General features: G+C 39.5%; 6 protein-coding genes and 1 pseudogene across 11 annotated transcripts; 3 read left to right on the top strand and 4 right to left on the bottom strand.

Annotated features, from left to right (window-relative positions):
• The first annotated feature begins 43,160 nt into the window (after positions 1-43,160).
• sgcd (sarcoglycan, delta (dystrophin-associated glycoprotein)) lies at positions 43,161-303,513 on the top strand. Of its 4 annotated transcripts, none has more exons than XM_017705158.2 (8): positions 43,161-43,259; positions 192,818-193,003; positions 234,478-234,579; positions 238,249-238,336; positions 241,983-242,102; positions 271,706-271,778; positions 293,651-293,774; positions 300,728-303,513. In XM_017705158.2, exons 2-8 carry the CDS (start codon positions 192,818-192,820, stop codon positions 300,899-300,901), a joined length of 867 nt encoding a protein of 288 aa, XP_017560647.1. In that variant the 5' UTR covers positions 43,161-43,259; the 3' UTR covers positions 300,902-303,513. The 4 variants fall into 4 exon arrangements, with proteins under 4 accessions (XP_017560647.1, XP_017560648.1, XP_017560644.2 ...); XM_017705159.2 differs by lacking the exon at positions 43,161-43,259 and adding an exon at positions 64,594-65,210; XM_017705155.2 differs by lacking the exon at positions 43,161-43,259 and adding an exon at positions 117,638-117,658.
• A 78,485-nt stretch (positions 303,514-381,998) lies between these two features.
• On the top strand, positions 381,999-451,946 carry si:dkeyp-23e4.3 (rho GTPase-activating protein 7). 2 transcript variants are annotated; one of them, XM_037545917.1, is made up of 14 exons: positions 381,999-382,234; positions 436,596-436,667; positions 436,793-436,874; positions 437,023-437,086; positions 437,336-438,621; positions 438,802-438,972; positions 440,941-441,100; positions 442,578-442,776; positions 443,438-443,651; positions 445,741-445,855; positions 447,399-447,620; positions 447,754-447,971; positions 449,326-449,499; positions 450,369-451,946. In XM_037545917.1, exons 1-14 carry the CDS (start codon positions 382,120-382,122, stop codon positions 450,475-450,477), a joined length of 3,201 nt encoding a protein of 1,066 aa, XP_037401814.1. In that variant the 5' UTR covers positions 381,999-382,119; the 3' UTR covers positions 450,478-451,946. The 2 variants fall into 2 exon arrangements, with proteins under 2 accessions (XP_037401814.1, XP_037401815.1); XM_037545918.1 differs by lacking the exon at positions 381,999-382,234 and adding an exon at positions 431,980-432,335.
• On the bottom strand, positions 445,043-445,162 carry LOC119265462 (annotated as a pseudogene).
• Positions 451,947-452,397: 451 nt separating the features above from the next.
• rars1 (arginyl-tRNA synthetase 1) lies at positions 452,398-475,551 on the bottom strand. The gene is made up of 15 exons (XM_017705154.2): positions 475,396-475,551; positions 473,842-473,979; positions 471,211-471,399; positions 470,210-470,318; positions 469,991-470,091; positions 469,781-469,902; positions 467,514-467,634; positions 467,105-467,234; positions 463,855-463,959; positions 462,107-462,285; positions 460,845-460,954; positions 460,597-460,702; positions 457,883-458,055; positions 455,046-455,293; positions 452,398-452,942 (listed from the first exon to the last, which is right to left on the bottom strand). Exons 1-15 carry the CDS (start codon positions 475,438-475,440, stop codon positions 452,833-452,835), a joined length of 1,986 nt encoding a protein of 661 aa, XP_017560643.1. The 5' UTR covers positions 475,441-475,551; the 3' UTR covers positions 452,398-452,832.
• Positions 475,552-475,977: 426 nt separating this feature from the next.
• On the top strand, positions 475,978-485,894 carry ublcp1 (ubiquitin-like domain containing CTD phosphatase 1). 2 transcript variants are annotated; one of them, XM_017705160.2, is made up of 12 exons: positions 475,978-476,081; positions 476,541-476,669; positions 476,803-476,969; positions 477,104-477,195; positions 477,577-477,662; positions 477,763-477,878; positions 478,909-479,007; positions 479,202-479,239; positions 479,396-479,494; positions 482,065-482,181; positions 482,306-482,433; positions 483,552-485,894. In XM_017705160.2, exons 3-12 carry the CDS (start codon positions 476,816-476,818, stop codon positions 483,577-483,579), a joined length of 957 nt encoding a protein of 318 aa, XP_017560649.1. In that variant the 5' UTR covers positions 475,978-476,081; positions 476,541-476,669; positions 476,803-476,815; the 3' UTR covers positions 483,580-485,894. The 2 variants fall into 2 exon arrangements, with proteins under 2 accessions (XP_017560649.1, XP_017560650.1); XM_017705161.2 differs by having other exon boundaries at positions 475,999-476,081; positions 476,597-476,669.
• An 11-nt stretch (positions 485,895-485,905) lies between these two features.
• On the bottom strand, positions 485,906-493,286 carry il12bb (interleukin 12B, b). Its single transcript, XM_017705112.2, has 9 exons — positions 493,146-493,286; positions 492,500-492,584; positions 491,518-491,787; positions 491,310-491,412; positions 490,569-490,738; positions 488,593-488,753; positions 486,984-487,099; positions 486,724-486,741; positions 485,906-486,218 (listed from the first exon to the last, which is right to left on the bottom strand). Exons 2-8 carry the CDS (start codon positions 492,582-492,584, stop codon positions 486,726-486,728), a joined length of 921 nt encoding a protein of 306 aa, XP_017560601.1. The 5' UTR covers positions 493,146-493,286; the 3' UTR covers positions 485,906-486,218; positions 486,724-486,725.
• A 5,535-nt stretch (positions 493,287-498,821) lies between these two features.
• On the bottom strand, positions 498,822-536,451 carry ubtd2 (ubiquitin domain containing 2). The gene is made up of 3 exons (XM_017705153.2): positions 535,795-536,451; positions 513,581-513,817; positions 498,822-500,658 (listed from the first exon to the last, which is right to left on the bottom strand). Exons 1-3 carry the CDS (start codon positions 535,967-535,969, stop codon positions 500,243-500,245), a joined length of 828 nt encoding a protein of 275 aa, XP_017560642.1. The 5' UTR covers positions 535,970-536,451; the 3' UTR covers positions 498,822-500,242.
• Between the last annotated feature and the right edge of the window lie 40,265 nt (positions 536,452-576,716).

Consider the following 576,716-nt stretch of genomic DNA (forward strand, 5'->3'; position numbering starts at 1 on the left):
TGCTATGAAGCTCTTGGTGCACAGTTTTTGTGCTGATGTTAATGGCAGAAGAGGTTTGTAACTCTGCACTTATTGAGTCAGCAGAGCGTTGGTAAAATTTAGGCACTAAACACCCCAGCAGCTGCTCTGTAACTTTATGTTCTCTGCCAGTTTGTGGCTAAGTTACTGTGGTTCCTAACTGCTTCCATTTTTCAGTAATACCACTCACAGGTGATTGTGGAGTGTCTGGCATCGAGGAACCATGCTCGAAGTCAATGAGCTTTTTAGAATGACCCATTCTTTCACAAATGTTTATAAAGGCAAATTGCATGGCAAGGTGCTTGATTTTATACACCTGTGGCTGACTGAATTAAACACTTGAATTACATGATTAAGAGGTGTGTCCCAATACTTTTGTCCATATTGGGTATATTCATTTGGGAAGGTATTTATTATTTTAGTGATGTATTGTTATTTTATACTTTATTTTAAAATTTGTAATTCAATTCTTTTTTAATTTCACTTTTTTTAAGTCAGTAAAATGGATGTGGGATCTGAAACCTCCAGATTTTGTGAGAGTCTAGTCTTAAACATTCTAACCCTGAATTATTAATAGACGATTAACTTCCTAAAAATAGTTTATGACGAACTTAGCTGTGATAGAACTGGATGTTTAATGTCAACCCTTTTAATGGCCATCCTAAAAGCCTAGCCTATAGCCACTGGATGGTCACTCTCTTGTTCAGAAGATCACAAGCTAATGATAGGGAAGCTGAATTAAATGGACACGGCTGGAAGGTTTTCACACTGTAATTATCACATTCCCGATGCAGTCATTTGCCGCCTAAGTGACCACCATATAGAGTAATCCTCTAACTTCTGCTGTGTACAGCCATTACTGGCCTCCAGAAACATGAATATTTATTAAGATCCATATGGTGAATGCACATTAGCTGCATTTTATATACATGTCTTTATATATAAATCTTTGGAAGTAAGGAGCAGTATGACTGCATGTTAAGAGATTTGCAAACTATGCAATTTACGTAGTTTTGAGGAACATGGGAGCAAATCGCTTTCATGTTTCTGTTAAGGTTGTTCATTACATTATTGCTTTCATTTGTGGAATAGAAAACAGCAGGAAAAGGAGAACAAAGCAGAAATATAGAATCCCCACTGATTTCTGTTCGTTGACTTCTGAAAATAAACAACATATGTTACATGTTGTGAAAGTGGCCTATATACTGGCACATAATTCTCCAGGTAGGCCTGTGGGTCGTGTTTGGAATAATGTTTTGCTTTGGTGTGGGAAAAAAGCTGCAGTAGAAGGAAGTTTTGTCAAAAGTAATGGCAAAATGAAGGCAGCAGATTATCAGAACATCTTGGAGGACTGTTTGCATTCATCGGCACATGGGGTGCTCTTAGCCTCTCCACACTTTGAGTAGAACTCAGATGTGCAGTACATGCAAGGCAACCGAGAAATCCACTCGTACCAGCACAACACACTCACACACCACTACAGTCACTGCAGCATTGAGAATGACTCTCCACCCAAATAGTATCTGCTCTGAAGGACAGGGTAAAAGGGGCTTATAAAGTATGCAGAGAAACAGATGGACTATAGATGGACTATAGATGGTCTGTAATTGTAAAATTACAAAGTGCACTTATATGGTAAACAGACCTGATAAAATGGAGAAAGAATGTAGACACAAGGAGGTATACTCAATGAATTATAAGGTATGTGGACCTTATAAGGTGGCCAGTGAGTGGAAGTACAAGGTAGGTGTTTCTAATAAAGTGGCCAGGGAGTATATGGTTCTATAATGAATTCTATTTTCAACTCTCAAAATTTACATTGCAATAGAGAACTGAATTTGCTGTGCAATGATATCGGAGTAGTTGCCTGTATGTAAATTCTATTCTAGAGTAGATTAATGCTAATGACTTTGGCTTAGGATAATTATCATAAGGGCCTGGGCCTCAAGTGATCAGATTATGCAAATGGATATTGAAATGAGACGATGAACTGAAATTGGCTTCCCTTGACAGGCATCTGTTGCCTAAGATGGAGGCCAATATTTCGAGAAGAAATAAAAGAAAGTCACAATGCATCACAACACCTTTGATAAATCATTACAGCAGTACTATTCCGCCTCAGTCTTGCATGAAATGGAAAGTTCTGTCAGTGTGGTTCATAATGGCAAGGTGGCTGAAATGCCTTGCACTGAGACGCTTTTTATCCAGTCCACCAGCAAGTGAACCATAACTCAATCCTGAGGTGCCAGCATTAAACCTCAGATCAAATATTTTGCATCACACCCAGAGGAACGCACCCAGCAACCTACAGACTAGCAATGCAGAGATGAAGTGGAGTCTCAAGGTCCAACAAACAATCCTGTATTAACCCTTTAACCCGCTGCGGGATTATTGTTAAACTATTTACTAGGCTGCTTTTCAGACTAATTTCAGACTGTGTAGTGGGAATTACCATTCAGAAGTTTTGAGTCACTTGCCATATCAGCAATTTTCTTACTTTGTATAAAAAAGAACGTAAATAATGTAGATTAAACTATTACACACTATTTGCCAAAAGGGATTTTTAGATGTTTTCTTCAATATTTGTGGATTTCAATGAACAATATTTGATCTCCACCTTTGATATACGATGAATTTTGGATGTTGACTTTATTATGACATTGGATTTGATGCTATATGGGTGTTTTATTGTTCCTGGTCCTAACAATGATTTGAAAGTTTGTACAAAAATTTAATTTTTCATAGACTTATGTGCAACCAAATTAGATTTCTATTGTTGAAAAATAGATTTTAAACATGTGAACAGTTATTCACACTGTTGAACAGTAATGTAAACTGACCTGTCCATGCATTAATGTGTAGTATCGACTACTGCAGGATTGAGCAAACTTTTCAGATTGTAAACAAAATTAGCTGATCAATTTCCACTTACCCCAGATGTAGTTGATCAGAAAATGTACTTCGAGTCCAAATTTTACTTCTTTAGTTTAGCACTGGCGCTATGAGGCTAATGTTGCTAACAAACACTCAGTAGTCACCCAAAACACCCAAATCACTGTTGTGAAAATACATCCCTAAAAATTTTCTCGACCTGCCTTAACCAGATCCAGGTTTTCATTATGGTGGTGCATGCTTGACTATGTGGCTTAGAGCACAGTATAACTTACCATCAGCTATTAAAATGAACAAAGTTCACCACTAGAGGCAGCTGTTAAGATATTCAGGAAGCAGAACTGATCTTGAAGCAGATTCCTTCGTATAATGGACATTTTCATCACAAATACGGGGTAGATCAGCGCTACTCCTGACCCTGTTGTCTAAACAGGCTGCCCACAGTTTTGTTCATTTTTATAGTTCACTCTAAGTGATACTGTGTCCTTAACTACATCGACAAATTTGTGCAACCTTAATGAAGAACTGTATGTGAACAGAAGAACAGAAACGATTTGGGATTTTTGGGTGACTATTGAGCTCTACTGTTCTAAACAAAAGAAGCAAAATCCAAAGATGTCTAGGGTAAGTAAAAAATTGTGTAACTTCCAAGTTTTGCCTGACTGTTTCATTAAGGTTTAATTTCAGTGTTTCATTGTTATACATTCATGACGATAATAGAATCATTAATATGCTTGCTGAAGCTGAGTGCATTATCACAAAGGCCACTGGCTTGGAAAAGACTCTGAATTCTCAGAAAGGAACGCACAGGAGTGTGTCTGTGGAGAGATTCCTGCCTCTCCAGTTTAGCGCTGATGGATGTGTGTGTATTCACTCGGGAGGGGGTCCACTCTGATCCGGTGCTTTTCTCTCTGATGGCACTGTCCCGGAAAACTGCACCTCACAACATATTGCACCTTTGTTCATCATATTAAAAGAAACTTTTAAAATCTTTTTTAAACCGTATTCTCTGCTGACAGAGAGTATTTCTGTGTTTTGTTGAGTCATTTGGGGAAGTTCTTCTTTTAAAAAAAGCCTTTTTAAATATAGCCTATATTTTCTTATTCTTATTTTCATATTCTGACAAAAAAAAAGTTTCCATTCATCGATACTGTATTGACATTACACAATTAAAATAAATGAAGAAAATGTTCATAAATTCTAAAGCAAAATGCTAGAATATGATTGGCTATTGACTCTGCAGTTTAGCATCTTTGTGATAATTGAAACTCATATCTTAAAAGTGCATCTACAAGCGAAGCAACAACCTACATTCATTCACTGGTTCTTCCTCTTGAAGCCAGGAGATGTTTCAAAATTTCCAACTTAAAAGGAACGAGTCTTGGTTTCAAAGAGTCACGACTAAGACTGCAGTGTTGAGGAGAGCGTTTCCTCATTAATTTATATTATTCAAATCTCGGATGGTCCAAAGACTATCAAGTCAGCTGTGTCATTTAATTATGGCCGTTTGAAATGAGTTTCCTTTTTTCTTTAACGTTTTGGAGCTGAGATAAGAGCCAGCTCATCACATTACACTCTGCCATGGAGATCCCTCATTGTTGCGAGTCACTCAACCCTGCTGACTGCGTATGAGGATCCAGCTCATATCCTTACGTGTTAGGTGAGGAAAATGGAGACATGGCACAGTTTTGACGATGCACATGTTGTACTACAAAGGCTTTACAATTGACATGTGTTTACAGCAAAGCAGTATGCAAGCACACACTTGTACTGTACAGTGTGAGATAAAATGATTCAAATCTTTATAAGCTTCCCGTAGAGCAGCTTTGTCCTCAGGGAGTGGTGGCCCTTTTAATGAGCAGTTGCCCACCGAACCTGTGAAAACAACAGTCCAGATGTAGTGTTGATGGTTGTGTTTCAGTTGGCATATCACAGTACTAAACAGTAAAAGCATCATTGGTGCTGTACCTATTTTATACATATTTTTAATATGGTATATGCCGGTTGAGATGCAGTATTGATGATCTTCATGTGCCACTATGTTATTTTTTTCATCACAAAAACAGTTTCCATCACCCTTTTCTGTGTTTCTTTTTTATCAATAACCCATGTTTTCCACCTCATCAAGTTAAAAAATACTTTTTTGATATTTATGTATGTTTTTCAAATTTCTGGCCTTTCAATTCAAGTTTTTTATGCACATTTTGAAATGAATAGAAGCCAGGATTTTCTTCCAACTGCCTGGACAGCTTTGCTGGTGGACTGATCTAACTAGAGAAGCCAGGCCATTGGAACAAAATCTTGGGAAGGATTTTTACTTTCTGGACCTGCATGTTCCACCTCTGTTTAGGATTAATGTTGGAAACATGGGGCAGGATAACTATATGAGAGCAGATGCAGTGCAAAATGTGCCTTGATGCGACTGCAACATGTGCTCACAATACCTGAATATAAAGTTGATTTATTAAGCGGGTAGCTAGTCAACGCAAACTGCGCACAGGACTGCCTACTAACTGTGCGCTTGTGAGGTGCAGGGAACTAGGAGCCATCAACAAGCTTGAGACAATAAAGAAAATGACATTCAGTGATGGAGACGGTGTTAATAAATTAAAAATAGATATTTACATAGATAGAAATAGATAAAAAACAAAAAATGGGATTTGCTAAGCAAACACACATTTATTTTTTTGCACATGCTTAATACCTGTCTCTGTCTAGTCATTATGTCTGCTGCCATTATTATAGAAAGTCATCAATTCACCTTGTATGTTTCCCTACACTGAATCTACTATCAAAAACAGCCCCAGACTATTAACCCACCTCCACCAAATGTTACAGTTGGCACTATGCATTTTGGCAGGTAGCAGAATCTTGTGTCAGGCTGCCAGATGTGTACTGTATTCATTACTCCAACAAAAGTGTTACCACTGCTCCAGAGTTTAATGGCGGCGTGCTTTACACCACTCCAGCCGACACTTGGCATTGCACATAATGACCTTAGACTCGGGCCATCATGGAAACCCAATCCATGAACAGTTCTTGTGCTGAAGTGGCTTCCAGAGGAAGTGGAAGGAAGAGGAAGAGGAAGAACACAGTAGTGAGTGCTAATTAACCAAGGACAGACAATTTTATATGTGGCTCTAATAGGACAGCAATTTGGTATATACAAAATAATGGCTTATACAATAATTATTTCCTGCTAAGTGATTATGATACTGTAGGATGTTCATATGGTGTGAATTTAGAGAAACTCTGTCCAGCTGTGGGTTGAGGTTACTTATATTAATTAGTCTATGATGCTTATTGATGTTTGAAACAATTTTTGTTTTTCAGTTATCGTCTTTTGAAAAGATTCTTGGTTCATCTGTTTATTTGAGGAGGTGCCTTTGGGTGAGTTTTTGAAATGTAGCCTGTTTAGTGTTGTGTACAGTTTCATACTGTAACAAAACTGTTTCATCAATCTGTTCTCAGTTCCCTGATAACATTATCGTTCATGTCCTGTTCTGCACTTTTGAAATGACTAAATCTTTGAACGATTTAGAAGAAATGAATCATTTTAGTGCATGATTTGTTCGTAATGCATCTTTGAAAAGAACAACAATACCCTCCATTATTGTGGCAACAGATTTACTGTGATCTCCTTATAAGAACTAAATGCAAAAATCCGGATCTTGGTATTTTACCAAGGAAAAGCTTAATATTAGCTTTTAAACTTGATACCCTCTATTAAAATTTCAACAACCTTAACTTTACAAAGTTAGAACCGCTCTGCCAGTGTGATTTTAGCCCCAGTTTCAACAGTGGCCACCTGACGTGTTCACTGTTCAAAACATTTTTGTGAAAAGTTTATGTTTAGAACAAACGGAACAGAAGTATTTCCCCTGCTTTGTGTGTTGTAAAGGAGCTTCGCAGATCCTGAAGTTTTATTGGGGCTGGGGAGCTCTTTCATGATGACATTAAGATATACATTATGCATGTGGATTGCTTATGAGGACCCTTCTCTTTCTCTCTCATGCTGTTTCTCGCTCTCAGTTGTCTGGCATGATGCAGACATATCCCTGCTGTGCAAGGCTGGTACTTCAGCTTTGCTGTCAATTATTGATGCTCACTGGAATGTGCTGGTGGAACCTGTTGCATTAAAAATAAATAAATAAATAAATGAATAAAAACAAAGAAATGTTTCCAAGGATCGTGACATTTGTAAACATTTTGAACATGTATAAAATCAACTCTTGTTTTTTAATGGCCACCTTAAGAGGCCAGCACATGGCCACTGGACAGTTACTTTCCTGGTCAGAAGATCGCAAGCTAATGATAGGGAATTAAAGGGAAGTGACTAGAAGATTTTCACGCTATAATGATCACATTCGAGATGCAGTCATTTGCCACCTCAGAGACTGCCGTATAGAGCAATTATCTGTCTTCTGCAGCATAGAGCCATTATTATGAATATTCATTATGATCCATATGGTGAATGCACACTAGCTACATATTACATACATGGTAAATCTTTTAAAGAGCAAAAAAGCAATTTGGCTCATGTTGTGCATGTGCATGCATTATTTTATGTACAGATGTTATATATTTACTAATTGTTATATTTAGTATAAATAGGAACAAGTTGTTGTATTAATACTAAACATGTTATTTTAGAACCATTTGGTCAATGTTTCAACTATTTTGAGAACTTTCTTTCACGTTTCTAACAACTGACTGAAACATGGTTAGACTTATGACTCGTATTTGCAGTCAGTATCATATCTAGGACTTCCAGAAGGTCAAGAGTGAAGAGTCTCATGAAATTACCCAATTTAAACCAAAATGTAATTGACACTGGTGGTCAGTACATCGACTTCAGTCCATTGCCTGAGGTCGTCTCCAGGGCTTAATTGGCTGTATCAACCTCGATACCATGAGACAAAATATCCATATTGGTCAGTTTTTGGTTGTGCATTTAAAAAATGTACGTCTTTTGTCTCCAACCAAAATTTAACAATCCAATAATTTACAATGATTGCAGAGATTAAATACAGAAAGCGTCATGATTTTAATAAATAATGAACTAAAATCACAGATATTTTTTCTTTTTGTGCTCACAAGTCATTAGTCCTTCTCTGAATAATGGTGCTCTCTCTGGGAGTGATCTGTTTTTAACACTTTTTCATGGTGTTATCAGCCTCTAGATGTGATCTTTACAAATACGAGGCATTCTAGATGTTAATTTCATTATAACTTTATTCACAGTGTTATGCAACTTTCTCAGTCATGTTAGAATGAGATATAGCTCTGCTCAAGATTAACAACACATTCAACATTTCTACAGCCTGCTGCAAGTTATTTGGAACCTGTGAAGTTCCAAAGAGGTACTGGCATATTAGAATCATTTTGTACGTGTAACTGCAACCAAATTGGCTACATGATATTAATGATTCCAAACATTTAAATGATGTATTTTATATATATATATATATATATATATATATATATATATATATATATATATATATATATGTTACATTTGTTTGAATATGAAGCCCTGACCTAATTTAAGCTTTCTCATTCTTAAACTCTTATAAATCTATATAATCAAGTACAGAAAATCTGCACTGCCATTCTCTCCACTTTGGGCCCATAGCTATGGACTGAACAAATGAAATAGGTCTGAGCCTTAAAGCCCTAGGAGGGTGGAATCTTGTTAAAAAGCAAAGCGAGATAAGAAATCTACCAAGAAGTACAAGTCTGACATAAGGAAAGATAGGAATATAGTCTCAGCAGCCAAAGCTTGTTACGTCTTAACGATGGAGGAGTTTTAGGTGTCCAGTTATGCGGAATTACCAGATGAAATGAGAAACAAAAGGGCGACAGACAGAGGAAGGGAGGGAAAAATTATGTAGGACTAATTGGGAACAAATTAGCACAAATTAACAATGGAACATTGGTTTTAAGCATTCAGAGGTTAATGTGATTTCTGACTCTGTCTGCCTGGTGCGGTCCTGAGAGACCGTCTGTACTGCCTTACGAGAGAGAGAGAGAGAGAAAGAAAGAGAGGAAAATCAGTCATGAGTGTCAGAGTAGACCTCTAAGATATGGTAATGGATGTGTAGCGTTGCCAGTCATTCTTTTTCGGAGAATTTTTTGGAGTGATGCCATAGAAGAACAACTATTAGTTCCAGTGCAGGCCTTAGTCTTACGGGGCCCTAAGCAAACTTTGATTTGCCATACCCCCAACCCCCCAACACATATCTATATCCCCCATCAAGTTTAGGATTAAACTTTGTATAAATTCCTCCTACAGTGATCTGCTGTTAATCACAATGCTAACCCTGTAGTCTTCCATTATATTTACTTGAAAATGGTTTCTGGAAAAATATGTTACCTTCAGAAGATAGCTGAAGGCAATGGAGTTGTCATAACAAAGCTCATGGTTTACCTCATAATTAACGCTCACGATGGCAATTCTGCTCAAACACTCCTGAAATTACCTCTGATTAAATTGATCTCATATGAATAGACATATCAGTAAAAATGCTATCTTGTTCTGTGGAAAAGGAAAAGTATGGAGGCATTCGAAGAAGCATTTACTTGTGTTACAGATAAAAGGTTTGATTTTCTGCAGTAAAGTTGCCTGTCGGCTATGAATTTCCAAGTTAATGGAGATGCTATCAACACACTGAATTCACTTAAGACAGAAAGGTAAATGGTAAATCCTGTAGCCACAGCCATCTCTGTCATTTATACTGAGATTCCTTATCCCATACAAATCAGTGATGTCCTGTAGAAAACTGGCTTTACTCCACCTCCCCATGGGAAACTAATCCAGTCCTGATAGGGTTTAAGTTTAAGTTAAGGCAGGCAAAATCACATTAAATCACTTGTAGTAAAAAGAGGGGCATCCCTTAACTGGGATTTGTATCAGGCTTAAAGGAAGACAGTGTCTTTTGTACAAGTAATGATGTGATTTTTGCCTTCTTTATGCTAAAAGATGTCATTGTAATGAGAGACCATGATGGTGACTCATATGAAGAATATAACATGTAGATACCTGCATCTTGTGGTCCCACCTCACTGCCAGTTTCCTGTTTTTCAGCCCTTGGTAGGTAACAATGCTTCAAAGCCATCCTGTCATGTCTGCCGCTACTGCATCTGTACGGATGGCAGAAAAATAACATAGCTCATTACAGGTGCAAATACTCAGTCATATCACAAATTGCTTGGACTTTAGAGATGCATTATGTATGACACATGTAATGAATAACTGTGAGTTTTGATTTTTAAATTTTCTGCTTTTTCTATGTTCATGCACATTTCAGCTGTCTGATTGTAATTTATGTTGTCTTCATTGGGGTTAATGCATTGCTAGTGAAGAGACATGCATCCTTTATAGGTAACGTTGCACTAGTTGTTGTTGTGGTTAATTTAGTAGCGATGCTGTAAAGGTGTAGGAACAAACTCTTTGGTGACACTCGTCTCTTGCATATAAAGATGTTTATTAGCATTGAGAGGTCGAAGTCACAGACAAGCCTTCGCGAAACAGCTTGGAGAGAAGAGCCAATTGTTTCTCTGACATGTACGTTTACAACTCCAGGTTTTATACCCGGTGTGGACATCTGGTTTCTGTCAAAATAGCCTCAATTTCGATGTATGTATCTTCTTTAGCCAAATTTGGTATAAACATACGTTCTTGTCCAGAGTAGCCCTAGTCGCCTAACCCCCATATATAGCATTGTTTACATTCAGGGGAGGGCCCTATCCTGTCCAGCTGCCTCCTGCATCAGTTCCACTACCATTTCAGTCAGAGGCCCACAGAATAAACTCAACCAGAATCTACACAGTCTAATAACCAATATAATAGAAAATAATGTTACGACTATAGAATTAATAAGATCAAATTCACCACATTGTCTTTATGTTAACCTGTGTTCTTAATGTGTGTGTAATCTTGCTACTGTTTTTTCTCAATTAAAAAAAATTTAAATGCACTCATAGTGGTGACTGCAAACCATGCAGTTAGTGTGCTGCTGTTGTGGTGCTGCATAAGCTTTTTTAACTTGCTGTAATATCATAACAAAATCACTGGACACTCAAAAAAGATGGTCAGGTAGGAGCCACCAATCATTTGTTTCCAGAGCCCATAACTTGATGATCCAGCCTGAGTGCATGATGATGCTGTTCTTGGCAGGCAGGTGGCACCCCTTGGCAGGTAGGGGCCCTTATCAACCATTATGTAGTCTGTATATGGAAAGAACTGGCACTGGATGGTTCTTTAAAGATCTGTTTTGGCAAATAAGATGTGTCAGTTTGAAAAACATTTAGGTAAAGCTTTTTTCTTAAAACTGTACATCCAGCCCAAAAATCCTAAAGGAGCCTTTATTTTTTATTGTACCTTTGGGTGGGCTGTGCTAAACAAAGGGAGATTCAAGCAACTGACAGAAGAGACAAACCCCCACTACAACTCACCCTCTCCATCCCATGACTAATGACAACTCAAGTCGTGTGCCTTATCAGCCTCTCAGCACATGGCCAACGAATAGGCAAGTCTCTCTCATCTGCTCCACTTTACCACTGAATACTACAAAAATAGTATTTCTTACAGAAGTCTTAATTTCAGTTTTTCAAAGAAATCTGCTGGGACATTGTCCACATCTTGTTGTGTTGCATTTTCTGCCTCTCACGATCCAAGTCATCCCAAACACGTTCAGTGATGTTGAGGTCTGGACTCTGGGGTGGTCAGTCCACTGTTCTCAGAACACCAGCAGCTTCTTTGTTTGATTTGAAGTTTGAGCTTCATTCACCAACCAGATTTAAGAAGACGTTTCTTCTTAAAACCCACTTAGGCACTTTTTTATGAAGACTGACACTCACCAATGTTTTTTATTTGGGATTTGTTAAGTAAGAACAGAATCTACACATTCAAGGGCACAAATTTGTGAACAGTTCTACGTTTAAGAACACATCTTGAATGAAACGTTTTCTTAGGACCTTTCTTAGGAACAAATTTAAGAAAAAGCTTAGCAAGATGCTGGTATATGAGGCCCATTGTTCTTTTTGTTCTTTCTCAGTAACAGTGTCTTGACAGCTACACATCCTTTGATGAAGATGAAAGTTTTAAGTGCTGTTAATCTGATTGTGATAGTTTTGGTGGTCTATTAGGTCTTGCACATTTGTTAGGAGTCCTTTTTTCTCTCGTTTTATCTATAAATCATTTTTGATCTCCACTTTTGGAAATGCCTTTTGAAAATGATTTCCTTTCTTCCCTTTGACTTTTCCTTATGCAAGTAGATAAGCTCTTCAGCTTTGTCTTTTTTTGTGATGCTGAAAAATGAATCATTTGTACTTGACTGGAAATTAAAGGAAGGCTGGTCTCTGACATTTTAGTAAGGGTTGTCTAAACTTTTGACTGGTATTGTACATGAAATCCTTGTGAAGGGTGTAAATATGTGCTAAAATAAATTCTGATACTTTCATATACAAGTGCTTTATTGCTGTATCTGCATTAGATTACACTGGGGGTTGATTGTGCTTCTGATTTTTTGCATCATTCTGGATTTATGCCTGCATTTCCAAGCCCTGTTTCTGTCCGCTGTGCAGTCATTCCTATCTTTACATCAGCACTTGCTTAAGATTCCACTCGTATCAGAATTTTGTCCCGAAATTTAGCTCATGACGTGACCGCTGATTCATCTCGAAGCTTGAAGATAAGCCTGGGGTCTGTGTGCAGATCACATTTACATGGTGGCTGCTGTAATCCTCTGGAATGAGTCCGTGTGTGTATGTGTGAATGAGGGGGGACATAATGCATTACGCCTATTGGCAGCTAACCTTTACGCCCCTCTGCTCACCTGACATGCAGATGAAGACATCCGTGACAGTGACATTTGTAAATGGTAAGGCCCTGCTGGAAAAAATAAAACCCGCTTTATTGTTCCACTCATGCATATGGTGATCCTTGGATGTACTCAGAGTCGCTGGCCCACAGTGTGCTCAGTGCTAGCTCTCCATTTCTTAGCATTGGACGCAAGAACAAAAGGCGCAATTAAAAAGAGAAGTTAGTAAAACATCTCATTTACATGGTTTTCCTCTTTCCTTAGATGTAGTCAATTAGCCAAAACATGTATTGTCTAAAGTTTGCCTCTTTAATTATGCTCTAGAGCTACAAGGCTAATGTAGCTAAAAATAAGCTTATTCCAATAAGAGCAGTGTGAATTTGTTTGTACTTCTATTACTTGTTAGCTGCGTTAAACTCCTAGCTCTAGTGCAAAATGAATAAAGCAGACTTCAGACAACAAACATCTTGGCTGATCAAACTCATTTGGGGTGAGATAGGACAGGAAAATCTCAGTAAACAATCCTTTACTCTAGATCAGGAAATATTGGTTGATAAGCATCTCTCTAAACACTCCTACACTAGGAGATATTAGTCTCTAAGCAACGTCAATAAACACTCCTACAGCAGGAGATATTAGTCTCTAAGCAACCTCAATAAACACTCCTACAGTAGGAGGTATTAGTCTCTGAACAGCCTTAAACAGTCCTATGCACTAGGAATATTACATCAGAAACAGTGTCACTAAATATCCAGTAAACCAGAATGGGAAGTGTAAGTTAATAAAAATCCATAATGAACCATAGGAGGTATTAGTTCATAAAAATACCCAACAACTGCACTAGAATAGAGATATTAGTACATAAACAACCTCACTAAACACTCCTAAACAATTAAATCAGATATATTGCTCCATGGCCAACCTCAATAAACAACGCTAGACACCAGAATGGAAGACATTAGTCCATAAGCCAGCTCAGTAAGCGCTATATAATAGGATGGGGATATATTTCATAAACAACCTCAGTAGAAAGTCTTATACCCTAGAATAGGAGATATTAGTCCATAAACAGCCTGTCACCAGAAAAGAAGGAGAAATATTCCTACAAAACTCTTCTTTTTTGTTTAAACTGGTCTAAACTGGTGCATATCAGGGCTTGTTAGTTAGCCCAGAATGGCATTTTTAGATTATAGCTGTGCCAGTTTGTTTCTTGTTAATTTCTCCAACATCTTTTGTCAGGGTAAATCATAAATATAAAAATGACATTTTGATGCTTTTGATGTCACTGAAAAGCAAACTCTAAATGTACAGAAGCAGGAGCAGACATATTCTTCACACTGTGGAATGTTAGAACAAATCAGATGGAATAGCTGCTAACAGTTTGTGAAGGCTGTGATTATAATGGTCAGACAACAGCCTGCTAACTAGCAGAACATTCCCAGATGGCATTACACATCAGATCGGAGAAGAATCTTGAGGCGGAATATCACATTAAGCTTTTCTCCTGGCTACGTGAGCTGCCAAAAAGAGCGGAAAAAAAGAGAAAAACTATTGGAAGTGAATTTCGTGCATGGACTAGGGGCCGCTCATAGGGAGCTGTCATTTTCGTTTCCCGATTAGCACCGTCATTGTCTGTTTCTGTATGGCTAAGCCAACGAGAGCCGCTCGGCCCATCTTTCCTTGCTACGATTCCATCAACACATTTGGAAAGGATTCTCAAGGAAGCAATTGTGCTGGCTTGCTTTTGTGTAATGGATTGAGGCACCTCAATCAAATCAAATACAATTGTCCTACTGGGCGTGTTTATCCTCTCTCATCCAAAAGCCATTTGTTTTCTCGGGCTGTTGACGATTTGCATGCTTGTTATGATAGCAAGGATGAGCATTTTGGTGCGTATTATAGCAGGCCTGTGTTTACAGCAAAGCGAAGGCCTGGTCTGTCGGGCCATGAAGAAGGAGAATCCGTGCCAACACATGTCTTAAGAGAGTTGTATCTCACCTGCTGTTGATGAGGAGAGTTATTGCCAGAGAGGAGACATTGGAATGACATTCTGCTTAAGTGTTGCTGAGGAAACTGTTATTTTCACCCAGCCCCTTGAGTGGGAATTGCTCATTTTAGTCCTCACACTCCACACGCACTAGTATAGCTATCCCCTACAGTACTAAGGCCCCCCTTCATTTATTCATGTTTCAGGCAAAATGGCCATTAAAAGTTTAGTCTTAGAAGTTGGTTGCATTTTCTGCTTCTCACGACACCTTCTATGGATTTGGGGTCTGGGTTCAGTACAGCAGACTAATAACAATGTCTGCAATAATGTTCAGGCCATTTTAAATGTGTTTTACAGTTTTGTTGAAGTTCCTATGACAAGGATAATTTCAGTTAGCTATGGGATTCAGTCTCTGTGGGATTTGCAATGTCATGTTAGCGTCAAGCTGACGGAGGTTTATACTTTATACAGCTCTAGCTTAAGTACTTTTACAGCTAGTAACCTGCATGTAACATATTTTTACTTTATATGTTGCACTTTCTCAGTGAATCTTGTAGTAAATAAAGCTTGTTAGCTATATTCTTGAAAGAATAACTTTTTTGATAAACATATTGTATTTTTTATTGTATAGATTTTTTATGATGTTTGTGGCTTTTTAAAAAATTCTTGATCAATCTTAGGCAGGTGAAGGGTGCTTTATACATAGTTTTTTACAGTGCATCCGATCTGAAGCAAGATTGGAACTGTTCTGCTCTCTCTGATGAAAGCACTGTTTATTTGATGGTAACAGTTATGGTGGTCTACCAGGTCTTGCGTGGTTGTTAAAAGCTCCATTTTCTCTAAATCTTTAAAAATATTTTTGAACTCCAGTTTTGGAAACTTGTTTTTTCCACATATCATTCGACTTTCCACTTCTTATTTAAGCGGGCAAGTGCCTTATATCTAATCTCCTCAGAAATGTCTCCTGAATAATGAACAACATGTACTTAATGGCCATTTTGCTGGAAAGTAATTGAATGAGAGGTGATTTCTGACTTTAGCGCGGTGCTGTTTAAAGCTGCAGTTCTTTCCATGGGTGAACATGCTAACTTGCATTCTGTCAAGGCAACAAGAAAGTATGATGTTATGATCATTTAATTTAATTAAGCCATCATAAGCTAATTAAAGCCATCATGCCATCACCAGCTTAAGTAACACCTCAAGTTAATTGTCTATGCTAATTAGGACTCAGGTTTACCAAAAGCATCAACGCAACCAGTGCTGTACATACACAGCAGTGCAAGTAAAAGGAATTAGTTATTCACACGATCACACCAGCTTCCTTTTCACTTAGCTGCAGACATACAAACATTTGGACTAACAGTAAAACTTACTGAAATATGCAAAATGTTGGAATTTAAAGCTGTACTTTAAAGACTATCCAGTGTAGGGTATCTACGTAATGCAGCTGAGTGACCAGCTTTTGAAGTTTCAAAGAAAAGCCTATAAGAATGCTTATACATATTTTTGCGTGAAATGACTTTAACTATGGTCCGAAGCTGAGCGTATAATTTTTCTGTAAGTTAAGCCCAGTAAATCTGTCTGTCTGGATTACGCTTGTGTGTTTGAACATTCGAGCAGAAAATGCCTCCAATGCCTTGTAGCTTCATTTTAATAATTTACTCCCTGTACACTGTGCCCCCCAAGGTGGCGTGCATCTTGGAAGGCGCTCTAATTAAATAGTTTTGCTTTACATTTCAATCAGAAGTTCAGTGCTGGTGGTGTGAAATCGTTCCCTGCCACCCTATAAAAACACAGCTTATGGGTTGTTTGCTATTTCATCTCAATATTGAAAGGAAATTCCACCAGATTTTTAAATCACATCCTCACATTACTAAATGATTAAGATGTAAATAAAGTCATGCAGAGTGTTTGATGTGAAGCGCTCCCTTGTAGAGTGTCAGAATTGTTTGTAGTGGTGGTGATGGGAACCAGACATTCAGAGCTTTTAATACCTCCAAAAACTGTGTCACTTAAGTGGTAGAACATGAGAGGCAGTATGTTATCATGAATAACGTCACAGGCGTGATTCAGTTGTGATGTTATTTGTGATATTACACACCCTCCTGTGTTCTGTTGCTTTCATACAACAGTTCAGCCCAGCTAGAACACTTCTATCAGAGCAATTAGATTGTGCTGTTTGAAGGTGTGCTGTTTAACTGTTATATGTATATATGTATAACAGTTCACCGTTGTGATATGAGTGAGGAGCGTAGTGTAATTAGAGTGGAATGTTAGAGATTTAAGTCTGCTGTAATGAATTTTTTTTTTTTTATATTTTTTTTATAACTCAGTTTTCTCATCTCTTCATAGTCGTATGAAGAGATGAGAGTCGTATGTATGATGTAAATTAAATTACATTTTAAACTTTGAGAGCCTGACCTACACAAATATCTGCATGGGCCTGAGCTGTGGCTACTTTGACTTGCTATTACAGGTGGAAAATATATAATCAGTGGCAAAGACAAGCAAAGAAAGCCCCAACATTTATTTACAATAGTGCATTCAATATCTTGTAAGCTTTTAAATATGCATATGTTGTTTATTGTTTTCTGATGGTTTAGACATATCAGATAGTACCCAAGGTGTTCTAAGACAAAATACTACCCATAGAAAACATGTTTTTTTTCCATTATATCAGAAGATGCCTCTATTTTCACTGATTGTTTTGGATAGTGAAATGGCATCAAGACGTCTGGTTCCCATCACCACCACTGTTACGAAATCTGATTTAGTACATTTCTTTGCAATGAACCATTTCACATCAAACCACACAATGATTTTTACTTCTCAACTTCTCAAATTTGAAAAATCAATGAAACGCCCTTATTACCCTTTGATACGTCAGTTATGGACGGCAACAATAAAGGCATGATGTCTTATCATTTGTTGAATTAACTTAATGTTTAATTACATTAAACAAGCAGAGAAGTTCTGTCAGAAGGTGCAAGTTTTAAATATTTAATTGATACAGCATTCTTATTTGTAAGTAGAAGAAGAGACACTACAGCAAAATGTCACTAAATACTCCAGACTTCTAATTGTCTCATTATTTTTTTCTGTATGGAGAACTGTTATATAGATATTGGTATGGGAGCACACGAAAAAGAACACCTTAATTGGTAAAGAACACGTCTTTGGTACCCGAGTCTTGCGGGAAATATCATTCTGTGGTGATTCCAGTAAATAAATAAGCATTAAAATGAAATAAGAACACAAAACATCCACTTACCTCCCTTTCAGAATTGTCAAAGTAATTCAGTGCAGCCTGCCTGGCTGCTGCTTGTGGTGGGATGTGCCGAAGAGGGAGGGGAAGGCAGCAAACAGGAGGAGCAGAGCAGAGCTATTTTACTGATGAGATGACCTTTACAGTGTATTTTGTTCATTCTGATTGTATTATTCTGCTTCATTTAAGGGGGGGTGCAGGAGGGTGCCATGCTAAAAAAGGGACAAATATTTCCCCTCCTTGTAAAAATGCCCTTTTGAATTACTGTTTTGTGACACTAGCTATGATGCTTACTATCAACATTTTAATTTCATAGTTGAGATTTGACATCCAAGTTGGCTTGGATGTACAAAATGTATACCAAAAAACAACAGTTTCTGTCACAAGTTGTACGTTGTCATATTTGGCCGCAGCATTTAATAAAAAGGTGTTACTAAATCTGATTTATATTAAAATAAATGGGCTGGAATTAAAAAAGGCAACCTCCCAATTCCCCCAACCCACACAAAACATTAAGTATAGGAATCTTGGCCACATTACTGACATCACTTAGCATTCTTCTGTTACTGTGCTGTACTGAACTTAGAAACAGACCGTAAACCCATGGCAGGTATCACAAGGCTTAAAATTTACACAGAATAGGGTGTCAGTTTAAAGTCATCTATTTTCACCCCAGCTAATGTTACTAGTCTAGTTGCATTGTGTTTTACCTCATACCTTTGAGCTGGAACACAGGGAGTTAGCTGATTATGTTGAGCGATTTGTTCTAAAAGTTTGTTGTTTATCAGCACTTTTCTGCTGCTCTTACTACATACTACATGTACTATAGCTGGATTTTGTACTGTCTGCTACCCAGCATGGCAGCCTTTAACCACCTGCAGTAGCCATTTTGTGCTTCCTTCTTTTGAGTAAACAAATGAAAAACTCTGACCAGAACGTAAACCTCTTTACAGCCCTTTGGTGGTGAGAGGTCAAGTTCTTATGAAAATATAGAAGCTAATTCGCATTGAATGAACTATTTGTTTTTCTATAACTATTTCAATATTGGACATTCTGACTCTTCCCTAATGGTTATTTCAGTTTGCAGCAGGAACATGCACACATAGACCCGAGTGAGGGTTTGAGCCTCTGACCTTTTGCACTCAAACTGTACAGGTGCCCTCCTGATTGTCATGCATAATGATTGTATTTTATATTGATGCTGCCCCTTCGAGTCGAGGTCCAGCATCATCCTGAGAATAAGCTGCACAAGCTTCATCACTCTTAGGTGCCCCTTCCGGTGCGATATCGACCATGTGTGGAGATTTCACCTCAGTAACTCTGAGCAGTCATGGATGCATGCATCACTACAGAGCTGGAAATCCCACTAATAAAGAACTGATAATGCCTGCAAGAAATCAGCACTTTCCAACATGTTATGAAATGTAATATTGGCTGTAAGGAGCGCTAACAGCTTTTTTCATCGTTGTGCTATGAGTGAGGAGCGTAGTGTAATTAGAGTGGAATGTTTGAGATTGAAAAATGAGATTTAAATCTCCTTTAAGAGAGTTATAACTCATTTTTCTCATCTCTTCATAGTCGTTAAATAGACAAGTATATAATATTGACACCTTGCAGATCAGAGATTGCTGAGTCTCTGGGTGAGATTCCTAACATCCCATTTGCCTTCCTTTGAAACACAAATAGATTGTTTCTCTGGATAAAAGTGCATGTTGTATGATGTAAATTAAATTACATTTTAAACTTTGAGAGCCTGACCTTCACAAATATGTGTGCATGGGCCTGTGCTGTGGCTACTTTGACTTGCTATTTTGGGTGGAAAATACAATCAGTGGTAAAGACAAGCAAAGCGAACCCCAACATTTATTTACAGTGCATTCAATATCTTGTAAGCTGGCCCTCAGTCAATTGCAATGAATTTAAACCATTTGTACCCAACAATTAGATTTAGTGTGAAAGAGAAAAATGCTTCAGAGTTCAGTTGTATATAGTTGGGTCAGCATCTCATGGTGCCTAGCCTACACTTACAGATAAAGGTGCCAAACAGGGTTCTTTAAATGATTCCAGAGAAAGACAACTTTTAGTTTCCTTTCAGTTAAAAACCTTTCAGTGGATGATTCTTTAGACAGCCATGTTTGCAAAGCAGAACTGTAAGTGTGAAGAACCTTTTTTAAAAAATTAGAGAACCTTTAAGTTAACCATAAATTTAAAAAGTAGGTAAATTCACTTCATTGATCACATATCTTTGGAAATCTTTCAAATTAATCCAAAAATAGTGGAAAGTACCCTGTCCGAAAGCCCTAGTCTGCATGACCTTAATAGACACCTAGATGTGGTTTGGGCCTGGAAGGAAGTTTTGGAGATGTGCTTACAGAGATGATTTGGGTGACTATTGACTTGTAGTGGTTTTTTTAGCAGTGTTAACTTCAGCTAGTGACCTGAGCACTAAACTAAAGAAGGCAAAAATTGGCCGATCAATTACATCTGGGGTAACTGGAAAGGTATGTCTCCCTCTGTTTTGCCATTTAAAAATGACAGCTTTCCTTTACATTGTGCAAAACATTTCATAACAAACAGAACAATCGAAATGTTCTAAAATGGCTTGGAATAAAATCTCATGACATTTAGTTTTACTAGAAACAGGACACATTTTTCTTTTTCCTGAAAAATGACCATTTTTGGAGATACAAGCTTTTGTACTGAGAGTGGTGATATAAATTGTCTTTTCTTTGGAGAAAGATTGATGCTGCATACTGCTCAGAATCGACCTGTCTTCTTCTTGCTACTTCACATCGTCGTGTGGTTCCAACTAAGTACACACAGTTCTATCCACACACACTGCTTTCAGCAGCTGGATCTCACACGAGGGAGTTAGCACTGTTGGCTAAGCTAACAATAGGACGCCTAATCCAGGCACAGGCGCTGCGGGAGACATGGGATCACTTACGCACACACACTCAACGAGCCCTTCAACAGCGCTCTTTGAAATGCAAGTCTGGATGCAGTGCAGCTTTATGGGGGGAAAAAAAAGAACAGAAAATCACATGAACATATTTACATAATTTCATTGTCTATTCATTGCTTTTGCTTGCCTACAAAGTTATGGTACAAAACTTTTACAAAGGTAGAGGTACAGGAAATATAAAAAATAGATGAAGAGGGATGTTGACTTAGAAACTGTAGGGAAACTATGGAGCAAATATACTAAGATTTTTGTGACGGGTTCAGGTGCAAACTGAACAAATTCTGCCTGTAGTTTATGTACGACAGTACCGCTAAACAAATGAGCCAAAATATGCAGTTTATGGGCTGTGTACATTTTAAAAAAGCAAAAAAATTCACAGAAGCCTTACAACTAAATATTAGGGTTACACTGATACCGACATTTATACGCATTATCGGTATTGGTGATTGGGACACTGATAAAAAGTCCTTATAGGAAAGTCTGTTATAGTGGTCATCTTTGCAATGCCACTGGGCAGTTATTTCCAGCCATTCAAGACCAGACTCATATCTCTCTGAATGGGGATCCAAGTACTCGAAACTGAAGGTCAAGTTCAGTTTAAAAAACATCTGATAAAAACCTCATGAATAAAGTAGTTTAATAAAATTTCATAAGAAAATTTTTATAAAATAAACAATTTGTAGCGCTTTGCTCAGTAACAAAGAAAACCATGTTTACTACGCTAGCTGATGTTCAACTCCGAGTATATGTTCATTTTGACTGAAGGAGCTTGAAAGTTACTGAAGTTGAGAAGTTGAGAAGTTGAAGTTTAAAAACATTTCTAAAAGTTAATTGAATACAGCTCTGGCTCCCTCCCTTAATGATCTGGTCTCTGATCTGAATGCTAGATTAAAGGAGACTCTTGATGTTCTCGCTTCAGTCAAATGGAATAAAAACCGTCAAACCTTTTATCGTTATTGAGCACATCATATTGGTAAGGTAACAATTTACAAGATTTCATTAGTCAGAATTGTCTTTTGAACAATAGCAAACCGGTAAATCCAGTGTGAAAACATTATGAACAGAAGCAGAAACCACACAGATGTTTCAGAAAATGTCTTATTTTGGAAGCTAGGAGAATCTGAAAGCAAAAGAGGCAACTCTGCACTTCTTTCTGAGCTGTTGTTGCACCAGGCGCTAATGTGCAGACATACTGTGATCAGACTCTAAACGTTCAGATCGTTCTCGCACCCGGAATGTTCTGGAAGCATCAGTGGCGAGAGAAACTACACAGAACAACAGCTTTCCTCTTTTCACTTGAAGCAGAAGCACAAACAGCCACCACCATCACAAGACAATTCTCTTTGGCATCTTTGAGAGGAGTTCAGCAGACGGCTAATGACTAGCGGTGGCTAGTATGCTGTGGCTAAGTTTTGGCAGGCTCTCCCTGAGCTTTTTTGATGCGGGTCTTTTAGGATTCTTCACATTCTTCAGAGTGGAATACATGCTAACTGCTGCAGCGAGAAACACCATTATGAGAGGGGAAGAGGTTATCCTTTATTGCTTGGATAAGACGATTCAGTGCGGCCTACATAATGTGGAATTAATGCTAATGTGTGCAGCGCTTGAGTGGGTCCTGCACACGGTCTCTTCTCATTTTTGACTTAATATCAACAAAGTGGTGGGAGAATTGTCATTTAATTGGTAGGCGTTGCTGTTTAGATTTGTTTGAGCGTGAATACCCAACAGCCCACAGAGAATCTCAGCCCAAAGTTATGTGCAAAATTATGGGTATTCAGTGCACGTTCAAAATGTTTTCTTTTTCTTCTTTTTGAATTAATTGGATTGTCTGTTGAAATTAAAATTAATATACAGTCTAAATTAAAGGGGTAGTTCATGAAAGTATGGGATGGGCTAGACACTGGGGCATTGGAGGTTCCGGTAGAAGTCAAAGTTGGATTAGAATAAGATGTACAAAGAAAATGAAAATAAACTGAAATATATCCCATTTTAATTGAAGTTAATTACATTAACACATTATGAATACATTTTAGACATGGTGATCAAACTTTTAGTAGGAGTTTTATTATACAAAGTAGTTGGGAAAAGGGAACTACAACTTTTGGGTTTTTCAGTCATATCCGATCTCTCTACTTTGAGAGCTCTATTTGTAAATGACCCACATGCTCACACATATGGCTTTCACCATCTGTAGCTACTGCTAACTCACTGCCTGCACCGGACACTAACAACAGTGATCTATGTGTGATGAGTGAAGTTACATGTAGTGTAAAAAACAACAAAAAAAAACAAACAAATGAATTCTGATTAGCTTTGCAGTTGCATGGTTCATGTAAAATGTATGCAATCTAGAACCCCATATGAAAGGGTACGACATCACGTTACCAGGTTAAAGTGGCACATATCTAGACTAGACTTTTGCCGTTTGTGTATCTTTGCAAAATGGGCATGGCCAACATAGGTCTGGAAGACTTAGGCAAAACAATAAACTCACCAACCATAAACATAATGACACCACATAATGAAACCTAGCATAGACCACATAGCTGGTCACCAATAAAATTAATACGTGCCCTGGTGCTGGTATGCTGGTCAGCAGCACAGAAAGTTGATAGGCTGATCACCAGCAAAACCAGCATATGTTGTGTTTCAGATGCTTGTATGCTGGTCAACCAACATGAACATGCTGGATGACCAGGCTAAAACAGCACCTGACCAGTACAAGACCTGCTTGGGCTATCAAGGAAGGCAAGCTGGTCTGTGCTGTTTTTTTCAGCAGGAACAGAAGGCAGCATAATGGTAACTTTAATATACTGTTTCGTAGCTAATAGGTAACTAATTAGGATGAATACATATTGCTACATTGACATTTGTGTAACTACTATCAAGTACCAAGGACTACTATTTAATTACTCAGTAGGTAATAGGAACTAATGATTAGGGTTGTTTACTATCAACTAAACGTCTGAGAATTACGTAGCAACTATGGTTTCTTAAAATAACTACTCACAAATTACTGGCCAGTTCAACATTAATTGCTCGATATCGGAGTCTGACAAGTTTCATGGTGAACTACTAACTAATGCAGTGTATTCCAACACTTCTAAAAGTACTGAACTACACTACACAGTGTATAGTCCCTACAATATAGGATTATATCCTCTATTATTAATCACAGAAACAGGTATCCTGTGAGGAGGCAGGAGGCATCGCATCACACTGTACTGACTGGTGTCTCTCATGTGTTTGATCAGCAGCCTTAAAAGGCTAAGGCACATCTTCATATTTGACAGAGGAAACTAAATTGCACATCATCCTACAAATAAGATGGCTACTAAAATATCACAGTATTCATTAGAGCAGTCTGCTTATCTCTCCTCTTTGAAAAGAAACACCATTTTTCCTACAGGTGCATGTGTGCCCGTGGTGTTCCTTCTGAATAGTAGTGATCTTTTCAAGTCCTCTTGAGAGCACGGTCAATTGAAGAGAGAGCTCACGGAAATACAGTACTGGGCGAAAGTTTTAGGCATCTAAGCCAATTTTTAATTTACCTCAGCAGTGAGTTTATCACAGTATACATTAGAATCAAGTCATATTCATAATTCAAATAAACATAAAAACAATAAAAAGTAACAAGAATTTCCTTGACACCTTCACAGCCACCACAGAGACTTGTTAATATCATCAATTACATCATGAGCACAATTTCCTGAAGCACTGATTGGTCAAACCAGGACTTGCTTTTTAACTACATATAATACTGAGTTTCCTCAAGGAGTGGTTTGAAAATGGTTAAACAAACACTCTAACATCCAGAAAATCACTATTTATTATTTATACATATATGTGCCTAAGACTTTTGCACAGTACTGTATATAGCTGTGTATGGGTTCTACCTTTAAATTCACTTGGTGCCAAATATTACCAAGTAATTATGTAATTACTATATGGTACATAATGAATTGGTAGATAATGGTAAATAATGAAAATGAGGTGTTGCTGTATTTTGTTAGGAGTTAAATATCTTCTGGAACAACGTTATGAAATGAAACACATGATAATTCATAATAAGTTGTTAGTGAATTCTTCATTAGGAGCTAATGATGATTAGGAACCATATTATAACAAGTATTATAAGTCAAACACTTGAATATAAGAAAAGGTACTACAAAAATATTTTTTTGAAAAAGTAAGAGTAAACAAGTTGTTTATTGAGTCTTTTTAAATTTGCGAACACTCAAAATTTGAAAAGATTCCCAAAACAGCCACCACTGAAAACAACACACCCAACCAAACTGAAATCAAAATGTGACATTACAACTAAAGGAGAAATGTCTGAGAGCTGAGACAGATCAGTGTGTACTGCTAGTCTATCAATTACACGTCTTTCTGTTTCATATCTAAGTCACATTGTTTTGCAAGACCTTTTGCATGCAGAATCTGTTAGCACAGGGAATCCCATAGAAAGTAATGTAATTACAAAAATTCGCTGTCAATGGATGTTTGACTGCACCTATGTCATAATCCATATCAGATGTATTTAAAGCTGTGTGGACACACTACTGATATTTTGAAATCAGATCGGAACTTCTTTCATATGTAGTCCTTGATCAGATCTGGTTCGTGGGAATGAGACCGTAATAACAGTGCTTAGATTGTTCTGGTTCCTCCCAAGGTTTCTTCCTCAGTTCTGAGGGAGTTTTTCCTTGCCACTGTTGCCCCTGGCTTGCCCACCGGGGGGGTTTTTGTACATTCTTACAATCCTGTTAAAACTTTGTCTTTTCCGAAATTCTGTAAAGCTGCTTTGTGACAACATCCGTTGTAAAAGTGCTATACAAATAAATTTGATTTGATTTGATTCTGAATTCATGTTTCTTACCACTGCGAATGCACACATTACCACCACCATCAAGTCACAGTTTCTTTCAGTAAATGCAGCAAAAGCTTTAGTGCATCTGGCCTTTTTTCCTCTGCTTCCCCAATCATGACAGCTGAGAGCTGTTCAGAGCTAATGATCTTCACAATGCTAGCTTGTTAATTTGTTGTTGTTGTTCAAGGCGCGTATGGATAATTCAGTTATTGATTACGATGTGCATGTGGGCAGAAGGCAGGAAACACCCAGGACAGATTACTATCTAAGAGAACATGCAAACTCCACACAGAAGCTGGGGAATCAAGCCCAGGTCGTTCTTGCTGCAACAGCGATACCCAGTGATATCCGTTGCAGCCCTATAAAGACTATGTTAAAATAAATGGTTTCATCGAGTGCATCATAAATTCATGCTAGGCATTAACCTCTACTTGTCTCAGAGCCCAACAAACTGCATTGCTTCTCGTATGCCCACTGGACCTAAAGGTGCAAAGCTGGATAGGAAATCTCTTGTATAGGAACACTTTAAAAATCAGATGTTAGAAAAAAAATCTCAGAATTTGTGATAAGAGGCTGTTGTACCATAGCGGCAAGACAAGCTCAGTGATTTGTCTCAAATGTGTTATATAGTTGTCCTACCTTTTTTGATCAAGCAGTTTGACAGCAGATTTGAAATGTGACAGCACAAACAGCAGATCTATTTATTTAGAGTAGCCATAAAACACTAAAATATGGTCACCCAGGTTTATTGACAAAATCACAATCGTGAAAAACAAGTTTTCCACTGTATTAAAGAAAAGTCTCTTCTGCATACTGTTAGTACAGTGCAGGACACATGAGAACCACTTTAAATATAAACTGAACCACTGGTTCTTCTATGGCTTTGTCCTCAGGAACAGATTTGTTTTTAACTGTGTAGATCACTCTGTTCTGACATTCTTCTTTTTTTGTCTATTCACTTGTTTGGCTTCTCCTGAGGTTTCTGTATGTCACAAAGCCAGATTCCTGGGTTAGCAAGCTATTTCCTGATAGCGCCGGTTCGAGGAGGACAAAGTTGCTTTGTGTTCTACTGAAGGCCTTAGATTGAGCCACTTAGCTCGCTAACCCATGAATCCAGCTTCGCTGTATGGCCCCACAGGAGGCTCTGTGATTGAAATCTTTTTTGACATCAAGTGTCCAGAGGCAGCTATTTGCACTTAATCCCTCAGCATGGCTCGATTTGGCCTTGGGTTCATCCTGTAACTGATACTGAACCATTCTCACTTCAGCTACCTTAGCAACTAGCAGGCCTTTCAATCATCACATGCAAGTAACTAAAAATCTATTGGGACAACAGGATTGTGAAATATGCACAGTGCTCAGTGATCATCTGAAGAAAACAAAAAGCAGTGTGGCCTATTTTAAGTGACCTGGGGTTTGTCATTTTTGTGTGTGATTTATGCATGTTCATCATGCATTATGAAGCTGAGGAAAAAATTTAAAGCTGGGTTTCTCCCACGAGCAGGGCACTGATGGGACATCGTCAGAAATGAGGGCCAGAGCAAAGCAGGCCTATCTCCCTCCCTCCTGTTAGGAACGCAGCGGACCAGAACAGCAGAAAGTGTTCTTTAGTGTGCCCTGTTTTCTATCTCTCTTTCTCTCTGTCTCCCCTCCTTATACTCATTAAGTCCTCTTCAGCATACGCTGTCATAAAGTTTGCCTTTACTTTTGAAAGTTTCAAATCATTATTTTCAATAATGCACATTGAGCTGCCAGTTTATTAGGTCCATCTGCCGTGTAGCTACACCTATTTGTCTTAATATACAGTACTGTCCACAGACCAGAGACTATTTAATTTTCAGATGACCGTTAAGTACAATTTTTCAGTGCTAGGAAAACAGAAAAGACAGAAAAGGCTAAACCAACTAAATTTAAAATATTTTTTCAGTATTTAGTTTGCGCACTTTTCAGTTTTCAGAGAAAACTACAGAGATATTGTTCCACATCTTTAGTATAATCTTAGACTTGTTTCATACATACTTCATATACAATGCAAAAGCATCACAGCAGAGTTACTGCTAAAGCTTGCACTCACTGCCGATTCAAACATGGACCATTCTGTCGAATTGCAAATGTGTCCAAAAGTCTAAAAGTCAGTATGCAGCAGCTAGAAATGTCGCTACCAAAATTTCTGTACATTTTCTTCAATTGAGTAAATTTTTTTTGTGTGTGTTTCAATGAAGAATATTATGTTTTTATGTGTATACAGCCATTCAAGCTGTGTTTTACTAGTCATGTACTGGCCAGTGTTTTTGAGTACTGCTCAAAATTAGCTAAAATTTTCACCAAAAAAAAAAAAAATTGGTGGCATGATGATTGTTTCGTTAGTCACTAAATGGATTGTTCAGACATTTCTTTTAAGAAATATAATTAAGGTGTAGAGTTTAATTTAGTTTAAAGTCCAAGTCAGCATGAAGTATGAAGATTCACAAACGAGTGGTACAACTAGAAAGTTCTACTGACATTTTTACAAATAAATAAACAGTCAAATCAGTCACTTTATAATATAAAATATAATTCATAAAAGAGCATGGTACATTTGTTTACTCTAAACAGCATTCTGACTTCAGATGGGGCAGTCATTTCAAGCCTGGTAGACCAACTGGGAAATCTCTATGTAGCACGGAATGTTTAACTAGTATTTCAGTTGTTAACATCCTGAATTTAAAAATGTGTTTTTGAAGTATTTATTTGGGATTTTGTTTAATTTTACTTATTTTTACAGTTTTTTACTGTATTTTACAATACTGAAAAAATCAGCACCCCGTCTGTTCTATAAATACCACGCTGCATCTGAAATGCTCTACCACTCTGCCTGTGCAGGCTGTGTGAAAACTCTGACCTGTTAACATGAACGCCAAAATGAGAAGCAAGACATTCACGACATTGAAAGAGTGGAGCTTGATTTTCTCTCAAAGCTCAATGTTTTAAATACTGTTTATCTGATGGTGTCATGCATTCTGCCAGTCCTCAGATGGACAAGAGCTGCATTCCCCGAATCCACTGGGGAATCAAGAGGTGGAACTATTTCCCTCGCTTTTACAAATCGAACTCCATTACCCAGACTCCTCAGCAAAGTCACATGACTCCAGAATGGTCCTCATCCTATCACTGTTCAAATTCACCTGATTACTAAATATCTTTAGCTGTGTATTTGTCATATGACTTGTTAGATTAGTATATAAGCCCAGGCTTTAACTAAGACTAGTTGCAAGGTGTTGCTTTCCCTCTGAAACTGCTGAGCATTTTCTTTACTGGTGTTTATCATGTTACTGACCTTCTGCTTGTTTTTTCATTGACTCTGTTTTTTTGGATGTGCCCTTTTGTACTTCTGCCTGGTTTGTTGGATTCATGTTCTTAACCCACCACTTGTTTTGTGGACTCCGATCGGATTTGCCCGTTCACTTCACTTGTGTTTTCTAACTGCGAGTGTCTGCTTTCTGATCACACGTTACAGATGGTGACAGTTTTGATGGTCTACCAGTCTTGTGTGGTTGTTAGGAGTCACATTTTCTCAACACTTTTGGAAAAAAAAATTTTCCCTTTTGGATTCCTTTGACTTTAAACTTCCTTATGCAAATGGATTATTTAATTAATCTACTCAGAAATATGTCCTGAAAAAATGAATTACTTGTACTTAACTTTGCATGTTTATAGTTACTGACTGTAGCCCATCTATTGCAGCCAGCCTCTGCTCTCTCAATCAGTGGAAACAGTCTGCTAGTACTTGAACCATATTATACTAGAAAACAAAATGACAATCACCATCATGCTCAGATGTTATGGAACAGAAACATTCATTTGAAATATGTATAAGTTATTTCTTTAATCTGTGTGGGTACACTGATTGATCACAGGTCTAATCAAACACAGACAAATAAGGTCCGATTTTAAGATGAAACTTGATACATTTTCTGTCTGTGTTGTCACTGTATTGTGACCAGTCAACGTCATGATGCACTCTGTGTCATTTCTGAATGTTCTGAAGTTGATCGTGCCACTAATCCAGAACTCACTCGAGATTAGACACTAAATTAAAGGTAGTGTTGTTTGTTCATCATACAAGGAACACGTATCCTTAATTTCTCTATAATCTCTATATGCTCTCATGTTATCATGCATATGCATTTAATTTAGGCTTATTCTTTTTACTTTGATGGATAATTCATTGGGAACATGGCTGAACTATGTTTTAAGCATTTGTAGACTACTTAGTATACACAGAATTCTTGGAATAAATACACAGGTTATTCATGGAATCATCAATTTGTTTTACTGATGAATTACATTGCTTAGCAGAAGAGTTGTTTACCTTGATTACTATTAACAACAAATCATTTTTTTATTTGTCCACTGCATTTTATTGTGCTGTATTTTATATTGTCGCAGCCTTTTGTACGTTATCACTTTTATTTGCTAGTGCTGCTGTCTCTTCAGGAGATCACACAGCTGCGGGCAGGCATTCTCCTGAGTAGTTTGTTTCTACACAGTAAGTCAAGATTGTCCAATCTTATCCACAAAGGGCTGGTGTGGCTGCAGATATTCATTCAAATAAAGCACAGGAGCACACCTGATTCCACTGGTTTAATCAGTTGGTCTCAGTCTCTCAATAGCTGATCATGTGAGCTCCTGATTTGTTAGAATAAATGTTGGAACCTGCGGCTACACCAGCTCATGGTATATAAGATTGGACACAGCTGTACTAAATAATGCAAGATTTTGGCTGTGTATGTACAGTAAGCCTTTGGCTTCTTCACCTGTAAAGCAAAACGTGAAGCAAACTAGGGCCATTTGATTTTCACAAGTCATAAATTAAACGGATTGCAAAATGATCCACAAATGAACAACTGTACTGAGACCACCCTGGATGGTGATTTGAGTGGAGTCTGTTTAGAGTTGTCTGAGTTTGATGTGTTCGCATATGCACAAAAAACACAACTCAGAAGTCTGAGATCAATGTAAATGTCAAAGCAGCCCATAGTCTAGCTTAGTATTTATGTCTTACCTCCAAACTCCCAAATGTCACTGGATCAACAACATATCCAGGATGCTTTCATTCATCTTATTTATCATATTACTTGAGAGCTGACTGTCAGTAACTGAAGGTCATAGCTGTAGTTACAGTATAGTGGTTTAGCCCAATTGACTGCCCAATGTCAACGTTTCAGTTCATGGATGAACCATGAACTGAGCTGCAGTAAAGATCTTCATGTAAATGTCAGTACATTAAACTTTGTGTTTAATGTACAAACTAGAGAACAAACTAGAGAACAGAGGTTTTTCTGCTATACACTGATTTTTCTCTAATGGAAAAGGGCCATTTATCTGACATGTAAATATGACCATCACACAGTGGTGGACAAAGTACATAAACCATGTACAAAAAGTACAAAAGTGTGTGCCTCCAAATGTACTTAAGTATCAAAAGTAAAAGTACTAAAAGATTAATTAGGACTCTAATGTCCTGTTACTATTTTTGTAACAGGACTCTTGCTTTATGAACTCATTTTAGGTGAAAATACTCTGTCACTCATTTTTAAACACACATAAGCCAAAAGGAGCAACAGATTTCACATAATGTAGTGGAGTAAAAAAATGGAAATACTTCAGTAAAGAACAGATACATGAAAAAAGTACTTAAGTACAGGAATAAATTACACTTACTTAGTTACTGTCCACCACTGCTATCACAGAACACTTAACTACCATGGAGTAGCAGTTGGCAAATGCATAGCACACTTACTACTGGTTTCAAACAAAATTCAGGAATAACTAACTAAAACCATGAATGTTGAATAGCGCTCTCTCCAAAAGGCTTATCTATAGAGACGCAACTGCTTGACAAACAAATGTTTGGACTAATTAAACCAGTGCACAGAAGGGACCACAGGATCACTGTTGGCTAGAAGGTACTGCTAATGAAGGGCTAAAGACTAATGCAAGCTGTGTGTGGAAAAGGATGAGCTATCATCTCAAAGTGAAAAGGTCATTTGTAATTATGTGCAAATGATTCTGATTTGATGAGTATTTGAAGTTCATAGGTTTCAACTAATTTGTAGGATGCTGAGAAAGCTTTATAGCACTGAGAATGAAGTCATCCAGAATGTATTGTACTTGAGGCATGAAATCTCAAGGCTGATATAAATTGCTATAAATAAAATACTATAAACAGTGTAGTATTAATAAAAAATGTCTTCTTGTTCCCAAAGCTTGAAATCTAAAATAATCCAAAAATGTAATGTGTAATAGTCATGTAATGTGTCAATCTACACTGTATAAATTAACACTGAATAAAAAAGTAACTGTTATTGATATGTCAGGTGATTCCAAACAGTTTGAACTCCATCTCTGAAAGCTCTGCAGCTGCTGAGTCCCATTGATCAGGCCTCGCTGAGGATGCTTAATTACTTGGTGTGAAACAAATTACAGCGCTCTGCAGGACCCTTTGGATCCAGAGAGAGGGCAGCCCCCTCCCCCAGAGCCGGGAGTGCCATCGCTCATCCAGAGGGCATCAGCGCAGGATATTATTAGCTTTCGTTCTATAAGACAGCAACGCACCGAGCACTGCATGGTCAGAGCGCCATGCTAGCAGGCCCAGCGTGAATGCGTGATGTGGCATTTTATTGTCATTTAGTGTGGAGCTTGTTCATAGAACGGCAAAGCAATGTTAAGGCCACAATCAGAGATTTAGAAATCCAAATTGTGTGAAATTAATGGTCCATTGCAGCTGAAGATTATACCTTTTAAATGTCCAACTTCAAAACTACATCAGTGTGAGGTAAATTTTTTTTTGAGGTTTAATTATATAAATAGTAAACAATTACATATAACCAATCAAATAAAACAAGTTAATGTTGCTTTCATTTTTGCCAATTTTTTGACATTGAAACAAACCAAAAAAGTCAGAGCAAAACCTTTCGATACAGAACATAACTTGAATGTAAATGTAGTTCATTATGTACCTATGTAATTATGCAGTTCCACTCATTGCTAGACCTAACTGTGAAATTTAGAACACTAATTATCTGCGTATTTTAGAACAACAAAATGCTATTAGCCTTCATCCTTGTATATTTTCTGAAATTTCGGGCTCTGTGTTAGTCGAACACTTCTTAACTGCGCCTTTAAGTAAGACTTTCATAAACATCAAGTTTAGGCTATGTTGTTGGTGCACTGATGAATAAAATATGGCCTTGCTGCATTTCGGTTAGATGAGGCTTTAATGAACACTTTGAAGTGTTTATTAGGCTCAATTTGCATGCCCATTAACTTTGGATGAGGCAAAGCTAAACTGTTAGAAAGCAATTATTGATATACATGCCAACATATTATGACACTCTGCAAATTACATGCATGGTCAGCATCTGGAAGTTATGAGTCTAGCAGAATGTTTTAGGAGTGAGAATGGATCAGTGCACATGTTTGACGTTCTCTCACACAAAATGGAGCATTTACTTCACCCCTATAAAATAAACCCCTGAAACACTTAGTCTGGCTTTATAGTATATAGTAATATGGAGACGCTTTAATGCAGCTAGTTGCAACTGCATGTGTAACTGGACAGTTACACTAAGAAATGAAAAAATAAACGCAAATCATATGCAACTTCAAATGTTCAAATATTTTTCATATAACCCATTGTAATGTGTTGGCTGTATAAAGTCATGTGTGGTGTGTTATTTGACCTTCATTTTTAAATGCCTAGCTAGATTTTACTATAATCTAGGGGGCTGTCATGGGCTGGAGGTTAGGGAACCAGCCTTGCGGATGGGTAGGGCTTCTTAACGCTCCGGGCAAGGAGCTCACTGCCCCCTAGTGTGTGTCCATTAGTGTGTTTGTGGTGTTTCACTGCACGGATGGGTTAGATTGCAGAGGTGAAATTTCCCCATTGTGGGACTAATAAGGGTCACTTAATCTTAATCTTAATAAGGCTGGCCAGTAAAGCAGAACAAATGCTGGGAATGTTAAGTCACGTTAACATTCGCTGGCTGACTGGCAAACTAGCTGGTTAAGCTATCTGGCTACCAGCAATGTTTTTCCAAAAGAATTATATATATATTATACATGATGTGTCAATCGAAATCTGTCATTCGAATGGATGGTTTGACGTAGTCACATGGTGATCAGTTGTTTAATGTGAGAAGATAGCAGCTGTTGTGGCTGAGTTTCAAATACGTTTCTCATGAGTTGCAGCTGGTTTTACATTATGTATCGTAAAGCTAGCATAACCCATCAGTGTGTCCACGCTTGCATTTCTCTTTCTTGTCATTACATCCCATATGACATAGATACTGAAAAGTTCATGGGAGTTACTGGATAATACACCTTGACATTTAATTGATTAAGCTTCAAGTCTTAGAGGTTAATACTAAAAATAAATGCTGATATGAAATCATGGGAACACAATAGACTGTCCCACCAGTGAGGCGTTACTGAGTCAGCTGAGAGAGTCTTTTCCTGGGCTTTTTATTATCTTGTTTTTTCATGTCTGTGGAAATAGCGGAAGGCTGAGAAGTGACATGGCCGACAGGGATAGAGTCAACATGGTGACTTTCATATTTCTTTCCTTCCCTTAGTGCCACAGCCATAAACACGAGGGCCTTGGCGTCGGCTTCCTGCTGCATTCCATTTTTCATATTCTAATCCGCAGCAAATATCCCTGAGAGCAGATAGCATCTCATATAAATGATTGTGGTAGTATGAGGCGTGAAATACATAGATGCCCAAAAAGCCAACGCCACTGTCAAAGCCCTGCAAATCTAAGCATGGATTATCTACACCTGTAATAAACATAATCTCCTTTAATATCATGTTTATCTTCAGACTGGGAGGGAGAACGGTGTGGATGTTTTTGATGTGCCCTCGACAACTGGCTGCATGATTAAAAGCTCCACCGCTCTTTTTTTTTTTCTGTCTCTCAATCAAGGATGGCCGTCGGAAGGGAACTGGGCAGAGAAAAACAAGACGTGGACGCAGAAAGCCGTGCCAATTGCGTCTATGTGTTGGATAAATCAAATCTGACGGGCTAGGCCTCGTTAGGCATCCTTGGTTGACAAAAGCCCACCTGATATCACCTCCAGTTCTCACAGTAGCCGTGACAGCTGACAGCAAAGAATAACCGAATCAGCAGAGCTACGGGCTCTGCTCCAGGACTTCAGCTTTTTTTTTTTTCTTTCGTATGAAGCCTGGCATGGAAAAGAAAATGGGAAAAAAGACATAATGTAGGATGGAAATATATTGGACCTACATTTAGACATATTTTCCTCATAAACAGATGCACACAGCAGCAAAGAATAAGTGAAAGATAATAGCCTTAGGGGGGACTTTTTTGTCTGTGTTTGTGAATTTTAGCTTAAAAAGACAATATCAGACACAATATTTGGCACTGTTTGTTAACAGAGCGATCACATACAGATGCTACATTGCTCCTGAGCAAAACAGATACCATCTGCCAATGGCAACACATCCAATAAAAGGATGTGTAACTAAGGATCATGTTCAGACAGACAGAAATATAGTAACTGTATTAATCCTGAAGGAAATTACCAACAAGAAGGACTATGCAAATCACAGATAGTCATATAAAAGTTTCCATCCAACTCTCGCACTTAAATTTAGAAAATATGCATAAAACACCTGGATAGAAAATTTCTAAATGTTGCAAAAGATGTTTTATGCTTGAGTATAGAGGAAGAGTTGTTTTATTTGGTTTTCAGTAGAGGAGAAATGCAAAAAAACACAATGGAAACAGATTTCTTGAACAAAGCCAGCAGTATGTTTCAAAGAAGACCAAGGAAAAGTGGCCAAAACAATGTGAAGGTTTGTGGTTTGTGTTTGTATGATGTGGTGTACACTGCATGCGGATCATGACTCCTAATCAGGGTCTCAGTTGACTGTGACTGGTCCTAATTACCATGTCATTTGTTCTGAGATCTGACTGTGATTTGTCCTAATCACTGCCTCATTTTGTTCTGAAACCTCCCCCTGACTGCAGTTGATCCACTGCCCACAGCAACCTACATGTAATGCTGAGTTATAATTTTTTAAAATTAAGCTTCTGACAGCATGTTAGTTTGATTTTATTTATTTTTTAATCATTTGAAGCACATTGCTTAAATACTGATGTTGCAGGAATGAAAGTCCCATGTTTGGCCATGGTTGGGATGTAACAGAATACAAGAGTTGGGAATACTGATTCAGAATAAAGACAACACGTATATTCAGTCAGTTACATTTTGTAAAGGCATTTTTCAGAATAGTTCCTTTTTACATTTGTATGAGAAGACCTTTAGAACACAATATTTAAAAAATACCATCACTGAAAGAAACACTGTCAATCAGCACTACTGTTACTCTACAAAAGAACTCAGAAAATGGCTTCTTTACAAACACTGAAGCCTGAGTAGACTGATAAATCACTGTGATGAGCCAGTTATTAATCTGAACATTGGTCTGAACTGGACAGTCTCTTCAGTAGTGCACGTTTACAAGTGATAAGCCTGGCTTTGGTATTGTACTGGACTCCTGCATGCATTTTGGCACGTTACATACATAGGCTATCATTAACTGAAAATCTGCCTGCTTTATAGTCAGATTTGCCAGATTTGTTATTGGGATGTGGCGAATCATTGGTTTAGGTCACAAAAAGGCAGTGGGATTATGGGAGCATCAATAGACTGAAGCAAATGAACAGACACAAAGTAACATTGAGTATGTCGTATTTCATTTATTTTATTTATTCAAATAATTACATTTTCCATTAACCATACCTGGAGAGTTACATTACCAAGATTGTCACTAGTAACAAGCAAGGAACTGTGTGAATTATACAAAAATTACAGAGTTTTTTTCCATGTCCTTTATGAAGATGCATCTTGAATATGCTACCTTTTTAAGTATTGTAATGGAATATGTTGCTGAATAAGTTTTAGAGAGTGTTTTTAGTTGTGGTTTCTTTAGTAGCGATACTGTGAAGGTGTAGGAACAAACTCTTCGGTGACACCCGTCTCTTGCATAAAAAGATGTTTATTAGCCTTGAGAGGTCGAAGTCACAAACAAGCCTTCGCGAAACAGCTTGGAGAGAAGAGCCAATAGTCTCTGCCACATACATTTCAGCTCCTGGTTTTATACCTGCTGTGGACATCTGTTTATACCTGCAGCCCACATCTGGTTTCTGTTAAGACAGCCTCAGTTCGATGTATGGCTCCTCTCAAGCCATATTAGATATTTAACATACATTCTCTCCAGAATGGCCCTGGTCATCTAATCCCATATATGGCATTGTTATCATTCAGGGGGCCCCTTTCCTGTCCAGATGCCTCCTGCATCAACTTGACTGAAACACCGTGGCCCCACAGAGTAAACTCAACCAGGATCTAAATAGTATAACAACCAATATAATAGAAATTAATGTTACGACTATAGAATTAATAAGATCAAATTCACCACATAGTATTAAGCCATTGTTACTTTTTCAAAGCATTTTGCCAAACCCTTTGTTTTGCTGTCCAAACTGTTTGCCCAGGTGGATTATGCAGGGGTTGGTGAGCAAAGGCAAATGGAATCGTGACTTCAGCTTTGATTAGATAGGTCACTGGGTGCAATGGGTGCCTGACAAATGTTAAAGCTATGGCCTTGAACAGTTTACAGATGGCTGTCAAAACTGCTCTACCAAGAGCTAACAAATCGTGCCATATGGAATTAGAGTGCCACATGGAATCGTGAATAATATATTGAATGACTAAATTTACGTTGTAGATATTAAAACCCTTGCTTCCTATCACCACTGTTGAGAAACTGACTAATAAACTCCAAGTGGCTTTGTTTATGTCTCAACCATTGAAAGATCTGTACATTTTGAGGGTGGAATCCCTCTTTAAACAGCACCAACAGGGGAATTTTTAAAATGTGCAGGTGGATACTGTACCTTTGTGCCTCATTTCAGATGGGAAAATGGTCAGAATAAGTTTAACTACATAAATACTGACTGCACTATGCTGTTCACTGTTCGCTCATGCTATACAGCTGAGAACCATTCTGTTCATGAGCCATCCATGTCTAATTCATGTTTGATTAATTTTTTGTCACATGGAAAGCAAATGAGATGTGAACCATTCTCATATTTCATGTGCACATGAGCCATGTGCTATCTTTTTGGCCCACCTCTTTTTGGCGCCTGGGGTATCCATTTTCCTCATATCTGTCTTACTGGATAGACACTGTCCCCCTGCTTTTAATTGTCAGTTCTGGCTGGAGGGAACATGCAGGCAGGGACTGGCTCATTGAATTATAGACACCAGCCTTTACTCCTCTGCCTGCAGCTACAGAGTTGTAATACCGAGATGAGGGCCAGCAACTCTGACTGCTATCGCTGACCTGGCCCACAGCGTTTGCTGAATGTGCTAGAACAGATACATTGCTGTGCAGAAGTTTGGAAGCACTTGTCACATTAATAACCATTGCTATTATGTTCATAACTTAGACTTAGATCTAGATATTAGACTTATAGATAGGCAAGATGCTATAATTATGGCCTCTGTTCTTTTTCTGAAATTTCTTTATGAAATCACCCAAATCAGAATAGCAGAATCATTTTATACATTAATGTGCAACAACACTGGTTTAGTATCCTGTATTACTGAACATGATATTCCGGAGTGATTCCTTGCTTTTGAGTGGTGGTGTATCATAGGAAAATTCATCTTCATGCTAGTTATTGGCCCTCTCTGTAACTAGCAATTTAAAAAGTCTTGATTTTTTAGATGATCCTACAAATTATTTTAAACCCACACTGTTGTACGAAGAGTATCAGCATCATTATAGATGATATAGAGCTATAAACAAAGTCATTCAGAGTGGTCTGATGTGAAATGGTGCATTGCAGAGGAACCTACTGACAGAGATTTAGATAATTTGGTGAAATTACCCTATAAGGATGTCTTTCATAGCTAGCATTAGAAGATAAAGACTGTCCTCGCCTGACAGTTGAAAATGTCTTTATTTCTTACAGGTCCTTCTGATAGTTTGAAATAATTGCCACAGTTCATGTACAGTACTGTGCAAAAGTCTGGGCACCTAAGCACATTCTTTAAAGCCATTTATCTTTGCAATACATTGTTTAATAGCATGGTTTTGCTTATATATGCACCAAACATAAGGGTGTTTCCTGCCTTCTACCCAGTGAACACTGGACTGGGCTCCAATCAAGGTCTCTCAATCTGTATTTGAGGAAAAATGTATTTTTGGAAACAGTGATCTGAACTTTTCAATAGTAGTCTAGCAGTAGAATAGAAAAAATCATGATAATAGCATACCATGGTAGTCAAGTCTATCTAAGGTTTTATATATATTTATAGTGCTTTTTACAACAGACAAAATCCCAAAGCAGCTTTACAGAAAAATCTGGGTCCCAGCCCCGATGAGCAAACCAGTGGCACCAGTGGCACCAGTGGCACGGAAAAACCTTGAGAGGAACCAAGACTCAAAAGGGGAACCCATCCTATTCTGTTTGACCCTGGATAACAAACAATAACAAAAGAGCAAAATGAACAGAGAACAAAGTTTTACCCTTAGTATGAAATATTAAAACACAGAGAAGGAAATATTAGATATAGTTTGCTGAGTCTGTGATTAAAGGGAATTCAACAGATTTCTCTACAGAATTAAGTTACTGAGATGTGTCATTCGGAGTGGTTTAATGTGCAATAGTGCATTGTAGAGAACGTTACCGACTGATCTCTTTTGAATTTAGATGAATTATGTAGTACCTGAAAAACTGAGTGGAGTTACCCTTTAAGACTGTATTTTGTAGCAGATTCCAAGTCTGTTCTCATCCTGGCAGGTTTATACTACCTTTATTTTTACAGCTCCTTACAAATGATTTGAAACCTGTAGAGTGGTACAGTACTAGCATTGTTTTTATTCATGTATCTGCAGCAAGACAGTGTTTCCAAACTTTTCATCAGCAGTGTAGCCGAAGGACCTTTTTGTTAATTGCATGCCATGTTAGATGTAATTTGCAGAATGGGTGGTCAAAGGGAAATTCTGCCAATTTTTCAAAATTTCTGCATCATTTTGAGTCTTTGAAAGCAGTTTTTTGTGAAACGGTGTGCTGTAGAGAACATAATGACTCAGATTTTTCTAATTTGATTCAATTATGCAGAATGCTTGGAAGAAAAAAATGTCATTTTAAGGCTGCATTTCATAGCATAGCATTAGAAAATACCAGATCTGTCCTCATCTGGCAGTTTAAAATGCATTCAGATATGCAGATATCTGAATGTTGTCTACCTTCCAACACATTTGAGTTCTGAAATGCAGAGTCTCTTTGAACTGAATCTTGATTACTTTGCTTTGGAAGCGGAGAGCAGACTGCTGAGGAGACAGTGGACACTGTGTGAGATAAACTAAAACCATGGAAACCGTGGAGTGATAGAAAAAGCTCACGGCAGAGAAATTGCAGCGGCTCTTTAGATGACCCTACAGCTGCTTGTAGTGAAACCTTTTAACCTAAGAACCTTCATTAATGTTCTTAACTACAGAGAGGGAGTTCTCCGGGGCAGGACTTGGCTTTCCCCAGACAGTGGAGTCTTCTTCCAGGATTAACAGTGTGAAACCCTGTATGATACCGAGACTAAAAATGTCAACCGCTCCTTCAGGGTTCTTCAGACATCACTATTGCTTTACTCGCAATAAACAGCAAACATGGGTTCACGGGGTCATCTTGTGCTAATGCATGGTTGCCAGTGATGGCCTATGCTCTGTTCTGTTGTGCTCCCATGATGCTCAACCCCTTTAAAGCTGGTACAGCATATTAACTTATATTTGTTTCTATATTGTACTTCTTTAGCCTTTTCGTTCTTGATTTACACCTGTAATATTCACAGAGCTGTCAGCGGGTACAGGCATTAAGCATGATGAGATGATATACAAAGAAGCTTAAAGGAGAAATTCCTACATTGTTCAATGGTTGGGTCTAAAATCAAGTCATTGTTTGATGTGAAGTTTTCTTTATTGTGGTGATGATCAGAACCAAATTTTACTGGAACTTTCAGTGGGACCATGTTCTTTGGTCAGATGGCCACAAACACTAGTAGGTAAGTAGGTATGTTTGGCATGGACACAAATATAGCCACACAGAAAACTACCTCGTCCCCACTGTAAAGTGTGCTGGTGCATCTGTGATGTTGTGGGGCTATTACGCTTCCAAAGATCCAGGACAGTTTATTCAGATGCATGGTATCATGGACTCCATAGAGTTTCAGCAGATATTAAATCAAAGCCTGAGTGCCTCAGCCAGAAAGCTCTACCTGGGCTATAGTTTAAAGCTTCCAGCAGGATAATGATCCAAAGCACACCTCAAAATGAACCAAAAATGGTTCACTGACCACAGTATTAAGGTTTTTCAATGGGCACCACAGTCCCCAGACCTAAACCCCATAGAAAACCTGTGGGATGAGCTGAAGAGGACAGTCCACACTGTTGACCTTGGAATCTGAACGATCTGGAGTGGTTCTGTCTAGAGGAATGGTCTCAGATCTTTTACCATATGTTTTCCAGTCTCTTTAAGCCTTATAGGAGAAAAGTCAGAGCTGTTAGCTTTGCAAAGGGAGTCTTTGCGATGTATTAAATGTGGTGCTAATGACTGTGGCACACACAGATATGAGAAAAATATTTATTTCATGAAAAGCGTTTATACTGCTGTTAATGTTTTGAAAGAAAGATCAGAAGGATCAACAGAAAAATCATTTATACAGTCTGTTTTGCTCATGTTTACCAGACATGCCAATATTCATGGAGGGCACTGTGTATATACATTTTTTGATTGAGGCACAATAAGATCAAGAGATCCTTTACATAATGTCAGTCTTAGGCACAGTAACAAAAACAGCCTGTTTAATTGTAAGACATCAAGACAGGTTGGAAAATGGTTATTAAAAATGAATTTTTGGTACAGAAAACCACACAAACTTTATTAGTAGATCTCAAGGGAAAAAAATAAGAAAGAAAAAATATAGGATATGACTCTTGTAACGGTTCTTTGTCTGGTTAAATGCTCTTCTTTTTGATAGAGAACTTCTACTTGGTTCTTTAAAGATCTTTTTAAATAACGTTTGAGCAATAGAACACAAGAGGGAGTGGGTTATTGCAAAATATCATCACAGCCGTTGTTATTTGTGATGATACATAACCTTGAGTGTTCTATTTCTTTTATACAACAATTAAATAAAGTAAGGAATATATAAAGTTGGTCGTCATTATGGCATTTATCCATCCATCCATCCATCCATCCATCCATCCATCCATCCATCCATCCATCCATCCATCCATTTTCTAATCCACTTCTCCCTCAGGGTCACGGGGCAATGTAGCATTTAATATGTCTTAATGTTAGCAGTTATACAGTTCCTTAACAAGCAGCTTGATGCTAGGTCAGGGCACTGAACTACGCTCAATCGCTGCACAGCCGGCAGTTTGTTCTCCACCTACTTACGCTTCCGAAACTGTCATTACCGCTGAGCAAGCTTTTCAGTCAGCAGCTGTGACAGAAGAACACCTAAACCTGGAATTAGCCAGAAATGAACTGAATACCATTCGCCAAACGTGTAGTCTCATCTTCAGAGTCTGACCAAATCGGACTGAGCCATAAAACTGTTGAAATATCAAATTTAGCTCAGTTTTATACAATTTTACTAGATCAATATTGTTTTTTTGTTCCAGACACGTCTGTAAAGCATCTTACAGCCCATTTGGTTTCATCTTCAAATGTAATCTTAAAAGTATCCATTTTCTGTTTGTGTGCAAAGTAAGAAGTAAAAACAATCAAATGGCTTTCAAAGTCATTGCTTAGCAGAGGTGTCTCAGCAGAGTGAGACAATGTTTGTGGGGAAAAAAACGTGCTGTTATGGTGAAATAACAGCAAATTTAGTGAAAGTTTAGAATTTTAATAAAGTTAAACTCAGAAAAAAAAGATCTATTCACGATTTAAAAGCACCAAAACTGCCTGATACATGATACATTGACCATTTTCCTCTCTTCCAGGGTTTTTAATAAACACAGAGCGAGTGAGTTAGAGGGTCAATTGTAATGACCGTGCCGACAGCTTTTGCGGTGTTATTAGGAGGAAAGACTGGCAGTGGTAGAGGAAGACCTGTTATATAATAAGGACCTTTAAATAACCAAGTGGCCCAGTCAGAGAGTCTGGCTGCACACTGAAGCATGGTGATAACTCCAGACAGCTGAGTTCGGCCTCACTCTGTTGTTATGCCAGGCAAATTAGCATGCGGAGGTGGAGACCACCATATACGGTTTAGGAAGGAAACTCTAAAAATAGGCCGTCACACACCGGATTCACTCAACGTCTCCAAGACTGAGGATTTAACGCAGCAAAACATCAAACGGTAAGGAACTGAACGTGTTTTTCCTCCCTTCACTTCCCATTTCAATCCACTCTGAGTCCATTTCGTAAGCTTTCTTGCAGTGGGGAGCAGGCACTGTTTGAAAGGACATTAAAACAAGGGTCATTTGAGGCTCAGTCTAGGCTAACTGTGATCTCATTTGGCAAATACTTGAGGGGGATGCATTGACCGGAGTAACAGTGAGGCTGTGTGTGTGTGCACTTTGAAATGGAACAAAGTGACAGTGAATATTGGTCCTGTTTTGAAGGGAAAAGAAACCCCACACACAGTCAGCTTTGGTCTACTTTACGGTTTGGCTGCCTGGCATGATGAAATTACACATTAGTTGTGTGATATTGCTCAAGTACTTTGAGCTGTTGATTGTCTCGTATTCCTCTTTTATTTCTTTGTTGTTTTAACAGTACAGTCTTTAAAAATACCAAAAGGGCCACTTTTGGTCCCCAAAAGATCTTTCGGTGGATGATTCTTTGGAGAAATGTTTATGTAAATGAGAAGAACCATTAAACTGGCACCAAAAAGGGTTCTTTGAGTGACGTCAAAGAAGACCCACTTTTCAATATGTCACTGCTGTCGGGACAAAACCGTGCGCCTCCAAAATGGCAAATTTACAGGAGAGGGAAAAACATGCATTACTTTTAATGCAAGTCAATGGAACCAGACTTTTTTTTCTAGTCATTTTGGACCATTTCTTTTGTCCATTCATGATGAACTTCACCTGTAAAGTGAAGAACAACAGTTATTTTCAAATAATGTCAAAAACTGAAAAACGACAAAAATGGAGATACACAATCACAAATCTCTTATTTAAACATGGTTCAAACAAGGAATAAAGTACAAAGTGTGAATGTGCAGACATATTGTGGAAACTAAAACTTAAGCTAGAAACAGTACAATAGATGTGATAAATTAAACAGACATTAGACACAATAAACAGGACAGTGCAGCACCAACACAGCACACATTTCTGGACATGAGGCAGGGTTGTGGAATAAGGTGTAGAGGTATTTAACATGCTGTGATCTGTGAGTAACATACATAACTGCTGTGTTTATGTACATTACTCACAGATCACAGCATGTTAAATGTTCAGAAGTTTTTCTATATATAATCCTTAGCAGTCTCTCCTTGTTTAAGTTGCACCTCCAGTATAACTGCCACTTCTAAGAGTTAACTTCTCTTTTAACCTGCTGCCGAATCCCGCCGAATGGGTTTAGAATCCAGTTCAGTGTTAGAGTGCTAAAGAGCCGTTTTGTTCGTAGGCGATAGAGAGGCCACTGAACCGTGAACTGAGGGGTGGCAACTGGCAATATTTAGCCAGCCAGCTGCCCTGACCTTATTCGTGCTTGGCATTCCATCTCTCCTGTCATAGCACGGAGAGCCAACTGTTGTTGTGAGCACATGAATTCATGTATGCTACAAAATCTGACTTTACCCTCCACAGTCAGATGTTTACAACAGAACTGAGGGGTCAGCCTCTCCTGCTGACAGCCTGTAAATGGCCAGAGTAATCCTTCACTCCTTTGGATCTGCACAGATCACACAGACTATCATTCTGCCCCCTCCCCCCCCACTTCTCTCTCTCCTCCTTTCTCTCTTTCTCTCTCTCTCTCTCTCTCTCTCTCTCTCTCTATCTATCTCTCTCTCTCTCTGTCTCTCTCTATTGCTTTCTTGCTCTGTCTTCCAATTCCAAGAAATGGGCACTGAAGCCCTGACCAGGAAACAAAGGCCAGTTCCAACCTCAAGCCATCAAAAGCCCACTTGAATTAGTTCAGATAGTAGCCTGAACGATACAAGTGAGCTGCACGGATGCGTTGTGTGCACCACAGATGGAATCTCTAGCAAGGTGTGTCTGTATATTTTGTAGTTTGAGTCTGGGTTTGGTGGTTGCCAGGAGAATGGTACTTGTCTGACTGCACTGTGCCGCGTGTAAAGTTTGGTGGAGGGAGGATTATGGTGTGGTGTTGTTTTTCAGGAGTTCGGGCTCGGACCTTTAGTTCCAGTAAAAGGAACTCTTATTGCTTCAGCAAACCAAGAGAATTTGGACAATTTCATGCTCCCAACTTTGTGAGAACAGTTTAGCGAATGGCCCCTTCCTGTTCCAACAGGACTGCACACCAGTGCACAAAGCAAGGTCCATAAAAACATGGATGAGTGAGTTTGGTGGGGAAGAACTTGACTGGCCTGCACAGAGTCCTGACCTCAACCCGACAGAACACATTTGGGATGAATTAGAGGAGACTGTGAGCCAGGCCTTCTCATCCAGCACCAGTGTCTGACCTCACAAATGTACTTCTGAAAGAATGGTCAAAAATTCCCATATACACACTCCTAAACCTTGTGGAAAGCCTTCCCACAAGAGTTGAAGCTGTTATAGCTGCAAAGGGTGGGCCAACATCATATTAAACCATATGGATTAAGAATGGGATGTCACTCAAGTTCATATGCGTGTGAAGGTAGACAAGCGAATACTTTTGGCAATATAGTATGGTTCTCAACACTATCGTAAAACAATGTCTCAGGCATCAGACAGAGTATTTGTTAGAAAAAATGATTAGAACAAGTACAACCCCAGTTCTAATAAAGTTGGGATGTTGTGTAAAACATAAATAAAAACAGAATATGATGATTTGCAAATCCTTTTCAACCTATATTCAATTGAATACACTACAAAGTCACGATATTTAATGTTCAAACAGATAAACTTTATTGTTTTATGCAAATATTCACTGATTTTGAATTTGATACCTGCAACACGTTCCAAAGAAGTTGGGACAGGGGCAATAAAAGACTGGGAAAGTTGAGGAATGCTCAAAAAACACCTGTTTGGAACATTCCACAGGTGAAAAGGTTAATTGGAAACAGGTGAGTGTCATGATTGGGTATAAAGGGAGCATCCCTGAAAGGCTCGGTCCTTCACAAGCAAGGATGGGGTGAGGTTCACCACTTTGTGAACAACTGCATGAGCAAATAGTCCAACAGTTTAAGAACAACATTTCTCCATGTGCAATTGCAAGGAATATAGGGATTTCATCATCTACAGTCCATAATATCATCAGATTATGGATTCAGATTCAGAGACTCTGGAGAAATCTCTGCAAGTAAGAGGCAAGGCAGGAAACCAACATTGAATGCCCATGACCTTCGATCCCTGCATTAAAAACCGACATCATTCTGTAACGGATATTACCGCATGGGCTCAGGAACACTTCAGAAAACCACTGTCAGTGAACACAGTTTGTCGCTCCGTCTACAAGTGCAAGTTAAAACTCTGCCATGCAAAGTGAAAACAACACCCAGAAACACTGCAGGCTTCTCTGGGCCTGAGCTCACCTGAGATGGACTGACGCGAAGTGGAAAAGTGTCCTGTGGTCTGACGAATCCACATTTCAAATTGTTTTTGGAAATCATGGACGTCGTGTCCTCCGGGCTGAAGAGGAAAAGGACTGTCTGGATTGTTATCAGCACAAAGTTCAAAAGCCAGCATCTCTGATGGTGTGGGGGTGTGTTAGTGCCCATGGCATGGGTAACTTGCACATCTGTGAAGGCATCATTAATGCTGAAAGGTACATACAGGTTTTGGAGCAACATCTGCTGCCATCCAAGCAATGTCTTTTTCAGGGACATCCCTGCTGATTTCAGCAAGACAATGCCAAGCCACATTCTGCATGTGTTACAACAGCGTGGCTTCGTAGTAAAAGAGTGCAGGTACTAGACTGGCCTGCCTGCAGTCCAGACCTGTCTCCCATTGAAAATGTGTGGCGCATTATGAAGCGCAAAATACGACAACGGAGACCTCGGACTGTAGAGCAACTGAAGTTGTACATCAAGCGAGAATGGGAAAGAATTCCACCTACAAAGCTCCAACAATTAGTGTCCTCAGTTCACAAACGCTTATTGAGTGTTGTTTAAAGGAAAGATGATGTAACACAGTGGTAAACATACCCCTGTCCCAACTTCTTCAGAACGTGTTGCAGGCATCAAATTCAAAATGAGTGCATATTGGCAAAAAACAATAAAGTTTATCCATTTGAACATTAAATATCTTGTCTTTGTGGTGTTTTCAATTGAATATAGATTGAAAAGGATTTGCAAATCATCGTATTCAGTTTCTACTTATGTCCCAACTTCACTGGAATAAATGTGTTTGCTTAACTATTTGAAAAGCTTTTCTTGAAGAAGCTCAATATTTTCTCTTACCATCAAATACCTGCTTCTGCTAATCAATCATTAATTTTATTAAATTAGGTGCTTCAGGTGGAATTTTAAAAAATACATACTCACCAGGAACCAAAACTTTATTCCACTAAGATATCAGTACATAAAAAACTAAACATTCCTATTCTGCTTTATCATATTTATGTTTATTTTAGGGCTGTCAGATGACTTCTTCTTCTTCTTTCGGCTGCTCCCTTTAGGGGTTGCCACAGCGGATCATCTGCCTCCATCTTGCCCTATCCATTGCCTCCTCTACTTTTACACCAACCATCTCCATGTCCACCTTCACTACATCCATAAACCTTCTCTGAGGTCTACCTCTGCTCCTTCTACCCGGCAGCTCCATCTCCAACATTCTTTGACCAATATATCCACTATTCCTCCTCAACACATGTCCAAACCATCTCAACCTGGCCTCTCTGGCTTTATCTCCAAACTGCTCCACCTTCACTGTCCCTCTGATCTGCTCATTTCTAATCTTGTCCAGCCTTGTCACTCCCAACGAAAATCTCAGCATCTTCATCACCTCCAACTCAGCCTCCTGTCTTTTAGACAGAGCCACAGTCTCCAAACCATACATCAGGATGCACTACTGTCTTGTAAACCATCCCTTTCACTCTTGTGGCTATCCTTCTGTCACACATCAGCCCTGACACCCGTCTCCACCCACTCCATCCTGCCTGCACCCTCTTCTTCACCTCTTTTCTACACTGTCCATTGCTCTGGATGGTTGACACAAGATATTTGAAGTCATCCACCTTTACGACCTCTACTCCTTGCATCTTCACCTTTCCACCTGCCTCCCTCTCATTCACACACATGTATTCTGTCTTGTCTCTACTGACCTTCATTCCTCTCCTCTCCAGTGCAAACCTCCACCTCTCCAAATTCTCTTCCACCTGCTCGCTACTCTCACCACAGATTACAATGTCATCTGCAAACATCATGGTCCATAGAGGCTCCTGCCTGACCGCATCTGTCAACCTGTCCATCACCATTGCAAACAAGAAGGGGCTCAAAGCTGATCCCTGATGTAACCCTACCTTCACCTTGGGATGTCAGATGACTGAAATAGTTAATTGCAATTGATCTTATTTACAAACTCATATTAATCTAAAAATAGAATGCAATGACATGGAAATTCAGTACACCATATTTTTAAAGGAAAATACTACAAAGACAACATATCCAGTGTTGAAACTGAGAAATTATACTGTTGTTTTTTTTTTTTTAAATATATGCCCATTTTGAATTCGATGTCAACGCCACGTTCCAAAAAAGTTGGTATGGTGGCATGTTTACTATTCATCACCTCTTCAGTTTTAACAAACTTTGTAAACTTTTTGGGAATTTAAGAGTATAGTTGTAGTTTTGAGAGTGAAATGTTTTCCTGTTCTTGCTGACATAGGATTTCAGCTGCTCTACAATTCAGGGCTTCATTTGCAGTATTTTTCATTTCATAATGCACAAAACGTTCCCAATGGGTAACAGGTGTCTGGACTGCAGGCAGACCTCTTTAGCAACTGGACTTTACTACAGAGCAGTGCTGTTTTAATACATGCAGAATGTGGTTTGACATTGTCATGCTGAAATAATCAAGACCTTCCCTAAAAAAGATGTCATCTGGCTGGCACTCTCACTCTCATAGTGCTACATTGTTTTGTTTTAAGGGGAACTTGAGCTTTCCACTTTGCTATTTGCTTTTGCTAGTTTCTCTCCCCCCTGATATTGCTGGCATCAGTAGCAAATTTTACTTGTAAATGGTACTTCATACTCAGTGTGCTCCAGCAATAAACAAATTCACAGCTTCGTAAATAGCTTTATCAAGACAGCAATCAGTGGAACTTTCCATTTAAAAGCATGCATTTGAACAAGAGGCCTGCCTTCACAGAGTCAATCATAGCAACATACCACTTGCAAACAGGAGGGTTTCAGGCTGGAACTACAGACACTTAGAAGGTTCAAACTAGGAAAATGCATTAATGATGTAGTGCCACTAGTAGTCATTGACATGCTATCTTTGACCTCACTGGCTTATTTATATTTTTTGTTGTTGTTTAGTATTTTAAAAGGCAAAACATGTTTACTGGCAAGCTATATATAAATGTGCCTAAAAGGGTTCTTTGCGCAGTGCCAACCTTTAGGGATGAGATGTGTTTGTGAAGAACTTTTTTAAAGTTTAAAGAACCTCTACACAATGTGAAGCCTTAAATTGGCACAGACCAAATCCGAATATTTGTAAACATAAATGTTTGCTGTACTTCCAGGCGTATATCTCTCATCCAGTTAGCGTGGAAGCAGCTCAGTTTAAGTAACTGTAATGCAAACTAAACAGACAAAACGTTGGTAATAATGGTAAAGTCTTGTGTTTGGGGCTGTAATGTCAAACATACCAAGTACATAATGGAAAAGCATTTTCCAGCTTTCAAAAACAGGCAGTTCTCATTTCATAGCAAGCAATACAGCTAATTAGCCAAATTAGATTCTTTAAAATCACCAAACAACAATTTAATTGTTCATTGTATTTATTATGGCGGTTCCAGCTGATGGGAAATGAACAAGAACTAGAACTGCAAGTTCCATTATTTTGATTTCATCACATGCTCTTCCAAGATTTTGGTTAAATAACACGCAAGACTTGTACAAAGTCCATTATATCCATGCGGTGCTCAGAGCCTCATCAAACCAGAGGTAAGTTCTTTGCTGTTGTAACGTTAATTAGTATTTTGGAATCGGTACATTACTGGAATGTTCTTTAAAAGGTTCTTCTTACTGACACATTTCATCTACAAACTCTTTAGGAAACCAAAAGTAGTTCATCTGTGGCATCGCTCAAAGAACCTTTGTAGCACCTTTTTTAAGAGAATATTTGATGCAACATTAAATGTGGCAGTGAAACACAGACGTTTGATCATTTTGAAGTCTGTGAAAAGCAAACTTATGTCTACCAAGATGTCTTGGCTGATGTACTTTGATTGGGGAATGTGATTTTTCACAAGGTTTTCATATGATGCTGATGATATATACATTAGTCAGTGTTTGACAATGTCAAGCATGAAAGCGTGAGGATAAAACACATCTTTAGAGCACGCTGCCCTCCGATGCTGTAAATAGGAAAACGCCACAGAGGGAATCCAAGGCACACTATCCGCTTCTTCAAACAAGCTGGCGGTGGCGTACGCCTGAGCATGTTTTCACACACAGCATGCGTGGGAGACGTGGTTTGACATGTTTCAACAGAGGTCATTTCGCTATTCCCTTTCTCAGTGCGGCGCTGGGGAGTTCGCCGCTGTCTCGTGCTTAGCTTTGGATATGTTTGAGCAAATTCACTTCTTTGCTTTGCTCTAGCCGACTGAGATTCATTTTCGAGGCGCCGCTCACAAAGGCTCCCCAAAGAATCCCACAAGCTTTAAAAATGGAAAAAAATCTCTGAAGAAGCTCTGTATTTGAAAGTATCTCTGCAGTTCCTACTAGACACCATCAGATATCCCAGCTCCTTTTAAAGGAGACGAATGTCAGATTATGCCAGCGGATAGGCTTTGGCTTGCTGAGTCTTCCCCAGTTGTTTGTAATGCAAGCTAATCTCCTTTTGCACAAAACTTCTCACAAGACTGCATGTTCACTCTTTCCTGGCTCATCAGTAATGCATCACACCGGTTGAATAAACTTATAGTTTGGTGAAAAATCTCATTTGCAGTTATCACACACAGTCGTATGCAAAAGTATGAGCGCCCCTGTCCAAAGAAGTAAAAGTAAGTTAACACATCCCCACACGTTTCAATGCACAGCTGCTGTTCATTTTCTTCATCTAACATATTGGAGAAAGATTATTAGTTGAATTTTTTAATATGAATGAAATGAAAATTGTTCATTAAAAATGGCAAAACATGCAATATTCAGATTTGCTCCTTGAAAAGGATTTGTTGACTCATTTTTACTGGAGTAACAAAACATGTAATTTGCTCAGGAATGTTCAAGCTTTTGCATATACAGTCAATGGTTTCAGCTCCTGTCATCCTCCAGGCAGACTCTTGCTCTCCTTTTTGTTCAGTTAATGGATTCTCCTTGTTCAGTTAATGGATTACTTACTTCATTATGTTACATTATTTGATTTGCCTTCTGTATTGACAATTGTGAGTCTGCAGTTCTGAGTTTTCTCATTTCTTTTGATGTCAGAAGCATGTAAAGTGTGTTCTTGTGCAAAACAAGATTCACACAATGATTACTGTTCTGCATACAAACTTGGTGTCAATTGAAAGTTAAGAATCTGCACTTCCAAAATCATTTTTCAGCTTTTTTATCATTAATGTGACATGTTGTTATTATCATTGATGATAACTACAACCTCTATGGCTTAATATGTTTATAAGCCAGGAATAAGCTCTGCCTAAAGCTGTAATAGATGGTGTATTAATCACTGCATTCCAATCCATCCATGCTGCCTCTTCTCCATGTATCAGAATGGGCAGCTCATTGTGATATATCAGTGTGAGTGAACAGGTGTTTTTTAGTGGTGGGTTTAGAGTTGAATTTGTTAGAAAAGCCCTTTAGTCAATGCAGAGAGCATGAGGGGATTGGGTAGAGGGGTGGGGTGGATAGAAGGAGGTTGTGGCTGTGTCAACTCCAGCTGAAACACTTCAGAGAGACAGAGACAATGAGCCTCGGACATGCCATTGATTTTTCTCTCCTGAATAATGTCAAGTGAATTGCATGCATGCTGTAACGTTGTTCAATTGATGAGCTTCATGTTAAAGTGCACCGCTTCACGCCCACAAGAGTCAACCTGCTTCAAAGCAATGAAAAGAATATGAACAATTAAATCTATATATAGATATGAGCTCTTACTTCTGATTTGCCTACTGGCTCAGTGAGAACAATGCATTTATATGTAGAACTATAATGCAGAAATCCAGCTTGGATTCATAACGAGGAATATTTCCATAGCGAGAATTGACAGGCATCATCAGTTTAGTCCACACTGAGTTGGCTGGTGATGCATTGGTTCAATATAATATCCTAATCTGACACAGACAAAGCAGATCCTCTGGCATTAGTCCAGTGAAAAGAATCATGACATGGCCTACAGCTATTGTAGCAAACTGTGAGTGTGTTCTTTGGAGGCGTATGGAGTGTTTTGTGGCGCATTTATATGCTTCCTCATAAATAGAGAATTTGTGGGGACAGTCAACAACGAAAAGGTTAATTCATGTGTATACATATAATTTTTTGGTTGGATGATGGAAAGAATCCAATGTATATTATATTCAGTGTGGTATGCCCCAGGGTTTGGGGTGTGAGGTGGAGTGAAAAAAAATCCCTGGAATCCCTTTAGCAGCCCCTGGTGGAGAATTTTTGTAGAAATGCGTGTTTAATGCCTAATGTTGTCCAAAGCGTTGCTGGTAGTGTTGAGGTTTTTTCGAGCAAGAAAAAGATACAAAGCTTTGAAATGATTGTAGGTCACACAATTGATTCTTATGTGCTTTGGAGGTTTTTATATATTGGGTCCTCAGAAACAAATAAGTCATCAACAAAGCTTTCTCCGTCTTCTATCCAAAAGTGCAGAAACATCTACTCAAGTAATTTCAGTTCTACAAAAACATGATTGGAGGTACATGTATCCTCTGCAGAATTTTGGCTATTATTTATTGGCTTTCTTTGGCCTACAGCCAATACCTTTCCCACAGAGAGAAATTACACAGGCTCAAAAGCTCAACCCAAGTGAGATGTTAACCCTTAAAGTGGCAATTTCTGCCTTTTAATCTACTCTTCTCTCTTAACCACATGACTTCTCAATGCCATGTTGCATCTACTCTGATATGTAAATATTACGTGTGACAGACCAAATGACTGTAATGCTACCGACTATCATAAAATGCCACGTCATGAAATACCAAATTTCAGTACCTTTTGTATTTAAAGGAGAGAATGACGATTGCTATTCAGGAATTGTTATCAAATTTTGAGCTAGTAAACACGTGAATAGGAATTACAGGTGCACCAATCAATCAGCGGGTGACCAGAATCAAAAGTCTGACCGGCCACTGGTCAAAATCACATGCATGCGCCTCATGATGGTTCACGTCATGCAACAAGGACACAGACACAGCCGCACACACAAGATGTCGTTAGTTTGCACTACTTGTGAAGCCAAAGCAAGTTGTGGAGGAACAACTCCAAAAACATCTGGATCGACAAATATAATAAGACACTTAAAAGACCCAGCAGAATAGGTACATGTCTGTACAACATCATCACAGAGATGCCTGCACAACTAAGGGGCAAAAGGCAGAAAGGGTCTAATAATATTCAGTAATAATGAGAAAAAAGTAATACTGTTTCACGTCATCTGAGGTGAACGTGGTTATAGAAAGTATGTACTTGCTCCAGATTTGAGAATTAAAACTGTGTTTAAAGTATTCTGGTAATACTGATCATTTTGACTGAAAGACATTCAATCTCCACCAGAGCTGCAACAACAACCAATATCTTTAGTTCACTACAATAAAGTATAACGGTGAGACTCTGTGTTTAGGTTTAGGTCATACTGCTGTTTGCTGTAAAGGAAAATTAAAAATGAACCATTATTTACACATAGAAACAACCAAAATATGAAATTTCTGAAATCCCATGTGACACAGGCATATAGAAAAATTGCGAGTGTACAGATTGTGAATGTCTCAATGCCAAGATACACAATAAAAAGTATTCAATACTTCTTGGACATTGCGTTACCAGATTAGTTTAATCTTTTGTCAAGCCACACAGGCAACCTGCTGCAAGCTGATTCCAAACATTTGGACATCTAGTGTTAGCTTGATATCAGTGTTGAGCCTGACTTCTCAGTGGGTGGACAAAAATGTCCAGTTACAGCATATATTTATAACATATATTATATATATGTGGAACCTAAAGGTGTCTTGTTATAGGTTATTCTTCTGTTTCTGTTACTTGTTGCACTTGTTTGAAAACTACAAATACTGCACTTCATTTTGAGGTGGAGGTTTGTGAAAAGAGAAGGTTTGTCCTATAAACCCAGGGCACTTTTTACTTTGAGATTTTCAATTAAAGAAACGTTATTTATATTTTTATGTGAGAATTGTCCATGAAATAAAAGTTACACAGATGTTTGTCTATGCTGTCAATTATAGTTCTTAGAAAGAAAGAAAATCTGAATCGGCAAGTCAGACTTTTTGTAATTGGCCAAGAACATGACAATCAGTGTAGCTAGGAACATAGGAACATTACGTCAGTCAACTTCAGTTGTTCCTCTTATGAAGCAAATCAATAAGTCTTTAGAGATGAATGTGCACCTGTATGCGCTCAGAAAATATCACAGGGCTTCCAACAATAACTGCAGCATCATGCTAGCGTACAGGAAGCCCCAGTTCTTTATGCTGAAACATTTTACTTGCCATGGTGGACATGCAGATGTTTCAACCACTGGGGAGTTTTTTGGCCAGCTCCATTTATGCCACCCATTTGCAAACCTGTATTTCTGAAACAGAAGCTTTATGCAAGAATAGGGAAATGTTCTAAATTTAATCAGTAAATGTAAGTAAAAAAAATCCTATTAGCCATTTATGTTGGTCCATGAAATATTCAACCAATGTAAGCGTGTCTGGTGTTTTCAAATTGTGTTAAAAATGTTTTCATTTGATGACAACAACAGGACAATAACCATTGAGATCTTGCATGTGGATTCCAGTCTGCAACAGAGCAGCCACATTAATGATAACTGATTATTGCATTTGGACCCTCATGGTTTTGACAGCTTCTTGCAGCTAGCGATGATAGCAGTGGTCATCAGGGTCAACTTTTAGAGTAACGTCTCTGACATCTTGATGACACTGTTGTGTAGCTGACTCAAAGTCTGTCCTAATGTAAACAGCTCTTGTTTCTACTCTCTTCTCCAACTGCAGTCATTATGCTCATTACCTCTCCTGATTGCTGAGACGGTCTTTCTTGCTTTGACTGGGTGGTAGCAGCCAATATAACAGTAGATAACTATAAAATATATAGATATCTCCAAAATGCAGATAAGAGAAAAACATTTACATTTCCCTCTTATCTGTTGATTATTTTGATTATCAGTCTGGGTTTTTGTAACAATATTAAATGATTCAGACTCTTGCTGACCATATGGGCCATGTTTCTCCCGAACATCTTGTCTTTTGTCCGGGTCTTTAGGCTTCTTAATGGCTTGTTCATTGTCTCCATCCATCTTGTAGCTGGCCATCTTCTTCCCGTTTACCTGCAACTGTTCTGAGCATAATTGTCTTTTCCAGTGTAGTGATTTTTTCTCGTAATGTCCAAAATAAAAGAGCTTGTTGCTGTTTGGTTATCTTGGCTTCGAGTGAGAAGTGAGACTTCATTTGGTTAAGGATCCATTTGTTTGTTATCTTTGCTATACAAAGCTCTCTCACAATTCTTCACAGGAATATTTTTCTCATCCTACCCTTTTCTTGTCCAGACTTAGAACCCCAAATGAAGACCATAAGGTGGGTAAATCTGAGACACATAGACACATATACATATTCTTCACACAAAACACAGCCTAATTCATCCATCCATCCATTTTCTAAACTGCTTCTCCCTCAGGGTCAAAGGGGAGGGATGGGGGGGGTGCTGGAGCCTATCCCAGCAGTCATCGGGCGGAAGGCAGGATACACCCAGGACAGGTCGCCAGTCCATCGCAGGGCACAGACAGTCACTCACACACACCCAGGGGCAATTTATCATGTCCAATTGGCCTGACTGCATGTCTTTGGACTGTGGGAGGAACAGGAGGAACAGTGGACAGTGGTTGGTATAGTGTAGTGGTTAACACCTCTGCCTTCTACACTGTAGACTGGGGTTCAATCCCCACCTGGGCAAACACCCTACACTATACCAATAAGAGTCCTTGGGCAAGACTCCTAACACCGCCTTGGCCTGCCTGTGTAAAATGATCAAATTGTAAGTCGCTCTGGATAAGAGCGTCAGCCAAATGCCATAAATGTAAATGTAAAACCGGAGAACTCGATAGACACGGGGAGAACGAGAACTCCACACAGAGAGGACCCCGGTCGCCTGGCCGGGGAATCAAACCCAGGCCCTCCTTGCTGTGAGGCGACAGCACACAGCACACAAACAGATGGGAGTTTGATTACAAAAATGCACCAAAACCAACACTGATGAATAACAAAACTGTCAGTCAGATTTGCATGCTTGTTTACTTTCAGATTTGACTGTAATCAATATATACAGACCATATTATGCTAAACTATTCAGATGAAGTTTCTGGTTTCTAATGCCCAATTTTGAAGCCAAAAGGTGTTTTTTACAGCAGTAGTCATTAAATTGCTAGTATTAGTTGTTAAATTGCTAAATGTGAGTATGTAGGATTTGATGGATGAGGTGAGTTAAAGCAGAAAATTCACCAAAATATGCAGGAATATTTAGGGATGCCCCCGGAAATAATGTCTCATGGCAGTATGTTGTGTACATTTGAATAAATCACTATCCACTTGTCAGAGTCCATGAGATTCATGTAGCATTTGAAGCACTTTGATTGTGAATTTATTGGCCTGTTATGTGCGTTCAGTTGTGTTCTCTGATAATTCACCAGCACTTCAACTGCAAGCAGTGTCATTCCCTTAGTACCTCAGTGGCTCATAGCCCACTTTAATGAGTGAGTGCACTTATCAAGTAGGTGAAATGAATACCAGCAATACCAGCATATTATTGTCTAAATAAGTCTAAAAGTGCGGCCTATATCAGGCTTCACTCGCCGAGAACCTCTCATCCCAAATTAGACCCGCTGTTTATCTGCACCAAAGCTGCATAATCAAAATTGGCACTAACTTTTCTCATGCTGCGCTGCCATCGTTTCAGATAAAAAATGATCATCTTCACACAAAGACAGGTCAAGTCATCTGGACCTTCTCTCTTTTCATTTGTCCCTTTCTGAAAATCTTCAGGAGACTCAGGAGAGGCTCATGTGATTTATTCCTCTATACTTTAGAAGCGAGCCCTATAAGGTAGAAGCCAAGAATTACGGTCAAATTTAATCGAGTTGGATGAGTGAGGGTGGCGGGGGCTCATTTTATAGGCCTGACTTATTGCCTCCTTAGTTGGAATCCTCAGTTAAACCATTATCAGTGTGCTGGGCTGCACAAGAGAGTGCTTTTGAAATTTGTTTTGGCTATATCTATTTACTGATTGTGAAATAAAGGCATACTGTTTTTGGACGATATTGATCTAATAGTCTTTGTAAAGATTATCAAAGTCATTGGTTTTAATTGCAGAAGATTTTAGAGTATTATGTGTACACACACACACGCCTGCACGCACGCACACACACACACACACACACACACACACACACATATATATATATATATATATATATATATTTACACACACATTTGTATATATAATTTCTCAACCATTGAATTATTCCCATAAAAAGATGTAGCTGCATTTCTGACCAGGAGATTTTGTAGAGTAGGGGCTTATCTTTTAGGGACCTCCAACACTAATGTCCTGTTTCTCTCTGTTCCTCTGGGTCATTCACAATGACACAATCATGCTTCCCTCCATTCAGCCATACGCTGGGTACTGTGCGCCGGAGAGAAAGCCACATGACCCCCATCAGAGGGGCATTGCTCAATCTAACTCCCACTCCTCTGAGTTTATGTGTGTGTGTGTGTGTGTGTGTGTGTGTGCGTGTGTGTGTGTGTGTGTGTGTGTGTGTTAGAGTGTATGAAAGACAGTGGAGAGCTTCTGTTCTATTTTGCCCTCTTTGTAGAAGCATAATAGATAGATAGATAGATAGATAGATAGATAGATAGATAGATAGATAGATAGATAGATAGATAGATAGATGTATATTATGGAACACAGGAAAAATGAATAAAAATTGTTTAAAAAAGACAGAGCCAAAAAAAAACCAGGGTTAGACTTTTATTTAGGCATAGTACTACACATATACACAGCCTATAGTGTGTGAAATGTGTGTGAGAAAGAGAGGGAAAAGCAACATTAATACAGTAAGCAGTGATTTTATGCATGTCATTGTGCTTGCTTGATGTGCTTTTCCTCAAGGAAACCCAGCATTACTATAAATTACCATCCAGTAGTTGTTTCAGCTAATCAGCCTGTCATTCAGTTAAATCAGGTGGGCTACTGGTGGATTTGTACAAATCCAGCTTATTTTAAAGCTTAATAGTGTTTCAAGAGGAAATTCCAGAATGGAACTGGCCATTTTGCATTTTTTCAGTTTTGGCATTCAGTGTTGGCTGATGAACTGATGAGCAACATAAATAGCAGTTTAGGGCCCTGTGGCCACCAGGAAGCTGACAATGTTTGAGTTATTATTGTAACATTTTGTTTAAGATGCTTGAGTGAGGGAAAAAAGTGATTGGTTAATCATGTGTCAAAAAAGAAGCTTGCTTCTCAAGCTGGAAAATGGGAAAAAAGAAATGTACTGAAAAACCATAAAGGTATGTTTCGTTTTCTTGTGGTGTTTAAATTATGTCATTGGTATTGGCTTATAATTGGACATGAAGTAGCTGATCCGGGGTCTGTCTGTTGAAGCAGGTTCAGCTTATACACTATAGTGGCAAAATCATTCACTCACTCATCAAAATCATTGAATTCCGGTGTTCTAATCACTTCCATGGCCATAATTGTATTAAACCAAGCACCTAGGCATGCAGACTGCTTCTACAAACATTTGTGAAAGAATGGGTCGCTCTCAGGAGCTCAATGAATTCCAGCATGGTACTGTGATGGGATGCCACCTGTGCAACAGTCATGAAGTTTCCTCACTACAAAATATTCCACAGTAACAAGTGTAACAAAGTGAAAGTATAACAAAGTGAAAGTGACTGTGAATGACAGCAACTCAGCCACAAAGTGGTAGGCCATGTAAAAAAGTCAGTCGCTGCAGACCTCCAAACTTCATGGACCCTTTAGATTAGCTTAAGAAAGTCTATATAGAATTTCATGGAATTAGTTTCCATGGCCGAGCAGCAGCATCCAAGCCTTACATCACCAAGCACAATGCAAAGCATCGAATTTGTGGGAACAGTTTGGGGAAGGTCTTTATCTGTTCCAGTGTGACTGAGCACCCGTGCACAAAGCAAGGTCCAAAAAGGCATAGCTGGGCGAGTTTGGTGTGGAAGAACTTGACAGGCCCACACAGAGTCCTGACCTCAAGCCAATGGAACACCTTTGGGATGAATTAGAGTGGTGACTGTGAGCCAGGCCTTCTCATCCAACATCAGTGTGTGACCTCACAAATGCGCTTCTGGAAGAATGGTCAAAATTCCCATAAACACACTCAAACCTTGTGGAAAGCCTTCCCAGAAGAGTTGAAGCTCTTATACCTGCAAAGAGTGGGCCGACATCACATTAAACCCTATGGATTAAGAATGGGATGTCACTCAAGTTCATATGTGTGTGAAGGTAGACGAGAGAATACTTTTGGCAATATAGTGTATGACAAAGTTTCAGCTTCACAAAACCGAAGAAACACAAACAATTAATTTCACAACTGGAGTTAACAGCTTTCTCTTTCAACACAGGTTCAAATACTCAAGCAGTGATTAATCCAGGTTCAGATACTGAAGCTATAATTAATCCAGATTTATACATTCAGGCTGTAATTAGCTATGATGAATCCAGGTTTTGATACTCAGACTGTGATTATTCCATGTATTGATACTTGTGCTTAGATGTGCTTAGATGGGATGTGCTTAGTTTACATTTAGATACGTAGGCTGTGATTAATCCAGGTTTAAATACTCAGGCTGTGGTTAAGTCTTGTGCAGAAATGTTGATGTTTATGATGAACAGCCAAATGTGTAAAACACGAGGAGGAGTTGCCACAGAATAAAAAAAAGAGGTCATACTGCACTAAATATGTAGAGAGTAAAACATTTGTCAGTAAAATGCTACACTCTCACCACTGCCCCCACAGTTGGATCCAGTTAAGCTTAAAGTTAGCTGGGTAAGCAAGACCAAATCATGAGACAGACCTCTGAATACAGAATGCTAAGAACTCCTAAGAACTCCTAAGCACCAAATCATTAGGAATGTACAGTTAGCCAGTTATAAAGGTATATAATTTTAGACAGCTTGTGGTCACTGTTATTAGTTAGTAGCCTCAGGACATTTTACTTTAAACTACATCACCTATCAAGGTGAGGGACCCCTATAGATTAGAGCTGGCCCTGTTGGTATCAATGTTGCTATCTGTATCAGAAAAGACAACATGGTGTCATATCATCTCATTAATGTGCCTTAAAATCTTTTTTTCTTAAAGGTCACTATTATCAAGATTTGTTTTTCCACACTAATAAGGACCGTTCCACATTAGTTTAAACTGTGGTCCCACAGTAAAAAACAAAATATTAATTAATATTAATTAATTGTATTATTAAACGAATTATTCAGACCATAGCTATTTAGAATGATTATGTTATGACCCTTTTAAACCCAAGGATAGTATAATAAGCTAAATACATCCAAAATAATCACTACTGAAATGCAAAGTGTTGGGGTCCTTAGGCAGAGCTTTATTTTTAGCTAGTCATGTACAAGCTAGTGATTTTGAGCTCTGTTCAAAAGTAGCTAAAATTGTTGCTACTTGATGAAGTTTTGGAAGTGTAATGATTATTTTTGTAGTTACTTAATGGAATGTTCCATCATTTTTTTAAATACAAGTCCATTGTAACTCAAATGTACTATGGTATTTTAGGGCCACTGTTAAAAAGTGACTTCGAGAATAAAGTTGTAATATTTTGAGAAAAAAAAGTCATATGGTATGATATTTTGAGAATAAAGTTGTAGTACTATATTAAAGTGGGATATTACCAGAAATACATATTATAAAATCGCAATATTGTGGTCAAAGTGTTTGCAAAAGGAAGGTAGCAAGCGCCTCCTGCTAAAATGAGGGATGTTAAAGAGTTGGTACATTTATACTTTCGTATTGATTTCACCCTCAGTCTCCTGGCACATCACCACTAGAGTGTTAGTAACAGCTGTGCAAGACACTTTGCTTATTTAGAATAAAGAACCAAAAGGACTTGGAGGAAATTGTCTGTTTTGTTGAAGAAGAACTTGTGGACAGTGGCCGTCTACAAGACTACCGGTAGTTATATTAGTAAATATTATGACTTTATCCTCTAAATATCACAACTTTATTTTTGACATTTATGACTTTTTAAGTCTATTATTTTTATTTTCAATACCATTTACAATTTCTTTTTTTTGTTTAATGTATCATCACTTTCATATCAGAATCTTTTCAGTTTTTCCTGTATTTCAGCTTCTCTTGACATTAGCAAACAAAGTTAAGAACATTTTTCTCTGTCCTTTAAAGTTATTGTTGCTCTAATATTGTATCCTCTATATAAGATGATAGTCTGTAAGACAAGAGAGAATAAAAGATACATAAATAGATGGTTCCTCAGAGAAGAACTATTTCACCAGTCCAGTAGTGCTGGTGTTGCAGGTGTAAGGGTCAGTTTTGGCTGCCAGGCAACAGTGTTACTTTTGTCCAGCTGGTGGACTGACTGACCCCAGGTCTGGTACTCGTATCTAGCACTTCTGTTTGTGCTTAGCTTCTCTACTCCTTTTTTTCCAGTTGAAGATGGAAAATAATAGGTAACACTACTGTATACTGTGAAATACTGAATACTACTGTATACTGAAATGATTCATATTCCACTCTGCAGTTCTAACACTACAGTAACTCTTGTCCACTAGATGAACTCTGTGCATTTGAATGTTTCCTAAAGCTGGCTCTCTGTATGGCACTGGGTCTGAAGAGAACATTTTGAGTCAGCAGAGCAGGAGTGATCATCCTCATAAGCCGAACAGTCACACCTATAAAGTACTTTTATTATTTGCATGTTCTTATAAAATAGGTGTTGCAATGGGACTTATTGCCAAACACAAAAAGAGACCTGTGTGTGTGTGTGTGTGTGTGTGTGTGTGTGTGTGTGTGTGTGTGTGAGAGAGAGAGAGAGAGAGAGAGAGAGAGAGAGACAAATCCACACTGTTCTGAAGTACAATCATGCTAAATCGGTACTTTGAGAAATTTCTGTATTTCCACAGAGACCAATTACATTGATTATCTTTAGAAGTGGCATGATTTACTGGGCCGGTCCAATCAGCATTTGTCGATTCCCAATTTTTAAAACTACCATTGTTTGTATCATTTCCATTTGATGCACCTCTAGAGAAATTGGTGTAACCAAGTGATTGAAACTCTACATTGGACAGTCTGTGCCAGAGAGTTGCATGAAAGGAACGGTAAACCCACAGCACTGCAGAAAGCTGAAAGTCGAACTTCAGTTCTTCAATTGAAGAATACAAGAATGTTCTCCAAAAATCAAAGCTGTTAAGCACGTGCAGGCTGTGTACTAGAATAGAGACGTTTATCGATTTGCCATCCTTTTCAATACTTAGCAACAAACTCAAGTTTGGCTTTTTATTTTTATTCCATGAAATAATTACAGTTGTACTAACTTGGGTGAATGTAGCATTTGAAGAACTCCCCAGCTTAGCGAAAGTACAGATTGTGTGCACATTTTGTGAGCATATGCCCAACCCTGGCCCTTTCCATCAGAATTAATTGTGCTCTTTTGGATGGGCTCTAAATGCTTAATATGTTGCTGTGCAAAAACTTAAAACTATCCTTGAAGGGAAATTTTCCGAAGGGTCTTAAAAACATCAGCCTGATAGCAAAGTGCAGCTGTTTCCCTTTTTTTTTACCTGACACTTTTGGTTTACATCATGCAACAGTGTGAGCAGATCTACTTAGCTTCAAAATACAAAATGACAGCTTCAATTTGAAAATGAGCAAGACTGTAAATTATTTTGCTCTTTTTTGTTTTGCATGACAATAAAGAGATGCCATAATGAAATGTCTACACTATAAAAGCAATGGAGTTTGATGCCAATATGAAGACAACGTGCTATGAATATAGTTTTATTGAAAACTGATGAAGCTTCATTGCATTTTAAGCTAATGTTGCACCTAAATTTGGCTAGCTCACTGCTACCATCTCCCAGTGATCATTTTGGAGTAACACAAAGAAAGAAGCAGATAAATAACGATTATAGATTGTTATTTATTTTACAGTTACGTCGTCAGTGCAATTATTTAATAGAACCTTTGTTGGGATCACGTCTGTTCTTGCAACAAGAAAAAGTCGCTTGAATAATTAACGGTACTACGTAAAAAGTCAGTGATCACCCTCCATTTATTTTATTTTCAGTCAGAATGATCATTTAAGTACATTATTCCTTTTTACAGGAGATATTTCTAAGGAGATCAGATATAAGATAATGCACTTGCATAAGGACAAGGGAGTTCGAAGGACACAAAGACTAAAAATTTGATATTGCATTTCTGTGTAATTTTCTGATGCTGAAAAGAATGAATGAAAAAAGTATCTTGCACTGGTGGTCCCTGAGTTTTTCACAGTACTGTACACTGATTAAATACTGTGAACTCTTCTGGAAATGCCCCTACACCACACCTGTCTTTTGAAACACCTCAGTTGCTGCCCTTATCACCTTACCTGCCCCTTTCCCTGCTCGGCACTGGACTGTTGCCATTTAAAACTTAAATGTTGACTGTTGTAGAGTTTGAATATTGGCTTCTAGTTCTGCTTGAGCTGCCAAAGTAGGAGTAACCTTGTGCTGAAGATTGTGTTTCTGTGCAGCACTTTATATTCTGCTCAATTGTGGGTGCATTGAGATGCTTCATCCTTTGATTAAAGAATTAGGGCAGATAATTTGCCAATTTCAAAGCAGCTGTGCTCTCCCGTCTTATCTGTCTATTGTTGAGTGTCTCTCATCTTTTTTGCCTCCTCTCTCACTTAACCTCTTTGTGTTTAACCTCACCCATGCTTCTTAACCCTTGTCTTTGTATCTCTCTCTCTTGCTCTCTCCCCCTCTCTCGCGCTTCTTCAAATCATGATCTCCTCTGCTGCAAAGAAAACTCCACCTACTCAGTGCCGCTAATGTAGTCACTGACAGTGCGAGCGTTCTCTCTATTCTCTCTCGCTCTCTTTCTCCCTCTCTCGGTCTGCATTCGCTCGTTCGCCTGCTCTCCCTCCCTCTCCCTCTTTCCTCTCTCTCTCTCTCTCTCTCTGCCTGCTCTGCTCGCTTCAGTCCGGGATAAATAAAGCCAGCCAGAAGGATGCGGAGAGAAGGAGAGACCCATGAACGAAGCGCAATGTTGAGGCGACGTTGTTGAGGATTTAACAGCCGCTCTTTCTCTCTCTCTCTCTCTACCCCCCTGGATCTGCCCCCCCAGCCCCTTTTTACCCCCCATCTCACCACCACCACCACCACTACACCACCCACCCACTGGAGGATGCTCAGTCTTGCCTGCTCTGATGCTGTACTACTAGCTGCCAGGACTACTGCCACTTTCCCAGCTGCTCTCTTCAGCTTCTTTGCCTGCTCCAAAGCCACTCTCTCATCCAGCCGGCCACAGGGGGCTCAGGCTGCCCCTTCTTCCCTGATACCCATGGAGCCCACCCTGCGGGCGGATCCCCCACTTTGGTAGACATTCTTCCTCGCATTCTATCACCTTGTTGCGGGCTTGGCACTAGCTTTGCCAGGCAGAGAGATAAGGAGGCACTGGCAGCTCTCCAGCTCCATGCTTTTCTGACTCCTTCAAGGCTGCGATTGTCGGCATCTGACAAAGAGGTAGGACTTCTCCGCTTGGCGTTTGGCTGGTGGCAGTACCAGAACCAGGAGAGCTTGAGTAATGGAACTCACTTTAAGTGCCTTCTGTACAGTCTGTAGAGTTTGCAAGGCACTAATTTCTGTCCTTTTCTGAAATCTGCAATACATAAAATGTCCATATGATAATTCAGTAATATATTATCTTGTGGGACTTGTTAGCATGATTTATACTGGGTAACTTATATGGCAATGCAATCATAGAGATTCACCTGCTCAAGTAATGTTATTGGTCCTAAGAGAATATTCTGACACAGATCTTTATGCAAATGTTCAGCGGAAGCTGAGTTGCTTAACAGTTTGAATAGGCTCGTCAAATACAGTTTTTATGGGCTCCTAAAATACTGTATGCAAATATATACATGGAAGCTGAGTTGCTTAGGACTTTCAGTACGAAAATAGTGAGTAGCTGCAGTTCCTTGGTTCTCCCATCTCAGCACTATGAGTTGTATTGTTGAAATGAGCCACATGGTGCCTCCAAAGATTGTAGCCACAGGGCTTTCAAACATTACACAGGAGCTGTGGGCTCAGGTGATGTCTGACAGTCTACCAATTCTGGTGCAAAGTAATGAAGTGAGGCAGTTTATTTGAGGCCGGGTTTGTTTTTCTGCCAAGATGAGCCTCCCCTCCCCCCTCTCTCCACACAGACATACACTAACATACACTAACAACTCAGAAGCATAAATCCAAAAATGCAGTCCATTAGGGAGACTTTCTCCAATCCTCACTTCTTTTAGATCTGGCAACTTTGGAGTCTTGGGTTTCCAAGAAGATTATTTGTCTTTGAGAAAGACTTTGTGAATCATTCTTGATCAACTTGGAGTTTGGAATTTTGCTGACGAAGCCTAGGAATGTTTCGGCATAAGAATACGTTTGGCGCCCTTCTTCACCTTCACCTCCCGAATCCCTCCCCTTCTTGCTGTCTTTCTTTTTCACACTTGCACATTTCTCAACAACCGGTGTAGCATCTTCTCCTCATTTGCGGAAAGGTCATTGTGGAAAAGTGCATTTGCATCTTTAAGATGTATTCAAGATTTGAAGTGCACAAGACTTGGTGACGAATTTGTTTGCCAGAGATCGGTGATGGGCGGGGGGGTGCTTGATTGCACCGGAGAGTCTAATGAGGAGCTTGAGGGTGAGCTGGCAGTCTGCCCAGCCGATTGGAGAGAGAAATACCTCCATGCTTTTGAAAGAAATCAATTGACAGAGAGAAGGGAATTAGGTGCAGATAGCCTCCCATATGGCAGGCAAGCAGCAACAAAACTTGACCTGCAAGCAGAGAGAGCAAAAAGTTTTGCATTGAAGAAGGAAAGAGGGCAGGTTTTGTGGTCAAGTGTCTGAACATGCACCAATGCATCAAAGACATCTGTATTGTCTTTATGACATATTTAGAATGAGTACATCAAGCATAATTCATACCAAATGTGCTTTCTGGACATTTTGGGTTTGCCAATTTCGAGACGTTGAAGTGTACACAAGGCATTTCATAAGAATTTCACAAGATCATCACCTCCCAACAAGTTTAGATTGAAGTCGACTTTTTCTTAAAAATGAACCCTTTAAAATCCCAGCCTTGTTACTTCTTATGGCTTATTAATCAGTAATTACACAGCAAATGCAACCTGGCAGTGAAAAGTTTTAAGAGTCAGGAAGGAAAGCCTAGACCTGCCGGCACCTCCTGACAATTTAAGGGGTTAAGAACATTCTGTTTCGCACAGCTTTGCTAATGTAATTTTTTTGGTGGTTGTGTATAAATCCTGTTGGGGTGGGAAGCATGCATATCATCTGCTAGATTCCTAAGGGGAAGGAAACAGGAGGATTATTTTTACACTCTAATTAGAATACTACAAGCTCTTGCTTAATTGGTGGCTCCCAGTTTGCATTTGAAGCATGCTGAAGAAAAAGTAAGAGACTAAAAGCATGGGGTTGAAATGAAATGAATATGCAAAAAAAAAAAAAAGACAATTCGTCAACATTCTTTTGAAGTGTCGAGGCAAACGCAAGGCAGGATATGAAGCTAGCAGGCGCAGAGTTTCAACCAAACACCAGGAGGCAAGAATCCAGTATGTTTAAATAAATATGTAATCTGAGCCTGCAAGACCACTATGCATTAATGAGAAAACGAGAATGAATTGCTCACATAACTGCCGTCAGTTTGTTGTCGTATGTCACTTGAAGTAGTTGCTGTTACAGTAGGCCTGTATTGCTCTAAGCAAACCTTGAAGCCTTGAAGTTCCACATGGAGATTAATTAGGTTCTGTTTTTCTTACTGAAAGGAAAGGGTAATGCTGTTTGCTCAGTGGTGGGTGGAATATTCATAACTGGAAATTAAAATGGTCACTGCCAAATTTATTATACTTTTTATTTGAATGTTAAATGTGTTTAGTAATGTACTATTACAGCACTTGTAAACTGTAAATCTGTATATTTGTCCATGTCAAGTAGTACATCTACAGCCTATCAAATATCTTAGTCAAATAGAATTGGTTGATATAGTTATATAATCATTTATATTTATATAATAATTTATATATTAACCTCCATAAACTGTGCATTGACAAAACTCAAACCATTTTACCATAGGCATGCTTATCAGAACAATATCTGGGTTTATGCATCAGCATTGACCAACAATTGCAGGAAAAAATGTTAAATATCTGTGCAGAATTCCTGCATTGATGCATCCCTAAAATTTTCTGAAAAGATACATCAGAATCTTCCTTAAAGCCACCACTAGTGCCAAATCTGAAGATTGAGTTTTCCTAAGGGTTTGTGTGTACTAACTCCTACAAACATGTAGACATTACCTTCTGTAGACTTAAGGTTGGGGTTTTAGCCTTTGTACATCTAAAGAAAACGTGTGTTGATTAAAAAAAAAATTAACCCATCTTAAGAATAATACCTCATTTTAAGTTTTTTTTTTTTACTGCCAGTGGCTTAAATGAGTGTGTGACACAAAAAAAGACTTAAGATGTGTCTTTTTAAATGAATAATTTACTTTCGAACCATAATTTGAGTAACAGGGTTGTCCTTTTTACTTCTCCAGTGTGACATTGAAAACAACTAGAAAGTATGAGTTCTTCTTTCCATAATCAGGAAAATAGGATGATGCAAATTTTTGTTGAACAAACTTGTGACTTGTGATATACTGTAGATGTTTCATAGAAGTGAATGTGCTCGGGTAACAGGGTTCAGTGAATGTTCTGGGAAACAGTTGAAATGTACATTTTTTAGTGTATAGTAGAGCACTAGTGAAAAAAGATGTTTCAAGCATGAGACTCACTTAAATAGACTCACGTATTAATGCGAAGCTAGTAAGATTTTTCTTCTGGTGATTAAAGTGTGGTTGTAGTGGGCTGGGACAAGGTTTCTAAGTGCTGTACATAGGCTTTATTTTTTTATGATTAACATTTATTTATTTATTTTTTCCTAGATGAATACAAAACCACACACATATTTGCATTTTTTTTTTACAACATGACCCCTTTTACCCTCCCCCTTCCCACCCCAGCTGTGTCAGTGCTACATTCATGACCTGAGTGAATCCAGTACAAGGCTCTGTATCATTGAAAAAATAATAAATAAATACTACTAATAATAATAAATAAATATATAAATAAATGAGCAAGCAAACAAACATACAAGCTGTAGAAATCAATCAATCAATCAATCAATCAATCAATAAAATGACAAAATAAATAAATACAAATAAAAATGGCAGTAATAACAAAGTGGAGCGCAGCATGGTACTCATCTTTAAGTGCTCTCTATAAATCTTAAATATAAATATTTGTCCCATTAACGTCTGTACGCTTCTAAACGCAGAACAATTTAAATGGTAGTTTTTCATATGCAGCTACTCTGCCGATCTCAGCAACCCACTCTTGAAATGATGGAGGGCCCGCTTCCCTCCACCTACTAAGGATAACCTGCCTACCAATCATTAAACTGCAGTAGGTTGTAATAACGGACACCCATAAAATGCTCCAGTCAGTGAAGAGGCTGCTGAAAAAACATGTTCTCATATGTTGCTAAATTTGGTCCATGGTGCTCATTAAAGATGTAGCATTTAAGGTGTAGTAGCTAGACAGTAACAATATTTTATGCAAGATGTAATCATTTGTCAATGTCATGTTGTTTGTTCTGTCACCTTTAATCAGAATAAACAGATTCCGCATTGTGGATTTTCTTTGATCTGTTTTGTGTTGATAGCTTTGGTCTGGTCAGACGCTTCAGCCTCTGACTTCAGCGCATATGAATTCTGTTCAACTGGCTGCTGTGTCCCTAAAACTGGGCCAGCTGAAAGTTTAATCAGATATACCCTGCCTCATTCCCCGTATTGAGCGGTAAATGTATGTAGGTAGGCAGGCCATTTGTAGTGCTTCACAGGTGCAGGTTCTTTTCAAATATTCATCATATTCTCTCTCTCATCCACACAGAAGCCAATACCCAAGATTTTAGCAACCTCTACAGGTGCTTGTACGGTAGCGGATATCTGTGCGTGTTGCAATAATTCATTTAAACTGTTCTCCCAGATCATTAATATTGGTTGTATTAGAGCTGCAACGTATGACCTTGGATTAGGACAATGTCTTGGCATAGGTTTGCTGCATAAAACATGATGATTAGCTAATGAAACATGCATTAGAGCTTGCTAGATGTGGACTTTTTGAGGCCACAGTGCCACTTTGCTTTTCAAAACGTTCCCCAACCACGGCTGCGTCCACAAATTGAGACAATATGCTTAATGCAAAGCCGCGTACTACCTACAGCTTCTCTCCAGGGACTAGTATCGACAAGAATAGCTTTTGACAGAGGTTCATCCAAAGAAAAAAAAGAGGAAAAAAGCCTCCCTTGAAAGCGAGGGACTCCATTTGCTCTGTCAACTCTGTCACATCTGTCCAAGCACTATTAGAGGCCCCCCGCTCCCTTTCTAGTGGCACGGAAAAAGCCTGCTTTGCTTGAGCAAACCTCTTCCCTCCACCCTCCTGGTCCCCATAGGCTTCTTTCCTTTTATTTATTTAATTCCTTTATCTCGCAAAAAGCTGTCCCACAGTTCCACGCAGGAGAATGAAATCTTTGTCAACATCCTCCGTCTGCGCTGCTGAAATGTTTGTATGTTTAGGGCGGCCTGACAGTCGCCGGACAAATCGGACAAGGGGCCCCTGAATGCTGGATGGAGCTGAAGGTGTTGTTGGATTTGACGGCTGTGTTGGGGTAAAGCATTCATTATTTGATTGCCATCTGCAGACGTGCCTCGCAGATTCAGCCGGCGGAACAAATGTGGCACGGCGGCCGGCGGCGCATAGTTAAGCGCACAAATACCCCGCGTGTTGTTCCCAAGCAGGCTCGTTCAGCCAAAGGGGAGCACGCAGGGCACAGCTGCCCCGGAGCAGCTGGATTCACCACGGCCGGCTTACAGGGCCGGCTAAGGGTCACCTTGTTATATGAGCCACTTGTTTGCCTAGCCTCACTAGCCGTGATTTGATTTAGACGTAATTCCTCTGTTGGACATACCAAAACAAAGGGTACAATTTATGGAATTTATTTCTATTTCCATGGGCCACAAATTGGATATAAAGCATGCATTCACCAGGAGCTTAATAATGGTATTGTGAGCAAATCATAAATGAATGAATAAGCGGATGTTTGTGCGTATGGATTCCACCAGGTAACGGTGTAGGGAGCATCCTCTGGTATGGTAATGTAGGCAAATGGATTATGGATCACATTGACTTTATGAATGATGGTCATATTTACCTGTTGAATGCTTGGTCGCATTGACTAATGAGCTTTTGGAATTAGATTTTCTTATTCCCCCCCAATCTGTTTTCAGGGATGGCTGGTTCAGAGGATTTAGGATCTTAATAATGAATTACACCTAAAACTTGCTCATAGCGTGTTTTTGGATGACAGGAACATTTATCTATTTTTCCAATATCAAGGGTTTTGTTTTTCTGTACAAAATGATGGAGCTCTTGATATATTGTGCTCTGCTGCAAATATCCAAACATCTGAGCCCAGTCATGTAGTCATACACAGTGTAGTAGTTATGACAGTTTTCTAACTAAAAAGTGCCGCTGATTTATTTATTGAGTAAAATGTATTGGTATTTGACAGTGAGCATGGTCATTATAGGCAATATATCCCTGATTGTGGGTTACTTTTTTCATATTAAAAGTAGGGCTGCACAATGTATTGCTTGTTAATCGTGATATGGACATTTGCAATGCAGTTATCGCAATACAGTATATGCAATATGCAAATAAACCTTCTAACCAGTTACAATATTTTTTGCTGTGTGCAAGGATGTTAATGATTAACAAATTAACCATACAGCAATGTTCAGTGGTTTCAGTTAATGAAGTTACATTTCATTTCCCATAAACAGTTGAAATTTCGGTAGGCATTTTTTTCATTCAGACCCAAGGACACAAGGAACTGTATGCATGTCGGCGCAAAAGTGCAACTTGTTTTGGTAGCTCTACTTCATGATGCGCAACAAGGGGTTTTTTGGAGTCAACTCTGACTCTCAACTATCTCTTAAAAAAAAATGTAAACAAAGGCCATGATCATTACCACCAATTTACTTGTACTTGAATACTTACCTCCAAAGCATAGTCTTTTATTCTTTGTAGTAATTTCTTCTTCATTTACTTGTCATAATCTTTTTTTTTTCATTTTTCAAAGCTCTTTAACTTACTATTGTTTATTTTCAGGTTTTCATCACTCTTCTGGACCCTTTTTCAATGCCCCCAAACAAGTATACATGTATGATGTATGCATGTATGTATGTATGTATGTACTTTAATTTAATTTAATTTTTAAGCAACATCAGGATCTCAACATATGTTGATCTTCAGTCATATTGGAAAAGCATCTCAAGTGGTAGTTAAAATAAGGAAACCCTTCTATAAGTTGTTGCATCTAAAAAAGACCTTGATATTGTAGTACACTGTAGAGTTAGCTTGCACGCACATTGAGTTGAATTCAAAAGGACTTATTTCAATTATTTTAATCAGAGGGATGATAAAAAATGAAACATGGAGGATATTCCTACTGATCTGTTTGCCTGCTCAAAATAGTAGTTTGTAAACACATTGTTAATTAGATAATCAATCAAAATTAATGTGACAATAGCATGCTGTTAAGGGAGAGGTACAAATTAAAAGGCAGAAATAACCACTTTTTTGTCTTACTATAAAGGTCTAAGAATGTACTATTTAATGTATTTCAAGGTCCACTCTGTGGACAAAAGTATTGGGACACCTACACATTACTCCTACAGGAGCTTTAATGTCCCATTTTAAATCCCTGGGCATTGATATAGAGTTGGTCCCCCTTTGCAGCTTTAACAGCTTACACTCTTTTGGGAAGCTTGCTTAAAGATTATGGAGTGTGTCTATGTGAATTTTTGCCCATTCATCCAAAGGGCATTTGTAAGGTCAGACACTGATGTTGGGCAAGAGGGTCTGGCTCACAATCTCAGTCTTAGTTCATTCCAAAGGTGTTTGATGGGGTTGAGGTCAGGGCTCTGTGCGGGCCAGTTAAGCTCTTCCAAACCAAACTCACCCAGCTATGCCTTTATGGACCTTGCTTTATGCACGGGTGCTCAGTCACACTGGAACAGATAAAGACCTTCCCCAAACTGTTCCCACAAAGTAAGAAGCATACAATTGTCCAAAATGTCTTGGTCTGCTGAAGCATTAAGATTTCCCTTCACTGGAACTAAGGGGCCTAGGCTAACCCCTGAAAAACAACCCTAGAGCATTATTCCTCCTCTACCAAACTGTTCACTTGGCACAATGCAGCCAGGCAAGGTTCTCCTGGCATTTGCCAACCCAGACTTCTCCATCAGACTGCCACATAGAGAAGCATGATTCGTCACTCCACAGAATATATTTCCACTGCTCCAGAGTCCAGAACGACCCATTCTTTCAATTGTTTGTAAAAGCAGACTGCATGGCTAGGTACTTGATAAACACCTGTAGCAGTAGGACTGAATGGAACACATGAATTTAGTGATTAAGAGGTGTGTCCCAATATATTTGTCCATATAGTTTATGTCACAAACACTGTATGTAGCAATATAATAGCAACATCAGGATTTTATACTGATATAATGTAGTATTTTTTATTGACATTGTGCAGCCCTACTCTGTTCCAAAGGTGATCAAGAAGCTACATGGAAGCAGAAGATTACTACAAAGGTCTCTGGTGGGCACACTTTCTGAAGCCGTGCCAGCCTCCAACTTTCTATGCAAAGCCCCAGCACTTTAAATTTGCTGCAAGGTGACTCTTTCTTGTTTGCCCTTGTGCAACTACTTGGCCCATTAGCGTTCTTCTCAAGTATGTTTTTCCTACTGCCTACTACACTTGGGTCTCTTATGTCAGGCCTCTACGCTGCTTGAACCCCTAGGACTCCCGGTCGACTCCATCTCCTGTTGGATTCTGTTACTTGAAAGTAGATTTGTTGCTGAGAGTTTGATTTTTTTTTTTAAACCATAGAAAATGTTGGCCTAAGCAGATCTATAAATATACTCACAAAATTGAGTTCTGCCTCGGATATACAATTGTAGCAAAATTGATTGCTAATATGTTTCTTTAATGCTGAGGTCTGACTCCAAAACCTGCCTCTGTTCACCGATTAGAATGGTACTCAATCAAATGTAAGTTAACCCAAAAGTTGACCTGAAGGAGCCCTCAGTAAGTAAGAAGTACTCAGGTACTGTGGCCGCTTTCCAATTTGGAGAACAGAGGAGGTGTGGGAAGTGAGGAAATAAGTCGCTGTCTTGCACAGGGCTACAGTAAGGTGAGTGGCATTGATTTGCTTCTTGAATGCAATAACTGTGATGTGGTGTACAATGAATTGCTGAATGCACAAAACTAGAGATGGCACCAATCAGATACCCAGTATCGGTAATCAGCAGAAACAGGTGGCTAATGCTGGATTGGGTAGTGGTGATACAAAAAGAACAAATCTGATCCTGCTATGTAATCTAACTTGAAATATGACAGAATTGCTTATTTCACAGCGTAACATAAAGAGGTGTAAAGTAGATGTGATAATAACTCATGTGTAGTACAGGATCAAGGCTTAATTTGTGGCACAACAAGCCAGATCTGGATCTGGAACGTTCACCTGCTCTGTGAGGGTCTATGGGGGTCCTGGGGGACCACTGAAGAACAGGGTAAAAGGGGGCTAATAAAGTATGCAGACAAGCAGATGGACTACAGTCTGTATAGTAAGTGGATCTGATAAAATGGAAAATGGGCATAGAATCAAGGAGGTGGTCATAAGGGAATGTCTGATCAGTGTATATTGCTGTTGGGACAAAATATTGTTTCTCCAATTATTTTTATTTATTCATTTATTTAATTAAAAAAATTTTTAACACAATTTGAAATTACTAGCTGCCCAAAAATCATGTTGAATGGAGCAATAGAAATGTTCCACAATGACTTGGAGTCAAATATTTGTACATTGACTCCCATTAGAAGATATAAATGCTGTTTTTCTCTTCTCTTGTGTAGCTTTGGTAAATGGCAATAAAATCAACGTTGGCAGTGTTTATCACTCCCAATTGCTCCCAGTACTGCTGTAACCAAAAGAGCTTGGTAATACTAAAGAAAACCACTGGCTTATGACATTGATTTATTAACACTCATGAATTACACATTATTCACTTAATAATTAAACCTCATGCATTAGAAGCTGTTTAGTTTTGGGAAACCCAAGTTTAAGAGAATGTTTAATGCTTAAGAGCCCCATTCATGCACTTGTTAGTAAGATCCAGCATTATAGGATTTTAAATTTTTTTGTATTCTGGGACCCTCACCCCATTGACCTTTCAGATCCATCAGTACTCAGTGTTCCAGTATCTTATCATTTACAAATCGAGTAACTGGATAGCTTAAGGTAGAGCTACTTTTAAAAAGAGCTCATTTTAAAGCTTAGTGGGCTTTAAAGAACAAAAATATCAGCAGCCTGTCTCACGAGACTTTCAACACATGAAAAATACTTTTCAGTGGTGGAAAGTACATAATAATAATAATAATCATAATACATAATAATAATAATAATCATAATACACAGTACATAATAATAAAAAAATAATAATACATAATAATAATACATAACATACAGTACATAGATATGAAGAATGTAAAGCAATTATTTCTCCAATAGACCACTGTAGTCGTTTGGCCATTTTGTAGTCAGACCTACAGCTCTAAGCTGCATTTCTCGAAGGCCAGAATGAAGTGTTTCGTAAAATCATCTCTATCGCACGCTGTGTTAAATAAAAATGCTCAGAACCCGACACGTTTTGTCCTGTGAACATTCTTCTCTCGAATACCTCTGGATCCTCTGAATTACGAGGTCGTTAAAGAGTTGAAATATGAATATTGCTACATGTGAGCTAAAGCTACTGCGCACTGAATTCACGTCATTTGACTGGCAGCCTCCTTAAGCAGGTTACAGTGGCAGTGCACATTTCCATGTACAGACTGAGGGCAGATGAAATAAGTCAGAACAAAATCAGCAGGTTTTTCTCTGCAGTTCTCTGTTCTTCATCTGATGCTCTCTGAAACATGATAGATCCCTCCTTTTGGCTTGATTTGAAGTGATCTACAAACGTACCTGCACTCAGACTAATCCAGTACAGACTGAGCTTAATGATAAACTGATTTAGGAGGTCAGAATATCCTAATTATTATTTTAATTCTGGTAATATTTTCTCAGGACATTCGCCAGCTTTTTCTTCGACTTTTCCCGTTCCAACTTAAATGGTGCAGCAGTCACATTATGAACTGCTGCACCATTTAAAGTGGAACAGGAAAATTCGATACATTCTGTCTTGTGAACATTCTTCTCCCGAATACCACCAGATCCTCTGAATTACGAGTTTGTTATTTTGATAGGCTCAAACTTCTTATCAAAAATACGACCCATGTTAAAACTACGAGACTGAATTTAGCTTCTTTTTTTTTGCACCTTATGTTTGAATGTTCCTGTTTCACCTTAAATGGTGCAGTGACTAGCCATCACAAACATTAGCAAACGAGACAAAATACTGGACCTGTTGGTTCTGTGAAACAGCAAAAATAAGTTGATGTTACTCAGCTGTTAAGCAGAAATAGATTAGAACAGAATAGAACCTCCTCATATCATGCCTGTCAACTGTCCAAGAAGTTGAAGTCAGCTTCTTTTTCACCAGCTGCTTGTTCGAATTTTCCTGTTCCACTTTAAATGGTGCAGAAGTTCATAATGTGACATAACAAACTCGTAATTTAGAGGATCTGGTGGTATTCGGGAGAAGAATGTTCACAAGACATTTCACAAGACGTATCGGGTTCTGAACATTTTTATATAACACAAGAGGCGAGTTTTTGAAAAAAACCCTATTCATTCTGACCACAGAGAAATGGATCTTAGACCCAGAGTTCCTAATATGGGCATAATAAGGACCTCAGAATGACATGTGACTACAGTGGTCTATAAGCACTAACATGGGTGCTGTGGTGACAGTGATTTCACATACGTAGGTACTGTGCTGTAAACATTTATGTAGGATGATCTTTGAAAAAGAAGCTGTTCAACTCCTCTCTGTGGTTCACGTGATGATTGTAGTGTTTCTCTTGGTCCATTCATCATGTTTTTTTTTCACTCAATGTAAATGACATCTGCTAAGGTCAAATGAAGCAGAAAGTAAAAAGAAGGGAGATGCATGTTTTTCTTTGGACAGCGACGTGTGTAAACCAGGTTAACTGATTTGAAACCTGGAACCTTCTCTAAGTCCTTGCTTAGACTGCCAGCCCAAATCTGATTTTTGCCATTTACATGTTGTATCCAGATTGATTTTTGATAGTCTGGACAGCAAAATTTGGAGGTCATCCACATTTGAAGGTGGTTGAAATGCGATTCCAATCAGATTTATCCAGATGTGTCTCAGCCTGGACACTCTGGCCACTCAAACCGGATATCAAAGTGTCTTTTACATCACTACCAATGTCAAGTCCAGAGTGGCTGATGTGCTGGGATTGAAGAAGAGTGACAAAGATGCTTTTGGCAAATATGATGTACCTCCATCTCTCCTCCATCTGTGTTTGAAATCTGCGACACCAGCGTAGCTACGTAGTTTCTGACACCTACAGTATGTCATTGCCACAGCAACCCAGGCAGAGAAGTTGGTGGTACCTGGACGCACAAATTCTGTACAAAATCTGATCACTTGCAAATAACAGGTACGGACAATCTCAGAAGATCTGGTTTGAGAAACAAATCTGATTTGCCTGCAGTCTGAACACAGCCTAAATTTAACATGCTTTGGCAGACAGAGCCCAGATTAGTATTGGCGTCAGCTGATAGCAAGATTTCAGTATTGGTATCAGAAAAGAAAAAGGTCACACAACATAAATTACACGCTGTCCCTCGGAAATGTAATACTTACAGCCATTGTGTGTCAAAGTAAAGCTGAATTATAGTTGCATTGTTTTCCCTACCCCTTGTCTTTGTTTTTTATTGTCAGACGCTAAAATAGCACTAACAGTAGTCAGTAGTGATGATGACTCATTCTCCTCTTTTCAAAGTGAGTAGAGATCAGCTCTTGTATGGATGTGTGATTTTTACCATTAGGGAATATTTTCCTGCTTGTTGGAATTTTGCTTTTCTTGTATGAAAGAGGACTACACAGTATTTCTGTCCCTACTGGCACATGTACAACACACCACACACACACACACACACACACACACACACACACACACACACACACACATGCCCCCCCTTACAACCACCACCCCCACACACCCATCAAGCCCACAATCTAGCTGTCTCTCGCCGCTCCCCCCAAGGGCCTTCTCAGCCTAATGGAATGTAGTCTTCTCTCAGAGCGGCGCACTCACAGAACAATTACGCCGACAGATTCATTTAAGCCGGATCGGCGGGCACTGCCTGTGGACGGGCGGGCCTTTACTGACGGCCCAGAAGACAAGCGGACAGCCTATTCTGCCGTCGCCTTCACCTAAGCCCTCCTCACTGTATCCCCCCAGGACTTTCACCGGAAATTATGACTTCAGTCAGAAACAATAAGTACTGTGTCAGATACTGTGTGGGCGGTTCTGATAAAATTCAATATCACAATATTTTCCAAATACATCACAGCATCACAGTGACAGATGATATTTGCATTAATACTTACTGAAGCCATGCTTTCTGAGTCCTCTATCCTATAGGTCCGCTTATGTTGTTTATGCAAGTTTATATACCCAATACTGTTCACCCAATGCAATGCCTTTTTATTCCTCATTAAATAGGCTTTAGTTACTGTATCTAATTTTTACGTGCTCTGTTTTCATTGTCAACTTCCTTTTTTTTTTTTACAAGTTTTGTTATCCAGAAATCATAAATAAGGTTAAACATCTACCTGATGTCTAGCTCTGTAGTCTCTGTTCTGATGAGCTGCCAAGTCATTTTCATAAATGCATGGGATTGGATTGAAACTCACAGGTACAGAAGCCGCACTGCTTCATGTTTATGTATGTTGCTGAAATACGACTCCTTTTACATCGTTAATCAGCTCTGCTAAAGATTTTTTTTTTCAAGTGCTTGGTTTTGTCCACTGAAATGCTTTGCTGGGTTAATGAGAAGTTGATGACAAACAAAACAATTTTAGATGTTTTCATGACTTCTGTTTATTTGAGTTTAACTTTTTAAAGAGTAATGATGCAATATATGTGTTCTCTGTAGATGACGTGTTATTATTTTACTTATTTTCACTTAGAAAATCAACAAAACGTCATTTGAGCAGAGGCACCCAGACTTTTGTTTACAACTGTAAATGGGTTCTGCTCTGATTGGCTGCCCTATATTGTACCTCCTTCAAAGAGCAGCCTGGCCTGAAACACTTTAAAACTTCAAGGAGTATGAAAAACAAATATATCAGCACTGTCAGAACAAAGCTTTGTATCTCCGTGTTAACACTTTTTTAAGATGATTTTAAAAGTCATTTAAAAAGTGCCAGCTGCTATTTAAGATTTGTTACAAAAAGACTTTCCTTCAATGGTAAAGGTTTAGTTCCAGCAGTGATGCAAAAGTAGAAATGTATTGTTTTTCTGACATTACAACTGCAGCTTCTGCAAAAATGAAAATGAAAATTTGTTTTTCCTTTATATTAGTTCTTTAGCCTGATAGATTGGTTTAAATTCCATTTTCATCTCTTAAAATTACCTTAAAAGGAAAAAACTTAAATAGTTTACGTTTTTCTATGTGGCAGCAAATATGTTGACTGTTATGGATATAGTGTATGTTGTCTGTTAGTACTGCTTAAACTCAAAAAATACAGATTTCACTCAAAGGACATCCTGATGTGGATGATTTGAACTCTTTCAGGGCCTCTGATTGGAGGCTTTGTGAAGGTTGCTCTTCTGGCTGGTTGGTTTTGAGACTCGCCAGATTTCTTCTTCTCTTTTTTTTGTGCCATACGTATTCGAAACAAACAAATCCCACTGAGCTCCTGGACAGTTCCGCTCCAAAACAGTACAAAGAGAAATGGGCGAGCTGGAGGAAATCCTGTTTCAAGGCGATATATCTCTGCCCACTCCAAGAGAGGCAGTTCAAACTGGCTGTTGCACTGCTTCCTGGGTACGGCTGTAGATGTAGAACTCTTTGGAACAGACACAGCCAGTCAGTAAGTCTTAATTTGAACTGGACACGCTAAAGAATTGCAGCTGATTTTTGCAGCAACAGCTTGTAAAGTTTAAACCTGTTGCCCACTGAGTGGAACGGCAAGTTTATGCTTTTTCTCTGTGAGTTCAGTGTGTTTTTTCAACCTTGACAAAGATAACCTAGTAGCATGCTGGGTAGATATCAGATTCCTAGCATCTCAGAAAGCCTTTTCTCCTTGGTACTACTTTTTCTTTGAGTCAACTCATGAACCACCAGCATTTCGCGAATTGAGAGTCTTCCCCAAGGATGTTTATTGGTGTAGCCTGGTAGTCATGGCCAGGCAGATAATTAAACCTCTGATGCATGGAGAGCAGCAGGATTTCCCATTGCGGTAGTCCAACAACTGTATAAAATATAACAGAACAATGTATATACAGGATAAGTACACTATGTTGAGTAGTGTTTTCTTGTTATCAGCCTAGACCGTTCTCTTGAGTCCTTTTTTTTATTTTCCATGATGCCTTCCTTTATTTTAGTTCCTTATGTGAAATATTTATCTGGAATATACAAAATGAACCTGACCCAGGTCTGAAACCCCATTTTCTAAGTACTATGCAGAAGGACTGCTAATTTGGCTCGAGATTTCCTTTTCTTTCCTCATGTCATTGGTTTTGAATTTATGACTCAACAAATTGAACAGGAGCATTCAGAGTCCAATTAGAAGAGATTGACATCCCCCCAAGAGCAATGATTATTACGAATAAGAGCTTTTTTCATGGGCCCAGAGCAGAGCTATCAGATCACCCTCTGAGGCCAGTGCCTGCAGTAACAGTATGTCACCAACACTGGCCAGGCTTTGAAGATTGAGGGGCTGTGTAATAATTGCCCAGTCACTCTCATAGTCCTGCAAAAACTCTATAAAACGTCAAGGGGCAGGAGACCAAGGCTAATGGTGAAGGCAGAAGCATTTTATTAATGCGATTATATTGAATTGCCATGGATTTTATTTTGTCTGACTTCTCGAGATACCTTGTGGTTGGTTCTTAGTCCCTCAACACAAGGCCACTGTTGCTGTATCAGGGCTTCATTGTAAGATTACGTTTGGGGTGATGAAGACACACTGTAACTGACCTATTGATGACTATGAACTACTGACAGCTATTGAAGAATGGCTATTGAAGCTTCGAATGCATGAGTAGTTAATTAATCAATCTGGCAGGCCAGTGGATTTGTTTAGTGTTAGTGTTATTTTGACCATAACAGTAGTCTGACAGACTGATAAACAGCACTGGTGTAGTGGCACAAAGTGATGCCATGGTTTTAAAATGTAAATGAGGTGCTGGATCCACAAAATAGATGCTGGATCCAATCTGAAAGGTACCAATCACTCTGGCAGTTAAACCTATTAAAAAAGAACTGCACAAGCTAAGAACTATTTAGGCACCACTTCTTGAAAGTGTGTGGAATGGACTAGAGGAGCATTTGAATGATTTGTTTACAAAACCTCATGTGTACCCTAGCCAGGTATGAGAGTGCGTGTGAGAGACAGAGAGGTGTCGGGTATTTAGTTTGTGTCTGCAGGTCTCTCTCCTTGTGCGGAGCAGACAGCCCCCAGAGGGTGTGAGGAGGCTTCCTCTCTGAATTATGTTGTCACATTTGGGAAATGATGTTTCTCTTTTATCCTTGATGTGCCTCCACAGCCCCCGTTTCTGTTTTCTTGGCTTCTGGCCTAAGCCTGTTTGATTTCTCTTCATCTTCCTGCCTGCCCTTCAGAGTAGCTCCCTCTCTCTCTCTCGCTCTCCCGTTCTCTCTCCCTCTCGTTCTCTCCGTCCTGAAGGTCCTTCTTTGTAGGCAATGGTTTCTGTTTATTGAATTATGCTGTTGGTGCGGCTGCATCGTTTCACGCTGTGACCTAATGAAGGTTACCACCGGTTTGGGGGGAACATTTAGTCCATTGTACAAATACATATTTCAGTGGACACTTGTACAGGGACTTTTTTGGCTTCACAGCATCAAAGAAGAAATCATCAAATGGATCTTAGTTTGGTAGCATTCAGTGGTACTGTTTGAAAGCTGGGTTTGGTATATCTGAAGGAAAGGGATTAAGGGAGTACCATAGTGTTAAGAATAATGAACAGTCATAACAGGGCATTTGTGCTCCCAGGAGCAACTATAAAGAGGATACTGATAAGACAAGCCTAATAAAACAAACAGCATTAGGCCGTCAGTCAGAGATGGCTCGTTTTTGGAATGGGAAATGCCTGATGGGCATGTTTATGGTCATTTGTTTATGGTATTCTTGAAGAACACCATATTTCCTTGTTTCCTTCAATTTCCTTGTTAGCCATGCCATAATCGACTGACTACCAGCACTTGCCAGTCAAATGATCAAGACAAGAAGATGGTCTTCATTTGGAGTCCAGTGTACAGAGTTAACCCTTAATAAAGGTTTATTTAGGGCTGGCCCAAATAGCATTTTTCAGGCTTTGAATAACCTTTGGTGTTGGAATGACTACTTAAATACTCAAAACCACCCTTAAAAACAGTTTGTTTCATGATGATTCATGATTTAAAGTATGTTTTTTATTGCAGCAGGCATGACTGGGTAAAAGCAAATGAATTGAAATCAGGCCTGTAGCCTACTAAGTGGTACTTGGAATAAGGATCACTGTACTTACATATTTGAATGACTTAGTGACATATTTGAGTGGCATATTTGCACTCTGAGGCAAGGCATGACTTTATCATACATTCAAATAACTAAAGCAGCTACAATATATGGTATTTTACATGTACTAACAAAAATTGCTGTGTTTAAAGGCCTTAGCTGATGAAATGTGTTGTTGTTTAGGCTAGAGTTTTTTGTTGAAGACAAAGCTTCTAAATACCAAATAGGGAAATGAATACTAATGTAATGAATGAATACTCAAGAGTGCAATATGTGACATATGGTGTCATCATCATCATCATCATCATCATCATCATCATCATCATCATCATCAACCATTTAGTCCTGATAGGGTTGCAGTTGACATATGGTGGTATTTTGCAAAAAAAAATGCCTTTACATTTTTGCTGCATTCAGTTATTTAAAGTTAGAAGAGCAGATTTGACCCATCTGTGCCCTGTAAACGTATTTCATTAGGTAATAACTATGTAATTAGTTCTATAATTGTATAGTACATTTAAATAGTGCAACATTTAAAGGGTAAAATACAGTAAAAAGACCAATGTAAGCAACCTGATCTGCTGGTGCTATAATTTTAGTAACTGCAATGGCCTTGGATCCCTGTAGCCAGGGTGTGGTAGGTCAAGTACAGCCACCCAGCTCACGTGAACACAATGACCATGCTCCCCCTGTACCTGACTGCCATATAATTAGAGCCTCTCTCATCTCCTCGCTGTCAGCCTCGGCTTTGTTTTCAAAGCTGGAGCATCCATCTTCACCCCTGACAGACGAGGAAGTGGAAGAAAACAAACTGAAGCAGGTGGGGGAGGTGGTGGTGTGAGGGTGTGCAGTATGAGCAAGATAAGGGAGGATAGTGTTAAGGAAATGATGAGCCTGAGGAAGGGAAAGATGGAGGTGGGGGGCTGGGACGCCACCTCGCGAGACATTTCGCTGTCAAGCCGCTTCAGATTTATTGATGCCGCTTTCCTGCCTCTCTTTAGTTAATTGGAAGTTTGTTGGTTGTGCTAGGGAGGAAAGAAAACATATTTTGGCAAAGGTTGACAGATTAGACGGTGGCGAGGAAGAACAAATGCTGTCAGGGAAAAAGTCGGATGTGCTGTGCCGGCTTTGCACTGAGGCAAGGCTCTTACCACATTACCAAACAGAATGAAGAAAAGACAGCGCACTGAGAGATTTGGTTTTGTACGGTATGCTTTACCCCCCCCCCCCCCCCCCCCCACCCCCCCAAACAAACAAAAACAGTTTACTAGCGACTTGGGAAAGTGCAGTTTTCCGAATCAGCACAAATCTAATCTACTGTTTTGTCAAAGAGTCAGGGCTCATCTGAGACGTGGATTAAACTAAAATACTGCAACACTTCATGTTTCTGTAATGCCTTTCTACAGTATGTTCCTCCACAGTGTAAATCAAGTACCTGCACTGCTATGTTTTCACAGTCCATTTTAGACATGTAATCATGTGATACTGCTCTGCAAATGGATCCTAGTGTCCTTATATGGTATCTGGGGGAAAAAATACATTTATGCTATTTTTCCTTATTATGAGTGTAATCAATGTCTGGGCTTGCAGGGCCAGATGTGATCTTTTCTTGTGTTATGAATAACAATTTATTTTACAGTTTTAGAAACTAAAGAAGCAAACTTCAGACATCAAACATACCATAGCTCAGGCATGTTACACTAGGGACTTTACAGGCCAACATGCTGCGAAGATTAGCATTTACCTTCATCTAATGCTCTGAATTCGGTTCATGAAGGCCTGGCTAATTAAGTGTTGAGCTGAATCAGGTGTGTTTAATGAGGCAGTGTGCTGACGTCTGCTAATTGACAACATTTAGGGAAAGGAGAAAACTTGGTTTTCCACTGTTGCTTCAGGTCAACAATGCTAAAGTTGCTAATGTTTGATGAAAATACAGTAGTTAGCTACTAATCACCATATTGCAAGTAACATCATGCTACTTGGTTACACAGCCATTCACATTTAGCATGGCAGTAAGGGAGTGTTTCTAAATCCTGGTTTGGAGGCCCACTGCACATTTTAGTGTTTTTAGTTTTTTAGTCTCATGGGGCAAGAAATGATCTTTGAATTGAGTGTGAAATGTTGAAAAATGTTGAAAATGTTGGTTGTTACGATGTGACTGAAGCCCAGACGCTCGCGGATGAAAGGTTACACTATTTATTCGTTTAGCTAGCAGCCAAAGAAATAAAAAGGGGCAAAACACATTGGAGTAGTCAAAGTGCAATCCAAAAGTCCACACAATCAGCAAAAGTACCAAAAGGGAGAGGCAACAGACGTAGTCGAAAAAAACGATTCCAAACGGTCAAAAATCACGGTAAGACATGCAATAACAAGAAGAATTCGCTCAGTAAGTTTCTGATTGTCAGAGCTGGGCTTAAATGCTCAGCTCTAATGAGGCACAGGTGACATTCCTCAAAAGTCTGGGGATTGTGAGCGCAGATAGGTGCGCGTGCCTGAGTCCAGAGTCACATGATCTCCCAGGGTGTTCTGGGAGTTGGAGTTCGCTTGACGAGCTGAATGCGTGAAAGAGGCGAGCTTAAAGTAGAGTGCGATGGTGTGCCTTCAATATCGTCTGAGTGCCTGAGATGCCATAATTTAACTGCGGCACCATTTAAGGTGGAGTGAGAAAATTCAAACCAGAAGCTGGCGAATGACGAGCTGACTTCATGAATTTTTAAGTGGATGACAGTTTCTCATTGTAGGTGAAACAAGCTGGATAGCTTATAAATGAAAATACGTCTGTCCATCCATCTCTAAATTATAAATGTAGATTTTTAAATCTTTCATTTCTTTCATAAGATAGTAGCTAGGCGAGCTTGTTGCTGTGTGACCCACAGTTTGCGCACCAGGCTTGAAGGTTAGAGCTTGATAAATTAGCAGTTACACATTTATTCTGACATTTAAGGCCATTTTTTGTTAAAACTGTGTTTGAATGATCAGCAAAGCTTTATTTTATTGCAAAGCAGGATGATTTTATTATTGCCTAAAAATCGAATTCTGTTGTGGAGGCCCAAGAGGGCAGTAAAAGAGTCGCTAGTTGCTGACCCCTGGCATAGAGGAATTTGAGGTGGGTTTTTGAGGAGACACACCTCTCTAATTTCATCACAATCCAATACAAAAAGTTAAACAGGTTGTCCCAAAATGTGCATTCTCGTTAAAGGGCACATCTTGCCCCATTAGACCACTCACCTGACCCATCTAATCAGCTTATTTACATCCCCTTACTGAGTTGACTTTTGCGCCCAGGACTGGAAAACTGTACTCTAAGGGTAGCATTAGCTAATGTTGTATGAGAACACATAAAAATGTATTCTTAAAGGACAATGCAAAGAGCTGCCCATCTATTCAGGTGTCATTATAAATGGGAGCACCCAACATCATTCTCATATCTTGGAATTAGAAGACAAGTCTTGATGTGTAATGCACTGTGGGTGACAAAGTGAATGATCTACTCGTCTGAGTTTAGCACTCCGCTTGGTGGGCAATTACCTCCTGCCTTCCAGTCTTGCCCAGCTTGATGCTGATTCCAAATGACACAAGCCCTATGATCTGGCGTATGCTCTGAGGGTCATCTATAAACATTATTGAATGAGAATTAGACCTTTGTGTAGCAGCCCCAAACAAAAGAATGGGCATTTTGTGCAGTCCTGCACATTTTGTGTTCTGCATTTTCATCCATGAACCGAGGTCACGGACGGCATGTTGCCAAACATGTCATGTATACTTAACTTTTTCCTCTAACCCTGGTCAAACAAAAATCCTGCCATAAGCTTGACCTCACACTCGTAGCTTATTCACAATTCCAGCTACAAAGAATTCCACTTTATTCTGACTGTGTTCAGCCCTCAACCGGCCTCTTGGTAATTGCAGTTATCAAGGGCATCTTGAAGCTGTGCATAAATAATCACTTATTTCAGTTAATGACCTAACAAGATATCCATCTGAGAAGGTCAAGTCATGCTGCATCAAGACTTTTCAGCTCCGGTTGAAGTTATTTGCTTGAGCGAGCTGATATTTTCACTACTCAACTTGCACTGGCTTTTCAGAGTTTTTTTACGATTCATTAGGGCCTCTTATTAGTCTAACTTCATAGGCCTTATTAATCAGCAAATTACTTTTCTAAGAAGGCTGTTTAGTATATTTTGGAGTATGGCTTCTGGGATTTGCTTCCATTTAGCCACAAAAGTATCAGTGGCTATGTTTACATGCCATGATTTCTTAATACAATTGGATTACAGATTCAGACTGAGGTGTTTATACGCACTCTATTTAACAGTCTCATGGAAATCTTCGTTTACATGCTCACTACAGGTAATCCAATGCAAAATGATGCGTATGCGTGGAGTAGCACTGAGAGTAAACGCTACCATGACAGCGAACATCATGTGAGGTCCAGTCGGTGTGAGACGAGTTTTCATCTGGCACGCTTGTGTTTTTAATGGCTTTAAACTGATGTCAGACTCAGAAAAATGTCCTTCACATGTACTTATAAAGGAAGCGGTAAGAGGAAGACATCGTACTCTGAGACACATAAGCTGGACGTCCGTCCCACCGCCGTCTTTTAAAGCTCAGAGCAGAAACTTTGTCTCCTCTGCAGACCAGTTTCTGCTCCGCCATGCTGGCCAGTATAAATCTTTAGCTTTGACACGCCACAAATGTGCAGAACGTACCACGCCTTACGATTGGAGTGTATTTGGATTCAGGCGTTGTCAATTGGATAGAAATTGTGTTGGTAATGGCCTCAATTGGACTAGACTATTCCGATTGAGGTGTTTACATGGATATATTGCATTCCGATTGAGCTATTAGTTGGATTACTAAATTGGATTAGTTGGCTGCATGTAAACGTGGCTAGTGAGGTCAGCCATTGACACTGGGTGGTAAGGCCTGGATCACAGACAGCATTCCTATACACCCTAAAGGTGTTCAGTAGGACTGAGATCAGGGCTCTGTACAGGCCAGTCAACTTTTTCCTTACCAGACTCAACAAACCATGTCTTTCTTGGACCTTACTTTGGACATGGAGGTGCTGTCATTCTGAAAGGAAACTGTTGCCAAGTTGGAAGCACAGAATTCTCTAGAATGTCATTTGATGCTGCAGCATCAAGGTTTCCCTTCAGTAAAACTAAGTGGCTCATACTTTGACACACAGTCCCAGACCATGATTCCTCCACCAAATTTTCTTTTGGCACTACATATTTGCACAGATTTGTCCATTAGACTGCCTAATTCATCACTTCAGAGAATGTGTACACAGAGTCAGATTACTCCAGGTAACTTTTGACACTGCGCATGGTGATTTTAGGCCTGTGTGCGGCTGCTCCGCTATTGAGATCCAATCCCTGAACATGTTTTGTGCTGATGTTGCTTGTAGAGGCAAACAGAGACTGATCATTTTTTACATGCCACTTGCTTCAGTATTCTGTGAACAACTGACTAAGCAGTTATTGCTCCTTGATATTTTCACATCATAATAACATTCCTTACAGTTGACCAGAGCAGCTCTAGTAGAGTTTAATTTGACAAACTGAATGTTTGAAAGGTAGCATCCTATGTCATGTGAAAGTCACTTTTATTATTTTATTTTATTATTATTGTCATTTTTAACAAATGTGTTGTGTATAGATTTCTTCTATACCATAGAAGGATGGTGCTTTTCAACCCAATCTCTGTCTGTTGTATCTGCAGCATATGATTGATTATCATGTACAATAATTTCCGTTTACTTAACGCTCAAAACAGCCACATATGTAATAGAAGCCATTGGGAAGGTGTTTCAGCATCTGCCTATTGGTCTCTAATGTATGTTTTTCTATTAGTTTCCTAAGTACAGGGAAATGTGACAAAATTATGATGGGATATAATTGACCATATGCTACAGATGTAGCATACATAAATTAGGTTTAAAAAAAAACAAAAAAAAAAACAAAACACACTCCTCTCATATGAATTCTCACTGTGTATTATAGAGATCTTATGGTGTAGATCAGATTCTTTGGTGTATATAGCTCTAGAAATATATGAAAACTGTATAAAGCTGAAATCTCAATTCAGCTCATTTCTGTCTTCATATGATTTGAGACTGAATAAATACATATTCTCATGCCCCCCACACTCCTCATCATTTTTTTTGCTGTTAGAAAAGCCATATGCTTGTTATGTAACCACTCACAGCTGCTGATGACAAGCTGCACAACAGTCTAATTGAAGAGCAAAGAAATATGAGGCACAATGTACGGCAAACTCGGTTGTAATTACAGCACACAGAGGAGAGCTTAAAGCAATTCTAATGCGCTCAATATCACTTTACAGTTATCTTTATGGATCTCTCTTTCTTCTCCCGAGAATGGCACACACCACAGGAAACCATTTAATATGTTTTCATTACCTAGATGTTAATATCATGCAGAAACAATATTCCAAGGTGTGGATAGGCCACAACACTCTCACGACAAAGCCAGGGCCAATATCAACATTACTTTTTATGATCTCCCTAAAGATAGCATGGCAAGGTAATTGCTCTGGCAGGGGAAGTTATCCGATCTAGGGCTGTTAAGAGACACTGCTGTTTATAATTGTATTTGCATTTGTAAACAAACTGAATGTGGTTGTCGCTTAAACCGGAGAGAAACGGTGCTAGAAGTATATGCTGAACAGAGGCCAAATAACTTGAAGTTGACTTTTGGTTTCATAGTTAATATCAGAGTAACAAACATGCTGTAGAATTGCATGGACATGATGCTAAACATCTGCAACAAGTATGACAATGAATGCTACAGATACATTGGAACTACAGAAATTATATAGAAAGAAAACACAGTGATTTGCAGATGAAATACATGACGGAAGCACATACGTCTTTAAATTAATTAAAAGATGCACTTCTGCCAAAATGAAAAAGTTGGAAAAAAAAAACATTACTACATCTACTGTAAACATACTCATATCCTATAGTGGTCTCTAGCCACACTGGACACGAGTGAGATTTTCCTGTTTAAAGACCAGGAAAGCCCCTTTCTAATTATGCAGCTTGAAGGTGGAAGGATATTTTTTTCCTAGAAGGAAGACAGATAATTAATGTTTCTGCTAGGAAGTCAAATACTGTGTCTGTTTTTTTTTTTTTTTTCTGTCTGGACATAACTGGGGGGCATTCCTTAAGATTGTATGGTATGTTTGTGGGGAAGGATGAAAAGGCTGAGCCATGCAGTGCTGATCTACAGAATGCTGAATTACATTACAAATAACATTAATGCTAGTTTCTTTCTAGGTATATCTGCTCTCTCTCTCTCTCTCTCTCTCTCTATCTCTCTCTCTCTTTACAGTCCAATTCTGAATTCTGGGTGCCCCCAGACTTCCCCTCTTAACGGGCACTGCAAATCTTAAAAAGGGTCCCTGTAGCCCCTAGTGTACATTTTATTGTTCAAATTCCAGAAAAATCCATGGTAAAGAACTGTTCTCAGCTTTCTAGTAATGTTAGATTGCCAGTGTGTAAACATATTTTCACATATATGCCAGCTATTATACTTAACAAAAACATGTTACTTCATAAATTGTTAAAAAGTGTATACAGCATTCGGGAATGAAACTCTTCATATGTTGCAGATACAAAGATATGAGAATATCTTTCACTCTCACTTGCTCCTGCGTTTATCTCCTGCTTTTTTCTGCTTAGATTGAATGTTTGAAAACTGGAATGTTTACACTGTCCAAATAGAAATCCCAGCTTCAGCCTTGCTGCTTGAATGGTTGGAGTTTCTTGAGCACCCCAGCTTCTCGATGTAGAGAACTTGACAGAACAGATTTTATGAGAATTTTATGCTTTTTAATCAGAATTTTTCATTTGTTTATAATGCTATTTGCTTATTGTCTGTGCTGTTGCTAAACTCAGGGGGATACGTGCATAACTGAAAAGTTAAGTGTAAAAAATTTGGATGAGGCTTTGTGCTTTCATGCTATTTTTAGGACCGTATTAAGAGTAATTTGCCGCAGCCTGCGTCCACTTTTATAATAATTGAAGTACTAACCAAACAGCTCTTTAATTTCAGTGTAAAAGCTTTTTAAGTGCTGTTTACATACACAAAGCAGCCAAACAAGTTAGCTAGCTTACTGTGAGCATCCACTTTTTGCCCCAGCCTGAAACATCTGAAGTTGCGTGAACCTTTTGAAGCAGCAAATAGGAGGTTCTGAGCTGGAAACTTCCAAGTTGTCATGAATGCAAAAGTGCCAGAAAACCAAAACTTGAGTGCAGGCAGTATTGGAAATATTCAAAGGGAACAAATATTCAGATTTAACCCATTATTTGTGCCTCTTGGAATAACGTATTTGTATTCTGGAACAACCTTAATCCAAACCTATTTAAACAGCGCAGTGAGGGAAGTCTTCAGACAGAGTCCAGGTGCCAATCAAAGCAGAGGCACCGCATTGCTGTCTAAAACCTGCCAGCCTTTCTGTTTGACAAGCAATTAACTGAGGGGGGAATATCTCTGTCTGGTGTTGAATGCAAGTTGGGAGACATTATGAAACAATAGTTTATGAACACCTCCCATTCGTTCCACCAATCAATCACCCCAACACCAATGTGTGGTGTTGCGAAAACGTGAATATTTATGGGAGTCGTGTCTGCAGTGCAGGAGTTTGTGGGAGGTAAACATGGTCTGCTTGTACTGACCCCTCGCCAACCTCTGGGTGAAAAGGCTGAGCTAAGGGCTCGCTGGCCTTGTGCACAACATGGATTACTAATGACCTTATTCTCCGTGTTCTGCTCTTAAAGGGGAATTAGTCACAAACTGCAGGGGAAAATACTGATTTGTAAACAGTACTTTTGACTTCTAATAGGTAGATTCAAGATACTTTCATGGGATGCTGATGAGCACTCAAGGTTAGAGTTTAAGACTAGGGCCAGTTCTTTGTCCAGCTGCACCAAAAGGTTAGTTTGCTTTTTTAGAGTAGACTAGTGTACCACCTAGTTATGCATAAGCGAAACTAAGGCTACGTTCACACAGCGTTTCTCACCAAATCCAATCAGAATATCTTTTTAATGTGACCTATATCAGACATTAGTTTGAGCAGATCACGCTCCTAAACTGACTCGCAAAAGAACGATGCTTCATGGGGCATGCTCATCCAGAGGTAAACAGTCAAGTTAACAGTAACAGCTGCTAACCTAAAGTTAATGCTTATGTTAATGTGCAGTCGAAGTTCCAGTTTCATCTTTGCCAGCATCATGGGGAGCTTTCCAGAGCTCCTGTGGTTGACAGCTAGGCTTTTCACCCAGAATGTATTTAAGCTTGCTGCAAAAAGCCCATGTTGTTCTACCACAGCCACTTCTTTGGTTCGCATCCTTGGTTTCTTTAAACTTTGCTTTTAGACTTTTCATCTTCTCTGACACTGCAGCCACATTCTCCGATGGTCACATGTGGACATTTCTTTAGAAATCTCTTCAAACACGAAGCATTTTTGATACGTGCCTTCTAATTTTATCTGTACAAACACCTCACTCCAAAGGTTCACTTAGCCACTATTTAACCACTGAAATCCTCACTCACCGTTGTCTTTCATCTTTTCTTCTTGGCAGTGTGAAACTATGATAAACTAGGCTGTTGCTAATAAGAAGGGTATGAAGAACAGCAAGTGGGCTTTGTCAAGTTTAATGAGTTAGTTTCACTGATGTTACTTCTACAACTGCCAAAATTGAAGAGTGTATTAGTTAAAATATATTGGTGCAACCCGCCCAATTACAGCTTCCTACTTTACTTAATTAAAAATGTACCTTGTTAATATTATTGTGTCACAGTATTTGCAACAAAACTGGTTTTATTTTATTGAAAACAGTGATTCCAAACTTTTGAAAGGTATATTAGTCATGGAGAATCACGTGATATTTTGCAGGAGTTCATCAACATTGGCTAATTCATACACTGTATTCCTCTGTAGCCTATAATAATTTAATGTGACCATATGTAGGGTTACACAACATATGTCTCTGAATTTTGTATTACTTTGTAGAATACTCCCTCTTTCCTGAGAGGGAAAATAGTTCCAGTAAGAATACATTTCCCACATTTGGCTGCTTTTGTACCAATGTAATATGTGCCTCAGTGGTTTCCTGGAGAATTTTTATTGTGCCCCCTCTCTAGAAATGAGATAAACGGGCTAGACAGGACAACACGGCAAACATGGTGACATTTATAAATGAGTGCTCATGCTATCTTTGAGGCCCGAATTAATTTTCACTTCACTTTTTAATCAAAAATGTATTCAGTGTTAAGATGAGGCAGTTTCGTTGCCAGCTTGGCTGTGCAGCTCCTGGTAGATTGGAGATCAGAAAGTTGGAAAAAATGTTTACAGAGAGCTGAGAGGGCTTGCATGCCAATAAGTTCCCCCTTTTATTTGCGATGTTATGGATTTCTGGCCCAGCCATCTCCCTCACAAAACACTGGATGGAATATTTTGCCCTGTGAGGTGTTACTGGCCCAGCATCTGAGGCATACTAATGAACACATCTCTGAAGTGCAGAAGCTTCAGAGCTTTTGTCATCATCATCTACAGCTGGAAAGCATAGCCTCAAAGCATGTCTAATAAACATGCTGCTCAGTGTGAAGTGGGGCTCCACGTTGTTCATTCTGCTTCTGCTTGACTTCATATGATATTAATACACAGCGCATTCCCAGAGTACTTGAAGAGTGGAGTCAAATTTTCTGTTTTTGCTGCAAATCTGAGTAGCTTGGATTAAAGATATACCACATATCAAAAGATTGGGAATACCAAGCTTTTTAAAATGATAATGCCACATCCCACACATTTTATTGTTGTGATGTCATGACTTTTCTTTGGGGCAAAAGATTTTCAATATGGGCCTTTAACAGTAATTTGGAAAAGAAGAGAAGGAATGTCTTTACGAGTTTTTTTGTAAAGGCAGAGATTATATTTAGAGCCAAAACAACTTGGAAAACTCTTTGTTTATAAGGTTATTTGCACAGTTAAATAATTCTACTTCCAGATGGAAAACTTGTTTAAAGAACATCTTAAGATGGTTGCATGTAGAACCAGGATAGTCAGATGTCAAAGAACCTTTTATCTAGTATTATATAGAACCTTTTTTATTACATGTAGGTAAAACTGATCTTCATAGGAAGACACTTTGTCGAACATCAAGCTAAGCATTATATAATGTAGCTAACTCTTATAAAATAGAGCATGTTTTGTGTTTATTTTGGCTCAACTGACAGACAACAACACAAACACTAATCAAGTATATAAAATATCAGCTCCTTGGCTTTGATGCATGATACTTTTATTGGTGTAGAACAGGGCTGCCCAGTGTTGCCCTGTGAGGACATTTGATTTCGCACCTTGGAAAGTTACCCTAACCCCACCCCTCACACAATGAGAGAGCAAATATTTTTTATACTATATACAGCATATTTAATTCTTATTTTAATTTGAAAGTTTTCATTAGGGGGGCGGCACAGTGGTGCGGTGGGTAGTGCTGTCGCCTCACAGCGAGGAGGGCCTCGGTTCGATTGCCTGGCCGGGTGACCGTGGAGGAGTCTGTGTGGAGTTTGCATGTTCTACCCATGTCTGCATGAGTTTCCTCCAGGTTCTCCGGTTTCCTCCCACTGTCCAAAGACATGCAGTCAGGCCAAATGGACATGTTACATTGCCCCTAGGTGTGAGTGTATGAGTGATTGTGTCTGTCTGCCCTGCGATAGACTGGTGACCTGTCCAGGGTGTATCCTGCTTTGTTAATGTCTTCGGTGTAAGGAATGTTTTGGCGCCTTTACTTTTAAGAATGTACAAAAAATGACATTGACAATCAAACATTACTTGGACAGTTTCAAAAGAAGGCAATGTGTCCTCTTTTGGGCAATGTGTTTGAAGGGACTTCAATAAAAAGCACATATCACACCAAATGCCTCTGAATGCCTCTGAAAGCTGAACCGTTTTTGGTAAAAGATGTGTGTGTGACAAACCTTTTAAAGGTTTACAGAACCTGCATACCTGGAACCTGCAGGTAATGATTCTTAAGGGTTCTTCCTAGGACCTACATTGGATGGAGAATCTTTAAACTTTAAAAGGGCTCTTCACACATACATATCTCATTTACAAAGTGATTCTCCAAAGAATCACCATTAAAATATTCTTTAGGGAACCAAAAGTGGTTCTTTTATGGCTAATGAACCATTTTTCACACTGTTATTTTTAAGCAGCAGGTTTACAGCCTTTTCAGAGACATTCGATCTTTAATAATATCACATTACATATACTGAGAATAATAGCACGTTCAACACATCGCTAAATCATTTTAAACATTTTAAACAAAATGAGGTGCAATGAACAGTCCTGGCAGAAGCAACGTTCAGTTTTCATCATGTGTCAGATACAAATGCCAAAAAAATTCTTCTCCAGCTTGTCTGGATTGCTTGCCTGTTGGAGAAGAGAAGCACTTTGAAGGTGATTTTGCTAACCTCTTTCCTCTTGCAGGAGATGCATGCCTGCCATCTTCAATTAGTCATTTGCTCCACTGCTCCCAGCACATGCCAACAAATGACTTCATGCTTGCCATACCACAATGAACCTTCCCCCCTCACAGTTCACCATTCAGAAAGCCTAAGATTTGTAACATCAAGGCTGAAACACGAATGCAAGCACTAACGTTTTCAAAACGAATCCCAATCACTCATGGATTTATGGTCCACAATCCATGGCTTATGGCTTGGCAAGAGTGGAAATAAACGCACTGATAGCATGCCCAGGCTGTGAGTAAAGATTTTATAGAGCATTTAAACAGTTTATTAATTTGGATCGGTTTCGGGAATGCTGTCTGTATTCTTATCGGGAATATAATAGGCCCTTTTGAAATTGCTATTGATTTCAGTAAGCCCATCAACCTTGATTGATTCAAGCGATGACCTGTGAGAAACAAGATCGATACATGCCTCAGAGGTGTTTGAGGGATTTTGACTGTCCAATCAGAATTTGTTTCAAATGTTGACTCTGCACTAATCTTCAGCGCTGCACATGAAGTTCACGGCAGAGCGTTTCTTCGTCTTTGGCAGGTGGCCTCAGAAATAGTGTGTGCAATGTGAAATGTGAAAATGTGCATTTTATTTGCAAGCAGAGTGCATAATAATCTTGTGCTGTTTCAATTTAGTTAGCATAGAGGAAGCAGAAGTTGGAGCTGCTTAGCAGTGGGGCAGAAGGCATTACCTTACAAAGCTGGAGGATTTTAGAAGACCAATCACAAGTCCCGGCATGTTGGCATTTCTGATTTCTTTGAACTGTAGTACAGTAGTGTCCATAACAATCTCACAGCTTCTATAATAATACGCAGTCTGTGTAATGCTCTCATATGATTTAGGTAGTGTTTCAACTGTTTCAGTCTGGGCAGGCAAAGGGGTTCGGCTTTGGATTGTGACATTGACATCCACTGCCTCACCAAAAGTTTAGGGACTCCTAGCATTTCCAGAACGTGTATAATGAAGGAGCATGTTTGTATCGCATATTAAGTAGAAAGCTGTTCAGTTTGCTACAATTTTCATTCATTTCAAAAACTGACGTGACAATTCAGATTATGTGCTCTTATTCTTGATTTGCTTAATCAGAGTAACGATGTAATGCTCCTAAAGTGTCGCTTAAATTCCTGTTTCTGCATTTTCTTGTTAAAAAATCTAACTTGTGACACAAACTGAATATAAATCTGCAAATTGTTGGCTTTGTTAGATCATGTTCTTTAAATACAGTACATGCAACAACAACATGGAGACACCAATAGAAATAGAAACATTTTTATGTAGAAACAGCCTTAAAGGATAAAATAATATCGCTGCTGTCGGGACAAAACCTCGTATCTCCATTTGTGTTGTTTTTCAGTTTTTGATATAATTTGAAAGTACCTGTTGTGCTTTACATTGTGTGTAAATTTCAATAAGAATGCACCAAAAGAAATGCCCCATAATAACTTGGAAAAACGTTTGGTCCTATTGACTTACATAAAAAGTAAAGTAGGTTTTTTCCTTCTCCTGTAAAGTTATCATTTTGGAGATATGAGGTTTTGCTTCGACAACAGCGATATATTACTGAAGGCTTTACACAGTTTTCCACCTCACATGTCTGGTGTCTGAAGCTTCTTTTTACATACATTTATCTCATAGCTCCATTGCAAAATTACAAAGGCAAGCTTCAGACACTAAACATGTCTTGTCCATTTGACTTCATTTGGGATAAGGGGAGAATTGATTTTTCAGAGAATTACTTCTTTACACCACTTTTAGGACAGAAGATTTTCAGTGTGTGATTTAATAAATCATTATTTAGGCAAAGCATGCATTTCATACCAAGTAAGACATTTCGACAAGCATGAAGCTAAGCATTGCAAAATATACCAGAAGTATCAGCGGATAGCTTTATAAAAGCCATGAGGGTCTTTTCCTGAGCTAACTTAGAAGTAAAATTGAAAATCAAACAAATATTCAGAACATTTCAAAAGGAATTACATTGACAGATAATGTAGGTGTTATTATACCTTAGAAGTCTCAGTCATTGCAAGCAATAATAAAAGCATGTTGACATTTGATATTAAATATTTTTTACTCACACATGCAGAAACATCCTGTTAATACAGACAGTTTGTCCCCTTTGCTGCAGTAACAGCTTGTACTCTTAGGGCAACGTTGCTGTGAAGATCTGATTGCATTCAGCTACAAGAGCACTAGTGAGGTCAAGTACTGATGTTGGATGATTAGTTCTGAATCATAAACTCCACTTTAACTTAAGCCAAAGGTATTGCATGGAGCTCCATCACTCCAGAGAATGCAGTTTCACTGCTCCACAGCCCAATGCTCAGGGGCTTTAAACCTCTCTAGCTGATTGGGCTTGTTGACCTTAGGCTCACGTGCGACTTCTCCAGAGCACGCCCTGTTCTATTAGCAATGCTTTTCAATGGACATACAAGCTGTATCAACAGTCAGTGCACGTTAAAGTAGCTGAATTCACTGATCAGAATCAGTATCTGGATACCTTTAGACATGAAATGTATTATGATTTGAATACAATTGGTTAACATAAACAATGTTTACCACGTAATGGTATTGTTTACGTTTGTCATTTTCTGACATTGTCAAATAGAAAAAAGTAAAAAAGAAAGATTTCTAGACATTTACATAATGTATGTATAATTCACTGATAATCAGTGAGTATTAATATCACAAATATCAATATGCAGTTACATAATTACTTTTGAACAGTATAGGAAAACCAAGCTCATGACTCCACAAAAACTGTTGGCACTGGAATATCAAAATGAACAGCAGTCATAGTAACTCACTTAATCTGTGCTCCCACTGCCCAGCCACATAACAACAATTTACCCCAGATGACGCGCAATGTCACCTTCCATCATTATTTGCGGCTAACCCACGCTGAGCACTAATGCCAGACTACAACCCCAGCAGGGCCATCATCCAAAGCTCTTCAAGCTGACCCACACTGCTAGTTGGGCGGGGGGCTAATGCGGTGGTGGTTTTGGCCTGGAGTATTTTGGCTGACCCGTGATGGTCAGTGTCTGCAAGCTGAGGGGCCAGAGAGCGAGAGAGACACCCCACAGCACTTTATCAATCAATGACGACATCCATTTCAGCAGGCGCCACCTGGTCCACTCTGTCAGTGTCAGCCACTATTTCAGGAGATCGCTCCAAGCCGGGGGGGCTGCATTTAGCTTCTGGCCTGCACCACACTTCCTTCAGGGGTTGTTCAATGCTTTCGGAATGGGAGTCTTGTTTTTTTTTTTGACCCTAACTGAAGCTGATTTCTTTTTAATATTTCATTTTTTGGGAGCATGTGAAAAGAAGGCATGCCTTTGAAGGAGAGACCACACAGTTGGCTTGTGATCAGAGACGCCACATTTTTGCTCCAGATTTTCTGCGCAGTGTGAAGCGTTATAGATATCCTCAACTCAAGGTGCAGTGCTGGAGATATTCTTACCTCAGCGCAAAATACTGTGGACTGTTTTTCAAAAAAATCCATTGGCCTGCTGGTCTTCTAGTCAATATTATTATTGTATGTAATGCTATGAGTTTAGGATGTTCTGAACTGTGGAATTTGGGAACAGATGTAAATATGGCTAATATCCCAAATGTTGCTTTATTAAAACAAATATGCCTTTTTTAGCATACAAATATGGCTGTTATTAACAGAAGAATTCCTGTTATTACCCAGTAAATGTGCCTATGTAATGCAAATATGGCTATTATTATTCTGCCTTGATTGGTGCCGCTGCTCACCAGCCTTCTGGACCGGTTTGACCACCACTGAGCTTCTTGCTTTACAACGCTGTGCAGTCCTCACCCTCAGATCTTTTCTTTCCCACTTTACTATAATACTTCATACTAATAATGTTTGCTATCCGGTCAACCTTAGGAGGATGGGTTCCTCTTCTGAGTCTTGGTTTCTCTCAAGGTTTCTTCCTCTTTTAGGGTGTTTTTCCTTGCCACCGTCGCCGCTGGCTTGCTCATGGGGGCTCGGACCCGGATTTTCTTTCTTTTCTCTTTTCTCTGTAATACTGATTGTTCTGTAATGCTGCTTTGTGACAACACCTGTTGTAAAAAGCACTATATAAATACATTTTGCTTGCTTGCTATTATTAACCCAAATATAGTTATTAATAAACTAAATATGGCTGGTAATAATATAAAAATTGCTAGTATTAACATAAATATTCCTATTATTAAACCAAATATGCCTATTATTAACACAAATATACCTGTGCAAATAATTAACCTACAAATATGCATATTATTGGCACAATTATGACATTCTACACTTGGCTATTATTAACATACCATTATACATATTTAACACTAATAGATATTAACACAAGTTGGTATTATGAACATATAAATATGTTTGTTTAACAAATATGCTCTTTGTTAGCATACATATTTTACACAAATATGGCTATTATTAACACCAATATGGAAAATATTAACAAAATATGCCTATTACTTAACCAATAGTCAGAGGTTTAGTCTATAAGGGTTTGCATTATCATTAAAGATTTGAGATGTAAATTGAAGATATTAAATTCTGTGCCAACATAGTCTTGCAACACATACCTCATTTCAGCAATACATGAGCATTTGGATTGTTGTTTTTTATCAACAACTCTCAGTAGGGCATGTAGTAGTTCCAGTGGTTTATCTTTATACACTAGATTCTTTTGCAGCGGTATGTTTACAGTATGGCTTTTCTCATTTCCCTGCTGTTGGTAAACAAGCTTGTAAAGGAATTTATCCATAGCATTCTTTGGTTGTATTGTATTTTCTCCTTGCCACTGGGGATGGTTGAAGAGAAGCCTGTTATATGCTCACTGTATGAATAGCAATATTATTCTCAAATAACAGATCACAATAATGAACAGCATTGTGTTTTTCTGTACCTGAAACAAGCTCACTGAGCAGTCAGTCTGTGCAACACTGAAACCACACTGTACTGCCATTCCATAAAGTACTGTCTAGCTTTATCCAGCTTTTGGTGTGATATAGGTATTGCAACAATGCAAGTGCATATATCAGAAAATGCCACTTTTTTCAAAAGTACTTTTCAAAAAACAAGAACTCATTCAGATGGGAATCAACAAAACCTGACAGATAGCTAGAACCGCCTTAACCACAATTTACATCTGTTTTGCCTTAAAGTTAATTAGCTGTCTTCCTTATCTTCACTTAACACTTCTTGTGCTGACATAAGATAATATAATGCTCTTTCCCTCACTCACTTGTGAGTGAGAAGGGCTCTGAAGCACAACCCACGAGACAAAATATTCCTTCACACACACACGCACACGCACACGCACACGCACACACACACACACACACACACACACACACTTTCTAAGCTGCTTCTCCCACAGGGTCATGGGGGGGGGGTACTGGAGGCTATCCCACCGGTCATTGGGTGGAAGGCAGGATACACCCTGGACAGGTTGCCAGTCCATCGCAGGGCAGACAGGCAGACACAGACAGTCACTCACACACTCACACCTAGGGGCAATTTACTACAGTCCAATTGGCCTGACTGCATGTCTTTGGACTGTGAGGGGAACCCGCAGTACCCAGAGGAAACCCACGTGGACACGGGGATAACATGCAAACATCACACAGAAAGGACCCTGGTCACCTGGCTGGGGAATCAAACCCAGGCCCTTCTTCCTGTGAGGTGACAGTGCTACCTACCAAGCCACCTATATTCCTTCACACATTGTGTAATTACAAATTTCCACCAGAGATGTCTCTAATTCCCCAAAACTTACATAGTGTAGCTTTAATTCTGTTTTCTCTGCAGATGTTATTTGTTATTGTGCAGGTACACAATAGGATCCTATGATTCTTGTATCAGATGCATGTTCTAGGAAAACCCATCGTTGTACAACCTTTATATTATAATAGTCATTTTTTATTTATATATCACTTCATGAGTAGTTGTACAGTGGTAGCTCAAAGTGCTTTACATACAGATGATAAAGCTTAATAGTGATACAAGAAATTATGATTAATTTAGAATCATATAAGAACATTAAACAGATAAATACCTTGAGATGTAGAGTTTTAATTAAAATAAAGTTCAAGAGTTAAAAGTGAGCACTGAACTTGACTGTCTAATGAAAGGTGGAACTGAGTTCCACAGTTTAGAAGCGTCAAAACTAAACAAAGCCTCACAATGTCTTCTGTATTTCACAGAAGGTGGCTGCAGAAGGCCACTATATGCAGATCAAAGATAACGTGTTGGAACATAAACAGATAGACACTGTGATGTAAGCAGAGCTTTAAGGTCATTTAGAACCTTCAATCTAGTAGCAGAACTTTAAAATCTATCCTGAATGATACAGATAGCCAGTGCAGTTCTTTTAAAATGGGAGTGATATGATCTCTCTCTTTTTTTTTTGTTAGGATGCGTGCTCATGCATTTTGTACGAGTTGTAAGGGAAACATTGTTTTATTAGGACGTCCAGTCAGAAGATCCTTACAGTGATCAACTCTGCTTGTAACAAATGCATTAACAAGTTTCTCTGTGTCGCTCTGAGATAGAAAAGGCTGAACTTTAGCAATATTTCTCAAATGATAAAAAGCTACTTTAGTGACTGTGTGTATATCTCATATCACACCAGGTTTCGTACTTCAGGTTTGGCACATGAAGCTAAAGAGTGGAAAAGCTGTAAATCTCATTTATAAAAATGACTAATTAAAGAGCCATTAAAAGGTTCTTTAGGTTATTTTTTTACTAAAAACTGAACTAATTGCCAGAAAATAAAAAAAGCAAATGTGTAGATTACTGGAGTACGAGCTCTGCAAAAATCTCTATCAAAAACATTAATAGAAATTTTACTATTTACATGTTTAAATTGTTTTGCATATTTTTATACTACTTTTACACTCTTATAACTGCACTGGATCAGGAAAAACCTACCTTCTGCAACTGTCCATATGCCCAATAAATAACATGTTTTGTGTGTGTGTGTGTGTCTGTGCATGTAGAATTATCAGGGGGCCTCATTCGGCTCTGGGGCCAAAGAAATAAACAGGCTAGGTGATAAGAAGCCTTTTTTTTTTAAAGCTGTCTCCCTTGCTCACCAGTGTACAGTTGGGTTCCCTATCTATTCCAGTCTTGCTATGAGATAAAGTGCAGCAGGGTGCTGGGCGCAGCACACTGGGAAAAAAAAAAACACCAGGGAGTGTAATCGTTTTATCCCTGCAATTTAATTTAAGATGATAAGTTTGCTTGTGCAAGTAGAAGAGATACTCTGAAAAAGGAAGGCAGAGAAGAAAAAAAACTTTGAAGCTTTACTCGGGAAATAAAAATCAAGCGGGTGGACAGAATTTAAAGCAGCTATGGTGTTCTGTGACAAATGTTCGGATTGCGAAGACAGCTTTCCAGGGTTTTGTTTGAAAGATACACCATTAACACAGCCCAGATTGTCTTCATCCCATGTATATGAACACTTAGAAGTCAAAATCATGGTATGATTTTATTTTAATGACTCCTGCTCATCTACTCAGTGCAGAAATCCTGTCAGATTCTGAACTTTCAATTGATACCATGCATTTTATTATACATTGAATTTGAGAAAGTCATTAAGGTGCATACAGTCTTATTTTGCAGAAAGAAAAAAAAACAGAATATAATTTGTAAATCTACTGTTACATATTGTTAAAAAAGAAAAGCATATATATGCATTTTATCTGATTTCTTTCTACATCATTTGATCATAAACATTGTTATTTACATTGTATGAACAGTTCATGATGAAAGGAATAGAAATGCTCCAACACTACTTGAAATAAACTCTCTTTATTTTTTATTTACTACATTATTTATTTTTTATCTATTACATTAATCCATCCATCCATCCATTTACTAAGCCGCTTCTCCATCAGGGTCGCGGGGGGGTGCTGGAGCCTATCCCAGCAGTCTTCGGGCGGAAGGCAGGATACACCCTGGACAGGTCGCCAGTCCATCGCAGGGCAGATTACATTAATATTTTATTTATTATTAAATACCATCTAGTTGTTTCTGATTCCTGGTGACCATATGGACAGTGTTTCTCCAGAATATCCTGTCATCTGTTTGGGTCTTCAGGCTTCTGAATGGCTGGTTAATGAGTCCTCTGAGATTGTATTCACCCATTGTGGCCATCCTCTTCCGCTTACTCCTTCAACTGTTCTAAGCATAATGGCCTTTTTCCAGTAAATTGGATCTTCTCAGAATATGTCCAAAAATAACAGAGCCTCACTTTGGTTATGTGGGCTTTGAGTGAGAAGTGTGGCTTGATTTGTTCAAGGATCTATTTGTTTGTTTTCTTTGTCATCCAATGAAATCACCAGACACGCTTGTTTATTGTCCAGTTCTCACATCCATAAAGAACCACAAAAAAGCCCAAAGTCTGGACAATTTTGATCTTTGTTTGCAGAGCCAAATCATGGCATTTGAAGACTTCAAGCTCCTTCATACTTGTTCTGTCACGTGCCAATCTGTGTCGTGTTTCTTGAGTGCTGGATCCTCTGTTAATAATTAAACTAAGTAGGCAAAAGCTGTCTGTCATTTTCACTGGAAACGGTAGCAGTGTGTTGCTAAAATGTTTGTGTGTGTTTGTATATATAGTGAATGATGTCCTTGGTCAGATCATTTGCGGCAGATTTGCATTTTCTTAACATTCTTGAATTAATACGTATAAAAATTAAAATAAAAAAAAGTTGGCTTTGTCAAGCCAGTTTAATTACATAATAGTTTAAAAATTTACAAGCTTAGATATTAGTTTCATAGCAGTTACACAATCATTATAGCAGTTACAGAACAATAGGTTTTAAGGTTTATAAGCCTGTAGTTTAGAATAGTTTGAATAGAAATTCTGTGCTGCTGATAATGAATTAAATTGAATAGTCACTAATTAAAATCATGCTAAAGACATCATAAATAGGTGGTGGTCCATTCATTGTTAGCCGTATTCAAATATTTGGCTGATCTACAGCTGTGGAGCAGCTAACGCTGCAGGAAACAGGGCACCTTTGGCTTCCTCAGCTAAGATTGTAATAAAATGAACTCAAAGACGGCCAGTGCAAGTCAAACGATTAATAAGACAGATGGATTTTTCTTTTTTTTCCCTCCAATTAAGTTCCGTTCAGCTCGGCCTGCGTGACGTAGGCGGACACGGGCAGCCTGTTGGACTCAAATGAGGTGTGACTGCAGGCAGAAAGGCTTTGATCCTCATCTCAAATGCACACTCTGCCTACCTCAGTCAGCCTTGCGAAGCGCGGCAGGCAGCATCCAGCAGACAGGATTTGAGCAAAAGCTTACCTGGAAAAATCCCACTCTGCGTTAAGACTAGATTGGATTCGCTGCATGCCATGCACCAACACTGCTTACTCTTCAACACACAGCTTTCGAGGGTGCGTTTCTGAAAGGCGTGCGCATTATTTGCTGCTGTTAATTTGTTGGAAATGTCCTTGTCTGTGTCTTAAATAGAGATTCAGTGGATGCGCTCAGCCTTTGCTCTAGGATGCTGTGCACTGTCTCTTCCTTATAGAGTATTCTTCATCTCAGGCCACAAAGTACATTATCTATCTTATTCGTCCACGTCCCAAGGCTTCTGCAAGATCTGTTGCAGGCCACCTCTTTACTTCGAGTTCTTATAACCTGAAGTGGCAGCGTGTTATTTTGTTGCATTTCATGTGAGCAAAGTTGTGCAAAGAACATCAGCTGTTGCAAGCATTTAACATTTGTTACTTTCCATAATTTATTAGTACACTTGCAACACTGAGGCCATGTTGATTCCCAAGATATTTTATATGTGATGCTTTTTTGCTATTTTCTTCAGCTCCATAAATGAGAAATACAATCAGTAACACCCGATGAGTGCTATAAAGCATCAGTATCAAACTCACATTACCAGCCTGAGGACAGGTATATACACTGCTCAAAAAAATAAAGGGAACACTTAAACAATATAACAATATAACTCCAAGTAAATCAAACCTCTGTGAAAGCAGCACTGATTGACAATCAATTTCACAGCTGTTGTGCAAATGGAATAGACAACAGGTGGAAATTATTGGCAATTAGCAAGACACACTCAATAAAGGAGTGGTTCTGCAGGTGGGGACCACAGACCACTTCTCAGTACCTTTCTGCTTTCTGGCTGATGTTTTGGTCACTTTTGAATGTTGGTGGTGCTTTCATACTCGTGGTAGCATGAAACGGACATAAGTGGCTCAGGTAGTGCAGCTCATCCAGGATGGCACATCAATGCGAGCTGTGACAAGGTTTGCTGCGTCTGTCAGCGTAGTGTCCAGAGGCTGGAGGCGCTACCAGGAGACAGGCCAGTACACCAGGAGATGTGGAGGAGGCCGTAGGAGGGCAACAACCCAGCAGCAGGACCGCTACCTCCGCCTTTGTGCAAGGAGGAACAGGAGGAGCACTGCCAAAGCCCTGCAAAATGACCTCCAGCAGGCCACAAATGTGCATGTGTCTACACAAATGGTTAGAAACTGACTCCATGAGGATGGTATGAGGGCCCGACGTCCACAGATGGGGGTTGTGCTCACAGCCCAACACCGTGCAGGATGCTTGGCATTTGCCAGAGAACACCAGGATTGGCAAATTCGCCACTGGCGCCCTGTGCTCTTCACAGATGAAAGCAGGTTCACACTGAGCACATGTGACAGACGTGACAGAGTCTGGAGACGCCGTGGAGAGCGAACTGCTGCCTGCAACATCCTTCAGCATGACCAGTTTGGCAGTGGGTCAGTAATGGTGTGGGCTGGCATTTCTTTGGAGGGCCACACAGCCCTCCATGTGCTCGCCAGGGGTAGCCTGACTGCCATTAGGTACCGAGATGAGATCCTCAGACCCCTTGTGAGACCATATGCTGGTGCGGTTGGCCCTGGGTTCCTCCTAATGCAGGACAATGCTAGACCTCATGTGGCTGGAGTGTGTCAGCAGTTCCTGCAAGATGAAGGCATTGAAGCTATGGACTGGCCCGCCTGTTCCCCAGACCTGAATCCGATTGAGCACATCTGGGACATCATGTCTCACTCCACCCACCAACGCCACGTTGCACCACAGACTGTCCAGGCGTTGACGGATGCTTTAGTCCAGGTCTGGGAGGAGATCCCTCAGGAGACCATTCGCCACCTCATCAGGAGCACGCCCAGGCATTGTAGGGAGGTCATACAGGCATGTGGAGACCACACACAATACTGAGCCTCATTTTAACTTGTTTTAAGGACATTACATCAAGGTTGGATCAGCCTGTAGTGTGTTTTTCCACTTTAATTTTGTGTGTGACTCCAAATCCAGGCCTTCATTGGTTAATAAATTTGATTTCCATTGATGATTTTTGTGTGATTTTGTTGTCAGCACATTCAACTTTGTACAGAACAAAGTATTCAATGAGAATATTTCATTCATTCAGATCTAGGATGTGTTATTTGAGTGTTCCCTTTATTTTTTTGAGCAGTGTAACCGAAGGCTAACACATGACATTGTGTGTGTTCTATTGCTTTTATACAACAGTTAAATAAATAAAGTAAGGAAGAAATAAATTGGGCTGTGAATGTGTCCTTTAATATGCTTTAATGTTAGCAATTCCTTCCACCAAATTATAGCTCCTTAACAAGCAGCTTTTTGCTGCGTCAGAGTAACAAGCTCGGCTCACTCGCTGCACAGCCGGCAGTTCGTTCTCCAGCTCTTTACATTAAATTCTGAAACTGTCATTGCGACTGAGCAAGTTTTTCAGTTGGCAGCTGTGACAGGAGAACACCTACACAACCTGGAATTAGCCAGAAATAAACCGAATACCATTTGCAAATGTGTAGTCTCACCTTCAGAGTCTAACCAAATCGGACTGAGCCATAAAACTGCTGCTCTATCAAGTTTAGCTCAGTTTTGGCAATTTTTGTTAGATCAATAATAATGTTGTTTTGTTATAGCCAGTCTGTAAAGCATCTTACTGCCCATTTTGCTGGGCGAATGGTATTTGGTTCATTTCTGGCTTTAGTTTGGATTTAGTTTCAGTAGTGTAGTCTCATCTTCAGAGTCTGACCAAATCAGCTGTAGGTCAAATGTGATCTTAAATGTATTACTTTTCTGTTTCGTCACAAAGTAAGAAGTAAAAACATTCAAATGGCTTGAGCATCTCCTACAGTTGTCAAAGGTGTTGCTTAGCACTGGTGTCTTGGCAGAGTGATACAGTGTTTGTGAAAAAGTACATTGCTCAACCAATCAACTTGAATGGCCAGAACTAACTGTTGTATAATAGTGAATAATTGCTTCAAAAACATAAACAGTGTCAGTGGTTATTCCTCTGCAGAAAAATAACCCATTTCACTCCTCTGGACCGCTCTCTGAATGGTGAGCAAAAAGTGCAAAACAGAGAACAGTCTCCCTAATAGTCATTTTAGAGATTTAATTACATTTTATAGCTAATGTCAGAGAACACAGGGTTTCATCTTATGACAGGTAGAAATCATGGACACATCAAGTTTGATACTTGTAACCTATAGAAGCTAGCTAACTGCTGGGCTTCCTGAAACGGAGAACGATCAAGTGACGCAAGCATACGGCACAGTCATATTTCCAGACACGGCCATATAATGCACCACACCTGTAAATTACACTTGCAGGGAAGCCCTGTGAGTGTATTAAGGAGGGTAGCAAACATAACACTGTTAACAAATATGAAAAAGATTAAGTAGCTTTATTGCTTAAAGTTGGCAGGGACTCTTGTAGCTAAATTACAGCCATGCCTGCTCAGCTTTTAACAACTTAAGCATCAGTCTGAGCCAATTTTGCCATATAACCAGCCAGTTTACCCATCAGATGTAAACATTTAGCCACAGAAAAAGAGAAAAATTACTTGTGGGTCAGATTTAAAGATGAATTGTAAATGTATGAAGGGCTGTATGAAGCTGTCTCAGAGGCCTGTTGGCCAGTAGTTTGAGACCCCCGGTGTAATGGAAATCTTTTTTTTTTTATTCTGGGGTCAGTGGATCTCTGTGGCTAAAACATTTCAAATTAATCTCTATGAATGCTAGATCCTAAGGCCAAAAAAAATCCCACTGACTGAAACCTGAAATTAACAAATACACTTTTGCAGATCCATCTGTCATATTCTTTCCTGACTTCCCTGAACTAATTAGGTAAACATCCCTAATACTGCACACTTGTATCACTATGTGCAGTTCAATTAACTGACCTGATATATTTGTCTAATTAGGAACCCATACATAGTATGCTGTGTTAGCTAGTGGCTACTCCAACCACACCAAACATGTAGCACACTAGCACCTTTATCTCAGTTTCAAAATTAAACATAAAAATACTTTCAGTTTTATTGTTTAGTGCAGTGTGCAAATGACAGCTCACAGGTCCTTTATTGACTTTCCTAGCTTGCTAGCTGCTATCACTTACTAGCTAGCTAATTGTGGCTGCTATCATTTATTAGATAGCTAATTGTGGCTGCTATCACTTATTAGATAGCTAATTGTGGCTGCTATCACTTACTAGCTAGCTAATTGTGGCTGCTATCACTTACTAGCTAGCTAATTGTGGCTGCTATCACTTACTAGCTAGCTAATTGTGGCTGCTATCACTTACTAGCTAGCTAATTGTGGCTGCAATCATTTATTAGATAGCTAATTGTGGCTGCTATCACTTACTAGCTAGCTAATTGTGGCTGCTATCACTTACTAGCTAGCTAATTGTGGCTGCTATCACTTACTAGCTAGCTAATTGTGGCTGCTATCATTTATTAGATAGCTAATTGTGGCTGCTATCACTTATTAGATAGCTAATTGTGGCTGCTATCACTTATTAGATAGCTAATTGTGGCTGCTATCACTTACTAGCTAGCTAATTGTGGCTGCTACCACTGCCTAGAAAGCTAATTGTGGCTGCTATCACAAACTAGCTATCTAATTATGGCTGCTGCCTTCACTAACTGCTGCTGTCTTATTGTGGCTGCCATCACTAACTAGCCAGCTAATTGTGGCTGCTAACCACAGCTAACTGGCAAGCTGATATCTTCTCGCTGCTTTTCGTTATTAAAGTTACTACTAAATGTAGAACAACTACAACCAAAATCTTGGTATTAGAATAAGTGAAGAGTTTGCTATGGTCTAATTACATGTTTCCTTATTTTCCTTGAGAATAAGTTAACACATCATACCAGGGCTGATTTCCAGCTTCGTTGTATTGTGATTTTATGAGTGGGCATTGTAAGGAACAGCACTTTCAGCTTAGCTCAGTTCAGAATCAACAGTGACAGAATTCAGTCTTAGTTTGGTTATACCAGATAGATACCAATTTGCAGTACTAGATACCAATCAGCTCTTCTTTACTCTTTTTGGCATATTAGCATCAGATTGAAATTTGTGGCTTTTTACCACATCCCCTGTCAATCAATTTTGTACTCAAAGTTTTGCAAGGCTAAATGTTGGTTAGTGTTTGTTCCTCCATATGATTCTTGTAGACCCAGGTAACCTAAACCTGTGTTTTCTTTCTAATTCAGTTAATCATGTTCTGGTGGGGAAATGATAAATGTGTACCAAATATGCACTTTATATAATATTCATTTTAAATTTTATGTTATTCATCTTATATTTCTACAAATTTCTTTCCTCCTGCTGTAAACTGGGGGCCCACAGAGACAGAGAAACTTAGTGAGCTAAAATGAACCCTTGACCAAAAGCTAGCAAGCTAGACCATCTGTCTGTAGCTGCCTGTCACTCGTTCATTTGTTTATCCATACACAAACATTGTTCATTTGTCTGTTTCCTCATTCACCTGTGACTTCATCTGTCTGTCTGTCTGTTTGTCCGTCCACATCTGTTTGCCTGTGACTTTTTCCGTATGTAAAAGCTGAACAATGAGTGTGTTTACATGCACTCAATAATCTGATCATAATAGGATTTCTTCAAATGGTCATGTAAACAGCATACTCTGATTTCTTAGGTCAGAGTAAGGTATAGAAAAAATGCAATATAGAGAGCTGGATTTTAGCTCAATAATCAGATTTCTCAGTGCATGTAAACTCTTACTCTGATTTCTTTCAGATTTCTCAGTCTGCCAATGTGCGAAAACAGATGGTGGTACTGGAAATAAGCAAGCAGTGTTGCCACGAGATGGCAACAAAACACTTTTGGAGCAATGCTGAAACCAACTACATGCTTGATGAAATGAAGGATTTAAATATTGTGTATCTTTTAGATGATGTACGTTCATAGTTTCAGACAAAGTGGCGCAATGTTATTTTTGAAAAAAGGTGCAGGATGAAGTTTGAGTTCTACATTATGTTTACATTGTATCTTCTGCTGTGAGTTTATTGGCCAGTTGCACAGCAGAAATCCAATTGATACCTAATTCAGGTAGACCCGGAGCTTTCCCATTATCTGATTACTCAAGTGCATGTAAACGTGTTGATCGGATTACTGATAAAATCAGATTTTCTGCAGTTATTGGATTATTAAGTGCATATAAATGAATTCTGGACAGAGAGCTGTCAATCAAACTGCTCATTCACCATGCCCACACAGTTCTCAGATAGGTCTGATCAATGGTTTTTAAGCCATGTTTTATTATATTTATATCTTAGCCTAACACTCAAGTTTAGTATCATACAGACATTTTTAATATTTTACCTTGTGCTCCCTGACACTTTAATCAGTAATACTGTGTCAAAAGTAAAGTGCAACAACAAGAAGCTATTTTACTACTTTAGTGCACTTTTGAGCTAATGCCGTACATGAATGCACTGGCAGTTCAGTGACATAGCACTGCATTTAGCATTAAATATGGAAGTTCACCACCACAACACTATCAGACAACAGCAGTGTGTCATGCTAAACTGGCAATTACCTGAAACCTCTAACAAAAGACTGCAAAATCAATGGTGAGTGCCCACCTTTAATTCCCAAATTTGACTTCTGCTTAATGCTCTTCAGGCCCCTATTCTCTAGCAAACACATTTTGACAGAACTTCAGTTTAGCTTTTATTTGTCTTATTGAACATAAGCCATAATTAATGGAATTTTCTAAAACTCTGTAAAAGGAGACACGACATAAGCATATCTTGATATTTTTTTGATCTTATACTGATGCAGAATGCATGTTTATGCCTCCAAACATCATCTTTGTTTTTCTTTGTTCTTTATCATCCCTCACTGTTCATTTATTGATGGTAATAATACGGACTTTTGTGGAGCGATTTTTTAATTTACTTTTTAATCCGTGTATTCATGGAATGAAAAAACGACATTTTATCTTACTATGTTCACTGTGCTTCAGTTTTGTTTGCACTTTCTACATCACTGTCTATCAGCCATCCTTACATTTGAGTTAGCTCTTGCAGATTGTGCAAGGTGTTGTTTACTATCCAGACGAAACCTCACCTTCACTGTCAGAAGTCTTTCTACCTCTCTTTCTTTTCCAGCTGAATGAAGCTATTCAGGATTTATTTTGCCTGCTTTCCTTTTCTGTTATAGACACAAGCTACTTTTTAAATTGGCACAAACTAACTCGCGCTCTTTGTTTTTCTCCAACACCCAGAGGCAAAGCCCCCACAAAACCCAAATATAGAAAATCACCATGCGGAATGCATTCAAATTAGATTCAGATGGTGCATACCACAAACTGATTCTTTGATAAGCGTAGACATTGCATTAATTGGCTGAAGACTCTGTGCAGAGGATTATGAATAACAGCTAATTGTGACAGTTAATGACAGTGTTGTGTAACTACAAAACTAGTGATGTATTTGAAAACAGTGGGTGGTGGTTGGATAAACGTTTTCAATTTGTATCTTTTGAAGCCTCAGACTTTGTGCAAGAAAGAATGATGAAGAACTTTCTTTCACAAAGTGCATACTTAAAGGATAAAATACAGAAAGCAAGGGGCTGAGCATTAAGCCCTGAGGCACTCCAACAAAGAACCCATACCTTGTCCATATGCTTCAGTGACCTGAGAGGAAAAGTGAGATAGGATGGCTTATGTGAAACCTGATCAATGATGGAACAATCATTAATTCTGTGCTCATTTAATGTGGATCGTTGATTGCATTTGATAGTAAAGAGACATTATTAGAGACTTGGACAATCTGGTAATGGGGATAACTAGGCTACTTAGCAGATGAACAAATAGTTTTGGGTAATTCTGACCCCCTCTGAGGTGCTCTTATAGTGGTGACTTCATCTGTTTTTCCTGTGTCACCTATTAAATATATAAGATTCTATTAAAGAAAGCATGATGATTAACTCCCAGTTACTTTCATAGGATGCATCAAACACTGCCCCAAATCAGGATATGTTTTTTGGAACCTGTGCCAGGTCCCTTACCAATACTTATGGGAAATAAATCGGCAATGTGTAATGTGTATTATATGGCACCTGGATTATAAAAGAGAAGATATGTTTATTGCTTGCCATCACTCTATGAATAATTAAATACCCCCAGGCCTATATCAACGCGAGCTGAAAATAAGATACTGTATCAATAAACTCTTTTGAAATCGAAATAAAATTCAGCAAGGGATAAAATGTGTTAATACTTCACCTCCTCAGGTTCTCACATCAGATTAAATTATTATTGTGGTTTAACTGTTTCTGGACCAACTTGGCAGAGATGTTCCTTATAAATTCTCTCTTGCACAAATTATCAAACTGTTATCGCCATATGGTGTACATAAACTATATTACGTTATTGTGCATATGAAATTATAAATAATTGATGTAGCTATATATAACAAGTAAGATTTATATTGAATTTACATTCTGTATTGGAAGGTTTAAGCCTTCTTTTTTGTTTTCTGTTTTGATGTCAAATAATGGCAAAAACATGGCAAGGATGTTTGCTAACACTTCACTGTAGGGCACTGTCTATAAGTCTACATGACACTTTTATAAGTTCATCATGACAAATTGAACTTTTATAAACATTTATAATAGATTATTTGAATAGCTGTCTTCTGTCATAAAAGCTGATTTTGCCACCTTTGATGACAACACCTATGTCAGATGACAGTGTTTATAAGCAGTTATGTCAGTTGCCATGAAGGAGTTATGTAGGAGTAATATAGTTTTAGGAGTACAGCCCTACAGTATAGTGTACAGTTCTCAGAAAACAAGAATAGGCACTCAAATCAAAATAAAATATTACTGTCAGACAGAATACTGTGAAAAAACAGTGATAGGTGAATACTTAGTGCACCATCCTAATTATTTTCAGGAAAGCTTTCCATTATATGTAATGTAATGTAACAATGCTCCTTGTTAATGTAAACAATGCTCCTTGGTGTTACTGTTTGGCAGTTTTTTCATGTAATTCTTCAGTTATGTTTTATTAAAAATGACTAATTTAAATGAAGCCAATTATTTTGGCTTCAGTCTACTGCTGTTCCCATAATCCCGCTGCTGTCTCATGAACTAAGCACACAGTTCACCACATCACCACAAAATCTTGTAAACTTGACTATAAAGTGGGTCGCTATGTGATGTTTATTTAATGACGTGTATGTAACTTGCTGCGAAACACCTCCGTGAGTCCAGAACTACACTGATGCTAAGCTTCTCACTTGTGAACATGTCCCTGTACTGAGGAACTGTTCAGTTCCATCATCCATCAAAAGAGTTTAGTAACTCTGGGATTAACAACTGATCATCACATTGATTTTTCAGTCTACTCAGACTTTAGCAGAGCTCATTAACACTGAAATTAATGCCTGATTATCACATTGATTTATCAGTCTACTCAGGTTTTAGTAGAGATCAGTAACACTGAGATTAATACCTGATTATCACATTGATTTATCAGTCTACTCAGACTTTAGCAGAGCTCAGTAACACTGAGATTAATACCTGATTATCACATTGATTTATCAGTCTACTCAGACTTTAGTAGAGCTCAGTAACACTGAGATTAATACCTGATTATCACGTTGATTTATCAGTCTACTCAGACTTTAGTAGAGCTCAGTAACACTGAGATTAATACCTGATTATCACATTGATTTATCAGTCTACTCAGGTTTTAGTAGAGCTCAGTAACACTGAGATTAATACCTGATTATCACGTTGATTTATCAGTCTACTCAGACTTTAGTAGAGCTCAGTAACACTGAGATTAATACCTGATTATCATGTTGATTTATCAGTCTACTCAGACTTTAGTAGAGCTCAGTAACACTGAGATTAATACCTGATTATCACGTTGATTTATCAGTCTACTCAGACTTTAGCAGAGCTCAGTAACACTGAGATTAATACCTGATTATCACATTGATTTATCAGTCTACTCAGGTTTTAGTAGAGCTCAGTAACACTGAGATTAATACCTGATTATCACATTGATTTATCAGTCTACTCAGACTTTAGTAGAGCTCAGTAACACTGAGATTAATACCTGATTATCACGTTGATTTATCAGTCTACTCAGACTTTAGCAGAGCTCAGTAACACTGAGATTAATAACTGATCATCACATTGATTTATCAGTCTACTCAGACTTTAGTAGAGCTCAGTAACACTGAGATTAATAACTGATTATCACATTGATTTATCAGTCTACTCAGGCTTTAGCAGAGCTCAGTAACACTGAGATTAATACCTGATTATCACGTTGATTTATCAGTCTACTCAGACTTTAGCAGAGCTCAGTAACACTGAGATTAATAACTGATCATCACATTGATTTATCAGTCTACTCAGACTTTAGTAGAGCTCAGTAACACTGAGATTAATACCTGATTATCACATTGATTTATCAGTCTACTCAGGCTTTAGCAGAGCTCAGTAACACTGAGATTAATACCTGATTATCACATTGATTTATCAGTCTACTCAGACTTTAGCTAAGACTAATAACTGATCATATTGATTTCTCCATCTCTGCAGGATTTATCAGAGCTCAGTTAGGTCAAGATAAATAACCAACCATCATTTTGATTTATGAGTCTACTCAGGCTTTAGCAGGAACTTCAGTGTTTGTAAATAAGCCATTTTTTGATTTCTTCTTTAGAGTTTATTTTTACATGCCTTTGTCTTTTGAAAATGGTATATATTAAAAATGTTTTGGTAAGTTTTCTAAAAGTATTCTTCTAAAACTTTTAATGGCAATATTCTACAAATATGAGGTTAAAGTGAATTAGAGGGAGCAAAATCATCAAGACGATCCTGGTGTATTCTAAACTTGCACTCTGTGACTACTAATGCACAAAGCTTTTGCAGAAGAGACCGTTGACTTTGGGCTGGATGGGGCCAGCTAATTTTCTGCTTGATATCCCTCACTTTATTGCAAATGTCATCCTCTAAAAACATATTGCTACTGCTGTGAAGTGTCTGCTCACAATATTTCAAAGCCTTGGCAGATCCACTCAGTCCTCCCTCTGAATGTGTTAGTATAGGAGTATCCTGTGACATGTTTACGGGGGACGGATTGGCCAGGGAAGCTAATTCCTGTCTGTGAAGTTCTTCTCGGGGAGGTGTGGTACATTAAAATCACGAGTTCTCTTATTTATGGTAATGGAAGGCACAGAATACACAAAGAACATTACTGTTTCCTTTTCTTCCCCCAGGGTTATACAGTCCACTTTCCTGCTGACTCTCTCAATAAAATTATTTCAGTCTTTTACCTCTTAGAAGTCTTTTTTCAAACATTCAATGCTATCAATAACTGCAAATTCTATATATATACACACATTTTTAGTTATTACTGTAATTTTGTAGCCCAAAAAATACATAAATACATTCTATCACTTATAACACTAGCAGAACCTTTTCAGGCACTATTTGCAACCATTCTTATTTAATTATTTAACTATTTACAGCACGTTTTCCTTTAAAGAGATGTAAGAAGTACATTTTCATTTTCAGGACATATCACTGATCTAGTAGACCGCCAAACCTGTCACTATCAGATAAATAGTACTTAAAGCTCTTTCTTTGAGAGAGAGGAGGAAATCAAGGACCACTCTCGCCTCAAATGTAAAAAAGGCCACAGGCATTTCTGTCCGTCCCTCCACTCTGAGAAAACAAATCAGTCTGTTGCTGTGAAAGGATGTCAAGAAGCTGTTATTGAAAAAAGGACATAGACAAAAAAAACATCTGCAAATCAAACAAAGAAGCTGCTGGTGTTCTCAGAACAATGGACTGACCAGCCCAGAGTCCAGACCTCAACATTAATGAATTTGTTTGGATTACTTGGATTGTACAATGAAGAAAATGCAATTAACTTAACTAAGTCTGAATATTAGAGGTGTGAAAAACATTCGCAAGTCTCCTGAAAAGAATGGATAAGAAGAATGAGACCTATAATAAAGGCAAAGCGTGCATGTTAAAAAATACTAGACAATGTGATAAATGGGGGTGGTCTCTGACTTTTGCACAGTACTATTAATGATGATTATGATAATGATGATAATATTAATAATTATAATACTAGGCCTAATAATACTAATAAACCTAATACTATTACTACTATTATAATAGTAATAGAATCACAGTAATCATAATTAGTAAGTAGAGAAAATAATATCTAACTATCAGAGATGTGTGGACTGTAGCATTATTACAGTGGCACATCTTAATAATTTAATTCATACATTATCACAAAAAAGTCAAATGTAATGGATGCAACTTTTTGTCACTGTAAAATCAACAGTAACCTTTCAGCAAATTCATGCTGAAACATAACATACCTTATTGTCCCTACAAACATTGCATGCTGTTGATAGAAAGTTTAGAATCTGCACTTTTGGCAAAAATTAAAAGTAAGAAGACGTGTTTCAAGGCACATATGCTATGGTGGGTCTTGGAGGGTTAATTAGGTATCCTGCAGAACCCTCTTTGGACTTCAATTATCAACTCCCATGGTGTTAACTCCACGGAAAGAGAGAAAAATTGCTTTTTGTGGTGCAACCTTTTGCTTTTCCTCATGTTCTAAGACTTTAAGTGGCGCAATTAGCTACTTGGAGGGCTTGGTGACCCTGTGCTGCTTAAAAAAATAACAAAGCTATTCACAAAACCACAGATGTGGTCCTACAGCACTGTTGCCTGTTGATCTGAGACCTTGTTACTCAAATGCCATCGCCCACCCAGGATCATGCCCTTGTGTGGGTGGTCTGAGGACTCGCATTCCCTGCTTTGCTTTGGCTGCCAATGGCCTCCTTGTTCTGAAACCTGCTGGGCTTGTAAGCCCTCGCCCCAAGATATTTGTCCTCCTGCAGTCTCACTTCATTTGCGCCTCCAGCCACCGGTCCCTCAGTACAAGGCTTCCAAGAACTCGTTGACTTTCAAAACAACTCTGAGTTTGCTAATGAAGGTCCTGAGTGGGGAGAGCCAGCCAGCACCGGTGTTTTACCGCATGGCAGGCCGTCAAGGCCCTGGGCCGGGCTGGGAAGGGTTGCGTGGACGGACAGGTGGGCTATTAGAGCCGCGCGGTCCCATCATGCCTGGCAGAGCTCTCGCAGGTCATCCAAGGCCAGAATGGAGGGGAAAAAGAGTGAGTGCCTGTGTTTTTTTTTTGTGTGTTTTTGTATTCCACTTGTAATTACAGTGCAACCCTAGCCATGGTGGTCACCATCTGGACCATTATTAGCCTTGTTTAGTGGGCTATGACTGCCTAGCTGTATTGTTGCTGGACACAATGTCTAAACAAGGCGAGCAGAGAGGCCAGGTGTGGCTCATAAGCCCACTTAACAAATCAATTGCATGTTGAATTGGATTCAGAAGCAGCCGCTTCATATATGGAGGGTGAGAAGAAAAAGAACAACAATGATAAGCTAGCCCTAGACGTGACACCATCTGCAGCTTTTCTTGCAAATTTATGTTAATCAAAGGTGTATTGCAGCAATACGTTTTCCATTAATAACGTTCAAATACAGCCCCCCGAATGACAGTCAACATCATTTGATGAATATAATGCTTAGCAAGACCAAGTAATTGCTTCTTATTATCTCAGACAGAGCATCACAGTCTTTTGTAAGTCAGTAGTCTGTCTATACATAGACATGAAAGGCCAAATGTTTGGGAACACTGTGTTTGTAATTTTCAACACAGGAAACAAGTTTTAACTAAATATCTGGAGCAATAGAGCGCAATGACCTGATTCTTCATTTGTTTTGCTCTTGGTGATTACTGCAGCCCTAATCGTACCCACCTGCATCTCCCACTCAGAAGCTCCTGAAGGCTGAGTTAACCAAACCGCATGTTAAAGTGGGAGTATTTTAAATATTTTTAAGGTCAATGTGATGAGCCTGTTATGAGCAAAGCCACTGAAGGCTTTTCCCATAGAATATGTTAAAGTAAGAGCACATGCACTGCAAACAAAAACTTAAATAAGCTAGATGTCAGTAAAAATGTTTTGTGAATTAATGCTTAGATGTTGTCATTATCACCATTTAAACCCCTCATATCACCAGCCTGGTGTAATTTTGTAATAATTTTTCACTCTTAGCTACAGGGATGCAGCAGGTGTTTTAATTTGGGGTGCTGACATTGTTAGTAGTATATAAATAATGTGAACAGTAACTATATACTATACTATATAACTATATCACGCAAAATATCTTGCTATATTCTTTCTTTAGCATTTTTCAACGATTTACATCAAGCAGAGTGTGTCATGATGTGCTCTAATGTGGCAAGAAACGACAGTATACCCACATAACTGATGTCTCTGCTCTCTCACCTTCTGGATGAACCTTATGCAAATGAGTTGAGTGACATCCACTCAGATTGTTGATGTGTAACCAATTGTGTCATGTTCACGGAAACACCTTCAAATGTGCAACAATTAGGAGATGTAAAAGTTAATTAAAAAAAAAATCATTTAAAGTGCTGGAGACTACTGCTTTTTTGGAAATGAAAGAGGAAATTTAAATCAATTCAAATTATGATACATACAGTACATATGCATCGCCACTAAGGGTAGTAATGCCCCAAGCCTGTTATGTAAGATATGCAGAGAAAAGTGAGCAAATGGATGGAACCGTCCTATTACTTCACTGTTTGGAGAAAACTGATTAGACTAAAACTAAAGCAGTGCAGACCCCCCTCATTTCCACCTCCCACATCCATCAAAGCTGCTGTGGGCTGCATTGTGGACGGATCCCCTGTGGAAAAAAAAAAGCCTGCTTGCACATTTTTGACTTTCAGTATAGTGTAGGGTTGGAATTGAAGTGGCCGGAGCAGAGCAGAGTGGAAGTGAGGGGAGTAAAGTCAGGAGATTTGCTGTGCTTCCTCAGTTTGGGGGAGGACACACGACAGGGTAGTGCGCACTCGTGCCTGAAATCTTGTTTCCATCTTTCCCCACACATTCAACTCCCACATGATGAAGACGTCTCAGTTCTTAGCCCAGCTCTATCCCAGCCACCATTATAGATTTTCACTGCTGCAAACTTTGTACTGTGAGTTTTCCTTGATTCTAATCAAAACATGCCATAATGCCTTTTTTATTTGGTATTTTTCCCCAAAACTGGAATATTGCAATATTATATGGTATTCTGTTGTCCAAATACCATGTTTAGTGAAAATGCTGATACAAGCAACATTACTCAGTTTAATTCGAATGATGAAATGAAATGGTAAAAAATGTGCAAACAGTCCTTTTAATAGATTTTGTATAATGTGATTCTGATCCTAACATGGGGGCATGCTTATGCTTATCTGTTCATCCACCAAACACCGAGCACACATATTCTTATCACCGGAAAAGTTTGTGTGGAATGTATAGCGTAATTGCTTACACCTTCTCTGAAAGGAATGCAATTACGTTATTTGGTATTGAGCAGGTCTGTTTGGTATGAAGTATGTAGGTTATGCTCGGTATGATGAGGTTGCGTTTCCTGTTCAGCTGTTTGAAAGGTACATTCAGACAGACTTAATTGAGTATATACGGCTGCACTGTACTTCTGAAAACATTCTGTTACCGGTGGAGCCTGCTGAATCAAATCTGCACTGACATTCAACTCTCATGAGGTAAAATCAATTGTGACTAGCTGGATTAATGCTAATTTGTTTTGTAAATGTAGTTTGTTTTCATAATCCCTGGTGAGCTGTTGCATCGTCATTTGGAGGACGAATTGTAGCTGTCTGGAATAATGTAATGTGACTTAATGGAAATAGTTATGGTAGATCTCACTGTGTCTTCACTATTGCTCCCCAGGCTCGAAGACAGATGGTGCTTTGCATCCCAGCTGACTTTTTAAATACTGGACATGCCCACTTGCAGGGCTAATGAGCAATTTCAGACAGAGAGAGATGATATATTTTGACCTGAGTAATAGTTAAAAAATGTAGCCAAATATTACCCACCAGATTTTTACATTCTTAAAAATAAAGGTTCCTAAATTGATCTGGGCTTAAAAGTCATTTATTTTATTAACAGTCAAAACGCCCCTTAAGTACAAGTTATACATTTATCAGGAGATATTTATGAGGAGATTAGATATTTGCAGAAAGAAGAGGAAAGTCAAAGGAAAATAAGTGAAAAAAAGCTAAGTTCAAAGACTTATTAGAAACAAACAGAGAAAATGGGACCCCCAGAAAGCAGCCAAGACCTGGTAGACCACCAAGACTGTCACAGTCAGATAAACAGTACTTAAAGCTTTGAGTTTTGAGAGAAATCGGAAAAAATCCACAGCTGTTTCTATTTGTCCATCCACTGTGAGAAGCTAATCAACACTATGGGCCTAAAAGGATGTGTAGCTGTCAAGAAGCATTCAATAAGAAAAGAAAATAGACAAGAAAGAAGAAGCTGCTGATGTTCTCAAAACAATGGACTGAGGACCCTAGTGTCCAGACCTCAACATCACTGAATGTGTCAGGGATTACTAGGATTGTATGAAGCAGAAAATACAACAAATGTCTAAGACTTTGGAATTTGGAGGTGTGGAAAAATATTCCTGTAGCGTTCTTTGAAAAACTGAAAGCAAGTCTCCTGAAAAGAATGAAAGCAGTAGGAAAAGGAAAAGGGTGGACACACTACATACTGAAAAGTGAGATGCTTGGAGGTTCAGAACATTTAAACCGTTTAAACTTTAGGAAGGTTCTTCACACTTTGCGCAACTCTAGATCTTTAAAGAACCATCCATTGAACATTCAGCTCCTTAATTCTTAAAAATGTCCCACTGACATCAGTGTTCTGCTGTACTGATTCTCCATCATTTAAAGCTAATACAGCTTGAATATCTGAATATTGGACATTTATGCTTTAACATTTGTCCATGCTTAATAAAATAAGATTTTGTGGAACATTCATAATACATACATAACATCATTATGTATGTGTTATACATGTTCACATACATGTTCATTAATCATAAACAAGGCATTTTTGATTGCCTCTGTAGACAAGAGGCAGTGTAAACAACTGCAGGGAGTCAAATAGCTAGTCCCTAAGTAGGAAACATCAACTAAAGTGTCACCATAATATGTTTGTCTTGCCAGCAAGTCGTAGGTTTTGTTAGCCTCCACTGGAGGTGTGTAGTTCCAGTATATTTGCAGATGCAGTAAGCTTGGGAAGGGAATGTTAGGGGTTAACAGCTCTTCCGTATTCATCCGTAAGTGCTTACTAGTATTACCAATAATATAAATGTTTGCATGTATACAACCTATAAACAACAGGCATGACAGCATTAGACGTACATATAGAACTCATTCATATTAATATTGCATTTACAGCACTGCATTCTCACAGCTGAGTAGACAACCTTTCCTTGTAGTGCATATCTATACTATATTATTCACTGTATGATCGTTTTACAAGTGGTGTCATTTCACATTGTTACAGTGAGAACTGTTATGGGCAAAGGAATAATGAAAGAATAGAAGAAAAGCAGAAAAGCACAGAGGAAAGAAAAGATTAAATGAAGTAAAGAGTAAAGCTGTGCACTCCCATCCTGAGGCAAGCCCCCCTCCTACGCCTGCAAATAATTATCTCCTCAACATTTCCCAACACTCCTTTGCTCTCCTCTCCTCTTCTCAGCCTCATTTCTGCACCTTTCATCCCTACTCCTATCCTTCTTCTTTTTCATTTTCCCTTTCCTTTTTCAGTGTTTCTCTTCCGCTTCCTAATTGCAAAAATAAAATGAAAGGCGCATGAATTTGATACAGCAGAGGGAGAGAGAGGAGACAAAAGAGAGAGAGAGAAAGAAAGGAAAAGAGGAGAAATAGAGAAAAAGGAGAAAAACAGAGGAGAAAGAGAAAGTGAGAGAGACAGAAAAAGATTAACAAAGTGAGAGCAAGAGAGAGACCGAGAATGAGAAAGAGAGGAAGAAGAGAAGGTGGAGAGAATGAGAGATAAACCGCGAGAGAGAGATTTCGGTAGAGTGAGAGAGGGGATATAGACAGAAAGAGAAAGGTAGAGAGAAGAGAGAGAAAAGAAGACAAAAAGAGTGAGGGGGAGAGAGAGGGAGTGGAGAGAGAAAGAGAGGAGTTAGAGAAAGAAAGATTGGAGAGAAAGAGAGAGTGAGTGAGAGAAAGAGAGAGGAAGAAGTAGGGGGTGGGTTGTTCATTGGCATGCTAAGCAGGTGGAGGGTGGGCCGGAGTGCTGGGTGGTCATGCAGAATGCGAGTGTAGAACGGACCATGCGTCTCAGGCTCTCCCTCACTTTGAATGCAGAGCTGGACGCGGAGAGGACGCTCCTGGGGCTTTGTTCCTGTATCTCATTAGGAGCTGGGCGAGAGGGGAAAAGCCCGGACAGATAAACAATCAACAGACCCACTTGTTGGACGAAACAGGCTGTGTTTTTTTGAGATTCATTGATGAGCTATGACACTTAGCCTCATTGTTAAGCAGCAGCTAAAAAGAGGTTGAAATATAGTTCAGTGGTTCATGCGATATTTTTACAACCTCAACCTTATCCTTGTGGGGCAGTCAGAGGGCTTTGTATTATTAACCTTTTAAACTTCAAGGGTCTGCATGCAGCCCCACACTTCGATTCCTCACTCTAATAAATGCAGCTTGTGTGTTTATTAAAGTTACAGTCTTAAGATTAATAACTAAATAATAAGCCTGCAGATCAATGGGATATTTATGATTGTTTTTAATATGATTGTTAAGAATAGTGTTTTTAATAGAGTTTTAATAGTTATTTTTATTGCATCTGAAAGTTTGAATGCTGTAGTCTTCCGTGAGAATTTGTCTGGCTTTTTTTAATTGTTATACGATTACATCATTGAAAACAACTGATGCAGAGAAAAGAATTTACAATATAAAATCTAATTTATTTCCTTTGGCTGGTCTAAAGGCATGTTGATTTTATTAGGCACAGGTTAAATGTACTCTAACAATATTAGCAAATTTAGCAACTACTTTCTAGCTAACGCCAAAGTTTCAGCCTTAAGGCTCTCAAGGATAACATGTGAAAGGGGCATGTTAATTTGTTATGGCAAATCAAAATAGGTTTTGGCAGAGGGGAACGCTCAGGGTCTTCTACAGCTTTAAAGTGTGCCTAATGACATCTGGAAACTAAAGCATGTCTGCAGTTTTTAGCTCATCTTTATTTAAGGAATTAATCATTTATAAAGGCATTGTCATGTTTGCAAGTGTTGTAGTAATAGTCTTATTTCATGTGTTAATTTTGGTTAGAAGCAAAGATTATAAAAAACTCAACAGATTTTTTTACATTATTAGGAAGTGATGATGGAATCAACCAATTATGTTTTGATTTCCAATGAATGGGAATAGTTCTGTGAGAAAAAACATCACTCTTGGCCTTCTGGAATACGAGTGTAAATACGAGTGGTCACTTAACCAGGTTTCTGTTGTTAGAAATGGAAAACCGTGGCAGCTGTCTGTAGGAGTCTTTACTGAAAGAGTCACTGTAAAACTGAAACAGTATGGTAAAACTGCAACAAATAAATGACACTCTTCTACAAAAGTATGGGCAACAAACAAAACAATTTGATCAGGGGTGTTCAAGCTTTTGCATACAACCGTTAATGTATATACAACTGTGCTAATGTACTGTTACAAATCTCATAAAGGTGCTAACAGAAATTAGAATGATCTTAGAATATTGTGACTTATGACCTGATTAGATTTTTGTAAAAATAGCATTTATTGAAAGTTCATTCAGTCAATTTTGACCACATTCCTTGAGCATGATGAGCATATGCCGCAGGTGCTCTGCTGCACGTACTTGTGGCTGAACAGATTTTCAACAGTTTCTTTGTAGTCTGTCAAGTGCAGTCAGGCTTTCAGATGACAATCCGGACAGGGAAGAGGACCATATGGTCAGGAAGAAATTTGTGTCACCAGTTTGCAGAACTGTGAACCCCTGTTGCCTCCTTGCTAGAACACACAATCTTCCATCCATAAAGAAGGAAAAGTGTGACGTTTCTTACCCATGTGCAGTGGTGCTATTTCTAGCATGGCGAGGTTTCCCTCGAGCTGCAAGCAGGTTGTGCTAGTCAGCTTTAAAGCTGAACTGTCACTCTCTTTGCTGGCTCCAGCCTGCCTCTACACTCTCTGGGGGACCTTGTGAGTCCCCTGTCGGCCCCCACATCATGATTTGCAATCAGGCGGCGCCACATAAGTCCTCTTGCTTGTTTATTCCCTGACAGCCCGGCAGGCGTCATTATCTTCGCATTCATACTTTTCCTCTCCATTTATAAGCACCCTAAGCCCACCCCACAGTGAAATAAAGAGGCCATAAAGAGAGAATGGAAATGGGCTGTCCTCCATAAAAAACATCAAATTGGTTTAATAGATAGGGCCGCCCAGAGCTGCATGCTCTCAGGCCCTGGAGCCGGAACCCCAATGTCCTGCTGAAGTGTCTTCCACCGAGAGATGTACATCATCGAGTCATCAGCGTCGCGCCAAGCTGATGGCAATTTATTTGATTGCGATCGATGCGGCTCTTGCCGGCATGCTTATTTTCTTGCCAGCCTCAGAGCATGCCAAATAGTGGCCTAATGAACATCTATTAGGGTTTTTAAGGCTGCTGTCCTTCCAATCAGTCTATTTAGATGAGGACTTCTCACAAAGGGGTCTTGTGTCTAGATCTGATCGACTGGTGTTTGACTTCATTGGGGCTCATTTACTTGAAGCATGAGCAGAATGAAAAGATCGACCATTTTGCTGCATGTTTTCATGGGGCTAGTGGGATATTTGGGGAATGCTAAGTGGTGTTGCTCAGTCTGCATTCTTCTGGGTTCTTTTGCTCAAATACCCAAATGGCTTCTCGATCCAAGCCAAATACTCAGATGCATTGATTGATGATTCAGTGTTGAAAGTTTTATAATTCATTCCGATAAACTTACATGATGTTAAATTCCAAGACAAAATTACATTGAACCTGCCAAACAGGTTCCATGTATTAACTAGATAAAGGTTTGGTAAAAACTCCAAAGTACTATGCAATTATTTTGAATACCATGAATGTAAAGTACCAAAACAGGCTGTCCAAAACAATCTATTATACTGAAAAGCTCTGCAGGTTTTAGGTATTAATGTGAAGAAAAAGCATAGTAAAAATATCATAATTAAATCATTATTTGGAGTAACAAGGTTTTAAGTACAAACAAATTTTCACATAATTACATTGTAATGTCACACATTAAAGCAGAAAAATCAATGAGAAAAATCTCTCAGTTAATGGTAAAGACTATAGAAAAGCTTAGTTAGAATCATTGCATTCTTTTGTAGCTCAGATACACTTTTTTTACACATACCTTTTTCTACCTGATATTTAGAGGTTCTTCTTATTAATATTACTGCTTCAACATTAGGCTGTCTAGTTACTTACTACAATTTCACTCCAGACAATTCAGACAATTATCTACAGCTTTAGAGCTTATAAGCCTTATTTGCCTGGTTAATATTTAAAGCCTTTGGCTTTATTGTAGTGATAAAGAAACAACACATCAGTGCATAAGCAGTAATATTACATTCAATTTAGTCATTTTCTTACCTGAGCATTTCTGCATTCCATTTGCAACATGTTAACTTACTTGTTAGGCTGGCTTAGTAAATGTCATCAATCAGGCTACTAGGCTACTGTGCTAAAGATTACTATTAAATATTAGCCTAGTTTACTGGGGGTAAATGTAGGTGGGCCTGTAGTATTATTTCAAACTCTGCCATTCTCGTCCTCTTCCGAGTTCATTCTTGAAGGTGACTTGACATGAAGATTCTTCCCACTTACGCAAGCCTGTTCTTCACGATCTCTGTATTGAGACACACCCTGGAGCTTTTCCCAATTGTTCCATGGCGCTTCCGAATTTGCCCCAAAGCGAATTAGAAGCTTTTGAAGTGAATGCAGGCTCTAATTTGCAGTTCTAATTCTCCAAAAAACACGACTGCCTCTGAAAACATAAAAAAACCCAACAGAAATTGAGTTCTGCAAGCGGCACAAAAGGTTTGGAATATGTGTGGAATGGCTGATAATGTTGCCATAATGAGTCCCAGTTCCAGCCGCTAACAGGATTATAGGCTGAAAAGTAAAAACGCAGCGTTTTTTTTTTTTTTTGGAGAGGTACAAAGTCAGGGCGGAAAGCAGCAAGTTCGGCCCAATTTTCACACTCCACAGCCTTCATCTCTGGGCCTCCTGGTACCTTTTTCTTCTCATCGTCACCCGTCTGATTGATGCTGGGAATACCTAATTAAGTAAAAGAGCAATTATTGGTAATGAAAGCTTAATGATACATTATTTGAAAAGTCAATCAGGATGGCACTTTATTGAACACATCTGACTAGACTTTTGCTCAGCTGCCTGGTGGAATTTAATGAAAATGGTCCGTTGCACTTTGGCTTCTGCCTTCTTGCTGTCTTTGGGTCGAGATCATTAAAGAAGTTTTGAGGATAAGAGTGGCAAAGTTGTGGAACTAAGAGTCGTGACACTTCTCAGAGAAGCTCAGATGACTGAAGGAGTAGAGGAACTGTTTGGAGGCAAGGATCAAAAACTGTCTGCAAGCTGGTCTGGGCCTGATTATTTCTCACAACCATAAAAATAGCGCGTAGTTTGGGTTTGAGCCAAGCCTGTTGATGTGCACACACATTGCTCTTGATTAATCTGGGAATTGTCACTCCCTACACACTACAATGCAGGGCTAGCTGACTGAGACACCATACTGTATCCAAACAAAAACTTCATCAGATGCTGACACATATTCCATACAAGTGCAGCCTGCTGACTTTGCATGTATGCTGTCAAATGTTTGGGCACACTTCCTTTTTCAAAAGATATTTCGTAAATGAGCAGGTTTTTTTATCATGTATTATAACCTGTCAAACACTAATCAGGTTTATTTAGTGAGAAACAATATCACATGAGCAAATATGTGATAGCAGTAGTGACAGTACAATCCTGGAAACAATGCAAAGGCTGCGTCTTGCTATAAGTGATATACACAGACACTTAAAGCCCCATATATTGGCACTGAATTTGAAAAAATACACTGATTACTTTGTAACTTCATATATGTATGGATTTATTTTACTGGCGAATACAATTTAGCGGTTTAAACTCTATGTCTGCTGCATATTGTTACATTTGTTTTATTGTGTTTATTACAGAATTTATTAGCCATTTCCTGATCCTATCAAATGAAGTTGATTCCTTTTTCATGCTTGCATACAAAACAGTCGAGTAGAAGGGAGATTCCTAATTAGGATGTTGATTAGGACCCATGAACATTCACAGATGGTCCTGAATAATGGCATGCTCTTGTTGGATGTCAGAACACTAATCTTTTTAAGCCCAAAGGTGGGTAAACACATTATTGAGATGAATTTTTAAGAATCATATTTAGGCAAAACCTACTCTTCACTACCATGAAGAAACTTTGATGAACATAAGCAAAATATACCCAAAGTATTAGCAAATAACAGGTACTTTATTGGTAAGTAACAGTGAAAAGAAGTCAGTGTTTCTAAGCGTAATACAGGCATTGTATTTTTGTATGTTTTGCTCATTAAGCGTGCGTCATGAAATCATCTTATTATTACAGTTATTTAACTGTTTATAGCGGTCATGAGGAAATTGTGTCCTGATGCCTATGTAAAAATGCCATTTCAGTCCATCCTAGAGGTCTGAAGCAATGACTATTACTCAGAAAATACACAGCAAATACAGGTTGCTGAATGATTGTCCATATGAGGAGCAAGCACCGCATTCACAATTTGTAGTCCTGGGTTTTACTAAGGGAACCCTTACTTCTTTTAAGGTGCATTTTCACATTGAAATATACCTATTCATGGATTTTTATAAGCAAGCAATAAATGCTTAAGTCTGTTACATTCCCTGCATTTGTAAGGATTTTTCAAGAACTGAAAGCTTGACTGCTTTTTCTTAGAAGCTTAAATACCTTACAGTCATAGGTCTCTGACCTAAACTGAAGCACAAAAACACTCCAATTGTACAAGTGAATTTGAACTTGTAAATATATCTGGGTCTCTATCCAGCCTAGATATTGTCATTTCAGACCTCTTCATTAATGCTTTCATTAAACGTCAGAGATTCCCCCATACAAAAGCTTTCTCCTAAATACATATGATTCCATGTTGAAGAAGAGCAAGAACATTTATTAACCCCTTAAATGGTCAGTGCCCACTGGTGGGCCCAAAGTAGCTCAGCCTGTTTGCATTGAAGTCCCTGTGGTTGCTAAATGATCACCTGGAGTATATAATAAGCCTGGGATATTAATGCGCTCAGAATAGAAAAACATCTCCTACAAATTAAGGGCACTTATATTGAAACTAATATTACTGCTGTTAACTAGGTCCAAACAAGCTGTTTAACAAGGTAGTTGTCAGAGACTAAAAAGCCAACCATCTAATGATTGTCAAACCGCCACTACTGCATCCACTATTGCTCTTTCATGTGACCTAGAATGTGACAAAAGAGCATCCAGTAACTTTTACGTTAGATCCAATATTATGTAGACACCTAGCTCACAAAGAGTGGCTACTATTTGCACGCTAGCTATGTTAGGATATCAGTCGCATTAACATGTTAAACTATAACATTTTAAACTGAAGCCATCTGACTGAAATTATCAGCAGCAATACCGACCTATCAATCAATACTAATATGGCTTTGTTGTTAATTTTAATAGCTTAACTGACCTAGCTAGTCTAGCTCAGTCCAGTACTGAACCTGGCACCTGATGTAAGAATATCCCCTTAATGTGACATTTTTACTGTACATGCTCCAACAGTGAAATCTTCTGAAAAATGCCAGAACAGTTTCAGTGCCACACTCTTAATAACAGCATATTCAATAACAGCTACAGGCTCCAGAACTGCGCTGTAGTCACACTGTAAAAGTTAAATGGAGGATGTATTGTGTCCTTAAAACTATTTATCATCTTTCTGCCCAATTGCACCTTCAACTTTAGGTTTGCTGACTCGGTTAGGATGGTGACATTGAGGGTCACCAGTGCAGAGAGGCGTGAGGTGAACAACCACTGCCCGGAGCTTCGGGCTCAACCCGCCCCTTATTAAAATAATGCACTGCCTTCACCCAAAATGCACTGCCTTCAGAAACACTGCTTTCACCCAAACTTCTCTTTTAGTTTAAAAGCAGTTTCCGCAAGGGGAACTTTTGAAGGGAATTTCTGGCAAGGATGTAGCTTCTGCGTAATTGTCTCAATACTTTGCATGGAAGAGCTCCATCCATCAATTTTCGGTGTGTGTCATAAAAAACGAAACACTTTATTATGCACCCAAAGTGAGGCGTGATAGAGGATGGAGTTCGGCATTAAGTCCGCCGTAATTTGTCTTCATCAGATTTGCACAATTCCCGGAGCATGGGGATTCAGCTTTTTAAGGACGAAAATCCTCCCGAAAACCGATGGGAGGTGTTTCGTGGAGTCAAAATCATCATACACCTCAATGGTCATGTAATGATCCAGGCTTCTTTCTCCTCTCTGTTCTGTTCTGTACTATGAAGTGTATGGCAGGGCTGTACATCTTAGGGAACAGATGCTTCTTAATCTAGAGTGCTCAAGGGCAGAATTCTGACTTGGTTCCTGTTTGAAGTGTTTTGTTTAATGAATAATGTATGAGTATTTGGTAACCTTACTGACCCATTGTACAGGCTTCATTAATATTTAAAGTAGCTAAAGTTAACCTTTTTACTGTTTATGTAAATTGAGTATGATTTCCCAGATTGCCTTTTAGGACTGAAGTGGGGCAGAAAGCAATCAAAACAATCCAGCTGAGAATGACTGTACAAACCCACGTGAAATCACCACTGTTGCCTTTGTCGGCTGTAGTGCTTTAACTGGTTTGTTTGTTTACTTGTTTTTAGTGTATTTACTTGTTTTACAGTTTATGCAAAAAGTTTGAGCACCCTAGTCAAATGTCAATTTTGTTTTCGAAGTGGAAATAAGTACATATGCTCTATAGAGGACATGTGAGAGTACAGCGTGTACAAAAGTTATGGCACATTTTATTTTTGACAGTATGCTAAACTCATCAAATAGAAATAAACTGCAGAAAAAAAGACAAATGCCAAATATATTCCCTGTCAGAGGTGTTAATGTATTTTAACTTAAAAGTCAACAAAACATTCATTTGAGTGGGGTGTTTAAACCAGGGATGCATCAATGCCAAGACTGGAATTGGGTATCGGGCCGATACGTTTATCAGTGTTTCTACTCAGTAATTGGCAGCTTTATTTGGAATTGTTCGTAGACAGAGCTGTCTGTGTTGTACATAGCATGGCCAGAGCAAGTTTGTACAGTGTGAGTGTATAAATCAGTACTTTGTCAGCACATTATAGACTATTCACATTGTACAGTGTGTACCCCCAAAGAACAAGATCTCTGAAATCACACAGTGTATGTCTGACTTTAGAAGACATTCAGCTACAGCTCAACCAGCCAAGATTCTGAGAAGACAAACTCAACACGTGAGCTCCTCAGATGCATTAGGTGTCCTCAGGTGTGTTTCCTGCTGTTGCTGTTCTACAGAGACTGTTGTTGAAAGATACAGTATGGTATTGGACTCAATATTGATGAGTACTAAAAATATGTACTCACACTCTGTTAGCATAAACTTGCCAGTGCCACACTCTTAATAACAATAAATTCACCACAAATTATCTTGCATTCTTCTTGTTTGTCTTCTTTTTAAATAAAGCCACTTTATTTAGAAGTACTTCCATCCATCCATCCATCCATCCATCCATCCATCCATCATCTTCCGCTTCTCCGGGGTTCGGGTCGCGGGGGCAGCATCCTAAGCAATCAGAAGTACTTATTTTTTCTTTAAAAAAATGTCAGTGCTCATGTAACTTGGGCAAGAAGGCCAAACATGTTCTTGACTGGTTCCTCCATGACTGTACCATTAATCACGATTGCACCCACCAGTGTAGCTCTTTGGCTAGGAAAATCATTGAGACAGAGCCGTACTCCAGAGGCCTTCTACACGAAGGAATTTGTGGTGCGATTGACAGCTGAAACAAAGCAGCGCATGTTGGCAGCAGTACCAGGTACACCTTCACAGTGGAGATCATTGTAGGGGTTGGGGGGAATGGAGGGAGTGGTGGATTTTAGGTAATAGAAAACTACAATAACTGAGTGACTGCCTGCTATTTAATTGATTACAAACTGCTTCAAGTGCATGGGGTTCACTTTGAACCACTCAACCACTTTGCTGCAGAGCCAATGGAGACATAACTAAAAGCTACCCTCGCTCAAATGCTTCCATTTGGAGGAGGCTGACACCTAAGAGAGATGTTGCCGCACGGCATCTGCTGTCGTTTATCTGTCTCCATGGCCGGGGCCACCCGCGGGGAGTATTGACAGGTCCCTGACATCATTAGGAGAGTCGGGAGTTTGTCACCAAACCCAAACATTACGGTGCTCTGGGCACAAGCGGTGCCGTGTGTAAGTGGGGTTTGAACCTTCTCTTGGAAACACAAGGTAGCAGCACCTTTCTTTTTTCTTAGCAGTGAATTAAGCATCCACCAAGGAGATTCACTTCTATTTATTTTGCCATCTTTGCGAAAGCTTTAAAGCTTAGGAAATGATAGCAGAGAGGCAATTGGGAATAGTAAGCAGAGAGGGACTTTCAGTGTTTGTGGATCTCTAACGTTCTTTTTAAAAACTGGTGAATCTTTTTGTCTGCAAGAAAAGAATCATGACGTATTCAAAAGATATATCCATCTATTTTCAAGCATGAAGAAAAGAGTTGCTGCCATATTGGCACTTTCTACACTAATACTGCTGGGAGGTGTGGTTCATGGGGTAGTCTATGCTGTCCTCAGTTGGTACTTTGAGCCCCCACCTCTTTGGCTCACAGCACACCTTTAAAAGTATTCTGGCTAGTTACTAGCAAACAATACGACCTCTTCATCTTTCATGTTCCTCCCTTGACCAATCGCTGTTATGTGTTCCTCTCAGACAATAAAGCTTGCATTGCATGACAGGGCCTCCTATGAGCATGAGCAGTGCTGTAAAATGATCTTGTAAAAGGGGGCCCGGCAGCATAGCGCCAGTGGGTTCATTAACACAGTCCTCAGCCGCCTTCATTCATTTTTATTCGCCCTTCACTTCACGCGTGTTTATTTGTTTTCCAATCCATTAGGTCAGTGTCGGGCGACAGATTCTATTTTTGCCATCACTTTCACCTCACGAGGGTGGAGAGGTTTGGAGAGCAGGCAGCATACTGGGGAGGGCTTTGAGAGCTCCTTGGAGAGCTGAACACATTACTGGAAACTTCCGTTATCTCCACGTTTCCCTCCGGCCCCGGTGACTCATCACATCAAAGGAACGTGGCACAAAAAGCCATTGATATGTGATGGTTATGGTTCAAGGAGAGGGAACACATTTAATACACGCCTGCTGCCCGACTCATTCATCAGAGGAGCTGATCTCTAGCACCGCATTCGGCATGAGTGGCATTTAGCGCTTGTTGCATTTGCATGAAAGCTCAGGCTCTTATTCTTAAAATGTTCCAAAGTGTTGGGCCTGGATCTGTTGCACTTTAGTGCACGCAATGGGACTGATTCACAAATCACAACCACCTACGTCATGGCAGATGGATGAGAGACCCATCAGACCCTTAATTACACCACATTCACATATGCTGATTTGACAGATTATATGTGCAAGCAAAATTAGACCTTGTAATTACATATAGTTGGCCACACTAAATCTGATAAACATTTCATTTAGCTTTTTCATGTGAACAGAATCCATAATCTGAATGAAGCAGATGATGAGAAATCTATCTGCATTTGCTAGTTGTCGAATACAGAGTCCCTGGCCTAAAGCATAAAAGAAGCCTCACAATGAAGTCTGGTTCTTCTCCAGCAGTCTTTCTGTGGAAGTGTTATGCTGAAGTAATAAATATTTTACGGAAGGAAAAAAGCATAGCTGTTGTCAGACCAATTCACTGATCCTTGTTTTGTGCTGTCAGCTGAAAAGTGGCCCAATACAGATTCATTCCATAAAAAAACAAGTATACAGGGGAGTATGATGAGCTTTTTGTTGTGATTTTCCTTTGCTGCTGAAGTAAGCCGTTCTGCAGTGCTGTACGGCCCGTTGGCTGTGGCGGCTTCTATGGGAGTGCCACTTTGTTTTGAGGATAACACTTAGGGGGATCTTTTCAGGTGACCAAATATAATGAATTTTTATCAGGTTTCGACAAACAGTTATCTTCGATCTCTGAGAACACTCACCATCCTACGTGATTAGCCGCTCAAGGTTGGAGAGCCGCAGTTCAGCCAGGCGACAATTCAATTACAAGCCGTGATAAAGCATTTTCTCTTTTTATTTGCAATCTTCCAGCAAGAAACAAACAACCTCTCCAACAGATTGCGGGATGGGACCTATCTGAGTGGCGGATCAGTGCCTAGCTTTGTTGGCCCAGCAGGGACCTCTCTCTGCACGTTCAGGTCCATACTGCGTCGATGACTGCGTGACACACGACTCTGTTGGAGAGCAGAAACTAATTAGCCGAGAAGGCAAAACATTCCCTTTCACAGAAGAAGCCTAGCCTAACAAATCTAGTCAGTTCAATTCATTGTCTTAGGTGGCACTCATTTTCCTGAAACATCCAATCTTTTTTTGCAGAACTCGTCCCAGGGCGTTTGTTTGATGCTGAGTGTCAGAAAGGTCTGAAGTGGGTCCTTTAGTGCTTGCCTGTTTTTCTCTGGCTCTTCCTCTAGATGACTTTTGACATTTTCACATTTCATAAACATCAAAACAAGGATGTTTGCACACCTTTCTTTGTGCCCCGACAGGGGAAAAACAAAGTATTAGTGGCATCCCTCAAAAGTTTAAGAACACACAGGAGGAAATGTCACCCGCAGATCACAGATGAAAGGATGGTGACACAAGAAGGCACACTAATAAAGACAAGGCAAGGCGAAGACAGCGAGACAGGGAAAGAAAGCGATGCTGACACCCTATTCTCACACCCCAACACCCTGGCCTTCTATCCCACAATTCATCACTGTGTCAGGGACTGGGCCACCCGCCGCAGTGACAAATCTGCCTGTCATAAGTACAGGGTCTGTCATGACAGGCTGGCATTTTAACTACAAAGATTAACTTTGAAACTTACCAGATCTTTCTCCGTCCACTGTGGCAATGATTAATACTGAAGGGAAAGCCTTTGACCTGATGTGAGAGATGGCCTCACCTACTTTTTGATTCAATCAGTGAACACAGAGGCTGAAAGTGACTGCAAAAAGTACCAAAGCCAATAAAAGGCTACAGAGATAAACAGATATCCGGTGCAATGAAGAAGCCCGGAGTGTTTCATTTCGCGGCTACAAGAGGCTGTTTAATCATGTGATACTCCATGAAATCAATGTATTGCAGAATAAATAACTTGTTAAATCAGCAGTTAAACAGCAAGCCTTCTACTACTGATGAGTTCAAATGGGTAGTGGCACCTGAGTGCATCATCCTCTTTCTTGTGATCTGAAACTAATCAAACTTTAGAATGAAGTGTTTGCTTTTTTTTTTGTTTGCAACATTATGACTGACCAAAGTACACTTTTACCTGCTTCAAAAAAAAAAACTTTGTACTTATATTCCATTTCTTTGACAGCCTTTCTGTCCCTGACTTTGTATCCATGTCCGACTTATCTTATTTGCCATTTTACATCATGCTCACCTGTTTTATATTTGGGACATAATTGACTAAAGAGCTGGAAGCCTGATATTGTCAGTTATTTTGCTTTCGTCGCTAATGGACAGCCTGTAATCCCGGCTGCTCTTTGACCGTCACCACTGCCGGATCAATCCTAATCCCGTTAATGGAAGCCGGCTGCTCAGATCTGACCTCCTGCAGTTGACAAAAGGAGCCAGACCTCTGAAGCCCATGGAGCGTGCCTTGGGCTCATTTCAGAGCCAGCTAGTCTTCTGCACTGGCTGAACCCAAAGCTGTCAGCAGCCAAACCGCAGGCAGCCTTACAGTGACCTCCCTTGATGGCCTTACTACTCCTCACAAAGTTCTTCTCTGATCCCACTTCCTTTTCCAGATCTGCAATGTTTTGGCAGACAAGCTGTAGCTGATATTTTGGCAATTACAGCTGACAAGCCGCTGTGGACCTGGCTTTTGTGGAGTTTTTTTTTGCCTCTGCTTTCCTGTTCCTTGGCAGATGCCTGTTTCTGTCTGGATTCTGGATTCTGGTCCCAAGGAGATCAGAATCCCTTTGGCTGGTTATGCTTTTGATCATTGTCCGCTGCCAGATGCCTTGCACTGAGGTCCGCTCCAACTCTGGTGTGAAGGTCAGAGGCTGGGAGAAGTAAATGTGTTCTGAAGTTGCTACAGCAAAGACGCCGCAGTCGGACGAGGCCTGTCAAGGAGCGTGCATTTAATAAATGACTGCTTACAGGCAGACAGAGAGGCCAGGGACCTCTGTGAGGGAGCCTAGCTCTCTAATAAATCTTAAAAATCAATATGACAGCCGCGGGTAATCACTATCAATGATTCCAAACTGAACGGACTCAGGAGAGGAGGCCAGAACCCCCAAACTTCAGAGCTTCAGCCAATGATGGCAACTGAGGGAGAAAAAAAAAAAACGACATGTTGACGTGTAGAGCTGAGAGGCCTGCAAGCCCAGGCTCTGCTACTGTGAAATGGCACTGAATCTAAAAATCGTTGAAATGTAAGCCGTGTATCGTCCACATTATTCTCCCTTTCTTATTTTTTACATATGCTCAGTTCACAGCCCTGAAAACAGGTGTTGCTATTTGTTGCTTCAGGTCACAGCATTGTAGCACCACTGACTGGCTTTTTCCAATCAAGTGTTGATTCAGAGCTGAAACAATGGTGCCGTTCAAAGCCTGTCTGGAGCAAGCTTTGTTTCCTGCACATATATACTGTCAGTTCTTGGCACTGTTTTAAACACCTCACCATAGCGCCCTGTCAAGCTTGAAGCTTCTGGGACCTTCTGTGGGTAAATGTCAACAAATAACATTTTGTCAGCGTTTTAAACATTTATCTGCTGAAATTCTACAGAGCTGGCTGCAGCCACCCCTGGGGTTGCGAGACTTTTTTAAGCTGTGATAAAGCCTGATGCCTCATATTCACTGTGCCTCTAGTTCCAAGAAATTCGTCTCAGCAGACAGCTTTGGCTTCTGCAAGTTAGCACGCACATTTAAATCTGAAGTATTAGGCATTCATATGCACATACGTGCACACACACACACACACACACACACACACACACATACGCACACACGCACACACGTATATACCACAGACAAGTAGTAGTGTGAACTGATGAGGGTGTCAGTAAACTGCTAAAGGTCATCTGAAAGGCCATTTTTGCCAGGGTTGACGTGTAAAGCCTCCAAACGATAGAGGGGATTTGGAGGGGTGAATAGAGTGAGATGATTTGACGAAAGCTGCTTCCTTTTCCTATGGGCCTCCCGTAATCTCCTGGGCCACATGCTTATAGCAAGAATGAATGCTCAGACTTTGTGCAAACTATCAGTGACTGTGCACTCAGACAGAGATTACGCGACACTGCTGTCAAGGCTTGCTACTAACTTTCTGGAGGCCTAGCAGAATGCTTGATTAGGCTAAAACTGGAATATTAACTATGTAAAAAAATGGATTAAAAACTTCATAAAACTGTTTCACTGTAGTGACAAGTATATCGTCTTTTAAGCTTTTTGTGGCTATGTCACCTAGTCACAGATGTAAGAGCAGGAATCATGGGTGAATTTTTTTTATTATTATTAATATGTTTATATTATCATCATATTATATATTTGTATTATGTATTTTTTATATCTTTAACTTTAATAAGTATATTGTGTTTATTAAAAGCCATACAGATAGCAGCTGTTTTCAGACTGTTCTGTGTAGTTTACTGCCATGGCCTTTCTTGATATTAGCTAGGGTTGGAGGGGTGAGGCACCCCTTCATTACATATCAGTAGATGGTATATTATGGCATATTGGTATTGGTGGGTCTCAGTTTTGGGCTGATAGCAGTATAAATCTGACAGTCTTTTCAAAACGTTCCTGAAGTGGCACTCATTCGCATTGAGTGATGTGACGTTGTTAGATGTGTATTCCTTTCAGTAGGATAGTGGAGTGTTTAAGTAGTTTACACATTATAGTCTACTTTTAAATCCTCATTTTCAATGAAATGCATTGTTTAAAAAATGTGAAGCTCATTTTAAAGCTTGGCAGTTTTTAAAGAAAAACTATTGGGTCTGTATTGGCCAATTCTCAAGGTTTCGATGTTGGTAACAGTATCAGAAAACATTGTATTGTGCCATTTTTAATATCTAATAATTGTAGATAAAATAAAGCAATTAGACTTTTTTTTCAATGCATATTGTCTTAACCCTCTCTTTCACCATCCTCTTTGATTCATTTTTCTGGACCTCCCAAAAGGATGATTAAGACTCAAAGGATGATAAAAATGTACTCTGCTTGCACTGTTTGACACCTATAAGAAATTAGCCTGTGGGGGAACAGTAATATATTAAAATTGCAGTCCAATAATTTACTGCTTTGAGTCATTTATGTTGAAATGTATTTAACTTTTAGTAATTACAATCCTCAATTCAGCAAAACCTTTGACCAAACTGAAAACCTCGCTTTTCACAATGTGAAAAACAACGAATGAACATTTGTGAACATATAACAGTACACAGTAAATGCAGAAGCACAAATTTCATTCAAATCGAAGTGCATGATCCTTAATTACATTTTATGTCTTTTGCCCTTTTGGCTTAGCTGGAACTGATGCCTTTTCTATATTGGCTAAGTCACATAAAATATGTCCGTGCGATTAATTAAATTAGCTTTAACTGAAAATGTTTCAGTCTATCAGACATGGACCAGTCCTAATTGTTTGAAAGGTCACATTGATTTATAATTACCACCACTTTTGACCCAGATTTGTTAAAAGGTTCAAAACAAAAAACCAAATGCCACAGTGTTTTGGAAATGGCAGGTATTAAAATGCTGCTTTTTATTTCTTCTGTATAATCAGAGAATACATAAAGACCCACGTTTTCTTGTATTTTAGCCTTTATCTGAGGTTTACTTATAATGTATGTGTTTTCTTGTTTACTAAAACCAGCCAATATTTATTTTTATATCTCTCTTTATCCCTTAGAATTAAATACATCTTTGTTACAGTGCATGTAACAGTGCTTTGTTACAGTGCTGACGTATGTAATGCCCGGCATTGCGCCCTATTCAAATTATTCAAATTGGTGTTGAACTAGGGGAAACTACTTTAGGCTAAATCGTGGATATATGAAAATGTGTTGGTATGTATGATATCAAAAATGTGATGTTCATGTGTGCTGTTTCTGTGCAGACTGGAAAGTGAATGGTATGTGTTGGAAGCTCTTTTAGTTCCGAGTGGTGTGAAAAAATCATTTAATATGTCTGACTGTCAGTGTCTGGAATATGTTTGGCTATCGGTGTAGAAGGCCTACCCTGAGAGCCTAAGCCAGAGCAAATGTACAATAGCCTTGGATTCCAGGTGAATGTACTGTCTGGACACAACAATAAAGTTTGCGAACTGAACATATAGAACAGTGTTTTCTCCAACTGTACTGCACCGTTGGATATTTTTCGTGCTAATTCAGCTCCAGAAGGACTTAATCATTAGCTGATGATATGACTCAGGTGCTGGATAACCACAAACCTGTGCAGTGCAGGTGGGCCTCCAGAAGTGAAACACTGATCTAGAATAATTACACCATTTGCAAGTAGTGTGGCCTACCAATTAGAGTCATTCCCCTCAATTCCAACAAATGACTCTTCTGTATACCTTAGAGGACAGCGTTGAGTAAAACTGGTTTTCCAGACACAGATTAAATCTAGCCTAAAATAAACAGTGGAGTACTTTTACAAATATGCAAATGGTATGCAAACAGTACTGGCAGCAATTTCTCCAGTAATTTGCTGTTTATTTACAGTATTCATATTTTAAAATTACAGTACTTTACTGTATTTCTAAATACAGTATAATCTACAGATAACAGCTAATTAATGTAAAATCCCTTCTTTTAACTTCTTTGAGAAGAAGCTAGTGTCTCCCAGAATGCACCATTTCTTGCAGCATTCTGCAGAATTATTTGAATAGGGTGGACAACTGCAGCATTTCCTCTGTACACGTAAAGCCGTTCTTTACAGTGTAGGTTTGTAGAACTTTAAACAAGCAGAGATGCAGTGCTTAATTTGTAAATTAAGAGATTTAGTAATCTCAGTTCAGTTGGTGTGTTAGACATGCCGGTCAGTGATGCGCTTTCCCATAACAAGATTCTTAAGCAACAATTGTTTTCTTGTATGCAGATTTGTGAAATACTTTTGGAGGAGCTCAAGAACTCAGCAGTGCGCTTCTGCTAAAGCATGAGTAGTTAATAAATATAAGTCAGGAGCCTGGCGTTTCACTGTGACATGACATATGATTAACTGAAAATCTTACATAAAGCTACATTTTACACCTTATATTTGGTGAGGTACTGCCAAGTTTGTACACAAACTAAAATTTTATCTAAAATTCTAAAATTTGTCATACGTACAGTATCTGTCAACAGTGACACATGGGATTAGATTTTCTGTATTAGCCTTTTGTATATATATATATATATATATATATATATATATATATATAATAAATCATTTGCAAGCAGTGCTAACTAGTTCCAAAGGGGACACTGTTGCCATAAAAACCTACAGAACTGTATTGCTGCTGTTCAATATTTTGAACTGTTACATGAAATGCAGTGGAAGTGATGTCTTTCCACCGGGAAGAGAAGGGTTAAAGCTGCTTCACTGAGGTACGGAGTTATTACCAGTGGGCGAGCAAAAAATGAGAAAGGCTTACGCCTTGCTGGGAAAGAGTGATTACATTTCATTTAACTTGGCATGACTGCCAAAGAGGATGAAAAGAACTGGCCAGACACTTCCAGGCATTATGATGGCATTATCTTGTTCAAGTTTGTTCGCTCTGGGTCTGGCCCAAGTGCCTTCAATTTCTAATCAAATTCCTTCACATTGCTGTTTTTGAGGCCTGTTAGTGCTTTACATCCTATGGTAAACCCTCTATTTACTTTAGTGAAGTCTTCTTTTGATTGTTGACTTGGACTCAGATATGCCTACCTCCTGGAGGGTGTTCTTGATCTGGTCAAAAGGGATCTGGGAAAGGGTTTTTTCCTTAACAGACAAAGAATTCTGTCATCCTCCACAGATGTTTTCTGTGATCTTCCAGGCTTTTTGGGGGTTTCTAAGCTCACCATTGCATTCTTTTTTAAAGATAAATAAACCAAATAGATGATTTGTTCACACCTAATGTTTTGCTATCTCTCTGATTGGTCAGCATAATGATGGCTTGCTTCTCACTGGCAGTGACAGATGTTTGGACTTCATATTGAGAGGTAACAGTGACAGATTCCAAATATGAATGTAAATGACACACTATGCACAGTGAAATAATGAGAAAATAACATACACCATACGCCAGATGGCCAGGTGCATTTGAGACCCTAAAATTGGGGATCTATGTATGAAAATGGTTGTAATTCCTTCACTCATCCAACGTTGCCCCTAATTTGGATGTAAATACCCCAAAAATTATATAAAGCTGAACGTCTACAATTTTAAGCTGATATTCATTCTTTAGTTTAAGTATATCACATAACTGTATATCACAATTGCAAATAATAATTATGCCATAGTAATACTGGATTCCAACTCACTAATCAGACTGTGCTCCATAGATTGACCCACCGCTGTCCACAGTGTGTACTCTGTTCTTTGCCGTTGGCCACATTCCCTTCAGCAGTGTCTGCATTCTGGGAAGCGCTGGCCTAGTCTTACATAACCAGACAGTGTCCACTGAGATTCCCATTGTCTGCGATTCCTTTCTTCTGATCAGTGGCTGCAATTCAATACAGCAACACAACTATCTGTAAATATACAAATACACTGGATAAAGCACACCACAAATCTCCTCTTTCTATTCAATTTATTTAGAAAGCTTTATATATTACTCTACAGCAGCCAGAATGAATTCATTTATTTAATGAATAAATGAATTACTTCACACTTTCTCAGCTCTTGTAAACAAGCAGTTTGGAAGTGTGGATTCTAATCTTTTACTCAATAACATTTGTGTTTGTAAGTAGAATAGAGGATATACAGTATCTCACAAAAGTGAGTACACCCCTCAAATTTCTGTGAATATTTTATTATATCTTCTCATGGGACAACACTACAGAAATAAAACTTGGCTATAACTTAAAGTAGTTAGTGTGCAGCTTGTATAGCAGTATAGATTTACTCTCCTCTGAAAATAACTCAACACACAACCATTAATGTCTAAATACCTGGTAACACAAGTGAGTACACCTTACAGTGAACATGTCCAAATTGTGCCCAATTGTGTCATTTTCTCATTTTCCGTTTTCTCTGGTGTCACAGGGTTCCGGTGTGAATGGGGAGCAGGGCTGTTAAATTTGGTGTTTTGGGTACAATTCTCTCATACTGGTCACAGGATATTCAACATGACACCTCATGGTAAAGAACTCTCTGAGGATGTGAGAAATAGAATTGTTGCTCTCCACAAAGATGGCCTAGGCTATAAGAAGATTGCTAACACCCTGAAACCAAGGTATGGCCAAGGTCATACAGCGACTTTCCAGGAGAGGTTCCACTCCAAACAGGCCTCGCCAGGGTCGACCAAAGATGTTGAGTCCACGTGTTCAGCATCATATCCAGAGGTTGGCTTCAAAAAATAGATGCATAAGTGCTGCCATCATTGCTGCAGAGGTTGAAGAAGAGGGAGGTAAGCCTGTCAGTGCTCAGATCACATGCTGCACAGTGCATCAACTTAGTCTGCATGGCCGTCGTCCCAGAAGGAAGCCTCTTCTGAAGCTGACGCACAAGAAAGTCCACTTTGCTGAAGACAAGCAGTAAGAACATGGATTATTGGTACCATGTCCTGTGGTCTAACGAGATCAGGATAAACTTGTTTGGCTCAGTTGGTTTTCCAGCATGTGTGGTGGCGCCCTGGTGAGGAGTACTATGGATTCGGAAACTGTGCCATGTGGCAGTTTTCCAACACTATAACGATCCCAAACACACCTCCAAGATGACAACTGCTTTGCTGACGGTTAAGGTCAAGGTGATAGACTGGCCTAAACCCAGTTAAGCACCTGTGGGGCATCCTCAAGCAGAAGGAGGAGGAGCCCAAGGTGTCTAACATCCACCAGCTTCATGATGTCATCATGGAGGAGTGGAAGAGGATTCCAGAAGCAACCTTTACAGCTCTGGTGAATTCCATGCCCAAGAGGGTTAAGGCAGTGCTAGATAATAATGGTGCTCACACAAAATACTGACACTTTAAGCACAATTTGGACATGTTCACTGTGAGGTGTACTCACTTGTGTTGCCAGCTATTTAGACATTAATGGCTGTGTGTTGAGTTACTTTCAGAGGACAGTAAATCTATACTGCTATACAAGCTGGACACTGGCTACTTTCTATAATGTTGTCGCATGAAAAGATCTAAAATATTTGCAGAAATGTGAGGGGTGTACTAACTTTTGTCAGATATAGTACATTAATATATTGTTCAATATCTTCATGTATATGGTTATGTTTTTACATTTTTGCAGAATTTTTGATGGTTTTAAATTAGAACAAACAAGAAAAAAATTAAGACCTGAAGTTGTTGATGCAAAAAATAAATATAATATAATATAATATAATATAATATAATATAATATAATATAATATAATATAATATAATATAATATAATAAATATAATATAATCCATTATGTAAATTAACTATGTAATCGGCATAATACATTGAAATTACAAACCTCATGTAAAAGATTTTTAAAAGACTTCAATTTAAAATACTAATCTACAAGATCTAGATTTCTCATGTAATTTCTAGATGTCCATCACTGTGAGGTGGACAGAAACAGCACTCCTGATGGGGCTCAAATTGTGGTTTATTTCCCAAAGGATGAAAAATGTGGGAATTGCATAATAGGTGTTCACACTGCAAAATTTGAAGGCTACTTCTGGACACACGTCTCTTCTGTGCTTTACGTTACTCTAATGTAACTGTCAAACATCTGTGATATCTGACTTTTGTTTCATTCTGTACAGGCAGAAAGCTCAGACCCCCTTTTACAAATTATGCACTATTAACTATTAAGCTTTGTGCTGCTAGCAACAAAGAGCTAAAGTAAAAAAGAAAGCTGCCTCTTGTTTTTGTCTGTCATGCTGTTCAGCATGACAGCATGAGTACTCTATGGCTGTAGCCATCACTAAAGGCCCGCCTTCTTTTGATCTGAATGGTCAGCACAGGAAGAAACACTAATGATGCAGGCTACTTCTCTGCTCTGAGTCAACTTAGAATGCCTGGAGCAGTTTGCAGTTCACAAAGACAGCCAAGCAGGACGCAATAAACACAAGCTGCTCAGCTCACAAAATATGTCTCTCTCATTCAGAGCAACTGAAATACAATTACACACACACACAAAAAAACATACACACGAGTGTGTGTGTGTGTGTGTGTGTGTGTGTGTGTGTGTGTGTGTGTGTGTGTGTGTGTGTATATATATATATATGTACTTTTATGTATTTGAAAAAAATGTAACATTTTGTTATTTAAATTTCTTTGTTAAATTCAGCAAATAAACAGTAATTAAACAGTAGACTAAATGTCTTTTGACCAGGGGCGCTGTAACTTTTGCATACAACTGTATATACTGCATGTTTTTATTGTATTTATTTACATTATATTCACTTGTAGTTCACAATTTCTCGATATGTTAAGTAAAATGTTTCAAATTACAAAATGTTTTAACATTGCAAGTGATTCCAATCTTCTGAACACAACTGCATGTATGTAGAGGCCCTGGAAAAACCTAGAATCTGTATGAGCAAGGTTATTCCCAGCCTAATCACCTCCAGCCAGCTAAATCACACTTACATTATACTTCACCTCCACACATCCCTGCTAGTCAAATGAACAGTGTGCATGTGTTGCAGTGCACCAAGGACTCCCCCAGTTAAGAGGGTGGGTGGCCTGGACTATTTCGGACCCCATTAAAAGCATAACTTCACCTTTTATATCTCGCCTCAGACACGGATAGAAAGAGAGAACATGAAAGAGAGAGTGATAAAGAGAGCAAGCTTTGTGAAGCCCATTAAAAAGGTACTCAGAAAGGATCTTAGGCCCTTACCTCTCGTAATTGAAGCCTTCTCTGCCTTTGACGTACCCTTTAATTGTGTATAGCATAAGCTGAGAGTTAACCCTAACCTCGGATAGAGGGAGGCACACTTCTACAATTAGCACATGAGGGCCGTCCACCACTGACACGCCAAGCCCACTCAATATATCCCAGCGAAAGGAAAAATTCATAGTGTGGCTCTGTGACATTTCAAGAAACAGCAGACTTCAGTCGGTGTCTCCTTCATCTTCAGTGGCTGATTCCCTCTAGGCTTCTGAGGTACCTGTAGCCTCATGGAGAGGAAGATCTATAGAGGATATTTCTCTCTACCTGAGCATAGCTTTTTAATGTCTTTGGGCTTCTCTTCTGATAAAATCATCACAGCTCCATCTACTCAGTCGATACTTATGAGACAGACTTCAAATCAGAACGTTTGCAGTCTGTTTTCAGAACTAGAATCATTGTAGTGGCCAGGAAATCGTTGTGGTGGAAATGGTGCATACACAAATTGAAAATGAAGACTACAAGTGCTAAACAGACTATAAAAATTAATATAAAGACACGAGCACAAAGTGTTTTGGCTAGGTCCCACACTGTTGACTGTTTTATTGTCTTTGACTTGAAGCACGTCCTAAATGGCAGAAACTGCAATGGAAAACTAGAAGCCCCCTGTGATAGTGGTCTTCTAAGAGCTTGGTGTAATGTTGGAGCTTATCATTCTCCAGGATCCTTGGATGGAGAGCATGAAACAGTTGTGAGGTTTCCTGCATATCTCTTAATCTTTCACTAAGATGGTTTATGTTAATGTCTTAGCTGGTATTAATTACACTAACGCAAAAATAACTTTCACTGTCAGAAAGTTTCTCATCCTCACACAGGTCATCATAGCAGTGTGTCAGAGACATGCTTTGGACTCCCTAGTTCTCCATTGCTTTTGTCATTGTGCAAGCAGTTTCGTTCACATGGTTAAAGTCTCAATTTATTTATTTATTTTTTTAAGATTCATTCATTCAGAACCATTAGCCTACTCTGTTTTGCACACAGAGGAATTAAACCTCCGCATTTCACCCATCCATGCAGTGAAACACCCACATACATGCACACTAGTGAACACACACACTCCTAAATGCCTGGAGCGGTGGGCAGCCCTATCCACGGCACCTGGGGAGCAATTGGGGGTTAGGTGCCTTGCTCAAGAGCGGACTTCAGTCACACGCTGTCAGCTGAAGGGATTGAACTGGTGACCTTCCGGTCACAAGGCTGGTTCCCTAACCTCCCGCCCACGACTGCCCAATTTGACAACGCATAGGCTGTTGTTGCATTGTTGTTGCCGTCTATCTTAAAGTAGATTTGGCTAAGCTGATCCCTTTTGGAGATATCTTGAATGGTACACCTGATCTCAGAAAAGAATGGAGCATTACTCATTTAGGCCGAATATCCTGTTTTACCCACTGCACTACAATGTAGATCAACTTGTTCTGGACAGCTAGAGTCAAATATTTAATTGAGCCCTGAGGTTTCATGATAAGATAATTGGATCATAGCCTTCCCATAGTGCAATAAAAGCGAGAAAGTTCCCACTGTTGGCTGTCCCAAGATCTTTGATATCCTCAAAAAGTTGCAAAGTCTGAGTCGCAAGAGGCCAAGGTAAGAGTAACATTCAAAATGCGCTTCCAAACGTTTCTCTAGTAATAGACAGCATCTTTAACTTCCCGTTCTTTTCATCTCGTTTTCTGTGATGTTTCCACTGCTCATTATTTATGCATGCTTCTGTAAAAACTTTCTGAAAAACACTGCTTGTCCTGGTGCTGGTCTCTGGGGAATGGCCCCGTGGGCTTACATGGACCTGATGTTAAAATATGGCTCCTTGTTGCTGCATCAACATTTCTGGATTGTGTCCTCTGTCTGTCAGATAACGAAGGCTGTGCTCAGTTGGATTCGGATATAAAACTGCACCAGACTGACCCGGAGATGGTGGTTAACATGGGACACTTGCAAGCTTGTCGCAGCCTCTCTATTCTCCTCTACTGGTTCAGTGGAATGGAGAGGGGAGTTCACAAAACCAGTAGCAGACTCCGTAATGTTGTCTTTGTCTCATAAGTAACCATCTAGTTCAGGAAGTTTGTTTAACTGCTCCCATTTTTCTTTTTGCTTCTGAGCCATGATTAGTGCTTGATCTTCGCTGCTACCACCCAGTACATAACACGGTACATTAAAAGTCCAAACCCAGTAACCATAACTTATCGCAGTATTTATACATTATATTTAGCTGTCTGACACGCCACCTGCCAAATACGGAGAGAGATTCCCGAAAACATTTGCTGTGCAAAATGCACATTTTGATAAATTACATATTTTTACATAACCTTTCCAAAAAAGCTGGGATGCTGTGCAAAATGTAAAAAAATAGAATCCAAGGATATAGAAATCATGTGAAACTTGCATTTAACTGAAAGCAGTACAAAGACAACATATTAAATATCAAAGAAATTTTATTGTTTTTTGAAAAATATTTGCTCATTTTGAATTTGATGCTAGGAACACATTCCAAAAAAAAGTTGGGACAGGGACATGTTTACCGCAGTGTTGTGCCACCTGTGCCAACACTGAAAGTGAAATGTTTTGCTATTCTTACTTGATCTTTTTTTTTCTCGGCTGCTCAACAGTTTGGGGTCTCCTTTGTCATATTTTTATTTCATAATGTACCAGATGTTTTCAGTGGGTGACAGGTCTGGACAGCAGGCAGGCCAGTTTAGCACCCAAACTCTTTTATCGCAGAGCCTTGCTGTTGTAATATGTACAGAATGTGGTTTAGCATTGTCTTGGTGAAACAAGCAAGGCCTTCCCTGAAAAAGTCGTCATCTGGATGGCAGCATAAGTTGCTCCAAAACCCCTATATATATTAAGCTTTAACGGGGCCTTCACAGATGTGCCCGTCACTCATGTCATGTGCACTAATTCAACTGCATACCTCCGTGGCTGGCTTTTGAACTGTGCGCTGATAACAAGCCAGATGGCCTGGAGGACAGTGTATTCATGATTTCCAAAAAGAATTTTAAATTTTGATTTGTCAGACCACAGGAGACATTTCCACTTCCCCTCAGTTCATCACAAATTAGCTCAGGCCCAGAGAAGGCAGCGGCGTTTCTGGATCCTGTTTATATGTGATTTCTTCTTTGCATGGTAGTTTTAATTTGCATTTGTGGATGCAGCGATGAACTGTGTTCACAGAAAGTGGTTTTGAGAAGTGTTCCTGATGCCCATGCAGTGATTTCCACTGCAGGTGTGTGTTTTTAATGCAGTGCCGCTGCATCATAGATGATGAAATCCCCATGTTCTTTGCTATTTTACACTGAGAGATGTTCTTTTTGATTTGTTGCATTATCTGCCCATGTAATCTTTCACAGAGTGATGTACCTCTTCCCATCTTTACTTTTGAAAGACTCAGCCTCTCTGAGATGCTCTTTATACTCCATATAACTGTTCCTGGCCTGTTACCAATAATGTTTTTTAGCACCAGTCTTTTTTAACTTCACCAGTCTTTTGCTGCCCTGTCCCAACTTTTTAAAAATGCATTGCTGCCATCAAATTCAAAATGAACATATATTTGTCAAAAACTATAAAAATTCTCAGTTTTATTATTTGATATGTTGTCTTTTCTCCAATATTCTCAATTAAATATATAGCTTAAATTATCTGTTTGTATTTCCATTTTGCACAGCATCCCAACTTTTTTATATTAAGGTGCCTCATGTAGCAATATTGCTAACTGGTGAGGCCTCCCTACGGATTTGTCAGCCACATGGAAGTTATTCCACTGTGATCTTCCTTCCAGGAGACTTTAGCTGTAACACTTATTGACTCCATGGGATCAATCTCATTTACCAGGGACAACAATTTATGATAATTGGTAATTAGTGCAGCTATTGTTTGAATAACAGCTGTAAAAACTCATATGAATACATAATCAATATAAACAATACAGAGTAAAACAGCAGGATTTCTTATTTAGCCAACTAACTTTAAGCTCTATCTAGCTCACTATATTCTGGTTTGCGGCAACTGATGCTGCTTGCCTAAACTGCTCCTTAGGTGTTATGAAGCTGAAACTTAGCCAGGAACACTATATAAGTTGAATGTACTTTGTGAGACAGGCCATTGAAATGTTCAAAAAAGCAGCTGAAAATATCAAGGAAGGGACCCTCAGTCAACTTTTTCTTCCCTTCTGTAAATATTTAGTTTACAACACTAACTAATGGAATTTTTAAAGTTTTTATCTCATATGTCTGTGGCCACAAATTACCTTTGTAGAGCTGTCAGCTGTTTTTGTATCAGTTTGATAAGTTAAAAACCTGAGCATTAGAATGCAAACCATACTAATATTTAGCAAGCACACAGTGCACAGAAAGTCAAACACCGTGGCTTTTTTTGTAGACAATGTCAGCCTTTTTTCTAGCTGGGTGACTTTATGATTCTCTTGCCTATTTTCAGCTCTTCTGTGCTGGAATTGATGAGTCAACAGCAGCTATAACTGTAAGACTGGCCAGAGACTCTATAAATTCTCAGCAACTTGGTGCTGTTGCTAAACAATTCACAACAGAAACAGTCATTCTGAAGCGCAACACAATTACAGAATCTAATAGCTTGGTCTTAAAGCTATTAACTTAATCATCCATGTCTTTGAGGAACTACATTTGTGGCAACATGCTTACTGTTACGTCTGTACAACCATTCCTACTCCCATTTTTCAAACTGTGCACTTATGCTGAGACATAAATCATAAATCATGCATCATATGGCACCAGAAGCTTGTTCTCATATTTTGGAGCAGAGTTAATCCTTTGAAGATAACAAAAGCACATTGTAATTTTCACATTAAGTATTCATAGTTCATTGAAACAAGTGTAGAAAATCTCTCTCTCTCTCTCTCTCTCTCTCTCTCTATATATATATATATATATATATATATATATACACCAAATTTGATAAAAATATATTGTGCATACTGACATCCCTTTTTTCATCATGTTATGAAACGATGAAACAAACAAACATATATATAAAGTGCAGATTTGAATCCTCCAATACGTAATATAAATAAAATTCATTATGCACCTATGTAATTAATTGCTTAATTGTGTATGTATATTACTGTGCAGAAGAATATTGATGGATTTTCCTGTCAGAACAGCCATAAAGTACAAGTTATTCATTTTTTAGGGTCAGAAATAAGGAAAAAAAAACGGATTTGACCAATGCACCTAGATATAATATGCATTTTTTCAATATTTCCACACTTTGCCTTTATTGTAGCTTCCATTCTTTTTCTGCAGAGATATTTTTCCACACTTTCAAAGTTTAGTCTTACAAGTGCCAAGCAGCCCGAAACACATAATAAGGTGAACAGTCCTTTGTTCTGAGAGCACCAGTAGCTTCTTTGTTTGATCTGCAAATGCTCTTCTTTCTTCCTTTTCTCAGTAACGGCTTCTTGACAGCTACACATCCTTTCAGACTCATAGTGATGTCTTCTCACAGTGGAAGGATGGACAGAAACACCTGTGGAAGAGTGGAGCTTGACTTTCTCCTCTCTCTTAAACATAAAAGCTTGAAGTACTGTTTATCTGGTGGGGGCAGTGTTGGTGGTCTACCAGGTCTTGCATGGCTGTTAGGAGTCTAGCTTTCTCTTTAACTTTTTTGAGCTCTTCTTTTGGAAACTTCAGAGTTTCCCTTTCCCCTTTCCTTATGCAAGCAGATTATCATATGTGTAATCTCACAATGCAAATAGAAATGTAGAGCAAAATGGCAAAAACACACAATTTACTGTCCTCATTATACATTCGCTTTTGAGGCACTGTGTTTGTGGAGACTGCTGTTTTTCCCTTTTCTTGCTCTGTCTGAATTAAGAGTTGTCCTTGCAAACAGAGAAATGTCACTTTGTCTGTCAGCCCAACATAGACGCTGCAATTAGCACCTCATAAAAGATTTCTGTGCTTTTTAAGTCTGTAGGCACTTATGACCTTGTTCATCAAAGTGGAGGCTTTCTCATGTGTGATGTGCTCCTTGGGTGATCTTCACCTGTTCCCTTCTAGGAAACTGCAGCTCGAGTCGATATTCACATTTGTTTCTCTCTAGGGACAACACATTAGAGCGTGTGCGAGATTCATTATGAGGAGACACTGGTACATATTGTGGAGCAGCATACAAAACAGCTTGTTTAATAGCTTCTATTTTCACCAACTATGAGGAACCAAATGCTCTTCAGATCAATACCAGGGGTAGTTTGTGACAGGAGTGCAATATGGCTAAGGTTTAATTGAAGTCCTTAAGGTTCAAGAGTGAGGATGGAGGCAGTTGTCAAGTCTATGTTACAAACTTAGTGTTGTTTTAGCATGGTGCCCCAAGGGGTTTCCCCACTGAGCGCACTCTTCTGTGCTCACTGAGACCTCATTAATCCAATAAGGGGGGTAAAGTCAGCACACAAGGCTTCTTTAATTGCTTAGCCTTGATAAGTCTAATGGCTAATGGTGATGTTTTTGGTGACGTCCTGGGCTGGACAACATGATTTTGTTTGGCACTTCCCTTACATGCCAGAGGGAAGAGGCAGATTTGAGGGAATGGGAGTGTTTTGATCTGTCTGGAGCCTGGAACACTGCTCCAACTGTCAGCGTCAGCCCAGGCACGGATCTGGAGCTGCAGCTCCACGGAGCCAGCAGAGAGACAGCTAATGAGGCCACCAGAGAGCCGGGCAAAAAGAGCTGAAATCGCACAGCCTTGTCTGACACACACGCGCCAGTCTGCTCTGCCTTAAGGTGGAACGTACCTTAGTGAGGTCCCAGCTAAGTAACCGTCTCAATCTTCCAGACCTTTCCAACGGAGGTTAGCATGGATTTGTATTCACTATCGATGATATCTTCATCGCTTCTTCTTCCCGTCTGAGCCCCTGAATAGTGAATATTCCAGCTTCTAATTGTGAACTAGTGTGCCTAGATCAAGTTTATCTTCCCCAAACTCCATCACAAGCTTGAAAAACTAGCAAGACAGTTCACTTCTCTAGATGTTATAGAAGCAACAACCATCAGCATAGCGTCAGACAGCAGTTACTGTCTTGTTTGGGCTAGAGCATGCTTAACAACATTACTCTGAGGCTTTGGTTAACACAGCAGAAGGATAGGTGACAGCTTGGCTGCTCTCCGGGATAGCTCAGGACTGTAGGGCGGACTCCAGCTGCTTCTAAACCCTCCGCCGGAAAGCCTGTTAGTGCTAGCTGCCCTCACAGCCCAGTCACAGGAAACAGCTTTGTATAGAAGGAAGTACCAAAAATAGTGCTTGTAAGTGGCATAAAGGACACTTTAAATTACTTTGCCTACTGTTTGGTGCATTTGGTAGCAGTGAAAAACTGAAAATGTCAATGTATTGCAGTATTCTGAATGAAAACTTTGCTATAATAACAATATGTGGAGCGCCAAGACTGGATATTTTATTATTTAATTATTCATGTTTTTAACGTCTCATGAAGAAAGAACATCCCACATTTTTACTTCCATGCTTAAGTCCACTGATGATAGTCCATTTTTACTTGACCATTTTCTCAACCACTGTTTATATATATATATATATATATATATATATATATATATATATTATACACACTGTATTGCCATAAGTATTCATTGACCCATCCAAATCATGTGTTCATGCAGACTGCTTCTACAAACATTTGTGAAAGAATGGGTCGCTCTCAGGAGCTCAGTGAATTCCAGCATGGTACCATGATGGGATGCCACCTGTGCTACAAGTCCAGTCGTGAAATTTCCTCACTACTAAATATTCCACAGTCAACTGTCAGTGGTATTATAACAAAATGGAAGCCATTGGGAACGCCAGCAACTCAGCCATGAAGTGGTCAGCCACGTAAAATGACAGAGCGGGGTCAGTGGATGCTGAGGCGCATAGTGTGCAGAGGTCACCAACTTTCTGCAGAGTCAAAAGCTACAGACCTCCAAACTTCATGTGGCCTCCAGATTAGCTCAAGAACAGCATAGAGTGCTACATGGAATGGGTTTCCATGGCCAAGCAGCAGCATCCAAGCCTTACATCACCAAGTGCACTGCAAAGCGTTGAATTCAGTGGTGTAAAGTGCCGCCACTGGACTCTAGAGCAGTGAAGACGTGTTCTCTGGAGTGATGAATCACAAATCTCCATCTGGCAATCGGATGGACGAGTCTGGGTTTGGTGGTTACCAGGAGAACGGTACTTGTCTGACTGCATTGTGCTAAGTGTAAAGTTTGGTGGAGGAGGGATTATGGTGTGGGGTTGTTTTCAGGAGTTGGGCTCGGCCCCTTAGTTCCAGTGAAAGGAACTCTTAATGCTTCAGCAGACCAAGAGATTTTGGATGAATTCATGCTCCCAACATTGTGGGAACAGTTTGGGGCTGGCCACTTCCTGTTCCAACATGACTGCGCACCAGTGCACAAAGCAAGGTCCATAAAGACATGGATGAGCGAGTTTGGTATGGAAGAACTTGACTGGCCTGCACAGAGTCCTGACCTCAACCCGATAGAACACCTTTGGGATGAATTACAGTGGAGACTGAGAGCCAGGCCTTCTCGTCCAACATCAGTGTCTGACCTCACAAATGCGCTTTTGGAAGAATGGTCAAAAATTCCCACAAACACACTCCTTCCCAGAAGAGTTGAATCTGTTATAGTTGCAAAGGGTGGGCCAACATAATATTAAACCCTCTAGATTAAGAATGAGATGTCACTCAAGTTCATATTGACGAGTGAATACTTTTGAAAATATAGTGGGTGTGTGTATGTATGCATGTATAGATAGATAGATAGATAGATAGATAGATAGATAGATAGATAGATGTGAAGCTGAAACGAATTGAGGCTATTGGTCTTTTTAAGACCATTGGTGGAGCTGTACTGTACTTTTTGGAACTAGACAGTGCAAATTGCAGTAGAATCATATAGTGACTCAAGAAAACATTGTATCACAGGATGTCTGCTGATTCTCAATCCTAGTATTTAGTCACAGTTGAAGACTTTGTGGTATCTTTTTTGCTACAGTGAAAAACATTAGCGCTAAATGCTACAATTACTACAGACATTTCGTTTATCCTAAGAAAGCTAAATATGATTACAAGGTTTTGGTTCAGTAGGTCTTGCTGATAGAAAATGTGGCTTCAGCACAAGATATGGGATTCAAAGGTGTGTGATTTTAAGAGCATCACTGGAACACAGTCAGTGGATTAACTAGCAATTTGACCTTTATGTAAAGGCTGTGATTCATCCACTCAGCCCCTGTGTCTCAAGATTAAGCTTTTCAATACACTGTAAGGTCAGGCTATCTATTGTGCACATGCCAGGTGCTGAGCTACTTCGCTGGAGCTGCAGTCAGGAGGGAAGCGGCTGGCCTACGCAAAATGGATGCCAATTCCCCACCCCCCACCCCCCCAAACATCCCAAGGCCCGCTCTCTAAGGACCCCCGTTGGACTGGGTAATCTCCTGTGCCATTTTCCACCTACAAAATTGAGTTCCGTCAAAAAAAGGCCGCTTTCAGAGTGACATGCAAATAGAACCGTAGCTGCAAAAAAGGACACAAGTTTAGAAAGGGGTGATGTAACGTGTCACGTCAAATGCACAAAAGAAATAATAATAATTATGGCAGAAAGTTTGTGCCTGCTTTTCTCTGAAGGAGAGCTGTCAAACTCTGAAGTCTCGTGGCTGCCAGGGCCAAAGTCATCTTATACATGCTGTGTCATCACAGCCCGAACTCCGCTAGCAGAAAAAGGACACTAATGGCCTCTGTATGCAGCACTGTGAAAAACAGTGTTTTCAACCTACTTAAACATTTAAGGCAGAAATTGAAATCTTTCTATCTTGATTTACTTTGAACTGCTTTGCTCTTTTGGATTTTTACCCAGTTTTCCCACCATGATCTCCTTACATTAGGGCCAGATGGATATACCACCTGGGAGTACAACTGGAAGTGGCTTTGAAAAACACACCATAGAATGCTGCCATAGAAGAGCCACTATTGGTTCCCTAATGAATCATATCTGCAAAAGAGATTTGTGCTTGTGAACTATTAAAATATTCAAAATACAAAAACTTTTACATTATGTGACAGTTATTTAAACTTTTAAAACTTAATAAACTGGTCTCCAAAGAAACAATACCTGAAAGATTTTTTAAGGGAACTAAAAGTTGCCCTTCCGTGATAAAGAAATATTTTGGCTTCTTTCTTCTAAGAGTTTGGTATTTTGCAATCAAGTCTAGTTCTAGTATTGTTAACGGAACTCTTCTGTGGAGAACATTTGAGCAGAGAGTTAATTTTTGGAATACAATTTTTAAAATAGCAGCAAGATTTATTTGACTTCAACCTCAGGCGTTGTTTGAGTATACTTTACTTAAATACTTTAAAACAGAATTACTTTTTACTATTTTTCAAGATGTAAACCAAGTCATTTAGAGTGGTTTGATGCAAAATGGTTCATTGTGGAGAAGCTTATTGACTGCTTTCGTTACAGAGATGGTGATGGGAATCAGGGGTTGTGGTGTCTACAATGTATACAGTCATGGCCGAAAGTGTTGGCACCCCTGAATTTTAGTATTTCTCCCCAAAAATTATTGCAATTACACATGTTTTGTTATACACGTGTTTATTTCCTTTGTGTGTATTGGAACAACACAAAAAACAGAGGAAAAAAAGGCAAATTTGACATAATTTCACACAAAACTTATTATTGGCACCCTCAACTTAATATTTGGTTGCACACCCTTTGGAAAAAATAACTGAAATCAATCGCTTCCCATAACCATCAACAAGCTTCTTATACCTCTCAACTGGAAATTTGGACCACTCTTCTTTTGCAAACTGCTCCAGGTCTCTCATATTTGAAGGGTGCCTTCTCCCAACAGCAATTTTAAGATTTCTCCACAGGTGTTCAATGGGATTTAGATCCAGACTCATTGCTGGCCACTTTAGAACTCCAGCACTTTGTTTCCATCCATTTCTGGCTGCTTTTTGAAGTATGTTTGGGGTCATTGTCCTGCTGGAAGACCCATGACCTAGGACGCAAACCCAGCTTTCTGACACTGGGCCCTACATTGCGACCCAAAATCCTTTGGTAATCTTCAGATTTCATGATGCCAGGCAGAAAAACCCCAAAACATCTTTGAACCTCCACCATATTTGACTGTAGGTACTGTGTTCTTTTCTTTGTAGGCCTCATTCCTTTTCGGTAAACAGTAGAATGATGTGCTTTACCAAAAAGCTCTATCTTCGTCTCATCTGTCCACAAGATGTTTTCCCAGAAGGATTTTGGCTTACTTACGTACATTTTGGCAAAGTGCAGTCTAGCTTTTTTATGTCTCTGTGTCAGCAGTGGGGTCCTCCTGGGTCTCCTGCCATAGTGTTTCATTTCATTCAAATGTCGACGGATAATTCTAGCTGACACTGATGCACCCTGCGCCTGCAGGACAGCTTGAATTTGTTTGGAACTTGATTGGGGCTGCTTATCCACCATCCGGACTATCCTGCGTTGCAACCTTTTATCAATTTTTCTCCTCCGTCCACGTCCAGGGAGATTAGTTACAGTGCCATGGGTTGTAAAGTTCTTGATTATGTTGTGCACCGTGGACAAAGGAACATCAAGATCTCTGGAGATGGACTTGTAACCTTGAGATTGTTGATATTTTTCCACAATTTTGGTTCTCAAGTCCTCAGACAGTTCTCTTCTCCTCTTTCTGTTCTCCATGCTTAGTGTGGCACACACAGACACACAATGCAAAGATTGAGTCAACTTCTCTCCTTTTTATCTGGTTTCAGGTGTGATTTTTAAATTGCCCACACCTGTTACTTATCACAGGTGAGTTTGAATGAGCATGAAAACAAAGTTATTTACCCTCAATTTTGAAAAGGTGCCAATAAAGGAAATAAACATGTGTATAACAAAACATGTGTAATTGCAATAATTTTCGGGGAGAAATACTTCATTTTCTGGAAAAAATTCAGGGTTGCCAACACTTTCGGCCATGACTGTATATAGCCGTTATGTTTACTACCCAAAAACACCTGTGAACACATGCATTCTGGGTTCATTATGTATTCTTGATAATGGTAAAAAAAAGTTTTCTTTGGATACAACTTACCTTACAATGCCTGCATGTACCTTTCTACCATAAAGAGAATAAATAAATAAGCTCTGAATGACTTACTTCTGTGGAATTCCCACCAATAACACCTAACTTTGGTTATATGGTGTGTAGCATCTTAGAAGCTCTGAAAAATCAAGTTCCACTGTGTCTCTAAAAACGAGTGCTAAAGTATGTTCCATTTGCAGTTGGATCCTTGTGAAAGCTGCCCTGCAGACTGGCCACTGCAGATGGTTTAATTAATTGCATCAGGCTGAAAGCTTCAGCATGCTCAGATGTACTCCTCACATTCTTGCTCTTACTACACTAGTGCAAAGCTAAGACAGGCGGCCTCCTGTCCATGGCTTGCCACAAGGAACGGAAATCACAATTTAGTAACTCCTTTGGGAGCTGCTTCCAAACTCAGCAAGCAGTAGGCCCAGCTACAGTAATCAGATTAGAATATAGAAGTTATGCTGGACTTTTTTTCACTTATCTTACCCAAAGTATTCTTGGAGATTAAAGTGCACACACTTTCAGAAAAGAATTCAGATTACTCACCTGGGGATCTACTCTCCTGCCTAGTGTAGTTCCACACCCCCATACTTAACACTACTGCATCTGCTCCATCCAATTAACTTCTGAAGTACGAGTGAAACATTATGGTTGAAACTAGTCTCATAGTGGCCAGATGTCATTTTCTAACATCTGGGGACAACTTGTTAAGATGTTGGTCCTGGATTGTGGTGAAATCTGCTGCAAATAAGGGTACACCCTCTCTAAAAACGCCCCCAAATTCCTCTAGTCCAGCAGTTAACAACCCTTCTCCTGTAGATTTACTGCACAGTTTAATTCCAACCTACATCTAACATTCTTACCTAAATCTAATACATTTGATCCAACTAATCAGGAACTTCTGAAGAAGTTAATAAGCTGAAGAAGGTGTGGCAGACTGTGGCTGGAACTCCACTGGAAGATAGATCCCCAGGTCTCCGAGAGCAGTGATGGTGACCACTTTATTCTGTCTTAAGACTTAATTGTTTTATGCTTCCTCTCTGTAATTATAACAGTGTGGTTCAACTTGACTACTTTGTTTCCACTGTAGATATAGTACCCCCTCTGCAGCTAGTCATCATAGCAATGCCAAATAAAACTGCCATAAAGGAGCTAAATTTTGTTGAGGAGAGGCTGATGGCAGGAAAAAAAGCTGGAAAAAAACTGGAGAGTCTGGGAAATATGAAATTAGAATTCAAACCATTTTAATATATTGAGCTGTGATTCATGCTAGAAAAACCAGCATTGTCCAGCATGGCTGGTCACTTGTAAAACCAGCATGTATTGTGGATTCTGGTATGCTGGTCAACCAGCATCACCATACTGGGTGACAAGAAAAAAACAGCACTAGACCAGCATAAAAAAGCATAGACCACCATGAAATTCATGCTGGTCTGTGTGTTTTTTTCCAGCAGGATTAGTTCAAGCTTATTTGTGAAATACAAAACTAAACACCCCAGAAATAGCTTTTTTCAGATGTATGGAGAAAGCCTGTGCTTTCAGTGAAAACATTTGACACAAATACCAATATACAGAATCATAATAAGCCATTCAGGATGAGTTAACCATTGAACAAACATGTTGAGTTCAGATTGTCTTTAAGACCATTGTTGTACGTTTCGGTGTACATTTATATTGTCTGGACCTTGGTGAACATCAGTGTAGGTGCAGGAACGTAGATCTCCAGGACCAGAGTTGGTGACCACTGATTTAGGGTTTACTGTCAATTTGTTTCAATGGAGTAATGATAAAAGGCCAATCAAGTGTGCAGTATAATCTTTGAGATGTTTGCTTGCCCAAAAAGGTAGTTTTGTGCCACAAGCAAAATAGAAATCTACAAATTATTGGCATTGTTAGATTATGTTCTTTATGTTTTAAAATAACAATGACAATGGTATTGAGAAAACACCTTATTAGTGGAAGAGTAGAGTAAAAGGCTGAAATTGCTGCATGAAGTTTCCACTGAGCGCTGATAAGAGTCTGGTTAACCACTGCTGGGTCGCAAACTTTCCAAGTAGAAGTATTTGAAATGCGCCTGGTTTACCTTGACAGATTGTCAGGTGTCTTAGCCTCTTGTCTTCCGGTGGGATCATCTCGAGGTGCATTAGCAAAGCAGAGTCGCAGATGGCACTGTGGCTGTACAAGTCAGGAGAATGCAAATTTTATGCAAAACTGACATTGCACATTGTGATTCCATGGACTCCCAGCATCCTTAAACATGCACTCAAGTCACATTCTTTTAAACTCCTCATGAACTGCACTGATGTGTACATAATGCTTGGCTCTCAACCAAAAATATGATGGCAGCTTTCACTGCAGACAGAACGAGGGGGATATTTTCTGCCACTACTCTGCCCAATTCCTGTTCATTCGGTGGCTGTGAAGTGATTTCTGAATTAAGCTTCCAAAGTGGCACCCTTGAATCTACCATTCAATCTATGTCTATCCAAAGTGAACGAAAGAAATCTCAAACAACCTAACTTGTGGCGACAATGTACCATTTACTGAATACGCACAAATAGTAATTTACTTTTATTTGTTTGTCTAGCTGAATTGGTCCTACTAACAGAAAGTTTAAGGACCATATGGACGAGATAACAAGGATCAAAGGGAGAAAGTACATGTCAGTTGGAGCATTCTTCTTTTTCTCCTCTTTTCTTTGTAGCATCCAAAACTTTTTCTCACAGTTTTTTTGCATTTATGAAAATAAAGGGGTTGGAGTTGGGATTTAAATGGTTATTTTCATCATATTCTATTCACTCCAGAGTCCAAAGGCACAGGAAAGGCCACAGCACATTGGATGTGCCACATCGTGCTGCACAGCATTCAGAAATTTTTAACCATTGTTTTTAATGAAGGTGCCCACCTGAGAGGCAGCTTTTGTTGGCGTGGAACAGTGTGACACAGCATTTTGTTAAATTAAATTAAAGCATTACTGAGACCACAGAAAACCAATCAGATGACATGTGGTTTGAAATTCACACAGGAAGGCAGGCATGCTTTTTGGTAAACAGACCTAATGGTATATTACTTCAGCTAACATTACTAGCGTAGTCTGTTTTCACCAAACAGTGAGTTTATGGAGAGGTAATAAACTGTTAAAATGTTGAAAGTGGACTGTAAAAATAAACTTGACCTTGGAGTTTATCTGCACTTTCATTGCGACACATTCTAGAATAACTGCACACTGCTACGTGATGGTACGTGCCTCGTCTGGTGTCTGGCTCTTCAGTTCTATGGGAAAAAGAAAGCTTGTTGTCATGTAAAAATGAATGTTTACTGTTTTTGGTACATAAACCCACAAAATGTCATAAGTAGATCTCAGGGGAAAGAAATACAAGAAAAATATAAGAGATGGGTCCTTTAAATGAGAGCAATTCAAGGCAAAAAGCGTTATTGACCAAGTGACAGGACCTTGCAAACCATGCTGAGAATTTCGAGGGGGAGGGGGCAGTTTAGAATTGCAGACAGGTACGAATAATGGATGAGTGCAACAAGAAAGCCCTCTGTCATTGGGGAAAGATGAAGGAGGGGGACTGAGGGTGGTGGAATAGTAAAAAACGAAACTGAAAAGCATTGATTTTTCCCTGATTACTTTTTGTTGCGGCGCAGACGTGTTTGATTCAGTGGTGAGGCGAGGCGGTCTCCTGCAAAGTCGCAGCTTGTAAACGGCAGCTCAAGGTTCAAGGACAGGCCAGAGAGCGTTCGAGTTTAACAGTAATCACAAGGAAATTGTATTAGTGTAATAATCGACCTTGAGGGGCTTTCTGCTTCCTGCGCATCCTGTCACCTTCCCTGTACCTTGGCCCCTGGAGATTGCACTCACCCATGTAGGCAAATAAAAGTGAAGCAGTCTCACCGGCACCATATATCATCGTATATATGTGTATATATCATTGAAGGATTATGTTACTAACCATGTTAAAGCAGCCCTCGAGAAAGCCTCTGCTCTTGATGAAAATGGCAGGTTTGCACAGCAAGGGGATTGCTCCTTGCAATAACGATGAATAGCAATGTTCAGCTCAGTGTTTGGTCGCATACATTGACCTTGCTGTGTTGATATCAAGCACCTAAATCACGCACTGTTCATGAGAGCATTTCACAAAGAGGAATCGTGGCAGGCACAGGCCATGATTCCTGCTCACCACGGGCACACAAGCCAGGTCATCTTCATATCACTTAGCAGTTCTCATCACACTTTTTCTTGTTTCCGCTCATATAGTGGCTAAGAGATAGAGATGGCACAGATTTGAAACTACATATGGGATCAGGGTGGGTGATATGAAAGTATTTATCTTCATGTTGATAAAAACTACATCATAAATTGTTTCAACACACTTTTCTCCACATATTGTGGTTATTATTAGTATTTACACAGCTGCCAGTTTCATGATAAAAAGAATATAATCAGATCTGTTCACATGGTATTCACTACAAAAAAATATCTTGCCAAGTGAAAACATCTATAAATCAGTAAAGTGTATCTAATATTTCTTATTTTCAAGATTGCTGTAAGAATTGTGATTATTGTCTTTGATGAAGTCATGATCAAGTTCATCTTATGATATTTTTACAGCCGTCTCAAAAAGAGAAATATTAGCTAAACAAACCACAAGTTAATTTGGCTTACCAAGATATCCCTTTATGCAGTGTGTGAAATGCTGAACAAAAATCTTTTCATCTGTACCAATTTATCAAACCTCTGAAAATTTGAATATTGTGTATTGTGAAGATGTGATATTTTTCCATATCACCCATCCTTATGCTATTGTTTCAGTACATGCAGAATAGCTCGATTGAATATAGAGGAAAAAAGAACAAGTGTGGACTGAAGCAAACAAAGAATACATGATAACAGCAGTAGTGACAGGCAACCTTATGTTAACATAAGTAGAATAGCTGTTATTCTAGAATTGCAGTTCCTTTATTGTAATTAGTGCTATAGGAGATATTATTAGAGAATTAAAGGGTTTAACTGTATTATACAGGTCATTCAGGGCTGCACATGAACACTCAGAAAAGCTGCAAGTGTTGTATCACAAATTAAAATAGTGTAGCACTGAAATAAAAGTCCCAAACTAAAGACAGGGCATTCTGGAGAAGCACTAGACATATGAAGTCTGAAAAAAACCTGGAAGCACTAAATAAATAATAATAAAAGGTATTCATCCCAAGTAGGATGAATCCCGGGCAGTCGCGGGCTGGAGGTTAGGGATCTGGCCCTGTGACCGGAAGGTTGCCGGTTTGATCCCCAGGGCCGACAGTGCATGACTGAGGTGTCCTTGAGCAAGACACCTAACCCCCAACTGCTCCCCGGGCGCCGTGGATAGGGCTGCCCACCGCTCCGGGCAAGCGTGCTCACTGCCCCCTAGTGTGTGTGTGTTCACTAGTGTGTATGTGGTGTTTCACTTCCCGGATGGGTTAAATGCGGAGGTGGAATTTCCCCAGTTGTGGGATCAAAAAAGTATCACTTACTTAGTGGAACAATTAGTCAGTTTAACTGTGATAAAAACAGAAACAGCTTGTAAAAGATTTTATGAAATACAGTAATTTATTTTCTCAATAATGATGCAGATTCTTCAAATGGAGTTGCTATTAGCACTCAAGTAGGTTTTTGTATTAAAGATAGTTGAAGTCAAAACCCATGCATGAACCCACGTTAGCAGAATATTGTGTATGGTTGTTGTCACAGATGTCAAAATGGGCTGTAAAATAGTTTATTACCTAAATGTAAAGCTCAGTGAGTTTTTACTTCAACTGAATGTGGACAGCAGCATGTAAAGAGAGAGTAAACTGATGCCAAGAATCATAAATTAGATTAAGTCTTATTTCATGAAATTTATGTGAGTAGCCTAATAAAATGAACTTGACCTTGATGTTTATCAGCTTGTTCACACATTCTAGCATCTCTGAGCTCTGATATGTGATGTGAGTGCAGCCTATTTATTTCCAAGTGACAAACAGAAGTTGGAAAATTGGTTATGTAAAAAGAAATTATTACTGTTTTTTCTACATAAACATAATGTCATAATTTAGAGATGCAGATAAGTACACATAAAAGATAAGTAGAAGAAAGCCTTCTCAAATCTGAACACTAAAACTAGGTCTAGGCTAACAGTAGTAAACAACCAACAGTAAACACCCAAATTGTGAATGAACATATGGCATTACAGCCCCCAATTGAACAACTGTTATACACTATATTGGCAAAAGGATTCACTCACCCATCCAAATCATTGAATACTAAATATTCCACAGTCAACTATCAGTGGTATTATAACAAAGTGGAAGTGACTAGGAACGACAGCAACTCAGCCATGAAGTGGTAGGCCACGTAAAATGACAGAGCGGGGTCAGCGGATGCTGAGGTGCATAATGCACAGAGGTGCACAGAGGTTGCCAACTTTCTGCAGAGTCAATCGCTACAGACCTCCAAACTTCATGTGGCCTTTAGATTAGCTCAAGAACAATGTTCATGGAACGAGTTTCCATGGCCGAGCAGCTGCATCCAAGGTTTTACATCACCAAGTGCAATGCAAAGTGTTGAATGCAGTAGTGTAAACCACCGCCACTGGAATCTAGAGTAGTGGAGACGTGTTCTCTGGAGTGATGAATCACGCTTCTCCATCCGGCAATCCGACGGACGAGTCTGGGTTTGGCAGTTGCCAGGAGAACTTGTCTGACTGCATTGTGCCAAGTGTAAAGTTTGGTGGAGGGGGGATTATGGTGTGGGATTGTTTTTCAGGAGTTGGGTTCAGCCCCTTAATTCCAGTGAAAGGAACTCTTAATGCTTCAACAGACCAAGAGATTTTGGACAACTTCATGCTCCCAACTTTGTGGACTCTCAACTGTTTGGGGATGGCCACTTCCTGTTCCAACATGACTGTACACCAGTGCACAAAGCAAGGTCCATAAAGACATGGATGAACGAGTTTGGTGTGGAAGAACTGGACTGGCCTGCACAGAGCCCTGACCTCAACCTGACAGAACACCTTTGGGATGAATTAGAGCGAAGACTGTGAGCCAGGCCTTCTAATCCAACATCAGTGTTTGACCTCACAAATGCGCTTCTGGAAGAATGGTCAAAAATTCCCATAAACACACTCCTAAACCTTGTAGAAAGCCTTCCCAGAAGAGTTGAAGCTGATATAGCTGCAAAGGGTGAGCCGGCATCATATTAAATCCTATGGATTAAGAATGGGATGTCACTCAAGTTCATATGCATTGTACATTGTGAGGTATAAACTGCATCATACTTTGCATGACTATGTTTGAGGAGATGGCTTGGGCAGTGAGGAAATGTTTGATACTGCAAATATCATGTAGGAAGAACAGTTCAAGAATTACATAACTTACTACAATTAGCTTGAGCACTAATGATTTTTGTATTCATTCATTGAATAGTAGCATGTTAAAGCAGTGTGAGGAAAGTGCTTTTAGATGGCCTTAAATGTAGTGCTTCAATCAAAACCAGCTAATTTTAAAACTTAATAGTTTTTACAGAATGAAAACAAACAGTCAACTGTCAGTATCAGCTAGTACTCAAAACTTTTCAATTAGTATCGTTTTCAGAAGAGAAAATGGTACCATCCCATCTCCAGAGTGGGCGAGCTGCTCATAAGAGGATTTTATGGCAATTTAACTACAGTGGTAAACTACAGTGGCTCCCCTCTTCCCATTTACCCCAGACCGTCACTCACTTAACATACTAGAGCTCTACGCTCTCCAGGGATCACAAACAAGCGCTCAAACATATGGTGCACCATGGGAAGTATGGAGCAGATCTATGTTTAACCTCATACTGTTAACTCTGTTAACTCAGAGCCTAAAATATGCCTTCCATGCACACAGAGCACATTCTACGCTGGCAAAAGCATCACAGCAGGGAGTCCAGCTCTGCTAAGATGCTTGGTCGCATTTACTGCTTCTAAGATAATGTTGCCGTCTGCTTTGAAAAAAGTCTTCAAAGGTGTGCAGCATTAGCACAGGAGCAAAATATATTACATCAACAATCTTCTCTTTCAGTGTATTTATTTTTTGCAATAATTCTGTCTTTGTAGTGTATTTTATGGCATTGATTTATTATCAGTGCTTCACTTTTTCTAGTTTGAGCTGTGATGTAATATTGACTGGGAACATTTACATTGGTCATGCACTTTGTTGTACGCTGGCCTGAGTTACTGCTGAGAGCCTATAACTTAGACATTTATAGCCGTGTGGCCACTGTTAATTAGGTCTGCCGTACTACATTATCCATAATGCCTCTGCACATGGCCGTATTTGTGCGAGTGAAGCCTACAAACGCGAGCACTCAAGCAGGGAGCATAAATTAATCGGAGACAAGTGTTTCGCACAAATGTCTTTTGAAAGCGAAGCCACTGATTATCGCCACGATGAGCCGCAAGATTGAGTGTAATCACTCTAATGAGCACGTGGCTGGAGTGACGCCGTTAAAAAATTCGCTGAAAACGGAATTTCTACTGTAGATTTCATGTGACACAGAGAGGCCGAGGTTATTTAAAGCCTGGTCACCCATTAGAATGACCCTTATGGACAAATGTAACAGGAAAGTACTGCTAGTGCTACATATAAGAAATGAAGAAAAATAGCCACTCCTACACAGACAAGCAGTGTAGATTATATTTAGAAGTCTAGAGAAAATACTTTTCTTTTATACTATTCAAATATAGTTAATTAATATATTTATTGTATGATTATATACCATTGCTGTTGAACCAAAACCTTGTATGTCCAAAAAGGTAACTTAACAAGAGAAGAAGTATTATCTTAACAAAATCTTAATATTATCTTAATAAAACCTTAACTTTTCATTTTGGACAATTTCTGTTGAGCCATTCATCAAAAAAATTTGACGCCGACTAGCATTTTCAAATCAGGGGAAAAACTGAAAAACTACAAAAATGTATTCACACACCCTGTGGACACGTATTTGCATTTTTGTTCCCACTTTATAGTGTCTGCAATACTTGTGCAGTTACACAATAACAATACATGCAATGACAATGTAACCACTAGTAATGTTGTCACTGTTACAGATGGATTCCAGCAGTACAGCTTGTGTAAATACACATGTATCAACTTCTGTTTTACTCATGTAGTTACATAAGAGTACCTTGAAATGATAATTCCAAAATTCCTGTTACAATCAGAAAAATCCTGGTGGATAAACAGCAACAACCTTAACAATTAACACGTAATTACATAGCAGAATATATGCTCTTACAACTGTAACAAGATGTATTTGTGTAATTGCATGAGTAAAAACTGAAAGGTGACTTATATAAGCTGTACTACTGTAATCAATCTTTAACAGTGGGTATATAACCTGTTGTTATATTATTGTTGCATGCAATGTTAATGTGTAATTACATAGTTATTAATCATTACTTTTATGGCCAATACAGATTTCTTTATAATCAAGTTGGATGGTTTCTATTAGCCCTATTTCTCATTAATATCATTAGCTGCTCTTTAAGTAAGTAAGTAAGTGATACTTTTTTGATCCCACAACCAGGGAAACTCCACCTCCGCATTTAACCCATCCGTGAAGTGAAACACCACATACACACTAGTGAACACACACACTAGGGGGCAGTGAGCACACTTGCGCGGAGCAGTGGGCAGCCCTATCCACGGCGCCCAGGGAGCAGTTGGGGGTTAGGTGTCTTGCTCAAGGACACCTCAGTCATGCACTGTCGGCCCTGGGGATCAACCTGGCAACCTTCAGGGCCAGATCCCTAACCTCCAGCCCACGATTGCCCCATAATGAGCCATACTGTTACTTTAAATTAGACAAAATCTTTGCTGCCTTACTAAATAACTTAAAGCAAATTAAGCACATTAAAAGTAAGATGAAACTGGTTATTTTGCACAGTTAGTCATTGTGCTGTGACATTATTTCCATCAAAAAAGACCTGCCAGAACCAAAATAATATATTATCTCCTGCCGGTTGCTTGTTTTCAGAAAAAGTCCTCCAATCTTAGTTGATTCTGATTGTGCAACTCCAGTATTAACAGCTTCAAATCTTAACTTCTGACTTCTGTTTGTTTCATTAAGACAAAAGAGGTGAAATTTTAAGGTGGCAGCAACAAAACAGGACTGTACAAACACACAAACTTTTCAGTGGCTTCAAAGCCTAACAAAATATCTCCAACCCACAAACACAAATCGAATCTGCACTTCCATCAGAATTTCTCTGCCTGTTTCAATAAGTTTTAGCCATGTGCAAAAGTGTAGGAGTTCTTACATATTGCATGTGACTGTATGAGTGATAAATAATGAATACAAAATTAGACCATGACTTCTGAAGCTTAGCCTGTTATACTTTGAGCAAAAGTGGCAGTTTTAGCCTTTGTACAATAATTAAAATGCTCTTCTGTTGTTTTCTGATGTAACAGCGTGCTGAAGTGAAATTTTGATGAAAAAAAACAACAAAGAAGTTGACTTTGGTATGAAAAGAGAAAAAAAAAACAGCTGTCAAGTCAAAGATTTGTATCTAGGCAAACATGTCACTGGCACAGATGCTGCAGCATTGTTTTACTGACGCAGTAGCAGAACACATTTTCCTGATATAAAAATAAGTTGTTTGTGATATGAATACCTGTGCATGCCCAAGCATGTTTGAAACACACTGTGTAGCATCTTTTCTCTCTGAGCCTTGCTAGATGGAGAAGTGAAATGACAGTTTTCCCATTGTAAGAATGATATGTGTAACTTTTGCAGGGTGGAAATAAAGGGTACTTCTAATTGTTTAAACACTGCCTGTGGGATCTGGGGAGGAATCTCAGCTTTGTCCAGCAATGTCCGCGACCAAGGGTCCTCAAGGACATTGTTAGCCACGTTCATAAGCACAGACCTTCCCTTTTCTTCCAAGCAATGTGCTAGCCAATCAAGCAATGTATTGTTTTGTACACTCACTGAGCATTTTATTAGGAACACAATACTAAAACTGGGTGGCCTTCCTTTCCTCTCAAAACAGCCTCAATTCTTCATGGCATAGATTCCACAAGACGTTGTAGTACAAAATAATCTGTGATACAACAGCAATCTGTGATGCAATCATAATCTGTGTTATTGTTTCACACTCTTTCCTGAATTTATTTAGCTATGCACAGTTTTAATGATAAGCTGCAGTCTTACTAAATCCAGCCACATTTAAGTCCATATTGCAGTCACATCAAGGCACATTTTGCATTATGTGATTGCTCAGATGCATCTGGCTCTTACAGTGCTTTGATATGAAATAGTTCAATGGTTTTTAACACTGGTGGTGATACGAACCAGGAGTCCCAATGTCTACAACACTAAAGTAGGCATTCAAAACTGTGAGTCTTGTCTTCATAACGGCCAAATAGTGGAAAATATCTTCCTTTGGAACTGCATGTACCTCTCCACCATGAATGAATTAAAACAATAAGTTTATCTCCGAACTATCATAAAACAAGCATTAGGCAGCACATTTATAAGTATTCATGTAATAGCTTTCTGTGAGAGAGCCTTTAAATGCTTCAGATATCTGGTTCCTATCACCACCACTGTGAACAAAGATTTTTACTAGGATGGAGCATTTCAAATTAAACCATTTAAAATGACTTTGTTTACATCTCAACCACAATTGTTTTGTTTTATTTGGAAATTATTGGAATTCTGCCTGTCTGCCATGCCTAGTTTCAAAAGAACATCTTGTTTTTCTGCCTGTCTGCCATGTTGCATGTGCAGAGAAGAACCTTAGGTTTGTTGAATTACTCCAAAGTTTGACTGATTACAAAAGTGCCTGCAGAAAGCAGATGCACAGAATTTGCTGCAGTTGCTTCACTGGCGTAAGCACCCTTTATGTGAATAGAAAATGATTCCAGTTGTGCACATGCAAATATGCCAAACCCTTTGCCTAATTCACTCGTAATCACCATCCACCCTGCATTCATCCAACTGGGCCGCTTTCGTAAATAACACTTCTGTCTTTGCGTGGGATTGTGCAGAGATACGCTGTCTTTCTTTCTGCTTGTTTTTGGGCTATGGTAATCAATGTTTTGTCAGTAAAGTAAACACATATCAGTCTTGTGCAGAGTGATTAAAGCCATCAGGGGAAAATGGTGTGCAGTTTGGGCGTCATGTAGCGCAATCCGCCGCCTTTAAAGGCCATCCCAGAGCCGAAGAGATTCAATCTGTCTTTCTCTTCAATCAAGCATTGATTCTCCTAAAGTGTGATGGAGCTTAATTACAGGAGCGTCCTGAGAGGCTGGGTGGAATTCAGTAGTGCTCGGCTAGTGCAGATAATGGAGGATATGATGCCTGAGAGAGCGAAGACAATGAAGGCTGAAAGGATAGAGGAAATCAGGTGGTACATGTAATTGTGCGCTCTACTGTAGGAAACCAATGGCAGTGGAGAGTATTGAAAGGATGATGCGAGATGTCAGGTAAGTAGGTCATGAAGTATTGGAGCGGTCAGACCAAGATGCACACATGCCTTTTTTTAGCAAGCATGTGTCTAATAACCTTTTTGTTTTGACACACTACTCAAACATAATTATTAGGGATGTCAAATGATTTAATAATTGTGGTTAATAGCAATAAATTGCATTAGAATGGGTAGTTAATCATGATTAATTGTATCTGTTGTAACACAACGAGGGCACAGCATTGGCTGCATGTTCCAGCTCCTCTATGATTGTAGACTTCTCACTTTTTTAACAGTACTAAAAATGCTTAAAAATACTCTTATCAGGGAGCTGATACTACAGGAGTGGAGCAGTAGAGGTGAAAGCTCTTTGACCCATAGAACGGGTACTACAAATAAATAATAAATGACCATAGAGAATGTCGTGGACAGTATTGGGATAATGGTAACAGGACCTTATTTTGTGGGAAGTAGTACCCTATAAGTCATTTGTTGAGACAAGTGTAGATCTTTAAGTATAGGTGTAACAATGGGGGCACACAGAAGTAGATGTAAGCAGCCACAGAGCTGCATTTTCAGCAGTTGCAGTGTGTGAAGAGGAAGAGCACTGGAATGATTGAGATGTGAAGAGATAAATGCATGTATACAGCTATGCTACATCTTATAGGTTGATGTAACTAAAGCTTTCCACTTTTGTTAGTTCACAAGTTGTTGACTTCCTACAAGCACGGACCAAGCACCCTCCGCTGCTAATGTCACTGATATTACTGATGGTGTCAGCACTGCATTTTGTAGTTTGCTGAACACAGCAAATATGATGGATCATTTTGCTGACTGGACAAATGACAATTACCTTTCATCAAATTCAAATCACAACAAATTACCTTATCTTCTACTTAAAAGTGTAGTATTGATTCAAACTTAAGAATCCGCACTTTCAACAGTATGGCTCTGCTTGTTTCAAGGAGTTCCAAGCAAGAAATAATCAGGTTACATCCTTTGTTTCCGCCGGCCATGACTGCCAGTTTTAAGGGTTGAAGATCCTTAAGTCTGATGTCGCACATGCAAAGTTTCACATTCATATAAACTTGAGCACTTGGCCCATGGATCTATTTGTGCCTTTGTTTTTTTCACCTAATGCCTTCTCAAAGTTTTGCAAATAACAGCATGACATTCACAATGCTCAGTTAAAACGGGCTCTTGTCTTCCACATATCGGGTTGTTCCTCTTTGGGAACTTACTGATAAGCCCGTATTGAGCAGATGACATTTTGAGGTGGACTTGATTTGAGTGATTGTGCTGCTTGCCTGTGTCCCCAGCCCTTCTGTCTTTAACATTTGCATCATGCATCACCAGTTGGAAGTGGATGTTTGTTTGTGCTCTACTCAACTTACTGTGGGCTTAAAGTAAACACAAGCCCACTTGACCTTTTCTTTTTCTTGATCCTCCATATTCTTTCTTTGAGTTTGGCTTTGATTTGACTGAGAAACAAGAACAGAAGGTTGAAGTGTGATTAAAGCAGTTGACACTGTATGACATAACTGTCAGTGCATCTGGATAAAGCACAGGCTTTAAGACGGCTGCTGTTACTGTCTTTGGCTGTGGTACATACATTTGTCCATTTTTAAACATATCAGTACATTCACACCAAATAAACAAGTCTGGATTCCCAATGGTTGTTTGATGCATTTGTGGAATGCATGCTGGGTATTGTAGTGACAGAACCTTGACGAATAAAAACATGCAAACAAATTCTGTTATGAGGCTGATGGATGCAATGCTGCGCTTGAGTATGAAGCAAGTACATAAAATGTTAATTTCTGTGCCATCAGCGTCTAGCTAGCTGCATCAGCCTTGTAGGAGGTTATAATGATCAGATGTTTTCCAGTCTTGGCTCACCTCCCAATCATACCTCTTACCTGCACTTACCCTTCCATAGTCATTCACACGCAACAGAATGTTTCCACCCTGCTTTGCTGCAAAGTGCACATTCGCAAAATGCTGGTGCATGTCAGCAGGCTACACAGCATGCTCTCCAGGGAGAACCTGGGGCATAAAAGTAGCATAATTGCTAGCCTGTCCCTGTCTGCCATCAGGGTTCCTATTTACAACGCATCTGAAGTTCCTGAGCATTTGTAAACATTCACCTTCCCCTCTCCCCAAACCCACCTCCCAATTACCAAATGAGTGTCTGTAGATGTGACAGTTGACTAGTATCTAGCCAGATTTTTCTCACTTTGGTGCTAAAGCTGCTATTTGCTCACAGATCAATAGGCCCACCTTTGCTACATGCTGTTAAGTCAGCCTCACATGCCTCTGCATGATTTCAGCTAACAGATGTTACCACATTGTTGTGTGCATGTGGGTAAAAGAGAGTGTGTGTATATATCATTTTAGCGGGGTTTGGAGGGCTAGTTAAGGGTTTAAGACATCACCAATGTGAGGGTGACCACCAGCTAGCCTACTTCAATATAGCTAAGTCATTAGAAAGCTATTACCCAATACCATTTTTGAATATTAAATACCATACAGTTGCTTACCTCACATTTAACTTGCCAATCCCTACCCCCAAGCTGTCCCTTAGCTATGTTCCAGTGAGAGAGACACGTATGGAAAATTAGTGTTGTACTCAGTGTCAGGGAAGAATAATGGAGGACACGTGTGAAATACATTTTTGAGTACACAAAAGATGCATGAACAAGATCGATGAGAATACTGTACATGTGGACGTGTGTGTGTGTGTGTGTGTGTGTGTGTGTGTGTGTGTGTGTGTGTGTGTGTGTGTGTGTGTGTGTGTGTGTGCCGTCTGCTGGTCCGAGGGCTACCTCCACAGCATCCCTCAAAGCAAACCAATCACTGCAAACAATCAAGTCCACACAAAAGGCCCTTTCATTTCTGAGTCACTGAGCAGTTAAACAATAGTTACAGTGCCAAGGAACATTTAACAGGGCTTTCTCTTACTGTGGACGAAGGGGCATTTTTCATAGCCTGCCTTTTTTTTATGCTCGCTCTCTCTCTCTTTCTCTCACTCTCTCTGTCTCCATCTTCTGGAAGGTTCTGTTGGAATAGGCAGCCTTGCCATGCTGGCACTGTCATCTTGATCATTCACAGCTTCTGAGGAACAATCGCTGCCAGTCTCCAGAAAGAGCAGCTTTGCATAATAGCAGCAATATGTTTGCCCCCCCCCCCTAAAAAATTGCAAGAGGAATGATTGATGTGGCAGGGGACTTTGATTAACAGATGCTACTAGTGGTTCTTCCCTGCAGAGTTGTTTGCTTAGAACTAGATGACTGTGTCCTCACAAGTCGATTGAGGAAGGAAGAAGCAGCCTCAAGCTTGGGCTTGACTATGCCTCAGTGTCAGTCTATTTAAAAACCAGTTGCCTTATACCTTGACCCAGGCTTTCCTGTTATTTGACAAATACTTCTCCAGTGTTACCCACTCCCTGTTTGCTCATTTGATTTTCCTGTAGAGGTGGGAAGTAGATTGCAGACCTATACATCCTCCATGTTTCACCCTCAATTTGCTGGCTGGATTTTCAAAATGTCAAGCCACTGGTCACAAGAGACTCAAGAAGGTCACACTACTGATCCCATGTCAAGATGATTTTTCATTGCCTCCCTCTCACTGTATTAGCAAATCAATACCCTGTTGCCTAACCAGCTTTTGAAAGATTCGAAGGTTATGAAATACTGCATAGGTCTGCCCTTTCAATGCAGTAGGCTCTAGGCTAAGAAATATAGGTCACACTGTGGTTCTACCCCTTAAATGCAGGCAGTGTGGCCCACTGACCGCAGGCAACATGACAACACAAACAGGAGCCCCTCTAGTGCCACTGCCATAATGAAACAGAACAGATTCCATTATGCTTAATAAAAGCCGCTATCTCGGCCGAGCACATTGATTATCCCCCCTCCCCCAATCTCCTTATGTAACACGTCCACTGCAATTTTTCTCTCCACATCTCACATCCTCTGTTTCACAACTTCAGCACCCCCCTCCCATCTCTAATCCATTTCACTGCCTCAGAAGTGACAGGGGCGCAGCAGATAACAGCCCATCTTGAAGTTGGTGTAGCTGCGAAGTACGCTTACGATGCAAGCAGATGTCATCTAGTCAGGATGAGGCAAGTTATCCAAGTGCTTCCCTGTGAACTAGCTGATGACCATGTTACAACACTGACATAAACCATTCTGATGCAGGTAATGACAGTGATTGCTTGTTACTAACATATAATATATGGCCAAAAGTATGTGGACACCTGACCATCATACCTGTGAGCTTCTCGGATTTTTCCAAAACTTTGGGCATTAATATGGAGTTGGCCTACCCCCTTTTGCAGCTATAACGGCCTCCACTCTTCTGGACAGGCTTTCCACAAGATTTGAAGTGTATCTCTGAGAATCTGTGCAAAAACATGTGAGGTCATTCAGTGATGTTTGATTAGAAGGCCTGACTCATAGTTGACATTCCAATTCATCCCAAAGGTGTTCAGTGGGGTTGAGGTCAGATCTCTGTGCAGGCCACTGGAGTTCCTCCGCACCAAACTCATCAAACTATGTCTTTATGGACCTCATTTTGTACATAGGCACACAGTCAAGCTCAAACAGGAAAGGGCCTTGACCAAACTTGCCACACAGTTAAAACATAATAGTAATCTAAAATATTTCTGTGTGCTGTAGCATTAACTTTACCCTTTACTACAGCACACCCTGAAAAGCAGCTCCAGACTATTATCCCTCCTCTACCAATTTTACTGCTGGACTTGCATTCCAGTAGGAAGCATTCTCCTAGCTCAGATTCATCCTTATTGCCAGATAGTGAAGGAAGCTTCATCATTTCAGAGAACATTTCCACTACTCCAGTGTCCAGTTTGTGGTGTGCTTTACATTACTCCAGCTGATGCTTGGCATTGCACATGCCTGACCATGGAAACCCATTTCATGAAGTGAGTGATTCAACAAAGGACAAGTGACTACTATGCTATGAACTTCAGCAGGTCTGTTCTGTGAGTTTACACGCTCTCTCACTACAGCTAATATATTGTGTTCCTAGGAGCCTCCCTTTCACAATAACAGCAGTTACAGCTGACCATGGTGGTTTAGGCAAGGCAGAATGACTTGTGGCAAAGGGTGGCATCCTATGACAATGGCACGTTTAAACTCTTCAGTACAACCCATCCTACTGCTGGTGTTTGTGTGTGGTGATTGCATGGCGATGTGCTTCATTTTATATACCTGTTAGCAATGAGTGTGGCTAAAACACCTCAACCTAATAATTAGGAGGGGTGTCCACATCCATTGGCTATATATTGTATGTAGTGGTTTGTAGTAGTATTGTGTGTAACACAGTTGCCCTTTGTGTGGCAGAGCAGGGTTTTGTTCCTGATCTGGGCAAGCATATACAATAGCAAAAGCAAGGCTACAGTTCTTGGGCAAGACTCCTAATGCTACCTTTGCCTATTTCTGTAAGTTGCCCTACCAAGTGTCTACCTATTAACGTAAATATAGCATGCACATTGTATTGATAATTGCCCTAACCAGGAGCTAGTATAGGAGTGATGTTGAAGCTGCCTTTGAAACTTAAAATAAAAGTTATCTGCTCTCACTTTGGTGTATGAAGTGTTAGGGCAAGGGCAAGGGCAGTTGTTGCACCAGGGCTGTTAATTTAAAAGGCTAAAAACAGAATCTGGCCTTGACCTGGCAGGTTTGGTATGTTATTCCCGTGGAGGTTAGTGGTTTGAAAGAACACATGTTCTGCCTCTTGGGGTTAGAAGGTGTGTGTGTTTATATTTAGATTATTGAAATGCAAAGTGTAACAAGTTTGGAGTTGCTGCACTAAGCACGTTAAGTTATTTTCCTTGCCCTTTCCAAGCAATATATGGCCTCCACCAAGACCTTAGAAGACCTGGTGTGAGAGTCGTTCACTGGCAGAGAGAATACAGTGTAAGCTATTTTCTTATTGTTAAAATTCATTTGGCCAGAGAGCATGGGTATTGTTTAGGAGCCACTGTATTGCACTCATTAAGCACATCTACCTTACTACTTGGAAAGTAACTCAGTTCAGAAAGGAATAAAGCTAGTGAGAGGGCATTAATCTGGTTTTTATCTAGCTTTTTCAACAGATATCTTCACAGTTGAATATTACTTGCATTATGTGAGATATAACTGGAATTGGAATTGTATACTTTATGCAGTTGCTCTCTTTGTCTCTCTCTGTCTTAAAACCAGATGTTATAGACTGAGAATCAGTGTTGTCTAACTGAGGCATGTCTTCCATATGAGTTGGAATGCAAGTGTATAAAATGACTGACTACACACAGGTGGACAGAGACAAATACGTAAGCATGCATTCAAACTAAACTCCCACATAAATTACAAACTCATGAATTATATGGATGTAATTCAGATGTATAAATAAAGCAACACCTCAGAGCTAAAAAAAAAAAGAGAGATGCAGAAGGTTTAGAATAAGCAGCTCATTTTATTCCCTCCTCCAACAAGGTTACATGGAAATGGTGGCCCTCCTGTAAATCCTGATTCCGAATTCTGACTCTAATTGGTTGTTTTCCAAAACATAACAAAGAAAAAAAAGCAGAAATATTCTAATAACACACACAACAGAATATCTTGAGTAAGCCAAGTGGCTGCTTTCACTATTCTAAAACTTTTTTCTCTCTTTTGTTTTGAATTCTTTATAGAAGAAAGAATGCACCATGATATTGTATCAGCATTATTAGTAATGCAGGGCACACTCATCAGCAATTTTGGGTATTCCCTGTATTGTCTCTGCACACATGCATAAGCCCACACAGTTCATTGTGACCAAGAAAGCCATACAGCCACTCATGTACATGCATGCAGACCCAGCCATTCATAGACATGCATGCAGACCCATATACTGTATTTGTAATGGGAGTTAACAGAGTTTGCAGAAAAACAGAAGTTCATGCCTTCATTTATTTAATTTCCAGCCAAAACGGCCATTAAGTAGAGGTTATTTATTTTTCACTGTAAGGGGTAAAAAAGCAAAAAAACTATTTCACACAAAATCACACAGAACCCTTTAGTGTGTCTACCTTTTGCCTTTATTAGAGCTCCCATTCTTTTCAGGAGAATTGCTTTCAGACTTAGTGATGTTGAGGTCTGGACATTGTTCTGAGTTCGGAAGCATCTGTTTTTTCATTTATTATTGTTTAACTTTCCCATTCTTTATGCAAGTTGTATCTTCAGAAACATCTGAAAAATGATTAACTGGGAATTAAATGAATGAAAAGTGGACTTTTCCACAGTGCTTTATATATACATCCCTGGTGTTGTCCGCTAATGTTGAGACAGGCTGCTTAAAATGCCGGCCCTGAGCAGGCAGCTAAACAATGATTACTGTTATTCATCAGCCTGATGACTTCATGCTTGCATGCAGAAAAAGAAAGTGCTGTGTAGGAAAAGGCTTTGTGGCTGTTTTCTCCTACATACTATCAGCCAGGCAGGCACATTAGGAGTGGGGGGAATGTGTTTTTCCAATTCCCTCTGCTCCAGGGACTCATAAACATACGCACGTGCACACCCACACACACTCACTCTAGTGGGGGTCACTGAAAAACCCACCCTGCTTTGCCTTCCCTGCATGTGTCTCCCAGTTCTAAATCTGGCTGGGGACCAGAGGGGTTGTAACTCAGGCTCTAGCAGAGTGGTGCAGAATCCAGCTGCCGCTCTCTCTTTCTGCTTCTCCCCGTCTCCTTTTCTCACGTGGTGGCCAGGCTGGATCGTGTCGGCCTCCGGATAACGGACTGCGTTTCACAAAGAGAGTCCAGGAAATTCCTCCAGGCACGGGGCAGGGACTTGGCCCTGTGTCTGTTATTGGAAAAGCTGACGGAGAGAAGGAGGGGGGTTTAGAGTGACTGCTCAGAGTCAAAGACAGAGAGAGAAAGAGTGAAAGAAGGAGAGAGAGCAAGGCCTCATGCAGCGATTTAGAGGAGCCTCAATCTTGCTTTATCTGCCTGACACACCCTGACTGCCTGGGCATTTGTGCTGGGGGACTGTAGGTGGACGGCGCAGAGCAGAATGGTAAGTTTCTGGCTCCTGGGCTTTGCTCTGTGACTTTTTGTTTGTTTGCTTGCTTACCCGGGTTGTTGGCATTGGTAGAAGGGAAGACAAGTCCAGGCTTTGTTAATAATACTGCTGCCTCATTGTCTATGTAGAAGTTTTGCTGTTTCTGCTCCACTCGGCTGTAGTTTAATAGGCTTTTTGGCTGCAGCTCATGTTCATCTTTCTTTCCAAGCCCTCAGATGCACTGGTTTATTTTGGGCATTGAGTTGTGATCTGAGATTATTAATTTGAAGCCAAGGGGCGGGTCTGGAAGGCCCCATGCCAAAAGTTCTCACAGCACAAAAGGTTTTCAGTGGGGTACCCCCTCCTTCATATTTCCCTCCCTCTTTTATTCACTCACTCTTTCTCTCTTTCTGGGGCCAGACGCTGCTGTTGCTCCACTTCCCCATATCGCTCCCACTCTGCATTTGGTATCAATTACGCTGGCCCTCTGGGAACAGTGTTGCTATAAATAAGTAACAACAGAGCTCGCTCTGGAAAGATTGCAGAGTTACTGTCAGGAGTTGGGAGTGAATCCGCCATGTAGGAACACTCATTCTCGCACTTTACGAAGGGCAATCAAGGTGCCTCACGACAGACGGGCGATGCCACAAGCAGGTGCCAAGGTGTTGATTTGTTGTTGTTGTGATTCGCTGGGACAAGGTCAGTTTTTTGAGGAGGAAGGGCATTCAAGGACATTGAAGAAGAGCAAGAGGGGTTGTTGCCTGGCTGGAGAGTGAGTGAACTACACAGCTGATGGGGTTACGAGGGTTATGCTTACTGTGTGCCTGATGCCATAGATTCAGAAGCAGCCGTCTCCACCCTGGGCCTAAACACCAGTTACCCGCTGACGTGTGGAACAGGCCTTGGATTCATTTCCACAGGCACTCATTGTCAACATTCTGCCAGAAGACTGGTGGGCTGCAGAAGTTACAAAGCTTGGGAAAAAAAAAAAAAAGTCAAGCGAAGGAAAAGTTGTCGAAATGCAAACACACCACAAAGAGAGAAGCAAGCTCACACTTTCAAGAACAAACTATTCTTGGTTCCCTTTTTCTGGCTTTTTTGCCCCCACATAGAAATAAGGATACTTTTTATCACATTCTCCACTATGTAGACAGTTTCTTGCCCACTTTTTTGTTGACTGTAACAAGACTATGAAGTGCCTAATCTGCGCAACCTTGCACACACATAGCCTGTCAGGGTGACATCATGCTCTTCTTTAGAGTCAAGTTTGTTTGCCTGGCATGTCTAAGGTTTGCTAGCAAAATACGGCTGTAGGGAGCCTTGGTATGTAACACCACACAACTTCAAAGGAGCTGCACCCCTTCATCTGTTTAACATCAAGCGTGCTGCGGCACTGCTGTTCTTTCCACCCAAAGGGAAGAGAGGTAGAATGTATGAGGGATAGCAGAGGGAGGAGATCAGCTCTATGATTACATGGAACCACACGGTGATGGATGTTCTGAGGTGCTTCATAAGATTTTAAGAGTACTTTGTCATGTTCCGTTTATGCATAGCAGGGGAGGCATTGAAGAGAATGCATCTGATTCAGAGTGCGCAGTACATTAGATTATGTTTGATACTTAGAATTGCACCACAGGGACTGCTACATTTGAGGACTGGAGAATAAGTTGTCACACAGTTGTTAATTGTGGTGTGCCCCAGGGGTTCAATTAAGGGCCCTTTTCATTTTTTATGTACAATACATTCCCTCTGCTCTCTTAAAGCAGACGTGTTAAACAGAATTTTTTTTTTTTTTTTTTTTTTTTTTTTTTTACATATATGTGCATTCAGTTAAGGACTGTATATTTTGTGTTACATTCAGAATGCAAACGTGTTCTGCTAGAGGTGGCTGTGCTCTTTTAGCCTAAATGTAGAAGCTTATACCAAATACCAAATTAATTGTATGTGTAGCTTATAAAATTGTATGTGCCTTATAAATTGAATTTATAATGCATTTCTTTGATTTCATATCGGGTTCATTTTACAAAGTCAAATATCAGGCCTTTTATTTTACAATAATAAATGTGTGTTAATGTAATGTACTGACCTTGTAATGTGCCACTGTACTATGCCACATGACTACAGAACACTTGACAGCATACCAGTATCTATTGAGATTATGTGTGAGCCTTTCTTTGTCGTTATATTTCCCCCACACTATGGCTTTTCTTTTATTATAGTGTTTTGTTGTTTTTTTTTACCTTGGGAATGACTTGCTTGTTTGAACATGCAGAAATCTGCATGACCCTTATACTCTCATTCCACTGCTTGTCCTCTCTTGAGGATGGGGAGCATTAGGTCAGTCTCTTTTTTCTCTCCATATCTCACAATAAATAAGGATTTGGCATTTTCACCATGCAATGACCTTCTTATCCAAAGGGCTTCTTTTTATCCAGGTGACTATTGCAGTTATTACAGCAGTGGGAAGACATCAAAACACTGTACACTGGCATCTGATGTGGATTCGAGCAGAAAGTCATAGTTCAAGAATACCTCCATGTCTTCTGAATGCACTTCTAATGGAACCAGTTAACTACAATTGTAGCTAAATTTGACTTTATCCTTACCACAGATGTCACTCTTTTCAACCTCTCAGATGAATTAGACGGTAATATAGTTCCAATTATATTTTAACTTTTGACATTTTATGAAAATGTGCAAAATGAAGTGCAGGCTTTCAGTTTGCAGTGTTAGACTGGTGAGGTGCAGTATTTAGAGATTTCAGACTTCCCTTCCTTATGCAAGCCGATCATCTTATATCTCATCTCAGAAATGTCTCCTGAAAAAAATGAATATCTTGTAATTAATTACTATTTTGACAGGAAATGAAATAAGTGTTGCTTAAAATCATAGGCTTGGACTCATATTAGCCTCATAGCTGCTAAATGACTTATGAAAGAATTATGTCTTGACTAAGTAACTGTGTGTTGAGTTAGATGAAATAGAATGCTTTAAATTGGAATGATTTTCCAGTGCATTGTTATAGTTATTTACAGTGTAGATTACTTCATTCAGTAGCCTCAAATTCAAATATGGGCTTAGTGTGGTGGGTGGATCCTGGCTGTGTGTATGTGCACGATGCATCCTTGTAGCTCAGCACTAAGTTAAAGTACACAGAGGTGAAGGAATATAAGTGGCAAGAACGGCTTGTATGTGACAGCATGAGCCTGGAGCTCTTCCAGTGAACTGCCAATAAACCGATGCAGTCCTGGCACCAGGGAACCGGGCTAAGCCGTGAGCAGGTGTTTCATATGCCGTGGCTTTTTGACAATCCCCATGTTTTTTTCGGAGTCATCACTAAAGCATCACCCTTTTCTGAAAAATCTCGAGTTCTCTAGCCTGCCAGATGTGCCACAAGAACAAAGAGTACAGGCGACATTTGTTATAATAGCAGGATTTAGCCTCAAATCCTGAGCCGAGGTATGCCAGGTAGCATCCTGAAATAGCTGGAAGGTGGAGAAGAACCGCAAACAGCATGACATGAAATTGCTGTTTTTAGTTTCAATATGTTGAGTCGAGACTGCTGTAAAAAGGCTTTCTGCTCTTGGTATGTGTGTTATGAATAAATTACAATGTAAACGCTCTAAGGTATTACCTGTGTCGCTGTTGTTCAGTACGCTCAGTGTATTATGACTTTGGGACCACTTTAGGCCTTTGAAGTGTAAAGCTACTTTCACATATGTACATATGTTTCAGACATATGTTTTCACATATGTCTTATGTTTTCCATCATGAAAAAATTTCTCTTATATGACACTGACACTACAATACCGTGCAGACGTCAGACATCACCGTATATTCATTTAATTTCCTGTCCAAACAGGCTTTAAATGCAAGATGAATTTTTCAGCATCAATAAAAAAGCAGAAGCCTTACAAATGAAAGATGTTTTTCACTATTTAGTGTGTGCACCTGTTCATTTACTTGCAACTTCCATAAATTTCAGGAGACTTGCTTTTCAGTTTTTTTTCTTTAAGAAATTTGCAGGAATGATTTCCAAATTCAGTCTTAGAAGTCGGTAGCATTTTCTGCGTCTCACAATCTAAATATGCCAAAACACATTCAATGATGTTGAGGTCAGTCCATTGTTCTAAGGGACCCAGCAGCTTCTTTGAGATGAAAATTTTCTTTTTTAGTTACAGCTTCTTCACAGCTACACATTCTTTCAGACTGCTATTTTGACTAGAAGGCCTTTTTGTACAGTTCTGTTGGACTTACCAGAGGTAAGCAGTAACTATCCATTGATTCATGTCAAATTTGGATGAATTTGTACATTCTACAGTATTAGAAAACAGCAGCACTTTTACTTATACCAGGTATAGTTGTAATGGAGGTCTGCACTTCCATGGGATTTCCAACGAACATACAGTCCCCAACACAATATCTTATCCACTGCAGGCAGGAGCAGAACAAAGCATGCATGAAGAGAAATCTCACAAATGAATTAACAGTCTAAATAAATAGAATGATCACTAAATCATATATATATATAAACAAACAAACAAAAATGGTAAAAGTAAAACAATTCAAATGAATGAAGTCATTCTAAAAGTTGTGAAGCAACTGTTCACATGAACAGCATGCAAATTCTTTTAGTTTACAGGTGGCAGAGCCTTGAGTTCTTCAGCCACAGCAGCTGAGCCCAGCAAGATGCAAAAAATAACCATTCTGTGGTTTAATTCTTGCTTATTTACTGAGAATAAATGACGTTTGTTGAAGTTACTTCACAGTAAGCCTGATGACCACGACTGCTGTGTCGTTTCAGCAGAGAATAATGTACTTGTGAACAGACTACGTTGAATATTGGACGTCAGTTCGCCTTGACAGAACTGTGTGGGCAGAAGTGGGCCAAAACATTACGATTGCTGGCGAGAGCGTGACAAATGTTTCAGATTTTCTACGGGAGCAGAGAGGAGCGGGATGAAATCTTGCGGGAAGAGGTGGAAATAGGACTGAAAAAACAATCCCGCGCAGATGTCTAATTTGTAAGGAAAGCAACCTACTCTTTACTTAGTTCCACAATTTTACTCATGCACACTGAGTTTTTCATTGTCCTGTTGTGTTTGATTTTATTCTATTCTGTTTATGCAGCACTTAGACTGCTTTGCCTTTGCTCACACTTCTCTCTTTTAAGCTTTAGCATTTTGTTTTTGGCTTAAAAAGAGAATCTCAAAACAAACTTAACCTTACCCACCTCTGTGCCATATATGCTTTTGATGTAAACTGGGTATATTAATCTTGATTAGTGCTTACTTAAGCAGTAGCCTTACCAGTCAAAAGGCTGATGTGGTTTGTTCTGTTCACAATTGGTCGCTCGGTGTTTAAGTTGGAAAATTTTGCAGAGAGGAAGCTAACAACCAAGCGAGAGCTAACCTAGTGCACATGCAATCAAGTCAGCTCATCCGTCTACCTGTCATCTGTATATCTGTCCATCCATTCAGCTGTTCATTTAACTAAAACACTACCTTCAAACAAACAAAAAAAATGCTTCACTTATTTAACCCCACCCACACTGTTCCCTTTACTACTTCTGGACTGGGAGTCTTTGACTGAGAGAGATCATCTCAATTTTCAGTATCACACAAATGGTTTTAATATTTTCCACTGTGTTCCCTGACCTTTTAAAGGACCCTTATCCTATAATGTTCTTGTATTTTTATTTTTGACTTATGATGTTTGTGTGGTTTCTGCTCCAAAACCACAATGTGTCTTTATCCTTTTGAAATAAAAAGGCAGTTTTTGATCCCTTGCCTTTAAGACTGATAGAAAGGTTCAAGGTTCTGATTGGCTGCCCTTGTTCTGATAGGCTGCCCAGTCTGGCTGAAAGGCTCCTTACAACATCACTTCTTCACACCGGTGGAGAAATGTAATATGTAAATGTTAACAATTTAGTTTGCATATGTGGTCTGAGGAGTGAATGATGCGTTTTTGAAACTTTAACAGTGTTTACATACATATCAGATTCTCATATCAACATTTTGTTTCCCATGATATGGGCCCTGTACGAGCCGGAATGACCTATTTATGTTTCAGTGTTTGTAAACAAGAGCCAAAGCCTTTTACTTTGGCTCACAATGGAATATGCTAGTTGTTGCTCCCCAATCTCTTAGGAGTGTCTCAGTCACATTAATGTTAGAGTATTTTCTATAAAACTGTCATAAGGTTTTAGTGCTTGATCCTTAAGGTTATGGCTTGTTATGTTCGCACTGTCTCACATTACCTGAAATATTATAGGGTCTTTAGAGGGGAGAGATTGTCTGTACGACTTCACTGCAGAACCGTCTCCTTAAATGAAGAAATGCCATAACATTTCAGGGCTTCATGTGTGAAAGGGGTTATGGGAGATAATACAGTAACCTCTCGCTACTCGCCTTTTCTCCTTGTCTTATCCTCAGACGAGGCAGCTGGGGCAGAGCGAACGCTGCTGCAGGGTTCTGTACTGAATTTGTCAACATACCATCAGAACTGTTAGCTATCATTGTTCTTATAGAGCAAATTGACACTGATAAGGTCATACAGTGTACAGTATACAATTATTATGCATTGCCTGTCCAAAAATGTGGGCACAACTAGGTGTTCAGAATGTTTTTTACATTACAAATGAGAGAGTTGAAAGGGTTACTTTAAAACTATATTGAAAGGATTACTATATTAAAGTGATGTCATCTGATTGCTTGCCATTACTTTTGAATTAATTGACTTTTTAAGGTCGTACTGTTAAATAAAGACAAGAAATGAGATGAGACAAACTTAACACAATGCAAACAGGAAAACAGCACTTTATGAAGCTAAATAATAGATAATAGATTATAACTGTCTGTCAGTCAAAAGATCACTCGGGACATCATCTTTTGAGACCCTTTCATCAACAATTATTATAGAGGTTGTTTTTCAAAAACTCTGACAGCCCATAATGTTCTATTGGATAAAAGGCCTAAGAGGTTTAGAGCACGTCATGCTTGGACTTACACATCATTTAGAATAAACATTAGTCATAATATAATGTAATGCAATGTAATAATGTAATACATACATAATGTAAGCTTATTTTCCATTTTACTTGAGGGGACACAAAAGCCAAATTAAGAAATGAGTAAATAGTCACGCCTTAATCATGAGTTTGTAGTATATTTAGTAGCAAAAAGTCTGACAAAATAATAATTAATTATAATAAATCAGGAGATTAACAACCACAAAAATGAACAACATTAACACAAGCACTAGTTGGTTCTTACGTTACTTATCTATATGAGTAAACACTCATAACTGGTTCATTAGCAGTGCAATGAGCAGCAGTACAGTTAATGAGTAATGCCATGAACTAATAATAAACTGAACTATCAATTAACAGTGTGCTTCATTATTAATCTCTAAATACATGATCAGAAACTAAGTAATAACTAATGCTAAATGAACAGGTAACTAACATATAAACCATGATTATTTCTTTAGTAATTAGAAAATAATTATCATTTAGTTTGTTACCTTATTAAATATTACCAGAATCTCTTTGTTGAAACAGAAGTAAACTCTATTCTCGCCCCCAAAGTCTAAATAACGCATTCTCTCTAGCTTTGGCCTGCCGGAGTACATTGTAAAGTTCACTGATCAATAGCCCTTGATCTTTCGCCGCTTGATCCGTCACCGTGACTTTGTTTCGCCCATGGCCACACGATTACTGTACAGTCTGAACAACTGAAGTGCTGGATCCTGACAAGGGCAGAACAGAGAGGAACACTCGAGCGCACAGATGAGTAACTTGCCGTCTCTGCTGGTCCCATAGGAGCTAGCGGAGAGTGGCGGTTTAACTTTGTGTGACCTGTCTCTCACCAGCTGATGTGCTCTGGCAGCCCTCTTTTCCAGCCCCTTTACCCCTGTCTCCTGTCCGCGTGGATGGCCTCAAGGCCGCAGGCTCTCACCCAGGAACGTCTTAATTACAGCTGCCTTCTCCTAACCTGTTCATTTATTTTTTTCCGCCTTCCTCCGGCTCCTCCCTATGCTTTTTGTCGTCTTTTAATTCAGGGGGATGTTTTTGTTTTATTGCAGCTGTAGGGGAGCCGGGCTTTTGTTTTTTCCTGCTCACTGGGGATGCTTTGTGGCAACGTAATAGAGCTTTCAGATGATTAACACATACTTAGGCTGCTGCTTATTGCTGTGACTGAAAAAGCAGGAGAACATTAAGGCTGCAGAACTGTAGCCATGGCCTCTGCATTGCAGTGCTGTTTGAATACTTCAACACAAAGGACTTTTTGCTATCCAGTATTATCTCTCTGAAGACTTTTTAAAATAAATCTTTCACCAGTTACTTCTTTCAGGGAATTGAGAGGGATGGGAATTTTACTCAGCATAATAAGGTTAACACAAGATGTAATTAAATGCTAAAAGATCCAGTTCCATTAATGGCAAATTATCTGGAACTATGTGAGTCATATCTTGGAGGCAGTGGTGATTCATCCAGTAATAGGCCTACGTCAGCTTCCAGGGTATTCCATTGTGCACTAAGGGATGTTAGCTAGCAACGGATAGACACACAGATACAGATATAGTTGTAGGCAGAGGTTTTTGACCCCTGGTCAAAAACAGAGCATGCTTAGCTGTTTTTCCAGTGAAAATAAGCATTATTTACGCATTCTCTGCATTGAACAAACGTAAATATGGCATTTTATGCTAATTTTCATTTCCAGTTATTTGCTGAGTTTACATATTGGTAAAAAGATACAATTTAAAATGCACCATAACTTTTGCACAGAACACATTTTACATTATTTACCACCTTTTTATTTTAACTGAGAAAAATCAACAAAACATGTTGCATATGCATAAATCTTTATTGCTATTATAGTCATTATTTTAATAATATGGCATATTTATTGAGAAGTAATTGAAACATATAGGTGCCTTTACTCTATTTTTAGAATGGGCCTTTGACAGGTCACTCAGTTTGATAGGGCTACTAAGAAAAGAACTATTCTGTGCCTGATACCAGCAAAACACCAATGATGTGCTAAGAGAGTCAGTGATGTGCTAAGAGCTGTCCACCACCAATGTCAAATCTGGTCAGAGGTGGTCCACTTCCATTGATGAATGTAGACAGGGGCTGATAACAGATGGACTACAATCAGTAATTGTAAACCTACAAAGTGCACTTATATAGGATGTATATGTGATGAAATGGTTGATGAGTATAAACAAGGTAAAAACCTTGAAATCTTGAGTGTTGGCTGATACCAGTACAGATCCAATATTTCTTTCTTTAAAAGCTTTGAAATGAGCTTTTTTTCAGCTGAAGCACTTCATTTAAGATAAGCAGGAAAAAGGCCATCATGATCAAACCATTCAAACACTCTACTGCGCCACAACAAGAAATACACAGCTAACATCACATCATTCAGTGTGCTGTATTTCAAGATAGTTTTATTACAAGATTTAAACAGATTTATTCCTTTTTCCTCTCTGATACCCAGCATTTTGTGCTGATATTGGCCCAATACCGATACCTGGTAGCAGATCAGTGCCGATAACACAACTGTTCATATTTAAATAGATATTATAGTCTTTACAATGTATGTTCAAATGTACCCAGATGTTTCTTCTAATGAGTGAATTCAGATACTATAAGGTGCATCCATTGTTGACACATGTTCAGTTGTGTACACACAGTTTCTATAATTTCCATAGGAAAGCAGAGCTAACTGAATGCAAATAGACCACCATACCTTTGACATGAGTTAGAATGGAGTTTGTGATCCAGAACTTACCATCCAGCATCTGGATCTGACCTTACTAATGTTTTGGGTCTAATGCTTTTGGGGCTGAATGCAGTCAGATTCTCACAGCAGTGTTCCAACATCTAATTTAAAGCATTTCCAGAAGAGTGGAGGCTGTGACTGATGCAAAGGGCAAAAAAATTCCCAATTAATACACTTGATTTCTGATCAAATTCTCAATGCGGAGGTGTCTACAAACTTTGACATATTGTATATAATGCAATCCTGCACAGTAATGCCAAAAGATTGCAAGCTATAATATTGAAACTATTTGAACCCCAGATTCTTCTACTGTGGTTGCACCATGATCACTGACCTCTTGACGAAGAGAGATGACTAATAAGTCACCCTTTTGTGGTTAAACAGAAACAAGCTGCCTAATTCAGGCCATGTTTACTGTTACCCAAGACCGTGTGCTCAGCGCAGTACTTCTGGGAACATAATCAATTTGGTGCTTGCATTACCGTATGGCAACAGAAATCTCTCAGTGGAAAACACGGAAAAATAACTGCTTATTAAACCTGTATGTAGTGTCTTGGTTGTCAGTGTACTTGTCCTGCATGGCTGAACCTGGAGGATACTACGCATGGATGTGCAGTCAGGGAGACTGCGCATGTTTGGCTCATTAGATTAGAATCCATGCTTTTCGAACGTGTTTTGCTTATATTTTCAGATGGCAGATTCTCATGTGGCATGGCACTAAGCCAAAACAAAAAGAAACAGAGCAACTCATAGTGAGTCTAGCTTTATTTTGGATAGTAGAAGTTACTCAGCTGTGAAGAGCACTCATCCCCCCGCAGTTAAAAGTGGAACACTGGAGTTTGCCTTTCTCCCCCACAGAGAACCATTAGCAAATGAATTATGTTGTTTTTCTTCAATGAGTCCCATTAGTCATTCTACAAACCCTCATTTATGTTAAATCTCTGGTCTGCTGTGCAAGACTTAGTTATATCGTGTGGACTGCTGTATAGACACTTCTTCTGCAAATCATCTTTTAGATGACTAAGCAAATGACTATAGGAGAGACATTAATTCTTAATCCTTTGCTTCTAAAGCAGTATACTTTCTGAAAAGTTAGCACCATAGGGAAGACTACTTGGCTGCGAATCAATGCTTAAGATGCATTATCAATCATGTCCAGGTCTAGGTGAAAATCAACATACAGAATGTGTTGAGTCAATAATGTGTGTGATCATTAATTCAAGCTGTCATATCCACCATGATGTAAAGAGTTAAAGTGAGCTTTGAATGTATTGCACATGTATGTGCTTTGATGTGTGCTGAACCCTTAGAAGTAGAGTTATAATTTCCTGTAGTATTTAAATGTGTAAGTAATTACATACTTAATGATAGCTTGGTAAGTAATGGATTACATACATTTGATGCTTAAAAAGGATACTAAAGAGAGAAAACTAGAGAAAAATCACAGCAACATGGCAGAAATGTAAAATGTGTTTTTTAACTTTAAGACATGACATGATATGAGATGTTTACAAGTTGTTTCATGTGAGTCTGAGTTTAGTCCCAAGTCTCTGGGTTCCAAGCCTGACTTGGGTTTCTGAGGTGCACGTCTGTGTCAAGTAATGAGTCTCTGAGGTGTGAGTCTGATTCAAGCATTGAATCTCTGAGGGGTGAGTCTGGGTACAGTTGCAAGTCTCTGAGGTGCAGGTCTAAGACGAGTCTCTGAGTTTTGAGTGCGAATCAAGTAGTGAGTCTCTGCCGGTTTGAACACAAGTCTAGACTTGAGTCATCTGAGGTGTGAATACAACTCTAGTGTTGAGCCTCAGAGCTGTGAGTCCGAGTCTAGTCTTAAGTCTCTGAGGGGTGAGTCCAAGTCTAGTCTTGATTCTCTGAGGTATGAGTCTGAGTTGGGTCTCGAGTCTGAGTCAAGTCTTGAGTTTCTAAGGTGCAAGTCCAAGTCAAGTCTTTAGTCTCTGTTGTGAGTGCCTGTATCAAGACTCAAGTCTCTGAAGTCAACCCAAGTCAAGACTTGAGTCTTTGGGGTGTGAGTCTGAATTGAGTCTTGAGTCTGAGTGGAGCCATGAGTCACTGGGGTTTGAGTCTGAGTCAGGTCTTGAGTACCTGGTAAGTGAGTCTTAATGGAGTCTGAGCCTTTAGTAGAGAATTTATGTCTCTTTATAAGCTGCACTTTAAACAATGAGCCTCTCATAGAAAAATCTTCAGTCTGAAGAATAGAACTGAAGCGCTTCACCCAGGAACATTCTGCTGACCAGATTTACTGCAGTTATTGCATTGCTTCAGTCTGTCCTTCCTACTGATGGTTTCTCTTTAATCAAAAGCTTATTATTTGCTTTTCCCCAAAAATAAGTTGGACTGAAATATCAGCAAATTACTTGACAATTATTGCAGCCAGTTGACTAATTAAACAAGCAAAGAAGCAAAAAATTAGTGGAAAAAGGAGCATTTTGAATATGAGAGTGAATACATTCACTACATTATCCATAATGACAACCTTTTCACCACTGTGAAACAAACACTTTTATTAATTTCCTGCATTATGACCAAAAGTCCTAATGCAGTTCATTTTGTTCAAGCATTTATTTCTCTAGCCAAAATTTTGAGAGTTTTTGAGTTCAGGTTATGTTCACAAGTCAGTCAAGCGCATCCAAGTCACTGATCTGCACACAAGTACAATTGATCAAATTCATGTCATAATATAATCTCTCTTCTTCTACTTACAAACACTAACATGATACAGATTAATACATGATACATGATACATGATATAAGATTAATAGTTTAGAATCCACACTTTCCACATGTTTCAATGAACTATGAGTAATAAATGGTGCTGGCTTTCCCTGACCGCTTCTGCCTCAGGCCACTCTAAAGCACATGAAGTCTCACTCCACTCAGAGTTTCCAGGGAAGCATCTCATAGTTTTGCTACATTTTCCATGTGGTTTTGCAGCCTACACTGTTAGCAAAAAGGGGTCTATGCAGTAATGCTTGTAACAATAGCAGAATCTTTTTGGGTGTTATATAGAACCATTTTAAATAAAAGGTTCTTTATTTAACCATATACAATGTACCTTCTATCATACATAAGAACCATTTAACCATGCATATTGTCATTTATGCATTCAAATGATTCTTTGATTTATCATGGTTCTATAAACACTGCTTTCACTAAAGAACCCTAGAAGAACTACCTTTTAAGGGTTTGCTTTTACATGCAACAAAATTTTGAAACACCTGACTTAAAATGTTTGTAATGCAGTGTTTTCTTTGTCAGTTTGCAATAACATAACATATTTGGTTTACAAGTTTAGTTAAAGCTGAAAGAAGTAACAATACTGAGGCTATAATTTAAAAGTCAGCGCGTACATGCCTTTATTTAGGAAATAACGTCGCATGCCCAGTTTCCAAAAGATCCAGAAGAAGGTCCGGCATTTTGAGGTCTCAAATGTCAACAAAATCTACTGATGAAGGTACGATAACAATAGTACTTCATTGATTCTATCTGAAATCTCTTTCAATGCACTCGCAATCTTCAGATCCGAAGCACAACCCATGTTACAAAATATTCTTTCACACATTGTGTGCAATTTCACATTTGCACCAGAGAGGTCTCCAAATCCCCAAAACCTACATAGTGTAGCTTTAAGTAGAGACTGTTCAGCTATGGTTATTTTTCTCCAAACCTGAAGCAACAATTGTTCAAGGTCCTATGTTGAGAATAAATGCAAAATACAGACATTTTATCCCACTGTGATGCCAGCACTCATTAGCAGTCCAGCGGATTCTTTTTTCAATATAAGCTTTAAACAGTAATTTGGAAAATAAATCATTATTTAGGCAAAACCTGTTCTTCCTACCAAGGAGGACATGTTAATGAACATGAAGATAAATGCTGCAAAATATACCTAAAATATACGAAGTATTAGCAAACAGCTGTTTAGTTTCAACAAAGCCTTTGCAAAAAAACTTTTTCTTAATTAATAAGTAAGGGTAAAAATAATTAATCATGAAATGATTTTTTGAAAGAAAAAAAAAAAGGTGATGGGAAGCACTTCTGAAATGAAGGAGCCAAAGCAGCAGATTCTCCTCACGATTGTTACAGAAAACAGATGTGAGGCACTTTGAAACAGTAATGTTCTTTCCACTGGCCACTATTTATGATCAATGCATTCTGAGAAATTAACAAGTAAAGTAGCAGCAGATAAAAAGAGTGATAAGAAGTTGAACCTTCTCCTGCTGTTTCAATTTTTCCATGCCACTTCAATGCAGCTCAGCAGGGAAAGGGGTGCAGTCGCAATACTGTGCCATTCATTTGCAATTTGGTCTGATGTGCTCGAATGTGACAGATTGTGTGCTTAAAATGCAGTGATCATACAGTCTGAAGTATGATAATGACCGAGCAGAAGATGTAAAACGCAATGATACGGAGAAGGGAAATAATCATTGAATTTTTCATTGTGCCCTCTTTTGCCGTGAAGCTTTCACTGAGCTGTCTGGTGTCATTTGTTTCAGTTTGCACTGAATGTGCGGTTGTCAAACGCGATTGGCTCTGCAGCCGCAGCCTTGGCCTCCAAGAGCCATCGACAGTAAATTGTATTTGGGCCCGAGTTATTAGGTTATTATTATGCCACTTGAAGTCTACAATACCTTCCACTGCTTTCAACCAGACGATTAGAATCAGCATTAAAGGCTGCTGTCCCAGCATTAGTGGTGCAGGAAACGAAGTAAGGAACATCACAAAGAGCTGGTGGACTGGTCAGTCATTGTGATTCCTTACCAGAACTGTCACTCAGCACAGTTTAAGTCAAGCAAATTTGCCTAGTCCTGGTCTGCACTTGGTTCCCTACAGAACCTTTCAAGGATCGCTTCTTGAAAGAGCTACCAAATAAAATATGTGATTGAAGGGAACCCATTTACAGTCTGAAGAACTTCGGAGGAGTGGAAAAAAGCAAGTTTTCCAAAAAATGAAAGCTATAATTAAGAGAAAAGATGGACTAACTAAACTATTGAAAAATGTGAAGGTGATGTTGGCAGCTAACAAGTAACAGCACCAAACAACACAACAAGTCCCTTTGTTGGAAGGCATGCACTACCATGAGCCTTTGCGTGTGGCCATCTGCTAAGCCATACCTCCAGAGTCTCTCAGTGACAGCGCCAGCCAGTAGCGCAACACTACAATATTATATTTATGGGTTGAGGCTTATGTGCATTTTCTATTACATATATGTTTTTTCCGTGCACTGAGCTTGTACTTACGTACATGAACTTAATGGCTGACTGGAAATTAAGTAAATATGAAGGGTGGTCTATGACTTTTGCACAGACCTGCATTTAGAGCTCTAGTAAATATCACTAATGGTGCATAGTTTTGCAGTCTAAATAGAAATTGTGCATTTTTAAACTGTTCATTCTATTCTTGTATTTATCTCAGCCTTCATTATACTACTACAAGCTGAAAAAATAATGAAATAAAAACTAAACTCTTTCTCTTTATTTGTTTGCAATTGGTACAAGATTTGGCTAGACCATCCTTTTGATGTTCCCCTTTGTGCTCTCTTTTGCAGATGACCCAAGAACAGTGCACTCATAGGAACAATGTCCAGAGCACCGAGAAACCGCATGTGTACAAAGTGGGCATCTATGGCTGGCGGAAACGTTGCCTTTACTTCTTCGTCCTCCTCCTCATGATCCTCATCCTGGTCAACCTTGCACTCACCATTTGGATTCTCAAGGTCATGAACTTCACCATAGTAAGTGCTGTTTACCCGCTTCACCCACCCCCCCCGGTGAACTTTGCTATAGCACAGGAAACATTGATTCTTGGACTGGCTTAGGAGTACGAGGGAAATAATGGGCGCTCTCGCAGCAGGGGTCCTCCAATCATGGCTCTGTAATTGCAGGCCGCAGCTAGGCAGAATGCCGCTTTCATTTGGCTCACAGTGGTCAATCCGTTTCTCGCGTTAGCGTGAGGCTGCCTCCGACTTGATTTGCTCAACCCCACTGGCCCGCATCCTCTCCCACCCTCTGCGCAGTTACCGGGCCTTTGAAACTCCTTCCACTGCGCTCTAGGTCTTTGATTAATTGCGGGATACTCGTGTGGAGGCTATGCTAATATTTAAGGGTCAGATTTTCAGCTGTTCTAGGGGCTCTACAGCTCTCTGATGCTATTGTGTCTCACCTTTTGTAGAAGCTTTTATTCACTGGGTTGCTTTTCAGGTGATTTCAATTTGGAGTTATTAGCACTCTGCCCTCCATGCTGTGTGGATTTGCTAATACTGTGGGTGTAGTACAGCAGAAAGAATGATGGTGATAAAAACGTTCATTATATATAACAAATGTGTACATTGTTTAGCACAGTATGATTTCTTTTTCTGCGATTCTTTTCTTTTCATCAAACATGTTCAAACAAGTCCTTTTTTGTAAGTCTAAGTCAAGTCTCCATTCATTGGGGTTAGAATTTGAGTCCTGTCATTAGTCATGAGGGTTCAAGTTTGAGTCAAGTGTTGATTCACTGGGGTTCGAGTGCAAATGAAGTTGCAAGTTACTGGGGTTCAAGTCAGAGTCTCGAGTTACTGGAGTTTAGTGTGAGTTGAGCCTTGGGTCATTGGGTTTCAAGTCCAGGTTGTGAGTCAAGGTAAGGGTCAAGTCATGAGTCACTGAGGTGTGAGTCTCGAATCTATAGTAATCAGTTTTAGTTATTCAGTCATTTCAGGTTCAACACAGCTTGAAAAAAACCAACCTGTTTTTATTGAAACGCCTTCAGTCTAAGGGACAGAACTGAAGTGCTAGTATGTTTAAAGGAAAGACGCAAAACAACTTGAAATAACTGGTTATTGTGTAGTTTATAAAGCTAGTATGCTAGCATGTTTGCTCTCCAAATTACATGTTAGTCAGCTGTTTCTAGTTGCTTCTTTTTTTTCCAACACTACTTTTACTGCTTGCAGAACTTCATTCAGACTGAAGGTTCTTGTTAATGTTGGTGACCATAATTTAATCAGTTTTGATTTAGCTGTGTCCATTTTTTTTCTACAGCTGAAAGTCTAAATGTATGAGTCCGAGTTTTGCAATTTGCATGTCCTTGCTTTATGTACGTGAAAACAACTCATGTTAGAGGTCTTGGATTACAAATTGGCTGTGAGGGCAAAATTAGATGCAAGCTGGCATCTGCATCAACACAACCCTTTCTTCTGAGGACACATCAGATGGCACATGGTGACCAAAAATGCCTGCGGCAATCTTTTCCTTGAGAGAATTTTATTCCTCTTTAAGTGTTACGTGCAGACTGGTAGTTCTATTTCGGTGCTAGTCCCCACCCCCCCAAACCTCTGGGTCACACCTATTATGCAAAAGTGATGCCATACAGTGCTGTCAGAAATTACAATGTCCTTCGTTATGCTGTGGCAACTATGCACATCTTACTTTCCTTGCTTCCCCTGCTACAGAGCTCCCCATTTTCATATGAAAAAACACCGGGTTCCTCCGGAAGGAGGACTGAATGAAGGGCAGCAGGTGCGCAGGGGAGCCATGTAGATCAGGTCTGTGGAATGCACAGATGCAGATGAGCAGCTGGAGGGTTTTTTCAGATTTATGTCACCTAAAATTGCCCACTAGCACCTCAGTGTGTGCGGGTATGTCAAGGCTGAAGAAGGGATGAAATATTTAATGTCCTCTGATGCCACAGGACTATGAAATACCAGTAGTTGAGCTAGAAGAGGCATCATGGGATGTGTGCTGGAGCAGAAGGCTGAATATATCTCTTTCCTTCAGCCCCACTGACCATGATGTAATATTCACTCTCTGTTTTGGAACAAGGATAACAGGACTCCCTGACGATTCTGTATTCCTTTACACAGCTATTTGGCAGTGCATGCTCCTTATTCATGTTTAATTGCACATGTTTAATATTCTAAAGTGTCTATTTTGACAAGCCTGAACTCAGCTGTGTGTTATGTCAGGACTGAAGCTGCTAATTGATTTATTTGGCTCTGTCCAATGCCGCAATATTTGGCAAGAATCGGCTTAGGATGACTCTCATATGAAGAGGAAAGCTAAACTCTTAAAAATAAGGTACCAAAAGTGTGTCATTTTAGGTTTTCTAAAGAATCTTTCAATGGTTGATACTGTAAAAAGCTCGCCTGAAAGGAACAAGAGTGAGGTAAAGAAAAATCACTAGTCACTTTATTAGTGACTACACTAATACGACTATTGTATCTACACTCATTATCCATTTTATCAGCTCCACCTACCATACAGGTGCCAATGAGCAGCCATTATTTGGGTGGTAAATCACCTTTACAACTGCAGCAATATTGATACTGATATGTTAGTGGTATGTGAATGTGTGTCACGCTGGTACAAGTGGGTCAGATTCAGCAGTGTTGATGAAACAGTGACTATTACAGTTAGACCTTCAGTTTGTGCCACAAATGCTAAAACATGTTCAAAAAAACAAGGAGCACAGCTGCCCTTCTGATAATACTAATTTCTGCTAGCGTCCCTATGGCATTCTGGTAGTTTGTTAACAAGATGCTAACAGTTATTCACATGAACTAGATGAAATATAGGCATCTGGAGATTTTCTGTGTTTTGTTTGAAGCTTGTAACAAAAATCTTTATATATATTTCCTCATTATGTTATTGGATAATTTGAGACATTAAGTTAAATACATAAATTATTTCACAAAAATCATTAGACCTTCTCTGAGTCTGGGTGGTTTTTAAACACTGTGTACACGTATTATCCACTATATTAGAGACACTTACCTTGTGGTTCCCACTTGTAGATATAGTGAAGTTAGCGACGTTGGCTCACCTGTTGCTGCACAGTTTGTTAGTTGTCCTCTGATCCAGTAGTCCACAACCCTGGTCCAGGAGATCTGCTGTCCTGCAGAATATAGTTCCTGATGAACAGAGTAAAGAGAGCACCAAAAGATTATGTTGAGAAACCACAAAATGCACCTATATGGTAAGTGGACCTGATAAAAATGGACAATGAGTATTAGCTACACCTACATTGAATCCACAAAATGGCCAGTGAGTATATATAGTGAAACAGGTCCTTTTCCTCTACATTCACCTGGAGGCAGTGTTTTCCAAGATAAACAGTTAGCCTTGTGTCATGCTGTAGAGTAGTTCTGAGTAGATTCCTGGATTCTGGCAGTTCTATTTATATCAATAAGACAACCGTTAGCTCATGCTGCCCAATCTTGTTCAAGTACCACCTCCTTGATACCCTCACAAGCCATTATGGAAATGTATGTCACAAGTAACTAGGTGGCTGTGGAAGAATCGCACTAGCAGCTTGTCACAAGGGCTTTGTATAAGCCATGGGTCAAGTGTGAACTCAAGTCAGCAGTGCACACTAACACAAACAAACGTGCGCGCACACATGCACTCCAGGCCCAGAGCAAGCCTCAAACAAGAATTAATTGAACTCACAGGGAGGTGGCAATAAGTGTCAGTTTAAAGGCTGGTGTGTGGAGCCTCTAAATGACAGTGCTGGGGAGGCTTTCTGCAGCGACCCCGAAGGCGCTCCCTTCAAGAGGGTTTAGAATGCTGAGCTTTCACAGACCTGGCTGGCATAGAGGACGACTGTGAGAATTAGCATGGTGCTGAAGTGCCTCAGCACTCTATGGTTAGCGGGGCTAAACGGCCCTGTCAATTTGCAGACGTTGCAATAAACATTTTCCTCTGCTAACGTTTTCTGACAAAAGGGAAGGCATGTTGTCAGATCAGCTCTCGCTTTATTAGCGGGAGCGCTTTTCATGCAATATTGACAAATGCCAGAAGCATGTTTAGCTAATGTGTCACTACCATTGCACTCCTTCCAATATGCATGAAAGCCTGCCACCTCCTCTTTCTCAAGTACAAGTGAAGTGCTTTGTCGAGTGCCTCATCACGCTTGGAGGAGAATGCTAATTGGTTGAGTCTGCCACGCGAACGTAAACACGTCTAATTGGCTGGTGGCTAATGATGAGTGAGAGATCAACCATGCCATGATTCCCTTCTTCTGAGAAAGATCCTGGTTTTGCTCAGAAAGCAACATCTGAAGAGGACTGTTTAACCAGGATGGAACTAAGGTGCAGCTGAGCTATGGATCATATATTATTGAGGTTGTCTTGCTTCCTTATTGTTTGAAGTCTTGTTATATGTGTAACAGCAAAAAAACTTACTTAAAGGACTGAAAGCTTAACTCTTCCTACACCTACAAGATGCAGTGCAAAAGTCAGAGACCACACTCAATTTATTGATTTTCCAATAAAAATGGAAATTAAGTTCAAGTTCATTTTTCAGTGTCAGCAAAAAAAGCAGAAAATATATATTTAACACATGATTGTATAGATGCTTCAACAAGTAAATATCACATTTTTCAGTACTTGTGTGTTTACCTCTTACCTTTAGCTTCCATTCTTTTCAGGAGACTTCATTTCAGTTTTTCAGAGAATTCTGCAGGGATGTTCTTCCACACCTCCAAAGTTTAGTCTTAGAAATTGGTTGCATTTTCTGTTTCTCATATTAAAAAGTCCAAATTTCACATACTCAGGGGTGTTGGGTGACCAGTCCATGGACCTTTTCTCAGTAACAGCTTCTTTACAGCTTTTCAAATAAATCCTTACTACTGAATTGTTCAGTTGAGGCGGCCAGTTGAGGTGGACAGTACTGAGAACACTAGGAGCTTCTTTATATGATTTGCAAAGGTTCTTTTTTTTCTTTTGTTTATTTTCCTTTCTTAGTAAGGGCTTCTTGACAGCTACATGTCTTTTCAGACACATATTGTTGAGTTGTCGTCTTACAGTGGAAAGATGGACAGAAACAACTGTGGATTTTTTCAGATCTGAAGCAAGAGTGGCGCTTGATTTTCTCCTCTCTCTCAAAGATGAAAACTTCATGTACTGTTTCAGTCATCAGCACAAAGGCAGGTTGGAAATGACTATGAATTTTGTGAGTGTTGTTAATATTATCCTCATTACAAAAGAATACACTAGATGTATCCTAACAATGTAACCTTTAACATGCATCTGAAATACAGTTAGGTCCGTAAATATTTGGAGAGACAACATTTTTCTAATTTTGGTTCTGTACATTACCACAATGAATTTTGAACAAAACAATTCAGATGCAGTTGAAGTTCAGACTTTCAGCTTTAATTCAGTGGGTTGAACAAAATGATTGCATAAAAATGTAAGGAACAAAAGCATTTTTTAAACACAATCCCTTATTTCAGGGGCTCAAAAGTAATTGGACAAATTAAACAATTGTAAATAAAATGTTCATTTCTAATACTTGGTTGAAAACCCTTTGTTGGAATGACTGCCTGAAGTCTTGAACTCATGGACATCACCAGACGCTGTGTTTCCTCCTTTTTAATGCTCTGCCTGGCCTTTACTGCAGCGATTTTCAGTTGCTGTTTGTTTGTGGGCCTGTCTGAAGTTTAGTCTTTAACAAATGAAATGCGTGCTCAGTTGGGTTGAGATCAGGTGACTGACTTGGCCATTCAAGAATATTCCATTTCTTTGCTTTAATAAACTCCTGGGATGCTTTGGCTTTATGTTTTGGGTCATTGTCCATCTGTATTATGAGATGACGACCAGTTTGGCTGCATTTGGCTGGATTTGAGCACACAGTATGTCTCTGAATATCTCAGAATTCATCTGGCTGCTTTTGTCCTTTGTCGCATCATCAATAAACACTAGTGACCCAGTGCCACTGGCAGCCATGCATGCCCAAGCCATCACACATGTGTTTTACAGATGATGTGGTATGCTTTGGATCATGAGCTGTACCACGCCTTCGCCATACTTTTTTCTTTCCATCATTCTGGTAGAGGTTGATCTTGATTTCATCTGTGCAACGAATGTTCTTTCAGAACAGAACAGCTTTTTTAGATGTTTTTTTTAGCAAAGTCCAATCTAGCATTTTTATTCTTGAGGCTTATGAGTGGCTTGCACTGTGCAGTGAACTCTCTTTATTTCCTTTCATGCAGTGTTCTCTTTACGGTAGATTTGGATATTGATATGCCTACCTCCTGGAGTGTTGTTCACTTGTTTGGCTGTTGTGAAACGGTTTCTCTTCACCATGGAAATTATTCTGTGATCATCCACCACTGTTGTGTTTCGTGGGCGTCCAGGTCTTTTTGCATTGATGAATTCACCAGTGCTTTTTTTTCTTTCTCAGTATGTACCAAACTGTAGATTTTGCCACTCCTAATATTGTAGCAATTTCTCAGATGGGTTTTTTCTGTTTTCACAGCTTAAGGATGGCTTGTTTCAGCTGCATGGAGAGCTCCTTTGACCGCATGTTCTCTTCACAGCAAAATCTTCCCAATGCAAGCACCACACGTCAAATCAACCCCAGGCCTTTTATCTGCTTAACTGAGAATGACATAACGAAGGAACTGCCCACACCTGCCCATGAAATAGCCTTTGAGTCAATTGTCCAATTACTTTAGGTCCCTTTAAAAACTGGGCGGCACGTATTAAGGAGCTCAAACTCCTAAACCCTTCATCCAATTTTAATGTGGATACCCTCAAATAAAAGCTGAAAGTCTGGACTTTATGTCCATTGTATAACTATAACTTGAATATGTTTCAGTATACAGGTGAAAAAACAAAATTTGGGTCAGTGTCCCAATATATATGGACCTAACTGTAAATCAGATTTGGAAGTAACAACATATACTTCAATATGAGTAAGCTGAATGGGAATTTTGCGGCCGTTCTGTAAAGCTTGCTACAAATGAACATATTTGTGGACAGACCACAGTTAGGTCAAGTGAAAATACATTGTCTCAAAAATATAAAGCAGGAAGGATACAACATATGTGATAAATGTAGGATATTTGGCAGGATTGAGAGAGCACAGGAACAACTGGGACAGAACAATTCCTGAGTGAATCAGCTCTCCTGTGTCATACTCTACTATTCACAGAGCTGGTGGAAGACTATGTACCAGGGCTTGGGGAAGCAGTGCTAAAGTATGATGACAACGACATGAAACCCTCCAACAGCAAAGTGCCACTCTCTGCTTCACACTCCTCAGCAAAGGAGGCTGCTGGGAGTAAAGCAAGAAAAAAAAGAAAGAAAGCTTTACTCTGTGATTCAGTTTGCCAAGTCCATGTGGAGACCTATTTTTGTAGGCAGTCTGCTCATTGTGCTCATGACGCTTCCTCCCAGAGTTCACAGTGAGGGGGGTTACTTGAGACGATTGGAATTTTGGATGAGCTGGGTCAGTCTGCCTCAAATCCATTCATTCTCTCAGCTTTCAATCTTTCTCACACCACCATTCTCATTTCAATACACTGAACAGAGCAAGATGAGATACACAAACCACAAACTGCAGTAACTCAAAATATACTCCAGCACTTCTCACAAAGATTCAGTAGCTTTTTCCTGTTAGAGCAGGATTCAGGACTATTGAGATTTAGAACTAACACTTCTAAGCACTGAAGTAAAAAAACAAACAAACCAAAAAAAATGCTTTAAATGTTCTAACGCATCACTGTAATGGTGATATTTAGGAGTTATTTATAGGGAGATCAGATGGAAAGTCAAAGGAAATGAAATCAAAAAACAGGAGTTTGCACGAGATGCAGAGAAAATGGGACGACTGCTAGACCTCCAAAACTTTCACCATCAGATGAACAGCACCTAAAGCTTTCATCTTTGAGAGAAAAATCAAGCTCCACTCTTGCATCCACAGATGTTTCCGTCCATCCTTCCACTGTGAGAAGGCATCACAACACTATGAGTAGGCATCACAACACTATGAGTGTTGAAAGGATGTGTAGATGTCAAGAAGCTGTTACTGAGAGAAATAGAAATATTAGAGGAAACTGCAAATCAAACAAAGAAGCTGCTGGTGTTCTCAGAATAATGAAAGGACCATCCCAGAGTTTAGAGCTCAACATCAGTGAATGTGCTTGGGGTTACTTGGATTATCAGAAGGAGAAAATGCAACCAACGTCTAAGACTAAACTCCGGAGGTGTGAAGAAATATCCCTGCAAATTTCCCAAAATGAATGGAAGCTGTAATAAAAGCAAAAAATACAGAGAAATTTGATATTAGATTTAGTTGGTGAGGCTTCTTTATACGTTTTCTGATTCTGAAAAAATGAATAATTTAATGGTTGTTTTGACTCCAAGTTTCCCAGTCTATTTTCAACCCTGCCCACCTCCCAATAAAGCCACTCCACACCTCAGCACCTCAACCTTACATCTATTTTGCATTACTATTCGAGTAGTTCTTTCACTCACATTTGTGTATTATATGTATTTCTGAACAAAATTCTGAATAATATTAAATCAAATCACATATATTCTAAATAAACCATAGTGAGATCATTTAATGAAATGCACTGAATAATTTCCTAAAGAATATTAATAGATCTAAGAGTTAAGTTAGAGATTTAACCGTCTTATTCTGCACCATTTCCACAGTTCATGTTGATGTACCTAGACGATCAGTTCAGCAGCTACCATGCAAGGTTTTGCAGCTTAGATTTCATGTTTAGTCTCTCGCTACAGGCATTCAATCACAATGAGTCATCAGCGTTATGTCAAGGATCTGGCACAAGATAGAAAGTTATTGATCAATGGTTCCTGGATGGGAGAACAGAATGAGGAACGAAAGGCTGATGTATTTTCATGGGGCAGTGACAGCAAAACATACTGTGTGCCTTAGTGACCGATTGCAGGGTTGTAACTAACACTTACAGTCATCTCCACTAACCTCAGTTCAGCCTACTCTGTGCTGTCTGTCAGCCCACACAGAAAGTCAAGAGTTATTAGAACATCTTTTTATAGAAGATTTACTTCTTCAGGATATGTTCCCTTGCTTGTCTTCTGTTATACTGCTCTTATTTGCAATAGCAAAAAAAAAGTGCTCCACACTCTAGTGCTGGGGAACTTTATACTCTTCCAGCTGACACTTGGCATCAAACATGGTATATGTCAAAAAAATCTCTCTTTTAAAGCTTCCATTTAAAAGAAAACCTGCTGCTCTTTACATTGTATGAACATTCTGTGATAAACCGTGCAACAAAAATAATTAAAAATGACTTGGAATAAAAACATCATTAACCAGCATTATAATCATTGTACCATTTCCTTCTCCTATAAAGTTGCTATTTCAGAGATACAGAATTTTCTTACTCCAGCCACAAAATGCTCCAAATCTGTTTTCCCGTTGAGCACACTCCAGTTGAGGCTTGACAAAAGTATGCCTGGGAGAACATCGTTTTGGATGCGAACAAACAATGGTGAGAGGTATGAGGATGCTATGAGAGCAGGTTGTCCAAATCTGGGCTTCAGGCCAGGCCTATCTGTCCACTAAGTGAGCCTCAGAGAGCCTGCTTGCTAATGGGGTGAAAAGGCTGTGGCCCAGGGCCTCGGCCAAGCTCCTGCCTAGACCGGTGGCCTTCCTCAGGGATGTGCATCACTGCTCTGCAGGGACTGATCTATGGCCCTGGATGCTCCATGTTGCTTCATCAAAGAGCAGTGACAGAGCACAACCTCCTAGTCTAGGAAATTGAATTTGCTCTGGCTTGGAACAAGCCTGCAGTGCAACCACTCGAATCTTGTACTGTGTTTGGTGAGAGTTGTTCCCTTGGCACAGCTTGCTCTCGTTGAAGCTTTTGGGCAGAACTCGTGTTGTGTCAGTGTCAAGGCTCAATGAGACAAGACCAAAGCAGAAAGAAATACTTTCTGGGTCAGTTTTGCCCTTAGGGTTTTTGCTTGTTGAGATAAGGCCTGCAATGAGATAACACTCATCTTATGATGCCTGGCAACAACAGTTTTGTTCACTGTCTTCTTGCTGGTTGATTGTCTCATGGGGAAATAAAATCTTGATTTTCAAAGATACTAGACACATTGGAAGCAACGACTGTTACTGCCGTTACAGTAAGCATCAATGATCACTGAAACTTAGCAAATGGAATTTATGCACAAGAAAAATCATAGGAAAGAGAATTGTGTTCTTGTAGTGTATCATGTGTGGTACCATATCTTCTTAGTGGACCGATGCATGTTCCTTCCTAAACCTTGTCTTTCCTAAAATATTGAAAAGCTACATACTTAAATTCCACAGCATTGTAGCACCATAAGCACTATGTTGTTATCATTGATGTAGGATGCACAGTGTCTAAGAAACCATTTTATGTTGGTCGTGTAGGCTTAATTTAATCAGTTATGTTGAGTTTTGAGTCCTGCTTTGAGGGGTTTTAAGGTAGGTTCCACAGATGTCAGCTAAGTAATTCAGCTATTGTTAGCAAACAGCTGTTAGCAGTAAGAAAGGAAGCCATTTTTGGAGAGCTAGCAGGAGACATCAAATTGTAAATAAAGACTTTTTCAATTAGAACAATGCTAGCTGCTTAGGTTCAGGCATCTGCTCATTTGTGCTTATGGCTCCCAGTAGATGAGAAAAGGTGTGATGTAGCTTCTGTCTTGGTAATTTCATTAACGTCCCCGGCTATCTACTGAAGGAGGAGCAGAGCAGTGTATTGTCATAGATGGAGTGCTGCAGCTGGAGGCACTGTATTACTGCGAGCTTATGGATGGTGATGAGCTCGCTACTGTGGCAGGCGCTTGTTTGTCGGCAGGTTGAAAATGGTGCTGCATTCTATTAACCCAAGTGCACTATTGCTTAGCGTGTCAATGTGGCAAATGATTTCTTCCTCTCCAGGGTCCCAGCACACCCAAACAGATTCCCCAACATTGCCTTTGCCCTAGACATCAGAATGGTTCACTTTTTATTGTGTCATAGCTGTTTCTCTTCTGCTTACATCAGCAAAAATCAGAGATGGAGCCTGAAGAATCTCATATTTTCTCTTTTCATCAGAGATGTGGCTCGATATGAAGGTTGAGGCAGAAAGGAACAGATGCATCTTGCCGGCATAAGTATGGGTCACGACAGGCTAAACTGATGGTTTTGTGTAAGACACTTCATAGAGTACAACATTGCCTTTCTCATTGTGAGAGATGTAATGATTTTTAGAGATGGAATGTAGATGAGGAAGACATCTGATTTAGATGTAGTCACTGTTGTACCATTTTTTCCCATTATTTGACAAATGGACCAGTACAATTAAGAAGTTTGCTAGATTAAAATATTGTTTTATTAATATACATTAAATTTGTACATAAAAATATATTTTCCTTCTACTATGAAGTTTTCAGAGGTCTAGGCATGTAGAGAAGGTCTAAGGATTCCTGGAAACTAAAAATACATCATTAATTATTTTATTTCATATTTATTTAATAGAAGCATCAACTTGTCTTCTGCAAGTATTGCAGTAATACTTTTATTTCATTGTTAAAATCTTGAAACGCCCAACAGAAAATTGCCCAGTAGCGTAATTTTTCCTGTGGCATCTAGGGACATACAGCCAGGCTCTGTCTTCCACCAGTTAGGCCTTCAGGGGCTTCACCTTATACATTCGATTAACTGGCAAGATAATTAGGAAATGAAAACGAAATCAACCTATCATGTTTTGATTCCCAATGGGTGAGACCAGTTTTGTGAGGAAAAAACTGTGAATTCTGGATGTCTTAAAAAACGTATGTGAATATCTGTTAAATGTTTCACATGTCCAGGTTTAATCTACTATAGCTATCATGTGAACCAGCATCAGCTTAGCACTAATGTACCATAAAAATACTATAGATATACTGGTTGAAATTAGCACTAGGCATGCAAAGTTTTGTTTTTTATGCAACCTGCTAGTACTTCCATAGAAGAAAAAGGAGTTGGAGAAGACTCAGAATGGCAAGAGCCTGGAATAATGAGTGACAATAAGTGGCAACATCAGTGGAGGACAAAGGTACTTCTTCATAACTTTGGAGCTCTGTAAATGCACACCTACATATACAAACTTTGCCTATTTGAGTTGGATAGATAGATAGATAGATAGATAGATAGATAGATAGATAGATAGATAGATAGATAGATAGATAGATAGATAGATCATCAATATTGTAGTGTAAAGTGCATAGTGAAAAGTGTCAATACAGTAATAGTTGTGATACATTGCAAAGTGTGTATTAATCAAAGAGGAGATACAGTGATCTGGTTCAGCACAGTTCAGACAGCAGAGATCAGTACCTTCTCTGCTGTAAGGAGAATTGTTGTAGAGCCCTATAGCAGTAGGTAAGAAAGCTCTCACATGGCGCAGCTGTAACAGACGGCCACTGAATGTGCTTCTCCGTTCATCCAGTGTAGCATGCAGAGGGTAGCTTGTTCAGTGTGCTCTGTTCTGCCACAACCTCCAAAGAGTCCAACTTGACTCCTACAACAGAGCCAGGCTTCCTAATAAGTTTGTTGATTTTGTTCTGAGCACTTTTTTTAATGCTGCTGCCCCAGCGCACAACAGCATAGAATAGAGTACTCGCTACAACACACTGGTAGAATGTCCAAAGGAGCTTAGTGCACACACCAAAAGGCCTCAGCCTCCTCAGGAAGAAGAGACGGCTTTGGCCTCTCTTGTACACTGTGAGAATGTTACATCTCCAGTCCAGCTTGTTGTCCAAGTGCACAACCAGATATTTGTATGTCCCAACCACCTCCACATCAACACGATCAATCGTGACTGCTGACAAGACAGGCTTGGACTTCCTAAAGTCCAGCACCATCTCCTTAGTCTTACTGATGTTTAGCTGCAGCTGGTTCAGCTTACACCAGTCAATAAAGTCCTTCACCAGCATCCTGTATTCCTCCTCCTGTCCATTCCTAGTGCACCCCACAATGGCCGTGTCATCCGAGAATTTCTTCAGATGAGTTGAGAGGCTTTGTTAAGTTCTCTATTTTGATTGTTATCAGTAGGTGTACAAGTTACAAGGACCTGTGCACATTCAATATCTTGGCACCAGGTGTACTCAGGACTGAATCTAGAATCTGTGGACTTTCTATGGTGAGAGAAACAATTGCTTAAGGCAAAAGCACAAAACAGAAGAAAAAAGCAAAGCTGGGTTTAGTTGAGCATGACTTGTTTCTGTGCAATTTTTGTTTCACAGAGATCTGCGTGAGCAAGCGAGATGAAGAAAAGAGATGGTGGGCCAGACTTACTTACTGTTGCAAACAGAATGATTGTGTTTTCATACAGACCCAGGGCTTTATATTGCCCAAATTGACCCGATTTGCATCCAAACAGCCGGGCCACCAGCTTGTTCGATTCGCTGCTTGTTTAATTCGTGGATTTTTATGATGCGGGCACCGGACGACTATCAAACTCTCCACTCGGCAGCAGCCTGGAAAGGTCAGGAAGAGAGAGCAAAGGGAAATGTACCAGATTTTCCCCTTTGACAAATATAATTCATTGTGAAAGAGCTGAATGGCAATGAGAAGGCGAGAGAACTGCAGTCGCTTTTTTGGTTACATTGCTACGGTGACTGTGAGAGGGAGGGAACTGCCAGTGTCAAGGATATTTGTCGTAATGGCGTACCAGCTGCGGTGAAAATAAACATGTATTCCCCCCGGGACAGGACTGGCAGGCCACACCATCTGCTTAGTTATGACAATCAGCAGTTTGTCTGAGGCTCTGCTGAAAATAGTGGGGGGATATTTGCAACGTAAGGGTGGTCAATAATGCAAATATGATCCTTAGACAGTTTCTCAAGCCTCAGCTTTTCAGATATTTTCTAAAAGCAGCTTTAACTATAGCAACTTGTTTACTAAGTCATATTGATTGGAACTATCACTGTTATACAGAGATGTGCAGCCTTATCCTACTCTTTCTTTTCCTACTCTGTGTGGCCCCGCCCTACTCCTATGTGATTTAGGTCAACAGTTCAGAAATGTCAGCCATGGTTTGATTCAAAGAGCTAAAAAAAAAGTTCAAATCATACAGTTCCTAGTTGATCAGAAAGCACTCGGTTAAATTAATCAGGCATTTTACAAAATCACACAAATTCTAAATGCACTCTGCACAGAACTCAAGTTCAGCTCACACCACCAGATGGATGTGTTTCAAAAGTGAAAATAATTACAAAATAATTACTGTCTCAATTTTTATTCATTATATCAACATAATCACACACTTGTTCAAAGATCACTAACTTTTTCTTTAGTTATTAGTCCTTATTTTGACCTACTAAATTTGAACCAGAATCAGAGGATAAATAAATGTTTTAGCTGTCTCCCAAATCATGCAACTCCTATAATTTATATACTACACCAGCTGACTCTATACATTGAGTGACATCCCTACTAAGACCCATAAAACAAAAAACATCAAAGGAAAAGCTGTATGATTTTGTAAAACAGCACTGTATCAAATCCTGTGAGGCAATTAATGTGCCGAATATGCCAAAACATTAACAGTGATGTGCCAAAACCACTGTGACACATAATACAGAATAACTACTTCAAACCTGGAACCATACAAGCAGTTAAAATCAAACTAGAAGTTTCTATATAAGACAATAATAATAAATAATAATAAATGTTGAAGTTTCCACCTTATAAAAAGTGCAGAACATGTTCAAACTACTTTGGTGGCACTGAATAGCTTACATGGATGGCTGCAGGTAAAAGGATTTTCTAAATCTTTCACAGCTGCACAGAGGCACTAAAATCAGCCGCTGAAGAGGCTTTTAATGCCTTTTTTAATATCCGCTTCTGTGCTATGACCTCAACAAAATCCTGTTACGTTCTAACTATGCCCCCTGCCCTCTTATTAAGCCTATTCTGACAAACAGGCTTTTTCCCTGAATGTTTTTTTTTCTTCTCCCCAGCACAAATATGCAGAAAACTTACTGACCACCACACTCTATTAACACCTGGCCCACATCTTATCACAGACATGGACAATGCAAGCCTCTGGGATGAAAACGAGGTTTGACTAGTCTTTTTGTAGCTGTGCTTCTGTCCTGTTTAGAGCTTCAATCAAGCCTGAAATTGTGGTTCAAACCCAAATATGGCCTGAGAACGTCCTGCCTGTCTGACCAGAACCATAACACCAAGGTTTGAATCCAAACCTAACTGTAGTACAATAAGCTTTGTCAAAACCCAACTCTGTAGCTTGACAAAATTCTGAACCCAAGGAAAAGCAGACCATCACTAACTTGAGTCTACATATAACTCCACATGCCTAAAGATAGAGCCTGTTTAGTTACCTTAGCAACTATGTTAATTTACCTAGCAGCTACAGTCATCAGGTCATCAATAAGTAGAATAAAAAAGGCTATAAATGTATATATCTCAGCTGTCCAAAATTAACTTGCATTTACTAATGCATTTATGCATTGGTACAATACCTTCAAACAACATCCCAAATGTTTTTATTCTACATAAACTGTAGGCTATGAAAGTTAAGGCTACCTCATTGCTGGTGGACAACACGGGTGACCCCAGCACACTAGATTAAATACTGTTAAAGGTAATCAAAGTAAAAATAAAAAGGTTAATGCAAGTCAAAATCCATTAACGACATGAGGTGGGCTCTCAGAACCCTCAGCGTTATATTTAAACCTGATTCAAGCCATTACATGAGAAACTCCACCAGACCTGACGTGAAATATTTCACACTCTAGTTCAGCTCCCTGTGCACATCTACTCCAAAGAGCCTCCCTCCTCTTCCAATACAAAGCCATGGTAGAGGAAGTTAAGGGTTGGTACACTTCCAAAGCTTGATAGAAGTTCCTTTAATTTCCCAGATGTTCTGTTTGTAAGAAAATGTCCTTATAGGGTGAAAAAAAATGGGAAAACATGAGCACCCCAAGCTGTGTCTGCTGCACTGGAGCATATCTGAAACCGAGAAAGTGCGGTGGAACTGATTGTGGTCTTGGCAGCAAATAGCCCAGTGTTCATTTGATTAAAGTGGGATGAAGCCACATTTCTCCAAGTGCCCTCCCAAGGAGATAGGCCCTGGTGGTATTAAAGAGGTTGGAAAATCATGATTCTTATTGAACACCCAGACTTTTCTGAACAGAAACACACACAATGAAGCAGGAAACATACTGCTTCCTCCACATCGGTGTTGGCCTGTAATACAAACTGTATTAGATGCAGTTGCTCACACAGCAGTTGGTTTTACATTCTATAGAATAGTCCTTATGAATATATTAATACAAGAGGAAAGGTGAGGAATCTGAACTATGCAGTATTTTTTTGGGAATGGATTGCAACAATAGATGCCTTTACAGATTACAAAATGTAGTATATATACTGGCATCCGATATATTATTTGTGGATAGATGAGAACATTAGATTATTATTATTGGTCCAATATTGGAATTAGAGCCTCACCTGATAACTTGGTGCCAGATTTGTTCTTGCATATATGCACAGTATAGTAATGCATGTATAGTCACTAGTAGTGGGCTTTCCTTTTCTTTTCAAAGATTTGTTTACATAAGAGTCAGTCACTGAAATGAACAGCACAGTAGAAAACTATGCTAGCACATGACTAATAAGATTGGAGGTTCAATTTCTCTTCCAAGCAGGAGCAACACCACTATTCCAAAAACAGTCCTTGGGCAACTCATGTCTGATTTAGCTACACTACCATAAATACACTACAATTGATTAGTTTTGCTAATCCTTTGCAATTTCACAGGTCTCAAATAATTAGTAAGGTAAATTAGTAAATTAAAAAAAAAATAATTATGCAGTGATTAAATCTGACATTAGATTTGACCTGAATGAAAAAAATGGCTGTAAACAGAAAATTTCAGTGCATCATTTAATATCATTTAATAACTTATCGTTAATCCCAAAACTCTAAAAATGTTGAATACAACATCTAAAGTGTACCTTCTTTACATTGCGAAATTATATAAAACAACAAAACAATTATTATGACAAATAGTAGCAAACATTTGAAAGCTAACATACACTATATTTCCAAAAGTATTCAGTCGTCTGCCTTCACACGCATATGAGATTGAGTGACATCCCATACTTCATTCATAGGATTTAATATGATGTCAGCTCACCCTTTGCAGCTATAACAGCTTCAACTCTTCTGGAAAGGCTTTCCACAAGGTCTAGGAGTGTGTTTATGGGAATTTTGACCATTCTTCCAGAAGCACATTTGTGAGGTCAGACAGATGTTGGACGAGAAGGCCTGGCTCACAGTCTCCACTCTAATTCATCCCAAAGGTGTTGTATCAGGTTGAGGTCAGGACTCTGTACAGGCCAGTCAAGTTCTTCCACACCAAACTCACTCATCCATGTCTTTATGGACCTTGCTTTGTGCACTGGTGCGCAATCATGTTGGAACAGGAAGGGGCCAAACTTGGGAACATGAAATTGTCCAAAATCTCTTGGTCTGCTGAAGCATTAAGAGTTCCTTTCACTGGAACTAAGGGGTCGAGCCCAACTCCTGAAAAATATCCCCACACCATAATCCCCCCTCCACCAAACTTTACACTTGGCACAATGCAGTCAGACAAGTACCATTCTCCTGGCAACTGCCAAACCCAGAGTCATCCATCAGATTGCCAGACGGAGAAGCGTGATTCGTCACTCCAGAGAACACGTCTCCACTGCTCTAGAGTCCAGTGGTGACGCTTTACACCATTGCATTCAATGCTTTGCAATGCGCTTGGTGATGTAAGGCTTGGATGCAGCTGCTCAGCCATGGAAACCCATTACATGAGGCTCTCTATACTCTTCTTGAGCTAATCTGAATGCCACATGAAGTTTGGAGGTTTGCAACGATTGACTATGCAGAAAGTTGACAACCTCTGTGCACTATGCACCTCAGCATCCGCTGACCCTGCTCTGTCATTTTATGTGGCTGACCACTTCATGGCTGAGTTGCTGTCGTTCCCAATCGCTTCCACTTTGTTATAATACAGTTGACTGTGAAATATTTAGTAGCGAGGAAATTTCACGTCTGGACTTGTTGCACAGGTTACCTCCTATCACAGTACCATGCTGGAATTCACTGAGCTCCTGAGAGAGACCCATTCTTCTGTAGAAGCAGTCTCCATGCCTAGGTGCTTTGTAGCCATGGAAGAGATTGGAACACCTGAATTCAGGGGTTTGGATGGGTGAGTGAATACTTTTGGCAATATAGTGTATGTTATATCTAGTATGTCATCACTGTTGGAACAAAACCTTGTATCTCCAAAATGGTAACTTTACAGAAGAGATTCTGTAAAAACTTTTTTAACTTGTAATGGAAACAAGATTTTGGATTGTTTCTAGGGCAAAGCGTAACTGGACTTTTCAATTACTAAATGACCAAATGTTGCATGTGTGTTAATAATTGTGTTAAATAAAAATTAATGTCTCATCTGTATTGTCAGGACCATCATTACCTTATGAATAAAATCCATGAAAGAATTAAAGTGTTACTGTAGCTCGTTTAGATGTTATAGTAATGGATGATTTTGTCTAGTGGTTCTCAGAATCTGTCACTACAAGAAGCGATGTGCTCTCATGCCCTCCCTTCTGCAAATTCTGGGAGGCTGATGCAACCCTGGTGTTCTTTTGTTCTGTCATGGGCTTCAATTAGCAGGCAGGGCCTTGGGCACGCTCTGGCTCTCTGTGGACAAACATAAATGTGGAGGGCAAAGCACAGCGCCTTTGTTCCTTGAAGAATACCCTTCCATTGATCAAGCCTTTGTTTGTGCCCATGAAAAAAAGATTATGCATTATGAAAGACAGAAAACGAGAGTGGAGAAGCAGCCGGGGTAGGTCAGAGTGCCTTTGAAATCCGCGATCAAAGCCCAAGCAGGACTCCCGGCGGATGCAACGGTTAACCCCTCCATGTTAAGGCAGGCAGGAGGGTGTCGTCTGCATACTGCAGGTGGTCAGCCAGCAGGACTGTGTTTTGTGGCTGAGCAAATGTGGATAAATAAAAAGTTTGAGTGGCAAGCATGGCTACAGAACTATGATGAATATTTGCACATTCAGGAGGTGAGAGAAGCGGGTGGAGATATTTTGTCCCAGATCAAACCTGTGAGCGGTGTATGAGAACTTGAGGAATGATTAAAGAAAGAAGGGCGGCCAAATGGAGACAGCAACTTCAACAGGGATTTTATGATTGGCCTAAAAGCACTCTGGACTGGCAAAACACTTCATTTAAATGCTGATTTATTGCAAAGGAACTCACAACCCCGAGGAATGTATCTTCACAACCCACTCAGGCAAAACTTCTGGTTCTAGAAATAAAGGAGAAATAAAAAAATACTGCCTTGCTGTCATGCCTGATGCAGTCATACCTGTGAAAGCATCACCACATAAGTCCTCCTCTGAATTCTACCACAGCTTGATTTACGCAATCACGTCAGGCTATAATCCTGTGCTCGAGGGCTGTCAGAAACTGGGAAGAGGCCATTTTTCTACTCATAAATTTCACTTGAACAGCGCATTCATGTCCTTGTCTTAAATTTAATGCATCAGAGAAGTAGCCTGAACCTGTTTAGTTTTGGTGCACCACTGTACATGGATAATGACAAAATTGAATTAAATGGAATTGAATTGAATGACGTTAATGAAGTCATATTTAGGTGGGGAACCCGGAATTCTAGATGATACATGAGTTTACAAGATGTGACATAAAATATAATGCAACCTTACACTTTTCCCATTAGTGTTAAACAGGAAAAAAAAAAAAGACCACCTCTGTGCTTTTTAATATAGCTAAGTAAAAGCAGGTTATGTAGACTCCAGACTTCCATGCTTTCTTTTTTCCCACTATTTATGTTTATCTTCTAAAGAGAACAGAGTGCACATGTTAACTATCTTGTATGTACAAACGTCCAATGAGCACTTGACCAGAGCATAAATACCACACATCAGTCCATTTGTGAAGACTTACAGTGATGTCTCTTGGTATAATTCTGACCATTGTTTGGTCTACCTTGTCCATTAAAAGTTTGGATCAGCTAGCGTTTCAAATTTTTTATAAACAGGCTTCTTATAAATTGGCTTAATGAGTTAAACCAATAACAAAGTAAAAAAATAAAAGCTAATTTACACAGTTGTCATTTACTACACATGTAGTAGGTTTGGTATCTGAAGTTTGATTCTTTAGTTTTGTAATACAACTAATGCTGACCTTGCTAAAAAAATGGAAAGTTTATGTTGGTCTGTTGCTGGTTGACTAAGACACCAGCATCCAAAACACATGCAAAAATATATTACCACTGTTAGAAATAAAACCTTTCTTAATGTTTGCCATTTTTTATTTATTTATAACAGAAGTGGTCCAAAAATACTTCTCTGGCTACAGTAACTTCCATTACAAGTTAAAAATGTTTTTTCCCTTCTCCTGTAATATCACATTTTGGAGACACAAGGTTTTGTTTTGACAGCAAAGACATCCTGTTTTTGCTGGTCGACACTGGTCTTAGCAGGGCAGGCCAGAGTAGCTAATAAGTAATGCTTATAAACAAAATAAAACTCATACCCCACTAATTAGCACTGTGCAAACTGCATGACTGAATGATCACACGCTTCCCTCAAATCTCAAATAAGCTTGTTTAGGTGGTTATGTACTGTATGCCATATGCTTATGTATAAAAAGTACATGTTTCCAAAACACTGGCTTTGAGATGGCTGCCATTGCTGTCGTTAGGTATGAAACTTACTTTCATCCATTCTTACATAAACTTCCATTAGCACCATTTTTAGCAACACTGGCCTCATAACTCCAGCAGAAAACTAAAGAAGAAAACTGTCTTCCTGTCCTGAAGTGTAAGGCTTGCCTAGAGTGTGACATTAATTAGTAGCTGTGGAGAACCAGGCAGGGCAGGTGGTGCAATTGTTGGATAAAGAGGGCGAAAGGGTGCATGTGGCGTGATGACTGTGTCAGGATCGCTTTCCTCATGCCTGTCTGTGTTGGAGCATGCGTGACAGCAGTATGCTGTGTGGCTCCGTCATGGCTTGCCATGATAAGATAGCTGTGAAATTTGGAGTGAGGGGATGTGCACAGCGGTACACTCATGTGGCTCAGTTTAAAAAGATATTAACCTAATTATATTCTCTAGTTCTGTAGGTAATGAAAGTAAACAAGTAATGAAAGCTTTTGTCCACTTTTATAAATAGCAGCACATTGTACAGTGTCAGAAACCACATAAGCACATCTATTTGAAGTTATATAACAACTGTTAAACCAGCACTAGACCAGTATAGACTAGCATGGAATACGTGCTGGTCAGTTTGTTCTAGCTAGTCACCCCTAGCATGGTTATGCTGGTTGACCTTTCCACTTCCATTGCTGCTATCCAGCATACCACCATTTCATTAATAATCAAAGCTTTTGTCCATTTTTTATAGACAGCAGTATGTCATACAGTGACGGAAGTCTATCTGAGAATATTTCAGATGTTGTTGTGGTTTGAGGCAAGCTTGAGATGATGTAGGTGTGCTATTTGCTGGGGTATTAGCTTTCATTACTTGTTAGCTGGCTTGTAATGTCACCCTGCTCAAAAAATGCATGGACCAGCATGGCTGATCACCAGCAAAACAAGCACATGCTGGGTGACCAGATAAACCAGCATCAAAGCAGCACTAGACCAGTATAAACCAGCATAGACTAGCTGTGTTGTTTTTTTCACCAGGGTAGTGCAAGAAAAGGAAGGGGGCTGCACCAAACATTTCTTGGCTGGTTGACTGCATTTAGGGTGAATGGAAAACTGTGTAAAGGTTGCTTGTTGCAGTACAGGTAACAAAACCTGTTATACTGTGACCATTTGAAATCTGCAGACTTCAAAGATGGCCACCATTGAAAGCTGTGGATCTTTGTTGAGGCTTCATTTCTTGATGCTGAATTTTATAAATGTAGCTTCTTGTTGATTTATTTATACATCACTAAAACAAAAACCTATACTACATTTTACCGCGCATGATGAAATCTTGTCAAATATATCTGAATTTAGATTGCTTTTGTACTAAGACAGAGCGCCAAGGCTGATCTAAAAGTTTTTACACGGCTGGCTGTTGCTTGCCAGTTCTTCAGGTTTTACCACCCAGCCCCTCAGTCAGCATTGATCCACAATAAATAATCACAACAAGACAAAGGATTCAGAGATTTATTATTTATTCTTATACCCATTCCTGAAGGACCAAGTAGGCTTGCTTTATTTTTGAATTGGAGAGGCTACAACGTTGTGGGATTTAAAGTCTGACTTATTCCTCTTGAAGCTGAATATTTAGAGGGTCCGTGGTTGTATTTCCAGTATGCCAGAAGATGCAAACTAGCTTCAGATGTCTTCATGCCTTCACCACTTAGAAAACAAAATTTCCTCTAATTAGCATCAGTATTTGCAGTGAACCAACATAGCTCATTATGGTTTATTTACAAAATGATTTTTTCCCTTTTTCCTCAGAATGCACTGCTGAAAATGGCCTGTGCCTTTTATTACATTGTAAACATTGCACTTCCCTGAAGGGGAACAGACCTTGAAAGCTAAGGCAATGGTTATTCAACCTTTAGGCTGGAAATTCCAGCCTTCTTGTACTACACAGCAAAGAATAACTATTATGAAGGCTGAAGTAGCTTTTGTATTTATTCTTGCCTGTAACAAGAAGACAGCTAATGGAAAGCTAATGCACTCAAATATAAGTTCAAAGCAGTAAATTAGGTGAGTTGTGTTATCCACCAGCTGTTAGAGTTTAAAACTAATGTCCTTTAAACCTGTACAGCATTTGCTTTAATCTACACAGGGATAATCAAAAGGAAGGTGGGCAAGCCTCGTTCCAGCCTGGACTGGACGCTTTTATCTTTGTGGATTTGTGCTAACACACTGGCATGAGCATTATAAATGTGGTTTGTGCAGAGATTGTCAAGCTGTCGGCAAATGCCTTTGAATATTTCATGCTCTGAGTCAGAGAAGTCAGAGGCCCGACAAAATAAATGTTTATTGCATATCCTTACATGTGAAGATGCAGCACCTCTGAAGACATACATATTGATGTGTATTTGTAAGTGAGCACAGTATGTAGAGTAAGTCAGGGGTGTTACTAGGTCCAGGCTATAGCCCAAAACATTTTTTAAAATAGACTTAGATCTTGTTTCAAATAAACATCTGGACAGTTCAGCAAAGGCAGAGTTTTAGGCGTCAAGCTAACTTTACATTTGGCCTGTTAAGTTGACACATTGACAAACATTGGCAGTAGAATGGGTCATATTAAAGAGCTCAGTGTCATAGGATGCCACCTTTGCCACAAATTTGTGAAATTTCTACCCTGCTAGATCTGCTGAAGGCAACATAAAACTTTTTCACTTCTTAAAAGAAGAGTTGGATTTATATTGTAATGTAATATTGAAGTGTATAAATGCACCATTCACTCATTTATTGTTTTTGTGATGTCACAAAAGTCTTCACATTTACATATATCCGTTTATTCAGCTTCTAGCAGTTTAACCCTTCTCATTCACACTGAACTTATGAGGAATGTGTCAGCTTGAATACAGGACAGAACAGAGCTTGGTTCCAGTCTTAAAGACACAGTAACAAAAACAGCCTGTTTAAGTCTGAGAGATAAAGCTTGGCAGGTAGCCTAATTTTTTTTGGGCTGATGAATGTGAAGTGTATAAACATTGAGGAATGACTGACTGTGATTTTGCAGATCCAAATGATAGTTAGCTAACGCCAGACAACATTCACCAAATATCTTTCAAGACATCAAAAACACAGCTAACCACAGGAAATGTGTACATGTATTATTGTAATTGCATGTAGTCTAAAATAGTATTCTGGGGAATCCTGTCCATTCTGGCAACCCTGGCAGACACATTGGACAATTCCCTGCCAAACTGAGCAGATTTAGTTTGGACTGGGAGAAGCAAAAAGTGCTTTGGTAGATTTAGAAAATTTGCTATGTTGGCATGTTTTTAAAAAAGAATATAAAATTGTATTACTTAACAATGTAGCTGAAATTTGAATAGCACCTCATCTTCTCCCCTTATCCAATCTGTTTTGGGTTGAGATACATTTTGTTTATTCCTGTTGAGATGAGGCTGCCGGCATTGTGCGTGCCCCCAAAGACACGACATGGCATGGCTTATTCAGTTCACTCGACATGACAATTTGCAATTTTCCAAGGGAAGACATCAACAGTTAACATGCTCAGCAGTTTTTTGTGTTTTTTTTTTTTTTTGGTGCTGTGTTGGTGTAATTACTGTAATTTGTAGTAGTATTGCTAAAATGCTGACATTCAACTTACTTTTCTAATGTTTGTTGTGCATTTTGGCAGGATTAGAGGACTTTTTTGGCTGGAAACTATGAAAGGTAACCTGGCAACCCTGACCAAGTCTGCATCAGTAGGAAAAGCATTGTGACTAGGTGATTAGGACCAACATTATCACCTGCTATTAGAACTCAAAAACAGGCATGTTAGGAACAGGGTTCTCTGACTACTGCCGAGATATGGCCACAACTTTGACAGGAAAGGATCATATTACTAATGTGAAGAGAAGACCAATCATAAACGCTCTGTTTACATTGCAAACGTTTGGGTATTTCTGCATTACATGTTTTTTTTTTGTTTTTTTGTTTTTTAAATAAGCATCCTCTACAGAGAACACACTTCTGCACACTTTAATGCACAATTATTGTTCATTTGTTTAATTTAACATAATGGGGAAAAAATAAAACAAAATCTACTTCTAGAAAATCAACAAAACACGTCATTTTACTAGGGGTGCTTACACTTTTGCAGACAACGTTAAGCAAAAGCTCAGAAAGCTGACACTGCCTTCAGAACACAAGGAAGGTTTTATGTTTCTGTATAGGAGAGTTTAAAACCTTCACCCATTCCTGTGCAACAGAATCTATTAAGGCCTTGGAACAGACACTTCCCTTTGATGTTGTTCCTTGAAAACAAGGCCATTGACTCTCCCTTTATCCAGATTCAATAAAGCAGTGCATGAGCTGGATGAAGGGATCGTAATTTTCCCACGTGCAGATTTTTTATATAAGTCCCTGATCGATTGTCCAAGAGACAAAACGGGGACAAAGACCTTATCGTAAATGTCTTTTGACAATACGTGTCCCAGATGTGGCTAGGTTCGGCCAGTTCTTTATCCTCTAAGGGGAGGCAAGACAGAGAGGGAGAGTGTGTGTCATGAGCAGCTGTCCTTCAGTCGAGTGGTCACAGACAAACAGAAGCAAGACACTGCGGCTTGCCGACAGGCCTGCCAATCAATGTCCACAAGCTCACTCGTCAATCTGGGGAAGACCTCAGAGACAAGGCACACCTGCAAAGAGAACGTCCCTGAAGGTCTTTGAGTGCTTTACTCAGTTACTCTTTGTATGTTGAGTGAATAAACAGTGACAAGAGTGTGCACCAAGTTTAAGTGTCACTGAGGATCTATGAGAAGCAAGACTGTGATAGTTTGAATCAAGTTTTAACCCCTAGGCTGGCTTTACACAGTGAAACTTTTATGCAACTTTAGTTGCTTGAAACCTACATGAATCTAATTTGCGCTTGAGTTGCATATTGTAAAATTTCCTGCAACTCGTGAAAATATCAATCTTAATGAAGTTAATTGGGAGGAACGTTTAAACATTATGCAACTCAAGTGCAATTTAGTTTCATACGACTTGCTTGAAACCTACATGACACCAAAACGCACTTGAGATGCGTAATCTAAAACTGCACAACTCAATTCAAATGACCAAACTTATGTAAAGTTAATCAAGAGGATCTCATTTTGAATCATGTAATAAACCATCTTCTGTTTTATTTTTATGCCCACTAATGAAACAAATTGCATGACATTTTGTTGGTGTTGTGACATGATTTGTCATCAGTGTTTTGATTAGTTGTTTCATAAAAAGTTTCTTCACAGTGTTTTCTGCTGAGTTTCAAATGATTTTCAAGACTTTATATAGTGAAACTCAAATCCATTTTAATTTCATGTAGGTTTCAAGCAACTAAAGTTGCACATAAGTTTCACTGTGTAAAGCCAGCCTTCAAGTTGCAGTTCTCACTGATGATAACAAAGGTGTGTTGTAATTTTATATGAACTGTTTCTCATCTGTAGCCAACTGAAACAAGCACAGATATTCTGTCCAAAGCACAGATTCAAAACCTAAAATCAATACTATGTTTACATGTGTTGGTAGAGGAAACAAGCCACATGAAGCTGTGCATTACAGTGATTTTACCACAGTTAAGGGATGTTAAAGTGGAGTAAAAAACACTCCGGGCTTATTTCTTTTATAAAATATAAAACCATAAAGTAACTAAGATTTAGTAAACCATTTAATTTATTATTACTAATAGTCACCATAAATGCTTCTGTCAAGTAATACAGATGTTTAACAATAGGCTGTGGGTGCCAAACAACATAGCAGTCCAGGGTTACTATAAACAGTACAGTGCTTTTTTTGTCCTGTTGATACAGAATTCAACTGATGTGTGCAGTCATGAGATTATATGTGCTTATATATTGTGTGTGCATATATAAATATTTTACAGTGCCCCTGAATATGGCTCAGCTATACAGATTTTAGATATAACTGTCTGAAAAGAGAGATTTCATTATCATTTGCTAAATGATTATCATCTGATAAAGTTAATGTTGTGAGCATTGTCTTGTATTGCCCTTTATATTTAAGATCTTGCCATATGTCGGTGGGCAGACCCGAACCAGTTATTACATAGTGTAAATATAAATGCAATTAATAATGTACAGCTGTACAATAACAATGTAATGTAAATTTAAAGTTTTTTTTAAAGTATGTCTATGGAAGATTAAAGTACAGTTGCACTATTTAAAAAAACTGTTGTTTGAATATTAGACAAATTACATGTTTTGTTAATTCTCTAAGTGACAATAAGTTAAAATAACTTCTACAGGGGACAAAGAATATGGCATTTTCCCACACATTTTACAATTTCTACATATTATAATTTTATTGCACAATTTTTATTAACTTGCTGAGCTTGACCTATTAAAAAACTAGACGGCTAAAACCTTTGCATATATATATATATATATATATATATATATATATATATATGAACAGTTTCCTCAGGCCACCCTATGATCTTCTGTGTCTTTCTTTTTGCATCTAAGTGTTTCCGTTTGGGGAGCAGCTGTATGATCTTGTTGCTGTCAACATTAGGCTGAGAAGGATCAACTATTCAATAGCGAGTACTTGGCACAAGTTGACCTCCACTAACGTCTATTCTTGCTCTGGCAGACACGGTATGTTCGCACTGACTGTGCACATATCAATCACTGTTCAGGGTCTGTTTGGCTCAGCAGTCCTATAGGAGGCCCGGGGCCTTTCACCACGGTCCGAACTGATATGAAGTTAATAGGAAGTCCATAAGAACTGACAGTGATGACTGGTGAAGGCAAACTGTAACGTAGGGCTAGCTCGTGTATCTGGGTCAGCTCTGGTGCAAGCAGATCTCTCATGTTCATTCACCTGGCTAATTAAACGCAATGGATGCCTCTCCATCTCCCCTGCTTTGCTAGCTCTCTCTCTATACTTCCTGCTTTTTCACACTTCAAGGTGAAGCCACGTTCGGCGTGATGGAGCGTCTAGCAGTATCGCAGAGACTGAAAGGCAAAATGCAATTCTGCTGATAGCCATCTGTGTGAGCACATGCACTGCAGCGGCATGCTGACTATCACCTGTGAGGCTCAGGTCAAATCAGCTTCCTGTGTTGTTTCAAGCATGTTACTTCAAGACTGAATGGTTTGAGTTTTTTTCTTTTTCTTTTCCAAATTCTCTTTACATGGGAAGACTTATTAGTCCACAGCAAGATATGGAGCAACCAGTCCACCAAGTTGGAACTGCTGTTTGTAATTTTTGTACTAAATATCATAGTTTGCCATCTTTAAAAGTTTTGTACCGTTTATTAATTTTTAACCATATAGTCTTAAAAATGGCTCATTATTACCACATTATATAATCTAAATGGCCATATAGCAAATATAGATCTCTTTCCTTATCTGCTGGCTGATTGATCAAAAAATTAATCATCAATAAAGTTTTAGGTAAAAACTTTTTATCTTTTGTCCTTTTCTCTGAAACCCTCCCATAACCTCTGCAGTAGCAACATACCAGAGGCGTTTTTCTGAGTTAAGTGATAAGCTGTGCTTTTGCATTATTTATAATCATAACCTCCCTCACTGATAGATTACATGGAGGGGGATTTTGAGACATTGGTATGCTAATTAATTTTGTAATCCCTGGCTAAATTTGAATGCTGCCTCATAATCTTAGTGCTTGAGAATCAGACGGAATTCATTCTGGCGGAAACATCAACAGCTCCTATGGGAGAAGCCACGTGCCCAGGCTTACTCATTCCTTACTTCTTTATTTAAAAAGAAAACAATCCCTTGATGATAAGTGGACAACCATGAGATGCATTTTATACATAAAGTAAGACACGTAAGATATAAATAAAATGCTAGGGCCACTAGAGTGTTCTTATGAAATCAGCTTCTGTCAAAAGGAAACTTTGATAATGTGACAATAGTGATCCCACGTCATGCTCAAAATGTCCATCCATCCATCCATCCATCCATCCATCCATCCATCCATTATCTTCCGCTTGTCCGGGGTTCGGGTCGTGGGGGCAGCATCCTAAGCAATGAAGCCCAGACCTCCCTTTCCCCAGCCACTTCCACCAGCTCTCCAAGGGGGATTCCGAGGTGCTCCCAGGCCAGCTGGGCGATATAGTAACGCCAGCGTGTCCTGGGTCTTCCCCGGGGTCTCCTCCCAGGTGGACTTGCCTGTGACACCACCCGAGGGAGGCGTCCAGAAGGCATCCTAACCAGATGCCCGAACCACCTCAGCTGGCTCCTCTCGACGTGAAGAAGCAGCGGCTCTACTCCGAGTCCCTCCCGGATGACCGAACTTCTCACCCTATCTCTAAGGGAGAGTCCAGACACCCTGCGGAGGAAACTCATTTCGGATTAGAATACATGCTCAAAATGTATTCTAGGTAACATGGAATACCCATGATGCACTGTGCTCTGAATTACTCACAGCAGATTACTGTCACTGAGAGATGAGTACGTCTGTATTATGTTAGTATACAAAATTGTCTGCTTCGACTTTTTTTTCCTTACAATAATGTTCTACACAGTGCCCCTGATTCTCCAATGTAGATGATATTGATGAAAGGATGGGGGGTCTTTTTCCCTAAATTTCTCTCAAATTTAAGTCAGGTCCAATTCCACCTGCTACCTAGCTCTCTTCCAATCACACAACACTACCACCACTGGGAGGTTGAATGCTATCTTGCTCTGACTCAGGTAAAGCCATGTTTTCAAACTGCCACTAATGTGATGTCACTGGACAGCTCAGCAGGCTTGGAGGAGAGCACTTACTGCTAATTCAGACACCCATGAATAAAGGGGGGAGATGGAGGGCCATCCTCCCTACCCAAAGAAAGTGAGGCCAGTGCTTTCTTAACCTCTCCTTGGCTGGAGCATCACTGGTGATCTCCCAAAGATAAGGTGTTTTGTTTGTGTTTATTTACCCTAAATTCTTTATTGGCACATCAGCCCAATAGGCAGCCATCTAGGCAATGCACTTGGGCAGACATTTCCAGTCATACAAGAAAAGTAGTAGATCCTCTATCTATTTGAATGAGTAAAGACCTGGAAATGCAAAACTGAAAACTGAAAGCCAGACTTACATTCCAAGAACATATTTGAAATCACTGGTAAAATCCAACAAAATGTCATAAAGCATTTTTATTCTTTGGCTCAAATAATACAGCAAAGTATTGTCAGGCTGTTCCAGCTGCTATGGGTGCACAAAACTCAAAGACTGCATTCTACATTCAGGTGCCTCAGCTTCTTGTTTGAATGTTTCCGTTCCACCTTAAGTGATGCCCGCACAATGCTGTGTGGGCGGTCACTGTGTGAGTAGGGCAAAACAACTGAGGCAGGGCCACCATTTATACAGGTCAGGGATAACATGAACACGCAGCCAGACTGGCTATGAAACCAAAAAAACAGAGAAGCACAGATGACAGCACATACAGAGGGCGCATTGCATCACAACGTCCTTACATGGAAAATAGTTTGATGCTATATTAATGATTAAAATGTCATATATATATATATATATATATATATCATCTTGCCTCAGTAATTTTAGGCATTTTTTTTGACCCAGCATTAAGAGAGAAAGCCAAATGCGATTAGTCTTGTATGTCTCTTTGAACAGGCACTGAAAAGGACAGCCTGTACCAAGGATGTGTTTGGGCATACTCAGTGCTAATATGAATCTGAACAGAGACATTTTTGGATGAGGAGACAAACAGAAAAGAGCCAGCCTATTCATCTTTTCTGTTTGTCTCCTCATCCAAAAATGTCTCTGTTCAGATTCATATTAGCACTGAGTATGCCCAAACACATCCTTGGTACAGGCTGTCCTTTTCAGTGCCTGTTCAAAGAGACATACAAGACTAATCGCATTTGGCTTTCTCTCTTAATGCTGGGTCAAAAAAAATGCCTAAAATTACTGAGGCAAGATGATTTCTCCCCAGGTGGTGAGACCTCATGCTGTCTTAGAGAAACACTCCCCTGACACCAACATTTATGAATCAGGGAAATTTCACGGTAAGATTCCCCTTCGACTCATGCTACCACAGCTTACTGAGTGGCCATACGTTCTGGGTCAGTGCCGCTGGCCCTCGTGTGTTCAGTACATTGAGCACAGAGACAGAGGATGAGGAGCAGGATGCCACAATGCTGCAATGCAAATGTGTGCTCCGTCACTGAGGCGCATATGATCTTGGCTTTTCACGGCCGGCACGGCTGTCGACAAGGTTTGTTTTTAGTTGACACATATGCCCCTTATTCTTCGAGCCAAGTGCACATTCTCTCTCTGAGATTTGTGGCTTAAAGCAAAGGGGATGCACATACAGTAGGCATACAGTAGGTATCATGCGAATTCAGTGCGTGTCAGCACGTCACTCAAACTGACATGGGCATGCTGGGTAAATATTCACACTTTTTTTCTAGTGCCACCTTTCTCGAGTGTCAGAGTTACAGTGACTTGTAACAGATGCATATTTTATATTTTTCCTGAATTTTATTTTTCCTCCCTACGTCCAATTACAAAGTGTGCTTTAATGCAACAAAAACAGTCAGAATCTTTTTTACATATTTTTCCAACCTCTATTTATGCTTTAGAAGTACACAGGCTGTTTACTGTTAATGCCTTTAAGAAAAATAAATATAAATGAGCTCCGATATACTGATTAAAATATAGATTCATAGTAATATTGACAGTTTGATTTAGGAGGGTGGGGTGGGGGTGCTGAGGGGGTCCTAGACCTCCCATAAGAGAGACAAAGCTGAACTTGAGGAAGTTTCTTTGTAATAAAATGTGAATGTGAATTTTCTGACAAAATGAATGCCCTCATATAAGGTGACCATCTTTTTTTTCATGTTTTCAGTACAAATTTTTTTATCTAGCGCACCAAACTATGTTGCTCCAGTTTGTAGGTAGAGAACGTTAAAGTTGTACTATGTAAGATTTAGAGGTTTGGACCTCTCTGGTGGAAATGTAAAATTGCAGGCAATGTGTGGAAGAACATTCAGACCCCTTCCCTGAGTAGATAAATCCCTGATGTTTGCAAGCACGATGAATGAAAGAGTATTTAAAGAGAACTTCAAAACATGTTGAGAGACGTGTTTTCTGGAGATATAATTGATCTACTGTTGTCATCATAGCTTCATCCAGAAGTGGGAAGAGTCAGTAAGTTACTTAATAAGTAAGTCTCAAGTCTTGACACTCAAGTCCTGAGTCAAGTCCCAAGTCAGAATAGTTGAGTCTCAAGTCAAATCTTCAAGTCCTAATCAAGGACCCTATTTTAATGTACATTTTTCCTCCTGACTCAGTCATGCTATTTCTTTATATTTTAATAAAATATCTTCTATAGTGCAGCTTTAACGCTCAAGTTCAAACTGCCGAGGGACTTTATTTTTTGATTTTAAAATAAAATGTAAAAAGTTATTAGCAGCCATGCTGTAAACCAAGGATTTGGTTTTTGTTTTCTTTTTAAACTGCTTCAGAAGATGGAGTGGGTAACATTCACTCAAGCCTACGTGTGCTTTTGTGAAACAACGAAGGTCTGACCTGAATTTTACCCATTAGTCCAACAAATGAACTTTTTGTCCGCCAAACCTGCCAAACAAAAAGTTCATTGTTTTCTACTAGCTAAGTAATGTATATTTTAGCTATTTCACTTGGAAAGGTGGACTATTAGACCGGCTTGCTGGGTTTTCTAATCAGCTTTTAAAGGGTACCTCACACTGGACTGCCACACAACATCCTGGCGCACATATAGTACAAAGCACAGCTAAACCACACATTGAGAACAGAGATAAACAGCTAGTTCAATTAATTTTCTTACTCTTTATTTATTTATTTATTTAATGTAATGAACGATTGTTTCTGAATTTATCTTGTTTGGTATCAGCTAACTATCTCTCCACAAGATGCCTGTGTTTGAGTTATGAGGTGAAAAAGTCTAGGCTAGTAATGAGCGACACACTTGATGGAACAGTGCTGGTAGTAGATAAGCTGGTGTGCACACTCATTTAAAATAAACCTTTCAGATTTTTTTTTGGATGCTGCGTGGCACATCCAGAGTGTAGCAGCCTGTAAAATGTGTTAAAATCAACTACATTGGTATGGATATGGCATTGAAAGACTCCCTAGACTGCCTAGAAATACTTGTGAAAAAACTACAGGGGTAAACCTCAAAGAAAAGAGAATACAGTGAAAAGAGTACGCATAGGGCATCTCATAGTAATGCTTTCCGCCAGTCGACTCCCCAAGACCTCTGCCTCAGTTCACAGCCCGCTGCCCTGTATTGTGCTGACTTGGAAATGCATTCTAGATTGACATGCACAGAACAAACTATTAAGTTCAGACTGAAATGCTTGTCAGAAAATCTTTTCAGATGCATGAACCCTTTCGAGGGCTGCAATGATGCATCTACTTTCTGGCAGCCTGGAACAGCAAAACATTTAAGGGGCTGTCAACTTATTCCTTAATCTGCTTATGCTTTTAGCTAATGACTCTTGCATGAATTTACTATTAGCTGTCAAATAAAAAACAATGTTGGTAATTTCAGTTGAGAAATTCTTCCACTTTTGAGTTACTCTGCTGGATTTGAGTCGGCCAAGATTAAATTGGAAGATGCTACTAATCAGAATCAGCTATCCCTTGCCACTGTATTTTGAGCATTTTGAGTGTCTTGTCTAAAATGCCTTCAACATCACACTGTAATGAGCAGCTTCTTGTGGCTTATTCTTATAAAAGGAAAACATGTGTCTGCAGTGCCCACTTCACTCAGTAAAACTGGGCTTTGGCAAGCAATTTGTTGATAGAGCTGCTCTCCTCTCTGTTCCTTTACTGTCATTGGATGCTGGAGATGCTGCCGTGGAGCGTGCAAGTAAATTAACTTCTGCTTAAGTCCTTTTTTAGCTGGTCTAAATTATTACACCAGTGTGAACGTTGCTTGAATGATTTAGTGCCACCCAGCCACAGTGCTATAATTTAACAAATGCTAACGGTATTTGCGCCCCCTGTGATGGACTGGTATCCTGTGCAGGGTGTTTCCTACCTTCTGCCCAATGATCACTGGGATAGGTTCCAGCACTATCCATGACCTGGGAGGGTGGGGGTGGGGGGATAAGCAGCTTAGATAATATGCCTGTTTGTTTGTAAAGTGATGTTTGCAGGATTCCTACTTGTCTTCACTTCTAAAACCTACCACAACTGTTACTCCTGATTGAACATAGATTTACCTCAGTAATCCAATTGACATAGATTAGAAGTATGATTTCTAATAGAAATCAAAGGCTTTAAAAAGGTGAATATTTGCAATTGAGTTGGCTCAGTAACTCTGTTATGGACTAATCTGCAGTAACAGCGCTCCTTATGACTTCAACATGAAAGAGTGGGAAACTGAACTGAATGAACAGTTGTCCTCATCTCTTATATCACAAACATTTTAAAAGCATATGAATGAACTCTAATCTTATATTATATTTATTTAGAAAGAAGGAGATTTTGTAATATCTTTGTATTGTGTATCATTGTATCTTTTCTTAGCAGTACCAACTCATGTTACTGGCAGTGTCTTAGTTTAAGGGAATCTGGCCTTTTTGCACCAATATAAGGAATGCATTTCCAAGTAGAGAACAAAGCACTTCTGGATTAGATAATGAACTCAAAGCAGGCCATTTTTGCAGCTTAGTTTCTGTATATGTAAATATAATATAATATTATTCTGTAAATGGAACATTCTGAAACGTTTGCAGTGCATCAAACTCGTTTCTTTAAACAAAAATAAGTAAGTAAAATTCAACCTAATGTGACAAAATCAACTCGTAACTCCAATAATTCTGCTATAGGGTGTCACTACTAATTACTTTAGCAAGAACAAGTGGTCTAAACATTTTTAGGCTGAATAGGCATAGATAAATGTGTTCATGACCACGATGAATTCAAAGCAGGCTGTTTTTGCAGCTTTGTTTCCAAATATGGACTGTATGGATGGGGGACCAGTATGTTTTGTAGCATCAATGAGAATGTGTGGGCTAAACATTTGTAGGCTGAATGGGCTTTCATATTCACACCCCCATTCAAAAGTCTGGAATGATCATCATATTAATAATTGTCCATCCATCCATCCATTTTCTAAGCCGCTTCTCCATAAGGTGCTGGAGCCTATCCCAGCAGTCTTCGGGCGGAAGGCAGGATACACCCTGGACAGGTCGCCAGTCCATCACAGGGCAGACAGACAGACAGACACAGACAGTCAGTCACACACTCACACCTAGGGGCAATGTAGCATGTCCAATTGGCCTGACTGCATGTCTTTGGACCGTGGGATGAAACCGGAGAACCCAGAGGAAACCCACGCAGACACGGGGAGAACATGCAAACTCCACACAGAGAGGACCCTGATCACCTGGCCAGGGAATCGAACCCAGGCCCTCCTTGCTGTGAGGCGACAGCGCTACCCGCCACGCTAGCGTGCCGCCCTAGTTGCTGTTCACCACTGGTATTTCAAGATGTTTTATTTAGTATTTCAAGTTTTTCTGGAACACTAAAAAGTTATTAAATGATAAATAATATAATTATTTATAGTGATGATCTGCTCGAGAAATATAAGGCACTCAAGGTTCATTTTAATAGAATTCTCAATGTTTTACAGCTCAGTCTTTAAGGAATCATATACGGCTCTGTTCAATTCTGGAAACAGCTAACATTTCTTACATTTTTACAGCTTCCAACAAATTATTAAATGTGGGTATCACAACAGAATCACTTCATACAACTTATTTTGATTATTTACAGAAAAACTTCTTATTTGTGCTTTCAAATGTTTAAACACTTGCACACTTCATGTGTTTATAACATTACAACCATGGTGAATTCAAAGCAGCCTGTTTTTGTGTATTAGTTTCTATATATATGGACAGGAAAACAGTGTATGGTACCAACGGAGGTGGTAAATTTTGTAGGCTGAATGGCCAGTCATATTGACAGTAGTATTCAAAAAGTTGGAATCACTTGTCATATTAGTCATTGGTAAATGTGTTCATGGTTATGACATCACAACCATTTCAAATGTCAATTTCAAAACACAGCTGCAGATTTTTGCAGCTTTGTTTATATATATGGACTGAATGGACTGTTGAACAGATCCTTTTGAAATATCAACGAGACCACATAAAAGTTATAAAGTTTTGTAGGCTGAGATTTACAGTAGTATTCAAAATGTCATATTAATAACTGCTGTTATTTTTTGCATTTTAAGTTAAGTGATACTTTTTATAATCCCACAAATTCCACCTCCACATTTAACCCATCCGTGAAGTGAAACACCATATACACACTAGTGAATACACACACACTACGGGGCAGTGAGTACACTTGCCCGGAGTGGTGGGCAGCCCTATCCACAGCGCCTGGGGAGCAATTGGGGGTTAGGTGTCTTGTTCAAGGACACCTTAACATCGACAGTGTAGATTTGAAATATTGAAAGCTGGACACCAGAAGGTGTTTCAAGATGTTTTATTCAGTATTTTCTATTCAGGTTTTGGGAACACTAAAAAGTTATTAAATGATGTAACAGTTTATATATGTATTTGTTTATAGTAATTTCATGACAGGTTCTCTGCCTGAGAAATCCAAGGCATTCTGAAGGTGAATACTAGTATAACTTCTTCCTGAAAGTTCTACAGTTTTCTCAGTATTTGAGAAATCATATACAGCTCTATTCAGTTCTAGAAACAACTAACATTTCTTACATTTTTACAGATTCCAACAAATTTGTGGAAATCTGTGAAGTTGTGGCATCATAACTGAACCATGTGCCATTTTTTTGTTTTATTTCATTGAAAACAGTTGTGCTAGATTGTTGAATTGTACTTCCAAATTTTGAATGCTATGTGTGACATTACAAGTGTGATGAATTCAAAGTGGGTTGTTGTTCCAGCTTAGTTTCCACATAAAAGAACCGCATGGACTGGAGAAGGGTACTTTTTGAAACTTCAATGAACATGGGAAGGCCCAACTTTTGTAGCCTGAACTTCAAAGCAATCTGTTTTTGCACCTTAATTTAAATGTATACGGTCTGTATATATATACCTCCACCACACACACACACACACACACATGCACTCTGCAGCATACAATAAATATCAGAAGTACCCTCGCTGTGACAGTGGTGGTGTGGATGTGGTGAGAGGAAATCAATTTAGTCCTTGATGCTGCGTAAACTGTGGCACGGAGCTTTAGCTCAGACACACCTGAGAGTTTCCCGCCCTTTCTGTCAGCCGCCCGCACGCCTGTCTGAATTATTCATTGCATGCCACTCTTCTGTTCTCACCCACCTTCCTTTCTTCTCTTCTCCTCTCCTGCAGTCCCTCCATTCTGCTTGCTTTTGGCTTCAGGAGGCGCTCAGAAGGATTGCTGTTGCTACTGCCTGTCTCTCGCTCACTCTTTCTGTCTCTTTACAAACCAAAAAAACATGCCGACCCATTGGGGTTTGCTTCCAACCTCCCTCCCAGCCTCGTCAGCCTCACTTGCGCTGAACACTCGATGCGGGAACGGCTCACACACACACACACACTCTGTTCCCCAGATGCACGCCACACCACTATCACGATCTTTGCTGACTCCCCAGCCACATACCCAGCACATAAAAGCAGCGCATACTTACATTCTCTCTTCACTCGCAGAGCACATTCAGAAAGCAGGCATGCAGTAGCATGTCAGACTAGTGCCAGAGTAATGCTGTGCCCCAGTGATGAACATTTTGGCAGAAAATCTGGCTCTCTGACTGGAGACAGGAGACAGGGGTCAATCTGGAACTTTGCTTTCAATGCGATGCTCAAACTGATGATGAAAAGAAGGTTGGTCAGAGCTGGATTGGCCGACAACTAGGGGCACGCCATGGCCAAAGATTATCTTTGCTCCAGAGAGTTCTGACTTCAAAGCATCAAGCCTTGAATATGTTCAGTATGAATATAATACAGACAATTCCTGGGTGATTCAGTGGGAACTTCTACTTCTATAGAACTTCTATATTCAAAGCAGCCTATATTTAATACAGTGCAAATTCAACAAAAATCAATTTACACATTTTTCCTCAGCCAGGACATGTTTGCTATTTTAGTTTGCATGGGAGGCTCATGTAGCTAACAAGCAAGGTTAGGAAGAGTTACCTTAAAAAATGTATTCCATTACAGATTACTCATTTACCTGATAAAATATAAAATATAACCCAATCCAAACTATTACTATATTAAAATATTGTAATCTGATTACTTTCCCTTACTTTTGAATTCTTGTCTTTTTAAAGCCATATAATGAAATAAAAACAATTTCAGAAGGATGACTTTAAAGCTACACTATATAGGTTTTGGGGATTTGGAGACCTCTCTGGTGGAAATGTGTAATGACATACAACTGAATGAATGAATCTCAGAGGAATCTGACTTTTGCAAATGTGTTGAAAGAGTATTCAAATAGAATTCAGTCAGAACCCAATTAGTGTTTTTGGAGCCAATATTGATCGACGATTGTCTTTCAACAGAAGTGGCCAATAGCCAATACCAGTCAAGGGTGGGGCTGGATGCCACATTCAAAGGCGCAGTTAGTGATTCTGGAGATTGATTGCTGATATTTGAACTCAACAGCAAAACAAATACACCCCTCCCTTCAGTGCTTCTTCAGAAGTGCTGACACCCAAATTCATAGACATACCAAGGCCAATAACACCTTTTTACATCTTCATAGCCATAAAACTCGTCAACAGAGCAAACTCGTCATCCCTTTTCATGCCTTTCAACTCACATTGAAGCTGGTCAGCTTCTTGTTCACCAAGCTGGTGAACAAGCTTGTTCGAATTTTCACATTCCACCTTAAATGGTGCAGCAGCTACATTCTAGTGCCTCAGGCTAGCTTAGCCATTGAAATAACTGTAGCCTATGCAAGTTGTGCAACTAACAGCACAAAACAGTCCTCCTGCTTCACAGATTATATATATATATATATATATATATATATATATATATATATATATATATATATATATATATATATATATATATATGTGTGTGTGTGTGTGTGTGTGTGTGTGTGTGTGTGTGTGTGTGTGTGTGTGTAATAAAAAAGGGCTGACATATGATCACTTTTGCAGTTCTGTGTCTTATTTTTATTTTCAGTACCTGACAAAGCTGTGGCTAGTGCAGTGTAAGCCACACTAAGAGTAGCGCTTGTATGTTAACAGAGATGAATCCTCAAAGCTTTGACAACAAACTGCATTAATTACAGCTGTACATGCTCACATAGCGAAAAAGGTGCCAAATGCGTAATATATTTCATTTGTGAAAGATATATGATGAGGCTGAAAGTTGGCTTCCTGTTCGCCAGCTTCTGGTTCAACCATTACACCTTATAATGTGCAGCACTTACATTCTGGCTCATGTTTTACATCACTGATCAACTCACAGGACTGGCTAAATTAGAAAAATATCAGCCAATTGCTGATCGCATATTTGGGCTAAAAAAAATGTAGCTAATACTGATACATAGCGATTAATCCTTCCTCCTCCACTCCTGACTCAGTAATGCTACTTCTCTCAATTTTACCAACAAAAAACCTCACACAGTGCAGCTCTACATGGTTTAGGCAAATGTGTAATAATGTGTGCAGTGTTGGCTTATTAACTACATTAGCCTCGTAGCTGTAGTTCACCGCTAAAGAGGAAGATGAGACTCTTCACAGAATTATAAAAGACTTGGCAGGATGTCATGGAGGCTTTAGCAACTTCAGTCCATCATCACTTCACCTTTAACTGCTGCACCACACACTACACTGGGTTCCTGAACTATTCACAGTGACGTGATTATGGCGATTATGAATTTAATTTATATTCTCATTCTTTTTGCATCACCACTGACAGGCTTTTAACTTTAGTTTTCATTGGTTAATCTACATACCAGTGCCTATGTACTGTACTATTCATATGTTTGAATATATGTACTGAATATATTTACTGTATTCATAAGAACTTAAATCTCGTGTACATATTGCAAATTTCTCTTTGTGTTTATTCTTTTACATAAATGGTTGCAACTGTAACAACTGAAATTTCCCTCTGGGATCAAGAAAAGGTTTCTGATAAAGGCTAGGCTTATTTCAGGTCTTTATTCACTATTTATTATACATTCTTGTAAATTCTTTAACCATTTTCTTGCTCATTAGTCTCAAAACATGTATTGCTCTTGTTGTGTTATTGTTTTACAGTTGTGTCAAGTTCATCCTCTTGCTCTTAACAATGATGTGCTTGGCTTTCTTTGGATGAATGATATATATATATTTTTTTTTTTTTTTTTTTTTTTTTTTTTAAGGTTTGACGGTTTAATGATATTGCCACATTTAAAATGATACTGCTGATATTTCTGATATTACTCAGAAATGAATATTGTGATATATTGTGATGTGATTTATCATGATAACAATAAGAATGATCATGTTGTCCAACCCTAGCTTGGACCCAGAAGCTGCTTTGTGCGTAAAAAAAAAGAAGAAAAAAATAAAATTAAATTATACCTTTAACACGCTTGCAGAATATTGATGTACCAGGATTTTGTGTGTGTGTGTGTGTGTGTGTGTGTGTGTGTGTGTGAAAGTGGGGAGGCAGTGTATGAAAGCTTGGCATGGGCAGATTAATTCGCTGCAGTCCTATGGGATTGTGAGGTCTTGATCTGCATTTGGTTCATCTTTCCTGAAGTGTGGATCAAAGCTAGCACTAAACAAAGAGGTGGCTCACGTAGCTTGTATAAAAGTCCTTGACTGTTGTAATATTAAACATGGCTTTTATCTCCTGGTTAATTGTTCGGCTTTGTCTATTAGCCATTCCGAGTCAGAGATCACTCTTCAGTTGCTTTTAATTACACTTTGTTCCCTCCAGTTAGCACCAGTGGGTGTTGTTCTGGAGTGTTTAGTGTCACACTATGTGCTAAATTGTTCTGCTTTGTCTATTAGCCATTCAGAGTTAGAGATCACTCTTTAGCTCTGTTGCATAATGTTCAGTAATCATTGACAAACAATTTTAAATGAGCTTTGGCTTTATATACATATTTAATGTCATTGAATTGAGAGGCAAGCAAAGAATCATGACAGTGTAACAGTAGCTTGTGGCCCTACCATGGTGCTAAATGTCTGGCTTTTCCATCAATTGTTTGAGCTAAATGTATGTGCACTCACCTCTCAGAAACTCCAACAATAAAACTCCAACAGCAGCACTGCTGGTAAGAAACATGGTAGCACACAGAGAGCTCCAGTTTCTCATGCCGATACATTTTGCTGTGGACATGCTACTCTAACAGTAGAAGTAAATGGATTAAAAGGGACAAAGACAAACACGCTGTGAATGTATTGCCAGCAAGACGGTCAAATTCGAGTTCATTACGGAAGGTATGTTATTTTGGAAGTACAACATTCAATAGCTTGCACTTATTTTTTGTCCAAAATAATATTATTGGGCTGTTTTCAAACATAAAACATATTCTGTTTTTTTTTTTTGTCTGCTGGACAACTTGCTGTATTCAATGTAATTTGAACATTAATGTGGTGAATTTGACCAAAATAATGTCACATGTTGCATTAAAACTTAAAGAACTGCAATTGAATGAAGTCATTTTAAGGACAGAGACTTACACCCTTGTTATTAATGTATTTGATGTGGCCACAGAAAGAGCTCTTTGCACTGACCAGCATCTCTCTCTCTCTCTCTCTCTCTCTCTCTCTTTAGGATGGCATGGGTCACTTGCGAATCACGGAGAGAGGGCTCAAACTTGAGGGCGACTCAGAATTCCTCCAGCCACTGTATGCCAAAGAAATCCAGTCCAGACCAGTGAGTACACATCAGCCACAGCAGCCACAGTTTCTAGATACTAACTCACTCACACCCCAGCCAGCCGTAATAATATCACTGAGCATGAGGCGGATGGATGGCTTGATAATGTGTGGGGTGCAGGCCTTATCTCATCTGTCTAACGCTAGCGAAACACAGAGACTGAGAGCCAGTGAAAGCTTGGAGGAGGGAGAGGGAGTGGACGGAATAGCAATGGACTGCCGAGATTAGAAAGAACTGTCCACTGGTGATGGGGAAAGATGGCCTCTGTAAGCCTCTTATTTACCTTTGGCATCTTTTAGACATTTCGGGTAAGAGCCGAAGCAACAAAAAGAGCAGCAACTTGAACAGGCCTTATAAAAATGCTGCAAATACAGAATAGGCTCTAAACATAAACTGGACTCAAAACAGCTGGGAAATGAGGTGGAAAGCTAAGAAGGCACAACTTTGCTTGACTGTGTTAGGTTTGCATGGATGCCCTTGGTAAATTAAATATTCGTGGTGTGGATTTCTCCCTGCACAGGACATGTTATAGTCATGAGAACATGATTTATGCAATAGATCCCAAGCTGCTGCTATTCATTATTTAGAACCTATAGTGATCGGACTCCCGCACAGTGTAAACACCACCCCCCAGGACACTTCCATGTGACCCATATTTATAAATTCATATTGCATTAATGTGTGTGATGAAAAGTGATTGGGGTTTTTATCGTGTCATAGAGTTTCTTCTGGACTGTATCTGCCAATTTTTAGAGAATCAATTTGTTTTGGGAGTCAAATGTTAGTCAGGGTAAAGATGGTTTTCATCACTATAAATGTACGTCGCATGAAAAAGCAATGTGTGAAATTCATACAATAGCCCATATTTGCAGAGTTTTATTTCTATTTAACACACATTTATTTAACACACATTTATAGCTTGTGTGTTAAAATTTAGTCAGAGTGAAGGCATTTCACATCAGGGTGGGAAAAGCTCCTGTTTTCCTTTTCTTTCGTGGTTGGTGTGGGAGGGGCTTCATAGATGTTAATTTTGGTAAAAGTAATTTTGTACAGGAACCCAGTATGAATTCAAACTTAAGGAAATCGCAAAACAGCCCATATTTGTACATTGATTTGTTTTTAAATAATATATGTGTATTCTGGACTGGAAAGAAAAGTACCAAGTGTGAATTAGAAATTAACCAAATTAGCAAAATATTTATGGAATCATTTTTGGTATTTTGCATCAAATTAAGTAAAGCTATTTTTTCTTCTTAGATGTTTATTGTGGCCTGGAAGGAAAAGTACCCAGTATAAAGTAAAAATGGGCAAACTTAGCCAAGTAGTCCATATTGGTGGAAACATTTAGTTTTAATGGTTTAAGAGAGTAAGTCAGAGTAAGGGCATTTTGAATCAATGTTTTTTGTGTCTTAGGTGTTTATTCTGGACTGAGAAGAAAAGTGTATGAACTAAGTATGAATTAGAGGACACAACCAAATTAGCAAAATAGCCCATATATGTGGAACGTTTTATTTTAATTATGGCTTGTGAATGTAGGTTTTGTGAAGGTAAAGGCATTTTGCATCATTTCTTTATGTGAAGAAAGCTCTTTTTGTAATAATTGTTTCATTCAGGACTGGGAGGAAAAGAAGTATTAATTCACAAATAAAAGCGTTTTTGCATTACTGTATATAGAACTTGTGTACTTTTGATTCATGGATGTCTATTCTGGATTAAAATGTAAAAATGTATCAAATAAGACTCAAAAATGTGAATTAACCTATATTTGTAAGATTCTTTGTAAATTTGTGGTTTGAGAGTGTAAAGTTTAGTCAAGATAAAGATATTTTACATCAGTGTAAGTAGAGCTAACATAACACAGTGCCCATTCCATACCACGCACAAATCTAACCAGTGCAAGAATATTCTAAAAATAGTTATAATTAATCCTTTTTATGAAAAGTTATTTGACATGAAATTTAGTTAAACTTCTACTTGAAAACCCCCACAAGACATTTATTTCATTATGGGTGTTTTTCACAGCTTATGATGGCAGTATGCATCCGTGAATCAGAAATGTATTTAATTCACTTAATTAATTCCGTCTATTGCAAATCTAACCCGGATCTCATTAGATACGTTTCTGTGATTTTGACCTAATTTTCCTGAAACCCAGATGTTCTCACAATGATCTGCTGCACCCACTAAGGAAGTGTTTCACACTTGAGTGAAACCAGAGCAACACACTCCTATGTATAATTTACATTATGGAGATCTCTCATGTTTTTAACATATAAGACCACCTGTAATGAAGCAGTAAACCACAGAATAAAAAACTGCTCGCGATACCAATGAGCTGCAGAGAGTTCATGAATTTCAGACACGGCTCGTACTCTCATTTTCAGATCTTCAGTCTTTCTAATCAATATTTAACATGCACAATATACATTAAGAACTTATCACACCAGCTGTCATAACATACCATCATTATTGATTACTGCATTAACATTCAAAAATTCATTGTGATCATGGTGTAAGCTGATTGCTAATTATATATTATAAGTTTATTATCCACATCTTGACCTAAATTAGTGTTAGATAATGGTCTTTATTTCTGAAGACATGTCTTAATATGGACTTATTATGCATTTAATACGCTTAAGTTGAACTAATATGATGTATTAAATAACTAATAAATGAAACTAATGTGTAAGTCATATAGATATAGTAAGAGTTTTATGAGAGTGAGGAACTGAAGGGTGAGCTTACACACATCACAAATGTTTGTAGATCTACAGGAGACCATGGAAATAAACCATTAATTAATTCATTCATTCATTCATTAAAGCTTTGTAACAAATAGCCAGTAAGTTATATATAAAGTAAGTTCTGAAAGTCTAAGTCTTTATCAATTTACCAAGCCTTTACTTCAAAAGCCCTTCAAGACCTGGTAGACCATCAAAACCGATCTTAAACAGTACTTAAACATTATTTTATCTTTGAGAGAGAGGACAAAATCAAGCTCCACTCTCACTTTAGATATGAAAAAATCCACAGGAGTTTCTGTCCATCCTTCCTCTGTGAGAAAACAACTGCAGAGTTCTGTGTACCAGACAGAATTCAAGCTGTTATTAATGCACATGCTGTCCATACATATGGCCTTTAGTAAATGTAAGATAAAAATGACAATCTTGTTTGGAATATACAGTTTGCTTAAAACAAAGAAACTTAAAAGTTAATTTTTCAAATTGCTTTTGTTAACCATTTTGTTGTCATGTGAAGGCTAAAGTAGAGAGCTAGTAGCAGCTTTTACACTGGTTATGGCTGTGTTTGGAGCTGTAATTCTGGGAGCTATTTTAAACATTTTTTTGGAATATGAAACCAAAAAGCAGAGCTATAATTTTAGGATTTTAGGTGATTTTCTGTGCCGAACTACTTACTGATGCTGATGTCACAGCATGATGTAATGCAAACTAGTTAGGGTCAGGTCTGCTGTGTATCATATGTGTATCATGTCAGTAGCTTAAACCATTCTGAAGTTATGAAGGCTAGAAGTTACCGGCAGTTTTGCTACAGGTTCTAGGAGTTACAGGAATTACTTTATCATAATATAATAAAGTAAGTTGTTAGTAGTAGTTGAAAAGTGAATGAACAGTTGAGTCATCAGCTTTTTTCCTGTTTTAACAGGGTAGTCCACTTTTCCTGCAGTCATCTAAAAATGTCTCCATCAACATCCTGAATGGGAAGAACCAGTTGGTCTCGCAGTTAATTGCAGGTAAGTGGTCACTGACTGAACTTGCCTTATGTCAGACTCAAAATCATAAGGTAGACTTAAATATGGAATTGTTCCAGCAGTTAAATAGCTGTCTGATGTACAAATACTCTTATTTTAAATCATAGTTGGGAAGGTAGTGTCCTCTAAAATGTATCAAACTACTGATGTAGACACAAGCGGTCCTTAGCTTGGACGTATTGTTCCACAAGAACCTACAATTGGTATATTAACTTTTAAGATTTTAAAAATGTTCTTTATTCTTTGTTCTTTTTTTAAAGAACCATCCATGGAAATGTTCTTTATAGAGTACCATACATGTTTTTCTAGGGCATCACGCCAGAGAACCCACTTTGGCACCAATATTTTTAAAAGTGTATAGGTTCTGCAGCTGCCACATGCACTTTGAACCTGTGGGCCAAGAAATATAGTGTCTGAAATACATCCTGACCCTAGGCAGGCAATTTGGGGCAGTCTGTTAAAAGAGGGAGAATGAAGTCATGCAGCAAATGTTAGATTTTATGGGACAGATGGCAATATTACTGTTTAATAAAGAAGGAGTTCTTGGATGGCCAGAGTTTTGCTCTCATCTCTCATGGGATCACAGCTCATAACTATAACCACAGATGTATTAATTACAGAGTATTAGTGCTCTGTAATTGCAAGTGCATGGATGCATGTATTATGTAGTCCTGGTTAATAGTGCAAAAGTGGGGGTGCATATCAATGAAAAGTAATTTAGCCTGAAATAGGCCAGTAAAGTGACCGCAATTTTAATGTCATGTTAAAAAGAAGGTATACAAATCACAAACGAAGAAAGAAGTCCATTAGGATACGGGTTTTAGTCACTGAATTCTAAACGGGAGTTTTCAAAGTGAATTGCTGCAGGTTAACAGCACTTGCCAAAGTCAGGTCACCTGATTTAGCTAGTGAAAGGCTGGATAATAGGGCTGGATAATTAACTGACTAGTTCAATCAGAAACTGGGAACGTGTTAAGGCTTATGCACACCAAGTACATTTTTTTCAGATGAAAAAAGGACGTGGTTTTTAACGTAGTGGGGCCAGGTACGATACATTTACCTACATATTCTGTAAATGTAGGAGGAAGATGGAAGACGAAGAAGAAATGGATTCCTTGAGTAGCAGCAATGATGAATTCATCATTTTGTGTGCTGCCGCTAAATGATGCACACACTGGGTGCGCACCATACTACAGAAAAGACAAAAACCTGGGGAGTTCCACTGCCTTTAATGAGAGCTGAAGCTGTAACAAGCAATTCCAAAAGCTATTTCTGTGGGCCAGTGGAGGAATGTGAGGCTCTCCTTCTACTTGTTGCTACTTATGTTGAAAAAATCATTTTTAATGATTATCAGTGACCAAAAAACATTAAGATATGAGTGTTCATAGTGTGGAAAGCTAATAGTGGTTCTTCGTGGGCATGAACAAACCAGAATGCACCTAGATCATCATTGACCAGGCTCTCAGCTGTGGTCTGCCATATGTTTTTTAACCTCCTTATTTTAATAGTTAGAGGGATTCTTGTTGTATAAGCTTTTGTGCTGCGGTGTTGGAGTCCATCATGGAGTATTATATGGCATATACAATATACAAAGTAAAAGATTATTCCTTCTGTGCCATCGTGCTGCCCTTGGTGCTAACATAATAAAGCAAATCAAATAAGGATGCTAATAGAAATTGGCACTATTGTAATGGGAACCAGATAAATACAAGCTTCATATGAAACAAAAGAAAATGTTTCTGCATTAAATATTTTCGTGTACTGACATGCAATGTTATGACTGTATCTGACTCTCACTGTGAATAAAATTCAATGTTTATATTCATGTGTGCACATACAGTTTTGTAATGGCTTAAAGTATCTCTAGTGTGTTTCAATCAGACCTACACACCAACTTGTACTGACTGCAGACAGGTGGAGCTGGACATTGTGAAAAATGAGCCCAAATGCATAACAAATCAGGGAGGCTGTATAATATGTCAGAACTCTTGACATGGAATCACACATAGGTTGTGTTAATCTACCACTTGGAAAGGATCAGACCCATCTCAACTAGTTCATGTTGTTTTAATGACCTTTCGGTTGAGCTATTGTCCACAGAAGTCTAAAATAATCAGCTTCTATTCATTTGTTAACATCAAGTAAAACAATGCAGATGCCAAAACTTTATATCAATGCCTTTTTTTCTTTGAAACAAAGAGAGGGCTCAAGCTACTGGCCCATTTATACCAGCTGTCCTTACTGACAAGTGTTCAACACAGAAACAAGCATCTCATCTTACTGAAATCCCAGGCTTTCTCACATAACTGACCAATTTATCTCTGATAGAGCAGATTAACAATATAAATCGGCTCTATGAACAGTGCTATGCTATATGACCAAATTTACGTACCTCAGTGATGACAGACATATTTGGCTATGCAAGCTAGATACTTATGTGACAGAATGCTTTGGAATTGCTTTGGAATTGCTTTGGATAACAGCAAAAATAGGGAAAACAATAGAAAATAATCTACGCTACTTAAGAGACTGAGGCATAATGAATAAAGTAAAAAATACTAAGCATGTGAAAACTTCATGAAACCACAGAAAGGACTCAATGCCTACTTACATAGTGAAAAACAGTAAAACAATATGAGAAGGACGTGCAGTAGCAAAATAAACAAACTGTGAGGACGCTGGGGGTTATCTGTCTGCACAGTTTCCGATATTGAATCTTTAATGCTACACTGTGTACTTTTACTGATCTCTCTGGTGGAAACGTGTAATTGCACATTGAACATGTGGACGAACATTTTGGAATATTGGTTGTCCTTTGAACCCCATCTCTGCGCAGATGACTCTGATGATTGTGAACTTATTGAAAGAGTATTTAAAAAACTTGGTCAAAACTTGGTTAGGGATGTGTCTCTTAAGGATGTGAGTGAACTATCTGCTGTTGTCATCATATCTGCATCAGTATAATCTTCATTTTGCAAAAGTGAATTCAAAGTGTTAGATAAGGGAAACTGTTAATCTCTGCAGAGCTGTGCCCCAAAAAGAATCCCGTTTAACATGCCTGCTATGCCTGTTACTCTCATACCAACACCACATACACTACCATGTTAGTGTCACTGCTGGGCAGAGAATGATGCACCACCCAAATAACGCCTAGCCAATAGCCAGGCACTTGCTCAGGCATTCACTGCACTATTAAATTGCTTTGTTTTTTGGTATAGCAAGTTATTAACACCCATGTTTAGTTTTTCAAAATAACCACATTATTCAAACAGCGATTTTTAAAAAGATTATCAGTGACTTGTTGGCAGCTTTTCCAGCGCTGTGGTGATACGTGACAGGTCAGTACTGCACCAGAGGGGGCATCCATATGAGATGAAACCCAAGCCAACCCACAAGCTTTATCCCTAACGCAAGGTTGGGCTGAACCTCACTTATACAGATCTTGAACAATGACAGAGGCAATATAATATACAGCTTCCCCCCATCCCTCCTACAAGCTCACCACAATCAAACACAAGTCTCGCATTATCTCTCTCTTTCTGAGTCACAAGATGTGAAACATGTAAGTGGGGGATTTAATAATTCACAGATAAACTCTAAAATGCAATTAAAAAGCTTCTCTTTACAGGTTCCAATGGAGTTCACGCACGGGGCAAGATGCTTGAGGTGAAGTCAAGCACAGGAAAGCTGCTGTTCTCTGCCGATGACCGTGAGGTGGTGGTGGGGGCCGAGAGATTACGAGTCATGGGTGAGTGAACAGGATTAAATTAGCTGATTTATCAGAGAACATTTTCATTTGAGTTCATTATGATTTAATCAGACAGACAGCTCTGGGCCTGCTTTTAAAAAGCTTTTCAATACAGCCCTCAAAGAAAAGACTTTCTCTGAATGGAATCGCACATCTTTTGTATCGTCATGGCTCACTGTGACTGACCGACTGCTGCTTTGGTTATTTAACACAGTGGTTCTCAATCCTCGTCTTGGAGTTTCACTGCCCTGCATATTTTAGGATTTTCTCTAACCAGGACTGGCATGTGGGCAGGGTAGAATGGGCAATGCCTGGAGGCAATTAGCAGCACCACTAGCAGCCTCGCTCCCAGTTTATGATGTCATATGTGATTACAGGCTATAAATTGTAGCATCAGTGCTGGGCTAACCTGATACCACAGATCTCCTTTCATTAATATGAATATGAACTTGAAACGAATAGGCGCTGCACTTTTGAAGAAAGTTTCTTTCCAACTAACGCTGCAGCCGATACGGGGAAGCAGGGCGGGGCTCCATACCGCAATCCACACAATGTTCAACTAAAATGACTAAAATAACCACATATTAACCAAAACAACCAATTTTTGTCATTTGATAATGAAATGTTACAGTTGTAAAAAGCTTTTTTAAGCTTTAGTAAGACAACATGTATAAGGACCAATGCAAGTAAACCTCTCCAGTCTCTTTTTCCCCATGAATCACTGGGGCATGTTCACATATACCTCAGGTAAAGGCTTTCCCCTTCCTTATGCAATTAGATATATTATATCTAAATTGCTCAGAAATACCGCCTGAAAAAATTAATACCTTATAGTTAATGACTGTTTTGTTGGTTTAAAAATTCAAAGTATACAATCAATGCTTTTGCACACTTTGTGGAACCAGGCCTGCTCCAAGGCCAGGGCTGAGAACCACTGAATTAACCAAATGATCTATAGTTTTATAAACTCACAGTTGATCTTTTAAAGTAGCACAGCTGGCCTTGCTTTTTATACAATTTTCAGTACTGTGGTCCTCACCTGTGATATGATGAAGCTATTACTTCTGAAAGCTCAAATGGATAAATGAGTAGAATGCCTTGGTATTGTGTTTCATAATTGAAAGGCATTATGGCACTATGTGAGACATCTGGTGCACTTAAAAGTTTACACAGGTGTATAGCCACTTGCTAAACCATACAGAAGTAAGGTGAGCCTTGTTTATCTGCTCTGCTTTATACAGTATTAACCAGATGTTGCATCACACCTGAGTCTTAGAAGAAGGGCAGAGAGCGAAGGTGATGTAAGAATCTTTTGTAAAGTCACAGTAAATGCCTCAGATACTGTGCCTCATCATAACTGATAATAAATCATTCAGCATGGACTTTCAAACCTCTGCAAAAATGTAGCGATCCTTCTCCAATTAAAAATGGGGAAGACCATCTTGGCCTGAAAGCACTTTTTTTTTTAAACGGTACAGAATGAACCTAAATGAGCCATCCTGCAAAATAGAGTGGCTTATTTGGCTACTTTTCAATGTATGCAAATTGATGAGACTATTCTAAGCAATAGCCCTGGAACAAGGCTGAACTGATCATTGGTGATAGTCTACTGAAATAAAACACTGCCAAAATAATGGAAGCCTTGAAAGGACTATAGGTGGGTGATGAATAAAAGTAAAAAGCTGAATTAATGATTCGAGACACATAATGAGTGCAGATGCTTCCATACAGGTGTTCTGCATGATACAGCTAAGCAGTTAACATCCTACCATGATTTGTGGTAAAGGTCTTCAACCCAACCCGAGCCCAACCAGTGCCCAATAAAACATCAGGTTCTGGGACGCTTCTTCACGAACAGCATTGGCTCTGGTCTGTTTTCTAATAAATGATGTTTTATGTGTGTGGTAGATTGACAGTTGCTTTCATGCATTCAGAATGAATCTGGTGTTTCTGGTGTATTTGCAGCTTGCTTGCTAAATTTGCCCAAAGCGTGTAAGCACTCCTGAAAATAGCAGCAGTAGGGAGTAAACATAATACATACATACTGTTAGTGCATTATAGCTGCGTATAATACCAGTTTATCCCAGCAACTCAAGTGCTTAGTAAGAAAGCAAAGCACTGTAAAACTGTTTCCATGATGATCCATCTCTGTTAGTGTGTCAAAGCTGCAGTTCATATGTGAGCATTCAGTAACTGCTGGACCATTTATGGGGGGCTGGAAATGTTCAGCTTCATCCTTGTGTGTCCATCTCAATTTTTTTTTCTATTCCAGATTAGGTTGGGTTTAAAGCTCACGTCTGTGCACACCTCTATTCTCTGGCATGTATAAAAATGTTGATTTCATCTTTTTTATCAAGATGGCAAGAGGAAAGAGATTTTGAAAGAGTGGTCATTATTGGGGCAGCACCTTCAATTTGAAAGACTGGTCAACTGGCAAATGTTTCAACAGGAACAGTGACTAAAGTGAAATCTGCATTTAAATTTACAGGGAAGACATCAGTAAACAGGGCTGGAGACTGTATATTCAGTGAGCATAATGGTAACGTATGAAAAAACAGAAAGGCAGCTGTTCTTCAGGTGGCTGACAGCGCAATGCAGGATGTGATCAGACTGTGTAGGCAGGAACAGTCCATCCACATCTACACAAAGAGGGATATTACAGTGGTGCTACAGTACATGAACACCTCGTTTACAAAGACAAAAGCTTGTTTGGGAGCTCAGTGGTGTAAAAAGCACACACACTGGACTACAAAGATGTGAAAAAGTGATTTGGTCAGACAAGTCATCCTTCATCAAGTGCAGAGTCCACTAAGAGAACAGTACAGGCTTGAATTACTGACCCCTATAGTGTGAGGCCTGGTGTCTCTGTATGCAGCAGGGGACATTTTGCTGGCATGATTTGGGTTCACTTGTCTCCTAAAAGGGAAGCGACACTGCAAATCAATACATTATTTCGACTGAGCACCTCTGTTCCATAAAAAAAAAAAAACCTTTCTATCCAGGATGACAATGCCTTATCCACAGGGCACGAGGGGTTACTGAATGGTTTCACGAGTATAAAAATGATGTAAATCATATGCTATGGCATAGCACAGGCACTGAATTTCAACCCTTCAACACTTATGGCAGATTGTTGATGGACGTATTAGACCACCACCATAATCAAAATACTATATGAAGGAATTTCTTAGGAAAGAACGGTCCCTTGAGTGCAATTCCAGAGACTTGTAGAATTTATGCAGAGTTGCATTGCTTGTGTTTGCTCAAAATTTTATAAAGACCACAGTGTAAATGTGTTTGATAAAAAAAATAATAAAAAACATAATAGTGTTATATCAAAACTTTATATGCAATTTTTTGCTTTGATAATTTAGGCCATTTAAACATCAGCTATCCTTTAGGCTGTTCATAAGGAATTGACCAACCAAAAATTGCTAGTTACATGAACATATGTTAAAGTAACATATTTCCCTTCTCCTGTAAAAGGATGTGAGGTTTTGTTAAGACAGCAACAGCATGTTTCTGCTGTGCCAGACAAACTTTGAAGCTTCAAAACCAAAATTAGACACAAATTTTAGGATAAAAAAAAAAAAAGAATTCCAGAAAAATACTGGAAGGGATAAAGAAAGAAAGCTTATTAATGGGAATGCTTGGATGGCCAAAGTAAGTTTTGCTAATAAATAAACTGCATAATTTCTTGACAAAGTAGAGATGCCCTAAAATATTACTAGAGTGCATGAAATTTATATGTCTGTTTCTGTTTCCACTTGAATTAAGTACTTGCTTTTAAATTTACTTAAAAATCGCAAGTAAAAAAAGTACGTCAAAACTTTTAGAAAGAAGTCAACAGTAAGGTCTACAGTACAGTTTAATCCACATCCTACATCATTCGTCTTGTACATTTGGTTTAGGAAACAGGTAAAATGTCATTCCTGCCTGATTTGAGCCTTATGAAAATGAAAGGTGTCAATGGTCAAATGTCTCCATGAATGTTAATAACTATTGTGAACAGGGCTTTAGTTATTCAGCACCCACACATGAGCACCACCGGCAAAAATCTTTCTTTAATGTTATATGCTATTCAAAGCTTTTAACTGGATAAAAAACATTACTCATCCACTGCGCATCTTCTGCATTATTAAGCATTATTCCCAGCACGTCCATCTTGTTTCTGACTAAAGTACTTACAAGCTCAGAAGTCGTAAGCATGAATTTCCCAGAGGGACTTGAAGGCAGCATATGACTGGATAATTGGTATTTAGGGGCGGGATTTTGTCAGAATTGCACTATGTTTGGTTCGGTTCAGTTCAAAACTGCATCACTTGCTTTTTGAAAGTTTTCTTTTCTTCCACTTTAAAAGTAATGAATAGCAACACATACTGCAGAAAAATAGTTTTTAACTAATGGGAAACTGATTTTTCCTTTCCAAACTTTCCAAACTGGGGGCGTCAACAGAAAAGCTAATATAAAATAGTTGGATTGTAAACTGGGTGTATTTTATATACTTGACTGGGCCCTGTTTACAACTGGCATTAACATGTATCCTGGGAGAACCTATCATAAGCGAACTGCACTTAGTACAAGTCTGAATGAGGTACAATGGAGACACATTGTGATCTGATCACCCAAACCACCAAAAATGACTAACTACAGGCATACAGTCAAATGTTCATAAACATATTATCACAAACACATGTATACCCTAAATGTGTTTATCCTTGACCCAGAGTAAATCATTTGCATCACTGGCTTTTTGCTGATTGTGATGAGGCTTTCATTTGCATAAATGCATAAATGCATAATCTGGGGTAACGACCACAGAAGCAATGCACTTGGACCGTAGAGCAACGAAGAAGAGTTATATGCTGTGAACACCGGGGAACACCAAGCAAACCAGCGACCCACACTGCTCACACCAGCTATTCAACTTGGTGGGTGTATTTATTTCTTCATGAAGAATGGCCTACTTTGTCTTTTGCGACAATTTCAAGTGGAACTGTCTACAGATCCTTATTGCCACGTGTAATTCTGGAACATCTAGTGCTCTAGGATCTTAAACATGCTTTTGAGTGCCAAGTTATCAGTAGCCTCTGGTCATATGCTGCTGCTGTGCTCTGTTACCAGTATTATTGAGCAGAAGGACCAAACTGCTGTTTAATGCTGCTTTATGAAAGCCCCTGTGCTGCTAATGCAGTATTGGCCCTGCTCTACCACACTTGATTCTACTAATAAACTCATTGCCAAACCCTTTCTAAGCTGAAGATGTGTTAGGACCACGGAAACTATAAACTTTGCAGTGCAGGGATCCCGCAGGGATGAGATTAAGCCTAGCTGTGCTAGGCTACAAGGAGAAAGCAGAAAAGCCAATCAGAGCACACACTAATCTAGTGTCTCTCTTTCAGACAGACTTACTGTAATACCCAGTGAGATCATTATTTAAAAGATTACTAAAAGAACAGTCAAAACTAAACGTATTCAGAGAATTACTAAAAAGCACTATAATAGGGATGCGCAATATTGACAAAATGCTACCAATATGCTATAAAACACTACATATTAGACTATACGTAAGATATTACTGTATATATATATATATATATATATATATATATATATATATATATATATATATATATATATATATATATATATATATATATGTCCCTATACACAAGACTAAACATATAACCAAAAATAATTACATTACATTGCTACATATTATAATTGCTATACACTTTATAACATATTAAAAGCAACATTGAATTAATAACGTGACCGAGTTAGTGTGACTGGCCTGCCTGTTTTGATTAAAATACGTTACTTTTGCTGGATAACAAGAACACTTTGGTTCAGAAACACTCATCAAGAATTATGTTTGGTCACATCAAAGAGTAAAACCATTATGGTTGGTTAGAGGGCTCCTCTCTGCAGCTTTCTGCAATATCCTTTTTTCAAAGGCCAATATCATGATAACAGTTAAACCGCAGACTGACTTACAGACCCTTGTCTCTGCACTGTAAACAATTTTCACACCAAGTCTTCTTCTCATTTTTAGTAGACTACATTTCTATTGATGTTTTTTCCTTACACTGTTAGTTTATTTTCTCATTCTATTCTGGTAGTTCATTTCATTTTTAATTCCACTGACCTACTGTACTGTGCAAAGGTCTTTGGCAACTGAGAATATGTTATTCAGATGAACAGTCAGCATTTATTTTTAAAAATACCCGCCATAAATTGTGATTTTAAATGTAGTCAGCGTGTAATCTTAAGCATTTCCAAAGCTCTCCTCCAGGAAGCTGAGCATTACCATCCATTACTGCTTCAGTTAATCAGTCATTCATTAAATTAAAGCAGGTGCTGCTGATGGAGTTTAATAAATGTTGATGTTTATGTGTGTTTATTGTAATGTTATATAGGAGTTTTTACAGGCAGAAAGAGAGCTGTGCAATGGCAGAATGATAACTGATAAGAACGGACAAGGTAATGTCACATTTTCAAAATGCTATCAAAACTGTTAATCCAATGATTTCACACACAGTTTCTAGAGGGGCATTTCCCCGTTTTAGGTGGATTTCACCACAATCCAGCACCAAAAGTTCAACAAATTGTCCAGAGACATGAATTCTTGTTACAAGCTCATGTCTGAAACTAACTGCTAGATCTTTTGAGTGTGTTCCCCAATAGCATCATAGTCTTAAAATGATCATCTACTGTTACTGAGAGCAATGCAGTTCATCTTATGATGATATTGCAGCTATGGTGTTTTTCTCCAAACTGTCAAAACAAGACCAACTCAACCTTAAACTGTAATTACTACAAATCACTTAGATTTCAGCCATTCATTTGTATTAATTACTTGTATTAATATTAATTAGTGACATATTGCTGTGAATGTTGCTATAAAGGATCCACTGTGTAAAATCTACAGGCTATCTCTGGTCTCCCTCCCGTTTACACCCAATGTTGACACTACTTTAATCTATTTTCCAGTATGCTTGATCATGGTATATCGAACCAGTGTAATGAACTGGATAATTAGATTGAATAGGCATCTTCTAATTGGCTAATGGATGGAAGTGATATTGTAAGGGTCTATGAGCTGTATGCTACATTTCAAGGGCACTGTTTTTGCCTATTTTTGTCTATGTAGGCCCCCTGGTGGTCATAGGGTCTGGGGCACATGCTCGTAAAGTCCTCTGGAGGACGCTTTATTGTTAATAAATGGTGGTAGTAAGGATATTAATAAATCATCATGGTTACTGTCCACTGTTATCTTTCAAAATCATGTTAAAGTGAGTAGAATGAGCTGTCTCAGGGTTGAGTGATTATTCAGAGAGCTTGTTGAATAGGCTTTCAGCTATGATAGGCCTATATAGTGGGGTTTATAACTTGTATTCTACAGAGAGCATTCAGGTTTACAATTTAATGGAAGCTCATGTGTGAGTCAAAGACATGATGCCTTAAAGGGGAATTCCAAATGTCTTTTCAAATTTTCTGCAAATTTTCTGCAGTGGATTCATGTGAAACAGTGTATTGTAAACAAACATGCAGACTCAGATTTCTGTACAGTGGTGGTGAGAAGAACCAGTGGCCACAATTTCTCCAATGCAAATCTATTTATTTATAAATATTTACTATTCAATTTTTAAAATGCAATTTTCAATGGTTAACGGTAAATAGGATTAAATCTTAGAGGCTTTCTTTGGGCACTATTTTGCTTTACAACATCCTACATCTACCGCTCCATTGAATGTAAAAAAAGTACACTTTAGTCCAAAACTGTAGAAATATCTGTAGGAATAATGTCTGAGGCACCAGGCAGAATATTAGTATTCATGTAACAGCTCTCTATGAGGGAGCTGTTAGAGGCATTAAATGCCTCAGACATCTGGTTCCACTGTGAGCAGTTCTAACGACGAGTACATTTCTCTAGAATGCTGCGTTTCACATCAAAAGACACTCTGAATGTCTTTGTTTATATCTTAAACATTTATTCAGAAATGTAAAAAAAAATCAATAAAATTCCCATTTAAAAGCAGCTGCCATTCAGACTGTGTATAGGCACGGTGAACTCAGAAATACATATGCTGATTAATCGTAAGCAAAAAAAAAAACCCCAAAAAACACCTTGGCAGCTGTATTTTCCTTTTTCCACTCTTTCACGACATTTGCTAGTAACTAATACCTCTATTGTGCCTGATAAATGTTACGAGTGGCTTATTCATCGGAAGAATACTGGCACAGCCACTTGAGTAAAGGACCTTCATTTTTTTTTTGTCACATTTGGCCCGAGAGAGGAAAGTGTATTTCATGCAACAGGAAGCAAAGGCTTCCAGCTCCATTAGTTTAAAATCCCCCATGTTCAGAGTATTTATATGGGCTTTTTTCCCAACCATTTATTTTAGGAAATAAAAAGCCTTGACTTTTCAAGGTTGTTTTGTGTAGCATTTGATCATGGCACAGCGCTACTCTCGAGGGTAGCACTCAACTTCCTTTAAAAAGATTACTTGGGCCTGGTCTACATCCATTTTTTTCCTTCTCCCTGATGATTTTCTCTAAGCCACAGTTCATTACCTTACATTCACTCTGGCTTACCAATCGGCTAGAGCAGCTCCTAAGATGCTTAGAAGTCTGCGCTGCTCCCTGGATTCATCACAAATATTCTTTGAGGACTATCTTGCTGAGCTTTAGTGAGATTGTGTGCAGGCAATTCTGTCGACCACATAGGCCAAAGTGGATGTGGATTCCAGATTGTTAAGTGAATCCTGTTACTCTAATGTTATTAGCAACCTGCTTGAATCGGAGTCGGATATGAGGGTTGTTCTTACGTAACAAATAAGGGCTACTGTTTTATCTCATAGAGGATGTAAGTAAATTTGTTAATCGTGAATATGTTTGCCATGCATATTGAAATTTGGTGGGTCAGACGAGGTAAACACACATTTGATTGCTGTCAAAGCGCAATGTCTAATAACCTCAGAAGATATTGTATTTGTAGAGGGAGTTGGCACAGGGGCAAATGCAATTAAAAGACCCATCAATCTAACCAACATGTAAAGAGGTTTGAGGGTGTATTTGAATAAATAATTAATTTGCTGTTTTTTAGTCCGATAGATCTTCATATAAACATTCTGACTCATGGTACATTGCTTACATAAGCCGCATAACTGGTGCAACACTCCTTATTGGTCTGCATTTAAAGGGATACACCGGCCAAAAGGAGGCATTTAACCATCACTGCATCACTGCACACCCACATACTACAGTGGCCATAATTGTCTAGAGTGAGATTTTTCCATTTAAAAAACAGGAAAACCATGCTCTGACAGTGTGCCTGGAAGACGGGAGAAATTTTAGAAGAACTACCACTTGCTTGAAATGTTTTTCTATTAGCTTGTGAATGCAGATGTTACTGCTAAGACGTCAGCTCTCTTATTGTAGTTGTATAACTGTGGTAACTGCCCTCAAATCATCATTACAATGGAAAGAATGGATTTGACAATACAACAAGCTAAAATCTGAAGTTAGTGTCTTTTCTCTGGCTGAAAGGTTAAAAAAACCTGTATCTGATATCCATTTTGTGCTGAATATAGACAGAATTGCTGTTTCCTTTACAATTCTGTTTGAATACTGAGGTAACACCAATACTAGCTTGGATGTTTTCTTAGCCTGTAGCTCAGTGGCTAGGTTGGTAGTCAGGACAGGTTGAGAGCCCAGGGATTTTCAATGCTTGTTATTATTATTTGCATGCTGGGCATTAAAGTGAGAGAACACTGATGAATGAAAACAAGAAAATGATATAAAATGGTGAGTTCTGTTAAACTGAAGAAGCTGAGGGACACAATACTGGGTAACATGACAAATAACATAATAAATGCTAATTATAGGCCAGAATGCTCTTTTAAACCATATAATGCTAAAAAAGCTGGTTTGTGACTGGCTCTTCAACGCATGCATTACCCTGTCAGGCACAGTTTTGATGTCCATCGGGGGAATCGTTTATTTCATCTTCTTTGTGAAACTCCTTATACAACTGTACCCAGAGTTCTTTGGCAAGAGCTTGGCAGAAGCACTTTGGACTCATAATTTATTTGTTTCAGAACTCATTGAGAGTTCACTGAGCGAGCATCAACAAACTCTGCCTACAGCTGAAAAACACTGAAGGCATTTTCTGGCTGATTTAAGAGCTTAGCTTGCAGACGCTTATCTCGGCAGGGCATCGTTTTGACCCTTTTGGCAAGGGAAAGGATATGGCTTCTTAGGCTGTTGCTAAATACTCCAGTAGGATATCACACACTCTCTTTCTGCTTCACCCTGAGTTGTTTTGGGCTGTTTTCATCGCTGTTTCTTGGTTTTGCTTGGCTAGTGCTTGACTGCTATCATCTTAGATGCCTTGACCACTGTCTTTCTTTAAAGCAAGACAGCTGACAGCTGCTTCTTGACTTCTATACAGTAAGCATCAAAGCCTGTCTCTCCACTGAAAGCTTCTGAGCAAAAAAAAATAAAAAATTCAAAACCAATGTCCCCTTTCACACCTTGACCAACATTTACAAGCACTCCATTCTACAACAGATGCACTACATGTCTAAATGTTTGTAGTGACCTGCTTATCCATTTTTCTCAAATTAAGGATACAGATAAATGGATATTGAAGGATATCGATATGAAATTAAGGATAGTTTTCCTCTTTGCTGCAGTAACCGCTTTTATTTTTCTGTGAAGGTTTTACTAGATTTTGGAACACTGCTGTGAGGATTGGACTGCATTCAACCCACTAGAGCATTAGTGAGGTCAGATAATGATGCTGGATGATTAGTTCAAACAGCACTCCAACTCATCCCAAAGGTATTGGATGGAGCTTTGTCACTCCACAATATGCAGTTCCACTGCTCCACAGCACAGCACTGGGGGTCTTTACAACCATCTAGCTGACAACTTGGCTGGGCATAGTGACATTAGACTCATGTGCAGCTGCCCCTGAGCATCTCATTCTGTTGGCAGTGTTATTCTGTTGAGATCATACAAACTGTGTTTTCTCAGCTCTGTGTCACCAATTAATGCACTTTAAAATAGCTAAATTCACTAATTAGAATTGATGTCTAGATGCATTTTAATGGATCTTTGAAGTTCAAAAATAAATCATTTGAATGTACAGCTCTGGGAATACCTAGATTGAGCCTTCATTATGTGGTCAATCTATAAATTATGAAAGGCTCTACAGGCTCCTGCATTTCATCTTAAAACATGGCAAATAATCTGCAGTAACACAGCATTTTTTTTTAATTGGGAAATTGCTAAACTAAAAAGCAGAGAGTTAAGAATATTGCTCTCTTAGTGCCTGATTCGTTTCTTTATTACTCCACAACAAAAGGTACACTTTACAGGGAATGTAGCAGAATGTTGGAGGCTATGCGGGAATCAAACAAAATCACTGGCATATATTCTGGGAGTGTCTAGTCATACAAAGTTACTGGTTGAAGGTTCATAAAGCATTGATGGAAATATTCCGTGCCGAAATACCCTGTCAATTTGAAGTTTTGTACCTGGGGAATTGGAAATGGGAAGGGCCAGATAAATATTTCTTTGGGGTTTTGATATCTGCTTGTAAAAAAAATATAACAAGGTGCTGGGGTACTCCGGAGCCTCCTATAATAGATAGCTGGATAGATCTAGTGAATGAAATATATATTATAGAAAAAATTACTCTCACTCTGCTTACGAATGAATAAATTTGTTAAGTCTTGGTCGAAGTGGGTTACTTATATAAAAACCTTTATGACCACATTTCATGGAAGTATCCAATGAGTAAGAATTACTGTTTATGATACTGTTGTTGTATCAAATTGATAAATATATTTTGAAAGTCACCATATAATTTCATGTTTCGGTATCTACTCCTGACATTTGTTTATGTATTTATGTACTTGCCCACTTGCGATACCGTTTGTATATTGCTCCCTGACTGAATGTACATAATTGACAGTTGTTTTTTTTTTCTTCATTGTAGTTGTTCATTGTTTTAAAAACGTAAAAAAAAAAATGGACAAAATTGACCTGGAAGGTGGCTAAAAGTGGAGAAGTGACTGTCTCTCAAAATAAAGAATTAAAAAAAAAAAAAAAAAGAAAAAAAAAGAAGAAAGAATATTGCTCTCTTATAGGAGCACAATTTCACTGTGGTGTTAGATAGCAGATAAATGTTACACAGGAAAGGTTTTATCTGGAACATTTTTTTAAAGAGCACATTGGCTCTAATAGATAACAACTGAACCTGTAATCATTTCTTGGCCCATAGTTCTGTTATCAGTTCATCGGTAGCGTGAATGAGCAGCTTATATCATGCTTTTGCATCTTTCATCATTCATTCGCATTACTGCACCAGCACTGTAGATATGAAGAGCATGAGAACTAATACTGAAATATTTCATTTTCTTCTCATATTTATGCTCTCCTCTCAACTTGGAACAGAATCATCCCCAGCTGGAGACACTTGATTACAGTGTTTTGCAACTCTTTCAAGATAAGTACTGCTTCATCAGATCAGAAAAGCACCACCATATCAGTCTCTGCTCATATCCGCAATAAAGCTGAGATATAAAAAATGACAGCTTTGGAAAATGGAACTGGAATGGGTCTGACGCAGGAGCTACAATTTGAGTTTCAATTTAGCCCCGCTCCACAGGAAGTTGTTTCTGAGGAAATTAGGATGAAATCACATGAGAAAAACACCTGCTAGACTTTACAATTTAAGGCCCTCTCACCACGTAACCGCAGTGTTTATTGCCTTTCTTGCTTGTGTTTATGGGTCCTAGAAATGTGAGCTCAGGGAAATCGGATTTCTTATTAGAAGTTTGCAGCGACCTTGGCTCGCTGCTTGATATTAAGCCAATACAACGAACAACTGAGAAAAGTTTATTTGTGCCACCAAAGTAAAACGGTGAGAATCCAGCCAAGCCATTATGAGAAAAGTGAAAAAGAAATAGCAAGCACTGGGAAACCATTTAAAGAGATGGAATGAGAGTGTAACAATGCACTAAAAATGAAACCCTGCTACAAGTTCCTGTCTGATGTTCTCCCTGGTAACAGTTATATTGCAGCACGAAATTCCATTCTCCATCAATTTTAGCAATCGATGGTTAAAGAGGGCAAAGCAGTTTGCTTATGTACTCAGGTTTGTTGCTGTATGAAGCTTGGAGTCGACTAGCAACATCATACTAACATGGTTAGGCGTCGTCAAAACAATGAAAAAATACTTCTTGGAAGTGAAAAGCTATGGGCTGTCAAAAGTTCCTATGTTCATTCTTAGTGGAACAACAACATTAACATTTTACGGAATGCCAGCTCAAGTTTTCAATACATGTCTTTGCTTGAATGCTAACTCTTCTTATTTGTTTATGCCATTATCATGCTAGTGAGTTCAGGCAGTGGAACAACATCTGGGTTGCTCAAATTTTTAATAACAGTTTCTTAGCTTGAATGCTGCTCCCGTCTGTAGTCATTTCATACTCGTGCTCATACATGCTCATATATTAGTGGCAAACCATGATTATAATAGCTAAGCCTTCAGTTCAGGCCATAAATGTCAAACCTCCCCTCTAATTTCGGCTACCCTTATGAGATTTCTATTTGTATGTTAACATGCGTGTTTTAACCTTGCACTAACAAACTATATGTTTTGGCCATTCTAGATTAAAGATTATAGATATATAAAACTTGTTACCTTGTTGAAAAGCACATTACGGTTGTTTATTTGATGCTTATGTAAACTGACATTTACATGGATTTTACCTTGTATGTTGCAGTTTTACAGTGAGTCTTTCAATGGAAGATCTTATTTGGCTTTATCTGCTTAGATACCATGGAGAAAAAAATCTTGATGGAACAATTTTATGTTGGACATTTCATGATTTTAACCCTTTTGTTTCAAACCATAACTTGACCAATGAAATAGAATTTAGTACCGTACTGTATTACTATATGTTCAAATAAAACAAATAGGGTGATACTATCAAATAAAAAATAAACCAAAAATTAAACAAACTCCCAGAAATCAATAGGCCTCCTCTGAAGGTCTTGAGGGTTGCCCTCTGTCATATATATTCTGTAAGATCAGTGTCTTTATTCACTATTATTCATATTATGCATTGACACTCATAAATGAGTACATAAACTTCACATAAAATAACATTTTAGTGTAGCTATTAGCTTTTCAAACATGGACACACAAGCTAACTCTCTGGCCACTCACTATGGCCTAGTCAAGTTGCTGGCTACAACTACGTTTCCCATCTCTTTTTGATAGGAGTTGTGTATATATGTAGCCTTAACAGTAAATGAGGCAAAGGTAATTGAACCAAACAGAAACTTTGTGTTAAACATCCCGGGGCACATAAAACTAAAGTCAGACTTTAGCAGCTTCATCCTCTGTTAAATAGCAGCAGTGCAGGCATTTTCTACATTCTTTCCTTTTTTGGTGTGTCAACACAAAAATATTTTATTTCATTAAAATTTAATAGGCACTCCAGGTGATTTTTTAAGGCAGCAGTTTTATGTCATTTTTGCCAGTCAAATATGTACCAGTATTTACCAACTAAAGGAAACTCAGTACATAACTTATTAATAATTCTTGAAAAGCTTTTAAAAGTGTACAGGTGTATGCAAAGGTTTGGGTGCTTTAATTGATTAATTAATGACATTCTGCTGATATTTTATATTTTCTGGGGTTTTTTTATATATTAAATTTAGCTAATAATTTGAAATTGTGAACTAAAATCTTCACCAGTGATTCTACATGTTCTGCATTTGAGAGCTTTGGTAATGACTTTGCTGATGAGCAATACAAAGATCTGCAAATAGTAGTGAAAAACAACCCCAGTGGAAAAACCTTTTATGGGCATTATATGTGGAGACCTTTTCCACCATAGTCAAGCCATCAATTCTTCTGCCCTCCACCCTTCAGAACAGCTGAGACTATCTAATGAATTATACTGGGAGACAGTTGAGGGGCATAATGAAATTTGTAAAATGGAGAGTGTTCCACTGCGGTAATTAAAATGGCCTGTGACAGGGGAAGTGGAGAAATAGGATGGAGGATGTTCACACATTCTCTCTCCCCCTCCCTCTTCAGGATGTTCTCAGTCAGGAGCAGTCCACAGGGTAATGATATTACCGGTTGAGATATTTAAAAAAAATTTATTTTGCACTAATGATAATTAAAGCTCATTGATTAGCCTCAATTATATCCCATTGACTCGCTGCAGTGGAAGCTAATTTGAACTGAATACCACACTTGATAATAATGATGATGCTTGCTGAAACACTTTTTTTTCCCTTTTTATTTTTTTGGATCATCAGCTTGCCTGGCACTACATTCAAATATTCATTAGTGTGCATATGATGCACAGTGTAAGGATGTTTTGGTCTTTCTCTAGCGCTGAGCTAAAATTGAAGGGGGGAGGGGTTGCGGGGGTCCCTGACCTCCCATTAAAATTGAGTCCTGTGCCATTTCCTTGTATAAAATCTGACTTTTCTAACAAAGTACCCTCACATGAGATGACCGTGCAAGTTTTCAGCATGTTCAGCATTACAGTTAGAGCTGAAGATTACAGTAGCAACTCAAGTACAATGTTTCTGACTCTGCACAAATGAACTACTATTGAAGTTGTATCATCATCATCATCATCATCATCATCATTGTTAACCGTTAGTCCAGACAGGGTCATGGTAGCAGTTGGGAGAGCAGAGAATCCCAGACAACCCCATCTCCTGCAACTTCCTCCAGCTCATTCCCGGGGACCCCAAGCCGATCCCAGGCCAACGTGGAGATATAATCCCACCAGCAGGTCCTAGGACGACCCCTGGGTCTTATCCCGGTAGGCTGTGCATGATACATCCCCACCGGGAGGTGTCCAGGGGGTATCCGGATCAGATGCCCTGAACTACCTCAGCTGGCTCCTCTCAATGTGGAGGAGTAGCGGCTCTACTCCGAGCTCCTCCCAGATGACCAAGCTCCTCACCCTATCAAGTAGAGTGTAGCCAGCCACCCTGCGAAGAAAGCTAATTTCCGCTGCTTGTATTCACAATCTTATTCTTTTGGTCATTACCCACAACTCATGACCATAGGTGAGGGTCGGGATGTAGACTGATTGGTAAGCACAGAGCTTCGCCTTATGGCTCGACTCCCTCTTCACCACTACAGTCCAGTACAGTGACCGCATTACTGCTGCTGCCTGTCCCAACCTGCAGCCGATCTCACGATCCCTCTTCCCATCACTCGTGAACAAGACCCCAAGATACTCTTCCACCTGGGATAAGTAATTTCCCCTTACCTGGAGTGGGCATGCCATCCTTTTCCGGGATAGGACCACGGACTCAGACTTGAAGGTGCTGATCCGCATACCAAGCGCTTCACGCTTAGCTGCAAACCACTCCAGCGAGCACTGGAGGCATCCATGTGATCCAGCCAAAAGAACAACATCATCTGCAAATAGCAGAGACGCCACCCTCCGGCCTCCATACATAATGCCCTCTTGACCTCAGCTACGCCTTGACACCATGTCTATGAATATCACGAACAGGAGTAGAGACAGGGCACAACCCTGCCGAGGTCCAACACTAACACTGAAAGAGTCTGACTTAATGTCGAGTATACGAACACAGCTCTCACTCCGGGAGTGCAGAGATTGAATGGCCTGGAGTAGTAACCCCGGCACCCTATACTCCCTGAGGACCTCCCACAAGATATCTTGGGGAACATGGTCGCAAGCCTTCTCCAAGTCCACAAAACACATGCAGACTGGGTTGGCAAACTCCCATGACCCCTCAACAATCTGTGAGAGGCTGAAAAGCTGGGATGGTTTTATGTTGTTCACTTTTTTGAGAATTTCTTGCAGATAAATATATGATGCTACGTATACATGTATAATATAAGACAAATGTATAGTACTAGATATGATGCTAGTGCTCAATTTATTAATGTGAAATTATAACATCAGATCATTAAGTAGAAGCTGTAAACATCTAACTGTAGATGTGTCCTTAATGATGAACAGACCTGTAGATCATGTAACATGAAGAAATAATGACTTACTAATAAAATAATAATTCAGAATGCCTCCTATTTGAAAGCAGAGATCAAATCTTGAGGCAGAAAACAAACAAGAATGGACTATAATCATCAATCATATGATCTTTATCATTTATATACTATGTTGCTCTCAAAGAACTTCAAATATTTATTAAAACACCTAAAATATCTTCTGGTTTTTCACTCTACACCAGAGATCTCAAAGAACAGGCCCACTGGACACTTTCATATGCATCACATATTTACTATTTCTCCTTATTACTATCCTTAATTATGTTAAGTAAATGCAAATACTTACATCTGATGGCTAAATCTGCTCCTCCCACCAGACGCTGTGGCTGATTACTCAACTCTGAAATATAAAATTGGTATATAAAAACTTAGATGAAGTTAAAAGCAAAAACAGAGCAATGTAGGCAAGATGAGCCATTGAAACAAAAACCTGACACAGTGTGGACCCTGCATAGTAAGTGAGTACGGCTGTAATTTAGCTATGACAAACTTCGTTATTACTCTAATTTAGACTGATAGTTAAATCTGTCTTTGTGGAGTCATTCATTGTATAACAGTAGATGCAGTGTGTCAGAATCATCTACAGAACTATCTAACCAATCCACAGAGAATGCAAATGTTACTGCTCTTCATTGCCAGCAGTTCACTCGCAATAACTTCACTCATGTTCAGCAGAAACACCAATGTTATCATAATGAGTTCCAAATGATACTTCTTCTTCTTCTTCTTCTGTCGGCTGCTCCCTTTAGGGGTCGCCACAGCGGATCATCTGCCTCCATCTTGCCCTATCCACCATGAGTCCCAAATGATACTACTTAATATTATCTGATCCAATCAGAAACTGAAACAGTTAATAAATGCCCTGTGTATTGTATACTACAATAACAATAATTCCAGGCTATAAGAACAATAATAATAATAATAATAATAATAATAATTAGAAGCAGTAGTAGTAGTAGCACTAAGATATGCTAAAATTAGTTAAGATATTTGGGAAATATGGAATACTTTTTTCCCTGCATTTTTCAGCTGTCCGCCTTAGATAAGGCCACTTGGCTAGTAGAATTTGAGACACCAGGTCTACTCTGTCTAAGTTATCATTGAACAAAATAACCATTATTTATAGAACTTAATTGATTCAAATTTTTTTTCTACAATTGTACATATTTAATTTGTATTTTTAGATCAAGTTTCTTATCTTCAGTTTCATGTGCAGCCAATAGTCAACCTACAATATGAAGGTGCTAGCAACCACAAGAGCATCAGTGCTATGCTAATACCCTTTTTCTCTACACCACCACTGCAGTTCTTTTGTTTGAGCTGAGAAGATTAACAGTCCGTGAAATGTGGAACAGGAGATTTCCTTAAGAGAGGAAAGAAGGACGCCACATTTCATGGTTTTATCATGGCTGAATGGGGATTGTGCTGTGCTGAGTGACCATTGGCTTCCTGTCAGGTGACCACAGTGAGTAAATGATAAAGAGTCCATAAAAGGCGGTGAGTTATGCTTAACCCACTGCTTTACCTGCAAGCCCTCTCCTTGGAGACTCTCCACAATGCTGAAATAAATCTCCTGGACACTGGTCACCCTCGCCAGATTAGATTCTCAGCTCAAGTCGCATAGAGACTCGCTGCTGTGTTTTACGCCTCTTTATGTACAACTATACGAGATGAAACCATATGAAGCTGTAAAGTGACAAGCGATAAACGATATAGTGCCATTTTAGGGCCTGCTTGGTCTACATCCACCGTCCTTGGCAGCTGAGATGATCGTCAAATGTAGAGGAATTTGTGGAGTGTTTTTACTCCATTGTTGAACCAATAACTATCACAGTTAGTGGCAGATTTACAATAAAGAGACAACTGAGTGAAAATAAATCCAGCCAAGCACTCCACGGACAATGACCAAGTCACAGATTATTATCAGAGGTGGCTTAGAAAAGCCACCATTTGAACCATTAACCAAACCTAGTAGAAGGTGTAATAAAGATGGCAACATATTTACCCAAGCTTTTGTTTGATGGTAGTAAATGGTTCCTCCCTGAGATCAGGTCAAGAACACACTCGTACACAAACACATACAATTAGACTAGGGGTGTAACCAATGTGACCAAATCAGAAAACCTTATTCAGAAATAACAGGTAATGTTCTAAACTGTTATGAATGCATGTATTTGTGCATGCTTTAGGCTAGTCAATATATTTTATACTGTATTTAAATGCTTTTTAGTGTGGCAGTTGTGCAGGATTGTTTGATATGAAGAAAACTACATCTGTTCAGTCTGTTTTATCTCGCCATATCACTTTATCACTTTGTGGAGAGGTGTGAATTATTATTTTTTTTACAATTCCTTTTTTTTTTTTGCCTTCAGTGCTTGCTAGCAGTTCAACACAGAGTCACAACAGTTCAAACACACAGGGCCAACAGTTTCCTAGTTCATCTGATAACAGAGTCATTGTATTTGATTATATTAATTAACAAATATCCAAGGTGATTTCCATTCTGCTGGCTGAATGGCCAGTAAGGGGTCTGCTGAGTTTAAACTGTGACTGGTTGTAGAGACAGTTCTGTTTATCTACAAAGCCTGTGAAATATGGTTCTCCTCTCTGTGTGACACTTTACTGCCAAATGTTGAGTGCCATTCCATCAGATTTGGAAACTTGCTTCTCGACTACTGAAAATTCACAGCCTTCTTAATTAACATCGCTAACCAATTAAACTGCTGAACTGATGAAGCAGATTTAGTCAAAGCCAGTTTATGTGGAACAGGCCTACTGAAGGAACAAATGTTTGATTAAGCTTCCTCCGTCATGATTACCGCATCTATCCAAATAATGGAAAATAACTGAGGCTTTTTAGGTTAAGCCATAATGAACACATTTTCAAGTACAGCAGGACAAATTCGATACACACAGGATTGTGAAAATTGGTCGAATGATATGAGGACAACATGCCACTTGGGGAAGGATGGCAAGAATGTATAAATGTTTAGCTGTCTGCCAGCTCAGCTTTTTGTCAGAAGACATGAATAAGCTCTGCTTATTTGTTTTTCCATTAGCTGTCACCAGATCTAAATGCAGCCTCACTAATGTCCACAATAATTTGAACTCCACCCGAAATTGACAGTCTCTCGCCTGGTCAGCAATGCACAATTTGGTGCAAAAACAACAGACCTTCATGCATTGCCATTCCAGCAAAGTCTTGACACTTACGAACATACACCAATCAAGCATTACATTATGACCGCCTCCTTGTTTCTGTGCTCACTGTCCATTTTATCAGCTCCACTTACTGTATAGGTGCACTTTGTAGTTCTACAGTTACAGACTGTAGTCCATCTGCTTCTCTGATACTTTTTTAGCCCCCTTTTACCCTGTTCTTCAATAGTCAGGACGCTTATGGACCCTCACAGAGCAGCTACTATTTGGGTGGTGGATCATTCTCAGCACTGCAGTAACACTGACGTGGTGAAGGTGTGTTAGTGTGTTTAGCGCTGGTACGAGTGGATCAGAAACAGCAGTGCTGCTGGAGACCCCTCAGTGTCACTGCTGGACTGAGATTAGTCCATTAACCAAAAATATCCAGCCAACAGCGTCCAGTGGGCAGCGTCCTGTGACCACTGATGAAGGACTAGAGGATAATTAGCTCATACTGTACAGCAAGAGATGAGCTATCGTCTCTGGCTTTACATCAGTGGGGTGGACCACCAATGCAGGTGTGTCTAATAGGGTGGACAGTGAGTGGACACAGTGTTTAAAAACTCCAGCAGCACTTCTGTGTCTGATCCACTCGTACCAGCACAAAACACACTAACACATCACCGCTGATAAATGTTATGCCTGATTGGTGTATACATATTCAAAATTTTGCTGCTTGTGTCTCTTCTTAAAAAATGTGCTCATATCGCTCCAGTTCTCCAACAGCTGCACTGCCTACATATTTCATTCCATATCCAGTTTAAGGTCTTGACCTACAAGGCTCTAATAGGTCTAGTCTACAGCTGACCTCTTTGTCTCCTGTGAAAAGAAGTTAACACATCCTCTACAGAGACACATTTTAATGCACACTTACTGTGTATTTGATTCATTTAACATACTGGGGGGAAAAGACTAGATAAAATGTTGCCTGTGCAAAATCCATGGCATAAATAGAAATTGTACACTAGAGTTTGTAGGAAATTGTCATATTTATGTATTTCCTGTAAATGTTGTGTCATCAACACAGCATGTCGTTTGACAAATTGTCTTCAAACATTTGCAGAAAACTGTACATGTGGCTTCTTTTTTATCCTGTCAAACTTTCTGATGTCTTTATACACTCCATACTGATACTGTCACCTGATTGTAAAGTGTCCTTGAGAATAACAGAGGTGCTAAAAATATAGCTATATAGGCTATTTCATCTGAGGTTCAGTCAGTTACTCAGTTATTTATTTATTTTTACATACATTTTATATATTTTCAGATACAGAAAGAGGTACAGGCAGTGGTGTTGCATTACATCTCTACATTGCACCAATAACAATCAAGCATTGTGAAGTTATTTGTATCTGTGCTTTATTTGGTTGTACTGATTTCTTCCAAAGGTCAGATCAAGGACATACCCTTACCCACACACACACACACACACACACACACCATGCTGTGGCTGTCAGTGTCAGTGCTTTCTGCTCACTGTCATAGTGACTAATAGTCTCATTGCTGGATGATGTTATCTCACTCACAAAGGGTCTGCTTCTTCTCTAGGTGTGTGAAAGTATGTGCGTATCTAGGTTGGGCTTTAGTGACTGTGCTGTCCAGATGGTACAACACCACAGCCTGTAGGGAGGTTGTCAGCACCTTAGAACTTAATGCAATCCTGCCACTTCGTTGCTAAAACTCACACCCACTTGAGCTAATAAAGCCTCTTGGTGGGTCGCCGCTTACAAGTGATCTCGGGCACTTTACAGGACTTTTTTATGCATTTCGTCAAAGTGCGCACTCCATTGACCTTAAGTCAAAGCCTAGTACATCATGCCTGACAATAGGCCTCCTCCACACTGAAGCGCATTCCTGAAACAAAGAGTCGCTTCCACAATAACAGGCCCTCTGGGAAGCTGCCTACAAGTTGCTGTGATTTTAGCCTGGAATTACACGCCGCTGGCTGCTGACAGATAGTTGCAATTTCCCCTCATTTGGCCACCTGCAGTGTTGCGCGTCTGACACAGCAGCCCGTATTGCAGCTAATGGATGACATGGAGTCTTCGGCATTAATCTAATGTAACAAGATGTTGTGTTGCAGCTACACTGCAAGCTTTATTTGGAAGCGTGTGGGCTACATTTTTTCTCACGCTATCAACACTTCTTTTGAACTGTATAGTATGTCTCCATTAATGAGACACTCTGTATAGTTTTTTTGCCAGCATTTTTCCTTACATCCCCCATTAAACTGTGAGCCACTAAATTCAAACTATATTTTATTTTCATATTACTATTTTCTATAATTATATTTGTTATATAATTTACTACCAGATCTGCAATTACAGAACAAAAAGCTAGCATTATGTGTAGCTTTATAGCTCATTAATACATTTTTAGGAGCCCATATCTTACGTATTTTCCAACCTATCCAACAATTTAACAGTTTTTGTTACTGTGCCTTTCAGACCGATAGTTTTGTGCAAAAAGTTTAACACTCGTGTTTTGTTGATTTAAATTCATTATTGAAATCTAAAATGTGCTACAACTGGTTTCGCAGACTGGTTATGTTTTATTTTTCCCCTAATATGTTAAATTAATCAAATAAACAGACATTATTGCATTATTGCATTAAAATGTGCAAATTTGACTATATTTCTGTAAATGACTTCTGTTGTGATTGACTGCTCTATATTGTGCTCCAATTTAAAAACCAGTCAAGGCTGACACACTTCTTTCAATTTCAATATAAATGGGCGGGGCTACAGTGCTGTACACTGAGTTATAAGTAAAAATGCTGTATATGTAAATATATTGCTGTTGTCGGAACAAAACCTCGTATCTCCATTTTTGTCGATTTGCAGGTTTTGACATCATTTGGATATACCTGTTGGCCTTTATATTGTGTGTTTGGATGGACCAAAATAAATGGCCAAAAATTACTTTGAAAAACATCTGGTTCCACTGACCTACACTGAAAGTAATGTATGTTTTTTTTTTCCTTCTCCTGTTATCACTTTGGAGATATGAGGTTTTGTTCCGACAGCAGCGATATGCTACGTGTACAAGTAAATATAACCACTTATTTCCTAGTTATTAAACCACACAAATGGCTTTATGTTGGTTAAAGTAATATCAAATGTCCCATATTACCATATAACATACTGCCTCCATTACCATAACACGCTGTCCAGTATTACCATATAACATTATTCCTTATGACCTGATGTCCTGGAACGCTTCCACCATATTTATTTATGACATTTGACTCTAAAGCCATTAAGCATGTGCTTCATTCATATATTCATGCAATGTTAGCCCTCTGAGACATCAATCCGATGCAAATATACCACTAAAAAACACACACACATGCACTATGCTGCACCAGCTCATATATGCAATGATAAACACAGCATCATCTCACAGGGAGGAACTAGACCCTTTCAAATTCATGGGGCGGCCACTGTTGTCCATCGACGCTCTCTTCAGCCTCCAGAGAAAAGTCATTAGGTGAATCTTTATGAGGCTCTGGAACGCTGGTGATAGATATGTCTGCATGGCCCATAACTCGGCCGATTGATCAGAGGCGAAGACCGCGAGTGCCAAAGAGGTTGCAGCCGACGTTATGGAAACACCATTGATGAAATAATTTCAGGGCGGGCCAACATGCGCAAGTTAAACTAAAAACTCAAATGGCTTTATCGATAGCACATTCAATCTGTTTATGGACATTTATCACGGTCACATTACAAGGTGTCACCAGGGGAGCGCCGCCAGGGTTTTGTTTAAACGAACCAGCCATTGAATTTATCCCAGGAATACACAAGTCAGTCAAAGTGCAGACTTTTAATGGGGGGAGAGAGAAATTATTTATTTGCGCCCTCCACAGGTGGTTTATTGAGCTGTTTGTGTTGGAATTAAACCTAAATTTGCTGTAGACAAAAGAGGAAAAGTGGCACCTCTTTACGTGATGGACAGATGAGTGCTGAAATCTTTTATGAGAAGTCAATGCAATGCTGCTAGTGGAGTTATTACATACTAAAAGATCTTCATGGAAAATTGATGCACAAGAGGTGCTGCCTTTGTGGGACATAACAGCTGTGGTTGCCTCTTGTTCTCGCAATATGCCAGTTACACATGGGCAAGTCTTTTAACCCACCCCACTCTCTTCTTTCTTGTCCTTCACTGCAACACTGTTTCCCGGACTCTGCTGCAATCCAGACAAATGCACTTTAATCATTTCATTCCCAGGGGCAATGATTAGCATCTCTGAACTGTAACTGTAGCGCTGGTGCCAGAGTACTTTATAGAAAGTGTGTGTGTGTGTGTGTGTGTGTGTGTGTTTATGCCCAAAGCCTGCTGTGTGAAGACCCTGCTGCTACAGCTTAGCCTTTTTCCACCACTACAGATCTCTGGAAGCATGCAAAAAGGAAAAATGTTGTTTGATGTATACATGCTCCACCCACAATTGCATTGATTCTTAGGAACTGTTGGAAGGTTGTACATGCTGTACAGAACAGTGAGGGAAAGTTTGATCTGTTTTGCGAAAACGCTTCTTTCGAGCATCCAATTCAACAGATTCCTTTTTGTGCCAGGAGTGAGGAGCTAGTGTGGACTGACTCAATGGGATCCAATCGACTCTATGAAAAATCATAGCTAATGTACAAAATTCCAAATTTGAATATACTATGAATAAAAACTGCTCTTAACAGCTCGCATTACCTGTAACTGTAGCATCGTACAGTACAGACCAAAAAAAATAAATCACTCTAGTGATAGTGGGCCTTTTTACATCTTAATGTTACAGGCCAAAACTGCAAGGCTTGTCCCAAGTGGTGCAACCGTCTAAGCATTGGCTCTATCCTAAAGAGATTGCGGGTTCGACCCCTGGTGATGCTACAGCCATCCGTAGTCAAGAGCCCAAGAGCACAATTGGCCTCGCTCTCTCTGGGTGGGTAGGATTATAGAATAATTATTTACTGTGATGTCTAAATGCTAAAACTGCACATACTTTTAAAAGAAAACAGTGACGTAAGAAGGCCACACATTCTTTTTCTCATGAATTAATGCCACGCTGAGTATTACTTTGAACAAACGTATGACCATTAATGCCATAAATGATTTGAATTCTGGTTCTCTCATATAGTTCAGAAGCTACCACGTTGTGGAGCTATAACTCTGGAAGTATTTGACACATTTGATGCACTACTTCAACCAACATGAGACCCTTTGTATCCCAACAGTGAGAGTATGTGGTTTACCAACTTTGGAAAGTTAAATACTTTCTTCATTTACCACTAGGGGGCCTGTGAAGGCCAGTTCCATCAGTATTTTATCGTCTTAACCTTTAGAAAAATGCAGCATCATCTTCTGTAACATCCTAGATAAGGATCCACTGTTTTATTAATTCTCAGGCAGGGACTGAGGCTTTGCACTGCATGCTAAGTTTGTGGTAAATATCGCATTTGCAGTTTAGCCTGACAGCAAACAGATGCAGCCAAACAAGCTGGTTTTCCTCCAACTTTTTCAGTCTGTCTATGAATCAATGCTTTACAAATCAGACGGCCACTTCAACTGTAGCCTCCATCGAGAGCCTCTGCTCATACAACTAACTTTTAGTTCCTAAGGTGTTCCAGGAGAGGCCATTGCTCTTTTGTAATCTGTTTGCCATTCATGAGAGGCAGCAGCACAGCTGAAGTCGGTGGGAGAAAAAAAATCCTTGTCTAAGAGCTGCTTCACCTTCGGATCCGCAGCTGGAACAGGGCAAATATCTTGGCCGAGGGAAGCTTGTTATTTACTCCAGGGGGCTCTTGGCTGCTGCGTAGGTCTGAGGGCGGGATGGGGTACTGTGAATTTTTCATTTGGAGCCTTTATTTTTTTGCGCTTCAGGCTTTGGAAAGTCTGAGAGCTTTCCAGGTAGGGGGATATTTCACTTCTGTTTTGGAGTCCACCAGTGTCCTTGGTGGATGTGGTGGATATGGAATGAGGTTGCTAGCTGCACTGCTGATTGAGATCTATGGTGGAATCTGCTTTCTCTATTACAGTAGGCTGATGCTATCAGGCCCGGGTTCATGCTGATGCATCAGATACACAGTCAATATACTGTTTCTCACATGCTTTACTTGGTGTATGTGCGGCATTTCAAACCAGCCAGTTTTAGCATCTTTGCTATTGCAGTGTAGTAGGCTGCCTTGTTGGCTTCTTGTGTTTACCGCCTTAGTAATAACTGTATTGATTTTAGTTTGTGGGGCTGGAAGAGGGATGGTGAATTGACCGGGGTTCTAGGCTCACTATGCCGCCGATACTGTTTATAGTTGTGAACAGAGTCCTTGCAGTAACTTCACAAGAGTGTCAACACAACAAATATACAGGGACAATCGTTTGTGTTGGCTGTATAGTTTTCAGTCATACACAAAGCACAGGGGGGATACTGGGAGGGGGAAGCATGTTAAAAGTGTTTTATCATGTTCAACCTAAGCCAACAAAAAGAATAGTAAAAGAACAAACATTTCATATTAATATTTAACCATATCTCACCTAATGTCTCGTTTGCAGTTCATGGAGAAACTTTGGCCTTGTCCCTCATTAAACTGATTAAAACCAGTCGCCAGAGTATCTAGGACATGTGTGGGTGTTGTTGGGCATAGTGAAATGGAACTGTGCTTCCTATGTGCCATCATGTTTTTCATCACTGTGTATACAAAGCAAAATGATACTTTTATTATTAGACACACTGTGATTTCAGAATGAGTGTGCTTACACACTCAGAAGAGAATTAAGATCTCAGTCCTCAGAATTTATTTGTTTCATCAGAGTAACAACAGCAGAGACATTCCGAGAATAGCATATCTAAAATAATACATGCTATTTATACAAAACGCTGAGAAAATAGTTCTCACCTTCATAACTCCTAGATTAGAGTACTGTGATATGTTACTGACTGGCTACCCTGCTGCCTCTCTAAACCAGTGCCAACAGTAGCCAGGTCTGGCTTATGACATCTGGACCTCTTAGCTCTGGAATATCTCACTGATCTGTTGAAGCATTTCACCCAGCTGTGGCAGGATTACAGCAAACATCATTTCCTTATATGACTCCTAAATATAAGGAGTAGGAATGCAACCTTGACAGATACACACATCATGTATCCTTCTGGGTTGCAGGGGTGCAATCCCAGCAGACACTGGGCAGAAGGCAGGAAATGGTCAGTCCATCTCAGGATAGACACACCAACATATACAATCACGCACATTCACACCTAGGGGCAATTTAGTGTGCCCAACTGGCCTGACTGAATGTCTTTGGACTGTGGGACAAAACCCACACAGAAATGGAGAGAACATGCAAAACAAAAGAATGGGCTCCAGTCACCCGGCTGGGTAATTGAACCCAGGAGCCTCTAGAAGTAGAAGTATTCATAGAAGTATTAGAGATCATTTCTGCCTGTGGTCTATGATTGTGCTGTTATTTTAAATATATTTTAAAGCTTTTTAACTAAATGAGTACTATATGATCGAAGATTGTTTTATTATTATTATTATTATTATTATTACTATTATTGTTGTAAGGAGAAGAGTCAATAAAAAATAAAACAGAAATAGTTGCTTGTGTGCCTCAGCATTAAAGAGATAAGCTGGTTGAATGGTGTGATTATGGGAAAAATAGTTAGTAATATAATAATATTTCTAAAATATTTTGGCTGCTTATGTAATAATATTGACACTATTGCTTTTACAAGGGTACCTCCTCCTTCAGGGCCATATCTCACAGTTTTCTTTCTGTTCTCATTTAGCTGGCACAGTGGACATTTATTGTTTATTCACTAAAGCTAAAACATCACTTGCAACTGAAGCTGTCACCTCTGGTATAAAGTAAACACACAGCTCAAAATGACTTTAAATGCAAAGTTAATAGCCTTGGTGTTTCACACCAGTAAGCTCAGTGCATGTGTCTGTTTATGAGCATACAAAAGAAACATTTGCGCCCATCAAAGAATGGATCTTTAAAGAATCATTTTAGAAAACACAATGAAATGTATTAAAGTTTAAATAACCTCTACACAATGTAAAGCGCCTTTACCAATAACAGTGTTCTAGTCATTTACTTCTAAGAGTGTTGCTCTGGTTAAGGTGACCCATGACCATGTCCACTTGGTGGAGCAAAAGTACCACACCAGGCTGCCCTCCTGAACTTCCCTCCACAACCCTGCTGTCATCTGGCCATGCTCGAACCCTCCCCTGTGTTTCGCCGTCCTGCTCATGCCCCACAAATTTCCATCTGGAGAGCAGAGACTGTTCCACCTGGACCCGTCATTACGCCAAGACTTATCTGTCCCTCCTGAGCAGAGCCGTGTACCTCTTTGCATATTTTTGTCGTGGATTTCATGCTTTCTGGACAACGGTGTGATTTAAGTGCGTCCCTAAAGGAAACGCCAGCACCGTAAATGCATGGCGAAAGCACTTCAGCATTGGTTGGACCCTAATTGAAAAAGTTGGCACTTTTCTCACCTTCCTAAAAAGAACTTTGTACAGAAAAGTTTGCAAGATGACACATACTGAAGAATTATGTATTGAAAAAGCATGCCTTATGCCCCTTTGGCGCTGCCCATTAAAAAGTGACTAGCTTCTTTCTCCATACTATAAATAAAAGGTGATGTGTTTTTGTAGAGACAAATTTTTTTGACATTGAAAAGTCAAAATCAAGTCAAGATCACTGATATAACACAATTATTCAAGTTGAGGCAGAGACTAATGACTAACGTACGTCAGCATTACAGCTGGTTTTGAGTTCACAAGATACAAGATGACTGCGTATTTATGAACATATATCTAGTACTCAGTTTTAAAGAGTAAACTTCTCAAAGCTGCAGTGGGTAGTTACTCAAGAAAAAAGGAAAAAGAGGATGTCTGTCGAGGACGTCTTAAATCAACAGAACATGCGATTTGACCAGGACTGTTCAAACTTTTGTATACAACTGTAAATGCATTTACAAAACAACCAATCCCAATAAAGTGTTGCCGAAGTTTCTTAAACTGTTAAACTGCACTGTAAAATGAAATGAAAACCAACTTATTTCTAAATATGTAATGCTATGAATTGAACTTGGTTGGTGTCCTGTTCAAACATTAAAAAAGCAGTGAAATTCTTACTCCTTAACACTGCTGGGCCCGACGAGAGGGGCAAGGTTATCGTTTTACTTTCGCCAGGGATCCATTGGGACAAGGCCGGGCGCCTGCGGTCGATGCTGCAACTTCAGAGATTATGTCCATTGATTTTAGCGTGTTGGCCGAGCGTGGCTAAGGCTCTATGTTCTGCTTTGTGGTTGCAGGGGCAGAGGGAGCCGTGTTCAGCAACTCGGTGGAGACCCCACATGTCCGAGCGGAGCCCTTCAAAGAGCTGCGGTAAGAGCTTTCATTATTCACCGCTCAGGGGATAACAAAAAAAGGCACTGTGCAAGGAGAAGGGGCTTTAAAGGGTAACGCTACTCTAATCAGCTTTTGAGAGCGCCATGCTACCGCTAAACACCACATGGAATCAAGTGATGTGAAGCATTGAAAAAACAGCTGATCGCAGATGCAGTGCCAAGTGTGCTTTGATGCATCTGAAATTAAATGGACACTCTAGCCAGACTAGGAAAGCCCCCTTCTGATGATATATCTTGAAAGTGGGAGGACATTATTATTGAAAAACTGAAACTGCTTTGGGTGTTGAAGTGGTGTGCACATGTACACATTTGTACTGCCTTGTGCACTTTTTTTTTTTTTTGTCAGATGGCGAATGCAGAACAAAAGTCAGATGATTTACATTAATTGTTACTGTTAGGAAGCTAGAAAACACATTTCAAACAGCTCAAACCCCCATTTTTCACTACAGATCTAGCCCAAATCTGTTGTTGTGTTCCTTCCACCTTCAAGAGATGTCATCAGAAGTGTTTTTTTTTTTTAGTACAACATTGTGTCCCTTTAACACCTGATTTATTAATTAAGACAGTACCTAATTAAGAGAATACGCACAGGACCACAGTGCCACAGTGTACTAGTGGACAAACTAAATAAAAGTTCAGTTACAAAGAAACAGCCTAATTAATAAATAAGATTCTTTCCCACCAAAACATTCTACATTGATATAGTTCTGCTCAAAATTAGAAGGAAAAAAAAATAGAAATTGAGAAATAAGATTGATATTAAGCGCATGTTGAATGTTTTGATTTTTTTTAAATAATTGAGCCCCCTGGTTTTAAAAGGCAGAGAAAAATCCAGGTGAAAGCAGCCACCTATAGTTGCTTAAATTTGAGTAAATTAGATGAAATATGTAATCTGCCACATTTACAATACTTTTACCCATTTTCTATGGAGTCAGATTCATGCCAAAAATCTGAATTTCATTGTTATTGTTTTGAATCTGTACCATACCACCTGAAATTGAATCCTGTGCTAAAATTGAATTTTAAGGTTGGTAAGAGAGCACTGTAAAATCTGAAACTGAGTTATATCGTTCATGATGTACAACTGAACATCTGGTATTTAATATCTAAGCAGTCTGGTTTTAGTGTTAATTCACATGTTCAGGTTTACTTTCAAAATAACATCCTGGTGCCTTGTAAGCAAAAGCAGTCAAACACCAAATTTCTTCCCCGCTCTGCCCCTCCCATTTGTACCTACACTCACTGGCCATTTTATTATAAACATACCATACAGGTGCACATTTAGTTATTGACTGTAGTTCATCTGTTTGATAAACTGCAGCAACAGATGAGCTACAGTCAGTCTCCTTGAAGCTGCTTTGAAAGTGAATAGTGCTTTCTTATAAACCTTCAGAATTAAGTTTCAGATGGTATGGATTTGTTTAAAAATACTAGCATTCAGATTCTAATTTTTGCATTTAAACTCAAATTTCTATTGGCATGGATATTCTATGTGATCCATGCATATGGAGAAATGGGCCATTCCATGCCATTTCACCTAGGACCTGTCTGGTCATGTCATCAGTTTCATGAAAAAATTCCAACAAAAACGTTGAATTTAATTCATGCAACCATAGGAAATTTCAAAGCTGTGATCCAATGAGATAAAGTCTGCCTCATCAGGTTCTGAACTGCATTTTGAATATTGACTTTAATGACTGAACTGAAATATTAACTGGACATAAATTCAACATTAAGAATACTATTTTAATTTTAATCAACTGACATTTCTGACAAACCTGTGAATAATTTATTTCTGAATGCATTATCTGAAGCTACACCATGACTTTAAAATGGTATTTTAAATCATCTTTAAAAAAATAAATGTGATATGCTTTTTAACTGTAAAATATTTCAAGAGACACATATTCTATTTCCTTGAAACATTTACCAAACTTGCATGGTTGGATGAGCTAAATACAGTAGGTTTTGCTTAAATTTTTTATGGAAGTCCATGATGTGACTTGACAGGGGAGAGAGTTAGTGAGGAATGGCCCAAATGCATTTTGGGTTTTTCCAAGCACACAGCTCATAAACTGCACATATGTACTTGATTAAGCTCTCTACAGTCCTGACTGTACACATGAATAAAATACGCAGTTCTTGGCAAAAGTAAATTAAATGAATGACAGTAATTGTTTATGTAATATATTTAATTAATGAAATAAAATTCAGTATTTTCATGTGGAACCAATGTGCACATTTGATGTATAAGTAAAGCAGTATTTTTTCAGTAATGATAAAATATGATATACTCAGAACAGAAAGTGAAACAAAATGTAATTCATACAATTCTTTACCATGATCAGTAGCTGCTGGCCAAGGAATAACAGTATAGAATATACGTAGAATACAGCTTTATATTTGTGTGCAAGATCAAGACCATGTGTTGACAACTCAAGTATTCAAATGTTCTTCTTTTCATTGTCACCAGCAGTGGTGCTTTCTCTCTGAAAAGTTGCAATAAAGTCTTTAAATGACTCACACTTTGAATTTACGCTGAGCTGTGAGCAATTTTATTGCCAAAGACTTTTTTCTATCTACTAGAGCATGGCTTTTCCACCTTTAGAGAAATTTAAACTTGAATTAATACACGGCCTGTGCAAAAGCAGATTCATAAATATCAATACAGTCCTGACTGTATAGATTCACCTATTGTTAGGAGTTTATTTGTGATATATTGCTGTATTGAATACAGTGAATGTGTGGGATACAGTGCTGGTGCTTATTATCCGAACCATTACCACCAATCATTCACAATGGTGCAGCAGCAGCAAGCAGCACATCTGAGTTCCACCTGCGGGATGACTGCATGTCGACAGTAATTTTCCTCACAGAGGCTAATGACCTAAAATTGCCTGGATGTATGTTTAAAGGGTCTTCTTATATATACCTCTCTGTTGCGCGCTACAAAGGAAGGTAAAAGAAAAATCATGTTTCCACGCATTCCTAAGTTTAAAGGGTTTTTTTTTTGTTTTGTTTTTTTTTGCATGTGTTCAGTTGACAGCAGATTACTGAGTATTTCCATAAGCCCTTGCCTGTCAGCAGAGAGGGAGGGAGGCTATGATTTGGATTACTGCCTGTTAAATGTATAGCCAGCTATGTGGATGACAAGTCACAGCTCCTGTCTACTCTGCAAAACAAGGCAACAGCTCCAGAACACCAGTGTATGCAAGAAGAAACTAGAAATGTAGCTTTTTTAGTTAAGTCTTAAGCCATGCTATTTCCAAAGCTCTGACAATGCTTATGCACGTTATGGTTGCAAAAGATACTCCTGAAGTCTAAACATGCTTGCTGATATGAGTACGGAACAAGGTCCTGACCTGAATGTTCATACCACATTTACAGTAAGGGGAACAGACTGCTGAGCTGTTGAACAGTGTGTATTTACTAATTTTAGTATTTACTAATAGCCATTAACTTGCATTAGCATCAACAGCTATTGCTACAGTAGATCTCGACCCACGTATGGATGCAGATTTATTGTCTATTGGTAGAAATTTCACTGATAAAGCACTGGTATTTAGTGCCAGCTCTAACTAATATAAGCAGCATAAGCAGCTGCTTAGCTCCCCACAGCTACCAGGGGGCCCCTTAGCATCTTTTGGGTTGTTACTGTACCATTATGCCAAAGATGCTCAAGTGAGTGGGGAAACAAGCAACTGGTTTAGCTTGTCTCTCGTCTGGAGATGGAAAACACACAAGAGAACTTTATGCCATTTGTTTTGGCTTGTAGTTGGAAAACACTAAGTAGCCGATCTGGGGTCTGTCTAAAGAAGCAAGTTAAATTTAAACAGGCTTTCTGACTTTGTGAAGTGTGAACACAGGCATGGTTAGTTCATTTTACAAGAGCAGTTAACAACTGTTATACAGGATGAGATCCAACTAAGCTTAAAGTTAGCTGCATAAGAAATAATGCATCATGAGACAGACCCCAGGAAAGTTAAGTGTTTTAAATTTAAACTTATTAGGACCCCAAACAAGCATCCATCAGCAATATTCAAGCAGCCAGTTATAAATGTATAAGATAGGACCCTGCAAAACAATCCTGTGCTGATAAGGCTACAGCCGATGTATTAATATTATATATAACAAACACACATATTTGATTTCATGGTAATATGCCAGTCACATCTGTTACATAATACAGGCAGACAGTGTCAGTTTAAAATAAAACCTAGTTATCAGAACATAATTAACAGAAAACAGTAGGGCACTAACAATCGTATTTAATGACTTATAAACTTCCATTTCAATTCCAAAAGCACTGGGATAGTACGTAACAGCTAATACAAAGAGAAAGCAGTGATTAGTAAACTCTTCCTGACCTATATGATGTAGAAAACAGACATTATATTCAATTGTTTTAAATATACACTCATTCCAGATCTAATGCCTGCAATACTTTGGGAGAGGAGCATGTTTACCACTGTGTTACATTGCCTTCTCTTTTAACAACACTTCTTTATCATCTGGGGACTGGAGACACAAACTGATCCAATTTTGATAGCAATTTTTTGCCATTCTGCCGTTATACAAGTCTTTAGCTCTGCAGCCTTCATTGTCATTTTGTGCTTTACAGCACACTATACATGCAAGTGGACACAGATCTGCACTACAGGCAGGCAAATAATGGTGATATTAATGATGCCTTCACAGATGAATCCCACTATTACCTTCCATACTATGCTGGTCTGGCACCTGCACTATCTAAGCAAATTTTGTCTTAAAAATGCTTTTGTAGAGGCAGCAATGAACTTATTTAAAAACTGTATCAGTGTTGGCCACTAGTCAAGCTGTACTCCATAGTCCTACAGTCTAGCACCATGGACAGCAGTAGTCTTAACCAAGCAGCTCCCACCTCCACAATGTGTAGTTAATTAATTAATTCCTGCAAAATTCAACTGATAAGATATAAACAAAGTTATTCATAGTGGTTTGATGTAAAGTGATGCAATGTCAATGAAAGTAAATATGAAAAAAGTAAAATGTTCTTTACAGTAGTGGACATAGGAACCAGGAGTTGCAAGGTCTGCAACACAAGTATAGTCATTTTATTTGCTCTCCAGGTCAATGAACAGTGTATATGCTGTCTTTATACTGCTCAAGTAAGAATAATAAAATAAAAAACTTTATTTGGGTGCTAATTTGTTGTACAAGGCCATATATGTACCTATTTGCATGTATTTTAAAAACATGTTTAAAGACTAAATCTTTTCACAAAATTATCGTAAAACAATGTCTCAGGCATCAGACTTTTAGAGACGTTGAACACTTCAGGTGTTTGGTTCCTTTCACCTCCACTGTGAACAATTCTGACTCTATACGGTTTTCTAGAGAATCACATTTCACATCAGACCTCTTTGAACGACATATTTTATGTCTTAACCACTGAATTATACAGGAACTTTGAAAAACTGAAGGAATTTCATCTGAAGCACAGTTATAGTCACATCCATTCATATGTTTCATACTGAAACACTAGCAGGCTGTTCTACAGCACCCTAATGTTTATGCTTGCATAGGTTTGCAAGTCACTTTTGAAAAGCACAAAAATTTCTCCCCCACAGCCCTGGAAACTAGAGCCAGTATCAGAACGTTCTTAAGCCATAGTATTCTCCACTCTGCTCCTATCAAACACCTCTTACCGGTGCACCGGGGGAGATAGTAGTATCCATTGTTTGCTCTGAAAGCTTTGACCAATTACATCCAATTTGAGTAGCCTGGCTCATAAACCAAACTCCTGTTGTAGCAGGCATTATACACCAAGCAGTCAGGGGATTTAAGTTACCAGCAGAAGACATAAATAATGAGCTATTCTTTCTGCTGTATGACAGCAAATTGAACCTTTTGTGCCTTATCATTTCTGCTGATTTGTGCTGTTTTGCTGATTGGATAATTAGTATGTTCCACATAGATTCAATTCAGCAAACCCCAGCAAACCACCGAACTTCAGAGTGCTTTAGTTCACCTCCAACCACACTAGACTTTAAGAAGCTGAAATTATTTTCACTCATAGCTCAGTGAAACAAGTGGAGAGAATCTGGAAATATTATAAGCTTCCGTTGCCAAGCCTAAGATCACAATGTGCAATGCCAGATGCCATCTCGAGTGGTGTAAAGCACATCGCCATTGGAGTCTATAACTGTGGAAACATGATCTCTGGAGTGATAAAGCATGCTTCACCATCTGGCTGTCTGACAGTTAAATCTGGGTACACTAATTAGGCATAACATTATGACCGCCTCCTTGTTTCTACGCTCATTGTCCATTTTATCAGCACCACTTACTGTTTAGGTGCACTTTGTAGTTCTACAGTTACAGAATGTAGTCCATCTGTTTCTCTACATACTTTGTTAGCCCCCTTTTACCCTGTTCTTCAGTCGTCAGGACCCCCATGGACCCTCACAGAGAAGGTACTACTTGGGTGGTGGATCATTCTCAGCACTGCAGTAACACTGACATGGTGGTGGTGGTGGTGTGTTTGTGTGTGTTGTGCTGGTATGAGTGGATCAGACACAGCAGTGCTGCTGGAGTTTTAGACAGTCCTGCCTTGTCAGTCCACCTTGTAGATGTAAAGTCAGAGACGATAGCTCATCTGCTGCTGCACAGTTTATATTTGTCATCCTCTAGTCCTTCATCAGTGGTCACAGGACGCTGCCCACGGGACGCTGTTGGCTGGATATTTTTGGTTGGTGGGCTATTCTTAGTCCAGCAGTGACACTGAGGTGTTTAAAACTCCAGTAGCACTGCTGTGTCTGATCCACTCAGCGCAACACAGGCTAACACACACCACCACCACCACCACGTGAGTGTTACTGCAGTGCTGAGAATGATCCACCACCCAACGGGGCAGTCGTGGGCTGGAGGTTAGGGACCAGAAGGTTACCAGTTCGATCCCCAGGGCCGACGGTCCATGACTGAGGTGTCTTTGAGCAAAACACCTAACCCCCAACTGCTCCCCGGGCGCTGTGGATAGGGCTGCCCACCACTCCGGGCAAGTGCGTGCTCACTGCCCCCTAGTGTGTGTGTTCACTAGTGTGTATGTGGTGTTTCACTTCACGGATGGGCTAAATGCGGAGGTGGAGTTTCCCCGGTTGTGGGATCAAAAAAGTATATCTTAATCTTAATCACTTAAATAGTACCTGCTCTGTGAGGGTCCATGGGGGTCCTGACCACTGAATAACAAGGTAAGAGGGGGCTAACAATGTATGCAGAGAAACAGATGGACTACAGTCTGTAACTGTAGAACTACAAAGTGCACCTATATAGTAAGTGGAGCTGATAAAATGGACAATGAGTGTAGAAACAAGGAGGTGGTCATAATGTTATGCCTGATTGGTGTATGTATGGGGTATATTTTAGAAGTCATACTGGCTCATCTCTTGACCAAAATATAAACGTACATGCTATGTTGTGGAAAGAATTGGTAATACTAATCCTCATAAAGATGTAAAAAAATTAAGTCATCAGACATATTCAATTCTTATTTGCAAATGTTGCTGATGCTGTAATATAGTTTTCTACTGTGACGACTACCACTGCACCAGATAAAGACGTGAAAAGGATATATTCTGATTGGTACAAGGTAACAACTTCTAATACTGTTTCATCTCACAAAAGAAACACAAAGTTCCAAAATCTCTTGGAAATGACCAGCATCATTTTGTATCTGACCAGCAGTGAATCCCTGCAGGACATCACAGCTAACACCAGGGGGGAAAAAAAAACAGATTAGGGAAAGTTTACAGCCCCTTTAAGGCTGGAGTTAGATCTGAAGAGTAAGCAGCGCTGTGTGGATACAGACAAGGGAAGATCAATGTCCATGTAGCTGGCAACTCCTCCTCTTGGACAGGCACTCTTCCCTCCCAGATCAATGCCCGGATGCTCATCAAAATCTAATTAAAGGAGATTCTCATTAACTAAAACAAACACGTGAAGTGCAATGCCAATAGCTGAGCAGAGGGAGGATGCTGGCACGTGGGTCAGATATGGCAAGTAATGCACATTTAGCAGAGAATAATGAGCTATAAATGGCCTGTGGGGCTTTAGTACCTCCACAGCCACACACACATTAACGCATCAACACATATGCACACATCTACACATGCCGGCCCAGGTTCTGTGCCTGGTTTTGCTGCCTGAGATAACTCAAGTAGAAGCAGAGCCACCAGTACTGACAGGCTGACGTGGGCTATCCACATCTGTGAGAGCCGCAAGGACAACCTACTGACAGCCATCAGTCAAAGTGAAGTTGTAATCTCAGCGCAGGGAGCCACGTCATTACTGTGCATTAGAAATCCGAGAGCGACTAACAACCTTGCTTATTCATCATCTCAGTGTTATTCCATGTCAGAGTAAGGGGATAAGAGGAAGTTCAAAAACTTTATCTCACCCTAGCTGCTGTGTGATTTTAAGGGCCTGGGTGTGGGCCCATATTTCTGATCGTCAATCTAATGTTAGACACATGGGAAAATGTGCCAATGTATTAAACTAACTTAAAAATAAAAGTTCAGTGACCTAATACAACTGTTAGCTTTACTCCCAACCTACACAGCACTGAGTATTCTAGAAGACACTACACAGCTAACTTTAGCTAACCTTGAGGAACATCAAGATCCTTAACCTCTCAATTCTTGTCATAATTCTCAAAGAAAAGCTTGTAGATCAAGCTTGCTCCTTTTGCTTATTCAAGTACACCTTGTTCTGATATAAAGGGTCTTATGTTGATTAAAGTAATGCACCAAATGTTTCAAAAGGAACAGCGGCAGTACTGACAGAGTTCCAGCACCTCAGTCTGTTGTTGGTTAGATGTAACGTGGCGCACAATCCACACAAGTATGAGCAAACATTCAGCCCAGAATTCAAATCATGAGCTTATTTTAGACATGAAATGATCTGTTCAATCAGAGTAACAGTGACTGAAGTCTAAAGTATGTTGCCAAGCATTAGCTTCCTTGTTCAAATAGAAGGTCCTGACCAAAAACTGTGCTCACCTTTGATGGACACAATGGCATGTAGAGAAGGCTTTAATAAGAAGAGTAAATTAAAGTCTGTATGCTACTCTCATGGCTGTTTGGCTCTTAGGCAGGGAGAACTATTGCGGAATTCTGTGGAAAAATATGATGAAAGCAATAGCTGAAAACTTTTCTTATGGATCTTCTCCACGTACGTGTGGAAAATCAGCTGTCTCGGTTTCCTCAAACAACAGCGAGAAACACTGCAAAAAAAAAAAGCCCGTCCTGCTCTCAGAGGATTTCGCTGTATGAACTGTGAATCATTCCCCATTGTCAATATTTCAAGTGGTTTTTTTTGTTGTTGTTTTTTTTTTTTTTTTTTGGAATGGAGCCAAATATGTTCACTGATGACATTTTCTCGCTTTCGTGTAATTACTGTTTTTGAGATGTGTTGTTTTATTTAGGTGCAAACCTGCTTGTAAGAAACAGACAGCTGAATGTAAAATGTTGACCCTCATTCTTCTGTTATTTCCATCTGAGCAGAAGCAAAAATGACATTTTTTCTCTCTTTTTAAGTAGAATTGAAAAGCTTGGCAGGTAACAATTTGGAATTCCACAGCTACCATGCGTGTCACTTTTCTGCTTCTTACTAATACTATGTTGTCATGAAGCCTCACCTTTCTTCTATTCAATGCAATTCATAATAGGGAGGAGAACAAAAAAAAAAAAAAACCTATTAAAGCTCCAAGACAATGCAGTGTGACAGACACCAACTCACTGACCTGCCTGCAGAGAAACTCTAGCCCATGAAATGAGAGGGAGGAGAAGAAAGAAAAGAGCAATAGGAAGAGGCACCGGATGAGACATTTGGCTGTAGAATGAGTTTTACAGAATAAATAGAGGCTGGCTAGAGATCGCTTTCTGAGGCATCTCTTATCTTTACTGCTCAACAGCCATGGCAGTTCTACCTTTTCCCGACCCAGAGGCAGGAGGAGATTTGTAATCATTAAAAGCTATGCCACGTCTGCAATAGTTCTGGAAGCTGCCCCCAGTGGCACTGCAATGGGGTCATTGCTCCAGTCCAGGTTGAAAACAGGCCAGGAGCGTCTCGCTGAGCCCCGCTGCGGGCCGTATTTATGAGAGTAATTGGATGGACAGTGTGTGCCGTACGCAGGTCACACTGAACCTAGGGTCCTTTCATTATCTCTGCGCAAATAATCAGCTCACCCAGTGGTGCCATGGAGAACGTTACCTAGGGCCTGAATTACTTCAAACAGGAGACACTGAAAGAAGCTGGATATTGTCTTAATATTTTTTTCTGGAGTAAATAAAGTGTCTCTAGCAGCCACCTTGGCTTTTTCTATTTTACATCATATCTTATTCTATATCACACCCATCACCCTATTAGAAACATTTACCCTGTGCTTCCACCAACTGGTACGAGAACCAACAGGTGGTTTTAGTGGTTTCTTTTTTCAGCAGGGTTCTGTCTGCCTTGGTTTTAATGTGATGGTACTAGAGAAGAGGAGAGGGAGCAAGGGAAAGATTTGTGAAGTGTAAGAGTGAGTGGAGTACAAAAGCTGTGGGCTTCTTTCCAGAAGTAAGGGTGCTATTTTTTAAATACACAACCCTGAATTTAAAAACGTCAAAAAAAGTCAAACCCCTTGTTTCAGGTTCTGTAACCCCTTTTCTTCTTTCCAGAGGTCTGGGAGGGGAAGGGGCACCTTAACTTCCAGCCTTAAGGGACTTCAAAAAATCCCAAAACTTTTGTATGTATCTGTATTGACACTGACCACAAGTCAGAGGACATGCACGTACTTCTAGTGCATTCTGTTTTCAGATGTTTTGACCTTTAGTTGATGACCTAAATGCTTTACTTCTTTGAATTACATCATTTTAAAAGATCAGTCCTTGAAAAAGAGTCTACAGCCTACTGATATCCTGCCTTTAATCCAGAAAGGTTAGTATCTATGTTTTAATGCACTTATTTTAGTCTTTCAATTAGGACTGTTGATTCATTTACACTAATTAATAGAAACTGCTGTATATGTTTAATTTCACAAAGTTAATGAATGACTTAAGTTACTTTCGAATTCTACTTATCTAAGATATTTTTAGGCTATTTTAAATTTTCATAAATGCAAGAAGAAACACAACCTGGGAATCAAAGTTACCTGTCCAAACAAAGGCATGTGTCAATTTATACACATACAGAGGTTTCAGGGGTTTTTTTCTCCATTAGGAATACATAAAGTCCAAGGTGCACTGGTATAAGATGCTTCTTTTTAAACGCTTTTGTTCTCCACTTCTTACTCTTTCTCTTCTCACCACCAGTTGATTTAAATCAGCAACCTCTTAGAATGCTACCCATACTTTAGTGTCTATACAAAGAAACACATTATGTTTGCCAGTGTTACATGAAGTAGTGAGAAAAAATGTAGGGGAACAATGTTTTTGTTAGATGAAATTGTACAGGTGATGCTATTTCTAACTTATTTTGTAGATTGTAACAAGCTACATTTTCTCCAAAACATTTAACATCCATCCATCCATCCATCCATTATCTTCCGCTTGTCCGGGGTTCGGGTCGCGGGGGCAGCATCCTAAGCAATGAAGCCCAGACCGCCCTTTCCCCAGCCACTTCCACCAGCTCTCCAAGGGGGATTCCGAGGCGCTCCCAGGCCAGCTGGGCGATATAGTCGCGCCAGCGTGTCCTGGGTCTTCCCCGGGGTCTCCTCCCAGGTGGACTCGCCTGTGACACCTCCCGAGGGAGGCGTCCAGGAGGCATCCTAACCAGATGCCCGAACCACCTCAGCTGGCTCCTCTCGACGTGAAGAAGCAGCGGCTCTACTCCGAGTCCCTCCCGGATGACTGAACTTCTCACCCTATCTCTAAGGGAGAGTCCAGACACCCTGCGGAGGAAACTCATTTCGGCCGCTTGTATTCGAGATCTCGTTCTTTCGGTCATTACCCAAAGCTCATGACCATAGGTGAGGGTGGGAACATAGATCGACCGGTAAATCGAGAGCCTTGCTTTATGGCTCAGCTCTTTCTTTACCACAACAGACCGGTAAAGAGCCCGCATCACTGCTGACCCAGCACCAATCCGCCTGTCAATCTCCCGCTCCCTTGTACCATCACTCGTGAACAAGACCCCGAGATACTTGAACTCCTCCACTTGAGGCAAGAGCCTATCCCCGACTCAGAGAGGGCTCTCCACCCTTTTCCGCTGAGAACCATGGTCTCGGATTTAGAGGTACTGATTCTCATCCCAGCCGCTTCACACTCGGCTGCAAACCGATCCAGCGAAAGCTGAAGTTCGCGGCCTGATGTCCCCAATAGGACCACATCATCTGCAAACAGCAGCGATGTGACCCTGAGGTCACCAAACCGGACACCCTTCCCTTGACTGCGCCTAGAAATTCTATCCATAAAAATTATGAATAGAATCGGTGACAAAGGGCAGCCCTGACGGAGTCCAACTCTCACTGGGAACGAGTCTGACTTACTGCCGGCTATGCGAACCAAACTCCAGCTTTGTTTGTACAGGGCCTGAATGGCTCGTGGCAAAGAGCCATGTACCCCGTACTCCCGAAGCACCTCCCACAGAATACCCCGGGGAACACAGTCGAATGCCTTCTCCAGATCCACAAAGCACATGTGGACTGGTTGGGCAAACTCCCATGAACCCTCCAGAATCCTGGAGAGGGTGAAGAGTTGGTCCAGTGTTCCACGACCAGGGCGGAACCCGCACTGTTCCTCCTGGATCCGAGGTTCGACTATAAGCCGGACTCTCTTCTCCATTACCCCTGCATAGACCTTGCCAGGGAGGCTGAGGAGTGTGATTCCCCTGTAGTTGGAACACACCCTCCGGTCCCCTTTTTTAAAAAGAGGCACCACCACCCCAGTCTGCCAATCCAGTGGCACCGCCCCCGATGTCCACGCAATGTTGAAAAGGCGTGTCAGCCAAGACAGCCCCACAACATCCAGAGCCTTGAGGAACTCAGGGCGGATCTCATCCACCCCTGGAGCCTTGCCACCAAGGAGCTTCTTAACTACCTTAGCGACTTCGGCCTCAGTAATGGACAAGCCTATTCCCATGTCCCCAGACTCAGCCTCCTCACTGGAGAACGTGTCGGTGGGATTGAGAAGGTCCTCAAAGTATTCCTTCCACCGCCCAATGACGTCTTCAGTCGAAGTCAGCAGCACACCATCTCCACTATATACAGTGCTAGTGGCACACTGCTTTCCCCTTCTGAGTCGCCTGACGGTTTGCCAGAATCTTTTCGGAGCCGACTTAAAGTCAGTTTCCAAGGCCTCACCAAACTCCTCCCATACACGGGTTTTTGCCTTGGCAACAACAGAAGCTGCAGATCGCTTGGCCTGTCGATACCTGCCAGCTGCCTCTGGTGTCCCACAGGCCAACCATGCCCGGTAGGACTCCTTCTTCAGCTTAACGGCATCTCTCACCTGGGGTGTCCACCACCGGGTTCGAGGATTACCGCCCCGACAGGCACCAACTACCTTACGCCCACAGCTACAGTCAGCCGCTTCAGCAATGGAGGAACGGAACATGGCCCATTCTGAGTCAATGTCCCCCACCTCCCCCGATATCTGGTCAAAGTTCTGACGGAGGTGTGAGTTGAAGATCAATCTGACAGGTTCTTCTGCTAGACGTTCCCAGCAAACCCTCACTATGCGTTTGGGCTTGCCTGGTCTGACCGGCATCTTCCCCCACCACCTGATCCAACTCACCACCAGGTGGTGATCAGTTGACAGCTCAGCTCCTCTCTTTACCCGAGTGTCCAAAACACATGGCCGCAAGTCCGATGACACAACTACAAAGTCAATCATTGAACTGCGGCCTAGGGTGTCCTGGTGCCATGTGCACTTATGGACATCCTTGTGTTCAAACATGGTGTTCGTGATGGACAAACTGTGGTTTGCGCAGAAGTCCAAAAACTGAACACCACTCGGGTTCAGATCAGAGAGGCCATTCCTCCCAATCACACCCCTCCAGGTCTCACTGTCATTGCCCACGTGAGCGTTGAAGTCCCCCAGTAGGACAATAGAGTCTCCAGGAGGAGCACTTTCAAGCACCCTTCCCAAGGACTCTAAGAAGGCTGGGTACTCTGAACTGCTGTTCGGTGCATAAGCACAGACAACAGTCAGGACCCGTTCCCCAACCTGAAGGCGTAGGGAAGCTACCCTCTCGTCCACCGGAGAAAACCCCAACATACAGGCACCGAGTCGAGGGGCTATGAGAAAGCCCACACCTGCCCGCCGCCTCTCACCACGGGCAACTCCAGAAAAGAATAAAGTCCAGCCCCTCTCAAGGAGATTGGACCCAGAGCCCAAGCTGTGTGTTGAGGTGAGCCCGACTATATCTAGCCGGTATCTCTCAACCTCGCGCACCAACTCAGGCTCCTTCCCCGCCAGTGAGGTAACGTTCCAAGTTCCAAAAGCCAGTTTCAGCAACCGAGGATCAGAACGCTAAGGCCCACGCCTTCGGACACTGCCCGATCCACAACGCAACAAACCCCTACTACTGCCCCTCCCATTGGTGGTGGGTCGATGGGAGGGGGGACTCATGTAACTCCTTCGGGCTGGGCCCGGCCGGGCACCATGAGTAAATGCCCGGCCACCAGACGCTCGCTGGCGAGCCCCTCCCCCAGGCCTGGCTCCAGGGTGGGGCCCCGGTAACCCTGTTCCGGGCAGGGTACGCAAGTCCTGTTTTTGTGTCTTCATAGGGGTTATTATGGATCACACTTTGTCTGACCTGTCACCTAGGACCAGTTTGCCATGGGAGACCCTACCAGGAGCTTTTGCTCCAGACAACATAGCTCCTAAGATCATTCAAGCACGCAAACCCCTCCACCACGATAAGGTGGTGATCCAAGGAGAGGTTAACATCATTAGTCTAAATAACTCATTTTCTCATTGCTCACAGGACACCCTTTTTGGGCATGTGCCCAAAAAACTTTCATTTTGGCCTAACTCTTTTTCATTAAATTTATTCAGTAAATTTGCACTGAAAAAGAATAAAATCATCTAGAAAAAACTAGGTTAAGCAACAACCAAAGCTAGAAGTATTGCATAGAGCATTTTTTGCTGTGTTGCTTTTGCTGAAATCTGTGCCTATGAAATGTACCCAGATGAAGAAAGATAGCACTGGACTGCTCACTGCTGTATATCTATAAAGAGAATTTCACTGAATAATCTTGTGCCCTTGGAAAAGACTGACTAATTGATATACTAGTAGAGGCCTTTTCACTAACTTGTAGAGTCCATGCCAGCCCAAACCATGGGCATTAATTTTGGCTTCACCCCTTTTGCAGCTGTAACAACCTCCACTTATCTGAAAAGGCTTGAGGTCAGGGCTCTGTGCAGGCCAATATAGTTCGTCCTCATAAAACTAGTCAAACCATGTCTTTATGATCCTGGATGCCCATGCTGCAACAGGAAAGAGCCCTCTTCAAAATGTTGCCACAAAGTTGGAACCATATAATTGTCAAAAATGTCCTTGTATTCTTTAGCTTTAACATCACCCTTCACCTGAACTAAGCTGATGAACCTAAACCGTAAAATAATCGGCACCAGACCATTATCCCACCTCCACCAAACTTCACTGGCACTGTGTATTTTGGTAGGCAGCGTTCTTCTGGTGTCTAGCAAACCCAGATTCGACCATTAGACTGGCAGACAGTAAAACATACTCCCTAGTGGTTTGCTTTACACAAATCCATCCAGTGCTTGGCATTGTGCATAGGCTGCACAGCTTCTTGGCCATAGAAAAATATAATATGAAGCTCAGGATGCAGTTATTGTGCTTATGTTGCTTCCTGAGGTAGTTTCAAACTCTGCAGTGAGTGTTGCAAAGAGGACAGTCCATTTTTCTCTACACGACTCAGCTGTCTACTACTTTGCGCCTGAGCTGCTGTTTCTCTTTGCTTCCATTTCAAAATAATTGCACTTACAGTTGACTAGGGCATATTTAGTAGGTCAGAAATTTCAGCAACTGACTTGTAGCAAAGGTGGCACTTACGACAGTGCAGTGTGACTGAAATACTTGATCTTAATTTCCAGAACTTTTGCTTAGTGTGTCCTACTCTGAGGCAATTGAAACTTTTTCAAAATGTAAAGTAGCCTACATTACATAAGGACATTGTTGTCATTTAAAGGCATTCTGCGCTTTGTTTTTATTTTTATTTCCATCACAGCGCAAACAATACAAATAACATTTTCAATACAGCATCATTTTTGATCGGTAAGCTACACTGGAATTACATTTTAAAGTAACCCTGTATGCAGCTAACTTGGAGCTAACATAGTATTGCAAATCCCATAGCATATGCAATATCAAACTAGATATCAGATATTTGTTTATCTCAGCAGATAAACAAAGGCTTATTATAAAGTGGATTACGTTTATGCTGGCATTTCATGATTTTATGACTACAGCTCATCTCAGGGTAAACAAACATAAAACGTTAATGGAGCAACACTAAGATTTGGAGCTTAATAAAAAAAGGCCTTCAGCCAAAAAAACTCATCCAGGCAAAGCCCCTGATATTTGATCACATTAAATTACATTAGAATAACATGCGAACAAGTGCTCACAATGCATAACATATGGTAAAACATACTCATATTCCGGTCATTGGAGAACGTTGAGGATGTCAATGAATGGAACTGGCAACATGACAACTCCAACTCTCCTCTCAGGTTACTGGCAATGCAGATAGCTGTCATTAGGTTGATTCGTCCAAGGACACAATAATGTAACATCCTATGAAAATGTACACAGATTTACACAACCTTTCCCACTTTTCCCCTCTGCAGTGATGTGGGACTATACATTGCGGGGTATTTGGATGGTGTCTGTGCTTTCTAAAGAAAAGTGTGAAATGCGATTAGTGCTTTATCTCAGCGGGTGGTACCACATGTGCCAACATCAGGAGGATGTCTGTGCTTCTGTTTTGATTCTCTCTGGTTCCTTTTGTGTACATTCTTCACAGTAACCTACTCAATCTCTTTCTGTAAGGTAACTGCTAAAGTGAGCTATCAGCTGTGGGGGACGGCAGTTGTGGGCAGAGGCGGGGCACTGAGAATACAGTCCCTTCTGAGACCACCCTTCATGTATTTAATTTCCATTCAAAATGGCCAAAAAGTACAACTTATTCCTGTTTCAGGAGATATTTCTGAGGAGATTAGATATCGATTACACATTCAATTGTATAAGGAAGAGGAAAGTCAAAGAATAAAAGTTTGAAAAGATACAGACTAAAATGAGACTCATTGCACATGAAACTGTGCAAGACCTGATAGACCACCCAAACTGTCAATCTTTGAGAGAGGAGAAAATCAAGCTGTACTCTCGCTTCAGATCTGAAAAAATCTGTTTCTGTCCATCCTTTCACTGTGAGAAGACAACTCAACACTATGGGTCTGAAAGGATGTGTGGCTGCCAAGAGGCTCTTAGGAAGAAAAAAAGAAACAGACAAAAAAAAAAACAAGGAAAACAACTAAGCTGCCGAAAATGCAACCAATTTCTAGATTTACTAGACACAGTACTAAAAAAATGTAATATATTTAGTTTTTGAGGCGGGGCGGCACGGTGGCGTGGTGGGTAGCGCTGTCGCCTCACAGTGAGGAGGGTCTGGGTTCGATTCCCCTGCCGGGTGACCGGGGTGTGGAGTTTGCATGTTTTCCCCGTGTCTGCATGGGTTTCCTCCGGGTTCTCCTCCCACAGTCCAAAGACATGCAGTCAGGCCAATTGGACATGCTAAATTGCACCTAGGTGTGAGTGACTGTCTGTGTCTGTCTGTCTGCCCTGCGATGGACTGGCGACCTGTCCAGAGTGTATCCTGCCTTTCGCCCAATGACCGCTGGGATAGGCTCCAGCAAACTCCCGCGACCCTGACGGAAAAGCGGCTTAGAAAATGGATGGATGGATGGATGGATAGTTTTTGAGGCTTTTGTGTAATTTTCTGTTAAAAATTATGTTTTCAGCTTTTTCTCTGATGCTGGAAAATGAAAAATTTGTGGAAGCTGCTTGTGGAAATTTTATGATGTACATATGACAACAACTGGAATAATATCCAACAAACTTTCTGAATCATGCTGTATTCTGGTTAAACTGAGCTTGTGGGTTTAATGCATTCCTAGCGATCATTTGTATGAAGTGTATGATTTTCCCACAATGCTAAGCATTGGTGAAATCACTGTAACACATGACCTCAAATGTCTTACTATTTTTATAAGGGCAAAACACAGTACATTAATACATAATATATTTGATATGTTCTGGTGAAGTAATGGTATAACACATGCACGAGTGAAAATAGCATCAGAACTTGTTTGCTGCACGTACCAAAGACCATCTGTAGAGAACAGGCTGTGGTTCATTCTGTGTTTGATGTGTTAAGAAGTTTTTGGTCTGCACTGCATTCATATTTCAAACAAACTGTACCAGAGTTTGTTCAAAAGGAGGTCTCGATCCACTTATTACGAACAGCACTTGTTCTTTTCACTTGTTTCAACAAACTGCACTAACAGGACAATCACACCAGCGATTGTTTGAAATGCAGTAGGAACATGCCGTAAAAGGCAGATATGGTGTTTTTTTGCTTTGGCATCCATTAAAACCATCCATTTGCCAACCATCCACTGAGAGGTACTCTAAATCAAAAGTGGTTCCTCTGTGGAATCATGCCAAAAACCCTTTTTTGATACCTTTATTTTTGAGATGCGTTCCAATAAAACCTTCTTAACTTTTAATATAAACTGATTTTATTCCAGGTCCATTTCACAAAATAATGTAAAGGATGATGTCCAGGTAATGTAGACAAATAAAAATGGAAATTGTCTGTATACACACACACACACACACATATATATATATATATATAAACCTTTTTTTAGTTTCTGACACAATTTGAAAATTCCTGTTACTCTTTACATTGTATGTAAATTTCATGAAAAATGGACCAAAAGAACTACTTGGAAAAAGCTCTGGTTCCATTGACTAACATTAGAAGTAAAGTTGTTTTTTTCCTTCTCCTGTAAAGTTTCCATTTTGGAGATAGAAGGATGGACCCATTATGAGAAAAGAAAGACTAACAAAGTAGAGAAACAGATGGACTACAGTCTGTAACTACAAAGTGAACCTATATGGCAAGCGAAGCTTACTAAATAACCGCTAAGGAACTCTCTCTCGGCCGCTGACGATGTGGGTCATTTCGTGCCTGTCCTACACCTTTAAAGGGATCCATTTAATTTCTACTCATTATTTTTCGTTCCCCTCACCATAGCAGATTAGTCAACGCCCAGCTCTCCTGAGTAGGCCCAGGTGCTGCTCACTTACACTGTGTCCCATAATCTGCTTCATTTCACTCCCTGACAGCGCTGTGTAATGTTGCTCCGCCTCCCCCTGAATACTGATAGCTAGCAGATGCCGGCGCGTTTGAAATTCAAAGGGACGAGTACCGGATTTTCAGATAATGAAGGCCGCTTTCATGTTTGATCAAGCTAATGATGCTAATTGTGCTCCTGTTTGTATCCCTTAAACTCTGCAATAGCTCTCCTGTTGTGAGATGAGGCAGAGTAAAAGTTGTCAATGTGGTTAGCTTATTTAGCACCAACACCCCCTCCTCTTATTTATTTATTTTCCGCCCCTGTTGTCCAAAAATAGTGCTGTCCTTATTTGTATTGGAATTCCCTAATGAATTCCATCTCTGCGTGCTGCCTATTATGTTCCCCATTTCTATCAGATTGGCCTTGCTTACCCGCTCACCACATGCCTCCTTACTCTCTTCATCTGAAAGAATGCTAATCAGAAACTCCCCTGAATGACTCATTAACTGCACTGGGTTTATGCCTTTTTGCCACATACTCCTCCAACACTCACACAAACAAAATGTTTTCCTTTCATTTCTTTGACACAGTTACCTAGGTCTCAACCATTTGGCTGCATGAGAAAGCATGCGTGATAACTGCCTGCACAAAATATCGCAAAAGTAATTAGTTTCACATGTTGTCACCCATGAGCTATCAGTTCTGTTGCTAGGTAAACAAACTTGGCTCCAACTCTGACGTAATCATCTGACATTTTTTTTGTTTGGTCAAGACCGTTTGTTTCTGTGAGCACTGCCTGCAGGCATGACTGTTCCTGGAGTAATATGTTGGCATATGGTTGAAATATTTTGTCTGGGAGACTGATAATTGCAAGGCTATAAAAGGAGTCTTTGTTTACCCACCCAATGGGCTTCAAGACATACTTCCCCTAAATGCGAACAGTGCTAACAGTGAATGTAGGCTGTGGGTGCCAGATACCATGATCTAATTCACATAAATGTTCAACAGCTTCCTTCTCTCTTTTACTCATTATTGCCAGCTCTGGACTTTGCAGGCCTTAAAGCACACAAAGTACGGCAAGGAGTTTTAATTGACCTAGAACGTTCTTGAACTTTGAGGTGAGCTGTGTGTCTCTGAGAGAATGTACCGCCTCTTTATAAAGACAAAGGCAGGAAACAGCTGCCTGAAATGCATCTTTAGCATCAACTACCTTTCCAAACAAAGTAATGAGCTTGCAAAGCTTTTTCTTTTTTCCTGTCTGGAACACTTGTTTCGTTCGGGGCACAATTACAGAATATCTCTTTCCTAATATCTCCGACTAGGCTCGGAAATGTACTATCTTCAATTACGTTCAGGAAGGTGGTGTAAATGATATTGTCTCCAGGGATCCATTCTCCTTCCAGTGTCTCATGCTCTCCCAAGCACACAAAAAAGATTTCTCATCAGTCCTACTTTTCTTATAGCGTAGTGCACAATTAATTTAATCTTTCTGGCATATCAGGAAAACGGGTGCACTTGCTGAATACTTACCCTTACCCATTTTTTATGTTTTCTGAATGCTGCACTCAGTCAAAAGTTAAGATGATCTTCTGGAGTACTTTGCTTTGCTGGAGGACAGTTTTAATAGATAAATAAATATTGTCACCCACCTTGCTGTGTGCTGCGCAAGTGCAAAGCAGTTTATTGTATTTGTACTCTACACTTTAAAGAAGGTTCCTAAATGGTTCTTGTCTTGGATGTAGGGTTCTTGAAGGAAAAAAAAAACATTACCTAACCTATCGATGATCTGCCTATGAGTACATTATTTTGTAACACAGGCAGTGGTCTAAAATCATTTAAGTCTGTTTTAATGTAACGATTTTCTCTCTAGTGTTTTTCATGGGACTCTTTTAGTCATGCTGACTTGCGAAATGTTCATGGCCTAACAGTGTTTGTCCATCAGACAGTGTTGACGAGTGCAGCACCGCCTCTTACTTGGAGCTCTGCTTCCACAAGGGCACTGGATTGGTTTTGATATTTCACATTGTTTGTTCCCATCATAATAAACCTACATTATCACCCACATTTAGCCCGAAAATTTCTGTTGTCCTCAGACATTCTCATCTTGCCTCATAAGACATTGATTACATATGAATACAGCTTGGTAGTGCAGTATTTTAAACTATAAACTCAACGTAGGTACTGTAAATAAGCATTGCAGTGGTCTAATTTCAATATTTAACGTTTTACTGAAAACTGACCTGTGTGTTACAATTTCTCATTCGGTTTAATGTAATTTTGGCCAGCCTTGTAACAGTAACTATGACAAAACACATTTAGGGGTGGAGCATGGATAAGTAAATTGGAAAAGAACCGTTTCATGATGTGGATGTGTACACTTTCAACTTCAAAAATATTCTTCACATTAGGACATTTACAAAAATAGCTCTTCAAAGAGACGCCCTTGAAACACACAGGTTCTTTTTGGTAAATGTGTATGTCTTATTCTGTTTCACAGTTTGGAGTCTCCCACCCGTGCACTGTACATGGAGGCTCCTAAAGGTGTGCAGATTCAGGCAGAGGCAGGTGACATCCAAGCCACATGCAGAAGTGATCTGCGTCTGGAGTCTAAAGACGGAGAGGTAACTGTCCTCTGTTCTGTACACCCCACCCCCAAATTCACCCAACACACACTGAGAGTCCTCATTTAGTCTCCTAATACTGTTGACGCCATGGGCGTGTTGGACAATCTGATCCGCTCCACATTTTTGACACCCCATCTGCTGCTGGTTCCTATCCAGACAAGTATGTTCATATCCATATGGTCCTTCCTCTTCTGCAGAGGAAGAAGGAGCCCTGAGCCTGCAATACATCAATGGCAATTACAGGAGATATCCATGACCCGGCATTTGGGGAAGTACTGATAACCTTGTAAGAAGAAGATTTGGTGCGCAGGGTTTGAAGCGTTTGATAAATCAGAAGATTATCGCCATATGGTCAAAAAATATGTCAGTAATTACAACATGGTCCATGTTAGTAACAACTGCAGGGTATGGAGAATGTCGACAATAGCTTGGTTTTGATACTGTAGCATTGTGATGAGAGCTGTTGAGATTACTCAATAAAAATCAATTACAAAAGTTTTAAATTATTACAGCTTGCTGTCAATGATTAGTTGATATTTTAATTTTAGTAAGAAACAGTCTGATGGATATTCATTTATGTGCATTTTTTGCCACATAGTAGCTGCATGCCAGTAGCTAGACTGCAGCCAAGAAAGGGGAGCTCTGCATCACTGTCTTTCCAAGGCTTTTCTTTGGTATTACATAATACAAAGTGGGCGAAGTGGGATGCACTAAGAAGTTCAACTTGTTTGAGACAATAGTGAATAAACAAGCACAAACACTTTCAGGCTTTTTTCCCCCCATTGAAAGTAATATTTGTATGGGGGGTAGTAATAAACAGTAGAGCTAAAATTTTCACACACAGTATAATTAAAAATTCTAATTGCGTCCACACTACATATTTTTTCAAATAAAACTTTTGGTGCTTAAGTAAACATATTTTATAGGTTAAGAGTGGTATATTCACATTTTACTAAGAATCATTTTCAACAACCAAACCACATCTGAAACATTTTATGACATTCTATCAAATTCTCCAGTTTTTATGCAAAATAGTAAAAACAAAACCAATGAAATATTTAGTTAAACCTATGCCAATATTGCTTTCAAAAGCACCACAGGTCCAACAAAAAATGGTGCTAAATGTTTTTTCACATCTTAAAAGACTCAGCAGTTACGTTCTAGCACCTGAATGTAAATGATTGCACCAATTAAGGTCGTTCAAGGAAATTCAAGAAGCCAGCTTCGGCTGCATGGCAGTTCTGAAGTCGTTTGTCTTATAGGTGTGCGCCCTCTAATCTGACCTCCAGACACTGCTGGAATTTGGAACATATTACACATTCACTCTTCAGTACCAGCTGGTCCAAGGCATGTTGTGGGCACAAGCCCCCAAACAATGGCGTCAGCAGATGCAGCTGACCACGAGTTCATGCTGAGTTAAGGTCCATGTTAGTCAAACATCGGGTCATTGGTTTATGTTTGTTACCTTCAGACCGATGTGATCTACCTCGATGAAATGGACTTAACCGTGGGAGGTGACTAAGGGTCTGCTGTCTTTTCATTTGTGTTCAAAACGTGATTGAAACATCCCTGACTCAGCCTCTAAATGGACTATGTTGCTGTGGTTTGCACTTGGTATGCCAGTATAATGTTCCTGCTAAAACTCACACCTGAGGAAGAATTTCAACCAGTACGCTGTGTAATATTAATGGGGGCCCATTCATTTTTTTCGGCATTTAGGCTAATAAGATCATAGTTGCACCACTGGCCCTAACTGTAATAAAAACGTATCTACTTGTCATATGAAAAATACATCTGTGGTCAACACAACCTAGCATGGTATACAGAGCCTAGCATGGTATCCAGAGCCATCACAGAATGATGATCAGGGTAGAAAGTGTTCATAGGATTTCTTGTCTACCATCTGACAGTAATTCATTGTGCCTACAGTGGTTTTGGAAGACCACGGGCAGGTTAGAGCACTGGGCTTGCATTGAGACTCACTGTGCCAGGTCCTGCTCCCTTAACAACCTCCGCTCACTTGCATATTCCATTGCCGTAGCCCTTGGCGCTTAATTTGCCGTGCTCTTTTACCAGACACCACCACCATGCGAGAGTCCCTCAGAGGCTTGGGCACAATTAGTCTGGAGGATTGCACATTAGTTCCCCCCCCCAAAAAGCCCTGCAGCCCCCCCCTCCCCTGTCTCACTCAAATTTGCTCTATAGCAGATGCCTGGAGAATCAGCTGAGACCACTGCTTAAAAAGTGTTCCAGGTCATTTGATGGGTATGCTTCCCCCCAGGCTGTCAGTAATGACTCCTCTTACCTTTTTATATCCTGACGGGTTTTCTCTGCCCCGCTGTGGTAAAGCACACGCTCTCTGGAGTCTTGCACGAGAGAGGAAGTGAGAAATGAGACTGATACGGTCCGGGTGAGGGGCTAAGAGTGCGTTTAAGCGAGACAGACTGCAGTGCTTATGTCACTGAAATTGTTTCAATTGGTTGGATATACCGGGTTTGACTTTTTCCAGCTTAGCCGAGCGAGGACTTTGTCAGATCGAATGATTTTGTGCTCTAGTGGAGGAACACTGTCGGCAACGTTGGCCTCTGTGTGCAAAATATCTTGCTGCAGACAGGAAAATGTTACTCCTATTGCTGGATGACACAGATATATTTGGATATGTTTCTAAAGAGACACTATTTGCAGACGTCTACTGTATATTGTAACTACATATTGAGCGAAAAAAAAAAACTGAAGTCTAATTTATATATGGAGCCCATTCTATTTTCCGTAATAGCACTTGTCTATCTTTTCCGCTTCTCTGTAGCTGTTCTTTGAAAAGATACTTAACGTGCAAGGAGATGGAGGAATATTTGACCATTAAAAACATAAAAAAAACATGAAAAGAAACAGTAGGATTGTTACGCATTGTGCCAATTTGATCATACAGTATGGCATAGTAATTTCATTTTGGGACCAACGATTCTTTTAAAGCATACAACAATATTAATCGAGCCATGAAACCTACAAATGCTAGAATAGTGGTCTATATATTTTTACAATCTTGTCCTCATCTTGCTGCAGGCAAAGGGCTTTTTGTTATTTATTAATATTATCTTCAACAGTCTATCACCTCATTTTTAGACATTTGTAAGGCCATGATTACTTGCCAAGCATTTTGAGATTTAATACACCTGTTTCCGTCATCATATCCGGCTGTTATCGAACTTCCGCATGCACTGCACATATTCCACAAAGTTCTGCGTCTAAACCAATAAGGAAGTTTTGCAAAGTGGACAAGGAGTGGAGTGGATCTTTATGCTTAACATCACACATCCGTAAACATATCTGCACTTACTGCGCTTCATTTTGGAAAAAAAGTCCACCAGGTTTAATCCTTCCTACTCATTAGCAAGTAAACATTAGCAAGTGCCTGAACACCATAGCCAGCACAGAGACACAGCATCATATTTCTACATTACAGTAAACTATTCGCTAAGATACTGTGGCGAGGAGTTTGTTTCTCATGGTTTTAAGCAACCCCTGATCTCCAGCATTGTAAGATTGTACATCAGGGAATACATATTTATCTTGGAGCTGAGCATTCTTAATCACAGCCCACATTCGCTCTTCAGTTCAGTTTAACCTCATTTTTGAACTGTTACCTCGTTAAAAGTGACGCATGACAAGCAGAACTTTTTCAGCTTAACGTGAACATTTTAAAATTGTGTTGAATGGAATCACAGTAAGCATATTTAGTTGAATTATTGGTGTATTTGGGAACGCAGCGATGATTCCGGGCAGCCACTGTTTATAACATGAACAGAAGCCGTGTAAGAGTACTATTAACTTTTCTGCATTAAACACATACGTGTAAATATTATCTATAGTTAGTGCCCTAATAAGCCAGCATTGGCTAACGTTCATAACCTATAGTGCTAGTGATATTTATGATACCAAAACCTAAAGTTAAAATAAGATAAAATTCCTAACTGTGCCTGCATTTATTGTTGTATTAAGACTCAATTATTCTATCTTCACTAACTAGGCTAACGTAACATGTTTCAACCTAGAGGCTCTAAAGAATTTTGTACAAAAAAGACTGTTATCATGTTGTGGGTAAGTTTGGAGTTCCATAATTTGTTTTATATGTATAAATAAGAGAATAACTGTCAGGTTGTATTAAAAATCCACAGTCATGATCATCCCTAATGCATTATTTGCAGATCAGTATGTATTGCAGGTACTTTCTGTTTAATGCTACCAACCACTGGCAACTACTCTCAGAAACAAAAGGTGCCTAAAGGGGCTCTTTTAAACTGAGCCACAGACAACATTTAACACACCAGAGCACTTGATGCTTCTTTTATAGGAAGTGGTAAGAGGGAATAATCCAAACAGGAATGGGAGGTGAAATGAAATGCACAGAAAACAATAAGACACAGAGCAGCTCAGCCAAATAATAACACAAGGCATTGATCCAAAATAAAGTTGTTGTTTTTTTTTCTAGAACACTGTCAAACTCAAAAATCATTTAGAACTTTTGTTTTTAAGCCCTGTTTTTTTCTTAAGCATTTATTTCTTAGGCCCTGTTTATATACTTATTGGGTGACCTGATTATAAACGGACACTGGAAAGTAGATATAAATGGGGTCCAACGTGTCTTTGCGATACACTGTGATGCAATCGCTCAATACACATTCCAAGGTGCTCAGGGATGCATATAACCACATAACATTTGCATCATGAATGCTAAAGTCATCCGACTGTCAACTGTATCGGAACTACGAAAGCAGCTACTTTCCCTGTCTTTTTCAACAGTTAGCATTAGAATTCAACTCTAAACATTTGTAACAGCTCTAACTGTAATGGGATTACTTTTCTTATTACTTCTTAGAAAAGTACCCTCACTAGACATTGCCTTATGTCTGTGTTACTCTTTAAATCCCAGACAAATTCTCACCAATAGGAAAGTACAAAGGAAAACTCAGTAGTCATTTCACTAATCAAATAGCCAACCACAGTAAACATCATTTAAAGTCATGTCACTATGCCCACCTTTGAACGAGACACAGCTAGTTAGGCTTTATTATTCTGAATGGCTATCGCTGTACAAAAACATAGAAACATGCAACTGAACTGAGAACACTAATGTCTGGATGTTGTTGATGTATGACTTCTGCTTTGCATAGTGGAGTCTTAACCTGCATTTTTAGATGCAGCAATGGCCAGTGTTTACAAAGAAAGGTTCTTCAAAGTATTCCCGAGCAAATGTGGTTGTATTCGTTACAGAAGCCTGTTGGTTTTAATGCACTGCTGTCTGAGGATCAGAGGTCACGGGTATTCATCAGCTTTCGGTTTCGACTTTGCTCTTTACATGCAGAGATTTCTTTGGATTCTCTGAATATATTAATAAGGTTATGCAGTCATGCTTTGACAAACGCTGTTCTTAAGCTGTTTGATTATTTGCTTGCATAGTTTCTTGCAAAGCGGCGACTGAACCTTTCGTAAATGCTCCTTTTACACCTATTCATGACAGCATCACCTGTTACTTATTCACCTGTGAAAAATTCCAAAACAGGTGTTTTTGATCATTACACATGTAATGATCAGCATATGTGGATATTCTGCAGTCGTGTGGAAAAAGTATCTCGGGTGGTTCCTAATGCTTGGGAGCCCAGTCTTACACGGCCTCTGTTCCAACTTTTTGGAATGTGTTGTGTCTAATTTGGAATGGGCATTTATTTAGAAAAAAATCAATATAATTAATAAGGCACAATACCTGTATAACAGAGTTTACAAATCACTGCTTTCTGTTTTTGTTAGGCTTTTAACTACTGTCCCAACTTTTTTGAAATTGGGTTTGTAAATTAGATAATTATGTAATTACTGTTGATCGTTCGAAAGAATTATGAGTAACACAAGTAACAAAATTCTTTTTAAGGTGGCAACCCTGTAATGCTATTAGGAATTTATGGGTGTTTCTGCAACTTTAGGCCCTCTAGAAAATGGACCTTACTAAAAATGAATTATTTAACAGTGTCTGTAATACAAAAATAACTTGCTACACAAAATCGAACAAACTTTAATTTGATCAATCTGAATTGAATTAATCTGTACAGCTAATTTAATCAGGACTGAATTTCTATTTGCAGCACTTGGAGCTGATGTGATAAGGACAAGACATTTTCACTGTTTTTAGGTATAAATAGAAAAGAGCCTGTTACATTATCTTAAGAGACAACTTCTAATATATTTGATTTTAATATGAATTCTGAAATTCTAATCCAAAATACTAGCTACGTTGTATGGTAAGGGGACACAGAAAAATATAAATGTAAAAAAAAATGATATTGACTTTTCTGTGAATCCTGGGACACATATTTTCCCCACAGTGCTGTAGTAACTAGAAGTGAAGTGGGACCTGCATATTTTTAGAAAATAACAGAACTGAACATACAATACAGATTCAACTGAAAAATTATTTTTATGCAAATGAAGATCAAACACAGATGTGGAATATGAACAAAACTGGTAAAGGCTCATTACATTTCACACCCGTCTTTGTATGTGAAATGTGCTGTGACATAAAACACATTTTCTATTTTACCATAAAATGAACATATCTCCAAAAATGTTTTGCTGGGACCTAAAAGTGCCTGTAGAAATGCAGAAAAACTCATTCTGTAATGTGCCACACTGCTTCATTACTAAAAAAAAGTCATCACGTTACACCCAACGCTGCTCATTGAAGGGGCATGTTACCCAGTCATGGCCAAGTTGTGGGTAACAATTTGTTTTTATATAATCAAATAATCAGAATCTTTTACGCTTTACAAAAATATTCTGAAACGCTTGTGTGCACATGCTTGTGGATGGCTGTGATAGAAACTTTGGAATGTTACTTGCATTGTTATTCTTTTATTTTTTGGGCAGGTATTACAGGCTGGTGTTCTCCTTTCTCTCCTCAGATCACTCTGGATGCCAGGAGGATCAAGCTCTTGCGTCTGCCCGAGGGGAAAGCCTCCCCCTCAGGAACCAGACAGACTGTCTATGAGGTGTGTGTCTGCCCCAATGGGAAACTCTTCTTATCTCAAGCTGGAACAGGATCCACCTGCCAGATCAGCAACAATATCTGCCTCTAGACACTCTTTAACTCTTAGACCCACACACACACACATACACACACCCCCCCACACTGACACACAAACAGCCATACACCCACACATATACAGCTGTCTGTTTTACTCACACAAACTGCGAACCTGGTCCTCTGAAGAGTCCCACTATGATAAGAACTGATTTTTTTCTCAAGATCTGTGAAGAGACACTTCAGTGTCAAAGCCTGTTTGCGAAGGCAATTTCAAAAGCAAGAAACTTTTGGGTGATCACCGCAATTCCACTGCACTTTTTTAGTACTATTGCCATCAAGCGTCCCAGATTTCCGTAGCTGTTGGTTCTTTTAAGTAAAGGTGGAGTGCATCAGCTCATGCAGTGAATGCTAAATTTGTCCTTTTCTTTTTCTATTCGATTCCATCTGTAACACGCTTTTGGTCACCTCGTTATTTTTACTACTTCGTCTTTCAAATCGCGACAGAAGTGCTCGCTCATGGAAACAATAAGTGAATGTCGCATCCAAACTGGACGTACAGTGATGGTGATCACCCGAACTAAAACTGTGCTTGCAATGGGACTGACCCAAACACACCCACTCTGTTCAAAGAGGAGAACAGTGCCTGTGCCTTATCTCAATGCACTCGTGGCAAGAAGAAGCACATCTCACTGACTTATTTTGACAAGGAAACTTTTATTTTGATGTACTTTTTTTCTTTGGTGATCTTTGCCCCTGGAAATCGACACTTTTTCAGTTGTACAAAAGTACAAGAATGCAAAGGACACAAATGACCGCGGCCGCAGACACGTCCCATCATTGAGGTTCTGGTGTTGGTAACTGCTTCATTACGCAGATAGGCAAAAGGCCACAATTATTTAGTCTGAATGTCTTTTCTTGTCCTTTGTGTCCTTCTATTTGGCACAGCACTAAGAAAAACGATGATTTTTGGCCACAAGTGCTTTTCTTTCATAGCGGCTGGTGGGGAATTTGGCCTTTGCATTCTTCTTGGAATGTGTGTATGTGTGTGTGGGTGTGTGTACACCAGTATGTTTGTGTGTTGAAAAAGTTCTACCACAAGGTTTTATGTATTTTTCTCTATTTGATCTTATATGATAAACAGAAATAAAAACAAACCAGAAAGATGAACCAAAAAAAGGCTGGAGGGCCTGAATGACTTTCAGTGTCCTATAGCTGAATTTTTGCCAACTGTTGCAAGCTCTCACGCATACAATGTGCAGCACATTCTGTTCTAGACTGAGGATCTACCGTAAATGTTCACGTGGCTTTATGTGGAAAACATAAATGCGTTTCAAACTCAAACCTTCATCTGAAAGTTGGCAGGGCTCAGAATATGTTTGCCAATCTCTGGCTCATGTGACAGTTTTGTTGTTTGGTTATTTGTTTCAACATTTTGAAATTCTAAATGACCTATCCATGCTCTGCCCACCAGTGCGTTCTTTCCTGGCAACAGAAAAAATTCCAGGTAGCAAAAATTCCAAGTTTCTGTCAAGATACAAAAATTGCGTTTAGGTTTAACCAATTAAACTGCAAGGGTCTGTATGTGTGCCCACACTTTAGTTCTCACCCTCAGAACAATATAACTTACAAAGTCTACTTGCCTCATAGTTGCTACTGAATAATTTATTGTATAGCATAGATACTAATAGGTCTTAGATTAAGACCTGACTAGGACACTGTGTTTAGGGGTTGAATATACCAGTTCAAATCTGGACAACTGAATATGCAGGTTCATAATCTTAAAGACTTTTGATGCCTAATTAAAAAAATTAATACAGCAAGAAAATTTCAGCAATAACAAGAGCTCAGCATATGTGGATATTCTGCAGTCATGTGGGAAAAGTATCTCTTGTGGTTCCTAATGCTTGGGAGCTTTTTAAGATGCATCAAAGCAGAGGCCAAATTTCTAAAAGAAACTAAAATGGAAGATAATCTGACTTTTTTTATTCATTACAATTCCTTATGTATTGTCATAATTGCAATATCTTCACACTGCGATTATAAAATATGGAAAATAGTTTTAGAAAATTGTTCAAAAGCTTCAAAACCCCTCTTCAGAAGCTCAGAATCAGTGTTTTTGAAAACTAACACTAATTTTGTTGCAGAAATATGAGTAAAATGTTTCTAATAGATTTGTCTTCTGAAATTTCATAGGTTTTTAAATCATTAATAGAAAGCTGTAAAAACATTAAGAATTTTTACATCCAGCATAATGTGGTCAGAATAGTGGTCAGGTAGTCGAGTAAGCTTTAGCAAGGTATTGTTTCCCACCTGCCTTACTCTCAATTATTTACAACAACATAATCCAAACAGCAAAGCCTGCCATTTAATCCAAACTTTAATTACAATCCAAATTAATTGCATTTTTAATTCTCTAAAGCTTCTCCAAGGCCCAATTCCATTTCACCCCTTGCCCCTACCACTGGGCCCTTAGGGTTCACATCTAGGTTTAGGGTGTCCCAATTTTTGTTGAGATACTTGTTTTGTTGAGGGCTACATTTCCCTCCAAATAGAGGATTTTCACAGGTTCCAAACAGAGTATTTTGATAAAAACAAAGAAAAACTGGCAAGATGGCTGCGCGAGCAACCTAAGAAACTCACAAATGTATTTTCTCAGTTAAAAAAATATAACTATTGTATTATCTTAGTTTAATGTCATTTCAATGTATTATGGTCATTGTCTTCATAACAGGCATAAATAAATTATATAAATTCGCTAAAAGCATGCTAATGTCTTGGTAGCTAGCTAGCTAACGTTCCTGTTCCACCTTAAATAGTCCAGCAGTGTTGATGCCTGAAGCACCAGAATGTAACTGCTGCTCCATTTAAGGTGGAACGGGAAAATTTCAACAAGAAGCTGGTGAATCACAGACTTCAGCTTCATATCACCAAATAATTAGCGGTGGGCAAAAATAAATGATGTTCTTAAACGTCCTCTTTGAAAGCATATGATTCCCTAAATGTAACTAAAGCCCAGCAGCGAGGACGCTGAACTTTTTGCCCTCCTCTGCTATCACTGAAGACAGGCCGGGTCGCCTGCTGAGCACCGCTTTTTGTGTCGTCCCATTTTGTAGGGCAAGATTTCAACCACTACACCTCTCTAGGGTGACACTCAAAAACAAGGGGTAGGGGTAAAAAGAAGAAATGGGATTGGGTCCAAAATCGCAGTCTTTGCTATGGAAGAGTGCATGTGTATGCAGAGGATGGATGGGTCAGTTCATCAACACGACCACTATTTCTGAATTTAAATGTAGAAATCAAGAGTTTCTGTGGCTAAAGGAAAAAAAAACTTGCAAAGTGTGACTTTTGCTCACCTGCATTTCTTTCCAACTTTGATATGCTTAACATGGCAATTTACAGGCTGCCATAACCACAATATGTACAAGTACACTTCTCACTGCAACATAGCAACAGATTAACATTCACTAACCACTAATTTGCTCTGGAAATACAAGGACAGAAAAAGCAACTGCATCATGCTTTAGATGTTTTCATACCAGAGCTGCTTGTTTAGCAATTAAGACAAATCCCTGTAAACCTTCTTTTTCTACTGCGTAGAACTCCTTCTCTAAAAACAACACTCACCACACTTCTTTTCCAGGTGCAGAGTAAACAGAGAGGAATGAAGAATGGCAGTTATGATTATGGGGTTGTAGGGCTGAAGTCCCAAGTGAACGCTGTCATCCTATTAACATGCTAAACGGAGTGGCTAGTGGAAGGTGACAGCAATCTTTAGGGAGCGACACGTCACAGAAGGGCTTAATATGATTCATTTGCTCTTTTGATTTCCAGGAGTAATTAAGAACTTGATACCGAACGTGTGCGAGTGTGAGTGTGTCTGATTGTTGCTGTTTTGTCTCATTTGTAGCATTATTTTGAAGCCCTGTTACATGACGAACGAAAAACTAATTGCGGTAATTGAACCCGAGTCTGGGAACAGACGAGACACCCCAGTGATGATTCGGAATTTTCATGCGTGGGATTTTTGTTTTTTCTTGTTTGTTTTTTTTCTTTGCTAACATTTTAATGCAACTGTTGTTTTATATACCTCATTATTGCTGATGAGAACTTTAAAAAAAAAAAAAAGTATAAAAACTAAAAAAGTATTTTATCTTCTCAATTATGCATTGAATGAATTGAAACGGTGTGCAAAATAAATGTTTTGGTAGAGCTATCTGGAGAGGTCAGGAAAGGATCGAGCATGGTACACTTCTTTCTTTATTTACTTAAAAATAAAGGTGCCAAAAAGAGTTCCATATAGGTAGACACGGCATGATACCACTTGGAAACAATACTGATAGCTTACGTTTGGCTGGTATCAGTCCGATAACTACTAAGCTTCAAAACTTGCTTCATTTAAAGAAATGGACTGATGAAAAGACGGATTTAAATAAATACAACAATTCCACCTACCCCAGATGTAGTCGATCAGCCAGACATGTTTGTTGTCTAAATCCAGAACTGGAAGTAGGAGACTAAACACTGCTAACAAGCATTAGAAGAAACCTTTTCCCTTCTCTAAACCGCATCCAGGTCTTCATTAACATCATGCAGATCTGATGTGACCAGATCTGGAGGACACAGTATAACATACTATAGACCAGGGATCTGACATGGGGAGGGGGTCAGTATCAGGAGGCAATAACCTGCATACAGCAATTCAAACGTGAAATGATCTAAACAAATTCCACTCATCAATTTGTTTATTATACTGCTGTCTCGTGCTTTATATGTCAATATTACAACACAAAAACAAATAATAATATTAACAGGAATGTCATACATATTCAGTACAGAGATTGAAAATTTTGTCACCTGAGCTTTTAACAACTGAGCTTTTTTCCTATCGTGCCACTTAACACGTACGTAATGAATTTTTTTTTACCAAAATACTGACAGCTGTGATGACCTAAAAAGACAAAGGAAGGAGAAGAAGTCAAAAAAACAATCAGTGCAGTAAAGAAATACTAAAAACGCAAAATCAGGAAAGTTATTGCTTTTCCTGGATGTGGTTTGAGCAGGTAGAGAGAAGGTTTGGGATAATTTGGGTGACTATTGACTTCCAGTAATCGTTAGGAACGTTAGCCCTGTAGTTCCAGCGCTAAACTAAAGAGACTAAATTTGGACACCAACTGTTTTAGCTGATCGACTACAACAAGGCTAAGTGGACAATCATGTACAATGATTTTAGCTGTAATTTGAGCCTCAAGAAGTAGACCATCATAAAAACTACTGAAACACTTTAGTACCCCACAGGAAGAAATACACAGCTACAATCTTCACTTCACACAATGTCAATGACATTTTGTTACAGGATCCAGATCTGATTCATTTATTTTTCCCTCCGATACCCAACCCAGCATTTGCTGCTGATATCAGCCCAATACAGATACCTGGTAACAGATCAGTGCCATCTCCATATGCAAGAACCACTGTTGACTGCCTAGAAACCATTTCAATGGCTGGTTCTTTAAAGAACCATTTTTGGAACTGAGATGACCTTCTAGGCATTTAAAGAGCTTAAATGGTTCTATACTCTATTAAGGTTTTCATAGAATCGTGCATCCAAACAAAGCTTTTAAAAACCTTTAGGAACCTTTATTTTTAAGAGTGTGAGTATGAGTGTGTTTTGCTTTGGTTTGATTTGTGGTCAGAAGCTTCGCAACATGAGTGACACAATGTGCGTTCTTTTTCGCTGTGTATATACAGGTATGTACAAGGAGCACAAATAAAGTTTGTTTGTTTGCTTTGGATTGAAGGTACACATTTCTCATTCTGAGCGGCATTACCACGAACTGGATGTCATGCAACATGTCGACAATGTGCATACATATATATGATTTTGATTTGCTTTTTAAATGTTCGCTCTGCAAAAACCTGATGAAGTATTAAACTGGTTTGACAGTTTTGTGAGGACTGACAGCTCATTGTAAGTTGTTTGGGTTTCTTTGCTGCATTTTGTTTGTGTGTTTGTTTTCTGTTGATGACAGTAAATGAAAAGGATCCTCGCACATTCTATGCAAAATGTAGAGAGCATTTAATAATGCAAAGAATTGTGTCCGCTATCTATATCAAATTTATGATACTTTATGTATACAGTTTGTATTTATAAATTGAGTTGCAATCGAAACTGTATCAATAAACTTATTAATAAAAGTTGGTAAGGGCCACTGCCTCGAAGTGTTAACACCAAGAAAGCAATGTAAGAAGTGCTGCTTAAACACTGCCTGCCCCTCCAGAAAGGAAAAGAAAAAATATCTACATTCATCGTCAGCGATGGACTGAAAGCAGGGCCAATTAAAAGCCTTTTTGAGAAACTACTCAAATGCCACTGAAGCACTGTTATTTCACACTGCAGTTCTATGACCTTTCTCACATTAAAGGTTGGTGTGTCTTTCGGATAAACCAACCCAAGTTCATTCTAGATAATTCGACATAATTTGTGGTTCAAGTGTGGATTTGAAAGGATTGAAAAGGAGAAATGCGGCGAGAGTGGGCCGAACAGCTGTACCAAATGTGTAGGGAAAACAGCTGTGCACTGTTAAAACTGATTCGTTTCCTTTATTATTATTTATTAACCTATTAGTAAAATATAAATCGATATAACAGCTGTGCAACACATTTGTTTAATTACTAGTCAAAATGGCCCTTAGGTACAAGTTCTTCCTTTTTCAGTGTCAGTAAAAAACAGACAACATACATTGGACAGAAAACTACACAGAAGCCCCCAACATTTAGTGCATTATTAAAAATAGCTTTTAATTTGTTCACTCTTAACTTTTGCACACTGCACTAGGGATGTGCATTCTGACCGATTTAGATTTTTGAGTAAGAGGCTGTAAGAGTTTGTGAATGGATATCCAAGTAACCACAGGGAAGGAGAAATGATGTAGGGAAGGAGGTGATGTAGCTCTGTAGATATTTAGATGACAGCACTGCTGTTACACAAAATATAGCATCACAAAGAAAATGTTTTATTAGTATTTAAAAACGGTTGAGAAACATCAGCACATTTTCATATTGGGTTTTTCTTCTTTCAAATTCTGTTCTGCATTTTCTTTTGATGCTTAAAAAATGATGGTACTTAATGGCCGTTTTGTCTGGAAAGGTAATAAATGAATTGTGGTCTTTTGCACAGTACTGTAGCCCTACAGACCCATAAAAACATTGACTCCTTTTTTCCATTTAGAATTCCATTTGATTTTTTTTCCATTTAGAATTTCCATTTGATTTATAGAATTTATTATATAATTACACATTTGAAAATACCAGCTGCCTTAAACATTGTGTGAACACTTCGTGATGAATGGGCAAATGTCCAAAATTGTCCAAACACTTCTTACAGTTATATTAATGTGCATTACAGTACATTAAAAGCAGGTTTTTCTATTTGTTTTTCATTTTAGAGACATGTGGTTAAGTTATGATAGCAATGATGTGCAGAAAGTAGACAAAACCATAAAGCATTCATTCATTCATGCACTGTACACTGTGAGAGGCATTAAGCATTATGTGGCCTTGCACCTACACACCTTATGGACATGCTCTGTTTATATTCTCCTTCAAGATTTTTACAGTCAGCTTCTCAGTTATTCCTGACTAGCTAAAAAGATTGGACCTTTGCTGTTGCTGCGCCGACGGACATCAGACTGGCATCTTCAAGGACTGCTTTTAGATCCAAGCTTAAAAGACATTTTTGTTGATTGGCTTTTAATAATGGTTGAATGGCTTGTGCTGGTGGAGGACTGGCTGTGGCAGTGGAGAACTAATAGCGTGAGAATTGTTTGTCCATAAATTGCAAAGCACTTCAGTTTATGTGCTAGATAAATAACATTTACTTACTAATTGCAAAACATTTAGACTTCTTTACAACATTAAGGCTGTATTTACAGTATTTGTTGCCATGGTTTCAATCATATTATGCACAACATATTCAAAAAAGTCCTCATTGTAGGATTCCTTTGTATCCACTGAAAAGCAGCCTGCATTGCTGTACCATGACTGGAGGAAAGTGTTTTTTTTGTTGTTTGTTTGTTTTCTTTTTTTTTTAATGCATTTAATATGGCTTGGATGACTACTTTGCAGTTTGGTCTTAGCCCTTACACATTTCACATTTCCAGTGACAGCAGAGTTAAAATGTTAATTAAACTTAATGGCTTGCTCTGATTTTTTGTGAGTTGTTTAATATGCAGCAAATTAATTGCACACGATTACACAAATAAAGGCTAATTGTGTATTTAAAGGCAATGCTTTAATGCATATTATAAAACCCACCCCAGCAGTTAAGTGTAATGTTTAGCATGGCTATAAATTTGAACTATGGCCAATGGACTGCAAATTGGGATACACAAATTGAGCTGTCTTTGAACTAGAAAATATTTGCCGTGTTGAAACAGCACGCCATTTCTTTAATTGATTCTCTGCCACTGGAGTCAAGAGTGTTTTCATGTTTTTGATAGCTGGTCTCCAAGGACCTTTTTTTTTCCCAATGCATACGTACATAGCTTACAAGCAAACTGTTTATCTCAGCCTTTTCACTGTAATCTATTTAGCCTTGCTATGCACTGCAGGTACAGTCCTTTAATGAATTGCCTTGAAGTGTATGGTGGCTTACTGGGTTTTGACAAATTAAGCCTGAAGTACATTTTTGCTATGACTAGAAAAGTGGACTAAACAAATTTGCCAATTAGGACTTATGAAATAAGCAACGCTCAGGAGAAATAGCAACAGTGTTAACAATGAAGGAAACTGAAATCTAGAAAAGTGGTATGTGTGAAATGAAGATGATCACTGCATGTCTAGTTGCTATTATGTACTAACAATTAGGAAGAGACTGTTCATGTAGTGAAGGAAGTCAAAGGGAGTGTTTTCAATGTTGCAACATGTTAATGAAGTTCACTGAAGCTCAGGCCTAGAACATTAAGTTATTGGCCCCTGGGCACAAATGTTTGGTGAGCCCCTATATGGCTGCCTTTTAGATATCACAGCAGGTAACATGGTTACATGCAGCACCACAATAGCAGCATGCTAACTGCAGGATTGGTGCATGTCACTTTTTTTTCTGAAACATTTTTTTTTATCTAGTTATTTTTCAAAGAATGTTTGTTAATATTTAGAGCAAACTGTACAGTCTGGTACACGATAATTTAAATACATTAGGGGGCTCCAGAAACAACTTCCTGAATCAAATGTTTCTATTAAGTATGATAGCCAAAAGTTAAATCATGTGTTATTTGTTATCATTTAGAGATGTCCTGCACAAAGACTTCAGCAAGTTTTCAAACAACACATTTTCCTAGCACGCTGTGTCCCGCTATGGCAGGGGTGGGAAATTGTGGACCAATAGTCCAGCACAGTCTGGTGATTTCCCTCCTCTAGCACACCAACCAAATCTGGTACTTAACTGAAGTTAAATCAGGTGTATCTGGGCAAGAAATTCACCAAACTGCGCAGGACTCTAGCCCTCTAGGACTGGAGTTTCCCACTCCTGAGCTATGGCATGATGTGAGATTATAGCTCAAGGCTGCCAGAACCACGGTGGTGGGTGGGCAATCGCCTCACCACTTTTCAAAGTACTGTGGTGACATCCTAAAAATAAAAAAATAAAAACCTCCACTCTCCCTAAATGGCATGAAGCCCTGAACAGCATGAACTATAACGGAGCGGCAGAGCCAATCAGAATCAGCTGGGAGGAGCTTTCAGACCAGCTTAGGACAGTGCAGACCAGTCAAACTTGTTCTCTAGTTCGGTTTTGACATGCAGCCGAATTCAGATCCGCAGCAAACAACTAAACCATGCTAATTCACGAAGGAATTCAACAGCAGTGCGTGGCAATTTTAGTCAATGGCCTAATTGCATTTCATCGCTCAGCCCCTTTTCAAACAGTATGTTTGCCCCACCAGTTTCGGAGGTGTGGCACTACCCCTGTTATAGTCTATTGCTGGCAGCAGGACAGACATCAAGGCTACATACCACAAAAAAACAGCAAAAACAGCAAAAATTACGCACACATGAACATAAACCCAACAACCAGCACAACATGTATGTCTGGTTCCTTATTAAGGAAATGTATCTGCTCTTCACAAGCATAACATTTACTCCAAGAAAGACAACATGAGTTTGTACTAGACAGCCAAGATGTACATAAACATGACAAAAGCAACAACAGTAACACTTTTCTTTATCTGAAATGATGGTCAGATAGTTTTTAATTTGTGCTTGGCTTTGGACACGTGGCATCCTCTGCTTTGTAGAGATATCACATCTCACTTTTACAGATCCTTCACATCTTTTGTACAACCCCAATTCCAATGAAGTTGGGATGTTGTGTAAAACATAAATAAAAACAGAATACGATGATTTGTAAATCCTTTTCAACCTATATTCAATTGAATCGGCTACAAAGACAAGATATTTAATGTTCAAACGGATAAACTTAGTTTTTTGCAAATATTCACTCATTTTGAATTTGATGCCTGCAACACGTTCCAAAGACGTTGGGACAGGGGCATGTTTACCACTGTGTTACATCACCTTTCCTTTTAACAACACTCAATAAGCGTTTGGGAACTGAGGACACTAATTGTTGAAGCTTTGTAGGTGGAATTCTTTCCCATTCTTGCTTGATGTACAACTTCAGCTGCTTCATAATGCGCCACACATTTTCAATGGGAGACAGGTCTGGACTGCAGGCAGGCCAGTCTAGTACCCGCACTCTTTTACTACGAAGCCACACTGTTGTAACACGTGCAGAATGTGGTTTGGCATGTCTTGCTGAAATAAGCAGGACGTCCCTGAAAAAGACGTTGCTTGGATGGCAGCATATGTTGCTCCAAAAACCTGTATGTACCTTTCAGCATTAATGGGGCCTTCACAGATGTGCAAGTTACCCATGCCATGGGCACTAACACACCCCCACACCATCAGAGATGCTGGCTTTTGAACTTTGCACTGATAACAATCCGGACAGTCTTTCCTGAGCCCATGTGGGAATATCCGTTACAGAATGATGTGGGTTTTTAATGCAGTGCTGCCTGAGGGAACGAAGGTCACGGGCATTCAGTGTTGGTTTTGTGCCTTGCCGCTTACTTGCAGAGATTTCTCCAGATTCTCTGAATCTTTTGATGATATTATGGACTGTAGATGATGAAATCCCTAAATTCCTTGCAATTGCACATTCAGAAACACTGTTCTTAAACTGTTGGACTATTTGCTCACGCAGTTGTTTGCCCCATCCTTGCTTGTGAACGACTGAGCCACTCACTTTCCAATTAACCTGTTCACCTGTGGAATGTTCCCAGTCTTTGTTGCCCCTGTCCCAACTTCTTTGGAATATGTTGCAGGCAACAAATTCAAAATGAGTGAATATTTACAAAAAACAATAAAGTTTATCCGTTTGAACATTAAATATCTTGCCTTTGTAGTGTATTCAATTGAATATAGGTTGAAAAGGATTTGCAAATCATCATATTCTGTTTTTATTTATGTTCTACACAACGTCCCAACTTCATTGGGATAGGAGTTGTATATCTGGTGATTAAATTTACCTGCTTACTGAAAAATTTGAAAGCTTTACAGAGGTAATGGTGGATAGTGGAGTAGCTGCTAAGCATTGACTGAATGAGAAATTAAGCTGGTTGAATTGTATTGAGTGCTGCTACTGCATCCAGTTTATTCTCCTATCATTGCCAACAAGACATAATGTAAGAGATACTACCAATCACGGGAGATAGTTTGACAGCAGCTCATACTGTCTTACTGGCCTTAGGATAAGTGTTCAAACATTCAACTATATTATCCCTAGTGGTTCTTTTGGTTATTGCTGCTGGGACAAGATTTGTCTTCTACATTTTAAAGATTACCTCAATATTCAGGTTTTATGGATGTTCTGCTTAAGTCTCAACAACAGGTGCTTAAGGTGATGGTTTCCAAAATGATGTGTTCACCGGCAGAAAATATTTGTAAAGAAACAGAAATACAATATAAATGGTTTCTTCCCAAAGTTCCGAGGGTTCTTCTGCACCTGACATTGAATAAGACATTTCTGAGTATATCCAGGTAGTAATTTATGCTCTTTGCATCACCGTCACAGCTGAACAGTTACTGTAATATTAACCTCAGCAAAGAGTCTAATCTACAGCTCCTCAGAAGTTACCGCATGAGTGTCAACTATACATGCTTTTTTTCTAGTTCAAATAAAATGATACTGTTTAACTGACTGTCAGCAAGCCTTTCCACAATGAACTACACTATTGAAAATAAAGGTGCAAAAAGGGAAGAACTGCTTCTTAGAACCTCTTTTAGTTCTCTAAAGAACCTTTCAGTTGAGTTGAACCATTTATCTTTAGTTCCTTTAAGGAATTCACACCAAGGCATGTTTCGTGTCCAAATTTTGCCTCTTTAATTCAGAACTGGAACTGCAAGACTTACATTGCTAACAAACACTTGAAGTTAATAGTCACCCAAACAGTTAAATCCATTTTTTGAACCCTTTGGCATTTGGTATTATTCCACGGAAGTCAAACAAATAGAGAAACTGGTGGTGTCTCACAGTCAGCAAACAGGTATTACTGTGCACGTTACGTATCAACAAAGCAACAAAGCAACAAAGTCCCTGTGCTCCAGCTTCCCAGATTTTGAAGGCAAAATTGTATCGGAAGGCAGGACGTAACATGGACGGGTATGTAGGTTACATTTTAGCTTAAAAGTGTAAATAAGTTCTATCCATGCTGTTTTATCAATGTGAATTTTTAAGATGTGTTTATGCAGGTTATTGACATTATTTGAAGCAAGATTTTGGGCATGTATTTGTGGAAATCATTTTAGTGACTACTGACTTCCAGTGTTTGTTAGCACTGTTAGACTAGGAGCTCCCGTTCTAAACCAGAGAAACAAAATTTGGACAACAAATATATGTTGGCTGCTTGATTGTGTTTAGGGTTGGGGGAAAACAGATTTTTCCTTTAAAACAAAATTCAAGGTTCTTGGGCAGTGATTCTCATACTGGCCTTCATGGTCCAACAGACAGAGTCTTGCAAGATTGAAAACCATCTGCTGCATCAAGAAATCTGCCATGACTTAAGATGCCTGTCAGCTTATGGAGCCATAATAAAAGTGAAATAAGCATAAATGATGGTTACGTGGTCAGCTACACAAATGTCTAATTTGAGCAATTTAAAATGGGACTAAAGGTAAAAGTGCACAGTGGAACAAGTACAAATGATTCAAGCAGGTTTAGAGTTATTCTCCAGTAATATTACTACAGCCTTCTTAGACATAGCACTGTTGCTATAACAGCAATATGTGGGAGGAGAAAACAAAAGCTGAAAATTGGACATCAGTGAAGATTAGATCTAAATAGAAGTGAGTGTTATTCTGTTGTTACAAAAATACCATTGGAATCTGTTCCATTGATACACTGTCTCTGGTACACTGAGCAAAGTAGCCACATTATGAAGGTTCCGAAATGATTCTTGGCCTAGAATTAGTGTTCAAGGGAAAACCTTTAAGTGGTAAAGAATCTTTAGATTATATGATGGCTTTTTAAACAGGTTCTTCTTCAGGTTCATCATATCTCAGTTAGAAAATAATCTGTGTAGAACTATCATTTGGAAGGTTCTTCTGTGTAGCTTTCAAACTTGTCCAGACACCCAGATGGTCCACAACCCTCCATATCATTTCATAATACAAAAGGATGGAAAAATGTCGACCATCTGGGCGGGGCGGGGGCCTCTCCTTTAGGGGCCTACAGTGGTTCTTCTATAGTCTGGCTTCAAAAAAACACTTTTTGGAATCTTTATTTTTAGTGTAACTTTATAAAGATAAACAAACTCATTCCCAATAGACTGTAGCCTAAACTCTAAAATCCAGAGTGATCCAATAAGACATGTAACAAATGCTGTGGAGCTAGTTAGCCTGAATTGATCTATGGGCTGAATATCCACCTATTGAGCTGAATACATCTGACTGCTCAAGAAATAACTAAAAAAACGCTGCCAAACACATGTCTGGAAAACAGTTTATAACATATGCTAGTTTTATTAAAACACAAAAAGGTTCAGACAGTATCAGACAACATGGTTCATTAGTGAAAATTGTTAATGTGATTTTCAGGCTTAGAGACACATTTACTCTAAAGAGTAACTCCATCCCTAGCTCAACTTTAAAAATTGCTCAAAAAAAGGGGGGGGGGGCACATTGGGAGGGTACTTGTTTCTGATCAGACAGTGTGTCTTGAGCCTTAACAGTATGAGATACTGACTCAAGCCGTTGAAGAGTTAACACAGTGCCAGAAAATGATTAGCAGTGAGCAGTAGAGGCATCTGAGCAGTAGAACGTTCTCTAAAACTGACAGCTCTCTTCTAATTATCTATTCAGCAGGTTCATATTTGAGTCCTGATTACTTAGGTGCCCTGAATTCCGAATGAAAAGTGGATTTGTATGAACACTAAGTTTCATTCAGTGTGATGCAGACTGCATTACTGCTCAGCCAGGATTTGCTGCAGCACTAAATCTTTACGTTCCACGAGCTGTTCAATGTACTCACCAGTGTTACGTCCGATTCAGTTCCCATTCAAATTCATTTTGCTATCTGTAGTTCCAGTGTTGCTTGCCATTGATTTCTGATCAGTGAGTTGTGTACCCGAGGGTCCGAGCTGTAAAGGGAAACGTGAATTGGACGTAAGACCGTCAGCTTTATAGAGACTCGCAAGAATCCTCACTTAATCGGTCCAACATCTTTATTACAGACTAAGCTTATATTAATTGAGTTATTCACAGTTGGGACAGGCAGCTGCCTTATCACAGCCTTGTGAGGTGGTGCTGGGGGTATTTAGCTCAGTGCTCGAGTATCTCCTCGCTCTAGGCTCTTGTGCTGTTATATTTCTGAGCGCAGCATGAGTCATCAGGGGGGCGGTAACGTTTTTTGACTGACTGCATACTGTGACGTGTCGTCACTTTGGTACAACGACACATCATCTGCGCCTAAAGCAGAGTTGAACCAGAGGGGCGCTGCAAAGGTGGAACTGACCACGATAAAAATGCTATTTTTAGTTTGGAAAGATGTGTTCACATTTAAGCAAGGCTGGTATATTTTACTATTACAGCGCAGTGCAGTTCAGCTGTTAATGGAAAAATAAGTCTCAGGATGTAGTTACTCTTTAAAACAATGGGCTCTAAGCGCTCAGCATGAGGCCATGAGGGACAGGAATGCAGTCTCAATTACTGCTACTAACATTCCTTTACCAGTTTTTTTTTTAAAATCAGGAATCTACGCTACCCTGAAACAGTACTAAGGTTAAATGGCTTTGGCATCTGGAAAAAGTACAAAACTCCGCGAGGTAGGGATGAGACAGATTACAGTAACAGCTTACACTGCAATCTTTCACGAATAACATTGCTGTCGGATCTTCAATGTTTGCCTGTTAGCCGTGAGACTGTTTTGCATCTTTTTATCTCTTTTAGCATCTTTGCTCCCTCTGTCTACTTTTTCTAGCAAGATGGAGACTCAGTTTTGACTCTGGTGATTTATGTTACATTTGTGTTAACCTACCTACTACAGTGTTTCTTGTCATTTCATGATACATTGACTAACTGGGCACTCTTACATGATTCTGATTTCTCTATTTCACGTTACAGTACTTTTAATTATGTAATGCTCAAAATGACCATTTTCACTGAAAATTCAGACATAAGACATGGAAGAAGGCTTTGATCTGACCTGCATCTTTTCTTCACTCTCCTAAAAATGTAAGATGACTCTTCAAGCTCTGACCCTTTTCATGCCCCCTGCACTACCATCCATTGCCAAAGAACACATAGGAGGTTTTTGATGGAAGATAATAGAATATGAAATGAAAAGGTTGTGAAATGTTGAATTATTTATTGTTGCTTCCCACTGTATTATGCATTGCAGATTTTTCATTTCATACGTAAAGCTTAAAAAGAACACAAAACAGTTTCCCTTCCTTTGAAGTTCTTAAGCATTACTAAATATATTCAATTCCAAAAATGTAGATTTTTGGTCCCTATGGTATCACTTATTAAGGTGTTTTCACTTAGAAGATAACATGGAGATCACAAAGTGTACCATGTTGCACAAAATAAATAAGTATTTATTTATTTTAAGGTTTGCTTCTCAGCAAATTAACAATTAACAACCAATTAATAATGCCTAGAAATAGATAATGGAAATATATCATTTCTAAGCAAGCTTAGCTATATACTATAACTTAAGTTATTTATGTGTTCAAATTAATTAATTAATTAATTGTTGGCATGAGTAAAATACTAGACAAAATGGGAAGGATTACAAGGCAAGGAGTAAGAAACTAGGACCAAGTAAGGGAAGTGACAAAAGGACAGCGCAAGGGAGGACCAAAAAACAAAAACAAAAAAAAAACAAAAACAAAAAGCACATGGAAAAGAGAAAAAAGAAAAGGTAAACAAAAAGGAAAACATGACAAGGACGGAGCTAAGTTGGGGATAATACTATTAAATAGTGCATGAATAACACATGAGGTACAACATTAATATTGATTAGCTAACAGTAAGAAAACACTGTTTAACATTGTTTCATTGTTTAACATTTACATAACTAGTGCATTTGTTAACATTAGAGACACATAAGATACTACATTAATAAAGATTAGGTAATATTTTGGGGGTTTCATTTCATTGTGCTATGTTAGTTCAGCTCATGGAATACCTTACATGTACAAACTTCAGTTCCTCTATTGATTGATGTTTGGGCTAAGAAGAAGTTACTCAGTGAGTTACTCATGTTACTCTATATTTTGGGTCCAAGGCACAGTAGTGTGCCCTACCCCACTCCCCACTTCACCTCACAAGAAACTGAAGAAAATATAAAGCTTGTATTATGCTTCATGAGGTTGGTTGGTGTGCACTTAATGGTTAAACAGCTGATAACTAACAAGATAAATAAGATAGATAAACTAGCTGTAATTCAGTAAGAATTAGACTTAATTTTGTTTTTGTTAAAAAAAACAATCAATCAATCAATTAATCAGTGTAGTTAGAGAGAAATTAAAAAAAGAAAAAAAACATTTAAAAACTATTATAAATGTCATTTTGACTGAAATTACTCCACAAATGGCTGCTTGGAAGTTACCAGTTAGCTACCAACTTTGGTGAGCTCATCTTGTGTCATGTCTTCAGTTGCATCAGAAAAGGAAAAGGTGCTGCTCACTCTGACTCACTGACTGTGCTTCTACTTAGCAGTGTGTGTTTTACAGGTTAGCTGCTGGCCTGGGAATAACTTTGTTATCATTGCAGAAACACTGTGTTACATTAGCTATTATAAAAAATCTTGCTGTACTGAATCAAATCCCATGCATTGCCTTGTGTTTGTTACAAAAGACTGCAAATGTAGGTAATAAATGTTTGGCACTTTAGGCTCAGCTCTTTTCTGAAAGCATTCTCTCTCGGCTCCTTTTGATTTTGGGTACAATTTAAACAGAACTGAATAGCTATCTGTAGAGGTCACACAACAGATGTGTGAACTTGAAAAATGATCATGGAAAATGCCATCCTATATTATTTATTTGTATAACAACACTGAGTAGCAACATTTGACACCAATATCAATTTATTTCCATGGCTTTTCTACTTTTTACGCCAGTGGAAGCTCAAAGTGCTTCACAGACAGGTGGTAAGTAGTAAGTATTACAAGAAATTAAGTATTAAATAAATGCTAAGTTAAAGAGTTCCGTTTTTAGATGCTTCTTAAAGGTGAGCACTGAGCTTGCGTGTCTAATAAAAGGTGGTTTTGAGTTTCACACTTTAGAAGCATAATAACTGAAATGAGGCCTCTTTGTGTTTTCTGTATTTTACACAAGGTATTTATAGAAGGCCAGTAACTGCAGATCTAAGATCATGTACTGGAACATAAACAGATGCTGTTAAATAGTCTTATGAATGCCAAGCATTTTGTTTTTACCCTTTCGAATATAAGAGTCTACTAATCATTGGAGAAATAGTTAAAGGACATGCAAACATATTCATAACACGCAACACGTGAGTACACTTGCAAATAAAATGTGTCTATTTACAAGCATTTACTGCCACGTTTGGTCATTTAGAATTCAAATTCAATATTACTTGCTCAAATTCCTTGACTAAGACTTTAAAAGTCATGTAGTGCACCCATTATGACGTATTCTTGAAAGACTGAAATTCATTAACATGTAACTGAACAGATAACAAAACACTTAATAACTTAAAGAAGACTTCATTACCACACCTTATGAACACATTTCTAGAACATGTCTAAGTTTGCATACAAATACTATGTAGGGTATTATTAATCTCTTACTAATGCATTCCAGTTCAAAAGTTTGAAATAAAAATTTATATGTTTGAAATCAATGCTTTCAATAATATACAACAGATTTTGTTACAGATATACAGTGGGGCAAAAAAGTATTTAGTCAGCCACTGATTGTGCAAGTTCTCCTGCTTAGAAAGATGAGAGAGGTCTGTAATAACCTTTGTTGGCCATGACAGAGGTCAAATGTTTCCTGCAAGTCTTCACCAGGTTTGCACACACTGTAGCTGGTATTTTGGCCCATTCCTCCTGCAGATCTCCTCTAGAGCAGTGATGTTTTGGGTCTGTCGCTGGGCAACATGGACTTTTAACTCCCTCCACAAATTTTCTATGGGGTTGAGGTCTGGAGACTGGCTAGGCCACTCCAGGACCTTGAAATGCTTTTTACGGAGCCACTCCTTCACTGCCCGGGCGGTGTGTTTGGGATCATTGTCATGCTGGAAGACCCAGCCATGTTCCATCTTCAATGCTCTCACTGATGGAAGGAGGTTTTGGCTTAAAATCTCATGATACATGGTCTACAATTTTTTTTCTTCCTGGTGTCCTTCGACAGCTCTTTGGTCTTGGACATGGTTAAGTTTGGAGTCTGACTGTTTGAGGCTGTGGACTGGTGTCTTTTATACAGATAACAAGGTCAAACAGGTGCCATTAATACAAGTAAGGAGTGGAGGACAGAAGAGCTTCTTAAAGAAGAAGTTACAGGTCTGTGAGAGCCAAAAATCTTGCTTGTTTGTGGGTGACCAAATACTTATTTTCCACCATAATTTAAAAATAAATTCTTTAAAAATCCTACAATGTGATTTTTTTTCTCATATTGTCTCTCATAGTTGAAGTGGACCTATGATGAAAATTACAGACCTCTCTCATCTTTCTAAGTAGAAGAACTTGCACAATCAGTGGCTGACTAAATACTTTTTTGCCCCACTGTACACTACATGACAAAATATATGCGGACACTGGGCCATCACACCTACGTGAGCTTGCTGGACGCCCCATTGCCAAAACTAATGTATTAATATGGAGTTGTCTCCCACTTTGTGGCTATAACAGCATCCACTCTCCTGGAAAGGCTTTTCACAAGATTTTGGAGTCTGTGCCAAAGAGCATTTGTGAGGTTAGGCACTGATGCAGGCCACTAGAATTCCTCCTATAACTTACTAAACCGTGTCTTTACGGACCACACTATGTACATTGGGGCACAGGTACACTGGAACAGGAAAGGGTTGTCCCCAAACTGTTGCCACAAAGTTCGGAGCATATAAGTGTGTAAAATGTCTTTATATAATGAAGCATTAACATCACCTTTCACTGGAGCTGAGGGGCCCAAACCCTGAAAAACAGACTATTATCCCCCCTCCACTAAACTTTATTGTTGGCACTAGGGGTAGGAATCTCTAGGCACCACACAATTCGATTACGAATCAGAGGGCTGTGATGCAATTATAAAATGATTATCGATGGACTTTTTTCTGTACAGGATTTCTTTTTTTCCACTGTGTGAGGTCTTGGAACTTCTAAAGCAAAGTATTTGTAATGATCCATAATGAATTCACATCCAATATCTTGTATTAATAAAACAAATGGAGGTGAACTAGAAGGCTCTCATTCACTGCTCTTGTTTGGAGAACATGAGATGCTGCTGCCACTCATCTGTGATATAATGTACTGTTATGGTGAAATAAGATCCTGTGGCAATGAATGACCACGCAGCACGTTACAGCTGTCCTGCCCGTTTTCTTTAGTGATTTTATAACTTTGGTTTTGGTGTTGTTGTAGAGAGGTGGGGGGGGGGGGTTGCTGTGTCAGTAAAATATCTTTGACTGGACACTGTCGGTTCCAAAGTGTGAAACACAATGCGAAACCCCTTGGTCTCAAAGACTGAGAACAGGTGTGCAGACTACAGGTCACAATATTTAAATAGGCAATGATTTTGGGGAAAAAAAATAACTATAAATGGATACAACATTTACCAATCTTAACTGTGTCATGGTGTCTTATTGTTCCCAAAATACTTTAAATTATGATTAGACAATTGGTTTAAGTTTTAGTGTTTGTTTATGAACGTTCAATCTAATAATTCGGTGATAATAAATGACTATAAAAAGATAAAAACAGTTTACTACTTACAAGGATTTGCTTTTTTATACTGCATCATAACTTCTTATTGTTCCCAAAATGCTTTGAATCATGAATAAACCATCAGTTGACATTTTGGTGTTTTGTTTATAACCATTGAAGCTACACTGTAGAACCTATAATTGAAAAGCAACTATAATATGACAGGTGGTTCCAAAGTTTTGAACGTTACGGTAGTTTAGTAATCGTTTCGAAGCAGATATCAAAATAAAACATTTTTTGGGACAAACATATAAAACAAAAAATACCCAAAAAAATGCCCAATATGTTGAATTGAGCAAGGATGTATTAACTTATTGTCACTTAAAAAGTTAACAAAAATGTCATTTGACCAGAGCACTAAGTTTCAGACAACTGTAGGCTGGTAACTGAAATATGGATCAGAGATATTTTGAGATATTATACTACATTATAGACTTTGTTTTCATCTAGTGCTATTGGGAGGAATATTACATGGCTTATTAATGACAGCCAGTTTCACCTGAATTTAGCTTGTTTATAATTCTGCATGAAAGTAGAATTAATGTCATCCTGATATGAGTAATTACCAATGGTCTACAGAGAGCTTGTGCAGGTGGAGGAGGACAATTTAGTGTGCTACCTACAAAGACCTTTCATGCAAATGAATAAAGGTGCAACTTCATAATTAACATATGACCAACAGCAAAACACAAAGCTGTTTTGTTCGAATGTTTTTTTCCCCAAAGGAGATAAAGGATCTGTGTAATTTCCTCAAATAGGCCAGATCGAATCATCATCACTCGAACATTGACATCAGCATACTGCAACGGGTGTCACATTTCTGAGCAATAACAGCATGCTGTGTAGCAAAAGGGCAAATAAGATGTCATAAATGAACAAACAAACAAACAAAAACAAGCACAACGAAGGAAGACTCATTTCAGTGTGGGGTGACGCTCATTATCAATGGCATTTCTGAATTATGTGCATAATCAGATGCAGGGAAGAAAAATAAACTGAATTATTGTTGTGGGCTTCTGTAATCTTGTCATGAACTTGAGAATTAAGAGAATCAAGCTCTATTTTCTGGCTGTTATCCTTGTTCTCATGTCACAAAAAAAGGAGGCACCGATTTCTATTACCTGGTTTTGTTAATACACCAGTGTGAAGTAACAAGACTGCTATTTCTGAGGGAGTCCTATGTTCAGCGAATTATAGAAGGTAATTCAATCTGGAGTTATTACTTAGCAGACTTGTAAAAACTACCGAGATGGCAGATTCATACTGGAGTAAAGTCACTCAAATTCAGCACCTCCAAAGGTCAATTCCAGTTCGAACAGGGCTAAAGTGGGTTAATAATAAGGACTAGTTTTCTTAAGATTTACACTTCTTGAAATGAGTCATTACACTTTAAGATAGTGTAATTATTTATATTAAGTTTAGTCATTATTTAAAAAATAACTTGTACTAAGTCAAAGTATCAAGAAAATAAGTCATTGTTTCATATAATAATTAAAAGTTATGTCAAAGATACATCTAGTAACATTTAGGGGCAGTCGCGGGCTGGAGGTTAGGGATCTGGCCCTGTGACCGGAAGGTTGCCGGTTCGATCCCCAGGGCCGACAGTCCATGACTGAGGTGTCCTTGAGCAAGACACCTAACCCCCAACTGCTCCCCGGGCGCCGTGGATAGGGCTGCCCACCGCTCCGGGCAAGTGTGCTCACTGCCCCCTAGTGTGTGTGTTCACTAGTGTGTATGTGGTGTTCACTAGTGTGTATGTGGTGTTTCACTTCATGGATGGGTTAAATGCGGAGGTGGAATTTCCCCGTTTGTGGGATCAAAAATTATCACTTACTTTTATAATATAAGTATTTAATATAATTATAATATAAGTATTTATACTGCTGCCAGAAATGGGGAAAACAAACAGATGACTTTTTTCACCTAGCACAAATGGGCTTCTATTATGTTGGACGAGGGTCTGAGTACAGTCTGACTAAATGATTCATGATAATCTCCTTTGAAAGGAAAAATGCAAGCACAATGGGGCAAAAAAATCTCTAACACTGAACCATGAAGGTGAGTCTAAAAGACTAAAAGACTGAAGTCTAAAAGACTGAAAGCAAGTCTCATGGATGAATGGAGACAAAGGTTGGACATCCTTTGTAATATGTGATTTCGTTTAGCTACTGAATCTTGTGTCAGTTTCTGTTTCGTTTTCTGTTTTTTACCTGACGCTGAAAAATAAATAACTTTCCACCTACTAGCCATTTGATTCATTTAGGCACATGAAGGCTCGTCTTTTGCACAGTACTGTATGTTCATTTGTAAAGACACCCTTCTATCTTCTATCAGCGTATGGACAGTTACATTAAACCAGATTGGCTGAGATCCAATGGCAGACTGACTATGCAAATAATTACGAAATGACTCTAAATCACTGAAATGGTGTCTCTAATACACTCATTACTGATTCTAGCCCATCAGAAATATTATTTATGACTTTAGTGTGAACTGATGTTAGATCGGCATGTAAATGAATTAAGCAGCACGCACCACTGCTGTAATTAAAGCACTGATAATGAAGTAAAATCAGCTTTTAACACTAATGCAACATTACGCTCATTTGTAAAGTCTTTCTGTCTCTGGCATTTTGAGAGCTGCACAGTTTGCATTAAAAACTAGAAATATTCAAATGTCAAACTAGATCAGTGCAGAACACACAGCAGAGTATCAATTTAGTATGCAAAGTGTGTATGAATTATGAAATCACTCAACCGGCTCAACCGGTGCCTCTCCTCCATTCACATCCACTCATTACTGATTCCAGCTGAACACAAAATTATTTCTTGACGACCTCGGTACACACCTATATTAGCACCGGCATATAAATGAACATAGCAGCCCTGGTATTATAATTATATATGTATAACGTTTATAATACAGTAAAACCAACAAGAACAAACAGGCTGTTCTTTCACAGCAGTGAAAACAGCTACACAGCTCCCTTAACTAACTTTATTAATGAATTAGGTAACTAACAAACCAACATCCGCATTAATGAACTTCAATCAGCATGTGCATAAAGTGCTGTGTTAATAACTGCATGAACACCTGCATTAGTTTAACATAAACAATGGTTGGCTTCCAACATTTACATCTAGTGACCAGAGTTCACTTGATTTAGTAATGTTATCACACCTCACTGATGCTAATAAGGAGCTATTCATTATGAATCAACCTTTCTGTCTTGCATATTGTAAAGCAGACTCTCTTCAAATGTAGTAAATGCATAATTACTGCCCTCTGAATATGTCAATGTTAAATTATAATGAACTTTTCTACTTCATGTTAATAAGAAACTATACAAACTGCACATACAAACACACTCCTAATAAACAAACTTATTTATATATTAAACATACATATTCACATGTAGTAACCAGTATCTTATGTTTGTTTACAGGTTTTATTTAGTTAAGAACAACACAAAGCTGTGCCTGTAGATATTAAGAACATGCAAACTCCACTAAAGACAAATATAAATATAAAAATCTAATATAAAATGAAAAGGAAAGTTCAGGTTCTGAAAAGCAGACCTATAAATGCAGTGTGTCATAAACACAGATGACTCTGAGTGAATTTGATGTTTCTCAAATACATCAAAAACAAACATTTGAAAATGTATGATCTCATTGAGCAAGGCACTCAGTTCCACGTAAGAACACCTCTTAACCTCTTAACCTCCACGTGCATGGTAAGGAATTGGTTAATGTTGGTCATCGTTGACATATTTTTAGTCAGACATGGAAATAAAATCAGTTAAATCAAATCTACATTATTTAACATATGAACAATTAAATAATTGTTTACCTTAGTTTATTTATACAATTTATTAATGCTGATATTCGAGTTTGTTAATATGAACAATTCAATATTTTGTTCATCTAAACAACCATTAATTAATACTATTGCTCATTACATTTGGTTATATTTATGGTTAACAGTTAAACAAATTAATAATAGGATGAATTACTTGCTTCATTGGTTCATTGTGGTTTATATTTAAATAAACATAAATTACATGAAATTAAAAAAAAAAAAGTTTCAACAAAACATTCTGATTTCAGCCTAAATGTCAACCTTAACAAACCTCAAGTGCTTCAATCAAAGTAATAAACCCTTGTATTGACGGATGCTTGACTGAGAGCTAAGCAATGAAAACCTTAATGTTGGTAAGCAAAGCATTTCAGTATTAATAAACCAAGCAATGTAATTAACTGATGTGTTTAAATGATAACTGAACAATTAACATATTTAACACTAACAGTTAAACTATGAACGTAAACATTAATGAACAATAATCAATGTACAAACAAAGTAACTTTAGTAACTGTTAGAGTGAATCTAAAGCGCCAGAATGAAATGTAAAATCCTACCACATGGGTGTGACTGTGAGCAGGCCGTTTATGGAGGAAGGCCTCGGTGGCTCACAGCCTTGATCAGGAAGACCAAAGACGGAAACAATCCTCGTCTCTTGCCAACTGTCCCTGGATCCGAAGAGAGAGGCACCGAGACCAGCTGAGAAACATCTAATCAAGACAAAGGATGAATTAACAGCTCAATTAGTGGCAGTAATTAGAGGCAAATTTGGAAGGGGACAGGCAGCCTCCAGAAGGGAGCAGTGTGTTATTGGTGCATTAGTGCTGGAGAAGGGATTGTAATTGAGGAGGGAGGTGGCTCAGAGGCCATGTATTACCAAGGGCGGCCCTGCCGAATGCTTCGCATGCTCCTTTTGTAATTTTTTTTCCTTGCTGGAAGCCAACTGATTCAGGAGAAAGGACAGCAGGCTTTTAAAAAATGCACATCTCAGGCAGTGCTATAACTCGGAGCTATAATGTTGAGTTACAGAGACATCCTCCTCAACACTAGCATGCTTCATCATGCAGAGGCCTTTAACATGTCCAAATGAATCTGCTCATAAAGAAGTTGTTATATAAGCACTTTTTTTTAAAGCATTTGCATCAGCGGAATGTGGTCTTGTGAGTTCTGACATAACAAACAGTAAATGTTGGGGTAAGCAGGAATTTGTATGCTCATTTGTGGCCTCTGGCTGGCCCACCATTAGGGGGCAGAATCTGATTGATTCAAATCATGCTCAGCACAACTTGTGGTCACTTGCTGTACATGCTTTGATCCATATCTTTCGAATTCTAGAAGGTTCTAAGAGGAAGCATGAGAAAACTTTTTAAACAGTCATGAAATGCACCAAAAGGTAGCACTGTTTTTATGCTAGGAGCACATGCAGTGTAGATTCTGCAGAGCACAGTGCCGCTGCCAAATAGTGATGCTCTTAACCACTCAAAAAACAAACAAAGAAAGATGCTATTAAACACACACACAAAAAAAGCTATTAATCACATACACAAAAAAATGCTATTAAACACACACAAAAAATGCTATTAAACAAAATAAATTCTCGCATGAAATAATAATAATTTAATAATAATAATAATTTTTGCCTTTTCGGCAGCAAACACATTTAAACTTTTCTCATAGCATAAAAATCCTGTCTAGATACCAAATATTACAAAAATAGACCTCATACTCTAAAATATGTGAATTATATTTTGAAAAGATGACAAAATTAATGAAAAATTCCTTTTCTGACAGAAACTGTCTGCATAGAAATGTATGCTGCACCAGGCCAAAAAGAAGTTTATAAACACACCAGGAGAGTATTACCAACTAAAAGAAGTTTATAAACACCCACCAGTAGAGTAATACCAAGTAACAGAAGTTTATAAACACCCACCAGTATTACCAACTAAAAGAAGTTTAAAAACACCCACCAGGAGAGTATTATCAACTAAAAGAAGGTTATAAACACCCACCAGGAGAGTATTACCAACTAAAAGACATTTAAAAACACCAACCAGTAGAGTATTACCAACTAAAAGAAGTTTATAAACACCCACCAGGAGAGTATTACCAACTAAAAGAAGTTTAAAACACCCACCAGTATTACCAACTAAAAGAAGTTTAAAAACACCCACCAGGAGAGTATTACCAACTAAAAGAAGTTTTAAAACACCCACCAGGAGAGTATTACCAACTAAAAGAAGTTTATAAACACCCACCAAGAGAGTATTACCAACTAAAAGAAGTTTAAAAAGAACCACCAGGAGAGTATTACAAACTAAAAGAAGTTTATAAACACCCACCAGGAGAGTATTACCAACTAAAAGAAGTTTAAAAACACCCACCAGGAGAGTATTACCAACTAAAAGAAGTTTATAAACACCCACCAGTAGAGTAATACCAAGTAACAGAAGTTTATAAACACCCACCAGTATTACCAACTAAAAGAAGTTTTAAAACACCCACCAGTAGAGTAATACCAAGTAAAAGAAGTTTATAAACACCCACCAGTATTACCAACTAAAAGAAGTTTATAAACACCCACCAGTAGAGTAATACCAAGTAACAGAAGTTTATAAACACCCACCAGTATTACCAACTAAAATAAGTTTTAAAACACCCACCAGGAGAGTATTATCAACTAAAAGAAGTTTATAAACACCCACCAGGAGAGTATTACCAACTAAAAGAAGTTTAAAAACACCCACCAGGAGAGTATTACCAACTAAAAGAAGTTTATAAACACCCACCAGTAGAGTAATACCAAGTAACAGAAGTTTATAAACACCCACCAGTATTACCAACTAAAAGAAGTTTTAAAACACCCACCAGTAGAGTAATACCAAGTAAAAGAAGTTTATAAACACCCACCAGTATTACCAACTAAAAGAAGTTTATAAACACCCACCAGTAGAGTAATACCAAGTAACAGAAGTTTATAAACACCCACCAGTATTACCAACTAAAATAAGTTTTAAAACACCCACCAGGAGAGTATTATCAACTAAAAGAAGTTTATAAACACCCACCAGGAGAGTATTACCAACTAAAAGACATTTAAAAACACCAACCAGTAGAGTATTACCAACTAAAAGAAGTTTATAAACACCCACCAGGAGAGTATTACCAACTAAAAGAAGTTTAAAACACCCACCAGTATTACCAACTAAATGAAGTTTAAAAACACCCACCAGGAGAGTATTACCAACTAAAAGACATTTAAAAACACCAACCAGTAGAGTATTACCAACTAAAAGAAGTTTATAAACACCCACCAGGAGAGTATTACCAACTAAAAGAAGTTTAAAAACACCCACCAGGAGAGTATTACCAACTAAAAGAAGTTTATAAACACCCAGCAGGAGAGTATTACCAACTAAAAGAAGTTTATAAACACCCACCAGGAGAGTATTACCAACTAAATGAAGTTTATAAACACCCACAGGAGAGTATTACCAACTAAAAACACCCACCAGTAGAGTATTACCAACTAAAAGAAGTTTATAAACACCCACCAGTATTACCAACTAAAAGAAGTTTATAAACACCCACCAGTATTACCAACTAAAAGAAGTTTTAAAACACCCACCAGTATTACCAACTAAAAGAAGTTTTAAAACACCCACCAGGAGAGTATTACCAACTAAAAGAAGTTTAAAAACACCCACCAGTATTACCAACTAAAAGAAGTTTTAAAACACCCACCAGGAGAGTATTACCAACTAAAAGAAGTTTTAAAACACCCACCAGGAGAGTATTACCAACTAAAAGAAGTTTATAAACACCCACCAGTATTACCAACTAAAAGAAGTTTATAAACACCCACCAGGAGAGTATTACCAACTAAAAGACATTTAAAAACACCAACCAGTAGAGTATTACCAACTAAAAGAAGTTTATAAACACCCACCAGGAGAGTATTACCAACTAAAAGAAGTTTAAAAACACCCACCAGGAGAGTATTATCAACTAAAAGAAGTTTTAAAACACCCACCAGGAGAGTATAACCAACTAAAAGAAGTTTATAAACACCCACCAGTATTACCAACTAAAAGAAGTTTATAAACACCCACCAGGAGAGTATTACCAACTAAAAGACATTTAAAAACACCAACCAGTAGAGTATTACCAACTAAAAGAAGTTTATAAACACCCACCAGGAGAGTATTACCAACTAAAAGAAGTTTAAAAACACCCACCAGGAGAGTATTATCAACTAAAAGAAGTTTTAAAACACCCACCAGGAGAGTATTACCAACTAAAAGAAGTTTATAAACACCCACCAGTATTACCAACTAAAAGAAGTTTATAAACACCCACCAGGAGAGTATTACCAACTAAAAGAAGTTTAAAAACACCCACCAGGAGAGTATTATCAACTAAAAGAAGTTTAAAAACACCCACCAGGAGAGTATTACCAACTAAATGAAGTTTTAAAACACCCACCAGGAGAGTATTACCAACTAAAAGAAGTTTATAAACACCCACCAGGAGAGTATTACCAACTAAAAGAAGTTTATAAACACCCACCAGGAGAGTATTACCAACTAAAAGAAGTTTATAAACACCCACCAGGAGAGTATTACCAACTAAAAGAAGTTTATAAACACCCACCAGGAGAGTATTACCAACTAAAAGGTTTTCATCCTTTTTGCCAAATCCCTCATTGTCATTAAACATGTATCATGTCATTGCAAAAGTGAGGAAATGGGTTGGTTGCTCTGAGGCAACATCATTGCTTACTGTAAACTAGGCCTCTTATTATCAATTATATTAGCAATCTATTTATTTACCACATGTTGACAATTAAAGGAGTAATCTATTTCTTGTAAAAAAAATAATAATAGAAAACTGAACAATAATTGACAAATAACAAACTTTGTGTTGCCTCTTCAAAAATATACTTTGGAATAATAATTTGGAATATCTTTTTCTGTAAGAAAGTAACTGAATAACCAAGTAATTTAGTTTGTATATCAGTTCATATTTTCTTTTCTGCTTAACAGTATTTATAAATGTCGTGTTTTTAATTTCATGGTGCAATCAAAGTATCAAGAATATTTGGCTACTGTGAAGCATGAATTAGCAGGAAACAAAACTTCCAAACTTGCTCCGACAAATTTTGCAGAAAGTCAGCTGCTGAAGTGTACCTTCCTCTTTTGACACATCCTCTTTCACTATGATATGCACCGTTAGTGAAGGGGCTTGCAGAGTCTCTGGGAAAACCTGACACATTGCATTCTCATACTGGCATGTTCAGGTGCTTGAGACTGACGTGCAGTCAGTAATTTTTATAGTTGTGACAGCAGATTGCATATATAGGAGAAAGCATGCGTAGCCTTTCTGCTCCCAGAAGATATGATTAATATGTGGAGATGGTTTCCAGGCTTTAAATCAGTCTAACAAGTTTATTGGACATTTTGTATGGTGCTAATGCAAAACAGCCATAATTAGCTTCGCCAGGCCGTAGCAGGGGATGGTGAACGATCTTGCTGGTTGCTAATTGACAGCTTGCCAATAACTTGCTGCAGCTTTTATCACTTTATCAATGATGTGTCATTTTAAAATGACATTATGTTTGTGTGTGCAGATATAGACTGAAAGAGAGTACACACTGCTTTAAAAGTGCTGCTCTACCACTCCAGAAAGCAACAACTGTTCACAGAGTTGAAAAGTGCCTTTGAAGTCCCGCCAAATTGATAATCCTCTGGTGGGGTTACTCACCATCATCATCCATCAACTTTAATGACTTGTAATGACCTTTAACCCTTAACTGGCAGTTAAACCGCTTTGCCTTGCTTTTTCACGACAATGTTAAACATCATCTGACAACAACCCACTAGCTAACTACACACTAAATTCATTTTTTGATGCTTTAGCTGGCTCCAGGCCTATAATTAACCAGGCTTTGCCACTTTGTTCTGCATGTATCATCTCTGATGAGAGCTGGCATTAATGGTCTTTACTACATGTAGTTAGTAATCCATACAGAGAAAGGATGTTCTTCATTTTAATCAACTCTAATGCACTAAACAGTTAACATTTATTATTCATCACTTTCTGTGCAACTATAAAAGGGTCTTTGTTCATTTCCCCAAGTGTTTTACTGACATAAGGATTTACTTGGCCACCTTTTTCTTTATAATGGCTTTTACAGTTGGTACATAATTGGTTACAAAGCCTATGGCCCTTAAATATTCCAGTAGAGCGTTGTAATCTCCACCAGCCAACTGCAGAAGCATCTATGCAGCATTCACCTTTTGAAGAGCTACCTGGAGATTTCCAGCTGCTGCCAAAATAAAGTGCTATGATAAAACTACAAAACCCCATAACACAATAGACATACACATTAGACACCTACAGAGCAACAGGTGCATAAGGGTTGTGTGTTCACCCACAAGGGTCATGTGTCCGGTCAATGAAAATCTGGGAGAAAAAATATTTTTCAGAAATAATTATCAATGCCCACCATGGACACATTAATCACTGGCCAATAATTAGTGTGGCTTTCAATTACTACAACTTAAGAACAGTCTCATCATCCTTATCTCATCACATGCTGATTAGCCACCGCAAAATTTGACCAGCTTGGCTTTCGGACTTAATAAAATGAATATTTAAAAATCCAATTGCCTTTCTTTTCTATTTCCTACAGATAAATAACATGTTTCTCATGGTCTGCTGCTTCTCTTAGTGGGTAGCATGCTAAAAGATACAAACTGAACGGAACTTCACACATGACCACTTCACAGAGTAAGACTTTCCAAGTTATACACAATGTTACATGCAGGTTAGAAGTGACCTCATGAAGTGATCACCATTCTAGTGTTTACACAGAGCCTGTTGGGGCAGCCACAAAACCAGTGAAGCGGCTGTCACGATAACGGTAATGTAGATGGGGGTCATTAATTCCCGTCTCTGTGTCCGCAACTGCCTGGTGCCATCAGGGCTCTAGCACAAATAGTAAACCTAGTAACTTCCTGTTAATTTGAGCAGAGATGTTGTTGTTCCAGGTAAGCACAGCACTGAATATCTTTTTAGAGGAAAGTTCATGGGCACCACAAACTCTGCAATTCTAAAACCTTCAGTTTATTTCTCTGTTTATTTTCCAAGCTTGTTCCTCGCTGTACAGGCAAACAAAAGGTTCTGTCAACTTCTTTTCATGATGTCTTATCTAATACTCAAAAGCCCACCCCAGAATGACAGCATGGTAACACCAATGGAGAACCAACAGAGGGCACAGTACTGAAGCCAACAAGCCAGCAGAGCATACAGTGAGACCCTCATTGACCTGCATTTTTTGGTGTAACAGGATTTTTTTCTGGCTCTCACTGTAATGCATATATATTAAAAATCAAAATCTTACCATTTCAGCCCATAATATACTGTAACCTGTAGTTTCTCATGAGTTCATGATGCGTATATCATGTAGGATCATTCGTTTTTTGCTTAACTGAACTGTTAAATAAATAACTTATTCTGGCAAGATAACAACTAGCTAATGATTACAGAGAAAACAGACTAGCTATTTTATTTGGAAGTACAAGACAGCACATGTACCAGCTAATGTAAGTCGTTACTCGTATTACTTGTTAAAGCAATGAAACACAACTTTTAATGGATTATTATTCACCACATATCTACTCCGTTCACTTCAATTAAGCAGTATTGCAAGACGAAATGTTACACTTCAATATTCCAACTATCCACCGATGAACCAAACACCAGCCTAACATGCTGTTGGTCCTCTGAGTGTCACCAAAACAGATCTAACTCATCAAGGCATAGACTCTACAAGACCTCTGTAGATGCCCTTTGATATCTGGAACCAACACATTAACAACAGATCCTTTAAGTCCTGTAAGCTGCCGTGGATTTGACTTCTTGTTTCAGCACATCCTACAGATGCTTGATTTGACTGAGATCTGGGGACATTTGAAGGCCATGACAACACCCCAAACTCTGTGTCATGTTCTTCAAACTATTCCTAAACTTTCCTGCTGAAAGAGGCCACCATTGGAGAACACCATTACTACAAAGGGTCGTACCACGTCTGCAACAATGTTTGCACTGTGTGCTATGACACATTCCTCCCGTGACCATCATTAAACATTTCCGTGACTCGTGCCACAGGGGCTCTTCTGTCAGCTTGGACTAGACATGATGGTCTTTATAGATTCTCACACATTAACGAGCCTTCGGCACACAATGCCAACAATTTTGGAGATATTCTGACTGAGTCGTCTGGCCATATCAATTTGGCCCTTGTCAAAGTCACTCAGGTCTTCACACCTGCCCATTTCTCACTGTTATGAGATAATCAGCGTTGTTCACTTCATCTGTGAGTGATCACAATGCGTTTAATGTTCAATGGTTTATCTGCACTGTACAGGCTCTTCCTAATCAGCCCTGCTACTGGCAACCTTAGCAAATGCCTTGAACACCACAACAAGCAGACAAAATGACACTAAAATAAACAATATATTATGGAATGATCCATCACCCAAAATAGAACCTGCTCTGTGAGGGTCCATGGGGGTCCTGACCACTGAACAACAGGGTATAAAGGGAAAACAGATGGACTACAGGCTGTAATTGTAGACCTAAGGTGTTACCAATATAGTAAGTGGAGCAGATGAAATGGACATTAAGCATAGAAATAAGGACGTGGTCATATTGTTGCCTTCTTGGGCTGTTACTAGCAAAAAATTCTGCACAGAGACCATTAGGCAGAATTTTTTAATAAGCCTAGCAAAAAATGGCAAAAACAGCACTTATATAGCAACTCTGGTACATTCATTTATGACAGTATTACCTCTACCACTTTCAGCATTACTCATAAGTGATTATAAATGGAAGACAAATATAGACACATGATATTTATTAAATGGCAACAGAGATATTTTTAAGGGGAAAAAACTCTTTTGTGCACTCCACAGGGACACAGTGTCTGCTGGTACTGTGGCCGATGCCTGTGCTGTGGGATTATGAGTGTCATCTACTATCCCTTTGACTGTTTCATAAGGAAAACCAGACATACTATAAAGAAAAGATATGGGCATGGCTATTAAAAAGTTAAACAGTAGCTGTATATACTGTAACTTCACTGAAACACAGAGTACATTTCTATTATGCAATTTCTAAAATGCAGCACAGTGCATAATTCCAGAGGTGGTGATTCAACTGCAGTAATTTGGCAAGTTATCATAATGGATTATAAGAATAATATAGTATAACAATATAATATTATTATTATAATAATAATATCATTGTATAATATATTTTCATTCTGTAGTCTGTATTATGCCCATATACACTGTACAAACTATTCAATGCTATGAAAACTTACAAAAGTAAGTGGTGGCCTTTTTCATTTTAAGTTAAGTGAACTTCAAATAATAAGTTAACAGGGAGCAAAACATACTGTAATGGTTTTGTTACCATTAAAGACCCTTTATAGGAAAATGAAAAGTATTTTCAAACATTGCTGCTGTTGTACCCTGTGGGAAACAAAATGTTCCAATCCCAATAAGGTTTGTGCACATTATTCATATTATGACTGCTAAACAACCTTATAATTGAGAGGATCAAGTGAAACAAAATGCATTGCGGTAGGAACACTGCAACAGCCGCGATTTCCAAAATAACACTCATTTGCTTCCACAGAGAAAACCTGCTTAGACCCAGAGGTCCTTATACTGGGATGCCACCGACTATAGAATGATGCATGACTACAGATGGCATACATACAGAATACAGATGATTTCCAAAATAAAATTCTTTTGCTGTGTTGTTTTTACTGTCTGTATTCCAATACCTTGTAAATAGTACCTCAAGTCACATGTGTGGATTCAGTAGATTCTGAATCATACCAAAACAAATCAATCAAGATACTGATATGAGGTGAAATTTTACATTTCATGATTCATTGAATGAAAAAAAAATTCTCTACATTTAGTGTCACTATTGCAAGACAGATGGTCTAGTTTTGATTTTATTTTGTAAAAGAAATACAAATAAAGCCTCTTGTTATTTGCCTTTTAAATAAACAAAATGTGTGTAGGCCTTACAGAGAAGTCATTCAAATGCTGTGGACTCAAGTCCCATCAGAGTCACAAATGCACCTTCACTGCCAGAAAGCGCATTCCGATCTTATGAGCTTTCCTGGAGTGGCAACACCAAAACCCAGACATTATCCATCTTTCCTCCCACCCACCTTCCTTTCACCACAAACTGCAAAAAGCAGAAACTGTCTTTTATGCGACCCTCTGGGCTGGTGCTGACTTGTACATGCTCAAAACCTAATAAACCTAATTTAAAACAACCCGCTTCATACCTTTTTAATGTATAATCTTATCTCCAAAAACTTGAGACAGTAGGTAAAATGCTAATAGAAATAGAAAGCAGTAATTTGTGAACATGCCTTGTATTTATTAATTAGGTATTTAATTGAAAATAGCACAAAAAGGAGATATTTAACGCTATTTTTTTTATTTTTATAAATATATGTTCATTCCAAATTTGATGCTTGGAATACATTCCAAAAAAGTCGGGACAGGAGCAATGAAAGACTGTAAAGTTGGAATGATCAAAAACACCTGTTTTAGAACCTTTCACAGGTAAACAGATAAACAGGCAAGGTGTGATGCTATAACGACTGGGTATAAAAGGAACATTCATGAAGAAATGAAGAAAAGAGTCATTCATGAACAAGCATGGTCTCCAACTTTGTGAAAAACTGCTAGAGCGAAAGTTTCTTTCTTATTTTTTATTTTTTTTACCCGATTTTCTCCCCAATTTAGTCGTTTCCAATTCCACCTGCTAGTTAGGACTCCCCCAATCACACGATGCTACCAATGCTAGGAGAGTGAGGCTAGCACAGGCTTCCTCCGAGACCTGGGAAACCAGCCACCGCTTCTTTTCGAACTGCCACTCACGCAATGTCATTGGATAGCAGAACGCACTCGGAGGAAAGCGCCAACTGCCAGATCTGTTACGTCAGCTAACAGATGCCTGCCTCTGACTATTATCGCGCTACGTGATGGGAGGAGAAGGGGTGCTATGCTACCAAACCCAGAGAGAGCAAGGCCAATTGCGCTCTCTTGGACTCCCGGCTACAGATGGCTGTAGCATCACCAGGGATCGAAAGAGCAAATGTTTCTTAATGCATGATTGCAAAAAATTTTGGAATTTCACCATCTACATTTCATAACATTTTTCTGATATTCACAGAATCCAAAGAAATCTGTGTGTAAAGGGTAAGGTTGAAAACCAATACTGAATGCCTGTAACTTTCAATCTCTCAGGCACACTGTATTACACTGTATTACAAATTGACATGTTTCTGCAATGAATATAACCGCACTGGCACAGGAATCCTTCAGAAGTCAGTAAACACATTTCGTGGCTGCATCTATAAAGGGAAGACTGTACTACGCGAAGCAGAAGCGATGTATCAACAACATCCAGAAACGCCACCAACTTTGCTGAACTAAAGCTCATCTAAGATGGACTGATGCAAAGTGAGAACAGTGAGGCTTTGTAGGCAAAGACTGCAGGTGCTAGACTGGCCTGCCTGCAGTCCAGACCTGTCTAATATCATTAATGTGTGGCGTATTATGAAGCGTAATAAACTTTGTGTAATTGGGCTTGTATATGGCAAATATGACATATTCCTAAATACACAAGCAGCTAAACACATTTTCAACATTTCAAATTACGCTGTCATGTGGTACAAAAAAGCAACTGCCTAAGTTAGGATTTGATTAGATTTGATATGAAGAACTAGCAAAAATGTTGTTTTTCTTTTTCACCATATCGACTTTATAATGATCCCACAGTGTAGTTCAAATTCAAATACTGTTCTACTGCACATACATGGTATTTACTGAAAATGTTTTAAAAATAAATAAATACATTTTAAAAATCTCCACTCAGTTCACTGAGCTATGAGTCAGAAATCACTAAAACTGGAATGCATGTTGCTTTTGCTTTTTTAAGGGTTAAATTCAGGTCATAAATCCTTTCAGACTTGCCCTGTTTCTTATTACAGAGGACCACACTGCAATGAACTGGATACCACTGGCCATCAACAGTACAATTCATCCTGTATCCTAAGAGTACGCAGTCCCTTACACAATAATTACTCCCAAAGTGACTGCATATATGTGGGTAGAAGGTCTACATGTTTTTAATCTCAGAAGACCAATTTGCAAAAAGGTTGCCCTACTGGATTTTGACACCTGGATTCAATTAAACACCTGACCTCCCAGTTCCAGTACAATAGCTGGATTTGGGAATCGAAGCCACTCTGCAAGCTGCAATGCCGATCGGATAACTCTTTAAAAACTGGCACTGGAAGGAAGCCTTAATCCCCAAAACTGCACTAGTATCTCATGGTGCTATGGGATCCTGCGGCTGAGCTGAAATGCAGAGTGGCTTGAACATCCTCCAAAAGTCTGCGAGAGTGAGTGCTGCTGTGGCTGAGCTCTATTCAGATCCAGGTGCTCATATGGCTATAAACCCCATTACATTCCTGCCTTTCTATTACAAAATACAGTATGTGATGTCATGCTTGGCCTCTTCAAACCTTATGAAGCTTTCTTATTTTTGTGCACCTTTGGCTCAAAGATCTGCATCTCTCTATCCTGTTCACACAAGCCCCCAAGTGGTGTATGCACTGTTGTCGATATTTTAACCACTCTCCATTGAAGTAGCCTTGAAGTGATAATTTAAAGAGTTCATAATGAATAATTGAACAATTTAATTATTTTAAATAGAAAAAGAAAAAAAAAAAAATATATATATATATATGGACAGAAGCATTGTGACACACCTCTTAATTACTGACTTAAGGTCAATCCTAGCCATGCAGTCTGCCTTTACAGACATTCGCCAAGGAATGGGTCATTCTAAAGAGCTCACTAAATTCAACTGTGGTCCTATAATAGGATGCCCTATTGCAACAAGCCAGTTTGTGAAATTTCATTCTTCTAGATATCCTATGATCAACTGTGAGTGGTAATACTGAAAAGTGGAAGTGTTTAGGAAGCATTTAAAACCACAAAGTTACAGAGCGGGTTGCCGAGAGCTGAGTGCGCAAAAGTCGCCAGCGTTCTGCTAACTCAGTAACTACACAGTTCCAAACCTCCTCTGGAATTAACACCAGCACAAAAACTGTATGCCGGGAGTTTCATGGCATTGGTTTCCATGGTTGAGCAGCTGCATATAAGCCTTTCATCACCAAGTACAATGCCAAGTGTTGGATGGAGTGGTGTAAAGCGCCGCCACTGTGGAGCAGTGTAAATGTATTCTATGGAGTGAGGAATCACGCTTCTCTATCTGGCAGTCTCATGGTTGAGTCTCGGTTTGGCGAATGCCAGGAGAATGTTACCTGCCTGACTGCATGTGCCAACTGTAAAGTTTGGTGGAGGAGGGATAATGCTATGGGGTTGATTTTCAGGGGTTGGCCTAGGCTCCTTAGTTCCAGTGAAGGGAAATCATAATGCTTCAGCAGACCAAGACATTTTGTACAATTGTATGTTTCCAACTTTTTGGGAAAAGCTGGGGGAAGACCCTTTTCTGTTCCAGCATTACTGTGCCCCAGTGCGCAAAGCAAGGTTCATAAAGGCATGCTTGGTTGAGTTTGGTGCGGAAGAACTTGACTGGCCTGCCAGAGCCCTGACTTCAACCCCGCAGAACACCTTTGGGATGAACTAGAACAGAAATTACTAGCCAGGCCCTCTCGTCTAATGTCAGTGTCTGACATTAGAAGTGCTCTTCTGGATGGCATGTATTTGTCTTTTTATTCAAACATATTTGTTGAAAAAAAATGGAAATATGCTTCGAGTTTGCTCAATACTTACACTTTCTTTTCAGTGTGTCCAATTTTAAGCAGTTCTGCTGTCCTTCTTCTGCAGCCAGTAAAGATGACAGGTCCACTGTCAGCTGGATATTTCTGGTTGGTGGACTGTTCTGGATATAACAGTATAATGAAACAAGATTCACATAGTTACCAGCTCAACACACACACACACACACACACACACACACACACACACACACACAAAAAAATTAACTGCCTCAGATTTACATCTTTATCCTCAAAAGCTGCATCACTGAAGCTTCAATGAGCTGAAATTGTGAAGCATTTTTTGGGCTACTCACTGAGCTAATGTTAGCTTCGAACAAGGACAGTGTTGTGTGTAACCATCACACCTATATGAACTTGCTGACCATCCCATTCCAAAACCATGTCCATTAATATGGCGCTGTCACCCCCAAACCCCCAATCAACAATCCAGTTCCCAAAGGTGTTCAATGGGGTGAAGCTCTCAGTTTGTGCACACAGGCACAGTCATACAGGAACAGGAATTGTAGTATTAACATTATCCGTCTGGAACTAAGGGGCCTCGTCTAAAGCCTAAAAAACACCCCGAGACCATTATGCCTCCTTCATCAAACTTTACTGTTGGCACTATGAAATCCTGTAGGCAGTGTTGTCATGGCATTCACCAAACCCAGACCTTCAGCAGTAAATTGTAGGCAGATAGCAATGTGTGCGATCATAAAACATTTTATATTACTTTGAGGGGAGCTTTTTTCAATAAAGAAATAAATAAAAAATTGCATTTATTTCATGCAGTTACTGAATAATTTGCCAAAAAGATTTGGTCGTATAAATTCAGATGGACAAACTAAAATATACTCTGGAGAACAAGAAGTTAAGAGAATATCTACATGAATACACAGATTGAATAAACATTTAAAGTCATTTTTTTATGGTATCTCTGTCAGCTACCATTTCAAAAGAAAACACTGTTTAATGTTGTTTAGAGTTTGTGACCTCCTGGTGCACTTTGCAATTAAAATATGTTTGGGAGATCACAAAATAACAAATAATACTATAAAAAAATTCATGTTTAATAAATGCAATGATAAATCTAAGTGCAAGATATTTTTTGCTTGCTCAGATATCTTAAAACATTAAAGTGGAATTCTAATGTATTTTCAATATTTATGCATAATTTAGTTGTTGAAATGTAATCATCAAATGCAATCATCAAATCATTCAGGGTGCTTTGATTTGAAATGGTTCATTGTAGAGAAACTTACTAACTCAGATTTCTGTACAGGTTACAGGAACGAGGGGCCACAATTTGTATATTGCTGAATGTATTTATTTTAGGGCTGTCAAACAATAAATTTTTTATCACGATTAATATCAGAATTTCATATAGTTAATTGCGATTAATTGCATTTTTTTATCTGTGTAAATTAAGTGATACTTTTTTAATCCTTGATTTAAGTTGCATTCAGTCACAGCCTATATGAATTCACAGTACTGCACAAACAAAAATAAATTACACAAAGTTGGACTTCCTTAAAGACATGTAGTGTCATACCACAGTGCTACAGCATTGTAAACAGCATGTAAACGTGGCTACTAACGTTTACATGCTGCCTAATAATCCGTTAATAATCCGACTAATAGCTCAATCGGAATAGAATACGTCCATGTAAACACATCGGAATAGACTAATCCGACTGAGGCCATTCGGAATACAATTACTATCAGATTGAATGAGGTGGGTAAACCCCTAAATAATCCGTTAAATAGAAGAATGGTCAAGTCTCAACATGAGCTACGGATGACTCGCAGGGCCAAATAGAATTTGCGTTAAAGGCACTATTTTTTTAATCGCGTTAAACTGACATCGCGTTAATGCGTTATTATCGCGTTAACTTCGACAGCCCTAATTTATTTACTTTCCAAAAAAACTATGCATGCCTTATGAATGTTGTGTGTAATACTGATGGTAAAATAGTGGTAAATCTGAAAAAAAAAATTGGGGGACTATCCTGCATGTATTTCTCCATCATTAATTCATTTTATGAAGTACGCTTTATGCCAAAATCTCAAAATGGTCATAAAACAATGTCTCAGCCAACAGGCAGAGTATTCTTGACTATTTTGTATAACTTTCTGTGAGGGAGCTTTGAGAGGCATTAAACTCTTCAGACGTCTGGTTCCCATCACCACCACTCTGAACAGTTGTTTTGAATTCTGTCATTAAAATAGCACACTGTGTACTGTATACACTGTATACTACACAACAGGGACTCAGTTAGACTGCCAACATCACTGGCTGAGCCAATCAGATTAATCTCAAGACCTCCCTGATCTCCAATTGCTATGTAATCATTACCATCTACCATAAACATTTTAGCAGTGTTTGTGAATAAATATTGGTTTTCTACTGCGGGGGAAAAAGTGTCAGCTTTGGCTTCATCTGTAAACCTGAGCAGTTTCCAAAGACACTGTGTGTTAAAGGTGGGTCATTTAATTGTCATAGTTGATCATATGACGTATTCTGACTTAGTAATAAAAATTGTGACTGATGTCTGTGTCTTTCCCATGTTGACCACGTATAAGTGCTGTTCAGTTGATTGGGGAGGGGTTTTTATAGTCAGAAAAGGTTGGGGAAAACCAGATCATTAATCCAAGCATGTGAAGCTCATTGTTCTTAATACCGCAATTATTTCTTAATACTTGAGGGAATTAAACAGAATTATGGTGGTTTGAGGGGTTAAATAATAATTGACCCTCTAGTAAAATTTAAAAAATCTTTAAAAATTAGTAAATAGAAGAATAACATTCTTTTTTTTTTTGCTGCAGAGCATTTCAGATGTCCAGGCCCATCTACTGTCCAAATTTCACAAAGCTAAGTTAACTCCAAATGTGTAAACCTGCTAAATCTGCAGGGGGTTGAATAATACTTGGAGGCACTGTTTTTAAAGCCTGAATCCAGGGCTATTAAAACGTATCCAGGTGGTTACATCCTCCTGAAATGACAATGCTGCATTTTGGACTGCAGTAAATCACAAAGACAGCTTCAGCTGCGTACAAGAATATTCGACCAGAGCAGTATGTCATATCTGGCGTACCGGAGAAAACAGGTATAAGATATAAACTAAAGTCAAAACCTTAACAATGTATTTTTGAACCCCATGTTGTTCTGCTCAGTTTGAAGCCCTTGCACGAAGGGTTTTTCAAATGTTGTCTGACAGGATTGTTGTTCTGGATTGGTTGAAGTCCCTGACATGACTGATGGAATATTCCGATTTCAGTTTTTAATCCAGGACCACAAGACATCTCTGGACCCTAGAAGGAAGCATAATGATCCACAACCAAGCTGCACCAGTATCTCCATAAGTACTCCATAAGTTTCAGCAATGCAATGAACTGAAAGTTTTCAGAAAGACTGTCTGGTGCTGTTACTGTGCAGGTCAAAGCATCTGTCTCATGAATAGGAAATCACAGGTTGGAATTCTAGCTGTTCTAGCTGCATGGCAGTTTTTATGTGTTTTGAGGAGATACAACGGGTCAGTAGAAAGATCAAATGAAAAGGAGTGAAGCTGGTGTTGCATGATGCAACTTGGATGCAAGCTATAGATCACACATACAACTTGCAACTCAGTAACTACTAAATTGGCCAGAATGCATGGTGCGCTAGTCTTACAAAAAAAAGATCACTTTACCCAAATTATTTGAACTTTGGAAAGAATCTCCACATAATTAAATGGCTTTTTATCTAAATAAGGCAGTTTTCTTAAACTACTGAAATCGGGCAAGCTTAAAGGAATAGTTTCAAACTAGCATGATTAATCACTTAACCCAGACAGACTTGGTTATCTGACATCTGCTTCTTTAGTTAACAGCAGGAGATGCTAGGCTAACGCTGCTAAACAGACACTGGAGATTTACCGTCACCAAATTCATCTCTGTATGTGCATCTCTCAACCCCTCAAAACGCATCCAGATCTTCAGTTATTTTGTATAGATATACTGGTGTGGTTTAGAGCACAGCGTGACATGCTTTATTCTATAAAAACAAAAATAAACTTCTATGGAGACTGGAGAGACAGCCACTGTGAATACGCAGAACCACTTTTATCTCAGCACAATAAGTGGTACCATTTTGCACAAGAGCCAAACGCAGGGCTACGTGAATTCCGAAACACAGAGTAAGGTAACTTGGTAAAGAAGCTAATCTAGTGTATTTGACAGATTAAAACAATATCAGATTATGATTTTGACAACCTGTCTCGATTGGCCCCTCCCAGTCCTGCCCATGTGTTCCTGTTGTGTTTTAGTTTAGCCCATGTGTTTTTGTTTTGGTTTTTAGTCCGGCCCCCTCGTTTCATGACTATTAGTGGAGATGAGTTCAGTGACAATCCAACTGCAGTGTCTACTAGCAATGGTAGCCTAGTATCTCCTGCTGTAAACTAGAGAAGCAGACGTCAGATATGAAGCATGTCTTGACTGATTGCCTGCATCAGGGTAAGTGATGAACCTTGTTAGATTTTTCGCTGAACTATTACTTTAATCTGTTATTACATTTTGAACCCTGACTTCACTGAACTTGATTTACTAGTGTTGTTGTAATTTACAGTATCTTGGTAGAACTAATATTACTATAGTTGGTTTAAAGGAGTCCACTGTAGTGTCCAGTCAGTTTAGAAGCACATTCAAAAGTAAGAATCATAAGCTCTTTCACCCAAGGCAAGATAGTCCAGAAGGAAAAAGATGAGATGGAGTAAGTAAAACAAGGGGAAAGGCATGGCCAGTACGAACCAGGAGCCAATATGATTTTGGGCCAGATTCATAAAATCACACCTGCAGATTTACCATGACATTAAAAACATATTTTTTATTTCATTATCATGTCCATTTTGGCAGCCAACTGGAGGGTGTAACCTCATTTAATGATTGACATGTATTACCTGATTTTAACTAGGACGCAGATGTAAAAACAAATCAAAGCAATAAAAGGCCAGACTTGACAAAAAAAAAAGTTTAAATGAATAATGACTACATGAAATCAAAAGATGCTCTCCATTCTCTTAAATAGCTTCAAATACATTAGTAATGTTCAATTCAATTACTCTCAATTCAATTTGTTTTCTTAACACATACAAGAGCCAGTTCTGAGTTTTTGAGTGTACGGTAAAAGCTGTGTGTTATGATGTGTTACTCTACTGTACCAATTATAATAAACCACCCTGAAAACAGACTTTCAATAACTAACAGACTATCAGTAACTCAAAGTGTCTGAATGTGCACGCTAAGACTGCTTTTTCAGGAAAGCTTATGAACCAGTGTCAATATGGTAGCAGACCCATCTGCCGTTTTTCTGTCTGCCCTGAGTTCTTTGCGTTCACTGCTTTTGCACAACCTGTTTGTGGAATGCCAAGTTTAGAGTTCATGAGCTCTGCAATGCAGTGGAGAACATGCTGGACTTCTAGACTTTAGGGGGAAGCTATTTAAAGACTAAGGGTCAAACAATAGTCAGAGTTTTCCCTCAAATTACATATTTCTGAAAGAAAGATTTTGTGCCTGTGACACTATTGAGAATGCATACATGGCAGTAATAATAGGTTGTGAGATAATAATAGGTTGTGAAGTAGATGATCGTTTCAGAAAGAATTAATGATAGTATGTAAGAGAAAGAGGTGCCAAGATCACAATTTTTCACAAATTCACCCCAGTACTTTGCTGAATTTATAAGGAATTCCACTATTTGTTTTACAAATTCTGTATATTTTAATGGTTAAGATGTAAAAAGATGTAAAGTTGTCTGAAGAGTTTAATGCCACTAAAAACTACATCTCAGAAAGTTATTACATGAAATGGTAATGAATACAATGCCTGGTGCTCAACACACTGATTTACAATAGGTTTGAAATAAGATTGTGGTCTAAAATGTATGTTTTTAAAACTTTTCATGGTGGAGAGGTGTAAGGTTGCTGTAAGGCAAAACAGTCTCCACACAAAAGTAAGTTTTGCCATTATTCAGTCCCTTCAAAAATTTGATGATAAATTCATGCAAATTCAACCAACACCTGGAATATATTTAAAGGCTCACATTTTTTTCCCATCCAGTCTGATTACATTCTGTTGATTTAAGTAAAAATGCAGAATTATTGTTTGATTGCTGAATTTTACAGGAAAATAAATGATCACTGTCCAAAGAAAAATAAGTCTCCAAACAAGTAACTTTTCAGGAGAGTAAAAACAACCTTTTCTTTCAATGTACGTTTATATAAAGAGATTATATTCCAAGCATTTTCAGAGCATTTCTGTTGCGCTCGAATGATGTAGAAAAGTAGAAATTGTACAACCCCATTTCCAAAAAATGGAATGTAAATAAAAATGTAAATGAAAGTGGAATGTAAATAAAAAATATATATTTACAATTTATTTACACAATTTCAACAACACTAAGTGTTTTGAAACTCAGGAAACCAACTGCTGTAATTTTGAGATGTTTTATCATTTTTATCTCACTTCATATGGGATTTCAGATACTCAACAGTTTGGGGGCTCATGTGTTGTATTTTTCATTTCATAATGTGCCAAACTTTTCAGTGTTGACAGATCTGGACTGCAGGCAGGTCAGTTTAACACCCACATTCTTTTACTGTGGAGCAATGCTGTTGTAATACAGGCGGAATGTGGTTTGATATTGTCTTGCTGAAATAAGCAAGACCTTCCCTGGATGGCAGCACATGTTGCCAAAACATGTATATATCATTCAGCATAAATGGCGCCTTCACAGATGTGCCAGTCACCCATGCCATGTGTGCTAATGCACCCCTATACCATCATGAATACTGGTTTTTGAACTGCGCTCTGATAACAAGCTGAGTGGTCTTTAGTCCGGAGGACACAGCGTCCACGATTTCCCAAAAGAATTTCACATGTTCATCAGGGCACTTTTCTGCTTTGCCTCAGTCCATTTTAAATGAGCTCCGGCCCAGAGAACGTGGCATTTCTGGATACTGTTAAATATGGTTTCTTCTTTATGTTTCAGAGTTTTAACTTGCATTTGTGGATGCAGCGGCAGACTGTTTTCACAGACAGTGGTTTTCCAAAGTGCAGTGATTTTAACTACAGTATTGTATCTGTTTTTAATGCAGTGCCATCTGAGGATCCACAGATCATGGCCAGCAAATACTGGTTTTTGGACTTGTCCATTGCATACAGAGATTTCTCCAGATTATCTGAATCTTTTAATATGTACTGTATGAAAAGCACAAGTGCTTTTATGTTGAGAAATGTTATTCTTAAATTAGTGCACTATTTGCTTGTGCAATTCAACAGTTTCAAAAAACAATACAATTTCTCAGTTTCAGCATGTCTTTGTACTACTTTCAGTGAAGTATAAAATGGTTTAAAAGGTTTAAATGATCTGCACATAATTGCATTTTGTTTTCATTTACATTTTGCACAGCATCCCAACTTTTTTGGAAAGGGCAAAAAAAAATAATTAAAAAACACTTTTTTCTTTGGACAGCAACAAAACAAAACATTAAAAGTGGCCTGTGCAAAAATGATGGCACATTTTTTATGCACTGCTCTATTTGTCTCCGGTATTTTAAATAGCAAATAAATAGAAAACTTGGTAACACTATTTGTAGTGGTCTTTTGTAGATGATTAATAAACATCAACAACATATCAGTAAGGTAGCAGTACTGAAGCATCTGAATACACTGAAGTATCTTGTAGATGTAGTGTTGATACTTTGCTTACATTAAGTAGATGTGCTGTTAATATGCTACTTCCATTATGCAAAACCTTACCCAACCTCACCCAAAACCTAACCCTAACCTTGATCCTAACCCCAACCTTTACCTGAATAAAGTGTCACATGTATAGTCATATATAGAAGTAAGCACATCCAATGAAAGGCTTAGACGTTTTCAACATATTTGGATATACAGATAGCAAGTCTTCATCTAAACTGTATTTAGAGATAAAGGTGAAATAATTTAACAAAACACTTGTAAAAATAACATTGTCATCTCTTTATATAAATAAAATAAGAATAATGCAATTGAAATAAACAGCAATGCAATTTTCATAGATGAAAATATAAGTCCATCACTACTTCAAATGTGTCAAACTGAAATCAGGTGCAAATGATTAGACCATTGTTAAAGAATATCTTTGGGAAACTTGCCTTATTTAAACCTCTGATACTTGTCTTATTGAAACCATAGATGAAGTTAACCAGATGGCCACTGCAACACTACAAGGAATTTGGGAAGTTTTACTGCAATCAGCACTTGGAAAACAGCTACTGGAGCAGCTAAATAAAGCTGGTCTTTTCGGAAGGCAGGCCCAGTCATCGCAGGCTCACCTGAACGGCCCCTTTGAGGGAGAAGGCACAGGAGACGATGTGAGTGGAAGCACAAACATGGTCAATGCACTAGAGTCCAAGCTAGGCTAAAAGCTAATTCCTCCAGGCCAGCTGTTCCCTCACTATTTTTAGCCAACAATAGAATTACTTCCTCAGGCACAGAATGGCTGCTCTGCTTGAGATGCAGGAATGCGTTTTAATTCCGTCTTAAATGTGGTTTCACAAAAACATCCTGACTCTGCATTTATGCTGGATGGACTAACCTGCTTCCAGGAGGATAGAAACCTAACATCCAGGAAAACCAGAGGAGGCAGAGGGCATGTCCATGTGCATAAAGGCTGGTGTATGAACACTTCTGGTGTTTCTAGCCACTGTTCTGCAGCAGTGGAATAATAAAGTCCCAGCTCCATTATTTACAGAGAGAACTTTTTACCATCTTTATACTCCAAATGTATATCACGCTGAGTGCTGTTGCTAAGGACTCATTGGGGGCACTATGACACATTCAGCTAATTTCAAAGCAAACACACTGAGAGTTTCATTATTGCCATAGCTGACTTCAACAATGTACATTTGAGGAAAATTCTCCCCAAATTTTACAGACGTTTCCATCTCAATAAGGCGAGAGAAAACACTGGACCATGTTTACACCAACACAAAGGGAGCATACATAGCTGTTCCCTGCTGCTCTCTGCTTACAAACCACTGCTGAAAAGAGAGAAACCAGTCACAAAAAACATCAACGTGTGGCTGGAAGGAGTCGTTTTAGCGCTACAGGGCTGTTTCAGCTACACTCATTGGTGTATGTTCAAGAATGCTGCTACAAGTAGGGATCACACAGACCTGGAGGAATATGCATCATCTATCACTGCCTATATGACGAAGTGTGGAGATAATGCAATGATTACAAGGACTGTCAAACCACAAGCCCTAGCTGAACGCTGAGGTTCATTCCCTGCTCAAGGCCCACAATTTTGTATTAAGATTGAGTGACAAAGTGGCATTCAGGGCAGCTAGAAACATCCTTGCCACTGGCATCAAGAGAGCCGAGCTTTCATACGCTCTGGAAATACAGGAACATTTCAGAACCAATGACCCACAAAGTATGTAGTAGGGCATTCAAACCGCCACTGACTACAGCACGAAGAACAACCCAGCCTGCACCAACGACACTGGCCACTTGGATGCTTTAAACAAATCTTTTGCTAATTTTGAAGCATCCAAAACTGAAGTAGCAGTGAGGATCTTGCCTCCCCCTGGTGACCAGGTGCTGTCTGAATGCAGCTGTTGTGAGGAGAAACCTGCTGGGTTGAACTCATGTAAATCTGCAGGTCCTTGACAGCATTCCTGGGCATGTGCTCAAGGAGTATGCCCACCAGCTAGCTACTGTCTTCACAGACATCGTCAACATCTCATGGGAACAGGCTGCTGTTCCAAAATCAAATCAGCCATTAAAGACCTCTAACATTGTGTACTGTGGAGGGAGTCATGCTGCTCACCCATGACTATATCGCCATACATCTGATTAATCAGATCATCAAATAATGACACCACAATTGTGGGGTTCATCTCTGACAACAATGAGACAGCTGGCAAAGAGGACGCGAGACAGCTGGAGTTCTAGTGCACAGACAACAATCTCTCTCTGAGTGTGACCAAGACCAAGGAGATGATTGTAGACTTCAGAGGGACACCGATGCCACTCTGATCATCAATGGTAGGGTCAAATTCCGGAGATGCACATCACTGACAATCTCTCTTGGTACCCGAACTCTCTCTTTTGAAAAGAGGGCACAACAGCACCCCACTTCCTAGGGAAACTAAAGAAGGCCTGCACACACATATCCTCAACTGCTTCTACAAAAGCATGACAGGAAGTATCCTGACCTGCAGCACTACTGTCGGGTATGGAAACTGCCGTGTCTCAGACAGGACAGCGCTGCAGTGGATAGTGAAGACTGCCCAGTCCATCACTGGGACAGGCTTCTCTGTTGCCTGTTTGGTGATAAGAACAAAAACGGTGTAAAAGAAAAGCATGCAGCATATGTTAGCATCTCTCTCATCCATCACGCAGACTGTTTATAGCACTCCCACCTGGAAGAAGGCTACTGAGCATCAAGGCCAAGTCCTCGAGTCTCATGAACAGTTTCTTCATGCAGGCAGTTGAACGGATCTACCTGATGGAACTTAACATTCTCTCTGAGCTGCTAACTCAGCCATACTACTCGCTTCATCTGTTGCACGTCTGCACTCTTCAGCCTTACTCACTTTAAATGAGTCACTTGGTTCATACATTGTCTGCAGTTCTATTAATCTCTGTGGTTGCATTACTAAAAACTATTGTGAATTATTATGTGTATTCATAAACAATATATTCAACAACTATAACTGCTGCTGTGAACCAACAGCTGGTCCATTTTCTCTATTCCTGGGGTCACTGGTTATATAACTACTTATTATATAGTTACAGAACAATTTATTCTACAGCGTTTTTATAGTTTGTTGGTATTTATTGTATTCTTTGTCTGTCTGTTGCCTGTTGGTGTTCTGTGATAAAAATAGCACTGTGTCCTGGAGAAAAGGTTTTCATTTCTCTCTCAACACATCTGTGATGAGAAGAAATAACAATAAAGTTGGCTTTGATTTGCCAGGAGTGTACTTACTTTTTCATCAGACAAAAATGACATTTTCTTTTTTTAAAAATTGATTGCAAAAAGTAAAATTTTTGTTTTTATATAATGTTTATACTGTAGTTCAGAGTAACACAGTGCTACTAGATGTTCTACCAAAATAAGTTTGAGAGCACTTTGTTTGACTACTTTTGCTCCTGACTGTAGAAATATGGTGCTTGTTTTTGGAAAGAAGTATTTTTTTATCGCATATTTAATCTAATACACTGAAAACTCTTTTGTGAAGTCAAAACGGTGTTAATATTCTTTTTCATGTTGAGTCTGTATTTCTGTTTGCTCTCATTTCTCAGACACTTAAGCTGTTTTCACACCTAGTTTATTTGCTAAAGTCTGCACTAGAGTTTGAGTTTTTGTGACACTACTTTTTCAAATAGTTCTGACAGTTTTACACTGTAATGAAGAAACTGCACCAAATAATACATGCAGGAGATTATGTGTATTATTTGACTGATTCAAAATTTAGCAGGGATACAAGCGCTCTGTTACATTCATGTTTGCCTTGATTAAACAACCTAATTTTTATTCTACTTTCACTAGTCCATCATAGTAAAAAATCCTAATCTATCCCTCACTTATATTCTTCATAAAATCTATAATCATACCCATTATGTTGCATGACAATAAAGGTGCAAATGTCTACATATATTGCAAAAATGGTAATAAAAAGAACCCTACTTGATTTCTGCTTCATGATCTACTAGTTTAATTATGTGCCAAATATGTTCCGCAAGAACGATGAAGTCAAAAAACAAATATTAAAATAGGCAGATTATGCAGACAGTACAGCTTTAGAGGGCATTGAGAAAAGCAAACTCTGGTGCTGAATCGACAATCGGAAAATGCAGCGAAAATAAACCACAGTTATGCAATTTTGCTGGAACACAGTTTAGTTGTTTAGTGAGCACAGCTGGAGTGTTCACATCTGCCAAAATGGACTGAACTAAATAAAAAGTTTGATAAACCTGCACCAAACAATGGAGGTGTAAAACAGCCTTAATTACTCATTTGTTTCGCCCTTGTATCCATCAGGAACTAAGCATGCTACATTCCAAATAAGCTGAGTAAATACATCAGGCTGACAATCTTTAGAATTCTTTACAGATTTACTGCACACTGGGACAGTGAAGGTGGAGCAGTTTGGAGATAAAGCCAGAGAGGCCAGGTTGAGATGGTTTGGACATGTGTTGAGGAGGAATAGTGGATATATTGGTCAAAGAATTTTGGAGATGGAGCTGCCGGGTAAAAGGAGAAGAGGTAGACCTCAGAGAAGGTTTATGGATGTAGTTAAGGTTGACATGGAGATGGTTGGTGTGAAAGTAGAGGAGGCAGTGGACAGGGCAAGATGGAGGCAGATGATCTGCTGTGGCGACCCCTAAAGGGAGCAGCCGAAAGAAGAAGAAGAAAGAAGACTGCAAATTCAACACAAAGTGCAAACATTACCACAAATAATGAGAAAAGGTCTGGGCAAAAAAACAGGGTTGGTAATGTTCTCTACAATGTATAATTTCTCCTTTACATCTCAACCACAGAATTATACAAATATTCTGGATAAGTGGTGGATATTTCCCTTTAAAGAGGAAAGTGTTCACAGTTACTACAGACTAAAGAAAGACTCTTGAGTGTCAATAACCTCTAATAGCCTCTGTGGATATCTTGGCAAGACCTCATACAGTGATTATTAAGACAAGCGCAGAATACATCCTGCTACTGCGTCAATCCTCTACATCCACCAGCTTTCCCATTCAAGGGACATTTGATTATCATTTAATGTATTTTAGGCCATGCCACAAGAGGGCTAGTGTGAGTGATTTTGAAAATTAAATCACACGAAGTTTCAGCGAGTATCATCACTTTTCCACAGACACGTTCTCCCAGGGACGTAAGGCTTGTTTCAATATGGCAAGTAAATAATTACAACACCTGACGTGATCAGAACCCTTGCTGAGCAATAAACCTATCTGTCGAATTTTCATTAACTTACAGCACATGAAGACCCATCTGGCACATAGTACATTACATAAGACATGTCCTTGCCTTGTGTTGAGATGCGGCACAACTGACGAACACACTGCAGGTTTATAAAAGCAGCAGACACTTCAGAGTAAGGGGATTGCAGTGCGGTATCTTGGCTTCAGGAAATACAGGATCAGTTAAGTCCAATACATTTTCTGAGCATTTATTTACTTACCCTGGTTTCTGCTTGAACCTTCACCTCAATTCCATTTGACTATATTGAAGGCATATAAGGATATTAACTTAATTTGTGTGTAGGGAGCTTCCTTTTAGGTCAAGTTAACTAAACATTTCATCGCCATGGCTTATTCCATATCCCCCAGTGAGCTTGGCCCCCAAAACCCCAGCCAGCATAAAGAAAACTTGCTCTAAGCCACTCAAAGAGGCTTGTTGTACTGGGAAACAGATGTATATTCACATTTCACACAAAGCTCTGAAATCATAGGAGAAGTCAATTACTTTCCCTTTGCTATACCATTCAAAATGAACTGCATATTAAATCCACTTGTGAGTTTGAGTCTACACATCTGCCATTTGTTTCATGTCATGCAATAACCAAACATGGCAAAAATGGCAAAGGACAGTTCCTCTATCTTAAAGACAAAACTGTAGGCACAATGTTTTAATCAGTGGCCGGCGAGGGGGCTTGTGGGGAATTTGGGAGCCCCCCCCATACAACTAAAGCTAGTAGTTGGTTATTAGTTGGTTATCAGACTGTCAAATCTAGTGGTGTAGTCAGGCACATATCCACTTATATGCCATGAAATGTTTTTTCCCAGGTTGTCTGCACCGACTGACTTCCTTTATTACATGTATAAACTTATATATTTTATTCCAAGACACCTCACAAGTCAAGGAGAAGAAAAACACCACAAGCAAAACTCACAAAGCATGATGTCAATTCATAAACCATTTTGATTTGTTCATTTTTGGATACCACCATGTTGAAGTCTCCTGCAATCAGTCCCAGTCATGTTGATATGCTCAGGAGTAAAAAATAAACACACTGTGGTTGAAACCTCCTCTGAATGTTTTTTGTGTGAAATATTACCATGACAGTAGTCCAGCATATTAGATATATTTAGATATGTACAGTTTGCTAACATCAGCGCTGTGAAGCCAGCAGCATTTCAGCAGCCATTAGGATAGCTGCTAAATTTAGATCATGGCTTCAATAAGACCAAAATATTCTGAAGCACTTATAGACATGAGGGCTGTCAGGATTAAAAAAAATGAAGGGTTTGTAAACAATTACATTAAATAACCATTTATTTTGCAGTTTCTTATGCTGTGCCCATCCGAAAATAATTGGAAAGAGAGTGAAGCGCGTAACTGTGTGCTGGACTGGGGCTGACTTATAGCATAGGACTACACCACAGTCAAAACTACCACTTTTAGGAAACAGCAGATGTGTTTGCACTCTAATGGTGCTTCCTCATTTCTGCACAACCTTATCTTTAAGCAGAGTGACTCTTCACTCACTAAACGTGGCCCAATGCAGCCTAGAGAACGTATCCGCAACGTTGTGGTTAGTGGCACGATGCTTGCGACAAGTGGCAAAAATGGACTCAAACTCAAACGGCTGTTGAAAAAAACGAGACTGCGCTCATAGCAACACAACTAAAGGCCTATGAACACAGTCTGAAACTGATGGACTGTAACACTACACAACGTTTTAATGTGAGCTCAATCTTCTACGGATGCTTTAAATGTCAGGTTGACCAATCAGAAGTCCCAAGCAAATGTAAATTGTTTACTTCTTTTTAAAGAGAGGAGCAACAAGCAGAAGCAATGCTTTGAGTTCCCTCTGGCATAGGTGGTGGAACTGCTGCAGCATTGTCTTTTTTGTAGAGTGGGGTGTAGAGGAGAGCATTTTGGTTTTTGCTATTTTGTTTTAGGCTTTTGAAATATACATGTATGTGTGTGTATTCATAATATATAACCCACACATCTTTGCAAATGAAAGCAAACTTTGTTTCCAGCATTTAATGCTTATGAACTCAGCTGAACAGTAGGTAAAAAGTCTGATAAATCAATGCAAAAAGACAAATTTAGTAAAGTTCCATGTTGTTTAAACCAGACAAGATTTCCGATCTAAATGCATAAAATATATTCATCAAATAAGTCAAATATGATTGGTGAAAAAAGGACGTGTTGAATGTAGCAGGTGAATATAGTCAAATGCGAACATCAGCAGAATGAAATTGACATACATTTTATTACCTGTGCATAAAGCTTTTTGTTTTGAACTGATACAAATAGACATGGACATTTCTCAGTATTCCCCGTGTCTGTGTGGGTTTCCTCCGGGTTCTCTGGTTTCCTCCCACAGTCCAAAGACATGCAGTCAGGCCAATTGGATGTGCTAAAATTGCCCCTAGGTGTGAATGTGTGAGTGACTGTCTGTGTCTGTCTGTCTGCCCTGCGATGGACTGGCGACCTGTCCAGGGTGTATCCTGCCTTTCGCCCGAAGACTGCTGGGATAGGCTGCAGCACCCCCCACGACCCTGACAGGGAAGCGGCTTAGAAAATGGATGGATGGGATGGATGGATTTCTCAGTATTTACTTTAGGAGGTTTATTGCATTACAACTAATTCCATATATTACGCTTCAAAACAGCGCTATATTATAGGCACCAAGTAAGAGAATAATATACACCAATGGCAAGATACACTATTAAGCCAAAACATTACAGCTCACATGTAAAGCTAATCATTTTGATTCTCTCATCACAGCAACCCATGTGAAGGTCTGAGATATATTGGGTGTTAAGATGTGTTGGATGTGGGAGAAATGGGCATGTGTGAAGACCTGAGTGACTTTGACTAGGGCGAATCTGTTATGGCCAGATGACTAGGTCAGAGCATCCCTGAAACGGAAAAGCGATGAGTACCTACTGACAGCAGTCCAAGGACCACAAAAGGTGTTGGTGACCCAAGGCTCAACAAAGAAGATAAAAAAAGCACACTACTTGATACTGCTTACATTTTACACTGCATTTGTCTGTGCCCCACTCTCCCCTTCCCATATTCTCAAAAGAAAGGTGCTTAAAGGTTCTTCGGGGTGAATCTCCCTCATATACGTCTTCGGTACATTTAGTTAGGGAACATAACTGTACCAATTCCCAAAGCACTAGGATATTTATCAGGTGTTACACTGATTCTAAGCTTTTTATTTTCTGTTTCTTTTTAATGTTAGGTTAGTAAACGGTACAAATGCGCACATTTCAACAGAGGAAGTGAACATAGTTTATCTTTATGCAGAGTAACTTTTTTCTGACAGTGCTTTTAGTTGCAGTGCCTAAAAGAAAAACAAATTCATCATGGCCACTACTTGAGGAATCCATTTCTTCTTCTGCTAACTTCTTCCCCAGTTCTCAAGTGTTTAAAAAATGAAAAACACAAAAATAAAGGACTGGACTTGATGTTAAAACTGCATCTGTTTTATTGGTCAAACAAAATCATGCTTGTTCTGAATAGGCCTTAAGCCCTATACTTTAGTTTACTAGCTTAATAGGTCATTTTTTGTCCATATGTAGAATCTAATAAATCAAATCCATCATAATACCAATGCATAAAACCAGTGGAACTACTGGTGGTCACTGTTACAAACGGATTGCAGTAGCACAGCTTATGTAATTACACAAGTATATGATATGTATAATATGAATATGTAGATAATTGCCTACCTGTTACAATCAGAAAGATCTTGTTGGAAAACAATTCACCTTTTATAATTTGTTAACTTACAGTACACATACATAATCACATAAGGAAATTTACATAAGCTGTTCTACTTTTATCCATCTGTAACAGTGAACGTATCACCAGTAGTTACACAGCTGTTACCTTCATTATTACAATGTAGCAACCCAGTTATCAGAGACAATATACAGTGGGACCGGATCTCTAAACTACAGTATATCTTTGCAGACAGGATCAAAGCAAATATGTTATTTATTACACATTTCTTTTAGCATGGTGCTCTTTATGAATGGCATTGTACTATAAACACCTCAAACATTTTATCTGAACACGGCACTGGTTTTCATGAAATTCATATCACAATGAAATATCTCCTTTTCTAATTATCGTCAGAGATGTGATATTGGTTGAAAGTTTAGAGTCTACATTTTTGACCAGATTTTGCTTGTTAAGCTACGAGTGAGAAATATCAAATTACACCACGTTTTTGGTTCCGATAACTGACTTCTATGGGTTAATAGGCTGTTATGGGTATAATTCCATGTTTGGCATCTCTACTGAATTATTAGTAATATAAAGCAACATTTAGATCTGTATTGTATTTTTTATTTTTACTTCTGTCTATGTATAATTCATTTACAGCTATAGCAGCAGCTATTCTTACACAGTTTAGGTGGCAGTGAATTCCAATGTACAGCCAAAGGCACTGTCTGTGTATAGAGCTGTCACTGCATGCACTGTCTCAGCTAATCCATTTTATCTGCAATACTCTTCTCCTTCAGGCACTGCATGATGCTGTGGAAAAATGACTGAGTGACACCTGGATTATCAAGTTATCCCAGCATATGCATATGTAGGTCAAGTAATTTAATAAGGTAATATAAGTTCACTCCTATACTGGGGCGTAGTTTTAGTGGATGCTAAATTGGATCACCCTAAACATTAGGCTGGCTTTACATAGTGAAGCTTTCACACAGCTAATGTCTTCACAACATGACAGTTACACAAAACAACTCAAAAGTAGTCAAAATCACATGCTCTTTTTTGTCCATGATGTTTTGACTTAAATCATTTGAAATTGTATAATTTTACATGATCACCTGACACATTATCAGCTTTTTGATTGATTTCAGGAAACTCGTTTAAGAAAGGTGAGGCGATTGCAAATGTTGTGGCTGAGTTTCAAACAAGCCTTGCCATGTGAAGCCAACCTTGGCCAAGTTTCACCAAAAAGCCAGCTTTATTTTGGCCATGTTTTACCATATAAAGCCAGCCTTACTTTGTTCAAGTTTTACCATGTGAAGCCAACTATACCGTGGCTAAATGTTATTGTGTTAAGCCAGTCTTATTTTAAATAAGTTTCACCATGTAAAGCCACTCTCAATCTTTTTCAGTCCACACTCAATCACTCTCAAGTTTTGCAATGTAAAGCCAACTTTACTTTGGCTAAATTTTACCATGTAAACCAGCCTCACTTTGGCCAAGTTTTGTCATGTATAGCCAACTTTATCTGGAAAATTTAGTAAAGTAAAGTCAGCCTTACGTTGGCTAAGCTCCACTATGTAAAGTCAGTCTCACTTTGGCCAAGTTTTACCATGTAAAGCCAACTTTACTTTTTTCTAAACTTTACCATGTAAAGCCAACTTTACTTTTTTCTAAACTTTACCATGTAAAGCCAGCCTCATTTTAGCCAAGTTTTACCATTTAAAGCCAACATTATCAAAAATTTTACCATGTAAAGCCAGCTTTATTTAGTTATATACCATGTGAAACCAGTCTCACTAGTCATGTTCACACGCAGCCTAATAATCTGTTAATCATTTCTATTTCTATATAACAATTTCTATCTGATAGAACGAGGTGGGTAATCCTGTAAACAATCTGTTAAATAGAAGAATAATAGCCATGTAAACGCCTGTATCTGATGACATTTACAATTGGAACATGTAAGCACGTTCTGCGCTTGTCCGTTCGCGCCATAGCAAAAGCAGAGAACTCAAACGGCTCTGGCAAAAGTTTAAAATGTTCAGCATGGCGGGAGCAGAAACTGGTCTGCAGAGGAGACAAAGTTTATGCTTTGAGCTTTACATGGGCATTCATCTTATGTGTCTCAAAACACAAAGTCTTTCTCTCACCACGTCCTCAATACACAAGTGAGGTACATTTTTCTGAGTCTGACACATTTTAAAGCAATTAAAAACACAAGCATGTCAGCCGAAAACTCTTCTCACCCTCACTGGACCTCACGGGATGTTAGCTGTCATGGTAATGTTTACTCTAAGTGGTACTCCACACATTTTGGATCAGATTAGTTGTAGTGCTCATGTAAACGAGGATTTTCCATCAGACTGTTGAATAAAGTGAGCATATAAACACCTCAGTCTTAATCTGTAATGGGAATGTATTAAATCGGATTGGCAAAAATATTTGCATGTAAAGAGACACGTTTTACCATGTAAAGCCAGCCTTACCTTGGCTAAATTTCACCATGTACACCCAACCTTACTTGACTAAATTTTACTATGTTAATCCAGTATTTCTTCAGCTATGCTTCACCACGTAAAGCCAGTCTCACTTTGGCCACGTTTCACAATGTGAAGCCAACCTTACTTTGGGCAGATTTCACCACATAAAGCCACCCTGCATCCATCTTCAGAGATCTTAATGTTCCTGGGAACCCTGTACACAATGTGATCAAGAAGTTTGCAGTCCGTTGCACTATAGCCAACCTCTCTGGAGTTGGACAGAAGAGAACAGGTAATCAGAAATTGCAGCAAAAATGTATTCAAAATGCACAGGCAGAAACTTGATCAGTCTCCAAACAAATTCAAGCTGAGCTGCAGAAAGAAGGTACAGCAGTGTCAGCTTGCACTTTCTGTCGTCATCAGAATGAGGTCTATGGCAAGGGACCCAGGAGAACCCCACTGCTCACAAAAAAAAAAGCCAGACTGGAATTTGTGAAACCTCACAGGAAGCCAAAATCATTCTGGGACAATATCCTGTGGACATGACCTTTTTGGTAAATCACATTAGATAAGGTATACAAATGTTTTGGGATTGCTTTGCTGCTTCTGACTCCAAGAGTCTTGAATGTGTGCATCACAAAATCTGAACACTATCAAAAAGTTCTGGAACACAATATAGAGCCTAGTGTCAGTAAGCTGGGTCTGTGCCAGAGGTCTTTCAGCACCACTACGACCCAAAGCATATATGAAAAAGCACCCAAACAAAGTGATGTATTGCTCTGAAGTGTTCAAATCTCAATCTTATAGAACAGCTGTAAAGAGATCTCTCCAAGCAGCAGCTGGGAGAAGGCCCTCTTGAAATCTGGGAAACCTAGAAGAGACTGCAAGACAAGAGTGGTCCAAAATGACACATTGTCAATCAACTGGTTTTGGAATTAATCTAATTATTTTACAGCAATTCGTGAGTTTTGAAGAAAAACTGCAAGGGTGCCAATAATTCTGTCCATAACTATGTGTCATAGAAGAAATATTTTTGGTTGCTTAAAGAACTCAATAGATCTGTAGCATCCATTCATTTACCACAGACAGTCATTTTGACACATTTCCCTATAATTAGTAAAAGAACAGAAAACTTGTTGACTTCCCATTGAAACTGATTGACTTTTCTTCTCTAAACTAGCTCTTCAACAGCATCACTCTAACAATTTGGCACCTTTATTTGAAGAGTGTTACTAACAGTTATGTTATTATGGTTCCATGCAGTTCCAGGCCTGTATGCCAACTCTCATCTTCACCTTGATGAACTCTGCAAACATTAACAAAATGTTTTAGCGCCACTGGGTACACGCATTTGGCGTCTTAGTCATATAATGTCTCCAATATGTGTACATAAAAAGTATAGATAAATGCAAGATTTACATTGGGCACCATTAGATAAACTGTTGGCTTTGTGTGATTAAAATTTGGCTTTCTCTCAGTTCATTTGGCATACCTTGCTTCAGCAGCCTGTTAAAAATAAACTCGGGCACTAAGAAGCAATTTTCATTGGACAGTCATGATAAACAATGCAATTTAGTTTAGGACTAGTATTAATCAGTGTCAAAGAAATTGATACAAGATATGTAGACACTGTGGGTGCTCTCTGGGAATCTTGCCATTAATGTTTATTTGATGATTAATTTTATTTCAGAAGTATTGGTTCTTCTTCACTTCTCACCACCCACTGTTTATTTTCAGCAACATGCTTGCGTTCCACATCTCGTTTGTCTCAACTTCATCTTTATTTGTTTATTTTTCACAATTGTCAGGTTGCAATTAGCATGAGTTGTTTGTCTAATAACCAGCTGTCACCGCAGTGAGTTATGTGGGAATGCTCAAACATCCCACTCAAACTCTCCACCTTTCAACCAATGAAGCGGAAATATGTTACTAAAATGTGCTATAATCATCTCGTTTATACTTAACCCTCTTCCTGACTTTCAAAACTACATATATTGTCTTATTTATACAGCACTTACGGAATAACTTACAGTAGTTACTTGATAAAAAAAAAAAAACTGAATAAACAGATTAAAGGATTAACCCTTACAAATCACAGCGCTTTCTTATTGAGGTTGCTATCTGCTAAGAAGAAGAACAAGCAGAGAACATGCAGCCAAGTGTTGATTCTGAATGGGCAAAACAACCACTGGAATGTTTATAGCTTCCGATTTGCACCAGTACTGAGTTGTAGATTCCTGGATTCCATTGTTTGCTAGGAGTGATTGAGCCATGTTGCAAAATCCTCCCTTCACTCATTACAGTCAGAAGGTCAGAGCCACATTTTATACATTTCATGGGCAAACACAAAATCAGACTGTAATGACCCTGTAATGCTCATGTAATGCCATAACAATACATCTGCTAAACACAAGTGCAACATGTAGCATGCAAAACTTGCACTTTTGCTCATGCGATTTTCATACGTGTTATGTCTACCAGTTATGCTTCAACAAGCTTGTTGTGGTTTTAGAAAAAAAGCCAAAGCAAATAAGCAAATAAACAAATGAAAAAAGTTATGTTAACATTTCTCATATCATATTGTGATGCAAAAGTATCAATATATATTGTACTGTGAAATTTATGTATCCTATCGTTAACTGTTTACATATGAAGGGTAGGTTTGTCCACTAGACACTGGCTACTTAACAATCTATTAAAAATCAGCTTTAGGCTGGTGCTTATATTGTTAAAAGCATAAGATGAAGCACCGCATGTGAGAGGAACTTTGAGTGAGCACGACTGTAAATTTAGACTTTTAATTTAAACTGACTTTGCTATTATTCTCATTTAAACCAATAGTTAGAGTTAAATGTGTCTTGGTGGAATAATTCATGGAAAAGCAGTATATATACAGCACGTCAGAATCAAGAAATGAATGGAATTATCAGACAAATCCACAGAGGCAACTTTGCTAATAATTAACAAATAATACTTGCAATAATTTCACTTACGTTCAGCAGGAAACGCCAATGCTATCACAATAAAAAGTCCTATTTAATTCTACTGTTAAATGTAAGATTACTTGATTTAACTGAACACTAAAACATTCATTAAATGCTACTACTCATTATTATCATTAATAGTATTTGTAGTTTGTGGTAAGAGAAGAGTTGCTAATAAGCACCAACTAAGATGTGCTTAAATCGGTGTATATGTAGTTGTAGTTATATTCATACATGGAAAGAAAAAATATGGGACATATTCTAGTTGACACTGGGTAACATGTTAGAAGAAACAAAAATAAGGGACACTTTTTTCACCATAACATCCTCCCTACCAAAGTCATTGCTTGACACTGAATCAAATGCTAAAAAAGGGTCAAAAAAAGGGTGTAGCTACCTATGTGATCAACTATGTCATTACATTTGTATAGCAATAGCAACTTACTAAGGGTTAAATATTACCAGGCAAATAGTAACAGGATTAACCTTTCAGTGTGTGCACCTGTGTGTCAGGGGGAGCCTTATTTCCAAAACTCCATGCATCATAGAACGATATCATTTCCTGTCCACGTCCCCGAGGACAGATCCCCTTTCCACACAAGCAGCTTTCAGAGTTTGTCAATAATAGATGCTTGGCAGTGAGCGGCATATTTGGGGCAGAGGCATGTGGAGTTGGTGTGAAGCTAAGCTGTGAAAAAGACTGTTTAGCTGGCCTGAGGCCAGGCTTAGGGCACTTCTCCTCCCATCCAGTTAACCCTAGTAGAGACAGAATATGGGATGCACTGCGGACTTATGAAAGGTATCCAAAGCGTTGACCTCTAGACTTGCAAAAAAACGGTCTCTAGTGGTCCTAGTACTCCATTAATTAGCTCGCTTTTAATGTTTGTGCAAGGACAACAGTTGGCTATGCTAGGCATTTGCTTATTGATGTCACCATCTGCTGTAACGCCTTTGCGATAAGAAAGAAAACTGAGTAGCATGTGTGGTAGGCGAGAGAGAGAACAGAGCATGCAGTTACTCTAAAAAGAGGGGTTTTTTGTCAACAAAGTACATCAAGGATAATACGAGGAGGCAAATTCATATCAGGAATTAGAAAGATGAAAAGAACTAAAGAACATAAATGAAACTGTATATCTGCCCAAAGACAATTCAGCTCGAAATCATTCCAGTCAACTTTTACGACCTTCAATATGTCTCAGCATTTAATGTATGCATGTCCTTGCCTTTCCTACCAGCAAATCATCAGCAAGCAGCTCCAAGTGCGTGTCCTTAATAAGCGTGCATTAAAACAGCACCGCTGACGGTTGATTTGGCCCTTAATGTCTTGTGCTATCACTGCTTGTTTGGGAGGCGTGGAGAGCTAGTTGCAGGGCACACACCCAGAAGGTCACAGCGCCAGGTGTGTGCCAATGCTGCTTATTATTCATAGAGAATTGCATGTAAATAGAGAAATCGGTTTACATCAGCCATGTACATCATTCGTCACGGACTGATGAAGATCCTTTGAATCTACTTTTGTGAGAGCACATGCCGCTCAAGGCTTTTTTCTTCCTCCACATACCTTTGACATCAAAGCCTTGTCTCCTTGCATGCTGAATGCCCTCGGGTCCCTTTCATATCACGAATAGTGGCAGGGAGGTTCACGTGGAACATTGGAGCTTTCCTCTTTGTTCTGCATAGACTTCACTGAAATGTGGCCAGTGGTATCAGTTGCTGTGGCCTCTTATCTGCTATTGGGCCAATCAGTTGTACCAGTTCTCCAGTGGCATTTCCACACAGACACAGAGTGAGAATAAATAATCGTGCACAACACAATTATTTATTCCACCATTCAATAAATGGCAGTCAATCTAACAACAATTGCAAAATGTAAAATAGAGCTGCTATGGGATAGGAGATAGCTCAGCTCGCATACTACCAGCTCTTCACACCACAAAACTGACTCCATTCTAACAGCAGTACACTGATGCATGATGATATGATGATAATGACTCAAACCTGAAGAAGCAAGTGGGCCATGTGTGGAGGGACAGCAATCTTAAAATTAACCAGTTCGGTAACGTTTGGATCCAAACAGCACAGCACAGATTTGATTCCATCTGCTTTGTTGCTACAAGTGTAGATGATTAAAAACTCTTGTTCTTATGGCTGAGAGAAATCGAGTGACTGCTGTTGGAGTAACAGAAAGTCCAAATCAAACCTGCTCTAGTATTTTAAGCTGTAGTCTGCTGGGCTAGGCTAACGTTAATATGATGTTAGATAGCAGGCTAAAGGTTTTGACCACTGCAGTACAGCCTTGGCTCCCACTAATTGATGGTCAAATTACACCCATTTAGAGCAAAAACTTGAGTGACTAATGTTGGAATGACAGCTGGAATTGAACATGCTCTGTAGCATTTACCCTGTTAGCCATCACTAAACCACTTTTGTGTGTAGTTTTCTTCAGTATTTTCTGGTTCTGATTTAGCAGCACAACAAAAGAAAAAGGAAAGCATAACTGATCTCACAAATTTGCAACAGCAGTACAGTGTGGCCCTGAGAACCATTTGGCTTTTCAGCAGGCAAGAGGGCTGGGTTTACAAGCACACCAATGAATCAAATTATTCTATCTGAATTGCTCACAAGTAGAAAACATGCCCAAATGTTTACTTAATTGGAATATAGTTTACCTTAGTCATCTACCCACTTAAGCGAATACAATGTGTCATTACCACTGTCAGTAGCTTGGAAAGTTATAGTAAACAGTCAACTCGCTTAAAAGCAAAGTCATTTCAATGTTGGGAGTACACTTGAGGTAAGACAATATATAGCAGCAAATGTTTCTTGAAAGGCCTCAGTACCTAAAACTGCAATCCTTTTCCACAAATTAATATAACATGGGGTTATGTCTATGGTTTGTTTTATAGTAGATAAACCCTGATAATATTTACCCCACCTCCCCATACAAAACTAAATCATGTCCAAACAGTACTTAGGACTGCTAGTCTAAATAAGATATAATGATGAAAGAGTACAGTTTGCTTGTCCTGGTTCAACCAAAGTGATAGTTGATTTAAACTTAATGTGCTTAAAATGCAGTCAAACAAATATTGGTCAGAGTATTCAAGATAGATTTGGACATGAGTTTTACACCAGAGACATGTGTGACCAAAGGCAAAAGGGCTCCACTTTGGTGGAAGTCGAATCTCTTAGGTTAGAAGTACATATGAGAAATTCAGATTGATGAAAAAAGAAAAGAAAGTGATAATTTCAATTAGTAAACATGCTCAAATGTGGGAAATCATATAGTACAGTGCACAAGTCTAAGCACCAAAGTATGATATTCAAAACTGTTTATCTTCACAAAAAGTGTGTTTGTGTGTGTAAAAACACCATCACATCAATAAAACAGATGTGAATTAACATTAATACAGTAAAAAAGTAACAAGAATTTCATATTTTGAAAAAAGTAGCGAGCTAAGTCGAGAGAGGAAGAAAAGCTCCAGATTTCTCCTCTACACTTCCAGCCATTACATGGATTTGTTAAAATCCATCACCATCAAACTTGATTTAACATAATGAACTTTTTGGTATGCCAAAAAAGTAATTTGATAATATAGTACTGATATATTCACTGAAATAATACTGGGCTGCCACAAATAGAGCTTTAGAACTGGTTAATCAAATATACTGGCACCACTACTTACTGTACTCATGTTATTTGAATTTGTTTTAATATTAGTGGTTTCTGAGCAAATAAACACTTTTTCCTCAGGGAAACAGAATTTTAATTATTTTTTTCCCAGGCGCCCAAAGCTTTTGCACAGTACTTTAGGTGAGTCCTGTATTGGGCGTTCATGCTGTAAAGTCAGACTATGCTGGTGTGCATGGAAATGGGACTACAAATCGACTAGTCTTGTATATAACTCATGTAATCAACTTGCTACAGTTCAATTTCCCAGACAAACTGAGAACATAGTCATGCTTCTGTGCTCACATAAACACAGTTGGTGAGAATTTCTTCAGAATTTATTTAACAAGTTAAAGCAAACTGGAATTTCAAGAATGTAGCTACATTTGTCTTTCTCAGGAAGTTTCAGAAAGGCTTAATGTTTACATTAAAGTGCAATCAGGGATTCGTAAAATCAGGCTTGTTTACATTACATTTATTGTGTATACCCACTGATTCGGTAAGATAGGTCCTTTTGGACGGTGTACATCCCATGTACAACTCTGCTACCGCAGCATGAGCCAAATTGCAATGGTGGTGAACCACAATGTTTATAAAAATAAGAAATGCAAACCATTAAGACACTTACAATGCTGTTCCTGGGCTCACACTCAGAGCCTACAAAACTCAACAAGAAAACGTCCCTTTGGTGTCTCCATGCTGTTCAGAAACCAACGACTGGAGCTGAAATGCAACTTGGGCTTGCAGTTTCGGATGGTGCACTCAAGCACAAATCGAGGATTATCACAGCATTCTGAGATCAAAGCGAGGCTGGACTGTCATCTGTAGGGTGCGATAGTCCTGCCGTGGCCCGAGCTGCGGTAACCAAGCTTGAAAGCAGCAGCGGAGAGGCGAGAATCATGCAGAGGTGTAAGCTGACGACCCGTGGGCCCTGCTGACAAAGCAGCTTCTTTTACTTTGAAAAGTTCCTGAGCACAGGGGCCCCTTTTCTGCAGCTTGGAAGACTGTTGAATTATTTAGGACATCAGCAATGGTGCTGTCCAGCTGCCACTCTTTCAAACTCACCGTTTCTGACCTCCATCAAACTACGCATAATGGACACGGCAGCTATTCTGTTTATTCTTCTGGTTCAATGGTTCTCAATCCTAGTACTGGAGCACCTCTTCTCTGCATATTTCAACCCAGGATTACCTTTTTCTGCAATACTAATCAAATGTCATCATGAAATTATGTATTTACTTAGTGTTATATAGTAATAATAAGAAATAATGCAATTAGTTATTTTTATATTTGATATACACTGTATATCAACAGAATCAAGCTGCATTTTGGACTTTTTCCAGGAAAGATGTCAACCAATGACAAGAACACTGCAAAAATCTAAAGGATGTCTTTTTTTCTTTCTGAATGTCTTTTCATCTCATTTAAATTATAATAAAATCCCTCCTGTTCTACATTTGAACACAACTAAGTTATGGCCTAGAATATCCAAATCTGCATCCACAATTTTTATCCTGTTCTTTAAATACTATGAATAACATCAAAATACAGCAAGCTTTTGTTATCACCAGCCATGACTGTGGCTTCTTAACATCAAGTAGCAAGATATGTAAATGAAACCATATAAACAACAAATGAATCTGCTCTGGATCTGGATCTTCCTTCTCTTCCCATTTTATCTCCTCCCCCTCAGCCCCTACCCTCATTCCACAATGGTGACGTCCGCCCGGGGGTCATTGCTCTTGCGTAATGGCCAGAGCTCGGCAGGGCCCTGACAGGTACCTCTCCCGACGGTCACTGGCCCCCGCTGGCTGCCATAAATCGAGTTCCCCCACACTCATAAAGTGCTTCATATGGAAGCCGTTATAACCCCCGGATGGAGAGCTGGAGTGAACTGTGAGGGGCCCTACCTTTTAATTACTCGTCCTCTCTCTCCCTGCCCAGGGACTCCGTCCCCCGGCTGCAGAGCTGCCATTAGCCTACACCCACCCTCCAGTGACATGCTGCGCAGAGTCTTAATTACTATTGCTGCTGAATCGCATTTCATCTGCAGCCACAACACTTGAGCAGTTGCAGTAAAAGAGAATTATGTGCTATACCATTACAGTCTATACAGCCTTGTTTTTTTAACCACCTATAGATTGACCGAGGCTTTGTTTTATAGACTGAAACGTCTGCCATCCTGAAAGCCTGAAGAATGGCTCCCAACTCTAGTACTAGGAACCACTGCCCTGTACATGTTAGGATCTTTACTGCTCAACCTGGGAATTGTTGATTAATGAAATTGTGTATTATTAAGAAACTACTATGTCATGTGAGATAGGCAGTACACTTTACCAGACATTCAAATGTTCTATATGCACACTATGTGTGTGGGGGAGGTGTCACCAAATAAGTGAATGTAGTGCACGATTTTCCAGCCGTCATTCAGTAAATGTCAAAGCATCGAACAGTTGCTAACTAGACAGAGGAGCTGGTTAGCATTACTTCTCTTAACCACCAACATAAGTTTATATGATAAACATTTAAATCTGAAGGAGTGAAGTGGAGCAACTCTCTGAACCTGCTTCTTGATATCTGGATCTTCAGGCTAAACAGCTAACGTAATGTTAGCCCAGTGAGCAGACTCAAACAGTGCCACATACGACAGTACAGGTTTGATTCTGACTTACTGTTGCTCTGCTGATGGAAATTTATATTATGTCTGCAGGAGAAAGTCAAGTGACCGGTGTTGAAGTGACAGAGAGCAGAAACTGAATCTGTTTTGTGGCATCTGGGACTGCAGCATTTTGGCTACGCTAATGCTAGCATTAATAGCAGGCCAAATGTGCCACACACCACAGCACAGATGACACTTGTTTAGCGGATATTTGAGAGCATAGAGTCGAGTAACTGCTGTTAAAGTGAAAGCTGAAATCAAACATGCTGCGTGGTGTGTGTGCAGCTCTTAGCCGTTGCGGAGCTACTATCACATTTAGTTTTTCATGGGTTTTCCCCAGGAAATTGATCCGGTCTTTGTAATCAGCGCCATATGGGAGGCTCCACAGCACCAATCAGAGTTTCTCTAAAATATAAATGGAGAGAATTGTTCATTTGGAATTCAAATGTGCAATAGAAATTTGGCATGTCAGAGTTTTGAATTACTATCACTGTTATATTTTCCCAATCAACAAGCAAAAAGCGTTACTAAACGGATAAATACACTGCTCAAAAAAATAAAGGGAACACTTAAACAACACAATATAACTCCAAGTAAATCAAACCTCTGTGAAATCAAACTGTCCACTTAGGAAGCAACACTGATTGACAATTTCACAGCTGTTGTGCAAATGGAATAGACAACAGGTGGAAATTATTGGCAATTAGCAAGACACACTCAATAAAGGAGTGGTTCTGCAGGTGGGGACCACAGACCACTTCTCAGTACCTTTCTGCTTTCTGGTTGATGTTTTGGTCACTTTTGAATGTTGGTGGTGCTTTCATACTCGTGGTAGCATGAGACGGACTCTACAACCCACACAAGTGGCTCAGGTAGTGCAGCTCATCCAGGATGGCACATCAGTGTGAGCTGTGGCAAGAAGGCTTGCTGTGTCTGTCAGTATAGTGTCCAGAGGCTTGAGGCACTACCAGGACACAGGCCAGTACATGGAGGAGGCCGTAGGAGGGCAACAACCCAGCAGCAGGACCACTACCTCCGCCTTTGTGCAAGGAGGAACAGGAGGAGCACTGCCAGAGCCCAGCAAAATGACCTCCAGCAGGCCGCAAATGTGCATGTGTCTACACAAACGGTTAGAAACCGACTCCATGAGGATGGTATGAGGGCCCGACGTCCACAGATGGGGGTTGTGCTCACAGCCCAACACCGTGCAGGACGCTTGGCATTTGCCAGAGAACACCAGGATTGGCAAATTCGCCACTGGCGCCCTGTGCTCTTCACAGATGAAAGCAGGTTCACACTGAGCACATGTGACAGACGTGACAGAGTCTGGAGACGCCGTGGAGAGCGATCTGCTGCCTGCAACATCCTTCAGCATGACCGGTTTGGCAGTGGGTCAGTAATGGTGTGGGGTGGCATTTCTTTGGAGGGCCACACAGCCCTCCATGTGCTCGCCAGAGGTAGCCTGACTGCCATTAGGTACCGAGATGAGATCCTCAGACCCCTAGGAGGAACCCAGGGCCAACCGCACCAGCATATGATCTCATATGCTGGTGCGGTTGGCCCTGGGTTCCTCCTAATGCAGGGCAATGCTAGACCTCATGTGGCTGGAGTGTGTCAGCAGTTCCTGCAAGATGAAGGCATTGAAGCTATGGACTGTCCCGCCCGTTCCCCAGACCTGAATCCGATTGAGCACATCTGGGGCATCATGTCTCGCTCCATCCACCAACGCCACATTGCACCACAGATTGTCCAGGAGTAAGCGGATGCTTTAGTCCAGGTCTGGGAGGAGATCCCTCAGGAGACCATCTGCCACCTCATCAGGAGCATGCCCAGGCATTGTAGGGAGGTCATACAGGCACGTGGAGGCCACACACAATACTGAGCCTCATTTTGACTTGTTTTAAGGACATTACATCAAAGATGGATCAGCCTGTAGTGTGTGTTTCCACTAACTAGCACATTGTTTTAGATTAAGTAATTTGTTAATGTGATAACTGGCACGGTAAGCAGTAATGAATATTTTTTACTCTTACACATATATGAAGTGTTCATAAGTGCCATGAGGTGTTCATTACAGTTTTCACTGTATCAATAGCTGAGTCACATCAATTAACAGCCTAATAAACTAGTGTTTATATACCATCAGTCTAATTCTATTAAAATCATACCAAAGACTAAGAAGACACACAAGGTAGCAATTTATGTGCAAGTGAGTTAGCATAGCATAGCATATCTAAGATAGACGTCTGATAGACAATAAGCTATTTTTTTAACTATACTTAAATACATTTTATTGTAGCATACATAAACTGACAGTGTTCCAGAAATGCGCTGCTCCCACTGAAAGAGCTGACTCACTAAATGAGTTTTAACTATCTGCAATGCCACATCTGCCTCTCACGACCGAGCTAGATTGTTACTTGCAGAGTTCTGCTAAAAGTAATGGTTTGGCCAAAAATCTAATTTACACAATTATCCCCTTATGCTAAAAGTATGATTAGTCATGACATGTTTTGCATCTGAATTTGCACTGGAGCTACGAGGCTAATGCAGCCAACAAGAAACAAAAATTGACAGTGACTACATGCCTAAATCATTACACACTTGCCTCAAACTATGAGGAGTTATTAAGTAATCTCAAACAGACTTGCATATGTGGTTTCTGACTCTGGATGATGTACTGTTGTCTCTAAACATGGACGAAATTGAGCGTTCTACTGTTTTCTAGGTGAAGTACTTTTGACCATGTTAGGATGACAATATATTGTGAAATGCTGTGTGAATGAGCAAGCCTGTTTATTAAGGCATTTTTCAATAAACTCACAAAAAGGGGTGGGGATAGACCATAACCAAGTCTAAAAACAAGATCCATGCAAAGTTAACAAGAACCAGAGCAGATGAGCAGGAGACTTCAGCCTTGGGTGAGATGCACAGCAGAGCCCAGCGTTTGGCCCAACTTGACACTTCGCCAGTTATGGAAAATGGATCAGGAAGGGATTTGTGGTGCTACTTCTGCTGTGCTTTGCCAAGGCACAAAAGTTCTCAGCCTTCTCAGTGATGATGCCATCATCACGTGAATAGGCCACAGATAAACACGTGCAAGGCCCTCTTTTTGGGAATGTGTGGAATATACTGTTTCTGCTGAAACAATAATGTGGTGATTGCTTCAATTCTCCACTGGCACAGTGAACCAGTATGAATCAAATACTGCTGCTAAAGTCTTTCGCACTGAAATGCTTTTGGTAGGAGCTCACAATGTCTTATTGTTTCCTAGCTGAAGGATTCCAAAGAGTTTTCCCAAAGTAAAATACCGCAAACTAGGTGGCATAATAACAGAACTAGAAAAAAAAATCTCAGATAGGAAGCTTCAACATAAATTACAAAGCATGGTGGTTCAAGGCTGTGGAATGCTAATCAGCTGGTAGAATTATAGAGCTGAAAAATATAAAGCAGACTGAGGACTGGATCTGGAACCACTGGTTTAAAGAGATGGTTTACACATTTTCCTTTTAACGCAAATGGAGTCAATCAGCCAAGACATGTTGTTTGCTTCTTTTGTTTAGTACTGGAGCCATAAGGCTAATGCAAATAACAACTAATGGAGAATTACAGCCACTGGTTTGCATTGAACAAACTGTATGCCTAAATCATCACATGCTTGCCCCAAATTGCATTAAGTTGTTGTGAGTATTCTGAGCATTCTGAGTAATCTGTTATGACCATTCTGGTCTAAAATTACCCCTAAACATATATGTGTAGTCCAGCATCACCAACTTGCTAAAATTTGCCATCTTATATCCTTTCTTACTTTCATCCATTACTTTCATCAATTTTCTTTCACATCAATAACCATTGTGCATTGCACAAAAACTTCATCACAGAGAAAGAGCAATACAGAAATCCACTGATACCTCTGATGTAGATTCTAATAAGTACAGAAGTGACATCTGACTTTCTTCTGCATTAGCTGAGTTCCTCACACCCTCCAGATGATTCATCAAATGGGGGTTTTCATTATCTTTAAACTGGAAAATCTTGCTCAAGAAGCTACTGCAGTACAACTGTAGGAGGCAAGAAGGCATGTTAACAACAGATCACAGAATGGGCACAAATTTCCAGAGACACACTTCCAAATCTTATGGAAAGTCTTCCCAGAAGAGCAGAGGCTGTTATAGGTGCAAAGAGGGAGCCAACTCCATATTCATACGTCCAACAAGTTAATACTGGTTTAACAGTCACATACAGTGTCCAGATACTTTTGGCTATCTGGTGTATATTAAATGGGGGGTTTATATATATAGATATATACATACACACATAGTCTCCAAATGTCTCCGGCTGTATGACTTGTAAACTGTTGCTTTAACTATTAAAAATCAACTGTCAGTTTAGTCAACCACATTTTTGATCTTCCCCAACCTTCAAATAAATAAACTAACATGGAACTGCATGGTGAGAAGAGCCAGCAGAAAGGAGCAAGGAACTAGAAATCAAGTGTATGGGGAGATCGGGGAAGAGGAGAGGCAAGAAAAACACAGTGCATCTCTCTGTGTACACAAGCTGTCAGGCCGCACGCTATCCCAGCAGAACTTGGCCTGTCAGGAAATAGACTTCTGGCCAATGCCTTCTCTCTCTCTCTCTCTCTCTCTTTCTTTCTTTCAGCAGCTGCTGCCTGTGCTCCCTGTCTACCCAGCAATCTCACCACTTGGTTCAGCACGAGCACTCCCACCTTGTTAAAATCACAGAGGTTTCTGCCCTGTCAATGCAGTTGAAAGAGTGCCCTCAGTCACCAGAGAGAAAGCCAGAAGAGAGAGAAACAGTTGACTCAAGTTGTCACTAGCTTTAAACCTCGAGCTTTCCAAGTATCGATTCTTCTACCTGGAGCTTGGGTGAGTCTAAGGCATCCATGAAAATCGCTCAATTAATTCCCATCTTGAGGTGGAGCTGGGACACCGCGACGTACAGCATAAGCTGCGAACCGGAGAGTTTTTTTTTCTGTTCAAGTCAGCATGATGCAATTCTGCCACCCACAGACAGAGAGATAGACGTAATAGCATCCCAGTCACACTTACCTACGTGTCCCTACTGTCATCATGATGGATATCTTGCAGAGTCGATCAGACACGACGGGCTTAATTGACAGAGTAGTCAGGATTCAGTTCATGTTTAATCTCAGGAGCACTCGCATGGACAGGCGAGAATTACAAGAGATGAAGGATCAATTTTTCATTTTCATAAGGTCAAAAGTGTGCTTCTGCTAGTTAAATATACAGGTGTACCGGTCCTCTTGAGGATGGGATTTTATTCCAATGCCTTTGAGTTTCACACCTTGCACACCTCCATGAGAGATTTGCTCACTGCCAGGGTGAGATTTTGTGCTCTGAAAACTGCCACCTGTTTCTGAGGCTACTGTCAGGAAGACTGAATCAAAGTAAGTGCACTATTTGTTTTGCAAGCAAGTACAGCTGTAGCCAAGACCACTTCGAAGCAGAGTCCAAGAAATGACCAAGACCACAACTAGCCAAAATTGAGTGAAGACTGAGACTAAATGGAGCCAAGTCCAAATGGGAAAGAGAATAATTCAAGACCGAGTCCAAGGAAAAGCAAAAAGGGATGAGCAAAACTCAAAAAATCAAGTCTTCTTCAAGATCAGGCCTTTAATAGTTCTATTTAGTCTAACTACTGGGAAAAAAAATACTGATTTTCCATATAACAAAAACTGTGTGTACAAATCATGATGAAATACATACACGCTTTTAATTACAAATGCAAATGTGGTATAGATGGAAAGTTTCTTGGCTTTGAATGCCCACCCTGTTGAATTCAACAAATGGCCACTCTAAATGAACCCAACCAATGCCTGCATCCTTTTTTCTGTCAGTTTTTGCATCAAAATTACAGGCGAGATGGGCGAGAAACTGTAAACGTCACAAACACTTTTGTTCCAGTGCTTTTACAGGGTGAAGAGCAAGCAACTGTTTGCTACTCATAATTTGCTAGCATTTTGCTTAGTGAACAATAGCTTGTTTCTTGTGTTCCTCAGAAACTCCATGGAAGCACGCAAACACAGCAATGTGAATAGCCAATGAGAGGACAACTGAAATAATTCTGATAGCTGTGGCTCAGTATATAATACACAGATGGTCTGACAACACATTATTATATGCTATTCCTTATATCTTAACTTAAAGAATTAAATCAGATGAATGTATTGTATCTACCAAGAACCTTCACTGTAGAACAAGGCTCTTTTCACTAGCCTCTCTGCTGGGCAAACAGTGTACATTTTAGTCCACTGATAACTTACTTATTAAATTATTAATAATAAAAACACCAGTATTAAGTGTGCAACTTCATCATCCTACATTAAATATGTATCTACTACAAGAAAACATCTGCTACATGTTTGTGCATCCTGTGATCACAATGTATTCGCAAATTGAGTGTTTTCTGATTCCAATCTCTAATAAATATCCATTTTGCTTCATTCAGAATTCTCATTCTTGGTATGGCCTACAGACGGCAACCGCTAATCATTTTCGCTGAGCAGATGTTCCAGCACAACAATTTCCCCTTTTGAATATTAGGCATGTTTTAATCTATGTTTCTCTTCATGCTACAGCAGATAATTGTGGAGGCTGTAATTTCTTTGCACTCTGTAACTGCAAACTGAACAGAATGAAATAACACCCCTCCATGCAAGAGACAGTTCCCCAATACAGGCTGAATTCACTGTATCATCAGTTTCTTTCAGGAATGACCCAGTCAGCACTGGCTCTCCCAGCAGGCATGTTTACCCATTAAATTTGTTATTTGAATGATCTGTCTCTTGAAATGAGGAACTAAAAGTTCTTACTTCTTCTTTGGACCGCCCATGTTCCTTCCTACACACATAAAAATAATCAGCACAAACCAGATTGGACTTGTTTGCAGTGTACCTTCAATATTCAGATTGTTTGTTATTGGTTAAAAAACTTGCTTGATGTCCTGAGAACTATGAAAGGAGGCCGAGAGTTCCACAACTAATATTCTTTTTCCTACCTTTAATCTCTCAGTAAACTGCACAAAGCAGGAGTTAACTGAAATATTGCCTTAACAGACCCTCCTGGTTCTTCAGGTTGCTTAGATTCCACGTGTCTTCTACACGGCTATCTGAATGAACAAGTGGTTCATTCAGATAGCCGCGTAGAGGACACGTTGAATTAGCTGATCCTCATCTAACGTCAGCAATCCCTCTGAGGGCTGCTGTGTGGTTTGAGCTGGGTCTCGCTGCTCAAACTGCTTCAAAGCTTTGTGTCTCCTGGGGGTCTGCAAATAGTTCTAGCCAGCCTTCACACAAGACCACAAGCTAAAAGAGAGCAAAGCTAAGATGTCAGCTTTTTACTGTTGTCTGATCTGGTGGTCTTCAGAACATCATGTCATTAGCTTTCAGCTTTTTACTGTGGTTGATCTGGTGGTCCTCAGAACATTGTGTCCTCTGATCTAACCCATTTCAGGAAAAGAGAAAAATGGTATATTTGGGTGATCTTAAGCCTTAGACAGACATTATATAAATATAACATACTAAAACGATTAGGTACACTAAGTATTCAAATAACGGTCTAGATAACATTTTTACACACTTTACTAAAAAAGCTTAGTCAACTGGCTTGGGTGCAAGAAAGAAGCCATTACTGAAGGAAAACCACACTGAAGCACATCTGGAGTTTGCCATAAAATAGAGTGACCCAGTTAAAATGCGGAATATGTTTTTTGTTGCCAGATGACATAAAAATTAAGCTTTATTGGCCAAAATTGTGCAAACACATTCCTTAACAAACACCGTCCCAAATATCCTGTCGTGATTGCTTGAAGGATGGATGGATGGTGCAAAATACAGGGAGATACTGCAAGAAAATCTGCTTCAGTCTGCCAAAAAACCTAAAGCATGTGAGAAACCTTTAAGCAGAGCAATGATCTCAAGCACAGGGCTAAAGCAACACCGGAGTTGTTGAGCAATAAAAAGGCGAAATGTTCTATACTGGCTAAGTCAAAGTCCAGATCTCAGCCCAAACAAGAATCTGTGACAATTCAAAAACTGCAGTCCACAAGCATCATCTATCCAACCTGACCGGCCTGGAGCAAATGTGCCAGCAAGAATGGGCAAAACTATGAAATTATCAAAATTATTAGTGCCAAGCTGGGAGAAACTTGAAGTTGAAAGCTGCAAAAGGCAGTTCTTCAAAGTGTTGACAAATGTTCTTTGAATTGTAAACTGGGAATATGTGTGAGCAGTGAAAGTGTTCCAAGTTAGGGTGCTGAAAATTAGACCAGTGTGTATGTCATGTGAACGAGGGCATAATTTTCTCATTAAACTTTTTTAATAATCCACATCAAATAGAACATGTCGCGCTGTAATGAGGCTGGAGATGACAATATACACATCTAACTGACAATCACTGATGCACATCCTTTGTGCTCTCTTGTTCTTGATGAACTTTATGCAAATGAGCTGAGCTCCGACCAACCAGCTTTTTGATATGTGGAATGGTAACCGACTGCGTCATGTGTCATCTACATCCACATGTGTCTTCCGTGAGATTTAACACTGAAACACACTCTGAGTGCGAGATAACGGCTGAAAAATGATCATGTTAGATTATTTTTAGATTAGGTTAAAAACAACATTAGGCTGCTTTGGGGCTCAGAATTGTCTCTGTGTATAGACTTTCACATCTCAACCTTGTGCTTTAGCACCACTCCCCAAAGTGGCCAAGAGTTGTTGAGTAAAGCTGACTCCTTGCAATGAAAATGCAGTGTTCACTCAAACAGTGCATGACTACTGCAGATCTGATGATAAACCTGACAAATACAATATAAAAATACAAATCCACTCTAAAAATAAGCACACAAGGCCCAATACTGTGCTCAAATGATTACAAAGTTCAGATCTTTGTGTTATTGGTATAAGTATTAGCAGTTGCAAACCTGAAATCTGAAGGTACTACATCACCCTCTATTCCCACTTCCTGCATCCCTGTTAGTCAGTATGTTGGTTTGCAATAAAAAAAGTACTGGCTGGCACAATCTGTGTTATTTGTAATCCAAACAAATGTGATGACTTAAGGGGTTGGGTTTTTCTAACGCACCCTACATGACAAACTAAACAAGACTGTTTTTAAGTCATCACTCAGTAAACCTGATCAATGTAACAACCATAGCTAAATGTTAGCTAGGACAACAGAATTTTACAGGTTGACCGCTACACACGCACCGCAGAACAGGTTTAATTCCAGCTCACTGATGCTCCACCGACAAGTTTAGAGGATAAAGGCAATGAAATCCGAGGGAGCAGAGCTGAGTCACTGATACTGGAGTGACCGTCAGACAGGCTGCCAGCTTGCTGGCACTATCACCAATGACAGCACATCTGCTAATGGATGACTGCCTGGTATAAGTTCTTCAGCTAGCATCAGATAAAGCCCCTTTTATGATAGTTGAGCTTCTCCCCCCTCTACAAGTGCACTGTCAGGTAGAAGGGTTCATTTGTGCAAATTTCTACAAATTTACATTGAAAAGTCATAATAAAGTAATAAAGAGAGATTGTATCTCTCATGCCTGTTTGTTGTTCCATCATGTTACTTGCAACAAGTTATGACATTCAGACAAATACGTACATAATACATAATCTTTTTTTTTTCTAATCTGAACAATGTAACAGCTAATATAACTCTTCCTTGTTTAAATCTGTAATAAACACATTACAGATTGAAGTGTTACCTAAAATTGAGATGACCAGAACAAAACATGGTCATTTCCAGTCTCCAAGCAGATGCATACCAAAGGCTATATAAAATGATAAACAATAAACTGTCACCTGCACTGGAGATGAACAATGATCTACATTCACATACTTCTACACACTCGTCACAGAGGGCCTTTATTTAAAGCTTAATCACTCATTTCAGCAAAGGTGTATTCACATTTGATACGAGAGAGAGAGAGAGAGAGAGAGAGAGAGACAGAGAGAGAGAGAGAGAGAGACAGAGAGAGAGAGAGACAGAGAGAGAGAGAGAGAGAGACAGAGACAGAGAGAGAGAGAGAGAGACAGAGAGAGAGAGAGAGAGAGAGAGAGAGACAGAGAGACAGAGAGAGAGAGAGAGAGAGAGAGAGAGACAGAGAGACAGAGAGAGAGAGAGACAGAGAGAGAGAGAGAGAGAGAGAGAGAGAGAGACAGACAGAGACAGAGACAGAGAGAGAGAGAGAGAGAGACAGAGAGAGAGAGAGAGAGAGAGAGAGAGAGAGACAGAGACACAGAGAGAGAGAGAGAGAGAGAGAGAGAGAGAGAGACAGAGAAAGAGAGAGAGAGAGAGAGAGACAGAGAGAGAGAGAGAGAGAGAGAGAGAGAGAGAGAGAGAGACAGAGAGAGAGAGAGAGAGAGAGAGAGAGAGAGAGAGAGAGAGAGAGAGAGAGACAGAGAGAGAGAGAGAGAGAGAGAGAGAGAGAGAGAGACAGAGAGAGAGAGAGAGAGAGAGAGAGAGAGAGAGAGAGAGAGAGAGAGAGAGAGAGAGAGAGCCTGTACTCCTGTTTCATTCCACCTTTCTTGCATAAATGGAAGGAAGCCTCAGGAGAGAGGGCCATTATCAGCTAAATTAATTCTTGCCAGTAAGAGATACACCACTGATGAGGATGTTGATAAACGGGCGGGTCTTTAGGGAGCACAGCTCTTTGAGACATATTGTCATAGAAGGTTAGCTCACTTACACACCCACGATATGATGCACTCACAAGCCTTTGTGGGAGGGGGATCATTTGTTTCTGTTGCTTTTGCTTATGTTCTAATAAACTCGGTTCTTTTTCTTTTCACTGCGTGCTCCTAGGCGTGAGGTTCACACAATAAGTTGCGTGTTTCAATTACACACACCTCTTCCATTTATGTTGCATAAGACATATAAGAACTCAGTATGCTGACTGGTCTGCTGGGAACCGTGATTGCTTCCGCTCAAATCAAGTGGTGGCTGAGAACAGCATGTGTCCTTTAATTGAATTCGTGCAAAAAGGCAAGACAGGCTAAAATTGGTATGCACTGCCTACCCTAACCATCTTTAATGGATTCATAGATAACCATTAGCATCTAAACCCCCCATGGTCCACCTTGCTGCTAGTTTCACATGTAAGCCGACCAGACATTCTTGATGGCTGGGTAAATCTTCATTAGAGCATATGCTCAAAGGTAAGCTTCTTCACAATTAATGTCCAAAGGTTCCTGGCTCCCTTGGTCAACTTTGCTAACTGCTTGGCATAGTTTTTTCATTTATTACAGCTAAGGCAAATAATAGGCTAATGAAGGAGTATTTTCCCGTAGACTACGATTTATACAGTACGACCTCTTAGTAAGCCACAAAAAGAAAGCTACTCTGCCTCAGAGATTTGAGGCACAGCCACACTGTGCTGCACAACTGAGTGGCTTCTGTTATCATTCCTCACAGTGTGGGCTCATGGTGAACAGAAAGGCTACAATAAAATCCCTAATGTGAAACAGATGCCCGTAACGCTCTAATTTACAGGCACGAGGCGGCTCCCGCAGTGTCTTTATAAACGTAGACGTTCACCAAACAGCTTTCATAAATCCAAACGAATCCACCTTATTGGAAGAAACAGATAGGTATCAGCCCAGTAGGCAAGTAAATATAGGTATTTACACATATTCATATATGTCAGGGCTGCAGTTTTGCCCTCTGGCATGCCGCTGGACCAGTCAGCTTTCCACCACAAGTTATAACTACAGTTTAAGAAGCATGATGAGCCACAAGCACTCTATATTTGTTCTCCAAGCCTGCCAGTGCCTGGTTCTGTAACACCCAGCAGGGAAGAAGGACCAATGAAATACAATTTGACTAACATACACTATCTGGAGAAAACTATATGGACATACCCCCTAATTACTGACATAGATAAACTCAAGCACATTGTCAAGTAATCTCCAGACAAACATTAGTAGTAGAAAGGGCCATGCTGAAAAGCTCAGACACTTTAAACACAGCATTGTCACAGAAGCCACTGACTTGTGACAGTCTGCACAGCTAGATCTGCCCTGGTCACCTGTAAATGTTACTATTGTGAAATGGAAGTATCTAAGAGCAACAACTGCTCAGCCACAGAGCAGCAGACCATGCAAACTGGCAAAGGGCATCAATCACTACAGAGCTTCAAATTGCCTCTGGCCAGAACATTAGCACAAGAACTGTGCATCTGGACCTTCATAAAATGGGTTACCATTAGTGGGCAGCTGCACACAGCCCTAACATCACTATGCACTAATGCCAACTTTTGACAATTACATGCTCAATATAACTTGTACTTGTGACTGTGCCAACAGGGCCTTCCAGGTTCCTGTGTAACTGTGCCCCTCCATACCAAGTGAGGTAAAGACATGGTTTGACAAGTTTGGTGTGGAGGAACTTCAGTGGTCTGCACAGAGGCCGGACCTCTACCCTAATGAACACCTTTAAGGTGAACTGATATGATGATTGCGAGACAGGCCTTTTTCAACCAACATCAGTGCCTGACAGCAAAAATGCTGTTTTGACTGAGCTCAAATTCCTCCAAATTCTGCGGAAAGCCTCCATAAAATAAATAGAGGAGGCTGTTAAAACTCGTAAAGTTGTTCGGGTGGGGGGTTGGCGGCAACTTTAAGTCAAAGCCTATGGTTTTGGAAAGGGACATCCAACAAGCTTTTATAGGTGGGATGATCAGCTCTCCACACAGCTTTTGTCATATAGTGTACCTGATCCTACTAACCTGTAATAAATAAGCCATAATTGTGCAAGGCAAGAGTACGTTAGAACGACTGCCAGGAACCACTGCTGTAGCCCTATACAGTGAGGGAGAAATAAATGGCTCTGTTTAGATTAAATGACTTTTGGTAGAATGGTAGGTGGCAGCTACATGCTGCTAGAGGTTGAGAGCCAACAAAAAGCCAATGTAACGGTGGTCAAATTAAATTCTAGACTCCAAAGCTAGCTTAAACTTCTCTTGGATTAGCCAACCCATGCAAGTCATGCAGCTGAAGAACAAAGCGGTGACTCCAACATGACAAGCAGAACAATTGTTTGGGCTTCATCCTGGAAAAGACAAAACCTCAAAATAACTATAGCAGTGAATAACTCTGCTGCACAACTAGCACACACAAATAGGATGGTGTGATATAAACTCTCAGAGGAGACAGTGGATAGGATGTGATCATTTGCCGGTCTATAAGAGTCATGGTTTATTTTAGTTCCTAAAGAAGTCTCAAAGATAAAGTTATGTAAAAAAACCTGTGCAAAGCAGTCTTTGATATCAAAATCTTTCTGTCAGATCATTACATCTGATAATTAGTCAAATCAGTAAGTAGCAAATGATCTGTCAAGTATATGAAGCTTAAATCTCATTAAGGGAGAACAGGAAGAGTAATTATACCCAGTTTCTGCACTGTGAAAAAACAGAAGCAATGGCAACTGAAAATCTTGAAATTATACCAAGCTCATCTCTGACTGGACAGTCAGCATTTTGACATGAGATGGAGTAAGATAACACTTGGCTAACAACATCAGTGCCATTGGTGTGACATGATCTGTGTGTCAATGTCTCTGGCTTCCCTGCAGCTTAGTACTTTATCGTATGCAGAAGCTGGCTATGTTGTGTATGTTGTTTTTTATGGCAGAAGGAAGTGAAACTAAGCAGAGAGACTAATGCATCAACAGAGCAAATTTGCAGTGATAAAATATCTCAATCTGGAGCCAAATTCTACCACTTGAGAAGAACATGCTGATTATGGCTTGAAACACTGGGTTTTACAAGCTATACATGAGCAACCAATATATAGCGAAAAAGTTGTGGCTCAATATTGATTTGCCTACTGCTGAAGGAACTCCTGCTGCACGTAGAATGAAATCTGATCTTTGTGCCAAAAAGGCAGACGTGCTGCAAATGTCACAGAGAAGAGAAACTTCTGCTTTTTGACACAGCTGAACACCAAAACAGAAGGGACTGTCTCTTGGTCTGTTTCCACAATACGTGGCCAAAGCTGGCTCTCTCAAACTCAATATTTATCTCAGCTCCCCACAGAGAAACAAGCATGAGTATGTGTGTGCCTTAATTGCTGTTGTACAGATGCAGAAGCGTCTCTGGCTCTAAGGCAAAAGGGTTTAATGCTCAACCCAAACTAAATGCTATTTCCTTTTTGGGTGGCTTTGACCCCTAGCTTGTGGGAAAAAAAGTTTCCTTTTCTTCCCCCTCTATCTCCCTCACGCCCCCCCCCCCTCTCTCTGACACACTCGCTTAGAGGAGAGTGTCTGCAAAAATTACATGCAGACTTTTTTTGAATCAAGGGGGTGAAACTGGGAAGCAAGATCTCTCCTCCTCTTGCCGCACTCTGCTGCCTGGACTTGCAGGGTTCTCCTCTGTGGATGGTGTGAGAGGGAGAGTCTTGAGGGGCTTTGGGAAGAGCACGTGGATATGGCACACACGGTGAAGACTCCACTGCGGAGGTCCTTCAGCGAGCATGTGAAGGATTCCACCAATAAGGCTTGGGATATATTCTGGAGAAGTGCAAGAGAAAAACGTCTATCAGGTACAGCTGCTGTTAGACACCTGGCGCTGCTTGGCGAACAAATAGCATTGCTTTGAAATCGTACTCTGATCCCTCGCAGGCTGTTTTCTTTTCGAGTTTAGAGGCTGTTTTGGAGAAGTAGATGAACATCAAATCTGAAGTGATGGGATGTGCTAGAAGCCTATGTTGACCATAGTTTGGGGAGAAGGGTGGAAACTTGCTTGCAGTGGCAGAAACTTAAATGATGGTCAATACAATCTCATCAAAAGATGTGCTTTTGTGCTCATTTCATAATCAAGTCACCTTTACCATGATAATGCTGCGTGTAAACACTGAAGCCTTAATTAAGGTCACCTGCCAAAGACCTTTAAGTTGTTATGATTTAATAGCTGGAGCTAACTGACCTGATTTGAAAATCTCATCATAGTGTAAGGATTTAGGAGGTGGTGTTTAAAATCAGGTGAACTGGCAACATTGTGGGCTTTTAAATATTCTAGGCTAAACTGACAGGCACAGAAACTTAACAAGACAGGGCTAATGGCTGAGATATCCACATAAATGAAACCTCAAAGGCCTTAAAGGGACCTCAGGAAATGGCCTCAGGTCAATGAGTGTTTCTCAGAGGACCCAATTTCCCACTTTATATCTTCCTATCCACTTATCCTCCCCTCTCTCGGGACCTCAGCGTACTCACGTAGGGTGGAGCTTCTGCTCGTCATTCATCACAGGCTTGTCCTAATATTTACGCACTGGCCCAAGTTGTCATAACCCAGCCCAAATATGGTTGTGCACTCCCAAGCTCACAAAGCACAACCCAGCTGCAGTCTTTGAAATGTGCCATAACTCCAAAGCATATAGTGAGCGCTTCCTTAACCTGTTAACCCTTAAAGACAGGCAGGTGCACACTTCCCTTCCTCACTCTAATGGCTACACATTTATTTAGTAGTTCCATAACTGTTACCAAATAAATCACTGCAGTATTTCCTGGACTGTAAGCCTTACAATCAATAACTTAATCAGTAGCAGCACCAGGACTGCTGTTTTGGAAGGGCACAGCCAACCTGCAGGTGGGCTGACAAGGGGATATAGGCTACAATGAATTATAAGACACCTGAAGACAATGGGTTACGGGTTGACCAGAAAATATTCAGTTTGGCACTTGTAATAGAAATAAGTGAACTTGTGTCTCTTGCTGTGCACACAAGAGCAATAAAGAGCAAAAATAACTTTAATATGCTGCTGATTTCTGGCATTTATGCCTTTGACATTAACGTGCTGGTGATGACTGTACCATGTTCAGATTTTGATAAATGTAGTTATTGTATTTATCTCATGCTATGTTGTGTGCCCAGTTGCTTGAAACATGTCTTGTGCATATGCTTTTAATCTATAATTCACATAACAGGCTTCCCCTCCTTCACCTCCAAAGTGCTGACAGTATCACTGCTAATGCAGGATTTGAAAAACACAAACCTCTCGTAGCAGAGTGATGAGAAGCTCCTAGACTTAGCTCAGCAAACTGTAGCTGGGTGTTTGAGAGTATGCTGGTGGCAGGAGGCAACACTTGTCAATGGCAAAAAACGGAATTTTGTATATGAATACATTTTCATTACTTGCCCTAGCTGTTATTTATTCATAAGAGTCAATCAGAGCAGTCACTTTGGGTGGGTCAGTGAAAAAGTGGGTGGGCCTGGCTCAAATATACCGCTGCTGATGAACTCAACAACTCAGCCTGCAGTTTTAGAGGTTAAAGCTAACAAAATCAGCCTCTGCTGCAGAACAACAGTGCAATTAAACCAGGCTCAGTGCCTGTGAAGCACAGTTGCCACAGCATTTCTCACGACACAACAGCCAATGTAAACAGAACGTAGCGCTGGAAACAAATGGCTGCCTGGTCGCGTCCGGGGTAAACATCTGGCTGTGGGAGAATGCCGGGAGTTTTAGCAGAGCAGGCTGAAGTGTGAGACTGCTCCTTATCTGCTTTTTGTCCAAAATTCAGGGAAACCTAGTGCGAACACTCACCATCGGCACCGTTTGTAATACTTGACTGACTTTTTACATTGAGCAGATTTTGTGACTGGTCACTGATGTTTTTCAACCACATCATTGCAGGCATTACCTCATCTCACTAGAGCCACGTGTTTCTGTGTGTGCTTTTCAGTACAGTGTGTGTGTGTGTGTAAATGGCAGGCTCACTGAGAGGAGAGGAGGGGGGTCTGAGTTCTATTATGATGCAGAACAGGCCCCTGAGCTGGGGGAGATTACTGGGAGAAAGCCTTCCCAGATGTTGCAATACAAAAAAAAAAAAAATAAGTGGAAGGAGAAGAAAAAGTAAAAGGAAAAGAAAAGAAATACACGCACAGCTGGGAAAAAGGGAGGGGGAGGAAATGGGGTCAGGTTTCACATTTTTCTTGGCTACAACAACAGCAAAGAGAATCTCTGAAAAAGCTATGATCTATTTACGAAGAGGGTGTCTTTTTTCCCCTTCCCCTGTCCATGAATATTTCACAATCTTTCTTTCCAGAGCATTTTTAACGGGAAATGTTTGATTTCGATACTTTACATCTGAGAAATTCATCTCTTACTAAAACCACCCCTTGGAAATGCAGCCGTGAGAGGTCGTACAGGCTGTTAATGAAGGGGATCAGGCCTATCAACTTTTCTTCTCCCTTTTTTTTTTCAAAAATAAACTCAGAGTAGGAGTGGAATATTAACAGCAAACTTGATACAGGGGCAGGTCTGTGGCTCACGTCAGTTGATATAAACTTACATAAGGCATTCTGCACTCTGACTGAAGCATAAATGCTCCAGTTGAAATGTGAAAGCATGTGGCTCGCATCCTACAGGCCATAACAAAGGCTGAAATGACTGACAGCAACATCCTTGCCATTTATTACGGAGCCTCAGTCTGCAATATTCGTTGCTGTATCTCGTTCTTTCATGTTGCGAGAGAGCTCTATCCTGCATTTAGATGCCAGGGTGCCAGACCATGTTTGTGACAAGGTCCATCTGTCAGAACTCAAAAAGGCAGGCCTACACGAACCTTGGGGTTATTTGTTATTATTACCGCTACGGAACTCGATATGCACCGCATGCCTTCAAACCTGGTAACGCTTTTCACAAGCAAGGCCTATGGAATGACTGTGCTCCATCACCAGCCAAGCTCATAAATTCCACAGGCTTGCATTTCACCACTCTCACTTGTTTTGCACTCTCACATCAGTTTTATTGATTCTGTTGGAATGCAACTGTTGCGTCGTGGTCATTTATCTAGCATGACTGTCTGGGTTTTCGTTTCAAACTGATAATAATTTTTTATGCATACAACAAGATAATGGATAAGATATTCCAGTAGCAATGCCCAGCCAAGGTATTTGGGGATATCAGTAAGAAAGAGATGCTTAGGCAGCAAAAGTCTACTATAGCAGAATGTGGCTTGTGTAATAGAAATAACGCATTTTTGTCTATTTTGAGCATATTCAAAAGCATTCCAACAGTAAGTTAATGATTGAGAATGTCAGAGTTACAGTCAGGGCCACGGTTACAGTTTGGTTTTATGTTAAGATTAGAGTCAGAAAGAGTGGCCTTCAGTTTGGGTCATGAATTTAAAAACTGTTTATTTTGCAGGCCCCTTTTTGGGATTCTAGCTTTATGTTAGCCCTAAGTCACATGGCAAGTCAAAGCATTCCATGACTTATTTAAAGCATGTAACAGATATTTAAAATTTTATCCTGCCTGATATCGAGCTGCCACTGTTTTTCATTTCTATTTACATATTCCGAGTGAAACATGTTGGTCATTCTATCACTATTACTCATCAGAGACATGTATAGGAGCTCCAGAAGGCCTACACTAACGTTTCTGTTTTTCCTCGCATTGATCCCACTCAGTGCAGATCTAAAAATAACTGGTTGATTCTAATATCAGTTGGCAATTTTGGCCTTTGTTCTGGCTTCTGATGTGAGAAGCTGCTTGGCTGTTCCTACTGGGAAAAAAAAATCTGATTGGACAATGGGAGCTTCAATAGTTCAACAGTGAAATAAGTTCTACAATATTTATGTAAATACAACAAGCATGATCTTTTAGTTAAAAACTAAAAAAATGACAAATATATTCTTCTTTCCATTTCACACGACTCATTTGGCCTTCATTAAAAGGTCTAGAAAGCTCTGAGGGTTCCCCACTGGATTTAATAGGCATTTAGCTGAATGTAAGTCAAAGACAAAGACAGCGTCTACAAAAGATCTTCAGTGTACCATCAAAGTAAGGTACTTCCAAATCAACATTCAAGTCACTCAACGATTAGCATGCTCTAAACCAGAAGTCGAACGATTGATTATGTCTGCCGGCAGAGCGCTGTAAACAATGCAAATAGCTTATTAGGAAAACAGATTTACACATAGCCCTCTGCATAGAGAGTGTGCAAAGGTCAGGGAGGCATGAGAAAGGTTTTCATACCCTCATAATAAATATATAATCAGGGTTCTCATTCCCAGCCAAGGCCCATTAAACCAGCTGCAGGGCAGATTTACTGCCAGGTCTCCCGCTAGTGTCCCATGTGATCACCAAGCTTGCCACGCTGATTGGTCAGCAGATGGGTTGCCATTTGTGCTTCTACACCTCCATGGAGATGCAGATCAGGGCACCATTGCAACTGTGGGTATGTGGGTGTGGGATCTAGATACTACCACTTGCCAATGTCATCATAAGAGACATCATAACGAAATTGATAAAAAATGGCTTTCTGGTCCTTTGCTCTTTCTCCTTGGAATGAACTTCAAAAGACTAAAATTACAGTCGCTCATCACTCAAACATCAAATTATGATTTTTCTGAAAAATTAACTGGGCAGATGCTATCGCTTTAGGGCATGACTTTTTGTTTTTAGTGCTTATATAGCTTGTTGACAAGTTCTTGCCAAGTTTCAGATTTTAAATCAGTTCATTTGTTTGTTGTCTTGTCTAGAGTTCAGTGTATACCATCATGTTGACCAGGTCTTGAGGAAAACGCTCTTGGACCTCAAGAAACCTACCATTTGAGATTTACTCATTTTTATAGTAACCTATTATCTTTGGAACAAGAGTAAGTGACCTGGTTTGGTTATGAGGTGACTAGATTTAGTAGAACACTGGGATGATTACAGATCTGCACCCAAAAATGTGTTTGTTAAATGGTTAACTCCTCTCAGAGGACTTATGATTATATAACCTGAAGTTTGTGTCAAGTGTATTACTCTAGCTCAGGGTTCATAGTTTTTTCATTGAAAACAGACTTTTGTCCATACATCAAAAAAAAATAGATTTTAGGGGTTAATTTGTGGAGCACTCGTGAGAGAAGCTTAGATTAGTATGCGAGACTGAGCTTATCAATATACTAAAAATAATATATACTCCAATATACTAAAATATACTAGAGAGTGGATGAGCCTGGCACTGACGAGCTGCTAAAGGCAGCATGAAATCAGTGCCCAAATTCCACGCCTCGAAGACAGCCACAAGAGGCAGTATGAAGTCAGTGGTGTGAACCTAGTGTCAGAGTGACAAAGACAGAAGCTTTCTGATTATTCTGTTCTCTGATCATCACTTTTTAATCTCAAAGAATAATCAATTACAGTGGAGTTGTTAGTGATTCCCTTACATCTTGAAAAAAATTTTTAATCAGTTGTTTTGATTTCCAAGGAATTTAGGTCAGCTAGGTCACACTTGTCTCCTACATGTTGAGGTGCACTGTTCTGAGTATCAGTAAGGGGCAAACTATTATCATTTCTAAACTTGGACCAGGCCTGGATCATCAAGGAAAAGGGAAATTTTATGACATCAAAGCAGGTTACTCAAGGACATTTTTTTGAAAGCTCTGACCAAGTTGTACTTACACATACACTATACAGTCGAAAACAACATCAGCAAACTCAAAAAACCTGACCTGTTCCACACCCTAAGCTAAAGTATACAACCATGGCCAGTATTAAAACGCTTATATATCATATGCATTACAGACCATGGCCATCAACAATGTATTTTTATTTATTTATTTATTTTATCTTGGACTGACAATATGTGTGTTTGGCTTTGGAAACAAGTGCCCTCTACTATATCAGGTAAAGGGTCTCACTTTTACAGGTGCCCTAAGTAGTCTAATCTTGTCTAAAATTCAAAATTTTTCAGAGAAATCTGAAAGCTTCACCGAGGTCATGGCGAACAGCTGATTGGTTGCCAACCAGTATCTAAAGGAGAAGATGAAGTGGACATTCAGGAATGATGAGGAGAGCATCAAGAATTTGACTGGCCATAAAACATTGACAGAAAAATCTCAGATGTTACTCTACTCAGTCATTTTTAGTTGTCAGTTTAGTAAATTTATTTCATCCATATCTGTCACGATTGGCTCCTCCCACTCCTCCATGTGACCTTTCTGGTCGTCCATGTGCCCCTTTGTTTTGATCTTCCACGTGCTTTTATTTGTCCGTCTAGTCCTGCCCCTTGTTTTGAGCCTCCACCCCTATTTCGTTCCACCTGTTTCCCACCTGTCCCTCATCATCCTTGTGATTATTTAAGCCCTGTGTTTACCCCTAGTTTTCGCTGGTCTTTGTCTGGATGTTTGATTGTGCTGGTTGTTTTATGTTTATGCTGTTTGGAGTTCTGTGTTCATTTTTGTCATGTCTGTCCCTCCTGCCCTTCGTGTCGGCTATATGAACCTGGACTGTTTTGACCACGACCCTGGATTTGCCCATAATAAAAGTCGCTTTTTTCCGTATATGCGTCCGCCTCCTCGCTCCCACACGTTACAATATCCAAAAAAGTGGCATGTTTTCAAATGGCTGATGTTAGCAAACCTTAATAAAATTTCATTCTGTGCCCACTTAACGAGATATCAGTAATGTCACAGAACAGCAGCAAGTCTCCGATATGTGCAGGTAGCTGTGGAGAAAGCAAGCAAAGTGGACATGGCTCGGGTCAGTCAAGTAAAATCAATGATTGCCGATTGACAATGACACACAAAGGGAGCATTAAAAAAAGCTTGAGAACCACAGTCTTAGGTTAGGCTGGCTTTAGCTGATGAAACTTCAATGCAACTAGCTGCAGGTTGCAACTAGTTGCATGCTCGAAGCAATTTCAAAATAACTGGAGGATAAATAGCTAGGGCTTTTTTTCATATATCATGTGGTTCTGGTTAAATACAATAATCTGTGTTGTGTTATTTAGTCAAAAATGTTCAGCCTGCGTCACGTTTGTGTGAAGAGAAAGAATTAAGCCGGCTAGGCTACAGTAGCAGAACAAAAGCTTGCTAACAGCAGCTGGCTAGTGCAATAGCTAGTTAGGCTAACTGGTTAGCAGTAAATAAGCAAGGTTAAGTCATGAAAGTTGCAGCCAAGTTTCAAGTGAGTTGAAAGTAGCAGCACATTATGTAACATAAGTGAAATTTAGAGTGAAGGTTTCACCATGTTAGTTTTCACTTCTTTGCAATGTGCTGCAGTATAGAAAATTATCAGGGCATGCATTTAGGATGTATCAGGCGTGAAGGTGTGTGCTCTGCTTCATGATATGCCTCACAAGCTTTGGACTCGTACTTCAACAACTTTTCTTTTTTTTTTAAAGAACTTGATAAATTTTTAGCACTTCAGCCTGGTCAGCTACCGAGAGGTGCGGTCCTGCTGTGCTCAAGAACACCGTATAAATTTCAGGCATCATTAGCCCACAGGCTAATAGCTAATAAGCAGACTGACCCTTATAAGAGGCAGAAAAATCCAACAAATGATCCCCCTGTTTATGAGGTTCCTTCCTTGATGTCCCTCATTTCCCTCATCTTAAATCATTTCCAACAATGGCTCCTCCTTCAGACTGCCTCATTTTGGCCCTGTCTAAAATGATTATACAGCATTATGGGCTTAGCAGAGTCTTGCCCCGGAAGGTTCCGGTTCCTTCATCACCTTTCATTATGCATGAAATCGGTTGCTGTCTCGGCCCAGCACCGTCACAGCAGCTGTCAGTCCGCCCTGCAAGTTATTAAATCAATTTCTTAATCAGCAGTTTTTCAGGGACGAAAAAAAAAATCCCTTAGTCTGCCACACTCCAGTGCGTATGTAAATGATGGGCCCAGAAGACTTAGGCTCACAAGCCAAGCCAAACAATTGTAAATCTTCCTCTTTTATCTCACCGGCAGATGAGTCAATAGAGATTTGTATTTCCAAAGTTAAGAGGTTTGTATAAAGATTCACATACAGAGATGTTCCTGTTTATGTGGATTTCTAAAACGTGATTCATGATGATGACTGAAGAGTAAAAAAACTGCCTTTAAGGGCAGTTTTACGTCATAGAAATTTTACTTATTTTTAATGAAGTATCCAACTTAGCTACTTACAACTCAGCAAAGATATAATATATAGTATAAGTAGCTGTTTTAGCCTCTAACTAGTAACGAGTAAAGCAGTGTCAGTTTTAAACCACTCCATCCAACGCTTGGCATTATGGTTGGTGATGTGCGGCTTGCACGTAGCTGCTCAGCGATGGAAGTCCATGGCATGAAGCTCCCAGTGCCTAGTTTTTGTGCTAATGTTATTGGCATAGGAGGTCTAGAAGTCTACAGTTACTGAGTCAGCAGGGTTGGCAACTTTCATGCATTATGCACCTCAGCACTCATTGACCCGCTCTGTAACTTTACATGGTCTGCCATTACATAACTGAGTTGCTGTGGTTCTTAAATGCTTCCACTTTTCAAGATTAATGCATAGTGTATAAACCATTTAGAAGTGCCTAATTTGGGCTTTAGTGAACAAAGAACCCCTAGCATGTGTTCCTTAAAGTAAAGTCTTACCTCTTCCTCCATCACACAACACTACCAAGCTGGGACGGTGAAGGCTAGCATGTGCTTCCTCCAATATAGCTGAAGCCAGTCACTGTATCTCTTTTATTACTTCAGCTGACACCTGCATTCTACCCACCCAAAAATGCTGTCAATTACAATTCTACACATATCACAACTCTTCATTGAACCCAAAGCTGTTGCTTATATAGTGCCCTCCACAAATATTGGCACTCTTGGTATTCAAGAGCAAAAATAACTGTAAAAAAATTCTTCTTTGGATATTTTATTCAAAATCTAAGCTTTATTTAAGGTATAAGGACTGCAAGATAAAACCACAAACAAACAAAAAAAAAAACACTAATCTTGTCAGGAAATAAGGATTTTTCTTAAATCTACATGTGCCACTATTGTTGGCACCTCTAGAAATTCTTTTGCGTGAATTTAAATTCAAGTAAATTCCCATTCATCTCACTTAAATGGGTTAAATCAAGTTAAAATGGTCCGCCACGACTTCCTGTTTCACTGGTGAATATATATGAGATGCAGCACAGGCCAAATTCCTTTGGCCATTCATCACAGAGAAAGACCAGAGAAAACAGCAATAATGTTGTTGAGCTGCACAAGAAAATTAAAGGTTTGCCATGGGCCCCAAAATTCCTGACAAGATTCTTTTTTTTAATCATTGTACTTCAAATAAAAGTTAGATTATTGTTAGCATTTTCAAAGAAAGATCAAAAGGATCAGCAACACAGAATGTTTTTCACAGCCTGTTTTGCTCAAGTTTTCCAGTGGTGCCAATATTTGTGGAGCTCACTGTTTGTTCTACTGTGAGTGCCTAATACAAGTTCACTTTCAAGGTAAACTAATGGATTACAGCCAATACACCTACACCTAGTAAACTATTCAGCCCTGAATCTCCTTTCCAGTTCACCACAGTACTTCAAAGTAATTATTTGAGACACTTATTTCCTCTGTGAGTAATTTTCTTTATTAATAATTTACCTTTAGTGAGTTATCACTATAGTAACAGTATGCAAGGGTTATTAGGGTTTTATTTTTTCAGTTTATTTTTAATTGTAAAAATGAAGCTACAGACGTTTATTGTGGAACAAAGTGGGTCTCAAAACTCATGGGCAAACTCTCCTACAGCACCGTTTTTGTCTTACCAGTTTAGAAGTACAACGTTTCACCTTTACGCTAAATGTATGTGCTATGAGTCAGGAAATCTTTGTGAAATAGAACCAGAATTTCTCTTCTAGAAAGCAGAGTAGCTATGAATGCATTCACCTGCACTTCTTCAGGTCACACAAGAGCCAAGCCAGCAGGCGTGGAAGCGCTTGGCTCTTGAAGCCTTAGCACTGATGAATTTCTAGGAAAATGAAATCCATCTCTTTCAAGTAGCACTTTTCTTTATTCATTCCATTGCTGAAGTATGCCAGGCAGCTAAGTCCTACGCAGGTTTGCATCATCATCAAAAAAAGAAATAGAGGATGATACGTTTGCCGTTCCGGCCAGCGAATAAGCGGGCTGACTGTGTATAATGGTTTTCTCCCCCCATCGCAATCTGTATAACGTCTCGTATGATGCTGCTTGGCAAGCAGGTTTGTTATTGAAGGGCCGTGCTAAGTGGCTTACACTCGAGCACGGAGAGCCTCATTGCCCTACATGGAGAGCGGCCGTCTGAGTGAAATGTGGCTTTAGATCCATCTCCAGCTTGTTACGAGGCAAAGGTAGACCTGGAACATTTCATTCTCCACACCACAAGCAAATTAACAAACGTAATTAGCAGCATGTTAGACTGAGCTCCAGATGAAGCTCATGAAGAAGAAACGGTGAACAATAAAAAGCCTTTCAATTGCTTTCACTTCTAATTTAGTGTAGTCCCATGTGCCAACTAAACACTCAAGGGGTGAGATGAACTGCCATGCACATCCAGCAACTGGATGAAGTGAAGAACGCTGCAGCAAAGTAAGGGTTTATGAGGGAAGCAAAAGGTTTTAGTATATCTCCTTTATCATTTTCTCAGTGGAATCCATCTGCGGTCACTCCGTAGCTTACGGTGATGGCACAGCTCGTCTTCTGGCTTGTGCTTACTGCATGCAAGCAGTCCTAAAATGACTCCCCCACACCATTACATCAGACTCACAGACTGAAAAAAGCCCCCTCGGGGGAAAGTGTTTCGAATGGTTTTCTCAAACGTGACACACTTCTCCCAGCAGATGATATCCGCAGAATGTTATTGAGTCCCGTGACATTGACTCCTCTAGTGCTTCCTCGAGTGGGGACTAGCTCCGTGACCGATGCATCTGCACCATGTGTAAATGTGCTTGAAGCTGATAAAGCAGAGTGTCTGTATCCTTACCATCAGGGCTTAGAGCTCAAACTAAACAGAACTTCTTCCTGCAAGCTGCTAGAGTATCTTAGCCTCTCTCCTTGAGAAGAGTTGTCTATGCTGATGCTGGATTGTAAAATATTGCACATAACCTCAGTTTTCTAACTGATTTAAATGCCTGGAACAACTGAGCTGGTACTGGACTTTTGGGTGATGCCACAGAACGTAAACGTGGCACAGTGTTAACGCTCTTTACCAACGAGAGAACTTTCCCAGAAACTACATGTACGCCAAGAATATTTAATGCTAAGTGTATAAGTCATGAAATGCGCTAAACACATCTGCTTGACATAGATCAGAATCTAGTTCTGTTGTGAAACTAGGAGTCTTCCTGGAACTTAATTTGGCTGATATCAATCCTGATATCAATAATACACTGTTGCATTAGGGTTGAGACATTTCTTCTTTTTGCTGCCTTGAACAAAATCTGCATTACTGCTAGAGTTCATACATGTAATCACTTCATGTACTTAATTTCTCAGGTTTATTACATCCTTAGACTAAACTACAAGGAAAGCAATGCAAACTTCATATGTTTACCATCGCAGCTGCCTTTTCACATGCACGTCACTGAACAGGAGCACATAAAACACAGCCTTGTGTCACATTTCAACAATCTTACATTCCTGTGTTAGTGCTCAGCTGCAGCTATTGTTGAGCTCTCCATCACCTTACAGTGACCACACCATCTATTCCACCCCTTCAGAGCAGTGCTGATTAGTATACAAAGTCAACAAAGTCCAGAAAATGACACTTTCTTCACAGAGAAACAAACGATAGCACAGATCACATCACACAAAAAATCTACTGTGAGCAAAATAGGCCTGCTTTTAGCTACAGGAGTGAGAAATAGAAGCTTAGCCCTGCTGACAATTTAAGAGGTTAAGTAAGCTATAAAGTCTATATTGTACTGTGGTAAACAGTATTGTGATGGAGTGACAGAGTTCGACAAACTTGTGTTCTTGAAAGCAGAGACTTTCAAAAAAATCAAGAGAGACCGTTTTGATCTTCAAAATGGCTGATACTGCCTATCCTCAGTAGGCGTTCAAGTGCCTGGAAGCTCTCCAGCTGAGAACATATAGCTTGCTTTCTATCCATCACAAGTTACAAACTCTGCAGAGGGCAAAAATGTGTTACAGGCATTGTGTTCATTCTGAAGATCACACTGTGATGAAAAAGCCTGAATTCTTCATGCCAATGATTCAGAGAGGTGCTGGAAACATTCCTTAGAGATTCTGGTCTGTTGATGCGACTGCATCACATAATTGCAGCAGGTTTGCCAGGTGCACATGCATTGCAAATCCTCTATTCTACCACATCCCAAAGGTGTTCTTGTGAATTTAGACCTGGTGACCAAGGAGGCACTATCGAAGTACACTGAGCTCATAGTTATTTTCATGGAAAAAGTCAGAGATGACTTCATCATGCTGGATGTAGCCCTCAAAAGATCAAGCAAGGTGGCACAAAGAAATAGAAATCGCAAGCAACGGTACTCAGATAAGCTGTTGCCTTCAAACACTGTGTGCATAGAAAATATTTCTCAAACCTTTACACCATCACCAGCAGCTTGAACTGTTAACAGGCAGAATGGGTCCATGGATTCATGCCATTAACAGCTAATTCTGACCCCACTATCGGCATGACACAGAAATCAGGATTCTTCAGACCAGCTTTTTTCTCAACCTTCAACTGTGCTCACTGTAGTCTCAGATTCTTGTTCCTGGCTGACAGGAGTGGAACTCAATGTGGCCTTCTGATGTTGTAGCCCATCCACCTCAAGATTTGATGTGCTCTGTGATCCGAGATGATTTTCTGATCACCACTGTTGTAAGGAGTGGTTAACCACATTTGCGTAGCCTTCCTGTTAGCTAGAGCAAATCTGATCATTTCCCATGACCTTTTTAATCAAGTGTTTATGTCCAATAACTGCCACTCACTAAATACATTTTGCACCATAGGAAACTCAAGGATGCTGGGGATGCTTGCACAAATTGGTGGTTTAGCTCAGTGTTTAGAGAAAACAGCAAACTGTGTAGGACTCCAGCCCTGAGTTCCCCATTCCAGCTGTAGAGACTGTTGCGTGTGACAATGCAAGGAGATCAAGGATTTCTGAAGAACTCAAACCACCTTGTCTGGCACCGACAACTACAGCATGGTTATTAGGTCACCCCCCCAAGCCCCTTCTGTTTTTTGATGTGAACATTAACCTAAGCTGTTGACCTGTGTCTGAATGATTTTATTCACTGCATTGCAGCTACATGACTAGCTGATTGGATAATGGCATAATTGAGCAGATGTGCAGGTATTCCTAATGAAGTGGCTGTGTTTTATTGTATTTCCAGCAGGTATTGTTCTGGTTTATGTGAGTCTGTATCTCTCATTATGATATCACTTGTTAGTTTGTGTGAATGAGTTGTTACTTATACGCAGACACATTTGTACAAGAGAATTTAGACTTTAAGGGCTGGAAAACACAATTCATAATAAGTAGAAAACAAAAGCCATTCTCATCAAACTCTCCTCTCCTTTTTATGCCCTCTGGTACAATGTGCATGTATAATCATGCCAGAATGGATTTCGTTCCTGTCCTTCGGGGAAGTATATAAGTTCTGACAGCATTGTGTAGCTATAGAGGACAAGAACTGTCCTCACAAAGCTCTGTATTGCAGACTTTGTGTGTATCAATGTGGGACACAAGATAGAAAGACATTTAAATAAAATTGCACAGCTGCATCATTTGGGCATTCTCACCTGTACACAATAACAAGCTAGCACAGTTTAACCTCTGTTAAATGCAGCTTCTTTTGTTCATAGCACAAAGAGCTTGAGTTTTCTGCAATTCTGCTCCCTATTTTCTCTAGTCTTTCATTTTTCCAGGTGCAGCAGCACTCCTCCACTTTTCCCCTCACGCTTGTTTCTGCATTTCCACGCATGCTTTACAACTCCCCTGCTAGGCCTCCGATTTATTACTGCCATCTTTTCTTATCGTGAGGAATCGGCCTCCCATCTCCCAGCGCCGTGCCGTTCTGCTTATCTGTGCCATCATGCATCCCTCCATCTCTGTCTCTTCCTCACCTGCCTTCTCTCTTCCTCTCATTCCATTGATCCTGTGCTTCATCCTTCTACATCTCTCTTCTCACTCTCTTGTACCTCTGCCTACTTTACAGACTACCAGTATCTTCTACTTTCAGCAGTGAGGGGGCTTGTGGGCCCGGCCGGTGATGGACTCAGGCTGGCCCAGAAGCGCTTCTGTTTTCGGGTCATCCGAGGTTGGGATAGTGCTGGATTAGCAGGTCAGAGGTGCACCAGAGGGGCAAAAAAACAGCTGACTGGAAAGCAATAAGGCGGAGAAAAGCTGGCAGAGCGTAAATCTGTCCAGAGAGAGGGAGAGTAAGCTGCAGGTAAATGAGAAGGAAAAAGGTCACTTTGCACATCTGATCCAATTTGTAGTGTGGACAGGATGAGTGGAGTGTCTGTGGAAACATGAAGATGCTGGGGTGGGGATCAACAGGCAGCTGATACTGTCACAGCTGGATAGATGGACTTGGATTGAGACATGCAAAGAGTAGGAAGGGTCACTTGATCCACATTACTTCACGTCAGTGATTCCCAGTTCCAGTCCATTGCACCATTTTTTGTTCCTCTGCTCTACCAGTGGAGACTGAGCGCACACAGGGCTTAAAATGAATTTGAATGAATGGCTTTGAATTTTTACTGATACATGAATGCAGCCTGGGTTGTGGGCAGATGGGGGAAACAAGAGAGGGTGAAAAAGGGTGACATCTGTAGCACATGAAGTTAGCTAGCTACAACACACAACCGGCAAAGTGGTCCTGGCTGAATTTTTATCCTAGTTTGAAAGAATGCTACACTACTGTTACACTACTGATTCATTACTAAATTAACTGTGCTGAGAAATATTTTAACAAGAAGCTGCAAGAAAAGGAGGAGAAACTTATACCTCAGGTAGCCTGACGTGCAAATTCACAAGCAAATGCAAAAGCACGAGATGAGCTAGCGAACGCGTGACTGAAATAAAGCCAGAAGATACGGTTTTCCAGTACTAACAAAGATGCCAAACAAAACAAAAAAAAAGTGCTGTAGAAGGTCAGATCATCTGTTTTTATACATGTTTACATGATGGAATATTCAAATTGGAAAAATACATCACTCAAACTCAAAGTAGAGCTAAAGATAAATTAAGCCGGTAAATAAGAACGTTTTAGTGTTATTAACATTTGTAAATGACACACCTATGTGGTCTTGTGAAAAAAACAAACTAGGTGTATTTGTAAAAAAAGTTATAATGAATTTTGTTATTTATCTGTGCTTTAGAGTACGTACACCCAACCCTCCCCTCCTCAACACCAAAACATATTTCAAATCTGTGAGGAAACACTGTTGCTGATATATGTAACTAAACACTTCAGACTGTTATATTTCCATGAGGTATGTGTCAAAATATTCCTAAATACAACACACAAATTTCCAAGAAAATACACAGCTATTAGGCCTATTTCCTATTAAGTGTGGCCACGTGTTATAAATGGGTAATGTTCTAAGATGACTTTTGGAGTCATTAGCTTAAACATGCCAAAACAATGCTGAGGATCGACTGGATCAAAGCAGCGCAAAGCTGAACTGAGAAAATCAAAGATACAGCCTTGTTATTCAAACCTTTCTCTTTTGCATAAAACATTGTTTGACTGCTATTTAGCAATGTTGCTGCTCTTTCTCAAAATTTCTTGATGAGAACAGAGGAGCTTTTAAGATAGAAGCATGAAAAAGAATCAACAAAGGCCAGTTTTTGGCTTCCTGCTGCCAACTCCCTGGAAGAGTGCAAAAGGATGCATCCTGCTAGGACATAAATGTGTTAACCTTAAGGCCATGAAACACTGGAAGCCAACCTTATCCATGGTCAGCACAGCTGGAATGGCTTCCATTTATAAACGGGAGTGACCTGACTGAGGCACCCAAGGCCAACACCCGTCAGCCATTGTCCTGCAGCTCTGATGGAAACCATGCCTCCTTTTGGAGCGCTAATGGAGTTTATCAGCATGAATCCACACAAAATGAAATAATAGAGCCGGAGCTAGAGATATTCACGGCAGAGAAAAGGCTGAGGTGAAAGACTGAAAATTTGAGCCACTAAGAACAACCGCCCCCTTCGAGTAGGTTATTTTTGCCTTTTGAAATAACAAAAGTGCAAATCTTCAGCACATAAATCGATATCTAGACACACATACAGACATATGGTGCTAGGAAGTGTTGATCTAATTGATTCACATAAGAATTGAACGGAATGAAAGGAATGTGGATGTTGAGTTCTGAAAGGGAAAGGCCATGAATGACGCAGCACCTCACAGGAGGAAGCCCAAACCCACAGGAGGAAGCCATAGCACCAAGCCATACATAAATATGTGATGCTTCGCCTTGCGCTGCTTTGATGTGATTGGACGCTCTTCAGGAAAGCGCACCTACCTGCACAGGCTCCAGTGTCTGGAGCGCTTGGCTTGTTCCGCATCATGATGACAGATGAGGCTTCTGCGGAGCCATGTTAGCCGTAATGGAAGCCATGATCACAACAGAGTTCGCCGCTCCCATCCACCAGTCCATAAAAAGCCCCCTAACCTTGAAACTTCAGTCGGCTCTGCTTAGTTCTTGAATCTATCACGCCATGGAGGCAGTACTCTCTTGAATCAAACTATGACTGAAGGCCTGCATAAGATATAAGAGGCCTGATAATGTTTAATAACCAATTCAGCCATTCAAGACATTCTGTGTTGTTTTTTTTTTTTTTGGCTCAGGCTCTTGTAATTTTTCTTGTCTTAGTCTGGAAAGAAACGCACAGACTAACAATGTGGAGCAGGTAAAAGCATTTATGATTCCACAGGGAATAAAAATGCTGATTGCCATCATGAGTGCATCTGGAATAGAAAGTGAAGGAATGCTGATTGTCCTCCTCTCCATGAAGATATTCTTTTAAATATAAATACAACTCTCAAAAATGAATATAGTGCATGGCCTGTTTCCCATGGTAGATGTCCCTCCCTAGCACAGGAGAGCAATGCCAAGTAATGGAAAAAAACAAACAAAAAAATCAACAAGCTCCTATTAATCAAGTTAAATGACTATGGCAAGGAGATCAGACCAACTCATTTGTCCTGAAATGCTTCCCAATTTCTGTCTGGCATGGGCCCGGCCTGCCACGCTTGAGATGCCTATCGACTCAGCCTACAAAGTTTAGGAGGGGGGTAATGTTTCAACTTCTACAGAACATGCTCTTTTGATCTCTACCCAGCATGACCGACTCATCAATCATGCCAAGGAAATGAGACAACAAGTCAGGCAATCAATTAGTAAATGAAGCAACCAATCATCATGCTAATCTTTCAATCACTGTGATTACAACATGCAGGTGGTTTCTGGGCTGATATTTATTGCACAGGGCTGAGGAAGCAGAAAGAGTCAAGGTGAGTCAGGTGAGAAAGCACTTGAGTCAAGCAGTCACCAAGGTGCCAAAAGGTAGATAAATGCTGGAACAAAAAAAAGAACTTATGGACTCCCAAAAAAAGCCAAGAAAAACTTTCAGAGAATCTCCCCGTAGCTACCACGATCCCAATCAGTCTGAGCTGAGCTCCACAGACTGCATAACAAAACGCATTAGCATCCGTGCCATTTGTTTAGTCCCTTAGACCACAGAAAAAGCACTTTATTTACCTGCTGGAAAAAGGACATCTCCTGTGCCCTTGCAAGTGCTGTGACAAATAAAGTAGAGGCAAAGCAAACCAGGCACACAAACGCACTCACTCCTCTTTCTTGTCCCAGCAGATGGAATGATTCAGTGGCCGTGAATCACCGCAGAATTATGCAGTTTACGACTGATTCACATCTTAGCCAGGTTGTTAATGGTGTCATATCTGGATAAGCAGTGGATGTATTGAGGGCATTTGTGAGCACAATAACCCGTGTTTCTCCATAACGGAAACATTCAGAACTGTGACTTTTTCAGTCTCAACTGCTGTCATCAGCACTGAGCTTTGGGAAGGTGCTAACACTCTCCATTAGTAACTACATGAAAAACTAAGCATTACTTCTGACATCAGTATTAAGAACAATTTAAGGCCATGTCTTCATACAATCTGATCCTGAAAGACCAAAATAAACCCTAGGCACGAGTTTTCTACTTCACCTTACAAGACCCCTAGCAATTCTCACTCAGTCAAACATCATTCAACAGGTGGAAAAGAGCTTGAAACTCGGACTGTCTAGCCTGCCCCAAGTACATGTTTACAAAACTCAGCAGACTGACTGACAGCATTGCTTCTGGTCCAGTGTTCTGGTTGTCTGTGCTTCTCCGCGTCTGTGAAAGATTCATGTTTCTTCAGCACAGCCTGTTTTGCAGTACTGTATGATTCTATTAATTTTCCTGATAAAATGCCAGGCTTTTTTCTCCAGAATAGTGTGTGACTGGACTTCTGAAGGAGGGTTTTTGTGATTAAATGGATTCTTCTGAGCCCATCCACTCAAGGTCTAACCACTCTAAGAGCTTACGTATCAGAAAGTAGAATTTTCATGTCCTCACATTCTCCCTTTGCTACTATTCAAAAGGCAACTACATGGCTTGTTGGGAATTAAAAGAACAGCTTCCCCTGCAGGATTGGTTAGGGCTTGATCAGGGCTATACGAGAGTTCTACAACTTCTATCATTATTTTTCATGCTTCCATACATTGCTGTTTTAATCCAAATGTTTTAAGGCATATTGCCATAGCTGGTCATTAGATTAAGCAAGACAGTTTTGATATAAACCATTAGCTACATACAGTGGCCCCAATATGTATTTGAACATGAACCATCAAACCACTGGAAAAGTTTAATGAAGTTATTTAGGTTACTTTATAAAATGGTATGCTGCACTAAGGATACTGTAAAGCACAGAGGTGGAACGAATGTCTGAGGTTGTTTTAATTACAATATTGTCAATGAGCTTGTGTCGATGCCATCATGAACTCAGGAGTATACAACGTATTCAAATGTAAACCTACAGAAGTCTGCAAAGAAACTGCTTAAACAATAACAATCTGAAATGCCTCTAGAAAGAATGAAAGAAAGAAAGAAAGTTACATTTCTGGAATGATTTGTTCAAAATAAATCTCTCTTTATTTGACATTAATGAACAGACACAATGAACTGAAATTAATTAGTACGTTTTTAAGTCTAACGCAAATGTCCGCATCCTTTTCGGGACTGCTGCAGTCCATACTTAACTAATTATGTTTAGCTAATGGCCTTTAGCTACTGCACTACTATGATCATATTTGCAGGCTTACCGATCCAAAATTTAGAGGAGTACTGTAAGCAAATCTGATCTGAGGTACCCTTCGTCTAATAAAATGTTATGTTCTGTTGAGACCACTTTCCAAAATTCAGCCTACCTAACTTTGCCTATTTCCACACACAGCATATAGCAAAAAGTAAAATAAATAAATAAATTAATTAATTAAAATTACAAGAAAAAACACTGCTTGTCAGTTCAATCCTATGAAATTACTTCATGTGGTAACAAGTAAGTGAACTAGTTTTGCCCAACTAAAAAAAAAAAAAGTACTTCAAAATGAACCACTGTCCCAATCCAAGTAATTATTTGAGTTGAACTAACTATTTTTACAGTGAGAACATCACTTTGATTCAAGACTGGACTCCATCTGTTCTAGGAAAACTGGCCCTTTAGTGTGAGGAAACTGAGGAAATGACGGCATGCTGCTGGGTTGTATACTGACACTTTTCTGAGCAGAAAAACAGAACCTCAAACAAAAACTGTAATCATTAAAATTGAACACGTGAACATGGGTAGCAGACGTCGTTTTACAAATTCACGACATTAAATGCGAACATAGTACTATCCTATGCATTTCAAGTAGACTCCCTGGTTTGAAAATGGATTCTAACAAATGAATCCTGACAATGACTCCCTCATTTAAATGGATTCTGACAATTACTCTTTCATATAATGGATTTCGACAGTGAACCTCCTGTTTGAAGTCAGGCTGGATTATCACAACAATGGACAGCTATATTTTAAAAAAGACCCATTTTTAGGATTCTTTTTAGCATCAACTTCCATCACTGACGCTACAATAGAGAGAGTGCACACTGAAAATGAAGAGGACCCCACTTGTGTGACAGTCGATAAGGCAATTAAGCTGATTAAACACTTAAGCTGTATTTCTTTTTTTTCTTTTTTTCTTTGTCATGCAGCTTAGTGTGTTTACGGAAGGGTTCAATAATTGTTAATGGACAGTTCGGGTGGAGCAGCTTGTCAAGAATTTCTAAAAGGAGATGGTTCATAGAAAGACTTCCAGAACTATTAACCTATACCACTTTTCCACAGCTGTCAGCATATGTAGACCAGCTGATAAGAACATCAAAAGACTACAAGAGAGCAGCATGAATCATAGACTAGACAGCTCTTCAGACACATCTCCTCTTCAGCTGATGAATGGGCCTCTCTTCCAGCCATGACATTTTTGGCAGGAATAGCTGGGCCAGTCACATCAGGTGCCTTTGGTCACTTGGCTGAATTTTGCTTACTTGTCTGCTGTTTACGCACGTGGGCAGCTCTTTAATGTCATGATCTTTAACAGGTAATGATTTTCAATAAGAAAGGATGGCATGACATTTTCATCAAAGCCAGGCTCATCCAATGCATTAGGAGACAGGTGATGAGTATTGGCCTGCCATTCCACCACCTTGCACTCCTCACCCCTCCGTATCCACTCTAATCACAAACTCAAGCCACTTCAGAAAATGCTAACATTAACTTCTCTTACCTTCATTACTTTACCTCATATAGCATCAGAGAAAGTTAATGCCAACTCGAATGGCAACATTAGCCTCACTGCTTTCCCACATAATGCTTCAGCAAAGACTAATGCTAACTTGCCTCTTAGAGACCTCAGCCTCACCGCTTTCCCACATAATGCTTCACAAAAAAGTCCATGCTAGCTCTCCTCGTAGCACCCTTAATGGTTAATGGTAACTTCCTCCTAGCATTCTAAGCCTCACTGTGTTATCATGTACTGCTTTCAGCGAAGACTAATACTAACTCTTCTTAGCACCCTTAACCTCTTTGCTTTACCATATCACTGGTGTCGGAACAAAACCTCATATCTCCACTTTTGTCCTTTTTAAGTTTTTGACATAATCTGAAAGTACCAAACGCCTTTAACACTGTATGCAAATTTCATGATGAACGGACCAAAAGAAAAGACCTAAAATGACTTGGAAAAAATTCTGGTTCCATTGACCTGCATTAAAAGTAAGGTAGTTTTCTTCTTCACCTGTAAAGTTACCATTTTGGAGACACAAGAGTGATCTACTGCTTCAGGCAGTATAACGATAACTTTCTTCTTAGCACCCTTAGCCTCTGTGCTATACCACATACTGCTTCAGCATAGACTAATGCTCTCCAGATAGCAAAATTTGGCTAGTCCAGAAGTGGGCCACTTCTCTTGGCTTCACTGCTTTACCAGTTATTTCTTTAGCAGTACTGAATGCCACCTCTCCTTTTAGTTCCCTCACTGCTTCACAACAATCTTTAGCAAAGAATAATGTCACCTCTCTTCTTCGCATTCTTCGGCTCACTGCTTTACCACATTCTGCTTCAGTTAACGCTAATGCTCCTCTTAGCACCCTAAATGGCAGAGGTGCCTTTAGGTCGTGCATTTAGGTGGAATCTCATACCCTCACGCCACACTCAAGATTTCTAAAGCATTCCTACATGTCTATCCAAAACGGCCTACTGATGCACCTGAATGCTTATAAGGTTCCTGCTTCTGTTCAACACTCCAGCTTACCTTGCTTAGAAACACTTTGGGCGGGCAGTGCCAGTTTACTACACTAGTGCTAGTCAGTCACTGCCGGTCCAAGAGTGTTTTAGATCAGTGGAGGAGCAAGTGAGCAACAGCAAACTAATGAACATTTTCAGCGTAACTACAGCCTACTCATACGATGCGCGTACAGAACTCAGTGTACTCGAGCGTTACACTGAGCAGACAAAAGAGTCACGGCAAACAGACGAGAACTAAAGGAAAAGACTTGGTCAGTGAATTGAACTTGATTAAAAAAAACTGGTTTTATACAAAATGACAAGAGCAAGAGCAGTATACGTGGCTACACACACAGCAACACGGTTTACTCTGCACACTCTTAATAATAAACCTCATCAAGGTCACTGACTGTGACAGAACATTATTTTCTGTTATGCAAAAAATCTATTTGTATATCACTGCAAAACCTCGAATCTCCAAAATGGAAACTTTACAGGAGACGGAAAAAACCAACTGTAATTCTAATGTAAGTCAATGGAACCAGAGTTGTCTCCAAGTAATTTTGGGCCATTTCTTTTGGTCCATTTGTCCTGAAATTTAAATGCAACATAAAGAGCACTAGGCATTTTCAAATTATGTCAAAAACTGAAAAATGGAAAAAAAAAATGGAAATAGGTCAAATTTGAGCGTGTGGAAAGATTTCATGGTGATGCAACTTTTTAGTAATATTTGACATGTAGCTTCAGCTGCTGTAAAATTAAAAATGTCGACATGCCTTATATAAATATAATGTTGCGGATCCAACCGGCTCTCATGAAATAACACAGAGCGAATTAAAGTTATTGTGTTAAACATTTTTATGCAGTGGCACTTAGAACTGCTAAAACAACATGCATCTAAAACCTAAAATAGTGAGAGCAGTACAAACAGGAATGTGCAACTGTAGAATTGTATGAGACAGTGGCCAGTCTAGGCTTATAAAAAACATTTTACCATTTTATTTGGGGAGACTTGTAGAATGTACTGCTACAGGAGATGGTATTGTGGCTCATGTACCAGGCTTGTAACAGGTCAAGGCCTACCTAGAGTGTCTGGAACTCTACATTGGCGACATGTGAAAGATCATCTTTTCTCAATCCTGCCGTATGCCTACACAGCACATTTTAGCGTTTTCTCTGCTACTAGTGCCCCTGACTCAATTCACCGGCTCATTACCATGCCCTTCATGAGGTTAAAATGGGAGTGCTAGAGCAGGAGAAACACTAAAGTTTTCTAACACGCTTCAAGAAAACATTTTACAGCAACTGTATTAGTACAGCAAGTATGAATCAAGATCAAATAGATCAAACCTTGACCGGGTCTTGATTGAAAGAGAATTCCATTCTGGACATCAATTCGGTCCCACAGTCTGCGAGAAACTGTGCTTTGGGATGTAGGTGTGGTATTTCACCTCAAAAAGAAGTGATTCAGAAATGTGGAGGATCTGTTGTTTACTGTAAGTATTCATCTGTCAGATAAACGCATCCAACGATGACGTACAGTTTCAGTAACTGGTTGACTGTCTAAATGACTTGCTTCTGGAAACAGTAGACATTCTGATTGCAGTTCTTCAACTCCCTGGAGTAGCACTAGCACAAATATGCATTATGCACAGACTGTTCAACACCGCTCAAGAACGCCTTCATGTATGGTCGCGAGGCACGACTTTAATTCAAAGTCATAATTAACTTGTCATTTGCTTGAGATGTTTCTCATTGCAAATTGAATGAGCACTGCTGGGACTTTCAATACACATATGACACATCAATGCCTTTCTCTAGCATTACCGTAGTGTTTCTGATACGTGAACAAACTAAATATCAATTATGATATAAATGTGAATGAACAGGTACACTGGAGTTATGAATTCTGAGTTCTATATATGTCAGGCAGAAAAACAGCATTTCCCTGGTGAAGCTCAGCCAGCAGGCTACAGTCTGGGCTGTTTTCACACTATCATTTTGACAAGAATGTGGATATTACACAAGATGAGTCCACCTTACAAACGAACAAGGTACTGCAAACGATCCCACTGGGGTAAAAACTTCACCCTGTAGCAAAAACATATAGATAGAAAAAGCAGCATTGAGCTCAGAACAGCTTTCATGATAGGTACCATTACAGTACTTCACAAAGCAGCTGCTAGCAGAAAGATGGCAAAGGGGCACTTTGATCTGATAGCAAAGGCCAAGCTACTCGACTGGTAACACTTTTTCCCATCTCATTCATCAGAACGGTGAAAGTTCAGAAAAAACAGTGTGTGTAGAGCTTTTACCACCTCGGCGTACTGGTAACTCTTTCAGACATACATTAAATAGCTTTACCCTTTTGGTCTTGCATGGTCAAGGCCATGTCTGACTGTAATTTCAGGTATTCAGCTACATCCCAGATTCAGCACAACCTCAAGTAGTGAGAATTTTCTCTCAGTAAATACAAATTCTAGTTAAAAAAAAAAAAGTATATATATATATATATACACACACACACAAACCAAAACTGAACAGAACATCACCGTTTAAGACATAAAAAATACATAAACAAACTGATAAATCAAACAATGCACCAATATATGAACTATTTGTTTTTTATATATATTTTAAAAGATCACACCAATTGTTCAAGTAAATCAAGTTGCCTTATACTGATCAGACACATTATGACCACCTCCTTGGTTCTATGTTCATCATCCATTTTATCAGCTCCACTTACTGTATAGGTCCACTGTGTAGTTCTACAGTTACAGACTGTAGTCCATCTGTTTCTCTGCATACTTTGTTAGGCCCCTCTTACCTTGTTCTTTAGTGGTCAGGACCCTCACAGAGCAGGTACTATTTGGGTGCTGGATCATTCTCAGCACTGCAGTAACACTGAGGTGGTGGTGGTGTGTTAGTGTGTGTTGCACTGGTCTGAGTGGATCAGACACATCAGTGCTGTTCAAGTTTTTAATCATTGTGTCCACTTACTGTCCACTCTATTACCTTGTTGGCCAACCTTATAGATATAAAGTCAGTGACTGTAGCTCATGTGTGTCAGCATGGTTTTGTTGGTCGTCCTCTAGTCCTTCATTGGTGGTCACAAGACACTGCCCACAGGGATATTTTGGTTGGTGGACTATTCTCAGTCCAGCAGTGACACTGAGGTGTTGAAAAACTCCAGCAGCACCGCTGTGTCTGATCCACTCAGACCAGCGCAACACACACAAACACACCACCACCTCGTCAGTGTTACTGCAGTACTGAGAATGACCCACCGCCCAGTCTGTACAGTCTGTAATTGTAGAGCTACAAAGAAACAAGGAGAATAATAAGTCATAATGTCATGCCTGATCGGTGTTTTTAACTACACATGACTCTTCAGTCAGCACTCTTCACTCAGTGGCGCTCGAGGCACTATGCTACACAAAGAATGAAATAAAGAAATACATGGAAAAGTAATGAAGCTAAGGGAAGTGGCCCACTTCTGTAGAAGGTAAATCTGTATTCTCCATAGATTGTGCGTCGACTGCTATATCATGAATTAATCCATGAAGCCTTCCAGCTATGACTAAATTATAATAACAGACGGTTATCAGAACAGTTACACTTCTGTCAGACTAAAAGATGATTTCTACATGAACACGTACATAAAAAATGCCCGCAGTTAGCTGAGAATCACGTGGCGAGACAAACAAATCTACCATTTTCTCTTGGGCGTGTAAAAATATAAGCAAAACACATGCATTCTTTAGCACTATAGCTTCAGGGCTACCTAATGTTACATTGGCAAACTAAACTTTAGAAAATGATCATCTTAAAACAGCGAATAACACATCAAAGTATTGTTTATGTTCTAGTGCACTTAGGGGTCATGTACCAGGACATGATCCATCACCACCTGCAACTCTAATTAAAAGACAAATAAGGCTGGTTACAAAGCAAGATAACAGAAAAATGTATTATTAAAAAGTTATTTAACTTTGTTATAGATATTTCCATGCTATAGTTACTGTAAGGCCCATGAATACGTTTATGCTTTCTTCTGTTACATGTTAGTCTTACATCAGTAGTGTTTGTAATGTAGTCACATGTAGAAGTGCACAGTGCCAACTGTTGCTCGTCTTGGATGATGGCTGCACATTCACCCCTTAACTATTGGCGTCAGTCTGCCGGTCTGTGACTCAGCAAGAGGTACTGAATCTCATAAGCTGGCTTGCTGGGCGGAGCAAAAATGTCATCATTCTCACAAAAGCAAAGGTCTAAAACTATGTATACTTTCATCCCAGTCACAAGCTAGATAGGGTTAAAGCTCATTCAGATACTGGATCAGTATTCTGTAAGAACTGTATTGTGCCTTTAGTGGCACTGCAATAGTGTGGTTATGTGAGAAGTGTCAAAGTGCTGGCGTTTTAAAGCCCAACTGTGCATTTATTTCACCCCTAAACAAGTGATGCACGAAAGATCTCTTGTTATGCTGAAGCATTAAACCATAATACAAACATAAGCCAAATAAATTAACATTCCAAATCCAGCAATTCCGTAAGTGAGCTGCTCTTGAAATTAGTCGACATTTTCATTGTAGGTGAGCATCTTTTTTTTTTTTAACTTCCTGGAGCAGCAGTAGCACAAACATGTATTAAGCATCAACTGCAACACAGAACACCAAAGTATATTAATTCAGATTCGGGTGATACACTGAGCGCTGCAGATTAACTAACTAAAGGCGTTTATATATATACACACACACACACACACACACACACATACATTTCACCCTAGGCCAATCCTGTTGTAAAAATGCTGGCATTCTCACCACAGCATGGGTGTATTTTAGGAACAGAATTAGCCTACATCATGAAAGAATGGTGAAGTGTGACTATAAGAGCTAGGCCTTTAGGTCCATAGGTTTAATCTAAAGCAAGAAGCAGACATTAAGATATAATTCATCAGATATGCAGCAGTTTTACAGAGACTTATTGGCCACTGCTATTTTCCATTTCTAACAGCTGACTAAAACCTAATTAGACTACTGCTCATATTCACAGTGAGTGATACACACCCACACCCACACACACCCACACACACCATCATCTAAACCGCTTATTCTTCTGGGCTGGGTCGTGGGAGACGGGCAGACTATATGGCCAAAAGAATCGGACACTTGACTATCACATCTATTCCAAAACCATGAGCAAAAAAAAAACAAAAAAAAACCCCAGACCCAGACAATTATCCCTCCTTCATCAAACGTTACATTATGCATTCTGTGCTGATATTGCTTCCAGAGGAAGTTTTGAACTCTGTACTGAGCGAAGCGAAGGTAGATCCAACAGAACAGAAATTTCAGAAATTGACTTGTGGGAAAGCTGCCACTGTATGCTAGTGCCACGATTAAAGTCACTGTTAGCGATGGATGTGGCTGAAACACCTGAATATACTAATTAGGAGAGGTGTCCAAATATCTTTGGCAATGTAGTTTATCTGGAACTTTCAAAAGGCCTAGAGTGATGATTTTTCTCATGAAACTAATCCACTGAAAATCTAAATCGGATTGCTCGATTCCCAAAATTTCCCAGTTTGCAGTTAATCTAGCTAGTGAGGTCTTTGTACAGCTCTTGAAGTCCTAACCAATAGGAGACCTTGTATGGCTTTATCTACCTACATATCATGAATAATTTGTCATGGGTGTTACATAATGACTCCTAAAAACATGAACTAGAAATTACATAATTACATACAAGTATTTTTTAATTCCTGGAAATCATTTAGCCTCTGAAGGTACAAAAGGTCCTGAAGGTTCTCCACTGCTGTGAAATATGAAAGTCAGGTCAACTTAATGGGGTTTTAATAAGGACACTGGTGAGCTCTGGCTCTCTTAGTTTGCATTAATACAAAAAAAGCTGTGAAGCTGCCTTTTCATTTTGAATTGATTTTAAGTGTATATTACAGAGATCTGCAGGTTTGCTTCAGTGTTACTAATCCATACATTTACCTATTCACCCATGTTGCACCACAACCACATTCACTGTATTTAACCATTTTTGTGGTTTACCTTAAGGCCTCAACCATCAACATGCCACACTGTAGCTGAATGCGCCACCATGCATCAGCTATGCAGTTTCTAAAGCATGTGTGCTCTTATTTTTACCTCTACAAATAAGTCTTTCACTACAACAGGCTATGTAGCAGCCTTGATCTCTAACAGCTCAATATAATACATGATTTTAAAACAAATAGGGGCCATTCTTCTTGTTTTCACCAGATTTTCACATACCCTTAAAGACTGCTCTCCCAGAATCCAGGATCTGCACTTCCTCTCCCATGTAGCGCACACTGCATGCATTGCGGCTGAATAAGTGATGGTGCAGTGGGTTATCTGAATGCAGCCCAGAGATATGGGCACATTTCTGCACAGAGAGAGCATGCCCTTGGATGTTAGTCATGTACATTCCTGAAAGAAAGAATGAAAAAGCAAAAAAAAAGGAAAATGGGGTGGAGATTTAATGTATCTGGAAGAAGTGTATATTAAAACAGTGGCAGCTTAAATACGGTTCTCCATTAACATTTCAAAACAGAATTATGAATCACCAATAACTTCTAGGAGTAATTCCTCCCCGCCTCCAATATCAGTCATCTCAGCTATCAAAGGTTTATGAAGCCCATAAGAGTCCAGGGTGTTATTTTTTCGCTCTCGTCCTGTCAAATGCACTTTTAGGAAGAGTCTGGCTGTAAAGATGCAGTAAGGGAGAGAGAGAGAGATTATGATTTAAATGTGCTTGCTTGCATCTCATATGGAGAAGCAAATGTTCTGAAGGTCAGGCGCCAGGGCAGGTGCAGAGAGGAATGCATAACAAAGCACCAAGCAACTCTGCTTGCATGTCTCAATATACCAGTACCTTTTCCTACTTCTATATCCATTGACTGCATCACCCTGACCTAGTGATTTTATACACTACTGCTCAAAATTTTGGAAGAGCCTGTGATGCACTTTACGGTTTTGTATACAGTAATAACTTATACAATGCTGGTCTGCATTTTTACATTATATAAACTGGACCAAAGCAACTTTTGGTCAATAGCATTTTAAGTTATTAAAGGTGAATTCCACTGATTTCTGAAATCTCTGTATGATTAAAAGGACCCATATCAAGGAACACTGTACTTTCTCCACTTTTTTAATAAGAGTCTCGTGTAGTGAGTAAACAAGTTTCAAAATGTACTGTTCCATCTTCAGTCCACACAATCCACATATGGAAACTAAACTGCAAAACACTCCACTTATTTTTTTTTTTTGTGATGTCATGAAGACCAACACGTTTACATATATCCATCTATTCAGTCTACAGCAGTTTTACTCCTGCCATTCATGATGAAGTTACAAAGACGAGGGCATCAAGTCAGAACAGAGGGCATCCAGTCATACAGTGTTAAAGACACCGTAACAAAAACTGCCAGTTTGAATCTAAGGAATAAAGAGAAGCTGAAAAATGGTCATGCAAACATGACTTTTGACCGTTTTTGGTACATAAACCCACACAAATTTCATAAAAGAGCCTCAGAGGATGTATAGATGTTAAAGGTTCTTACATAAAGCAATTCAGAGTGTTCTGGCATGATATGCTCAGTTTGGGGTGACACTAAATGTACAAAGAGTTTGACTCGCTATCAGGCCCTGTGGTTAACAAAATGCTTCCCAACAAGATCCATTTTATTCTAAATACATTTTCACCTCTGACAGTCACTGGAGCCTGTAAATTACAAGGTCATACAGGATCCAAAATATGAGTTTTGCTACATGTGTGCCAACACTGCTGTGCACTGACCTGACCTGGCATTATAAAAGAGCCAAAAAGCCTGTAGAGTACATTATGAATAGCTTTTGTTAATATATAATAGTGATAAAGTGTAACAGTAGGCTTACTTTCATGGAACATCATTTTAGTGTGCAGGAGTGGTAGTTTGCTATTAGCACTCATGTAGCGACTTTCATATTTAGGCCCTTCAGTGACCTTGCATACAGAGAATCCAGTGACATCTGGTGGAAAAATATACATGGGACAAAACCATTTGGACCTTTTTTTGCACCACAGAGCATGAAAGACATTTTTGAAAATTTCGAAATTTCTAAAGATTCATTTTCATAGTCAAATGCAAAATGCAGGTCTACAGCCCAGACAATATGTCATTTATATCTAATTTATATGTAATTTATAAGAATCGCTTCATGTATTTATCTGTAGCCAACCTTCTGACTGGTGACTCCAAACTTTCGAACAGTTCTTTATCCTTCACCTCCCCTTTTCCCCTCTTTCTGGTCATCCATCATTTCATCCGCTCCCCATCAGTCTCTCTTTCTCTCTCTCCTTGGGACTAAACAGGAAAGCGTTAGGTCCATGGCCGGAGGGCAGGACTTAGTTAATTAGGCACAGATTTCCTCTGGAGGCGCATGGCTATAAAAGGCAAAATCACCGGACAAGATCACAGGGTCTGACCGCCTTCATTGCTTCCTGCGTGTCATTGACCGATCTTCCCTCACAAATCATCGTCTGACCATTTGCTTGAATGAGGGACTCATGCCCTACTTTTTATAGCAAACACATGGGACCTGCCAGCATCACCCATATCACAGACTTTATACGGCTAAACCAATTTCGTCATCTGATAAAATCCATGTAAGCAACTAAGGAAGTGTTGGGGCTTTTGATGAGTGGCATGTCTGCAAGCATTCCCAAGGTGAGAATCATTGCAATGTTTTATTTATTTATTTTTTTGCCCCTTAATGAATATGTCCCCTAAAAAACTTCAAAGACATAGCATCCCAGACCCTAACTGACTCATAAGGCAGATGTTTGTCCCATATCCAAGTGAGGAGGAATAAAGCTGCCAATTACTTACACCCAGGGTGGAGTACACTAATGAGATTTGAAGTCAGCTGTCTCCAAACTTACACATTCAGACCCTTGAGGGAAAAGCTGCAGGAACAACCTGTCTATCTCTTTTGCTAGAACCTTTCCACAGAGGTTAAGAAGTGTGGAGTTTGTCCTTTTTTGGGCAAACAGGTTCTGTAAATCCTAAAAGAAATATAGAACCTCTTTTACAACTATGATGCATAATTAAAGACACAAAAAAATATATATGACACAACATTATAAGATTTTAGTCCGTTGACTTTCATATTGCTGTGCTGCATTTTATTTTGAGGGAACTGTAGATTGCCATTTTTACTGCTTACGAAATCATCAATAAGTCTGCCACAATCATTCTCCAGTGTGGTCTGCCACAAGCATGCTATAGCTTCCTACCAATTAGCTGAAACCTATGAAACTGCAGAGCAGTAGCATTTTAATTGAGTAGATTTTACACTGCAACTAATGGTAATGTAGTTCAGTACTTCATTAGGTACGTAATCATGCAACAGTGTTTGTACCATGGTGGAATGACACATTCAGTAGGACACTTGCAGTAACTAAAATGATTATATCCGTGCATTTTTAGACTGCCTTCAGAGAGAGCTCCACTGGAAAAAGTCCATGTATTAGCTCCACCCTTGTCCACCAGCAGGTGGAGTGTTTGACAGAGCAATGAGGGTCAGCATAGAGACAGTTTGTGCCCATCAGAACACAGCAGCACCCACCTCCCTGTGCTCATACACACAATTTTAACAAAATGTAAACTAACCACAATTATTATCAACCTGCAAATTTCCAAATGAGTATAAAATTACAAACCAGTAAGTGAAATACTAATAAAACAGAAAGCAGTGAACAGTAAATTCTGTTTGACCTGTATTAAACTGAAAACTTTACATTAACACAATATGAATGTTTTTCACATATAAGATCATTGCAGATTCCAAAAAAAGAGGTTTGTACAGTAGCATGTTTATCACTGTGTTACATCACTTAATGGCACTTAATAATCATTTGAGGACCGAAGACAACAACTGAACCAGTTTTGAAAGCTGAACTGCTTGTCATTCTTCTATTATAAAACATCAGCTGTGCAACTGTATCATATTTTGTACTTCATAACTAGCACCATGTTGTTTTCAATGGGAGACAGGACTTGACTGCAGGAAAGCCAGTCTACCACTTGCACGCTGATTATGCAGCCATGCTGTATTAATGTGCAGAATGTGGCTTGGCACGCTCAGCATGGCCACATCTCTTGCATGTCCACAGCTGAATAAGCCGGTAGCAAGATGGTACAATATCTAAGTATTATTTTGGGGTCAGGGTATGAGATAGACACCTCCCAATAGAAAGTACTCTATAAATGCTGTTTGTGTATATATTTAGCTTACTGTTATCTCAATTAATTTCTTTGGTTTAAATAGATCAAAGTAGATGATGCCATCATGTATTTAACCCATTTTATTACACACTTCAATAACCTAAAAATAGCCTAGTCAGTTTGAAATGAAGTCCCTGTAGATACTGAATAATAACCCTTAGTATGCAATAAGCCTGGGATTTAAGGACTAAACACTTTTTTTTGTGGAATCACTGCTTGAACTAATTCAGTAGAATAGTCCATATGTCTTTCAGCATTACTGGTGCCTTCACAGATGTGCAAGTGACCCAGTCCATGGGCACTAATACGCCCCCTTACCATGAAAGACGCTGGCTTTTGAACCTTTTCTTCTCTGGGATAGAGAACATGGCATCTATTATTTCCATTAACAATCTGAAAGGTTGACTCATCAGACCACAATACACTTTTCCATGGTGCATCTGTCCATTTCAGAAGAGCCCACACAAGCTGGCATTATTGCTAGACATTGCTGATGTAAGGCTTATGCTGTGCATGGTCTTAACTTGCATTTGTGGATCCTGCAACACAGTGTTTACTGAAAAGTGTTTGTCAAAGTACTCCCGAGCCCATGTGGGTTTTTAACCCAGCGCTATCTGAGGGATTGAAGATCATGACGCACAGATTTCTCTAGATTCTCTGAACATTTTGATGATATTATGAATTGTAGAGAGTGAAAAAACCAATATCTTTACAAGTCCATCACTTGTTGCAATTAAACTGTTTTTATTTTTATTTGTATTTACTGACATTTTTCTCACAAAGTTGCAAGGCTTGACCCATCCGTGCTCATAAAGCACTAGGCTTTTCCTGGATGCTCCTTTTATACACGATTACATCACCTGTTCAATTTGCAGCTGGCTCAACTTTTTTTGGAACGTGTTGCAGGCTTATCTTTTCTTTACTGTTTTCATTTAAGGATCAAAGTACGCTTACTTATCACTGCTTTCTGTTTTTATTTCATTTCACATACTGGCCCAACTTTTTTGGGATTGAGATGAGTACTACTGTGTCAGTGCTTTTGGACTTCAGTCACTACAGCATTTAACGGTGCATAACTGCACGCACGTGTCTCCACGCACATCCAAGCGTGTCCATTTGGATTATTGTATTGAGTGTGTGTGTGCGCAAGCACAAGTGTTTATCTAGCACTGCTGGCTGAAGCCAAAGAGAGATTATGCAAAGCTTCTTCTAAACTGTTTGCATACCTTCCACCCCCACTCCTCACACTGGCTCTCAACCCCCCTCCCAATAGCCCCCCCAGCACTCCTCTCTTCCATTGTACACACTCAGCTTGCCGCATTCAGCGCAGCCATCCTCTCAATTGCTGCAATTTTGCCAATGTCGCTTATTTTAAATCAGGCACCAGGCTGAATGTGAAATCGAGTTGTCTCAGGGCCGTTTGGATTCCCAGAGTTCCCAAAAAATAAAGCCTCCACAGCCATCTCAACAGACTTGAAAATTTACCCCTGTTGTTGAGGGCCATTCTTGCTTAAAAATCTTTAAGCAAAGCCACAGTTCTGGTCGACAACACTAACCAATGATAAAATCACAGCTGAGTCACGTGCCTGGCATACAGTGTGTTATGAGGATGATAAGCCATTTAATCTACTTCTGGCGGAAAGGTCACTGTAAAGCATCCAAACCATGAGAAGAATTCACTATTAGCATCAGTCACCGAATCCATCTACTCACATACACACCATTAAAATCAAATGTTCCTGACTGACACATGGGCTTGACTATGGGCTTGACTATGGGCTTGACTATGGTTCTAGAAGAAACTATAAAATACACGGAGTCTTTAAGAAAACAATCGATTGAAATGTTATTTAGGAAATGAAAAGTCTAATATGGCATCACCCCAAAGAAACCTTTTAAAATACTCTTAAAAATGCTCTACACAATGATATCAAAATTATATCAGTATCAGCTTGAAGATATTCCATCAGTATCAGCGTAATAAATGATCTGCATTTGACAGATTTTAGATTTAACCAATATTTCAAACCAATATTTAATATTAAATTTAATGAAACAATACCATTTTAACGGTTCTATTTCCTGAGGCAGCTTGAGTTCGTCCCTGATTTACCTTTTATAAAATGTTTTTGTATCAGCACCATCAAATCTGTGCATGAAAAACATCTGAGATTGGCCTCGGGCCACCATTCCTATATCAGTACATCCCTATTTTTTGAGTTTACATGCCATTTATTGCATTCAATATCTGTAATCCACTGATTTACAATATTTTCCCTGCTCTAACATGCCTACTTCAACTCAGCAAGGGCTTGTTATTTTGCCTGTGAGTTGGATCAGATGTGTTAGAGCAAGGAAAACATCAAAATACGCAAGACAGGGCCGCTCCAGTGCCAGGGTTGAGACCCACTGCTGTAGTCAATATAAACTAGGTAAGTGTGCTTTGCTTTACTCATCTCTTGGTAAACAACATGTACGGGTGAAATGGCAAGAGAGCCTAGCCAGCTCAGTACACTGAGATTTCCGGCACTGGACGCCAGGCTAAAGGATTACCGCCTCTATTTTTGCCACCGTTCCCCAAGAAAACACAAACATCAATGGCATGGGGATATCCTAACAGGAACGTTCTATCCTCTGCCCGGGGAGCGTGGCGACCTTCATACACATGAGCCCCAGCTTTTTCCACTCCACACAGCATCAGCAGGAACACTCAGATAACCAACTAAAGCCCCGCTTTGCAAACAACGTTCTTTACTTTCTAGTCTCAACAGCTCTCTGTAGGATCAAGCAAGTGTCAGCATAAGACTGCCTACTGGCTTCAATGGTAAGGCACTGGCTTTGGGGCAGTCCATTTGCTGAGGCAATAGAGTACCTCGTTGACTGCACACCATAAGGCAACAGACCAATTAGGTTTCAGACAGACATTTGCCCACCTTAACAGCTTCAGGAGTGGCTGAATATTTGTATTTTAGTATTTTTTTAGAATGTCAACCCCAAAGTAGCTTTGCTTCTCATAGTGGTGTTCCAGGTGCTTAGTCTCAGCTTAAATCAATGAGGATCATTGTCAATATGTATGCTCCACTGGCTTTCAATTTTAGTCTAGGATTACCCTTAATCTGTGTCTACAAATTCAGTCTCTCAACTGCAAAAACTAATAAAGAAATAAGCTTGTCAAAACACCCAGGCTTAAAGATACACTCCAGCCAATATGAGAAAACTGTAGACATGCCCACTCGCCTCCTTCAGTGGTGCCACAGTAGTCTGTAGAGCTTGTTATTTTACTTGAAAGACTAAAATCACTTCTGATAATGTATGTTGAAGGAACTGCTTGAGGGTGAGCCGTTTGATGCTAGCTGGCCAATTCAGAAGAAGGTAGATAGCTAATGTTACTGCTAGAAAGCTGATGTACAGCATCCAGACTTATTAGCCTCTACATCAGCGACTATACTAGCACTATACTAGAATTATTTATAAATCGTGGCTTTGAGGTAGGACTGCATAATGTATTTGCGTAATGCATGCTGGGAACTGTAGTGGACAAAAAAAATAAAAAGGACTCAAAATCCTAAATTATGTCAATCAAGTGATGAGGTTGATGCTGCAGAATACAGTGCAACACGACACATAACATTAAATGCTACTTTTAGGCCAGAAAGCCCATTTAACTTTTGGCTCAGGTCTTGACCTCCAGTCCTAACAATTCCAACTCATAAAAAGGTGGCCTTGTATCAACTGTTAGAAGCACAGAAGCTCCACCATAAACAGTGCACTTGTATTTCTGATGAATACAAGTACATTTCAGCCAAACCAAAAGCATTTCTCCAAACAGGCGTGGTGATTCATTTGTTTTGGAGCCCATATCTAGATAGAGAGCATTATTGAAAAGGTCCAGAGCGATTGTCAATTTGAATAAACTGAACTGAGTCATTTTCTATTATGGGTGAAAAAGAAAACTATTCCAAAGCTGTTTATTTTCAGAGATATTATTGCAGAAGCATTTTTTTTAAATTATGTTCTTCCAAACATGAGCTATAAACATTAAGGAGGAAAGAAGCAGACATCTATATAATGGTTGAACTCAAAATTAAGCACAAGAAGAAAAAGATTTAACAACTTTTCAGAAAACGTTGGCTGAAAATGAGTTTCCTGTTTCTTGCTCAAATCATCCAGGAGAAGACATAACTGCCCACTCTGACACCAAATTTTATCGTAATGAAAGAACATCAGCAGTGTAGATTTGAAATTACAATGTGTCAGGCAAATGTGATTTCATGCAACAAGATTTGTGATCCCCCTCCCAAAAAAAATTTGGACCACTGCTTTACGAAATTCTCAAAGCCACAGGCAGTGCTCCCTGCCCCAGATCATCTATAAGCAGTTAGTGTATTAATGCAATCTCTAATCATGTTCACACTTAATTGAATCTCATTTCAGGGGTCTCTGGCTGCAGGCCCATGGCAGTCTCTCTCGTTCCAGCTCTCCTACTATTAGCTAGTGCCTCCAGTTCTATAGGGCCATTACCCATCGCACTAGAGCTACAAAAGGCTAGGGCACCGGCCCTCCAAGCACTCTGGATTGTTTTAATAATGGGAGTGCTGCGCCTAAACTCTAATGCTTTTTGCACTCTTACCTCCAGGGTGAGCAGATGTCCGGTTCTTCCCAGGACAAGACCTGTATTTCAGCTTTTAGGTGTTCTGAACTTTTCTCCAAAAGCTATTTATCTGTCCTGCATTTCGATTTAGAAAAGCTTTTCGTTGTGGAATCTTTAAACATGCACAAGGCATAATAAGTATATACAGAATTTCTGATAACATGAAATTGTGGAATAAAAGCTAAAATGACATGCTCAATGCCAAGTTAGTATTTTTGTAAGAATTAGGAGGAAATCCTAACTGTATGTTTGTAGCATGCAGACATTCAATATGCACACGTATTGAATAATACATTCAGACTGGTCCAACAAACAAGTACTCAAAATTGAGCAGCTCATGGCCAGCACATCAAGAAATCCCCAATTGCTCCCCGGGCGCCCACCGATCCTGGCAAGTGTGCTCACTGCCCCCTAGTGTGTGTGTCTATTCACTAGTGTGTATGTGGTGTTTCACTTCACGGGTGGGTTAAATGAGGTGGTGGAATTTCCCTGTTTGTGCAATTAATAAAGTATCACTTAATTTAAATAGTGTCTTTTTATTACATTGAATCCTGTACTGGACCACAAAGTATTTTGGTCACACAAAAAGAGGTTCTTCAAGGGTTCTTTCGTCAAGACAATGGTTATATATGATGGTTGTTTGTTTTTTTGGGGTTTTTTTTTTGAGAAAGGCAGACAACTAATATTACTACTAGGTCAAAAATCTTAAAACATGCATGCAAGTGCAGTAATTACCTTCAAATCACCATTACTAAGGAGAATGACAGAAATGACTCATCAGATGAGGAGGACAACCTGAAAGCTAAAATTAGCAGAGTACCTGGTTATCTAGATATGTTCTCTCATTGTGGCTTTGTTTCTCCGAGTGTGAAAGACTTGTCTCGGGCATCTTTTAGTTGTTTTCTTAGCAATTTTGTTTGAGGACTAAGTTAAGTAGCACTAATGCTACCTTGGGTGTATTTATTAGCTTATAGCTCAGTGACGACACCAGCAGTCACCACTAGTTGACACCACAGGGATTCTCAGACATATCTGCATAATGCACGCTGGGTATTGAAGCGACAGAAGACTACTGAATGAAAACATGAAAACGATATAAAATCCTGAATTCTTTCAAAACAATGAGATCGATGAATGTAACTCTGCTATAGAACACTGCATAACAGAATAAATAAAATATTAAATGCTAATTTTAGGCCCCTTTAAATGGTTCTTTGCCAGACAAATAGTTCTTCTCTATGTTTAAGAAGCTCCTGTATATGGCTCTTTAGAGAACCTTTTAACAATGGTTCTATATACCACCGGAAATGGTTCCACTACTGTTACACGTCAAACAACCCTTTTTTAGTAATATACAAATAGAAATAGAAAAAATCTTTTTCCTCTAGACTGCCATCTGTAAACAAAGAAACGAGAACATTATTAGTGACATGGACTTCACTTGGCAAAGCGCTGAGGATGGAGAGGATTTGGGTTTTGTTCAGCTCTTCCTCGTTCCAGCAGTGATGGGGCCAGACCATTTGGAACCAGCTAGTTTGTTTAAGCAGTCTGATCAGCAGATAGGCGCTGCTGCTGGCGACAATGGAGTGCGTACAGGAAGGACAGGCGGGTTTTTGGAGCAAGTGCTTTCAGCCAGCATAGGAAATAGCATTGCTGCGACTCATAGGTAGCAGGGGAGATTAAAGTTAGCTACCTCTCATTCACTCTCACCGACATGTTCAAAAATAAACTGTACACAAATACATCAGACACATCAGGCACGCCCTCAGGCAGACGCACACAACCTTGGATAAGTACTCTGTCATACACAGTCTTCCTTCCTCCTCCATTGGCACTCGAGTAAAGGAAGTCTTTGCTTTGGAAAGGGGGGGTCTAGCTCAGCAATTACCGTGGTTGAAGAGGGTCACTCCAGCCAGGTCCTCCACGCCTTTCACAGAACACAAACAGAAGCACTGAGGCCCTCTAGCAAACAATTGAGAGCACACAGGGCCAGTTCCTGTGGCATTCATAAGCACTCACACGACATATGTCACTTTGTGCTGCATTGAACGTGCACCACACAGTGACGACGTGCGCTAGCAGCCGCTGCCTCAGAGAGGACAGCCAAAACAAAGCCATTCATCTCCATTTGTTTTGGAACTCTTTTGTCCCCTGAGGCACATGCATAAATCTTGATCTATCCTCTTTGAGAGGCACCACTGGATCAACCGCATGTCTTGGGCATTAACTATCGAGGACAGCTACAGAGCACTGGGGTAAACAGAAAGACTATAAGCCAGTCCTTTCACTACATGTTCAGGTCCATCCTAAGACACAGTAGTTATGTGAGCTGAGCTGGAACGATTCCTTTTTCTTGCAGTGGCGTCAGATGCCCATGTCCATCGTAGGTTCTGCTCCCTGCACAGCGTTTCATTTCCATCGCACTCCTTGAAGGGTGCCGCCAGAAGCCATGAAAATCTGAAGGCACTGCAGCAGACAAAACAAGCACTAAAGGAGCTGTAATTATCCTCAGGTGTCAAAATAGCTTTCTCCAAAACAAGAGAGCATCTTTTAAGAGAAAGCAAACACCGCTGTCAAGTGCCAAATGTCAGGGGTTGTGCATGCATGTTTATCAGACAGTCTCCTAGGAGCTAGGCAGAGACTGAGGGTGAAACCGTGACTAGGAAAACCACAACTCCTCAAAATCAAAACACCTTCCAATCAAATCTGCAAAGAAACTTTTTCCCCCTCAATTCTTCCACTCTATCAAGTCTGAGAGCTCTCCAGGCTATGTGAGTTTTGACGTGTAGTGGATTTGCACACAAAAAAAAAAATGAAATAAACCAATTGCCTCAATTCTGCAAATATTATTAGGTTAATTGACTGTGTCCTGTTGTTTTGATGTTAGACTTAATGTTTTGATGTCAGATTGTGGAGACTCTAAAATTTACTTTAATAAGAGCCAAACAGTGTGTTACAAAATGTAAAAGTGGTCATAGCAGCCTTATCTCACTTATTGTGCTTGAGAACAGAATGTCAGAAGCTGCCAATCTACTTTACTAGAGGGAAGTGTTCATAAGGCTGCATAAGCTGTTCATGATGACTGACATATATAAACATTTATAAACATCACACCAAAACTCATTGAAGCAGCATTAAACATTAACATTAAAGCAGTCTTTATGATAACTGTAGCTGGTTAGAATAAGGCTTTATAAATGTTCATGTGTGTTTGTTAGGTGTCATAAAAAGCTTATGTACAGTTGTATGTAAATGTTTGAGTGCCTGGTCAAATGACATGTTTTGTTGATTTTCTAAGTGAAAATAAGTTAACACATTCTGAGCAGTAGTGGTCATCAACCCTGATCCCAGATATCTACCTTCCTGCAGAACTCAATGCACAGCCTGGCACACCTGCTCCAAATCTGCAAAGAAATAAATGGTTGGGATAGTGTAGTGGTTAACACCTCTGCCTTCTACACTGTAGAGTGGGGTTCAATCCCCACCTGGGCAAACACCCTAGACTATACCAATAAGAGTCCTTGGGCAAGACTCCTAACGCCGCCTTGGCCTACCTATGTAAAATGATCAAGTTGTAAGTCACTCTGGATAAGAGCGTCAGGTAAATGTTGTGATCTAACATTAATTTTGAAGCTCAGTCTAATGTCTTCTATTCCAAGACAGCCGTCAAACACGTTAAAACCCCTATATAAACTCCTGCAAATGTTTGCTTTTGCTTTTTTAAAGCTAACTGACCTCTCCAAATGTGTTAGTGTTAAGTTGGGGGCAACATGTTAGATGCAGGTCGGAACTAAACTCTGCAGGAAAGTATATCTCCCAGAGGAGAATCTTTCTCTAGTATGAACTGAATGAAGAATACAGAGTTTCCCATGTGATGGTTAAGTCCTTGACTTCCTGAGTGTCCACTGGTTAGTCTTTTTTTTTTTTATATATGTAGACGGGCACATGAATCCATCAATGACACACAATGAGAGGCAGATGACGCGTGTCTCAACCCTTCTTCTCAGACTCATAACTTCCGATGAGAGTCACGTACGATCTTGTGACAAGATGGAATCTCTACACATGTTCAAACCATACTGTCAGGTATCATTGGAAAGACAGAGAAATGTATATAGAAACTGAATGTGATGAGGTTGTGGACCCCAGAGGGTTAACTCAATTTCACTTAGAGAATCAATAAAATGTCATTTTAACAGGGGCGTTCAAATTTCTGCACACTACTATAGTCTTGTAGCCTTGTACATCACCATACAGTAAAGCATTACCTTATTCTTTGACTGATGAGTTGACAATTGCTCTCACATTTGAAGACCAATCACCATCATCTTTTAAGGCCTCACATATCTCTCATATATTATTCCCACAAACGTGATCTAAAGTTCATTCTGAAGTTCAGTCTAATGTCTTCTATTCCAAGACAGCCATCAAACACATTCAAAACCAATATAAACTATTGCAAATGTTTGTTTTTGCCTTTTTAATCTCTTGCTGCAGAAAGATAGCTGTTTGGGGCCAGAAAGGCAGTGAGAGAGGAAACAGTGCTGGGAGGAATGCAGTGTGTCCTACAGCCAAATGACTTCACACATGATAAGGGTGGGGACGCACTGGGGGAAGCGATGGAGCCGGCGCTCCTCTCATGGTTTCCGTTGAATCTGTGCTTTCGAGTGCTGTGAGCTTGTCCTGTCTCTTTGTGTTGGACAATGATATTTTAACCCTCCAGATGCCAAAGAGGATCATTCTTACCCCAGACGTACAGACATGGACAAATCTGAATGTCCACAGCCAAAAAGGGAAAATAAAAACATTCAGGCCTTAAAAGTTATGGCACATTTTGTATGTGATTTCCAACATGATAAACTCAGTAAAAAACATTACATATTTAAGTTTGTTACATATGAAGAATGTGCCCTTATTTTCAGTTAAAAAATAAACAAAACAGGTCATGTGTGTGTGTGTGTGTGTGTGTGTGTGTGTGTGTGTGTGTGTATATATATATATATATATATATATATATATATATATATATATAGTTTAGATAAAACATGTTTGTAATGACTGTTGTCCCATATATATATATATTTTTTTTTTATTTATTTATTTTTTTTCCCCATGGGAGACAGGTCTGGACTGCAGGCAGGCCAGTCTAGTACCCGCACTCTTTTACTACGAAGCCACGCTGTTGTAACACGTGCAGAATGTGGCTTGGCATGTCTTGCTGAAATAAGCAGGACGTCCCTGAAAAAGACGTTGCTTGGATGGCAGCATTTGTTGCTCCAAAACCTGTATGTACCTTTCAGCATTGATGGGGCCTTCACAGATGTGCAAGTTACCCATGCCATGGGCACTAACACCCCCCCACACCATCAGAGATGCTGGCTTTTGAACTTTGTGCTGATAACAATCCGGACAGTCCTTTTCCTCTTTGGCCCGGAGGACACGACGTCCATGATTTCCAAAAACAATTTGAAATGTGGACTCGTCAAACCACAGGACACTTTTCCACTCTGTGTCAGTCCATCTCAGATGAGCTCGGGCCCAGAGAAGCCGGCGGCGTTTCTGGGTGTTGTTGACATCTGGCTTTCGCTTTGCATGGCAGAGTTTTAACTTGCACTTGTAGATGGAGTGACGAACTGTGTTCACTGACAATGGTTTTCTGAAGTGTTCCTGAGCCCATGTGGTAATATCCGTTACAGAATGATGTTGGTTTTTAATGCAGTGCCGTCTGAGGGATCGAAGGTCACGGGCATTCAATGTTGGTTTTCTGCCTTGCCGCTTACTTGCAGAGATTTCTCCAGATTCTCTGAATCTTCTGATGATATTATGGACTGTAGATGATGAAATCCCTAAATTCCTTGGAATTGCACATAGAGAAACTTTGTTCTTAAACTGTTGGACTATTTGCTCACGCAGTTGTTCACAAAGTGGTGAACCTCGCCTCATCCTTGCTTGTGAACGACTGAGCCTTTCAGGGATGCTCCCTTTATACCCAATCATGACACTCAACTGTTTCCAATTAACCTGTTCACCTCTAGAATGTTCCAAACAGGTGTTTTTTGAGCATTCCTCAACTTTCCCAGTCTTTTGTTGCCCCTGTTCCAACTTCTTTGGAATGTGTTGCAGGCATCAAATTCAAAATGAGTGAATATTTTCAAAACACTATAAAGTTTATCCGTTTGAACATTAAATATCTTGTCTTTGTACTGTATTCAATTGAATATGGGTTGAAAAGGATTTGCAAATCATCATATTCTGTTTTTATTTATGTTTTACACAACGTCCCAACTTCATTGGAATTGGGGTTTTATATATATATTTTATCTAAACCAGTCAACATAAAGGATAGGCCTGCCCTCTCAAATCATTTATTTATTTTTTTTACACTTTTAATAGCGCCTTATAGAAGAATCCACAGATTTTTCAAGACTTACAGGCAGGAAGGAACACAGAATATCTCTCTCCACTCATGATATATAGTTATACATGTCCAACCCTGCATACTCAATCTCTGCAGCACTACGGAGAGTCTCCCACTATAGATTACAAAATTAATCTGTCTGACTCAGTGGCACCTCCATTTAACATTTTTTCTTTGGCTTCTGTAATGACTATTTCTCTAGGTCAGCTAGCTACAGAGGGTGTCAGATATCATAGTGCTTTTGTGAAAACAAATCTCACAAATCATTCTCATAAAGCATTCTTTTATGAGAAAATCTAGATGTTTGGTGTTTTGGGTGGATTTTTTTTGCGCAGTGTAGTGTAAATAGAACAAACACCCTCCCTCATGCGCTTTAGCTGTCAAAAACTTCTTTGTTATCTATATAGGAACTTCTTTAGAGACCTCAATAACTCCTCTCTCTCTAAATAGATGTGGCACAACAAGAAGCTTAGGGTTAATTGGGGTAAATTAGTATTAGAAAAAGATGTGTGCTCTACTACTGGGCAGATGTTAGTGTTATGTGAGATATAACCTACAAATATTGTGAGGATAGTAAAGTAAAATGTCTGTCATTTGTAACTGTTTGTGATTTTTCCAAAGAGGATACCTGAGAGCTTAAGTAGCTTAAGAAACAACTTGGGAAGATATTAATGAGCCCCAATTTTCTTAACTTCAAGTTTATTGCACTTAGCAATTTGCATTTGTTTGACCTTTTTTTTTATCTATCATTGACAGTTGCCAAGTAACAGGCATGACAGTTGACTTTTGACTTTGATCTAGAAGGTTAAGATTCCTAACTTGAGATGCTGTAAGATATGATTCCATCATTAAGATAAGATTTGTTTCTGCAATATGAATGCGAAAAAGCTTATTTGGACACATCTTAGGTTAAGAAAGCTTCTGTAAAAAGGCCCCTGAAGAGCACCTTGGAGAACAGAGCTGGACCATTAGCAGAGAAGACTGGCTTAATATCTTCTAGAGTGTATTAACCCCAAGAACCTCTTTAGCATGCATGAACTCAGACATTATATTAGTTTACATTACTCCACTATGTCTGTACACATTATCCAGACTTTATAGATCTAATCTACAGAATTCTGGAGAAGTGTAGATGCTGTAAAAAGGCATTCTGATGCATTTGTAATAATTTTCAGCCTTATATATTCTTAACGATAAAGCAGATGATATATTTGATTATGCTTTAATATCTCCATTTATAATATTGGCTTGTCTTGCCAGAGATGTATTTTATTGCTATACTCTTAAAACAGATGGTTCTTCAAGGGCTCTTTAGGTGAATGATTCTATATAGCACCAAAAAAGGATTCTTCCACTGTTACAAGCTTGACATCGTAACAATATAAAAAACCTTTTTGGTGCTATATAGAACCATATTCAGAAACAATCTATATAAAACAACATACAACACATTCATCATCAATCAGAAGAACCATTTCACCAGGCTAAGAACAAATTAAATATGAAACGGTTCCATCCATAAAACTCATGGTTTTAAAAAGAACTATTCCCTTTACTAAAGAACCCTTGAAGAACCATCTTTTTTATGAGTGTATGGTGTAACTCTAATGCAAAGTTTGTTAAAATCTGTCTTTCGGAAACATTAGTCTTCATTCATTTAGAGAAAATAAGAGAATCACCTTTTTGTCCATGTTTTTAAAACATTTAAAATCTTGACACTGTAATATACTGTATTATGTGAAAACGTTTTATTGTCAGATGTGAACCATCTCATGGATTTGGCTCACTCACTCATGTTTAACAGGCTACAAAGTCTCTACCATTAGCATTATTAGCAACCAAGTAGATGTTAATGTTTCATATGAGGAGCACTTTGCATCAGTGACACTGTGCCCTTGTTTATAGTGCTGTGCTGTTGCAAGCTATGACTAAAGTGAGCAATACACATAAGCTAGCAGTTTCTTATATTCCAATAAAAAATGTCTCTCATAACATTGGTGGTGACAGGAACCAGGTGTCTGAAGTGTTTAATGCTAACAGTTACCTCACAGAAAGCTGGAACATAAAATGGTAACAAAAACGATACCCAATGCTTAAGACATCGTTTTACGATAATTTTGAGAGAAGATTTTGGCCTAAAACATTTTTACTACTTTTCAAGGTGGAGAGGTACACTATATTTCCAAAAGTATTCACTGGTCTGCCTTCACACACATATGAAATTGAGATCCCATTCTTAATCCATAGGCTTTAATATGATGTCGGCCCCCCCTTTGCAGCTATAACAGCTTCACCTCTTCTGGGAAGGCTTTCCACAAGGGTTAGGAGTGTGTTTATGGGAATTTTTGACCATTCTTCCAGAAGCGCATTTGTGAGGTCAGACACTGATGTTGGATGAGAAGGCCTGGCTCACAGTCTCCACTAATTTATCCCAAAGGTGTTGTATCGGGTTAAGGTCAGGACTCTGTGCAGGCCAGTCATGTTCTTCCACACCAAACTTGCTCATCCATGTCTTTATGGACCTTGCTTTGTGCATAGGTGTGCAGTCATGTTGGAACAGGAAGGGGCCGTCCTCAAACTATTCCCACAAAGTTGGTAGCATAAAATTGTCCTTCTTCTGAAAAACAACCCCACACCATAATCCCCTCTCCATCAAACTTTACCTTTGCCACAAAGCAGTCAGACAAGTACCGTTCTCCTGGCAACCATCAAACCCAGACTTGTCCATCGGATTGCCTGATGGAGAAGCATGATTTATCACTCCAGAGAACACGTTTCCACTGCTCACAGGGCAGAATGTGTGACACTCCGTTTCAGACGTTGCTAAAGTAGATTTTACTTTAGCAACGTCTGAAACGGAGTGTCACACATTCCCTGGCTGAGTGAAGTGACCGGAGATCTGTTCTCCTGTGACCAAGTGTGAGTGACGAGATCAGTGGCGTAACTGTACTGTCCTACATTGAACCCACCTCTTTCCTTACATCCTAACAAGCTTTAGCAGCATTAAATCACATCAGTTTCGGCTCAACTAAAGCGGCGTTGCAGCGCTCAAAAAGTCATATTTAACTATTAGTGCAGAAAGAAGTGGGTTCATGTTACACCCCTGATTTAAATGAAAGTAAACTAAGGAAGCTGTGAGGTATTGGAGTGCGGGAGAGCACCATCTTTCCAGGCTAGCTGTTTTTAGCAGCTGGCTAACTTGAAGCAGCGCTCCGTCACCTGCACAACACAGTGAATTGATGATATTGTAGATCAAACAAGACACAAAGGCACCTCTTTCAGTTTAAACATACCTAAAAGGAGGACTCTGTCTGGTGTTAGATATATCGCAGTTCACCCCTTAAACTACCACAATAGAATAGAGAAATCCAGTCATATGCTAGCTGGTGTCTAAATACTGAGATATACTCCGATATAGATGCAGTAGGAGTGATGGCAGTAAGGCCAAGCGATCCATCACTGACCTACCGAGCCAGCTAATGTTTGCTTTTTGCAGTTGAAGCTGTGGAGAAACTAAACAGTTTAGCACTGCTGTTAGCCACTTGTTTAGCATTTGTAACAGTATGGTCTTTCTTAAATTATGACTATTACAAAAATTGCGGCTGTGCTTTTCCAGCCAACCAGACACTTTCTCCCACTCTCCCATGACAGATTTGTGAAATGTTCCACTATTTGGCGAGTGTTTGTCATGTTCCGACTATAAAGGCTAGTTTAAAACAGCAATTAACCACCCAGGAGCAAAAATCAGCCTTCAAACTTAGAAATAATGATTTGACATTTTTCACGATATGTATCGATATGACCATCTCCCAGACATTGAACTATATGGATTTTGTTTATCGTGATAACATTTTTGGCCATATCGCCCAGCTCTAGGCCATATTTGTGATGCAGGGAATTTCACATCAAACTGACTTTGTTTACATCTCAACAGCTAAATTATGCACTTTTTTTTTAATAAGCCGATTTCTCCTTAACACAGTATGACAGCTATAATTAACGTTAAAGTGTTAGCGCTTCTGTCCTTTTGACTACAACCATCTCACCCAAAACTCCATGCAAGGAGTCTTTGTAGATACTTCACTGACATGTCAGTCTCAAGCCAATCATCTATTACTGCCTAATGAACAAATTTCATATGCCATCAGACATCAGCCAGACACCTTAAGTGCTGAGTTGGCAATCGGAGCTGAAGGTCCACATCAATCTCTGGCCTGTTCAGTGACGTGTCAGGTCAAGCTGTGACAAAGTTGGAAAATATTTCTTAAGAAATCCTTTCAAGGCCCATAAATGGATTGAGGAAAAACAGAACAAGCGCCCACCCCCACACCCTCATCCTGTCTCTCTCCCCACGCCACACTCTCTTTAATTTTCTTCTCTCTGAACTGAACACAGAAATGCTGGAAACTTCAGGCTTTTTGAGAGGGTGTAATCAAACACCTAAGAGAGCCATTAAGGCTAATGGGACTCCATCCTAATGAAGCCTTAGACTATTAGCCGTGATGGGCTTCGCCATAGTTTAAGGGTGGTCATTAGCTTCCTAGATCTCTGAGTGGGTATGTACACTTAGTTGGAGGTATTCAGACCTTCATGAAATTTCTTCTGGAACCATCAGTGGTGTCAGCTATGGCATTAATGCGAAAGCAAGCATGTAAGATTACGGCATTTCAGGTACTGTGGGACATTTTCATTAGTGGTATACCACGTAAAATTTATTTTGGATGTATGGTTCTATTTTGATACAATTTGCTTTGTACTCTTTAGGTTCCTCAGAGAAATTTTCAGCAGAAGCATTACTGGGAAGAACATGTCTGAACACCCTTTTCCAAGTTTAAAAACCTGCTCATAGTGTAAAAGCTATATAGTAGGGATGTGCATTTACATATTTGAGTACTTATAAGGGTATATCATATCCAATAAATGGATATCCAGTTAAGTGCAAGCAAAACGTTTTTACAGTTCAATTTTTTTTGTTTGAATTGTTTCACTGACTTGTTGGTCTGTATATTTTCCTCCATCTTCCTGTAGAGAAATGTAACAAATATGGGAACAGTAATTCAGTACTCAAACACCGGCACCTGTTTATCATCTTCTTAGATACGCATGCACATCCTTATTCTATACCATTAGAAGCTGTCCTAGAACATTACTTTTAAATTAAGAACCATTTAGGAACCAGTATTTTTAAGACTGTACAGGATGGCATGCTTCTTAGTCATACATTGTTGGCATCTGATCTTATACACAGGGGAAGCATTGTATAGGAGAGGAAGCAGCTTTCTCCTGACCTGACTTCAAGATCTCAAAATGAAATTTCTATTAGTCTATAGACAGTTAGGAACACCGTGTTCTGAATATAACATTACAGTCTGAACACACTGTATTCCATTCTATAATAACTATGACTTGTGATCATGTACCGTGTAGTACAGGCAGCCAAAAAAGTTGTTTAAACTGTTTCCCAGCAGTGCCTTTTTGCTTACTATTCAAAAGGTTATTGATATGTTGGTTAGAAAAATACAGTTAGAACAACACGGTTGGTTCCAGAGTTCTTGCTGCACTCCAGTCACTGCATGGATATGTTAAAATCAGTCAGCAGCACCAACAAGTTCATTTAAAGAATAAACTATTAGCTGAAGCAGGTACTGGATGATAACTGTAAATACTGAGGTTCCTTGAGGACAGGTTTGAAAATGGTTAAGCAAACAATGTTTATTAATAGTATATTAATATTAGTGTTTTTGGAACAAATGCTTCCTACCCAGATCAAAGGTTTTACATATTAGTGTCTCAGATTACAGCATAACATGTCATTTTCTCTGATTTTTGCACAGTACTATATGCAGTATAGTGATTGCATAGCTAGAATATCAACAGAGATGGCACTGATTTGATACCCAGTAGAAAACATTGAATTGGACTTCTGGAAGGGGAAATTAAAAGAATGATCTGATTCCGTAACAGATTCAGCCTGAAATATTGTGCTGCTTGATGTGCAACATAATGAAAAGTGCAGTAAAGTAGGTCATGAACATGACTTAATAAAAATAAGTCAATACTACCACCAATTATACATCACATTATTGGCGACATATTCTTTCTGTAGGGAAGTAGATTATTACAGCGGTTGGTGTGTTTAGATGTCATCTTAAGTGAATAAAAACCTTCAATTTCAATTACTGTAAATATGAGTATTAGCACTGATATCAGCTGATAGGCAAGGTCTCAGAAATACATTTATATTGTGCCATCTTCAAAATACAGAATTTGAACATTTGAAATATTAATGAATTCTCCATGCACCACAAACACCAGGAGTTAGGCGTTATACCACTGACCATTTCAAACTTTAGCAACATAAATGCCTAGATAAAACTTGGCAGTTGCTCAGCAAGTGCCTCAAATATTTCTTGGCACTTTGAACACAAATCTGACTCCTGTCTTTGTCTGGCACACTGTGGAACCCACCCTCTCAGAGTTGAAAGCATTTGGTATGGTCCGGTCAGAGCAAAGGGGAATGCCTTTCAACTGAATTCATTATGGTGACCAGTATGAGCAAGAGAACACCCCAGCTCTGTACATAGGAACATTTACATTATTTTAGTAGTCATTTTTGTTCTTTTTGTAATGTTTGTAACCATTTATCACACTTTTGTAACCGGCAATATATTTGTGCTTGAAGTCCAGACAAAAGAACCAACTCTACAACAATGTTGATTACAAGTAAGTGAACTTTTTTTTTTTTTTTTGCTTTTATATATATCTTATATACCTTTACTCCTTCTGGTATTCATCTGAACAAGACAAATGCAGTGCTTCTGTGTTTTGGTTTATTAGATTATAGAATATAAGAATATAGTGAAGATAAAGCTATTTATGTTTGACATCTTTAGCATCCACAGCCAACTGAAGGAAAAAAAAACATGTAGGTGTTAGAATAAATCCTTTGTTTAGAAATAGAACTCAAGTGGTTGGGGGGGCTGAGATCGGACCACTGAAGCAGGTGTGAGAACTTAATGACTAATTTAATGAGATCAAAATGTTCGTTAATTAAAGTTAATTAAAAATGTGGGCTTTTGTTAATAAACACAAACATCTTGGAGCCATCTGAACATGCTGTGCTTGTGGAATCCGGCAGATCTTGAAAGTGCTTTGCTTCTAGTTTTAAGGCTTTTGTCAGATATTGGGAACACTCATGAGAATCTGACTGGCACCTTAACTGTGTACTTTAAGAATTAAGATTACAGTGTGACTATTCAGTTGCTAATGCATACATAATGCCATTGTTTCATGTGAGCCTGCCTGTTTTTAGGAATCTCTCAGGAACTGACACGTAAAAACCTGTACACAGGGTCGGCTATAATGATAATATTTTATTATTATAGTAATTCATTAGATCACAATATGCTTTTCTTTAAGGACACTGACCAAATGTATGCTTAATTAAAAAGAGTATAATTAGGCCTGTTTAGACGGATTGTGTGCACTGTATGATAAAAAAAAATGCATTCAGTTTTTGAATGTATTTTTAACTGTGGAACTACTTGTTTTCTGTTCCAAACCTGATACACACTGCGCATTGTGATAGTTGTGATAGATTTTTGCTCTATCACCCCTAGTTTGCATATTCTGCATGTATACTATGTAAAGATTAATGCAAAAAAACACATGCAGAAAAAAGACCATTGTATTACCATACACATAATGTGATCTAATTTCATTGACTGTAATAGATGCAGTGTAAATTGCAGTTAAAGGTTTCCATGAAGCTGAAGGTTAAGTTACGAGAAGCTACTCTGTCCATTGGCACTGGCTAAACAGTGTTGTTAGCAACCAGAAGTAACAACAGAGTGTGTGAGCAATTTTACCTATGACCTAATGGTTCTCTACCTGCCAAACCTGGCAAGATCAGAGAAGGATTGTTTGCGGCCAAATCAGAGCTGTCAGTAATAAAATTGTACATGTGGTAGAGAGAGAAAGAACAGCTGGTCTCAAAGCCATGGAAAGTCCTGTGTATTTATACCACTCAAAACTCTCTGTGCCATGTCAGGCACTTGGGATGGTAAAGGAGCCAATGAAGTGTCACCATAATGAGGCTGTTTTTCTTTTTGCGTCCTCCTGATGATGACGTTACAGTGAACAATGTTATTTTTGATTCTACCAGGGAGGTTTTGTCATTCCAACAAAATGGGCAATTACGTGAAAATGACAGAAATTTTGGTGCAATCACTGTGGCATGAGGCCCCTTGGTTCCAGATATGTAGCAGCTAATTCAAGGGCTTCAATGTGGACCTTCTTTGCCAACTAAAGTGTCCCTACAGAGAAAGGCGTTGATCATTTGAGGGCTTTCAAACATTGGGCTTCTGAATGTATGTGGCTCTACTACATGGAAAAGTGGGCCTTTTTCTTGGTGAATAATGCACTATTTGCCTTCACAACCAACCCTTTTGCTGGGATTTAACAGAATTCTGCTCTTTATGCTGTACCTTCAGGAAATTTATCTTTAACGTTTTCAGCTCCCCTGGTCCCCCCAAAACTCCCCTGAGTCTCTCTCACGGTGCACCTTCCTAACTTATTCAAAAAGCTAAAGGTTACCCAGCATGCTCTTTGCTGAAACACACTCAAGGTTAGAACTGTACAAGCTGTCAGCAAAAACAAGATGTTCTCTGCCCCACAGGGGTCCCACAGATGCTTTTCTCATGTCAGTCGACGTGCAAGAAGCTCTAGTGAAGGTTGGCATTCATGCAAGTTGCTGTGGCCTCAAGGGACCCACTGTAGTACTTTATTAGGGGGCTCCAACATGGAGCGTCTGTGTGTATGCGACCTCTTGAGAAGAGAGTGAATGGCGGGAGGGGCTGCGAGTTGAACTTCTACGGTGATGGATGCTAATCAAGTGCCGTTTTTTGTGTGTGTAGAGAGTATACAGCCTAGGCAGCACGTACTACCATAGGCAAAGGCCCTCCCAGGCCCTTCAGACGCTTACAGGCATCCGGAGGCTTGCAGGGTGGGAGGGGGCCAATCGCACGCTACATCTGTTATCAGCATCCAAACCCTAAAAGCATGACTTCCTGTAGGGCCGCCTGGGGTATTTGGAAAAGGAAGTGCCTTTCCCTGCTTGTCTGTATTAAAGGAGGCCTATGTGATTCCATCGCTGCTTATATAATTCTCACGCAAAAGCATTTAAACTGGCAGGAACAGACCAATGCACAGGGTTTACAGGGTTGTGTTTTTGGGTTGATATATGCCAATTCATCTATTGATGAGGCACATGAAGAGAAATGGTTACACAGATACACTACTTATAAAAAATTAGACATCTAACTTTTCAAAATGTTCTCGTTGGCTAATCAGGTTTATTATGAGAAATGCACCAGTGCATAAATATTTATGACAATATATAAGATCATACTGTCTTGGGAATAATACTCCATGCATTTTACCCCCTCAAACCTTTCAGCTGTTTAAACTACTATTAGGTTTTAAAGAACTTTGCTACTAAGAAATATACTCTGACTAATAAGAGTATAAAGCTGACTACTGCAAAATGTAGCAAGAGTATTAGTAGCTGTTTTATGCAAACAAAACCTTTGCGGCTTTAACTCAACTGTTCTGGAAAAAATGGGAAATTCAAACGTTTCCTAGACAGCAGGGAATCAGATTAATTAGATAGCAGGGACGCACAATGAGACTGATTCACATCAGTAGTGCGGACTTTTTTTATCCTCTGCAGCCGATGACCCAACATGTTTGTTAGAAAAAATGTATTTTTATATATTTCCAGTTTCTGGACCTTGCTAACATCAGCTAGAGAAATTAGCCTCATTAGCAGAAAAGATGTGCCACAGCCGACGGCTCCATCTCTGCGTTCTCAGGCATGTGCTTAGCAACATGTTTTTGGCAACACCCTCATGTTCAGGCACTTGTGTTTCATGGCCGCGAATTATAATGTACTTAATCAGAAATTATGACATTTTACCCTCATGACAAAACCTTTTAAAAATGCAGTTCCTCTTGATTTGTTAACCTGTTTTTCTCAGTCAAACACCCAAATAGTTATTTCACCATTCAAATCCTGGCACCTCTGTCCAACTTCACACAAGTCTAAGACACATATAGATAGACAGACAGGCAGGCACAGACAGAAAGTCCGATAAACGGTTTTAGATGATAAAAAGACCAACTTTGACTGGGTACCATCATCCACCACCAAACAGCATTTCACAGCCACATTGTGAGGCATCTCCAAGAAGCAGCACCTCATTATTTGGGATACAGCCTGGCTGCTAGACAAAGTACCACAACAGGAAAGGCGGGCTGTGGCAAAAGTCTGCGTGCAAATCTACGGTGAAGGGACATGAAGCCAGGCACATCCAACACGACTCTACACACACTGTCTTAGCGTCAGAGCGGCAAGCGGCTGCCTTCACTCCGCCATTCCCCCACTGTTTACATATCTGAGCCATCTGCTCTATGTAGCTGATGGTCCAGCTGTCTTCCCTTGACCCTGTGGTCGCCCACGGGAAAGGCAGAACCCGTCCCAGGCGCAGAGGTTTTATGGCTCGCCAGCCAGTGCGAAAGAAAGGATTTGTTTCCACCATCTGTTCCTGGCTGTACTGTGTTAGGAAAGAATCTGAAAAGGTGAAAGCAAATGGGTGGCAGAGGAATAGAGGGACAGGCACAGGCGAGACTGGAATCAAAGGGCCCCGGCTGCTTCGCCTTCCCTCTGTCTGCCATGTGAAGGCCAAAGACATTCAATTAGCGCCAAATTAGTCGGCGCTTCCACAACATAATCCACAAGAAATTAATGAAACAAGGGGACAGACAAGGGGGGATGAAAAAAGGCAAAAAGTTTCTCTTTCAATGTTAATTAAAAAGTAAATTTAATTAAGTGGTAATAGTGTTCTGAATTCTCCCTAATGTTTGCCTGGTTAAAACATAGCAACCAGAAATGACTCACTCTATATGCACTGTTTCTCTTTGTAGAGATTGAAGCCAAGGAGGCTTGTCATTGGCTCCGTGCAGCCGGCTTCCCCCAGTATGCACAGCTTTTCAAAGGTAAATATTTATTTGTAAAATTCCTAGCCGTGTTTTATGACAAACTGATCACAGCTCTAACCACACTGCTAATCAACAGCAAACACTGTTATATTGCAATTCAATTTGCTGTGTTTGTTTTCTAGATTGCCATTTCCCAATTGATTTAAATTGGGTAAAGAGTGATCATGAATTCTTGGATAATGATGCTATAGAGTCACTCTGCAGGTAGGGTGATGTTTTCCATACCAGCAGTAGAGGTGCATGCTCTGTTGCTGGAATGCATACTTTTTTTTTGCAAATCTTTAAGGGGGGGATTTGGGGAGACATCACAGCATTAAACCATTTTGACAGTTATGCTTTCTTCTGCATACAGGAGATTAGGCACCTTAAACAAATGTGTGGAGATGAAGCTGGAGTTGAGCAGATTCAAAAGACGAGTGAGTTTATGAGAAATATTTGAGCAGAGCCTCATCATATAAACAAAAGATAGCCTGTGGATAAACTTTCACACAAGTACACAAACTGTGTTCCAAATCTTGAACCCCTTTCTATGAGTGCTTCACCCACCCTCCATTTCCAAATCTTGGCAAACAATACAGTAATATAACAGGCTGAGTTTCTCAAGAAGCCAAAAAGCTTGAAGATCCAATGCAAAACTTAATCCTGTCTCTTGTCTGTCAATCTAGGGAGAGGAAGATGAGGAAGAGGAGCCCTGTGCCATCAGCCCCAAGTGGTCCTATGACCGTAAGAGTAAGCGCTGGATTCGTACAGATGGCATGGATTTCCTGCCATCAGTGGACAGCCCTGTCCCAAGCCTCAGGAGGTCAGAGAGTTGCGAAGCTTCTCTGTCAGACAGCGGCGAACACCATGAGATCCTCTCCACGCACAGCTCTAGCAGTGCTGACAGCGACGGGGGAAGTGCCACCCACAAGACTGCAGAAGACCACGAGACAAGCCGAAGTTCCTCTAGATGTTCCTCCACCTACAAGCCCTTGTCCCCTGACAGCTCCTGCAGTGGGCCTCCATCCCCAGGAGAGCCTCACAGTTTCAGTAGCGAAGAACGCTTCCCCGAAAAACCTCCTGTGAAGAAGGGTCAGAGCCTGCTAAGGAAGATGGAGAAGCTCCGGCTCCGAGGGTCAACCATGCGGTCTCATGGCCAAGGTGGGAAAGCCCGGCTAGTCATCAGCAGCCCTGTACTGCAAGAGGGTCAAAGTGAGGACAAGCTGGAGCAGTTTCACTGCTTCGACATTTCACAGTTCCAGGATAAGGTTGGTAGTGCAGCGTCTTGTTCACCGCCTTCTGACTCCAGCAGCAGCCCCTCTGAGAACAGCAGCACTGTCAGCACCCCCAGCCCAGTCACCAAGATCCGCAGTAACCGCAAGAGGCTTGACGCACAGAACAGGGCAACAGACGATGGCCACATTAGTGAGCAGGAGCTCCACAACCAACGCAATATGGGTGCCAACCCAGTCTTCGAGATCCCACATGATCACAAGCCAGGCACGTTCCCAATGGATTTAAGCCACAATACCATCATCTCACCCATCGACAACACCTCCGTCAACTGGAGGACTGGGAGCTTCCATGGGTACCGTGGCCGAAGATGTCGAAGTAGTGGTTCCAAAGACCAGGAATCACCCTGCAGTCCCCTGGCGACTTATGATCAACGTGTCAGCATTTACGACAATGTTCCAGATCATCTGCAAATTACAGATGACGATGTGTTTTCTGCCTTGGATAGTGTAATGGAACGCATCAGTGGACTGCAGCAGTTGGTGACTTCATGGACAGAAAAACTATCTGAAGATGGAGACTCAGACTTCTCTCACTGCAGCTCTCCTTCACCCTCCTCACTGACTGACATCCACCTCGAGATCAAAGAGCCGGGTGAAGCAGATCAGACAGAGCAAAGCTCTGACAGGAGCTCAGAGGCACTGACACAGACCATTGAGCCCACAGACCACCCTTCTTGGTAAGAGACAGTTACAAAATCTTCTTGAAATCATTGTTTTTCAAAGGTACATGAAAAGAAGGCATCTAATTCCATGTCATTATCTCTTCTCTGGCACATAGCCAGTACTTTCTCACTAATCACAGTCAGGCCGGTCAAGAGGATATTAGTCTAACTGCTGTGCGATTTTGTCCATTTCAGCGCTCAGAAGCTTCACTGGTCCAGTGAACAGACCTTCTTAACGAGCAACTCCAGCCCAGGCATCGAGGCCCAGCCTGCCCCACATGTTTCAATGCTGCGGAGACTGAGTCTGCTCAGGCTCACTGCTCTGATGGACAAACACTCACCCTTCAGCAAGCAAGGCTGGAACTGGTAAGATGGGCGAAGACAGATAAAGAGAGGGGAGGGAGTAAAAGGCAAGGGAGAAGGAGAGAGAGAGAGAGAGAGAGAGAGAGAGAGAGAGAGAGAGAGAGAGAGAGAGAGAGAGAGAGAGAGAGAGAGAGTCTGAATGAATGTGAGCGTGAGTGAGAGAGACAGAGAGAGGCAGACCTGTTGTTTAGAGAATCATTAATTATTTATATGGAGTTGCAACCTTGGCGCGCCTCTCACCAGACAAAACAGGAGGTTTCAAGAGCAGTGCACTTAAATAGAAGAGCAAACCCTTTCACCTTGACTGCATGACAAAGCAAAAGCTCGCACCGTGACTGTGGGAGTTTTTTTTTCATCAGCACCCTTTCAACAACTTTGGAGAAGGCTCTCACTGCGATTCTGCTTTGCAAAAAGGCACAATTGCTATGGTAGTTATTTGTGTGAACAGACTTTTAGTCTGTATAACTGCGCAGAAGCTTTATTACAGTGACTTAATTTTTTTCTAAATCAAGATCTCTGTTTGGCACCACCTACAACAGGCGCTTTGCGCATCTCAGGAAGTACACATAAGAGTTTAGAGAACCAACTGGCTGGATGGAAATGAATGGTGGCTCTTTGTTATCAGTGCTTGATAGTGCTGACCTTAGATATCACCACAAAGAAAATGCACAGCCACACCATGATTAAGAACACCACAGTCCAGCCTGTCTACATGAACTATTGCCCTTAGTTATTATTTTCCATTTCCTTGCTTCTTTTGTTTGTTTTCTTCTGTCTTTTCACAAACATTTCAGATCTGCATCTCAGGCTCCCCATGGAACAATTAATAACCTGTTTGACATTATACATTTGTGTACTGAACTGGGGTAAAACTGACTGCTTAAGGCAAAAAGCACAGCATAATTGACTTTTTGAGGAGAGAGTAATTGGTCTATTTGTTTTAACAACCATCGAGCTAACTACAAAAGAAATAACCTTCTCAAGATCTCCTACTCCACCTCCCCCAATTTACCCAGGCAGATGCGCACACTCACATTGATCGCTTGCTTGAGTATTCAGCACCGTCAATTCTGCAGAAGAAGCTTGATTTCAGATGTGTTTCGCCTGGTGCCCACTGCAGTCCAGCTACTTTTCTCCCCTCCATTCATCTGTGAACAACAATATAAGTTGCTGGTTATTACAAAACAACAGGAAGTCAGGGTCCTCTTACATATAAACAATCACATTGAGGCACTAGTGGAACATCATTAGGCTAATGGAATGAGGTGAATGCTGATATTGTTTTTAATTGAACAGCCTTGTTTGATGTTAAAGTGTGCTAGGCCAGATTGGAAATGAAGGTCTAATGGAAAGAAATGCTATCAAGGGGAACCACATTGTATGAAAATTTGCAAAGCCAGGTTCGTCCGGGTTGGTCCGCTCTTGCGAGCCAAGATTTGACTGGCTTTGAAGTTTTATCTGGAGGTGCCTGAACCTGATTTATATAGAAATAATGAGAAGCGGCCCTTAAATTGCTGTCAGGTTATCTCCTCAGCTACACAGCTTGTAACCATGGCAGTCAGTTCGCTGGCTAATGAAAACGGGCCTTCCAGAATGTAAATCAATATGGGCCGCAGTGAATGAAATGGACAGTCTGAAATTTATCATGAGCCATTCGCTAACAGCCCAATATGTATTCAAGGATTAAAACCACCATGCCCACGTTAATTGCTTTATTTCTTTACTGCCAGTTTCATCAGGCTTTCAAACACTCCAGACGTAGCGAGGAGCTTACTCCACTAGACAAATGAAATGTCAAAAATGCACACTCACAAACTTATCAACAGAGTTGGTGCACAAGTGATGCTTTGCAACTCAAACATCTGCCCAGCAGGCTGTTGAAATCTTAATGCTTTTTTTTTGTAGGACGGATATACATAAGAAATGCAACTGCTGACAGGTTAATAAGAGATATGTGTGTTCCACTTGCAGGACAGTACCCAAAGTCTACAGAAAGATAAAAGCATCAGATCACAAAAGCAGGAAGGTTTTTGGGGTGCCATTGCTCCAGAGTGTTCAGCAGTCAGCAAAGCCTCTGCCCCCAAGCATCCTCAGAGCTATGGAGTACCTGAAGACCGAATGCCTGGATCAGGTGAGCTTCTGACATGACCATCTGGAAAGTCCTCACAAGCCCAGGCACCTTTAGATACTTTCAATTCAAGTACATGGTAGTACTACTAACTATGAAAGTCTACTTCTGCCAGCTAGAGGAGAAATAAATGGCCTGTTTTTTGTTTTTTTTTCCTGGCACTGGTATGTCAAAATATTGCCTTACTAACCGTATAATGACTGATGTATCTCAAAATCTACTCACCGTCTTCAAATACTTCCTATGTCAAAAAAATGACTTACTAAGTTAAACCTTTATAAGTCAGCAGTCCAATATACTTAGGTCAATATTTCAAGAGGCTAAGTCAATATTTCAAGAAAGTAAGTCAAGATCAATATTTTGACATAGTGCTGCTAGAAATGAAGAAAGAGAAAAAACCTCGAGAGGTGGTCTCGGTTCGGTTCGTTTTGGGGGGCGTTCAGAGGGGTCTGAGTTCGTTTGGTGCGTTCACATATGCGAAAGAAACCACGACTCAGCGGTCTGAGTCCGCTTCAGACGCTGAAACGGCCCACGTGTGAAAACGCCCTCAGTGTTTGTCTGAAGGCCCGTCGAGAACCTTTCCTAGCTTCATGAATCCTGGCGTAGGCTCTCAGGCTCTGTCTAAAACATAATAAACGCTCGCGCTTATTTACCACAGCGCGCGATAGAGAACCTTGAAAACCCTCTTCACGCAGGCCAGAGAAATGCAGCTTAGACCCGGAGTTCCTCATCAAGTCAAGTCAAGTCAAGAGGCTAACACCGTCATTCCGTCTGTGTACAAGTACACGGTGGAGCGACATGACGCTCCTGCAGGAACTTCACGGCGCACCGAGGAACACAAAGTACAGCTAGACGCAAAATAATACGATCAATTCAACAGACAGACATGAGTAGTGGGAATAAGGTGCGGAGATATTTAACATGCTGTGAACAGATGACGCACATAAACACAGCAGTTACTGGCGGGGGGATTAGACCAGTCCTTGTGAGTTTAAAAACCTGATCGCTTGCGGAACAAAGCAGGTCCAGAGTCGCACGGGGCATAACGAGGGCTACAGAATGACTACAGTGGTCTATTAGGACTTTAATCGACGCTTCCCTGTACCTTTAAGCGCAATGACGGTTGTGATTGGCTGAGCGGCGCGTCAATCATTATTTTCCAAACCGTCCATTCGCTCCATAAAGGAAAGACATGTTAGGAGCATACTGGTGTACAAAGGATATAATAATTGAGTGTAATAGTATTTAATATAGAATTTAGTAATATTTTGGGCAAAATGAAATTCTCAGCCACCTAACAGTGAAACAAAAAAAGTTTGGTGTCTTGTCCACTACTGTGTGCCTTGTTCATAGTGCATTCAGTGCAAAAGATTTGTGGTGAAATTTGAGATTTCATGAATCATATTGTGAAGGATTGTAATCGATGAATCATTCTGAGCAGCGCTAGGACAGACATTTGATCATTTTTACCAAATCACAGGTTGGCCTGTTCCGGAAGCCTGGGGTCAAATCTCGAATTCAGTACCTGAGGGACATGGTGGAGGCGGACCCTGACAGAGTTTCCTTTGAGGGACAGTCAGCTTTTGATGTGGCTGACATGCTGAAGCAATATTTCAGAGACCTACCTGAGCCTGTCTTTTCCAGCAAGCTGTGTGAGAGCTTCCTGCACATCTACCAGTGTAAGCACTCCCAGGCCTCTTTTTATAGTGAAAATCAATGAATTTATTTGGAGGCTCCAGTAAACGAGGAGAAAGCTGTTTACTCGAATGTAGAATATGCAGACTCTCTTGCTGTTTGTTGTTTCTGTTGGTGCCATTGTTTTAGCATTGGGTAGATGTGAATCAGCATTGCATTGTTTTTAAACAGATGTCTCTTTATTGACGTACAACGGGCTGCAGCGCCTGATATACATGTTCCACCAGAGCCCCCACTAACAATATCATGTCAGCGCCATTGCTGTACTGAGAATGGTCCACCACCCAAATAATCTGAGTGGTGGATTTATGGTGGTACCTTTCCATTGATGGACGGAGTAGAAGGCAGCTGACAGATTATGCATAGCAACAGACCATCGACAGTCAGTAACTGTAAATTATAAGTGCACCTTTATTCAGCGTGGCACTGAAAGATTAACTGTATTTAGAGCTGCATTTCTTCTTATATTTCATATGATTGATATATATATATATATATATATATATATATATCAACAATATATGATATAATTGGTTGTAAACTCAATGTATAACAAATGAGTTTGAACTCAAAGCTAACTTACTACCTGGCTTTCTTGGCCAGGCCAAGATTCCTTGTACTAAGTCGTCCTCTCATCCATCGCAGACTTCCCAAAGGATCAACAGTTTGCAGCAGCCCAGGCTGCCATCTTCCTTCTGCCTGATGAGAATCGAGAGGCACTTCAGAGCCTCCTGTTCTTCCTCCGAGAAGTGGTGGCCTGCGTGGAGGAAAACCAGATGACCCCCACCAATATTGCCGTGTGCTTGGCGCCCTCTCTATTCCACCTCAACGTCCTTAAGAGAGAGAGCACCAACAGCAGGTATTTGGAGCGGAAAAAGAGAGATCCGCCTGTGTCTGATATTCTAGCAATTACTCAACCTTCTGTAATATTGCATAATGTTGAGTTAGTGCCAGGTTATTGGGTTACCTCACATCTGTTTCACTAGTGCTGCCCTATTTTATAAAACTTTAATTAGTTCCAAATTTTCCTTCAGCATGGTACTTTTATTTGGACGGCAGTTCAGCACAATAATGATTACATCAAGCCCCACCAAAGTCCATTTGCAATGTTTTGCAACACTTTTTTTTTTTTGGTTCGAAGGCTACTTATGTAACGTAGCATAGCCCCACAGCTGGTTTTAGTTTCACCCTGATAAGGTAGATAATACATTTGTAATACATTTAACACCCAGAAGAGTGAAAGAGAGAGAACTATTTTGTACAAATGATTAATATTTCATAACAGGCTTTCTTTGAACTTTATTTCTTCATTTTTATTTGGCCTGGATTTTGTGGCCCAGCTTTTCTCACTAGCTTCCAAGCCTGAGATCAGTTATCTAAGATCATCAGCTATGTAGACCAGAGACACTATAAGGACTTAGCCATTGCCTTGTCCCTCTCGTGCTGTGTTTAGAGAGGACAGGCCATGATATCAGACACAAGGGGAAGTTGAGATGTAATGATGTCACAGTCAGGCTCCAGAGAGTAAACGCATTCAGGCGGCTGATTCAGAAACAATCGAACGAGCTCCCACCAACTTTGCGCGCCAGCTGCTATGGAGCCAGCGTGCTCTTTCTGCCTTCCTGCTGAGCTCTGGGTGGAGTGCGGCAAATTGGCACACTGCAGATTGATATCTTTTTCCGTGCCTAGACACAGAGTGGTGCTAGGAGGAACACTGGAAAAAAAAAAAAAAAGAAAAGTGGATTGAGGGACATTATCTTTTTTTTTCCCCGTGAATGGGGGAAAAAAATGAAGCGTTAGGCATGCAATAGGATCTCCAACTGTATTCCATGACTCAATATTCTTTTGAAAATGAAACACAAAAGGAAACAATTGCTACTTGTCATATCAATAGTCTCTCCCTTGAGCCTTCAAATAGAGGTCCAAGAGAAGGAACAATCCTAATTTGGACATCCAGAAAACATCACAGCCAGGTCACAGTGTGAGCAATGTAACGCTAAAGCATGGCTGCTTCCTATTTCCCCCATTATACCAGAAACATGACTAGATGAGATTGGGCGTTCTCAGAGTGGTACGGCTATAAGCAAAAGCTGACCTCCAGTACAGCCCCAGTATAGATCGTATCCAATCTATAAACCATTTAACTTGATTTATTTATTTATTTGTTTTAAGTTTTCGGCTTCAAACCTTGACAGAAGTAGCTTTTCAAGCTGTTTACGATTGACTATTGCATTAATAGCTGAGCTGAAAAGCTTACAGCACCTGGTATTCCCAGGCAGCCTCCCAATCCAAGTACTAACCAGGCCCGACCCTGTTTAGTTTCCGACATCACATGAGATCGGGCGTTCTCAGAGTGGTATGGCTGTAAGCAAAAGCCGACCTCCAATACAGCCCCAGTATAGATCGTATCCACTCTATAAACCATTTATCTTGATTTTTATTTATATATTTTTTTGCTTCAAACCTTGACACTAGAGGGCACCCACGAACGAGTCCTTAATGAATTGGGTGATTGGAGCTCGATGACTAAACATGCTAAAAATTAAACCTATTTTGGCCAGTTATGTGAGAAATTCCTTTAATTTTGAAAGACAAAGGGATGTATTCTATTTAAAAAAATTAATTAATTAAGAAAACTTACTAGTATGTTTCCATTTTTCTACAACAAACAGGTTCTGTGCAGTAGGAAGACTGGTACATTATGAATGTACATGAGGCACATATAGGAAGTCCTATAACTGGAGTTCAGAGACACTCAAAAATATGAAAGCAGTCTTACAAAAATTAGGGAATTTCTGTAATTAAAAAAAAAACAACAATTCAGCGTTTATGGACTGATTTTGTGCAAAAGTTCTATAGGAACACCTTCATTTTTGATTCGCTCTGGAGCTCCCTCTATCATTTGAATTTGAAATAGTGAAATAGTGTTTCCTGTTTTTCCGGCACAGGTCAAGCCACAGGAAATACAGCTTGGGAAGGCCGGACCAGAGGGACCTGAGTGAGAACCTGGCTGCCACCCAGGGGCTGGCGCATATGGTAGCTGAGTGCACACACCTTTTCCAGGTACGGTCACCCCTTTCCACTGCGTTACAGCTAACGATAGCTTGGTTCATATATATGGGCAACGTATTCCCAACAAGATGGAGCCCTGATACAGAGTGTCCTTTGTGTATGCAACCATGATGCAAAAATTGGCGGTTCAGTGGTAGAATTCTCGCCTTCCACACGGGATGCCCGGGTTTGATTCCCGGCCAGTACACTGATTCTGGGAGGGAGTCATGGGCTGGAGGTTAGGGAACGAGCCTAGTGACCGGAAGGTCGCCGGTTCATCCCCAGAGCCTGCCTTGAGCAAGACACCTAACCCCCAACTCCTCCCCGGGCGTTGCAGATTGGGCTGCCCACCGCTCCGGGCAAGTGTGCTCACTGCCCCCTAGTGTGTGTGTGCTCATTAGAGTGTATGTGGTGTTTCACTTCATGGATGGGTTAAATGCGGAGGTGAAATTTCCCTGTTGTGGGACTAATAAGGGTCACTTATCTTAATGATATAAAGAAGATTTTAAGGTTTTTACATGTCATGTCATATGACATTGTCCAAAAAAGTGATAAAGAAATGAATATTTCTGAACTTTAGCAAAATTCACCCTACTGAAAAAATACTATAATCAGGACAGCAATCTGCAGCATAATTGTAAATTTAACTTTGGAAGTGGATCAAGGTTATGATCATTTCACTGCTGTAGTCTGTAATTACTTCGCTGGACAAATTACAACTCCTGTCTCTTTTCTGGTGAGGACAGTGTTTAAAATGAAAAATACTGACCATTTGCAAGAGAACTGGCCAAACATGAAAACATTACACAGAACATGTTCCATAACAAATTATGTGTAATACAGATGGTGAGTAGAATTTTGTTAGTCAATGTCAACACTGCGACTGTTTTATGAACAACTTATGCAATTTTAACATTTAGTGCCTTAAACTCCAGGCTTTTTATTTAGTCATTAATCTCAAGACTTTTTACCCAGCAACTTAGTCACTAATTACTATCAAACTACTAAACTCATTGGCCACTTTATTAGAAATTTGTATCTTGATGGTATAAAGACTGAGACCCTCTGTTGCTACATAATTTGCATTAGACATCCTTTATCTTGCCAGTGATCAGCTTCTGGCCACAGAGGTGTTCCTGGCTGAACATTTTGGGTGGTGGACCAATCTCAACCTAGAAAAACCACTGTGCTGAGAACCCATCCAAATAATAACTGGTCAAAGCAATTCTGTGGTCGCAAACATACCAATGATGAATAAGGAAGAGGGTGGCTCATAAATTATGCAGCAACAGATGAGCTACAGTCAGTAACTGTCCACCTATAAAGTGGACCTACCAGGTAGGTATTTCTAATAAAGGAGCCAGTGAAAGGAAGTGCAAGGAAGGGGTGTCTAATAAGGTGGATGGTGAGTGTATGCAAAGTATGTCACTATGAGAAATATGCCTGGACCCTCTGTCTGGTCTCTTAACAGCCATCCAATCTTTATTTAGTAAAGTTAAAGTTTCACATATCTCAATACCACTTACCTAACAGACTAAATCTCACATCAACACAGATGCCACAATACTGGGAAGACCAGAATCCTAACAGCCTTTATGAAGATGCCCTCAACATGGACGGAAGCTTCAGCTCTCCTTCGCATAGCGGTGAGGCTGATCTGGCAGACCGATCCAGGCTGGACCTTACTGTACATCAGCTCCTGAGGGAGACTAGAGAGAAGCCCAAAGGCTGGGTAACCTGCTCTACCTCAGATCATGTGGATGTGGCATTTAAAAAGGTGAGCATTTATTTGTCCTGAACATGCTGATAAAAGGCAGCCAAATGAGGTGTGAGGGACCTCAGAAACAGAAGGGCAGGTAGTAGCTGGGGAAATGGAAGGGCCGGTAGTAACTTGAGACCTTCTGCTGCAGATGGAAGACGGCTACCCCTTGCTGTTGTGGAGGGGGGCAGTTGAAGTGGAAGCCCCGCAGCAAGAAGTCCTTCACTGCATCCTGAGGGAACATGGGCAGTGGCAGAGTGACCTCCAGCATAGTGAGGTGGTGGAGACCTTGGACAAGGACGCAGAGGTCTACCAGTATACCCTGCAGGCTGCCGGAGCCAGGCCACCACTGCAGCATGTGCTGCTGAGGTAATGAGTCGTCCACTCAAAGAGATTTATGTTTTATGTAACTTGAAGGCAGGAGTATGTTCTAAAACTGTGTAGTTGTACTTTTACAGTTGTTTAGGATAGTAAATCTGACAAAACGATTAGTTTTGGGTTCATAATTTAGTAGGGGTATAAAACGAATCTGTGCATCATCATGCACTGATCTGAGGGTGCCAATTGCAGTTGCACTGTTCTCAGAAAGTAAACATATAATCAATTCTAATGCAGAGTTCAACTTGGCTTGGATGTGGAAACTCGGAATTGCGTCATTTTTGTACTTACAAGCCAAATGGCAGAAACGTGGATGAACACCATCCTGACAGAAATTTTCAGCAGAGGGGGTTTTAACTTTTTCTAGTCAGAAGTTGCAAGCTTCAGTTGAAGGCAGCATAATAAATCTCAATAATGCAAGTGCTCAGTTTCTTTCCAAAATGTTATGCTATTTTCAATGTAAAACAAACAAAACTGTAATAGATCAAATCAAATTGTGGTGAAATTTGAGATTTCATAATTGAAATCACTTCTTAAATAACCGCACATTTAAACAGGCTGATTTAAACTAGAGGTGATGCACTGATATGAAAATTATGAGCCTGTGCTGAAATCCTCCATGTCCATATCTGTCGATTCTGATACTAATGCCGATACATAAACATTTATAAAGTGTATAAACTGGGAATGGATTAGCATTACAGAGAAATCTAACATTTATTTCTAAATGAAGACATTTTAGCGCAGTAGCCCAGCATCGCCTAAATGCTAATCAAATACCAAATTTTTAAACCAATAAAATCTGCCTGATGCCTGATGCAGCTGCCTGATGCCAGTACTATTTAAAGCAAATGATGATTCTGATATCATCATGCATCCCTAATTTACACCCCTGCAATTTAGCCTACATGGTTCTATCTGATAAGAAGAAGTGGTAGGGAGCTGTAAATTAACTGACCCGTAACAAAATCAAAGTTAGAAGAGCTTTTGGGTTTTTGCACATAGGTGACCTTCTGGACGAATCTCTGTATTAACAACATGACTACAAAAGTCGAGACCAGGTGGCTAGCTTAATTATTAAGTTCACTGCGCAAATTGAGAGTCGACACGGGTCTCATCCTGGATTAACTTGCCTATTCTGTGACAAATGAGTGCAATAGAGAGAAAATCCCTTGACAACGCCAACTCATGACATGCCTGCCATTTCATATGTAATCCTGTTTACTGCTGCCATGGTTGTATGCAAGCCACCCCATCGTTGAGTGAGCCAACAGTTTCTCAGCTTGCTAGTGTTACTCAAGCAGTCTCTCAATACTGCTACTAAACTTGACTTCTTCACTTGCAGGACCTGGCACTCGGATCCTTCAACAGGGCCTCTGTTTGTGGCATCCACTTCAGTAGAGCGTCCTGACGTCCCAGCCAGAGGGGCAATGGCCCAAGTGCTCTGCTGCGTGTTTCTTGTGGAGCCAATGGGGGCGAAAAGGTCACGACTCACGCACTTCTGCCGAACAGACACCAGGTGAGTATTGCAGGTCTGAGAAAGGGAAAAAAGGGACGGAATAGGGCAAAAGAGGTAAAGATGAATAGCTCAGCTTCTTCTGTAGTTCCTTGGGTGATCAATTTGTTCCCTGCATGGGTGCTTTGAACTGAAGGCTCTGGCAGATTCAGATTTTGAAGGAGAATCAATGAAACATGAACCCATAATACAGAAAGCAGTTGTGGAGAAAATTGAGACGCACACCTGGGGATGCTTTGTGACAGGGGAAACGTGTAGCACAATCATTGAAAAAATATTGCGCTGGCTTCATTGGCGGGCACCAACTGAGATGACAGGTTTGGGAATGTAAAGGACGAAATACTACATATTTCTCTGATTGCATTTTACATTTTACTGCCAAAGCAAAGCCCCTGCCTTGGTCTGTAACAGAGTTACATATTGGTGCTGCATTTTCAAAGACGGAAGGGCTATTAATTAGTTATCATCTTTACTACGGCGCTGTGTACTAGAGATAGATCAGTACTGCAACGTAAAGCACTTCAATTCATCTCGTTGACAACTGTTTAAGACTGCTTAAGTTAATTACAACCACTTTCAGAGCAATGAAATGCACTCAGCTCACCTTCCTTCTCCTCCTAAAACCCTTTAGAAAAAAGACAAATTTGTTGTGACATTAATTTAGGCTAGTGGCTGCTCGCTTAAAACATTTGTTCCTTTTAAGTCTGCTTAACATTGTCTGCAGGCCTAATGGGGCTGATCTCATTAGCTGAGGAGGAAATTGAAAGTAAACTAGTCTTTGTCTGAGGCTCCTATGGCCCATATGTCTCTGTGATGGTATGCCTGGAGTCCCAGCCCGGTTATTTATTCTGCACTCTGTCTCTCTCCATCAGAGGACGATCTCCAGAATGGCACAATAAAGTTGGTGGACACCTGCTTTCCTCCACCCTGGTGGCAATTAGGGACTCCTTTCGACCAAAGACGAAAGATTCCAGGGTTTGAACGGACCTGATTTTTGCAACCCGGGACAGTTTTGCGACCTACTTTTTCAGGTCATTCACAAAAGCAAATGGAAAATAAAGGACAAAAAAAATAAAATGTCGATGTGCAAGAGATAAGAGCCGCACAGCTGGAGGAAGATGGAATGGAATCTCGGAATGGTTGTTCCAACGCCAGCACTGGGGGGAAGAGTTACAGAAGCATTTCAATGCAGCCTGCAGACTAGGAACAACAACAGTATGATGAGATGATCCAAGAGAGCCGCTTCGCTTGCTTTTATTAAGACTGACAAGGGAAAGTGTCAGAGTAATGAAACGTCTCATCCCATTTGAAGGGCCGTTCCATGGGCTAATGCATTGCAAAGGTTGTGTTCAGCACTCTTGCCTCGCTGTTTTTAAAGTGTTAAAAGGACTGCAAATGTGAAAATCTACTTCTGTGAGGAGTCCCTACATCATTGTTCTACATGGAGACGCTACCAATGCGTCACTTCAAAGCATGACAGACACGCCAATTCGGGGCAGACGCCTCGCTGTAGGGAAATTCTTTTGTACTTTAGTGACTGTGACACTGATTCATGAAGGCATGTTGTTGTGTTGGAAACTGTAACATTCACATATTTATTCCAGAGTGGTTGAAAGTGTGTCTGATCAAGCTAAGCACCTCCATCTGCGGGTGTATGTGACCTGGCATATTACAATGCTCTTCGACGTTGTTGACTTAAACGCCTGTAGGGACTTCAAATACTACAAATCGCTCTCCATGTCAGAAGTTTGTCTTTGTACATATTTAAAAGTGTGTGTGATTCATTGTATTTCAATTTCAAAATCTTTTATGGTGATGTAATATAATTGAATGTTTTAATGACTAATAGAAGAGATTATTTAAACATATATAAACAAATCAAACTACCTTAACTACTGAAGAGCTATTTTACCTAATCAAGCCCACTATATGGGACCTGTTACACCTGTTAAGCTAATCGACTCTTCTGATCAGCACTGTCCAATGTATTTGTCTTTGTCCTGAATTACAAAGAAAAGCTTGCATACTTGTATCCAGTCTGTTTTTGAAAAGAAGATTCTTAGCATATTCAAACGAAGAATTATCAACATTGTCTCTAATGTTGAAAACAGGACTTCTGTGCATGAAAACCAGAATATTTGGATATGTAAGAAATCTTTTCACATTTAAGGTTTGCAGTTGACAAAATAGCAAGGCCACAGCCCCTCCTCTTTGCACATTTCAAACGAGCAGATGCACTTGATTTGACTCATGACTTTGACATGACTGCTTCAAGGTTAAAGCTATTGTGTTTGTTTTGACTGGACCACAAGCACCTACAGCCTTTCCACTTAAGTTCTTTCCATTAACTCAATGTTATGTCTTTGGGCCATGTAGAGTCAAGGTCAGTCAGTCATCTCTTTGTGTTATCCTTTATAAACTAAACTAAATAAACTCAGAATGTTATTGCAGATATTGTGTGGGAGTCTACATCCTTTTTAAATACTTTATCCCTCTCTGCTTAAAGCCCACACTACATTCGCGCAAGTTGCAGAACTGCATTAAGATAAGAGCAGAGCAACCCAGGACATTTACCTGCACTTCAGCACGTAATTAGTATATTTTCCAAATCTATAATTTAGATCTCACACGCAGAAATTATCAGCAAACTGCTGTTAGCGTCCAAAGAGTAAAGAATAACCAAAGGCCCGGCGAATAAATGAAATCAGTCCAATTAATCTCCATACTGATTATCAGGCCAGAACACTACATTAATCACCCACAATTCATTTAATCTTGAAGCCTAAGTAAAGAAAGAGCGCGATTATACGCGCTGAACTCGATTACTTTATCTAAAATGAAATAATTCAGAGTACAAAGTCTTTGCTTTGGAAGAAAATAAATCAACGAATGCAGCACATATAAAAATCTTGATTTATTACTTAACAACCCCAAGGCTCTCATTTTTTACTGTTCTGAATATAGAATCAAAAAACAATGAAGAGTAGAACTTTCAGTAGAACTAAAGCCACATGGCTAATTATCCAGATTCTTTACGGATTTAGAAGAATGTGAGCTGGATTTTCAAATTTGTTAACTGGATCTTATTCATCTTTTCTGGTAGTTCCAGAAATGTCATGAGCCATGTGGTATAGCTGTGAACAGTCAGACTGGCAGCTCTGGCTGGCTATCCCCAATTTCTGGATGGCTACTCTGACATTCACAAGAAGAATGATAAGCAACTGAGCCAAAACACGTCTTTACAAGGAGTCATTTGGGTTTTATTCAGTTTACCGTCAAATCCAACAGGACATTAATGGTTGGCGAGAAGGGCTTGTGGTCAAGGCAACAGCTAGGTCACATCCTCTGGACTGGGTTGAGACCCAATAAGTCAAAGCCTTTGGCCATAATGACTGCTGTAGCCTCACACAGGAGCATCCTCCACATGTTGACTTTGACCACCTCCCCTGAGAAAGAAAAGAAAAATTATAATTGGTAAACTTGCAATTTTCGCAGAAAAGCTTGTTTCTTTCCCATTAAATCAATGACTTGGAGGCTATTCAGTAACTTAACAACTGTTAACATTATAGTAAGCAATATTGCTGCATAATTTCCCCCCACAAGTGAAATCCAAGCAGTGTTCTCAAAGTTGAATAGCAAATGGAAAACCAAAATGAAAAGGTTGAAAAATGTGCAATAATGTGGCTTTACAAGCAACTGATGTCAACTGAACTGATTAGTTTCATCTTTTCAAGTGCTGCTTTGTGAAAATTTTAAAACTGAACAATTTAAAAAGGTTAAGTAATATGTTTTAAAATAAAAGCTTGGAAATAGAATTGTGCAGGGTTCTGTCAACATGTAGCCAACTAGATGTTGCAATCTGGCTCTTAAGTGCCGTCCACTGAATAGAGTTACAGTAAATTGCTTAATCCATACCATTCTAAACTCGATTAATTCAATGTTCAGATGAAGGACAATCTATAGTACTAGATGACTACCTGAAACTTTGCCATGTTTTACAGCTAAATGAGGACAAATGGTGAGAGAACTATAAGAAAGTTTCGCCACTAGCAGGAGTAAATATACTCTTGGTCCAACATGTTCTCTGCGCTAATTCAAAGAATTCAGCCTGCATCAAAGTTACACAATCCCCTACCAAACAGTTCACATCGTCACAAAGTTCACAAAGATCTAATCAGCATACTTGGAGAGCAACTTTTTCAATCATGACTAGTCACAGCTCAGGAGTGCTTCTAATCTCTTTTGTGAAACTCAGTTTTCATTAGTCTATATTAAAAGAGCTATTTAATCCAAGAGGATCTAGCTTCGTCAGTGTCTGTGTAACCAGCTTTTAACGAGGAAATTTAATTGTGGGGGGAAAAACACTGAACAAAGTCCAATAACATGCAGGTTGTTAGGACAGAAAATTTGACCGGAGTCTCAGTCCATTCTTCCCATTCAACATATACTATTCATTCATACAGCCAACTAATGGAGGAAAAAGCATCTGTCTATTATAGGTGTTGTGCTGTTTCAGCCAGTAATGTCATTACATAACGGCATGACGTTTTGTTCTTTTCTAGTCTAGTCTCTAGACTAGACTAGTCTAGACAGGGGTGTCTCATTTACTTCCTGCAAGGACAAAACTCAGCAAAAATTCATGCTTTCTTTCTTTAACACAATGAATCCTGTCAAAAAGATTCTGCTAATTAGCTGAAGAGTTCAATCAGGTGTGTTAAATGAGAGCTCTATCCCCTCAGTGCTGGGGCCTTCCAGGACTGGAGTCTAAGCAGGGGTCAGCAATATGGCATATATCAAACACAGGTATCATAACACTTCAAAACAGTTTGACGATGCACGATTAGGGCCGTCACTTATCAACAATATTAGAAAGCCAGTAATCTAGCAGTTATTTTGTTCATAAATCAAGGAATTGCTTTTTATCCTAAACAATAACATACTATGTAGAGCCATCAAGCTCTTTTGACGTGTACAGTCGTATGAAAAAGGCTGAAGTCAAATTCTAAACTTAAATATGGCTTCTTTTTTTTTTTTTTATAAATTTAATAACATACTGGAAACGAAAATAAAAATGATAAACTTTTGCACAGTTATGCTAAATTAATCCAAAAAGTAATTGTGCAGTAAAATTTGAAGATATCTTGTATGTCAGTCACATTGCAAACTAATCAGTAATTTACTAACTGTAAATGTGAAAAGATTACATTTTTGAAATCCAATTAAAGAGGCTTAATTATGCTCTCTTTGTAATGAACCATGCAGTCAGTATTCTTCAAGTACTGACAATATACAAAAAAACTTAGAAAAGTATACTGTGATGTAATGTGATGTAACTCATCACAATCACCCTAAGTATAGTCATATTGCCCAAACTTTACTCTAAGAACGGGCATCTGGGAGCTTAAAAAAAGGCCAGGTCATAGTCTAGAAAATATTCTGTAATACAAAATGTTAGCAAGCCCAAACCACTCATTATTCCAACTGACTCATCCCACTGTGCAGCAAAGCACTCCTAACCCTTTGGTTCATGGCCATGCTGGGAGTCCCACCTGTCTGCCGGTCCTTCTCCACACAGTAGCAGCTGTCGTAAAACTCTGTGAACGTGGTGGCCAGCTCATAGAGGTAGTCACACAGCGTGTGCAGCAGCAGGTCATCCACCATCTTCTGCAGGATCTCAGGGAAGCGCAGAATGCACTTGCCCAGTTTCCATTCCTTCTCATGCTCCAGCAGGATCTCGCATGTCTCGGCTGCTTTACGCAGGGCTGCTTCTTCAATGTTAGCCAGCCTGGCTATGGACCTGCAGGTCACAGAGCAGAATCACTAGTTTTTAATGAATAAAGAGGTATAAATAGCATGCTAAGTGCTAATCCGGACCACTAGGAACTAGAATTGTAGAATATCATTTAATAATTGTTAAAGTGATGTTGGTAATATTGATATTACAGAAGTGAGTCATACGCAAATGAGCCTGTAATACAGCATTAGTGTGAAATTTATACTGTGATTTCACATGTAAGACTTTTATTGTCTTGCAATGTCGTGCAATGTATTCTCACTTGTATTCGTTTACATAGTCGTACCAATGTTACAACACATGGAGCTAGGCTTCTTTTTCTTATTACATGTCAAATTAGATGACTACCTAAACAGAAAAATCTGAGATTATATATTATCCTTATCAAACATATCAGTACACCGTGACAACAATGTCTTTCTGAGAAAGGCATACTCTACATTGAAGAAAGTTCATAAATATGGAATCTCATCTTTTAAAGTCATCATAAGCTTTGCCTGAAGCTAACGACATAATCCAGGAGCCCACAAGCTATTGCATCCCTTCATGTCAACGTGACTGGACCTAGGCTACGTTAAGCAACAAAACCAATTAGGTGGTTCCTGGTTAGTCAAACACTTATGACCATCTCTGCTAAGGACTTGCACATATGCAATATGCAAAAGACTGGTTTTATTTAACTTGAAAAAAGTGGCTTACAATTGATATGTCTACTTTTTTTTGGAACGGTCAGAGTGCAGCAGGTTTTGAACTCTTCCTGTTTCTTTCCAAGACTTTTGCACATTTACAATTTATTTGTACTCTTTCTATCAGAGATTTTCTAACCAAGACAATATTTGACATTTGAACTCAATATTCAGGTTTTCCAAAGCAACATTTTGAGAACATTAAAGAAATGAAGACATTTGGAGATTTCTGGTTTGAACATGTTCATTTGAATTAGTGTCCCACCTTTTGGTCGGAAGTAAACTGGGTGGGTAGGTAAGAGTTTTCTAGTTTGCTATTGTGCAGTTGGACCTGAAGGGTTGATTTATTAGTTATAATATAGCTGAAATGATGTACGTCTCAATATAAAAAAAGCACAATTTCCATGAAAAATTCAATAATTCCTAAACACATGATGATAGTGTTGGTCAAAAACTTTTAGGCACTGTATGTGATGCATTTCTTGATTTTGGATCTAAGAAAATTTCTACTCTTGGAATCAACTCCATCCATTTCCCTCCCGTGGACTCCCGTGCCAGAATATCTGGAATTGGAACAACTTTACTAAATACTAACAATGATGCAAACAATAAATGAAACATTGTAGGCCAGATAGCAAAACCGAAATAAGACAAATGTTACTTTGCCCCAAAACCCCTCATTCAGTGACACCCGCATTATTATTTCTTGGTTGAACTGAGCCCTGAATAGAAAAAGCAGGAGTGCAGTGAACTAGGCTCATGGTGAGTAGGACAGCATACTGAATCCATTCATTACAGAGAGTGAAGGGGCAGTGAAATGCTGGGTTTGATTTCAGAATAGAAAAAGAGAAAAGGACAGAGAGCCAAGGCTGAAAGTACCCATACAGCCAGAACAAAAAAGGTGAGATGACTCCAAAGCTCTGAACTCCTGCCATAATGCCAAGAGCCCGACAGAGAGAGTGAGAGCACAGAGGCAGGCAGACACACCAAATGAGACCAGAAAGGCTTTTCAGAGACTTCACATTGATACATACACACACAGTCCATGAACACAAACACAGAAGGAGCTCTACCACCCACAAATATGTGCTAGAACTAGGCATGCACCGATATGGGAATTGCGGGGTGATGCTAATATCGATACTTTCCAAATACTTATCTGCCGAGGCTAATGTATAAACATTTAGAAGTGTTATAAATACTGGGACAAACTCTTCCTGGATTAGCATTATTAATTTATGTTAAGAGGGTTAAAATCCAGTAAGACGGAATAAAATGCAGATATTTCTGTGTAGTAGCTCAGCTAAACATTCTGTTCTTCCAAAGCACGATAAATACACCATCAAATGTTTGAAATATTGGTCAAATCTAAACATCTGTCCAATGCCAATATTAATTTTCTTGGAAAAAAGCAAGGTGAGACTGACACTGCGCTTCACTAACTAGGGCTGCATGATATATTTGTTTGCTTTTGTTGCATACTGGCCATTGCAATACTGATATCACAGAAGGCTACACTATGCAAATGAATCCAGATTTTTCTTATTGTGCCCTGTGATCATTCCGATAAGCCTACAGATGTGCTTCTGTGGGTGCTTTATGTATTCATGTAATCCAACAAAAGCAAAGTATTTGCAATTAATGGCAATGCTAGTGTTTTGTCTATATTGCACAGCCTTAGACCCAGAGCCCCTCTCCTTCCAAGACACACTTACATATTTACTACAAACTAGCCAGAAACTGGCAAGGGAGCACAAACTCGGCTGCCTGCGTGAGGTATTGATTGGACAGGGTCCATCAAGAAGCCCTGGTGAGACTGCTCCTTTCCCACTCCAGCCTCAATCCAGCCTCCACTCCCCAGCACGGACCCCCTGTCTGTGCCTATTGATCCCCCGTGGGGGCTCACCTGATGCGAGTGAAGGCGTAGAGGAGGTAGGCTGCCGTGTTGCCCCTGTCGTCCAGCATCTTGTCAAAGGAGAAGATGTAGTCGTTGATGCGATTGTGAGACAGGTCAGCATACTTGATGCAGCCGAAAGCGACTGCTTGCTGCGCTTGCATGAGCTCTTCGGGGGTCAAAACCTACATTTAGGTAGACATGTGCAGAGTTACAACACAGCAAAACATTTATGCTGTAACATTCAAAATTCTCAAAAGTGAAACATTTGGTGTCGACTGATGACACACTTTTCTGCCTGGCAGATTTATGGGTGCAAATCATGCCTAAATAATTTCCCTATTTGAGGGGAAAAAGTCCATCATTAAGTGTCTTAAGGTTTCATGCTCATATACCACACTCTTAAGAAACTGCTAAACTGACCGTCACTACTTGTATTAAAGGAGTATAAGCTGAACTGGTAAATTATATCAATTATATGATAGGTTATAGGTATTATAAGAAATGGTTACAAATATGCTGCTGGATGCTGAAGACATTGTATTATGATAAGATTCTGGCATAAAGCAAATATTTTTAAAAAACAATTCATGTTGAAGGGGTAAACATAGGGTGTTATAAGCCCAAAAAACCCCACAAAAAATAATTCACCACTCTTAATATTACATATGAGAACTTAAAAGACAGGTTTAACTGGTTGTTCTGAACAGTATAAAATGCCTGTATTTGTGTTGTAGACATGGCAATTCCTATCTCCACCACTGCTCCTCTCAGAATGAACCAAACCACTCTGAATAGCTGATTACATCTCAATATAATTACACAGAAAGTTTGTGAAACCGTTGAATTCCCCTTTTAGACTTTCTGCTGCTTGAGTCTAACAGGGCCCATATGATGGAAAATGTGTTGTTTTTTTTAAATAAATGAGTGTGATGTAGTATGTACAGATGATTAAAGTTTCAAAATCAGCAGATCACTTCCCCGTCCATAAGGTCAATGTACAGAAACTAAGCTCCAAAAAGAGCCTGTGGTGAATTCAACACATTATACATATCCAATAATCCAGTCCACAGCAGTTTAGCCCTGCTTAATCGCACTGCAGTGAAGTGTATTTCAGCCTGGACTTCTTTCTGAACAAGGCACAATACAGAACATCCAATCAGAAAAGAGATCATTACATATATCAGTCTTAAATGCAGAGTAACAGAAATTGTTTTTAATTGTTTTTAAGGGATAGAGAGGTTGGAAAATGGTCTTGTACAAATGAATTACAACTTGTGAGTTAAAAAAAAAGATAAAAAGTAGGATATGTGCTCTTTAAAATATTATTGTCATTTCTGACCACATTCAAATGAAATAGGCTGCTATCAGCATTCATTTAAAAATCCATAAATCAGCATTTTGCTGTTGTCGGAAGAAAACCTCGTATCTCCCTTTTGTCATTTTTCAGTTTTTGACATAATTTGAAAATGCCTGTTACCCTTTACGTTGTGTGTAAATTTAATGAAGAATGGACCAAACAAAATGGCCCAAAATAATTTGGAATAAAGTCTGGTTCCACTGATTTACATTCAAAGTAATGTGTGTTTTTCCTTCTCCTTACAGAGTTACTATTCTGGAGAAACAAATTTTTATTCCAACGGCAGCGTCTTGCAAATTTTTTCCCCCCCAGGTCCTAACGGAAACTGGTAATCTTTTCACACTGGGAAGTGTAAACTCGCACTGTGCTAAAAACAAATAAATTAATTAAATAAATTAATAAAAAGATAGAAAAATCACCGGCTAAATTAACCCAATATGGTTAATTCCACAAGACATCAGCCTTTGTGCTGGATACGAACTGCTAGTGCAGTATTTGATGGAGAGAAACCTTCTGTTGGGTGAACAGGACCAGCATCACAGCACATCTCCAAGAATATGGATTTTCTCAGCGAAGCTACTTAAACACAAGCTCCTTAACAGGTGGTGCTTTTGGGATGACAGCCAGGCGCAGTAGAGTGACATCCAGGGAGGATGCCTAAATGGTCCGCAGTGCGCATCGTAACAACATCAGATTCTCAGAATAAGTCAGAATTGGCTTCTGCCGCCGATGCCGGGCTTCTAATTGATTATGCCCTGGGGAATGGGGCGCGATTACACGCCTGCTAACTTTCCCTGCACAATTTAATGCAGCATGTGTAACTTTCAATATCCTTGACAAGTACGTAGGCTTAGCAATATATTAGCCAACGCCAAGTCGGAAGAATATGCCTCTGCTTTTCCTGGCAGTACAAAAAACAGGGAAAAACTAAAAAGACATAACTACTACATCTAAAGAAAAAGTGTACAAGAGCTTCTAAAGGCCTTTCAGATCAAGCGTGAGGCAGTGGATAGAGAAGAGACTGCTCTTTTCATCTATGAGCTGTGTTTTTTATGCAACTCTAAATCAGCACTTCATTTGAGGCGTTTCAGGGTGAAGATGCAGAGCTATTAGAGAATCTTTCATTATGAGCAGGTGAGGCAAAGCTAATTGCTGAACTCCCGTGGGAGCCAGTGAAGGAGACGTACCAAGTCACAATTTTCCATTTTGCTCTTATTTGCTGTGCCTTGATCTTGTTTGAATTGAACCACACAACTGGAGTAGAGTAGTGGTAGTGCGAGAGGAATTTAGGGCAAATAAGGACCCAGTGATGGCATGTGTGAATAAGCCTGTGTGTCATTTTCCCCCTTTTGCCTTAAGTCCTCACCTTATCTCTCCCCTTCTCTTTAAGTTTGTCCATAGATCTCTTCAAGCCCTCTTTGAGCAAGTCCATTAGCCTGACCGTGTCCCCTGAGCGGGTTTTAAACTTCTTTCTGTGGCAGATACAGTGACTTTAATAAGAGTGCACTACATATATACAGTTATACACCATTCAACACAGAACAATACAATGGGTCTGGAAAACAGATATACATACAACACCACTGGATTATTGAATAGCAGTGGATAACTTACTTATCCTCTCCTAGGACCACTCCAAAGCCTGCGTGTTCCACACGTGTGACCTTGGGGTCGTACCATCCAATCATCTGACCTGCAGCAAAAACCAATTGGAAGTGCCCAGCCTGTCATAAAATGAACACAGATGAACAAATATATATTGTACTATCCACCAAATAGCTAAAATCAACACTGATACCAGAGTCCTGGCATTAAATCAGCATTACAGTGCATTTGCATTTTTAATAATCCTACTGATAAAGCACCAATATTTATTAAGGACACAGCAAACTTTCAGCCAACTAAAAAAATGGCACTTCCGTTTTCAGTCAAAAGAAGCTGAAAGGCTGAAAAATGCTGACCAAAAAAAAAAGCCTACAAGTGTCAAATTCAGATTTACGATCACATTTACACATCGTCACATTTACAAATAATTTGAATGGTAATGATTTAAAACACTGAAGTGATGAAAAAGAAAACTAATGAAAGTAAAGAAATTCATTGCTTTGGATGACGAGCCCCTCTCTGCTCTTGAGCATGCTGGGTTTTGTGGCACATACTAAAGTCTACATATTGTAATAATATGTAATAATATCTATGTAAGTATTAGAGGAAGAGGATGATCAACAACAACATGGAAACAATCTGAGGAATCATGAACCCACCCTTCAGAATCCTGAAAACCCAAATGGAGGACAGGATATTCTGGAGGAGTATTATCCATATTTTCTTCAGCAGTAAAGAAAAACTTGACAGCACTTGCGTTATCAGAATTCCTTAAAATTCGTACTGGTTTTATAGCAAAGCTTTCATATCAGTCTGGCCCTTATAGAAAATTGGCTGCTTTTCAGTCTTATAGACTGATATCTCTTTTTCTGGTGGTTGTATATTATCTGAAGTGGCCGGTCCGTTTATAGAACTTTTAATTTCATTCAAATATCTGCAACCCTGGAAACAGCATTAGAAATCTGTGATAGTCATTGTATGCAGACAGGCATATGACCCATTCTCACAGCGAGCACAGTGATACTAATGCATGAACCTGATGCAGTGTGAAAGACTGTAGCATACCAGAGAACTGGCCTGGCCTGTATTAATATTTGATGCGATGAGAAGTTGAAACTCACATGCACGCGCACACACACACACACACACACACACACACACAAGCATGCGCAGGTTATTCTTGCTGCAGGGGTGAGAGCTCTGGGCCACGACTGGACTTTCTCTCCAAACCCCCCATAAATCGCTGAGGTCCAGCAGCGCCGCACACGCACCTGGCCACTGTCAGTCACATAGATGATGACGTCAGCCTTCTCATCGAAGAGACGCTGCCGCAGGGCTGCCAGGTCAGACGTGTCATAGGTATAACCCCCATCTGACTTCACCACTGTCAGGGGGATGGACTGACCTGGAGCAAACACTATCTTCCTGCCCTCATCCAACTCCACCAGACCTGAGAGCGAGTGTGAGAGAGGTAAAGAGAAAGTATTGGGGGGGGGAGGGCACAAGACAGAGAAAGACCAAGGAAGAGAGTGAGAGGAGGGAAGGATCAGAATAGGGAAAAAAGATGGGGAGACAGGCAGACAAAGAGGGAAGCAGAGAGACAGAGAGACAGAGGGCAACAGAGAGACAGGGCAGTGAGAGAGAGAGCAAAAGAAAGTTAAAAAAAAAGAAAGAAAGTAGGAGTGAGAGAAAACAGTGGAAGAGAGGCAAGACAGACAGAGTAAAAGAGAAAGAGGAGGGGAGGAACAGAATAGGGGAAAAAAGAGAGGGGAAACAGAGAGAGAGAGTAAAAGAAAAATGAAGAGAAAGTAGTAGAGAGACAGGCAAGGAGAGTGTGAAGAGAGAACGAGAGAGACGAGAAAGTGCAAATGAGCATGTTGAAGCAACACTGCCCCCTGATGGTCAGAGACTGGAGCCTACATTTCAAATTTCAGTGTAATTTCAGATATTATTCTATAAAACTGTCATCATCATATTATAAACAAGCAGTATGGAACACTGCTGGGAATTACAAAAAAGAAATACAGAACACTGTTGGGACTTACAAAAGCGCAGTACGGAATGCTGTTGGAAATTATGAAAAAGCAGTACGAACGCTGTTGAGTATTCCAAAAAAGGAGTACAGAACACTGTGGGGTATTATGTAAAAGCAGAACGGAATGATGTTGGGAATTATGAAAAAGCAGTATGGAATGCTGTTGAGTATTCCAAAAAAAAGTAGTGCAGAACACTGTGGGGTATTATGTAAAAGCAGAACGGAAGGATGTTGGGAATTATGAAAAAGCAGTATGGAATGCTGTTGAGTATTCCAAAAAAAAAGTAGTGCAGAACACTGTGGGGTATTATTAAAAAAGCAGTATGGAACGCTGTTGGCAATTATAAAAGAGCAGTACAGAACATTATTGGTATTATTAAAGAGAAGTATGGAATGCTGTTGGGAATTATTAAAAATCTGTACGGAACACTGTTGGGTATTATGAAAAAGCATAATGCTGTTAGAAATTGACTCTAGCATAATGACAGAAAACTTTTTTTCCCACGTAAAGCATGTAGACATCTTTTAAAATTTGAGTAGAGCCCATGTAGCAGTCCAAATTTTTTTAGCAGAGGGCACCATTTGCAAGTCATGTCTGCTAGCATCATTTCTTCATAAACAGCTGGATTTTCTTTTGAGCATGCGCATGTGATGTTAATACATGAACAGTCATATAAAACACTGATGGTGAAAAAAGCTTTAAAATGATTATTTCAGTCACTTGACTGGACACCATAATTTGCTTGTTTTTTACCCCTCCTCTCTGTAATGAAACTTCTTTCAATTCTAACAAAATACATTTTACACAGTGCAGCTTTAATAAAATGAGAATCATTATATAATAACATTTCAGCAATTTGAAATCTAATTATGAGGTGCCTGGAGTTTCTAGCCCCTTCAGAAAACAAGTAAAGAATTGTGTTTGAAAAGGTGTCATTTGCACAGCCCTTATTGGTACCTCAGAGTCCTTCATGTCAAGCTCACCTTTCTCCTCAAACTCCTTCACCACATCTGCCATCATGTCCATGTAGTAGGACTCCCCTCGCTCAATGATACGGATGCCCAGGCAGTCGTACACCTTCTGGAACTCTGAGAGAGAGAGAGAGAGAAAAAGAGAGAGAGAGAGAGAGAGAGAGAGAGAGAGAGAGAGAGAGAGAGAGAGAGAGAGAGAGAGAGAGAGAGAGAGAGAGAGAGTTTAATTACACAAGTCACACTTCGGGGAAATCAAACTAAGCAAATGCCTCGAGTTAGCAAAGAAAATAAAAATAGATTTGATGTGTTCAGCAGGAAAAGCTACATAAACACACACTAATTGACCTTCATTATATATGCCTCCATTCAATGGGGTGGGGTTATTAAGGAATCAAGGGTATCAGGGTATTCCCAGCAATCATATCAAGATAAATATGAAGCTGAAGTAATGTTAAATATAGAGGGAAGAGGCAGATGAGGAAGACAAGGGAGACAAAAAAAGACAAGGCAGTCAGTTGCGGTGCCTGGGGGCACCTGTGCCCTTCAGAGTTCAGAAGCTAAAACTACAGTGCTGGTTGGAATAGATTCACTTCTTGGAAAGGTCTCTATTAAATATAGAGACTAAAACGGAAGGCCGAGGGAGAGGGATTAGCTGGAGAAGGTCTCAGTCTATAATTTTAAAGTGATGTGGAATTAAAGGGGGAGCTAACAAATTCAAAGTGAGGTACTGTGTGCCCAAGTTTAAATGGACAGGTCAACATTTTGAAGGTTAGAGAGGCTGCTTGTCTGTATTTGAGACAAGGCCAGCTAGCTGATCCAACAGAGCGTTCCTAAGCGTTCCTAGCTGCACTACTGTGTTTTAAATTGGCACTTGAAAGGTAAGAAGTGCACAGAATTGCAGTATTTAGCACTGTAAAGTCAGAGAACATGTCCAAATGGCACCAACACATAGAATACTTCAAAAGAGTAGATTTTTTTTTTCCAAAATTTCTACACTGCATAAGACTTGAGATAAGATGAAGATTGGAAATATGTTTCCTTATGCTTAAGACGTTGTTTCACATTGTCATTCATTGTAAAGAAGTACACGCAGGACAGCGTAAGGCAAAATAGTGCCGAAAGAAAATATTTCAGGTTACTCAATACTAATCGCTACACCATTAAAGACTTCTTTATTCAGAATTAAATTTACATGGGGTCCGGAGGCAAGTCCTCGATTGAAGGTCCCGACCAGCCATGTCAGTCCTTTTCTCCCTCCCTGAGAAAATTACAGTCTGAATTACCTACTGTTTCTCACCAAACTAAGTGGAGCTCTGACCATTTCAGTCCCATTCAGATGCACATCTGTTTTTCCAGGCAGATGTCACATCACGTTACACAAATAGATTTCTGACCACTGCTTCTTGCTGTATTTGGTCTCCTAGTGCGAGTATCAGAAATATTAATGCTTTACGAATCAAAAAACAAAAAATAGATGCTTTTGAAGAGTCACTGAACCTGTAACTCAATATGCTACCTGGAAGAGCACTATCATTTAATAGCACCTACAGGTTTAGAGTATTCCTTTAGATTAGAATTTTAGAAAGTTTGTTTTGAATTTTTACTACAATTAATGACTAGTATCGCTCAATAAATTCTGATCACATTAAATAGCCAATAATCCACTACAAACACACTCATCCTGTTGTAAATGAATTGCCTTCCAAATGTGATGGTTTAATCACTGAGGAGATTTTTTTTTAAAAAACAGACTGACCAATAAACTAATCCAATAAACTAAACTAAGAGTCCTTGGGCAAGACACCAAATACTACATTCTCATTACAACCTGATCCTTAATGGGTAAGAGTTTACAAAATCCTCTCAAAAGTGTCTGGAAGAAAAGAGTTTTGACTAGTTGTACTTCTTAGAACAACAAACATTATGTTAGCTACACTACATATTACTTGTAATGGCACCTACATAAACTGGTCAAGACAACTGAGTTTAATCTAGGGGCGGCCATATGGCAGTGTTTTATTATTGTCATGATAAGTAACTTCCCGTTATGCTTTGTTGTGATTATCATCTATACCTAAAGAACACAGACCAACTGCATGTTTCTTTACAAAGAGAGCATAATTAGGCCTGTATACGTAGATTTACTGCAGCATAGAATGTAAAACACTGAATCAAATGCACTGTTTTCATGGTTTTTCGAAGTAGTTTTAAATTTGGCAACACAGGGTGTCTTTGGTCTTTTCGAGGTTAATAAATTAAACAACAAAAAAAACTAATAGCATGATAAATGTTGTGTGTCATGAAAAAGTCTAAGTATCATGGTATATTTTTGCAATATGCCCAACCTCTACTTTAACCTACATAAACTTTTATAACAGCTTATTCTAATCCTTTGTCAGGTGATTACTTTTCTTTGTGTGGTGTCCTCACACTTTTTTGGGTAAAATATTAAAACAATTCACTTTGTAGCTTAGTGCATGTCAAACTGACAATGTTGATATGACACAGCTTAAATTTTATAAATTATAAAACGAAACTCTCTTTACATGAAGGCCACACAAAAATGCTCACTTTTGTTCAACAAGCCTGAAATGGCAAGCTGAAATGTCAGTCTGAATACCCCCCACAATTTCCATGTGGACAATCGTACACTTATTTTTGGAAACATGTAGGTAGCCAGGCCATCATGGCTGTTACTGCTGCTTAGAATAAAAACCAGGGCCCTGTGGTGTTCAGTTCATCAGGCTTCTGAGAAGCAATTTTTCATCCCTCTATAATTATTTTCTACCCTAATGCACTGAAGCTTTGTGCAAAATGGATTTGAAAGCTGGTGGTCTCTTTGGCCCAACCCCTCCTTAAAAGGGAACAATCTGCCAGCTCTGAGCACTGAGAATTGCTGATCATATAAATTTCTCACTTTCCATTTATATACCTGCTGCAGCTGAATAAACGCAGCCTCATTCAATATGCTAGTAATCAAGGAACAGGGCAGATAAATTGTCCCATGAAGTTATTAGGTGTCTGTGAATATTAGGTGTAGCATTCAGTCAAACATGGCTCAAGGCTTTGAATCAGAACAGATAACAGCGAATTCAAGCCAGCTTCCGTCATTGACTCAGCTGCAAAGCAACCCTGACCCCTAGTGGTGCTCTAAGGTAAGATCATTTACTTTAAGATCTAAATATACAATTTAGAGCCTCTCCGCATCATGGCGAGAAGGTTAGATTTACACCCCAATTTGTATGGTTTGGCCTACACATACCGTTCCTGGACACATCACAGATGAGGTTCCAGGCTTTGATGAAGTCTGGATCTTTGCTCTGCAGCCTGACCACACACTGATAGGCTCTCTTCTTAAACTCCTCCTCATCATCAAAACGCTTCTTTGACTCCTGAGAGTGAAGATGAGAGGGAACAGTCAACGAAAAAAAGACCCAGACCAGATATTGCTCACTTGCCTCACACTATACGGAGTTCTTGACATATTCACGTTATTATGGGCTTCTATCTCATTGGTTTTCATGGATTTAACTCGGATATATATTCTAACAGTAGTTATTTGTTTTTTACAGATCTATTTCTCATTTGTTACTCTCGTACGTTTAGCCTTAAATAAATAGTATAATCGATCCTTCCATTAAAAAGCGATAACTGAAATAAAGAGGACTTGCCTTGTAGAAAGCCTGGAGGTCTCCGATTGGTGGGGAGACGCTCAGGTAATTTGGAAACTTGTCTTGCAAGTGAGCGATCAGCATTCCAAACTGCGTTCCCCAGTCTCCCACATGGTTCAACCTGATGAAAATCCAAAAATGCTTCAGTGGAAAACAAAGAACTCAAAACAACTGAGCTACATATTTTAGCCAAGGTAACAGAAATGTAACTACCTGTGTAACAGATTTGCTGGCTATACAGAAAAAGAATATTCATTAAATCTGGAGCCTAAATGCATCCTCAAAGAGAGGCCTTCTAATTAAAATTTCATTTAAGAAAATCTGTGCACTACAGCTACTATAAACTCTCTTAACTCTTTAATAAAGAGACTAAATGAGGCTGTTTTTGCCTTATCATCTACTATTCTCCTATAATAAACTGAATTCTAAATTAATGATCACAAATTTTCATTTTAAGCAAGTGGAAATATGAACAGGAACATATTTCTGCCTTCACACACTTTGGTTGAAAGCTTAGTAAGCTTAATTCTGTTCTGAATGTACACCTTTGCTGACTCAGTAAATATCACAGTGTAAACAACAACAACAAAAGGCAGCATTGTGTTTCTTTTCCGAAATTCTGTAAAGCTGCTTTGTGACAACATCCGTTGTAAAAAGCGCTATACAAATAAATTTGATTTGATTTTGACAGAAAACATCATACCACACGGAAATCTCCAATTCCACATGCAGATCCATTTTATAACAACCAATGTGGGCATGCATGTGATGCAACAAATATGGGGGCAAGTTATAATGAGTTAAAGAGGACAGAGCCAAAGTCTCTGAATGTATACTGGACAACACATCAGGTAAAACAATGTTAAATAATGGATAGTTGTGTAAAAAATGTATTAACTAATTAATTTTTTTAAAGCGTAATAAAAACTTGTAATTGATATTTTCCTGTCAAAAAAAAAGTCAAAGTTCATTATTTGTAAGGAAGATCTTTAAAAAAAAAAGAAAAAAAAAGTTAGAACTGAAAAATGCCACTTTTATAAGTATTCAGCTAATAAAGACTTTTGCTGCAATAACGGCTTTAAGTCTGTTGGGTAAGTTTCTACCAACTTTGAATACTGCTTAAGAGAGATTTTCGCCCACTCTTCCAGTCAGATTTGTTCCAGGTTTTTCAAGTTGGTGGAGAGATGCTTGTGTACTGTAATTTTCAAACAGCACCACATTTGCAAATATGAAAAATGCTTAGCTCTTGATATTGACTGGTACAGCTTCACTGCAGTCTCAGCCACTGAACTTTGTAACTCCTTCAAAGTGACTGCTAGTCTCTCTCTGGCTTCCCTCATAAGTCCCCTTCCTGCTCTGATGATGAGTTTTGAGGAACAGCCTTGTCTAGGCAGTGCCTGGGTATTATGATGCAGCTTCCATTTCCTCACAATTGATCCAGCAGCAATTACTGGGATAGCAAACACTCCATTTTCTTGTGCATGTCTAGAACTTTAATTTCCTTAGAATGCTGTCTGGTCCTAAATTTCACAGCTTTCCTTCACAGTCTGATGAATGCTGCTCAAATTAAGGTTTTTTTTCCCTCCCAGAAAAGATGAACTTTTTAAATGATTCACATGCAAAGCCCAACTGTAAGCCAATCGTGTCCTTGTTAAGGCAATATCTTTCATCTGTGTATACTAGGAGTTTCTACAGCACAGGGGTTGAATACTTATACAAACAGGAATTTGCAGTTTGTCATTTCTTGCATAAAAAAAATATCATTTTAAATTAATTCATTTTGAGGCTCAGTCTTTTAAAATAAAACATGACACAGCACAGAAAATCAATGTCTGTAAGTCAGACGAATCTGATGACTTAAGGGGGTTAAACACTTTTACAGGCTGTGGCGTTCGCACGTCCCCCAGGCCCCAATGATTACCATGAGAGCCAGCAGAGAGGCGGGACCCAAACCTGAGAGCAGGAAGAGGAGAACCATGAGTGAGCCCCGCCTCCCGGGCACCACCTTCTGTTCCACAGCGAGGCCACTTCATTACACCTGTGGTGATGGGGAGATAGAAGAGGAGGCTGTGCCCAGAAGTTAAGGGTTTGGGACTTGCATGCCATCCCCTACTCACTCGCGGTTCTCCTTTTCCTGCCATCCTCGCTCAGGGTTTGGGCCCTGCCTTCCTGCCAACTCTCATGGTCGTCATCGGGGCCCGGGGGACCCCACACAAGCACTATATGTATAAGCTAACTCAGGGAGCACCATTTCACAATCCACTTACCTTAGGACTTCATGACCAATGAACTCAAACAGGCGACATACACTCTCACCGATGATGGTGGATCGCAAGTGACCTACATGCATCTCTTTTGCAATGTTTGGAGAGGAAAAGTCCACTATGACCTAAAGAAAGAGGGGGAAGAGGCACATTTTACTTCAATCGTACCAGCGAATCTATGTCTGTTCTTGTGTAGCAAGAATTTTGTCTAACCTTTTGCTTCCTATCTAAAGGTGGGGGCTGCACTCCATTTACAAGCAAGTTCGTGAGAAGCTTTGACACAAACGTCTTCTTGAGATGAACATTAATAAATCCTGCAATGAATCAAGCAAACAAACACACATAATTAATAATGTACTAGAAGGTGCTGAGAATCCTTCAACCTTTAAGCCAATTAATGAATTAATAAATATTTCCTAGTGAATGACAAACCTGGTCCAGCAATTTCTGTTCTCTCAATCAATTCATTGTCAGGAATGTTTTGAACAATCTTCTCTGCAATCTCCCTAGGGTTAACCTTCAGACCCTTAGCCTTCATCATCTGGAAAAAGAAAGGCACACAATTCCTTTAATCTGCATTACAACCTTATGTGCTTGTCACACCCTAAGTTTAATTATTCGACTCATAAGCAGTGAAAAACATGACATGTTCAGAAAGCAATCCCCAGTAACAGGGTCCAGCAGCATCATTAGCTGACTAAAACATAAGCGTAAAACATCGCGACTTGCAATGTAACTTGTAGACAATCATTAAACTCTCATGGAAGTTATGACCAGGGAAAGCAGCATGTACATCAATTTCAAATTAAAACTAAACGGAAGCTGATTAACTTATTTGCTAACCATTACTGATCATTTTGGAAAAAAAAAACATTCCAAGGCTATTTAAGAAAGACATGAAAACATGCAAATATTAAACCAATGCTCACAAAACATGGCCCTCTTTTCATGTTAAAGTAACGTTGAGCTGACTAGCCTTTAAAAATTAAGTACTACATAAATATATAAAATACTATATCTACACTATATAAAAAATGGTTTTACATTACTTTTAAATGATATATGGCATGATGAATTGGGCTTAGTATGACCAGGAAGATTAACTAGGTCTATTTAGCATTTCAGAGGGTTATTAAATAACTGAAGGCAGTGCTAACTTCTGGAGGCAAATACAGAAAACAGTACAGAGCAGCAAATGAGGAGAATTCATGAAGTGTGGAAAACACAAGACAATATTATCAGGACAACACAGGCAAATAAAGTCTTAGGTTTTTTGTTTTTTTTTATTCTTATTAACAGATTAAGAGTACCATAACTTCAATAGGAATCTGACTCAAAATGTCTGTTAAGCATGCAGCTGTGCAGCAGCAAATAGAAAAATATCAATTTTGGTGGAACATCTCATATCTCTGATGCTGGTCCAGATGACTGACCTGAGCCATTGCCATAGCACTGTTGCACTGGTAATCCCCAAACTTGGCCTGCTGGTTGGGAGTGACAGCGAGCGGTGCATTCTCCAGGTCGGGGTATGCCACACTGATGGCATCCCCAAAGATCTCCTGGAGTCGCTGGTTGACGTTGGTCATGCTCTTGCTGCTGTAGCTACGTTCCTCTTGCAGGCTCTAGAAGAAAACAGGGCAATGTCACAAAACCGCATTCAAAATGATATAAAACATATAAAATGATATAAAAAAGTACAGTGTAACTTAGACATCTGCAGCATTTCATTTTCTTCATATATTTTTTTCCAGGTGTTACTGCTGTTCTTTTTTTCTATAACACAGCTGTCATGTATCTATCTATAGTTATTTATTATATATTTGAAATTTCTATCTGTTGTGCTAATGTGTGAAAATGAATGACAATTAAGCCACCATTATGGTTGTATTAGATGAGTCTCAGTCATTTGGTCCTGCATCTCAGTCTTGAGTTTTTATCTGCTCTGTGTCTTTGTAAAAAAAAAAAATAAAAAAGAATGTTTAAGCAGCCGTTGCAATTTTAGCCTGGTTGGCGTTTTGCTCATCCTGTCCTAGAAGTACAACAGTGAAGATCATGGCAGACTGTATCTCTGTATCCTCCACTGTAATAATTTTCCTCCTTTGGATGCCAAATGAATCTGAGCTCTGTGTAAAATTAGGAGGCATCAAGAGAGGAGAATGAATCACATTAACAACAGGCCAAAGAAGAATAAACACGGGCACAAGCAGCTGTTTAAACAGCTGTTAGCATTAGCTGGCTAGTTAACGCAGCTGGTAACAGAAACATTAGCTAAGAGAAATGCATATTTGTTGTCATAGCTCAGAAAACTGACAAAATAAAAACTACCAAGCTTTCATAAAGTTCTTATCCACTGATTCAGTGAAATCAAATATTCATATTGCCCGATGCCATCATGTGATGTGTCATCAGCACTTTGGCTGTTTCATGAAACTTTCTTCACAAAGGTGAAAACTGCAGCTGTTGTGGTTGATATGCAAATGAGTTGCAGGGTGCTTTACATTATGCAACTCAAGTGCTATTTAGTTTCAAATAGGGCTGGGCGATAAAACGATAATGATCATGATATAACTGTCCTTGATAGAACATCAGGCAGTTTTCTACATACAACAAGGAGTTTTACATATTTTAATCATCTGTCATGAAGAAGTACAGTCCACATATTACCAAAGCACAAATCTTATGTTTTTACAACATCTGTTGAGATTATGAATTACAATTTAGAACAGTTTTACATCTCCATGATTTCGAGGCAAAACAACTCACATAGTCTGAACAAGTTTGAACAAATGACATGTTTTGATTTTAGAAATGAAAATAATCGAACACATCCTTCACATAGGCAAATATGGCATGTTCCACAGATTGTTGTGCAGTTTCTGTTTATTTGCTTCAACATATTATATTATACATTTATTGTTTAATTTTTTCTTCCAACATCTTAAATTCTGCACATACATTCTAATTGTACATTAAATATTAAGGAATGTGTTCTTTCTTAGAGGATGTGTTTATAAAGTTATTATTACCTTCAAAATAAAAAAAGAGAGGTGTAAACAAACCTAGCTTTTAGTGCTAAAGGTGCATGCATACAAACATAACTCTAGGAGTTGAGGCTACCAACCAGGAAGTCAGAGTAAGCTGCTCATGAAATGTTCGGACAGTGTTCAAATGTTACATGACATTTTATGGTTTGGGATGAATATGATTACAATGTCAACACTGCACAACTGGAAGTTTTCAATTTTGGGCTCTACACAGTTTTAAATTCTGAGGTAAATTTTGTATGTTAATAATTGCTTGACTCAACAGAGCCCTGATTACAACTTCACAATTGGGTTAATCTCTTGAAAATTAGAGGGGGCCGACACATGCATGTTAATATTCTTTTTTTTTCGGGATATGGGGGTCCCAAGACGATGCATGCTGTGAATCGAACATAGTTACATTTCATGCTTTTAATGTGTGATATCGGGAATGGTTTCTACAGCTCTATGTAACATAATATCCCTGACATTTCTAAAACTATTAAACACATATGCAAAAATACTCCACTGTGCAGATGTCTGGAAAAAAAAACTGGCTAGCCAACCTCAGATGGTTGCTTAGCCGAGCTGTTTGAAATGGTGATGTTTCTCATTGGAATACAATAATGATGGACAAAGAGTGACAGACTGAACAACGATAGCTGACACTGAAGTTACGGATTTCTGAAATTATGTATTAAAAATATATGGCCAAAATGAATAAATCAATGACTGACAGTGGCTTCCACAAAAGACGCTAAACGTGAGTTTACAGCTTTAAACTTCTATATAGTGTTTTGAATGATCATTTGTCAATACTGCTTTGAAACGGTTATACTCTTAAATACTACCCATAACGTATGACATGGTTTGTGTTTCATTTTTTAATTTGGATACAAAATAATACACAGCGAGGCACCAACTTGAAACAAGTACTGTTTTCCTGAAGTAGATTCCTACCATCATTCTCATAACTCGCCTCATAAACAGCAACATTAAAAATGCATAGAAACTGGTTTGACTTGCTCATCAAGACCTCACCTTCTTCAGAATGTTGAGGCGGTACTTCAGTCTGGCGTTCTCTTCCCTGAGCTCATCCAGACCTGTGGAGGAGAGGTCCAGGTTCTGTGGGTTCTTCAGTCTCTCTATCTCAGCTGAGAGAGACTTAATCTCCCTTTCCTGTCAGGTGGGGCAAGAAATGTCATATCTGATATTAACAGCAGCAACCACTGACTACACTACGGTGCAGTACCTAAAGCTGGCCTGTTAACAGTCCTGAAATCTAATAACATTAGAATTGGAATTCAATTAGAAATTAAAGTAACAAACACACAAAAAATACCTTATCAATACATGGCAGGAATTATGGGGCCCATATAATGGAAAAACACATTTCACTCAATTTTGCTGAGTAAAAGTTTGAAGTCGTCTGTAAACTCTGTTAAATGTTAATAGTGAATGTAATTCACTCAACAGTCCATATATGAAAGTTAAATGCACAAAAACCCATTTTGAAATCTGTTTTTGCAACATTAAAACCAACTCATTTGCACACACAAACCTATTCAGCCTACAGCAGTTCAGCCTCGTTCATACTGAAGTTCTAAGGCAGGAGTGGGGAACTGGTTCTGGATTGGCGGATTCCAGCTCAGTTTGGTGATTTTTCTGCATGGAGTGGCCAGTTACATTCTATGTTAAACTCATTGTTTACAAGCAAGGGCATTTGCAATTCTCTGTTATATGGGCTGTTTAAATATAAGGGTTTCAGCATAATGTAATGCTCACTCAGAACTCAGAAGTGCGCGTTCATGAAAACAAAGTACAGTATGTAAAACATGCATGGACGCCTGCTTCTGCCACTGGAAAAAATATAGAGCCATTCCCTAATTATGACTTAGTGTCTAATAATTATGACACTACATGTCATAATTATGACTTGCTATATCATAATGAGATTCTCTCATAATTATGATCTCAATTTTGATTCGGTATGTCATAATCTCATAATTACAACTTGTTTCACTTCACGGGTGGGTTAAATGTGGATGTGGAATTTCCCCGTTTGTGGGACTAATAGGGGGATCTTAATCTTAAATCTCATAATACAGAACTCAAAAATCATAATTATGGAGAATCATTTTCATTATTAAGACTTACTAAATGGCTATGTTTTCTCCAATGGCCAAAACGGGCTTCCATAACGTGTTTAAGAAAATGTTTATGATCTGTGTGGCTGCAGGCCAGGACTCTTCAGCTCCAGCCCCGCCTGACGAGTTGCCGGCTCAAGCACACCAAACTGGACAGCGGCTCTCCAGGACTGGAACTGAAGAACCAGGCAGTAACCTGCTTTTCCGTTTCCACAAGCGAACCAACTAGTTAACCTCCGATGCGTGACTGTTTTCTGACAGTTCTTCGCTGGCTTTCCTGCTCCGGGTGAGTTTCATCACCTTACATCAGCAGCAGCAGCGGCGGCGGCGGCGGCGGCGGCTCTCCACAGGCTAAGCTAAAGCTAACCGAGCAGGAGGAAACACACGCCGGCGGAAAGGAAGACTTCTTATCGCTCAGTATAAAACTGAAGTGTCCTGTGAAGCTGACCTGTTGTTGAAGTCGAGCTGTGTACTCGGCCACAGGGTCACCCATTCTTGGAAAAAAAGTCAGCCAAAGCGACAGCTTATACGAAACTTCACCACTCCGTCCCTCTTCACCGGCTACTTTCACTTTCCTGTGGCGTGGTCGCCGGAACGCTCTACAAAACTAAAGTCCTCTTGCTCCGCTCCAGGATGGGTAAATGAAAAACTACCAAAAATAAAACAAATAGTGCTTTTTCCCACAATTTGAAACATATATTGATCTACTACCCATATGTAAAAAATATATGCAGAATGTATTTATGAATAAATGTTGCAATGTTATGGCCAATTTTTAGTGTAATATATTTTGGTGTTTGCGTTACATTGCGAAATGTACTCCTATGTATGTGTTTGTAATGGAAGCACATACTACAATAAAATCTGCCTAGGATTTTTTTTTCGCATGGTGAAATTAGTACTCGAAATAAGTAAAATAGAAAAAAAAAATAAATAAAATAAGGTTAAAGAAATGTGTTTATTCACATATCAAATATTCATTAGACAGACGTGCGTTTGCAAATGCATGGGGCAGTTAAGCCCCACTCTCCAGGCCAACAGGGGGCAAAATGTCTTCGTGTCGCAATAAAGGAGAAAACGGAGGGAAGAATGAGACATGAAAATCTGCAGAACATAGAATGAACTGGAACTGATGTAAGTGGCAAATCTCTCTAAATAATACTGTAAAAATTCAGCCAACATTCACGGTGCTTTATCCGTCTCTCCCGCTGTAACCGCATCAGATAATGATGAAGAGAAGCGAGCACAGAAAATAGGGGCTTGTATAACTGAAGCTGAGGTTAGTGAATAATGCCAGCAGCACAAGGTTGCCTGGTGTCTGATGCTTACAGAGGTTCTGCTTCTTTATCGGTTCAGATTTCTTCTTTCAGGTGGCGGTTAGGATACTGAGTGAGCACAGTAGAGAGGTCCTAATGTAACGTAATACACAGCCAAATTAGCTAATTCGCTCCCCTCATACTCCTTATATACGGTATAACGTTATAAATTAGGCAAACACTACTCACTAAGCTCAGTTAAACAGTAACAGAAGTGATTCCTTTAAGTCTGGAGCAGAGTGACTAATACTAACCGCTTTGTTTGGATTTATTTCAGATATGGTGCTAATATCCATCTGACTCAGTGACTCTTTGTTTTTGTCACATACAAAGGACCCCCTCAGTCCTACCAGCTGAAAGTTTCTGCAGCTCAGACCTGAAGAAATCCAACATCCTGCAGAAAAAGGTTGCTTTTTATGTTCTTATACAAGCAAACCACTTCATACTAGGCTTCTTAATCCATTACATCAGCACTGTAACGCATGACGTCTCACAAAAATGACTCACTGTTTGGAATAACCCAAGTTTTAATTCCTCAGATTTTGCACTAGCATGTCTGTGTCAGTCATCATTAAGTGGGGCGGGCAGGAGTACTCCATCAGTTCCCTGTCCGAGGAGGACACGGTGCTGGATCTCAAGCAGTCCATCAAGTCTCTCACAGGAGTTCTCCCTGAGCGCCAGAAGCTGCTGGGCCTGAAGGTGAAAGGTAAAGGATCGTTCTCCAGACATAATCAAGCATAATCACGTGGCACTCCTGCTGCTGCTGCTGCTCTGTCACGTGTGATATGTACTTCTCTCACTTTGGAAAGCTGATGAGTTCATGGAGCTCTATGCTTGCAGGTAAGCCGGCAGATGATGACACAAAGCTGGGCACCTTGAAGCTTAAGCCAAACACCAAGATTATGATGATGGGCAGCAGAGAGGAAAGCCTGGTAGGTTTCCAGGCCTTGTGTGATGGACAAGACCGCTTTACATTGCCCATTTCAAATCAAATCTTATCTTAATTTCACCAGTTATCAGCTTTATTTAAGTGGCCAACTATATTGCATACTAACAGTCTCATATCGGATTAATGCCTTTATCAGGTTTCAGGAAATCTGTAGTGGTGAACGTATATATGGGGATATGTCAATGTGATATTGTTCCCATATTAGTCAATATTAGTTTGTAAAAAAAGTTCCCTGTAAAAGCAAAACTGACTACTATATGATTTACTGTTGAAAAACTGGAAAAGAAGTGTGTGGCAGACCTTTTGGAGTGAACTGAGTAGCAGTTCTTTGGCTTCAGCACCTCATTTTTATGTAATCTTGAAGGAAGACGTCTTGGCCCCACCTCCTGAAAACGATGACGTGGTCAATGACTTTGACATTGAAGAGGAGGTGATTGAGGTGGAAAATAGGTCAGTTACTGCAAATGTATCCTGATTACCTGAACATTTCATACTTTTGACCTACTAACCCATTCCTGTCCTTTATAAATGTCTGCCGTTCTTCATTCAGAGAAGAGAACCTGGCTAAGATAGCACGTCGTGTCAAAGAGTACAAAGTGGAGGAGTTAAACCCACCAAGAGAAGGGAAGAGATTACTTGTTCTGGATGTTGACTACACACTATTTGGTAAGTAAGAGGCAGCTATAACATTTTAGTACAGGTGTGGCAGTGACATTCAAATACGGTGCAAGTGCACTTATGTGCCTCATTATATTTAATTCATTTTTATTTAATTTTTATTTACTATATAAATATTTATTAATTGATTGAATGATTATACAATTTATCACAAAATTGCAAAGCAGAATTGGCCATAATAAAATCAATAAATTAGCATAATTGGCAAAAATCGATGTTTTCGACTCTACGTCCTTAATTAGTACAGTAAACTGGCATAAACTTAAAGACAGAGAGCCATGGTTTCCCCCCGTGACCTTGGAAAAAGCTGTATGTTTTGTTTGCCATTTGTGATGAAGACTGGTCTACTGCACAAACCAGGTGGACTCATTTGCATAAAGTTAAATCTGCGGAACTTTTTCACTGTGATGAGGTAGATATTATGACACCCTAAACCTTCACGCACCATGCAATGCGCCAGAGCTCACCGCTGAAACCTAATGTTTTAAAATGGAACAATAAAAAAGCCTGGAGAGTGTGTGTGCCTGTGTGTGCCTGTGTGTGCCTGTGTGTGCCTGTGTGTGCCTGTGTGTGCCTGTGTGTGTGTGTGTGGAGTCCGTACAACTAAGAAAATGTAATTAGTATAATATATGATAGTTACGTTTCCTAACTAAAGGACTAAGGGTGTCACTTCAGGGACATTTTAGTACCTTATTCTGAGACTGTATGAATCAAATACAGTGTGTGGTTACTTTAGCATGTATTTTGCACAGTACTAATTGGTGTGGTGTAAACCTCCATTTCTTATTAGCTACATTAGCCTCATAGCTCCTGTGCAAAACTGATAACATACGTTTATACAGCAAACATATCTGAGCAGATCACATTTGGAGTAAAGGAGAAATTGTTCACATTTTGTTTTCTACATCAGGCAAACTACAGGACAAGCTTTCTTTAAAGAGTACTAAAATGTATTTCTTTGTTATTTATCCTGAGATTTTTGTCGGCAATTGTGGATCTTTTTGAATTCTCCTTGTAGATCACAAGTCATGTGCAGAGACGGGGCAGGAGCTCATGAGGCCTTTCCTCCACGAGTTCCTCACCTCTGCCTATGAGGATTACGACATCGTCATCTGGTGTGAGTGACTAACCAGCCCCCAGTTTCCCTAATGCACCATAGAAGTGTGATTGTCATAAGATGAAGAGGGAGTCTGAGCTCGCTCTGCCATCTCAACATTGATTTGTTGTGCTCCCATTCAGGGTTTGTATAATTTGTGTTGGATACAGTCTAAACCGCATCCTTTCACCTCATTCTTTATTGTTCCTTTTCAGCTGCTACGAGCATGAAGTGGATCGATGCCAAAATGAAAGTATGTCCAACAAGTTATTCGTTCCAGAGTATAGGAATCTTGTTTTGGAAGCCTCTGAATCTCTATTTTATTCCTAATGTCTTCATCATATAAAATGTAGGGGTGGAAATGGGGTGTTTTGTTTAAAATTTCTCTCATCGGTGTGTGTTGCTTTAGGAGCTGGGTGTGACAGATAACCCCAACTACAAGATCACCTTCATGCTGGACAGTGGAGCCATGATAACAGTGCACACACCTAAAAGAGGGATTGTGGAGGTGATGTATTCCAAAAAATAACATTGTAATTAACTTTTTTTTTTTTTTTTAAAGCTAAAACCAATCTGAAGCACATGATTGTGCTCAAGCACTTAAACTGTACAGTTACACTTTACAAGCATTTCATTTGTCGTATTTCATTGCCTAATGTGTATATTAGTTGTAAGTCGAGATGGGCACAATTTAAATTTGTCATTGTAATTTCACTTTTTTGTTAAAAGAAAGAAAAGTAGTGTTACTGAGCCAGGAGGAAAAAAAAGCTAAAATATGGTGAAGTCACCATGTAAAGTCTTTAAAAGTCAGAAGCGGGTTTCTCGGTAGTTTTTCTGACCACGTCATACATCTTTACATGTTATCGTCACACATACAGACTCAGAAAGTAGGTCCGGCTAGATGTGTAGTTCTCAAATGCAAAATCAGCATTATTCCGATGAAGATATGATAAATTGTAGATCATTCACTTACATTCTTGAAAGACACATCTTTCACCAAGTTTTGACTGAGTTCTCTTTAAATACTCTTTCAACACACCCGCAATCTTCAGATTCATCCATTCAGGGAAAGAAGTCCAAAACACGATCAACAGTACAAAACGTTCTATGACACATTTTGTGTCACATTTGACATATTTCCACCAGAGAGGTCTTTACATTTTTACATACAGTGGGGAAAAAAAGTATTTAGTCAGTCACCAATTATGCAAGTTCTCCCACATAAAAAGATGAGAGAGGCCTGTAATTGACATCATAGGTAGACTTCAACTATGAGAGACAAAATGAGGAAAAAAAATTCAGAAAATCACATCGTCTGAGTTTTAAAGAATTTATTTGCAAATAATGGTGGAAAATAAGTATTTGGTCACTTACAAACAAGCAAGATTTCTGGCTGTCACAGACCTGTAACTTCTTCTTTAAGAGGCTCCTCTGTCCTCCACTCATTACATGTATTAATGGCACCTGTTTGACCTCGTTATCTGTATAAAAGACACCTGCCCACAACCTCAAACAGTCACACTCTAAACTCCACTATGGTGAAGACCAAAGAGCTGTCGAAGGACACCAGAAACAAGATTGTAGACCTGCACCAGGCTGGGAAGACTGAATCTGCCATAGGCAAGCAGCTTGGTGTGAAGAAATCTACTGTGGGAGCAATAATCAGAAAATGGAAGACCTACAAGACCACTGCTAATCTCCCTCGAACAGGGGCTCCATGCAAGATCTCAGCCCGTGGGGTCAAAAGAACGGTGAGCAGAAATCCCAGAACCACACGGGGGGACCTGATGAATGACCTGCAGAAAGCTGGGACCAACGTTACAAAGGCTACTGTCAGTAACACACTACGCCGCCAGGGACTCAGATCTTGCAGTGCCAGACGGGCACTTCAAACTTCAGACAAGCGTCTGAAGTTTGCTAGAGAGCATTTGGATGTTCTGGAAGAGTATTGGGAGAATGTCATATGGTCAGATGAAACCAAAGTAGAACTGTTTGGTACAAACACAACTCGTGTTTGGAGGAGAGTGAATGCTGAGTAGCATCCAAAGAACACCATACCAACTGTGAAGCATGGGGGTGGCAACATCATGCTTTGGGGCTGTTTCTCTGCAAAGGGACCAGGACGACTGATCTGTGTACATGAAAGAATGAATGGGGCCATGAATTGTGAGATTTTGAGTGCAAACCTCCTTCCATCGGCAAGGGCATTGAAGATGAAACGTGGCTGGGTCTTTCAGCATGACAATGATCCCAAGCACACTGCCAGGGCAACAAAGGAGTGGCTTCGTAAGAAGCATTTCAAGGTCCTGGAGTGGCCTAGCCAGTCTCCAGGTCTCAACCCCATAGAAAACCTTTGGAGGGAGTCGAAAGTCCGTGTTGCCCGCCGACAGCCCCAAAACATCACTGCTCTGCATGGAGGAATGGGCCAACATACCAGCAGCAGTGTGTGCCAACCTTGTAAAGACTTACAGAAAATGTTTGACCTCTGTCTTTGCCAACAAAGAATATATAAATAAGTATTGAGATGAACTTTTGTTATTGACCAAATACTTATTTTCCACCATTATTTGCAAATAAATTCTTTAAAAATCAGACGATGTGATTTTCTGAATTTTTTTTCCTCGTATTGTCTCTCATAGTTGAGGTCTACTTATGATGTCAATTACAGGCCTCTCTCATCTTTTTAAGTGGGAGAACTTGCACAGTTGGTGATTGACTAAATACTTTTTTCCCCACTGTAGTACAGCTTTAAGATGAGCATCTAAAAGTAGGTAGTAGTGTAGTAGCGACGTGTTCACAGCAAACTCCACACCTCTACTACACCACAGGAAGAAATACACACCTAACATCACACAATGAAAAAAGAGTGCATGTTGTTTCAGGCTAGATTTGTTACAGAATTGAATCAGATTCATTCTTTTGTTTTTCAGATATCTGATATGCCATCTCTGTCTCTAAAGACATTTTGACTGACTCCCATTGTTGAAACACTGAGGGGGGGATTCAATTTTTAAAAATTTGCTGTATAATGTAGCCTTATAGATAAGTGTCTATAATGCAACCTTGTTCTCCTCTCAGGTGAAGCCACTAGGAGTAATATGGGGAAAGTATGGTGAGTTTTACAACAGAAAGAACACCATCATGTTTGATGACATTGGAAGAAACTTCCTCATGAATCCACAAAATGGACTGAAGGTATGAGAAACTTATTACGATTGCACATTATTACATATGTGTGTGATTGATAGATGACAACATTTCAGTTTTACAAGAAAACCATAATATGCTTAATATGCTTTCTACTCTCTTTTATTTGTAGATTAGGCCATTTATGAAAGCACACTTAAACAGAGAGAAAGACAAGGAGCTTCTCAAACTCTCTCATTATCTAAAAGAGATTGGCAAGCTAGATGACTTCTCAGGACTCAATCACAAACACTGGGAAAGGTAGGTGTACAGCAGAACCTGACTGTTCTACTCTTATAGTTTGAGTTTACACTCTTATATAGGTTTTGGATATATAAAGAACAACCTAAAGGCAACAGCTCATCGAACAATTTACTTGCCTTAATGTAGTCAATCATTCAAGATGTTTGAAATTGACTTTATGAGCTTCAAGTGCAAAACTAATTTTCTCTCAATTAGCAATGAGCAAACAGTGCGCCTAAATCAGAAGATCATGCCAAACACAATCTCAAACAGACTTGCTTTGTGGTTTGTATGCAAAATAGTTTTATACAAACTGATAAAGAACAAACAAATTGTCTGATTAGTTGTACAGCTGTCAATGCTCAGTAGCTCCCAACAGACAACGTACAGCGCTCAAGCTCAAATAAATAAACATTACTCACTGTAATGTCCTCTAAAGGTGTTATAGCTCCAATTAGAATTTACAAATTTCAACTTTGCAACTTTAGTTGCTTGAAACCTACACAAAACTAAATGGCAACCACTGTAAGCATCTCAGACAATCAAAACAATGGTACTGTTTCAAGTAATCATATAAAATGACATCAGTTCAAGTGGAAGTGATTTTACTGCATCAATGGACAAGCGAATAAAACAGAAATCTCGGTTTATTTGGGAGGCAAATGATAAAATTATGACAGAACAGGAGGCCGCGCTAGAGTCCTTGCTGAACTTGTGCTTCTAGGACTAAGGAGGCATCAAATATAGCAGTAATGGCTACTTTAACATTAGTTTTAAAGGCCTAATGTACACACAACAAATAAAAAAATCTATATTATAAAGCACTCTCGATACATGACAGATATATAAATATAAAAAGTTATTAAAGCTGAAAAAATGAAGATAAAAATGCAACAGATACGTAAATCAACATGCAACTCACAACATGCAACTAGTTGCATTAAAGTTTCAGCATTTAAAAGCAGCTTATCTGCTGCGGAAATTAATGGCGATTCTTTTCTTCCTTATTTGTGTAATGTCCTGTTATTCTGGCACTGCACTTTGGCTACACAAGGCAAAAGCTTTTGACACCCCTGCTATAGTCTTGTTTGTTGCGCTACTAGCATACTTTATATTTAATATGACTGTTGTTGCAGGTACCTCTCAAAGAAACAGAGCCAGTGAAGTTCTCAACATAAGCTAGAAGCGCTGACCGTTCCTCAAGAACAAGCGGTGCTGGACACCCACAAGCCCTCAGCAAACAACCCCCTACCTACAGGCCATCTTGCTCTTTCATCTCTCCATGCTCTCTTGTTCCTGGGGAAAAAAAAGGTTCGAAATATTCACCTTTACAGTCACACGTTGTTCTTTTTAAGCAAATAACTGCATCAACTGTAGCTAGCACAAGCATGACCGTCTTCCCTCCCTTGATCTTTTCTCCTGGCTTGCTGATCATTTTATATGGGCTGAATGCCATATTGAGGTACTGAGCCTGCCTGATCAACTCAGAGGGTGAACAGAATGATACAGTGGTACAGGTATAAGAACTGGTGCCCTATTTATTTTCTACTTTTTGTCACTGATATCAGCCTGAATTTTCCCCCATTGTGCTTATTGGCCAACAACAACGTGTCTTGCTTAGTGCAAGTGCAATTACATCTACAAACCTCAGATCTACTGTCAGAGTTTCTTCTCTTCCTAGCATTTCTTTCTTTAAAGGTTAAGCGTGCAGAGTTAAAAATCTGTAGTGTTTTTGTAAGCATCTAATGTGCAACACAAAGCACATACAGATTGGGTCTGTTTGAAGGACTGTAGGACTGCACTGATAATGGAATTGTAGGCAGATGTTTCTGATATTTTCTGATATTTTACATGTACAGTTGTGTGTACATGTTGTGGGCACCCCTGTCAAACTCATTTTTTTAATTTACAGTGAAAACAAATGAACACATTACTGTTTATTTGCTGAATTTAACATTCGGATAAAATAAAACATAATTTATGAGCTGTGCAAACATTATGGCACATTTAATGTATTTTTCCCCAGTGTGTTAAACTCAGCAACTAAGTGGAAATTGTGCATATATTTAAATCTCTTGTTCTAACATGTATTCACTTTAAGGTTGACTGGGGGTGTTCAGACTTTTGCATACAATTGTATTTGTTTATGCTGATGCATAAACATTTAGAACTTGGGACTACATCTACTTGAATTAGCATCACAGAGAACTGTAAAATGCAGACATTTTAGCACAGAAGCCCAGCATCATGTTAACATTCTGCTCTTCCAGAGTACAATAAATACACCAGTGTTGGGTTGGAAAATCAGTCAAATCTAAACCAGTGCTGCTCACTTTTTAAGCAGTTATCTACTGATACCGATATGTTTCCAATATTATAGTCAATGTCTAATTTTCAGCATTAGTTTCCCTTCATGGTAAACTTATTTAAATTGAACTTTTTGAATCAACTTTTCAGTTTGGCGAGCATATCTTCAGTTAAAAGAAACGTCACCACTGTTGTATCAAAGCCTCATAACAAAAACACCCGTTTTTAAATTCTTATTATTTTGTTTACATCATGTGAAAACACTAGCTACCATTATATTCATGATGAAGTGACCAATAGGAATGGCCCAAACATTACTTGAAAGTGAACTTGGGAGAAGAAAAAAAAGGTATCATTTTGAAGATATGGGGTTTTGTTATTTTATTATTTTTTGTTATTTGACATTTCCTTGTCTCTAATCCTGGGACATCAGTTAAAAACCACTACTTGTCCTCAAAGCTGAAATGTTATGAATCAGATGTGCTTACAGTTTACATCTCACAAAATCTTCCACTCTGTTGGATATTTTCTTTTTTCTATGAACATCTGTAGAGCTTTACTTAATCTCAGTATCACTTTACTTGAACCCTGCACCACTACTGTTGCCAGTAATGGTCATGATAGATGCCGAGCTGTTGTTAATGGCATGGTTATGTCAGTATTACGCATCAGGGTTCAAATGAAGTGTTACCATCACCCGTCAGAAGGCATAGTAGCAGGAGTTGTTTCTCAAAAATGGCATGCTAATTGGAGGACAGGCAGCATCTAAAGGTTTACATAACATTTTTCTAGTTGGACTATGAGATATTTATTATTGAATTAGTTAATAACTCATTCATAGTTTTTGTTGAGCATTAAGTTTGTGTTGATTGCCAGCTTTTTTTTTTCCTTTCTGACTCTTGACTGAGTCAGCCAGCAAATAAATGCAAGAACAAGCTGTTTTGAAGACTGACATTTTTATACCTATGTGACATTGAAACTTGTATTTTGAGTTTTCCGTTTGATTTTTGGATGGAATTTGGAATCTTACCATCTGTATTTACTTACCTCAAGTCGCTAGTTGTCCCCTCGTGGCCCTAGTCGTGTATTTTCTCATTCATTTGAACAGATGTGGGCACTGAATTTATGGATGCAACTCAAGTGTAAATAAAATGGAAATGATTTTATAATCATTGAACGAGTCTTGAATGATAGAGTTTAATGTGGATACAACAATACATCATTAACATAGTGTCTACAGTTATCCTGCATAAATGCAGCAGTACAGTAGTTTCCTTTTAAATATAACTTATGAAAACATTCATTTAGAACATTAAGTTCTTCAGTAAACTACACAAAGTGTGTATTAACATTCTTCAGATATTTAGTAGATATAAAGTATAAAGATGTCCGCTGAAGCCTACTGTGGATATGGGTGAACGAATGTTTTATATATAGAAGCGATGAGTAAATGGGGTTCAGAATTACTGGTTGAAGTGAAATGTTTTCTTCCAGACCTGTTCAAGATAAAAAAAAAAGAGAGAGATTTGGTTGAGTGGGCCCTCATTCAGAAAGTATAACATTATAACAAAGCGAAGCCAGCATGGAACCTAAGCTCCAAGGATTTCTCAGCATTGTTCATTGTTCCATTGAGATGTAAACGAAGCCATTCAGAGTGGTTTGGTGTAAAGGTGCATTGTAGATGTCTTTATAGTGGTGAGGACGGTAACCAGGGCTTGTGATGTCTACAGAATTCAAGATGATCATGAAACAATGTTTGACATCAGGCAGCATCACAACCGCTTAATGTAATGGCTTTCTCTCAGGGAGATTTTAGAACCATTAAATACTTTGGATGTCTGGCTCCCATCATCACCGCTGTAAATAATTCTGACTCCATTACTCTAGAGCTCAAGTTTCTCTCGAACAGAGCACTTCACATCAAGCTATTGTGAACGACTTTGTTTACATCTTAACCGTTTAATTATTTAATCTCAAAATCCAGTTGATATCGGCTCTTACCTTTATTTCCGGGTGACCCTGTAATGTGAAGGATAAAGTATATTAAAACAAAAAAGTTTCAAGGATATATTTTGGTCAATAATGTTCCCTGTATAAGACAAGATGTGGTGGACCACCAGTGGACCACAGAAGACCTGTACTGTGAAAGCAAGGTCCAAGGTAGGTGTCTAGCTGGACTCTATACAGTCAATATTCAACTTGGCATGAAATGTGCATGGTGCCATGAGGGAACCTTGACAGCTACAGAATAGTATACTCACTTATGTTGGCTCCACTCGCTCCAGACTTGATTGGTGAAGAAATCCTGGGCCCGCACACAAAAAGTATAACTCTTCTTGGAGGTAACTTTATACTGTGTCTGGTTGGTGTAGTGGGACTAGAGGATATAACAAAAATACAGTCTTTTCATAGCATTCGTAATGAACAGTCAACTGATCCCCAAAAAGATTTAATAACATAGGAGTTTCTAACTATATCCCTCCTGTTACCTTCAGTCTCACCCCAGCAAGTTAAACCTCCAGGAAATATGGGAATTCTGTCTTTCCCTCCCCCATGTCATGTGAACTATCAGTGGTTCTCGCACTACTACAGGTTTGTTTACATTAGGTTAGGAGAGGTTTGAGACAGAGGGAAGATATTTAACTTTAAAGATGATAAAATCGCATGTTATATTGACCTCACTCCCATTCAAAACAGCCAAAGCTAATACAGCCTGGGGTCAAATTGGGACCAAAAAACACCGATGCCTCCAAAGTGTGTACAGGACATTGGAAACATATCATCATGTTAATTTTATGGTAAAAATATGAAGCAAAAAAATTGTTGTTTATTTAGGGATGTTAAACACTGAATGGGGTCAAACTGACCTGAAAGATAATACAAGGGTTATGATACGTCTGAATGTGGTGATCCAACAACATCGATTCTGACACTAATAGGCCACTGTTCATCACTGTTACACCACTGTTTGAAATCACTTCACTAATATGAAGCGTCTTAGCTCAGATAAATAAAATGGTGCTAACGTTACACAAATATTCTATAGGTTAACCAATTTGTAGGAAGCTGAAAAAACGAAATGTTTGGTGATGAACGGAGCTGGAATACCAGCGTGCTTCATATTTGAAAAGGGGTAACCAAATCTTACTGATCAAATAGCTATATGTTTGACATCGCTTCTTGCTGTTCCCAAAATACTGTAAAAAACAGTAAATAACATTAACTGGTATTTGAAGGAAGGAAAATGCATTTTGACTTCCAATTCATCCTCATACTACTATACTATATGTCCACCTCAAGGTCCACCTGTTTATCACTAGAAAGCAGGAAGGCCAGAACAGTTTTGCTTGGAAATGTTTGGATTGTGGGGGTCTACTCTTAGCATTATGTAATGTGCATCAGTGAACTCAAAATATAAGCAGAATATTAATGCGAGTGGACAGTTGAAAGGTCAGGTGTTTTTAGGAGGTAAGGAGCAAAAACAATGAAGCTGCCTTTGTGCACTGTTATTGTGGTGCTTGTATTCATGTTATTAACTGTCTGAAAACATTTTCTATTTCGTTTTTATTATTAAGTCAATTATTTTTTCACAGAGTTTTATGACAAAGTGCCATCACAGGCCCCCTATGGTCCACTGACCCCCTCAGTTTAGGTACAAGGACCACCAAGGGGTGGTTTGCAGCCCACTTGTGGTCCTTGGCCAAGCGGTCGAGAAACCCTGCTATATACTGCGCTACTGAAGTCACTAATGCCGCTGTCCTTTTTAAACAAATTACTTAGTGTGGTAACATGCAGTTTTGGACACAACCTTTAAATCTGCGGGTCAGTACATCAGCACTGAATTACTGCATGTACAGGACATGGCCTCACCTCTGAATGGTTTCCAGTATGGTCACAGTCCCTGCGATGAGAGAGCACTTTCACTTCGTACTGGAGTGGATAGAAAGTGCACGGAATGTTCCACGTTTTTGGGGCTTCCCATTCAAACTCATCGTCCTCGGTCTTCACAATGTGCAATTTGTCTGGTTTGACTGCAACATACAGAGAACGTCAATGTACCGTTTCTACACTCTCCACCTTATATCAGTTCCACTTACTATATAGGTGCACCTTGTAGTTCTACATTTACAAACTGTAGTCCATCTGTTTATCTGCATAATCTGTTAGACCCCTTTCACCCTGTTCTTCAGTGGTCAGGACCCCCACAGGACCACCACTGAACAGGTATCGTTGAAATGGTGGATCATTTTCAGTACTGCAATGACATTCCAGTAGTGCTGCTGGGGTTTTTAAACACTTTGTCCACTCACTGTTCACTCTGTTAAACATACCCGACTTGCAAATGTCCAGTGAGAAGCAGCAATTAATCTGTTTGTATTGGTCATCCTCTGGTCCATCATCAATGGTCACAGGATGCTGTTGGCTGGATACTTTGGTTGGTGGACTATTCTCAGTCCAGCAGTGACACTGAGGTGTTTAAAAAACCCCAGCAGCACTGCTGTGTCTGATCCACTCAGACCAACACAACACAACTAACACACCACCACCACGTCAATGTCACTGCAGTGCTGAGAATGATAAACTTATGCTTATGATAGCTTTTACACAAGATAAGAACTGCCCATTTTACACCAACAGAGGAGAATGTTGGTGAAATATATCAGACATTTAGTGGACATCAGAAAGTTATTCATGTGTGTTGTTTGCCCACAAGAGCCAGATTAACCTACTTGAAGGGAAAACATGGATTAAGGTTCCCTGAGGCTTAAATGCATATTCTGAACAGCTGTGTGTTGTCAGTGTGTATTTGCATCCCCTCTTCCATCCACAGTTCTCTCTTTGGCGAACTGTGAATCTATCAACTCTGCATTTAATAACACTTTTTTCTTTCCTATTAAAGCACTGTAGGGTTCTAGTAATCATCAGGTCATGCTTCAGATTTTTAGATCAACATCTAACTTCACACTAGGCCCTTTTCTTTCCTAGCTGTGTGGTTTTGGTCATGTCTTGTCATGAGTTGAACCTCTTCCTAGCTTCACTTTTCATTGAGGAGCTATGCTGTTAATCAGCTCTGTCTCTTTTACCCGATTTGCCCTATAGGCTCCTCAGTTTGTGCCAATGAGAGATTTTTCCATAGCAAAGTACTGACATGAACAATTTTCCCAGCTAGGATGATCTCGAAGCTGGGCAAATGCATAACCAAAGGCTATAGTTGAACACAGGTGGAGGTAAATCCACCTACTGGGTGATTTTAAACTTTACTGGTTAATTCTCTGCTTATGGGATCGTTAGCCTTTTCTGAATGGCCTTTTTTGAAAATCTTATGTGCTTAAAATGTGATAAAAGCGTCCTTTTTGTGTTTAGCATGCTAAAAATTGTAGTGCTTTCTACTTACGAGGAAAACAATCTAATTGTTCAATCCCAGTGTGTAGTAACACAAGGTGAAAAACTACACAGTCGTACAATCGTATGCACTAGTTTGAATACCCCCCCACTATGTGTTCATGTGAAAATAACACAATAACTTCTCCACAGATGTACACTTAAATCTGACATTTTCTGCAAATTTCGGAAAATGTATGTATTATTTTAAATGTTTATTATTTTAAATGTTTATATTTGTCTATATATATATATATATATATATATACCTATTTTTACATCTTCTATTTTAATTCTTTAATATTATAGATATATTTATATTTGTATAGTATATTTAATATTACTGCTACACTGGAGCTGAATTTTCTGAAGCTTCATCTGATCTTCCCTCCCCCTATGAGTTCAGGCTGTTAACACCCTGTGTAAGACGGGACTGTCCAGAAGGTGGCACTTGAAGCTCTTACTGATTTCATGGATGAAGAACTCTTTTACATGCTCCTCTAAGCGGTACTGGTTGCGGACTAGCAGGGTGAGGTTGATACGAGTGACCTCCTCAGCGTATGGACACTGCTGTTCCTTGCAGGTCAGTCCAGTGTTATCAGGGTCCAGGGTACAGTTGATCAGTTGGGTGTCCCTGCAGAAAGGTGGTCTACTTAGTAAGGATGTAAATCTCTTGATTCTCAACATTCCCATTAAATTAAATTCAGTGCATTATAAACTCTCAGATTATAATGAATTCACCGGATACACAGATGTGACTGCACTGTAAACAATGAAAGTTAACTACATTTTGAGCAAGTTGATTTTCAACAAACTGACATTTTCACTCAAAGAAACGAGGCGTAACTCAGTAGGTTGGGCAGTAGATTTATTTTTTTTTTTTTTACATATGCCCAGTTTACAGTTTAGGGACTATTAACTCAGTAGTCGTATGCCTATATGCTTGTTTTCTGGATTGCTGTGTTTTAAAAATAACTTTTAATTTTTTTTTCAAAAGCTAAGCTAGTAAAAATGCAGCTTATTTTATTGAATACAATCATATTCTATGATAATCAATTCTGACACTTCATAATCAATGCAATGCACTGATATCAATGCATTATGATACATCAATGCATTTTTCACCCCAACGTACAGAATCAGATATAGGCTACAATTCCAGCCAACCAGTATTTTCCCAAATGAAGTGATTATCCTTCCCTTACCGGAAAGCTTTGAAGGACACCACAACTCCATTCCGTATTGAATCCCATTTCCATGAACAATGAAATGGGCCACTGAAGTTCCTTGCTATACAGGTAATGAATTCTGGGGAGAAAGCAGAGATACATTTTGTGAAGTCTGTACAGTCTGGTCTTTCTCAACAGCGTGAATATCTGTAGGCACCAGCTGCTCAACTGTCCTTTTACTCACCTTTGTCAGTGCGTGTCAGAATAGCCTTCTCAAAGTCCACCGGTTTGACCAGCACCAGCGTTTGGTTGAGAACATCTCCGGATGCACTGTGGCAGGTGAAGTTGCCCCCCATCATGGCGTGGATGGTGACTTCTATGTTGTTACCCGTTGCGGGAATGTGTTGTCCGTTCCTTTGCCAGTGAATCTCAGTTCCCTCGAGCTCGTCCCCACAGCGTAAAGGGACCACGGTCTTCTGCATCATTGGATCTCCATCCACCTCCAAAGCAATAACTGCAAACAGTTGGATTCACTCATGAGACCAACAGCTCTACCGTAATTATAATACAGCATCTTCATCCTGCTATACCACACTGCAAGCTCTGCCACATGTACACGGCCACACACATTCAAGCCCACATTTGCTTTGTGTTGAAATTAGCTTGTCTTGAAATACCATTCAAAAGTTTGGAATCACTTGTTAATTTCTTGATCACCACTTTAAACATTAGACACCATTCTAGATAATAATCTGGACATGTTTGAAATTTCTTAATTTTTTATCACTTTAAACATGTGTATGCACCTATCTATCTATCTGTCTATCTCTATCCATCCATCCATCCATGCATCCCTTTCAGTTGACCTCTGTCTATCCATCCAACTCTTTCAGTTGATCTCCATCTCTCAGTTGATCTATTACTTTCAGTTGACCTCTGTCAGTCTGTCTATCTATCTATGATGGATGAATAATGACTAAATGTACTTCATACTTCATGATGCAATTACCTCACTTCAGGGAGAAATATACTACGATTATGATACATTTATACCAGATCTTCAAGCAAACATCTTGTTCTCAACCTAAACTCTATATATCCTAAAGTTCTAAGTACATGCACACATAGAAAGTATTTGATACCTATACATCCAACAGCATGTTTTCCTAAATACATCTAAGATAAAAATAGCTTAAAAAGCTAAAATGTCTTGAAAAGATCATCACCATTTGGCTTGATAACCTGGAGTGACTTGCTGTCTCCCAATTGAAGAAGGGTGAGTTGTAAGGCGAAGAAGAAAATCAAACTCATCTAAAGGACAAATTGACAAAAAACAGTCATCTTTACACAATTGAATTCTAGTTTGTAGAAAATGATATAAAGTCTAGCCATTATATTTAATGGAATGATGGCTATACACAGTTACTGTAGAGAAGAGCGAACCCCCTTTAATCCTCATTTGTAACTACAGCAGAAGAAAAAACTTTATTTTATAATGTAAGTCGATGTAACAGTATTTTCTAAAACGTTTCTATTGGTCTGTTTATGATGCATTACACACTCAATATAAAGAGCAGCTCAGTTTTACATCATGTAAAACAATAAAAAACGACAAAAACTACCACGATACATGTGTGAGTGTGTGTGTGTGTGTGTGTGTGTGCATGTGTTAAAATTCCATGACCAACTGAACCAATTGAGATGCTCAAAAATACGGTTTCATCGACTTCCATTCAAAATCAAAAACATCTTTTCCTTCACCATTTTGTAGATACAAAGTTTTGTAGGTACAGCAACAATAAACATTTTATGTACTGTATATTATACACAAGTCATTTAGATTTAAATAATATAAACCAAACTCTGTCCTACCTTTTCTGTCTAATCAGAATGTGCCTCCTCCTCTGTGAACAACACTACACAATTGACAGGAGAACTGAATTCACTCTCATTTATAGGCAGGTGAGAGAGAAGCAGAAAATTCCCAACACTGGACATTACACACACAATAAGGAGCGGTTACAGCATCAACAAAAGGCTGTCAGACCCACTTTCACGGGGAATTTCTTTTGTTTACATGACCTCACTGGCAGGTGGCCACACGTGCCTTTCTTTTAAGGCCACCTTCAACCGAACATCACAAGTAGACACTATGCAGAATATACACTGCTGTTTGAAAAGCTTGACCAAACACTAGTGTCCAGTTGCATCAGCATGTCACATTTCCACATGGAATTTTTGTTATATCTTTCAAGCCTTAAATGTCAACCTAAAAAAAACCTGCGGCAATGCCATAATGAAGGCAGAATAAGGAAGTGCACTAATTACACGAGAAGTGTGACAGAAGAACCTGGACACACTTTTGCAGATGACGCCACAGGGAAAAATTTGATAGAGGAAGTCCTCTTGGAGGAAAAAGGGGAGCAGGACAAAGGGCAAAGGGCTGTTCTACTGAAGAAGGCCCTGGCCTACATTTAGGGGAAGCTCTGCTAAGCGTTGTGGTGTCAGAATGACTTACACCTGCCTGGGGTCTTCAACACTTGGTGAACCACACGTTAACGAGTTTACCTCAGGGAATTCCACGTGCTTTTATTGTCTAATATAACAATGCAAGAAAGGAGTTCTCAGTTATGTCGGTGTCTTTTCTGGGAATAGACAAAAACATTGACATCTCTTGCAAAACCAACAGATTGCACCAAACCACATTAGTGTTGCAAGTAGATTTTCCACAAATGTTACCTTTCACAGTACATGCAGCACTGCTGTGCCTGATCCACGCGTACCAGCGCGACACACACTGACACAACACCATCACATCAGTGTTACTGCAGTGCTGAGAATGATCCACCACCCAAATAGTACCTGTTTTGAGGGTCCATGGAGGTCCTGACCACTGAAGAACAGGGTAAAAGGGGGCTAACAAAGTATCAGAGAAACAGATGGACTACAGTCTGTAACTGTAGAACTACAAAGTGCACCTATATAGTAAGTGGAGCTGATAAAATGGACAAAGAGCGTAGAAGCAAGAGGTGGTCATAATGTAATGCCTGATCGTTATATGTCCCAACAAACAGAAAGTGAATGTAGGTTTTCATCAGCTGTTTTGAGACAAATACATGTAAATAAAAAAAGAAGACAACACTTTTATTAAGACATGTCCCGGGTCTTAGGGCAAACAACAAAAGTTCTAATTTTGGTCTGGTGCTAAAAAACCTTTAGAAAGCTGTTTGTTTATTTGTCTGTCCTCAGTTGGAAGCTACTAGTTGTCTGAGTCAAGACCGAGTCCAATTCATTTTTGAGTCAAGATCGAGACCTGGACACTGAGTCCAAGTCAAGACCAAGACTTTGTAGAGCAGTTGCGTCCGAGTCAGGACCGAGACCTGGACACAAAGTCCCAGTTGAGATCGAGACCAGGATACCTCGAGTCTGAGTCAAGGCTGAAACTTTGTAGCAGTTTTGTCCAAGCCATGACCAAGCCTTTGTTGCAGTTAAGTCCGAGTCAACACTGAAACCAGAACACATCGAGTCCAAGTCAAGATCGAGACCAGGACACACTGAGCCCGAGTCAAGATAGGGACCAGGAGTGGCTGAGACCAAGACAAGGCGAAGACCGGATTAACATGAAATATAGTAATACTGATATTAAAAGTAATATTATTTTATTGTATATCATCATATTATAGTCCAACTTTGCGTTTCAACCATTGGAAGCAAATGATGGCAAGGTTATTCTCTCTCTTGCTCTTCTCTGAAACTGAAAATATTTCTACTCCAGTATATTTGTTTTTTTACTTCTTCTACTTCTACTAGAGTCATTTCTCCGTTAAAGGTACAAGTTTTAGTTTAGGCTTCACTCCTATGTAGAGATGACACAGCATCACACTTTCTTTTCTGATACCAGATATTGAAACCAATACTGGGCCAACTGCAATGCGGTATTTCTCCTAATTCTTAAAAACTACTAACTTCAATTAACTACTAATTAACTACTTTTAACTTCAATTAAAATGAGCATCTAAAAGTCGGTAATCATCAAACGACTCAAACACTTCAGTTCCCCACAGCAAGTGATCAATGTGACTGGGTGCTATTTGAGGATAGAACTTTTGTCCAAGTCATTTTGGGCTATTTTTTTTTTTTTTTGGTCCAATTATCATGAAATTCACACACAATGTAAAGGGCAACAGGCATTTTCAAGTTATGCCAATTATATATACATATAAAAATCTGGTATCATGACAACTCAGCATGTTGATTAATCATCTTTCTGATCTTTCTGACTTACTGGAGAGGGATTATCCCAGCCACATACACTCCTCCACAATGACACATGTTGATTTCCTAAGTAAACGCAAGTGAACACATCCTATACAGACCTCACTTAAATATTACATAATAGGGAAAAATGAAATATAAACATGTTCTACAACATCTGCAAAAGTTATGTTTATTTTTTCCAAAACGTTCCAGAGTGTTCTCTGTAGTGGATGTGTAATTTATTTTTACTTCTTTTTTAAAAATCAACAAATCATACCACTTGACCAGGGGCGCCCAAACTTGCGTAACAGTTCAGCAATTCTAACTTTCACCTGAAGCTGAGCATTAAGTTCTCATTACTCCAAGTGTCCGGTTTAGGACTTACAGTTGGGATTATAATGCTTTTAAGGCTAAACCTCGTGTAAATGAACTGAGGTAACACACCTCTCAGTATCAGGAATATCTGATAATCCATGTCAGTCCATCCTTTATGCATGATGGTTTTTCACAAATGAGATCAGACTGAGTGAAAGAAGGACAGGTCATCACAGCTGTCAGGAGAAACAAAACAGCAAATGTCAAACGTAAATCAGATCAGCAGACAAAAATGATCTGTTGCCTAAATCAAGGTATCACAAGATGTCGTAATGAAGTAATTGGTCACGTCTACAGATGGAGAATCATCTGGGTCATAGTGGAATTTCACATCTCAGAAAGTGAAACTTCATCAGAAAAGGAAATAACATGTTAATGTAATGAGCATCAGTAATTGTTTGTACATACCTGGTTTTCATTCATATTACTTTCAGGCACTTTTAGAAATGTAATGTAAAACATAAAATATGGCAAAATAAATACCAGTCCAGGTTTTTTAACCTGGATAAACTTACCATTCTGCACAGCTTTCACACTAAGTGGTGCCGATATAGAGAGCTCATGGCTTCACCTGTTCAGTGCTAAAACTCTTATATTGAACATGTTACACAGGACAGATTGAACACATAGCAAATATTTTTGGCCAAACAAATCAAACGTCGTTTTGGCTCCACTTAACTTCACTTTCCTGAATAGATTCACTGTTTAAGTTCTGTTTTCTCACAAGCGTGGGCCTCATGGACCTGAGTGGGTGATGTCTACTCCTGGCACAGCTGGATCACTATTGGAATTTTTTGGAGTTGATCTATTTTTCATTAATTTACAGTGATCTATGCATGTAGGTTATCTAAGTTATAAAATCTATAATTGTGGGGGGTATTTGTGGCTAAAACAGTACATTTAGCTTTGAGAAGTTTTTTTTAAGTATAAGTTTAAGCATATAGTTAAACCTTTGGGGCAAGAGGTCCTCACTTAGCATATTGCTTATGTCATTTGATTTAGTTTCATCATATTTCATCATAGAGCTCAAAGTCACCTGTTTCATTGACTAGCTTGCATTTGGGTTACATGGTAGCTAATGGTGCTTGCTAGCCAGAAGTAGCCAAAATTTTTAGCCATGTTGCTTTAGACGAGTTGGTATCAGAGTTCTGCAGCTCGGCAGAGCGAGTGAGACAAAATTCCCCCTTTTTGTGATATAAAAACAAAACTGACTGCATCTATACCTGACTTTCCCTAACTGCGCGTAGGTTTGCACATCAGCATTGTGTGCACGCACTGATATGGTTTTCCTTTACTGTAAATAGACATTGTTCTTATAGCGGCACTTTCCCCTACACTGTCAGATAGAAAGGGTCTGAGCAGATTCAATTTTCATTCATAAAGGTACAAACAATGGTTTTAAGGTCCAACTGTGCACCGTAAAAAGGTCAAGACAGGGTCTGTGGAGTCAATACAGCTTAAAAAAATACAATTTCAATGGAATATCTCACAAATATGATCCCTGACTAAACGCACTAAAGATGTACCCTTGAGGGTACCGCCCCAGTGACAGCTCAGGATCTTTTTCTCTGAGAGTGTGTGAATAAAATACAATGTAGTTACTTGGGCATGCAGTTTGCACAGTGCTTATTAATGGAATATAAACCCCCTTTACTTACTAGCTGCATTAGTGTTAAGGTGCAGTTTAGACAAGACAGCGAATATTTATAAATGTTGTTGAAAATAGCATTTCATGTGAACTTATATTCTGTTCTACCAAAGCTTTATATTTACTGCCACACAACATTTACATTATACACAAAAAGTTGAAGCATGAGAGTGAACTCTAAAGGTGTATAAGACCCCTGAAAAAAGGCACGGGGGAAATTAAGGCAGCAATCTCAAAGAGATTACTGCACCCATGCTACCTTATTCATTTCTCCTTCCTTAACATAACCTGTAGAGTAGAAAGCTTTCCACCTTAACACGTTAACAGTGAGGGCCTGGTTGCCAGAGCTAGTTAATGCTACTGATTATGAATACAGTTTTTCTTGATTTACATCAACTGATTCTGTGAATTTGAGTAAAAAAACTGAACTGTACACTCAATAGACCCTGGAAGTCAGAGACATTGGTTGACTGATTCTACAGCAAAAGGGAAAGTGTCCCAGGACACAGATAAGAAATTCCTGAACTGACATCACATTTTTACATGACATGGATGAAGCCGATCATCCGTTACCAATGCCAATTAGCCATCATGGTGGAATAACATTTATTAAGGCACAGGATTTTTCTATTCTCAATTTCTGCTTGACACTTCTGGAATGCCGTACTTCCTCATAACGATTCATCATTAACAGAAGTGGAAATTTGAAGAACTTTTGGAACCACTGAATACGTTTTGCAAATGAGCACAAGCCTTGTGGAAGCCACGTGTTGCCTGACTACAGACAAAGAGGGAGAAAAGTGACTATATTGAGTCTCACCACTAAACAAAGGCTTTTGTTTGAAACCAAATGTCAATCAGGAGATGAAAGAGATTATTGAGCTGGCTCACAAAGGCATTCACTCCCTTGAAAAGCCTTTTAGAGGAGGGGGAATTGCATACGTACGTCCACGTTCATACACAACTGTGGTTTTACATGAATTCCCATTGACAAACACATTGTATTTGAAATATACTCACTTCCATGTAGTGTTATCAGTTCTAACCTCAGTGACCAGAGGTTTATTGTATGGTTAAGATGTATGAAGCACAAGCTTAAAAAGTTTAACCAAGCTTAAAAAATTTCCACTTTGAAATCAGTGACAGCATGCGGTCAGTAACAAGCAAATGACCACAGAACAGCAGTTTCTCATGAAAGAGTGTGTTCTGCAACTGGTATTTTAAACAATGTGACCTGCACAATGAAACCAATCAGAAACCACAGAATGTTGGAGTACAAATGTTCATGTTTTAATTAAAAACTCATTCTGTATCATTAAAATATGCCATCGATTCTGCTCTTCTCTTCTGACGGAACAGATGTCGTCATGCCATTTAAAAACACATAGAAAGAAACTGCGAAAATGTCCTCCTCTCATATGAAGCTACATTCAGAGGGGACCTACACTGGCCACACGTGGCGGGTCGTCCCTTAGGCTCCGTCCATTTCTCTTCCCATTTTTATCTTCATAGCACCTAGAGACAGTCACCCCAACCCCACTGGCCACCACCACCCCCATCTCAGTAAAAATCCCCTCATTCTGTGCTTTTCCTGCACATGATTATGCCCCTTTCTAAGTACCATGCTGCCTTCATGTCACACGTCCGCACGGTGCCATGGCAACCTCACGGTGCCGACTAAATTCTTCACAGCGAGCTGAAACACACAGGGCTACGTTGATGTCTCCTCTCAGGGTCTCAGTCTCACTTCTCATCTCAGGCACAGGCCAACAGCGAAAGTGATCAACAGAAACGTAAAAGGGAGGAGGGTTTTTTGGAATGGGCAGCCGTTTGCTGCACTAAGTGATGGTTCCCCCATGTAAAAACACATGAGCCAAGATCTAGGTAAACGGCCAAATAACTGATTTATTACACACATTAAAAAAAAAAAAGAATTTCCCCTCTGCATAACCGCTGAAAAGGCCTACTTGTTGTAGGATAGTTTAGAGTGCAAGAGAAAGTCGTTGAAAGCACACCTGACCTAAGGAAGAAAAAAAAATTATAATAATGAAAACAGCAACTTGATTTGACCAATAAACATGAGGGGAAAAAACACAAAAGCTGATAGATCATAGTCATGACATTTTCCCCTTCTGTCGCAAATTCCCTCACTTTTTTTGGTAGTACAGTTTTCCATTAAAAACCAAATAAAAAAAAAATCTTCAAAAAGTGACTTTTCACTTGTTAAAAGCCAAGGTGTGGATGCACGTCTCGGTAGATTGCTCCTGATGCTTCTCCAGCTTTTAAAGAGCCAAGCATGTCTGTAGTTCGAGTCTGCCTTGCAGACATATACTCATGTCACAAAGGAGTGGAAAGGTGGACCACTCCATGACCTTTCCAAACGACTCAAGTTTTCAATTAGAGGCATTGTGAAATTTTTCTCTCTCTTTCTCTTGCCAATGGCATGCTCATAGGAGCACACTTCCTCTCCAGGCTTGAGCTCTCCACGTTGTAGGCAAGATTATCCAGTGAGTTTCCAAATCTGCACAGAAACTGTGCTGGAGGTGGTGGGGTCAAAGTGGAGTGTGCAAAGAGCAAAACCTCCTAAAGATCAGCTCCCCTGACAGGCTCCAAAATCTAGTATCAACAATGGACCTTCACCCACACCCACCACAGTGTGTTCCACAAAACATATCCCCCAGAGCGGGCACTAGTTCTCCACAGGCGTTGGGTTCTGCTGCGGGGGTGGAGTTCCAGGTGGCTGGCTGACGATCACCTGCACCACGTAGTCTCTGGAGATCTTCAGCTCCTCCAGCTTCATCTTATCGGTGAGCGGGCGGCCTGAAAAGAACCAGCGCTGACTGGCAGCCGCCACGCCCTCCTGGGCCTGCAAGCGCCGCTTCATGTGCTGCACACTGTCGCTGGTGCGTACGGCCAGCCGCAGGTCACGGCCCGTGGAGAGTCGCAGCCGCAGCTGGCACTCCTGGCCCTCGCTGGCCGGCGCCTCAGGGACCTCCATCGTTTCCATCTCGCTCTTCTCTTCGATCATGTTGACCGGAGGGGAGAGGCAGTAAACAGGCAGCTGGTAGCGGTTGCCCAGCTCATCATAGCATTCTGTTAGCGCACCTATATGGGAAGAAACAGACAGAATGAGTTAGGGCAGTAATTGATCAGAACAAAGAGTTCTGTTAAACCTGAACAGAGGTCTGTTAAATCTGAAGGTGACTTGATTCTATACTAAATTCACTGCTGACACATAGTGAAACTTTAGACAGAGTCCCACGACAGGCTGCACATTAAGGCCTTTAACAAAGCGAGTACAATTTATTTGTCCTATTAACTCAAACACACGTAAAATTAATTATACCCTGGACACCAAACTGGATTTTTCAAATAGCAAAAATGCAAAACTATTTTATTACCATCTGTTTGCGTCTTGCCAATTTTTGTAGGTGACACTAACTCACTCAACCAGTAGTGTCTGACGTAGGCATGGCGACAACCTAGCTCGTGCACAAGCTGTGTTCCCAAAATGAGCTTTTCAACAAACATCAAGAGGATTATTTCATCACGTGTTGAGCTGCATCTCCAGAAGCAGATAAAATGACAAGTTTTAGCTGCTGAATGAGGAGTTAAACCTCTCTTTTTTCCTAAACGGACAATAGCCTGTCATTTTCCCATTGCCTGAGCAGACAGAAATTCTGTCCATTTTTTTTAATGGCATGAAAAACATGCCTCAAAACATCATGTTGTGTCTACTGTGTACAGTTCTGAAACAACTGCATCCAAACATTGTACATTTTGTGCTGTTTATTTGCATCACTTTCATTGTGGAACAGCCTTCACAGTGATTTTGCCACAGGTAAACAAAGTTGTAAAATCAAAGTATAAAAGGTTTAGAACATCCATGTCATGTGTAAACTTAAATGTTTCATATAATCAGTAAGAAGCTGTAAAAAAGCGTGTGTCCCTTTGTAAATTATAAAATGACTGAAAAACTGTATAGAATTAAAAATAATATGCCTTGTGAAAACACCTTGTGATCAAATGTGGAGGCAGACCAGTTGGCAGTTACAGTGTTTATTTATCATTTCAATTCCTGTTGTTCCCAAATACCTGACATATTGAATAAAAAATCCTTTTGTGTCTAGTATCATTTTTGTGTGCAAGTGTCATGTTTCCATCTTCAATTTTATTGTATACATAATCAGAGATTATCAGCATGACATGCCATTGACAGTTCACATATCTTGTTATTTTTTTATTTAAGACAGCATTTATGTCCAAAGGGGTGAATGTACTAAAACAAGTCATAACATCCTGCGGTGTGCATCCACAGAGTCAACGCTCACGGCACATGTCTGCAAGAGGAAGTAATTTGGGAATTAACAGTTGCGCTGAGTGCAGTCTGTGAATCAATGACATACAACACAGAGGAACTGAGAAGCTCCTCTGACATAACCCGATAAACGTCTTCTCACTGGACACTAAAACTGTCTCGGGAGAACTGCCTGATTTAGAAGTGAAATCAAAACCAATGATCTCACTTTGTTGAAATTACATTTGTTTATGAATGAGTGGAGAAGTCACGTTTCAAATGTGTGGTGGTGAGTAAACTTCACTGAGCAATCTCTGGTCATATATGGTTCCATCATTTTGACCTGTCACTGTTTATTCTGATGGTCCCTTACAGATTATCTACAAATGCTCAATCTATCTGTTGTGACTTGCTGATTATAAACAGTATTAGCTTCAGGGTTCGGGTGCCGGTTAGGGATTTAGGTGGAAGGTAAGGTTAGTGTTAGACTGAATGTTAGGTTCAGCTGAATGCAAATTAAAGACAAGGTGAGCACTAAGTATCTACAGCAGAGGTCATCAATTGGCTGACCGTACGCTGACCTAAAGTATTTCAGAACACCGAACCTGTAGCAAAATTCTGTCCAAAGCTGATGTGTATCACCTGTTCAGAATCTGTACTGCTAGTGAAAAGTGGAAATATTAACCATCAGCATCACCGTGAAACCAAAGCAATCTCTTTATAGCCCTCTGTCAAAATTCCTTGTTCAGGACAAATTAAATAAATCCATTAGAGTGCTTGTCCATTCCTCTCACAAAACGCTTAACAGCCTTAAGAACAGCCTTCACAGACCTCTCTTTTATATTTTGATTTGATTAAATACATTTTACCCCATGAAAAATGTTTTTCACTTTAAAAAGATTCTCACTTTAAAAGATCTTCTTCTATCTTTTCTCTTTTTTTGTAAACAAAAGCCAATTACAATGCAGCTTTAAAATGCTAATTGGATTATACAACTACATTCAAAATAAATAAAGATATATCAAAATATATTTAGTGTGTCTTATATTATTAACAGCTTGGACTGATCATTCATGGTTACGCATTTAAAAATAATCGTTTCTTTATTATGTTTGATTACTGGGACATTTGTGAGCAACACATCTGATGTAACTGGACTGGACTTTTGCAAGTTTTAGTTGAATACCCCTAAACTACAGTGAACCACCAAAAACGTTACCCTGAGTCACTACCCTCACTACATTCACTACCAAAACCAGTGCAGTTTCACTAGTGGTGACGTAAACATGCATTTAATTCCAAAAGCTGCAGGTCAACCTTTAGTGAGAGCATACAGAAAGTTCACCGAAACAACCTGCAATAGGCACCAGAGCCCACACACAAAAGACTTCTCAAAAGTTCTCTTTTTCCATTCCTCAAATGAACGTAAAAAGAAAACTCCCTTTTAAAAAGACAATATATAAGACCATCCTCAAAGTACCAAAGAGTGATCTGGACGGAAGGGGACAAAGGCCAAAACAAAGGGGAAAAATCACTTGTGAGCCAGGCGGCACCCACACTCTGAAGGAATATACAGGGGTTTCTTGCGTCCTAGCTCTGGTGATTAGTCAGAGGGCAAATAGGAACACAAGCAGAAGATGTGACAGTGACTGACATGACTCCAAAGATGAAGCTTGTCTTTCCAAAGAGGGCAGTAACACCCACCCCCATCCCTTAGTGTTGCTTTCATCTTACTGACGGGTGCATGATAAACTCTGTCATGCCTACAGAATGCCAACATCAGTCTGTCTGTCCTCCACTGGAGATGCTAAATACGCCACACTCTGTGGCTTTTTTCTCAGGTACACCATATATTTGCACTTTGTGGGTATATAATTACCAACAATAGCCCATCTGCTGCTGCATAGCCATGGTATATCTCTTCCATCAATTACAAAGGGACCACCATAAGAACACCACTGACTAGATATTATCTGGGTGGTGGACCATTCTCAGCACAGCAGTGACACCAACATGATAGTGGTATGTGTTGGGGCTGGTACAATGTAGTGCAGTGCTGCAGGGGGTTTCAAGCACTGGACACTCACTTGTCACTTTATTAGACATAACGAACGTGTTGGTCCACCTTAAAGGTTAGAAACTACAGCTCATCTGTTTCCACGCACAAACTGAGTAAGACACTGCTTAGTACAGGCCTTTATTAACTATACGTTTATAACCACAGACCAGGACATAGTAGTGGCATGTTAGTAGGGGCTGCGCTGGTTATGCTGACGTAGAGGTGTTGCCTGGTGGTTTCACACCTATGCCACTTACAGGTAGAGAATAGTCCCCTAACCAAAAACATCCTGCCAACAATGGTTTTTCTATCAGAAACTGACCACTGATAAATGGCTAAAGGATGACTAAGAAACTGCATGGAAAAAGCTTAGATTTACTCTCCAAAGGTGTTTTTCCATTCGGTAGTGCAGTATGGTATGTAGTAGTGGGCAATGCGGTATAATGGCTGGCACTGGCTTTGTCATAGCCTTTATACCAGTATGACACAAATAACTGAATTACAGATTCAGGACTATTTCAGCAATCCCTCATTTCCTGCTGTTTAATGAGTCGCAAGTTAATGTAAGCTCAGTTTGTTATCAAAGAAATGGACATTAGAGCAACATATAAAAGGAAGGTCAGTGTCTTATGGTCAGCCTTTAGTCTAGCAAGCACACCAGCCTGCTTGCCGCGCTTCTGTTTCCATGGTGAGTCAACACCTTGGTCTCAGGGCCTGGTCCCAATTGCTACCGATAGCATAAATGACTAATATTTACCAAACTCCAGCAAAGTCCGGAGGCCGCAGATGTAAGCAAGGTTATATGGGACATACATAAGTGACCAGTGACTCAAAACATTCAATTTCCAGACCCAGAGTAGCTTACAGTTATACGTCACTGGTTTTTACTATTTTAAATGAACAAAAAACACTTTAATACAAAGGGTATACGACTCTCTTCATTGTCTTCACTTAGTGAAAAGCAGACCATTTTTAAATAGATTGTTTTACTGTATTTGCTGTTACTGCTGTTAACATTTTTTACCAACTGTACAATATGCTGCTTATTCTTGCATTTAATATGCTGTTCCACCCAATTTAAGGCTTTTTTGATTGAATCCTCTCCACACATAGACCTCATAAGTTAATAAAGAGTACAATTTCAGTGTCCAATCTAGGTAAATAAGGAGTAAAGGTAACAAAACAAGCATAATAAATACTCTGCAGACGTTTATAAGAACGAAAAACTGAATAACTGAAAATTTTTATTTAAAACATGTCCAAAAAGAGACCAAAGAGTTACTAAAATCTTAAATATCTCAAGACAAGCACTGCTTCCACACCTTACAATCTAAAGCCTTTTCAGAGGACAGAGGACATTCTTTCTTGCTTTCTTTCATCAAACAGGTCCCTGACAAATTCTGTCAGCCATGCACAATGCCATTGTGCACTGCTGCATGAAAGTTATATGGTAAAAAATATTCCATTAAGAATAAACAAACCAAATAGGGTTGAAAACTTTCTTCCATTCCTTCCCTCTTTCAGCCTTTTTAAGCCTAAATTATTCAGTCCATTTATTTACTAGGCAATTTATAAAGCATTCCATTGAGCTTTTGTTGAGGTTTACCCAAAACACCTTGGAGGAAGCTCATGAGAAATCTGGGGATTCGTCTTTTTCATTACCTCAAGTGAACTTTAGATTGTGTGAGGGAGCAAAAATATGGTCCAATGTCCTACTCATTCTGGGCCTGCTTATTTTAATAGACCTACTCTAAAATAATCACAAGCACATGGCATAGGCAGAATATTTCACAAAAGGAAAAAAGTGCCTTTGGAAGGTGGAGCTGTGGCTGAAAGCTGATGCACACTGGCAAAGATAAGCGGAGAAAAACACTGGAAAGATGATTTTAAAAGCTAGCACAACTCGGCTTAAATCCTCTGTCCCAGTCTCAGCTAATACTGTGGATAATGAGCATCTCATATTTTATATTCATGTCAGGGTTGCCATTTAGAAATGACTTAGAACCAGGTGCTGGTGTAATGACCACAAAAGTCATGCCTTAGACCAGCAGAGGAAAGTGACCTAGTCTGATAAGTGGTCTGTTACACTTCTTCCTCAACATCTGGATGGGTTTTTTATGGGTGTGAAAGCCCACGAACCACAATTTAAACAACACTGACAACACCCAACTGTTTCTCTTGAGCGTCTCAGTTTCTCACTACAGATTGTCCAAAATCATAATACATATGGGAGACAAATATATACACAGCACTGCAGGAACGCTGATGTGGTGGTGGTGTGCTAGTGTGTGTTGTGCTGGTATGAGTGGATCTCACACAACAGGGCTGCTGGTGTTTTTAAACACTGTGTCCACTCACTGTCCACTCTATTAGACAATCCTACCTTTTCAGTCCACCTTGTAGATGTAAAGTCAGAGAAGATTGCTCATCTGCTGCTGCAGTTTGCGTTGGTCATCCTCTAGTCCTTCATCAGTGGTCAAAGGACGCTGCCCACAGGACACTGTTGGCTGGATATTTTTGGTTGGTGGACTATTCTCAGTCCAGCAGTAACACTGAGGTGTTTAAAAACTCCAGCAGCACTGCTGTGTCTGATCCACTCAGACCAGCGCAACACAGACACTGACACGCCATCACAATCAGTGTTACCGCTGAGAATGATCCACCACCCAAATAGTACCTGCTCTGTGAGGGTCCACTGGGGTCCTGACCACTGAAGAACAGGGTAAAAGGAGGCTAATAAAGTATGCAGACAAACAGATGGACTACAGTAGAACTACTAAATACTCATATATAGTAAGTGGAACTGTTGAAATGGACAATAAGTATAGAAACAAGGAGGTGGTCATAACGTTATGCCTGATTGTGTGTATATATTTGTCTCCTCTATGTATTTTGATTCTGGATCGGTGTATTTCTATCATAGCAACATGCAGTCTGCAAGCAGCTGGACTTCAGTGGAGAACACTATGGATAGCTCAAATAGTCAAAGTTGTATGTATATATATTTCAAGTATAGTATATTGTACAGGACAGCTGAAACACTGGTCACAGAGTTCAACCGGCAGCCTTATTAATAATATACACTGCCAAGTTTGTCCATTATTCTGTCCCCTGTAATTAACAGACTGAAAATAATATATTCTTTACTTCAACATATTAAAAAAGCTGAAAGACTGTTCCATCTTACTGTAACTGTTTACAATTACTGGTTGTTAGCTCACATCTTCTGGGCATTACGTAAACAGCCAAAATATTACCAATTATACGCTAAAACATGATGTTCTACTAAAGGTGTCAGAACATCAACAAACTCTGACACACTGCCATACCAGTTTTCCCTCACTCAGCCAGAGATTCTTTTCTGGCTCCTGTTCAGTTCCCAGCACTGAGCAGAATGAATAAGACCAGATGGCTATGAACAATCACCACATCAAAAGCTCGGGAAGGCCTGCAGACAAGCTGGCTATTTTACTGCCAGTACAACACATGTGGGTACTGAGAGCCTCTTTGAGGTGTCTTTTATACACTCTCCAACTCGAACCGTTCTTAAGAGGCTTACAAACATACTACAAACATGGTTTTACAAAGCACCATGTCTTGCAATGTCGAATGAGGCTACTGAGGAGAGAATGAAAGTGACAATCGCATATCTTCAGCGGGCAGCTCACATTTGAATGTATTTGTACATTCGAGTACACTCTGGCTGTGACAGTGAAAGCATTCAGAAAGAGTGTACCAAAAAAGCTTCAAGGTCGCCAACTACACGTTGTAGCCTATTTATCTTACGTCGCTTTCTCCATCTCGTGTTCCTCAGTGGCCAGAAATACTAACAGACAGCTGGAGAGTTGCATGACCCCACCTTCGCTGACACTCGGCAGTAAAGGAGGAGTGGGGCAGGGAGGGCAAACCCCATGGTCTGACCTTTTAGCTTGGTGAATCTCAGAGCGCTGTCTTTTGTTACTATAAATAAGACTGCGCTGCTCTTCTGAGGCCAACCTTAGCTACGTTATTAATCCTGAGGCTTGAGAGCCCCTGCAATGAGGCGGGGGGCCACCCCCCACCCTGCAATCCCTTCCTTTAACTGTAGCTGTGTGAGGGAAATTGTCTCATTGCTGAACAGGCCGCTGACATTCACTATGACTCCACTTTGCTGAGGTTTCGCTCCCCTCTGCGGGGGGCTTGAGCGTGAAAGTGGGATTAAGGTTAAAATGGGCCATGAAGCTGAGGCTACGCTGAAATTTCTGTGAAGAACCCGCTGACCACAGACCTACTTTTTCTAAATACGTTCACGTGCATCCCCTACTGCATCAAAATCAAGCCAATCATTCTTATTCGTAAATATAACACTATAAGCTAAATAGACACCGACATTGAGTGTGTATTCATGAATTTGGTAAATAGTAATGTGACCATTTGCTTGCTTTCGTAATATAAATGACATATCAAAGAGATTTTTTTTTGTTCTATGTTCATATGTTTTGGTGTATCTTCTATATTTGCAACTTGGAATACTTACTGATGATAGATTATACAGATTCAGTTAGTCCCAAATGTCAATTAAAATGTTAATAGTTTTTGTGTATTATTATTTTTGTCTATTATAAATACTTTTTAAATTATTATTATCCTCACAAATTCTCATCTTTTCGTTAGGGTAGGGTATTGAAATCAATATCTTTATGGTACAGACTGAATTACTTTTTTTGTATCACTCAATAACTAATTTCAATATGTAGCCATACTTAAAAACATCGGTGAACAAACAAGCATATTTGCTCTAATATCTAGACTGCTGATTGTCTGTCTAAATTACATTCAGCACTCCTTGATTAGTTAGCAATTCATTACAGTTAGTAAATACATCCACATCCAACACTTTCATTTCTGGTTGGGCCATTCCATCTTCGGTATCAAAGTCAAGGTATCTGTACTGGCAGTGATGGTGAAAAGTTAAAGATACCCAGCCCTGGTCTTCTCTATAGAATATATATACACTTTACCTACATGCATATAATGACACTGTATACATACAAATGTCTGTTATTACTGTTCTACATTACACATCATATATTTATTTTACATGCAACTATTTGCTTATTTGTTATCACTGATGTCCCTCTAGGTTGCCAGGAGCAGCACTTTCTCCTTAAGTGCTCAATGCATGGTGTGACATTATTACATAATAATGAACAGAAACATACCATTGTTTATTAAACACTCAAAAACACCCTGCTTTTACATTGTTGAAAACTAAATAAAAAGAAAGATGCCAAAAGGGGTTCCTTAAAGTGATACCACAGAAGAACAACTTTGGGTCCCCCAAAGAACCTGTTAATGAATGTTTTTGTATGCGAGATGTTGAGTGAAAACCTTTTTGAAGTTAAAAGAACCTCCACATGATGCAAGTTATACAGAAATTTGAGCTGTTTTTTTTTTACACGGTCCTGATCACCTGCATATACTCTTTACTACACAAGTCAACACATCTGTGTTAATCTAACCAAAAAGGTAAGTGTCAGTACTTATTGTCTCAAGTTCCTCAATTTCACTGTGGTATTAAGTGGAATAAAATCTTGTTTTCTTTCCAGTATGAACACATTTGACGATAAAACACGACAGAGAGCATTAATCCCATCACACTACTTTGTCTTTCTGCGTGTCAAACTAATGACTGAACGTTGTTTGTATTTGAAACGTGCATTCTCTCCTCAAACAACTGGTTTGGGGAGGTCGGTGATGCCTAAACATGTCTATGCAATAATGTTGCCTGGAAATCAAGGTTACTCAATAATTGGACTAAAAACTGAAGCAAATTGCCTACGATGGGTTAACCCTACAAAATAAAACTCAGTGGAATTCTATGGAATTCACTGCTCAGCACTATGATGTCCAGTTCCAGATCCAATGCTATTTTTTTAATTCAGCAGGGATCTTCAACAAAAAATATTCAAAAACCATCTGCCATCTCTTCCATGAGGTTTAGGTTCCCATATAACCAAAAAAAGCTGTCCTCTTCAGCTGTTGCAACATTTCTGTACATTGCTCACTGCATTTGAGTTGTGAAAGATACAAACAACTCTCTGACTTTCAACTCACATTAGATGCTTACTCATGGATTTCTTAATGAAAAAATACATAAAGAATATATAGAGAATGCACAAGTTGCTAGCCATGCTATTCCAATTCTAAATCCTTTTAGAACGGAGAGATTTTTCTGCTGCTTCTTGCAGTCAACCAGGTCATTACAGAAACCAGCGCTTTTTATTGCTTTTAAAATACTGAGTCCTTCTTTTCTTTAAGCATCCTAATTACTTTTGCTCTTCTTTCATTAGACGCTCACTGAGTCTTCATGTTTGTTTATGCCTACTGACTTCAAAGAAAGACCCCAAAGACAAGAGCATGAGCCAAGAATACGCACTCACACATCTATTATGTGAACTCCTTCAATGCAACTAGAGGCATCAAGCCAATTATCTTCAATCCACAGCATTTGAGTGTAATCTTGACTTCACGACATCAACTTCTGGGGAGTGCTTCAAAGTCTGCAACATATCCAGCACCAAGGTATGTAGAATTGTTCATTTTTTTAGCAATAAAACAAATGGAAAATTTAAGTGAAAAAATTAGCACTGCAAAACCTCATTGGCAAAATGTCTCAGCAATGGGCTTTTTTAGTGAGACTGTGAGTTAGATCCTTTGCGACATCCCAGCCATCTGTGGCTGGGAGCCGGATTATACTTTCAGACAAACAGACGACAAAACGCTTCTAGGTTGCTCAGGGTACATGTGGACATGTACACGGTCCAGCTTCTGACAAGAAAATGTGAAAAATATGAACTACAGTTGTATGTAAACAGGTAGCCACTCTGGGTCAAATCATATGTTTTGCTGATTCTCTATGTGAAAATAAGTTATTGAACAGTTTCTATTTATTTGCTGAGTTAAACATATGGCTGGGGGGGGGGGGGGGATAGGTGCCTGAACTTTTGACATGTTATTATTTATATACTAAATCCAGCAAATAAACAGTTATTGTTCATTTAGTACTAGTAGTTTGTTCCCTGTAGTGGATGTGTGCATGTTAGAAATTCAACAAAAAAATGTCATTTGTTTTATTTAAAATTTTAATTTAGTGATATTTTATTTGGATAGTCCACTTTAGTTGCTTTGTACATACTTAATTTACTTCCAAGTTAAATTCAACTAAACATCTACTGAATCAACTAAACCCAACCCTCAGCCTGGTCCTAGCCCTAACCCTAACCCCACTGCTCAGAATCAACAGATAGTTGAACATCTGTAGATAATCTATAGGGGACTATAGTGGTTCAGTTTGCCGCTGGTGGGAACAGTTTTATGATGGCTCACACCAAACATGGGAATTCAGCATCAGCATTCAACAATAATGGAGCATCAAAGCATCACTGATAGAGGAAAACTTTGTTTTTGTTTAAATAGGGTTAAAAAAGTTCTACAATATTGTTTGTCAACATAGACAAAAAAACTCACTTAAGTTGGTTCATGGATTTTTCAGTTAACCCATTAACATGTCATAAGCAGGCTTATTACATACAATGGCTTATTATTCATTAACTACAGGGACTTCAAAGCAAACAAATGTAGGTTATGGAAGTGTGTAATAAAACCTTTGGCCTGCTGGTGCGCCCATGGCTTACAGTTTACTGGAGTCAGTGGTTTTATAACATACTGTGAGCAATCAATCAGTGAAGATCTTTCCAGATTTCAGTTGCCTGAAATGAAATTAGCTCTTCTCATCAACCAAATCAAATCAAAGAATGAACTACATCCAAACTTCATCTCAGAGAGTTCACCATGAGAATGTAACATAACAACATAATTAAGGTGAGGGGAATTATCAACGTCAGTGCAGGCAGGCAGATTGAACTGTTAGAAAAAAGTACAACTTGGCCTTATTATAGCTGTTTAATTAGCAAGCAGTCTTCAAAGTGAGAACTAAGAGCTATGATCTTAAGCAGGCAACAAAAACAGATGAAAAAACCTGCCATCAATTTGAAAGAACGAGTGTTTTTCAGTGTTTTTTTTATTATTACATCTGTACATCTTTTGAAATGATATGTGAAGAAGTGAACCTTGTCAACCTTCTTACAGCATATGAATGAGAGCGCCTTGGTTTCTTCTGTGTGCTTTCCTGAAGCATTTTTTGGTGTGAGTCATTCCTGCTCCTCAGTCCGACCTTACTCACAGACTGGCATGGCTGACGCTACAACTCAGCTGATCTAATGCAGGGGAGAAGGCATCTCATTGCTTTAGCACAGCATTCATACATTAATAAAGTCAGCATGCTGCAAGACAAACGCCAGTTGGGACTGAGCCATTGCTATCGCAAAGCCGTTGAGTGTTTAATAAAGACACCAATGCAGACATATCACAAGGAGGTCTGTGTAGTGCACCTCTGAAAGATAACTAAAATTAAGAGCATCTCCATACAAGAATGGCAACTGAACAGAGCGCCCTCTGTTGGGGAAAGGCACTTGCTGGCTGTCATTATTTTTTCCTACAGAATAAGGATTAAGGTAAAAATATATAAAGACAAGTCAAAAATCTAAAGAATCTGCTCTTAGAATGAGTTGAATACCCTCAGATTATGATTTTTGTTAACATTTCCACTAAATAACAGATTGTCCGTTTTTGTAAATATCAACAAATTTTGAATTTGATGCCTGTAACACACTCAAAAAAAAAAGTTGGGACAGGGCAAAATAGTAGTGAACAATTTCTAAAATATTCAAGTTACTCTTTTGAAACAATCCACAATAAGCAGGTGAACTTTTGTCAGTTAAATACAGATTCAGAATCACAGATTCTTGTTTTTCTTGCATTTTATAAAATGTCCCAACGTTTCTAGAAATGGGGTTGTAAGAAAGTTTTTTGAAAATTAGCAAAATATTAAGCAAATAAATAACACAGGCAGTCACAATGTATCAGCCATATCTAAAACAAATCTGTTCTATTCTAATAATCTCAATTTTCTGTTCTATTCAAACTATCAAACAATTTTATGACTTATTCAAATATTTGCTTTAAGGCCAAATACTTTTGGCAAAAATGCGCCATGCTTCTAAAATTGAGTGACAATTAATAAACAATATATTTAATAATGTAATTATATTGATCATGTTGAACTTTTTCTTCATTTTGAGTTTATGGAACCGGAAACCTTTGATTCTGTGGAGTTCTAACTGTGTTTATAAGTAATAAGAACTGCCCATGATAGATTTACTGACAATTGAATGAAATGCTTTTCAATCATGAGTTTTAAACTAGTCAGTTCTACAAATTTTTTATCTTTATAAACTCAAAATATTAAGGCAACAGATTGTGTTCTACTAACTTGTGAGGGTTTACAGAGGGAGGCTTAGCCCGTCTTAAAACCAGTGTTAAAAAACACAGTGTGTTCAAAGTCACTTCTGCATGGGCAGTATGAAATCACAGTGTGTTCCCAACACTATAAAAGCAGTTAGTTGTCTAAAAGAAAACAAAGATGTAATTTCAGAATGTACACTGCTATGCAAAAAACAAACAAACAAACAAACAAAAAAAACTGTAGTGCAGTTTGCATATAACAGATTTGAAGGCAACACCAGTAATTAAAATGTTGTTTGCACTTTTGCTTGCAAAGGTTTCTTTACCATGAGGAAGAGTTATGCTGGCCCCGTCAATGATGGCTTGAGCAAGCTCATGATCGTTGCTCTCGAAAGCCTGGGCAGCAGCCTTGAGCGCATCCCAGATTTCCTTGCGGCCCTCAAAGGCAGGCGCTGTATCCCAGAATTCATCACGCTTGCTCCGCAGCTGTCCGTCTGTCATTGGGTAGTCACTCTTCCATTTGGGCTTCTCTCGCTTCAGGGGCTGGTTACGCCCCAGTGCCACTACAGCATGGACAAGGAAGAATAGTGCTGATGTTAAAAAACAAAGGTAATAGTCTTCATTAAAGCCAGTTCAACCTAGGGGTGGGCGATATTGTAAATATATACACAATATGCATTTTGATATTCAGCTTTTCTGAAGTTGGAACAGAAAAAAGTACCAGCAGTGCTATAAAAATGTTATAAAAAACCAATGTTTCATATGATACACAGAATTACTGTAACTCAACAGGATTAGTTATGTGCTCTCTGTAATAAAACATGCCTGTTGTCATTACTGTTTAAATACAGACCATATCCAGGATATACTCAAAAAAGCCTTTTGTGGCATAAGTGATCACAATAACAATCTATATCATCAAATATCATCACCAAGTCCTAGTTCAACTGAACTCCAGTTTTAACTATATCCACTTACTTATAACATAAAACATCAGTAGGTTTGGCCAAACGTGAAATGCTTCAAATTCTTCAAAAGATTATGCTGCATTCTCAGTAATCTGTGTGTCATTTAAACAACTTATTCTTGTTATAATATTAAGGCTAACAGACATTATTAGCACAATTTTTTGTCAATAGTATTATGATGTTACTTACAAGGTTTACCTAAGTATACTGCAATTTTTAGAATGTCCTCAAGCTCTTGCAAAACAGTTAAAACCCTCCCACACAGTGAAACCAGTTTAACCACACATAAAAGCAAATTCAGGTCATGCAATCTTGGCAATGTTGTTGTCAAGACATGCAATCTTCAAAAAGCTAAATGTAACCAGTAGTGGACAGTAACTAAGTAAATGTAATTCATTACTGTTTTTTTGTGTATCTGTACTTTACTAAAGTATTTTGGGTGACTTTTTACTTTCACTCCACTACATTTCAAAGTCAACTATCTCACTTTTTACTCCACTACATTAGGTCGTTCCTTTTGGTTTACGTGTGTATAAAAACGTAACATGTCAAAACAAAAGAAACACAGTGCGCATAAACTTCATGTTTATGAACAAAGACCTACAGATGCAGTATAGTAAAGGAAACTCATTTGTAAACCTGTGTTTAAAGCATGTTTTTATTAAACTTGTAATTAAGTTGCAAATCTTAAACTGAAACTTTGTTTGCAGAAAGTGATTTCAGAGCCACTCGGTTCTACCTGATGGAAATTGTTTGCCTTCAGTGTTTTGTGCTTATGATCATTTTAACAGACATCAGCGTTAATCAATTAATGACATTTCATTAAAAGACTGGTTTACCAAGAGTGACACTGGAGTGTTTCCACCTAAATTGAGTTCATGAAGCGAGTCTTGTTACGAGTACAAGTACTTTCAATACTTAAGTACATTTGAAGGTAAATACTTTTGTACTTTTTCTCAAGTGGAGGGCTAAAGTGAGGACTTCTACTTTTACTGGAGTTATATTTTACCATAGGCATTTTAACTCAAGCACATGGTTTCTGTACTTCATCCACCACTGGTTGTTGCTATATGTTTCAGTGATATAATTGGTTTAGCTACTTGGGAGTTTTTGATGCACTACACTATGGTAGTTGTTCATAACTGAGTTGTGAAACTTACAGACTCATAACTGGTAATGCATGAAAAAGTCAGGAAGGAAGGAAAGAAAATACTGTGGAGTAATGGTAAGAGTAAAATGCTTTGGAATGAAATGTTGCCATTCACTGTGAGAACTTGTTTCCACATTCTTCCTGTCCTGATTCCCTTTTCCCTGGAGCTCTCTGCCAGTGCAGTCTTTTGAGACATTCCAAAAAGTGGCATTTCCCTCAGTAATTTTATGCGCTATATTAGAACAGAACGCATACCCGTCACCTTAGAAGCATCCACCAAAGCATGACGCTGCTAGCCCAAACATGTACTGGACCTGCTCACTGACTGCAAACTCTGAAGGACTGTGAGTGCTGGGTGAATTACCCAGAGACTGGAGTCCAGGCAGTTACATCAGCGGGCCGACAGAGCCGCCTCTGTGAGAGCGCAATTTATTAGGGAAAACATCTGGCTGCCATTATATAAAACCTTTCAGTCCAGAACACAATGTAACAATCAGGAGATGCAAGAAGTCCAGTGCTTGGTAACACTACTAAAAGTGCATTTTCCTTATTGTGTGCAATGCTAGACGAGATGATGGAAACTCCAAAGTCTGATTCCACATCCAAATGCATTCTGTGCAGCTTTTGAGGATATATTTCTGTGGAAAATTTTCAGTGTTTGTACCACTGGGAGGTCTAGAGGACACGGGAGAATTGCCTTTATGCAAAATCACAGTAGGTTTAAACATTGAATCAACCTTCAGTGCACAAAAGCATTAAGTCTGAAAATGTAGAAAATTACTATTTTTTTTCTTCCAGAAAACTGTCTTCCACAGATGGTGTACTATTCCAGTAAAAATGAAAGATAGATGTACAGTACTGTGCACAAAAATTCAGATCTTTTCACACCTGAAGCAGGATTGGAGCTTGATTTTCTCCTCTCTCTCTCAAGCTAAAAGATGACTTGGTGGTTCTACAAAGTCTTGGCATGCTTGTTATGATTTCCATTTTCTGTATCATTTGACATCTTGTTTCGGAAACACTTCTTTTTTTGTCCTTTGACTTTCTCCTTCCTTATGCAAGTGGATTAGCTTATATCCAACCACCTCAGAAATATCCAGCGAGAAACAAATAACGTACTTAATGACTGTTTTGAAACATATATTGTGAAACTGAACAGAAGAAAGAAGTGTAGTCTCTGACTTTTGCACAGTGCTGTTCATATCGTACTATGTAAGATGTGTTGGACTGAATAGGTAATATACAGTGGGGCAAAAAAGTATTTAGTCAGCCACTGATTGTGCAAGTTCTCCTTCTTAGTAAGATGAGAGAGGTCTGTAATTTTCATCATAGCTACACTTCAACTATGAGAGACAATATGAGAAAAAAATCCAGGAAATCACATTGTAGGATTTTTAAAGAATTTATTTGTAAATTATGGTGGAAAATAAGTATTTGGTCAATAACAAAAGTTCAACTCAATACTTTGTAACATAACCTTTGTTGGCAATGGACAGAGGTCAAACGTTTCCTGCAAGTCTTCACCAGGTTTGCACACCACTGTAGCTGGTATTTTGGCCCATTCCTCTGCAGATCTCCTCTAGAGCAGTGATGTTTGGGTCTGTCGCTGGGCAACATGGACTTTTAACTCCCTCCACAAATTTTCTATGGGGTCGAGGTCTGGAGACTGGCTAGGCCACTCCAGGACCTTGAAATGCTTTCATGGAGCCTTCTTTGCCCCGAGCGGTGTGTTTGGGATCATTGTCATGCTGGAAGACCCAGCCATGTTCCATCTTCAATGCTCTCACTGATGGAAGGAGGTTTTGGCTTAAAATCTCACGATACATGGGCCCCGTTCATTCTTCCCTTAACACGGATCAGTCGTTCCTGTCCCCTTTGCAGAAAAACAGCTCAAAGCCTGATGATTCCACCCCCGTGCTTCACAGTAGGTTTGGTGTTCTTGGGAAGCAACTCAGCATTCCTCTTCCTCCAAAAACGACGAGTTGGGTTTTTTATCAAAAAGTTCTATTTTGGTTTCATCTGACCACATGATATTCTCCCAATCCTCTTCTGGATCATCCATATGCTCTCTGGCAAACTTCAGATGGGCCTGGACATGTACTGGTTTAAGGAGGGGGACACGCCTGGCACTGCAGGATTTGAGTCCCTCTCAGCGTAGTGTGTTACTAATGGTAGCCTTTGTTACTTTGGTCCCAGCTCTCAGCAGGTCATTCATTCGGTCCCCTCCGTGTAGTTCTGGGATTTTTGTTCACCGTTCTCATGATCATTTTGACTCCACAGGATGAGATCTTGCGTGGACCCCAGATCGAGGGAGATTATCAATGGTCTTGGATGTCTTCCATTTTCTTACAATTGCTCCCACAGTTGATTTATTCACACCAACCTGCTTGCCTATTGTAGATTCACTCTTCCCAGCCTGGTGCATGTCTACAATTTTCTTCCTGGTGTCCTTCGACAGCTCTTTGGTCTTGGACATGGTCAAGTTTGGAGTCTGACTGTTTGAGCCTGTGGACTGGTGTCTTTTATACAGATAACGAGGTCAAACAGGTGCCATTAATGCAGGTAACGAGTGGAGGACAGAAGAGCTTCTTAAAGAAGAAGTTACAGGACTGTGAGAGCCAGAAATCTTGCTTGTTTGTGGGTGACCAAATACTTATTTTACTTAATTTACAAATAAATTCTTTAAAAATCCTACAATGTGATTTCCTGGATTTTTTTTCTCATATTGTCTCTCATAGTTGAAGTGTACCTATGATGAAAATTGCAGATCCCACTGTATCTCAAATAGTACTGGGTGCATGAAACATTGTTTGGATTTTATGAGATGAAAAAAACAAGGCCCAGGGCTTCCTCACTACGGTGAAAGCACATTCTTTGTCAAAGTCTTCCTGCACTGGTTCACAACAGCAACCGCAGCTCCCCAACAGAGTAAGTACAGAAGCCAGAAATAGTGCTACCTGGTTTTCAGAGGAGTCATTCTGAGCCAACCTCCACCAGTGGACAGAGTTTAACTGCAGCCACTGGCCATCAATAATTCAGCCGGTACCAATGAATCAGAACACCGCTTTCTCCCCATGACCCAGAAAAAGTTACCACAGACAGAAAGAGAGAAAGAGACAGAGGGGGACATATGCAATGATGCCATGGGCTAATCAACTCTCCTTTTTAAAAAGGCCCCCTCAACCAACTGAGGTTAAAAGAGCGTGCTTCCTGCACTTTTGTCACTCTCTGAAATGCTTATTTCCTGTCATAGAAGAATGTCATGCATGATCCCCCACCTGCCTTTCAATGATGACCCCAGCCTGCTGAATAAGAGCAAAGGGTGACCACAAAACAAACAGCATGAAGCTAATCCCCACACAGACAATTAACTCACAAGGAAATTAGAGGGTTTAGAAATAATGAACTGCAAAGGCTTTTCATGTTATCTTGTTCTCTAATCCCAATTCACAAGAGTTACATCACATCAGAACACATAAAATCTTGTCAACCCTGTATCTAAGACAGAGTTCAAAGCATACATCAAAATGGCCAATGAATTGGGTCAGACTGACGACACAGACATCACTAACGCGCACCCACACACACACACACACACACAAAGATGTCAGCCATGCCCCTATCTTAGTATGCCCCCTTGTGTTAGTGTGACTTCTAACAGGCAATTAGATGTTCTTCAGGTCAGTGGACCTTGTTTCTTCTCTAAAACTCTAAAGAAATGTATATTTACTTATTGCACTAGTTATACCTAAAGTTCAACCTTCTAATATCTTCATTGTTCATTCATCTTTTCATTTCATTTCACCTTCAATATATATTTTTTGATACTGCGTTCAAATGACCGCACTGTGAACATTGTAAAGTCCCTTTCTTTCAATATTAGGACTGGCCCTTGAGAGTACACATCGATTAGCTCAAAGACAAGCTGTTGTTGCCATGGTGATCTCCCTGCTTGGGGCTCTATGAGGAGTGAAACAATGAAACAGTGTTATTTTTAATCAAAACCAAAAACGCAACAGCCTGCTTGTTGGTCAGTGTAACAGCTTTCCTCTTATTCAAACCTTGGCACAAGAAACCAGGCTCTGAATTCACCAACCACTTCAGGAGTAGGACAGCTGATCTAGAATCGGTTTTGTGTGATCATAACAAACAGAAATCTGCTCTGCGTTAGGGCCTCTCTCTCAGGACTACTTTGGAACATCTCAGCTCAGATTTGTAGTCTGATTGGAAGTGGCTTGCTAGGCTTCTCAATAATACTTGCAGTGAAGCAGAGGGATTCCTGCTTCCATCCATGACAGGGCACTGAGGATAAGCTTCACTCAAGTGTCCTTTCCTCCAATCACTGCCACTGTGGCCTTGAGCAACACACTTCACTTAACCTGAAGTTGCTCCAGGACTTGTGCAGCATGGCATCCCTGTGTCCCCTCCGCACATCCAGGAAGAAAACATGATGCACACAGTAGGCCTCAAAACAAATATTCTGCCTGCATCATCTCAGTGTAAAGTAGTGAAATGTTAAGCTCATCTGGGAACAAAGTACAGCACACTCATTGCCTGCTTTATTAGAAACATTTAAAGAAGCGTGAAGAATCCTTTTTTGGCAAATGTTGATTTAAAAATGGATTTTGTCCTTCTTTGCAACATTCAGAAAAAAGGAATTATCATTAGACTTATTGGGCACAGTGAAAATGACTTCATATAAAATGATGAATGTTTGAATTTTTGGGAGTTTTTACATACATCAGTGTCACTGCTAGGTTGAGAGTTGTCTACCACCCAAAAATATCCAGCCAGGAATGGCTCTGTGGTTAAAACCTGACCACTGATGCATGGCAACAGATGGGCCACAGTCTCTGACTGTACACCAAGAAGGTGGACCTAAATAAGAGGCGCTTCTTAGTTGGAAAGAAACAGATTACTCAAACATATTACATGCATTAAAAAAAGAGGACACAAGGATGGAAAGAGGCAAACATTTTGCAGTAGTCATGGACCCTCACAGAGCAGGTACTATTTGGGTGGTGGATCATTCTCAGCACTGCAGTAACACTGATGTGGTGGTGGTGTGTTGTTGTGTGTTGTGCTGGTACGAGTGGATCAGGCACAGCAGTGCTGCTGGAGTTTTTAAACACGGTGTCCACTCACTGTCCACTCTATTAGACACACCTGCATTGGTGGTCCACCCTACTGATGTAAAGCCAGAGACGATAGCTCATCTCTTGCTGCACAGTATGAGCTAATTATCCTCTAGTCCTTCATCAGTGGTCGCAGGACGCTGCCCACTGGACGCTGTTGGCTGGATATTTTTGGTTAATGGACTATTCTCAGTCCAGCAGTGACACTGAGGGGTCTCCAGCAGCACTGCTGTTTCTGATCCTCTCATACCAGTGCTACACACACTAACACACCATCAGTGTTACTGCAGTGCTGAGAATAATTCACCACCCAAATAGCACCTGCTCTGTGAGGGTCCATGGGGGTCCTGACCACTGAAGAACAGGGTAAAAGGGGGCTAACAAAGTATGTAGAGAAACAGATGGACTACATTCTGTAACTGTAGAACTATAAAGTGCACCTAAACAGTAAGTGGAGCTGATAAAATGGAAAATGAGCGTAGAAACAAGGAGGTGGTCATAATGTTATGCCTGACCTGTGTATAAACTGTAAATACAAATGAAAGTTTTTGGTTCTACAATAACAAAATCAACTGTGTCACGATTGGCCCCTCCCAGTCCTGTCCATGTGTTAGTGTTTTGGTTTAGCCCATGTGCATTTTTGTTTTGGTTTTTCCAGTCCGGCCCCCTCGTTTCAAGTCTCCACCCATCATTGTTTTCACCTGTCCCTCGTTACCCTTTGTCATTTAAGCCCTGTGTTTGCCGGTCTTTGTCTGTTGTATCGGTCTTTGTCCTTGCTCTGTTGGATGTTTGCTTTGTTTGTATACCTGTTTATAGTTTGTATGTCATGTCTGCCCCACGTTCTATTTGTATTGGCTCTATGACCCTGGACTGTGATGACCCTGATTTTGGATTTGCCCTCAATAAAAGTCGCTTACCTCCACACATGCGTCCGCTACCTCGCTCTGCGTTACAAACTGCTTTTTCAGGCTTAGATGGCTATGAGTTCTTTTTCTGGCAAGGTCAGCAGAGGACAAGGATAGAGGCATTTCATGTTTAAATCAAACATCTAGACTTCTTTTGGACTTTTAACAAGGAAGGGTTTTTTGCAAGGAGTGTCGCATGAAAATAAAATACTCTGGAATACTATATACTTAGCTTCACAAAGCTACCTTGCAATTCTGAGAGAGCTACAAAAATAACACAATCCACTCCCTACCTCATGTGCAAAGGCCTGCATCCACACAACGCTGTGGAAAACAAAGGCTTTTGTTACGTGCTTCAAACACTGGAACCTAGGTATGTGACTCAGTCGCAGTGTTTCTTTTACCGACACAGCTGTATCAAAGCTCTACAGAGAAGGAAAGTTTAAAGTTGAGGAATCTTTCTTCAGCAAAAACGACTGCATTAACTTGCGTGGATGTCAAAGCCAGTGGATTCCTATATGACTATTGCATTGCCTCACAGAGGACTGGTGACTGCTGCGTCATGCTCTCCAAGCTAGAGCAGTACATGAAAGTACTGGGGCAAACGTTGTAAACCTCCTGCTAAACGTAAAACGAAAACACAGGATCGCTGGCAAAAACTTGGTTTTATTTGCAAAAAATGTTATATATCACAGTATATGTTATTGCAATATGTATAAAATCTCAATAACATTGTATTGGGACTAAAGTATCGTGATAGTATCGTGATATTGTTGGGCCTTTGGCAATTCCCACTCCTACTAACTAATTGCACGATTTAGTAAAATGTTGCAAAATAAAATTAATTAAAGAGGAATGTCAGAAGTGGTCCACTGAGCCAACATCATTTTCAGGTGCCACTAAATTTTAGAATGAAGACCGTAATGTTATTGAAATATGACTCACTTCATGCATTTCATAACACAAAACTACAATACTCAGACCAATGAAAGTTATGGCTCAGCATGATTAGTGTCGAATCCAGCCATACAGAAGCAAAATGCAGCTAAACTAACACTATTCAGCTGTACAAAATCACTATACTGACCATATGAATGCCAGCATACAACAAAAACTCAGACTACAGGAATGTGTATGCATTTCATCGTTTGGGTTACAGTGTGCCACGGGTCCTAAGAAAAGAACAAAAATGAAAGGACAATGGTGAGTAATGTTTGTTTATTTGAGCTTTAGCTGTTTGATCAGTTAGGAACTGCTAATTTGGTCACTTTAGACATGTACTTTAACAGTAGAGTAGCACACACAAAAGACAGACAATTAACTTGTTAACTGCAGTTATTTATAAGGCAGTTATTCGTCACCTAAAATATGATCGTTACAGGCCTAGCTGATCGATGGTCAATGGTCTATTGTCCAACTACTATGTAAAAACTGGCCAATACATCAGTTGCAGTCCACAAGACACCAACACTATGTGAAGTCCCTACTGTGATATAAAACATTTTTGGTGAGAGGCTAAACAGAAGGAGAATTAAATGAAATATCGGTTCCTGTCCTATTAGGTGACAAGATAAGTGTGCACTTTACTAGCCTAATGCTATTCTATCTCATATTAACTGGAGGTTCCTTTGTTCTTATGTATTTGTTTATTTGGATCCATTTCCAGGCTCTGACGTTTAGATCTGGTCCAACGCAAGAAAATTTGAGGAAATTACACATAAACGTTCGACCTTTACAAATTACATTAACCGTCCTCTTCTAGTAAAACTAATTCAGCTTGAAAAGGGCTTAAAACATCATTGGAAACTCCACGTACCTCAATACTAAACAGTAAACAGTGTGAACTCTTAACAACAGCTCTCATCTTCTGCTCCTTACAGTCACGAAAACCACTTGTTCTCTCTTGAAGACCAACTGGCATGTTGTGAACTGCCCTCTCGAGAAGCACATGCATCTCTGAACAGCAGACAGAAAATCCATGGCTCGATTAGCATCATAGGCTTGTTTCCTGTTTAGCGGATGATGCACAGTCTACGCGGCGAGATGGATAAGCACACACGTTAATCTAATTTATCTTCAAGGCAGAGTGGCATTTACGAGTGCTGCTGGAAGTCACACTGAGTGTGAAGTCCTCACCGGAACCAAACACAAAAGGGCAATTTTCCATAAGGGAGGTCATTACAATGCTGAAAGCACAAACTAAAGGGTTGATTGTGCATGGTTGGTGGAACCTGGCATTTTCAGCCTTAAAGGGATAGTTTGTCAAAAAATCTAATTTAATCTAACACAAGTTCCCAAAATGTAGTCAGTTAGTCAAGACATGTTCAGCATCCAAAGTTTGTTACTTTACACTGGAGCTGGACATTCTGTTGTTTAAAAAACATTGACAGAAGTACGAACAAAATGTCAGATTCCTGATTGTTGCTGCTACTGTTTAAATCTATGTGATGTACTTTTGTCCACTGTTATAGATACAGTGTGAGAAACTGTAAGCAAGTAAATATGAGCTTACGTAATGCTTTGCTGGTTTGAGGCAAGCTTGTGATGATTCATGTATGCAGTTCACACAGTTTTAATTGGTGGAAAATAACGCTGCTGTCGGAAGAAAACCTTGAATCTCCAAAATGGTAACTTTACAAGAGAAGGAAAAAACCTACTTTGCTTTCAATGTAAGTCAATGGAACCAGAATTTTTCCCATGTCATTTTGGGTAATTTCTTTTAGGCCATTCATCATAAAATTTACAAACAACGTAAAGAGTAACAGATGCTTTCAAATTATATCAAAAACTGAAAAATGCCAAAAATGGAGATACGAGGTTTTCTTCCGACAGCGACGAATGTCAAAACTTGAAACATTAACCAAACATTGGGTGGCTGTGGTTCTTCAGAACTGAATTATTCTTTTTTTACTTAACTATACCTTAATAAGAATGTAAAGGACATGTTTTGTATGTTTTACTGTAGGACTCAAAGGCAAATTAATTCTAATTATTTTTGGCCTATATGAAATACAATCCATTTACCCTACTTGCTATACACACATATTGCTCATTTGTGCCTACAATGAAAAAACAAATCCATGATAAACATAAAGTCAGTCTGGAGCCAACAAACAACAGATGGTATCATTCTTTGAAGAGACTGTAATAACTCCAGTAGAGCTGAGCAGTGTCCACTTATTTTATACCTTCAAACTGTCTTCAAACATTACCCAGTATACCATATTACCTTAGGGGTCTAGTTATTTGCTGACTGGTTCTGTTTATGTTGCAATTGCTAAATGTTAAATAGTGCTGCTAGAAAACTAGAAAAGAGAGAGCAAGCTGTAGTACAGGTAGCACGAAAACAGCTCTGTTCCATCACAGACCAGGTTTGATTGTGACTCAGTAAATCACCACTGACAGAATTTTAGATGATAATGATTAAAATCTGAGTGAAGTTGAGCAGCTGGTGTTGAAGGGAGACAAAGCCGAAATAAACCTGTTCAGTTGCGACTGGATCTGTAGCCTCACAGATAACTTCACATTAGTTCTGCGACTTCAGTCAGTGCCACAAAAGTCTTTAAAGGAAGTTTGTCCAATTGATGGTTCCAGTATTTCCAGTCATACAAGACAAGACACTTAGTTTTTAAACAAGGAGAGGCCTATAAATCCCAAAAACATACTTAAAATCACTAGTAAAATCAGATAAAACAGCATAAACACTGCACTGTTTAGCTAAAACAATGCACAAAAACATGTTTTTTCAGCTTATTCTTGCTATGCATGTTCATATTTCCACAACTAAGGGGACTTGCAGCCTAACCAGAAGGCTGGTTGACCCGTAAACGTAGACAGCAAAAAGTCAGGGCTGAGAGAGAAAAGGAGAGTTGCTGTAGACGGAGCCGAAATCGAACCTGTTCTGTGGTGTTTGGAACTGTATCCTGCTAGCAACCAAGTCAAAAGTGCCACACACCAGAGTACAGACTAACTCAGCAGTCAGAAACATGTGGCTCCACAGCAGAATTAGATTGTTAGGTCAAAATAAAATAATCCTCCTTTGTTCTAAAATTAAAGCTCTGCTGATCATTTTAACATAGTTTTAACAAAAAAAAACAATCTTTAATGCTGGAGTTGTATAACGTATAACTGCTAATTCGCCTTTTAACCCTGAAGGCTGGCGTGCCGACTGCTGGTCACCACAGCAACGACAACAATCTTGTCTAACTAGTAGCTAACGTAAAGGCAAAGAGAGAGACTTAAGACAAACATTGAACATTTGGAACTGAATGGACTTATTTGCAGTGCCGCTGGTTTCCTGTTAAGTTTAATCTGCAATGAGAAACTCAAAAAGTTGCAAAGCTGAAGTTTATTGTTCAAATTTTCAGATTACACCTTAAATTTTGCATAATTACAACCTGGTGCCACAGGCACCACTTAAGGTGGAATGGGAAAATTTGAACAAGAAGCTGGTGAATGAGAAGCTGGCATCAGCATCATAAAAAGTCAAATTGTGAGAGACATTTTACAAAAACTATTCTACTTTTGTTGAAAATGTTCCTGCCAGAGATGCGAGAAAAGCAGCTATAGCTGAGCTAAAGCTTAAAGCAGAGCAAAGTAACTCTGTGTTTTTCGTTTCTACTATGTTTCTTAGCCAATACTAGGACATCAGCACATACTGAGATGTTTTTACAACCAAAATGGTAAAATGGATATAAAATGTTGTGGCTCCCAAGATGGTTTGATTTTTACTGAAAGGACAAGATGGCTCTTCTTAACATTTGGGATGCCAACTCCTGATCTAACTGATGCTCAGATGACATGTTTAGATGATAAGAACTCATACATGAGTCTTAAGTGATGTTGTTGGAGTGACAGCCAAAATCCTGCATTAGCATTAGCTTCTCTAATGCTCTCCAAAGAGCGCTGTCCTGGGACATACAAAACTCAGACATTTCCATACATTCATACAGATTCAAAACAAGCTCACAAACACACATTTTCAGTGGTTTGTAGTGTAGTTAGCTGTCATGCACTTTTTAGATATTCCCTGGTTCTGATTTGGTAGCACATCAGGTGGAAGTCATAAAGTTTGCAGAAAACACCTGAGCACTGTGCAGAGAGAAGGTTCTATGCTATTCTCCACATTTCCCCAGTGACATGTGCTTTAGCTAATTACATACCTGCACATTATACTGTATACAATCGTTTCTGCTGTGCTTTGTTGTAGAAAGCAACAAATGGGACTAGTTTCTGTACAGTTGAAGTTTTCCTCTGTGATTGTAAAATGACAAACCAATCTGTAAATTCAATCTAAACAACATTAACCTGAAAATGTATAATGAAAAATGCAAAAACATCAATTACCTCAACCTGAACAATTCAAAAACAACACATTCTTTCACCTCTTAAAAACACAGAACTAGTGACAAAGCCACTGGTATAAAGAACTATAAGCTTAAGCTTGACAGACAGCTTAACGGCCAACAGTGAAGTAACAGAGGGCAGAGGCAGAAGATAGTAAGACCACTAATGACCACCATTAATGGGTAGTGTTCCTCTTACAGGAAGCTGCTGGGTCAGTGCAACAAGAGAACTTGTGGTTAAATACTCAATAGCTCTTCTATGACTGCCTTGTGAAAGACTGAAAACAGACAGATGCTAACAATGGCCGAGGAGCTATTTACAAGTATCAAAACACCTGAAAGGCATTTGAACAGGCCAATAAATGTTTAACAAAAACCATGATAAAACTGACAGCACAGCGAATACCAGAGCCTGCTGACTCTGGCTGTGTTTCTGTAGGATTACAGTGAGTGAATTTAATTATCACAAGAATCTCAAATGAAGACCATCTGTATTAGGTTCTTAAAGGAGAAGGGTCTGCATAGATTGTTTATGCAGTGTGTTTCTGTGTGAGATTGGAAGAGAGAGACTCTACCACCCACCCCCCCCCCCGACCCACCTGAAAAAAACACAAAGTAAGCGACTTCATCCTTGAGGTATTTAATACTGCATGGACTTCCCATCAGGAGAATGTGGCTGCAAAAGTCAAAAAACTCGCCGATAGGCATTTGTGCTGAGGGCGTGCTGACATCTGGGAACTATCGGCTCAGTCAAGGCAGTTCGTGCAGGGGAGAGAAAGTGTCTGATTTTCCATCCTGCCTCTGGCATAGGTGGAAAATCCCACCCAGAAAGCAGTGACAATGTTATATGCAATAATGTTATTTAAGAAAACAACATAAAGGAATGTGCTTTTCTGTAAAACAGGCAATGTACTTTAAATTAACCGTTGTCTGTGAGATTACATAGTAATTGCGAGCATGTTGAAAGAGTGTTCAAAGAGATCTCAAAACTTGTGATGTGTGACATTAATGTGCAAAAACCTTTCGCCTGACTTATTTCAAGCTTTACAGGGTGACTTGAACCAGCGCACACACACCTGCAAACTCAATAATACTTCTTCTTTCAATTTCAACAAAAGGAAAAAAAAACAACCTACTGACAGAGTCCTTCTTCCCTTAGTTACTTTTGTTATATCGGTCAAACTTTCAGCACATACCATCTGGTAGCATCTGTGGTACTTGTGCTAGAATAAAAGTTCAGTCATACAGAAGCACAGAAAAGTGTACATCTGAAAACACTAGTATTTTGCCAGGACTGCGATTAGCTCAGAAATGTGTCAATCATTGTTTTGCAAACAATCAACTGGAGTCATTCATCGAGTAAATCACCCATTGCTTTGGGAAACCGCATTGGTGTCTGCGACAAAATCTCATATCGGTTGTGCCTTACTTCATACTACATTTCAGCAAAACAGAGCCAAAGGTAGCCATGTGACACATCCCTGAGAAGGACTCCCCAGTTGGGTCACATGTCCCAGTAGAAAGGCAGCAGTGGAAAGAAAGCTCCGGCAACAGACTTCTCGTTTTCACAAGATGAGCAAATGCACACATGGTCTGGGATCACATGACAGAGGAGGTCAAGTTGCACAACTTCTGGCTTTTCTAATGCCGAGGCCTCAGACTTTGTGGAGACGGATGTAGCCATAGCTGTCTCCTCTCCACCTTAGAGAACCATGGGAAGATCAGGTACCCTGCAAGGTCAGGTATTGATCAACCCACGTTCAAGACTTTAACCTGACCTACAATCAGAGCTAGAGCAGTTACTGTCCAACCCTCCTAGCTGAGGCCACCAACTACACTTCATACTTTATAGAGCTGCTTGTGTAACTGCAGTAGACAACAAGTCAACAGTTATAGGTTTAAAGGCACCATAAGGAGGATTAAGAAAAGAGTGGACAACTTCCAGGACACTCACCCTCCCATTCCTCCAAAGCCCCTCACTGCAGAGGAGGCTGCCGTGCACCATGGCAACTGAAGAGGCTAGGTAAACAGCATGGAGCACACACCAATAAGAACATGAGTTAAACTCCACACAGTCAGGTGTGCAACACAATTCGTTTACATAATGTGTTATGTTTCCTGAAGCCGCTCATTAAAGCTATTGAGCTTGACCAAGCATGGGCGGGCAGAGACAGTGCACAGGGATGGGGGCTGCTTGTAGCATGTGCGCGAGCAGTGCTTGACACTCCGTCAGACAGTCGTTCTGGCTCTGATTGGTTATTTTCATACGGTCACAGTGGTTTCATGCAAATGGTATTAGGTAAGTAAGTGGAGACATAGGAGCCTGATTTCTTCACAGATTATCTGTCTCACGTACTTCTGCCACGACAGTGACAGTTTTAGCAAATATGACAAAAAGTTATTTTATACAGTAAACTGCACCGGAGCAAGCCATATGGCAAAAAAATACATCATTATTAGTGATTCGCAATTTTTTTAAATTCACCATCACATACTGCACTACATCATTAACAGCACCAACTGTTCTATCTTAGACTCTCACAACTGTCGGGGTTCAAAATGCAATTTAAGGACAATAGAGCATAAGCTCTGACACAGCTCTGACACACATTCTTTTTTAATGAAACACGCAGTCCTCCTGATACTCATGCTAGGTTAATGCTAGGCTAGAAACGATTTCTGCGATGTAATTATCACAATTACATATCATTATACTGTACCACCCAACCATATACACATAACAGAAAGTCAAAAGTCAGACTAAGAGTATAAGCAGGCTCCAATCACTATTCTCCTGCATCAAAGGAGAACGTCACTCAATTTCAGATTCTGAAAGCACTCCTTCTAACCTTTGCCAATGCTCCACAACAAATATCACGGCGGCTACTTTGTTATTCTCCAAATCCCAGAGCGCTGCTTTAGAGCAATTCAGAATTGGATGCCCTTGTTACTTTTTCAGGCACATCAACATGACTCCTTCTAAAAATGTACAGGCACAACTCTAAATGAAATATAAACCAGCAATACTACAATCTTTACATTCTGCAATGCTTAGTTTATGTTTTTATCTCAATACCCGAGTCCACACTCACTTTCTCAACTGATCGCAGGGAACCAGTTTTCTGAGAAGATACTTAGACCATGCTCTTAAAAATAAAAGTTCCTAATGGTTCTTGGCCTAAAGTTCCTGAAAAATTGTAACTGGTTTTAGCAATAATTTTATATGGACGTTCTTTACATTATGATTCTTCACACATCTCATTCACAACAGTGGATCTTTTAAATGGAAGGAACACACTATGATTTTGAATTTCAGGGGATCAAATATAGTTCTCCTGTATTTAGGTTTAATTAGTAGCCATTTTTGTTGTTGCTGTTGTTGTTACCAGTATAAAGTACTGTTCAAATGTGATTAATTTCGGTTGGGAAGGTGCAGTAATGTTATTACTCTTAAGGTTTATTTGAACAGAACTAGCTTTACATGAGGAGGTGAGGTAATGCAGTTTTACCAGGGTCTCCGTTTTACCTTAGTCCCATTAAAATCCACTTGGATCAATGGACTGTGTACTCTCACACCAGTAAAGATTCTGATGCCTTTTACCTGCTATAAAATGAGCAGTAAAAATATCCCCAGGTTATATTAATAACATTGCGGCTTAAAGTATTGCGGCTTAAAGAAGTATCTATATGTGTTCTCGGTGGTTCTAATCAAGCCCATATGTAAGGCCTTTCCCATGTGCATATCAGTAAAACTTAGCAATTACGTTAAAAAGTTAGATTTTATGTGGTGATGTTGACTGCTGGCTGAGAATTCCCAAGCTAATGATAATATTAATGACACAGAGCACTCACTTAAGACAGCAAGACAGGTGGTTAGGAGAAACGGAAATGGCTACATTAAATGTTTTGACATGTATTTGACACTTTTCCAGACTGAAAAAAGCACTTAAATTGAGTAGCTACTCCCATGACTGTGATTTGTACCGAGATTTCTTATCCTGTGCATATTGGTCAAAAACATTTTAGCCTTCCAGTGGTAAATGTCACTAACTTTTGGACATGTTCACTGTGAGGTGTACTCACTTGTGTTGCCAGCTATTTATACATTAATGGCTGTGTGTTGAGTTATTTTCAGAAGAGAGTAAATCTATACTGCTATACAAGCTGTACACTGACTACTTTAAGTTTTATCCAAGTTTCATTTCTATAATGCTGTCCCATAAAAAGATATAACATTTGCCAAAATGTGAGGGGTGTACTCACTTTTGTGATACTGTATATCACAATACTATAAAACATTTTCATGATATACAATATAAATCTCAATATTTAGTTTTTTTGAGGGTTGATAGGTTTTTACTTCTAAATCAATTAATTTTCACTTTTGAGTTTTTGATTCTGTTTAACGTGTATTTATATACTATGCTGAATTAAATCCAATTAAACAGGACTCATTAAGCGCTCTTTATAATGAAGCCTGCAGTAGGTTAGGGTTCTGTAAGCACTGACGATAAACACAATATGTTTAGAAAAGCATAGTATAATGATTGTATCCTTCACAATGCAATAACATATTGTCATATTGCCCATGCGTGGTTATGAGCATGATCAGATAACTGATACGAATAATTGCAGACACTGGACCAATATTTCAAACCGATAACTGATGATGTACTGATGATACTCCAGAAGAGCAAAATGTTTAGGTGGAGCTGGGCTGCCGTGCTAAGACATCTGCATTTTAACAACTGTACTGCAAACCAGTAGAAATCAGATACATTTCCCTGTAAGGCTAATCCAGGTAGTGCACTCCTATTAACGCCAATGCTACTGACACACTGTTGTGTATGGAACTTTTTTGCCGTGACAACAACGCATAAATCCCCATCACTGCATCCTGGATCCTGTGCAGCTATATCATAAACATTACAAACATCCTGTGGTAATATACTTCACAGCCATAAACATGGAAAGCTTCCCAGCTGAACAGTCCTCTTTGTTTCTGAGAGCAAGCTGTCTATTAAGGTGAAAATGTCTCTGGGCCTCATTCATTAGACTAAATACTGCGCTAATCAATCTATCATAAACGATGATTCAAAGCAGCTTCATTCATTTCATTTTATTTCTTTGGCAGCTTGTAGGTAACTGTAGCTAGACTGTGACCAAGGCTGAGTAAGTAACTGGCCACTGGTTAATAACCAGCATAGACGCAATATTACAGTGGTGAACAGCAAATGAAGTATTTATAAGGTGCCTTAAAAAAAATCATGAGACAAAACGTCACTCGTACTACAAAGACATAAAAGCTCTCTGTTCATCACCATGACGACCCGGCCTCAGCCTGGCATGGGGACCAAAGTGTCTGTCTGCTTGCAGAAGTCAAACGCTGCATAATGCAGAATGGACCGGGGCTCGGATTTCGCCTCATACACACCCAAAAACACTATGCACTACTAGGCCTGAGTGAGGCCAGCCTTGGTGAGGAACAACATAAAAAAAATTGGGAGATATTCTGAACTGACACATTAGTCAGTGCCAACTTCACCCAGCTAGCACACGCTCTAAACTCCATCAGACGAGTGAAATGTTCATAAAAAAATGAAAGAAAGCTAATGTAGGGATTGTCCACTGTGTGTCTGGTAACATCCTCAGAAAAGGAACCAGGCCTAGCATTAGCAACTAATAGAACTACCAACCATAGAACTTGCAGAATTACCATTGTGCTCCACTCTGAATATCTAACTCATTGCATACAAGTACATTTTTCTCCCTGCGACGTGTCATGGTGGTGTTACCTTTCCAAAACACCTGCAGTCACTGGTGATATACTAGGCCTAATTACCATTCCCTTGGGATTAATTGTGGTGCTAAATGAAGAAAGCAGTTAGGAGAATTTGGCCATCATTAAGATTACACATTCTCAAATCTGAGTACTTGAACTGGTTTTAACTTATGGATCATTTAACTATCACCTTTATACAGACATCTGGCATAATGTAGTGTGTCTGCACTGCAGGGTTTCTGGATTCCAAAGAAATCACCAAGGATATTTCATGCTGAAAAACAAGCCAAAGTTGTCATAACGGCTGATTCACAACAGAGTACAGACTGTGTCCAGTCAAATATTTCCACACAGTCCAAGACATCCACATAGATGTTTTTTTTTTTGGGACATGATTTGCGAACTGTGGACCGTTGCCAGTTTCTGATATTTTTTGATACATATCTGCTGATGCATGAACATTATATAGAAAACGGTTCTTGAATCTACCTGAATTAGCCCTACAGAGAAATATAACAACCCTAGTCATGGAGATCTACCCTATTTCCAACCACAACTAGCCATACCTGCTCCAGCTAATTAACTTCTACAGAAGGCCCTGGTTGGCCGAATCAGATGCATTGTTTTAGATAAGGAGGGGGCAGCACGTTAGATTCAGGTTGCAACTAAACCCACGAAAGCAGGAGGAGGGTTGCTGACCACTGCTATAGTGTAACAAATACAATACAATGAATAACATGTAAATTGTTGCATAGTAGACTAACATCACCTAAACATTTTGCTATTTGGGAGCACAATAAATGCATTATCAAATACTGGTATGAAATATCATTCAAATCGGAATATCCATCCAATGCCACCAATTTTGACAGCAATTATTTAAATATAACATAAGATTAAGACAAAAGTAACAGAGCCCCCTACTTATCATCAGTGTCACCACTCTGCAGTTTCAGTTTCTGTTTCCCAAGCACTGTAGGCAGCTGTGCTAACGTTATTCCTATTTATAAACAGCCCAGACACTCAACTGTCTCCTCATTATTCACCACCATCAATGTAACATGAATATTTTATTTGACAACTTTTCAACAACACTGACACATGCAAGTAATAAGATGGGCCATGGAGATTGTGTCTGCTGTGTCTGGGATTTCTGAAACGCAGAAGTAGAAAAGATAAACATCTCAGAAGTGAAACCACTGTTTTACAATACAGAAAAATGTAACGTCAACCTGCCAGTAATGAACTATGCGGTCTGTCACAAGTTGTCTAAAAACAATAGAAACAAGCAGTTAAAACAGAAGTTAGGACACCACTGGGGTAGTTTTAAAGTTAGGACAGAATTTAGGTAATTTAGTGAAGTTAGGATGTTTCTGTAAGACTGTTTTTCTCTAATAGTTTCTGTCCTAATTTCAGTCCAAACTGAAGTTGTCATGGTGATTAAACAGATAAGATTTCATAGTTAAGATGTTCCTGTAACACAGCGCCAGGTCTGTTTTGTTTTTCAGAATTTAGGAAGTGGCATTTGGTGTGTCGAAAGTTAGATTTAGATATTTAATTTTAATTACAAATTAAAATGAAATTCTGAACATTTACACCACGCTTTGCACCTGTAGTCCCTCAGCTACAGGTACCTCTCACAGGTAAAGTACTCCAGATGTTAGAAGGCCTGAACCAAGATGGATTCACTGTGTGAGATAAGTACATATTTTACACTAAACACAAAAGTATGGTCCTTCAGGGTTTTTTAATAAAGAAAAAGGGTCTAGCTGGAACCATAAGACACATGACGAACCACTTCTACTGTAACGGCCGAAGAGCCCCAAAAACGGTTCTTCTATTATTCCAAGATTGACGTCGTAACAACATAAGAACCCTTTTTGATGATACATAGAACCATATACAACACATTCTCCATCAATCTGAGGAATTACTTCACCAGGCGAAGAGCCATGTGAGCAGGCAAACGGCTCTACATAGAACTCACGGCTCTGAACAGAACCAGTGTCTTTAAGAACCCTTAAAGAACCATCTTTTTTAATCACAGAGAAAAACCTCTTTTGGATTTTATTTATTTATTTAATACAGAACCATATACTACATATTCTCCATGAATCTGAAGAACCATTTCACCATGCAAAGACCCACTGGAGCATGAAACGGTTCTACACAGCACTCAGGACTCTAAGCAGAACCAATGTCTTTACTAAAGAACCCTCGAAGAACAGTCTTGTGTACGCAGACGTTAACTTACCTTGATTCACTCGAGCAACCATGCCGTCTCCTTTGTGTCCTACCAAGCCCATCACCCCACCCCCCACCCACCCTCGCCACCCCCCCCCCCAAAACATTGCATTTAACATCTGTATCTACACACTCCGGAAATATCATGTGAGGGGTAAAAGACAGAGAGCGGGGAGGGGGGGTGGTGTTTGGAGGCTAATAAGTTTCCAACATTTTGTTACAACTATTTTGAAGTTGAATATGACAGAATGCACGTCCTGGAACGGGAACCCCGAACATAAACAGAGACATTTGACTCCTGACTACAATGCAAGTTGTGAATAACGGCGTTCCGGTGGCAGCCGTTCAAGGGACTGGGGGCAGAGGAGCGTGTATACGATAAGACGCTATCAGCAAAGCGTTACCGGCGTCGAGTCCACAAAGTTGTCTTAATTAACTTGACTGGAAGGCTGACTGTTGTACCACAACGCCCCCCACCCGCCCCGACCCCCCCAAAAAAGTAAACCATGTACCCGAGCTGCATCGACAACCTTCAACCGTTCAACCGTGGCCTGTGCAGTAGTGCAGGTACGTTAGACACCAACTGCTGCAGATGGAGAAGAGCCCGGCATGTTCTGCATTCCGGTGCGAAAACAGTGACCCACATTTTTTTTAAAGAAAAGCGTTAGCAGAAGCGACTAAGCTAGCCAGCTAGCTAGCAAACCCTGTACGGTTTGGGGGCTGCTTAGCGAGCTAAGTTAGCAGGAGGCACAGCGCGGCGGTCGCTCCAACGGTCACAAACATTTCGAATTTGAAAAAAAATAAATAAAAAAATCATCACGCAGTTTTTTGTAAGCGGAGAAGGCGACGGTAAAAACCCGCCGCGCTGTCGAGCTGCACTAACGAGGGCAGCGGGCGAAGGACCGAGCGAGCCAGCGCGGCGCACAACGGAGAAAAAAGGAACCAAATGAACGAGTTAAAACGCAGACGTGTGTGTATGTCGCCCGTATGCATGTGGAACTTGTTTCCTACCTCCGGTTCCGTCAGAGTTCTCGTTTAAACTGCCCGAAGAATCATGGTGACTGCCCACACAGCCACCCATGGATGTTTCACTGCGCTCGCCCCCCGCACAGTCTCGCCTGTTTTGTTTCCCCCCTTTCCTCAGCTCCGCTCTCTCGGTATAGGCATTAGGAGAGGGCGCGGGCATCAGCTGGGCGGAGAGGCGGGGTGGAGACAGCCCAGGCTCCTCCACATCTTCACAAGGTGACCGAGCCGCTCTCAGGAAGAAAAGAAAGAAGAGAACGGAAGATGGAAGGGCCTGCGTCGAAATGCGAGCTGTGCCTCTTTCTTTCTTTTCTTAACACAGGATTTCCGCGAGTGAGGCATCAGTGCAGCCTACAGAGAACCAGAACTGCTGTTGGACCCCCTTTCGTTGGATGAACTACTTTCTGAGGAATTTGAAACCCTTTCTAACTTGTAATCTTTACAGAGCCCTGCTGGTGACATCCCTTCTTGCAGAGCCCTGCTGGTGATATCCTGTATAAATGAAAGGCGTGGGAACGAGATCCTAATGCATGTCCATGACTTAGTAAGGCGTGATCTCATTTCCCATAACTTACTAAGTCGTTGCCACGACTTCTCATTTCTGCACCTTATGAAGTCGTGGCCATGCATTAGGACCACACATTATTTTTATTTATGCGCCATGTCACCAGCAGGGCTCTATACCCTTCTTACTAAAAACGAGCCGTAAGGTGTTGCGACGGTATCTTAATGTGTGGCCATGGCTTAGTAGGATGTAATAACCAGATAGTAAGTTGTAGCCATGACTTAGTAAGGCATGTGAATGAGATAATTAAGCCTTCGCCTTAATTAAGTCTTCGCTTCAACTTAATGAGGAGTAGGGACGATGATAATTAGGTTGGGCCATGCTTTAGGAAGATGTACGGCCAAGATCAGTGCGTTAATATGCACTTAATAATCTTATAGCTGCAGAAAATCCGATTTTGTCAACATGCTTATATGCGCTTGGGTAACATAACGGGAAAACTCCAGGTGTACTCGAGTCAGGCATCAGATTTCTACGTTAGACTTGTAGAGTAAGAAGTGGCGGAAACTCAAACGTCATGCCACAGCTTTTCACTTTACCAGAAAATAAGAGTATGCATCATGTAGACATCCGATAACAGCCATAATCTGATCTAAAAAACTGGAGCATGCTGTTTACATGACCACTTGAATAGACAGACAGATGAATACCAAAAAAACCACTCGTCAGAGTCAACACGTAGTAAGGCGTAGGAACGAGGTAATTAAGTTGGCCACAACTTACTAAGCTTGAGAAGCAAGACAATTAAGTCACAACTTACTAAGGCTTAGGACCAAGACCATTAAGTCATGGCCACAACTTATCAAGGCATAGGGACAAGATAATTAAGTCACAGCCACGACTTAGTAAGGCATGGGACCTAGATAATAAAGTAATAGCCATGACTTAGTAAAGGAGGGGAACAAGATAACTGAGTAGTAGCCATGACTTAGTAAGGCATAGGGACAAGATAATTAAGTCATAGCCATGTCTTAGAAAAGCCTAGCAATGATATTATTAAGTCATACGCATTACCTTAGTAAGACAGGAAAAAGACAATTAAGCCAGGGTCACAACTTCGTAAGTCATAGATGTGAGATCATTAAGTCATAGCTATGCCTTATTAGCGTGTAGGAAGAAGATAATTAAGCTGGGGCGCCCACTTAGTAAGATGCAGGAATGAGATAATTAAGTCAAAGCCATGACTTCATAAGGTGTAGGAACATGATCATTAAGAAATGGTAACGACTTCCTACGCTGTTGCCACAACTTAATTAATCTCATTCCCATACCTTATTAAGTGTGGTCACACATTATTTACTGTAAAGAAGGGAGTCCCCAGTCAGCCCAATGCACTAGCCTTCTTGTCTGTTTGGCTTAAAAGTATTTTCTAGACAGCCATTCTTCTAAGCTCAGAGCCATTTCAATTTTGGTTTAATGTTATCTTCTATTCCCTTTTCACTTGTAATCGGACTTTAACAGTGATTTAGGTAAAGTCCTCTCTTCATGTGGGATAAAAGTCCCTGTGATGGTGTTTTAAACAGCATAGACAGGTCTACAATCAGCTTTAATGAGCACTACTGTTGGCGAAGTGCTGCTCTCTGGAGTTTCAGTGCTGCCTTTATCGATTACAGTCAATCCATCTCCAATCACCCAGTTCATTCCAGCCTGTGTTCTTGTATTTCTCTGCTGTTCTTAAGTGTGAGGCTCTCCTTCCCCCTTTCAAATGACATAGGGGAAGTCCATACAATTACTTTCTGTAGTGGAGTCAAGAGAGATGTGCCCAACCCAAAGATCAAGAGGACCTACAAGAGGACCTGTGCTGAAGATACATACACACATTGTATCTAATGCACCTGCAGCCAAGCACTTCTATTATTCTCTTTTTTTTTTATTTATACATTTTCTTTTGTATTCTATACCTTTTCACATGATTATTATAATAAACAATTCACATCCAAAACTTTGCTATTTCTCATCCAGTGTTTTGGGGCAGTCGTGGGCTGGAGGTTAGGGATCTGGCCCTGTAACCGGAAGGTTGCCGGTTCGATCCCCAGGGCCGACAGTCCATGACTGAGGTGTCCTTGAGCAAGACACCTAACCCCCAACTGCTCCCCGGGTGCTGTGGATAGGGCTGCCCACCGCTCCGGGCAAGTGTGCTCACTGCCCCCTAGTGTGTGTGTTCACTAGTGTGTTTGTGGTGTCTCACTTCACGGATGGGTTAAATGCGGAGGTGGAATTTCCCCGGTTGTGGGATCAAAAAAGTATCACTTCACTTCTTCTGAAACCAAGAGTATTAATGGGGATTTTGTCCCCCTTTAGTGCAGTAACAGCATCTTCTCTTCTGGGAAGGCTTTTAAATGTTGGAACACTGCTTTGTGGATTTGATTATGTTCAGCCACGAGAGCATTAGTGAGGTCAGGTACTGATGTTGGATGATTAGTTCTGGATTACAAACGCTACTCCAACTCATGCCAGAGGTTTTAAATGGAGCTCCAGCACTCCAAAGAACACAGTTCTGTTGCTTGGCAGTGTTTTCTATGGAGAGTACACGAGCTGTATGAAGATCCTTAAGTAGCTACATTCAGGGTGTCTTATAGTGGCTGCAAAATAAAAATGCTTTCATCAAAATGACAACAATTGCTTCTGAGGGACACTCATAAGGGATGGAGCCATTCAAACTTTTAGATTCTATGACGCATAAACCTTCACCTGAAAAAGTTCCTTTTCTTTCAACAGACAACTAATATCACCGTATTGTAATGGGGATTGTCTGTAGAGTGTAAAGGTAAAATTTCAAAGAGCAATACCAGATATGACTGATAACTACGGTGGTACAACTATGACATGTCAGCTAAGGTAATCATGAACGTATTGGATTGTGAGTCTCTGTGGTCTTATTATCTTCTGTCAGTGATTTATTGTCACAGATGTTCTATCTGCTTTGAGAGCTTACCAGAAACATTTCTGTTATGTGACTTGTGTTGTGTTGTGACTGGCATTGCAGCATCTGGAGTAGTTGTAGTAGTAAATTGCAATGACTTTAGATGTTGATGTGAGAAGGTGATGTGATGTAATGTGGAGTACATGCGCAGATATTTCAATGATACTGTTGTTTTGATGGCTTGTTAGGCCCAAGCCAGTCAGGAACATAACTGAGAAGCCGTCCTCCCCAAATCCTTTAAAGCAAAGTGTGGCGCTCTCTAGTGGGTAAGAGAAAACAGTGCATGATGAGACTTGTTTGGATGCTCAAAGAATCTGCAGCTGTAAAGCATATACACACAAATCTTTATGACAACATTGTTTCCCCAGTGAAGCCGGCTTTAGTGGTCAGTGTTAAATGTGATATTAATAGCGTAAAGAGAGTTAACATTATTTATGTAGCACTTTTCATACATTTCAGTGCATGTTCATGTGCTGTGCAATTCCATATTAATGCCCATGGTTTTGGAATGGGATGTCCAACAAGCTCATGTAGGTGAGATGATCAGTTGTCCATATACTTTTGGCCATACAGTATATCCTTTGCAGGGGGTGCTGGACTCTATCCCAGCGGTCACTGGGCAGAAGGCAGGAAACACCCTGGACAGGTCACCAGTCCATCACAGGGCAGTCACACAGACATATACACGTACACATGGACACCTAGAGGCAACATAGCATCTCCTGTTGGCCTGACAGCATGTCATTGGACTCCTTTATATATACATATTCTCAATGGCCCTGTCCCAACTTTTTTGAGATGCGTTGCTACCATCAAGTTAACAATCAGTTAACAATCAGTTAACAAAGTCAACAATGAGTTATTGTTTAATAATTGGGGTTATATAAATCAAACAATTGTGGTTAATTTAATTAAAGTTCATTTAGATACAGATAGTAATATTTAGGAGTGTAATAAAACAAGACACGAGCCTGTCAACACATTTAACGGACAGCGACAAAATATAAGATTGATTTTATTCAAGCCCACAGGGCCCATACTGAGGGCAGACGCTCCATCCTCTTTACCTCAAAATGGATAGCAGGAAGAAAGGCACTCCTCATATATGCATGTTTGCTTGTGTCTAGCATATGGTTATAAAATACTGTACCTTAATAATGAATAGTGAATGCTCTAATAACCAGAAAAATGTGTATTGCTTTGAGACACCACTGTATCACACTGATGCAAGTTATGAATTTTGTGAATTGTTATACCTCCAGAAGTATTTCACATAAAATATCAAATCAAATGTATTTGTATAGCGCTTTTTACAACTGATGTTGTCCCAAAAGCAGCTTCACAGAATTCCAGAAAAGACAAAATACACGTCGTCTCATGAGAATTCATTCTAAATGTTACCATATTGATCAGCCTCTTACTGCGTCTATACAGGCTTTGACAAAAGTTGGAGAAGCACTGATCCGTCTAACAGAGCCACTCAGTGTTGGGCTTTGAATGCGTTTCCAAACATCAACACATGGTGGAGACACACTGGTAAAGCTGGGATGAAGCTTGTGTTTCTCTGCAAGTGGAAGATTAAAACCTTGCTCTGTCTTTCAAATAATACCCTGCAGATTATGCTCATGTGATTTAAATCAAGCTTTAAATGGAATGAAAATAATACCTAACTGTGCTGAGCCAAAACCTGAGATGGAGGAAGATAGTAGTAAGTAAGGCTTATTTATAGTGTACATTTTACACCCTGCAAAGTGCTATATAGCAGTAGAAAAAATCATTTGCATATGTCAGTCTTAAGACACAGTAACAAAAGATTCTAAGGCATAATGAAGAGATGGAAAATAGTGATGTAAAATGTGTTTTTACTGTTTTAGTACAGTAAAACCACACAAACATCGTAAATAAACCTGAAAAAATGCAGGATGTGGGCCATTAAAAAAGTAAAAAAGTTATCCATAAATACAGAGTAACTTATAGACCTGCAATGGAACTACTTAGTCCATCCAGCATCTACCAACATAGGAACTTAAGCTTGTTAAGTGCTATTTTTCTTTTAGGCTTTTTGATATTAAATCAGACAGTAAAAGGTATGACCAATCGGAAAGCTGTGTTACTGGAGTGCTGAGAAAGATCCACCATCCAAATAGTACCTGCTCTCTGAGGGTCCCTGGGGGTCCTGACCACTGAAGAACAGAGTAAAAGGGTAACAAAGTATGCAGAGAAACAGATGAACTACAGTCTGTAATTGTAGAACTACTAAATGCATCTATATAGTAATTGGAGCTGATAAAATGGACAATGAGTGTAGGAACAAGGAGGTGCTCATAATGTTATGCCTGATGAACAAACATGACATTCAGAGTCTTTATTAAACTTCAGCAACACTTTAACCTCAAAATCCTCAGTGACTCTGGCTCTGTTGTGAGAATCAGGCCTGAATAGTCTCTCCACTGCTGCAGAGCTGCTGCAGCTCCACAGCAGAACTAGTTTTCATAATAGATGGTCTGAAACGGTGGATTTAATGCATAACTGCTAATTCACCAACCTTTAACGCTGAAGACTGGCATGCAGACTGCTGGTCACACAGCAACGCAGATAACTAATCGGTAAAGACAGAGATTTGAGACAAACATTGATCATTTGGAGATGAATGGACTTATTTACATTTATAAGCGCTCAGCTTATAATACATTATCATACATTTAATCTGCAGCAATTCTCAAAACTGAAGTCAGCTTCTCTTTCTCCTGCTTCTCTTTCAAATTGTCCCGTTCCACCTTAAATGGCACAGCTGTACAATCTGGCACTTCAGGCACTATTCAAGGTGGAATGGGAGAATTCGAACGAGAAGCTGGAGAATGAGAAGAAACTCGCGGAAAAGTTTCCTGACATGCGAGAAAAGCGGCTACAGCTGAGCTAAAGGTTAAAGCAGTGCAAAGTAAGTCTGCGTTTGCGTTTATATTTCTAGCCTATACTACAACATCAGTACATACTGAGACATACATGTTTGCTCGAGCTGTCTGCAGCTCAGTCAGAATTGCACAATTGCCAACAGCCCAGTGAACGACCGTGTTCTGTGGTTCAGATTTTGCACTGAATTGTAGCAAAATTTTCGCTATAGCTACACAAATATTTGTAGCTAGAAGCTGTAGCGGCTGCAAATTTTTAATAACTACAAAAAGTAGCGCACTGCTTAGCTACTCCCACATCCGACTGCATGTGCATGTGTCTCCATTCTCTATCACACCTGGTACCAACTATCACCTAATGACCTGAGCCAGGGAAATCCGTATCAGAAGTATAAGGTGCATTCACATGCCCAAAAACACTCCTCTACCACTGAGCCTAGTTTTTATGTGATGTTGATAAAGGTAAAGTAGTGGTAAATCCAAATAAATGATGTTTTCCTTACTATTCAGATACTATTAGGCATTACAAAATCTTACTTGTACCTCTCCTGCCTGCGTCCTGTATTTTAGACCAAACAACAATTGCAAAACAATGTTTCAGAAAGCAGGTACAGTACTCAATTTCAACCATGTCATGTAATAACTTTTTCTAAGGGAACCCTCTGGTTCCTATCACCATCACTGTGAACAAGTCTCAAATCAAACCGGATTTCAAATCAAACCACTCTGAGTGACTTTGTTTATATCTTAACTATTTAATTATGCAGATATTTTGAAAATTTGAAATTTTATGAAATTATGAAAACCCCATAAACTGCAAGGGTCTATACCAAGGACCTTTATAGTCATGACCCTGAAGAACCACATTTTGTTCCATAAAGAACATTTCAGTGGATGTTTCTTCAATGAAACATTTTTTTGTAGGTACAGTCTTACATGCATCCAAGACACATTTTCAAAATCTATTTATTTGTGTAGTATTTATATATAGTGATTTTCTGGATGTGAGTGTGTTTGTTTAATCATTTTCAAACCTCTCCTTGAGGAAAATCAGTATTATATGTAGTTAAAAAGCAACTCCTGGTTTGACCAATCAGTGCTTCAGGAATTTGTGCTCATGATGTAATTGATGATATTCACAAGTCTGTGATGTGATGATATTCACAGTGGTGGCTGTGAAGGTGTCAAGGAAAAATATGGACCCAAGAAATTCTTGTTACTTTTTATTGTTTTTATGTTTATTTGAATTATGAATATGACTTGATTCTAATGGATATTGTGATAAACTCACTGCTGAGGTAAATTGTTTAAAAATTTGCTTATAGTACTGTAGATAGTACAGTAGATAAAACCATGAAAACCCATTTGCATGATTAAAGGGTTCTTTGCATCATGAAAGGGTTCTTCACATTGATGGAGAATGTGCTATAGATGCCCCTAGAACGTTTTTGAAAAAGATTCTGTATAGCACCCAAAAGGGTTCCTCTATTGTTATAAGCTTGACATCGCAATAATAGAAGAACCCTGTTGGGTGCTATACAGAACCCTTTTGAAAAATGTTCTCAATAGAACCATTTACAGCACATTCTGAAGAAGCCTTTCATGATGCAAAGAACCCTTTGAGGGTTCTTTGAGTGTTCATGGTTCTATATAGAACCATTTTCTTTACTAAAGAACCTTTTAGAGCCATCTTTTTTAAGAAACATTTTGGGCGCTATATAGAACCATTTTCAAAAAGCTGAACATGATATATAGGACATATGTAAATGAGTTGAGCCTTGTGACATCACACAACCAATTCAATACGAGCTTAGCTTCTAAATATGGACTGTAGGGATTGGGGAGTGAACGGTATGTTATGAAACATTTATAATGTTGACATATTTCTTCAAACTCCTTCAATTAAAAAGTGAGGGAAATTCCACTGGCCCTTTAAGATTAAAAGTGGAATAAGCCTACAGTTTAAAGGGTTCATTTTCTTCTGCGTGATCCCAGTTTGCAGTTTCCAGTTCATAAAATCTAAACTTACAAGGCACTGAAGCATCTGAACCAATATGTTGCTCCAAAACCCCAAACTATCCCTGCTCTTTCGTCTGGCCCCTCAATAAAATGAAGCCCACATTCGCTAACAGAGCCACATCTATTCCGACACATCCTGCTGTGTGGGCAGAGCACCTGCTGGCATACTGCAGACCGCTTGCCTCTTTCATTCAGTGGCCATTCTCGCCTGCTGGCAAGTGCCGTTGTCAGGTCTCCGGGAGAAGGAATGAGTCAGACGATCGTGCGGGGAGACCAGCCGGGTGCCGCGGAGTTCGTGGGTGGCAGTGTTCACTTGGCCCCCAGAGCCGCGGCCCCCTGACTACACCTTTAGTTCCTGTTTTCGGTTTCATCAGCTTGATGAATTGTGAGCATTTCTCTTTCGGCTTCCTTCGTTTCCCTCTGCGCTCTCTTTCATGTCCCATTCCTAAAAACGGCCTGCTGCGCACGGAAGGAGGGTCTCAGGGTCGGTAATCATCCTCCATCTTCCCCCACAGAGCTGCAGGATATTTTTGAAGGTCTCGATGGAGGCGCAGAGTATTTATCTACCTGTGTGAAGTGAGCAGTCGCGCTTTTGCTTCGTGATATTTGAGAGTAAAAAAAGAGAGGGAGAAAACACTTTGATTGGACTTAGAATGCTGTCAAAAGCATTGCCTTGTAGGAAAATAAGGTAAAGATGGACCTCGTATTTACAGATTAGTTTGAAAGGCATTCAGAAAATGGAATGCGATGCTTGCCTGGCACTGAATTTTCAAAACAGTGAAGGACTGTTTGAGGGCTTATTAATACGGGTTAACCAGCACGTCTATGAACACAGTTTAGAACAAGACCAATTTATTTCAACCAAAACCTCTGCTACTATGGATCACCAGGTGGCCAGATTGGCTGCATTTGTAAAATGAGGCAGCTAATAAAGTGAAATCTTGCAGAAAGAATGGGGACATACTGTACAAAGGTCAGAGATCAATAAAGGAAATGAAAGATGGTCTGACTTTTGCACAGTACTGTATACAAAATGGATTTACACATCACTGATTGTGGGTTAACTACGTAACCTTTAGAAGCTGAGATATTGCTATACTACATGAATTATACATTATATAAATACGTTTTTATATTTCATTGCATAGTTCTGCAGTCAATTTCAGTAACATCTAATTTACCTTCTGTATCAACGGGTTCTTTATTCCAGTTTGTTTTGACGTAAAAAAAAGACAAAAAATGTAAATAAAAAAATAGAAATGGCAAAAAATAGGCAGGAATCTGGCAAAAAAGCTGAAATGTGGTTAAAAAAACAGAAAAAAAGAAAATGGCAAAAATAAAAAGAAATGCAAACACATCAAAAAAGACATAAAAATGGTAAAAAGACAATGTGGGAAAACATAAAAAGGACAGAGAAATGGCAGTAAAAGACTAAAATTTGGTAAAATACATAAAAAAGACAGAAAAATGGCAAAAACAAAGGCAAAATGTGGCAAAAGCATCAAAAAAGACAAAAAATGGCAAAAAACCCAGAAACACGGCAAATTAATTCTGTAAAACAACATTCCATAACTCATCATCAAATTCAAATGTGGTTTTGGCTGAAAGCTTAGACTGTGCGAAATAATTAATATAAAACAACTCATAAAAAAACTGAATGCTCATCCCAATACTGCAGTAATCTTGTCATGCATTTTTCTCCATGCTGACCGTGGTGTAATGCATACATATTGCAATTCATTGTAGTTTTACAGCATCAAGCAATTTGTTGGTTGATTAATAGTTTTTTAAACAGATGTACGGCAACAGCAAAGCACTTTAACTGCACATATTCTCTCCCATTCCGCAGCCTCTGAGCAAATCAGCTTCATTTGAACCCGATCAATCCAAATGACCTGTCCCCCTCATGTTGTCACCCAGCCGCGCGTCCACTGGAGCAGGTTTGTTTGTGAGCCGAGCGCACTGATAACAGAGCTGGTCGGGCAGTTATATTTGGCCCGCCGTCCAGCAGTGCCGTGTACTGAATGTGCGCCCGGCCTGACAATAGCCAAATTTCCATGGCAGAGTAAACATCTGGCCAGGTAATTGAAAGGGCCACTTTTTTCCTTTTGGAACATGCTGACAAAACATTTAGCCCCCACAGGACACTTCCTGAACAGTCCTGGAAGACTGCTGATATACAGTAGCTCGATGGGAAACGGAGGCTGTCCTTGAAAATACCAGCCGAACAACAACATGCTTGGACAACAAGATCAGTTCTACTGGTAAAACAGGAAAGGAAAAGGAAGAGCAAGCTAGACATGATGGAGACCTTTATGCAACTTAATTTCACTTCTTTTTGCCAAGCTTTCTAAGTGATGACTGCATAATATGCTCATCTGAGGCAATTTAGCAAAAAAAGGATTACCGCTTGGATAAAATTAAAGGTAAAAAATACACTCTAATTTGCATATAAAGCACAGCTTAATGGGCATAATTTTGAAGATAACGTGGGTTAAAAGTGAACTATTTGGGTCTGTCCATTATTCTCCAAGTAATCTTTAAACCAATCACAGGCGCAATACACAACACCCAATTAAATGCTCCTCAGTCGCCCATAATCGCTCCCGCTGAAAGGTTAAATGCAGGGTTGTAGACTGCTGCCTTGAGCTCTCTCCAAGCTGCTGTGCATATAGGGTATAGCAGTATAAGGGTCATACCATAGTAGTAGCAGAGACATGTAAAGATTTATTGTTTCTGTGATGTCATGAAATCAAAGGCATATGCTTACATCCATCTATTCGGACTAAAAGTTAACACAGCCACATTTATCTCTCAATGTGTACAGTATGTATAAAGAAAGAGAGGGATGGATAGACAGACAGACAGACAGACAGACAGACAGACAGACAGACAGACAGACAGATAGATAGATAGATAGATAGATAGATAGATAGATAGATAGATAGATAGATAGATTGATAGACAGATTGATTGATAGATAGATAAGCCCTTTAATTCACTGTGTTCATGCAGTTTTTCATAGAATAGAATGAAAATCCTGTTTATCAATCTGTGGCTGTTTCAAAGTCCTAAAACCAAATTTAGATGTAGATGATACAGAACGCTGTAGGTGTACTGTAGGTGTTGCAAACCTGTTATCTTGCTGTAAATCGCAGTCTTGCTGTGCATGCCAGTTTTCAACCATTTTCCTAAAAAGCTTATGAGCGTTTTCCAGAGAAGCTTGATTCTGGGAATAATGACTTTTTGCACTTAGAATTAAAGGAGAATTCCACTAATTTCTCAAATTGTCTGCAGAGTTCAATGGTTAATGTGAAATATGCCATTCTAAAGAATGCATTTGTGGAGAGGTTTGATCTGAAATGGTGCATTGCATGTCTACAACACAAATATCACCATTTTATTTACTATCCAAGACCAGTGAACCTGCACACGTTGTAATGTTGATATGTTTCACAGTTATATGTAATGTTGATGATGCCAAAATAGTGGTAGATCTGAAAACTCACAACACACATGTATTGCATGTACCTCTCCACCATGTGTTAAAAAATGACCTTTTAACCACTCATATGGGCAGCGCCTGACAAAGTTTTATTACACACTTCTATAACCTAAGAATAGCTCAACCTGTTTGCACTGAATTCCCTGTAATTACTGACCTTAGCCTTAGTGTATATTAAGCCTGGGATTTTAAGGGGCTTCTAAACCCAAACTACTTAACTAGCAAAACTTTTGTAAAAAAAAAAAAAAATGACAACACACTCCTAACCAAGCAGCGTAACAGCTTTCAGTGAGGGAGCTTTAAGAGGCATTAAAGGCTTTGGATGTCTGGTTCTTATCACCACTACTATGAACAATTCTATGTAAGGAAGTTTCTTTAGAACAGAGCATTTCACACCAAACCACAATGACTTTGTTTACACCTTCACGTTGAATTATGTAGGAACCAGACACCTGTAATATTTCAAGCTTGTAGAAGCTACAACACAGAGAGCCATTGTTTTGCAGTAGTTTGCAGAAGGTTTTGCTCTAAAATGTATGTTTTAAAATCCATTCATAGTAGAAAGGTTCACGCAGGGTGTTGTGAGGCTAAACAGTACCCAAAGATATCTTACTTTTTCTGATTCACCACTACTTTACCATTATCAACACAACATATGTAAACATAGAAGACATGTGGTGGCTTTGGATAGTAAATAAAATGGCTATATTTGTGTTTTGACGTTGTTGACATTGTGACAACTGTGAAGAGCTTCTCTACAATGCACTACTTCACCTCACTCTGAATGACTTCGTTTACATCTCAGTAACTCAAATATGCAGAGATTATGAAAAATCAATGGACTTGAAATCTCAGCTCTGATTTTCTGACACACCAATTTTGTAAAGAACGATCCACCTGGCTTATAATGTGTGCACGAAAGCAGTTCAGCGATCGAATAAAAGACAGTTATTGGCTGAGGTTCTGCTTCACAAGACATTTTAGATGCATTTTTAGATGTGAAACACCTCATGGACCAGGCTTGTCATGATCTTATGCTTATCTAATGCTTTGAGGACACATGGCACAATGTCTATGGTGATTTATCACAGAGAATAAGGCACACAGTGCAGTACAGGCATTTTCCTAAAAATCTCATGTTTTTTTGTTAGATATATGAAGCTTATGCAGCTAATACAATAATATCAAAGAATATAGAACTACATGTACTCAGCAAGACTGAGTAGATACATAAACATGAGGGCAATTTGATTGACTAGCAAAGCAATACTTAGAACACCATGTATGGTTTGAGGTGGAGGAGAATGATTAACCTCATCCCATCTGTCAACATCTATATGTATTTCACATGTCTATGAGGTTAGAGGCATTACTGCATGGCCGTGGTCCACATCATTACATATTAATATCCCACTTATGCATACTTACCATGGATTATGCAATCATTTCCTTATATAAAGCTAACTGGAAACAAAAAAGCACATAAGCATAGTGTCTGAGTCACTAGCAGCTTCAGTTATCGTTTAGTTATTGACATTCAATTGGGCACGAGCAGATCGTGTGTAGCTTCAGGCTAGGCTGATTTAGACAGTTCACAGGCAGGCTACAGAGAAAAGTCAATATCTTAAGAAAGGTGCATAGTCACCTAGGGGGCTGTCTGGTAAGCACAAATGTGTTGTTAAAGAGAGTGCTGGACAGACCGCAGAGCCCATGTGTAGACCAGCCACTAGTGTTTTAATACCAATCAGTGAGAATGTTTACATGTACAAATGAATCTGATGACTACAAAAAAACTGTGGAGGGCCCAGATCATCAAGTAAACACAGATATTTGGTGGGAGCCTGGACCTTTTTTGGGTGGTCAGTGAAATTTGTATGCTATCACATCAGCTAACATGAGGCCTAAGCTGCACCAAAAAGGTAGCGTCCTAGCCGCCATATTGAGCAGGTCACTGCAATAAGTGTACATATTTTTTTCCAGTCAAGACAAAACAATAGCAGGATTACACACACATTAATGAGAACACAGGTTAATATAAACCCAAAAACCAAAGCAACACTTCTCTATAAATGTGCACCCGCTCTTTACAAGAAACACATTTACCCCAATTAAGACGACATAAGGTAAAATCGGCCCACACAAATCACATCATCCATCCATCCATCCATCCATCCATCTATCCATCCATCCATCCATCCATCCATCCATCCATCCATCCATCCATCCATTATCTTCCACTTCTCCGGGGTTCGGGTCGCGGGGGCAGCATCCTAAGCAATGAGGCCCAGAGTAAACATAAAACCCAAGCTGTTTTGGCTGTTTAGCCAAAAATTTAAATGCTTTACATATAACCTCGGGTGACAGTTCCCAAATCAATGCTGGCAAGGACAAACTTTTTTCTCTAACTCCAGTGGCTGACATTTTATATTTGGCTTTGGAAATAGGCTTCCTATACTCTGTTGAATCATCAGCTCTCCTCCCAGGCACATCTTATCTGTATCTGGAGCTCAATGTCAAAACTATTTACATACAGACTTGACTCTGAGTGTACCTACAAACGGCACCTAGATAAGTGATTAGAGGTCTGCCACCTGACAAAATATCAGGTTTCGGGCCATATTCACATTGACGTTTCATGTGTGACATCAGAGTCAACATTAAAGTCACAGGTATGGGTTAAATTGGTTGGTTCTGGCTTCAATTTCAAGCCCACGCAGACAGACAGCATTCCCACAGCTAGCAGGGGGTGATGGTTGTATAGAGTCACTTAGCTAGCCTGGAAAGACTCCTTAGACGCAGGATGTAATGTAACGTTACTATCTGCATCAGGTTCTATAGCTCTATTGCAGCTATGAGGCTGTCTGGACAGGCTGCCTATCCGACACTACATCAGAGGTAAGCGGCTGCCTGGGCCAGCTGCTTGGATGACACTACACTGCAACAGTGGAGCTGCCTGGGCCGGTGGTGTGTGGAAACGCTACCCGTTTGCACTTCCAGCCTGTGAGTCTTCCCAGGCCGGCCATGTATGTGACGCTATATTGTCACTGTGGCAGGGAGAGACTTTCCAGACCAGTAACTCTTTACAGTTTTCTGGGGAATCACCCCAGCCAGCTGTGGGAATGCTGTCTGTGTGTGTGCATTCATGTTTGTTATTTTATTTATTGTTGATTATGTATTTTGCTACTTTTGTAAAGGGGCTGAATGTACCTATATGGAAAAATATATGGACATATATTTTTATATATTTCAAATATATGGCAATCCATGCCAAAATACATTTCAAACACTTAAATGTATAAAAATATATTGCCATATTAACCAAATATATTTCAAAATGCATTTTTGTTAATGTATGGGGAAATATTACACCTAGAAATATAGTATCAAAAACAGAAACATATTTATCATTACAGTTGAAAATGTATGAAAATACCCAAAATACTGTCTAATGAACACAGAAGTCTGTGCCATTCATTCAGTTCACATGAATTTATTATTTTCAGTAAGCTGTTTTATAACTACAAACAATAGAAAAATTATAATAACAAATACAAATGCGTTTTAAAACATTTTGGCCATTTTCATACATGAAATGAATGAATGTACTTTTGAATTTGAAGCTCCATTATGATTGATATCATGATTTTTATTTATATAGTGCTTTTCCCATGCTCTAGGACATTTTACCCATATGGAAAAATACATTCCAAATGTATTTATCAAATATCTTTTGCAATGTATAGAATTGGCCACATGTAGTTGTTAAATACATTTTTTAAATTAATCTATTTGTATTTGTTATTAGATTTTTGGTTCAATTGTATGTAGCTTTAACTAAATATATATGAACTGAATGAACGGTACTGTACTGTGTTTTGCATAGTGCTTTGCATTAACTATGTACATATGCAGTAAGACACACAAAATCTTTCAAATAAACAAGATATCAAATCACTGAGCTGCTTTTTTCAGTATATTAATACCTACATCACTCGCTTTGGCCAAGTTAAGGCCAAGGTTCACGGCTAGTTTGTAAAGTTAAGCTACTGGAATACAAACTCATTTCAAAAGGTATTTCAAGTGTTTCCACATGTATTTGATAAATACATTTACATACATTTATTTTTTCTATGGTATATTTCTAGGTGCAATATCTCCCCATACATTTTAATGTTATGTATTTTAAAATACATTTGGCTAGTATGGCAATATATTCTGAAATACATTTCAGTATTTGGAATATATACATATCTATGTCCATATATTTTTTCTGCATATGGAGTAAGGGTTACTAAGTAATGATCAGAGGGAAAAAAAGCGGATGTTTAGGAAAAAGCATCAGAATTATGATAAGCTGAAGAACGATTACAAATTATTGAATTTTTTTCCTGCTGTGATGCAAGTCACAGCAGCTGTTTAGAGTGACTTGCAGCAGCATACAGATACTATATTCTAGTGTACTTCTTTTCCAGTAATGCTACATCTTTCAGTTTTAACAAACGTCTTATTTAGTGCAGCACTGATAAAGTTACTGAACACATGCTGAGAGCTGGTGCTCCATGCTAAACGAATGTCTTACAAACCTTTCATAACTTGTTAAAATGCACTTTTTATCGTTTTCAACTATTATTTGTATTATTATTTATATAGATGATCTGAAGCATCCAGAAAGTCACAGCTCAAATGAAAAATGTTCATACATAATCCTGGGCCTGTGTTTGTTATCTAGTCTGTGAACGTTTATGCGGTAGATTTGTTTTTTTAATGAATGTCTATATGGCATAAGGAATGTTTGCATATGTCAAATTTTGCAAACTTTCTGTTTTGCATGCTCTCCATCTCCTATATAGTCGTCTGTGTTCAATAACAGAGCAGACAGACCCAGGGAGGGTCTGAGCCCCTGCTTATTTGCCCTCTGACTGTACATGTGCTCTCTTGTGGGTGCGTATTATATCTGTATCTTATATTTCCTCTGTCATTCCTCAAGTGCAGCAAGTTGCACCTCAATCTCTAGGTTTCTCTTGGGTGCCCGATCTGTGGCAGAACTGACGCCCTGTGGTTGTTCTCAGTAGCCTGTTCTCATCACCACACCCCACCAATAACACATTAATAACCTCTTTGAGAAAGCACCGCACTCCATAATGTGGTTCTCTTGAACAACAACCAAACTTACATAACAGCTGTGTTAATAACTCACTACGCCAGTTTTGAAGTGGATGGTACATTTTAAAACTTTAACAGTTTCAAACAGAACTACATCAAATGTTTTATAGGTGCAGGCCCCTTGTGATAAGAACCTAAAGACATGGATTTACAGTTACTTTGCAACCCACCAGATTTAGTATATATAAAACCACACTGTTGGAGTAAATGACATTAATCTGATATGTGGTGTGACCGATATGTCATATACTGTTTATCTGACCACTTTTGGTATATTTTGGTAACTACCAATATCAGTGATCATATGATTTGTGTGCATGTAAACACTCTCAGTGAGTTACCAAGCAAAATGTAGTTGGAACAGTTTTGGTGCAAGACTTTGATGTGTATACTCAGACAAGCACAAAGACATGGCTGGGTCACTGAAAAAAATTGGTTGGCTGAGGCTCTCCACCTCTACCCAAAGGCACTAGGCCAAGGTTTAGACACTCCTAATGCCCCTGCAAGTTCTTTAATATTCAGTATTTGTTAATGCTGAAACTGACACATATATATTTGTTTAAGTAATACAGCTACACGGTTCATAGTTTGAGCATGTTAAAATGAATACCAGTCTAATTTAGCTAAGAGGTTCTGTGCTTTGTTTGAAGTGTTACCGTAAAGTGATGATCAGCTATTTATCTTGGTGTTACTGAGCTCTGCTAAAGCCTGAGTAGACTGATAAATCAATGTGACCATCAGTTATTAAATGAGCAGTACACATACCCTTTAGTAATGAGCTTAGCATCATGTGGATTTATAAATAATAAACACACTTCACTATCATGCTTTCAGAACAAAAAGGTCAGCGACTTGGGTCCCCCTAATGCCAGGACCCCTAAAAGCTTTTTGATCCCCCCCCCCTTTATGGGCAGTCCTGTGCATACTGTAGTTTTATCTTATTACCAAAACTGAAACTGTTTACGAACTCAGAATGCATAGGGCTGCAGATACTGTCTTCATATTTGCAGGCACAGTTTGATGTGTGGTAAGGCAAGACTCTCTGTCTGTACTGTATGAGATCAAGGCTATTTTCGGAGAGCAGTGCTGTGCTGACATGTCATAACAGATGATAAACTTGTCAGGTGGACGTGCTAAATGTAAAGCAGACTATTTCAGCTCACTGAAATAACACTTTAGTGAAAGCAGCTCCACACACAGATGTGTGAGCGTAATTCATTTGCCTTTCTGTGGCCCACATTTATCGAGCACCTCACAGGAAAAGAACTGATTAGATCATTTAATATCTGATGTAATTTTCATATATAATATCCCAGCAGTCTTCTGGCGGAAGGCAGGATACACCCTGGACAGGTCGCCAGCCCATCGCAGGCCAGAAAGACTGTCACTCACACCTAGGGGCAATTTAGCATGTCCAACTGGCCTGACTGCATGTCTTTTGGACTGTGGGAGGAAACCGGAGGAAACCCATGCAGACACGGGGAGAACATGCAAACTCCACACAGAGAGGACCCCGGTCGCCCGGCCGGGGAATCGAACCCAGGCCCCCCTTGCTGTGAGGCGACAGCACTACCCACCACGCCACCGTGCCGCCATGTATGCATATAATAATATAATATATAACATATATAATGTGTTTAAAAAAAAGAGAGATGTATGTTTGTATGTTTTTTAAATTATTACACTTAATTATTTTTTAAAATGTGGCAAGACATTTTTATGTCTAATAAGCTTAAATAAATGTTAATTAATTATATTAATTTTAAATAATTAATATTTATTGTTTATTATTATTTTTTTTTTATTCACTGCTTTGTTCATTGTTTTATGGGTGATATTTAAATATTCCTTTTCTATGTCACAACCATGTTCATTAAAGCTACACTTATGCAAGCGGTGATTTGTAATTTAAAGGTTTCTTTCCAAAGCACATTATAGACCACGTTCAAGCGTTTTCATTTCGTTTTCTGATATATATTGTTGGGAATGGGCTATACATGGACAAGAAATATTAGTCCTCCATTGTGATTAGCACCACTTTTGTTAGAGATATACAAACGTGTTTTCCATTATACATCTGCTGTTACTCTTTTCAAAGACATGCTATATCCTAGATTGTTACAAACGGATATAGAGCATTTTGGAATTGAACTCTTGTGTTGTGCTTCGGACCCCTTCCCCTAACAGATGAATCTAATGATTGCAAGCGTGTTGAAAGAGTTTTCAAAGAGAACATGGTGAAGGATGTGTCTTCCGAAGATGTAAGTGAATTATCAGCTGCCATCGCATCTTCATCAGTATAACTTTGCATTTAAGACCTAAACATAAAGCCAGCTCTTCTTTCTGACTTCATGTGTGAGATGCTAATATGCAAAGCTGTATTAAGCGCTCTGAAAACTCTGACCCGACATCCTCAGGCTTTACAGAGGCCGACGCATAGCAGCATATGCACACCATATTCTTTCACGTTGAACAAAATATCTTACGTACTGCAGCTTTAAGGCTGCCAAAGGATTTTCCTACACTGTAGAATCTGTCAGACATGATGACAGTTAAGTGAATGTGGGCTGAGGAGGGATGCTTTAGAATTATGTACAGTAGCTGCTGTATATGTCTCTCACTGTTCATTCCGAACAGAAACGAATGAAGTCTATTTTTGTGAAACTACACTGGGAGCTCAATTCACTGCCCTCATTAATGCAGCCAGTGGTCAGTAAGAATGGAAACACATGGCATAGATTTCATTTGGCTGAACTCCTTATAGGGCCAAGCAGGAATCACTGTGACTGAAAGGACATTGAAACTGCAGAGATTTTCAAACAACAATAGCTCATCAGCCATGTTTACCAAGCTCTGTGCTTATAAACTCAGAACTAGCCCCAGGATGGTGCTGACAGTGGAGGACCTGATTGGAATTGTGTTCCCTTGCTTCACATTTCAAAATGCCTTTGTAATTCAGTGGTTGAGATGTAAACAAAGCCATTCAGGGTGTTTTAATGTGAAACGGTTAGTTGTGGAGAAACTTACTGATGGTCTACATCTGTCTACCACACAAATATGGCCATTTTATGAACTGTGCAAAGTGGCCAGTGTAATTATGTGTCTTCTGAGTTTTATATATAATAACACTAACGGTAAATTAGTGGCAAATCTGGGGGAAAAAAGCTTTCTTTGGGGATTATTATGGCTTATAGTACCTTGAAAAAAACTTTTCCACTATAAACTCTTCTTCTTCTTTCGGCTGCTCCCTTTAGGGGTCACCATAACGGATCATCTGCCTCCATCTTAGCCTATCCACTGCCTCCTCTACTTTTACACCAAACATCTCCATGTCCACCTTTACTACACCCATAAACCTTCTCTGAGGTCTACCTCTTTTCCTTCTACCCGGCAGCTCCATCTCCAACATTCTTTGCCCAATATATCCACTATTCGTCCTCAACACATGTCCAAACCATCTCAAACATCTCAGCATCTTCATCTTCACCACCTCCAGCTCAGCCTCCTGTCATTTAGACAGAGCCACAGTCTCCAAACCATACATCATAGCAGGACGCACTACTGTTTGTAAGCCTTCCCTTTCACTCTTGCTGCTATCCTTCTGTCACACATCAGCCCTGACACCCGTCTCCACCCACTCCATCCTGCCTGCACCCTCTTCTTCACCTCTTTTCTACACTGTCCATTGCTCTGGATGGTTGACCCAAGATATTTGAAGTCATCCACCTTTACAACCTCTACTCCTTGCATCTTCACCTTTCCACCTGCCTCCCTCTCATTCACACACATGTATTCCGTCTTATCTCTACTGACCTTCATTCCTCTCCTCTCCAGTTCAAACCTCCACCTCTCCAGATTCTCTTCCACCTGCTCTCTACTCTCACCACAGATTACAATGTCATCTGCAAACATCGTGGTCCATGGAGCCTCCTGCCTGACCTCATCTGTCAACCTGTCCATCACCATTGCAAACAAGAAGGGGCTCAAAGCTGATCCCTAATGTAACCCTACCTTCACCTTGAAACCATTTGTCACTCCAACTGCACACCTCACCACTGTCTCACTATCCTCATACATGTCCTGCACCACCCTAACATACTTTCAGCTACACCTGACTTCCTCATACAGTAGATCCACAAAGACACAATGTAGCTCCTTCTGACCTTCTCTGTACTTCTCTACCAACACTCTCAACGCAAAAATTGCATCTGTGGTGCTCTTTCTGGGCATGAAACCAAACTGCTGCTCACTGATCTGAACCTCTCGCCTTAGTCTTGCTTCAACAACTCTTTCCCATACTTTCATGGTGTGGCTCATCAACTTTACACCTCTGTAGTTACTGCAGCTCTGCACATCACCCTTGTTCTTAAAAATGGGGACCAGTACACTGCTTCTCCACTCATCAGGCATCCTCTCACTCTCCAGGATTTTGTTAAACAACCTGGTTAAAAAGTCCACTGCCTTCTCTCCTAAACATCCCCATACCTCCACAGGTATGTCATCTGGACCAACTGCCTTTCCATTCTTCATCCTTTTTAAAGCTGCCCTCACTTCCACCTTACTAATTCTCTGCACTTCCTGATCCACTATCTCTCCCCCCGTTGTCCTCCTCTCTCTCTCGTTTTCCTCATTCATTAATTCTTGATGGAAGTACTCCTTCCATCTACTCAACACTCTCTGTTCACTCACTAGTACATTTCCCTCTCTATCCTTTATCAGCCTAACCTGCTGTACATCCTTTCCAGCTCTATCTCTCTGTTTAGCCAAATGATACAAGTCCTTTACTCCTTCTTTACTGTCCAGCCTCTCATACAGCTCATCATAGGCCTGAGCCTTTGCCTTTGCCACCATTCAATTCGCTATGCGACAAGCTTCACAGTACCCCTGCCTACTTCCTTCATCTCTCTGGTTATCCCACTTTTTCTTAGCTGCCTTCTACTTCTGAATACTCTCATGGACTTCCTCATTCCACCACCAACTTGCCTTGTCTTCTTTCCTCTGACCAGATGAAACACCCAACACATTCTTGCCAGTTTCTCTCACCACCTTAGCTGTAGTTTCCCAGTCCTCAGGTAGCTCCTCACTGCCCCCAAGGGCCTGTTGCAATTTTTCCCTGAACTGCCTGCAACCATCCTCCTCCTTCAGCTTCCACCATCTAATCTTTGTCTCTGTCTTCACTCTCTTCCTCTTCTTTGTTTCTAATCTCATTCTACAGACAACCACCCTATGCTGCCTTGCTACACTTTCCCCTGGTACCACTTTACAATCTCCAATCTCCTTTAGGTGGCATCTCCTGCTAAGGATAAAATCCACCTGTGTGCACCTCCCTCCACTCTTGTATGTCACCCTGTGTTCTTCCCTCTTCTGAAAATATTGTAGTGTTCACCACAGCCATTTCCATTCTCTTTGCAAAATCTACAACCATCTGACCTTCCGCATTTCTGTCTTTCACACCACACATACCCAGCACCTCTTCATCCCCTCTGTTCCCTTCACAAACATGTCCATTGAAGTCTGCACCAATCACTAATCTCTCCTCTCTAGGGACACCATCTACCACTTCATCCATCTTACTCCAAAATTCCTCTTTCTCCTCTAACTGACAACCAACCTGTGGTGCATATGAACTGACCACATTCAAAATTACACCATCAACCTCCAACTTCAGGCTAATGATCCTGTCTGACACTCTCTTTACATCCAGAACACTTTTCCCAAGCTGTTCCTTTAGGATTATCCCTACTCCATTTCTCTTCCTCTCTACACCATGATAGAACAGCTTGAATCCACCTCCAATGGCCTTGCTTCCTTTCCATCTGGTCTCCTGGAGACACAGAATATCTACCTTCCTTCTCTCCAACATGTCTGCAAGCTCTCTGCCTTTACCAGTCATTGTCCCTATGTTCAGAGTCCCTACTCTAACCTCCACACTCCTGCCTTTCCTTCTCTCTCGTTGCCGTCTAACCCGCCTTCCTCCTCTCCTCTTTGATGGTCTTCGACCTACAGTAGTCCAATTTCCACCGGCACCCTGCTGGTCAACAGCACCGGAGGCGGTCGTTGTTAACCCGGGCCTCGACCGATCCGGTATGGCAATCATATTTGTGATCCGCAACAGATAATGCAGCAGTAACCATTACACATAACACCTTTATGTGAAAGAGTTTTCAGAGGCATTAAACTCGTTAGATGTCCAGTTCCCATCATCATCACTGTGAAAAATGTCTGGCTCGTTAACTCACAAACATTTACACACAAAATTTACACACTCACAAAATTTATGTTGCTGAAATTTTTGTTTTGTTGTTGTTTTTGTATTTGTTCAAACAAGAAAAAACAGTTCCATTTGGATGCATAGAAATGTGTCCTAAGAATTAAGTGTTGCTTTAGTTATTAAATGAAAATCAAACCATTTACTACGAATGTGTCAAATCCAGATTCACTTGATAAACTGTTGAAGTGTTTTTAAGTGAAACCCACACATTAAATCAATTTAAACTATCCAGTCCTACTGGAACAAGAAGAGCCATAATCTTATGCCGAGACGACGACAGTAATGATCATCATCTTGTGTGAGATCATATCAACGTCAGGAATGTTCCAATCTTCCATAGATTCCGATCTTCATTCCGTTCTGAGCAAGGTCTGGAAACCATTCATTCTTACTTTGGGACTGAATACGATGGAATCTGATTTTTCCTGTCCAGCTGGAACTGAAAGAAAACACTTGCGTGATGGCACAACACTCCCGTGTGCATCTGTTGTCTGTTGCTCTTGGGTCATGCCTGCGTGGCAACACAATGAGTAAAACAACTTCTGCTTGAAATACCCTCCTGCCTTCTCGTAATGGCTAGGTTGGTGCCAAATTAGTGGTGCCATCTGTCCCGATGATCCAATCGCCTGGTAATCAAGGATAGGTAGCATATGTAAGGAATATCGTTGAGACTTTTAGGGGCAGTTGGCCGCCTTCTTGTTCTTCGTCTCCTTCTCCTTCTTCTTCTTCTTAGTCAACAAGTTCTTCTTTTTTGGAGTCCCGATAAATACAAGATAGAATGTGGTAATGGTCTACTTTCTACCATATCATATACAAGTCCAAATATTTTTTTCTTTTTTAAATACTATTCACTGCTTTTTGTGATCTTAGAACTTTATGAAGGCTGATTCCTAAACATTTTTAGACTGTATAATGTCTCTATAAACTCCCTCACAGACAGTTATTACATTGAATGGTTATGAATATGCTGCCTTAAGTCTGAGACAATGTGTGTAAAGATAGTTTTGAGAAGGTTTTGGCCTGATATCTATTTTTTTAAATCCTTTCTTGGTGGAAATGTACATGCGGTTTTTGTGAGGCAAAACAGTCCCCAAAGAAAACTTTGTTTTTCTGATTTACCACTATTTCACCATCATCAAAACTACATATAAAACTCAGAGAACACATATAGATTCACTGGTCATAATGGATAGTAAATAAAATGGCTATATTTGTGTTGTGGACAATGCAATCACTGTTTTTTTTACCAACTGTATAGAAATCAGTCAGTAAGTTTCTCTAAAATTAGTCATTTCACATCAAAGCTCTCTGGAAGATCCAGCCCAATGTTTACATCACAAATGCAAGTCAAAATCATACCGATGAAGACAGGATGACAACAGTAGATAATTTACATCCTTAGAAGACATGTCCTTCACCAAGTTATGACTGAATTCTCTTTTTATACTCTTTCAACACAATCACAATCATCAGATTCATCCACTCAAGGAACCAATGCTACAAATTTCTCATGCATTTCCACATTTCCACCAGAGAGGTCTCTAAATCCCCAAAACTTACATAGCACAGCTTTAAAGGTGATTTACAAACACAAACTTCTCCATTTATTTCACAAAAACTAAGAATAAATCCAAAGGAAAGTATTCAAACCAGAGTTTGTCCTTGTTGATTGAAATATGAGCTGGCCCTTGACCATATGCATTTCACTTTGTTCCTAACTTTCCTTTTGCTGATCAGACATCAGGTTGGCTCTCTTAACCCTGGGGCAGAGGAAACCAATCCAAGATCGTCAGAGCATGCAAAGCCTCTGGCAAGGGCTGGTGCATTAATTGAAACTGCAGAGCAGCCCTAATGAACACTTCTATCCTTCTGTCGGTGGCCGTCTCCTCCAAACCAACTCTAGCGCCAAACAAATCTCTGCCAAGAGCAACCATATGCTCCGATAGCGAGGGCTACAGGCAGCGCGAGACTGCTCAGCTTAGCACACATAATCAAATGATCGATCTGTTGCTTTAAAGCATTATGGATTAAATAAGTTTCTCTTACTGCCACTGACCTTGATAAAAACTGTCTGATGAGTGGGACGATCAAAAAAGGAACGATTATGCCAGGACGGCACTCAGTATATTTTGTTTAAAATATCAGCAAAGCAGTGTGAACTAAGTTATCACTTTTCAAAATAACAGTTTGATATAGTGCAGTCTGTTCAAGGAAATCAAGCTGCAAAATCAAGCCACAACCTGTTTTGAATTCATTGCTTTTGTGATGTTACAAAACCAATACATTAATATGTATCCACCTATTCAGTCGACAGCAGTTTAGCCCCACCAGTTCACTCTGAAGTTATGCAGTGGCTGCATTCAGAAACCCTGACCTTGATTGCCTTTTCCTACCAAGCCTCCTCCTGGACTTTTTCAGCCTGGACTACTTTTTGAGCCAATCAGAAGAGACCTCATTTAGTCATAAGGCACAGTTGCAAAGAAAACAACCCATAAAGAGATGCTGTGAAATGCCATCCATCCATCCATTTACTAAGCCGCTTCTCTGTCAGTGTCGTGAAATGTAGCATGTCCAATTGGCCTGACTGCATGTCTTTGGACTGTGGGAGGAAACCAGAGAACCTGGAGGAAACCCACACAGACACAGGGAGAACATGCAAACTCCACACAGAGAGGACCCCGGTCACCCGGCCGGGGAATCAAACCCAGGCCCTCCTTGCTGTGAGGCGACAGCGCTCCCCACCACACCACCGTGCCGCCCTCTGCTATGAAATGGTCACGCAGGGGACAAATAAAATATTAAAATGTGACATATGAGCCCACATTTGCATTTTACATACATGTAAAAATACTTCGCGAATAATGAATTAATTTTTATAGCCTCAGTTTACATGATGGAAATGACATCATGGTTAAGGATCACCAGTTTTCACTCACTGTTGGCAAGATTAGCATTCTTAAAAGTATTTCTTTATCATGATAGACTTCATGTGACTGCAACATGCGCTCTATATGCAGCTGAAATGACCTTTACTAAGGTAGCAATTAATGAAGCAAACCGCACATGGGAACATCTACTAACTGAGTAATGCTTGAGATGCACTGGGTTTAAATGGTGCAGTGATCCTTCAACAATCATGGGACAAAAGAGAAAATGTCATTTCATTGACGAGGTGACAGAGGTGTTGATTAAATTACTCTATTTCCCGACAAAACGTTTTACAAAAAAACAAAAGTTTTGCAGAGATGTATTCGTGGTATAGGGCTTTTGGTATTGCAAATATATGGAAACTAATTTATACATATATATAAAATACATACATAAATAGACAGATAGATAGACAGACATAAAACCACACATACATTATACATTGACTTCAAGGGATAAAAATAGTATAAAAATGTAGGATATGGGCTCATTTAAAGAATTTGGAAAGAATAACATGGAAAGTCAATGCTAGGTGAACTCTGGAGCTCTGGAAGTGAAACAGTGTTATTATGTTGGCAAACCATGTGTCAACACGGACTCATTAAGGTTTGCCCCTCTGCCTACCTGTGATTGCCTCCATTGTTAAAGGATGCCTGCCAACAACATGCCTTTGAGACAATAACACTAATTTGCACCTGGGTTTAAGAGGCAGAGAAAATTCAAGCAAAACTGCCTGCAAAATGTTTTTTGCTTGACATCTCATTTATGGATTAATCTCCTTTATGTTTTCATGGTGAAGTTCTATTTGAAATCAGTGAAGGACTAATTCTGAAATTCGGTCTATTGAATTTCCCAAGTTGATCAAGCTATTGTCTCAAAGGTAGTTTATTTCTCACCCTCTCCTGATCTGGACGTCCACTATACCACTTAAAATCCTAACAGACATAAAAATGGAGAGCATCAAACACTTAAACCAGGCCTACACCCTTGTTAAAATACAGGGATTAAAACAGTGCATTTACTTCTTAATGGAAAATGGCTAATTGGTTACAACTAGTTTCTTGTAGAACACCTTTAGATCCTTTTAGAAAACCATCAAATGCATCTGGAATCAGCCACATGTCACTTGTTAATCCATCAGAATCTTTCATACTGTGATATGAACCCACCAAGAAAATCCCAAAAACATCACAAAACCAAAAGAAGTTTTAGGAAGAATTTGGCAATAGAACAGAGCATAACTTTCCACTTGCTTTCAAAGTTAAGAACGTTTTCCTTTCTCCATTAAAGTTGCCAATTTGGAGATACAAGGTTTTGACTTGCAGCTCATCATAGAGTTACAACACAGACAGCCAACAATGTCATAGTTCATCTGATAAGAGAGTTACAGGGAAAATGTCTTATGACGAATATCTGATTCAATTTTCAATGCAATATGGGAATTGCCACTAGGGGGCTAATGGAAGATCACTATTTTCTGCACATTTATTTTTCTTCCACTTGGTAAAGACATGTATGATCACTGTAAGTGCAGCGGAACATGGAGATGGAGGAGCTTTTTGTTGAACACACGCACATAATAACCTTTATGTTTGACATTAAAATGTATGGACTCGTGCCAAGCCACGTTCTTGACAGTTTTAATTCTTTTGCCAGTTTGTACCGCTCTTATCTGCCTGATGGTCTAAGTGCGTGCCATCCTGACAAAATGACAAGAAATTCTGTAAAAGACTGACAATAAAAAGGAAGAAGAAAACCGTGAAATTCCATTAGCGCCTTTCTGCAGAACCCCCTAATGGCTATTCGCATGGTGCAATGAAAATTGACTCAAATATTCATCATATGAAATTTTCCCCTGTAACAATGTTATCGGATTAACTAGGACATTGCTCGCTCTCTGTGTGTTAAATGGTGTGACTCTATGATAAGCTGCTAGTAAGCAATGAAGGGTGAAATGGGAGATACCATGCTCATTGACTTGCACTCATTAAAAAAATACACCATACCAGCTGATCCCATGTGACGTAAGCCCAGAGTACTCTACTGCGATAATGAACAAACGACTCAGGCTGGCAGGGAATGAGAGCTTCCTTACACAGTAGTAGCTGATGCTGTGGCAGTCAGGCACAAAGTCGTTGGCCACTTTAATTCTGCTGGACATATTCCCAACAGACATACACTGTGCGATTTTAGTTTGTCTTTAAACACAATAACAACCTCTTCCCCAATAGGTGGAGACAGGTAGGCTAGCAAAACAGAGGCAAAAAAGTCTGTATTTGTTACCAAAGTCTGTATATTCTGACTTTACTCTGTTTGACCAAACAGAATTTAGAGGTAAAAACATTGTTATTTTAAATTGTCTTTATAAAATAAGCTGTAGCGAGACCATATTGTCCTACCAATGTATATCATGGCCTGGTTTTATTTTCAGTTCACAGTGTTTCTCAGCATGATGTTTTGAATGAAACAGCTTTATTAATAAGTGTCAACAGAGCTGTCTGTATAGGTTACGTTTCACATAACATGTCAATGTCAATCGGTGCCAAGCATTTTAATACAGGGTGAGCATATGAATCGTAACTGTTGTTTATGCACTGTTCAACATACAACCCCAATTCCAATGCAAATCCTTTTCAACCTATATTCAATTGAATACACTACAAAGACAAGATATTTAATGTTCAAACGGATTAACTTTATTGTTTTTTTGCAAATATTCACTCATTTTGAATTTGATGCCTGCAACATGTTCAAAAGAAGTTGGGACAGGGGCATGTTTAAATGATTTAGATGATTTGTAAATCATCGTATTCTGTTTTTATTTATGTTTTACACAACGTCCCGACTTCATTGGAATTGGGGTTGTACAATGTGTGTTGAACATACAATATGATTCACCAAAGAACAAGATTTTTAAAATCACAGTGTACGTCTGGCTTTAGAGGACATTCAACTACAGCTTAACCAGCCAAAAAGACTCCAACAGGACATAAAACTAATGCAATGTAGCTCTTCAGATGCGTTAGCCTCAGATGTAATTTGGGATAGTGTAGTGGTTAACACCTCTGCCCTGTAGACTGGGGTTCAATCCCCCACCAGGGCAGCACCCTACACTATACCAATAAGAGTCCTTGGGCAAGACTCCTAACACCACCTTGGCCTACGTGTGTAAAGTGACCAAATTGTAAGTCGCTCTGGATAAGAGCGTCAGCCAAATGCCGTAAATGTATTTTTTGCTGTCATTGTGCTACAGAGACTGTTGTTGAAAGAGACAGATGAGAAGCATAGGATCAAAACTATAAAATATATTTGACTTACATCTGTACAGAAGCACTTTTCTCCTCTGCAATGCTGCTCAGTCAAAGGTATATAATGGCTAGCTAATGCATTTAATTTAAAATCAACTAGATTTGAACTATTTAACTGAAGTACACTATTGTGTATGTCTGTCTGTCTGCCCTGCGATGGACTGGCGGCCTGTCCAGGGTGTATCCTCCCATCCTCTCGATGACCGCTGGGAAAGGCTCCATTACCCCCCCACAACCCTGAGGGAGAAGCGGCTTAGAAATGTGTGTGTGTGTGTGTGTGTGTGAAGTACACTGCACTCATTTACACTAACGACTACTTCATTCTAAGTAGGTAATTCAGTATGGTATCAGACTGAGAATACTAAAGTACTAAATACAAGTACTAAAAGGCATGTACTCATACTCAGCCTGAAAAAATGGCATCAGTGCATCCCCTGCTGTGAAAAGAATCCTCACCTCTCCAGAAAGATGGCTGTACTGAGATAAAACAGACATCACAACTGCAGCTTTCTTCATAGCAAACTTTCTACAGTTGCCACAATAACAAAAAAAATCAACACAGTGAAAGACATTTAAAAATGTTTCTAAACCTACGGTGAGAATCCAGTTCATTTCAGGTTTCAAGCCCTACACATCATACACAATGCATTGCACAAAAACTAGGGGAATTTGCATTTTATGGCTTCTGTGAAAAGAGCGCAATACAATATTGAGATATGCTAAAAAATGAGATAAGGAAACGTTGATCTTCACAAAGCTTCCTTTTCTCAAGTGCGTGTCTGTGGTTATATAAAATACTGCTCAGACTGTTCTTACATGCTGATCAGCATGTGGGGAGGTGACAAAAACTGCAAAGCAAAACATGAACACTTGCCTAATTATAGAAGCGTGAAAAAAGGATGTGGTACGCACTTAAATAGAGCAAACAGTGACAGTCCCATACCATTAGCAAGTACTACTGTCACGGATGGCAGTTCAGAGGCCTCAGCTCGGTGAGAGAAAAGCATGCCAGTGCTTTCATTTTCATAGCCAGGACAATTTCAGCAGCTAAAGGAAGTGATTCACTAGTTAACTGGTGCAGAGAGCGACCACACAAAGGGTGTGTTCGCTGGTTTGCTTTCGAGTGCTAGCTACAGTGCCATTTTTTGACTGCTTTGTCTGTACTCACTGTTTCAGAAGGCTCTGATAAGCAAAGCGTTCTGAGTACATGGTGTTTTGACATTCATTTTTAGATAAACATCTAGCCAGACGTTCTGGACGTCATTTCTTCATGCCATCCAGGATGACTAACTAGGTGTAAGGTAGCCAAATGTGCCAAAGGAAGTACTTCATACAACATGCACTATGAGGTGTCCAAACTTTAAACACTAAAGTAAGGTTTTTATGTTTGTTCGCTTTTTATGCAAACTTTTGGGCACCCCTGGTCAAGTGACATGTTTTGTTGATTTTCTAAGTGAAAATGAGTCACCACATCCTCTACATAGAACACACTCTGCATTATTCAATGCACTATTCTTGTATGTGCTGAATTTAAAAAACCCCACAAAGGTAATGGCGCATTTGATATTTTATGTTTTATTCTTTCTATCATGTTAAACCAAGCAAATCATGCAATAAAATTGCAGAAACATGACATATTTCAGTTCACTGTAGAGAATTTGTTCATTTATTTCCACCTAAAAAATCAACAAAAATGTTATTTGAGTGGGAAGTGTTCAAACTTATGCTGTATGTGTTTTTGTTTGTTGACTAAAATTGAAATATTACATTCTGCTGGTTATTGCTATAAGGTATTTACCCTGCACAATTTATATTCCCTCTCTTTTTTATCTTTAAGGTTTTATTTGAAGCCCCACACTTAACTTCTGCCCTCTCCCAACCGCAAACTAACTTAGCTTACTATAATAATTCAATCACCAGTCATTCAGAATGGTTCGATGTGTGTTATGGACCACAATAGGGAGACGGGGAGTGGACGATGTAGCAAAAGCTTTTGTCTTTATTGTCACGTCAACCTTGCTTAGTCTATGAAACAACGTGCCGTGAGTTTTTATATGTAATATTCATAATGTTAAAAAAAAGTACATTTGAAAAAGCAACTACTGTACCTCTCGCTTACTTATTTCAGAATACATTTTACACCAGAGGCTAACTGCCAAACTATCCTGAAACAATGTCTTGGGTATCAGCCAACATATTCATCAATATTTCATGTAATAACTTTCTGTGAGGTAGCTTAATTATTACGATGATTAAGAAAGTCAGTCAGAGTGGTTTGATGTGAAACGCTCTGTTTTAGAGAAACTGAGTCAGAATCATCCACAGTGGTGGTGAAAGGAACCAGAAAGCTGAGGAGTTTAATGTCTCTAAAAGCTCCCTCACCACAAGGTATTGTAAGAAATGGTTATGAATATACTGAGTCCTAATACGAACCCTTTTTTTAATACATTCATGGTAAAAAATGACATGCAGGATGTTCTATGGCAAAACAGCACATCACTGTTTCCATCAGCGCTATATATATAGAAACTTAAATGGCTATATTTGTGTGACGGCTCTTTTATGCATTGCAACCCCTGGTTCTTGTCAGAACCACTGAGACCTGGTACATGCAGGAAGTTGCAGGAAGTCCCCAATGAAAACACTGTTTTTCAGATTCACTGCTATTTTTCATCTTCAACATTATACATAAAAACTCTCTGAGAAGATGTTTAGACCCACTAGTCAGTTTGTGCAGTTAAAATCGCTACATTTGTGTTTTAGTCATTGTGACTCGCATCTTTTCTATCACCACCACTGGGAATAAAAGTCTGTACATATTAACTGTGTACATAATACACTACACTTGGGATGTACAATGACATCAGTTTGACATCGGTATCGACAGCTTTCCGTGAAAAATTGGATGGTTGTTAAGATTTGACCGACATTGTATTTTAGCCAGTTCAATAAATTTTTTAACCTATTTAGTAATAAATGAATGCAAATCCATGCAAATGTATAATATAGCCCCCCGGCCTACCCTGAGAACACAAATTGGTATTTGAATGAACATAAACGCAGACCTAAATGGACGCATATCAAAGTTAGCTATTAGCAAGGGATCCACAGGAGCAATGTTACATAGGTAAGCTAACATAACAGCGTAACTCAGACATTTAGCCATAGTGTAGTATTCTACCTCAGACAGTTAGATGATATGTCAGGCAGCTGGCCATCAGGCAAATTGTGCCCTCACAACAAAACATAATATGTTGCCTTTCGCACTTCATATTGCTCTATAAACTGTTTTTAAAAACCCAACAGAGACAGTCCAGTGAGCTAGACTTGTGGCAAGGCCTTTGACTAGCTACTTTAATTTTACTTATCTATTAGTGGTAGCTACCACAACCACAGATAACGTTAATGAGAACTAACATTAGTCCTAACATTAAACCTCAGGGAAAGTGATATGTACCTGTCCACACAGTATCCTGTGCGGCAGGGTACTGCACACTTTACACTTTGCATTAAATGCCCCTTTTACACAGTACCATGTCAAATTAAGTGCTGCACACATTAAAAGGCACTCACCATTATTTAGCCCAATCCGCCACGCTTTAAGGAGGATCTTGTGAATCTGGAGAACATTTCGGTTTTCCGCTGTGGGTGCAACCAAGTTTTGTAGAACTAAGGAGAGACAACAAAAGCATTGTCATCAATATTTAGAATTAGTAATACTGACATTTTTCTGTGGCATTTATTCTGTCAGTGAATACAGTATTGTGTTCATGTTATCATGATAATAATCAGGCTGGTTAACCCCCCCCAACCCTCTCTACTATGTGTGTCAGCAAATGAAAATATTGTATCTGAACTGGACTGCAGTTCACATGTCTGTCCAAGGTGTTTGAGTATGTGTGTGTGTGTGGGAACGCAGTCACGTGCCCAGATCATGTTACCTTATATCAGTCTTTTAGGAAACGATTAACAAGTAAAGCTGAGGATATTTACTGGAGGCCTGCCGAGCATGTCACGTGATACTATATTTAACATGGCTGAAATTCTGTAAGTGTCACTGATAGTGGTCATGATGTGAGGGTTCACTGCTCTGAGTCTGTGTGTGTGTGTGTGTGTGTGATAGAATGGCATGTCTGTTATAATGCAAAACGCCTTCCATTCTAATTACCTATCACTGTCTGCTTTTCCATTCCAGCTGGAGCCCCTCACGGATTTTCCAATGAGCGCAACCACAGCTTCAGTCAACAAAGCAATAAGTGCTCTCACATATCAATGAACACTATTTGCAGCTCTATCCACCAGACCATTCGTGTTGATAAAGCTCATGCTAATTCCAGCCGCTTGCAAGTAAATGTGTTCTTCTATGGTGGCACCAAAGCTGCAGCACTAATGAAGCTTGCAATAAAGCATTAGCGTCAGTTTTGTAAACCCAAGTGGCCGGGATCAGTTTACACAGCAGCCTGCAGCTTGGAGCCAAGGCTCAGCGTGGACGGGAGCCTCTAAAAGGTCACTGGAAGCCTGCCAGGGTGCAGCGCTGTATTTATGTAACAGATTGTACTAATGCAAAACTGCCTCTGGATCACATGAGGAGGCCACAGTTTATAAAGGCTAAATGTAGAAATGGGAAGGAGGTTGTGGACAGGGAGCCATTGCTGAGCAGAGAGAAGTAGGTGCATACACGCTTTCCACTGCTAGGGTCAGTGGGTGTGTTGTGACCTACCTGCTATCACGTATTCCATCCAGTGCAGTACTAGCATTGCCCCATAGGTGGCACCCTGCTCTTTGCCTAGACTAGCCCCTCCTCAAACAGACTTGGAAGCAACCCCAAACTGGAACTACAAAATCCATAGACCCACTGCTTGTCATAACAAGACAGAGTAATAGCACCGCTGCTGGCTGTGTGGAACGTGGAGAACGAAGAATGGCATGCACATTTATGAAACCTCACAGAAGTTAATGGTGGGTCAACCACATAACAGTCAATGCGGACCATATAGATTTAGATGCCTTGCTCTGAGCCAGTTGTGCATCTCAAATGTAAAGCTATAGAAACATCTGTTCATAAACATTCTTTATAATGACATTTACTGCCGAGTAAGCTGGTTCCTGTAGGGTATTAGTATTATGTGGGTCCACAATATTAATTAGGATTTGTTGCAGTTGAGTGCACATGTTTATTTCAGCTTTGACAGAGGTGGTCTTCATTGTATGTGTTAATGCATTTTTTCTCTCCTTCTCATCCAAACACACACGGAATGGACTATAAACTACAACAACTCATCAACTTTGACATTTTCATGAGATAATAAATTAATAGCATGCGCACACAGTAAACTAGTCAAAAGCACATCCTGATGAGATGCAGTCAGTGCATATATTAATACAAATGATGTCACATCCAAACACATTATGACTGCAAACTATACAAATTTGCACAATGTCATATGTATTTAAATGGAGCAGTTGGAGTACTTGTTTAGTACCAAAATGCATGTAAAAATACAGATAAGCCAATAAAACTTGGTGAAAATGTTGCGCTCTTATTACAGTCATACACAACTTTGATGAATAAGGGCCACAATCCTGTGACATGCAATATAGCATGAACTAAAACTTGGATTTAGGTGCCTTTACTTGTGAGATTTTGTTTTTTATGACTTGGAGTTCTTAAACTCAGAGCTTAAGCAAAAATAATGCACTATTTAAGTTCATGACAGCTTTCCAGAGAGCTCCTGATGGTGGAGTCTTAATAGTATATGCTATGTTTATACTGCATTTGAGGTACAAAGACAAATTACTGGAACAAATGGTAACACGTAATTTGAAGGCTGCTTTATAACACATGCATAAACACTCAATAACATGGAATAAAAGGAACACTTCAGTATTTATCAACAGTTTATGCCAGTATTTGCAAGATGACGTGAGCTGTTTTTATGAAGTAAATGACACTGTACTGACACAAGGCACCCACACTAAACAGTTGTTCCATTTATTATGCTGGTATGAAGTAAGTGAACTTATAAAGGCAGAGGTCTAGGTCTTATATAAACATCTGTGAAAGACTCTGATGACCTCACACTTTTGGCCTTTTCATTCATATATTTCTATATCATCTTAGCTTAAGGGCATCTTTTACTGAAGTTTAACTAATGTTAAATGGAAAATCAATGAATATCAATGCACAGTTTTAAAGGGGTGGTTGGAGTGGCCATGGCTCCACCTGAAATCTGTTTGGCCACCCCAGATTCCTCCCCAAAATTTGTGCCACATCATTGGCTTCCAGGCAGTGAGACAGGTGTTTGTGCCTTTAAGAGGAGACTTTGTTTCACTATTGGTGATCAATGGAACGTCCGACCTCTCTCTGACCCAACCCCAACACCAACCCCCCCCCTCACAAATTCAAGCTGCAAGAACGTCTTGTCTGTCCCACTTTGCTTGCTATCAGAGATTTGCGGAACAACTGTCCAACCTCTCCTCAAACCTCAAATTAGATCTGCCACTCACTCTGACACCAAGATCTCACCTGAGAAAGCTGTCATGAACTTGAAACTTATTGTTCTTTCTCACATCCTGAGCTTAAGAAGTCATAGTCATAAAAGCAGTCTCTCCAGGGCACTTATGTCATGAGCAGTCGTAAATTCTGTGTGTGTCACAATTGGTCCCAGTCCTGTCCATGTGTTTGTGTTGTGTTTACCTCCCAGTCCTGTCCATGTGCTTTGATTTGGTTTTCAGTCCTGCCCTCTTGTTTTGTGACTCCACCCCTGATTGTCTCCAGCTCTGTTTCCAGGTGTCCCTCGTTTACCCTCATGTATTTAAGCCCTGTGTTTTCCCCTGTCTGGTTGCTGGTCTTTGTTTGATTTGTTGGATATGTTTGATGTATCATTTGCTGTTTGTTATTCTAGCCTCTGTTCTAATTTGTTTTCTGGGTTTAGTCTTGGTTGTATTTCGTCATGGCTGTCCCTCATTCTATCCGTGTTGGATCTTTGAACCTGGACTGTCATGACCACGACCCTGGATTTGCCCTCAATAAAAGTCGCTTATCTCAGCGTATGCATCCGCGTTACAGGTTTTATCTTTGGACTGGACTGCATGCTCAGTTGTTAAACTCCCTTAACAGCAGAAACTGTTTAAAGCAAATTCTTTTAAATACGTTATTCAACACTTTTGGATGTGTTATAAAGTTCCTGTGTATGTAACCTATGAATAAAGTGATGTTCATTTTCACACTAAAACGATATATAAGCTTTTTTCCCCTTCAGTCAACTTACAGTTCAATATTCATTTATAATGGTGGTACATGATGCGATATAAGTAGCTACGAAAATGTGTCACCTTCTCTTCTACACTCTTAAAACAGAGGGTTCTTCAAGGGATCTTTAACAAATAAAATGGTTCTATATAGAACCATGAACAGTCAAAGAACCATTTGCATGATTAAAGAGTTCTTTCCATGTATGCTCATGATTCCATACAGAGGCATTTTTATTTGCTAAAGAACCCTTGAAGAACCCCCTCATTTTTAAAAGTGTACATACATAAACAAATAAATAAATGAATAATAATAATAATAATAATAAAGGTTAAAAAAGTAAACAATAAACACAAGCCAAGTTCACAGTGTGTTTGATACCAGCAATATAGCTATTGCTTTCTCATATAGAGCTATAGAGTTTTTGAATAATTCATAATGCATTGTTTATTTATATTCCTTGGAATTCGTTCATTTCTTTTGCAGTCCTATTTGAGAGTCATAAAATGTCCCGAGGCTCCCAAGTTAAAAGTCTAAAAAACTACGATAGCCTCCACTGTTCTGGAAAGGTTTCCCACAATACTTTGTAGTGTGTCTGTGGGAATTTGTGCCCAGTCAAATAGCATCTGTGAAGTCAGGCACTGAAGCTGGACAAGAAGGCCGAGCTTGCAATCGACATTCCAATTCCTCCCAGAGGTGTTCGGGGGAATTGAGGTCAGGTCTTTGTGCAGGCCACATATCTTTATGTGCACTGGGGCACAATCATGCTGGAACAGTAAAGTCCCTTCCCCAAACTGTTTCCACAAAGTTAGAAGCATATGTCTAAAATGTTTATGTATCCTGTTAACATTACCCTTTACTGGATGTAAGGAGTTGGGTCTAAACACTGAAAAATCCTTCCTCCACCAAACTAGTAGTGTTCTCCTCACGTTCGCCAAAGCCAGATTCATCCATCAGACTGACACATAGTGAAGCGCAGTTCATTACTCCAGGAAACATCTCCGTCACTGCAGAGTCCAGTTGTGGGGTGCTTTACAACACTCCAGCTGACACCTGGCATTGCACATAGTGATCTTAGGCTCGGGTGCAGCGGCTTCACCTTGAAAACTCAAAAAGGTTTCTTCTGTTGTTACAAGCTCAACATTGTAACAATAGCAGAACCTTTTTGGAGCTATATAGGACCCTTTTCAAGCAACGCAAAGGAAATAGATCTCTCTCTATTTGACCAATTTTAACAGCTTCTGCAGGTAAAACAAGTGCAACATTTACTATGAGGCTTTTTATTCACCAGCTTCATATTCAAATTTCCTGTTCCACCTTAAACCTCTCATCTTTCACTGTCATTTGTTGTGTTTTCTGTAAACTTTGTTCAGCTTGGTCATTTGGATTATCATATGCTCCCAGTGCCCCAAAAATCATACACAAATTTATATATGCAATTTTTTATTAAGTTTAATAGTACTTTGAAAATTCTTTTCATGTGTAGCTGCACTACTCTTTGTGTATACCATTACGTCTGTCATGGGTGTCAATGCACAATGGATTTTATAAAAGGTAGGGTAAAAAACTAAACCTATATATAATATACAGCCACACACTACTAACATGCTGTCATTAAAAGGCCATATTACGCATGTCGTAATTGTTGGCATTCAGTGTTGAAACGACCATAAATGAGCTGAAGAATGTACACTGACCTCTTTAGAACTTGAGGATTAAGACTTGGGACTCGACTAGAGATTGGCCTGTACTGATTCTGGGCTTAAATCGAGACGCAACTGTCTTGAATTAGGAATTGACTCAGGCCTCAAGTGTCAAGACTTGAGATTTACTTGTTACTTGCAACTGATTTGCTCCCACCACTGCCACTGAGTCCCACAGACAGACAGACAGAATGAAAGTTCACATTCTGGAAAGAGAGCTAGGGGAAGACCATGAGATATGTGAAATAGATTGCCTGGTTCATTCAGCGCTGTAGAAAGCCAATCTTCAGAATTGGTATACAGCTGAGATCTGAAATTGATCCATAATGTGACTCATGATGCATTTTCGCCTGCTTTCATCGCTGCTTTGATTGAGCGGCGAGGATGAAAAGCCACCATGTCCCTACTGCAGTCCCGCGATAATGAGGCGGTCAGCGTCTGACTCCAAAATCACAGTCCGTTTGGCCTCCTGTTCTTCTGGCAGTGACTTCATCGAAGTCATGCTTGATATGCCCGTAACCACAGCAGTTAACAAAACATTAGACGTAAAATCCTTTTATTTAGTTAGCTCTGTTTATATTGAGGCTGCTTTGTTGCATGGCTGGAAAATACTGATGGGGACTATGAAAAGGAATCCGGGAGAGTCACAAGGGGAAGAAGCGCCCATAGTATGCATTGTTTTGGGATAAAAATAATAAGATATTATGGCAATTAATCCATTTTTGATCGATATCATTAGCTTTAGTTTAGTTTTTAGTTCAGTAGAAAATTTAATTGAAAAATACATACAGCATATGAGCAATGCTGTAGAAGAATTTCAATTTATGGTTCTTTAAATAACCAATTTTCTTTTAATAATGAGATTATGTGAGTGTGTGTGTGTGTATGTGTGTGTGTGTGTGTGTGTGTGTGTGTGTGTGTGTGTGTGTGTGTGTGTGTGTGTGTGTGTGTGTGTGTGAAAGAAACTGTTTTAATATTTAAAGAGCCTCTACATAATGAATATATTTCACACTTCAGCCGATTCACTTTTTCATCATTACTCTAATGAAACTACTCAGTAATAAGGTCTTACGTACAGGAACTCTGTTTTAAATATAAACGCATTACAGTGAATACAACAATGAAAGACAAGTGTGTATTCCTGTGAAACACAGAACATTCTTAGCAAAAAGAGCTCTGCTTAGTACTAAAAATGTCCTTTTTGGTGCTGTGTAAAAAGATTCTTTAAAGAACCAAGCACACTATATGGCCAATAGTACGTGAACACCTGACCATGAGCTTGTTGGACATCCCATTCCAAAACCTTGGGCTTTATTATGGAGTTGGGCCCACTTTGACCAATCTTCTGTGACGGGTGCAGTGGCAGCATGTTTTACACTATTCCAGCTGACGCTTGGCATTGCGCATAGTGATCTTAGCCTTGCGTGCAGCTGCTCCACCATGGAAACTCACTTAATGAAGCTCCCAAAGCACATTTGTGCTTAAGCTGATTTCAAAGGTAGCTAGGAACTCTGTAATGAGTAATGCAATACTTTAGCACTTGGCGACCACATTCTGTATGTTGCCACAATCTACTGCTTTGTGGCTGAGCTGCAGTTTTTCCTAGACACTTTCAATTCACAGACATAGCACTTACAGTTGACAAGTGTGAAATTTCACAAACTGACTTGTAGCAAAGGTGGCAATTATGACAGGGCCACAATTAAAAACACTGAGCTCTTCCGTACGACCCATTCCACTGTCAGTGTTGGTCTATGGAAATTGCATAGCTATGTGCTTGACTTTAGCAACAGGTGTGGCTGAAACACTAGAACTCAATCACTAGGAGTGTCCACACATTTGTGGCAATAGTATAGCATATGAACCATTTATGCATTCAAACGGTTGCTAGAGCCGTCATAGTTCTGTGTATAATCACTGTGTTGTCTGAAGTCCATTGTAGAGCCACTGTTCAAAATCCACATGCTAATAATGTATGTGCATCTTGAATATGCACTCATCGTTACTCCCATAGTGGCAGATTTAAACATGTACTATCGCACACTGGCACTGTACATGGAAATGATGTAAAATGGTACTTGATTTGAGATAAGCAACACTGTTCTGTGGCTGTTCATTTACCTCACAACCTGAATGATCTAAACATCAGAGCCAAATCATAAAGGGTTTAACCCAGGTAAAGGTTTTAGAACCATTTAAGAAACTTTATTTTCAATAGGCTATTGGAACATGAACTAAAAGAAATTTAGACCGAACATTTACTGCAATTGCACTTGCAGAAAGTGCAAAGCCTTTGGTAAAGGCAGAGTCGTTCAATGCACTGGCTATTATAGCTATTACAGCCCAAACTCTCAGCAATGGTCA

Source organism: Pygocentrus nattereri, chromosome 16 (genome assembly GCF_015220715.1).
Source record: "Pygocentrus nattereri isolate fPygNat1 chromosome 16, fPygNat1.pri, whole genome shotgun sequence".
NCBI lineage: Eukaryota > Metazoa > Chordata > Actinopteri > Characiformes > Serrasalmidae > Pygocentrus > Pygocentrus nattereri.

Excerpts from the sequence above, each read along its gene's own strand:
- sgcd (XM_017705156.2), top strand. Across the intron at positions 234,580-238,248 it reads AAGAAATCCAGTCCAGACCA|GGTAGTCCACTTTTCCTGCA; the intron begins GTGAGTACACAT and ends CTGTTTTAACAG. Across the intron at positions 271,779-293,650 it reads GAGCCCTTCAAAGAGCTGCG|TTTGGAGTCTCCCACCCGTG; the intron begins GTAAGAGCTTTC and ends TCTGTTTCACAG.
- si:dkeyp-23e4.3 (XM_037545917.1), top strand. The coding sequence starts at position 382,120 with ATGGCACACACGGTGAAGACTCCACTGCGGAGGTCCTTCAGCGAGCAT. Across the intron at positions 382,235-436,595 it reads AAGAGAAAAACGTCTATCAG|AGATTGAAGCCAAGGAGGCT; the intron begins GTACAGCTGCTG and ends TTCTCTTTGTAG. Across the intron at positions 438,973-440,940 it reads AGCAAGCAAGGCTGGAACTG|GACAGTACCCAAAGTCTACA; the intron begins GTAAGATGGGCG and ends TTCCACTTGCAG.
- rars1 (XM_017705154.2), bottom strand. The coding sequence starts at position 475,440 with ATGGGTGACCCTGTGGCCGAGTACACAGCTCGACTTCAACAACAG. Across the intron at positions 460,703-460,844 it reads GTGGTCCTAGGAGAGGATAA|AAAGAAGTTTAAAACCCGCT; the intron begins GTAAGTTATCCA and ends TATCTGCCACAG. Across the intron at positions 455,294-457,882 it reads TACGCCTTCACTCGCATCAG|GTCCATAGCCAGGCTGGCTA; the intron begins GTGAGCCCCCAC and ends TGTGACCTGCAG.
- ublcp1 (XM_017705160.2), top strand. The coding sequence starts at position 476,816 with ATGTCTGTGTCAGTCATCATTAAGTGGGGCGGGCAGGAGTACTCCATC. Across the intron at positions 477,196-477,576 it reads GCAGCAGAGAGGAAAGCCTG|GAAGACGTCTTGGCCCCACC; the intron begins GTAGGTTTCCAG and ends GTAATCTTGAAG. Across the intron at positions 477,663-477,762 it reads GTGATTGAGGTGGAAAATAG|AGAAGAGAACCTGGCTAAGA; the intron begins GTCAGTTACTGC and ends TTCTTCATTCAG.
- il12bb (XM_017705112.2), bottom strand. The coding sequence starts at position 492,584 with ATGAGTTTGATTTTCTTCTTCGCCTTACAACTCACCCTTCTTCAATTG. Across the intron at positions 490,739-491,309 it reads GTGTCCTTCAAAGCTTTCCG|GGACACCCAACTGATCAACT; the intron begins GTAAGGGAAGGA and ends ACCTTTCTGCAG. Across the intron at positions 488,754-490,568 it reads GTTCTTCATCCATGAAATCA|TCAAACCAGACAAATTGCAC; the intron begins GTAAGAGCTTCA and ends TGTATGTTGCAG.
- ubtd2 (XM_017705153.2), bottom strand. The coding sequence starts at position 535,969 with ATGCCCGCGCCCTCTCCTAATGCCTATACCGAGAGAGCGGAGCTGAGG. Across the intron at positions 513,818-535,794 it reads GAACTCTGACGGAACCGGAG|TGGCACTGGGGCGTAACCAG; the intron begins GTAGGAAACAAG and ends TCCATGCTGTAG. Across the intron at positions 500,659-513,580 it reads CAGCATAACTCTTCCTCATG|GTGCGCTAACAGAATGCTAT; the intron begins GTAAAGAAACCT and ends CTTCCCATATAG.